Source organism: Candoia aspera, chromosome 17 (genome assembly GCF_035149785.1).
Source record: "Candoia aspera isolate rCanAsp1 chromosome 17, rCanAsp1.hap2, whole genome shotgun sequence".
In the NCBI taxonomy this organism is placed as follows: domain Eukaryota; kingdom Metazoa; phylum Chordata; class Lepidosauria; order Squamata; family Boidae; genus Candoia; species Candoia aspera.
The window spans coordinates 9250509-9750934 of record NC_086169.1 but is presented as its reverse complement, the minus strand read 5'-3'; the positions used below and the strand labels follow the sequence as shown (position 1 = coordinate 9750934).

The window sequence follows — 500426 nt, the reverse complement described above, 5'->3', positions numbered from 1 at the left end:
ACTCAAGGAGGCGAACGTACCTAATACTCCTTGCTCCTCCTATTTTCCCCACAACAACAACCCTGTGAGGTGGGCTGGGCTGAGAGGGAGTGACTGGCCCAAGGTCACCCAGCTGGCTTTCGTGCCTAAGGCGGGACTAGAACTCACAGCCTCTGGTTTCTAGCCCAGCACCTTAACCACTAGACCAAACTGGTTCTTTTTGTGCGTAATGTATTTGCACAGGTTTCCCCTGGCCCTTTTCCTGCTGCATCTCCACGCCGTTGCAGCCCGGAAAAGCAATGTATTTAATGCTGAGTTGCCCCGGGCAGCGAGATTATATCACAATTGCCAAGATATGTGGACCTCGATAAAAGGGACAAATCTGCCACAGACTGGCAGACATATGTCTGAAGAAATGCATTCCAGCCATTTATAAATACCGAGCCATCAAGCTGGAGGTTTTCCATCTCTTCTGTCATAAAGGAAAGGCAATTGGTTTGTTTCAGATATGCTATCACTGACCAGGGGTCCAATAAACAATGACTTTAGTGTGATGGATGAAATGATGCAGCTCTTAGTATATTTATTGGCCAGCGTTCACATTCCAGACCCCAACTTTTGAGCTGATGTCTGCAAAGTTAGAGGCAGTGTAGTGCAGTGATTAAAGCAGTGTTTCTCAACCCTGGCAACTTTAAGATGGATGGACTTCAACTCCCAGAATTCCTGAAAGTTGAAGTCCACCCATCTTAAAGTTGACAAGGCTGAGAAACACTGGATTAAAATATTGACTTGGAGCATCATTAACCTCCAAAGTATGCTGTTTTAGTCCAGGAGAAATTGCTTCCTCTTTTAATTTTGGGAGAAAATTAGTCTGTTAGTCTCTAAGGTGGTACATACCATTCCATGCGCTCACCAGGTGTACACGTTGTTCTAAGCCACAAATAGTTGACTGGGGTTTTGGTGACGGGAACACGCTGCCCTCACCGAGACAGTTTGCATTATCTTGCCAAGGCAGGATATTCTTTAGCCATGCTTTATTGAACAAGTTGCATTTGAGATTAATAATACAAGGTTTGAAACAAGCCGGTGCGTCAAAATGCGTCGTTTATTTCTTGGAAATTTTGTTTCATTTATCACTGATCTCTAGACTTTGGAGTGCATTCTCCCTTCCTTGGAATTCTTGCTTCTTCTAATTGGAGATGAAGATCCCTCCCCACAGGGTTATAGTTAATGAGTTTAAGGGCGACGCAACAGCTCCCATCTGCCCATCCTGTCTCACATCCAAAGATGGTGCAGTACCAGGTTAATCATTCCTGAACTGGCCACCTATTTCTTGCCAGCTCTGAGAATTTCAAGGAAGGGAGAAGATGCTTCAAAGTCTACAGATAGCACATGGAGGACCACACAACCCCGCCCCCCCTGCCACCCTGAGTTCTGGCCCTGCCTTCCATGATCTCAGATTCCTGGAAATCATCTCTTTCATGGATACAAGACACACAGGGCCCTGTGCACTACTTCCTCTGCAGCTCTTCTCCTAGCCTTTAACATAGTCCCTGCTGGTTTGGGTGCATGGTTTCATAGAATCACCAGGTTGGAAGGGATCTCAGAGATCATCTAGGCCAACCCTCTGCTCAATGCAGGATCCACTAGAACAGGGTTTGGCAGCTTGAAGACATGTGGACTTCGACTTCCAGAATTCCCCAGCCAGCAGGCACTAGAATGTCTCTGACAGATGACCATCCAGCCTCTGCTCGAAGACCTCCATTCACCAGGCCTGATCCCCTTGCTGGGCAGCTTGCACAGTGAAGAAGTTCCTCCTGATACCTAGCCTGCAATGCACAAAAATATAGCAGCAACCAATTTCTCTCTTTCCCCCCACCCCCATTCCCTTTTTCGGAAATTTTCATTCTCAGCTTCACGTTCTTGAAAAACTAACGTAAATTCCAGGCAGGGAAGACACACAATGATGTTGCGCATGATTGCAGTGTGCGCTTGATGACATCACGAGGCACATGTCTCTCCTCCCACACCTGTGAATGTCCATGAGCTCACGTTAAGGAGCGATCTGCTTTGTCAAGTTGCCAAAAGAAGAGGATTAAAATGTCACCCATCGGCAGGACTTACCTGCAGACGTCACTGGTGTGAACAAGCCATTCTGCTTCCCAAACCGGGGTAATGGCTTGCTCTGTATTATGAACCTGGTCAGTTGTGCTAGATACAACACACCACAACTGAATGGTGACAGAACTCGGTATGTGAACTGAAACCTGAGGCTACTTTTTAAAACCATCCAGAAATTGCAACTGGAGTAAAATACAGCAACCAGGATAACAAAATGCACCATGCCAGGATCACACAATGCCTGTCCTGGAAGATCAGCTCTGGCTGCCAGTTGCATAGCAGGCACATTTTAAAGTGTTGGGGTTGAAAGTCCTAAATGGCCTAGGCCAGTGTTTTCCAAACTTGGCCACTTTTAAGATGTGTGGACTTCAACTCCCAGAATTCCCCAGCCAGCACGGCAGTTTTGACAACGCCAGAAACTCAGGTGTTGGTCCACTGGGCAGAGACTTCTCTTGTGTGGCCCCCAAGCTAAGAAACCCTTTTTCCAGGGTGATGCGTGCCATTCCCCCAGCGAGTGGCAAAACCACAGCTCTTTCACCAAGCTTTTAATTCTGCGCTATTTCAATTACTGATAATAATGTTGGTTTTGATCACATGGATTTTACAATCCTGTTTTTCATTTTCTGCATTGTTTTTCTTAACGAAAGCTTCTATCAGCAGGAGAGTGGAGTACAAATTTAACGCAAGAGGCATTTCAGAAATGTGAGCCCCAGGTTTAGCTACAAAAGGGCATTGAGGCAGCCCTGCCTGTATGATATGCTTATCCAGATTAGTGAAAGCCTAGCTGCTGCATTTGTGTAACATGCTAAGATGGGTTAGTTTCAACCTGGGTTAAAGGCTAAATTCAGTTAGTTAGTTTAGCATCTTGGGCAAGCCCTGCCTATTTGTGATTCGTGATTCAGTGCATTGCACAGACAAAGAAAGTGGATTCGTTCATGGGCTGTACCATCCCAAACTCTGTTTCTGTGCTAAATCCCAGACCACTGCAGATTATTTTGTGAATCATGATTAAGCAGCTCAGCCTGCCACAGGATCACAGCAGACAGACAGGAGATGCTCCCTCTGGTATTGGACTGTTCAGTGAACGCAAGCAATGTTCCCAGCACAGACATACCTTTGTGTCTTTATTATTGTCGTAATTTTGTTTCTTTTTCAGTTTGGCTTATGGCAGTTTTGTTTCTAACTTGATTTATGAAGGTCAGCGGTGCAGGCTGCTCAGCCTTGACTGCAATTGGAGCAGTAAATAAATACAGAAAAGATTAGCGGAAGAATGCTTTATTGGCAAAACGACTTGGCTTGAAGGGGGTGCTCTGCACTTTGGCTTTGGAGGAGATGGGGGGTGGGTGAGTGGATCATTTCCTTTCCGCCCTGGATGGCAAGATAAACCGGGCTGGTTTTGGGTGCAAATGCAGAGACTTTCCTGTTTCAGCTGGTTTTCTCTCATGCAGCCTGCAACGGAAGCGTGGCACGTGCCAGGGAAGGCAGGGGTGAACAAGGGCTTCCTGCCATCAGAGGACTAAGCTTCCACTCCTGTTCTGCCTGCTCACGGGTCAGCGGTCGCAGCACCCGAGGCCTGCCCTGCGCTTCCCTTCGGCTGAGCCGCTGCTGCAGCTGGATCCAAATGGATCCAGCCTGAAACCACTGGGTAGCTTATGTGGCGATAGCTTGTGGTGTTGGGTGGACTCAGCCTGTTTGGTGAGTTTAGGCCAGTGTTTCTCAACCTCCGCGACTCTAAGATGCGTGGATTTCAACTCCCAGAATTCCCCAGCCAGCCAGATCTAGGCACAGTCCAATTTAAAAAAAAAAAGGTCAGCCATTGCCTCTTTGTCACAAAATCCTGGCAGTTGCCTTTTAAAAGTGCAAGAAAAACTGTACTTATCATCTCTATTTGGGTCTAAACTGTAAAACACATGCTGCTGCTCCCATTCATAAATATGAGTTTGTGTCTTTTTTTATAACCTCCCTCCCTCCCTCCCTCCCTCCCTCCCTCCAAGCCTAATAAAGAATTAACGCCCCCCAAAACTTGCTCAGTTTCCTGAGTTTCCCTAGGCTCACACACCATGCAAAACCTACAACCTGGGGTTATAAATCCCAAGGGCTATGTTCACAGACATTAAAAAACAGTATAGGTAGTCCTCACTTAACAACCATTCATTTAGTGACAGTTCAGACTTACCACAGTGCTAAAAAAACCCAACTTACAACTGGTTCTCATACAACCGTTGCAGCATCTTCACCATCATGTGATTGCAATTTGAGCACTTGGCAACCGGTCCGCATTTATGACCATCAAAGTGTCCCATGGTCACATGATCACGATTTTTGACCTTCCCGGCTGGCTTCTGGCAAGCAAAATCAACAGAGAACTGTGTGATTTGCTTAACGATGATGTGGTTTGCTTAATGCTTGCGGTCATTTGCTTAACGACTGCCAAGGTTGTAAAATCGGGTCTAATTCGCTTAATGACTGCTTTGCTTAGCAACTGAAATTCCGGTCCCAGTAGTGGTTGTTAAATTAGGATACCTGCAGCCATGTTTCAACCACAGGCTGAACCACAGATGTCTCCTTCCCATCGATGAAGTGGTCTCAAACTGTGGGGAAGACTCAGGAGAAGGGGCAAAGCAGAAGAGTTGCCAAAACTTGCTTCTCCAACCCAAACAAGGGGTTGTGCAAAAATCCAGAGCAAGTTTTGAGATGGTTAAACCCCGGTTCCCGCCATAATAAGTCCCATCAAGATGGTTTCCCACCAGCTCATAACTTCGGCCATGCCTTGTAATCTTTCAAGGCTCTGACAACCTGCACACATTCCTGAATTTCAGCATTTTTAGCTGTTGTTTTCTAGTTTTTGCCAGATGGCATGAAAAAAGGCTAGGCCAATAAAGTATGGTGGAAGATCTGTATCTTTAATCGGTAGTTTCTTCTGGGCCCAACCCGGACCATGAGGAATCAATGTTTTATTCACAGAGGGGCACCCTAATTCATTTATCATTTTAGGGGAGTTTTGCATTGCACAGCTTAATAACCTCTGCCCAAGTCAGGGACTATGACCCTCAAGCAAAGTATTGCCAGCAACAGATTTGGAAAGGGTTACGGTATTTTATTTTTCAGAGATTAATTCATTTCATGTGCGCTTTTGATGCATCCAAAAGCAAGGGTGGAAAACAGAGCTCACGAAGCCACAGAGGAAGGATATAATCGTGCATAATAATGTTCCCATGTTTTTCTGAATAAGCAAAAGATGGCAGCGTTCACACGACACCAAAACAAACCACAGCAGCTGGGATCCCCCAGTCATATTTCAGTTTCTGTTGGGGTGCAAACCCGGCCTGCGTGGTCAAGTTACAGTTAAACGTATTGTGGAAATCCAAAAAGTTGGATTGAGCTAATCCCTCTTCACTATGCACAGGTTAGCTTGTCTTGGAAAAACCGCATCCTGCAGGTAAATTAATTATTCCTTAGTAAGTTGCATAGCCTTATCTTCCACAAATTTCTTCATAAAATCATCCCTGCTTATGGCTATTATTTTGCAATTTAATTAGGTGCTACATGAGAAACTCACAGATAGCGTTGGTCTGGCCACTCTCGTTCAGCCCATCCTACCTAACAGGTTTGCAGCTGGGGGGGAAAATACTACGAATGCTGCATTGGGCTTTAATTGATCATTACTTTTTCACATGCATAATTGTTATATGCCTACATAACAAAAGACCTCAAATGCTGTAACCATCTCTTACAGAGTCATCCTCTTTGATTCTTGTTTATTTCTTTTTCAGTTATAATGCAGATTAATCCAGGATCATGACTGCCCTTCCTAAGAGATTAGCTGGGACTACAACTCCCAGGATTCCTAGCCAGGGGAGCTACCAGCTGGGTAGCTCCCCTGGCTAGGAATCCTGGGAGTTGTAGACCTAAAACCCTGGGAATCGCAGACCTAGAGGAGGATACGAGAGAGGAGGAAGCCGTATGAAGCATCAAGAATGTTTGTTTCTGATGCTTTTCCAACTACAATATGCCAAGCCGGGACGTGACTACGCAATTTGGGCTTGCTTTATACCTAGCCCCAATCCTATCCTTGGGAGCAGGTCTCATCCAACACGGGCAGGATCAGCCCCAACCCTGCCAGGTTTCTTAAGGAAAGAGTCTCCAAGTTACGCGCAACTCCAGTGACGTCACGGACCTTCCTGGGCAACGGCGTGGAAGGGGCACTTCTGCCAGAACCCAGGCTCGACGTCCCCTTTCAGCCTCTTCCCCAGGTGGTCTCCTTTTCAGGAACACGCAGATCTGACCCCGCTCAGCTTTCTTCCGAGATCAGCCAAGGTCAGCCTAGGCTGCGACTGCTACCTGCGACTAACTTCCGTCGAAGAGATGCGCAACCAGGCTCCCCCGCTCCCGCTTGCGGCAAAGCAGGGATCGGAGCGGTCTACCTCACAGGGCCGTTGTAGCTAGAACACCCCCTTACTTCGGAGAGCTACCCGAATCTCAACGCACCCGATTTGAAGGTCACCTTCGCCGTCAGCCGGCAATCGGCTCCGAACCGGCGTGCGCTTCACACGTGCAAAGAGCGGTCCGGGTAAGAGCGGTTCCCCGCTTCTCCCCCCACCCCGATCGTGGCAGGCGGCGGAGGGGGGAGGCGAGGCAGAGCCCCCCCCCGAGAGGTCGGCACCCAGAGCGCCCCCCCCGGTTCGGGGTCCCCTCCGGTGCGAGGCGTCGGCTTCGGCGTCATCCCGACCCAGCCCGAGGCACCACGCTGGGGCGGCAGGACCGCTCGGCCGGGGAGGACGGGCGCCGCGGCGGGGTGCCCCGACAGCAGCCCCTCGGACGCGGCTGGGGAGGATGGGGGCCGGGCGCGCGGGGGGCGCAAGGCGGCAGGCGAGGCTGGTCTGAGCGGTCTCCGGGCAGGGGCCGGGCGAAATCGCCCCGCGGGGCAGAGCCGAGGGCCGAAGCCCGCGCCCCGCCGGCCGCTGCCCCGGCCCCGCGGCGCCCCTCGCCCTTTTCGTGCGGCCGGCCGGCCGGCCGGCCCGGCAGCGATGACATCACCCTCTCCCAGTGCCTGACGCAGCTTCTATTTTTAAGGGGCCAATGGGAGGGCCCCCGCCGGGGTCACGTGGGCGCGGGCAGGTTGCTCGGCGGCGGCTGAGCTAGGCGCGCGCGCGGGGAGGGGGCGGGCGGGGAGGACGGGGGGGGGACCGGCGCCAGAGCGGCGCGCGCCCCCGGCTGCTGCCCTGCTCCGACCGGCGACGGCGGCGGCTCCGCTCCGCTCCTGCGCGCCTTCTTGGGCTGCCGCCGCTGCTGCAGCTGCGCCGCCGGAGGGGAGAAGCCGCGGGGGCGAGCCATGCACCTGCCCGCACCTGCCGCCGGCTAGAGCGCGCCGAGAGGACGGGCGTCGCCTCCCCCGCCCCGCCCCGCCCCCCGCCGGCTGCTCCGGCCCCATGGGAAGGGGCCGGGCGGGAGGCGCATCCCGGCCCCGCCTGCCGCCGCCGCCGCGCTCGGGGATGGCTCCTGCGCCGCCGGCCTGATCGGAGCGGGCCCCGCCGCGCCCGTGCGCTGAAGCCCGGCTGCCGCTGCCCGGCCTGTTGGGCTGCTGCGGGGCGGGGGCCCTGCGCGACGGGGCCGCCCTCCCTCCCTCCCTCGGGGACGGCCGTCCGGCGGGGCAGCCCGGCTCTCCCCCTGCAGGGGCGGCGAGGGCCCCCGGCCGCGGGGGCTGGCTGGGCTGGCTGGCGGCCCCTGCTCTTCATGCTTCTCTGCCCCCCCAGAAGGGTCGCGAGGTTTCGCCGGTCCGCCCGCAGCTCCGCCTGGCATCGCCCTGACGGGGGGCCCTGACGCGGATGCCGAGCCCGCCCAGCGCCGCTCCGGTGTGAGCCCGCCGCCACGCCTGGACTCCCGCGGCCGCCCGGCTACCTGCGCCCCGAGGGCGCCTCGGACAGCGCCGCCGGCCCCGGTCATGGGGTGCGCGCTGCGGCCGGAGGGCATGCCCGGCGCCGCCCTGGACGACTGAGCGAAGCCGCTCCCTGGCACCTCCGAGGGCGGGCTGCAGGACGGACGACGGACGGACGGACGGACGGACGCCGCCATGGAGACCAAGATCCCGCCTGCCGTCACGCCGACCAGCCCCTCCTCCCCCGGGCTGTCCCCGGTGCCGCCGCCGGACAAGGTGGACGGGTTCTCCCGCCGGTCGCTGCGCCGGTCCCGCCAGCGCCGCTCCCACAGCTCCTCCCAGTTCCGCTACCAGAGCAACCAGCAGGAGCTGACGCCGCTCCCGCTGCTGAAAGGTGGGCCTGGCGAGCGCCCGGGGGGCGGCCGTCTGCCCCGGGGGGCGGGGGCGACCCGAGCGGGGTGGCCTTGCCGAGCTGTGCCCGCGCGGCCTGGGGCTGGCCTGGGGCTGGCCGCGCCCCGCGGAACGCTGCTCCCGCGTTGGCGGCGCCGCTAACTTGGCGGCTGGCTTGTCGGTGGACCCAGCTGCGGGCACCGCGCTGGCAAATGATGGCTTGTATGCTGGGCAGAGCCAGCCGGCTTGGGTTGGTGTGACGAAACCGGGCGGGCGATGATGGCTTCCTCTCTTCTGCCCTTTCTGCGCCCAGACTGCCAGCTGGAGCGGGCAGTAAACAAAACCAGAGCCCCTGGTTTGAAGAACTTTTGCATGGAGATTTCCATTCTGTGCTTTTAATGTTCTCCTCTTGTAAGGGGGGGGAGACCCTCTGCCCCCCTGTACTGCTGGGAAGTTGCTGGCAGGTGCCTGCAATTTGGTAGCTGAGTGAATCCATCCTCTCTTGCCCCAGCATGTTGAGTGTAAACTAACCCCACAGGCTGGTTTGCACTACAGGTTAACCCACGAGAGCAAAATCCTAACTTAAAACTGCAAAGGCACTGCTGGTTTTTAAATGCCTTAGTTAAGTGTGTTGTGTGAACCAGCTTCAGCATTGCTCAGATTCAGCTGGATGACTAGAAGTTGTTTGAAAGAAGGGAGGAAGGCGGCCTCAGAGTCCTTGGAGCTGGGCCTCGCTGGGCCTGATTTTCAGGAGAGACTTTTAAGGGTTAGGGTGTTTGTTTTGCCTACAGGGGCCGGGTTCGCACAACACGCCATGCTAGGCTCAAATGGGGTTGGGCAGTTTGTGGTTCAGAGTATATTGTGTGAAACAGGCCATCACATTAAACTATAAAATGGCTTGTATGGGTATGGTTTGTGTGAACGTAGCAATTACGGTGCGCTAACCTGGGTTTAGCGTGTTCTGTGAATGCAGCCATGAGGTTCCAGCTCAGTCTCTGACATGGTTCAGGAAAAGATGATGAAGATCCTAATCTGCTTGAGACTCTGGAAACCTGCTGCCAATTGAGGAGACAGCCTAGGTTAGGTGACAAACAGGCCCCAGTTGGTAAAGTTCGGTGTTCTTGAAGTGGGTGGCAAATTGGTGAGCGCAAAAGATTCTGAGGCTCGGGGCTTCCAGTTAAAAGGATCAGCCCATAACTAGGTGACGGATAATCCTCCTCATCCTGCAGTCAAGAGTGGACAATATTGGACATTTTCATAAATAGATGACTTGGTTTAACGCAGCTTCCTGTGCCACAATCTTGTGGTATCCTGAGAAGGTGGGAAGAGGGGAGCTGGCCAATAAATGCTCTGTCAGAGGTCCAGCCTGGGTCCTGGAGGGCTGATCCTGGAGCAGCTCAAATTACAGGTGTGTTTGCAGGAAAGGACCAGCCTGGGTCTTGTATCTTCTTGCAGCATCTTACTTAAGGGATTATTTTCGAAGGCTCCTGGGGGGAATGCAGGGATGTGGCTGGAATTGGTGGGGGAGTTGCTATTATTGATTGCTAGTAAAAATGATAGAAAGGAAATCACTTTACCAATGAGCTCTTGGCAGAGATGCGAAACCTAATGGTCGCTGAACAACCTAACAACCATTAAACACATTACATATTGCAAATAAATAACCAGACAAATTACAAAGAAATAACAAAACTTTCTACATATAAAAAATGAGGGACACACAAATTTCAACACACACCCACACAGCTGTGCCCCACCCCAGTTGGAAGAACAGAATGTGATGGCAAACCGGCATTTCATTGCAACAAAATATTTCTCTTTAGTTTTTTTTAAAAATGGGAGAAACCTAAAAAAAACGTTTTGCCCTTTTTGGGGCCGGGAAGAGAAACAAACAAAAAAATCGGCTCCTTTCCAAAGAAAACCCCAAATCTGAAAAAGCAGGGTTTTCTGTTTTTACAAAGGGATCTCATTACCATCCAACCGCCTCTTGCATCTTTCTCCAGCCTGGTGCTCCCCAGAGGGGTCAGCTCTCCCTAATCCTGAAGTCAAACAAATCTGGAGCATGTGGTTTGGGTGTGTTGGCATTATCCAGGGCAAACGCTCTGCCACCTTTGTTTCTGGTCTTCTCCACGAGAAGCAGAGTGAACGACGGAGCTTTCTCTGAGGGCATCTCAGCAGAGCGGTGCGTCTGGGCCGATCTCCAGATGCGGCCACAGTTCTCCTGAGGTATTGGAGGGGTTATTTGATGCCACATCATCCCTGTGGGTTCTCAGATGCTGGAGCCTCTCCTTAATGTAAGCCATCAGCCTCCCAGCTGCCATGGTTACAGTTTCTGGGAACTCTCAGGGCTGCTCTGGGCCCCAAGGGGCATTGGGGAGTGGAGAAAGCAGGAGATGGCAACAACATGCCCACAGTGCCTCAGAGCCAAGGCCGCCTCCATCTTCCCTTGTTCCTTGCTCTTCAGTGCCTGTGGGTGGTAAACCGAGGTTGGCATCAGCTCCTTGGTGTCTTCGGAATGACTGCCCTGGAGTCTCTGGGATTCCGCGATCTGCAGCCCTCTCCCCCCACAAACCCTGGTGGGGCTCTCTAAAAATGGCAGCAGAATTATCCTGCTCAAGAGGACCATAGTGGGAATGATTTGATAGATGGGGAGCAACCCTTTTCGCTGTGATTGATGAATTTAATTTTTTGATTATTATTTATTTATTTTATTTCTATAGCTACCCATCTCAGCAAGTGACTCTGGGCGGCTTACAACAACAAAACCATAAAACAATTAAAACAATTACAATTAAAACAGTTAAAATATAAAATAAATACAGAATAAATATACATGGCTGCCAAGTGAGCAATGTATGGATGTTAATACAGCCAAGAGACGGGACCATCCACACGCTCGAGGCCCCAGGCCCGGGCGCAAAGCCAGGTCTTCACGGCCTTACGAAAGGCCAACAGGGTCGGGGACATCCTAATTTCTGGAGGGAGGACGTTCCAGAGGGCAGGCGCTGCGGAGGAGAAGGCTCGCCTTCTAGTTCCCGCCAACCGACACGCCCTGGCTGACGGGACTCGCAGCATGCCCAACCTACTAGATCGAATTGGACGGGCAGAAACAACTGGGAGAAGGCGGTCCCTCAGGTAACCCAGCCCCAAGCCGTGAAGGGCTTTAAAGGTGACAACCAGCACCTTGAATTGCACCTGGAAGCATACTGGCAACCAATGCAGCTCCCGTAGCAGTGGTGTTACATGTGTCGAGTACCCAACACCATTTACTATCGGTGCAGCTGTATTCTGCACCAGTTGAAGCTTCCAAATGCCCTTCAAGGGCAGCCCCATGTAGAGCGCATTGCAGTAGTCCAGATGAGAGGTCACGAGGGCGTGAGTGACCGAGCAAAGCCTCTCACTCTAGGAATGGGTGCAGCTGGCACACAACCTGAAGGTGTGCAAAGGCCCCCCTAGCCATGGCTGCCGGGTTGGCAGTTTTCTCTCCTCTAAAATCAGCTTGACATTCCCTCCACTGTTTTGAGCATGATCATAACATTAAATAAAAGTAGATGAGTAACTTGTGGATCTCCAGAAGTTGTCCGCTCATCATCGGCAGGTTAGATGAGGTACTGGGAGTACAGGCTCTGGATGGTCAAAGGTTTCCCATCCCTAGTGAACAAGTTGGCCTGGCTTGTTTATCATTCAGGGAAAAAGGTTTATCAGGCACATTTCCACCATGTTCTCCTTCCTTCATCCTTGATTATTCAGAGAGCTTCAGCTGGTAGCAACATTGGGAGGACATCTGAGCTTTGAAGCTAAGCAGGGATGGGCCTGGTGACTGCTTGGATAGGAGGCCACAAGGAAATCCAAGGTTTGTGGGCTAGACACCTCAGAAGAAGGTGGGGGCAAACTGCTTCCATAGTGTTGCCACAAAGGCTATGTGAATGTGCCTGTGTAATCAACAGGAAGGTCCATCCAAAGGAGACTTTCTGGATGAAGAAATGTACTCTGTTGAGGAACAAAGCAAGTGTTGAGACAGGGGCGCAGTCTGCCGCCCTGCAAAATACGAATTTTCTGGGAAGCGTTGACTCGGAAGGTTCCCTGATTTTCTTAGCTGAGCAGTGTTGTGTTTTTTATTTGCGTGTAGTAAACAGCCTTCTCAAAATTTTTGCCACACAAGGTATATGTCTGTTAGAGGATCGGGCTGAAAATTGAGTGAAATTTAAGAGATGCTAATGCAAAATGGTTCACTTGGGGAACAGAAACCCAAATAACAGTGTAGAAAGGGGGATTATCACCTGGCTTGATAATAAATGTGTGGGGAAAAAAACCTCCTTTGGTCACAAGCTGAATGTGAATCAGCAGGGTGAGATGACTGTTAAAAAGGCAAACACAATTTTAGGCTACGTCAACGGAAGTTCAGCGTCCAATCACGGGATTTAATGGTTCCACTGTCTTCTGCGCTGATCGGTCGCTTCCTCTAAATCCCGTGCCCTCTTTTAAGCAGAGCTTTTAAGGGAGATTCATGTAAATGGAAATTCATGTAAGTTGAAACGGGTTCAAAAATGGACAGAGAAATTGATCAGGGAATTAGGAGGAGAGACAGTGAGGCAGCTGGGAATGATTTGCTTTGGCTGTGAAGAAGGCTGTGATAGCACTCAGCAAATTTCTGAAGAGATGTCGCAGAGGGGACCTAGCACAGGCCATCAAAGGAGAGACTTCCCACTCACAGGAAGACAGATTCCAGTTTAATGTTGGGTAAAACTTCCTAAATTTATCAGCTCCTCTTTGCTAGATTTATTATTCCAGTTTCAATCACTGCCCATCTCCCTCTGAAAAGACCAGATTAGGGACAGATCACCACGGAGAAAATCTATCTATTCCTAGGAGTTGAAAACAACTTGATGGCCCATACAGGTAGTCCTTGCTTAACAACCATTCATTTAGTGACAGTTCAGACTTAAGACAGTGCTGAAAAAACTGACTTACAACCATTCCTCACACTTAGGACCATTGCAGTGTCCCCGCCGTCACTTGATTACGATTTGGGCACTTGGCAACTGGTTCACGTTTACAATGGTCGCAGTGTCCCATGGTCAGGTGATTGCCATTTTCGACCTTCCCAGCCGACTTCTGGCAAGCAAAATCAATGGGGAACATGTGACTGGCTTAACGACCACATGGTTGGCTTAACACCTGCCACAGAAAGCGTCATAAAATGGGTCAGATTTGCTTAATGACCACTTTGCTTAGCAGCAGAAATTCCGTTTCCAGTTGTGGTCGTTGAGCTGTGATCAATCAAAAAAATCTTTGCTGGATGTGTTCAAGCACAAGCTGGGCACCCATCTCTTGGGGATGCTTTCATTTAGAGTCCTGCACTAAGCAGGGGCTGGGCTTGATAGCCTCAAGGACCACTTCCAACTCTGGGATTTTATGCCTGCATATCTCAAAAATCCCCCTCCCCCATTCACGAACTGAAATATCGGAGGAAAGAGGGAAACAGCGCATCCAGAGTGCTTTAACTTCAGGCCCATGAGGCTTTGCTGGCAGTTTGTAGTTGCTGCTTGTTTTTACTGGGAGATTTGTAAACATTTGAAGTGTCCTGGCACTATTTTAAGAGAGGAACAAAGTCACCAAAAATAGAGCAAAGTTTTGCAGAGGCCACGGAAGATCAGCGGTGGAGCTAAGCCGTGGGAAAGCGGGAAAGGTCAAGTAATCAAGTTCCCTGGAAGCGGTGCAAGAGGATCGCATTTCGGCTTGTTTGCAAGTTTGATTGTCCTGCAAATATATATATATAGAGAGAGAGAATACTATATATATAAGTAAACATGCATCTGCAATATAGGCTTATAATATATTTATAGATGCTTAGTTATATCGGATGGGCTACACCTTTTTAATAATTTTTTAGAGCCACTGCAAGAGGTATGACCATTAACAGAATTTTCACTGCAGGAATTGGTACGTCTGTGAGTTGAGCTGAAGGTCTGGTGGCTCCGTGGGCACATCCTGCAGCTCTTTTGGCAGCAACCTGGCAGTGGTTTGCCGTGGTCTTTGGATCTTGCTGACTCTGAAAAATGTGCTGGTTGTAGGTCTTCCGTCTTTTAATTATGGTGTTTGCATGTATCAGAGAGAGTACTAGCAATAAAGGTAATAACCATTATAACCCACCTTTGAAGTGTTGCATAAAAGTTCTGTAATTAAAATATTCTGTTCATTGCTGTTGCTTAATATTGCTTGATGGCGGCTACTCTCCAGAGACATAGAGAGGGCTCTTCTCAGCTCTGTGAGTTAGACACGTAGCCTTCTCAATGCAATTCTGAGCTCTGGTACCTTCCCATGGAAGGCGGCCTGCTGCCTTGGACCACCGGAGCCCCCCTGCACCTCCGAAGCTTGGAGCAGGAATCTTTTGCTGCATTTCTGGCATTGCTGAGGGTTGAATCCAGGATCTTTTGTATGCAAAGCTCTTGTTCTGCTAAACAGTTGTGGTCTTTCCCTTCAAAAATAATGGAAGAGAGTGAAAAGATATTATCATACGTGTTGCTCCAGTCATGTCCCCAAACTGGATGTCAAGGAAGAGGAGGAGAGAGCCAAGTATGGGGTTCAACTCATGGGACCTCTGCTTTCTCATCTGAGGTCCCATATGAATTATCAAGGGGCCTCTGCTTCCTCCCTCCAGATGCTCCAGTTTCAGACCTCCACGACCTTCTCTGCAAGAAGCTGCAGCAGTGCTCCATTGTCTTCGACTTCCTTGACTGCGTTGCTGACCTGAAGGGCAAGGAGATCAAGCGGGCGGCACTGAATGAGCTGGTGGAGTGCGTGGCAACAAACCGTGGCATCCTAATTGAGCCACTGTATCCTGAGATCATCAAGATGGTAAAAGACGGGCCAAAAAACCAGGGGGGGAGGGTAGTGGCAGTGGGGAAGAGGGTAGTGCTAGGAACCTGAAATTGTATTACTGTTCTTCCTTTTCTGGTTTTTATACAGCCAGGTTTTCCAGATTTTCCAGTTTTCCAGATTTTTATAGAGCCAGTTTGGTCTAGTGGTTAAGGTGCTGGGCTAGAAACCAGGAGGCTGCGAGTTCTAGTTCCGCCTGAGGCATGAAAGCCGGCTGGGTGACCCTGGGCCAGTCCCTCTCTCTCAGCCCAAGAGCCAATCAGGTGTAGTAGGGGAGTTCTAGTCCCGCCTTAGGCATGGAAGCCGGCTGGGTGACCCTGGGCCAGTCCCTCTCTCTCAGCCCAAGAGCCAATCAGGTGTGGTAGGAGAGTTCTAGTCCCGCCTTAGGCATGGAAGCCGGCTGGGTGACCCTGGGCCAGTCCCTCTCTCTCAGCCCAAGAGCCAATCAGGTGTGGTATGAAAGTTCTAGTCCCGCCTGAGGCATGAAAGCCGGCTGGGTGACCCTGGGCCAGTCCCTCTCCCTCAGCCCAAGAGCCAATCAGGTGTGGTATGAGAGTTCTAGTCCCGCCTGAGGCATGAAAGCCGGCTGGGTGACCCTGGGCCAGTCCCTCTCTCTCAGCCCAAGAGCCAATCAGGTGTGGTATGAGAGTTCTAGTTCCGCCTGAGGCATGAAAGCCGGCTGGGTGACCCTGGGCCAGTCCCTCTCTCTCAGCCCAAGAGCCAATCAGGTGTGGTATGAGAGTTCTAGTCCCGCCTTAGGCATGAAAGCTGGCTGGGTGACCCTGGGCCAGTCCCTCTCCCTCAGCCCAAGAGCCAATCAGGCGAAGTAGGAGAGTTCTAGTTCCGCCTTAGGCGTGAAAGCTGGCTGGGTGACCCTGGGCCAGTCCCTCTCTCTCAGGCCAAGAGCCAATCAGGCGAAGTAGGAGAGTTCTAGTTCCGCCTTAGGCGTGAAAGCTGGCTGGGTGACCCTGGGCCAGTCCCTCTCCCTCAGCCCAAGAGCCAATCAGGCAAAGTAGGAGAGTTCTAGTTCCGCCTTAGGCGTGAAAGCTGGCTGGGTGACCCTGGGCCAGTCCCTCTCCCTCAGCCCAAGAGCCAATCAGGCAAAGTAGGAGAGTTCTAGTTCCGCCTTAGGCGTGAAAGCTGGCTGGGTGACCCTGGGCCAGTCCCTCTCTCTCAGCCCAAGAGCCAATCAGGCAAAGTAGGAGAGTTCTAGTTCCGCCTTAGGCGTGAAAGCTGGCTGGGTGACCCTGGGCCAGTCCCTCTCTCTCAGCCCAAGAGCCAATCAGGCAAAGTAGGAGAGTTCTAGTTCCGCCTTAGGCGTGAAAGCTGGCTGGGTGACCTCGGGCCAGTCCCTCTCTCAGCCCAGCTCACCTCACAAGGTGGTGGTTTTGGGGAAAATAGGAGGGGGAAGGAGTATTAGGTACGTTCACTGCCTTGAGTTATTTATGAAAATAATAAAGGCAGGATAGAAAATAAATAAATAAAATATTGATCTGTTGCTCTTCTTCTGAAAGTAAGAGGAAAGAACCACAATAAAACATGCAGTGAAAAGATGAAATTACAGGTAATCCTCGCTTAACAACCATTTGTTTAGTGATGGTTCGGACTTCTGACAGTGCTGAAAAAACGACTTACAGGCAGTCCTCACACTGACGACCACTGCAGCATCCCCGCAGTCACATGATCACGATTTGGGTGCTTAGCAACCAGTTCGCATTTATGACCATTGCAGTGTCCCGTGGTCATGTGATCGCCATTTTCAACTTTCCCAGCTGGCTTCTGGCAAGCAAAATCAATGGGGAACCATGTGATTCACTTAACAGCCATGTGGTTTGCTTAACCCCTGTGGTGACTTGCTTAATGACCACTGCAAAAGTCATAAAATCGGGTTGGATTCCCTTAGTGACCGCTTCGCTTAGCAACTGAAATTCCAGTCCCAATTGTGGTCATTAAGTGAGGACTACCTGTATTGAATTGCACTTACCAAAAGGAAGGTGATACTGAATTGAAGATCTCTCTCACACACACACACCTGCTACCAAAAGGAAGATAAAACAGAAACAGCGATCTACCTCTTATATATTGTGTTCTCAGAGAATCTAAGAAGACCCTCCTTCTTTACAGTTAAATGATTTGGACATCAAATCTAATCTTTCAGGTCTTCCAACAGTTTAAAACAGGAGTCTTAAATGAATACAGGAGCCACATTACATAAAACACATTAATTCATGGGCTGCATTCATGCACATGCAAATATGCAACAAATGGTCACTGTTTATTAATTATTGATTAAATTAATAAAACAAGATATATTATTTATAATTAGTAATAATGACACTATTGATAGTTAAGAGTGCTAGTTTGGTCTAGTGGTGAAGGCACCGGGCTAGAAACCGGGAGGCCGTGAGTTCTAGTCCCACCTTGGGCATGAAGCAGCTGGGTGACCCTGGGCCAGTCACTCTCTTTCAGCCCCAGGAAGCAGGCAATGCCAAACCACTTCTGGAAAACCTTGCCAAGAAAACTGCAGGGACTAGTCCAGATAGACAAAAAAAATGATGGTTAATAAAAGCAAAATACGCTGCCTACTGTAAACCTATTATTTTAAAACAATATATAATATATGCCTACACATTTAAATAATATATATGGTATGATATATAATATATTTAAATAATATATAATATATGCCTACTGTAAACCTATTATTTAAAAATACTGTATCGCTGTGCCTCCAATTTCTGGCCTCTCCGTCGTCCCACACCTCGCTGCTGCATGCCCCTGGTGCCAGCTAGCAAAAAGAAAGAAAAAAAATTGGCAGCACAAGGCGAGGCAGCAAGGCAGGACGGTGGCCGAGCTGCCCCGACAGAATTTGGGTTCCAGAAGCACTGTAAGCCTTTCAGCCGTGCAAAAGAACTCCTTGGGCTGTGCTCTGGAGGCCTGAATCTAAGCCCGTAGAAAAGGCGTTTGCTTGATAGGATTGTTTCCGTAGTAGCCACCCTTCCCGGGGGGAAAACCCCATCATGGGGATGGCCCAGCCCTGCCTGTTAGCCAGCACCAGCGCCACCCCTTCTACCGTTCATCTGCTCAATATTTGCCCCTAGCGAAACCTAATAGAATTCTTATTAAAAAATATTTTAAAAATATAAAAAATGTTAGTAGCACTGCAGAAAGCTCAAGCAGCGTTATCCTCGCTTGCCGGAAGATGCAGCCAGAGCTTTGGGGAAGATCTGGTTGGGTTCAGTCAACGCGCTAGACTAGGCTGAAACGGGTCCGGATGGTTTGTGATTCAGAGCGTTGAAGGAAGCCAAGTTAACGATCTTGGCGTGCTGTGTGAGCCGGGCCATCGTGCCAAGCCAAAATATGGTTACTTGATTCAGGCATCACATTGGTCAATACAGCAGTTGTGTTTTGCTAATCTGGGTTGGGGCTTCGCGTGCTGAGGGAATCGGACTCTTGACTTGTCTCCTGCTGGGGAATATCTAGGAGGTCTTCTGCTCTTTTGGGGGGGGGGGCTACTCTGGGGAATTTGGCTTTTGTCAAAGGCAGAATGGGGAATGTGGATAAAAGGTGCAGACTTCCCTTCTTGGGGCTTCGCTGTGGGGCTGAAGCTTGGATGGAAGTCTGTTTTGTTCGGCTCAAACCACCCCTGAAATGATGCTTGGGGTTTGGCTGATCTCTCCCTTTTCCCTGCAGATATCAGTCAATATTTTCCGAATTCTTCCACCCAGTGAGAACCCCGAGTTTGATCCCGAAGAAGATGAGCCGAACCTGGAACCGTCTTGGCCTCATCTCCAGGTTAGAGTCCTTTTGAAGGCCAGGAAATGAAGATGTCCCCCTAAGTAGTGGCGCATGGGTTTGGATGTATCTCTGGCTGGGAGAACAGGCTAGCTGTGTTCGTGCGTGGGCAGGCTCCACCTCTCCAAGGCTTTTAAGCTTTGCCTACCAGTGGATGCAGGAAGTTGAGTTGTGTTTGATGGATTCCAACTCTCTCTGTCTCTTTCCAGCTTGTATATGAATTTTTCCTCCGGTTCCTTGAAAGTCCAGACTTCCAACCCTCAGTTGCCAAGCGCTACATAGACCAGAAATTCGTATTGATGGTAAGTGAAAGAAGTGGAGGGTCTTACGGCTGGGGATCATGGGGGCAGCTTGCTTTGTGGAAGTTCCTCGACGTTCAATGCAGCTTGGGCTCTTTAGATCCAAGATGGGCAGTGTACTGCCCAAACTCTCCTCAACCTGATTATTTTAAACTATTCGAATTAAAATATATTTTTCTCTGCCTGCTGCAAAGACAGATTTAAAAAAAGCCAGCTTCAGCCTTACTTCTTTTTCTGGGAATGCTTTTTAACGTTTTGCAGTTTAGAAGTTTTAATTGCAAATGGGCCCTTCTGTATTTAGACCATTCCCAGTATAGCCAGTACTTGATCCTGGGACTCTGAACAGTCAAAGTCAAAGTTGGAATACTTTGATCATGAGATGTTCTGCCTGCCGATATCTAGATATCATGGGGGCCTCGGGGGGTTTTCTCGAAAATGACAATGGAGAGTAGTTATAGTCTGGGCCTGGTTGGGAAGCCATTTTGTGAGAGCACCCGCCACATGCTCTCAGCATTCGGTGGGCGCTCACGCCCCCAAAGTGTCGTGAGCAATGAAGCAAGGGTGGAACAGCCAATCCTCGGTGGTCTTGGCTTGGGTCCTTGGCCTCTCTTCAGCGCACAGGAGAGACTCCGTTAGCATAAGGAGCCCCACTGATGCAGAAGTGCAGAACAATGCCCAGATGCAGTTGCTGGATCAGGTCAGTCTTCTGTTTGAGCTAGGCTTCCTCAAAGCTCTGTGCTCCAGATGTGGCGGGGTGCCACATCTGTTGGCTTCCTCTGGCTTGGAGTTTGGATGATGGGATCAAGCAGCTTCCCCTGGAGAGCGTCAGGTTGAGGAAGCCGACTTAGTCAAGTAGGGGCAGGCAACAATCCGTTGCAAGCAACTGAGCGCCTGTTGGAAGTACGTCAGAGTTCTTCAGCCAGCCCTAGGGTACAGGTAGTCCTCGCTTAATGACCGTTTGTTTAACAATGGTCTGAAGTTATAACAGCCTTGGAAAAAGTGCTTTACTCACGCTTACGACTGTTGCAGAGTGTCACACCACCTCCGTAGCCACATGATCACAATTCGGGCACTTGGCATCTGGCTTGCATTTACAACGTTGCAGTGTCTTGCAGTCACGTGATTGCAATTTGCAACCTTTTTTGCCAGTTTCCATCAAAAAACATCCATTGGGGAAGCTGGATTCGTTAATGACCATGGTGATTTACTTAACAACCCATGATCCACTTAACAACCTTGGTGATTCGCTTAGTGACCATCATAAAAATGGTCGTAAAATCAGGTCTGGTCACATGGTGACTCAACTTAATAAAGACACAGCTTAACAACCAGTTTTCTGGTCCCTATTGTGGTTGTTAAGTGAGGACTACCTGTATTAAACTTTTTTTTTTTCATTGGCTGATAGCATTTACAGGCATCTTTATGAAGTTCAGTTATATAAACTTTTCTCTAGGGTTTAGATTTGAGCTCTCTCAATGAAAACGCCTAAGCCGTAGATTCCAGTAAGGCAGGATGCAAAATAATAATAATCCAATAAAAATCCAAACCTTTGCCAGAGGTTTGGATTTGAATGTGGCAAGAACTGCTGGGTCTGTCAAGTTGAGAAGGTTTGGGAAAATGAGGGACTAAGATCTTACAGGGCTTTAAGATCCAGACAGGCATCTTGTTCTTAACATGCCCGATATATCAGCCATTGAAAAGAAGAAAGGTGGAGAGGCAGATTTGGCCTTTGAATTATATGCTGGAAGCAACTTTCCTGAAAGTGAGAAATGGGACCAGGATCAAAACGAAAAAAGTCCTGTCCTTGCCCATTAGGTTGGATCTAATAACTTAAACGTGGTTAAGGTCAGGAAACTGGCAACAGGCATACCAAATCCTTTGCAAACCCTTTTTCTCTCCTTCCCCTTTCATCCGCCACCAGCTGCTAGAGTTGTTTGACAGCGAAGACCCCCGGGAACGTGAATACCTCAAGACCATCCTTCACCGGGTTTATGGCAAATTCCTGGGCCTTCGTGCATATATTCGCAAGCAATGCAATAACATATTTTTGCGGTGAGGAACTCTTTCGCCTTCTCTTTGCGTCCCTGCCCTGATTTCCTCATCCTGAGACATCAAGAAGGGGTGTTGGGATGTTCACAGCCATTTCCTAATCCTGCACAAAGCCTTGGATTAAGTTTAAGATGTGTGGACTTCAACTCCCAGAGTTCCCCAGCCAGCATGCTTCATGGGAGTTGAAGTCCTAAAGTGGCCAAGTGTGAGCCTTGAATGGCCAGCTGTGCACCAGTGGTGCAGCCTCAGTATGGAATTCTGGACTGGCACAACATCCTGAACAATTGACCCGACGGGCTTCAGACCCGTGCCATGCTAAGCCCACCCAGAAGGTGGTTAGATGTGATGCACAGTCTGGGTCTTTGGGCGTGAACTCACTTTGTCTGAATGAGTTCAAGATCCCATCTTGGTCCTTTTCTGTTTCCTGTCTGGGGTGGGAAGGCTGTTTAGTAGGAAAGACTGCTCTGGTCTGGGGTCCCGTTGACCCTCTCCCATTCTTGGCTAGTTTGGCATCGTGGTAGCCTTTCAGGAAGGTGGGATGCTGGGGAAAGGTGGCAAAGGGGCAAGGGGGGTCCAAACTGCCTGCACCCTCTGTCTGCGGGGAATACGATGGTGGGAATAAAATCCACCCTGCTGCTTCTTTCCCTTCCCACCTGGCAGGTTTATCTACGAGACCGAACATTTCAACGGAGTGGCCGAATTGTTAGAAATCCTTGGGAGGTAAATCTTTCAGTGCTGTGGGAACCGATGCTCTGTAAGTGCATGTAAGAATGGCCAGTCCCTGTCCTTTAAAGCACAGATTTGTCAGGTTGGAAGGGAGCTGAGAGGTCATCTAGTCCAACCCCCTGCTTAGGGCGGGATCCATGAGAGCATCTCTGACAGATGGCCCTCCAGCCTCCATTGGAAGACCTTTAGCAAAGGAGAGCTTGCCACTTCATGTGGCAGCCTGTTCCACAGGCTGCTGGTGTATACAGTCAGGAAATTCCTCCTGATATCTATTCTGGATTTCCTTGTGCAGTAGTTTTACTTCACTGGTCCTGATCCTGCCCACAGGGGCAACAGAGAAAAAGTTCCCTCCTCTTCTCCGTGACAACCCTTTGGATATTTGGAGACTGCTGTCCTCTCTCCCCTTGTCTGTCTGTCTGGTAGACGGAACATACTTAGTTCCTTTGACTGTGTTAGTTCGTAAGTTGGCACGTCCTGTTTCTGCCTCCTTTTAAATGATTAACACCCAAAATGGGCATTGGGAAACCTTCCAGAGATGCCCAGTTTTAGATTTATTTTATTGTAAAAGTCACTTTTTTCATACCCTTGTTCAGCTGACAACAAAATCCAAGCATTTTGTTGGATTTTAAACATTTTAACAAAGTCCAAGCCAGGGTGCAGACCCAAGGGTGTTTCCTTCTGGAAGGTCCCATCCACAACATCCTTCATACATCTGAGCTCTGCTTCCCCAAATCTGGTGCCAGTCATGGGGGACTCAGCTCCCATAACCCCCCAGCCAGCTGGTGCCAGCCTTCCTACCCTCTGCATCCATTTGTCACTGCCAAGCTGGGCTCCTTCCAATTTGCTCTGGGGTGAACGATGAGGCTTCTGAAGTGGAACTGCACAGGGGAAGCCGGGATAAATAGCAGACTGTCTTCACAGAAAATGGAGGGAAGGTCTGGAAACATCATACAAACAAACCAATCAATCCAGAAATGTTTCAGGTTTTTCCTCCAAAAATGTTTGAGGTGGAAGTGTGTGTGTGTGTGTGTGTGTGGGTGTAAGTAATCTGTAATGGTATGTGGGAAAGACCTTGGGAGAAGGAATGAAGAGATGCTGCCAAGGGAACGGTCAGGTAAGAGAGGGCAAAGCCCTCAGCTGCATAATGGACAGAGAAAGAGGCTCAGAAGGGGCCGTCCCTGGTTTCTCAGGCCGTAAAGGAGACCGCAGGAGGATTGTATTTTCAGACTTGCAAGGCTGACGTCAGCCTTCCCAGGTAGACCAGACAGGAAACACAGCCAGATAAGCTAATTCTACTTTATTGTAAAGCTACATTAACAGAATCTTGCAAGTCTGAAAGTACAAATCTCCCGCTGTCTCCTTTACGGCCTGAGAAACCAGGGAGGGCCCTTTCTGAGCCTCTTGCTCTGCCCATTATGCAGCTGCAGGCTAAGCCCTCTCTTATCTGACCGTTCCCTTGGCAGCATCTCTTCGCCGCAAGGTCTTTCCCACGTACCATTACATAATCAAAGAATTGGAAGCTGCCCCTAAAGTTCATCTAGACCAGTGTTTCTCAACCTTAGCAACTTTAAGAGCATGTCTGGCTGGGGAATTCTGGGAGTTGAAGTCCACCTCTCTCGAAGATGCTACGGTTGAGAAACACTGGTCTCGATCACCCCTCACTGATGCGGGAAATTGGCTGCTGTGGCATCCCTGCAGGGGATGATCCTCCCCCCTGGAGATCATGACGTTGGCTTCCCTTTCCTCTCAGTATAATCAATGGCTTTGCCTTGCCCTTGAAGACAGAACACAAGCAGTTCCTGGTCCGCGTCCTCATCCCACTTCACTCGGTGAAATCGCTCTCCATTTTCCACGCCCAGGTGAGCAGCCCCTGGCTTGGAAGGAACTCGGGGGCGGGGGGCCGTAGATGAACGGTCAGGGCCCCCACGGTTTGGAGAGGGGTGCCTGTGGGTCCTTGGCTGCTTGCAGCCTCCTCGCCTCACCCCAATTCCTCTCTTGCAGCTGGCCTACTGCGTGGTTCAGTTCTTGGAAAAAGATGCCACACTGACAGAGCATGTGAGTCCAGCCTTTGCCATGGGAAGGGGGGGCTGGTTGGAAGAAAAGAAGCAGGGTAGGAATAATGTCTGCAGCACTGTAGAGGGCCACGCGTAGGCAAGGCGAGACTGCGGCTTGGCAGTGCACCCGGGTGGGAGAGTCGCTTTCAGTCAGCGGCAGGGCTTTACGGTCTCCGTCTTTCTTTTGGTTGGCATTGGGCAGAGTTGAACCCAGGACTTCTGTGCGCAGAAGCACTGATGCCCCAAAAGGAAGGATTTTGCTGAAAGACTCAGGAAACTGGTCGGAAGAGGAATTTAGGGAACTGAATTCTGTTTGAATCTTCCTTCTCGCTTTCTCTTGCATCCTTTTTGTTTCTCTTTCATTTTCTTCTTTTGCATTTGTCTCTCCACTCTTCCTTAATTTTGTTCTCCCACCTTCTTCTCTTGTCCTCTCATTCTTTTGTTCTTTCTCTTTCCTTCACATCTTACCCTTTTTCTCTCTCTCTCTTTCATTCTCTTGACTGATTGATTGATTCCACTGTATAGCCGCCCATCTCAACAAGCAACGCTAGGTGGTGGACAAAATTAAAATAATACGAATTCCTTCTTATTTTTCCTCCCCTCCATTCTCTCTCTCCGTTACTATGCAGGTGATACGCGGCCTGTTGAAATACTGGCCGAAGACCTGCACGCAAAAGGAGGTACAGAACGGCTGAGAAGGGGCGTGGGTGGGTCAGCATCAGAATGGGGGGGGGCGGAGATGCATCGGCCTGTCTGCAGCCTCAGGGCCCCTCCCTCATTTCCCCTCCACTTCCTCCCATTGTAAGCACTGGCACGTTCAAGCATTCACACAATAACACTCTAGAGTCCAAGCTCCTTTTACTGTTTTAATGAAGCAAAATGACCAGCACGAGAGCAAAGCTGCGAATGGAGAGTTCCCACGCAAACCTACATTTAAAACTACATTCACATACTTACTTTCTCCCCCACTTCCCACTAAAGTATGTCACCCCCCTTCCCAAACCAGGTGGCTTCTCTGGTTTATCTCCTCTCTCTGGCCTTGACGTGTGAACACCATCAATCCCTAGCCATAATAATCCAATTCACACTCCAATCCCGCGCCCCCTCCCATCTGGCGACACGGAGTCTGTTCCCAGTGATAAGAGACCAAGGGAAGATGCTCCGATAAGGGGTTCTGTGAACCTTTTGATCGGAGGGATCTGACACCCATATCCCTTCCTGACCAGGTGATGCTCTTAGGGGAAATCGAGGAGATCCTGGACGTCATCGAGCCTTCGCAGTTTGTGAAGATCCAGGAGCCGCTGTTCAAGCAGGTGGCGCGGTGCATCGCCAGTCCTCACTTCCAGGTGCTTTGGGGGGGTGGGGAAGGGGGGCTCAGCCAAGGCTAGTGGGGGAACCAGCTTATTGAAGGCAGCTGGGTGGGGGCCTTGAGACGGGCTTCCAAGCCATGATGGCCTTTCTCTGTGCTCCCCTCCCCCAAAACAGGTGGCAGAACGGGCTTTGTATTTCTGGAACAACGAATACATCTTGAGCCTGGTGGAGGACAACTGCCACACAGTACTGCCAACCATCTTTGGCACGCTTTACCGGGTCTCCAAGGAGCACTGGAACCCGTGAGTTTGGCAGGCGCGGCACCAGGGAGGAGCCTGGCCAGAGGGGGAGGAAGAGGTGTTTAGACCCCAGACACCAAAAAGTTAAAAAAAAAACACCTGGGGAAGCCCCAGTCCAGCAGAGAAGACCCTGGCATCAGTTCCCCTCCCCATCAGTTGGCAGGTGACAGCAGGTGGGGTGGTAAGAATGTCGGTCCTCCCAGCATGTCCCAAGTTCCTCTTCCCCTTGTCCCACACCACCCCCATCCTACCTCTCTTGCCAGGACCATCGTGTCCCTGGTCTACAATGTTCTCAAGACCTTCATGGAGATGAACGGGAAGCTCTTTGATGAACTCACTGCCTCCTACAAGGTGGAAAAACAGCAGTAAGTGTGTGTGGGGGTGTGAAATGTTTTGGGAGGGGGAGAGCAGAGGGTGGTGGGCAACTCTTGGTGATGGAACACAGTAACAGAGTGCTCTGCTCCAGGAAGGCTGGTCACCCCCCATTTTAACTAGTTTCAGAAAATGTGGTTGGAAAACTCAACAGGAAATCTAAGGCAGCTCCCCACATTTCCCAGATTCAGTTGCCCACTGATAATAAACCCTACCCTGACCCTCTAGTGCAGTGTTTCTCAACCTGGGCACCTTGAAGATGCGTGGACTTCAACTCCCAGAATTCCCCAGCCAGCTATGGAGTTGAAGTCCACACATCTTCAAGGTGCCCAGGTTGAGAAACACTGCTGTAGCGGTCCTTGTCGTCTGATGTTTGTTTATTTATTTATCCAATTTGTCCCCGCCCATCTCCTCCCATTGGGGGACTCTGGGCGGTTTACAGTAATGTATAGCGACGTCCTCTCTTCCCATAAAACCTCTCCCTGTGTGCATGTCTGGAATAGTATGACCAAATTCACAGGACAGGTCAGCTCAGGAACATGCTAAGCTTGGTTTAATCTTGGCTTGGTTTTGTGAATGAGGGTGGGCTTGGCGTATTCTGTAAACCCAACCCATTGTGTTAGTTGATGGTTCAGTAGAGAATCACAGAATTGTGGGGTTGGAAGGGATCCCAAGGATCATCTAGTCCATCCCTTTGTAATGTGCAGGAGGACCAATTAAACCATCCATAAGAGGTGGTCTCTTCTTCAAAGTCTCCAGAGGTGGAGAAACCACAATCTCCATGGGTATCCCTGGTGTTCAGATCTTACCATCAGGAAGGTTTTCCTTATATTTAAACATAATCTGGTTAACTGCAATTTAGACCAGTTATTTCTGGTCCTAGTTTCTGTGGCCATGGAAAACAGTTCCTGCCCATCTTTTTTCTGGCATCCTTTTATGTACCATTTTTATGCATTGTGCAAGCTCAGAAAATGGATTAATTAAGGAACCAGTTGCATGAACCCAACTGATGTGCATGCAAGCAGGGAGTTGCCCCATATTTCAATTTTTTATTTATTTTATTCCTGAAAACTGCAGTATGGTAGGTTTGCACAATACCTTGGTTTAGACTAAATTGAGGTTGGTTTTCTGGAAACCAAGCTATTATCTTGGCATGTTTTTTTGCTAATAATGTTACTAACTTTTTAAAAACTGCAGTCAGTTTTGTATTATACTTAAATAAAATAATAAATTATATACAGTTGAACTGTGTGCAGTTGACTCAGTACAGTTGAATACAATTTAATACAATTCAGAGTTGTGAATACAGTTCAAACGAAACTGTATATAAAAACCCAAAGCGAAGAAACACATCAATGTGAAGAGAGAAAAAAAGTGATCCTTTCTACTATTCTACAATAATAATAGTTACATCTTTGTAAAAAAAATTGCCACAATTTAATTTTTAAGCAACAAACTGAACCCTGAGCATTGTCTTAGTAGATTGCATGAATCAGCCCATCCTGTGCTAAAGGTAAAGGTGAAGGTTTCCCTCGACATTAAGTCCAGTCGTGTCTGACTCTAGGGGGCGGTGCTCATCTCCGTTTCAAAGCCGGAGAGCCGGCGTTTGTCCGTAGACACTTCCGTGGTCATGTGGCTGGCATGACTACATGGAACACGTTCCTGTGTTACTGCACATCAAACTTGTTCTCAGTTATCCCATGTTGTTAATTTGAATTGTGAACCAATCAAAAGGGTTGGGGTTGCACAACAAGCTAAATAACTCCAGGTGTCCCCCCAAAGGGTTAGACATGACTCGGTGCTTGCACAGGGGACCTTTCACCTTTTACCTTTCATACCCTTAACCAACTGTAATACGGGTAGTCCTCGACTTCGACTGTTCGTTTAACGATGGTCCGAAGTTATGACGGCCTCAGAATGAGAGCTTTATGGCCTGTAAAGCACCTCTGAGTGTTGCGAAATGTCACCCCCCCCCAACAGTCACATGATTGCATTTCGGGTGCTCAGCGATCAGCTCACATTTGCGACCGGTTGCAGCATCCTGCAGTCACATGATCAGGTTTTGCAACTTTTTTGCCATTTTATTGTAAGTCCCTTTCGGGAGATGGGCGGTGATAAATTTGATTAATAAATAAATAAATAAAGCCCATTGGGGAAGCTGGATTAGCATTACCGACCATTGTAAAAATGATCATAAAATTGGGTCTGACCACATGTTGACTTATGACCACAACGACTTACGATGGAAATTCCAGTCCCAATTGTGGTCATAAGTCGAGGACTTCCTGTACTAAGCAAACTTTCTGTATTGCATGAACGCAGCTGCAAGCTTTTACTTGACCCAATGAAACATACAAATGCAACCAAGAATTCTCTTGGCTTGGGCATTAAAAAGGAAGTAAAAACTCCTGACAATTGTCAGATTTAGTTCGTTGTGTGAACTCCGTCTCAGGGTCTGTGCTTGCTTTGAGCTGAACGCTTAAAATCACCCAGTCCAGCGCTGGCCATCCATGTTGGTGTTTCATTTAAGCTTCCTCTGTACCCTGAAGTGCTCTGAAATCTGATTTTGGGGCCGGGGCCGGGCAGGGTGGGAATTTCCAAATCCTTCTGGGACACCTGGTTGGGGGGGGGAGGGAAGCCCCCTTCCTTGTCTCTGACCCACCTCCTGCCCCTCCCCACAGGGAGCTGAAGAAGGAGAAGGAACGGCAGGAGCTCTGGAGGCATCTGGACGAGCTTCAGCTGCAGAAGCTGCAGGGCCTGGAAGACGCCAAGATGAACCGCCTGAATCTGCAACGCACCCTGGCCAGCTAGGAGCCCCTCCTCCCCTGGAGCTGACCCCCCCCCCACTGGGCGGTGGGAGCGCAGCACACCGGTGCCGTCCCCATCCGAGACAGCTGGGCACCCCCCCGTCCTGTGCCAGGCTGGAGCGCGTGTCCTTGGCTCTCCCCCCCACCCCCCCAGGATCAGAGTTGTGTGGCTGGGCCGGGGGGCAGGCGAAGGGAGGGGAGAGGACTTGGCGGAGCTCCCTGCTGGGCTTCAGTGGCGCCCCTAATAGCAGTGGGCCTGTAAATGGGGGGGGCAACAATCCTGTAGATGATGCAGAGACAACCAGCTTCAGGGAACTGCTGGATAGGCTTTTCATGGGGGGGGAGCATTATGACTCCGTTCTACAGCACTGTCGGACCCAAAGCTATTTTCTTTCTGTGGGGAGGGAGAAGTGGAGTGCAATACCCCGATGGGGAGGGGGGCCATGCTCCCCCCTCCCATGGTCCTCAGGAACAGGGAAAACACCCCCTGCCCATCAGTCGCGACCCTGGCCTGTATCCGCAGAGCCCCCCTCCCCTCCCCGCCCCACACTGCTCCCTGCCGTCTCTGCCCCCTCCCCGGATGATCAGTGCCCTGCTCGGGTGGGGCAGCAGTGGAAGGGCTGTTCTCATGGGGGGGCGGGCGCTGCCAGGGGAGGAGAGGGCAGCCTGCCGGAGGGGGCCTCTGCGGGTCGTCTTGCTTAGTGGAGAACCCCCACGCGCACACATACACATGCGCTGTCAGTGTGGGTCTGCGGTTATATCAGGCGGGCTGTGTGTCTGCGGGGTGTGTGTGAGAGCGAGGCAGGGCAGTGGGGACCTGGGTCTGAGGCGGCGCCCTTTCTCCCTCCTCCCGTTTCCACTCCCCAGAGGGGTTCCGAGCCCACGGAGGTGTTTGGCACAGGGTCAGGGAGAAGCGTGTCCGAACCCTTGTGCGCCACGGGGGCTGCTTTTGTGCAGGCCAAAACGGGCACCGCCCTCCTCCTCCTCCTCCTCCTCCTCCTCCTCCTCACTGGGTTCCTGAACTTGAGGAGTTTATATTTGCTGGACAGGACACTGGGTGGAATTTTTCCCCCGCTGCACCTGGCTGGGGGGAGAGGGCAGGGAAACCTTTTTAAAAACTCTTAATTCTACACCCTCTCCCAGGTGGCGTTCTATCCTCTCCCACCTGAGAGTCTTTGAATCCTGTTCCACCTCCAGACTGACAGCATATTTTTCTGTCCACCAAAGGGTGTGTGTGTGCTTTTGTGTATGAGTTTCTGGGGGGGGGGTGAGGAGTGCAGGGTAAAAGCCCCCCCTCCCTTTTCTAGGCACGATGACCTCAACACAGTCTTGGTACGGTACCCAGAAATAGACCCTTAGGTGGCGATGGGGGGGAAAGGGAATATGGCTTTTATTACAGTTTATTTTTTAGCAGAACACTTGAAGCGGAAACTTCTTCTGTAGTCTGTCTTAGTAATACCACGCTGGTGTAGCTTTCACAGGAGAAGGCCCTAAGGCGCTTTGGGGGGGGGCAGGTGGGAATTGGGGCTGGCAGAAATGGGAGGGTGCTGCGAAAGAGATATTTTGTGGGGGGGGGGTCTAGACTATTTATGAAAGTTTCATTATCACGAACCTCCCCCCACCCACCATGTTCCTTTTGCTGGACGACTCTGTATTCAATAAAGAGAGAGTTTCATGTCTCAAGCGATGTGGGGCCTGATCCGTGATGTGGGCAGCAGCATCCGTCTCGCGCTTGTGCTCAGCCGGTCTGCAGAGCAGTGTTTTTCACTCTCGGCAACTTTAATAAGAGGGTAGGAGGGGATAACAAAACCCTCCTTGAAAGCAGCCACATCTTTTCCCAGGATCCCGGAGGAAGATCGGTCTGCTTTAGAGGATTGCAAGACCAAAGGTTTGTGTCGCCGCGTGCTCTGAATTTCCAAACCCTTGTTTGAGAATTGCACTGCACTGCTCCAGTTTTTGAGCACCGCCTGGATGGCCAACCGATTAAAAGATGCTTTACCAACAAGTTCCCTCTTTTTTTTTAAACGGTAAATTAAATGACTTTTTAAGCCTCTTACCATTTCTGAATTTTCTGTTCAGTTGTTTTGCATTAATTTATTGGGCAGAGCTAAATTTAATCCCTGTGGTTTTTTTTAACGGAGGATGCTTACGCATTTCTAGTTTCAGTGAAGACCCCAGTACACCTCCAGGCTGTTACTGAGGGGGGTTTGGAAGGTGATCTTTTCGGGAGCTGAAAAATGGGCAAATTATGCCAGGATGGCCTCCAAACTGGCTTATTTGCAGAATGGTATCAAGATTACCCCATCATCTGGAATAGAGACTGTTCTTAGCCTGTTTGGACCATGGAGAGCCCCTACTTTTTAAAAGCCAGATTATACTGTTACTTCAGTTAAACAGCTGCATGGTTAAAACTTCATGGCCAATAGCAACATTTAGACTGGATAGTCCACCTTTTCCTAGCTCTGAAGAAGCTCTTTTTTGCTATTTCCTTCTCCTTCCTCTTTGCCCGACATTAGATTTATTTCGTTTTATTGAATGATTTCTATTTCTCATGTGGGAAAACTCCGAAGTGGTTTATAAAAATAGTATAAAAGGGATGCGTAAAAGTCCAATTTGCAAAGAGAGATTCCACCACTCAGAAACCTGCATCCATGTTGTGCCCACTTGCAAGAAGCGCCTAGACAGAAAGATGCGAAGATTCTGGTGTGGGGCTTGTGAAACTGGAAACTAAGGTGGTGGTTTTGCACAACATAGTTAACTAGCACCACAACCTCTCTTCTGGCAAGCCCCAGTATGGCTTAAATGATTGCTTGCTTCACCCAACGGATAAGATGCAGTGCCCTTTGTTCAGTTGTGGTCTGTGAGTCCAGGGTGGTTGTGGGAACCAAGTCAATTTTTGACTATGTTGCAAAGCAGAAGTTGTGGGTGGGTGGGGGAGACAATTACATTGTATGCACAAAAAGTGCTTGGCTGTCTTTAAGAGTCAAAGAAGGAGAATTCCATCTTCTCATTATCAGTGGCCAGGGCTGGACTGGATGATCTCCAGATTCCCTTGCATTCTGTGACCAGCTCCGTATGGTCTTGCATGAACGATCCCAGCAAGATGCCCTTTAAAAGGTGAAGATAGTAAATGTTTTGTGCTACAACCTCCTCCTCCTCTTTGATGTGATGCAGACCCTTGGCTGTGTCTCTGGGGAATGACACAGGCGTTCACCCAGCACCTTTTTTCCAGAAGGCATTTCTCGTAAGTGGTAGGTTTAATTTGGCAGAAGTGTTTGGTTTTTGTTTATGATCAGAATGTCTCATTTTCTGGTAAGTTCCAAGCAAGTTCTCTCTAGAGCAGGGTTTCTCAACCTTGTCGACTTTAAGATGGGTGGACTTCAACTCCCAGAATTCCCCAGCCAGCCTTGCCACTGCTCCCAATGTATCAGGCGAGAACCAGTGGTGCTGCTGCATGGGGACAGCGGGACCTGTAGTCTGATGTAGGCTGGATTCTTGCAATGGACTTCATCGACAACTGGAAGAGAAATGGCCTGTCCTGCAAAGCCCACCCTTGGGCCCTGGAGAGTTGATGGAAGATTCCCCTTGCAGCCAACCCAACATGCCTTCTAGGTGGCCCATTCTCAGAGGCCCAGGAGGCCAACCAAGCGTTTGGAGTCAGCAGGGCTGTTTGGACTCCAGAGAGCACATGGGTGCAGTCACAAAATGGCTCCCCTGGCGCCCCAGTCAGTCGCAACCGCCTTCGATCAGAAAGAGCCTTGTTCCTGTTTTCGGTTTGCAAGCACCCCCAAGCTAACAATTCCCCTTGTTTTCATGAGGTGGGCACCCTCGTTTTTAATGTCTTATAATCATGGCTCAGGGCCCATTTATTTTGTGGAAAAACAAGACACTGAAGGCTCCTCCCTCCCTTCCGTATAGCCACCCATCTCACCTGCATGACTGGGCAGCTCACAAACATTAAAAAACAATGGGAAAAGACAAAAAACATCCATTTAAAAAAGCCCGATGTATTCAGCAGCCAAGTTACCAAAAGCGCCCAAAGCATTCCACATGCAACATTGCTTCCCCGTTCCCAGTAATTCCCTTGCAATTTCATATAGAATTAAAAGCATCTCTTAAAACCAGCCAGCCACTGAGACCAAGGCATTGGCAGGCACAGCCCCAGAGGATCCACCTTGTTGGTGCCTGCAGAAATCGACGGAGGGGCTTCAGGTTGGCTCTCGGGGGATTCTCAGTATCTGGAGAGCCGGCACATGTCACACTGGCAGGTCTTGGCGGTGAAAATGTCCATGGTTTTGTGTGGGCCGAGACCACAACGCAGCCGAAGTTTCACCTGTAGAGGACAAAGGAGAAACAGCTGCTTGACATCAGCGATGCACTTTTTTTTTTCAGTTGAGCACTGCAAAACCTTGCAAAATATGGATAATAAATAGCATCCAGTGCATTTGCTAATTTTACGCATTCAGTGAAAGTCTTCAGTCAGCACCTCCAATGCTGCAGCTTTATACACCCCATCAGAGTGCCTAAGTTTCTGCTTTTTCTTTTATTTTCAGGACTTAGACGCCTGCCCTGCAGATCCATTGCAGTATCTAATGCCTTGTTCTCTGGCTTTAAAAAAAAAATATATTTAAAAAGTCAACAGCTCCCTCTTTAAACAAAGGAAAGAAAACAGTAGTGGGAGCCATGATAACTGCATGCCCCAATCAAATCCAAATGAATGGCTGAAATTTAAAAGGCCCAGGGAGATTTTAATCTAGGATTTAAAAGACAGTGTGGAAATGCCATCGAATTACACGGTCTCCGACAAGTAAAGTAAGCCAGCTACTTGGGGCTTCAAATCTAATTTTTGGTGACCCCTAGGGCCCTCTCTGGCCATGCCTCCAAATTTTTGATATTTTGGTAGCAAGAGTTCTTGCTATTTTGAGGCAGGAAATGCACTGAAGTTGTAACATGAGTTCTACCTTGGGTTTTAACACAGTTTAAAAATTTATCTAACGAGAAATGATGAAGATGACGATCTAATCTGGAATGTGCAGGTTGGAGTTGGTGATAGTGGTGGTGATTTATGTATTTTCTTACCTCCTTACAAGGCTTATAGGCCACCCCAATCCACCTACTGAGTGGCATACAAGTCCCCAATTCTGTAATTTGGTTAAAACAATATGCAATGGTCAAAATGAAACCCCAAAGCTTAAAGTTTAAATACTTATGTCCATGAGGAGTCAAACATGCCAAAGGAAACCATTACATGGTTGCTTATCAAGAGGGAAAGTCGTAACAGCTTTGCCCCGACGTGCATTGCGAGGATGTCAGCCTACTCATTCCTGGAACGTAGGGAGGGGACCACAGTAGATCAGGCCAGGATCTGGCTGCTTTTGCACAACATGCTTAACCTGGTTAGTTATAAACTCTGTGGCTGCATTCAGATCACATGCTAAGCTTGGTTAGTTTTTTTGTGACTTAGCAAATAGTGTGGCCTGCCCAGCTGCCAAGTCATCTTATGGACAGACCCCCAAAATAGGCTAATTCAGGAACCAGGTTAAACGTGTGTGAACAAACTTGGTTAGCCCAGACTTGCATGCTCTGGCAGCCAGCTCCTCTCTAAGATTTTAGGCACAAAACTGTCTTTCTCAGCACTTGGTTCTTCCATCTAGATTCAGTCTGGAAGTTTCACATGCCAGGAGACACACCTTTCCCATTTCTAAGCCTCCTGGCAGCTATATAAAATATTGAGGTATTGAGGTATCATCCTGGGCTTATGACTGCCTTAACCTAGCAACCATTATAGAACACAGAATCCTAGAAAATATTCAGTGGGGCCATCTAGTCCAACCCAAGGGGTCTAAAAAAGTCAAATTGGTGCCCGCAACTATTTAATTCAGTGTTTTTCAACCTTGGCATCTTTAAGATGGATGGACTGCAACTCCCAGAGTTCCCCAGCCAGCATGCCTTAAGCGTGTGGACTGCAACTCCCAGAGTTCCCCAGCCAGCATGACTTAAGCGTGTGGACTTCAACTCCCAGAGTTCCCCAGCCAGCATGCCTTAAGCGTGTGGACTTCAACTCCCAGAGTTCCCCAGCCAGCATGCTTTAAGTGTGTGGACTTCAACTCCCAGAATTCTGGGAGTTGAAGTCCACCCTTCTTAAAGTTGAGACGGTTGAGAAACACCGACTGAGCATTGGGCAGCCTTATCCACTTCTAAAACAACTGAATATATAACTGGCCAGAATTCCAGAGTATGATTCTGTTCTGCTTCCGGTGAGGACCAAGTTGGGAAGGCCTGTTGGAACCGCCACCTTTTGCATCTTACGGATGGTGCAGCACTGGGAGGCTGAAGTGACGTTGCGCTTGAAATCGCTGGCCAGGAGGACCGAGTACTTGGAGGGAAAGGCGCTCGACTCGCAGTAGCCCACGCAGGCCTGGAGGGTGCGGGCGCCACGACAGGTGCCCTGACGGTCACTCCGGACGGTGACGTTGAAAGCTGGCAAGGAGGAGAAAGCAAAGAACGACCTCAGTTCCTTTTCCCCAGTGGGTAGACTACAGCTCCCATCACGTTGACTGGGGGCGTGGGAGGTGTAGTTAAGCAGGTCCCCAAAGTACTCATCTGAGGGCAGCAAATTTATCATATCTTTGAGCTGTTCGCTTTTAAGCTGGAGCCATCTGGAGTTTGGGTCTGGAGAACAGCAAACAGAAAGGGCCATCCTGACAAATTGAGGTCACTCCATGGACACATCCATACCATTTTCCCAGACAACAGGGTTGCTTTTCCATGTCCTCAGTCTAGCTGATGCAGGTGGCGTTTCCTGGTGGCCTCCCACCCACAGACTAACCAGGCACATCTCCCTTTAATTTCCAAGACCACAAAAGGGTGGGCTCAGGGATGCCACCTGCTGACGTCCTCTAACGCAGTGTTTCTCAACCTTGGCCATTTTAAGGTGGGTGGACTTCAGCTCCCAGAATTCCTGTGTGCTGGCTGGGGAATTCTGGGAGTTCTAGTCCACTCATCTTAAAGTGGCCAAGGTTGAGGAACACTGCTCTAATGAAACCCCATGCGTTGTCCTAAGGCAGCGCTGCTCCTTGGCTTTGATTTAAAGTCTTTGGGTACCAAATACTTGTGCTAAATAAGTCATGGCTGAGGCTTAAGTGTGCCTAAACAAACCATGGCATAATGCAATGCATGAACCAGAAGGCTCTCCATGTCAAAGAAGTCCAGGTTTTTCTCTTTCCCACCCTCTTTTGATCCCAGCAGCTCCCTGGGTGAGTCTGTCTGTCTGTCCGTCCCCCCTGCATCTTACAGTGCAAATGGCAACCAGGTCTAGCAACTTTGTGGGCCCAGCCTTCTGTGGCCAGCAGGTAAGAGAGGACGGCAGCGAGGAAGAAGGCCAGCATTTCTCTGGGATCCCTGAAAAACAGAGGTTCAGCATTGGCAAAACTCAGCACAAAGTCACAGCAGGCACAATCAATGAAGCGTTGCGAAGCAGTTCGTGCTTTTGACCAACAGTAAAGTTCGGGTTCGAATTTCTGCACAGCCAGCATTTCTCAGCCTAGCCAAGCTACCTTACAAGGTTGCTGTTACAGAGAAATCGTTCCAGTCATACGCACCGTACCCAGGTCCAAAACAGAACAGAATAATTCACCGTTATTGGCACTTTTCCAAATGCAATAATGCAATTGGCAGTCTCGATTATGGGAAGAGTATCCAGAGAAAGGCATGTTTGGGGAAATGACTTGCAAAAAAAGCGTGCATAGTAGGAAAATATATGTAACAAAAGAAATACATTAAAACTGATATTTATTTTAATATCAATATACTAATAAATTTAATGAAATTTAATATTTTGTTTGGAAGTTTAACATCCTCAGGGGAGAGACAGGGTAGAATACAAGGCTAGAAAATTTAAAGTTGGGTGAATCCCATCCTTACCCACTGAAAAAGAAAGGAATAGGAAAAATAGGTCCCATAAATTCTTGAAAGAACATCAGGATAAAAGTATAATATAAATACAGGTAGCCCTCACTTAACGACCACAGTTGGGACCAGAATTTTGGTTGCTAAGCAAAGCGGTCATTAAGCAAATCTGACCTGATTTTATTACTGTTTTTCAGTGGCCGTTAAGTGAATCACCACAATCATTAATGAACCATGTGGTTGTTAAGCGAATCACATGGTTCCCCATTGATTTTGCTTGCCAGAAGCCATCTGGGAAGGTCAAAAATGGTGATCATGTGACCATGGGATGCTGTGACGGTTGTAAGTGTGAGGACCAGCTGTAAGTTGTTTTTCAGCACCGTCATAAGTCCGAACTGTTGCTAAATGAATAGGTCATTAAGTGAGTACTACCTATAAGCTGAATCCTAAGGACCCATCCCCATAAAAGTCATTCACAGTCAGGACTTAGCAATAATTGTTATTTATTTTTAATTGGCAGTAATACAGCCTTTCCGACAACTGCGAACCCCCAGAATCCCCCAGGCTGTATGAGCCTTGCTGAGAATTCTGGGAGTTGAAGTCCACCCATCTGGAGGGCCATTAGGGAAGGCTGCACTTGTTGAGATATTCTGCCAAATGACTTGGCTTTTTCAGGAAAAAAGGGGATAACCATGACTGTTTATTTTTGCTTGCTTTGCTGTCCCCCTCCTCCTTCGGTTCACACACATCAAGTTTCTGATCACTCTTTGTTTTCAAAGGACCACAAGGCTGAGTCTTGTTTCTATACCAAACATGGCACCTATCTGGGATGTGGGCCATTGCGAAACTCATGGGTTCTGCAAAAAAAAAATCTATAAAAAAGAGTGTTGCCACATGGAGTCCTCCCCAACTCAAGGTTGATGCCTTGTTCCAGCCTGCCAGATTCTTTCCCCAGCAGTCATGGCTAATTATGTGCTTTGAGACACACTCAATGGGATTCTCCACAATCTGGAAGGCTTTTCCCCCTAAAGCAGTGTTTCTCAACCTTGGCCATTTTAAGGTGGGTGGACTTCAGCTCCCAGAATTCCTGTGTGCTGGCTGGGGAATTCTGGGAGTTGAAGTCCACACAGCTTAAAGCTGCCGAGGTTGAGAAACACTGCCCTAAAGAATTGGTTTTGCACTTTGGAAAAGTCGGAGATTCCCCCAAATGCGCTATTTTTTCCTGCTTTGTGCTGATTTAGTCACGCGAGCAAGCCAGGCGTTGCAAATAGACTGATGAACCAACTGTAAACATCGGCTTAAAATCAAGCTTAAAAGGTGTCTCCTCCCTCTTTACTAATCAGCATGGAGATTTTCAAAAGGAAACTGTTCATCAGCAACATAATCCCTCTTGCATAAAATGCTCTGCCTTTTCAGAGGGGGTCTGTCTCGTGTGAAACCAAACCGACGCGGCATTTAAAAGCAGGCCGTTTTAAACTGGGTCAAGAAAGTCTGGAAGGGGCAACGAGGAAGCCAGCAACGCTTCAGAACAATCCCATTTGCAGGGTTGGTCCGTGAAGCAGTGAAGGGATGAACTGACAGATAATCCGAGTCGCCTCAGCTTTCTGTAACCCAGAGATGGGCTGAGCTAAGTGGATAAAAGATAAAACAGAGAAAAGAAAAGGAAGGGAAAAAAGACCATTGACCCTTGGCAGGAACTTCAGCAGCTGCCAGACAATAAAGGAGCCTCAGTTTTATTCCAATGACATCTTAACAGCAAGTAAATAAAGGCTGAGCGGACTGTCTTCTGTACTGCAGCCACACTGAGTTGAGATGATGGGAATGGTGGGTGTAGTAAACATGCAGGGCGGCCGTCAGATAGCTGGACATGCCCATGCAGCTTTTTTGGCTTTTGAGTGCTGTACGAAAGTGGCTAGATGTTGCTTCCTTTCAGGAACTATGACATCTCAGTCTAGCTCACAAAGCCCTGATATCTCCTGGTGGTCTCCCATCCGATGACTACCATGCACAGCTCTGCTTAGGTTTTGAGCTATCGGAGTGGTTTGTCATTGCCCTTGGTCACACACACTCAACCTAGCCTACCTTGCAGCTGGGGAATTCTGGGAGTTATCGTGCCTTTTTTCCTGTTATTTCCTATGCAAAATGCTATATAGACATACTACTCCCTGTTGTTATACTTTTCTTTCCTCTGGACCCGACCAGCCCAAATCAAAATCAAATACGCATATCACTTTTTGAGATCCTGCGGAGAGCAACAGAACGGGAAGCTGTTGGATGTTTTGGCTTATTTTGGGACTTTTTACAACTTTTGAAAGAGGAAAGGGGAAATTAAATAACACTTTACCTCCCTCTGGCTTCATCTTGTCCTCAACTTTCCATTTTTTAAAATTTTGCTCCTCTGTTGATGAATTGCCTCTCTCTTTACCCCATAAAAAGCAGGCAGCAAGTCTTCAACTAAGACTGCCCCAGGAGAAAACCCCCCATTTCCTGCAACTCCCCCCCCCCCGCAAAAAGAGTCTCCTGTTTCATTCTCCTGATCTCCAGATGTTTGAGAATTTCTTATGGATTTCTCCAGGTGAGGCTTCTCAGCCGACCCAGAGCTATTACAATACTGCCACTACCTGTTACACACCTTTTGGCCTTTGGCAATTTCTGGCCCTCGGCAATTTCCCAGCTGCCCCCTTAAACCAAGCCCCCCCCCCCTTGGGTAAGAATTCTCTCCTGGTGTCTTTATTGCAAAGGATGAAAAGCCGGGGAGGTTGCAGTTCCCTGAGTTGAGCAAAGCTGGTGCAATGGAAGACTGGGCATTTCCACCCGCATGCACACACACCGGTTCACCTTAGCCACCTCTTCACAAGTTCAAGAACCAGTAAAAGTGCCCCCAGTGCAGACTTTTCCAAAGTTTGGCAAGCAAGTTCTTGTTCATCCTACGGAAAGGGGGAAAATGCAGAATTGTTTTTCTGCAGTTCATCTTATTCAGCCTCTGGCTGGACAGCTCCATCTTCCTGTACTACCCTATTCTCCAGCCCAGACCCCAACGTCAATCTTAGTTCTATCTTCCAGGCACTTACCCAACGGCAGGGGAGATCTGCAGTTTTTCTCCTGGTCGGCTGCTGTCCTCTGTTCTCTTCAGCCACCCAAGGTATTTCTAGTCCCACCTCACCTGGCTGCCTCTTCTCACCTGGGCTCTGCCTTCCCCCTTCCTCCTCTCCCCCTTCCTCCTTTCTCCACCCCCTTCTCAATCAAGGGAGAGGGCCATTCACACCTGCCTGCCAGCCAAGAGTCCAGCTCCCAGGTTTGAAAGCAGAGGGCTTAGCCTCAAGTGCTTATTCTGCAGAGCAGGGTTTCTCAACCTTGGCAACTTGAAGAGGTGTGGACTTCAACTCCCAGAATTCCCCAGCCAGCTATGGAGTTGAAGTCCAGCTGGGGAATTCTGGGAGTTGAAGTCCACGCCTCTTCAAGTTGCCAAGGTTGAGAAACCCTGCTCCAGAGCAATCTGACTACAGTATGTGGCAGAGAAAAGGAAAGGATCATGCAGCTGGTTTTCTCCACATGTCTAAAAGTGCAAGCCAGTCAGGGAAATTCTCTGCACATTTTTTCTCTTCCATTCTCTTATTTTATTTTATTTTATATTTTATTTTATTTTATTATTTTATTATTTTTGAGCAATGGAAGCTTTATTTTAAGAAAACAGGTTATATTCCGTTAACAAGAACATTTTTCCCTCTTTTTATCCTTTTCCTCTCCCGTTCTCAGTGGCTTTTAAGAAAGCAAAAATGCGCCAACTTTGGTAGAATGGATGTGAGCTTTCCAAGACTTGACTTTTAGCGGTGGGTTAACAGAGCATTTTCAGCCTCTGGTCAAAATAGACTTTGCTGAAAGTTGTCAATTTCCCCCAAGATCGGTTCTCCCGCACAAGAAGATTCTGGTTTTTTGCCTCATTCTCAGGGGGCAGGTTTAGAATCCTTTTCCAATATCTTTGGGTGAGGCTTTGGAGTTTAATTCTTCATTGAAAGAAGGAAGAAATTACTTATGGTTTTTTTCTCTCCCCTGTTCCTGCATTTCTCCATCACTTTCACTCGGTTGCCCTTCTTTCAAATATGGAAATGGGATCAGATGGAAAGGAGGGAAGTGAGGTGGATTGCTGATTGTCAGCCTGAACAATGAGAAAGCAGAAGCAAATCACTTCTGGAAAACCTTGCCAAGAAACTTTCATGGACTTGTTGGTGCTGTCACTTGGGGTCAAGACTCACAAACATCTGGAACGCCCCAAGTTTGGAGAGGTTAGTCTATAACGACACTGAAAGTGCCCTACTAGCAGTTGGATCCACTTCAGCATTGTGCACCTGTTCGTAAAATTGAATTGATGTGATCTGGAGTTTTCAACTTACCTAGGGAAAAAAAAAAGAATTGAATTTTATTGCTTTCCAAATGACTTGGGGAAAGTGCACTTTGTTTGGGAAGTCTGTCAAATCTCCAAACATTTGAATTTTTGCAGATCAATTTGGAGGCATCCACTTCGGTTTGATGCCTCACATCCCTTTGGAAGCTTGAACGGAACCATTAAGCTGACCAAAGAGATTTGTCCTGGTCATTTTTTTTCTATTAATGATCTGGATGAAGGGCTTAAGGAGATGATTATGAAATCTGCAAGAGATACCAACATTGGGGTGGGCAGTACTTTCGAAGAGAAAGCACAGATTTGGAAGTTCTAGACAGGCTGAACAGTAAACCAAAATCATCTGGAGAGCATTTAACAGGGAGGAAAAAAGATGAAAGGCACGTATAAAAGATGGGCGAGACCCGGCTTGGCAGAAGTGTACGGTGAAAGGAACCGGGTGTTCTAGCAATCGTAAATAAAACATGATCCAGCAGCAGGATGCTCAAAAGGCAGATGTTATCCTGAAGTGCATTAATATGAGCAGAAAAACCAGATCCTGTGAGATAACAGTCTCCCCCCACTCTGCCTTGGGCAGGCTCCACTCCTAATACTGTAAGCAGTGTGAACCAGTGAAATAAGTATCTCCTGAAGGGGTCTTTCCCCCTTCACTGGAGGTCTTTCAACAGTAGTCATTTGCCTGAAATGCACTGAGCAGGGGCTGGACTAGATAATCTCTGAGTTCCCCTCCCACTCTATGAATTGCCCACATATTTAAGGTTAGCACAGCTCTATGTCCTCCCTTATCAAGGACATTGGGACAGAGCAGAGGCCCTGTTTTGCCTGACTTTTGCCAGGAACCCCCAAAAGGAGATGGTTTGGGAACCAAGAAAGGAAAGCAGCTGTTTGGCGCAGTGAGACTGCCAAGTAGATGCCCCTTTATTAGCCAAGGCCCTGGCATCATTTGGGCTCTGAAGTGCACTGAAGAGGCCATTAAGTTGCATTGCCAAAGCACAGTCATTCTTTCTAATGTTCCTTGATCCACTTGGGGACGAGGGTTATTCCAGGACAGGCTGCCCCATTCCTTTCCATCTTTGCAGAGATGCTGGACAGCACTTACCCGTTCTAGCAGGGCCAAGCAGAATGGAGTGTGGCCTGCGATGCCATCTGGATGGGGCCTACATTTTCCACTTTCCTGGACCACTGGAGGGGTGGTGTTTGAAAGTTTTTGTTTGCTTTATGTTCAAAACTACCTTAAGTTTCTTTTCTTTTTTTTTTAGATTTCTTTTATCCCGCCTTAATTATTTTTTATAATTTTTTTATAAATAACTCAAGGCAAGGAGCACACCTGATACTCCTTCCTCCTCCTATTTTCCCCACAACAACAACCCTGAGAGGTGGGCTGGGCTGAGAGAGAGGGACTGGCCCAAAGTCACCCAGCCGGCTTTCATGCCTAAGGCGGGACTCGAACTCACCACCTCCTGGTTTCTAGCCTGGGGCCTTCACCACTAGACCAAACCGGCACATTTTACGTTTTACTTTTATAGCACACACAGCAATTTTTCTGCTTTTCGACATGATGGGAAGTCACCTAGTTTAGCTAACTGGTAAACCAAAGTTGGAAAGACCTCCAAAAACAGATATGGAGCTGTGGGCAGTCCTGAGTATGCATACATATATATCAAATTATGTGCGTTTGTGCATGTGTGCAATCTCACATGACCCAGCAATGGGTGTATACCCGTGTTTCTCAGCCTTGGCAACTTGGAGATGTGTGGACTTCAGCTCCCAGAATTCTCCAGCCAGCATGCATGCATGCATAAATAAGCAAGCAAGCAAGCATAAAGGGAATTTAGGCAGCATATGGCAACTGTCCTACAAAACACTCAGAGACACATACAGTTGGGCATGGAGAATTTATTTAGCAGCTGGGTGGCAGCATCTTGCCCATCTTGGCTGGTCTCAGAGAAGCGGAGCAGGATTGGATCGGGTTTGTACATTGGATAGAAGACCACTAGGAAATCTTCGTGCTGCACACTAGATTGGGGAGTCAAAGAACGGTCCCAGAACAAAGCTGTGGCTAAGCATCTCTAGTACCACCGAGAAAAGCATACAGATGTGTGCTTAGTCACCAGGAGCTGAGCTTAAATCAAAAGAGAGTTTATTATTTTATCTCCTTCCTGGAAACCCTCCTGCTAACTTTCAAGGAAAATAACATAAAAAGCTGCATTTTGGCTGCTTACGTTTTTGGTGCAATTGTTTGCCTCCATTCAGCTGATAAAAATGCCATTTGAGGGCTTGGCTCCCCCCCACCCTTTTCCAGGAGCTGAAGCAGCAGAAATCTTTCATGGCTTGCTGAACACCCATTGTGTATTTATGAAGTTAGGAGGTGCTAAAATTTCCACTTAAATCATCTGTTTAATTAAGGGCTATTCCGTGCGTGCTGATGCTAAGCCTCTCTCTCGGTGGAATTTATCTGGAAAGGAAACACACACACCCTCCACTGGGCAGCTTTTCTATTTTCACGCTGGGATATCAGGGCCTCATTTTTTCCAGGCTGCTTCAAACATGTTGATTAAAAAAAAAAATCACAGCAGTCTCGTTGTGTTCTGTGATCCACTTCTCTTTTGCCTTCAGCAGTTTCACACGGGGCTTCATAACTGAAGAGCAGGTCCCCAAACTCCCTAAAGCTACGGAAGCCAGTAGAGCCAAGGGGAAGCAGGCCTCAGAAGTAAATACCAGTAAAGGGGTAAACTGCCTCAGATGGTCCTGAAGGAAGCGGTTTCTTAACTTGACTCCATAGTCTACAAAGGAGAATATGATGTACAGGTAGTCCTTGCTTAACAACCATTCATTTAGTGATGGTTCAGACTTACAACGTTGCTGAAAAAGGACTTGTGACTGGTCCTCACACTTATGACTGTTGCAGCGTCCCCATGGTCACATGATCACAATTTGGGCGCTTGGCAACTGGTTTGCATTTACGACCATCACAGTGTCCCATGGTCACATGATCACCATTTTTGACCTTCCCAGCTGGCTTCTGGCAAGCAAAATCAATGGGGAACCGCGTGATTCACATAATGACCATGTGGTTCGCTTAACATCCATGGTGATTCACTTAACAATGCCACAAAAAAGGTCATAAAATTGGGTTGGATTCACTTAATAACCCCTTCACTTAGCAACCAAAATTCCAGGCCCAATTGTGGTCATTAAGCAAGGACCACCTGTAAAATGTACAAGGAGGAAAACAAATTTAGAGAGAGAGACGCAAACCAAGACATTTCTGGCACCGATTCACCAGGTTAGAGAGGCCGACATTAATGCCTCTGAGAAAGGAGCAATCATGATCGTCGATAAAAAATTCATCGCAATCCAAGCAGCGTCATTCAAATATTCATAAGCAGCCCTGTGAGAACCAAACATTCAAAAGAGATTAAGTCCATTATCATGGACTCTTGTGGGTTAAAAAAAAAATTCAGGAAAATCTTTATTAGCTGCCCAAAACGTGGGTAGCTGGGAAGTTTGTGATATGGTGGGTGGTGGGAACACAGCCTTGGCCTTGCATGAACCCTGCTATCCACTGAGCTCAGACCACAGTTTACTGGGTTGGACGTCAACTGTTATATGAACACAGGAATCATGTTTCATTAATCTGGAGTTAGGGATTAGCTAGGAACTCAGCCCATGTGGCAGGTATGTTAGGTGTGCCCAGCAATCCAAGTTAATCCAATAAACTGTGGTGCAGTTTGCTAGATTTGGACCTGTTGTGTGAGTCTAGAGTGTTTCTCAACCTCAGCAACTTGAAGAGGTGTGGACTTCAACTCCCAGAATTCCCCAGCCAGCCATGAGCTGAGGTTGAGAAACAAGACATTGATGTAGGATGGGATGAGAAAAAGGGGGAGTGGGCCACTCAGGATCTTTAAAAGATCTTGTGCAGAATGCATACGCCAGCTTGCCTCTTCAGCCCAGCCGAGTGATCTCTTCCTCCTCCGTGCTGGTCTTGAGTGCTTCCCTTCGCTGTGTTGGAATTATCGGGGGTCAACTCAGCATTGTCTCACAAGCATAATAAGGGGGTCTCTCTAGCAAACACATCTCTATTGTGCTTGTGGGATGTCACATGGGTCACCTGATTTCAGCTTCCTCCTTCTTCTTGGGCTTGGGGATTAACAATCTCCATTACCCTTCTGACAGACCTGCAAGCAGGTGTTGCAGGAATGCAGCCCCTCCCCCTACCATCTCGCTTGCACCCAGACTTTCTTTTCCACAAAGGAAGTGTCTACCAAGAACCAGTGACGATTAAGTGCTTTCTACTACGAACCTGCCTGTATCCAGATCTACTGAATAAAAGTGAGCTATCTCTATTTTCTTCATCTAACCACAGTGTGAAGACTGAATTTATTTCTGAACACGGTTAAGCTTAATGGGCAAGCTCTCTTTTGGTCCACGCTTCTACTCTGCAAGATTGCTGTTAGCTGCTTGGAGTTCTTTTATTAACCTTTCAAAACTCCCTCACCCTGCTCTCTGGGCCAGACCAGACTCGCTCTTTCCAGCTGACTGGGGCGAGACTAAGCTGCTTTTGTATCCCCCAAACCACCAACAGCCAGAGATAAGCTGCCCCATTGTCTGCTTCAGCGCACAGCCCGACTGGAAAAGTTGAACGGGGGCTGATGCCAACTCTGCATTGCCTGAAGGCAGAAGCAGCAAGATCCGTCCTGGAAACCCCTGTTTTCCTCTCTCTGCTCTTCCGGACACATTTATTGCAAGTTCTAGGCTATGCACGGTCCACTTGGGTGTCGGGGGGAATCACTGACTGATGTTGCAATCTCTGAGTCCTGGTCCCCCTAGATGCATTTCCTCTTTTTTGGAAGGAATAAGCTGGTCGGAGCAGTGAGCTGGTTCTCAGCCCACCTTTTCTTCCTAACAACCCTGCAAGATAGGCTAGGGTTCAGTTGAGAAGAGGATCATCCAGTCCTGCTAGCTGACTGGGCCAGCGCCCATTTTAATCCAGCACTTTGATCCTTGCAGCAGCCGACCAGATGCCTCGGGGGGCTCACAAGGCAGAGATGAAGATTTCCACTCGGTTCCCCTTGAACCCAGATGTGGAAGCCCCCTGCCCCAATCTGGAGGTCATGTTGATAAATTACAGGTCCCTCATGACCTCCAATCCTAAACTGGATTTGAACTTGGAGCTCTCCATTTCCAGTCCATCCTCTGGCAACTGGCAATGATCCTCGTTGGATCAGTGGAAGACCTATTGAACAATATGCTAACCTTGGTTAGTTTAACCTTAGTTAACCTTACATTTTTTTTCCTTGCGTGCGTGTTTTGGGCACCCTCGCCTGTATGGTTAGGTTATGCTTCCATGTATTGATAAGCCCAGAAAAAAAATCTGAGTTAAATGTCTGTTTATCTACCTCCCTACCCCCCAAGGTGCCCACAGGGGGAGTCACAAAAGTCAACTTGGTGGTCACAACATGCAATGAAAGCCTTGTTCTTCCCTAGGGGCCTCGCCATGCCATCTTCCCTTTTTTGACCGCAGCCTGCAGACTCTCCTGGGTGAGGCTATTTCCACCTGGCCCGACTTCCTTTATTCTTCACCTGGGCAGGTGAGCATCCTTCCAAACCAGCCTCTGGAGTGCTGCAGCTCATCCTTTTTATTTTCTAAGCTATTTTATTTGAAAATATGGGGTGTTCCCATAATTAAAGATGATGCTAGGGCAGGGATGGTTGGGGAATTCTGGGAGTTGAAGTCCACCCATCTTAAAGAGGCCAAGGTTGAGAAACCCTGCGCTAGAGATTGCGGCTTGGCTTTCCATTTTGTAAAGGATGATTTTTTTCCCCCCAAGGCGAAAGTCTAGTGCAGCGGAGAGGCTGGGGCATGCCAAGGGAGGTTTATGCAGGCAAAGCTGAAGATGGGTTGTTTGATCCCTCCTGGAAGCAGCTGCTTCTGGCAGAGAACGTGGAGCTCTCGGCAGACACGCCCTGATCAAGAGTGCTCCAAGGGTTTAATGAAGCTTTGGGAATGCATCCCGAGCCATTTCTTCCACTCAGTGGCAGCCCCGGCATTTGGCAGGGGCCGACAGTGCAGCCTCGGGCGTGCCACCTCCATCACGCTCCATCCCGGGAACTGACTAGAAGTAGTAATGGGCAGAAAGCTTTCACCATCAATATTTTATTAGCCAGGAGGACATCTTAGGCGAGGTCTCGGCTCCTTCGGCTGGTCCCTGAGCAATGCAAAGTTGAGAAAAAGGCTGCAGCCCAGCCTGGTTAGGATGGGAAGGAAGCTGGCTGCTTAGCAAAGTTGTGCCTTTCCTCTTGGACCTGAACATTTCCTCCTAAATTCAAGGCCAGTTCCTCCAAAGGAGACACATTTCCCTCATCCCAGGATGGAAGAGTATGCTACAACTGAGTTTCTGCACTGTCTTAAGCTTTGGCTTGTTTAATTATGATTCATCGCAGGGCTCCTCAATCTGGGGGGGGCTGGCGGGCACATAGGAAAGATCGAGAACGTGTTGTGGGCATGCTCAACCACTGCCGCTTCTTCTGGTCCAGCATCACACCCCCAAAGTATGTCAGTTACTATTTGCTGATAAACACCTTCAGCAGGCAATCGACCTTTATTTCGTCCTCATGCTGGCTGGGTGTCATGTTCACTGTTTCAATGTAGTTTATACATCGTAACGTTTCACATGCCATGGCGCTGACGCGCATTTCTGTTTGGGAAGGAGCTGCTGCGAGACCTTGTACCAAGCTCTATATGTGAATTCATTACAATGGAATGTGTTTGGGTTATGTTCTCTGCTCAAGGACTTTTCCCGCAGACCATCAGAAGCCGTTAGGAGCACCTGGGATTGTGAGCCTGGGAAGATTCTACGGGGGGAGGGATCTCGTTTGCACCGAGGGTTTTTAGTTTGCATTTGGCATGCTTTTATCATTCTCAGCTTTCTCTGTGATCCTGCTTACTGTTCTTTAATAAATCAGATATCCTTGAATCTTGCCTGTGAGTCTGATAGTGTTTTAGAATGGGCAACCATTACACTGGGGAATTCTGGGAGCTGAAGTCCACCCATCTTAAAGTGGCCAATTTGGAAAACACTGAACTGCTTCTTCTAACAGTCTCCAAATCCTCATCATTTACAGGCAGTCCTCACTTAACAACCATTCATTTAGTGATGGTTCAGATTTATGATGGTGCTGAAAAAAGCCAACTTACAACTGGTCCTCACACTTACAACCATTGCAGCGTCCCGGCGGTCACATGATCACAATTTGGGCACTTGGCAACTGGTTCACATTTATGACCGTTGCAGCATCCCAGGGTCATGCGATCATCATTTTCGACTTTCCCAGCCAGCTTCTGGCAAGCAAAACCAATGGGGAACTGCATGATTCACTTAACAATCACATGGTTCGCTAAACACCCATGGGGATTTGCTTAATGACTACTGCAAAAAAGGTCATAAAATTGGGTTGGATTCGCTTAATGACCGCATGGCTTAGCAACTGAAATTCTGGTCCCCCATTAAGTAAGGACTACCTGTAAAGGCATCTGTTCTCTCTTTTTTTTTCTCTTTGCACGGCTGCAACCATGTGATCTAAGCCCCACTCCATTTTATGCACACCTGGTTGCAGCAGCCTTCTTGACTTTTTTGACCCCCCCTTCCTGCAGACACCCCTGGCAGCTGCTTAGAAATTTGGTCCTCCAGCATCTTTCTGCCTGCCGCTTCCCGGCATCGGCTGCCTGCAGCACCTGATGCATATCACTCCCCTGGGAAGGCCGGCCTCGGATACTTAGTTATTGTCTCAAGCACATAAACAGGCAGAATCTCAAATGGCTGCAGAGAATACTCCAGCCAGTTTTCATCCTAAAACTGCAGAATTTGGGGGCCTTGGTGCCGGAAGAAGGATCCTGTGGCTGCATGAAGGCACATCTGTTCCTAAATTTTGGGTTCGCAAAAGATCGTGAACCATAGACCAACCAAATAGTTTTTCTAATCACTGAAAAACAGTCTGAGCTGAAAACTAACTGTGTTCTGCAAGTGCAGTAACAAGGCCTGTCACTAACCTAGTTAAATGTGTTGGGAGAACCCATCCAACAGATGCTAACATATAATTTCTCCTTATCAAGGGCTCCTCATGGGTACAAAAACTGGCGGCAGGAAACAGAAAGCGTTGTTTCCCCCCCCCAAACTGCTGTACTGTGGATCCCGATCTGGAAAAAAATCCCACAAGGTTCTTTTCTTAGCTTTATAATGTCGCTGAAATCCCAAAGCCACGGCTATTTGGGGATCACGGAAAGCAGAATTCACCCCATTCCACAAGCCTCGGTTTCAAAGGGCAGATTCTGCAAATCCAAGAGGCTGCCCAGCTGGGGGGTTTGGATGGCGCTGCAGCCTGAAAACCGTTTAAAAAGAGCTGCTGGGACCTGCAACGTAGCATGCCAGATGACGGCATCCGTGAACTTCGTCATCCAGGCTTCCAGACTGAGCATGTTTGCAGTCCCAGCCAGAAAAAAAGAATTCCTTTTCATTCAGGTGGACCCTGGGCCGCAACTCTCAAGCTACAATAATTTTTATAGCCTCTCCCCCCACAAAAAATCCCCAAATTAAAATCCAAGCCGAAACACGGGACTGTGCAGAGCAGATATTTTCACAAAGAAAGGGTAATTGTCAGAACAAGGTCTCTGCTGCACCACTGCAGACAGATAAAATACAGGTAGTCCTCACTTAATGACCATTCGTTTAGTGAAGGTTCAGACTTATGACAGTGCTGAAAAAACTGACTTACAACCGGTGCTCACACTTATGACCATTGCAGCCTCCCCATGGCCACATGATCACGATTTGGACGCTTGGCAACCAGTTTGCATTACCATTGCAGTGTCCCATGGTCATGTGATCGCCATTTTTGACCTTCCCAGCTGGCTTCTGGCAAGCAAAATCAGTGGGGAACCGTATGATTCACTTAATGACCACTTGGTCAACTTAACGACTGTGGTGATTTGCTTAATGACCACTGCAAAAAAGGTCATAAAATGGGTCAAATTTGCTTAATGACTGCTTCACTTAGCAACCAAAATTCCAGTCTCGATTGTGGTCGTTAAGCAAGGACTACCTCAACTGTGTTTCAGCTGGTCCCCGAAGTTATCTGCCTGCGAACTTTGCAGGGGGAGAAAATGATCTAATTTAGAAATGGAGTCTGGCGGGGAAGTCCAGGGAAGAAAAATCTAAAGCTGCTTCCAAGCTGGGTGGGGCACTTCTTAATTGGATTTCTCTCTCTCTCTCTCTGCAAGGAGTTATAGAGTCGGACCAGACCCCCAAGGTGGAGAGATGGAAACAGCCCCCAAGGAAGGACTTGGAAAGCTTTTTGCAAATCTAATGCAGCTGCCAATGGAGGCTTTTTTTTTTCCTTTGTCAATTGAGCAAAGAAAACATGGAACAAGAACTAAAAAATATGTACAGAATTAAAAAGGAAACTTAACTAAAATTAAAAGTGAACCAGAAGAAAGAAAGAAAGAAAGAAAGAAAGAAAGAAAGAAAGAAAGAAAAAAAGAAAGAAAGAAAGAAAGAAAGAAAGAAAGAAAGAAAGAAAGAAAGAAAGAAAGAAAGAAAGAGCATGGCATGGGATCTTAATGTGAAATGCTAACATTTGAAACATAAATATGTAATATTTCTAACTGGAAAGACATTTATACAGTCAAAGGGATGACCTTTTAACAAAATGTTAATAAACAACCAGTTTTGAATAATTTTCTCCTTCAAAGGGTTTTTCAAAGCTCTTGATTATAGTGCTAATTGTCCAGCAGAAACAATTTTAAATAATGAAAAATGCATTTTGATTTTCCACTGTTTTATAACACCCTACATCCATTTCTTCTGCTGCATCCATTTATGTATGATTTAGGTAAGGATGATCGAGTTATAGAATTTTGATGATCCAGTTACGAAATTTATAGAATTTTAGTTATAGAATTAATATTGCTTCTGAAAGGCTCTGGGCTAATTTTATCGGTGTCTTCAAAAACTTTGGCGTGAAAGGAACAATTAATTGGCCGCCAAAATTGTCATTTGGTCCAGACGCCCACATCTGGAAAGCTTCCAACTTATTCAGCGTAATTTCTATGGCATGTATGGATTTACCACCATGATCAGTTCTTTTGAGCTGCTGAACGAGATTTAAGATTACAGTAGTGGCCTTGCGTTCCAAAGGACCGAACGCAAACATCATCTCGGGCCTTGACCATCCTCCTCCAGTTATTTCCATTCCTTGGTCTCTTTTGCATTACTGTAATCTTCATCTGTCCTCCAAGGAATGGCAGAACAGTGATGCTGGGGGCAGTTGGGTAAACCAGGTTAGAGGGATAGAGAAAGGAGGTCTCTATCTAAATGAATTTGCTGCTTTTGAACTACAGGGGCTGAATTCCCTACGCCGATGTGGGCTAGCTTTCCCCAGCCTGAATTCAAGAATGAGGGTTCACAGGGGAGAGATGTTCTTTTCACGCAGCAGCCATTTGAAGCTCTTGTGGCTACATTCACATAGCACACTAAATCTGGTCAGGTTTAAACAGAATGGGGCGTGTTTCACGGCTATGTCTTGGCATGTCGTGTGAACTCAATCTCTTCGGTTCGTTTATGCTTCCCTGGATGGTGCAAACTGAAGAGTTAATTCAGTCATCCGGTTAAATGTGTTGTGGAAACACAGCCCAGGTTAGAGCAGAGGGCAAAATGCAAAACTCTACTCGTTCTTGGGCTGCGAAAGTTCTTTGTTATTTGTAGGCTGGGTTCACACAACCTATAAGACCAGGTTAGTGAGTTGTGGGAACCAAGCCTTGTCTTTGGAGGCTGTGTGAATGCAGTTCTTCCATTCGACAAGAATTGGTTTGGGCACAGGAGATTGTGAGAATACTGCAGAGCAGCAGTTCCCACCCTTTTTGGCACCAGGGACCAGTTTTGTGGAAGGCCGTTTTTCCACGGACTGGGGGTGGTGGTGGTGGTTTCGGGATGATTCAAGCGCTTCCTCTTTTTCCCCACCTTTTATTCTTTTTTCTTTGCGCCGTTTGGAGATAGCAGCCAATGGGCTTGCTTTCTCTGACAGGAGGCGGAGCTCAGGCGGTAAGGCGAGCGATGGGGAGCAGCTGTAAACACTCAGACTGTAAATTTGCTCACTTGCCCACCGCTCACCTCCTGCTGTGTGGCCCAGTTCCTAACAGGCCACGGACTGGTACCGGTCCGTGGCCTGGGGGTTGGGGACCCCTGCTGCAGAGTACACTAGTCCTCGCTTAACAACCATTCATTTAGTGATGATTTGGACTTACGATGGTGCTGGAAAAACCTACTTAAAACCAGTCCTCACACTTATGACCATCGCAACATCCCCACGGTCACGTGACCACAATTTGGGTGCTTGGCAACTGGTTCGCATTTATGACCATTGCAGCATCATGTAATCACATGATTACCATTTTCGACCTTCCCGGCCAGCTTCTAGCAAGCAAAATCGCTGGGGAACTGCATGATTCGCTTAACTACCATGTGGTTCGCTTGATGCCCATGGTGATTTGTTTAATGACCGCTGCAAAAAAGGTCATGAAATTGGGTCAGATTCACTTAATGACCACTTTGCTTAGCAACCAAAATTCTGGTCCCAATTGTGGTCGTTAAGCGAAGACTGCCTGTAATGATGTTTATCAACCTACCCCAGGCTGAGGGTGTTGTGTGAACCCAGCCGTGCTGTGCTGTGCTAGGCCAAAGACTCTCGTGTAGAGGTTGCTCTCAGAAAACTTTATTCTCCTTATGCCGCATCCTTAGGGAGGGGGGATCTGTTTTCCCAAGCGTCAGTTATGTCTCATCCTGAATTGTGTAGATCACCAGGTCATTAGGGAGCATACCCCGCCCAGACCTCTTATCGCTGGGGAACCACCCGGTGGCCAGGGCAACCTTGTGTTTGCGAAGCTTGTACAACAGCGTGACCAGGTCGTTCTCCGTTTGCCTGAGGGACCTCAGGCTGGATTGCATGCTGCAGTGACGCCGAGGAGGACAAGGCACCCGGGCCGGGATCCTGCTCCAGTCTCTGGTCTGCGCACAAAGGGAAACACAGAACCACAAGCCGGCTTCAAACAACACAAGATCACAGGGGGTGGGGCTGGATTCCCTGTGGTTCGGGGCTTATCTTTCTTGTCCTTGCATACTGTGCGAACCAAACCATCCCGGATTTATTGACTTAGGGCATTGCATGTTTTGTGAACAGAATCACTGTTAATCCAGGTTTCGTGTGTCGTGCAGACTCTGCCCTGAGTTGGAAGGGCTGGAGTCCAAGCACCTGGGCAGAAACGTGGGTCGAAGCTTCCGGGGCTGACGTCCACCCAGCTCTCTGGTCAATGCCACCCAGTGAAGGAGAAAGACTCATCCCCAACTTTTAAGAGCTGCCTTTCTCAACCTCAATGACTTTAAGGTGGGTGGACTTCAGCTCCCAGAATTCCCCAGCCGGCAAGGTCCACACAGCTTAAAGTCGCTGAGGTTGAGAAACACTGTTTAAGAGTGCCGGGGGCGGGGTGGGTGGGGGAATTCTTCTGCGTTTTTCCCTACCAGTTCTCAATTCAGTTGGAGAAAAGAGGACTGGAGAACATTCCAGTGTGAACGGGACTGTGAAGCGTGGCACCTTTGTGCATGGCAAACCTGCCCATACAAAGCAGCAGAACCAGATCAGCCTCTCCTGGGGCACCAGCCCTGCCTGCCGGCCGGTCCTCCCATCCACCCCAACCCCCCTTACCCACCCACCCACCCACCTATCATCTATCTATCATCTCTGTCATCTATCTACCCTATCACCTCTCATCTCCCTCTCTCTCTCTCCTGTCTGTATCCATCCATCCATCCATCCATCTTCTCTACCTACCTACCTACCCACCTACCTACCTACCGCAAGTCTGGGCATCCGTCTCTCACTCGCTCCTGTTACGCCGGGTCAGCTACGGGGCAGGCTGGCGGGTGGGGGGGCGACCGCCTCCCCGGGGCCCCCCCCTCCCCCCTCCCCCCTCCCCCCTCCGCCCAGGAGCTCACCGCCGCGTCCCTGGGCCCGCGGGGCGGCGGGCAGCCCTCCCCGGCGAAGTCGTCCAGGATCAGGACCAGCCCGTAAAAGCCCGCGAGCGTCACCAGCCACAGCAGCAGCCGCTGGCCCAGCAGCTCGGAGGGCGCCGGCGCGTCCGGCTCGGCCGGCTCGCTCAGCGCCCAGGCGGGGCCGGCCCGGCTCAGCAGGCAGGCGAGGACCGCCGGGCGGAGGGCGAGGAGGCCTTCCCGCAGAGCCATCGGGCCGCCTGACTCGCCGGAGCCCTGAGCCGGCCGCGGGCTGGCCGTGACATCACAAACCCCGGGGAGCGGGGCGACCTACCAGGCGGCCGCGAGGGCAGACTCGCCGCGAGGCCCGGCCGGGCCAGCTGCCCGGCACGAGGCGCGCGGGGGGCGCGGGGGGCGGCCTGCTTGGAAAGCACCCCCCGCCCCCCCTTCTCTGGTCCCTTGCTGAAAACGGGCGGCAAAGCAGAAACATTAGCAGCGCATCCCCGTCCGGCATCCGAGAACGCGTCTCAGCTCTGCCCCCGCGCCCCAGCCAAAGTCCGGGCTGCTTTGTGGGCTTCTCCCTGCAAGCAGAAGGCCGCAAAGTTGCAAACTGCGGCCCCTCCCCTACGGTTGCCTGTCCCTGCGCTGGATGGCCAACAAGGGGGGTCAACAAGGTTTCCTAAGGGGGATGGCCCTGCGGCTTCGGGTCTGCCTGGCGCCGCCAACGCAGCCATTGTGGCCCGTAAACCGTAGTTTAAGGTTTGGCCTCCCATCGCAGGTAGACCAGTGGTGATGCCTGGCTCAAAGCATGGTTAAAACAATCACGGCTTATCGGCAGCCTCCTGAAACGAGGTTTGAAGCCCATCCGCAAAGGGAAAACATAATAAAACCACTGAAAAAGGCAGCATAGGGAAATCCCAGTTGTTCCCTGCAGAATAGCTTAGAACACCTTGGCACCTTCAAGATGTGTGGACTTCAACTCCCAGAATTCCCCAGCCAGCAAGGCTGGCTGGGGAATTCTGGGAGTTGAAGTCCACACATCTTGAAGGTGCCAAGGTGGAGAAGCATTGGCCTAGAATCAAAGCCCTGGTGGGCCTCCCATGTGCACATCACAATCCCAAAGGCCTAAGGGTTGTTGCCCAGCACAGCCCACCTCCCACCAAACACTTGCCCATGCCTGCCCAATTTTGTGGATTGTGGTTGGTGGTACACGGACGGCACAATTGCTGATGGGTGGTGCCCGTCCACTGTAATACTTTTATTCCCGTATCTAATCCTTTTTCTTGCAGCTCAGTCCTCAATAATGTCATACACCGCCAAATTAAAGGCCTTGTTCTCTCGAACCCGCTGGCAGTCAGCGGCTTTGCAGCCCCGGTGTTGGGTCACGAGGCTGGCCTTGCGATTCCGGACGAGGGTCATGAGTTTGACCAGCTCCTGTTCCATCTGCGAGAAGGTCTGCAGGAGGCGTTTTTTCAGCTCTTCTGAATCTGCCAGGGCCTCCTCCTGCTGCAGAGGAGACACAGAAATACCAGAAAGCCCGAGATCACCTTAGTCCAGCCTTCCGGGTCACGCAGTGGATGCCAGAGGCATCCAAGAAACGGACCAAAATGGTGGTGGCTGTCACCTCTTGCTTCTGTCCCAGCGTTCTCACTCAAGGTGATGGGGAGAAGGTCGCTTTGCAACTTCATTCCAAGGTGAGAATATTGGTGAAACTTCCAGAAGTGCAATGTTCTAGAGCAGTGTTTTTCAACCTTGGCGACTTTAAGCTGGGTGGACTTCAACTCCCAGAATTCCCCAGCCAGCAAAGCTGGCTGGGGAATTCTGGGAGTTGAGGTCCGCACAGCTTAGAGTTGCCAAGGTTGAGGAACCCTGGACTAGAGGACCTTCAAGGTCCCTCCCAACCTGAGGATTCTGTGATTCTATGATTTGGTGATTTGGTGATTCTGTGATTCTTCTTGCTTTACACAAGACTCCTTCCCAAAGCCTTGAGCCCCCTTGGCTTTCCACATTTTAGTTCAATCCCGATGGAAAACATCAGGGAGGGGGCAGAGGTACCTCTCTGGCAAGGAAGTCATCTCCACATGCCCCCATTCCCTTCAAGACATTTGAAAGACTTTCTCAAGCCTTCTCTCCTAAGAACAAGCCAATAAAGCAGACACTTCTGTTGCAGAGGGAAGGAACTTTAGAGGAATTGCAAATTGCCGATTAAGGCACAAGACTATTTTAACGCGGCTGCCTCAGGAAGCAGACTAAAGCCGAGGCTAGATTTTTGTCTATTCTCTCAGAAAAGGAAGAATCGGATTTGGGAAGGGCTATGTTCCACCTGCGATGGAGCTGAGCCTTGGCACCTTGTTATTGTACGATCTCTCCGAGTCCCAGAATACACAATGAGGTCGCAGTGAATTAAAAACGGCAACCTGGCGTTTGATCAGGGATTTGGGGATAACGTAGAGACTTCCTGCAGGAGAATCCGTGTCCAGGAAGTGACCTAGAACCACATCCAAAAATATTGGAAGGCGCCTTAGATTGGGGGGTAACCCATCCATCTAATTTTGTCTGTCTATGTTAGTGTTTCTCAACCTTGGCCGCTTTAAGCTGTGTGGACTTCAACTCCCAGAATTCTGGGAGTTGAAGTCCACACAGCTTAAAAGTGGCCAAGGTTGAAAAACACTGGTCTATATCTACTTTAGTGCTTCAGAACTGATCTCTGATTGGAGCACGGCTCTAGTGCATGTCTGCCACACTTTACAAGCTGTGCAGGACGAAAAGCCACAGCTGCTGTAAGATGTGGAAGATGGGGCCTGTGTTCCTCCTCCCAGGCATGGCTCCAAAGCCCATCTTTTTAATGCTTCGAAAAACAAAGTCTGGCTTTGCAACCCCGGCTGCTCTCTCCTTCCGCCCACCCCGGGGCCCCACTTCCCCGCCCGGGCACTTTGCCTCCTGGGCCCTTCACCTTGGATGTTTTTTTTCTGTCTCTGGGCATATGCTTCCTGGTGAGCCACCTCATCGCGAGCGCCAGCACCAGTGCCACCAGAATGGCAGAGCAAACCGCCAACCACTCCCAGACCAGGTGGAAGGGGGCTCCGACATCCTGCCCATGCACCGTGCCATGGTGTGCAACAGAACTTCCCTGGCACAGCCAGAAAAGGCAGAGGGGGCCACGCATGGTGGAGCCAGGGAGTGCTGGCGTGGCCCGAGCCCAACTGCCTGGTGATCTGTGAAGTCACAGATGGGCAGCAGCTCCATTGGTTAACAGCCTGAGTGGCTCTGGGGGGGTGAAACCTGCCAGCCACTTGGCTTGGGGGGTCTCCAATTGGCTTTGCCTTATCCTGAGTGGTTGCCCCCCTCTTTGAGCCTTCCGGAAGAGGGTTAAGACCTGGCATAATTTTAAAAAAAGTAATAAGGTTTGGTTTGGGGTTTAACATGATTGTTAAACTTGTTGTATTATTAAATATAAAGGTAGACAATTCATATGTTTTTTAGTTTGATCGTTGTTATAGCAGACAGGAATGTATAGAATAGTAGTAGGAAGGAAATAAATAAATGTTATCTGTGGGGGGGAGTTGATGGGGGGGTATGTGAATATATGTGTGTTTGTGTGTGTGTTTTCTTTTAATGTAATGGGATGGAGCAACTGTATTTAGTGATTTTTATTATGTGCCAATGGAATGATTTATAGAAATAATGTGATTTTGGTTTAATATAGAGTAAGGGATTGATTATGGAAAATTGTTGCATAATCTTGCTGTTAAAAGTCAGAAGTCACCTCTTCTTGTAATTTTTTTTAAATTTCTCTTGTGTTTCCACACACTTTCAGTTTTTTCCTTGTTTTTCTCTGTAGTTTTTTGTTTTTCTGTAGCTTTTATCTTTGCTTGAAACTTAATAAAATTCTGATTCAAAAAAAAAAAACCCTGGCTGTGCCACCTAGCCTGGGAATCCAGTGGTTGTCTGCAGCCGTGGGGGTGGCAGGTGGGTTGAATCTGGTCTCTGTGTCTTTTTAACTTTGTAGATTTTTCTAGATTTTGTATTCTCTTTTTACCTGCAAGCCACCTAGAGTCTCTTATGCAGTGAGATGGGTGGCGTATAAATTTAATAAATAATAATAATAATAATAATAATTCTGAAGATGTCCCATTCCCTGAGCCAAGGGCAGCAACCCCGTTCACCTCATTTCATTTGCCATGCCTATATTTATAATTGATGGTTATTCTCATTGGGTAATCTCAATGGAAAGGAAATCTGCTGAAAAGCAGCATCCAAACGGATTAGTGCATGGATAGGGGTCCACCAGGGTTTAGAGCAGGGTTGCCCAACCTTAGCAACTTTAAGATGGGTGGACTTCCACTCCCAGAATTTCCCCAGCCAGCCACTGCATTGAATTAGCCCACATTTGAGGTTTGGGGCGTTGCCTGAATCCAGCCTGCATGTGCCATCTTGAGGCCCTTGGAGGGAAGGTGGAATATGGAGTCATGAACACAACAACCGTCATTTGTTTCCAACATGGGCAAGCTTCCAGAATGTCCCACCCAACATGGCCATTGCTGAGAATACTGGAAGTCCGTACATCTGACATTAGTCAGACTGGGCAACGCGGCATTAAGCGTCTCATTGCTTAATTTAAGAAGGTCAGGGCAGAGCAGAAATGAGGGTAAGTCAGGCCTAGAATCAAAAATCGATACAGGTTAAAATCTGCTTTCTCCAGTCCGGTGCCAATCAAATCCATGGGGAGTCAGCTTCTATATCCCCAGTCAAAGACCTTGCTGGCTGGGGATTATGGTAACGGGAGCACAACTGATCAGGAAGGAACCAGGCTGGGGAAGAAGTGGGTGGATAGATGGGTTTATGCTTGTGTTAATAGGTTGAGCTGTCACTTCAATTATGAAATCTATTAGACCCATTCAGGGCACTGGTGAAGTTATGCAATGACTGGTTAAGGCAGTGTTTCTCAACCTCAGCAACTTTAAGATGGGTGGACTTCAACTCCCAGAATTCCCCTGCCAGCCATCATTGATCAGGGAGATCTGGGTTCAAATCCCACTTGACCACAAAGCTCTCCGGGTAATGCTGAGCCAGTCACCCCCTCTCCCTCTCTCTCAGCCCACAGTGTTGTTGTGATGAGTGTAAGATCAGCCAGGACTGTGATGCAAGCAGGCAGGACACGGTGGAATAAACTCTTCGTGACAAGTTACAAAGTTACCAAAAAAACAAAGATTGCCCTACAAAGTAATTGGAAGCTCAAGCAGGAAGATATCAGGATTTTAATACCTTTACCCGATGCTGTTATGGATGTCGGGCCTCTCTATTCCTATTCACACAACCAGATAAGCTCAAATGGGATTGGCTGGTTTGTGATGTCGGGCACGGTGTGAACCCAGGCAGTGGGGTTTCTGCAGTAAACCTTGGTCAGTCAGACATGGGCTAGTGCCCTGTTTCCCAACCTGGGCGATTTCCAGATGTGCAAACTTCAGATCCCAGAATTCTCAGCGATAGGCACGCTGTGGGGGGAATTCTGGGAGTGGAAGTCCCCTCATCTGGGAGACGTGGGGTTGGAGAGTTAGACAGACAAAGACGTTCCTTGTGACCAGCAACTTCTTGCAATATCTCTGCGAGCCAATGGAGAATTTTTAACAGAAAGACTGGATGTTCCCATCAGTCCCGCTTCTGCTTGGGAAGCTGCATTTCCCAGCCAGACTAGGCTAGGACGTTTCAGAGCCTCAAACAAAGTGGATAGCAGTTGAGTTCACACAACCTGCTCCTCACTACAGCAACACCTAGTTGGATAGTTAGTGGTTCGGCAGGCTGGGGCAGCCCGGCCTTCATCTTGGCATACGTTTGGCTATATTCACGCAACCGCATCCTGTTGCTGTTTGCAGAAACAAAACTGGCTTATTTTTACTTCATTTTTGCATGGCTTAGATTATTGTGCAAACCCGGCCCTTAAGGTGAATTTCAGCATATGGAGCGAATCCGAGGCTAAATCTGTTGTTGGAAAAACAGCTTTTATATTTTTATTAATCTGGCTTAAGCATGTTACAGGAATCCAGGAAGGCTGGGTTATGGCTCAACGGTGTGTCTTTCCAATCCCATCGAGTCCCAGGCCCCAGTGGTTGTGTGACGATTCCTGGTACGATGTGTTGTCTGAATCCAGGAAAAGGGCTTAATTGAGTAAACGGTGAATGCGCTGGGATAGCACACCCACTACACCACCATCTTTTTTCGCCGTGTTGCTCAACCTTGGCCGCTTGAAGATGGGTGGACTTCAACTCCCAGAGTTCCCCAGCCAGCATGGCTGGCTGGGGAACTCTGGGAGTTGAAGTCCACCCATCTTCAAGCGGCCAAGGTTGAGCAACACTGCAATCTATTGGCAGCCGCTGGATGGGAGGGCAGATTCAGGATCGGGTGAATGAGCGCACCATTACATTTCCCCATCCCGTCCCGGCGCAGCGGCCAACCGAAAACCGCCTCTTTTCCTCCCCAGACTCAGCCCTGCACAGGGGTCCTCCCGGGGGTGGGGTGTATCTACACTGCAAAATCCGCCGCGCTGGGCCGCGCCGTTCCGAACGCCAGCGTTCACACGTGCGACCGGCGTAAACTCCCGGTCTTCGGACCCCCGCTCCGCCCCAGAACGCGTGGCTAGGGGACGGACGGCCCCTCGACCCCCCCTCGAGTCACGTGACCCAGAAGGAGCCCAACATGGCGCAGTCCTAGGCAGCTTCACCGTCGCCCGAGCCCGGGTGGGAGGTTGAGGCAGGAAAAGAAAGAAAGACAGAAAGACAGAAAGACAGAAAGAAGGAGGAAAAGGCGGGGGTCACTGCTTTGCACGAAAGAGGCGCAGGCGGGAATCCGGCCCGGTGAGTCGGGGGAGGCGCTGGAGCGATGGTGCAATGGGCCGGGGGCCGATGGGCAGGAGGGCCCCCCCCGCAAACTGCCCCCGTCCGGCGCAACCCGGATGCGGCGCGGGGCAGCGGCTGGCCCGGCGCTCCGCGGACCGCGCGTCCTCCCCGCGCCCCCCGCGCCGCGGCTCTGGGCATCGCCCCCGCCCTGCCCCCGGGGGCCCGCCTGCCCAGCCTTTGAAGGGCGGCCGCGGGGAAGGGGGCCTCGACTCTGGACGGGGCCGGCTCGAGTCCCCATCATCCTTAGCCAGTCCGGTTGAGGACGATGGGAGTCCAAACATCTGGCAGGCGCCAGGTGGGCAGAGGAAGCGGGCCTGGGCGAGCCGGGATCTTCATGGGGGAGGAAAGGGGAGAGGTGGGAATCTGGGGAGGGATCCTTTGACCAGGATGGCCCGACATGCTAACGTGGCTCAAGATGGAGTAGGTTTTGGGTTAGGGGTCATGGTGCCCCTGTCATGGAGGGACACCGTGACCCCTAACACCAGACCTTCAGTGTGTTTGGCCCACACAGCCCATTCGGTCTGTCTAGTGCCCCGAAGGAAGGAATTCAATCTCGGCCAGCTGAGCTCCCTTGTCTTGCAAAGCTAGGCAAGCGGGTGCCCTCCAGATGTTGCAGCCTACCCCTTCCATCGGCCTCTGGGGAGGGGCTGCTGCTTGGGGTTGGTAGGCTCTGATTATCGGACATCTGGAGGAGCCCAGCTGGCCTGGCCTGGCCTTCTGCTCAACAGCTGGAGGTGGCTTCTCTCTGCCCTCCTGCTCAAAAGATGTTGGGCTGGTGAGAGATTCTCCAAAATCAAAGAGTTGAAATGCTGCACATCTGGAGGGCACAAATTGCCCAACCAGATTGGCTGGTTGGCCTGAAAACTAGGAAAAGGGAGCCATCTGTAAACTCCCAGAAGACCCAGCTGGTGAGGGATGCTGGGGGTTGTAGCTGAACAACATCTGGAGGCTCAAAGGCTGCCCCCTCTGATTCTCAGTGAACTAGCCTAATAATGAGAGCTTCCTACAGCAGAGACCTAGAATGGATGCATTGAAAGGGGTCTCCAAGGTCATCTAGTCCAACCCCACGCTCAGTGCAGGAAACCGCTAAACCGTCCCTGACAGATGGGCACTTGGCCCTAAATTTAGAAAGTTCCAGCAAGGGGAGTCCACCCGTGTCCTAGGCCGATGGTTCACGGTTTAACAGCTCTTACTGCAAGAAATTCCTTCTTGTGTTCAGCCAGAATCTCCTTTCTTTGCATTTCAAGCCATGGCAAGGAATTATCGCTTTGTGGCTTTGGAGGTGAAACTGTCCTTGTTCAGTCCCTGGCGTTTTTGGACCGCCATGAAAAATCAGTGCCAACCAGTGAAGGCAATGGGGAGACGGGTCCAAGTCAGCTTCCTGGGTTCCTTTTTAAGCGGTCCTTTATTCAGAATCATGAGGACTAGAAAGTCAGATTGGTGCTACTTTGACATTTTCTTAATTGGTAATTTGACAGCTCAGAGCCAGAATGTGGGTGTTTGTGTAAATGTGGGAGGGCTTCATGGATGGTAGAAAGGTGTGTGTAGGGGGACATGCATTGGATCCCTGCAAGGCGGGGGTAGACTAGATGATCTCCAAGTTCCATTCCAACCTTCCATTCTGTGATTCTGCATGGTCCAGGATTTGCCCACCTCGGATGCAGGGCATAGTGAGCTAGATAAACCAATGGTATGAATTCTTTTCCTGGAAAATAATGGGGTCCCTCCTTCCCCCTTCTGAAATCTTCACTGGAATTTGCAGATTTCAAGTTTCTTCCCAGTCAGGAAGTGCCATAAATGTGTGTGGGTACGGCTGAGGATGATGGAACTGCATTGTCTTGTAGACAGGGTGGAGCTAGGCGATTGGTTTGATAATTGGCAGCTTCCTCAGCCAATGTGTGGAAAATCGGGATGCTATTTAGGACCCACCATGGATGGCACCAGAATTCTGTCTACCAGCTTGCATTAAACTGGGTTGGGAAAGGGGCTCACTTCACACAGCGCACTTGATATGATGACTGAGTTAATCCATTCTCTAGGTGTGAACGAGCCAAAGAGACTGGCTTGGCACAACAAGCTAATCCAATGTGTCTACCCCTGTCCGAGATTAAAACGAACCAGATTTGTGTATGCTGTCTTGTTCAACTGACCAGGGTTAAGGGTAAGGTGTGGACTTCTTTGGATTCACTCTTTCCCCCTTCTTCCTTTCTTGCTTTCCAGGGATTCCTGGCAGGGAGTGCCCCCAGCATCACCATGGTGAAGATCTTTGTTGGGGGGCTTTCTCCCATGGTCACGGCCGAAGAGCTGCGGAAGCTGTTTGAGCAGTACGGGCAGGTGAACGAGTGTGACATTTTGAAGAATTTTGCCTTTGTCCACATGGAGAAGGAGGACGAGGCCCACCAGGCTATCAGCACCCTGCACAAGAGCGAATTCTACGGGGCCCACTTGACTGTGGAGTATGCCACCTCCAAGATCCGCAACGCCACCAAGATCTACGTGGGAAATGTCTCGGCCAAGGCCACCACCGCCCAGATCCGCCAGCTCTTTGAGCGGTTTGGCAAAGTGGTGGAGTGCGATATTGTCAAGAACTTCGCCTTCGTCCACATGGCCAAGGAGCGGGAAGCCATGGACGCCATCTTGAATCTCAATGACACCCCCCTGGAGGATCAGAAAATTTTTGTGACCCTTTCCAAGAGTAACAGTTCCCTCCGAGCCACGAAGGGGGCCTCCGTGCCCACCACACCCACCCCGACCCCCAGCTACTACTTCTCCAGGGGACGCGTGCCCCCCCCAGCGGCCACCTATTCGGCCTACTGTCCCCGGGCCTGGTACGACCGGGAGTACTGCGACCAGTACACGTACGAGCTGTATGACCGAGCGCGAGCAGCTTATGACCGAGCCCTGCCCCCTGCCCCAGCTGCCTACAGAGAAAGGAGCCCTGTGGGCCGGAGGACATCCACCCCCACCGCCGTAGTGGCCCAGTATGCTGACCCCTATGCCGCGGCTGCGGCTGCAGCTGCTGCAGCCGCTGCAACTGCCGCAGCAAACCAGACGTACAGCCACGCCTACAGCCAACCTGGGTACGCCGCTGCTGCAGCTGCTGCCACGTACTCTCAGTACAGTCTAGGAACCGCCTACAATGTGGCAGAGTACTACGAGAGGTACGCCAGCGCTTATGCTGCTCAGTACGCCCAGACGTTTTGAGTGTGCTGCATCCCGTCCAGCAGTAAGTGTCCAGAGATGCTCGGTTGCGTGGGGAGGGGGCGGGGAGCCGGAGGGCAAAAGGGGCAAGCGTTCCTGTTTCTGCCCTCTCTCTGTCCCCTGCGGGTGAATAATAACAGACGAGTTCTGGCAGGGCTGATCCGACCACGAAGTCGGATCAGCAAATGCCCCCACAAGGCAGGGTGTTTGTACCCAGCTTGCTTGTACAGGTAGTCCTCGACTTACGACCACAATTGGGACCGGAATTTCCATCGTAAGTCATTGCGGTCCTAAGTCAAGTCACCATGTGACTGGAACTGATTTTATGACCATTTTTACGTTTGTTAAGCGAATCATGGGTCGTTAAGCGAATCGCCATGGTGGTTAAGTGAAAGAAAAAGGCAAAAAATGTCACAAAACGCAATCAGGTGACTGCAGGATGCTGCAACCAGTTGTAAATGTGAGCTGGTTGCCAAGCACCCGAAATGCAATCATGTGACCATGGGGGGATGGTACGACATCTTGCGATGCTCAGCCATTCCGAGGCTATCGTAACTGGACTGTCGTTAAACAAACAGTCGTACGTCAAGGACTACCTGTATGTCTGCATTTTTGTCTGTCAACCCTCCCCGGAGGTGAGGAACCAGGATCGGCCCAGAGGGTGGCAAACAGTTAGTCCCACCACTTCTCCCCTAGGCTGTGTTGGTTGTGGCTGAGAGGAATTGTAGTTCATCTGTATCCAGAAGGCCCTGGGATCCCCACCCTTGTTCTTCCCCCACTTGGCACCCTCCAAGCAGCCCTTTTGTTTCCAGATGGCCTGCTGGGCGGGGCTGCTATTTCTGTGTCGATGTGCATGCCCGGCGGTCAATGCGCATCCCTAACCTACGTAGATTTCTTCACAGGCTCTTCCTGGGCAGACTGAGCGCAACGTCTCCTGGCCGATCAGCCAAGCACTGACTCCCAAGGTTGGTGATGCTGCATTTTGTGTTTCCCTCCTTTCCTCCTACCCCACCTCCTTTCTCTTCCTTCCCTCTTTCCTCCCCCCACGTTTCGATCCGGTCCGGTTGAAGAACTGCCACGCCAACCCCGCCTTGCGAAACTGCGATGGGCCGAAGACGGTTTTGCTCGTGTCCGGTTTTTCCGAACTCTTCCCTCGGGCCCGGAATGCCGCAGGCCTTTGCACACTTTGACCCCCCTCCGCCAGCTCCAATCTTTGCTTGCTCTGTGTTTTGCGTGCTAAGCTTCGATCCCTGCAGCCGAGACGCCGGGCTCCCTAAAACGGGCTTTCGTTTTTTGCTTTGCTGTATTCTTGGGTGCTCATTGGTTTGATAGATACTTTTTCTTTCTTTCTTTCGTTTGTTCTAGTTTTAATTTTGTACAACTGGTTAATGGAATTGGTTGTCATCGCAGCAAATTGTTCGCTCCCCTCTCCCCAATTTTTAAGATGTTAACGATTAAACGGCTTTTACAGAACCTCTCGCGTCCGCCTCGTAAAATTAGCGTTTTAATGAGATGCCCCCTCCCCGCCTCGATCCAACTTCACCTCTGCCTCCTGCTTCCCCCTCCTCTGTCTGCATGGGACGGAACTGGTGATCCAGATTTGCGCGCTCCCACCTCCGCCGCCTCCCTCCCCTTCGCTTTCCGGAAAGAGGGCCGTCCGCACCTCCTCCTGCCCCACGAGGGGGCCGTAACTCCCTTCCCAGCAGCGAGAGTTGGCCGAATTGTTGCGCAATCCGAAGCCGTGGTCTTGTGTGAATGCCGGATTCCGTCGCTTGGCTTTGAAACTAACCCACATCCTTGCCAGGCCACTGATGCTGTTTAATCCTGTTCCCCCCCCCTCCATTGATTTCTCTTTTTCTGTGGACAGCTGTTTCTGGAAGAAGCCAGGGGATTTCGGATGCCCCCCCATCCTCCAAGCAGGGAGAGCTGATCCGAAGCAACGCAGCGCCTTTTGTTCTGCTGACAAGAACTCAGAAGGTTCTCCGAGTACCCAAAGGGAATATCCTGTCCTTCTGTCACACTCTTAGAATAGGCACTGGAAAACACACGGGGTGTTCTGAAAATTGCTATTTCCTCTTGGGCTCTTGGTGTTCTCGGAGCTCTGAGAATACCAAGAACCCAACAGCTGAACCCTGAGTCACATACCTTCCCTTCTATTGGAATTGCTGTTTTTGCACCCTGTATCAACCCTCAGCTTCCAAATCCTGAGAAATTTGAGATACAGGTAGTCCTCAACTTACGACCATTCATTTAACAACTGTTCAAAGTTACGATGGTGCTGAAAAACATGACTTGTGACCAGTCCTTGCGCTTACAACTGTCACCGTGTCCCTGCGATCACATGATCAAAATTCAGGTGCTTGGCAACTGGCATGTATTTACAACGGTTGCAGCATCCCAGGGTCACCATTTTCCACATTCCCAGCTGGCTTCTGACAAGCAAAGTCAATGGGGGAAGCCGGATATGTTTAATAACTGTGAGATTCGCTTAATGACCACAGCAAAAAAGGTCGTAAAATCAGGCGCGGCTCACTTAACGACTGCATCGCTTAGCAATGGAAGTTCCGGTCCCAATTGTGGTCGTAAGTCAAGAACTGCCTGTACATTGGAACTTGGAATTCCAGACAGGCTGTGAGCTTGCTAGGAATTCTGGGAGTTGAAGTCCCAAACTTCTGGGCTCCCTTCAGATGATGGAAAGCTGGTTTAGACTGCGATATGGTTTCTCCCCCTTAATGCCTGCTCCTTGGAAGAAATTCCACCCCCCACCCCCCAGGCATCCCCCCACTACTGACCTGGGACAACTGGCTCTGTGCTTTTCTGCGATCAGCCGCTGGATCATGACCCCTTGCAGGGGCCAGGAGAGAAGACAACTTTGGTGGGTAGGTGACGGGTTGGCATAAGGAGGAGTACCTTAACAGAGAAAGGAGGGGGGGAGGGCAGCCATGTTAAAGGCGACTTGGGAATAGGGTGGGCAACTGGCAGGCCACACACAACCTCACGCCACTCTCAGCCACCAAAATACAAGCTGGCTGCCTATAGCTGTCTCTCAGTCTTCTGGTGAGGATAAGAGGAAAGATGGAGGCGAGAGAAAGGGTTCGTTCACCCATCTGGGGCTATGTCTGCAGGGTCTGAGATCAAGGCCACATTCACACAACCCACAGCCAAGTCTAGCCACTCTAGCAGCTCGGTTAAATCAAATGTTAAGTGGCCACTAACAGCAACTTTGGGGAGGGCTTGAGAACTGTGCCCAAAGTTTGCAGTGTGGGCACCAGCCTGGTGCTGCCAGATGTGCTAGGGTGCCCAGACTGGAGAATTCTGGGAGTTGTAATCCTAACACCGTTGCGTTCTCAACACGCTTAGCCAGGTCTGTTACAAATGTGACACCTGCATTCACAGAACGGCTTGGATAGTTTTCAAACTGGTTCGTTTTTCATGTGCTTTGGAGGTCAAGTGGTTCTAGCCTGTTTGGTTAGCTTATGGCTCAGGGTATTGGGTGAACCCCCCCCATGGGATATTATTTATTATTATTTGATTTATTATAGCTCCTCCCTCCAAAAGACTCTGAGCAGCTTGCTTATGAAATGTACATTTAAAACAATAGCTGCCTGGACAAGTAGACTGCCACAACAGTCAAAAACCCATGACGGGCTGCACTGGCACACTAGCGCCAGGCCTGGGAACAAAGCCAGATCTTCAGGGCCTTCCAGAACCTTGGAAAGTGGGTGCCGTACGTATCTTGCCAGGGGGGATGCTATTCCAGATGGCAGGGGCTATGACAGAGAAGGCACATTCCTCAGATGGCAATGTTTAATGGAGGGGGCCTGGGGTGCACCCACGCTGCCTGAACATACTGGGGCAGGGGGCAGAAACAACTGGAGGCAGGCAGTCCCTCAAGGTACCAGGCCCTATGCCCTGTAGGGCTTTATAGGCGACTAGACAACCTGTGGCCCGTTGGGTCATCGTTTCAGAGCTATTTCCTTACCAGATTCCTCAGTGCCTTCAACAATGGCAGAGCTTCTAATGTCCTGGAAAAGTTCTTAAAAATTCAGGGAGATAGTTAGAGATGCACCTGCTTTGAAAGTAGCCTGTGTTGAACTGTATAGCCCAGTCAAACATCTGGAGTTGAATTATGCTTTATGAAAAAAATTATGTCATAAAATGTTTTATAACATTTGCCAAATTTCTATTCCATGGGAGTCCTGCGTCCCGGATTTTGGACGCATTCTGTAAGTTAGCCTATTTGAGGTACCTTGGTTCAAAAATTGTCACCCTACGATGCACCATTTTACCCAGTTAAAGGTTACAAAGTATCAAACAGACATAAGAGTTTTAGTAGTATATAGATGACCTGCACCTTGAATTGCACCCGGAAACTGATGGGCAGCCTGTGCAGCTTGCATTGCAGCCATGACACATGGGTATAAGGAGAAGCACCCATTACTGCTTGTATTGCTGCATTTTGAACCAGCTGTAGCTTCCAGATGGTCTTCAAGGGTAGTCCCATGCAGAGCTCATTGCAGTAATCCAACCGCAAGGTGACCAGGGTGTGAGTGTCTGTCCGGAGGGGCTCCCGGTGAAGGAAAGGGCAGAACTGGAACACCAGGTGAGTTGCATGTCCAGGATGACCCTCCCCCGCCACCACGTTGCATGCCAGTCTCAAATGGGGACATGCAGCCCCATCTGAGCACAACGGTGAAAACGTCCCTGACCCAGAGGCAGGGCCCAAACAGCCCCAGCCACTCAGTCTTGCCAGGATTGAGCCAAATTCTTCCTCCCATCCAAACCGGCAGCAAACTGACAGGTTCAACTGTCCCCTTTCTGCGTTCTCACAACACAATAGCCCATTGACTCAGTTCGGCCCATTGTGGGAACAGGGACTGGGTGTCAGTATGTATTCAGCTGAGTTTCTCTGTCCTAAGATCAAAAGCTTAGCTTCTCTGCAGTAAAATAGAAATGCTGGTTGGTTTTAGATTCTCCTCCCTCCTTTCCCCACTTCCTTCCCTCCCTCTCCCAAATATGGTCCCTTCCCCACCAGCAAGTTACAAGAATCTGGGCCTACGGCTGATGGATTTCTACCCCGCAAGGCAGATCCGAGCCCAATGCTTCTGGGGCAGGGGAGCCCAAGAGGTAAGCAATCTCTTTTTTCCTGCCTGCACAAGGTGCTCCTTTGAACATGGCAGAAAGACCTCAAGACTAATGCTGTTTCTCTTTTACTTCCCTTGTGATAGAGGCATCTGTTTTTCTGCCTCATTCTTATAAATCTGGCAGGGTGATGTTTTTCAGCTGACTTTGCAGCTGGTGGTGCAGCCGTTCCAGATGTTCTTATTTTATTTTACGCATCTTTCCATCTTTCTGAAGGAATGACCTGCACATCCCCTCCCAAAAAGAGGGTTGAATGGAAGGCCAAAAATCTGCCACCTGCTAGAGGACTTTGCCATGAAAAAGGGGACACTCACACGACATCCCTAACCAAATCAGGAAAAGGATTGCGTCCACACAACTCGCTAAACTCGGTTACATCAATCTATGGCTCTAGTTTGCTTCTTTCTGCCTGGCTGCATTCTGCCAACCCAGCCCGTGGGGTTAGCTTCGTCAGATTGTGCCAACCCAGGAAATCGTTTCACGCAGTAACCAGGTTCATTGTGTTGTGTGGATGCGGCCAGCAAATGGAAGAACAGCCCGGTCCACCTGTGAGACATTTGCTCCCATGCTGTCAAGACATTTCTGAAGGCCATTTTTCTCTTTCAACCAGGTAAAGGAGACCCCCTTGGGAAAATGCAGAACATTTCCCCAGAAATCTTGGTTCCATGCCTTCCTGCTTGCCCAGGCCTGGAACCAGGGCTGTGACTCTGTTTTTTATCCACCTTGAGTTTGGGGCTGTCAGCCTGACTTGGGAGAAAGCAATGACCTTCTGCGCTGTTTCACTCCAGTGGGATTTGCCAAACTTGGCCGCTTTAAGACTGGGGAATTCTGGGAGTTGAAGTCCACACGTCTTAAAGTGGCCCAAGTTTGGCAAACACTGCACTAGAGTATGGGCTTCAGCATCCTGAAGCAGGAGAAGCTGGTGGGGTTGAGGTTCTTTTCTTCCTGCAGCCGAGATTTCAGGCAGAGACTTTTCCCAGCCTCATCCTCCCTCAAGACAGCAAGGATCTTTTGCACCCTGGCGCTTCTAGTCCTCAAGATTCTGATTAAAGAGGTGTTTTAGATGGACAGAACCCTGGATCTGTGCTGGCTACATTAGAGTGGGGTCAAAGGCTGCCCTGGAAGTGAATAGGACCAGGGAGAAAGCAGCATTTGATTTAATTTTAATTAGGATCATAAAACTGGGAGGAACATTGAGGTGTTCAAGTCCAACTCTGCCCAGGGCAAGAATCTTGGTTGAAGCATCCCTGACATATGGTTGCCTCTCCTGGAAGATCTCCATGAAGAGAAGCCCACCTGTTGTTGGGTTGTTGGATCCAGTGCTGAAACGCTCTTCCTGTTAAAGGAGGTTTCTTCCCAGCATCCGTTTGGAATCCACCTTCCTATCCTTTAAATCTATTATTGTGTGTCCCGCAGTGTGGAATGGGAGAGAATAGCTTCTGGCTTTCTTCTCTGCGTTGTCCTTCTAGTTTTTTTCCCCTCAAGGCTCAAATGCCCAGCTCCTTCCCTCTCTTCACAGGATTTAATTCTATTTTCTCCCCTCCTCCGAACCTGTTTTCTGTTTTCTCTGAATCCTTCTAAAGGGCCGTGCCCAAAGTTGGACCCAAGACTTGAGGGAGGACCTGACCAAAACAGAATAAAAACAATTCTTTCTAACGTGGCAATTAGATTTCGGTTGATCAGGCCTCAGATGGCCTTTGCCTTCTTTGCAGTCATATCACACAGCTGGCTCACATTCCGGTTGCAGTCAAAGTGGTTTTCCCCAAGTACCAAGGCTGAAGATATTCGCTAGCCTAAGGGAAGAACTTTGCATTTGTCGCTGTTAAATTTAAACCTAACAAGATAATTTTGCATTTTGTTTCTGCCTTCTAGGGTATTTGCTATCGCACCTAATGATTTTATATCATCTGCAGATTTGATAAACGTTCTCTCGTCTTCATCCAAATCCTTAATGAGAATATTGAGGAGCACAGGGCCCTAGGGCACTCTGCTCAACACCTCACCTGTTTTGATGAAAAACCATTAAAACCACTCTTTTGATTTTTGAGCAGGAATAATAAATTAAGTAGAGTCAATTACTTCCCACATATTCAACCCACCCATTGCATTAGACATCATTGAGCAGGTATCTTTTGAAAAGACTTCAGGGATTACACTGAAGAGTTTGGGTGGGTCTGACCAGCCACCTTCCCCAACCTGGTGCCTCCAAAAATGTTGAGACCCCAACTTTCACAACCTAACCCAGGTTAATGTTAACCAAGCTTGTTGTGCAAATGCAGCGGCTTGGACTTTCACTGACCTGGTTAAGCATACAGGTCATCCTCATTTAGCAACCACAATTGGGACTGACCACCTGGTTGTTAAGTGAAGTGGTCACTAAGTGAAACCATGACTGTTCTTATGACCTGACTTCAGCTTTCCTCTGCTTTACAGACTGTAAATGTGAGGATTGGTCACAAAGTTACTTTTTCATCACCATTGTAACTGTGAGTGGTTGCTAAATGAGGCAGTTGCTAAATGAGGACTACCTGCATTGTGTGAATGAAGACTTCAAGCACCAGTGGCTGTCCTGGGTATCAGACCAAAGTCTTTCTCCATCCTTTGCAGCAAGTCTAGAGTGAGGAGACTGCCCCCTGTGCCCCCCAATTAATATGCAGGATTTAAATCTATCCTGTCTGAAAAGGTGCTCCTTCAATTGAGTCCTCATTATCCAAATTAGGGTGAATGTTGGATGCTCCTGGGATAGTGGTTCTGTGCCTTCCATGTTCTTCCCCCTCCACACTTAACATTGTCTGGGAATCTTCTGGAAGCTTGTGTCAACAGGCACTGTGGGAAGAGAGAAACAGCTCTTTCCAACAGAACGGTTGCATTCACACAACACATTAAACCCTAAATTCAAATTAATACCACCATTGCTATATTCACGTAACACGCAGGACCCAAAGATGTAATAGCTTAGTGGAATGGCCCCTTTCACGGGACACGCTAAGAACACCGGCTGGGTTCCCCACAACATCTTGAACCACAAGCCATCCAATCTCTTTCAAGCCTAGACTAGAATGTTGTGTGAACTCGTCCATCCACTGATATTGCATGTATTCCCTAAAACTAACTGGGCCTGCTTGGCAAGGAGAAGTCATGTGCAGATTTCAAAAGGTCTGAGCATGAAACACCCTTTTGAATTCGAAACAGCTGCCTCGGATTGAAAACAAGGTTCTTTGGCACCCAGAATACTTACGAGGAACACCTCCTGTACAGAAGGAACACCCCGTTTTAAGTTCAGAATGGTGTTTTGGGACGAGGCGTTTCAAAAACTAAAGTATTTGGTGCATCCATGGCCAGGAGATAGGAAGGAGCCACTGCAGTTAAATTTGAACAGACTGCAGCATTTAGACAGATAATTGCAGAACGGGCAGTTTTCCATTAACTTGGATATTTCTTACGGCTTGGGAGACGGAATTTTTTTTCTCCTCGTGGGTGACTCTCAGCTGCAATGATGGTGTTTGCAAAGTTTCAACCAGCCTAGGAAAAAAGCCTCAACCTCTGGTTTGAATGGTAAGATACAGATTGGGGATATATAAAAGGCCAACCTTGTTTCGGAGTATCTCTAGCAGCAAGAAACCTTATAACTCCAAGTGTTCTGCTCAACACATCTGTAGCCAGAGTGTGTGAGAGACGACAGGTTGAAAGATTAGATCAGTGATTCTCAACCTTGGCAACTTGAAGAGGTGTGGACTTGAACTCCCAGAATTCCCCCGCCAGCATGGCTGGCGGGGGAATTCTGGGAGTTCAAGTCCACACCTCTTCAAGTTGCCAAGGTTGAGAAACACTGCATTAGATGAAAGCCTGTGAAAAGAACCCTAGAAATCCTGTACAGAAAATTGAGCTACTTTAGCATAAAACTGTGACAGACGCAGCCAGGTTTGTACAACGCCCTGAATCATAACTGACCTGGCAAGCTGGATTTGCACAACCTGTTAAGCCGTCAAAAAATAACTAAGCTTCACATTAACCAAGCTTAGCATGCTATGCAAATGAAGCAGAGACCACACGCTGACTTTATCCGTGTAAGGCGTGAACCTATAATCGTATTTCTTAGAGTAATTGTTCCTATTTAGGAGAAATTTGTGCCCAATGGCAGTTGAATGCCAGACGTGCTCCCCACATCCGACTTTGACTTGAAATTCAAGGATTATCGTCTTGAATTCCACTTTTTCCCCCCAGGCAGAGTGAGAACCTTGCATAGTTTAATCTTCAAAGAGATTAAACAGCTTGGAATTCGGGGGGGGGGGGTTCAACACACTTGAAGAGGGCAACAGGATTGGGAAGGTAAATGTCAAGGCTCAAGATGCTCAGGTGAAACCATGCAGGATTATTTTCCCCCCTGGACAAAACATTTGAGACTGCTTGACTCTCAGCCTTCCATTCTGGAAAATCACTCCGCAAAACAATCTCCAAATATTCTCCCCTCTGGTGTTTTGTTGACCCAACATCCACAGCAATGGACTGGAAAATTGCTCCATGCAGAGAAAACTGGAGGATGCCAGCTGCTGATGTTAGCGTCTGCATTCACACAGCACACCCATCTTGTTCGCCTGGTTGTGTAAACTCAGCCTATTTGGTTAAAGCAATGTTGCTGGCTGGGGAATTCCGGGAGTTGAAGTCCACACAACTTAAAGTTGCCAAGGTTGAGAAACTCTGGTTAAGTTTAACATCCAGTGCTTTGGGCAAGCCCATAGAGTGGGTGAATTGAAGAAGGAAGTTCAGGTTCAGACAACCCCTGGTTCAGTGCCCTGTGTGAACCCCAGCTCTTCAGTCAACCTTGGCCCGCTTTCTCAGCCCTCCAAGAAGGGAAGAGAAATTCCCAAGGTCATTTTTGCCCGGAGTCATTAACATTTCAAATCCACAACTGATGGTGGGTGATTGGAAAGTGCCCAGTGAACAAAGAAAGCCAAGAACTCAGCCAGAGTCACTTGAAAGAAAATTTACAAACTTGTTTTATGCTGGAATTCCAACACCCTACAAAAAACAGCCTCAGGAAAGTGGCCAGGCAGGATCCCTGGTCTGTTGGCAGCAGGAAAGGCTGATGGTGGGTCTGGGGTTGGACTCACAGCTCTAGATCTTTCAAATGTTGCTGAGAGATCTCTTCAGCTCTCTGGAGGTACTCCGCCGTCTTCTTCTTGACTGCTTCCCTGCGGGCTGGATCTGGATCCCCTGCAAACAAGAAGACAGTTTGGTCTAGCGGTTAAGGCTCCAGGCTTAATCCAGGAGTTGAATTCTGGGAGCTGAAGTCAGCTCTTCGTAAAGCGGCCAAGACTGAGAAAGACTGCTGTAGGGGTTGGGCTGTGAGGGTTTCTCAACCTTGGCCACTTTAAGACAGGTGGACTTCGACTCCCAGAATCCCCCAGCTGATGTGCTTTATGGTCTCCCACACCCTGAAATTGCTGAGGCTGGAAACATTGGCTTAGCGAGTGGGTTTCACAACACATCAGGCTGGGATAAAAGGGGTGGGGTTGTTTCTGGTTCAGGGGCCTGGGGGAGCCCACTCCTTATCTTCGCCTGTTGTGTGAATTCGGACCTTATCTCAAGATCCTACAAGCGCTGTGAACGCTGTATCGAGCCCTGAGATTTTGTTCCCTTGGCCCTAAGGTGGTGGTGGAGGACCAAGGGTCTCTCAACCCTCAACCCTGGACTTGGCCTTCTGGTGACCCTCAGAGGCCACCTGGTGAATTGCAAGGCTGAGATCGCTGGGTTCTTCGCAGTAGGTCAGCAGCTTCTCCTGGTCCAGGCAAGGGCCTCTCTCTACGAACACCAGCCATCTTGACCGGCCTTGGGTCCTCCAGTGCTCAGCAACTCCCCAGTCTGGGAAAAACCACAGGGGCCCCAGGGGCCCACATGCAACTCAAATTACCTTGCAGACCCTGAAGGAGCAAGTCGACTCCGCTGCGGTAGCCATGAAAGGCTCCCTGGTAGTCTTTGGTGGCTTCACACAGCACGGCCTGCCGGATCCGCTCCGTCGCCAGGGGCAGATACCTGCCGGGGTCCGACGAGGCACCCCCTTCCTCAGGCTTCCGCACTGTTTCTGTGCTGAGAAGGAATCCCGGCCTGGTCCCTGAGCCTTCCAGAGAAGCCAGATCTTCCCCGTGGGAGAGGCTGGTGGCAGCCGAGGCTGGGTCACAAAAACAATCGATGGGCAGATGCTCGCCCGGCCTGGGGAGGAGTGCCAGGAGACGGGAGCCAGGTGGGGAGACCCTTCCAACCCCTATCGGTGTCTGGGGTTGGCCTCCACTCCCTTTCCCAGGCACAGGGCCTGCGCATGGGCAGGAGACATGCCCCTGGCGGCCCTCCATCATTGACCTACCTTCCTTGGAAAAGGGGTCAAAGAGAGCTAGTTCTTGGACCGATAAGAGGCAGTGGGAAGGCGAGTTGCTCTTGACCTCCTCCACATCCGCCTCCCCAGTGGCAAAGAGGGCGTCCAGGTCCTCTGGTTTCATAGGTTCAGAGGTCCCCTCTGTGGTAGAAGCATCGGTTAACGGAAGCAGGCGCTCCCACCGTTATGGATGCCCACCTTGAGAGCAGCGCGCTCCCAAATTGCCAGAGGCACCCCACCTAATCAGAGCAGTTACAGACCCAGTGCTGACCTCCCAAGCCTCCTTCCAGGTTCAGGGTCCTTCAGAAGCCCCAGAGGAGAGCTCAACATGGAGAACTTGGCCACAACATCTGGAATCACATCCCACACAAAGCCAAAACTGAACGAACCACATTACGGATTAGGGCAACCTCTGGACCTAATGATTGTGGTTTGTAAATTATAGTTTACGGCTTAGTGTGAGATGCAAATCAGCAGCCAGCCAGCATATTTGGCAAGTGGTTGTCTAAAGAGTAGGGTGAGATTTGGGGTGGGGGGAAAGGATTATGACACATTTATCCCACCTATGAGCCATATTCTCACAACATGATGAACTAAGTCAATAGGGGGTTAAGCTTCGCAGACAGTTGCATTCTGGGAACGATTCAATCCAGCTCCAGCTCCGTGGCCTGTTTGGCTTCTCTAGTCCTCCAAGGAAATGAGTTGGAGAGAAGAGCGACTGAAAAATAAAAATCTTCCTGGCACAGGATGCACCTCCTAAAGCTAGTTACGTCTTGACATTTTGCCTTCACTCTCTTGCAGCCTGGGCAACTTTTAGATGTGGGGAATTCTGGGAGTTGAAGTCCACGCATCTTAAAGTTGCTCAGACTGAGAAGCACTGTGACACAAGGGCTTGTGGGAGAGAAGGCACTGTCTGGGCAAAGCAGGTGGGACTCTATCCTCAAAATGAGGACTTTTGACCTTGTAACAGGTACTCCTCGACTTACGGCCATTCGTTTAACAACGGTGCAAAGTTACAATGGCCTTGGGATGGGTGCTTTATGGCCTACAAAGCACTACTGAGTGTCGCAAAATGTCACACCACTACCCTGCAGTTACATGATGGCATTTTGGGTGCCTGGCCACCAGCTTGCATTTACAACTGGTTGCAGCATCCCGCGGACCCATGATCACGTTTTTGGAACGTTTTTTGTCTTTTTCCAGCAAAAAGTGCCCATTGGGGAAGCTGGATTCACTTAATGACTGCCGTAAAAAGGGTCATAAAATTGGGTCTGGTCATGTGGTGACTTATGACCACAATGACCTACGATGGAAATTCCAGTCCCAATTGTAGTTGTAAGTTGAGGGCTTCCAGTAATATGATACCGTTTGGCCGGACCATATTAAGATTGGACTGGGTTAATGATTAACTGGGTTAAGCATGCTGTAGAAACAGGGTAATTTACTCCGAATGCACACAAACCCTTTTTGTTGGGATTAAAGATATAAACATCAAAAGAAAAACCTGAAAAATTCAGGGGGAACTGCTAGGTTTTTCCCCACGTTTCCATGCTTTTCCCCAAACAATCAGGAAAAAATGGAGGGTAGGATTTTCTGGGTTTCCCTTTTTCCTTCTTTTCATTTTCCGGCGAGAATCCACGAAAGGCACATTTTTTGTAAGGGCTGTTGCAAGACTGCACCCGAGCATGTGCAGAATGCCTTCCTCTACACAAGGCGAGCCTAAGGGAAATACGACCTTCAACCTTTCTTGTTCCAGGAACCCAGGGCCTTAAGGGGGTACCTCTGTTCTCCATCCGGGCCTCAGAGACGCCATCCTCCCTGGCCGCCTCCGGCTTCGTGCCCAGCAGTCCGTCTTCCTGGACTAACTCCAGAGCATCTTCGCCCTGTTCGACTCCTCCCGCGGGCACCGGGGTCAGAGGCAGAGGCAGAGGCAGAGAAGGCGAGTCGCAGTGCCCGGGACAACTCCTCCCCTCTCCACCCTGGAAGAGCAAGACAGCCGCAGCTTTCACACAACCTGCGGAACCGAGTCGCTGAATTCACCCACGTTCTGGATTTGGGCATGAAGCTGAGTCGAAAACGATGGGCCAGGTTCCCATGACAGGCTCAGGTCAAAACTAACCAAGTTTACCGTATCGTATGAATGCAGCTGCTGGACCTGGATCTGGCCTCGTTAAGCATGTCGAACCAGCCTTTTTGTACAACATGCTAAACCCTAAACATGGCTCAGCGACACACGATGGCTGCGTTGGCATGTTTGGGCACAGTGTATCAAACCATATCATGGGTTAATGTAAGGTAAGATGCCCAGACAAGGGGTGACCCCGAACCACATTTAATCCTTATCTGGCAGGTCGTGACGACTCACCCGTGGATCCAACAGTCCAACTACAGGTAGTCCTCTCTTAATGGCCATATGTTTAGCGACAGTTTGGACTTACAATGGTGCTAGAAACCCAACTTACAACCGGTTCTCACGCTTATGATCGTGGTCATGTGATCGCCATTGACCTTCCCAGCCGGCTTCTGGCAAGCAAAACCAATGGGGAATGGCGTGATTCACTTAACAACTACATGGTCTGCTTAACGACCATGTGGTTCACTTAATGACCACTGCAGAAATGGTCATACAATCGGGTCAGGTTTGCTTAACAACCGCATCCCTTAGCAACCAAAATTCCGGTCCCAATTGTGGTCGTTAAGCAAGGACTACCTGTAATTTTATTGCCGGGATCGCAACAGGAATTGAGCCCTGCTTTGCGAGGGAGATCAGGAATCACGGTGAACTTTGCCACCCAGTCCCGTGGACTACAAGCAGGGCCTCTGGCAAGCCACAGGGGTTCAGTGCAGTGTCAGCCCCTCCCTCCCCACCAAATGTGGCTGCCACGGATCGAAAATAAACGAATGAATGAATTTCGGTACCTGGAAGAACTCCTTCAGCCGGGGGCTGTTGTTTAAGGCAGGGATGTGCACGGTGAAGCGCAGCACGGCTTCGGCCGCCTTCCGCCTGTCTTCAATCACCTCGGGGTCAAAGCGGCCTGCGGAAGCGGGGCGGCGTTAAGGTAGGCGACAAAGCTCGGGACTGCCTAATCCCCAGCCAACGTGGCCCACAGGAGGCCAGAGCTGTGGGATGCCAACGGCCGGGGATGGGGACGCCCGGGAGGGAGGCGCCGAGCCCCAAAGGCCCGGTCTCTTCCTGGGGCTCCGAACTCACCAAAGAGCTGGGCTCTGGGGAAGGAGGGGAAGTCCTCCAGGCGGCGGAAGAGGTGGCGGTGGGTGTAAGCCAAGTCCGCGTGCAACTTCTTGAAGTCGCTGTACCTCTTCCAGACCACAATCTGTCGGGCGCAGAGGAGGGAGAGGCAGGGGGAAGAAAAGCCTGTTTCTCCCAGATCCAGATCTTGGCTATGCTAGCTTTCTACAGTCAGGGACTCCCTGCAGGTCTGAACAGCCAGGGTAGCGCAGCGCACTGTTTCTCAACCGTGGGAACTTTAAGGTGGGTGGACTTGGACTCCCAGAATTCCCCAGCCAGCATGGCTGGCTGGGGAATTCTGGAAGTCCAAGTCCATCCATCTTTAAAGTTGCCCAGATTGAGAAACACTGATCTGGCCCACCCCTTGCGTGATATAGTTGTGATATGTAGAGATGACAGACAGACAGTCAAATAAACAAATGTTTTAAAACGCCTCGATTTTAATGTCTAATACAGTAAGTATCGATAGCTATAACCCACATAAACCTTGGGGTCCTCAATCGTTTTTAAGAATGTAAAGGGGTCCCGAGACGGAAACGTTTGCGAACCACTGCTCTAGTGGATCCTGAGTTGGTTGGGTTGGACTAGATGACCTCTAACACCCCTCCCAATTCCACAAGCCTGGAATCCTTTGCATGCCAAGTACCTTCTCTATTACTGACTCAAAATAAATTTAAGATCCTGGTCCTTTTCCCTAAGAGTACTCACTCTGTGGCAGATCTCACATCCGATCACTTGGTTTTTAGTTCCCTGAAAAATATGCTTTTCTCTCTTCTTTAAGAGAGGCCTTTGGGACAGTTATGGGTTCCACGTGCTGTGAAGAGCAGAATGTTTCCTAATCACAGCGTTATTGATTTCTCTCCTAAGAGCAAAGGAAATCCAGCTGGAGCATTTTCTCCTATGCTGTGAAACTGACTAGGACAAACTGCGGAACTGGCTAGCAGGAAGCCTCTCACCAGATCAGACTGGGAAGTTGCCTAGGAAAGGGACTGATTTCACCCAATGCACAGGATCGAGGGAATGATGGTGCACACATTGTGAAGTTTACAGAGAGAACATCAGACTAAACTGCCTTCTTTTGGGATTATTTAATCTTGGGATTTCCTAGTGGTCTTCCATCCAAGGACGAACCAGCTTCAAACTTTGCTTAGGTTTCTGGCTCACTCAAGGCAGACTAAGTGCTGCTTCCTGCTGTGACATTAACTGTGTATTGAGCAGCAATTTAATTTTGTAATGTTACTGCTAACCGACTATATTGACACATATATATCACTAAACCACAGTTAATTAAGATAATGGTTTACTGAACTGACTGACGGGTTCACACAACGTCCTGAACCATAAAGTATCTACCCAGAGCGTATTCACATATTATGCTTGTCCAGCTCAGTGAAGATACACATACACAGCATGCTAAACTGATGAAAGTTAACCTTGGTTTGTTTTTCGGCTCTGTGTGTTGTTGAACACAGCCTGTTTAGCTAGTCTATGGTTCACTGTTATGTTCCCACAACTTATTCAACCTGATTCCTGGATGATTCAGCTGCCTGTGTTTGCACAGTACATTGAGCCATAAACTAATAGTGTTTGCACATTAAGCTAACCCCCAAATAAACTAACCAAGATTCATATTAATTAAGTTTAGAACGGTGTGCGAATGCAGCAGATGGATTTGCAATTGCCCTGGCTAAGCGTCCAAGAGAATACCACCAGGGCACTGGGCAAACCCCGAGAGAGGCTGGTTGAGACTCAAGTTAAGGGTGTTGTGTGAATCCAGCTGCTCCGCCAGCCAACCCCCAACTTAGGATAGCGTGTTGTGCAAAGGGCGTTTCTGCCCTTTCCTCTGCACCCCGGTCCACCCCGTCAGGACGTACCTCCTTGACATCATCCGGATTCACCTTTGAGACAAACTGGAAGGAAAGAGAGACGGGACCTTCAGGGCCAGTCCCAGGGTGGACACCCGGCCGGCTCTGCCCTCCGCCCTCCCCGAGCGCTGGGCAGCCCCGGAACGGCGGAGGCGGTGGGGCGGGGCAGAGGGCGAGATGCCAGCTCAAGCCAGGCTCCCTCCTGCCAGCCTGCCGAGACGTTTTCCCAGCAAGTGCAGCCAGGAGGCAGGGCCCTCCTGAGATCGCCCAGACCTGCCCCGGGGACCCCGGTCAACTATTTCCCCGCCTGGCACCCGCTTCCCCCCAGCTCTGCCGGCTGAGGAGGATGGGAACTGTAGCCCCGCGCATCTGCCAAGGGCCAGGCGGGGAGGGAAGCTGGGGAGCAGCCTCTCCCCCTCCTCTGCAAAGGAAAGGGGAGGGGGGCTCGCCGCCCTCTTCCTCCCCTCTGCTCAGCTCTCTGCACATGCCCCGGCAGCCCATGCCTGGCTGCTCCGTCCTCCTTGCCTTTCGGGTCCCGCGTCGAGCCGGACCTGGGGAGAGAGCGGGGACCCCCGCCCACCGGGGGAGTCTCCCCGCAACCCCCTCCTCACTTTGGCGGTGACTTTGTACTCCGTGTAGCCCTTCGGGTGGCTGCGGGGGTCGCTGACCGTGTAGCACCGCTGGTACTCCTCCGCCGCCCGGCGGGACATCCCGCCGCCCCTTCGGCCGTCGCGGCGCCTTTAAATCCAGGGCTGCGCCCGCCGCCGGGAAGCCCGGGCTCTGCCGCAGGGCGCATGCGCGCCCGGCCCCCTCCCTGCTCGGCGGCCGCGCCAGGGAGCGTCTGCAAAGGGCGGCCCGGCGAGCTCGGCGTTTAGGGATCCTGCGCAACGTCCTCGATTGGCGAAAGGAGAACGACGACGGGTTTCGTCCCCCAACCTGGCGCCCTTCAGGGACCCGGGGACGACCACTTCCCGAATCCCAAAGCAGGCTGGGAAGCTTGGGAGTTGGAGTCTCAACGTGCATCTAGATCCGTGTTTCTCAAACTTGGCCACTTTACGATGTGGGGACCTCAACTCCCAGAATTCCCCAGCCAGCCTTGCTGGCTGGGGAATTCTGGGAGTTGAAGTTCCCACATCGTAAAGTGGCCAAACCACCAATCTAGAGGTTGCCAAGCTGGAAAAAGCTGGTTTATTCCCATCTGCACCTGGACCTCTTTTATTAGGGATAGGATTAACTTTTGCAGCTGGAAATATATTTTCCTGCACCTGGGGCTTAATAAGCAGATTTGTTTCTCTCCAAAGTAGGGTTATGGTTATTTCAATGTTCTAACCACCAGGGGACCGGGACTGTTGTGCAAGGCTTATAGCCCTAAAATAGAGTTTTTACAACAATAAACAGAACGAGTAATGAAATCCACATGATGGCAGTTTTACTAAAATAGAAAGCTGGTCAGCCGGGCGATGCGAATTAAATTCCAAGTTTGGAAGCTGTTCCAGGCAATCTTGTTCTGGGTTGGTTCGAAAGTCTCATGGTCCCTCTCTTAAGAGGCGGTGGAATTCTTGCATTCTCACAGCGGGCTTAACCTGGTTGTGGAATCAACCCATTTCCCAGGTTCACGCAATGTGGTGAACCAGAAACTAGAAACCAACAGGCCAGTTTGCATCCACAGAAGAACGAACTGATTTAAAAACCAACCAAGCTCTCAAGAGGGTATGAATCCAGTTGCTGAGTCTTTCCCTGGCCAGTTGTGGGAACGCCACCCCCAGCTAAATAAGCTGGATATGGCCTAGCACGTGCGAACCTTGAACCACAGTACAGGGCCGGGACCCGCACAGGAAGGATCCCTATTCCTAGCCCAGCCAAAAATACGCAAACTGCCTCTAAACCCGCCAAGCCACCGACACGCCTCTCTTTAAAACCAAGCCACAGCTTTATTAGTCTGCTTTTAATACAATCCCACGCGGGGAAGCAGAGGGGAGGAAGCTACCCACGGCTTTCCCCCCAACCCCTGCAGCAGGATCAATGCCACGGGCCACCCCGGATGGAGATGCAGGCGCTGATTTTTGCACCAGAAGTTGCTTCGTTCGGCCCCAGATGCAGGGCCAAAGGTGGGCCTTTAAGCATTGGGCAAAATGCAGTCTCTGGATCCTCTCAGTCCGCGGTGAATATCCGGCTCGAGATGTCGTCCAGCAGCCAGTCGACGCCCGCCAGCAGATTCTCCCCGGTGTAAGCGCTGCAGCCGCGGATGCACCAGTGGTGCGTCTGGATGCTGTCAAGATCCAGGGCCTGGGAAGGAAGGAAAGGAAAAAAAACAGGGAAACCCCCTTCTGTGTGCGTCTGTGGGGGCTGGGGACCCACCCAAAGCCTCACCCAAAGCCTTGAACCCTGGCCTAGGGCTCGAAAAAGGCAAGATGGCCACTGCAGGGCTTAGAATGCACAATCGTGGCCACCATCTTGACTTTTTTGACCTCCCTTCTCTGGGTAGGCCTCTCTGTCCAGGCTTACTGTCCCTGGATTTTTGGCATGAGTTGGTTGTTCTCCTCTGGAGGGGGCAAGCGGGGAAAGCAGGGCCCACGGAGCAGCTGCACCAAGCTTTGGTTTCTGAAGCCCGGTTGTTATCCGTTGTTACCCTAACGTTGTTAGCGGATCTCGGCAGGCCAGTTTGGTGCAATGCCTGACTTTAAAACGGAACGAATCACTGATGATCTTGAATGGTTTATAACCCACCCCAGGCCTGATGGACGCTGGACCAGAGACTTCATGCCATTTGTCTACTCTCTGCCTGGGAATCAGCTTTGCATCACCAGAGCAGCAAATCTGATAATCCCATTCCAGGTTCAATTAATAGTTGGTTAGCTATTTATTCATCTTTTTATCGATCTTTAAATGGGCATGTTTGTGTATCTATATATAGATATACAGAGAGAGAGAGAGCAGTTCCCAGGAGGGCACCCATGGTGGTTGGGGGCCTGGAGGGCATTCCTCAGGGCAGGAACTTTAAGCTGCGTGGACTTCAACTCCCAGAATTCCCCAGCCAGTTGCTGAGGTTGGGAAACATTGCATTATATAGATGGACAGACAGATAGGCATAGAAATAGAAGTCATCTTTCTATCAAATATAGTTATTTACATTTTTTAAATTTTGATTTTGATTTAAAACCAACATTTTAAATTTTGCTAATTATGGTTTTTTTTCATTTTTTTCCTATTCCCTAAGTTATTTTTTCTGTTTTTTCACGATATAGCTCACGAATAATTAAACTGCAATATAACAATGTAACTGTATTAAACCGTATTTCACACATACACACAGTGTATATGCGTTTAAAAAAAATTTATGGTAATGTTCTTGAAGTTTAATAAAATAATTCCCACTCTGCTCTTTGCCCCCAGTTCTAAAACTCTGCTAAGTTTTAGCTACTGCCTTTTTCAATTTGAAACCCCAAGGCCGTGTTTCTCAACCTCGGCCACTTTAAAGCTGAGTGGACTTCAACTCCCAGAATTCCCCAAATAGCTATGGGAATTCTGGGACTTGAAATCCACACAGCTTAAAGTGGCCGAGGTTGAGAAATGCTGCCCTGAGGAACGACCTCCAGGCCCCCAACCATCATGGGTGCCCTCCTGGATGGCACTGGGACTTACCTCCTGGATGGCACTGGGACTTAATGCTCCTGGCAGGTCCTGCTTGTTGGCGAAGATGAGAAGCGTGGCCCCAGCCAAACGCTGTGCAGAAAGAGAAATCAATACACACTGATTTGATTGGCCCATACCAGTGTTCCTCAACCTTGGCCACTTTAAGATGGGTGGACTTCAACTCCCAGAATTCCCTAGCCAGCTTGGCTGGCTGGGGAGTTCTGGGAGTTGAAGTCCACCCATCTTAAAGTGGCCAAGCTTCAGAAACACTGGGCTGAAGTGTTCAAAAACCATGCAGGTGAGATGCCAACCCCACCATCTTGGGGCAATGAAGTCCACAGGATCAGGATGTTCCTCAACCTCCCCCAAAGAGCTTTGCCACTGAAGTGGGACCAGCTGAGCATGTGCACACAGGTCGGACTTCGTTGTTATACTTGATTTAATCTATCCCCAGGTTTGCGTAACAGAAAGTTGCCAAACAGTGGAGTCCTTGTTTGTTGTTTTCTTGCAGATGTTTCATTGCCAGGCTAGGCAACATCTTCAGTGCGAAGAGGGAGGGGGCCTTGCTCTCTGTTTATAAACTGTGGCTTGCCCTGCTTGTGTTGGGGGGGGGGTTGCGCTCTCCTTGGGGGTTCCTTGACTGGGCTGCTGTTTGCTGCTTGGTTGATTGACTGAGTCAATAGTTCCTTGATTGGGGTGTATTGTGCTATTTGATGGTTCATCTGGTGTTAATCCTAGTTTGATTTTTGCGTATTTGGGTGTTGATTGCTGGCAAGGGAGTGTCCTGGTCTTTCGGCTTTTCTCTTGTCTCTTCTGAATGGCATGTAAATGTTGTTTACCTCTATGTGTCTGTTGATGGCGGCTTGGTCTGAGTGCCAGGCTTCCAGGAATTCTCTGGAGTTTGGCTTGCTTTAGGAAGCTCACAGTTTCCCAGTTGAAACTACGATTGAGTCTGTCCATAGTTTCAACTGGGAAATTGTGAGCAAGCCACAGTATATAAACAGAGAGCAAGGCCCCCTCCCGCTTCGCCCTGAAGATGCAGCCTGGCCTGGCAATGAAACGTCTGCAAGGAAACAGCCAGGCTCAGAGAGCACCCAGGACTGCATAGTTCAACGCTGGGCTACAAATACTCGCTTCGATTAGCTACCAAACAGTTTAGGTTCACACAACACGCTAAGCTGCAAAATAAGAACCAGGCTTAGTAGACTGTGTGAAAGCATCAGTCACTGATGGGGTGCAGCCCATTGTGTGAACCCAGAAGGCCTTGACTCTACCACTACGTTACTTCCCAATCCAGCCCTGCCCTTTCTGGGCTGAGCCACAGTAGAGCAGTAGACAAATCCCAAATTCCCATTTAGCATTACTTGACGGTGTGTCAGCAGAAGCTCAGCAATGCTAGAGTGGGTTAGCACTGGATGGGAGACCACAAGGAAATCCCAGGGGTGGAGACTCCCTTGCCAAGAAAATTACACAATTATATCCAGAGTCAAGCACCACGCTATCCCAATTTTGCCAATCTCAAAAAACTAAACGGATTGAACCTTGGATAGTATCTCGGCAGAACCTCAGCAGCGTTCAAGTTGGTTAGTACTTGAACGGGACCCCACCAGGAAGTCTTGAGTTGAGGCTAAGACTGGTAACATCGCAGAAAGGGCGGTGGCCAACTCTTTCCATGCTCTGCCCGGAAAACTAAGGGGTTGCTGGGGGGGCCCACCTCCTCCACCAGGAGCGTCTGCAACTCCTGCCTGCAGTCGTCCAGCCGCTGGTGGTCAGCGCTGTCCACCACCCAGATGAGCCCGTCCGTGCTCTCGAAATAGTTGCGCCAGTAGGAGCGAAGGGACTTCTGCCCCCCCACGTCCCAGATGTTCAGCTTGAACCTGCGGGAGAGAGAAGCAGTAAGGCAGAGATTGGGGAGGTGGGCCAAAAGCAAGGGGGACGGAGGAGGACAGGCTGGGGGCTCACCCGCGATGCTCCAGGGTCTTGATGTTGAAGCCCAGTGTGGGTGAGATGGTGTCGATCTCGTCCCCGTTGAACTTCTTCAGGATGGTGGTTTTGCCAGCATTGTCCAGGCCTCTAGCGGCAGCCTGAGTCAAGGGCAATCAGCAGTGGTGGAAAAAGCGGGAGAGCGTTAAGAGGAAAGTGCCAAGCTCCTGGCAAAGAAAAAGTACAGAACAGGTGTGTGTGTGTGTGACCATCTAGCCACGCCCGCAATTTGTATGCCCCTAAACCTAGGGGTGAGCGTGCCTGGGAGGCATACAGCGTGCAGAGCCTGAGCCCAGAGCACTCTGCCCATGCACAAGGCCACTCTTGACCAGCCAACACTGAGAGATGGAAATGCTGCCTGGGGAGGGGGCGCAGCCCAAAGCAGCTCCGCTCTCCTGGGGTGCAAAGCCAGGTGTCCCCCGCCTTGCCCAGCCCAGCCCCGCTGCCCCACGCCCCCTCTTCCTCGCGGAAGGATACAGCATAAGCAGGCGCAACTCCCGCTCCTTCTGCCGCATCTTCTTCAGGATGCTCAGCAGCCCCATCGCCCGCGCGGAAGGTCTGGCCGCGCTCCTCCCACCGCCGAGGTACCGCGGCTCCGCCTCCCAGCCCTCCGCCTCCGCCAATCAGGAATGCCGGGGGCGTTCCCGGCGGAAGAGAAACGAGGGGAGAAAACCTATAAACACTTCGGGCTCACGATCGCAACTCTTCCGGTGCCCGGGTCTCCGCCGCGTCTAGGAGATGGCAGCAAAGAGACACCCCAATCCGAAGCGCCCCTGCCATCTAGCGACCACCCGGATTTTTGCAGCCAAGATCCGATCCGTTATTTTAAAGACATGACCTAAATGTGCGTTTGTGTTGAGTACTGCCTGGGTGTTTGAGACAAAGTTTTCGGTCTACTCAGAAATAAAAGCGTTCTATAAAATTAATTTCCTTCTCAGCCGCCCGGGTGCAAGATTTAGTGACTTAGTACGGTTTTCCATCGACTGCGCATCTCTCGCTTCAAACAGAACCTGAAGTCGAGTCTGACCGCAAGTCAGGCCGCGCCCCATTTGTCCCCTGTGGCCAGTCACCGTCGAGTCCCGCCCCCTTCCGGGAAGATAAGACGAATCGCCAAGCTGGAGGACTGCAACGTAGATTTACGAAACTGTAGAGGGATACGTGCTGCCGGATTCCGGCTTTGAATCGAACTTTACTTTTTTAACGCTTTGGAAGGAAGTGATAGATCCAATAAAATTAGAAAAAAACCCTCAATCCTGTCTAAATTCATTTTTTGCAATGTCCATTTAATGCAAAATAAGGAAATAGATGTATTTGTTGCTCGAATTGCTTGGAAAAGACACCCAAGAACAATTCAGAGGACACACCAGTTACTGCTTATGAGCTGAGAGATCCATCAATTGGTGTTGAGGGCCTCAAGGGAGCACAGCACATCCCCACTTTTCATTAAACAGGCTGGCCTCAGAGAAGCCGCATCATTTTTCAGGCTGGCTGAATAAGAGGCGGCTGCTTTAATTAACAGCAGAGAAATGTGGGGCTCACTCCCACGCAAGGTTCAGAGCACTTTTTCCAAATAATTTTCAAAGTGTGCAAAGCTAAGTTTTAGCCCCTTGATCAGTGTCTCTCAATCTTACCAATGCTATGATGTGCGGACTTCAACTCCCAGAATTTCCCAGCCAGCATTATTTTGAATTTTATCGTCATTGATTGGCAGGGTCTTAGCCATTCCACTGAATTTTGTGTTGTCTGCAAATCCGGGCCTACCTACTCCATTGCACTCTCAGTGGCAGGAGGCTGATACAGCAGACACTAACAATTGGGACAGGAGCAGTTCAATGGAGGCATTGCCTGAATCAACCAGCTTCGCCATCCTGATCTGCTGCCCTTCAGACGTGCTTATTGGCAATGGCAGGCCCCACAGATGTGGAGTGACAGAGGACGGTTGTACCAGACAGCCGTGCCGTACCCCTTTTGAGTGGACACGAGAAACAGAGGTGGGAGGGCACACATGGATATCCTTCAGGGAAGGAAGGCAAGAGAAAGAAGACTCTGAAGCTGTATTTCTCAAGAGTAGTTTTACTCCATAAAAACTTGAGGCAGAGAGTTCCACTGACTAACCACACTGTCTTTATTCAGTTTGCAACTGGGGTCTCCTCCACTGCCTCTTGAAAAGCTGCAACACACAACTGGATACCCTCCAAACAACCATTTGTGTGAAAGGTTGAACAGCACCAACAGTTCACACACATCCCTAGCACAGAGGCTGCCCCGGTTCACTTCAGGATTGAGAAAATCCAGTTTTCCAGAGATTGTTAACTACAGCTGGCCAATGGCCGAGGATGCTGGGAGTTGTAGTTCATTAACATCAGGATCCAGAGTGCAGCCCTGCAGGTGTTGATGAACTACATCTCCCAGTGTTCCTCACCATTGAACATGCTGGAAATTTCAACCCAGGGAATAAATCATGCTTGGTTTATTTTTAGTGGGAATTTATCTTTGGCTTTTCTCACTACCAAAACAGGAAACTGAAGCACTAAAAAGGCCACACGCTTGCAAGGGTCAGTCCACACTGCCTGCGGCTGAGAAAGGCACATCCTTAACAGCAAAGCATGTGCAGAAAGAGGACAAAGTCTTTTGCTTGTTCTTCTTCGCACAACTGCTCCAAGGAGGTAAGCAGCAGGATCAAAGGCACCGTCAGGAGTCTCTAATACAGGCAGCAAATGGCCGGGTCACCTGCGGAGCAGAGCAGAGCGGACTGCTTCGGGCTCTGAACAAGCACCGTGCGGTTTGCTGGAAACACCATCCCTGATGAGTTAGTTTTCTACATGCGGGGAGAGATTCCCAGGATCTGCAGCCAGTGTTTAAATGGGGTAGTTATTTCATGCGTGGAAAGAGAGTAGCGACCACCTGCCACAGCGTGAAACCCACGTGCCATGTCAACTGCAGACCCTCTCTGAGAGTTCCAACAGGGTCCCTGTCCATTTCTCAGCCACAAGGAGGTGGGGAACCCTGTCCTCCAGGGGAGCCGAGTCCTGGAAGGATCCTTTCCGGAAGATGACACCATCCTCGATCACGGTCAAGCCATGCACCTGGCACAATTCGGCAGCCTCTTCGGGGCCGTCGGTAGCCAGCAGATGGGCCAGCCGGGCCAAGGGGTAGCGGCAGTTCCTCGTGCTGAAGCCATGGCTGAAGGTGAGCAGGGCCAGGCGCCGGGCCCTCACCAGGTGGGGATGGAGGGCGCAGCTGGGCAGGTAAGGGAGTTCCCGAGCCAGGCGGAAGAAACGGGCAAAGTTGCGCTCCAGGAAAGCCCAGTTGATGGCGAGGGCGGCCCTGAGATCGGGAGAAGCTCGGATGTCGTCGGCCAGCTGGAGGATCTCCCAGAGTGCATCCGGGGAACCTGGTGGGAGGGGAGGACCAGGAGATCAGGCAAAAAGAAAAAAAGGGTGGGGGTGGCAAGACCACCATCCATTCTATGCTGGCAGAGGACCAACGCAGGATTATGGGAACTGTAGTACATTTGATCTAGATCAGTGTTTCTCAACCTCGGCAACTTCAAGGTGGGTGGACTTCAGCAAGGCTGGCTGGGGAATTCTGGGTGTTGAAGTCCACCCACCTTGAAGTTGCCACGGTTGAGAAACACTGATCTACAGCATGGGGTTCCCAGAAGGGTTTGAATCAGATTATTTTCACCCATCCCCTTGAGGTAGCTCGTGCTGACTGAGAAAGAAGAAACCCATGCAAATTTAATAACATCGCGCACTGATTTTGGCACACTGCACACAAATCTACCTACCTACCTACCTGTAACAAAGTGCCTGGCTGCAACCCTATGAATTCTGCCTGGTAAGCGCCATCAAATTCAGAAGCGGCAGATCCATAGTTTTGGCTACCAGAGAACCTGGGGAATTGATAAGCTGATTCTGGGGTTGCTTTACCTTTTGGATTTAAATGACAAAAGAGAAATGGTAACATTCCCTGCCCTGCCATCATTTATACAGTGACAGACCTCCAAAAACATCGCCCTGCTGAACGCCTTAGTTTTGCAGCTGGCATTAAATACTTATGACACAGACCTCTTTGTGGCAGAACCTCCAAGAAGGGGCCTGCTGAAAAACCAGCAATGCCAGGAGCCCAAAGCCAATTCCGGTCCAGACTGGGAAGTTGCGGTTTTAGAAAGAGAATCTAACTTTTTTCGGAGGGGGGAGAATCCAAACTCGCCAATCGAAGCGGGGACGGGCGAAGCAGCCTTCCCAAGCAAAGATTTCCCGCGCTGCCCGGCCAACGCCAGGGCTCCCGTGTTTCCCAGAAGCCAAGGGATACCCTTCAGCAGGAGGAGATACGGATGATGCAAACCAGTCCTACCTATGCTTCCTCTGACAGATGAAAAGGAAACTTTGTGCTTAGGTGCACGATCAGAATTGTGCAAGGCATGGTATCTATCCCCTATGCCAGTGTCTCCCAACCTCGGCCACTTGAAGATGGGTGGACTTCAACTCCCAGAGTTCCCCAGCCAGCAAAGCCACCCGTCTGCAAGTGACGAGGCTGAGAAACACTGGGTTAGAGACAGACACCATGCAGAACATCTGTCTCTGTGGTCGGCTTGACAGCCCATCAGTCATCAGCTGAGACGCACCTGTGTCCCAACCAGCTCACGCGGTCTTCCTGGCGACCCTCCCTGTTTCTGGGATTCCTTCCCAACAACCCCCAGCCCACCGCCCGGGGTCTCCGCGTGGCCCCCCGTCCCAGGAGGCCCGGCCGGGCCCGCCCGCGCTCACCCAGGTGGTAGAGCAGGAAGAGGGCCTGGAAGCGCGGCTGGGCGGGCGCGGCGTGGCGGCGGTAGGCGCGGCGCAGGGCGGCGAAGGTCTCCCGCAGCTGGGCGTCGTGCAGCGGGCCGTCGGGGCGGGCGCGGGCGCCGAGGCGGGCGCCGGCGTGCAGCAGGAAGAGCAGGGCGCGCTCCAGCAGGGCGGCGCGGGGAGCGGCGGGCGCGCGCTGCAGCGCGAGGTCCAGGCGCACGGCGCGCAGGCGGTCGGCCACGAAGGCGCAGCGCTCGGCCGGCGCCGCCTCGCCCGCCTCGTCCGCCCGGCCCAGCAGGTGCCGCACCGTGGCCAGCAGGACGGCGGGCGGGCGCAGGTCGGCGGGCCGCGGCGGCGCCTGCCCGGCCGCCGGCCGCGAGTACTCCTTCACCGCCCGCGCCGGGTCCGGGAGGCGCCCCGGCGGCGGCCCCAGCTCCAGCCGGTGCAGCCGGCCCTCGCGCCGCCGCCGCGCGTACTCCGCCGCCGGGCACATCCCCGGGCAGGTGGCGGGCCGCGGTGGGCCCTCCGCTTCCGCCTCGCCGTCGCCCATGCCCGGGTCTCAGCGGCGCCCGGGGGCGCCGGGCTGCAAAACGCGCCGAGCCCGGGCCAGCCGCGTGCCGGAGTCGGCCCCGCCCCCCGGCCCCGCCCCCCGCGGCACCGGAGACGGGGCCCCCGAGCCCAGTTGCGCGGGCCCGCGCGGGCTGCCGGCCGTAGGGTCGCGCGCTTGGGCCGAGTTGGGTGAATTGCTGAAAAGGAAGGGCGTCCCCGCGAAAGAGGCCGCTGGGGCTCGGCCCTTCCGCCCGCGCGGGGCTCCGGATTCCGGGGTGGGAGGAGCGGCCCCTCCGCGCTAGCCGGGGATAATGGGGTTTGCAGGAGGGGAGGGCGGCGCCGACTGGAGGAAAGGCGTTGGTGGGCGAACCTTCGCGCAGCTCGGAAAGGGGGGGCCGGCCGGGGAGTTGCTCCCTGCAGCGTCGAGCAGAACTGGGCCGGAGCCGATGTGTATGTTTTGCCCCGCTCGTTGCAAAACGCACGTGGAAAATCCCTGTTTCTAGTTCATATTTAGCAAAAGCTGAAAAAAGTAAGCTTGCAAAGACTGAGAATTTCTCTCGTTTTGCCCCGAAGGCGGAAAAAGCAAAATTGTCTTGGAAGCAGGAGTCGCGCCCTGCGTGTCTCTCTGCAGTTTTATAAATCTGCGTTGCTCCCCGCGCTTGGCGAATCGCCTGGTGCTCCTCCCAGAAAGGGCGGGTCTTCCCAGCGAAGGGCTACAGGAGGGAAAGGGGCGTGGTCCGACTTGTACTCAGCCCCGACTTCGGGTTCTCGTTCGAGCGGGGACCGGCTCAAGCCTTGGCAGACTCGCCTTCATCTTAGCCGCTGCGCATTGAGTTGACGAGGGATCAACTTGATAGAAGGCGGAGGGGTTTCCCTCTGAGTAGACCTAGGGCCGGACGAAAGCCTTTCTCTTGTCTCAACCCGCCGGGACTGTTTCGCTTCCGAACCGCAGAGAATTGGACATTTAAAATCTAGGTTTCGGTTTCGAAGTTTCAGGATCCAGTGGCAACTAAGCTAAGCTTTGTTTCCCTTCTTAACTGTAGCAGCTAATACTCTATCAAGTGGGAAAGAGTTCTTGAATTTATTTATTTACTTATTAATTAATAATTAATTAATTATCTGAATAGAATTATCTGCTATGAGTTTGTACTCCTACGCTTGGGAACAGGGAATGGCATTTTCCCATATTCCCTTATTTTTAAGCAGACTGTAGTTCAGATCATGAACTTCTTCTTGCACAATTTAGGATCAGACTAAAGAGATTAGGGAAGACCCACAGATCAGCTAGATATGAGCTCACTAATATTCCTGAGGAATATGCAGTGGAGGTGAAGAATAGATTTAAGGGACTGGACTTAGTAGATAGGGTCCCAGAAGAACTCTGGACAGAAGTTCGCAAGATTGTTCATGAGGCGGCAACAAAATACATCCCAAAGAAAGAGAAAACCAAGAAGGCAAAATGGCTGTCTGCTGAGACACTAGAAGTAGCCCAAGAAAGAAGGAAAGCAAAAGGCAACAGTGATAGGGGGAGATATGCCCAATTAAATGCAAAATTCCAGAGGTTAGCCAGAAGAGATAAGGAATTATTTTTAAACAAGCAATGCGCAGAAGTGGAAGAAGACAATAGAATAGGAAGGACAAGAGACCTCTTCCAGAAAATTAGAAACATGATCAAAAACAAAGATGGCAAGGACCTAACAGAAGAAGAAGAGATCAAGAAAAGGTGGCAAGAATATACCGAAGACCTGTATAGGAAGGATAACAATATCAGGGATAGCTCTGATGGTGTGGTCAGTGAGCTAGAGCCAGACATCCGGAAGAGTGAGGTTGAGTGGGCCTTGAGAAGCATTGCTAATAACAAGGCAGCAGGAGACGGCGGCATCCCAGCTGAACTGTTCAAAATCTTGCAAGATGATGCTGTCAAGGTAATGCATGCTATATGCCAGCAAATTTGGAAAACACAAGAATGGCCATCAGATTGGAAAAAATCAATTTATATCCCCATATCAAAAAAGAATGTTCAACCTATCGAACAGTGGCACTCATTTCACATGCCAGTAAGGTAATGCTCAAGATCCTGCAAGGTAGACTTCAGCAATTCATGGAGCGAGAATTGCCAGATGTACAAGCTGGGTTTAGAAAAGGCAGAGGAACTAGGGACCAAATTGCCAATATCCGCTGGATAATGGAAAAAGCCAGGGAGTTTCAGAAAAACATCTATTTCTGTTTTATTGACTATTCTAAAGCCTTTGACTGTGTGGACCATAACAAATTGTGGCAAGTTCTTAGTGGTATGGGGATACCAAGTCATCTTGTCTGCCTCCTGAAGAATCTGTATAACGACCAAGTAGCAACAGTAAGAACAGACCACGGAACAACGGACTGGTTTAAGATTGGGAAAGGAGTACGGCAGGGCTGTATCCTCTCACCCTACCTATTCAACTTGTATGCAGAACACATCATGCGACAAGCTGGTCTTGAGGAATCCAAGGCTGGAGTTAAAATCTCTGGAAGAAACATTAACAATCTCAGATATGCAGATGATACCACTTTGATGGCTGAAAGCGAAGAGGAACTGAGGAGCCTTATGATGAAGGTGAAAGAAGAAAGTGCAAAAGCTGGTTTGCAGCTAAACCTCAAAAAAACCAAGATTATGGCAACCAGCTTGATTGATAACTGGCAAATAGAGGGAGAAAATGTAGAAGCAGTGAAAGACTTTGTATTCCTAGGTGCAAAGATTACTGCAGATGCTGACTGCAGTCAGGAAATCAGAAGACGCTTAATCCTTGGGAGAAGAGCAATGACAAATCTCGATAAAATAGTTAAGAGCAGAGACATCACACTGACAACAAAGGCCCGCATAGTTAAAGCAATGGTGTTCCCTGTAGTAACATATGGCTGCGAGAGCCGGACCATAAGGAAGGCTGAGCGAAGGAAGATCGATGCTTTTGAACTGTGGTGTTGGAGGACAATTCTGAGGGTGCCTTGGACTGCAAGAAGATCCAACCAGTCCATCCTCCAGGAAATCAAGCCAGACTGCTCACTTGAGGGAATGATATTAAAGGCAAAACTGAAATACTTTGGCCACAGAATGAGAAGACAGGACACCCTGGAGAAGATGCTGATGCTGGGAAGAGTGGAGGGCAAAAGGAAGAGGGGCCGACCAAGGGCAAGGTGGACGGATGATATTCTAGAGGTGACGGACTCGTCCCTGGGGGAGCTGGGGGTGTTGACCAACAGGAAGCTCTGGCGTGGGCTGGTCCATGAAGTCACGAAGAGTCGGAAGCGACTAAACAAATAAACAACAAACTTATTTTTAAACTCTTCTTTTTCAGGGACTTCTGGTAAATGAAGTGCACAGTTTAGTTAATATCTTAGTTGCTTGGTTGTTGAGGGAGCCGCTGAATCCCCACCCACTGCCTCTATCCAAGTGGGGGCAGCCTTGGGAAATGGGCACCCTGGGACTTTCTGCACCTACAGCACCCCCGGGAGCTGCAGCTTCTGCAGAGCATAGACTTGTGGGGGGAGGGGCAAAGTCTAACCTGGCCTTTCGGTTCTTGAGTGTTACCAGTGGTTTGCACCTCATTGTGGAGCATCTGAACTAAACTGTGCACTTAATTTACCAGAAGTCCATTAGTCTCTTGACTGTAGATGTTGACAATGACGTACCTACCTCCTCAAGAGCGTTCTTGACTGGGCTAGGTGTTGTGAAAGGGTTCCTCTTCACTGTGAGCAGAATTCTGCGGTTGTCCACTTTAGCTGTCTTCCGTGGTCTTCCAGGCCTTTTGCTGTTGCTGAGCTTGCCAGTTAATTCCTTCTTTTTCAGGATGTTCCAAACTGTTGTATTGGCCGCTGCCAATGTTTTTGCACTCTCTCTGATGGGTTTATTTTGTTTTCTCAGCCTGATTGCTTCCTTCGCTCTCATGGACACCTCTTTGGGCCGCATGTTGGAAGTTCCAGTGAACAGCTACCACATGCAACTGTAACACTCAGAACCACCCCCAGGCCTTTTATATGCTTGGTTGGTCTTGGGGTACGCAGGAAACAGGCCAAACCTGGCCATGCAGCTGCTTGTCAGCCATTTGTTCCATTGCTTATGAGCCACCAACGATGGGGGGGGGGGTGTGCCACTGGCTGTACCTCCTGAATGGTTAGTGCCCCACTTTTGTCAAACCTCTTGAATGACAGCTGAAAGTCCCGACTTCCCTCCCGTCTGGGTGTCTTTCCTTTCAATTTCAGTGTGGTGGTGTACAGAGGCCAAATGCCAAAGCAGGTATCCTTGTTCCAGTATTTCTGGCCCTGAGTGTATTTCAAGGTGTTGAATTACCAAGCCTCCCCCCAGGTGAGACTGCAAGGCTCTCTGTCTCAGTGTTTAACAAAGGCAGCTGATTGCAAGTTGGAAGAAATAAACAAAGGGAGATAGCCACAACAATACAGTTCCCTCAGCATTTAAAAAAGATTTTGTCAATTCCACCAGAGTCTTTCGTTTTGTAGAAAACACTATACCAAGGTGTCATGATCCAAATTATTATCCCCAGAGAATTCTTTTAGAGCAGTTAAACCGCATGTCAAAGCGCTCCCGCGGTAGTGGGGGATCAGCTGGGGGGAGGCAATGTTTCTGTGCAGGAGATGGGATGCCTGAGGGGGTTTGAACAGAATAAAAGGTGGTTCTACAGACGGGGTGGTCAGAATTAGCTGATTTTAGAGAAGGGGTGGCCGGAATTAGTGTCCGTTAAGCAGCGTCAGACCTGATTAGACTTGATGAGACGCCCACCTCTTCGACTGTCCACTCACCATTTGAACGCTGAAATGCCGATGCACGTTCCTTCCGTGAGCTGCAGCCCTCTCGAGGTCCCCCAGCTCCCCCCCCCCCCAGTCTTGCAACTTCGATCCGAGGAGTCCGAGTTTTGCCTCGCTTCCATCTGACTCTGCACTGTTGCCTGGGTGTCCTTTGCCACCTGGGTGGACTTGATTGAATCTCATGCTCTAACCTATTGCAAGAACTTCATTGTAAATAGTTTGTTTAATGAAGAATTTTATTCATAGCTCTGCCTGGCCATCTCATAGTCTGAACAGGACAGGCACAGGCGCACACATGCACTCGGTGCTCCCCCCCACAGCCTGAATAGCTCCCTCACTGGCTCTCCCAAAACCGAACCCAGAATTCCCTTGGAGGACCCAGAAGCAAAAAGAACAGTGTTTCTCAACCCTAGCAACTTTCAGGTGGGTGGACTTCAACTCCCAGATTCCCCAGCCACCATGCTGGGAGTTGAAATCCACCCACCTGAAAGTTGCCAACATTGAAAAACACTGAAATAGAGGCTTAAGGATCATAGAAATACAAGCCCCGGAAGATTCTTTCAGCATATGATTATTGTGGAGAAGTTACTTTATGCACAGAGATGAAAAGATTCAACACTACGAATGGTTGGTGAAGTTGATGGATTTTGCTGAAATGGATAAACTGACTTCTTTGATTAGAGAAAAGGCACTATCTACATTTATTGGGGACTGGAAGTCTCTTATGACTTTCTGCATAAAAATGAAAAAAAATGACCTTGTGATTTATGGTTTCAATGATTAGACAGGACAGATTATAGAAAGAAAAGTAATATTCATTCATTCATTCATTCTTCAAATTTCTATCACCGCCCATCGCACCCAAAAAGGGGACTCTGGGCAGTTATGATATACTGTTAGGTTAAAATATGTAAACTACTTACAACTGCTGTGAATAATATTGGAAGCCACTTCCTTATATATTTAATTTTTTTCTTTACTTGCACTTTTTGCCTTTTCTTTGATTTCCTTCTTTCCTCTTTTCTTTCTTCCTTTATATTAGTTTAAGTTAGGTTTTTAATCTTGTTTAAAGGCTTTAATAAAAAATATTTTTTAAAAAAGGATAATAGAAACATGATCCTTAGGCTGGTATAACGAAGCATGTAGAAATAACAGGAGCATCTTCTAACGCCCTCTGTACCATCCTGCCTTGGGAAAAACCTCTCTGGGCAGATTGAAAGGCACAGTTTTGCCCACATTCATTGGGGAGCTTACCCAATCTTCTTTTAAACGCTAAGACAAAAAGGAGGCCAGCCGTCGTTGGCGGAGTCAGATCATTCACACAAAAACCGCAGAGAAGCTGCAGAACTTTTACCCTTCTGGATCCTCTGTTCACCATCCCTCTGGCATACCTATTATAGATACATTTACACGCACACACGCACGCACGCACGGGAAGAAAAGCTGGTCACTGTCATGTTCGCCATTTCAATGTGTTTGATACATCGTAACGTTTTGCATGTCATTAGCTGGATGCGTGTTTCATCTTTGCCGGGAGGATGGTTCCTGTTGGGAGTGGTTTATCTCTTGGCTGTGAATTTGGAATGTATTTGGGTTATCTCCTGTGTTCAAGGTTACTTTCCCAGGCTAGAAGATCTGACGGTTGCCAGCACCTGGGACGGGCGGCTCTGCTGGTAGGGAGGCGGGTTTGCAACGAGGGGTTTAAGTTTGTATTTGGTGCGCTTTCTGTCATTCTCAGCTTTCTCTGTATTTGTCCTAAGCTCTCTAATAAATCAGATTTCATTTAGCGACCTCTTGTGAGTCTGAGTATTTGGGCTGGGCAACCCTTACATAAAGCTGAGAATCATAAAACTCAAAGTTCCGCTGGCCCCTTTCCAGGAGAAGGCAAGTTTGTCCGACCCTGTGAGGGAGAGTGCTAGTGATGACTGAACCTGACATCATGCTACTGGAAAGTGGGGAGTCGAGTGAAGGGGAGCCGGACTCGACCGTGATGCGCCCCGACAGACCTCCCCAACTGGGGGAGCTCTCAGCGATCCGAGAAGAGGCGAGTTCTGGGTCGGAGGGCGAAGCCGGAGGCATGAAAACCGTGCCGGAAACCACCGTAACCACCCCGGGCAAACTGGTCACCTGGGATGAAACCCGGGGGGACGTCTCGGTGGTGGGGGGCCCATCCTGGAGGCAGAGGTACCCGCTGTCCCCTACAGTGATCCAGGTGCCGCCGAAAGGGGGTTCTCCCACTCCGGACCGTATCAGAGTGTTAGAGTCAAAAATGGACTCATTGGAAACGATCCTGAAACAGATGAGTCTGGACCTGAGTTCGTTGAAGGAAACACGGGAGGGGTCAAGCCAACGGCATTCGACCCCTTCGTCCCATGGGCAGTCCCTGGAGCGGAGAAGGGCGGCACGTCCGAGGGAAGGAGACCAGGCTGTCCGAGTGGAACTAGCATCGTCGCCCGTAAGGTCGCCACCAGCTCCCGAGCGGCGGCCGGTCAGAGAAGTAGAACCCACCGAACCCTCAGTGGGAGGGCGCAGCCCGTCGGTGGGCGGGTTGAGGGACTTCCCCGTTAAATTCGATGGGGACCCGACAAAACTCTCATTTTTCTTAACAAATGCCAAGGCATACATGGAAGAGTGGGGGTCGCTTTTTCATTCGGAAAAAGCGAAGATCATCACCATTGCTACCAAGCTGAAAGGGAAGGCGGCAGACTGGTATGTACAGATGTACCAGTCGGAAGCACCCGAACTGGAAAAATTCAACGAGTTCCTCTGGGCTCTAAGGCAGCACTTTGAGGATCCCTTGGCGAAAGAGAGGGCGAAGCGTGCCCTGAAAGAACTCAAGCAAGGGTCGAGATCGGTGGCTGATTACGCGCTGGAGTTTAAGGCGCTGGCAGGAAAGGTGGATGACTGGTCGCAAGCCACCATCATCGAGCTGTTCAAGGATGGCCTGAATACCGAAGTGCTGTGCTGGTCCTTAGGACGGGATGACCCGTACACTTTGTACGAGTGGATCCAGCTCACTGGGAGGGCTGAACACGCACACAAGGTATTTGCCCAGCGGAGAACAGCGAAGTCGGGGCGAGAGGTGAAACCTAGTCGCCCGCTGAGTACCGGGGGAAGACCCGGGCAAAAATCCTGGGAAGAGGAGAGAGAGAGGCGGTATGCGAAGGGGCAGTGTCTGCGATGTGGCAAAGAGGGACATCGAGCGGCGGCGTGCCCAAAGGCAAAGGGTGAGGAACGACCAGGGAAGTCAACGGCGAAGTCCCCTTCCCTGCCGAGGAAAATGAAAGCAGCGGTGGCCGAAAGTGAGGGAGACAGCGTGCCGTTCTACGAAGACGAGGGGGAACCGGAATTATTGCAGCTCACCTCTTGTGAGTCTGAGCATTTGGGCTGGGCAACCCTTACAGTCCCTGATATTGAAGCCTGCTCCCTTGCAACAACCTGTTCTTTATTACAGCTTAGGAAGAGGCTCAAAAGAGACTTATTTATCTAAATGCCTGAATATGACTCAAGTCCCTCCCAACCCTGCTTATATCTGATTGCTTTTCATATTGGTTATACTGTTATACTGGCTGGGTGGCCTTACACATTTGACCTATCCGTGAAGGCCAAGAAGGCAGTCTTCTGCCGTACCTGCCTCCTGCTCGCCCGGAAGGCAACCTTTTGTCGTCTCACCCTGCAGGGCATCAAACGGTCTGCTTTCCAACTTACATTGGCACAACCAGGAGTCTGGATCCTTCTGCACTTCATCGTAAGGAAAGCCTCCCGCACCCAGACTGGCTCCTTGAACCGTGGCAGGGATGCCCCCTGCCCCCCAAAGCCATTTTTTAAACACAAGTTTACCAGTGGAATGGTAAATGCTGGACTCTTCTGGCTTTACTAGTTCACTGATGAAACAGGAGAGCATCAAAAGAACAGACCTCATTTTGGGTTTGTGGGTTTTTAATTCTATGAAATTGACCAGGGTTCTGCCATTTCCCCCTTCTAGTTTGAAGGGACAGGGGAAATGTTAAACTACAGGCAGTCAACTCAACTTATGACCACAATTGGGACTGGAACTTGTTGCTAAGCGAGGCGGTCATTAAGTGAGTCATGCCTGATTTTACCACCTTTTTTGCTGCAATCATTAAGTGAATCCAGCTTCCCCTTTTGACTTTGCTTGTCAGAAGCCAGCTGGGAAGGTTGCAAATGGCGATCACGTGACTCTGGAACACTGCAACCGTCCTAAGTGCGAGCTGGTTGCCAAGTGCCTGAATTTTGATCATGAGACCACAGGGACACTGCGACGGTCATAAGTGTGAGGACCAGCCCTAAGTCACTTTTTTCAGTGCCAAAGTAACTTTGAACAGTCACTAAATGACTGGTCATAAGTCAAGGACTAGCTGCATGGTGTTTTGTCTATTTCGCCCATCCAGTAGGAATAAAGAAACAAGGGAATCCAGCTGTCAGCAGCCACCATAAATCACACTATCAGCTGTGACCAAAGTAGAGGAAGGGTTGAAATTCACAAGATTTCTTAAGCTGCATTCTTTTCTGGCTGGTTTATGCATGGAAGACATGGTTGACTGTCCAGACACTCACTCAAACAGGACAAATCTCAATTTGTTTTTTGATAGCTTGGCTGCTAAGTCTGTGGAAATAGTGCCTTTGGTTTGGTTGAGGGGTTAATATGTTACATTTCTGATCTAATACAGTGTTTCTTAAACTGTGGTCTGAGGAACCCTGAGGTCCCTCAAGACCCTCTCAGGGGTCTGCAAAATCAAAATTATTGGCCAGATATTGAAGATTTGCAAAAGTGTCAAACAATGTCACTCTTATTATTATTTTTATTATTTTAAAAATATGTTTCTGCATGGAAATACTTAATTTGTGTTAATATCTACAGGTTTAATGTTGCTATTGTTACATAGTTCAATAAATCAATGTTCTATGAATGCATCAATTTTTAATACAGTATCAATAAACAAACCCCATGCAAACAGTAAACAATTACAATTCTATATATATATTTATCTACTGCAAACATGATGCAAGTATATACTTGTTTCTAATAATTATATAAACATCATGCTTTTCCTTAAGCTCCTGTATTTTGTATAAATGACATATTTACAGTTGACTGTTGCAACGACATATTTCACATTTCTATTTTATTTTATTTTCTGTTACATTTTCCCCACTTTTTTCAAGCATGTTATGCACTTTTTTTATTCAGAAAGCATGCGTTTTTGTGCATTGTTTTTTTCTTTTTCTGTCATTCTTTTCGAAATAACCCACCTACCCACCCACCCAAGCCAAAGCTCTCTGGGGCTCCTCCGTAATCTCTTAAAGCGGGAAGGGGTGCTGAAGAAAGGCGGGCTTGATGCACCGGCTGCACCCGAGAAGCGAGGTTCGGACGCCCGTCGGCTAAGCCGCTCGCTCGCTCGCTCGCTGCAACGCGGGCGACCCGGAGGGAGGCTGCCCGCGCGCGCATCCGCCTCGCCCCGCCCTCCGGCGCGCCCGCACCGGGTCGCAGCGGGCTCCGCGGGCGAGACGCGCTCCGCCCGCTTCCGCGCCCGCCCAGCGCCGGGATGGGGCTTCCCCGGCGTCCACAGCCGCGCACGGGCAGCGCAACGGCCCCGCGACCCCCCCCCGCCAGCCCCGAAGCCCCCCGCCCCCGCTCTGCCGGCGGCACCTGCTCGGGGACCGGCGCCGCGCGTCTCCTGCGACCCGAGAGAGGCGGGACTTCTGGCTTCCGGGGCTAGCAGCCAACTTCCTCGTCCGTCAGCCCAATCGTTCCCCCCGGGCCGCGACGCTGCGTGTCTAGTCGTTCCGCCTCGGGCGGGCGACGTCGCCGGGGGCCGGGGGGCGTTGTAGTCCCAGGCGGGCTCCCCGCTGAGGCGTCCGTGGCCTGAAGGTGTCCCTACACCATCCTTTAGTCCAGCCCGTTTCTCAACCTCAGCATCTTTAACATGTGTGGACTTTGTCAGCGGGAAAAACCTCCCAGAAGAATTCCAATCCACAAGGTTCGATGATGCAGAGAAAAGAGTTTATTTGTAACGCGTTTGCAAAGGCGGGTCCCTCCGTGCAAGAAGGAACCCTGAATAGAGTTAACACCATACTTTTATACCCTCTCTGCCTGTTCTCCCCCTCCTTTGAAAGTTCAGCTCACATTCTTCCTGTTACCTTGAAGTAGCCACTCTGATTTACAAATTTACAATGCCAGCAGGATGTCAGGATGTTCCTACAATCCTTATCGTTGTTTTTGACTCTGATGGCTCACCAGATCCTAGTTTAATTTACATAAGGTCAGATAACCGTGATTGCCTTTTTGTCAGGAAGAGGAAAAACAGACATGTGATGAAGGTAATCAACACCTCCTTGAGACATGTATGGTTATTGATCACATCCTCAAGAATGTATTTAACTTCTTCCTAATTCTAATGTTTGTATATATATATATCAGGGCCTGCATTTCCCCCTTCACACAAAAGTTTACACAATCCTAATAATCCCTCCCCCTTGCGTGACCTTGCTGGCCCCGGCTATTACCCACTATCTCAGCTACAAATTCTAAACCTAATGACTGTTTTAGCACCCATTTTCCTTCCTCCCCCTCCTTCCTTTCAGGCAGTCCTTTTTCTCTTTTAGATGAGTTTAAGGCACATTCAGGGGTTCTGTGAACCCCTCATTTTTCCCCCTCTCACAACTTCAACTCCCAGAATTCCCCAGACAGCAAGGGTTAGGGTTAGGGTTGGGGTTGGTCTGGCTGAGGAATTCTGGGTGTTGAAGTCCACACATCTTAAAGATGCTGAGCTCGAGAAACACTGAGCTAGCTTTCCAAGATCCAATGGGGGATTCTGGGAGTTGAAGTCCACACTTCCTCAAAGTTGCCAGGGTTGAAAAACATGGGCTAGACTAAACTCGAGTTGAGTATTGATGATTCACACCCACGACACGTGAGATGGGCTCACACCAACCAGTCACATTACATGAAAGCAAGCAACGGAGTTTTGTCAACCCTGGCTTAGCGTGTGTCGCGTGAGCCCAGCCCAAGCAAAAGCTGAGCATCCACCGGCTGAGATGCTTGAATCGGTCCTCCTGCAGTGAGGCCGGACGGCCTGCATCAACCGTCCCCAGTTTGAGGATTCTACGCTGTGGGTTCCACCCGCCTGAAGATCCCACCCCCCAGGGGGGATGCAGGAATCGCCCTCCTTCAGCGTGAGGCCCCCAGGCAGGGGAAGGCCAAAAGACCCATCATTGGGCTTCACGCAAGTGCCTCAGAAACGCTCCCGTCTCTCAACTGAAACCAGAACTTTTCTGGCTGGGACTAATGACAGGCAGCTGGAAAAGACCCAGGGTTGCTTTTGTACTTGGCAGCTGCAGCGAGATTATTATATGCCCAAGGGCAGAAAGACTCTGAAACACCTACAATGGAGGAATGGTTGGTGAAGACGGGCAGAGATGGCAACGCTGACTTGTTTGATTAGGGAAAAGACAGTAACTACGTTTGTTAGCGGCTGGAAACCCTTTATGGACCTTTTGCTGAAAACGGAAAAAAATGAACATGTGATTTATGGGTTTGATGATTAGAAAGGGTAGACTCTGGAAAGAAGGGAGCCACGATGTAACTCTGCCCTAGAGCTACAGGGGGGCCCTCTTGCTGCTCAGGACAGGAGGCTATATAAATATGCTAAATAAGCAAGCAAGCAAACAAATCCAGTTAAAGCAATAGCTCAGCTGCCTGGCTTCTGCTAAAAAATATATCCAGCAAGATATATTTAAGCCGGTCCTTGGGTCCATTGCTAAACCGCTTCTCTAATACTCAACTGGAACTGTCTGCCTGTAACTTAAATCCATTCCTCCCTGTCCTGCGCTGGAGGTATGTGGAGACAGAATTTTACCAGCATCCTTTTTATAAGGACTGTACGTGTTCAGCCAACTGTGTAAGCTGTAATGGTCAAGGAAAATAACAGCTTCCTTGTCTCAAGAGCCCCAAGGCTCTCCTGGGGGATAAGGATGCCTAAGAATCAGTTGGAATATGAGGGAGGCTGGCAAGTGCATGATAGGTATAAGTTGGGAGATGGCACAAAAGGAAGATAAGGGAAGGGAATAACCAGCAGAAACCAGTAGAAGGTAATACCAGAATGCAGAATATATTATTATAGTCTAATAACAACAATTAATAAATCTGTTTGGCTTCATGGCATTTTAAAATGTGGAGCATTATTCAGACTGAAAAGAGAGTTTTAAAGGATCGCATAATTTATGGATGTTTAAAAGGCATCTCTTCTTAAGACCATAAAAGGTTTGTTTATTCATTTATTTATTTATTTCCAGATTTTATCACCGCCTATCTTTCTGCTCTTCCCCCCCCTGCCTCCTTTTCATTTTGCTTGGTTCAGCAAAGAAGCCAAAATGAAAAACCCAAAGACATCTCTCTGGGTCTCTGTGCAAAACGAATTATAGCCAGAAGCAGCAGAACGACGGCTGCCTGAATCAGGAATCCGCCGTCACAGCCCCGGTGGTTCGGTGCGCGGAACTCACAAGAGTTGGGCAGCGGCCACTGGCTGAGTCTCCTGTGTGCAAAAGCTGTGCTCTTGCTGAAGTCAAGGCAGGCTTAATGACCCCAAGATACACACCAGGAGACAGCCAAAGCGGGGGCTGCCCTTTCTTGTGTTTGTGAAGGGCAAACCACCAGTGACGGCCCTGTTAAGTATGGTGTGGTACGATGGCTTATTCAACAGAACAGGGTTAAAAAGAATGCCATCTGTGTTTTGCATGAATGCAGCTATGCTCTTTTCTGAGGGTGGCGGGGCTTTGGCCAGAGAGCCCGACCTCTCGCTTGGGTCTGCGGGTGTGCCATCTTCCCCCAGCTCTGCTCCGGTCGGTTCACACGCGTGCCCCTTTTCTTCCTTGCCAGCACGACACGTGTCCCGTGTGCCGGAAGAGTTTGAACGGGGAGGACTCTGCTCAGCAAGCCCCGAACACAGAGGCCTCCGCCAGCAGTTCCTTTAGCAGCCCCAGCCACCTGCATGACTGATGGACTTTCTGAAGCCCACCGGGCCCGTGGAGAGCGAGAAGGGCAGCTGATGCCTGTAGTGTTCTTGAACATGTGTCATGTTCACTGTTTCAATGTGCACTGTACATCGTAACGTTTCACATGCCATGGCGCTGACGCACGTTTCTGTTTGGGAGGGAGCTGCTGTGAGACCTTGTGCCAAGCTCTGTATGTGAAATCAGGACAATGGAATGTGTTTGGGTTATTTTCTCTGCTCAAGGACTTTTCCCGCAGACCATCAGAAACCGTCAGGAGCACCTGGGATTGTGGACTTGAGAAGATTCTACGGGGGGAGGGATCTCATTTGCACCGAGGGTTTTTAGTTTGCATTTGGTGCGCTTTTATCATTCTCAGCTTTCTCTGTGATCCTGCATACTATTCTTTAATAAATCAGGTATCTTGGAATTCCTGCTCATGAGTCTGATAGTGTTTTAGAATAGGCAACCATTACATAAAGCTGAGAATCACCAAAATTGTACCGTTAGCAACTACCAAGATCAGTTTCTTGTGAGGGAAAATAGTTAACGATGGCCGAGTCCAAGCTCACGACGGGGGGACTTGAGGAGACGGCTAGCTTGATGCCCGAGTTGACGGTCAAGAGCAGAGAACTGAGCCTCACCCCAGAACCTTCAGATTTCCGTGAGGAATCGAGTTCCAGTCCTGAGGTAGAGGAATCTGACGATGGGGGAGAACCAGAGCAACCGGCACCCAGCGAATCGCCTGCAGAGTTGATCACCTGGAATGAAGCAGGAGAACCCCAGCCAGGGACGTCCCGGGCGTCCTGGAAGCATCGGTTCCCGCTGACCCCAGACGTAGAATCTACCACGGTATCAACGGAGAGACAGCCTAACACGCGAGGGAGGGAGGAATCTCAACCCCCTGAAAGGCTAAGAGCGGTGGAGGCCAAAATAGAATCGATGGAGTACATGCTAAGAAACCTGTCTCTGTCACTGGGGGGGCAGGGGAGGCGCGGAGGAGATCCCAGCTTCACGCAACCATCCCCCATCCTCCCACCCGGACCGCCGGCAGAGCGGGGCCGGAGACGGCTCCGGGATGAATCTCCACCCCGCAGGGCTCGACCACCAGTGTCCCCACCCCGAAGAGGGAGAGCTACTGTAACCTGGGGCCCAAGCACTCAAGCAGCCGCCGGTTCTGCTCCAACCAGAGTGGGGGTGAGAGACTTTTCTGTCAAGTTTGATGGGGATCCAACCAAGTGATCTTCCTTTCTAACCAATGCTAAAAGTTACATGAGGCAGTTTGGGGCATGCTTCCCTTCCAAAGAGGCTAAGATAACTGCCATTGCCACCAAGTTGAAGGGTCGAGCGGCTGACTGGTATGTTCAGTTAAGTGAGGCTGACTCCCCTGCACTTGGGTATTTCGAGGACTTCATGGGGGCGTTAAAGCTGCATTTTGAGGATCCTCTGCCCAAGGCAAGAGCTAAGAAGGCGCTGAAGGATCTTACCCAGGGCCAGCTGTCTGTAGCTGATTACGCCCTGGACTTTAAGGCTCTAGCTGGGTTAGGGTGCCTGTAGTGTTCTTGACTACAGCTGTAAATTGTATGATAACTCAACTACAAGAGCCAGTGGCAAGAGGAGAGGAACGGGCACCCCTGGCACAGTCGCATCCCCATCGAAGCCTGGCCACTCTCCCGAGCAGCGGTCACCGAGGAACCGTCCCTTTAGCCTTCCTGTCTGGAGCGGCCAGACTAGCGCTCGCCGGGTGGGAGTGCTGCGTGTCAAAGCTTGTGGACCTTTTGCTCCGACAGCAGGAGAGGCCTCCATCTTCACGGATTGCGGGAAGGGAGGCCTGCTGTCCACAGCCCCCTTTCTGGGGGGGACAGGAAGGAGGGAGCCTGAAACGGGCCGGGAATTGGCCTGCGGGAGGGGCGGGGGAGTGTGCGGACGGGGCGCCTTGCAATGCCTCCGACGCGGCGTGGGTTGAAGCGGCTGGTGGTGTTTCCTTTGCGCTTGGTTGAGGGGTCTTGGGCTCAGAAGGGCAGAGGGAGGGGGCGGGAGAGGAAAGCCCCCCCCCCGTTTCTGTGGAAAGGCGGGTTTTCCTTTGACTGGCCGCCTCCGCTTGAGCTCAAATGCCCGTCCGCCTGCTACTCAAGGCCCGGTTTGCTCCCTGCTACCAAATGGACTACACCGATCTTTCGAAGCAGACACAGTTTTGCCAGGCGTTCCTCCGTATTCAAATGAGAATACCGTTGTCTAAATCTCAGAAAGAGCTGCTTGTCTCTTTTTCCTTCTCTTCAACTCTCCTACTAAGAATCACCACTCTTTTGTCCTCGGCTTCTAAACCTCTTGATCATGTCTGAACTTCCACAACACCCACCAGCCCTGAAAAAGCCTCTCATTTAAAAGCCGGATCAGTGTCTCGCCTTTGAGGGTAGGAAAGCGGGGGCAGGCGGGCAAGTTGGCCGTGTCATGTTGCCAAGAGAGAAAAGGAAAAAAAGACACACAAGGGGAAAAAACCGTTGGCAGCTTCATAGCGGTAACTGTGTGCCTGGCAGTTGATTTCAAACTTAGCGCCTTTTGTTTGCTGTCAAAGAGTTGAATAAAGCCTTTAATAAGAAACCAAACGGTGAAGGTAATTCTTGGCAGGCCGCCTGAACCGAGGGAGCGATGTGCAGGGCAGGCTGGCCACCTGACGCTTGGAGGTGAGTTTCACGGCGGCTTCGCTGGTCCTTCCGAGGCCAGAGCGGAGAGCGGTAGCACTGCCCACCCAACCTGACGGCTCGGCCCCTGGAAGGCAGGCCGTTTGCAAGCCCAACGCCCTCGGGAACCCCAGCGCTTGGAGATGCTGCGGCAAAAAGGCCTCTGCGAGACCCAGGGGAAGCTGCCGAGGGGCGTCATCCGTTCCCCTAGAATTCTCCCCGAGTCTTGGTGCCTGCAGAGGCTTCTCTCTGCAGATGAGCCCCTCCTTGTGCGGCCCCAGAGCGACGCGCAGCGAGGTCTGCCGGTGCTCCCGTCAAGTCCTTCCCTGGCCTGGGGAGGGAGGGGCAATAGAGGGGCTGCTGTTGAGGACCAAGAGGCCCTGGCTGGAAGTTGGGGGACGAATTCCCATTATTCTGGACTGGCTGAGGTTGAGGGGAGTTGGAGTCCAGCCACAGGCCCCTCATTCGATTTTGATTATGGCTCTTGGGATGAAATCTAACTTCACTCCCATTTCTATTATTCTACACTGCCTTTGCTTGAAGCGGCCAAAGGTCACGGTCTCCCAAGTGTGTGTGAACATTTTTAGGGGTGCTAAATTCAGAAAGCCAGCTGTTTAGCCAAAAGGATGGATACAAGCACTGCCCTGCCTTACGTTTTGCTAACCTTGGGCAGCTAGCACTTGATGCTCTCGCACACAATGCAAGAAGAAGAAGACAGAAAGTGGATTTCCCAGTTTATTAATCCCCCATTCTCATTAGAATGATTTTTCAGAAATCAGGCACGTTGTGATCAGGAAGGGATGCCATATCCCAACTTGTGTGAAAAACAGCCACTGGCAACCTCGTGCTGCGTATAGCAAGGGAGCCAACTCAGCAACATGCCTTGTTTTGGAACTTGGTGCGGCCAACAAGCCGAAGGATGCATCCCTGTAGCTTGTTCAGCCCTTACTGTTTCCACCTAGCTCTGTGTAGGACAAAAACAACGGTCTTCCCAGGTTCCCCCCAGCTCTCTCTCGGAGCAAAAGTCCAGGGCAAGTTCAACAAATTTGCAACAGGCAACCACAGCAGCTTCTAGTGCAGCGTTGCAAACGGGAGACCAACCCCCCCCCCCCATCCTTCTCTAGCGGAAAAAGCATCTGGAATAAAAGATGTCCGTGTGAGGTTTTGTGCACGGTGGAAGGAGACCTGCTTAAGATCCACATGCTTGATTATCTGTATTCTTCTGTCCACAAATCTTGTGGCAAATTTGGATTTTGATCTGCCTGAATAACCAGTTCTGGTGATATTTAGATAGTTGTAGCTGCAACTGGGAGAAAGCTATGCTGGCTGGGGAATTCTAGGAGTTGAAACCCACCCACCTTAAAGCTGCCAAGCTCGAGGAACACAGCCCTGCACTGTCTTTGGGTTCTGGAGCACAGGTGGAATTTGGAGATGCCTGTTTTGCAGTGTGCAGTGTTATTTATGTGCACGCACATGTATTTACTTTTACAAGCCAGAAATGGTGGTTCTCCTATTCCATATCAAACTGACTTTCCAGCTGAATATTAGGGCAATTTGTTGGTCACAGGACAGCTTCCTCCACAGCAGTTTCTGCCTGGAAAGTTTCTTGCCTTTGCAAATGCGTCTACTCTGCCTTGCTTGAAAAAGTGGACATCTCAAGGATATAATAGCTGCAACCGAACCACCACAAAAACAGCCCAGAGGCTAGAAGGTTAATAAACAGTTTATTTGCATTTTACAAGATCAGTTTCCATACATTCTCAATTAATTTGCCATTAAAGTGCTGAAAAAAGAGTTTTCTTTGTATTGTTTTATAATCAAGATACAGTTAATGACAAAAGGTAACAATCTGCATCTGTTGGGAGGGAATTATGACAAAAATATTTGCTCCTCAACTAAGAGAACTTCTTTCTTTTACAAAAATAAGAAATATACAGAAACAACTAAGATGATGTCAGAAGGATTACAGCTTGAATTATTTTGTAATAATAATGCATCTTTGGAACAACAAATAAATTACATGTGCATATTTGATTGCAATTAGTTGTGTCCTCTATCAAACAAATGAAAAGCTTGCCTGTTTTTGTTGTAACGAAACTCCAAATGTGACACATCTCACTTGCATCTGTATATTGTGCAGTGTTTTCTTTTTAATATATCCATAATTTTAAATGATAAACCTTTTAGCCCCCCTGCAGGTAAAAGCAAAAAAAAAAAACCTCTAGTAGTTAAAATTAACACGTTTTCATGGATCAACACTGAAGATATTCAGTGAAATGAAATATATATATAATATATCTCAATCAAAGCTTGCTTAGGTAAACAGAAAGCTCTTGGCATACAAAGCACAAATCCTATGCCTGAACGTAAATCATCCAAAATACTTCCAAGGAACTGTACATCTATCTTCCTTATGGCACAGCTTTAAATATCACATAAATCCAGGCTTTTAAAAATTTATTACTTCTCCCTTTGCAATAATTTGCCCCTTGCTCATCAGTAATTCTGTATGAATTATATTGACTGAAGTCGAACTGATACAGCTGACTGACCCAACAGCTGCCTGTTTTAAGGTACTTGCTGCTTTTTTGTTTTTTAATACATACGTATCTTGGCACAATTCTGCTCTTACCACCACAGCGCGTCACGGGAGGCATTCTGGGATATTCACGACCCAAGCCAACAGCCAGAGGCATCCGGTGGGACCCAGAATGACACGCATGTCACGACATCGTGGCGCAAATTGTGCAAATGATACAACTGCCCACCGTCCCCTGCAGATGTTCATGGAAGTCACTGTATCAGTTTCGGGTGATTTTGATCTCTGGAAGATAGAAATCTGTCAGTGGAACCCTCCCTGTTTGCAGTAAAAGAGTAGTTGCTTTTCTCTCCAGCCCTACTATTTCACCGTAGACCACCTGTCTCGTTGCAGAGTATTCAAAGCTGGGAAATGTATATACAGAGGCAGGGAGAGGATGGGAGGGAAATTATGTACAGAGGCTCTATGTACACGGGAGTTTTCCTGGCCTACTCTTTCTTTTTCGCCACCGTCAACTCTACTGTCGGCACCTGGATGCCGGCCTTCGTCCCGCTTTCATTGCTCGAGGACGATGACAGCTGAGACTTTTTGGACTCCAGGGACGCGCCGCTGCCTTGCATCCTCCCTGCCTCGTCGTCGCTTCCTGTGACCTCGTAGGACCCCTTGCTTTTCGACCCAATTCCCCCAAACGTGCCAAATTTGATTTTGGCGTGCTTGCCCTTGTCTCCTTCATGTTCCAGCGTGCCGGTTGGGGTGGAGTGTGAGGAGTGCTCGTCACTGAATGATGACGACCGGTGCTGAGACTTTTTGGTCTTGAAGAAGGAGAACTTCCCTTTGGGCGAGGCAGCAGCTTCACCAACTTCTGCATCGCCTTCCAAGGAACCTAAGCTGGCTTTGAGCTGTCCTTCACCCCCTGGCACAGACACGGAGACATCTGGGGAGCCAACACTGCCTTTGGCTTTAGGTTTTGAGAATGCAAACTTGGGCATTTTAATTTTTGATTTCTTCAACTTCAGGTCAGGCTCTTCTAGCTCAACAGTCCCTGCCCCAACGTGGAGACTTGCCTGTGGTGGCTGGGGAAACTCGACATCAACCCCCACTTCCCTTCCCGTTGGTTCCTGCCCTGCAACCACAAATTTCGGTATTTTCATTTTAGGGAATGACACCTTCCCGGCTGGACTTTCTAAACGGCCCTGTGGAACATCCACCCCAATGGAAGGACCTTTGATATGTAATTTAGGACCACTGAGATCACCCCCTATCTTTGGTCCTGAAAACTGAAGGCCTCCTGTCCCTTTGGCACCAACATTTAGCTCTGGCATTTTGAAATCACTAGAAAGGTCAATCCCGCCTTTGGCCTTGGGCCCCTTCACATTGACATCAAAGCCTGGCCCAGAAACTTTGGGATCTGTCACACTGAGGGAAGGTCCTCTCAAGCAGATATCAGGAGTTCCAGTGTCCAAGTCCATGCCAGAAATCTTCATGCCTGGCATCTCCATTCCAATGTGTTGACTTTTCAGGTCGGCAGCAATCTGGGTGTCACCCCTCAGACTTGGTCCTTTCACGTTCAAATCAAAGTCTACTTCAGGTCCTTTGATCTGTGGTCCTGAAATACTCCCTCCTTCATCATGCACACCAGAGATGCCAAACTGAGGAATTTTCATACAGGGAAGTTTAATTCCACCTCCGGAGCCTTCCACCTTGGGGGATGTCATGCTACTAGAAATGCCGAGATCTCCTTTGATCTTTGGTCCTTTCAGATTTGTGTCAACATCAGGTACAGAAATGCCTCCCTCCGAAGTCATCTTAACTGTCGGCCTTTTCATATCGATGTCTGGAGCAGTTACATTGACATCCAAACCTGGAGATGTCTGCATCTGAAACTTCCCTTCAAATCCACTAACACCAACATCCGGTATGCCAAGGTCAATTTTTGGAGCTTTAATCTCACCAGAAAGACCCACATCTTTTCTGAGCTTTGGTCCTCTCAGGTTCACATCGATTTCAGGAATGCTCGCCTCTCCTCCAATACGTGGGGAGGAGACATCAAGGCGTGCTGAGGGCAGCTGTCCTTGAACGTCTACACCTGGCCCCTCCAGGTTCACACCTGGCTTCCCAATTTTGGGCAAGCTGAACTTGGGGAACTTTAGCTTCCCTTCTGGGCCTTGGATTTCGGCACTTGGGAGATCAATGTCAGCTTTCAGCTTTGGTCCTTTCAAGTTAACATCAAGACTGGGGGCAGAGATGGAAGGTGCAGAAATATCCACCGAGGGTGCACTGACTGATGGACCTTTCAGGTTGAGGTCAGGAGCAGTAAGATTTGCATCAGTGCTGGAGATTCTCAGATCCCCTTCCAATTTGGGACCAACCAGGTCAACGCTTCCACCTGCGAGCCTGAACTCGGGGTCCTTAAAACCGACACCAGGGCCTCCAATTTTGACATCAGGAAGGCTTCCACTGGGAATGGAGACATCAAGACCTGGCGATTTCAGACTGGGCGATGTAACCTCTATTCCTGGCATCTTGACATCTCCTTCCACCTTAGGCAAAGAAGCATCAGCCTTGAACATGGGTGATTTTATATCAAACTCAACATCAGGGAAGGAGAGTTTTCCAAACACTGGTTTCTTTCCCTTGGGGGATTTGATGTTAGCATCTCCTCTCAGTGATGCTTCTGGGACAGAGAGGCTTCCTTCTAAATCTGGCGACTTCACACTGGCATCCATTTCTCCACTCACATCAAAACCAGCCTTCTTGCCTTTGACTTTAGGTCCGCTCATGTGGATTTTGGGCATTTTGAATTTGCTTTTTTTCCCTTTGGCAGAAAGGGTGACATCGGGTGACTCAACGTTCAGTTCACCTTCCGGAAGAGACACATCCAAAGTGGGAGACTTCACATCAGCCTTGGGGCTCTTTGCGCCAAACCCAAATTTCGGCATCTTAAATTTGGGGAGTTTAACATTGCCCTCTGGCCCTTCAATATTCACATCAGGACATTCCAAGTCAATCTCTGGACCTTTCGCTTCAATTCCTGGTACTTGGATCGCCATCCCTGGGGTTTTTAAGTCCCCCTCCATCTTTGGAATGGAGACATCAACATCACCCTTCACCTTGGGACCTTTTAGATTTAAGTCAATTTCTGGCATAGAGATCTTCGGTGTTTTGAAATGCATTTCAGGCATCTTCACCGTAGGGCCCTTCAATTGTCCTTCTGGTCCTTTGATATCCAAACTGGGAACTTCAATGTTCATATCAGGACCTGACATTTTCAACTCTCCTTTAGGTAGATTTACATCCAACTGAGGTCCTTCTCCTTTGAACTCAGAGATACCATATTTGGGTAGCTTCATCTTGGGTAACTTTACTCTTCCATCTGGACCTTGGATATCAACAGTGGGAGCAGCAATGTCAACTTCGGGACCTTTCAAATCTCCTTCAAGTTTGGGTCCAGAGACATTTAGGTCACCTTTCAGACCAATCTCTACATCAGGCATGGAAATTTTGGGGGCTTTAATATGCATTTCAGGCATTTTAAATTTGGGATCTTTCCAAGTTCCCTCAGGACCTTCAAGTTCAACAGCGGGAAAACTGATGTCTAGTTTTGGCCCTTTGATGTCAGCGTCAGGACCCTTCAGATCAGTTTCTAACTTAGGCACAGAAACATCTACATCTCCTTTCACTTTGGGACCTTTCAAGTCAAAATTAGGCATGGAAATTTTGGGAGCTTTAAAATGCATTTCAGGCATCTTGATCTTAGGACCTTTAAGTTTTCCCTCAGGACATTCCAGTTCAACATCAGGTACCGAGACATCCAGTTTAGGGTCCTTGATATCAATATCTTGCCCCTTCAAATCACTATGTATTTTGGGAGCAGATACTTCTAGATCTAGGTCTCCTTTCATTTTAGGACCTCTGAGGTTGAAATCCACATCTGGCATGGTAATTTTGGGGGCCTTGATGTTAAATTCAGGCATCTGAAATTTAGAGCCTTTCATTTTCCCTTCAGGCCCTTCAATATCAATGCCAGGAGCATCTATCTGAGGAATGTTAATGTCTACTTCCAGACCTTTCAGATCACCTTCCATCTTTGGAACAGCTATATCCACATCTCCTTTCATCTTGGGACCTTTCAAGTTCATATCAGGCAGAGAGAATTTAGGCGCTTTAAAATGCATCTCTGGCATCTTAAATTTGGGCCCTTTCAGCTTCCCTTCTGGAACCTCAAGTTCAATATCAGGAATATCTGGTGCATCAATATCCAACCTGGGAGCCTTGATATCCACCTCTGGGCCTTTCAGGTCACCTTCCAGCTTTGGAACAGAAACATCAACATCGCCCTTCAGTTTTGGACCTTTGAGGTTCAGATCAATATCAGGCATTGAGATCTTGGGAGTCTTGATGTGCATTTCAGGCATCTTAAACTTGGGCCCTTTCACTTTTCCTTCTGGGCCTTTAATGTCCAAACATGGTGCTTCAATGTCTACTTTGGGTAGAGAAACATCAAGGTCTGCCTTGGGGAGGCTTACATCCACATCTGGGCCTTCCCCTCTGAAGCTGGGCATTCCAAACTTGGGCATCTTGAACTTGGGCATTTTAAGTTTTCCTTCTGGTCCATGTAGGTCAACATCTGGGGCATCAATATCCAGCTTTGGACCCTTGATGTCTATTTCTGGGCCTTTCAGATCACCCTCTGGAGCTGAGATATCCAGGTCCCCTTTCAGTTTGGGAGCTTTCAAGTGTAAGTCCACATCTGGCATTGAGATTTTAGGGGCCTTAAAATGCATCTCTGGCATCTTAAATTTGGGCCCTTCCAACTTCCCTTCTGGGCCTTCAAGATCAACATCAGGAACATCAACATCTAGTTTGGGCCCTTTGATATCAATGTCAGGGCCCTTCAGATCACCCTCCAAGTTCGGTACTGAGATGTCCACATCTCCTTTCATTTTGTGACCTTTCAGGTTCAAGTCAAAATCTGGCATGGAGATTTTGGGAGCTTTAAAATGCATGTCAGGCATCTTAAACTTGGGGCCTTTCCACTTTCCATCTGGACCTTCAATGTCAACATCTGGTGCATCAATATCCAACCTGGGACCCTTGATATCAACATCTGGGCCTTTCAGGTCACCTTCCAGCTTTGGAACAGAAACATCAACATCGCCCTTCAGTTTGGGACCTTTGAGGTTCAAATCCACATCTGGCATTGAGATCTTTGGAGCTTTGATGTGCATTTCTGGCATCTTAAACTTGGGCCCTTTCACTTTTCCTTCTGGGCCTTCAATGTCCAAGCTTGGTGCTTCAATATCTACTTTGGGAAGAGAAACATCAAGGTCTCCTTTTGGGAGGCCTACATCCACATCTGGGCCTTCCCCTCTGAAGCTGGGCATTCCAAACTTGGGCATCTTGAACTTGGGCATTTTAAGTTTTCCTTCTGGTCCATGTAGGTCAACATCTGGGGCATCAATATCCAGCTTTGGACCTTTGATGTCAATTTCTGGGCCTCTGAAATCTCCTTGCAGTGCTGGGGCTGAGACATCCAAATCTCCTTTGAGTTTTGGTCCTTTGAGATTTAAGTCCACATCTGGCATTGAAATTTTAGGTGCTTTGATGTTCATGTCAGGCATCTTAAATTTTGGCCCTTTCAGTTTTCCATCAGGCCCTTCTATGTCAAGATCAGGGATATCAATGTCCAATTTGGGGCCTCTGATGTCTACTTCTGGACCCTTCAAGTTACTTTCCAGCCTGGGAGTTTCCACATCAATATCTCCTTTGACTTTTGGACCTTTCAAATTCAAGTCAAAATCTGGTATAGAGATTTTAGGTGCTTTAAAATGTATGTCAGGCATCTTAATCTTGGGGCCTTTCAGTTTTCCTTCTGGGCCTTCAAGATCAACATCCGGAAGATCAATATCTACTTTTGGACCTTTGAGATCAACATCAGGGCCCTTCAGATCACCCTCCAACTTTGGCACTGAGACATCGACTTCTCCCTTCAATTTCGGGCCTTTCAAATTCAGATCTATGTCTGGCATTGAGATTTTAGGAGTTTTAATTTGCATTTCTGGCATGTTAATCCTAGGACCTTTTAGCTTCCCCTCTGGCCCTTCTAGGTCATGAGTTTCAATGTCCACTTTGGGGCCTGACAACTCAATATCAGCTTTGGGAAATGTTACGTCCACATCAGGAACTTCTGCTTTGATGCCTGGCATTCCAAATTTGGGCATTTTAAACTTAGGCATTTTGAGTTTGCCTTCAGGTCCATGAATATCAATCTCTGGTGCACCAACGTCCAACTTGGGGCCTTTGATGTCAACTTCAGGGCCTTTCAAATCCCCTTCCAGGCTTGGTACAGAAACATTCAGGTCACCTTTTAATTTAGGCCCTTTCAGATTTAATTCCACATCAGGCATAGAAACCTTAGGGGAGGAAATGTTCAGTGAAGGCATTTTAAATTTAGGTCCTTTTGCTTTTCCTTGGATATCAACTTCTGGACTTTGAACACCCATCTTTGGCCCTGAGATATCAACATCTGGTTTCTTAACCTTCACATCAGCTTCAGGGGTATGAAGTTTGGTGCCAGAAAAATTGAATTTGGGAAGTTTAAATCTTGATTTCTTTGGTTTTGCTTCAATATCTATTTTTGGTGTCTCCAGTTCAACATCAGGTCCTTTCAATGCAATGTTAGGTCCCTTAATATCACCTTCTATATCTCCCTTGAGTTTTGGACCTTTCAAATTCAAATCAATATCTGGCATTGAAATTTTGGGAACATTAAAATGCATTTCTGGCATCTTCATTTTGGGACCTTTCAATTTTCCTTCTGGGCCTTCGATTTCCAGATCAGGTGTTTCAATATCTAGTTTAGGGCCAGATATATCCACCTCTCCTTTGGGTATGGCCACATCCACTGAAGGACCTTCTCCTTTAAATCCAGGCATCCCAAACTTGGGCATTTTAAATTTGGGCATTTTCAGTTTGCCTTCTGGACCATGCAAGTCAATATCAGGTGTGTCAATATCTAATGTAGGTCCTTTGATGTCAACCTCAGGTCCTTTCAATTCACCTTCAACCTTTGGGAGTGAAATATCAGCATCTCCCTTCAGTTTTAAGCCTTTCAAATTTAAGTCAACATCTGGCATGGAGATTTTGGGTGACTTGATGTGCATTTCTGGCATCTTAATCCTGGGACCTTTAACTTTGCCATGTGGGCCTTCAATGTCTAATTCAGGTCCTTCAATATCCAACTTTGGAGAAGATATGTCAGCATCTCCTTTTGGGAGATGAACATCCACTTTAGGGCCTTCACCCTTTAAGCCAGGCACTCCAAATTTGGGCATTTTAAATTTGGGCATTTTCAGTTTGCCTTCTGGACCATGCAAGTCAACATCAGGTACGTCAATATCCACTTTTGGGCCTTGAATGTCAACATCAGGTGCTTCAATATTTGGCAATGAAACATCCACATCTCCTTTCACTTTGGGACCTTTCACATTCAAATCAATATCTGGCATGGAAATTTTGGGAGCTTTGATGTTCATTTCAGGCATCTTAAATTTGGGGCTCTTCCACTTTCCCTCAGGACCCTGAAGTTCAACATCAGGAACATCAACATCTAGTTTGGGCCCTTTGATATCAATGTCAGGGCCCTTCAGATCACCCTCCAAGTTCGGTACTGAGACGTCCACATCTCCTTTCATTTTGTGACCTTTCAGGTTCAAGTCAAAATCTGGCATGGAGATTTTGGGAGCTTTAAAATGCATGTCAGGCATCTTAAACTTGGGGCCTTTCCACTTTCCATCTGGACCTTCAATGTCAACATCTGGTGCATCAATATCCAACCTGGGACCCTTGATATCAACATCTGGGCCTTTCAGGTCACCTTCCAGCTTTGGAACAGAAACATCAACATCGCCCTTCAGTTGGGGACCTTTGAGGTTCAGATCAATATCAGGCATGGAGATCTTGGGAGTCTTGAAGTGCATTTCTGGCATCTTAAACTTGGGACCTTTCACTTTTCCTTCTGGACCTTCAATGTCCAAACTCGGTCCTTCAAAATCAAGTTTTGGACCGGAAACATCAAGGTCTCCTTTCGGGAGGCTTACATCCACATCTGGACCTTCCCCTTTGAAGCTGGGCATTCCAAACTTGGGCATTTTGAATTTTGGCATCTTCAACTTTCCTTCCGGTCCATGAAGTTCAATATCAGGTGCATCAATGTCCAGTTTGGGACCCCTGATATCCACCTCTGGGCCTTTCAGGTCACCTTCCAGCTTTGGAACAGAAACATCAACATCGCCCTTCAGTTTGGGACCTTTGAGGTTCAAATCTACATCAGGCATGGAGATCTTTGGAGCTTTGATGTTCATTTCGGGCATCTTAAATTTTGGACCTTTTATCTTTCCCTCTGGTACTTCTACACTGATATCAGGGGCATCAATATCTAATTGGGGCCCTTTAATATCGAGCTCTGGCCCTTTCACATCCCCCTCTAGCTTTGGCACAGAAACATCCACACCTCCTTTCACTTTGGGACCTTTCAAATTCAAGTCAAAATCTGGCATGGAAATTTTGGGAGCTTTGATATGCATTTCAGGCATCTTAAATTTGGGGCCTTTCCATTTCCCATCCAGTCCTTCTATTTCAGCATCAGGGACATCAATGTCTAGTTTGGGACCTTTGATGTCCACACTTGGGCCTTTCAAATCTCCCTCTACTTTTGGTATAGATACATCAGCTTCACCTTTCACTTTAGGCCCCCTCCAGTTCAAATCTATATCAGGCATAGAGATTTTAGGAACATTGAAATGCATTTCAGGCATCTTAAATTTAGGACCTTTAAATTTTCCTTCAGGGCCTTCAATGTCAACTTCAGGAAGATCAACATCAATTTTGGGGCCTTTGATGTCCATGTCTGGGCCTTTCAGATCACCTTGCAACTTTGGCACAGTAACATCCACGTCACCCTTCATTTTGGGTCCCTTAAAGCCCAGGTCAAAATCTGGCATGGATATCTTAGGAGCCTTGATATGCATTTCAGGCATTTTAAATTTGGGCCCCTTCAGCTTCCCTTCTGGGCCTTCAAGATCGACATCAGGAACATCAACATCTAGTTTGGGTCCTTTGATATCAATGTCAGGGCCCTTCAGATCACCCTCCAAGTTCGGTACTGAGACGTCCACATCTCCTTTCATTTTGTGACCTTTCAGGTTCAAGTCAAAATCTGGCATGGAGATTTTGGGAGCTTTAAAATGCATGTCAGGCATCTTAAACTTGGGGCCTTTCCACTTTCCATCTGGACCTTCAATGTCAACATCTGGTGCATCAATATCCAACCTGGGACCCCTGATATCAACATCTGGGCCTTTCAGGTCACCTTCCAGCTTTGGAACAGAAACATCAACATCGCCCTTCAGTTTGGGACCTTTCAGGTGCAAATCCACATCAGGCATGGAGATCTTGGGAGTCTTGAAGTGCATTTCAGGCATCTTAAACTTGGGCCCTTTCACTTTTCCTTCTGGACCTTCAATGTCCAAACTCGGTCCTTCAAAATCAAGTTTTGGACCGGAAACATCAAGGTCTCCTTTCGGGAGGCTTACATCCACATCTGGGCCTTCCCCTTTGAAGCTGGGCATTCCAAACTTGGGCATTTTGAATTTTGGCATCTTCAACTTTCCTTCCGGTCCATGAAGTTCAATATCAGGTGCATCAATGTCCAGTTTGGGACCCCTGATATCCACCTCTGGGCCTTTCAGGTCACTTTCCAGCTTTGGAACAGAAACATCAACATCGCCCTTCAGTTTGGGACCTTTCAGGTGCAAATCTACATCTGGCATGGAGATCTTTGGAGCTTTGATGTGCATTTCTGGCATCTTAAACTTGGGACCTTTCACTTTTCCTTCTGGGCCTTCAATGTCCAAACTCGGTCCTTCAAAATCAAGTTTTGGACCGGAAACATCAAGGTCTCCTTTCGGGAGGCTTACATCCACATCTGGACCTTCCCCTTTGAAGCTGGGCATTCCAAACTTGGGCATTTTGAATTTTGGCATCTTCAACTTTCCTTCCGGTCCATGAAGTTCAATATCAGGTGCATCAATGTCCAGTTTGGGACCCCTGATATCCACCTCTGGGCCTTTCAGGTCACCTTCCAGCTTTGGAACAGAAACATCAACATCACCCTTCAGTTTGGGACCTTTCAGGTGCAAATCTACATCTGGCATGGAGATCTTTGGAGCTTTGATGTGCATTTCTGGCATCTTAAACTTGGGACCTTTCACTTTTCCTTCTGGACCTTCAATGTCCAAACTCGGTCCTTCAAAATCAAGTTTTGGACCGGAAACATCAAGGTCTCCTTTCGGGAGGCTTACATCCACATCTGGACCTTCCGCTTTGAAGCCAGGCATTCCAAACTTGGGCATTTTGAATTTTGGCATCTTCAACTTTCCTTCTGGTCCATGAAGTTCAATATCAGGTGCATCAATGTCCATTTTGGGACCCCTGATATCCACCTCTGGGCCTTTCAGGTCACCTTCCAGCTTTGGAACAGAAACATCAACATCGCCCTTCAGTTTGGGACCTTTCAGGTGCAAATCTACATCTGGCATGGAGATCTTTGGAGCTTTGATGTGCATTTCTGGCATCTTAAACTTGGGACCTTTCACTTTTCCTTCTGGACCTTCAATGTCCAAACTTGGTCCTTCAAAATCAAGTTTTGGACTGGAAACATCAAGGTCTCCTTTCGGGAGGCTTACATCCACATCTGGACCTTCCCCTTTGAAGCTGGGCATTCCAAACTTGGGCATTTTGAATTTTGGCATCTTCAACTTTCCTTCTGGTCCATGAAGTTGAATATCAGGTGCATCAATGTCCAGTTTGGGACCCCTGATATCCACCTCTGGGCCTTTCAGGTCACCTTCCAGCTTTGGAACAGAAACATCAACATCGCCCTTCAGTTTGGGACCTTTCAGGTGCAAATCTACATCTGGCATGGAGATCTTTGGAGCTTTGATGTGCATTTCTGGCATCTTAAACTTGGGCCCTTTCACTTTTCCTTCTGGACCTTCAATGTCCAAACTCGGTCCTTCAAAATCAAGTTTTGGACCGGAAACATCAAGGTCTCCTTTCGGGAGGCTTACATCCACATCTGGACCTTCCCCTTTGAAGCTGGGCATTCCAAACTTGGGCATTTTGAATTTTGGCATCTTCAACTTTCCTTCCGGTCCATGAAGTTCAATATCAGGTGCATCAATGTCCAGTTTGGGACCCCTGATATCCACCTCTGGGCCTTTCAGGTCACCTTCCAGCTTTGGAACAGAAACATCAACATCGCCCTTCAGTTTGGGACCTTTCAGGTGCAAATCTACATCTGGCATGGAGATCTTTGGAGCTTTGATGTGCATTTCTGGCATCTTAAACTTGGGCCCTTTCACTTTTCCTTCTGGACCTTCAATGTCCAAACTCAGTCCTTCAAAATCAAGTTTTGGACCGGAAACATCAAGGTCTCCTTTCGGGAGGGTTACATCCACATCTGGACCTTCCCCTTTGAAGCTGGGCATTCCAAACTTGGGCATTTTGAATTTTGGCATCTTCAACTTTCCTTCTGGTCCATGTAGGTCAACATCTGGTGCATCAATATCCAGCTTTGGACCCTTGATGTCAATTTCTGGGCCTTTCAAATTACCTTCCAGTTTAGGAACTGACACATCAACATCACCTTTGACTTTGGAACCTTTTAGGTTTAGGTCTATATCTGGCATGGAGATTTTGGGAGCCTTCATGTGCATTTCAGGCATCTTAAACTTTGGAGTTTTCCACTTCCCTTCAGGACCTTCAATTTCAACATCTGGTGCATCAATATCCAACTTGGGACCCTTGATATCAACATCTGGGCCTTTCAGGTCACCTTCCAGCTTTGGAACAGAAACATCAACATCGCCCTTCAGTTTGGGACCTTTCAGGTGCAAATCTACATCTGGCATGGAGATCTTTGGAGCTTTGATGTGCATTTCTGGCATCTTAAACTTGGGACCTTTCACTTTTCCTTCTGGTCCTTCAATATCCAAACTTGGTCCTTCAAAATCAAGTTTTGGACCGGAAACATCAAGGTCTCCTTTTGGGAGGTTGACATCCACATCTGGACCTTCCGCTTTGAAGCCGGGCATTCCAAACTTGGGCATTTTGAATTTTGGCATCTTCAGTTTTCCTTCTGGTCCATGAAGTTCAACATTAGGTGCATCAATGTCCAGTTTTGGACCCTTGATATCCACATCTGGGCCTTTCAGGTCACCTTCAAGTTTTGGAACAGTTACATCCATTTCACCCTTCATTCTGGGGACCTTAACATCTACATCTACATCTGGCATGGAAATTTTGGGAGCTTTAATATTCAGTTTAGGCATCTTGAATTTGGGCCCTTTAATTTTTCCTTCAGGCCCTTCCAGCTCTACATCAGGAACATCAACATCCAGTTTAGGGCCTTCAATACCAAAATGGGGTCCTTTAAATTCACCTTCTATTTTTGGCCCAGAAATATCTGCATCCCCTTTCCATTTTGGCCCCTTAAGATTCAAATCAACATCTGGCATTGAAAACTTTGGTGCATGAATATTAAACTCGGGCATCTTAAATTTCGGTCCCTTCAGTTTTCCTTCTGGACCTTCAATGTCCAAACTTGGTGCTTCTACATCAACTGTTGGAATGGAAACATCAAGCTCTGCTTTAGGGAGGTTTAAATCCACATCAGGACCTTCTCCTTTGAAGCTTGGCATTCCAAACTTGGGCATTTTGAATTTTGTCATCCTCAATTTCCCTTCTGGTCCATGGAGGTCAACATCTGGAGCTTCAATATCTGGACCTTTGATATCAATTTCTGGACCTTTCATGTCACCTTCTATTTTTGGAATAGAAACATCCACATCTCCTATGAGTTTGGGCCCCTTCAGATTCAAATCAACGTCTGGCATCAAGATTTTAGGAGTTTTGATATGCATTTCTGGCATCTTAACTTTGGGACCTTTAATTTTGACTTCTGGTCCTTCAGTGTCCAGTCCTGGGGCTCCAATATCTACCTTAGGACCAGAGATGTCAAGGCTGCCCTGGGGAAGACTGACGTCCACACCAGGAACATCAGCTTTAAAGCCGGGTACCCCAAATTTAGGCAATTTCAGTTTGGGCATTTTGAGCTCAGGCCCATGAAGGTCAACATCTGGGGCACCAATGTCTACTTTAGGACCCTTGATATCCACAGCCGGGCCCTTCAGTTCTCCTTCCACTCTTGGTATGGAAACACCCATGTCCCCCTTGACTTTGGGGCCTTTCCAATTTAGGTCAATGTCTGGCATGGAGATTTGTGGAGTTTTGATATGAGGCCCTTTCAGTTGACCCAAAGGACCTTTGAGGCCAATGCCAGGAGCAGCAATGTCCACTTTGGGGCCCTTGAGGTCTATCTGCGGGCCCTTCAGACCACCTTCTAGTTTGGGCACAGAAACATCCACCTCACCTTTTAATGATGGACCTTTCAGGCTCAAGTCGACATCTGGAACTGAAATTTTTGGTGCCTCCACATTTAGTTCTGGCCTCTTGATTTGGGGACCTTTAATTTTGCCTTCTGGTCCTTCAATGTCCAGTCCTGGGGCTCCAATATCTACCTTAGGACCAGAGATATCAAGGCTGCCCTGTGGAAGACTGATATCCACACCAGGAACATCAGCTTTCAAGCCGGGTACCCCAAATTTAGGAAATTTCAGTTTGGGCATTTTGAGCTCAGGCCCATGAAGGTCAACAGCTGGAGCACCAATGTCTACTTTAGGACCCTGGATATCCACAGCCGGGCCCTTCAGTTCTCCTTCTACTCTTGGTATGGAAACACCCATGTCCCCCTTGCCTTTGGGGCCTTTCCAATTTAGGTCAATGTCTGGCATGGAGATTTGTGGAGTTTTGATATGAGGCCCTTTCAGTTGACCTGAAGGACCTTTGAGGCCATGGCCAGGAGCAGCAATGTCCACTTTGGGGCCCTTGAGGTCTATCTGTGGGCCCTTCAGACCTTCTAGTTTGGGCACAGAAACATCCACGTCACCTTTTAATGATGGCCCTTTCAGGCTCAAGTCAACATCTGGAACTGAAATTTTTGGTGCCTCCACATTTAGTTCTGGCCTCTTGATTTGGGGACCTTTAATTTTGCCTTCTGGTCCTTTAATGTCCAGTCCTGGGGCTCCAATATCTACCTTAGGACCAGAGATGTCAAGGCTGCCCTGGGGAAGACTGACGTCCACACCAGGAACATCAGCTTTCAAGCCGGGTACCCCAAATTTAGGCAGTTTCAGTTTGGGCATTTTGAGCTCAGGCCCATGAAGGTCAACAGCTGGAGCACCAATGTCTACTTTAGGACCCTTGATATCCACAGCCGGGCCCTTCAGTTCTCCTTCCACTCTTGGTATGGAAACACCCATGTCCCCCTTGACTTTGGGGCCTTTCCAATTTAGGTCAATGTCTGGCATGGAGATTTGTGGAGTTTTGATATGAGGCCCTTTCAGTTGACCTGAAGGACCTTTGAGGCCAATGCCAGGAGCAGCAATGTCCACTTTGGGGCCCTTGAGGTCTATCTGCGGGCCCTTCAGACCACCTTCTAGTTTGGGCACAGAAACATCCACCTCACCTTTTAAAGACGGCCCTTTCAGGCTCAAGTCGACATCTGGAACTGAAATTTTTGGTGCCTCCACATTTAGTTCTGGCCTCTTGATTTGGGGACCTTTAATTTTGCCTTCTGGTCCTTTAATGTCCAGTCCTGGGGCTCCAATATCTACCTTAGGACCAGAGATGTCAAGGCTGCCCTGGGGAAGACTGACGTCCAAACCAGGAACATCAGCTTTCAAGCCGGGTACCCCAAATTTAGGCAGTTTCAGTTTGGGCATTTTGAGCTCAGGCCCATGAAGGTCAACAGCTGGAGCACCAATGTCTACTTTAGGACCCTGGATATCCACAGCCGGGCCCTTCAGTTCTCCTTCTACTCTTGGTATGGAAACACCCATGTCCCCCTTGACTTTGGGGCCTTTCCAATTTAGGTCAATGTCTGGCATGGAGATTTGTGGAGTTTTGATATGAGGCCCTTTCAGTTGACCCGAAGGGCCTTTGAGGCCAATGCCAGGAGCAGCAATGTCCACTTTGGGGCCCTTGAGGTCTATCTGCAGGCCCTTCAGACCACCTTCTAGTTTGGGCACAGAAACATCCACGTCACCTTTTAATGATGGCCCTTTCAGGCTCAAGTCGACATCTGGAACTGAAATTTTTGGTGCCTCCACATTTAGTTCTGGCCTCTTGATTTGGGGACCTTTAATTTTGCCTTCTGGTCCTTTAATGTCCAGTCCTGGGGCTCCAATATCTACCTTAGGACCAGAGATGTCAAGGCTGCCCTGGGGAAGACTGACGTCCACACCAGGAACATCAGCTTTAAAGCCGGGTACCCCAAATTTAGGCAGTTTCAGTTTGGGCATTTTGAACTCAGGCCCATGAAGGTCAACAGCTGGAGCACCAATGTCTACTTTAGGACCCTTGATATCCACAGCCGGGCCCTTCAGTTCTCCTTCCACTCTTGGTATGGAAACACCCATGTCCCCCTTGCCTTTGGGGCCTTTCCAATTTAGGTCAATGTCTGGCATGGAGATTTGTGGAGTTTTGATATGAGGCCCTTTCAGTTGACCTGAAGGACCTTTGAGGCCAATGCCAGGAGCAGCAATGTCCACTTTGGGGCCCTTGAGGTCTATCTGCGGGCCCTTCGGACCACCTTCTAGTTTGGGCACAGAAACATCCACCTCACCTTTTAAAGACGGCCCTTTCAGGCTCAAGTCGACATCTGGAACTGAAATTTTTGGTGCCTCCACATTTAGTTCTGGCCTCTTGATTTGGGGACCTTTAATTTTGCCTTCTGGTCCTTTAATGTCCAGTCCTGGGGCTCCAATATCTACCTTAGGACCAGAGATGTCAAGGCTGCCCTGGGGAATACTGACGTCCACACCAGGAACATCAGCTTTCAAGCCGGGTACCCCAAATTTAGGCAGTTTCAGTTTGGGCATTTTGAGCTCAGGCCCATGAAGGTCAACAGCTGGAGCACCAATGTCTACTTTAGGACCCTTGATATCCACAGCCGGGCCCTTCAGTTCTCCTTCCACTCTTGGTATGGAAACACCCATGTCCCCCTTGACTTTGGGGCCTTTCCAATTTAGGTCAATGTCTGGCATGGAGATTTGTGGAGTTTTGATATGAGGCCCTTTCAGTTGTCCTGAAGAATCTTTGAGGCCAATGCCAGGAGCAGCAATGTCCACTTTGGGGCCCTTGAGGTCTATCTGTGGGCCCTTCAGGCCGCCTTCTACTTTGGGCAAAGAAACATCCATGTCACCCTTGAATGATGTCCCTTTCAGGCTCAAGTCAACATCTGGCACAGCAACTTTGATTGGTGATGTTTTCAAGGAGGGCATTGAGATGTTTGGACCTTTTAATGATCCACCAAGGTCAACGCTGCTGCCCTCAATACCCACACTAGGCCCTTTCATGTCTCCTTCAATCTTTGGCCCTGAAATATGTATAGCTGCTTTCCCTTTGGGACTTTTGAGGTTCAAGTCAATATCTGACATAGAGATTTTAGGTGTCTGGCCAGAAATCTCAATCCCCCCTTTTGGAAGATTGGTATCTGCTGCAGAGCCTGAAACAGAAAATTTAGGAAGATCCATGTGGGGTATTTTAAATTTTGCTTCACCCTCTTGAAGTCCAATGTCTGGAGGCCCAAGATCTACCTTAGGTCCTCTGATATCCACTTTGGGCCCTTCCAAGGATGAAGAAGTAACTTTCACCCCACCTTTCAAATCCAGTCCTTTTACACCCATATCCAACTTTGGTTCTGGTATTCCTGTGCTCCATACTGTATGTTTGGGGCTTGTTTGGAGCCCTTCTGGGCCTTTGATTGTCATGGATGGAGCTGTTGCATCAAGCTGAGGAACCTCAATGTCAGCAACTGGAGATGATATACCAAATTTGGGCATTCTCATTGCAGGGAATGCAAGTTTTCCTTTGCTTTCATCTCTGACACCCGGACTTGTAATCTTGCCTTCAATGCCTGATGCAGGGACTTTTACACTTGCACCTTCCAACCCTCCCAAGTCCCCTTGCACTTTAGGACCTTTGATACCAAATTGCAGTCGTTCCCCTGTTTTCCCATTGATTTCAGGGCTTGTGAAGTCTGTCTGAGCTCTCAGATCCACACCCATGACATTAGGGCCTCGGGTATCAGTTTTCCCCACCTTTGGCTGCCCCACAAAGGTATCAGGAACACCTGCCTCCAATTTTCGGGAAGGCAAGTCAATAGTTGGTCCAGAATATGTAACATCGTAAGATTTCCCTCCTTCATAGGAGACTTTTCCATAGCTGGGTCTCCCAGGCAAATCCACATGTGGAATCTTGATGACAGTTTTCCCAGGCTCTGTTTCAATTCCAGCTTTAGAAATCTGGGTAAGTTCATGTTTAGGAATTTTGATCTTAAACTCAGGACTGGTGATGTCAATCTCTCTGGTGCCTTCATGGCCGGTGACATCGACAGTGTAAGCTGTGACTCTTTTGGTGACTGTGATGGTCCTACTTTGAGTTCCTGTGCGCTCAACGTCTATACCATCTTCTGACTTAAGGCGAGGTTTAATTTTTGTGGTGTAAATCCGCTGATACTCTTCATCATCTCCGCTCTGAAAGAGAAAGGAATTGTTTCATCAAACTTCTCTCAATCTGCTGCTTTTCTACAGAAATCACTGATACCAGTCTTTGTCAAAGCAACATCCCAGAACTTGTCTTCCAGGGACAAGTCTCACCATTTCATTTCAAATCTTGTGGCTCACTTCAACTGGGTTTCTACATTTTACTACATCAGAATACCCCCTGAGTGGATATGTCTGCCCATTTTGGTTCTTTGATATTGTTTTTCTGGGCAGTTTGGGTAGAAATTAGGGTTAGGGTCCACACAACTTGAAGTTGCCACGGTTGAGAAATACGGCACTAGATTGTCACAGTAATTTTTTGAACCACAAATAATCAAATTGACCCAGACTCAGTAAAGTCACAAGCCACTAGAAACCTTGATGGTTAGCTGATTTTTTTATCTCCCTTCAGTGGCTGGGGGAGACTTATCATACCTAAAACAAGGAAAGCTCACCAAATATATGTATATGTATATGTATATGTATATGTATATGTATATGTATATGTATATGTATGTATGTGTGTGTGTATATATATATATATATATATATATATATATATATATATATATATATAAATGCCTTCAACTCTTTCAGAAACTAGTATCTTCTTACTAAAACTATATTCCATTTTAACTATTTTTAGGCTCTTTTTCTACACTATATTCTTTTAAGTCCAATTCAACTGCAGCTCCCTTTCAATTCTGTATCTCTACAATATGTGCTTACTGCCGACCTATTTCTTTTGTTTTAAGCCCTACCTTTCCCTATTCACTCTCTATAAAGCTATACGCCTTTACTACCTTCTTTTTCCCCCCAGCTTCTGTTTTCTACTCCTGATGTCTTGTCTTTTTCTTCACCCTTCTCTGCTTCTTCCTTGTTGGGCTTTTGGGCTCTTCTCCCAGAGTCACAGGCAGCAAAGAAATTATTATTATTATTATTATTATTATTATTATTATGGTTGGTCGCACAGTCAGCCAGATGTTTAGGCCGGATTTGGCATTTTTGTCCCCTACTGAGTCCTTCCCACGGACCTGGGATAGGCAGATGCTGTTTAATAATATTAGAGGCATCGTGATTTTGCCAATGCTGATGGTGTTCCAGGGGTGCTCCAGATGTTTTGGGCTTGCCCCCAGGGCGCCTGTGACTATTGGTTCTGCCTTTGCTGTCTTTTGCCACAGTCGTTCTACTTCCCTTTGCCGGTCTTTGTGTTTTCTGATTTTCTCCAGTTCTTGGCTCTTCTCCTCTGCTGCCTCCAGGTCTTGCAATGTCCACCATCCAGGCTTTTTTGATTATTATTATTATTACTATTACTATCCTCCTCCTCCTCACTGGAAGTCAGATGGAATATAAATTTAATATGCTATTATTGTTGTTGTTGTTATTATTATTATTATTATTATTCTCCTCTTCCAGCTCCAGCAGAGGGAAACTTTCCCCTCCCACCGGGTCCGAGGGAAGCAAAAACGCCTCTCTCTGCCCCATTTTTTTCCAGCTGCGGCCTCTTCTCGGCCGGCGGGGCTGCCTGTCCCTCAGTTCTTTCTCTTCATTTTGACTCCTGGGCTTCGGCTCTGTTTCTCAAGCCTCTCTTCACGAGGGCTGTGGCTGCAGAGCTCCCAGGCAGCCATCTTGTCCTCCCTCCTCCTCCCCACGCCTGTTGGATGGGCAGCTGCCTCTTGATTGGCAGCCGGGTCGTCCTGACGATGGGGGAGGGCCGAGGGGAGGGAGAAGCACCGGGACTTGGAATCTGCTCCGGCCGTGGAGCACAAGCCGTTCCACCCTGTTTGAGACTAAAGGTAGTCCTCAACTTACGACCACAATCAGGACCGGCCTTTCCATTTTAAGTCGTTGTGGTCATAAGTCGAGTCACCACGTGACCAGACCCGATTTTATGACCATTTTCATGGCAGTCGTTAAGTGAACCCAGCTTCCCCAATGGGTGTTTTTTTGCTGGAAAATGGCAAAAACATTGCAAACCGCAATCAAGTGACTGCAGGACGCTGCAACCGGTCGTAAATGCGAGCTGGTTGCCAAGCACCAAAAATTCGGTCTTGTGACCACAGGGGTGGTGGTGAGATATTTTATGACACTCAGAAGTGCCTTACAGGCCATAAAGCGCCCATTCCAAGGCCGTCATAACTTCAGACCGTCGTTAAATGAATGGTCAGAAGTCAAGGACTACCTGTAGCCTTGTGCAAACTCCAGTTTCTGGCTTTGTACCTACACACAACGGGATGCTGCTAGACTTCTAAGCCACCGCAACTGGCTTCCACTCAATCAAATTGGGCCAGCCTTCTTGTCACTTCCGATTACACTATCATCGGCTAAACTGGATTGATAAGCAGGAGAAAAATGCTCCTTTTTTCCCCTGCGTTTCTGTGTAATCTGAAGCTGGTTATTATTTGTGCAAGAGATCTACAAATCAATGCGTGTCACTACCGATCACCCTATTGCCAATTGAGTCCCTCTCTCGGGGGGAGACGGACAGTGGCAAAATTTGATAAGTAAATAAAATAAACAAATAAGCTAAAATGGATAAATAGGAAAAAATGTTCTTTGTTCTCTGAGTTTCTGTGTGCTTTTATAGATTAAAAAGAAAGAAAGAAAGAAATTGCATGGGGAAAAAAAATGAATTGTATTTTACATGGGCAACCTCTGCTCCTGGCTCCTATTTAGTGTCAATCAAAGCCCCCTCTCCAAATGAGAAAGGAAGCCCCTCTTTAGTCATTTTTCTGGGGGGGCTCCGAATTGAGGCTCACCAAACCATTGCAGTCACTGGGACCCCCTTCTTGGAGCTGCTCCACCTTCAGTCTGTCCTTCCCAACCTGCTTTCCCCTCGCTGGCTGTTAAATTGTATTAAACCAACTTTTCCAACAACTACTTGCAGGAACACGACCAAGCTGGGTATCTAATGCTCTTGCTAATAATACCCTAGGTGCAATCTCAAGTTGGAGAACTCCTGTCCTAGAACGCGTATGGTACCAAAGATCAACAGGGTTGAAATTGGGCTTCCTTAAATACCCCCAACCCCAACTTCTTCTTCTGTCACGTACTCACCAAAACAACTTCTGGGCTCCTTGGGGCAAACACATCGTAGGAGCCAGACTGCCCTGGCAACGGAGAGTGGTCTCCTTTCCTCTGTAGCCGCAGACCCACCGTGTGATGGCCCACGTTTTTAAGGAGCTCCGTGACCTCCCCTGAGTGCACGTTGTCAAAATAGATGGTGGCGCTCACAATCTGGTCTCCTGGAAAAAGAGGAAGAGAAAGGCAAGCATTAAGTCAGTGTTTCTCAACCTTGACCGCCTGATGATGTCTGGACTTCAGCTCCCAGAATTCCCCAGCCACTGTGTTGTGCTGGCTGGGGAATTCTGGGAGTTGAAGTCCAGACATTGTCATGCGGCCAAGGTCGAGAAACGCTTCATTAGGTCTTTACATTAGGAAGGTGCTCGTGAAGGTGGTGGGATCTAGGAAGGGTATGATTGATGATTTGTAGGCGTGTCATCCCCCACACGTGTTCAAAACGGATGGAACATACAGCACAGTGCTGCTCCTTCTGTCATGGAGACAGGAGCAACAAATCTTGCGGACACCTTTTGTGCTCAAGGCAGCCAAAAGCGACGAAGGAAACGTCAGGACAGACACGTGGGGAGCTTCCATTTAGGTGCCCTCTAATCATGCTTGGCTGGGGATGATGGAGGTCCTGACCTAAGACATCTGCAAGAATCGAAAGGGCCTTGGTTGATCTGTTGCTCTTGGAGGGCACCCAACTTTTCTACCACTTTTCTACACGCTTCATTTGCAACGGTCCCCAGACTGTTTCACGAACCTTCCTTCACAATTCCCGTCTTGGCGACCGGGGAGTCCTGTTCAATCTGCTTCACAAAAACACCTCCATCCGTCTCGTTGATGGTAATACCGTGAGATCCGCTGCCTTGCCAATCAGGGAGCAAGATCTCCCGGGTTTCCTCTTCTTCCTTCTCCATCTTTGGCACAGAAACAAGCAGCTGTCCAGGCTTAAAAATAAAAATAGGGGAAAATCCTAATCTAGATGTGTCCAAATTCCACAGCACAGAAAACGGACCTTATGCCAGAACTGTACTGGATTATACATGGAGTATTTTTATTTTTGTTTTGTCCTATTTTTCCAGCAAGGATCTCACAAGGATGCAAGTTACACTGCATCTTTCTTACTCCTATATCCTAACAAGGTGGGCTGGCATGACGGCAACTGGGCCTAGGCAGCCTCACACCTCAACTCACACCACATCCAGGCCAACAAAACACAGCTCCCTGCGTTCACATCATGAAATAAACCATACTGTGGATTAACCTGATGACCTGGGAACCATTACATGAGAAGAGAAAGTGTGTCTGGGGGGGGGGGGGGTGTTCCTACAATATGCCGAGCCAGGAAGCACAACCACAACGCTTCTAGATCCATTTTAACTGAGATTAGCATGTTGGGCAAACTCTGCTAGTGAAACCTGAACCTGACTTTGCAGTCTACACACCCAGTACTTTTTTTTTTTTTGCACTTTGCTGTGCCAGTTCCTTATTCCGCTCAACGGCTAGGAAAATTAATGCTCCGCAGCAGCACGTTTGCGCTGCTCTGCATTTCTGCAAAAAGAAAAGCAACAATATTTACTCAGCTCTTCGAATCAGATCCCTCTGAGTCAGGTTTGGCTCCTACTGACTTCACGGGTCTTCTGAGATGTTGTTTAGACTTCCCAGTCTAACCCACAGCCCTGGGATTCCCCTCTTATCCAAGTACAAAGACGGTCCAACCCTGCTGAGCTGTTCCAGATTGACCACAGTTAGCTAAGGTGCTGACACTTAGATAAATGCATTCAGGCTTTTGAATTGACTAGCAAAGCCATCCGCAACGTACACAGATGGAATGCATTGAAAATGGATCCATTTAGACAGGACTTAGACTTTGCCAGGGTGATGTATTACAGAACACTGAACAAATACTCTAATCTGGTGTTTCTCAACCTTGGCAACCTTAAGATGTTTATATAACTTCATGGCTGGCTGGGGAATTCTGGGAGTTGAAGTCCATACATCTTAAAGTTGCCAAGGATGAGAAACACTGGTCTAATCTGTCCTTTTGATGATATTTTCTTTCCAAATGCCACTGACTGCTTTTGCGACAGGTCCAATCGCAGCTTGGAAGAAAAGGTATCTCACATTTGCCCTGTTACCAGTTTCCTTTCTGGGGTGCTGCAGGGAAATTCTCAGGATCTTTCTGATCTACATTATGAAACCAACAAGAGGCTGCCTTCCCTTCCATTTATTCCAGATAAATGGAAGGGAAGGATGCTTCTCATTTCTGCTTCCCCCAGGAAGAATTTGGTAAGCACGGGTTTCTGCTTCTTCATCTTTGCTGCTGACCTGGGGCCAGTCCCTCTCTCTTAGCCCTAGGAGGAGGACCATGGCAAACCGCTGCCAAAAACAGCGGTAGGGATTTGTCCAGGCAGTTGCCAGGAGCCATATATCTACACACATCTACACCTTCAAGCCAGTGATCGAAGGCTGCGAACCGCAGCTCTGGCAAGCCGTTCCCCACAACTTCCAGAGCGCTCAACCCACTGGAGATCTCAATTCTGCGATTTCTTCGCAGGGAACCTCTATATGAAGTACGTGTGGGTGATCCAGCCTTCTCCATCCAGAGAGGGCTCCAAAGAGCCAACCCCTTCTCCGGCTCCTCTTATCTGCCATGGCCGGCAGCTCTGCAAAAAGTGGTCTTCAATCCACCATTGCTCCACCGGAAGTCCCACTTTCAAGTCGGTGTTGACTCCTGGTGACTGCCTGGAATTGTCCCTGCAGTTTTCTTGGCAAGATTTTCAGAAGGGGTTTCCCCTGGCCTTCTTCTTTCCAGGGCTGAGACGGAGGGGACTAGCCGAAAGTCCCCCAGCTGGCTTTGTGCCTGAGGCATGACTCAAACCCAAGGCCTCCTGGTTTCTAGCCCAGCGCCTTTAACCACTATGCTAGGCCGGCTCGCAATTATATACGTTACGCACATCTGTACATAACATATTAGTATAGCTTAATTTCTTCTTCTTTTAGATAATAATATACATGCAAACAAGCATTCCAGTTATTTTCTTCCCACACCCCCACAGATCATCCTGTGCCTGCATCCCACTTTGGAGACAACTGCTCTAGTTATTTTACAGATCACTTCATACCTGATCCCTCTTTTGAACGGGAGATCAAATCCTTGGGGCCTTTGGCAAGGAACTGGCCTCTGGTCCTAAGGAATCCCACTTCTTAAGACTTCCTCCTTAGTCCTCGACTTACAACCATGATTGGGACTAGATCTTCCATCGCTAAGTAAGGCGGTCATTAAGTGAATCAAGCCCAATTTTATGACCTTTTTGCCACAGCCATTAAGTGAATCATGTGGTCATTAAATGAATCTAGCTTCCCCCACTGACTTTGCTTGTTGGAATCTGGCTGGCAAGGTCGCAAATGGAGATCATGTGACCCCAGGATGCTGGAACCATCGTAGATACATGCTGGTTGCCAAGCGCCTGAATTTTGATCATGTGACCACAGGGATGCTGTGACAGTCATAAGTGTGAGGACTGGTCGTTAGTCACTTTTTCCAGTGCTGTCATACCTTCAAACGGTCGCTAAATGAATGGTCATAAGTCAAGGACTACCTGTATATGTCCCACACTTACATCCTTCCTGATGGGTTGGGCTTCAGTTCCCATTATCCCCATCCAACATGACCGTTGGAAGGATGGGCACTGGAGTCTGACACATTTGGAAGGCTGGAGAAAGTGATGCAAAATAATGACAATTAAACTACTGTTGTTTCTAAAAGGTAGGTGGAAATATGAGTCACCGTGAGTCTCCAACCTTTTTAGGACTTTGCTCCAGGTAGGATCCGCCCCAGGAATTCAGTACTTCTCACTTTCCGATCCTTTGGTAATGTTTGTTCCAACTTCTCAACCTAGGAAAGAAATTAAAACTCCCGGTGAATAAAATAACTCACGATTTTTCCGGTACCCGAATTGCCAGAATTTTACCAAGCACAGGACTTGACAGCCTGGCATGCCAGCGTTTACTTCCTACCCCCCACCGCCTCTTCTTTTTCTATTAAAAGCAGGAATCTTTCCTCCTTGGCTGCAAAAGTAAGCTTTAAGTGTACCAACAGCGCCTGATGGTACCTCTACAGCCAGCCTGATAGGATTTTTTTCAAGACAGGAAGAACCAGAACTTTAAGTGGCAGCCTTTGCAATTGGTTTGGCAAAGCGTGCTGTGTGGTTTGAAAGCTTGCACATTCCTAACTAACACCGCGGGCTGAACAAAAGACGCTTTTAACCACCAGTGGACAAATACTCCTGGATGCATCCCCAAGGAAGTGCATCTATAGCTAATGTTTATACGTCGTCAGAATTGATTTGCCAGAACAAATCTTTTTCATCCAGTGGTTTTCATTCAAAAAACACCACCTATGTACTCATTACAAGCAACCATGAATATCTGATAAGGTCTCTGGCCCCTGAATTCGGTTGTCATAGTGAACACCAGCTTTCTGTTTGCATCAATTCACAAGGACAAAAAAGCCACATCAAACAGACATATGTTCTGTGGAAAAGGAGGGATTTTTGGCTTCAGCCAAGTTTATCAGAATATTCTTTCTAATATTATAAATGAAGGTGGTTTTTTCCCCCTTTTTAGGCACCACACAGGTTGGACATGTTGACTCAAGACACTTAAAATCTCAGGGACTGAATTAGTGTAAGGCACAAAGCTTGCTAGTGTTAAACTAGGTTTATTTTTGTGGGTGTAAACCCCCTTGGTTTGGTTAGTTTGATCCAATGTATTACATAAAGCCAGAAAATGGAGTAAATCAGGAACTACAGGTAGTCCTCGCTTAACAACCATTTGTTTAGTGATCGTTCAGACTTACGACAGTGCTGAAAAAACTGACTTGCAACCAATCCTCACACTTACGACCGTTGCAGCATCCCCAGGGTCACATGATCACAATTTGGGTGCTTGGCAACCGGTTTGCATTTATGACCATTGCAGCATCCCGTGGTCATGTGATCACCATTTTCAACCTTCCCAGCCAGCTTCTGGCAAGCAAATTCAATGGGGAACTGCGTGATTTGCTTAATAATCACATGGTTTGCTTAACGACTGCGGTGATTCGCTTAGCGCCACCAGTGATTTGCTTAATCACCACCACAAAAAAGTTGTAAAATCAGGATGGATTCACTTAATGGCCACTTCACTTAGGAACCAAAATTCCAGTCCCAATTGTGGTCATTAAATGAGGACTGCCTGTAAGTTATGTCTGTGGTATGAATGGGCTCAAGTTATTTCCGTGCCCACTCTCAGCAATCTGAAGTAAACTAAACCAAAATCTCTAAATCAGTGTTTCTCAGCCTTGGCAACCTGAAGATGTGTAGACTTCAACTCCCAGAACTGGTTGGGGAATTCTGGGAGTTGAGGTCCACACATCTTCAAGCTGCCAAGGTTGAGAAACACTGCTCTAAATCCTTTCCTTGCAGAAAAACATGTTCCAACGAAACAATAATATTTGCTCATTTCCAGCAATGCAATCTGGTGCCAAACCAAGATATTTTTACTGCTAGATGCAGGGAGCAAATGGCTGATCTGCCCGTACTGTTTTCATTGCTGTTACTCCTATAATGCGGAGATTATACAACAGCTTTCAGCTGCTTACCGCAGAAGTTGGTGATCACATTTTTTAGCTTCTCCCGATACACTGAAACCTCAGTTAACCCAAAGGGGTGGGCAGACACAACATGTTGGCTCCTAAAAAAAGCTAATACAGTTTAAAACTGACCAAGTTCACCCTGTTGTGAGAATGTAGCCGCTAACAGTTAAACGACATGGTCAAAGCATGTGGTGTGAACAGTTGAGTTGATGCAGCTTGCAAGTCACTAGAAAATTTGCACTGGAGAGCAACTGAAGGAGGGTAACCTGGCCCCACCAGGCCAACTCCCCTCGGGCGCTGGGTGACTTTCTAAATTGGTTGAGCAGGTCACTGTTCCCAGAGGACAAGCATTCAAAGTATGGTACAAATGCCAGCAGGAACGTCAAGTCCGTATTCGTCCTGCCTCTGCGCTTCAGAAGAATGACTGCCAGAACACGCAACTTTAATGGGCAAGGAATCAATGGCAGCAATCCACACATTGTGCAAAGCTGTGGTTGGTCTGAATCACTGTGGTTGCTTTCAATAAGCCACAATTGGCTGGACAGGCACCAAAATGCTCAGCCATAACCATGGTTTACCTACTACCGTGGTTGGCTTCCCAACCTCCAACTTCCATACAGGCAGTCCTCGTTTAGCGACTGCCTCATTTAGCGACCATTCGAACTTACAACGGTGATGAAAAAGTAACTTTGTGACCAATCCTTGCATTTATGACCTTTGCAGTTCTGTAAAGCGGAGGAAAGCTGAAGTCAGATCATAAAGGCCGTCATGGTTTCACTTAGTGACCATTTCACTTAACGACCAAGTTGCCAGTCCCAGTTGTGGTTGCTAAATGAGGACGACCTGTATTGCTTTAAGCAGAGAGCCTAGCAGGAGAGGAGAAAGAGTGATATTGCCCTTTTGCTGGCAAATATTCTTTAGTACAAATCTTTTACTACCCAGACAGAGCATGACATTTCGGGAGGTTCTCGCGGATACAGCCAGGGGGCAGTGTTGCACCCACCTTCTGTGTTTTCTTCCCTGTGGCTGGCACATTCCCCAGCCACCCTGCCCCACCTCTCACGCTGTGCCAATTTCCTGAGTCCTCAAGAAAGTTTTCCATTTTCAAGCCGCCACGATCCTGCGCAGGCTCAGGCCGTGCCTGAAAGCTGATCAGCCCCAACAAAAAGAGGCGGAAGAAACGCTTTGGAAAGCTCCAGCTGACATCGGCTCGGCAAGTCTGATCTGGAGAAGCTTCAAGGATCAGAATCTGAACCCGAACATCCCACCAACATTCTGCAAAGGTGGCAAAGACTGCCCCAGGACCTGCTTTGTGGCTTCAATCCCTGTCTTCCTGCAAACCTCCTAAGGTTTCAGAGCTAAAACAAAGGAGTTTTCTTTGTGTTTGTTGCATGGAATTCTTAGAGAGAGAAAGAGAGAAAACTGTATTCATTTGCGGTCAAATTCCTTGCCCTGCAACAGTTGAAGGTGGGGGGGTTGGTTTGGTATGAGGGCACACACAAACACCACCCACACCTTTGGGAAAGGATATAAACAAGGCTGGAATGCATTATCACCAGGACAGGGGTTGCAGGTAAGCACCGAGTGTGTTGCACATACACAAGGCATTCCTTTCTTGGGTGAATTCACACACCACCCTTAACCTTAGTTAAGGTTAGTCTGGACCGGCTACTTTGGTGGCTTAACGTGTCATGCGCACCCATCCTCGTGGGTTCCTTCGGACTGATACATTGAGCGAACCGCGAAAGAAGATTAAACAGCAACCAAGTTCAGTGTCTTGTGCAACCCACCTTTATTTCTCCTGTTGTTCTACACCTTCCCTCCTTCCTCATCATCTCTTCCTTTTTTCCCCAAAAATTTTTGGAACAGTTTAAAAAAATTCCAGTCAAACCTATCGATTATGCTTTCAACATGTTCTAAAAGCTGTCGCCTTCGCCTTAGCAGATTTCAGGCGAGTGTGCAATAATAGAAGCACAAGGCTTTGTTCATTCTTGAGTTCATGCAACAACTCAGAATAGGACCTGTATATATAAATTCGGTGCAGGATCATGGCCTGGGCCGCCTGCGCAGGATAAAAGCCCTTCTAAAAAGGAACAGAGGAAGAGAAAAAGGAAGGACTTTTACGTCCACCAGCCCTCATATTGTACTGCTTGAACAAATCACATTTTAGCAATTCGAAGTTGTGCAACAATTGGCCTTCTAAATGCTGACATGTATTTTTTTTAGAGTAGTGCCGAAAATCTGTTTTTGATGGCAAGCGTGTCTGTAAATGTATCTTGGCATAAGGCCTCCCATCCCAATTCACGCTTTGGAAAGGAGGAGCAAGTAATTCTGCATGTTCCTGCAGGTCCTTCTGTACTATTGCCACAAATAAGAGGGACTAGTCCAGTGTTCCTCAACCTTAGCAACTTTAAGATGCCTGGACTTCAACTCCCAGAACTCCCCAGCCAGCAAAGAACCACTTCTCTTTTTTCCCCAGAAAAAAACATTTTTTTCCCCAAAATAACTTTTTTTCCCCAAAATAACTTTATTAGATTTTTTAAAATAAAGAGATAAAAAATATCAAGGACTAATAATTAAGACTAGTTGGCTGGGGAATTCTGGGAGTTGAAGTCCAGGCATCTTAAAGTTGCTAAGGTTGAGGAACACTGGACTAGACACTCGCTTGAGAAAATAAAGTTGAACCCAGATCATTCCTAGCATTGCCAGACCTACCTCCCCTTGCCTTCCCCAGCAGATAAGGCAATGCTTAACATCCCGCAAAGGGAGAATTTTTCTCCGGATCCAGAGATAGTGTAAATAACATTATTTGTTCTCTTGTAGCCATGAGTTTCGGAGGCTTCATATCTCTTGCGAAGGAATGTCAAAGACTGATGATTGTAGAGCAACATAAAAACTAACTTCAAACATTAATTCAACCATCTCCCTCCACCCAAAACCTCTGCAAAACTCTCCTTTATTTTTCCGTTTCTGTTTATTTACAACTGTGTTTATTTACAACTACTTTCTGTTTCTGTCCAACTAGTTCAAAACATTTCAAAAAGGTTGATCCAGGGCACACAGCATGAGAAACAGAATGCTCAACAATAGACTCTGAACTTTTCAGGATATAAATTAGGTAGAGAAATACCCACAAAACCTGCGTGCGAAAGATAAACCGCAAGCTTTGTTTAGGACAGTTCTGGCTGTGCAGATCCTTTAATTCCTGATCTGCTAGTGATGGCGATGTTTTGGAGAATTCTGAAACTAACTTAGTGCCCACCACTTCCAAAATCTTTGGGAGAAAACACCAGCGCACTTGTCTCATTCCAAAGCAATTTCATCTGTGCACCATTGTCATGTTTATGTAATGATCTGTACTCTTTCCCACCCACTTCCTCCCCAACACTACTAGAGTTTCTGAAGATTGGCTAAAATTTAAAAAAATAGAGCTTGGGCCTGCCTGGACCACATTATTTCCTGGAAAAACGCCTTTCTAGTCCACTTTGTAAAGGCTGATGATTTTGCAAAATTATTTCAGGAATCTAGTTAGGCTGCTGTACTCCATGGTTTGCTAAACCGAAGGGACACGCCCTGGAAATTTATTTAAGCAGCTCACTGATAGGGACAGGGCTGTGTGGATGGTGGTTTGCACACTGGGAATGAATAAATGCCACACCTTAGTGGTTGCAGTGTTTCTTTAATTGCATCATAATTGAGATTCTGACGCCAGGTCTTGAGCCCAGCAAATACATTTGGGACATCCCAATGATTATCTTGGATCACTGGGGTCTGGGATGTTGAAAGTTATAGATCAGTAACAGTTGGGAGTTGAAAGGTGGTTAAGGTTTAAATCAAACTTTTCCAACACGTCTGAGGTCCAGCAGGCAGAGGACCTGGAATTCCCCAACCAGCATGCTCCCAGAATTCCGCAGCCAGCAATTCCCAGAATTCCCCAACCAGCATGCTGGCTGGGGAATTCTGGGAGTTGAAGCCCACACATCTTGGAGCTGCCAAGTTTGAAAAACACTGATTTACATGAAGCCTCCTTTGAGTTGAGCTCTGCCCCTGATGAATACCTGGGCATTTCCTTAGATCAGTCAAAGTCAGTTGTGTGCCACCTAGCTGGGCAGGACTCCTTAAGAACACCATAAAAATCAGCACTGCTTCTTCATTTCCCTTGTTCCATTTTTACACACTGTCCTTTGACAGCAAGAGATCATCAGAAGCTGCAATTTACAGCCATCAGCCATCATTCTTTGCAGCAACCCCCAGCCAAGAAGTGGGTCAGGGGAAAACATTAGCAGCGGGGCAAGGCTGCTGTTTAAAATATTTCACCTTTGGCATTCGAAGGCTGAAGGGCCAGTCTGTCTTCTGCAGACACATCGAGGGGTGGCTGGGGCTAAAAGAATGCACTTCGCCTGTCTGTCTTCCAAACGGGGAAATTCCTGGATAATTAAGGCGTCCCTAAAAGAGATATTTTCCTAGAGATGTCCCATGTAGGCCAAGGGTGCTGTCCTTTCCCACCAGAGACGGGTAAACAACCTCTGCATGATGGAAGGACCCAGAGATTCTTTAAAAACATGCTTGCTACCCCAGGACAGGATAAACCTTCCCATCTCTGTTATAGGTAAGATGCTGTGCAAGAAGCAGAGAAAATCCAACACCGTCCTCTCCCCAAACATCCCTAACTAGATTTGGAAAAGAAGGCTGCGTTCACACAATGCGCTGAGTTAGTGTTAGGGCTTCTGGGTGTGTACATCCTGGCATATTGTGTGAACTCAGCCCTTCTCATCCGTTAAACTGTCCCTTACTGTATGAACTCTGAAAATGGGTTAATTCAGAATCCAGGTTAAAGGTGTTGTGTGAATGCAGTCTAATCCTCAGTTCCTCAATTAACTTTAGATACCCCCTAAACTAAGAAAGAGTGTGTGAGCACGTGGAATTCTTTTCTAATTTAAAACACAAGGTGAGGCCTATAATCAAAAAGTAAATATTTTGGGGACCTCTGTTCTTAGAGAAAAGAGGCCCAAAAAACTAGTTGCCCAGGACTGATTGATTAATTGATTGATCGATCTCTCTCTTGGACTTCCTCCTGCAATTTCCACCAGTTTTCATTTCATTTCCACCAGTTTTCATCCTGTGACCCAAAATCTTCCCTTGGATCTTGACCCTAGCATGTAATACACATATCTGAACCCAGTGGGCCACCACAGAGGGTCAATTATTCAAACTGATACCTTAGAGGACAATATCGAAGTTCATGGACAAATTGGAACAGCGGGCAGAAACCAGCAAGATTAATTTGAGCGAGGGCAAATGGGAAGTCCTTGATTTGAAAAACCAAAGGCATAAATACAGGGTGAGGAGAGGCAGCAGCCCACGTGATCTGGATTTCTTGGTGGATCACGAGTTGAGCATGAGGCAAGGGTGTGATGCAGCTGCAAACAAAGCCAATGCCATGCTAGGCTGCATCAAAAGAAGTCTTGTCTTAAGATCAAGAGAGGTTGTCACTCCGCTTTGTTCGGGCTCCTCAAATGGTGGGTTTTGCTTTTGGCACCTCATTCTAGGAAGGACATTGACAAACTGGAGCGTGTCTGGAGAAAAGCAGGTAAGAGGATAAAGGGCCTGGGGGGGGGGAAACATAAGGCAATGGGTATGTCCTTCCTAGAGATGGCAGGAGACATGGGAGAACCAATGCAGATTAAAAGGCAGACAGACTGTTTTGAGTAATTCCAGGAAACAGGCCAGAAATCGGGGACTTTAAATGACAAGGAAGGAGAATTCAGCTGGACATCAAGAAGAACTTCCTCCGGGTAAGAGCTATTCCAGAATGCTTTGCTGGAGGTATTTAAAACAGAGGCTGGACAGACACGAATCACGGATGGTGTCAGAGTAGATTCTTGAACGAGGCAGGGGTTGGGCTAGATGATCTCTAAGACTTCTTATCCTTACATTCTAGGATTCTAATCTCTTCAGGAAGTATTTCCACTGAATTTATGAGACCTACTTCTCAGCGAACAAGGAAAGGAAAGGAAAGGAAAGGAAAGGAAAGGAAAGGAAAGGAAAGGAAAGGAAAGGAAAGGAAAGGAAAGGAAAGGAAAGGAAAGGAAAGGAAAGGAAAGGAAAGGAAAGGAGCGGAGCTGTTACTTTCAATTCCCCAAAGATATTTTAAGATCTGTTCCTCTTCCCTAATACCTGTTCCTCAACCCATTAGATTGGGATTGGCAATGTGTGGTCCAGCCCCAGCTTTTGTAGGCAGGGGGAGGCATTGGACACTTCTCTCTTTTTTCTTTTGAAATAACTTGATTAGGTTTTTTAAAAATAAAGAGATAAAAAATATCAAGAACTAACAAGGCAGAGAATAGAAGAGAGAAAAAAGAAAAGAACGAAAAAGAAAACAAAGTCAAACGTGCAGAAAGAAAAAGAAAAAAACACATTTGGATACTTCTCCAACCCTAAAAATTAGGTTGCGGGGTTTCCTTCCATTTTAAGCCAGGCAACGCACCGCAGTTGTGTTTTTCACACGGCTTCAGGTTCACAGAACGCCTTCAACTCCACAAATCAGCAAGCTTCTTTCCAGGCGCTGAGCTGCTAACCGAGTTTCAAGCTGTTCAAGTTCCACACGTCACGCCAACATGGCGCGGCATTTCTCACTGAGCTGGCTTAAACGCTTAATTAACTTTGCTTTTCAGGCATTAAAAGCAAGGCTAATTAAAACAGCTGCCAAAACTAAATGAAGTCAGTAACAGCATACTATACAGGTAGTCCTCACTTAGTGACTGCTCGTTTAATGACAGTTGAACTTACAGTGGCCTCGGAAACAATGCTTTATGACTGTATTCACACTTACGACCATTGCAAAACATTGCACCACCCCCTGCAGTCGTGTGATCGCAATTCAGGCACTTGGCAGCTGGCTTGCATTTACAACCAGTTGTAGTTTCCTGCGGTCACGTGATTGCGATTTGTGACCCTTTTTCCCAGTTTTTGGCACAACAACATCCATTGGGCTTAACAGCTGCAGTGATTCACTTAATGACCCATGGTTCACTTAACAACCATCAGAAAAATGGTCGTAAAACCAGGTCCAGTCACGTGGTGACTCACTTAATGACCGCACTACTTGAGAAGCAGTTTTCCGGTCCTGATTGTGGTTGTTAAATGAGGACTCCCTGTATAAGAGAAATGCAATGCCCCATTCTCCCATCTGAATTCATGTGTAACTTCAGTGGTGGAGGAATCCAACCTCTCCTTGTGTCCCAAAAGTCCTAGTATGCCTTTTTGCAATTTGTTGGGGAAAAAAAATGCATTTTTCTGGTTGGCGTTTTCCTGGGATTTGCAAGCTCCTGCAGGGAAACATCCGGGTGCTGCCTGGAGGATCCAGGGGTTTGCTGGACAGCCAGGCCAGCGTGGCCTGCGAAGGATCCCTCATCATCTTGAAAGAAAAAGGGTAAAGGAAGAAAAGGAAGGCCCAAACGCGGGAAAGGAGGATGCGAATGGGTCAAATCTGCACAAATGGGTGAAAACTATTTGCCTTGGCAGGAGGCCAAGCCAGGGAAAAGGCAACATGCAAATCAAGAGATTGTGTGGCGCTGTTGAACAACACCCACCCACTCCAAAAGATAAAGAACAAGGTGAGATAAAAGGAAGCGGTTCCAAGCCTCAAGTGAGCAGAGACTAGGCTTGTGTGCCCAAGGTGTGAAACAGGGTTGCTGATGCCAGCCCCACCAAGCCCAGACAAGGTGCTCCCTCTGTGGTTTCCCCAAAGGATGGGGTGTCTCCCGCACTCTGACGCATTTCGCCGGCCCAGTCCCAGCCGGAGAACCAGCTGGTAGGACCATAATCCTCAGCCAAGGAGGCAGAGGGGTGGACTCTGCAGCAGCCGGATGTGCTGGAGGTGAGGGTGCGGTTGTTTTATCAGGAAACAAGACCCTTGCAGTAGAGTCACAGAGTTGGGAGGATCCCCAGAGGGCATCTAGTCCAACTCCCTGCTCAGGGCATCACAGCGTCTCTGGTAGATGATCATCTAGCTCAGTTTGAAAGGAGAAGTCACAACTTCTTGTGGCAGCCTGTTCCGCCGGCTGGCAGCCTGCACAGATGGGACGTCCCTGCCAATTTCCAGCCTGAACCTCGTTCCTACTGGTTCTGGTCCTGTCCTCTGGACCAACAGAGAATAAATCCACTCCCTTTTCTGTGGGTCACCCTATCAGATTCCCCCTCAGTCTTCTTTTTTTCTATAGGCCAAACCTACCCAAATCTTGAACTGGCTTGGTTTCCAGGCCCTTCGCCATCTTGCTAGCCATCCTTCAAACTCGCTCCAATTTGTCAGTGTCTTTTTTAGAGTTTAGGCACCAGAACTGGAGAAATGATTTCAAATGGGTCAGAGGCAGACTCCCATTCCCATCATCCCCCTCACTGGCCTGACCATGCTGACTTGGGATGATGGCACTTGTAATCCCATTAGTGCCCTCCAGAAAAACCACTCTCATTCTTCCCATCCCGTGACGCATTCTCATTCCGTTTCATGAATTCTTTTGAAATTCTAATCCTAGCAGAAAACAATTTCCTTTTCCTGAAATTCTCCGGGGTGGTGTGTAGGTTTTCCTCTGTGTCATTCCCCACCCCCCGCCCTAGCGGCCAGAAAAATTGGGAAGAAATTGCCACGCATTGGAGAAAAGCAGAATCCCCTTTTGGAAAGGAAGACACTGGAAGTCCAACATATCTACGGGGTGCCAAGTAGGTAACTCAGGGGTAGCCCACCTGCCCTCAGCAGTGGATTGTGGGAATTGTAGTCTGAAAATTCTAAAGTGGTGTTTCTCAACCGTGGCCACTTGAGAGGGGTGGACTTCAACTCCCAGAATTCCCTAGCCAGCCATGGCTGAGAAACACTGTTCTGAAGAGTCCCAGGCACACTTCCCAAGCTTCAAAGACATGGGCTGTTTTTCCAAGCCTTGGCCTTTTCCACTACACACACACAACATTTCCATGACTCCAGAGTCCTTTTCCAACACTGCATCCCCCTGAGCCTGTTTCTGCCTGAGGAAGGGAGAACCACATGGGGTCAAACACAGGGCCTCTTTTGCAAGCGGCCAGCCCCGAAACACTGAACCAAGAAAAGATGCCGATCGTTCATCCTTCCAGCTTCCTGCAGTCAGAAAGTTAAAGCGGAAAAAGGGGAGAGCCCTTTCAGAAACTGATCTTCCTTCCAAGATATGAGTCCTAATTCCCAATAAATTCCTTCCAGGAAAGAGCAGCTACCCAAGCTGGAGAAATATTTTACAAGCAACATTCCTGCACGTCAGGCCGAATTTACGGCCGTCTGTCTAAGCTTTCTGATTCAGGATCGGCCCGGCTGCTATGCTACACAGAATGTTCGAAATATTCCAATTGCGGAAGAAACGGTTTCGGAAAATTTGCAGCGCAGCGTCTGTGGGGGAGGCACAGTCAGTCCGGCTGGGAGCAAAACTTCTCCCTGGTTGGTTAGCGACAACCCAGAACTCTTTGCTGATACAGTATTTCTTTAAGCTGTTTCTGGATTTGTGTTTTGGAAAAAGAGTCCTGGGTGACAAAGACAAGACTTTTCCTGTACTTTTAGTTCTTACGCACCAGTTTTCAAATATCTAGATCAGTGTTTTTCAACCTCAATAACTTTAGGGCGTGCGGACTTCAACTCCCAGAATTCCCCAGCCAGCCATGCTCAGCAAAGTTGCTGAGGTCGCGAAACACTGATCTAGATATTCTCAGCTGCAGGGAAAGTTGATTCTCGAGAATGGTTTCTGCAGGATTCCTGCCCTGGGCAGGGGGTTGGAAGCCTGTGCAGATGAATAGTTTGAGCCCATGTTCCTAATGTAAAAGGCTGTTTTTGTCCCACTAGGTGGTTGCAGAACCTTCGAAATAAGAACCCACAGTTGCTTTTCCTTTCCTCCTCCCTCCTCCTCCCTATTCCTTTTATGTCAATCCTTTCCAATTCTACCGATTGTGCAGCAGATACCAATGGTACAGCAATTACATGCCGTCACTTCCTCACCCCATGAAACCTTGAAATGATCTCTGATTTGAGGGTACAGGCACAGGAACCCCCAAGACTGCAATTGTTCTGTTGTGGCACTCTTGGGAAAAATTGGAGACAAAGGCGCCACACCCTGCTTTGTTCCCCTGGAAAGAAGCCTCTGGCCCGGGCGGAACGCCTGCCGAGATGACTCACAATGTACACACCAGAGAGATCTTGAACTGACGTTTCTGCAGCCACGAAGCCAAAAGAAAATAGAACCTGCAATCATTACTGTTTTTGTTGCTATGTATGATGTTTACTTAGCTGTTACTATTGTGCCCTAGTCTTAGGTGATTAATGCAGCTTGCAGGATCCCCCCTACAGGTAGTCCTCACTTAACAACCCTTCGTTTAGTGATGGTTCGGACTTATGACGGTGCTGGAAAAAAGCGACTTACAACCAGTACTCACACTTATGATCTTTGCGGTGTCCCCACAGTCACGTGATCGCGATTTGGACACTTGGCAACCAGTTTGCATTTATGACCGTCGCAGCATCCTGTGGTCACGTGATTGCTATTTCCTACGTTCCCGGCCAGCTTCTAGCAAGCAAAATCAATGGGGAACCGTGTGATTCACTTAACGACCACGTGGCTCGCCTAACCCCCACAGTGATTCGCTTAATGACTGCTGCAAAAAAGGTCATAAAATCAGGTCAGATTCGCTTAAGGACCACTTCGCTTAGCAACCGAAATTCCGGTCCCAATTGTGGTCATTAAGTGAGGACTACCTGTATTCCTGTTTATCCTCACAACAATCCTGCAGGGTAGGTTAGGGTCTGGCTATAGGTCGTCCACTAATCTTCTCATTAAGGCTTGAGCCTTAATATTTGCCCTCTTCGCTTCGCCTGGGAACCCCCAGGGAGAGGAAAAGCGCCCAAAGGAGTAACCCGCTACCGTGTGAGAAGTTCCCTCACTCTCACATTACTCCATAAATCAACCCTCCTTCCTGATTGGGAAGGAGCCAGCTAAAGCTGTGACTCACACAGAGTCACAAAGAGGAGCGTTCTCTAAAAATCAGTCATTCAGTTGATACAGAAGGATTTCTTGCCTCCTCCCTTCCCCTGATAGAAGAAAACTGGATGGCAGGAACACTTGAGCAGTGACTCACGCCAGCCTGCAACACGCAGCCCCTCCATCGAGCCCAACCAGAATCCGGAATCCTTTCCTGAACGGATTTTGCTCAGCATACAAGCTCCTTTTCACGCGCAGCTCGGATCTTCCCGAGACCCGCTTGAAAGGCTTTCTGGGCAAGGAATCCCAAAATACTCTAAAACTCGTATCTTCCTCTGAATTTCCTGATCACGGTGATGTTAAACGAGTGTTCTCGGCTGCTACGTTATTTTACGTTACTCCCGTTGTTTCTTATTCCTGTTGTTTTTACGTTTTTCTTCTGTTTTTCACTATTAGCCGCCCAGTCGTGCACGTGAGATGGGCGGCCATATAAATGCATTAAATAAATCCACACATAAATTGCCTTCTGTTGATTATCAGCTCAAATTCCCATTTTGCCACTCCCACGCACAGCGGAGCCTGTGGTCAACATGCCACAGAGACAGCCACGTTGGAGCTGTGATAAAATTTGCTCCCTGCACGTTTAATTGTCTGCAGCAGCTTCTTCCTAGCCATCATTCACAGAGGAGGCAACTCTTCCCCTTGACCAAGGTTGCCAACCACATTTTTAAGCGATTCCCTGGAAGCCGGTGGTTACCCGTAGCTTAATGCAACCAAGGGGCACGGATGTCATGATTGCCCCCCTCCTCTCAATAGCTCAGAGCTTTCCCCAAAGATGGACTCCAGAGATGTTGGACTTCAACTCCCATAATCCCTAGCCAGAGCATCCAATGGGGATAAGGGCAATAGGAACAGCTGGACCCAGCAGGAAGACACTGCCGAAGGATGCCTTATGTTAGCCATAGATTCTTCCTTTCTTGTTAAGATGCCTTGTTCCACCACTCCACATCCCACCGACTGCCTGTGCTTTCCTATCTGAAAAAGCCCCCCTTTTGAGAAATACATTATGCAAAGACCTCACTCTCTGGAGATGGCTCTGATGCTGGGAAAGGCGGAAGGAAGCAGAAGAGGACAACCAGCAGCAACGTGGAGGGACTCAGTTACAGCGGCAATGGGTGCACCGTTGGAAGAGCTGAAGGCCAGTGGCAGCCTGCAGGAGAGCTGACCATTTGCGCCAAAACAGGCCCTCGGATCAAATCGACGCAAGGCCAATTTCCTTCTGCAACCTTCCTGGGTTTAACTGAAAAGCCAGAGAAGCTGCAGAAATTTGGGGAAACAGCAGGGCAAGGACAGACTAATTCATACCCACTCCTGCCTGGCTACTTAATTCCAGATAAAGGCCAGGACAATTTTCCAGCATTTGACAGCTTCCTGAGTTGCCCCCAACTCCCCATCTTAAACTCTTCCGCAGGTCTTTCCTTGTAACTGATTTACAGTGGGGAGGGGGGCTGCGAATCTTCAGAGAGAAGCTGCTGATGCCGGTACGGAGATGACATTTGCACACACACGCATGTCACTGATTAAGCCCCAAAGTGTCACACGCCAGCTGGGAGAATTCCACCAACATCTTCCACCCTTTGGAAAACATTTCTGAAAGGCTGCTCATTTTCCGGTAGAGAAAAATGCTGGGAAATTTCCTCTGGGCGTCATATATAATAGTAATAGGAACAATAATAATATAATTCCCTACCCCACCCCATGAATTATGGCTCCTGAGTTTAGCGCCAGCTGGTGCATGGCCTTGGCAAAAGTTAGCCCATTTAGTGAAGTTAGATCCTGCGAAATATTTGTTTGTCCCAGGAACTGAAAGAGGAGACCGGCCACCCCGGACAGCTATGTCAATCGCTGGGCTTTGTGCCCCTCGTTTCTATTCGTGGGACAGCTGCGTGTTTCTCCTGCCCTGTATTTTTAGAAACGTCAGTGTTGCCTGGCAAATGGGGAGCCATGCAGGTTTTCCTGGGAGAGCTAAACTATTATGGGCAAGGGAGGCCGAGAAGCGAGAACCGCCAAAACTTTTTCCCAAAGTTGCTGATGGGACCAGGCAGGATCAGTGAGACAAAATAGAGAGCTTTGGGGCAACGCAAGCCTTATCTGGCCCTTGCAAAAGGGACCTTCCTTCTGGATTTGCAAGATGCAATGGGAAAGGCTCACACAACCCCTAACACACGCACAGTCCAACCCAGTGTTTCTCAAACCTGACCACTTTAAGATGTGTGGACTTCAACCCCCAGAATTCTCCGCCAGGGCAATGCTGGCTGGGGAATTCTGGGAGTTGAAGTCCACACATCTTGAAGTGGCTAGGTTTGAGAAACACAGGTCTTAACCCATGGTGTAAATGCAGCTGCTGGGACTTTGATAAGTTAAATGCATTGCAAGGATACAACTCTGAACATTCTCCTTTCCATGTTCCTAGCTCCAGTAGCAACATCATTTTCCCCCCTCTCCAAAAACAGCAGGAATTCTGGATAAATAAATAAGGCTACGCTGATGGACACATCTCACAATTGCTAATCCCATCTGAAGGGAGGTTCTTTTTCACCACGAAAGCAGAAGACCTCAAAATGTGATAAGGGTGGCAACCCTGTGACATCTTTCATGGGGTGGACCTGTTTACGATACCCACTTTAATGCCCTATTGGCGATAATCAGGAAGGGATTAAGCTGGAAATCCAGCACCAAAATGCTTAAGTGAGTGGCATGGTTGAGAAGTAAAGTAATTCCTTCTGGGGGAAAAAAAGGTAAAATTTTTCAGATTTGTTTATTGGAAATCAAATGACATGCTGGTGGTGTTCACACAACCCCCTTTCACTGGTTTGCAGAATTCAGGGAGCCCTAAACTTGCCTAATGGGCTGGGCCCGCACCACATGCTAAGAGACAGAAAAATGAAACCAAGGTTAAAGTTAACCAAGTTTTGTTTGCTTGGCAAAGGTAACCCCAGATCTTTCCCTGGTTTGGTTAAACATATTTAACCTAGAGTCAGAAAGGGTGGAAGAGTGGGTTAGCAGATGTACAGAAGTCCCAGAGAGAAAACTGAAGGATGAAGCTGGTCCCTTATGAAGAGAAACCGCTCCACCTTGTTAGGGGGAAAAATGCAGAAAGAACAGGGCTGACAAGATTATTACAACGTGGGAGAAAAAGTGAGAAAGAATGCACATTTCTCCCTTCTCATAATATCAGAGCCCAGGTTTTTCCAGGAAAACTTGGAAATGACTTTTTCATTCAGCACGTAATTCATCTGTGGAACTCACTGCCACGGGATGTTGTGATGGAGCCCCAACCCAGCTCTCTTTCAACGGGGAACAAATTCATGGAAGACTGAGCTATTCATGGCAGCTCATGATCCGGGCTAAATATACATATTCTCCTGCAGAAAAAGAGGCCCTCTTTCAACAGCCAACTCCAGGCTGGAAAGGCAGTCTTGTCTAGGAGTTTCTCAAGAAGATCAGGGAAGCTAAGAGAAGAAAACTCTGGACATGTTCAAATGGTGCATCAGTGCAGGCCCTTGCGGAGGTGACGGGGAAGGCACATGCATGCAGAGGGTGGGGTATCTGGGATGTGTTTGTGAGCACCATCACAAGCAAAGGTAATCATCCCTTTATCCTGGCAGAACATTGGTAATTGTTAATGTTACTATGCAATGACAGGCAGAGAAAATTTGCACTCCAGAAAGAACAGAACACAAAAGGAGAGGATGCATTACAGAACTAAAGCTGTCCTTCCAGTTAATTCTCCGTATCAGCAGCCGACCTGGTGACACAATTGCAAAAACATCAGTGACTCAGGTGACAGAGGCAAGCCACGGGTGTGTGTGTGTGTGTGTGTGTGTGTGTGTGTCAGAGAAAATGGCCGAAGCTGCACATTTGCAAAGTGGGGGGAAATCTTTGCCTCGATGGATAGCTTGGATGAAATTCCTGCTCACCCCCGGTGATCAGACAAGGGCTTCTGTGCGAACCTCAGCGTGTGTTTTGAAATGTCTTTAATTGTGATCAGAGAATTGTGCAAAGAGACCCGTCTATCGACATTGGCTTTGCAGATAAAATGAAAATTATATGGGCTGTGTTCACACAACCCACTGGGCTAGGCTGGGGGATTTGGGTTTCAGCATCTTGGCAGGTTGTGCAAAACACCCTGCTAAGTCATACCGTGGCTTATCTACTTAGGCACTGCATGTTGTGTGAATCCAACTGCGGGGGTTTGCTCAGAGCTTACCCTGCCACTTTTTAAACACGGGTCTTGGTATGTTTAAACCAGTGTTTCATGACCTTGGCCCCTTTAAGCTGTGTGGACTTCAACTCCCAGAATTCCTCAGTTGGAATTCCCCAAACCCTTGGCTTGGCTCTGCATCGTTGGGGACCGGCTTCTTAGGCTGGGGAGAACGTGGGCATCCTCTGGCTCAGTGTTTCTCAACCTTGGCCCCTTTAAGCTGTGTGGGCTTCAACTCCCAGAATTCCCCAGCCAGCAACTGGCTGGGGAATTCTGGGAGTTGAAGCCCACACAGCTTAAAGGGGCCAAGGCTGAGAAACACTGGTTTAAGCTGTCAAAAACAGCAGAGGAAGAAATGTACCAATCTAGAGGCAGGGCATCCACAGGTTAGGGTCAAAGAAGTCAAGATGGCAGTGTAACAGTGCAATTAAAGCTTTGTAACACACACAAAAAAACAGCAGAGCTTTGATTGCACTGTCACGGCCACCATTTTGACTTTTTTGACCCTATGCTGCAGACACCTCTGTCCGGGGCACAGCTGGGTTGCATTATTTTATGAAGCAATGCAAAGAGGTCAAATTGCTCCAACATCTGTGATGAAAATACGATTTCGTAGTTCAGTGGCTTCCCGGCTTTAGAGGCATATAGGTATATCAAAGCATTGGGTTTCCAAGAGGAACCCCTAAATGTCACTTTCTCATCTCTGAATTAGTTCACAGGCCAGATAACAAATCTGGGAATTGCAGGCCAACATATTCATGGAATTCTACCCCAACACGTAACTACTTGAACAAATGAAAAATAATTTACTTCTCATGTTGCCCAAAGCCAGGATGGGGCCTTGTGGTTCCCAAACCCTGTCTTTGATCTTGGCTTGTAAAGAAAGCACCATGCCAAAGAGCTGGTTCAACTGCGTTACCATTTTAAATTTTAATTTAATTTAATGGGCTGAATTTGTGAGGCCACCTCCCTGTTGAACGGCTCATGGCAGCATACAGGATAAGTTAAAACCATTCCAACATCCCACCCAATTTTTAAGGTGACAAAGCCGAAGGGATTCGGTGTACAAAGGATTCACAGCTGAGCTGTGTTTAATTGTTTTAACGTCATATACATTTAATGTTAATTCAACCCATCTGGATTTTTTTGCTGGCTTATTTGAAGTTCCAGATGGACGTTGTTCTTGGCTGACAAACTTTGCTGCAGTTTTTCAGCAGCAAACTCTGCCTTGTGAGCTGGCTGTGTCCATTAACACACCTCTCCTTCAAAGAAGAGCAAAATTCTCTAGAATCCTGGCTTATTGATCTGTGTGAATGTGACCTGTACATCAACAGAGGGATTTTTGCTGGGAAATCAGAACTTGGGATGGACATTTGCTCTGATGCAACTGCACATCCCAATTTATGACCCCAAATAGCCTGGGTTTTTCTCACTTTTCTGCCAAGAGAAACCCTTCCATTGAATTGCTGGCAATTTTGCCTTGTCATGGCAACCTTGTGTTCTATAACTCATGGGATCTTCTGAGTTTTGAGACACTGCAAGTTAATGCAGAAAAGACGCCCACCCAGATTACACCCGCTTTTTATCACTGCTGCATTCATTTCAACAGCAGGCAGCGTGATGCAAGCTGAATGTCAGCATTTTTTTGCAAAGGCTGGGCTTCTAGAAGAAGAATGGGTGGTGCAATTCAGGGAGGGGTTAAGAGCTGGCAAAATTTACGAGAAAGATCCCAACTCACAATAAGATGGATTTCACTTAGCTTGGTGCATAACCCACTTGCCTGGATTCACACAATACACTTTTTTTTTTATCATCCTATGACATCGCAGTTCGGTATGCTGGCTGGGGAATTCTGGGAGTCGAAGTCCACACATCTTCAAGTTGCCAAGTTTAAAACACAGAGCTTTAAAGGAAAGCTTAGAATCCAGGCCAGCTAAAGACTGAATACTATATATTGTAACACATCTTTTGATGGATCACAGTCTCTGCAGCTCTAACTTGGGGAACACAATGCCACAGCAATACCAGCTTAGACTAAGCTTTTCACCGTCATTACGTTTCAACCTTGCATTGACACCATGTGCCAGCTTTCTCCAAAAGAACAAAACGACTCCATTTCTCCATTGCAGGCAAAAATAAAATATAAAATTTAATTTAATTTAATTTAAAAATAATCACAGCATCCCTAAACCTAGACTCTTTCCTAGGAGAACATGATACCAAAAAAGAAAAAGGAAGGTAAAAGGAAACACACTGCTAAGCCAAGGGGTGAGCAACCTGCAGCCTGTGCAACCCCTCAACCCCATCTCTCTCTTAAAATAAAGAAAAAATCACCCAGCAAAATTAAGCACCTTAGTGCTGTTTTCCAAGGGCCCCGTTGCTATTGTTGCTAATGGCAAGGGCTGACATTGATGCGACTCTACCAAGTGGAATGTGCCTATTTCGCGTGGGAAACTGTTCCCAAATTGTCAAGCCCCGTCCCCTGGTGCCATCAGTGCCAGTCATGGGCTTGTGACGCCGAACACAAACACATTGCATTTGTCTACCCAGGACCCGCGGCTCTCTTGGCATCCCTTTTTGATCCCCGCAGAAACTCCATCCCAGAAGGATTCTGGTCAGAGGAGAGGTTCCTGGCCGCCCAGCGACCGCTTCCCGCTCTGGGCTGTTCAACCTGCTGGGGAAGATTCCAGGAGGACAAGAAAGCCTTCACCGGAGCTGATATTGCCAGCTCTGATTGGCAGGAGAGCCTCTCTCCCATCAGGTGATTATTTGAAACCGGCCATGCCAGGAATCAAACGCAGGGAACAAATAAAGCAAATGAGACAGGGTCCACAAGCTTCTTCACTTAACCACAATGCAAGTGTTAAAACCTTCACAACTGTCCTCTAAGGAAAGCTGCTATTGTTGTTGTTGTTGTTGTTGTTGTTCCCTTTTTGCAGATGGAGTAGCTATGGGGAAGCAAGTATGCCTGACCCTCAGCATCCTGAGTCCCACAAGGTGCACTCGGTTATTGAACTGATTGAATTTTCATAACGTAACCCGTACAGACCTATGTGTGAAGTTCAACACTTTTGAAATCCTCTCCAGTCAACTGCTCCAAAAGAGACAGTGCTTGGACCAGATTACGGGGCAATTTCTGCAGCTCACATCCATTTCTGGGCGGGGGCGGGGGCCGGGGGGGGGAACCAAGCGTGTCTTTCATCTCCTTGCAAACAAGCCCACCTCATCCGACCACGTTCTTTCGACAAAGCATTTTCTTCCAGCCACGCGCTGAACCTCTCTGCTTTCTCTTGGATTAATTGTTAGTGGCAGGTTTTGCTGAAAGAGGTCGAGTGGGGGAGAGAGAGCTGGTGGGGGTAGAAGTGGTGGGGGAAGGACCCTTTCTGGGGGGAATTTAAAACAGACACTTGGCAGCATGCCAACCTCACCATTCTGCCCCAGGGAATAGAAAGGCAGGATTTCTTCCTCAGAGGGAATCAACCTCGGTAGGGCCATTATTCAAACTTGAAAGGGGTACGGCGACAGAGAACAATTTTCTCTAATTTGGTTTTGTATCTGCAAAGGTCAAAGATGTGTTTTTGGCTTCCAAGCATGTGTGGGCAACGTCGCCAACGGTGCTTGGCCCACGGCTTCCTACTGCCGCAAGGAAATGGCCCCACCCTTAAGGAAAACAGAGCTTCCTGCATGGGATGGGGCCAACTCACACTGGCTTCTTTGCCTGATCAATGCCGAATCTTTTGGGGGTGGGTTGCCCACACTCTTGGGTTCCTCACTGGTACACTTGATGGCAAACGTCACTGGATGTTTTACCTGCCCGATCATCAATCACCAAAGCTTGAGAAACTTGCCAAACTGTCTAGCTAGATTAAGCTGATCTGGATTCAAGTTTTCTCCTGGCTAAAAAGATCCCTGGAGAGTTCGGAGAAAGCTATTTTAGAATTTACCCTGCTTTGGACTTATAAGATAAAACACAAGGGTGGGAGCAGGGGAAAAGTTCTCCAGAGAAAGGCAAGATTTAAACAGTTTAAGACAGTGTTTCTCAACCTCAGCAACTTTAAGATGGGTGGACTTCAACTCCCAGAATTCCCCAGCCAGCCATGAATTCTAGGAGTTGAAGTCCACCCATCTTAAAGTTGCTGAGGTTGAGAAACACTGGTTTAAGAGATATTTAAGTTTATTCTCCTATTGCCCCCTTTAGACAATGTGTTTAACTGGGTCAGCCCAAGTGTTAGAGCTGCGTTCATTAAACAAAGCTGGGTTAGTTAGTTTTGACCTGATTTGTTTGCTGTGGCTTGGTCACCCTGCCCCTTGGTTAGTTTATGCTTCAACATACTGTGTAAATCAACCATGTGTAAGATGGGGCATGGCTGTTAGTTGAAGCTGACACGCACGGTTTGATTGGATTAAAGTCTTTAGAGGCTGCAGTTTCACTGAAATATTCTATTATTTGTTTTGTGTTTTGTATCGTGAGCCATCCGGAGTCACAAGATTGAGATGGGTGGCTATTTAAATTCAATCTGTCCATCCATCCATGAGTTTGACAAACTCGACCACAACATACGCATTTTTGATAAATTATTGACAAATAGTTTGCATGTACAAAAGACATCCAAACATTTGTATTTTTGTTTCCAATTCTGCCCAACATACATAGTTTTACAAAAAAGTCTCCCATTTTTGTACATGATTTTCATGCATCCACGCATTTCTGCACAGAGGTCTCCATGTCATTCTGTGTTTTTTTTAATTAATATTATCAAATGGCACTGAAAATTATTCAGAGAACTGTACATATCAAGTTTCATTTTGTGTTTTAGTTTGGAAATGCAAAATAGAGCAAAGGGAATTCAAACCTAAATGGATTTCATCCCCATCTCTGGGTCCAGACCACAGAAATACTGTAAGTTTCACTCTACAAGTATTGCAGGAGAAAAGCTATGTTGGTTTATGGTGGCAAAAAATCAGAAGGAATCTGGTAAGGCCTTTTCAGGCTAATAATTTTATTAAAAGGCAGAAGCTTTTGTGAGCTGCATCTGGGGAATTCTGGGAGTTGAAGTCCACACATCTTAACACTGCCATGGTTGAGAAACCCTGCTCTGATGTGAATCTGGCTGGGAACAATGGGGTTGTCCTCAAATCTATCTGGGAGGCAGCTCAGATGGGACATGATGGCCTCATCAGAACTGATCTCTTCAATTTCAGAAAACTGCAGATCCAAGACCTTTTCATCCCCCAATGCAACAAATTAAAGCGTGGTGCCCATGTGAGATTTAAAAATGCCCATCCTGGTGTGCATTAAGAGGTTGCACCTGAAACCAGAGGACAACTTCCTCCCCGTAAGCAAGCTCTCCTCTGTTGGGCTGGACATCAGGTCACTTCTCATGGTCAGCCCAGGAATCAAATGGTGCAGGACAACGGGGAAGTTCGGTTCTTCTGGCATAGCACAGCAATGCCAAATGATACGAGCTGCCTTGAAATGCAGATTAGTAGCCCAACAGCTTGCCCAGAATGCCAGTTTGGAGAAAAAAGGTGCCGAACAAGAAAAAGAGGAAACTGGAATGGGTGTGTGTGTGCAAAAGAAAATAAAGGGGGGTGTCAAGAACAAAAGAAAGGAATTTCAAATAGGTTTCTCAAACCAATAGCAAAAATATATAGGCGGGGCTCCCACCAAAACTGTTAAACCTTATTTTTCAAACCACCCAACTGCAAGGAATGCGGTCTGCCGGAACTGAGAAACCGTACTCTGGCTTTGCATCCCAGCCAGGTTTGCCCGTCAGACATAATATGGTTGGCATGTCTGGTTTCGGCAAGAGGGAGGCAGGCGTAAGCCAAAATTGTACTGTGAGCCAGCAAAGACGTATGAAAGCCACAACCCAAACCATCATTCAGTAGGAGCCAGATCGGCCCAATCAGTCCTCCAAGGAAAGGAGTCAGAAGTACAGAGTGGCTAAAAACACAAGGTGCTCTATCAGAGAACTCACCGCCAGACTTGGCAGTGCTGGAAATGACTCCCAAAGCCGATTGGCTGCAGCACCACAGCCACGCCCACTCCTGCTTGCTTGGCCAATGGAGACAGAGTCATTGACATAATGAAGCCTTGTGGTCAGAACATTCATTCAAGAGCTCAAAATCATCATAATGGACACGTTTGCAAGGAATTCTTCTGTTTGGGAAAGCTGCGCACAGAAGAGACCAGATTTGGAGAAAAGCGTGACAAAATAAAGTGTACATCTGAATGCAAAGTTTAAAAAAAAAAAAGTTCCACAAACTGAATTTGGCAGATTTGCAAAGATTAAAAAATAAGAGAAACTGGCAGCTAGAGGTCTGCCGATCCCTAGTTCCTGTGAGCTGGATGTCTGCATCTCCTACTTCTGAGTTTGCAAAACATGATGCTGGTTTAGGAGAATTCATTTCCCACTGCAGCCCCCCGAAAAGCCGCCTTGCCTAACTGGTTAAGCCAGAGATGACCCCAAAACAGGCCAAGAAGCTTTCCTCCCTCCCTCCTCTATTTCTCCCTCCTCTATTTCTCCTTCTTTCCTTCCTTCTCTATTTCTCCTTCTTTCCTCCCTCCCTTCTCTATTTCTCCTTCCTCCCTCCCCTCCCCTCCCCTCCCCTCCCTCTTGGAAAGATCAACTCATCTCCAGCTACAGGGTCACCTTCAGGGAAAGCCACCCTCTCATTTCTCCCTCCCCACTCCCAGCAAAATATCTGGCCATCTACTGTGCAATTACATCCAATTAACCCTCAAAAGGGCCTCTATCTCCAATTATTGCTGGAGTTAAAGAAAACATAACCCCTCTTAAAGTACAGCGGTGGATGCTTTTATGTCTGCAATTCATTCACTGCTCCCTGGAGAGAAGCAGGGGTTTTAGGGGGTTGTGGCTGGGGAATTCTGGGAGTTGAAGTCAACACATCTTAAAGTTCCCAAGGTTGAGAAACACTGCTCTGGAGACACCCAGGTTGCACAAAACAATTCTTTTGTTAGTCCAACTTTCACCTGCATGGATTTTGTTTGCCGTCTGAAACTCCCAGGCAAAATAGTTAAGCGCAGAACTGGTTGGTTTCAACAGAGAATGGGGGCAAAAGCCGTATGTGGGAACAGTCAAGATTTTTTTCCTGCCTGAACAGGTTTATTTGGGAAGATTTAGAGCCAGAAATTCTGGAATCACTTCTGAGACTGCCACGCAGGAGGCAGCGCGAAGCAGAGGAACTGCTACCCCTCTCTCGGGCGCTCTCCAAACAGACCAGAATTTCGACTCCCAGATTCCCAGGCATGAACTGGCCAGCCCACGCATCGGGAAGGGTGCCTTAACTGCCAAGCAAAAGTTCTGTTTTCACAGGAGCTGGAGACAGCACACCCCCAAAAGCTAAATCTCACTTCACTTCTACTGGAAGGTGAAAAACCTCACTGATCTTAATCTGGCCTTGTGGTTCCAGTCCGCACTTCCTGTCCCACAAAAGCACAGGACCATTTGGCTACGATTTCAGGACCACGCCAAAAATCTGCAGTCCTGGGGCTGCAGAATTTGAGGATTCTCTTTCTCATGTGCACACGCATGTATGCAACCAGCTTCACACACTGCTCACCACACTGGAGGGGGAATCCCATTTTAAGAAGAACGAGCTGGATCACGCAAGAGCCAAGTCACCCTGCAACTGGTTCGCCAGTTCGAAGCAAAAATCCTGCTCGCCGCCCCGCGAGCACAGGCACAGGCACCCCCACACACACATCTGCGCAAGCCTCCGGGCACAAGCCGGCTATCTGAGAACTTGACCAGACCCATCCTGCTGCCTTTGTTGCACAAACCTGTCCCGGCTTGTTACTGACTGAAAGGGTGGCATTTGCTTTGCAGCAAGAAGAGGATTTCAAATCGATGTGTGTCTCTCTTCCTTCACACCCACTTAAGATGGGGAGGCAGGGCGATCAGGCTGTTAAGAGGCTCAGCTAGTTATTCCCCACCTCGAGCACCAGGGCTATGCAACTGGGGTTCCCGCACTCTCAAGGGCTTCCAACCCAACCCTCTTGCCCCAAATTATCACCGTCCTGCCCCCAAACACAGTCCGTCTTCTCCCCTTCCCTCATCCCATGGGTCTTCCCATCTTTGCAGAAGTTTTCCAAGATCCTCCCCTCTCATCTGGACCCTGCTGGAGGCATCTTCTCCTGGGCCTCCATATTTGGGCAAAAATCTTTCTCAAAGAAACCTTGCCAAATCTGAAGCCTTTCTGGTGTCGTCCCTCCATCCTTGGAGATCACTGAAGCACAAATATAAAGGTGTTCTGTTTTTCAAAAAAGGACAGAGCCAAAAAGGGAGGCAGAGATTTTAAAAGTTCCTTCTTCTTACAAAGAGAGAACCAGGCCCATTCAAACAAACTTGGAATATGCAAGAGAGAGGTCTGGCACTGCCCTTGTTTTCAGGTTGGCATCTGTACGAGGTAGGCCAGGTCAGGAAATGGATGCCCCCAAGAGCTACTGGAACTCTATCGTTAAAGGGCGTAATAGCTGAATCTTGAAAGCCTGACATTCTCTCCCCTGCTTTTTTTTTAATGAAAAAGAATCAAGGTTGGGCAATTTAGTTTCCTCCTCACTCCCTCCTCCTTCCAGGGCTGAGATTCACCTAATGGCTGCTGAATTCTTTCCCCGAGGCCATCTCCATACTTCTCTTCACTATCGGATAAAAAACAAGATAGCAGAAGGGTGCCTCCAAGATCAGAGGCAGTCTATCTTGGATAGCAAGAGCGCATTTGGCTTACTTGTCTGTGGTTTAGCATGGTGCGCAAACCCACTTGCTTTATGATTCAGTGCCTTGTGCAACCCTGAACAGAGTGAATTCAGCTACCAAGATAAATCTCAAGTTTTCAAAAAGGTTGCTGATTTTGCCTTGGCTATTAAGAACAAGCTTAGGTTTCATTAGAGCTGTTTCTGAGTTCTCTTCAGGTCTCAGTGCTGTTTGATTGAGCCCCACATATATGGAGGGTGCTAGAAAAACAATATTTTAAAAATGAAATTGCCATTTTTGGTCCCGATCTCATTCACTAAACCGTCAAGGGCAGCCCACGTGGCAACAGTCAAGCTAATAATGTCCCAATAATATCAGATGCCAGCAAGTTGTACTCATTCACCCTACAGCAGGGTTTCTCAGCCTTGGCAACTTTAAGACATATGGACTTCAACTCCCAGAATCCTGCAAGAGAAGAATACAATCCTGTTTTTTCACTGTATTTGATCAAACTGAGCATGGAATTCATCAAAACACCAATGTCCCATCTTGAGTTGTCTGCAACTTTTCCTTCTGCCTGGTTTTATTTATTTATTTGCAATTAACAAGGGCCACAAACCAGCCTGCTGGTTTGTAATCAAGACTGGAGATTTTCAGGAAACTGAAGAGCTGGCTTCCATTTCTGCCTTTCCACAGCATTGATCTAAAACGGAGGAAATTTCATAACCTTCTCCGGAGTAAGTACATATAAAGAGCGTGTTTTAGGTCCAAACAAGGAGATTTGCATTCACACATTCCAAAGGGTTCTGTTTTACTGGGGAAGTACTGAGATCCAAATTTTGGAGGTCCGATAACCGCGGGAGAACGGGCATTTATTTTTTAAGACTGCATCACATCTGAAGCTCCAGCCACAGCTGTATTTTTGGGAAGGGGGCAGGTAGAGCAAAGCTAGCAAAGAGTTTGAACCAGGAACGTTGCAATCTCTACAGTTTCAAATAGAGGTTCCTATCCTGACAGACACCCACAGCTTTCTGCATTCCAGTCCATGCCCTCCTCTGAGAAACGGTAATAATTTTGCACACTATTGGGCGGGGCACGAGGAACTGGTTAAGCTAGTTATGGGGAAGGGCAAGCAAATTATGCACTCCAAGGATGCTCTGGTGATAGGAAATCTTATCTTCGTCAAGGATTTGTTTAAGCCTGAGATTTCACTAGGCATTTCCCCCAAATAGTTCCCAACCTACAGGAGGAACCATAAGGACTAGGAACTTGCTAAGTTAAAAATAAATACAGAAACCAAATTTCTTCTTCTTTTTCCTTTGCAGGCAGAATCATATTGTTCTTATTGGCATATTTATACACTCAGGGCCTAATATGCATTTGAAAGCTAAATCTATGTCTGGGCTGTACCATTTCAGATTGGGGGGGCAGTTTGTTTTACCAGCTGCCTTTTGGCCAAATGCTCCTGACTGCCTGAGTCTGCACCTAATGAGTTTTGTTAGCTGAGTTTCATACAGTTTCTCCCTCTGTTCACTCATCCCTCCATGTTCTTTGCCACCATTAATGGCCTCTTGCAGCTCAGGAAGGTCCTGTACTTAGCCAACCTTGTCTGGGTTGGCCTGGATGGGAGACCACTAGGAAATCTCAGGAGAGAAGGCAAGACTGGGCAGTTGAAAAAGTATCTGAGCAGGCTGCAGTGACAAACCACTTCTATCGTGTTACCAAGAAAACTGAAGGATGTGCCCATAAAATCCCAAGAATCAGCTCACCTCAAAGAAATATTTATCTGATGTGCCCCCTAAGTGTTGAATTTTGGACTGTAAGCTCCTTCAGGCAGAGACTCACTGCAAAGCAGCATGCACGGTTGAGAAGAAAGGTAAAGTATTATGAATGGCAATAATAATTCAAACCAATCCCAGTGTGTACAATAAAAATAATACTTGCTATGCACAGAATAGAAAAATAGCATATTGGGGAGAAAAACTGGAATGTTCTTCCCTGAACTGCTAGCTTTCTACATGCAGAGGAGAATCCAGGGGTGCACTTATTTGGTTTAGATGAAAAGGCACGCTGACCTTGGCTTTACCCTTTCTTACATATGACTGAGGCAAAGAAAAGCAACTGGGTTTTAAAGCCTAATGTCCTCAGGAAACAAGGAACATTGTTTTCTCTCTTCCATCACCCTTGGTAGGCACATTAAAAAAGAACAGAACAGAAGGGAAGAGGATCATATGTAGGGCATAGTTCTTTACACACCTCCAGCAAATTTGTGAAGTTTCCAGAAATACAAAAAGGAGATTGCTTCCTTTGTAAGAAAAAAGGATTTGCAGTGGGGGTGGTGAGGGAAAAGACGCCATTTTCAAAAGGGTAAAGTGGATTAGCAAGTTCAGAATTCAGCAGTCTGAGAATCCTCGATTCGTCTTTGTGTGTTTGTTTTCATCAAGGTTCTAGTCCTTATGGTTACAAAGACACGCTTGTAGCCATGGCGATGCAAACATATCCTTTTATTTGAGCCTAGAAAAGGGTGCTAAGTAAGACTCTTTGTGTCTAGGGGGTCTGGGCGGCATTCCATCAAAGCTAGGAGAATCGGAATAATGCCAAATTTTTTTAAAAGGAAAGAAAATTCGAGTATAACTTTCACAGATCCTAGAATGGGACATGAAAATGATTTCTAACCAACATTCTGGATGCCCTGAAAAGAGGACACCATCACCACCACTACCACTACCACTACAATCATTATTTTAAAAAAAAAAAAAAACTGGCAGTTTTTCTCCAAAGCAACATCCACAAAAATCTTGGACAAGGCTCCTGGAAACCAGCAGTGTTGCAACGTTTTCAGCATCTGTTCTCGGCCTCACGTGGGTCCACCTCGTGCGTCTCAAAGCCCCCGCCCCGCCTTGGGAAGATGGACACAGGAATCAAAGCTCTGGAACATCTTCTCCCCAAATCCCAACCGTGTCTTCGCCACCAGGCCCCAAATTCAGACCTTCGGAGCTCTGACCACTGATGCCCACTACCCTTTCAGAGAGGGACACCAGCAAGGCATCGCGCTGGGAGAGACGCAATTTTCGCGACCCAGAAGCCATCTCCCAAAAGGTGCGCCAGCAAAGTGAAATCGTTTGTGCCACATGTTTTTAGAAAAGATGCCAGCACAAGGGGCCTCATTTGACCGCAAACTAATGTAACCTCGGTGCCTTCTTTTTCTGATTGTGCCCTCAGCAAACCCGCCCAGCAGAAAGGGAGCAACAGCTGAAAGGCAAATCAACATACGTTGAAGAGCAGGGCGAGGAGGACAGAAGCAGAAACCCCAATCCAGGGCAGAACACTGCAGATTTTGCCAGCTGGGAAGTGGGGGGAAATGCACACAGCTTCCCCCCCCCCCCGTCATGACAAACGGAGCAGAGTGGAGGGAGGAAAAAAAAGTATTCCAGAGAAATGCCCAGGAAACAAAATGCATGCACAAACATGCAAAAAAAAAAGCACGGGAAAAATGAATATAGAGGAGAAAACGGGCCTTAAAAATGCACAAGAAAAAATTCGAAATGGGGAGAGAGAAAATTAAGTGCAAGAGCGAAAGGGGAAGAAATCCAGCAAGGACAAAGGAAGCAGCCAGGACTTTTATCTGTGCAAATTTTGGCCCTGGTGCCTGCCCCCCTTTTTTGTACCAGCCCTTTCAAAAGACCGAGCAAGGCGGACCACAGGTTGGCATTCAGTACGCCTTTGCAGCAAAAATAATTTTAAAATCACAGTGCCTGGGAAAGCAGCCGGAAAGGTGCCTGCTTTGCAATTTCTCTCACATGCTACCTTTCTGCCTGCAGTGGCTTGAACGCATGGAGACGCACACTTCAGACGGAGAGCCACGTGCGGGAGCCTGCTGAATCCAACACATCAGCGGGCCTGTTGCAGCGGAAACCCTCCGTTTTCTGCCCTCTCCTTTGCCAATTCCAGGCAACTCTCTGCCATCGGCTCGGGTCAAAACCCAGCGTCTGGCCTTCTGGCGCCAATCATGGGTTTCATCCTTTTGAAACAAAGGGTGAAGCCTCCGTTCGTTCTGTTCTCTCCCAGACAGAGCAAGACCGACTGAAAAGAATGGCGCACGGGAACAGGCCGAAGGCGTCTGCCCGCCCAGCCCGTCCCAGCCCCGCTTCAGAAGCAGCCATTCCGACGGAGCGGAAAGCTGAAAACCTGGCAACGTCTGTGCCAGCCAGCCCAGGCCGCCCGCCACGGAGGGGCAAAATGCTAGACGAGCGAGCAGAGGGTTCGTGTGCGGCATTCAAAGCTTTCCAGTAAGCTTTTGTGGCCATTGTGAGGAGCGCGGCAGAGAGCAGTGAGGGAGCTGGGGCCCGGGGCCCGAAGAGAGCGTGGCGTGGCTCCTGGCCAGCAGCAGGAAACTGGGCAAGGGTGGAAACCAGCGGCAGAATGTGACAGAACCAGTACCGCCCAGTCCGCCCCGCCTGAAAGAGGGGGCTGAGTGGAATTCCTCCCTCCCCTGCACCAGCCCCAGACAGGAAATGCAGAACAAAGTGCACCATTCGGGGAGGGGGCCAGGAAGCCCTTTGGATGAGCAGAGCAATCTCGCAGGGCGGGGAAGGATCCAAGTCTCCTCCTACCAATCTGGACTCCAGCTCCCCTCATCCCCAGCCAGCTGCCCCACTGGCCGAGGACTCCAGATTCAGAAATCCCCCCAATCCACCCTCTACTGCTGCTGTACAAATTTGGGGGATCCTTATCTGATTTTCAAGAGGGCACCAGAATGCCCCACCCTTGTAGACTCAACACCATTCCAGAAAAGTCACCCACTTCCCTCTTCTCAGAAGTCTTTGCAAGCAAACACCACCCGCCCTGCAGGGTAGGCCATTCTAATGAAAAATTATCTTACCGCCTTGGAGAGCAGACAAACCCGCATGGCCCATCCCGTTCCTGAACAGGAGGTGACCCACAAATGGGAAGAGGAGAAAAGCGGAGTTGATGTCCACGCATCTTAAAGTTGCCGAGGTTGGGAAACACAGTCGCAAAAAGTGCCACAAAACCCGTGGGCTTCCTCGCGTGCTCCAGGACCCTCTTTGGGGACCAAAGAAACCCTGTCCTGTTCAGACCATCACCACGGATCTTCCCTGGCCCCCCAGGAGGAAGCGAGTTCCCACAGTGCATCCAAACAGTAACCCGTTTACGATCCCTTTTGCTTCCACAGCCTCCACCCCAGCAGGCCTGCTCCTTTAACTGCAAAGGAAAAAATATATAGGGAGAATACATCAAGTGGCAGTGGGTTCCACAGCCTAATTTTGCACCAAATGTAGCACTTGGTTCCCAACAACACCACAGCCTCACTAGGCAATCACAGCCCTGCAAATAAAAGCTTCCCATCGGTTGGGTTCACACAGCACACGAAGCTGAAGCAGGATCAAGGGGTTTGCAGTTCAGGGTGCTGTGAGAACACAGCCCTTGTTTTAGCCCGCTGCAGGAACTGGAATCAGCTCTTAAGCCAGAACGTGGACTATTTCCACAGAAAATATTTTGATTTGTGTCGCTCTTCTTTTGAATACTTCTTTTGAATACTTTGTGCTTCCAGTCAGGTATCACTTTTATATAGATTGGTTCTTAGCTGTCAGCTGCCCAGACTGCTTTGGGAGTCAGGTGGCCTCTAAATAAAACAAATAAATATAGATATAAATAAATAAATATAAACACAGCCACTGGGTCCTGGTAACTCAGGAAGGGGTTCAGCAGGTTGTGCAATCCCAGCCTTTTTCAGAGGCTCTGTTTCTTTCATACCCTGTTCCTTCCATGCTGCCAGCCTGAAATTTCGCCCTGCACGGCTGGTTTGGCAAAACTGGGGTTCAGGAGTTGTGTGAACGTGCCCCTCCCTGCACTCTGGCTGCCTCGCCTTCCTTGGGGATTCCCTCGACTCCAGCCTCCCCCCCACCTTTCGTAGATGCCGAGTCCCCCCCAGTTTTCCGGGAGCTGGGCTCAGCCCTTCCCTCGGAGGCTGCTGCTCGGCCTTCGTCAGTCTTTCCAACCAGCGCATTCCAGAGGGCTGGCCGGGGCCCAAGGGCGGGGAGGGGGCGAGGTGGGGAGGGGGAGCGCTTCCCCGCCCAGCGGGGCCAGCCCGAGCGAGGGAGGACCGCACGCCTTCCCAGCCAGCCTCCCCTCCGCCCGCGATCCAAATGAACGCCAACTGCCAAAGGAAAGGCGGCGAAACTTGGAGCAAAGTGAAGCGGAGCGGCTCCCTCCGGGCGCTGGCTGAATCCGAATGAGAGAGAAGGGAAGGGAGGGGAGGGGAGGGGGTGGGTTGGGCCGCTTCGCCTTCCCACGAGACCAACCGAAACATCTCCCTCTCGACACGGCTCTTCCAAAGCAGAGTCACTCCGGCATAAACAGGGGAAGGGGCATAGAGGGGAATTTGCAAATCAACCGGGGGTCCGAGCCCACTCAAGCCCCCCCCGCACACAACTGGCCTCCTTCACCGTTGGCTCTTCCGCACAGCTGCCAACCTGCTGCCGCCCCACTCCGTTCCGCACCGCTCGTGCGAAGGCTAAACCGGAGCCACACCCTACCCTGAAACGTACACGCGGAAAAGCCAGTCCCAAAGGATCAGACGGGTCCCCGCGAGAAGCGAGCTTCGGGCACCCCACCGGGCTCCCCCGTTTCCTCCGGAGTTCCAAAGTGCGCGCGAGAAACGCCCCTCCCGAACCGGAGTCACTCCGGATTAAGCCAACGCCTTGCTTTCGCAGCCAGCCACATCAGCTCCGGGACTACGCGCGCCCTCAGCCCCCGTCCCTCGGGCAGCCAAACCTTCCACGGACAGGCGCCCCCTCCCCAGGGGCTCCCAGGAAAGGAATTCCCACCTGTGCGCTCGCCCTGCACGGGGGGGGGGGAGCTTGGCGTGCCACCCCACCTGCTTTCTAAACCAAGATCGGGCGCGGGGGTCCCTTTCCCGCTCCGGACCCACCCGCCAGAGCTGGGGGTGGGCAGCACGTCCAACATCTATGGAAAAGGAGGGGCGCAATAGTTCCCCCCCACCCCAACAGTCCGAAGTCTGTGGGGAGACCCGGACACCCAGCGGGGACAAAGTCTCTCGCCCGCAGCCGCCTCCCCACCCGCTCCCAGCCACCGGCCCGGGTGCCCAACTTTCCCACCCGCGCTGCGCAGGGAGCGCGGGGGCGGCTGGCCGAACCTTCCGGACTCGCCAGGGCGGTGCCCGGAGGTGGCGAGGCGGGGGCGGTGCCGCCTTTTCTGCAGGGCGCGTCTTGTTTCGGGGACCCGCTGGCCCGGGATGCCAAGGTGGGCGCCCGGCTGCCACTGGCGGGCAGACCCGCGCGCGTCTCGTGGGGAGCCCGGGCCCGGCCCCGCGGCGCTGCTGAAACGGGGGGGGGGCGGCCCGGAGACGCGCCCGCCAGCCTCACCTGCGGGTCGGCGGCGTTCAGCTGCCCGGCACGGCCATGCCAAGCGACGTCCCGGTGTAGCGCCCAGACCCCGACCCGTCCCCGGATTCCTGGAGGCGGCGACCGAGCCCTGCGAGCGGGCTCCCGTCTAAGCCCTGCCGCGGGAGCGAAGCGAGTGGGGCGCTCCCCGCCCGGCCGCGGCTCTTGTAACTCAGCCCGGGATGGGTGTGACTGCTCTGCTCGGCCCTCGCCAGGGGAGGGGAGGGGAGGGGAGGGGAGGGACGCGGCGAAGCGGAGAGAAGGGAAAGGAAGGAAGGAAGGAAGGAAGGAAGGAAGGAAGGAAGGAAGGAACGAAGGGAGGGAGGGAACGAAGGGAGGAACGATAGTGAGAAGGAAGAAGGTAAATGGCAGAGAAAGGAGAAAGAGGGCAGAAATAAGCAAGGAAAAATTAATGGGAAAGGAAAGGAAAGGCAGAATGAAAAACTGGGAAAGGAAAGAAAACTGATTAAGTCCTTTTCTTCTCTAGGCAACTTCAAGAACTTAACTGGCAACCTGAGAAAAGAGGGGGCCTTAAAAACAAAGCAAAACATGGAACTAAGCAGCCTTTCTCTGCAATTTCCCTCCCCACCAAATGGTTTTCAAAGGTAGACTGCTTCTGATGCTGGGCGTTCCATTCAGCCATCATCGTCAATAGCTACTGGTGTCTCCTCTTCCTCAGGCCTCATCAGCAACTTTACCTCTCTATCCTGGAGTTGCTTCCCCCTTCCCCCCCTCAAATTGCAAAATCTAAGATGACCCCAGCCAACACTGTAAGTTTTGCATACCTGAGGGGGCCATGGCCAGAAAGGGCAAAGGAGGTCCACTGAGAGCCCTCTGGCAGGATGGGTGCGACGCCTTGGATGGGGGGCTCCCTTGTGGAGAACAGCCACGATTGCTAAACTGGGATGGGGCAGTTCAGTTCCACTGCTACGTGGGCTTCGTGGGAATGTTCCCTGAAGAAGTACCAGTTGCCAGGAATGATCAAGGTTGCCCCCACCCCATTCCGGCTTCAATGAGAGTGGCACCCCCGCCCCCCCCCCCCCCGGTCAATCCTTCAAAAGCTCAGGCAGGCAGGACTCCCTGGTGCTGTTCACACAGCACACTTCCAGCAGCCATATTTCCACAAATATCTGGTTTGTTTACATTTGGATTTGGGTCTGGGGGGAGTTAGCACTAAGTCCAAACGCAGATGATTTAGTTTGGTTTAGTTAGATGGTTCAAGGTATTGTGCACAGCCAGAGCATGAGTTAACTTAATACCCAAGTTATTAAGGGTGTTGTGTGAACAGCCCTGGAACGGTTCAAGCCTGTATCCCCCTACCTGGTGCCCTCCAGAAGCTTTGGGACTGCAATTCCCAGAATTCTCAGAGGCTGCTGAATGGGGAGTCCTGGGAACTGTGGTCCCTACCTATATGGGGGCTGTTCACTTGTGATTCATTTTTATCACACTTTGCTCAATCCCACTTCTTCTGCCATGTAGGTCTACAGGCTGGCAGGGTGGTTTTCCAATTGGGAAATAAAAATACAGGCCACGTTCACGTGAAGAAAGACGTAAGGGAGCTGTGCTGTATAAACGACTTCTCTTCCTGCTACTGCCCGGCCTTTTCACACGGAGGCCTGAGATCTTGTGTCAAGGGGTTCTGTAAGTTAACCAGCAAATGTGGTGGGTTGGTTTGTCCAACCTGGCCAAGTCTGCTGCCCTTGATGGATCTGACGATCTGCTCTGAAAATGGGGTGGGAAAGAGATCTCATTACTTCCAACAGCAGACTGAGGTGCTCAGTGCCAAAGCTGTTATCAAAGTGAGAAGCCCTGAGATTTGCGAGAACCTTTAAAAAAGAGCCCTCAGCCAGAGAGTTCCCTGGGGACAGTCCCTCTCCCTCAGCCCAACCTACCTCACAGGGTTGTTGTCGTGGGCAAAAATGGAAGGGACACCATATAACCTCTGAGTGGACTTTGATCTTTGGTGAGTTCGTGGAAGCAACCTGATAATTTTCTTGATAGGATTCCAAAGGAATCTGCCACTGTAGGGATAGTCTAGGCAGCAGTCCTGAGATTTCCTCGTGGTCTTCCATCCAAGACCTAGACGGGTCCAAACCTGCTTTCCTTTCTGAGCTCAGCCAAGATCGGCTCAGCCGCCACAATGCTGCAGGAGACGCTACTTATGCAACGCCAAACTGTGGCACTTGCTGTCCTTGGGGAACTCATTGCCACTAGATGCAAGCCGCAAGTCGTCTCAAGTTGAAAAAGAGAACAGAGCTGGAAGAAAAAAAAAACTGAGTCTGCGAAAAAGGAAAGGTGTTGCAGAACGCGGAAGGCTGTGCGGCCTGGACGTTTGTGTGGTGAGCTTTCGTTAAGAGGTTTCCCCAAAGGGCCAAAGAGAAAGTTTAACTGTAGGAAATGTCTCTGTGAGGAGATTTCTGGACCACAAGCTTCCTGTCGGTTGCTCAAGAATGATGGAGCTTCACACCTCCCTGTAGACCACAACATGGCCTCTTTCTCCAACCCCAACGACCTGATGCTCAGCTGTAAATACCCATCATGTGCAACTTGCGTTTAGCTTTTAAATATCCCCACAACACAGCGGTCCCTGGCTTTCCATGGCCCCCCTCCCCACAAGAGAAAAGAGGTTTCCAACACACACTTTGGAGAAGGGGGTCGCCCCCTCACTTCCTCTCTTTTGACATTTCCCCGAGCTTTCCAGCTGGATTTTTCCTTGCCAGGTTTGCAAAGGCCCCTGGGACACTGCCACCCCCAGCCACCCCCTCTGGCTGCCAAGATGCCAATGCTTTAGCCACCTGGATGCAGGGAGGTGTCCCCGGAGAGAAATGCACCCTCTTTGCAACCCAGGAGTCTCACATTTCAAGTCCTGGAGTCCCTAAAAATGAATAGTAATAACAACAACATTGCAAGACGTGGAGGCAGCAGAGGAGAAGGGCAAGAACTGGAGAAAATCAGAAAACACAAAGACCGGCAAAGGGAAGTAGAACGACTGTGGCAAAAGACAGCAAAGGCAGAACCAATAGTCATAGGCGCCCTGGGGGCAAGCCCAAAACATCTGGAGCACCCCTGGAACACCATCAGCATTGGCAAAATCCCCCTCGGTCAATTGCAAAAGGCAGCTTTACTTGGAACAGCCGACATCCTGCCACGATACCTTTAATAATATTGAACAACAACATCTGCCTATCCCAGGTCCTTGGGAAGGACTCAACAGGTGGACACAAAGGTCAAATCCGGTCTAAACACCTGGCTGACTGTGCAACCCACTGTAATAATAATACTTCTGGACTCTCCAGGTTAGAAAGCACAGCTTAGCAATGATGAAAATCCAGTGGTAGAATAATATTTAGGAACCATTCTGCATCATCTGCTGGAGGGCCAAGAAACAGCTGGCCGGCAAGTGAGCAATGGTCTCTTGGGGCCAAAACATGCTATAAATCAGTGTTTTTCAAACCTGGCCACTTTAAGATGGGTCGACCAACTCCCATGCGGGCTGGGGAATGCTGGGAGTTGAAGTCGGCTCCTCTTAAAGTGGCCAAGTTTGAAAAACTGCCGTAGATTGTAGCCACTGCGTTTTGTTAACTTGGTTTGGGTTCAGTGGGTTGTGTGAACTCAGCACCGAGCCCCGCAAAAGAGGGAGGGGGGTTATTCCATTTGTTCAGCTTCTTTTTCTCCCCCCACCCTCAGATTCCTTGTCCTTTCACGCAGCCCCGGTGAAGTTGGCTTCCCCAACCCAGTCTCTAATTACAGCTGAAATTTGGCTCTGGAATCAAATGCCCGATCGGATGTCGAAGGAGTGGGGTTTTTGAATAGGTTCCCTCTCGGCCAGGCCAAGGAGCCAGCTCTTTCTTGAGATAATGTCATGTTTGGGAAAGGAGCGCTTGAGATAAGCACCTATACAGAAACGCCGGTGGGGTTTGCAAGGGCATCTCTTCCCTGACCCGCTCCAAAATTCATCAGAAATTAGTCTGGGAGAATCGGCAGCAGCAGCAGCAGCAGCAGCAGCAGAGACGGTGAAAGGCCAAAGGAATTGTTTTCAGGCACTCTTGTGGAACTCATTGCCACAGGAGGCAGAGATGACCACTGGATTAGCCAGCTTTGGTTTTTTTTAAGAAATAGGGCAAACTTTCCCTGAACCCTCGCTGTCTGGCTATGCCAGGGCCACGATCGATTCCCCCCAATGCACGGTGAATTGCAAACAGAGGATGTGCAGGATGGTTAGGGGAGGAGGAATTAGGCAAATTCACAAAGGAAACGGTCACTTATTCTCAGCCATGGCAATGAAATGAAACTCCCACCTGCTGGGGCAGTCTATCTGTGTGAGATGCCAAAGCCAATGACAGAGGAGGAAAACGGATTGCCTGCTTGGGGACACCGAAGGCTGAGTCCTCCAGGGAGCCTGCCCCAAGAAATGACAGGCAGGGGTATATTGCACCTGAATCAGGAGGCTCCACTAAGCTGCCATACTCCATAGCTCAGTGTTTCTCAACCTTGGCAAATTTAAGATGGGTGGACCAACTTTGCTGGCTGGGGAATTATGGGAGTTGAAGTCCACCCATCTTAAATTTGCCAAGGTTGAGAAACAGCAAGGCTGGCTGGGAACAGCAAGGCTGGCTGGGGAATTCTGGGAGTTGAAGTCCACCCATCTTAAATTTGCCAAGGTTGAGAAACCCTGCCATAACTGCTGGGAGTTCCACCCCTTTCCAGAGCCGTCGGGCCCCACTCTCACCCCAGCGAATGTCCTTCCCCGCCCTATTTTGGCACGACCCAGTTCACATTTGCAAATCATTTCCCCATCCTTGGGAGAGAGAGAGGCGCCAGAAAGCAAAGACTAATTGCTACCTGCCTTGCAAGATATTTAATTAGAAGCATCGTTCTCCAAGCCTGCAAGAGGGAGGGAGGGAGGAGGAGGAGGCCAGGCCTCAAAGTGAGTGCAGGGAAACCTTAGGACACCCCCCGCCCCCACCCCCAAACAAGAGGATGAAAGGAAGACAAACCTATGTTTTAAAAAAATAAAATCTGGCTTTCAGTGGACCTGGCGCGGATGATAAGCGGCTGCACACCCACCCTCCCTGGCATCTCAGCCCCAGCTTCTCTCCTGGCCAACCCTACCCCCCACAAATGTCTCACCCCCCATGCATCTTCTTTGCCCCCCTCCCTCCACCGTTCGTCTCCTTCCCCACCACTGTGTCAGAAGGTGCACCTTTCTCTTTGGTGCATTCACACAATACCCTTAGCCCACTTTCTGGGTTGAAACATTGCGTCATGTGCTGCCTAACCCAGGGGTCCCCACACTCTTCAGCTCATCGACCCCTTCATGAGGCTTCCGATGGTTCTTTGACCCTCAAACATTTATTGTACGAAAGCAATTTAATAAATGCTACCTTAACTAATAGTACTACAAATAATAATATTTATTTTGTTTATTCAATTTATGAATAAAGCCATTTATTGACCCCTTGGGGGTCTACATCGACCACCTTGGGGAACCCTGACCTGACCCAACCAAGCCGGTGGTGGGAATGCTGAGCTGGGTCTTGCCCTGGACTGATGAAATGTGGCATGAAGGGGGCCATTCCGTTAAGACTGCAAAAGAATCAGGGCATGCAGCAAAAGGTGCCACTGGCATCTTCATTTCTGCCCATCGCTTTTTGTCCAGGCAACGGGGCAGGAGAGGATCTCTGCTGAATGTTAAACCGGGGGGACGGGGGGCACTGAGTGTGCTCCCACCCCCTCACCTGTCATGGTCCTGCCCCCTGAATTTGGCTGCATGGAACCAGGACTACCTACACGCTTTTATTTCATTCCTCCATATTTATTATATTTTCAAAAGGTATCCTGAGGCATAGCTGCTCCAGGAAGATGTGAGTAATGTGGCTTCATAGACACATAGTAATGTGCTTACGGGCCACATCAATCTATAAGCTGGCTTGTTGGGCTCTAACTCAGTATGCAGGATAAATTCTGGCTTGCGAACCAGAGCTTGGGCATGGTGCGTTGCATTGTGGAAACCCAGCCAAATGTGGTTTATTTGGTACCCTATAGTTAAATAAACCATGGTTTAGGACAATCCAGTACCATGTTAAAAAATTCACCTCCAACAAGGTGATTAGACCAGGTTGGAAAAACTACACTTTAATAACACAAGGCTGAGATTTACCAAAAAATATGTGAAAGCTGTATCTAATGCTCTGATTTTTTTTTCCTGGTCATTTGGACTTTGTTTACCTATCACACTTGGGCTTGGCATGTTGTGTGAAGCCAGCCATGTGCTGGAAACAGCCAATGCCGGTTTGTTCAATAAACAGGGTTAACCCAAACAAGGGTTAATGCATGACTTAAGGCCCTACAGGTCTCTAACATATAAACTTTACTATGAGAGAGGGAGGAGTGGTTAAAACCTGATGCAATAAAAGCAAAGTCAAACTTTTGGGACTACTCAAAGCCTGGAGGATTTACTTTTAACGAGTTAAACACCACTAGAATCCTGTATATTTGTAAGCTTTAGTGTAAATTGGCTGAACTGTTTTCATTCCTTGTGTTATTTATTTTACGCTGTCCTCCTCCTCCTCCTCCTCTTCCGATTTATTCCGGCTGCCTGACTCCAAACTCAGGGCAGCTTACAAAATATTAAATATGTCATTAAAACACAATTAAAAATCTAACAAAACGTAACTGCCCAGACAAGACAACAACAACAAAAACTTGAAAAACACACTCACACACACCAGGAGCTCCACAGGCCTGGGAGCGAAGCCACGTCTTAAAGGACCTTGAAGGAACACTGTTTAGGTTGCACACCGCCGGCAGTTGTATGGTTGTGGTGGAATAGAAATCCGAGAAATCAAGTCGCCGAGGCACCCCTGACCCCATTCACTTTACACAGCCCAGCGTGGGGAGACCTGCGAAGCCGACCGTCCTTGGGACTTTGGCCAAGACCAGCGCTGTCTTTCTCAACTTTGCTCCGCTTCAGAAATACGAATCTTCTTATCTTCTGGGGAAGCAGCTCTTGCCTCATCACCATTCCTTGCTACAGACTGGAATAATGTTGTCTGGCAGATGTTGTAGAAGATGCTGTGCTAGTCCCTGCTGGCAAAAAAATCAGGAGTCTGGTGGCACCTTTCCTGACTCACCAATTATTTTTACAAGGCAGAAGCTTTCATCAGCTGATGGGGGCTGCTTAGAGCTCATGAAAGCTTGTGCTTTTTAATAAAATCTAATAAAATTAATACATAGTAATAAATTTAATAAGCAACAAATATTTAACGATGTATATATTTATTTAGTTTATTTATCGATAGTTCGGTTTATTTAGTATTTATTTAATTTAGATCTATAAAGCACAAATTTAATAAACGATGCTTAATAATAAATCGAATCAATAACAAATATTTGTTACTATATAAATATATTTCATTTATTTATTGATAGCTCAGGTCATTTAGTATTTATTTAATTTAGGTCTTTGAAGCACAAATTTAATAAATGACGCCTAATAACAAATGTAATAAATAACACATATTTAATAAATAATATATATTTATTTATTTAGTTTATTTATTGGCCGTTCAGTTTATATAGTAGTTATTTAATTTAGATTTATAAAATGTACGTTTAATTTATTTATTTATATCCGCTCAATCGTGTCCGATTCTCAGAGACTGCCTGGACAAGTCCCTGCAGTTTTCTTGGGGTGAGTTTTTTTGGGAAGGGGTTGGCCATTGCCTCCTTCCCAGGGCTGAGAGAAAGTGACTGGCCCAAGGTCCCCCAGCTGGCTTTGTGCCCAAGGTGGGACTAGAACTCACGGCCTCCCATTTTCTAGCCTGGTGCCTTAACCACTACACCAAACTGGCTCACGTACATTTAACACATAATACCTAATACATTTCATAAATAATAAATTTCATAGAACCGCCTTTTAATAAAATTGAAAGTCCTCCTGACTTGTAGTCTGGGTGAAACGTCGAGGCTTCCAGCTCACCCACAACTCTTCCTCTGCTTTGGGGACATCCCTCTGTGACGTTTGAACAGACATCCGGACTGGGAGGTCCCCGGGGCACCTCAATGAAGACGGGCTTCCCCCTGCAACCTTGTTCTCAGCGCAAATGGACACACAACAGTTTCTTGCGCAGAGCACATCATCTGCTGGCCACTCAGCCCAGCAGTGGCAACGTTGGCCTTTCTGATGAACCAGTCTCCCCGGGGACCCCGCAGCAAGAGAGCTTAAGCCGTGTTGTGTGGGAAAAAGAAAACAGGGAGGGTGAAAGAGAGAGGGGACCCCCCCAAAAAACCCCCCACTAGTGGTTAGGCGTCCCTTTGCAAGTCAAGCTTATTTTTTATTTTTTTTCAGGGCTTCCTGCTGGTTTGATGAATTGGGGAGGTTTTTGCTGGATGCATCACATGCTCCCTCCAAAGCAGAGAAGAACCGGTCATTTGGACCGTCTCATGTCAAGCCCCCTGTGAGATCCATCGCAAGCCACGTTTCTTCTTTACCAAAAACATTTCTCTCTCTGTGTGTCAGCCTCTTCCCCGTTTTTTGGTCACAGTCGTTATCCCCAAATAACCACAAACCACTCAGCTTCCGGCGCAGCGTCCTCCTTGCACTTTTTTTTTTTCAAGTTTTAAAAAATAATAATAAACAGGGCTGGGGGAAAGTGATTCTGTTGAAATCAAGCACACCCCAAGCTTTTCTCTGAATGGCTGGGTGGGCTCACATTTGGCCAGCTCAGGGAAAAACCCAGAGGAGGAGGCTGATGTGGGTTATGAGAATCCAGCCCATTGGATGGCCCGCTCCAATTTTTCCCCACAACAACCACAACACTGTGAGGTAGGTTGGGTTGAGAAAGGATTGGCCCAAAGCCACTGAGTGACCCTGTGGAGCAGTGTTTCTCAACCTTGGCAACTCTAAGATGGGTGGACTTCAACTCCCAGAATTGTCCTCGTTTAACAACCTTTTGTTTAATGGCCCGAAGTTACGACGGCCTTGGGAAAAAGTGCTTTACGACCTATTCTCACACTTATGACTATTGCAAAATGTTGCACCACCCCCACAGTCACATGATCGCAATTCGGGCACCTGGCAGCTGGCTCACATTTGCAACCAGTTGCAGCGTCCTGAGATTACGTGATGGCAATTTGTGACCTTTTTGGCCAGTTTTCAGCAAAAACACCCATTGGGGAAGCTGGATTCGCTTAACGGCCATTGTAAAAAATGGTTGTAAAATCGGGTCTGGTCACGTGGTGACTCATTTAACAACCGCACCGCTTTATAACCTGTTTCCCAGTCCCTATTGTGGTTGTTAAATGAGGACTACCTGGTAAAAAGTAGTTTTAGCCCTCCTGGGGAGTTGATTTCTTGGTCTGGTCTACCTAGTGGGGCTGACAGGATGAGGGTGGACTTCCAATTCTTCCAGGCAAATAGAGCCAATGGATTCTTTTTATGCCAATTAAGGCTAGGATTAGGGTTAGTTTGAACTATCACACATGTCCAATCTGAAGCCTTTCTCTGCCTTTAAAAGGACTAGAAACTTGAGCCTCTTAAATTCATTTGAAGGCAGGAATGCTGAATCTCATGCCAACTACTGCATGTCTGGTGGGGAATTCTGGGAGTTGAAGTTTGCATTTCTTAAAGTTGCCAAGGTTGAGAAACACTGGAGTAACGGATCAACCAATCTCAGAACACTTGTTTTGAAATAATTAAGGATAAACTGGGGAGGGCGGGGCAGGGACAAAGGGAGTGATATGCCCTGATTGGGCGGATGGAGGAAAATATGGACGCAGGACATGTTTCCCATAGGAAAAGAAGATGTTCCTTCTTAATGTCTCCTTTTGAGATTGAATGGAAGCTGCAGAGCCAGAGAGAGGATATGCGGTGGGGGCATTGATGCCCCCTCCGTTATTTCATCTTTAAATAAATATAAGGACACCCCACCCAGGAAAATTCTCCAAATTTTTCGGCCCCTTTGAGTGAGCAGTTGAAAAAATAGGGCTGAATTTCTCTGCCAGGAGCTGATGGAAAGACAGTCGCTGTACCCAGCCTGTCAGGGTAACAGCCCCATGGGAAAGAGAGGGAGGCCTCGGCTGTAAAAACAGACCCCCCCCGCCCGGTCAGACTGGGTTTGTGGGGCCAAGGTTGCCAATATGGGCCTTAAAGGACTGAAAAAGCCAGAAGGGGCGATTGGACACTCCTTCTTGCTAAGAGGGTACTCAGGGGCCAAAAGAATTTACCATAAATACTCATGGATAGGCCCATCCATGGATAAGCCGATCCCAATTTTGGGGGTGTATTTTGGAACCCCAAATTCTCGGCTTATCCATGAGTATATACGGCATTGTGGAGTCCCTGGTGCTCCCTGAGCTGGGTTGCTTGCCTGCAGATGTTTCATTACCCAGCTAAGTACCATCTTCAGTGCGGGTGAGTGTGGGATTTGCTGCCCGTTTACAGATAGCTTGCCCTGCAAGTTTTGGTGGGTTTTGGCCCTGCCTCAGGCCGAAAACAATACTCTAATCAAGGAACCACGAAGGAGGAAACTACACCCCGTCCGTATAGGGACATCTCAAACGCCGAGCCTGGTGGAGAACTAAGCTGGCCCCATTTCTGTGTTCAATTTTTCCTAACAAAGCGGTCACCTTGCGAGCACTGTGCAGGGACTGTGAGTGAATGAGTGAGTGGGTATGATTTAATATTTCTCGTTCCATCCAGTCCGCCAAAGTCTCTGGGGATAATAAATGGCTGGGTCTTTCGAGGGCAGCAAAACTCTTGCTGCAAAATGAGGATTCTGGGGAGCCCTCTGAAAATATCCCTCCCCCTCCCCACGATTGAAGCTTGCCTAGTAGGGACGGCTGAGATTCGATATGCAACTTTTCCCACTCTGCGGCTGGGGCCTGGAGGCACTCAGAATGAAGTGGGGCTGCTGGGGGAAGGGGCAGCAGTTGCCTTGCAATTATAACCCGCTCTCACCCGCACCCAGGAAAATTTTGTACATATCATCAGCCCCAGAGGACAGCAAGACAACGCTTGCGAAGGAAATGAAAAGACTGCAGAACGGCTTTTGGTAGAGAAGCCTCTCTCGGCCCACGGTAGCACGAAGGTTCGACTCAACCCGCAGAGAGAGAGACTTGGCACCTTAGAGGAAACCTTTCCCGAGTGAAGGTGGTGCCAGCTCCCTCCCCAGGAAAGCAGATCCATAACTGGATGCTGGTACAAAAAGGCCACGCTTCCTAGGGGTCAGTTACCTTTTTTTTTTTTTTTGCTGGAGACACGTTGGCATTGCCCTGCTGCCACTGACTTATAATTAAACTTTTAGAGTTGACAAGGGTGAGTGGGGCAGTGTTAACCCTGCAAAGTAGTCCAGACAAGAAGCACACCCAGGAGGACTAACTCTATCTTTGTGGTAAGGTTACAACAGAATCTTGCAAGACCGAAAGTATTTTTCCCTTCCTTTTACTCCCTGGAAAACTAGAGAGGGTCCCTTTTGAGATGCTTCCCACATCCCCTTTTCTTCTGGGGGCTCAGCTGCCTCTTATCTAACCATTGTCTAGTCTGCGGCTCTTTCTCCTGTCTCCCAGGGTCACTCCCACATGCTATTACTGGCAGCGTTAGGTAAAGGTAAAGGTTTCCCTTGATGTAAAGTCCAGTCGTGTCCGACTCTAGGGGGCGGTGCTCATCTCCGTTTCAAAGCCTTGGAGCCGGCGTTGTCCATAGGACACTTCCGGGTCATGTGGCCAGCATGACTCACGGAACGCCGTTACCTTCCCGCCGAAGCGGTACCAATTAATCTACTCACATTTGCATGTTTTCGAACTGCTTGGTGTGCAGGAGCTGGGACGAGCAACGGGAGCTCACCCCGCCGCGCGGTTTCGAACCACCGACCTTCCGATCGACAGCTCAGCGGTTTAACCCGCAGCGCCACCGCATCCCACTACTGGCAGTGTTAGATAGTGAAAAAATGGATGGAGTTTTCAAACAGTTTGGTGTTTATTTGGGCCTGTGCTTTGGACACATCCATTTCCCCCTTGCCTTGCCCAGATCAATTCTACATCTCTCCTTCTGTTGTTGGGCTAGCCGCTCAATGCAGCTTAACGCCTGCGGTGATTCACTTAACAACTGCCACAAAAAGGCTGTAAAATCGGGTCAGATTTGCTTAATGACCATTTCACTTAGCAACCAAAATTCCGGTCCCAACTGTGGTTGTTAAGCAAGGACTACCTGTACTGGATTCTCCTGGTTTTGTTTCTATTCCCATCAAGCATTACTTGTTAGTGGGGGAACACCTCCAGTCACTCTCTCTGAAGCAGGCTGGAGCAGGAAGGGGTGATGTTGGACCGATGCTTGGCTCCCCATCTAAGAAACAATCAGCCCTAAAGGGGGTGTGGAGTGAAACAGAAAGGAGATTCTGCCAGGCTTCTCCTCTCCTCAGCTGTATCTAAACAGGAGTACAGGTTGTTGTTGTTTATTCGTTTAGTCGCTTCCGACTCTTCGTGACTTCATGGACCAGCCCACGCCAGAGCTTCCTGGCGGTCGTCAACACCCCCAGCTCCCCCAGGGACGAGTCCGTCACCTCTAGAATATCACCCATCCACCTTGCCCTTGGTCGGCCCCTCTTCCTTTTGCCTTCCACTCTCCCTAGCATCAGCATCTTCTCCAGGCTGTCCTGTCTTCTCATTCTGTGGCCAAAGTATTTCAGTTTTGCCTTTAATACCATTCCCTCAAGTGAGCAGTCTGGCTTTATTTCCTGGAGGATGGACTGGTTGGATCTTCTTGCAGTCCAAGGCACTCTCAGAATTGTCCTCCAACACCACAGTTCAAAAGCATTGATCTTCCTTCGCTCAGCCTTCCTTATGGTCCAGCTCTCGCAGCCATATCTTACTATGGGGAACACCATTGCTTTAACTATGCGGGCCTTTGTTGTCAGTGTGATGTCTCTGCTCTTGACTATTTTATCGAGATTTGTCATTGCTCTTCTCCCAAGGATTAAGCGTCTTCTGATTTCCTGACTGCAGTCAGCATCTGCAGTAATCTTTGCACCTAGGAATACAAAGTCTTTCACTGCTTCTACATTTTCTCCCTCTATTTGCCAGTTATCAATCAAGCTGGTTGCCATAATCTTGGTTTTTTTGAGGTTTAGCTGCAAGCCAGCTTTTGCACTTTCTTCTTTCACCTTCATCATAAGGCTCCTCAGTTCCTCTTTGCTTTCAGCCATCAAAGTGGTCTCATCTGCATATCTGAGATTGTTAATGTTTCTTCCAGAGATTTTAACTCCAGCCTTGGATTCCTCAAGCCCAGCTTGTCGCATGATGTGTTCTGCATACAAGTTGAATAGGTAGGGTGAGAGGATACAGCCCTGCCGTACTCCTTTCCCAATCTTAAACCAGTCCGTTGTTCCGTGGTCTGTTCTTACTGTTGCTACTTGGTCGTTCTACAGATTCTTCAGGAGGCATATAAGATGACTTGGTATCCCCATACCACTAAGAACTTGCCACAATTTGTTATGGTCCACACAGTCAAAGGCTTTAGAATAGTCAATAAAACAGAAATAGATGTTTTTCTGAAACTCCCTGGCTTTTTCCATTATCCAGCGGATATTGGCAATTTGGTCTCTAGTTCCTCTGCCTTTTCTAAACCCAGCTTGTACATCTGGCAATTCTCGCTCCATGAACTGCTGAAGTCTACCTTGCAGGATCTTGAGTATTACCTTACTGGCATGTGAAATGAGTGCCACTGTTCGATAGTTTGAACATTCTTTAGTGTTTCCCTTTTTTGGTATGGGGATAGAAGTTGATTTTTTCCAATCTGATGGCCATTCTTGTGTTTTCCAAATTTGCTGGCATATAGCATGCATTACCTTGACAGCATCATCTTGCAAGATTTTGAACAGTTCAGCTGGGATGCCGTCGTCTCCTGCTGCCTTGTTATTAGCAATGCTTCTTAAGGTCCATTCAACCTCACTCTTCAGGATGTCTGGCTCTAGCTCACTGACCACACCATCAAAGCTATCCCCGATATTGTTATCCTTCCTATACAGGTCTTCCGTATATTCTTGCCACCTTTTCTTGATCTCTTCTGCTTCTGTTAGGTCCTTGCCATCTTTGTTTTTGATCATACCCATTTTGGCCTGGAATTTACCTCCAATGTTTCTAATTTTCTGGAAGAGGTCTCTTGTCCTTCCTATTCTATTGTCTTCTTCCACTTCCGCACATTGCTTGTTTAAAAATAATTCCTTATCTCTCCTGGCTAACCTCTGGAATTTTGCATTTCATTGGGCATATCTCCCCCTATCACTGTTGCCTTTTGCTTTCCTTCTTTCTTGGGCTACTTCTAGTGTCTCAGCAGACAGCTATTTTGCCTTCTAGGTTTTCTCTTTCTTTGGGATGTATTTTGTTGCCGCCTCCTGAACAATGCTGCCAACTTCTGTCCAGAGTTCTTCCGGGACCCTATCTACTAAGTCCAGTCCCTTAAATCTATCCTTCACCTCCACTGCATATTCCTTAGGAATATTAGTGAGCTGAGCTCCTATCTAGCTGATCTGTGGGTCTTCCCTAATCTCTTGAGTCTGATCCTAAATTGTGCAAGAAGAAGTTCGTGATCTGAACTACAGTCAGCTCCAGGCCTTGTTTTTACCGACTGTACAGATGTCCGCCACCTTTGGCTGCAAAGGATGTAATCAATCTGATTTCGGTGTTGTCCATCTGGTAGGAGTACAGATAGTCCTCGCTTAACAACAATTGAGACCAGAATTTTGGTTGTTAAGCAAAGCGGTCCTTAAGTGGATCTGACCCAATTTTATGACTTTTTTGTGGCAGTCGTTAAGCGAATCACACGGTTCCCCATTGATTTTGCTTGCCAGAAGCCAGCTGCGAAAGTTGAAAATGGCAATCATGTGACTGCGGGGATGCTGCGACGGTCGTAAATGCGAACCAGTTGCCAAGCGCCCAAATCATGATCCTGTGACTGCGGGGACGCTGCAATGGTCGTAAGTGGTGAGCACCGGTTGTAAGTTGGTCGTTTCAGCACCATTGTAAGTCTGAGCCATCACTAAACGAATGGTCATTAAGTGAGGACTACCTGTATAGTGCTCTTCTGGAAGAGCGTTAAAGAAATAGCCTTGATGACAGGTCACAGATATGGAGAAGGCACGCAATGGATAAGCAAATTCCGTTTCCAGCCAGCGCTGTAGGGAAATGGCAGCGGCCGTGATTGAGTGAGGAATTTCGTTCTGACCTTGCGATTGGCAGCACTGCGAATCAGCCCTGAAGAAGACGTGCAATTATTATTGGCCTAAATAACAATAATCTTTTGTCACCCACTGCCATTGAAACCGGAATGGAATTAGTGAAACAGTGCCTGCCCACCCATCCAGGGGACATAAGCAAGCACAGGGTGTTGCACAGAAGCTGACCCCAGGAGAACAGCCCCGGCCCCCTTGCACAAGTCCTCCAACAGAATGAAAACAACATCAACAGCAAAGAATATGCTATGGGAAACCATTTTTTCACCAGTGGAAAATCTACAGCGCACCCAGTAGTAAGAGACTCAGGAAAACACACCTGGCTTTCATTCCTACAGTAAAACTGACCTTCGGTGTAGCGCAGGACTAGTGTTCTTCCCCAAGAGCTCTAAGCCCGCCTTTACAAGCAGGCTCCCTAAGGCCACTGAAGCCACTGCTCAGGCATGACGTGGAGAGATACCTCTATGACCGTGAGCTGCCCAGTCCCTCCTGTGATGCCCAGGGCAGCCTCAGGTGGCCAGTCGGAGCTGGGCCAAGCTCAGCCCCTGGCTGCACCCCCAGCAAAACGCCCTCCTTTAAAACCAGACCAGCTAAAGAAGCATTGCAGCTGCCTTTCAACGGGTGGGGGATGAAACGAAGGCCCTGCCATGTGGACCCGGCAGAGGGACGTGGGTTCCTGAGCACATTTGTGCTGTGGATAGGGGGAAGTGAAAAAAGAATCCCCCGAAGGAGCTGTAAGAGCAAATTGAGATGGCTGCCAATCTTTTCAGTGGAGCTGGGAACAGCCTTCCTTGGAAATTCCACGGAAAACAGCCTTTCAGGTGACTGTAGACGGTCCTCGCCTCCTGGAGCTTCGCTTCCTTTTCTTTCTCCAGTTAACTCAGATTTTTAGAGAGAAGTGAGATAGGTAGGTCTAAAACACTGAGGACTAGCAGCTCTGCTTGGCAAGCTATTTACCCTTTCTTGCTAAGGGTTAGGGTTAGGGTCAAGTGATAACGGAAGTTTTGGCAATTCAACACCACCCATATTTCAGCCCAGCTCACCCGCTCCAGCTTAATATTCTCCCGGCAAGAGGGGGAAATCCTGGTTGGCAGATTGCTTAGCTGCCTCTTCCAGGGTGCAGCAGAGACTGCCGGATGTGGTCAAAAAAGTCAAAATGGTGTCCCTGGCAGTGTGGTTGAAGCTCCGCCTATTTTGTATGTAAGTTGGCTTCGTTTGCACCGCGGCGCTCTGAGTCACACAACTAGCTATGACAAAGGCAGGTTCTTGCATTGCACCAAGCTACATGAACTGCCACATCCTGTGTGACCTTGTCTGGCGTGTCATACGGCCTCTGAGAGCCCGAGCACCTCGCTGCGAAGAATAGCCAGCTGTCTCTGGGCTTATACGTGTCTGACGAACAAAGCAGCCATCCCGGGAGCCTGCGCCTTGCTGTTGCAAGCTTCCCTGGGACGCAGGAGACAGAGCTGAGGAAAAGAGGCCCGGTGGAACTGGTGCTTCTCCCAAGAAGGCTACCGTATCAAATGTGCTTTCTGCAGTTTGGGTAAAGAAACTGGTCCGCTTTGGTTTGCAAACCATAGCTTATACCGTTGCCAGTCGTGCAAGGGTGGCCTTTGTGGAAGTGTGGTTAAATAAACCACAAAAAGCCAACTTTTAGTTTACCTAGTGGGCATGGTTTAACCTGGCCAAGGCAGAGAAAAACCTTCCCCATCCTTGATCCTTTCTCATGCAGATGCCTGGGACCAAACCTGCAGCTTTCTGCCCGCAGAACGTGTGCTTCATACATTCAGCTGCGTTCCTGCTATGGATGGAAGCTATTTTAAACCAAGAGTCCCTCCTTTTGGGGGGAGATGGGCGGTGATAAAATTTGATAAACAAACAAACAAACAAATAAGCTAGATGGCTCGTCCACCATGCCTGCTCGTGTCTGCCCTGACCTATGGCAATCCTTCCTAGCTTCAGCCCCAGAGATTTTAGGATCCTTGAACCAGAAAAGCCAAGAATCTCCCCACCTACGCCCCCCCAGGTCCTCCCTGCGTAAAGCCACGCTTTCTAATCTGCCTGCCTGCTATCGAAAGGTTAGGTTTTCAAGAAAAGATCAGACAACCATTTGTCCAGGATGGTCAGAGGATTCCTGCCTTGGGCAAGGGGTTGGACTAGAGGACCTCCAAGGTCCCTCCCAACCCAAGGATTCAGTGAATGATTCAATGATTCAATGATTCAATGACACTCTGAGGCTGACTGGTTGCAGGGGAGAGAATAATGCAGCAGGCCAGCCTGTTCCTCCGCCGAAGGCAGGGTGCTTGCAGCAAGCCACAGAGTGGGAGAGGGGCCGGAAACACATGACTGGAGCCAACATAAGCAAGAGAGAGGAAAAACAGTGCTCCTGTGGTTGGAGCGCATGATCCTTTGCCCTGAGGGTGGAGACCATCATTCAGGGATGACTGTTCTGCTTGACAGCTGCTGCAAACCAGTTTTTGGCTTTAGACCTCGCTGCAGCTGACCCCGGGGCTTAGCAGAGCCACGGAGGGTCCTGTACCAGTTTTTATTTTGTCGGAAGTTGACCTGGCTTTCAAAACTCCTTTCCCGGGACAGGACGACCGGGGGGAATCCTCATGGGTGGAGTGGGGATTCCTGCCCTTATTGACCGATGGGTTGGCCAAGGGTGTGCGTGTGTGCATCTAGCGTCTTCTTTCGCACCACCTTTTCAGCTGCTTCGCCAGCTTCCCACCTCTCCCCACAGGGCCAAGATTAAAAAGGGAACTTTTCCTCTTGTGGGGCATTTTCAGAAGAAGGGGGAAGCGTGGGCACCAGGGAGGCTGCTGAGGGTGCCAAAGATGTGCTGAGCCCCCCAGAGCTGGATTTTCGGCTGTTTTGAATGCTCAAAGGCGCCCACCCACCCCAGATCTCCAAAGGGGACTCCCTGGGACCTTGAGGAAAAGGTGGAAGGACAGAAATTTAATGCAAAAAGGGGAAAAAAAATTGGAGACACTGCAAGGTAGATTTGGACGCAGTGTTAGGAATCAGAGGTGGCCGGACGGTTGCTTCGAGAAGCCTTGTTGTGGTCATTTCCCTGGCTTGCCCCAGAATTTCACGTAAGTACAGAAGGAAAAATAAAGTGGCCAAAATAAATCAAGGGATTTGACCTAACCTAATGTGAAAAGGTCTTAAGGCTTTACTATTTGAGGTCAAGCTCAGCCTTGGTGACTCTCTGGATGCACCCTGAATTTTCCAACAACAAAACAAGAGTTTGGACACTACAAGGACTTTTATAGCCGAGTCACCTTCTGTCTGGAGATTTCCTAGTGGTCTCCCATCCAAGTCCTATCCAAGATCAGTGAAACAGCTGACACTGGGTACTGATCTCTTGGCTGATAGGGAAACAGTGGGACATAAATGCAATCAATAATAAAAACGAAATCAAGGCAATCAAGCTTTGCTCCCGGAATGAAAATCCATGGTGTTTCTCTTCCAAAACACCATGAAACGGCTGGCCAGGGCCATTCCTCCAGGCTGTACACCCTCCCATCCAAGTTGGAGAAGGCTGGCTTAGACGGGTCCAATCCTTCTTGAGGATAAATGGAAGATTGAGACCTGGTTCACATATCACACGAAATCGTGGTTGGTTTAGCCGTGGTTTATTGAAGAAGCCACAACAAATGATTGGGTTGATGCAGCACGTGAAGGTGAGAGGCCAATGGAGGGGAGCTTTGAGTGGGATTCGAACTCAGCAAAAGACTTACAGGCTGTGCTTGGTCTCATCACTGCAAGAACCACGCCTTTCCTGCCTCCGGTCCTTCGATGTCTAGCGTGCTGAAAACGTTTAAGGAACTGTAAATGGGATTTAAAAATCACCAGGAGGAAAGAGGGCTTGGTACCCACTTGTTTGCAAGGAACCTTCCGACCTTCTGCACAGGAAATTAAACATTGCTCTTAATGACCAGCCTCATTCTTCCTTCCTAAATGAGAAATCATAACAGAAGTTCAGCTGGTTTAACCTAATCAACAAGACAACGAAACAGCAGCAAAGGGACGGTGGCCAGAACAAGGACAGAATTACGTGAAATTAATTACGTGAAATGTCGGCCTTAGGAAACAAAGATTTGGGGTGCGCAGTCCGGCTTCTTGAAAAGGGATGGGGGCGAGGATGAAGCGGGCAGGATTTGTCACTTGCCCCCAATGTGGAGTCCACCGAGGGCTGATTAAATCAAATCAAGCCAATGGGAAAGGGGCCAAGCACTTCTAATGTTGCTTTTGGCTTGCCTGCTCTTGATCCTAAAATGCAGGACGTGGAGTCTGGAAGCTCTGGGGCGGAGTCTGAGAAAACAAGGCGGGGCATCTGCCCTTGATGCCAATCCTTAGAAACCTAGAAAAGATCTTTCATATTGAGTACTATATTAAGTAAAGTGTTTGTCATGAGTACTGATGGCGAGCAGGAGGGGGCCCCGATCCAGGGGGGAAAACGCACGCGTAGTACTGAGGAGTTGAGCAGCCATTCAAAGAGACACAGAACAGACCCGCCTTGACTTTTGGGGTTTATCTGTCTGGGTTTTCTCACGCTTCTTCAGTTTGTTAGGATTTTCTGTCTAATGTAGCAGTAATAAAACACTAGAGACCTCCTCCTCGTCTCAGCGTGGTTCCTGACTGTTAGGACATCAGTCCTAACAAACTGAAGAAGCGTGGGAAAAACCCAGACAAACCCCAAAAGTCAAGGCGGGTCTGTTCTGTGTCTCGTTGAATGGCTGCTTAATTCCTCAGTACTACGCATGTGTTTTCCCACCTGGATAGAGGCCCCCTCCTGCTCGCCATCAGTACTCATGACAGTGTTACTCTTAAGATAGAAATCTTTATTATATTACAAAAGAATTTAATGCATTCTGCAGCAGTCTATCAATGCTACACTCAGCTTGAAATGTACAATTTAAGCAAGCTTATGTTCATTAACATTAGCATTTCAAAAACCATAGTTGATATCTATATCGTCATAGTGTTAACAACCACTAGTTAGTACTGTACACAGGTAGTCCTTGCTTAATGACCACAATGGAGACCAGAATTTTGGTTGCTAGGCGAAGTGGTCATTAAGCAAATCCAACCCAATTTTATGAACTTTTTTGTGGCATTGTTAAGCAGACCACTGCAGTCGTTAAGCGAACCATGTGGTCGTTAAGCAAATCACGTGGTTCCCCATTGATTTTGCTTGCCAGAAGCCAGCCGGGAAGGTCAAAAATAGCGATCACGTGCCCATGTGATGCTGCAATGGTCATAAATGTAAACCAGTTGCCAAGCAACCAAATCATGATTAAGTGACCATGGGGATGCTGCGATGAGGACCAGTCATAAGTCGTTTTTTTTAGTACCGTCATAAGTTCGAATCGTTAGTATATGAATGGTTGTTAAGCGTGGACTACCTGTAAATACTGTTTTCATATACATGAATACATCCCTCTGATTCTGGAAGGGTTATCAATGGCATAAGTTGATAAGCCATGCAGAAAAAGGGGGAAAATGCTATTTTCAAGCTATTGGAAGCCATATAAATTCTACCATGATATCCAGGATTGTTCTAAGCCGTTTTTCTTCATTTTTTTTAAAAAAATGTGCATAGTACATTAACCTGGAATGGTGTGTTTTGATATATTAAATAAATATTGGGCTGCTAGTAGCCAGAAAATTCTCATTTTTTTCTTAGGTATATTTTGTGCTTTTAAAAGAAGTGGTGGAACCTGTAATTTTACAACTTTGCAGGAGGGCCCAGGGGGAGGGTGCGTCAAGCGGGCAGCTTTAATTGCACCCTTGTGGCCGCTGCACTGACCTCTTTGACAGCCCCCCACCCCACCGCAGGCCCTCCCCCAAACCTTTATAAATTCTGCCAACTGTGGCTAAAATCAGCATAGCGTCATGCTGGAAAGCAGAGATGAAAAATTAAAAAGTAGTGTGTTTGCAAAATTAGCTTATCTTGCTGGAAATCTACAGCAAAGGATCTGCATATACAAATATGATCTGTCAAGATATGGTCAGACCACGTGCACTTTCCATCCAGTGTTACAGATAACAATTGTCCCTTTGTTATTTTTTATTTGTTAGCTCTGGTTTCTCATTTACTGCCATCTTTCTTCTTTTAAAAATCGAAGCAGGGAGAGGCTGGAAGAAGAAAAGAAATGGTAAACAGATCTGAAGGACACTTCGATGCAAGGGTCAAATGCTGAGATAAAGATAAATGAAGAAGCAATGTATAAAGCTGTAACCGCTGATAGCCCAGTCTTTTGAACCCATTCAAACCTGTCTCTGGCATTGGTTTGATTCACACAATGCATTTAACTAGGTTCGTGGATATAGGAGAATTCAGTGACGCTGAGAAGTCGAAAGGAACAATTTCAAAACATCACCAGCCAAAGGCAGATGGACATTTCACTGCTAGGCTGATCTGGGAAACGATCTATCTACAGGTAGTCCTCACTCAACGACCACAACTGAGACCAGAATTTCGGTTGCTAAGCAAAGTGGTCATTAAGTGAGTCCAACCCGATTTCGTGACCTGTTTTGCAGTGGTCATTAAGCGAATCACTGCAGTCGTTAAGCGAACCACATGGTTGTTAAGCAAATCACACGGTTCCCCATTGATTTTGCTTGCCAGAAGGTTGAAAATGGTGATCATGTGACCACATCATGTGACAGTCATAAATGCGAACTGGTTGCCAAGTGCCCAAATCATGAACATGTGACCACGGGGATGCTACAACAGTTCTAAGTGTGAGCACCAGTTGTAAGTTGATTTTTTCAGCACTGTTGTAAGTGTGAGTCATCACTAAACAAATGGTCATTAAGTGGGGACCACCTGTGCTGTATTAGCCCTTCAGTTTCACTGAAGGTTCAAACAACCCAGAGACATCCCACTGTAATGAGTTCACTCCTGACTGAGGACAGGCACTCAGTCTTTAAGATCCTGTTTCCTATCCCCTTATTCGTTGGACGTTACTCCCGATGAATGAAACTCCGTGTGAATCTTACTTCTCTGATTCTGTTTTGCTGTTGGGTCTTGACATTTAAACATCTGTGGCCACATTTACAAACATCTGCATTTGCTTGGTTAATTTTAACAGTGTGTGCCTTTGTGGGGTGTGCAAAGCCAGCCTATGGATTTAATTGTGGGCTTCTATGTGTTGGGACAGCGAGTTAATTCAGGAACCAGGAGGAGCGTGTCAGATACGTCAGTCCTTCAGGGCCTCCCTTTTAGATCTAGATCAGTGTTTTTCAACCTTGGCAACTTTAAGATGTGCGGACTTCAATTCCCACAGTTCCCCAGCCAGAATGGGTGGCTGATCTTGATTAGACCTGGATTCATAAAATGGCCTACACTCCTTTCAAATACTATATTACGTAGTTTCAGCAGATAGTTTGGCCATACCGATCTGATTTGGGCTTGGAAGCTGTGCCGAGTCAAGTCTGGTTAGGACTTGGATGGGAGACCACCAGGAAATCCAAGGGCTAGCGGTAAGTTGGGGATGAAAAAGGATCCTGGAAAAAGGCAGTAGCCAAGCATTTCCACTTGATAGCCAGGAAAACTACTCAGACATGTTTGGCTCATGTCAATAAAGTTGACGTGAAGGAGGTTTTACCTTTAGTTTGTGGCTTAACAGGTTTTCGGGCTCCAGATGCTCTCGTCAGAGCATGTCCTGTGAGCCAGGCCATCGTACAATGCAATAACAGGGCTAATTGGTTTGGACACAGCTGGTTGTGTGAACCCAGCAGCTGCGTTTGGTAACCTGGGTGTAGGGCTCAGCCTGCTGTGGGAACCCAACCTTCCTTGCAGGGGCTACAGGAAGTCCTCACTTAACGACCACAATTGGGGCCAGAATTTCGGTTGCTAAGCAAAGTGGTCATTAAGCGAATCCGACCTGATTTTATGACCTTTTTTGCAGCCGTCATTGAGCAAATCACCACAGGCATTAAGCGAACCACGTGGTCATTAAGAGAATCATGCAGTTCCCCACTGATTTTGCTTGCCGGAAGCAGGCCGGGAAGGTCAAAAATGGCGATCACGTGACCACGGGATGCTGCGATGGTCATCAATGCGAACCAGTTGCCCAGCGCCCAAACCATAACCAGACGACCGCAGGGACGCTGCAACAGTGATAAGCGTGCGGAATGTCGTAAGTCTGAACCGCCATTAAACGAATGGTTGTTGAGCGAGGACTACCTGTAGTGATCTTCCTGAGCAGCATAGTAAAAGCACTTTAGTTTTAAAAGCCAATCAACTCTTGGAAGACCAGAAGCAGGATATGACATTTCAAAGTCAATAAAACACAGAAAGAGGACAAGAAAGAGGAAAGGGAAGGGAAGCAGCTTGGTGCTCCACAAGGTTGGAGAAGGATGCCTCCAGGCAGTGTTTCTCTATCTTGGCCACTTGAAGATGGCTAGGGAATTCTGGGAATGCTGGCTAGGGAATTCTGGGAGTTGAAGTCCACACGTGCTGGCTGGGGAATCCTGGGAGTTGAAGTCCCCCCATCTTCAAGTGGGCAGGGTTGAGAACCGCTGCTCCAGAGACTGCATGCACAGGGGAAACCCAACAAGGTCTGCAGCCCCCCTCAGCCCCACAGCTGAGGGCGACCCCGATCGAGTTTGCTTTTACGGAGATGAGGCGTTTGAAATAATCAAGGGCCTCTGGCCTGCTCTGGGGAAGAAAGCTGCTGAAACAGAGCTGGGCAGGGCTGCAGAACTAACTAACTGTTAGCGCAAGAAGGAAGTCCAACTTCCTGGAGCTGCAGAAACAGAAACAACCGGTCAGTTGCAATGAATTGCAGATTGCAGTCAGGCTGAATTTCTCTTACCCAGAGAAACATCTGCAGGAAAATTTTAAAAAGGAGAGGAACAGAAAAAGGCAGGGACACGGTTCTTAGAAATCTGCCCTGAAAAGAGAACTTGAAAACGGCTCAAAAGTGATCCCCCGTCACTTGTTATACTGTATATCATTTTTTTTCCTACGGAGTTTTCCTAGCAAGTTGTGCAAGACAAACTGTGCCGTGGCTGAGCCAAAGAAATGAATCCCAAGCTCAGTTCTTCCACCAGGAACGAACAAACCTGGATTGGATCAAGCCAAGATCTGCAGAACCTTGGTCCCATGTTAACCTTACAATGTGAGGCAGATCCACTCCCCAAATAGCTGGGGCCATAGAATTTCCCAACCATTTTGCAAGGAACGAGGGAGGGAAAGGGGAGCCTTTGTTTAATTTCCTTTATCGTGCTGGTTGGAGTTGCAATTTTTAAAATTATTTTTTTGCAGCGGAGGGGGAAAAGTTATTTGACCAAAACAATTGTGCTGTTCAGCTTGAATCTTGACGCAAACTTTCTGCCCAGAAGTGATTGATAATTCAGAATTTTTATTGGTAAAGAAGCAGAACTTAACTCTGCCAGCAACTGCAGGACCAAAAGATTCACAGCTTGGTCCCAAAGGAATAATTTTGCAGGCTGAAAAATCTGAACGTTGCAATCGTGTTGGGAAAGAGCTTTATCCATTCAAGACCATAATGAATGGCTGCCAACCGCAGTAGAACACAAGAGTCACATCTCCCGCTAAGCTATGGTTTGCTTAAACATAGTTTATTGAATGAACCATGTTTCTGATTAAGTCGCATTGTCAAGATCCTTGTTAAAAACTGATGATCACCACAATAATCATAAATAATAATATGCATGTAATAACCAAGATAATTAAAATAATTAAAATAAAACTTCGTTGGGTCAAAAAGGTGACTCTTCTCAACCTAAATTGTTCTTAATTATGCCATGGCTCCAGCATGGTTTTACATAATCCAGGTTAATTTTTAAATCCTGCTATCAAATATAAAGACTTGGTTTCTTTATAAATAAATGAGTTTCTTGTCTCTTGTCTCCTAACTTGGTTACTGCAGGAACTCACTTTTAGTGTTTGCACACAGCATAATAAACATACCCATTTAAAAACTAACCAAGGGTTAAAAACAAATAAACTGTTCAGTTATGCAACCAGGGCTGTAACTGACCTAACTAAGCAGGCTACATGGACTACCGCTATATATGATATATGATATATGATATATATATATATATATGAATATGTGTGAATATGTGTCATCATATATCATATATTCACATATTATATATCTGTATAGATATGTAGTATGTATGTATATTATATATATACAGTATGTATATTACATTACATTACATTACATTATATTGGTGAAAAAGGTGAAAGGTCCCCTGTGCAAGCACCGAGTCACGTCTGACCCTTTCAGGGGACGCCGCTTTCGTGACGTTTTATTGGCAGACTGTAGTGGGGTGGTTTGCAGTGGCCTTTCCCAGTCGTAATTACTTTTCTCCTAGCAAGCCGGGTGCTCCTTTGACCGACCTCGGAAGGATGGGAGGCTGAGTCGACCTGAGCCGGCCACCTGAGAGAGAATCCGGCTTCTGCTGGGATCGAACTCGGGTCGTGGGGAGAGTTTCGGTTGCAATGCTGACGCCTGCCCCTCTGCGCCACACGAGGCTCCCATATTATATTATATTGTATTATATAGAATGTATGTATATCATATTCATATCCTAACCAGGATTTGCAGCAACTTCTGTTCTGTGGACTTTAGAAGCATGCAGTGGTTCCACCCTGCGGTAGGAAAGCTTTCTGAAGCAGACTTAATCCAAGTCAGTCTCTGTATATTTAACCTAGATAACGATTTCCAGACCACGGCTCCAGCATGTTTTACATAATCCAGGTTAATCCTAAGGAATGCGGTATATGTGGGCTAGCATCTTAATATTAACTTCAGACTGCGGGCTACGTGCTAGCTGAATATTCTCCCTAGATCTGCCTGCTCACCACCGCACTGAGCAGAGATCTTGGATCTTGGCCCAAGATCTCTGCCCGTGCTCAGAGTACCCGCCTTGAAGACCCCACATAACAGAGGACAGTTCTCTGTGGGAAAAGCTGTTCCTAAAACAGTTGTGAGGCTGAAGGGAACTTAGTTTCAGAGATGGACAAACTGCCCTTACATTCAGTCTCCCCCAGAGCCACATTTCCACTTTACAATCCCCCTCTGAAGAATATTTTTTTTAGTAAAAACTCTACCCTCTCTGTTGGTGATACAGCAGTGCCCATCTTAGTGGACACACTTAAAATCCAGTTTTAAAAATCAATTATATTTATTGTTCTCTTAAAATGTAGTTGTATTCTGTTTAATATAACCGTGTGACCCATTGAAAGGTCCAAAACCTATTTCAAGCAGGGGGTGTGAAGCAATCTCAGACTGCTGATGATCGGCTGGTGAATGATTAGATCTTGAAGCCTGACAATGTTTTCCCTTCCCTTCTTCTAAGTTATACCAAAGAAAGTCAAGATGGGACAGACTTGAGTTTCTTTCTCGCCTTTTCCTTTTTTCCCAGGCTAAACTCATGTTTGTCTAATGGTCGTGGCAGACCTCCCCAAGAACATATCTGTCTTCAGAATGCATTCACACAACATGTTTCCCCTGATTACTGAATTGGGGGGGGATTTGCACAATGCATTGATTTAACTAAATGCACCCCTCACAAACACACCAGCTATGTAGACCCTGCCTTGCACTCATGGCAAGTTAAGAATTTCCTCTGTAGCCTTTCTTCTCCTTTTAAGTTTCCTTGGATGATGGAGAATTTGTTTTTTAAATTCGTTTCAAGGAGAATTTCGGAGAAATTTTCAAGGGGGAGGGTGGCTTGCCTTACTTATATAGGAGGCAGCGATGAGTACAGGAATCTGATTTCCTGCAATCTAGAAGGGGGGGGGCGTTTCGCCTAGGGGGCACAGGGGGTAGGCATTTTTTAGCTGTGGGGCAGCTGTTACAGCTGTTGAAGAAAGGTCATGTCTGAGATATGGTAGAAGACATTCTCCCTATCCCCCTGTTTCCAGGCCCAGAAAGGGGCAGGGTAGAAATTCAAAATTTCTCCCCAGCAATGCTCTGTACATCTAGAACAAGCTTGATGCCTCCCAAATGGGCTGCAATCCTACTTCTTATACATATCTCTCATCCAGCCAGCATTGCAGAAAGTTGCAAATCTTTGTGGGACGGGGCACCAGGTTGTCACAGGGCTCTGCAGACGATTGCACCCAAGGAAAAACTAGAGACGCTGCAGTTCTCCAGGCCCCAGCATAATTCTGCAAAAGTCAAAATGCCTGCCTCGCTCGCTGGTAAATTGCCCTGAATAAGCACAAAAGAAAAAAGAAAAAAAGAAAGAACATGCCTGAAGCGTGGCTCATCAGAGGGATTGTCCAGCCAGTTTCTGCACAAAGATGGTTGCTGGTGCTGCTGCAAAGCTCCGGAACTCAGGCCTTTTCCAAATTTCTGAAGGGATGCTCAGCACAGCTGGACAGGAGGGGAATGTTACAATCCTCTGCTCCCCGTGATTTATTTATCTGCTAAAGCAGTGTTTCTCAACCCTGGCCACTTGAAGATGGGTGGACTTCAACTCCCAGAATTCCCCAGCCAGCCATGCTCCCTGGACTATGAAAAATAGTTGGGCAAGGGGAAAAATAGTGTGTCTGAGCATATGCAGAATGTACTTCCCAGACTGAGCCACAGTGAGTATTGTATGGCTAGGCATGGAGTATTTGCACAAAGTTGGACAGAAGCGGGGGCTTTATAAATCCTTTAAAAATAGTTGACTGATTTCTCGGAACGTTATCAAAGGCACTGAAGTGTTGATATTGAAAAGGTATCAAAGGGCCCAGAATGGAGGAGTTTTGGGGGAAGAAAAGTGTCGGCTTGTTTATTTTAACTTGAAACTTGGAAAACTTTATTGCGGTTCTGTTTATTTCAAGTGAACTAAGAGTGGGTGGCTGGGTGGCTGGGTGGGTTGGGGAAGGAAGGAAGGAAGGAAGGAGAGGGAGAGGGAGAGAGAGAGAGAGAGAGAAAGAGAAAGAGAAAGAGAGAGAAAGAGAAAGAGAGAAAGAGAAAGAGAAGAAAGGGAGGGAGGGAGGCAGGGTTGTTTCTATAAGAAAATATGAAGTTGGGAAGGAGAACCATTAAATGGGATGCTAGGAGAAGAAGTGACTATCAAAATGTAATCAGAGGTGAACTGGATATTTTAAAAATGGTATAAATAAGAGGAGGAATACAGACAGGCTGCCACATGAAAAAACCCTCCTTTGCTGGAAGTTTTCAAACAGAGGTTCAATCTGTCCGAGTTGCCCCAGCAAATCCTGTGCTGCACAGGGGTTGGACTTGATGACCTCTGAGTTCATTTCCAACTTCATCGTTCTCTGAACGTTGCTTCCAAAACATGTGTCTGTACAATGTCCAGAAATAGCAAGACGCTGGATGACTCCCACATTGTTCCTGCCCTGGAAAAGAAAAATGCCTTTTCATAAACCCGGCTCTGTTTTGCGGTACGAAATCAAACCGTGCCTCAGAAAACCAGCATCGGTGAATTGTTCCAGACAGGTGGGAGAGCGGAGGATGAGCTGTGAGTTACGGTCCATTGTGCTACAAGACAAGGACGGCTCCCTTTCAGTTTTTTAAAATGTTTTTCCCAGGAGGGAACTCTGCCTATGCTCTGGGATCCCCAGTTGGGGCTCAGGATTCCTGAAGGCCTGGGCTATTTCCAGAATGGCCGGACTATAAATATTAGGGGCTTAATTCGAGGATCTCATATAGGTTGTGTTCTATTTCTAGCTTTCCCTTAAGTAAAAGGATTAGAAGCTCAGGGTTTGGAAATGAAACTTGAGCATCCAAGGAGGCTGGAAACATTCACAAGACTTGGAATGGCATTCCCACGGGCCCTGGGGCAGTTTAGAGACAGGCCCTGAGAGATGGGAAGAAAAAACTCTTTTCTCCTGGTCAGAGAACAGAGCGTTGAACTAGTCGGTCAAAGATCTGGAACTGACGTAAAACGCCCTAGGAAGCACAGCCCATCAGGGATCCTCGAATAAAATCCCTGAGTCTTCTTGGTGCCTCATCTTTCAATGCTGAGGCAGAGGATCTTTGAGATTCCAAACATTTGGGGCCAACCCTTGCAGGCCACGTGGTTAACTGGCCTTGAAATGGGATCTCTTTGGAAGGCTGGCTGGGGATGAGCAGCCCTCCCCTTAATAGGCTGAGATCGATCCAGTTCCTCCCCTGCAGGCCCCATTTTAACACCAGTCTTTGCTCCCACAGCAAAAAATGGACAGGATGAAATACCTTGGCTCTGATCCAGTGGGGTGGGAATAACTCTGGGGGCCTTTTCCAGGGCAACTGTTTTTCTGCCTTATTGATAAAGATAGATGTTGATGTCAATTTTACAGCTGGCCAGGGAAAAGGAAACCAGGTTCCGTGGCTGGGATCCGGGCCCTGGCCGAAAGTCCTTGCTGGTTGAGAGGTGGGTTTGCTGCCCCTCCCAAGAAGGAAAGGCTGAGAGAGGTTGAACACAACACCCCCCCCCCCAATGATACACATGGCAGGTGTTGATGGGCAAAAGCTTTGCTGGTCTGCCCTTGATCCTCTCCCCCTGCTGCGGGGGGCTCTCCCCCCGTGCAAACCCACAGACCAGCACGCACCAGGCGGGGACTGCAGAACAGCTGAACGAGCACTCCGATGACAGCTGTTTGTCACCGCAGGGCACATTCCAAAAACGACAGCGTGGAGTTCACCCCTGGGCCTTCTGCGTTTCTTAAACGGGGCAGCCCACATGGAAGAACCTCGTAGAAAAAACATATTGAGGAGGGAGGGGGAGCAATCATCTCCTGTGACTCCTGGAGGTCTTTGACTTCAACACCCATGTTCCACTGCACGTCTTTGACTTCTGCACCCATAAGCCGGTCTGCTTTAGAAGGGCAGCCCCCAACGCTTTCTTTAACTGGAGGTGATGGCTTTCTCTGGATTTGATCTGCACATTGGATTCCCCCCACCCCAGCCCAGATTGTCTGGCTTGATGTGCATTCTGGCATAAAAATCAGGAATCTGGTGGCTGTTTCCAGATTGCCAGTTTCTGCCTCTGAATAAAACTGGTGGGCTGGCCAAAGGGCCACCAGACCCCTGATTTGTTGCCATCAGGCTAACACAGCAACCCTCCTAGGGTGTGGCATAAAAGTGAGCTTTGTTAAATTAAATCGTGAATCGGACGCCCTGAAAGGCTGGATCTGCACAACCCCCTTCGCTCGGAGGCTGAACGGATCCATTTGCCAGATCCCCACGTTATCTGGAATCATAGACTAGAAACATTGCTTCTTCAGAATAAGACTGGATTCATAGACCTGCAAATGTGGTTTCTTAATTTTTAGCGTAACCCAGGCTACCATGATTTCTATCAAATCAACAGATTATGGCTTAGCATCAGATGCAATCCTAAAGTATTCTAGCTTACTTACCAAATCGTGCTTAAGCAGACCATGAATTGCTTTACAAAAAGATTTAGATGCTGTCATAAAATATCTCAAGATATTACAATCAAATTGAGTGCTGATTACTTTATCTTATTTAAATAATTATTGCTCATCATCCAGAGGATCTCATAGCAGGTGACAATTCAGGAAAACTACAGCATTTGTAAACTAACCTAAATAGATTTTGTATTTCCATGCCTATTTTTATGGGGCATGGGAGCAAAAAAGCCATTCTGCCCCAAACTGGCTATTTTGCTTCCAAATTTTGAGATCTGATCTGGATAGCAATTTGTTTTTATCACTGGTGCTCTTGACTTTGTTTTAATTTATAAACACCATTTGCTTAATTTTGTTCTAGGGCAGCTTGCAAGTACAGGGAGTCCTCGCTTAGTGACTGCCTTGGACAGCACCAGTTTGCAGTTATGATGGCCCTTTGCGGGGAGATGGATGGTGGCAAAATTTGATAAATAAAAAATAAATTTAAAAAAGTAACGTTGCAAGCAATGCCCGTATTTACGACCTTCGCAGCAGCTCTTTGTCATGTGTTCACCATTATAGTCAGTCAGTATGCACTGTCCTGCGTAAAATTGTAAGCACAGTCGCAGTCACATTATGTTTCACTTAGCGACTGCTTTGCTTAATGACTGAGTTGTCGTCCCAACAGCAGTTGCTAAACAAAGCAAAAGGAAGGAAGGAAACAGACTTTGACTGCTGTCAGGTATGAAATCTGTGAAGTGAACTCATGTTTGGCTGCCTGCAAAATGCCATTGCATGTTGTTGATCTGTACGCCACCCTCAGTTCCTCTGCATGTCCGAACCCTTTGAGATATCAACTTTGAAACAAAAGCTGTGCCAAGTTTGGTTATTATCTTATTTATTTTCATGACTTAGCATGGTTTGCAAACCCAGCCCATTAGGTGCATTCATTTATGCTTTCAGGTACAGTGCATGCTCTGACGATGAGACCGTTTGGCAGCCGGCTCAGCGTGTTGCGCAAACCCGGCGCAGACGCCCTCAGGTTTCAAGGACGGTCCCAAGCATTCAGTTACCACAAGGCCAGAAGGAAAATAATCTGCATTTGCCAAGAAAACATTTGACTGGGGTGGCGCATTCTTTGGACCCTGCCACATTTCCCCCACCCCAGCCAATCTCTAGTAAAACCACCCACCGGAATGGCTGGGATTCCAGCTTGACATTGCTCAGTGGCCTTTCAGGGCTGTCATTCTAGAGGGGTGCCAAGCTCTCGATCCTGGCACGCAGAGTCTTGTGGTCTGCACATGCCACTCAAGAGTGCCAGAGCATCCATGCCCTTCTCTTCGGGTCACTGCACCTGGCTTACAACTGCCTGCAACTGAGTGATGCTAAACTGGAAACCCTGATGCCACTTCGACTGGGGTGAATGGGATCTGGGCTGCAATATTCGGGAAACCAGTGGGTGGCACCAAAGAGACCCAAAACTCTTAACCGGTTGCTGCCATCTAAGGTTCATCTGCAGTTTGGCAGCCCAGCTCTGAAAGCCCTAAATAGCAGCAGGCCATTGAAAACAATGGAGGAAATCCAAATTTCAGGGCTGGTGTGCTGGGTCAGCTCTCCTCCCTGCCATTAGTCACTTGGCATCAGCCCAGGAGCTGAAAAGCAAAGCTGGGTTTGCCCAGCACAGCTCAGGTCCTGAATTCATGCCTTTCCTGGCTTTGCAGAATACACTGAACCAACAACCTCTGTTTGCACAACACAAATACTGACCCTGCTTGGAATGGTTGTGTGAATGCCTCTGCTAGGTCTTGAATTGAGCCAGTTAAGCATGTTATGTGAACCCAGCCCGAAATGTGCTAGCTGGATTCTGCTCTTGGTATACTCTCCAATATACTCCAGGTTAGCTCACATCTGCAAAATGGGGACAGTTGTTCCTACAATTGAGGACTCTGTTGCCACAGGATATAATGGAAGCCACGAGCATTGATACCACCCTTTCCAGCAGTGTTTTTCAACCTCAGCAACTTTAAGCCGTGCGGACTTCAACTCCCAGAATTGAGTGGAATAAAGGGAGTTGGAGTCCACACAGCTTAAAGTTGCTGAGGTTGAAAAACACTGCTTTGCAGGATCAGATCTTTTCATGAGGAAAGAGAGGTCTGTCAACAGCAAAACCTCCCTCTCAGGGGTAGTCTACCTCTAAATATCAGACAATGAGGACCAAAAAAAAAAAAAAGGAAGCTTGCTCCTTTGCTCCCCAGGCTCCGGATGAGCAGCAGCCCTACATCCTGTAGTTGCTTTTGAAGGTGGAATAAAGATGCCGTAAATATCTATTATAGACAGGCTGTAAATAAGATTTCATTATAGATCTCCAATTGGATTACAGGGAAGACTCAGGCGCTCGTGGTCTGTTGCCATAACAGCAAAGACAACCAACATTTTAGGGAAAGCCCAAAGGGGAAACATGAGTCAAGTGGGCGGCAATCCCAGCCTGCGCCCGGTGGCACATCTGTGCCAGGACTTCCGTACCAGCCTTCCGAGCAGCTGGTGTGGCTGGAGCAACAGAGACAAAGAAATGCAGAAATCTTTGTGGTCAGGCAAGTGAGTCACCCGCTTGGCCCAGTAAGGCAAGCCCCGGCAGAGTCACCCGCTTTGCCCCCGATAAACCATGGCTCACAGCAGGGACCGGAGCCCTGAGCCCCCCGGCCAGCAGCCACTCGGGAACGCCGCCCTCCTGAGCCAAAACGTGGCTGCAAACTCACACCCTTCTCATCCCCTGCCCCTCGATCCTGGTTCCTGGGGAACTTAGTTAGGGAGGAGAGGGTGGTGGTCTGTGGATGCTCTGAGGCACGGTCATCCTAACCGTTGCAACTGAGTCGTGGGACACCTTGAAGTTTAAGATGCCAAAGGATCGCTCTGGTGCAGGAGCATCTGTGTGTGTGCGGGGAAAATCAAGATTGCAAGCACCCACCTGAAGCCCCGCTCCTATTTTATGTGCATTTGACTTCTCTTACCACAGCTGGAAGCCCTTGCTTTGGTGGCGTCTCTTGGCTGGTTTGGAAAGCTAAGCAGGGTTTGATATGGTTCACATTTGGAGTGGAGACCACTAAGAAATCCCAGGGCCAAACTGGAACATTGAAACAGCACCCTCATAGAAGGCAATGGCACACCTCTTCCACATTGCTGCCAAGAAAAATGACATAGATCTGCCAATAGGAGCCAAGCTGGATTAGCGCTCCAGGAACTGCAGCAGAGATTTTTCACCAAACCTTGATTTCCGGAAGAGGGATGGGGTTCCGAATAAGCTGCTAGGGAGGAGAAATCCCACTCAACATTTCAACGAAGAGAAAAGCCTGCAATAAGTGGGGTCAACATATTCTTTCGGGGGGGGGGGTTGGAGGAATTGAGTCATACCCATTAAAAAAAAATGTTTAAGACTTAGCCTACAGTTTTTAAGCATTTCTTCCTGACTGCTAGGAAGCAAAAGAGATAATTTCAGGCAATGTTGTATACAGGCAATTTCAGTTGGAACTCGGGGAGGGGAGAACATGTAATTTGATCTTTATTTTATTTTTTAATACGGGGAGAGATTTCCTGCATTCGTAACCAAGATGAAGCTCTGCTAGATTTCATTCTTGTGTTTCACTGTCTAGGCGCATTGATCCATCCACCGATGACCTCTTGCAAAGCTGATCTCATCCGGCGCGTCTGACACCCGGGCTGCCCCGTCCTGCAAGCTTTCGAGGCTCTCCTGGCACTGCGCAGGTGGGCTGTTTGCAGACACTATCCTGCTTCACCCAGGGGCCTCCTTGCTGGGTTAGGCAAAAAGCAAAAAGACACACAAAAAGAAATCAAAACTGTCAATGCAACGGAAGAGCTTCCCAAGCTGGAAAAAAAGGCACAGCCGCCCAGGTTTGGAGGTAAGGCAATCGCATTGCCAAGCCTGATGCCTGATCCATTTTTCTCATCAGATAATTTTTTTCCCCTCCTCCACATAAACAATCCAGGGGCAACAAAGGACTTGCCTGAGTGCCTCCAGCAATTTTTTATTTAGAGGGTGCCGTCGTTGATTCTGCATTTGGGGCCGGATTTTTATTTATTTACTTACTTGCTTGCTTGCTTAGGCATCGCGAGTGGTTGGTTGTCAGGAGAGGCACCTGTGGGTGATGTTCCCAGCCACGCTGTTTCTAAGCAAGGATGCTGATCTTGGGCAGTTACGTAATGCTGAGCCCCAGAAAACTGGCATAGCGATTTAAACCACAAGGGAATAAATAATAATAATAGTAATAGTAATAATAATACATATAGTCCTCACTTAATGACCACAATGGGAACCAGAATTTCAGTTCCTAAGCGAAGCAGTCATTAAGCAAATGCGACCTGATTTTACCACCTTTTTGTGGCAGTTGTTAAGCAAATCACCGTGGGCATTAAGCAAACCATGTGTTTGTTAAGCAAATTGTGCAGTTCCCCATTGATTTTTCTTGCCAGAAGCCAGCTGGGAAGGTCGAAAATGCTGATCACGTGACCACGGGATGCTGCAACAGTCATAAATGCGAACCGGTAGCCAAGTGCCCAAATCGTGATCACGTGACCACAGGGTCGCTGCAACGGTTGTAAGTGTGAGGACCGGTTGTAAGTCAGTTTTTTCAGCACTATCATAAGTCTGAACCGTCACTAAACAAATGGTTATTAAACAAGGACTGCCTGTAACAACGATGGTGATGGTGATGTAGTCTGATGGGGAGAGTGAACTGCGCTCAGCCTATCTTGTTACTCTACCAGGTATCTCAGAGACCTGAAATGACAATTAATTTGAACAACAATATGTCATTATTCATTAAACTTTAGAACATGATCTCATAAAACCCGCACCATGGCCCCTTAACAACACGACCGTTGGTGCATGTTGTCTTCAGTAGCCCTGTTGTGCTTTAGCTGGAGGTGAAATGTATTTATGGACTGCATCTATATTGCGTTTTTTTAATCTTTGCCAGCTGCCCAGAGTCACATTTGTGGGATGGGCGGCCTTATAAATCAAAGTAGCAGCTTGCACGAATCCTGCCTCGGCGGTTGTAAATGTTTTGGCTTTGCAAGTTGGGCCGAGCTACGCAGCTGGGGTTATCCAGTGTTTGCATGAATCATGGTTTAGCTCAATATGCATTTACAGTTGTTCTTGACTTTCTATTAATAGCTCCGTTTGACATCAGAAAAGATTGCCAGGCTAAAATGAATCCCTAGCCCCTATTATTTTTTACAGCCATACACTTTTGCAAAACGTGCAAACAAGCCACGAGGCTCTAATGCTGTCTTGAGTTGCCTTTGCCATCTGTAAGATAGATTGCTCCTCTTTATGGAAGCTCCATCATTAGCTATTTTGGACAACGATGATAATACTGAGAGCCAGTTTGGTATTGTGGTGAAGTTGCTGGACTAGAAACTGGGAGACCAGGAGGTCTAGTCCTCCAGAAGCTGGTTGGGCAAGCTTGGGCTAGCCCCTCTCTCTCTCAGCCCAATCCACCTCACAGGGTTGTTGCTGTGGGGAAAATAACCAGGTGCATTACAGGTAGTCCTCACTTAATGACCACAACTGGGACCAGAATTTCAGTTGGTAAGCAAACCAGTCATTAAGCGAATCGGACCCAATTTTACAAACTTTTCTGTGGCAGTAGTTAAGTGAGTCACTGTGGTCATTAAGCAAATCACGTGGTCGTTAAGCGAATTGTGCAGTTCCCCATTGATTTTGCTTGCCAGAAGCTGGCCAGGAAGGTTGAAAATGGTGATCACATGATCACGGGATGCTGCGATGGTCATAAATGTGAACCAGTTGCCAAGCACCCAAATTGTGATCACGTGACCCTGGGGACGCTGCAACAGCCATAAGTGTGAGTTCCTCTTGGTGGCTTCTTCACCACCATTATAAGTCCAAACCATCACTAAACAAGTGGTTGTTAAGCGAGGACTACTTGTATGCACATTGCCTTGAGCTGTTACAAAATAAAGCCGAGATATAAACATGATCAGAATACGCTGATGGCACTCTTTAAATATTTGAGAAGATGTCACATAGAAAAAGGGGAATTCTTTTTCCACTCCGGAATAACAAAGTTACAAGACGGCAGAGCCTTAATGCAGATTTGCATTCTGAGGGGAATGGCGTCAAGGGTCCCTCTTCCCGACTTTTGCTGACATTTGAAACAGAAGAAGAACAAGTGAAAGATTTATGATAAAGTGGGCTAAGCATATGTCAGCAGAGAAATTGTCTAGAATGTATAAAGGCATTTCAGATTTAGGTTGGAAATGTGGACAACAAGAAGGGACATTTTATCATGTTTGGTGGATGTGTGAAAAAGCTAGAAAATTCTGGATGCAAATACATACACTGATTCAGAGGATTTAAAGATTAATACACAATTGAGACCCAAGGTTTTTCTTTTGGGGCTGATGGACAGTCGGAAAAAAGCCATGGAATTTTGTTTTTGTACATGATAATTGCAGAGAGATTATTGTATCCCCAAAGATGGAAGGATTCGGCATTACCCACAATGGAGGAACGGCTGGTGAAGACAATGGAACGTGCGGAGATGAATAAATTGACTTCCTTGATTAGATAAAAGACAATAGCTACATTTATTGCTGACTGGAAACCCTTTATGGACATTTTAGGTGAAAGAGAAAAAAATGGACTATTTATTTATTCATTCATTCATTCATTTTTCTAATTTTGTCACCACCCATCTCACTCAAACAGTGACTCTGGTTCTGATGATGAGACAGGCTAGACTATAGACAGAAGAGAGTTCTTCACAGAGTAGGAGGTAAATTTTTAATTGTACTTTTAACTGCTGCAAAGAAGATCGGAAGCCACTTCTAAATATTCTTTTTCTTTCTTTTCTATTTTTCTTTTCCCTTTCCCCCCCATTTCTTGCACTTTTAACTTTCTCATTGAATTTTCTTCTTTTCTTTTTCTAACTTTATATTAGTTTGTATTAATTTTTATCTTCTTTTTTTAAAAAATCTTTAATAAAATTATACTAAAAAAAAAAAGGATCCCTCTTCCTGGATTCTACAGTGGGGAAAAAGGTGCCTTCCCTGCTCTGTTTGCACCCAGTGGGTCATCCAGGTGCAAGATGGAGGCCAAATCATGGCCTTTTCCTTCTAGTTAAGGAGCCCAACCATAAACCATCAACTTTAACTGCCAGTAAAGGGAAACTGTGCTGGGGAGAGGCAGAATTCCCCCCTTCATCCCCCAAAGGCAGAGGCGTGTGAATCTCTTCATTTTAGCAGCTCTCTTGATTGAAGTGAAGAAGACTTGATGAAGATCAAAGATTGTAGTTAGCAATACGGACGACACCTGAATGTGAAGAAGACGAAGATACTCACAAATGGACCAATAAACAAGGTCACAATAAATGGAGAAGAAATTGAAGTCATCAACAATTTCATTCTACTCGGATCAACGATCAATGCCAAGGGAAGTAGTAATCAAGAAATCAAACGACGTATCATGCTGGGAAAATCTGCCGTCAAAAACCTACTAAAGTTTTCAGAAGTAAAGATGTCAGTTTAAAAACAAAGGTGCGTCTGACTCACGCCATGGTCTTCTCAATTGCCACATATGCCTGTGGAAGTTGGACATTAAAAAAGGAAGATGGAAGAAGAATTGATGCATTTGAATTGTGGTGTTGGCGAAGATTATTGAAAATACCACGGACTGCCAGAAGAACAAAGAAATCCGTTTTAGAAGAAATACAGCCAGAATGTTCCCTAGAGGCGAAGATGACTAGGCTTGGACTCTCATACTTTGGGCACATCGTCAGGAAAGACCAATCACTTGAAAAGGACATCACGTTTGGTAAAGTTGAGGGCTGGCGGAAAAGAGGAAGGCCTTCAGTGCGATGGATTGATGCGGTTACCGCAACAAGGGATGCAAACATTGGAACAGCCAGGTACATGGCGCAAGACCAAGCAGCGTTTCATTCTGTTATACGTAGGGTTGCCGTGAGTCGCAAATGACTGGAAGGCAACTAACAACAACAAAATTCGATTAACTTTCTCTGTTTCTCCATCCGTGCAATTTTTCCTATTTTCCAATTTCCCTGGTGTGATTTTTAGAGACTTGCTTTTTTTCCTGTGCAAATGTTCTCATTGTCAATTTCATTTGCACCTGATTTTCATTTTTTGCAAATCAATTGATTTTCACTTAGTTTATTTTTCTGTCTGTTTCTCATTGTTCTGGACCTGCCAATTAGTTTTATTCCCTTCACTTCTAAGAAATCTGTCCATTTCACATTCTCTCCATTTCCTAGTTTGGCAAATCTTTCCATTCAATTCCCCCCATTTTTCTCTGCCCATTTAAATTATTCTCATTTCTGATTTTGTGAATCTGTTGATTTTAGTTGATTCTTGTCTTCTCAGTTTTGCAAAACTGCCCCATTTTAGTTTCTTTCTGTTGCTCTGCTTTCCAAATCATTTGAATTCAGTGTTTTGGGCTTGAAAATATATTTCTTTAAACCTTGCCCTATATTTTAAATATGCCAGATTACTTTAAACAGCTTGGAAGACAGAATAGGAGGATAACAATCCTTTTCCATTTCCATTTCTATACTCTGTGTGTATATGCATATATACATACAAAAATATAGTATATTTATATAGTGTATACTTATATCCTATTTATATACTGTAGATAAATTGATTAAAATGGAAAGAAGTTGTTACCACACACATTCCTGGTGCTTTATAAACGGAGTCCATAAAAACAATTAAAAGTCCATAAAAGCATTTGGAATTAATAAAACATAATCACGGTGTAGTCTCACTCTTCTATTCCAGAAGCTGACGTGAGGACGTACAATTCAGCCTTTAAGCTATTAGCCACCAACAGCCTGATCTAATTCCCCCTTTAAAACTATGCAATTTGGTGGCCATTGCTGCATCTGGTGGCGGTGAGTTCCATAGATTCATTACAGCGGCATTTACATTGCATGCTTACCGTGGTTCCTGAATTCATCATGAAAGGAAGTGAGAAAGTTAAGTCTGGGTTTGCATAACAGAGTGAGCCCCAGGGAAATCAAACAGGCTGGCTTTATGCAACCTGCTAAGCCACACACACGCACACACGCTTGGCACTCACACTTATCAAGATTGATTTGGGGGTGAGTGCAGTCGCCAGATCTCCAACCAGGGAAGCTTGTTTGCAAACCAACCTGTCTGCTGCGGGTTCAAGCAACAGATAAAACTCAGCTTACGAAAATGCAAAAATGTTGTGATAGCATGCAATGATGGCCAAGACACCAGGATTCCCTCCCCATCTGAGCCCAGACGAGCCTGTTGTGCTAACAGCCGCCGCCTTTATTTGCACCTCCTGCACAGGCAGTCCTGGGATGGTTTGGCGGAGTGACCAACCCTTCAGATAAATCAGTGACAAACGGGAGGGCCAAACGGTGCTTTTGATTAGGGATTACATGCTGATTATTTTGTCATTCTTTTAAATGTTTTCAGGGTCTCCAAGCTGATCTCCAGCCTTCAAATGTGGTTTGGGGGATTGCTGTGGTAGCACATAGTCAGAGTGAAAAATCAGGTTTCCACATTCCTCTGGGAACCACTAGAGCTACATTCACACAATACCCAGAACCTGGATACTGACTTCCTCCATCTTCTGGGTTTGCACAGAACCTGGCATCATATAAATACTGGTAGTCCTCACTCAATGACCACAATTGAGAACGGAATTTTGGTTGCTAAGCGAAGAGGCCATTAAGTGAATCCAACCTGATTTTATGACTTTTTCTGCAGTGGTCATTAAGCGAATCACATGGTCGTTAAGCGAATCATGCAGTTCCCCATTGATTTTGCTTGTCAGAAGCCAGCCAGGAAGGTTGAAAATTGGGATCATGTGACCACAGGATGTCATAAATGAAAACTGACTGCCAAGTGCCCAAATCGTGGTCTCGTGGCCATGGGGACGCAGCGACGGTTGTAAGTGTGAGCAGTGGTTGTAAGTCACTTTTTTCAGCACCGTTGTTAAGTCTGAACCATCACTAAACAAATGGTCATTAAGTGAGGACTACCTGTATCCAACAGCAAGCAATCCAAGGCTGAGACCTTTCTCATAAGAAGGGTCTGTAAAAACAGAGACTTCCAAAAACTGGCCTGCAGCGTTCTACCGTAGCTAGCAGAACCCTGGTGGCTGGTTTTCAGCTGTGACCAAACGGCATTTCCAGGGTTCAGCTCTCGCGATCTCTTTTGGTGGATGGCTTTCTTAGGGATCGTCTTTAAACGGGCCTGCAGTTAAGAATGGGAAACTCACCCAGATAAGAACTGTGCTCCATCACCAGCGGCACCGTCAGGACAAATGTTGGTGGAGACGGGCCGGAAGGCGGCAGCTGCCACGTTTTGAGGTGAGATGATGCCACTAACATCGAAGAGGAACCTTCTTAAAGCTGCTAAGGCAGGCATCTCCGCTGAACGTCAGTGCAAATTAGAGAAAGAATGAGCTCATGCAACAGCATGTTTATATTGTGGAACTCCCTGCCACAAGATGCAGCCATGGCCTGCAGTCTGAATGACTAGCAAAAAAGGTATGTGAAAATAGGAAGGGCCACCAACGCCTTTCTAGAGCTACCTGCTTGGAGATGGTTTACCTTTGCCCATCTTAAATGCAGCTCAGGAGGGCAGGACTCAGGGATCTTGCCCAACATGATGGAGTATTGGTCTGCACCAGCAGGGGCATTTTTGAAGTTGGTAATGGTGCTATCTGTCTATGCTCCCATGCCAACCTCCATTTTCAGCATTCAAGCCTGAAAAAGCCATGGGAAAATCCTTTAATATGCGTCAGTGAAGGAAGGAAGAAAAAAGAGAAAAAGCAAGGAAGGAATTAGGAAGATGAAATGGGAAGGGAGGGAGGGAGGGAAGGAAGGAAGGAAGGAGAGAGAAAAGAAAGAAAGAAAAAGAAAGAGGGAAGAGAGAGAGAGAGAGAGAGAGAGAAAGAAAGAAAGAAAGAAAGAAAGAAAGAGAAAGAAAGGGAGAGAAGGAAGGAAGGAAGGAAGGAAGGAAAGAAAGGGAGAGAAGGAAGGAAGGAAGGAAGGAAGGAAGGAAGGAAGGAAGGAAGGAAGACAGCCATGGAAAAGGAAGGGAAAAATCACAACTACAAAAATCGTTGCAGAAATAGCTGGATAGGGTTGTTTTCTACTGATCCATGACCGAAATAAACATGATACTGATAGGGTTGTCTTACCAGCAAACTTTGCTTAAAGTCTGAAAACATTTCTGAGTGCCTGGCCCCGTCAGGAAGAAGTACGGCTGAATTTCACCACCCAGCTCTTCTTGGCTAAACATGATGGGAATACAGAGGATAAAAGGGAGGGTGTGTGTGTGTGTGTGCTGTGCTGTGCTGTGCTGCTGCTGAGGAAGTGTGTGTGCCTTTGGGGAAGGGGAAACACTTTCCCAAAGATTCTCTAGAATCTTGAAATGTGCAGGATCATTATGGCACGCAACCAAAAGAATATCCTCCCTTTTCGGAGATTGGCAGGAGTAAACGCCCAGGCAGCACTTTCTTCTTTAAAAACTTGGGGCTTGAATGAGTCACTGCAGAACTTGATCTGTTTCTCTCTTTCGCGCACACACTGGAGAAGAATGCACTTGGGTGGGGCTGCAGTTGGACTCCGAAAAATGAATTCCAGATGTGTGGGAGAGAGGCCAACCTTCCCGCCCCTTCCCCAGCTGGCGCTGCTCTGGGACACCCCCCCCTTTGGTGGGAGTGTGTGTTTTTTGTTGGGGGGCCAATCTGGATTGTCAGTCCCACACACTTGGGGGAGAGGGCCGCAGGGTTAACCCCCTCCCTCCCAAACGAGTGCCTGCTTGATCAGCCCCCGCTCAGGGAGGGGAACAGAGGAAGAGCTGAACTGCTTCAAAGTTTCTGCTGAAGAAATCTGGGTGGGAGCCCAGATTTCACAGCCAGTCACAGAATTCACTGCAGGGAGTTGTTTTCTTTTGGAATAAAGGATCCCAAGAGCGTTGATCCAATTTTTACTCCAATACCCCCATATTTGCTGTTGCTCCCCTCCCACCCCCATTTTCATTTTCCATCCTCTCCATCAGAGGGTAACTCGTTTCTCAGCAGATCAACAAACCCTGGAACAAAAATAGGATGCAGCTTCTGTGCATTTTTTTTCACCAGCCCAACCTGAAAACATTGTGGTGGTGGGGCGGCATCTGTTTATCAGTTTTGTTCTCATGATGTGGCCTTCAGTTAAGGGAGGGAAGCAATGGCAGGAGGTGAGGGCGGGGAGGGGGACAGAAATTGTCTGGATTACAATTACACCAAGGATTGCAAAAGCCAACTGGTTTTAAAAAGGCATCACTTATAAAACAAAGTGAGCTTTAAAACTTTTAAAAACTTTTAAAAGCCTGAATTTGAAAGTTGGCAATTGGCTGGAAGTCCCAGTGAGTGTCTGGATTAAAAAGATAAAACTCCAGAGTTTCACTGGATAAATGGGAGGCCATACAAATCTGATTAGTAAACATGATTAATAAATAAACAGAAAGCAATTTTTTTTTTAAATCACTTTTTCATTCCTATCCCATCTCCCTCCACCTCGAAATAGCTAACTTCCTTGTAAAAAAAGCAACAGCTGCGTTCTTACAACCCTCTAAACTGGCTTAACAAACCAACATCACTGCACATTCAAAAATAAACCCATGTTCTATTTCACAGCACAGTCTCGGTCGCAGAACCGGGCAAGGTGTCCACCATAGGCCAAACTGCAAACCTTAGCAGGGTGTGCGGTGGGGACCCACCTGGGATGAAGGGCTTAGGGGGGGTAAAGAGGGTTGAGGGCTGGGGGAGCAAATGCCCCCAGCCAGGCTCAGATACACAAGGGGCAAAGAGACTTAGCACCATCCAGGGTAGCCAACTAGGGATTATTTTGAAAGCAGCTCAGAGACTAACCCAATTTTTACATCCTTCTGAGGATTTGATTACACTTCACTTCGCTCACCAGTGAAAGTGGTGACAGATCGGTGTTTTTCAGACTTGCTGGCTGGGGAATTCTGGGAGTTGAAGTCCACACATCTTAAAGTTGCCAAGGCTGAGAAACACTGGTGTAGATATATATAGAGGGGGGTGGGGGGAGCAAACAAGCAGAAATTTGTACCTGCTCGTTTTCATTCGCTGCACTCTATACACGCACGTGAAGCTTTGCCCAGACTTTACTAGGCATGCATTTTGTCCATGCTTAGGAGCTTTAATCCTTGTTTTCTCTTACTGCACTTCTGGGGGGGGTCTCCTCCTCCTCCATTATTGTGCTGGATACTGGAAATTCCAGCTGCAAAACTAGCCGATGTTGCAGAAGGCACCCGTCCCAGCAAGGGACCTGCATGTGATCTGGGAAGAGCTTTGTGGTGAAAACCCAGGAAAACAGTGCAAGGAAGGGAACACGGCTGGCGTGGCCGGCTCCTGCGTGATCTCGGATGCCTGCCGCAGGCTGTGCTGCAGCTCTTCCTCCCCGCTCCACCCCAGTTGGGTCTGACCAGGATAATAAACACACATCCAATCTGTGGCCAAGACTGACCGGCTTAGCAGGATGCATGGCGGAGTCGCCCTTCCCTAGGGCCCCCAGGCAGCCAGATGGAGGCAATTAGTCCACACACACCCCCCCCCCGTGGCCCTTGTCCCAAAGAAGCAAAGGGGATGGAGGGAATTGGGAAGGAAAAAGGGAGGTGGGAAACAGAGGCAGCAGAGCGCATTGGTCCTACGGAGCAAGGGCCATTTCCTTCATGGCATTGCAGGGCCCTTTCTGGGCAGAGAGGGCAATTTCTGGACGTGGGCAGGGCACGCTTCATGCCCATTTCCAGGACGCTTGGCCTTCTTGGAGCAGCGGGCCGAGGCAGTGTGCTCCCCAGAATGGGCGTGGACCCAAAAGGGCATTTGTTTCATGCAAATTAAGGCTTAATCGAACTTTAATTTAATGCGCCTGTCGTGATTGCCTGGGATCACATGCAGTAAAGGTGAAGTCCCAAGTCCCGGTGGTTTCACAGGGGCGTCTACATGCTTTGCTCTGCAACAATACAGAAGTGATTCTGTCCGTGCCTTTTTCTGGTATGTTGATGCCCAGTCCTGGAATTTCCTGATGGCCTCCCATCCAAGGCCTGACCCGCTTAGCCTTTTGAGATCACCCAAGGTGCCTTTAATACATTGTGGAGGTAAAGATTGGGCAATATTTCTTCCAGAATCGCCTTTTTATAAGATTCCAGTGTGGCCAGGTGGAAGTATATAAAATGGCAAGAAAAACGAGAGGAAAAACATGTCCTACAACGCGCCTTGTTCAATTGAGGTTTCTCCAATCTTCGAGGGTGCCCCCCCTCAAATCCCTCCAGACATTGCTAATTGTAATTTCTTTAACAAGACATAAGGGGACAATTACTTACCGAGTCATCATATTAACCACACTCAATCAACTTAATTTAAATCAGTATCTATATTAAATCAAACCGAGCTTTTGTCCTGACCCCACCCTCTTCTTTGCCCCAGCCTGCCTAGTTTTAGCGCACCATCCAAGGCTGATCCTGGTCCTCAATGCTTAAAGTCACCCCCCCAATGAAAAAAAAGGCACCCTCTTGAACCAGGAGAAAAAAAGTGAGCTGGCTTGACTCTAGGGAATTGCCATGATTTTGCATCCTTCCAGGCACTGGTTGGTCTGCAATGAACTACACCTATGCCAGTTATGACTCTGGGGTAGCACGAAGGCAACCCCAGGAGGCGCCCGGTCGAGACCAGATTCCAAGGCACGGCACCACCTTAAAGGCCCCCCCAACTGTTCTGGAGTTGCAGACAGAACCGTCAGCAGGGACTTTTCTGGTCAAGTCTGTCTGAACACCCCCCACCCCCCCGTGGCTCACTTATGGTTCACAGCATCGTGCCAGCCTAGAAAATTAAGATTGAGTAAACCCAGATTATAGGTAGCTGCGTTGTGCGAACATGTTCCGTCTGCATCGCAACTTGTTAATAAAATTGCTCAAGCTTTCCATTTGGGCTACTTTGGAGGAACTGTGCTGCAATCTGGGCCTGAATCTGCTCCGATCCAGAATTTAGCAGAGCTTCAAAGACACCCTGGCTGCAGGGCTGGGCACAGCGCTGGCTATGCAAATGGACTTCGGGGAACGTGCTGCTGCAGATAAGGGCTAGCAATGTCTCATTTCAAATTCCAAGAAGCCCATTTGCGTAGCCAAGACTTCGCTCCCTGCAAGACTTCCTAGGACTGGGGCAGACAGATCTCTCTGCAGGCAGAGGCAAGGAACTGTAACCCCTTCAAAAAAAAAATAATAATCCAGGGGCTTAGGATAAAGTGCAGACACAGCATTTGAAATACCTGGTCCTTTTCCCTCCCCCGGAAGGGGCCAGCTACGGCCAAAATCAACATCAAGGGTGTGGCTGTTAACTGGCCTCGTACCTGGCCTTTTCCTTTAAAGCAGGAAGAGCAAGCAGGGAAATCTCACCCTGCCCTCTTGGATTTTAGACTGTGAAAGTGGGACTTTCTGCAGAAACCAGCAGGCATTCCTGCTTCCCCCAAAAACGAGCCAGGCCTGATGGGGCAGCAGGACCCAGAAACTGGTCTGGCAATTAAATCAGGCGTCATTTCCACCCACCCTCCTCTTTCAGGCCTTAACTGAACCAGCTGACAGAGCCTGCAAGTCAGGCCCGGTTGATCTGAGCCTCCAACTGATCTGGGCTGAGCACTTTCCCATGGCAGGGCACGCTGGGCACTCAGCACCTCTTTCACACAGCAAAGGGCAGGGAGCCAAAATGATTCGAGTCCTGGGCTTTGAACGCCCTGGTTTGATTTTCAGTGATCTCCTGCAGGAAGTGGAAAAATCCCTCCGCCTTCCTGGCAGAGATGAGATCCAGCGCGGCAAACTGACCTTCTGGGGAAAAGCTGGAGACGGCAGCTCTCAACCTGGGGTTCTGTGAGCACTGGGAACGCAAACTGGCTGCAGCTGCAGATTGGCAAAGCGGACGTCAGCCTCCGTCCTGCAGGCGGCTTTGCCAGGCAGGGGAACCAAGCCGATGCCAGTTCACCAGGGGCACAGCAGCAGCTGAGTGCGGTTAAATGAAGCAAAGCAGCTCCTTTGTTTCGGCTACTGCAAAACCTAGTGGCTCAACTTCAAAGACTGCCGTGGCGCCGCCCCATCGCCTTCCTTGCCCCGCTGGGCACACTTGCATGGCGGAGCCCAGAAATCTAACCGCTAGACGTGCAACACCTTGGCTCCTGTTTGGGCTACTGTCTGATGAGGCATAAGCAAAGGATGAACAGCTGTAAGTGTGCACAGAGCAGTGTTTCTCAATCTTGGCCCCTTTAAGATGGGTGGACTTCAACTCCCAGAATTCCCCAGCCAGCCATGCTGGCTGGGGAATTCTGGGAGTTGAAGCCCACCCATCTTAAAGGGGCCACGGTTGAGAAACACTGGGGACAGGATCACTTTCACTCACGTATCCCAAGGAGAAATAGACACCAGAAACCCGGTCTCTCCTCCCCCCGCCCTGCCACCCCTTTGCCACAAGATGCGGCCCAGATGAGAACCCCCCCCTTCCAGCTGCAAACAGATGCAAGAAAGGAACTGGTGCACTCAGGGTTTTAATGCACAGCCTAGAATGTCTCACTGCCTCTCCTGCTGCCTGAGTCGGTCACATTCTTGAATTTTTTTTCCCTAATGGCGGCGGTGGCGGCCGCTCTGGAGAGATGTCCCTCATTTGTGTCCATGTGCGGAGGCCCAGCTTCCCGGCGTCTCACTTGAAGATCTTGCCCTGGTTGAAGGCCTTGCCGACGTGCTTGAAGTCGCCTTCCCACAGAAAGTACTCCTTCACCATATCCTTGCATTCCTCGCTGTCCGGGTCCAGCTTCCGCCAAGTGTAGGATTCGTAATCCACCTGCCAGTCGGGGCTCAGCTGCGGGAGAGAGAGAAGAAGGGGGTGAGGTCGGGAGGGGGCGGAAAGGGGCTGCACCTTCCCCGTCTCCCCGAGAAGTAGCGCAAAAGCAGAAGTGCACACTGCGGCTTGCCAGCAACGTGAGGCTGAGGAGATTGCCCTGGCATGCAAATAATTGTTCTGGGTGATAGGGTGTTTGCTCAAAGGGCATTCCGGTTTGCTCCTGGCCCAGAAGGCAGGGCAGGAAGCTCGCCACCAGGCCTGACTAAGGAACCATGGCATCGTTTCTCTCTTGGCCCCAAGTGGGACAGAACCTGGAACCTGGGATGCAGGCCTGCTGGCCACGCAGAGGCACAATTCCCAAGGTTCTCTGGGAGAGGTGGGATGGGGCAACAGAACAGGATCATCAGGCTATGGGGGCAGAGTCGATGCCCTGTGGGCCTATGCACGCGGCCCTCGGAAAGCGCCCCTCTATGGGGTAGACTACATCTCCCACCGTCCCCAGCTAGCACACCAAACTCATCCCTACCAGTGTGGCCAGAGAGGATAATATATATTTATTTTGTATTAATTGTTTTATGTTATGATTTTACGCCACCCAGAGCCACTTGCTGAGGTGGGCAGCCACAGAAACGAAATGAGGGAGGGAGGGAAGGTTGTCTACTTTCATAAATCCTTATCCCCATTTTAAGGACAGCGCAGGCCGCCTCAGAGCCCTGCAAACTCTTTCTCCCTATTTAAGAGCTGGGAAGAGCCCTGAGAGGTGAGCTGAAGATCTAGTCCTCTAGGGTGGAAGGCAGAGGCTCAGGGGGATGAAAAAGGATTCTGGGGTTCCCCTCCCCATTTTCCATCACAGATGGAGAAAAAAATAAATTATAGAATATAAACAGAAGCCCAGCATGCTTCTCAGCCAAGCCAAACATCCCCCCCTCTGCTTTTTCAGGTAACAGAATCACTTAATTTGGAAGAAGAAGAAAAAAAAAACTGGTCAGGAGGCAAAGCTCTCATGATAGAAAATTGGCTGGGTTCCAGTGAATTTATCCTTTTGCCCTCAGTCTGACAGAACCCCACTGACAGTGCCGTGGGACGGCGTGAAGCACCCTTCCCTAGAGAATGCACCAGCAACCCAAAGCCCTGCGCGGCCGAGGCCTCTGAGCTACCGGCGTAGGGAGAGCATGCCCACGATACAAAAAGGTTGTCTGCCCTGGTCCCCCGGACCCTCTTTCACTTCTCTGGCAACGGCCACACTCGGCTGCGCTTTCCCCGCCTCCACTTCGTTACGGCTCGCCCGCACTGTGCTCTCCTGCCACGGCGCACCGTTCCAGAAACTCAGACTCACGGGGAAGGCGAGCTCCTGCCCGCGGAAGACCCAGATGCCGGAGATGCTGCTGCTGTTGTTGGTGCCAAAGAGAATGACGGAGGCAAAGGCGTTCTTGCGCAGCTTGTCCAAGCGCTGAAACATGCCTGCAAGAAGCGGGGGGGGGGGGGGAATGCGGGGGAAGAAGCCAAAAGGGTTTACGAGTCATCAGCAGGCCTGCAACTAAGGTCTGTGTCACCTGGGGCAAACACAGACTCCGCGCCCATTTTGGCAACTCCCCCCAGGGCGGTGCCCGGGGCACATGCCCCGCTTGCCCCCCCCCCAGTTGCGGCCCTGGTCGTCAGGCCAAACGTATAGCAAAATGAGAGAAAATTGGGGGGGGGGGGGAAGAGATTACCAGTGATAAGGTTGCAGCTCATGAAAGTCTGCGCCAGCTCCTCTGGAAAGCGATATTCTGCGTACCAGATGGACCAGCCGTCTTTCTCAAAATGTTCCCAAAAGTGGGGGAGGGCTACCTTCAGGGTGTCTTCGTTGGAATATTTCCGCTTAAATTCATCCATGCTGAAGGGGCTGGTGGGAAATTAACAGGAGGGCAACGCTCAATTGCAGCACAGAAAAAGCAGGAGAAGGGGCGGGGGGCATTCCTGGCTGTTCTTGCTGCCTTTTCCTACCCCCAGCTTTTCAAAGTTTAAAGGATTCCCGACAGGCAGCAACGTGAAAAGCCAGTTAGCCTGGCATGTGTGGGGGCCAACAGGCTTGGCCCCCCGTCTTGCAAAGCCAAGGGCCAGTCTTGAGCATGATCCCTATTTCCGAAATACTGCTTGACCCCAACCCCCCACCTCTGGAGAATAAAAGCAAGAATCCAGTGGAAGAGACTAGCTGCAGCTCAGGGTTCCCGGTGCTCTCCGTGCTTGGTGTTGCTTGCAAACATTTCATGACCAAGCTAGGTAACGTCATCAGGGCGAGGGGGGCGGAGTTTGCTCCCTGTCCACACATAGTAGATCGAAGCGTCTGCAAGCCGACAGCCTAGCTTGGACAGCACCACCAACTCCCGAAAATCACGAATAGCTGCAACTTGGTACTTTGGCCCCTCTCCCCAGAAAGAAAGATGAGGTGGACAGTAGGGGGGAGCATCCTCACCCGCTTTCTGGCAAATGGGTGTCTCCCCACTTTTCACCCCTTTTGTGAGAGGACAGGAGTCTGACACGGTCTCAAACTTCCAAAACAGGCACCGTGGCTGGAAGACACTGGGCATCTCTGCAGCACCCCAACAGAACACGCAGAAAAGCACATCGGAGAAAGCCCCCCCTCAGCACAAAGGCTAAAATTAACCAAAATCTTGTCCAATGCTGGATTTTTTTGGAACAATATGGAACCTATACAAGGAGTTGCATGGGTAAATGCTTCCATGTGGAAGATGGGCATGCTGCTTTGAATTGTATCCCGAAATAGTGGAAGCTGAAAATTTGGGGGGAACTTCAGTTATGTTAGGCTTGGGGAAATAGCTGTGAGAGTTATACTAAGAATTATACTAAGAAATAAGTTTGGTCTAGTGGTGAAGGCACCAGGAGAGAAACCAGGAGACCGTGAGTTCTAGTCCCGCCTGAGGCACGAAAGCCGGCTGGGTGACCCTGGGCCAGTCCCTCTCTCTCAGCCCAAGAGCCAATCAGGCATGGTACGGGAGTTCTAGTCCCGCCTTAGGCACGAAAGCCGGCTGGGTGACCCTGGGCCAGTCCCTCTCTCTCAGCCCAAGAGCCAATCAGGCGTAGTAGGAGAGTTCTAGTCCCACCTTAGGCATGAAAGCCGGCTGGGTGACCTTGGGCCAGTCCCTCTCTCTCAGCCCAAGAGCCAATCAGGCGTAGTAGGAGAGTTCTAGTCCCGCCTGAGGCACGAAAGCCGGCTGGGTGACCCTGGGCCAGTCCCTCTCTCTCAGCCCAAGAGCCAATCAGGCATGGTACGGGAGTTCTAGTCCCGCCTTAGGCACGAAAGCCGGCTGGGTGACCCTGGGCCAGTCCCTCCCTCTCAGCCCAAGAGCCAATCAGGCATGGTACGGGAGTTCTAGTCCCGCCTTAGGCACGAAAGCCGGCTGGGTGACCCTGGGCCAGTCCCTCTCTCTCAGCCCAAGAGCCAATCAGGCGTAGTAGGAGAGTTCTAGTCCCACCTTAGGCATGAAAGCCGGCTGGGTGACCTTGGGCCAGTCCCTCTCTCTCAGCCCAAGAGCCAATCAGGCGTAGTAGGAGAGTTCTAGTCCCGCCTGAGGCACGAAAGCCGGCTGGGTGACCCTGGGCCAGTCCCTCTCTCTCAGCCCAAGAGCCAATCAGGCATGGTACGGGAGTTCTAGTCCCGCCTTAGGCACGAAAGCCGGCTGGGTGACCCTGGGCCAGTCCCTCCCTCTCAGCCCAAGAGCCAATCAGGCGTGGTAGGAGAGTTCTAGTCCCACCTTAGGCACGAAAGCCGGCTGGGTGACCTTGGGCCAGTCCCTCTCTCTCAGCCCAAGAGCCAATCAGGCGTGGTAGGAGAGTTCTAGTCCCACCTTAGGCACGAAAGCCGGCTGGGTGACCCTGGGCCAGTCCCTCCCTCTCAGCCCAAGAGCCAATCAGGCGTGGTAGGAGAGTTCTAGTCCCACCTTAGGCACGAAAGCCGGCTGGGTGACCTTGGGCCAGTCCCTCTCTCTCAGCCCAAGAGCCAATCAGGCGTGGTAGGAGAGTTCTAGTCCCACCTTAGGCACGAAAGCCGGCTGGGTGACCTTGGGCCAGTCCCTCTCTCTCAGCCCAAGAGCCAATCAGGCGTAGTAGGAGAGTTCTAGTCCCGCCTGAGGCACGAAAGCCGGCTGGGTGACCCTGGGCCAGTCCCTCCCTCTCAGCCCAAGAGCCAATCAGGCATGGTACGGGAGTTCTAGTCCCGCCTGAGGCACGAAAGCCGGCTGGGTGACCTTGGGCCAGTCCCTCTCTCTCAGCCCAAGAGCCAATCAGGCATGGTACGGGAGTTCTAGTCCCGCCTTAGGCACAAAAGCCGGCTGGTGCCCTTGGGCCAGTCCCTCTCTCTCAGCCCAAGAGCCAATCAGGCGTAGTAGGAGAGTTCTAGTCCCGCCTGAGGCATGAAAGCCAGCTGGGTGACCCTGGGCCAGTCCCTCTCTCTCAGCCCAAGAGCCAATCAGGCGTAGTAGGAGAGTTCTAGTCCCGCCTGAGGCACGAAAGCCGGCTGGGTGACCCTGGGCCAGTCCCTCCCTCTCAGCCCAAGAGCCAATCAGGCATGGTACGGGAGTTCTAGTCCCGCCTTAGGCACAAAAGCCGGCTGGTGCCCTTGGGCCAGTCCCTCTCTCTCAGCCCAAGAGCCAATCAGGTGTGGTATGAGAGTTCTAGTCCCGCCTGAGGCACGAAAGCCGGCTGGGTGACCTTGGGCCAGTCCCTCTCTCTCAGCCCAAGAGCCAATCAGGCGTGGTAGGAGAGTTCTAGTCCCACCTTAGGCATGAAAGCCGGCTGGGTGACCTTGGGCCAGTCCCTCTCTCTCAGCCCAAGAGCCAATCAGGCGTAGTAGGAGAGTTCTAGTCCCGCCTGAGGCACGAAAGCCGGCTGGGTGACCCTGGGCCAGTCCCTCTCTCTCAGCCCAAGAGCCAATCAGGCATGGTACGGGAGTTCTAGTCCCGCCTTAGGCACAAAAGCCGGCTGGTGCCCTTGGGCCAGTCCCTCTCTCTCAGCCCAAGAGCCAATCAGGCGTAGTAGGAGAGTTCTAGTCCCGCCTGAGGCATGAAAGCCAGCTGGGTGACCCTGGGCCAGTCCCTCTCTCTCAGCCCAAGAGCCAATCAGGCGTAGTAGGAGAGTTCTAGTCCCGCCTGAGGCACGAAAGCCGGCTGGGTGACCTTGGGCCAGTCCCTCTCTCTCAGCCCAAGAGCCAATCAGGCGTGGCAGGAGAGTTCTAGTCCCACCTTAGGCATGAAAGCCGGCTGGGTGACCCTGGGCCAGTCCCTCCCTCTCAGCCCAAGAGCCAATCAGGCATGGTACGGGAGTTCTAGTCCCGCCTTAGGCACAAAAGCCGGCTGGTGCCCTTGGGCCAGTCCCTCTCTCTCAGCCCAAGAGCCAATCAGGTGTGGTAGGAGAGTTCTAGTCCCGCCTGAGGCACGAAAGCCGGCTGGGTGACCTTGGGACAGTCCCTCTCTCTCAGCCCAAGAGCCAATCAGGCGTGGTAGGAGAGTTCTAGTCCCACCTTAGGCATGAAAGCCGGCTGGGTGACCTTGGGCCAGTCCCTCTCTCTCAGCCCAAGAGCCAATCAGGCGTAGTAGGAGAGTTCTAGTCCCACCTGAGGCACGAAAGCCGGCTGGGTGACACTGGGCCAGTCCCTCTCTCTCAGCCCAAGAGCCAATCAGGCGTAGTAGGAGAGTTCTAGTCCCGCCTGAGGCACGAAAGCCGGCTGGGTGACCTTGGGCCAGTCCCTCTCTCTCAGCCCAAGAGCCAATCAGGCGTGGTAGGAGAGTTCTAGTCCCACCTTAGGCACGAAAGCCGGCTGGGTGACCTTGGGCCAGTCCCTCTCTCTCAGCCCGAGCCAATCAGGCGTAGTAGGAGAGTTCTAGTCCCGCCTGAGGCACGAAAGCCGGCTGGGTGACCCTGGGCCAGTCCCTCCCTCTCAGCCCAAGAGCCAATCAGGCATGGTACGGGAGTTCTAGTCCCGCCTGAGGCACGAAAGCCGGCTGGGTGACCTTGGGCCAGTCCCTCTCTCTCAGCCCAAGAGCCAATCAGGCGTAGTAGGAGAGTTCTAGTCCCGCCTGAGGCACGAAAGCCGGCTGGGTGACCCTGGGCCAGTCCCTCTCTCTCAGCCCAAGAGCCAATCAGGCATGGTACGGGAGTTCTAGTCCCGCCTTAGGCACAAAAGCCGGCTGGTGCCCTTGGGCCAGTCCCTCTCTCTCAGCCCAAGAGCCAATCAGGCGTAGTAGGAGAGTTCTAGTCCCGCCTGAGGCATGAAAGCCAGCTGGGTGACCCTGGGCCAGTCCCTCTCTCTCAGCCCAAGAGCCAATCAGGCGTAGTAGGAGAGTTCTAGTCCCGCCTGAGGCACGAAAGCCGGCTGGGTGACCCTGGGCCAGTCCCTCCCTCTCAGCCCAAGAGCCAATCAGGCATGGTACGGGAGTTCTAGTCCCGCCTTAGGCACAAAAGCCGGCTGGTGCCCTTGGGCCAGTCCCTCTCTCTCAGCCCAAGAGCCAATCAGGTGTGGTATGAGAGTTCTAGTCCCGCCTGAGGCACGAAAGCCGGCTGGGTGACCTTGGGCCAGTCCCTCTCTCTCAGCCCAAGAGCCAATCAGGCGTGGTAGGAGAGTTCTAGTCCCACCTTAGGCATGAAAGCCGGCTGGGTGACCTTGGGCCAGTCCCTCTCTCTCAGCCCAAGAGCCAATCAGGCGTAGTAGGAGAGTTCTAGTCCCGCCTGAGGCACGAAAGCCGGCTGGGTGACCCTGGGCCAGTCCCTCTCTCTCAGCCCAAGAGCCAATCAGGCATGGTACGGGAGTTCTAGTCCCGCCTTAGGCACAAAAGCCGGCTGGTGCCCTTGGGCCAGTCCCTCTCTCTCAGCCCAAGAGCCAATCAGGCGTAGTAGGAGAGTTCTAGTCCCGCCTGAGGCATGAAAGCCAGCTGGGTGACCCTGGGCCAGTTCCTCTCTCTCAGCCCAAGAGCCAATCAGGCGTAGTAGGAGAGTTCTAGTCCCGCCTGAGGCACGAAAGCCGGCTGGGTGACCTTGGGCCAGTCCCTCTCTCTCAGCCCAAGAGCCAATCAGGCGTAGTAGGAGAGTTCTAGTCCCGCCTGAGGCACGAAAGCCGGCTGGGTGACCTTGGGCCAGTCCCTCTCTCTCAGCCCAAGAGCCAATCAGGCGTGGCAGGAGAGTTCTAGTCCCACCTTAGGCATGAAAGCCGGCTGGGTGACCCTGGGCCAGTCCCTCCCTCTCAGCCCAAGAGCCAATCAGGCATGGTACGGGAGTTCTAGTCCCGCCTTAGGCACAAAAGCCGGCTGGTGCCCTTGGGCCAGTCCCTCTCTCTCAGCCCAAGAGCCAATCAGGTGTGGTAGGAGAGTTCTAGTCCCGCCTGAGGCACGAAAGCCGGCTGGGTGACCTTGGGACAGTCCCTCTCTCTCAGCCCAAGAGCCAATCAGGCATGGTACGGGAGTTCTAGTCCCGCCTTAGGCACAAAAGCCGGCTGGTGCCCTTGGGCCAGTCCCTCTCTCTCAGCCCAAGAGCCAATCAGGCGTGGTAGGAGAGTTCTAGTCCCACCTTAGGCATGAAAGCCGGCTGGGTGACCTTGGGCCAGTCCCTCTCTCTCAGCCCAAGAGCCAATCAGGCGTAGTAGGAGAGTTCTAGTCCCGCCTGAGGCACGAAAGGCGGCTGGGTGACCTTGGGCCAGTCCCTCTCTCTCAGCCCAAGAGCCAATCAGGCATGGTACGGGAGTTCTAGTCCCGCCTTAGGCACAAAAGCCGGCTGGTGCCCTTGGGCCAGTCCCTCTCTCTCAGCCCAAGAGCCAATCAGGCGTAGTAGGAGAGTTCTAGTCCCGCCTGAGGCATGAAAGCCAGCTGGGTGACCCTGGGCCAGTCCCTCCCTCTCAGCCCAAGAGCCAATCAGGCATGGTACGGGAGTTCTAGTCCCGCCTTAGGCACAAAAGCCGGCTGGTGCCCTTGGGCCAGTCCCTCTCTCTCAGCCCAAGAGCCAATCAGGTGTGGTAGGAGAGTTCTAGTCCCGCCTGAGGCACGAAAGCCGGCTGGGTGACCTTGGGACAGTCCCTCTCTCTCAGCCCAAGAGCCAATCAGGCATGGTACGGGAGTTCTAGTCCCGCCTTAGGCACAAAAGCCGGCTGGTGCCCTTGGGCCAGTCCCTCTCTCTCAGCCCAAGAGCCAATCAGGCGTGGTAGGAGAGTTCTAGTCCCACCTTAGGCATGAAAGCCGGCTGGGTGACCTTGGGCCAGTCCCTCTCTCTCAGCCCAAGAGCCAATCAGGCGTAGTAGGAGAGTTCTAGTCCCGCCTGAGGCACGAAAGGCGGCTGGGTGACCTTGGGCCAGTCCCTCTCTCTCAGCCCAAGAGCCAATCAGGCATGGTACGGGAGTTCTAGTCCCGCCTTAGGCACAAAAGCCGGCTGGTGCCCTTGGGCCAGTCCCTCTCTCTCAGCCCAAGAGCCAATCAGGCGTAGTAGGAGAGTTCTAGTCCCGCCTGAGGCATGAAAGCCAGCTGGGTGACCCTGGGCCAGTCCCTCTCTCAGCCCAAGAGCCAATCAGGCGTGGTAGGAGAGTTCTAGTCCCACCTTAGGCATGAAAGCCAGCTGGGTGACCCTGGGCCAGTCCCTCTCTCTCAGCCCAAGAGCCAATCAGGCATGGTACGGGAGTTCTAGTCCCGCCTTAGGCACAAAAGCCGGCTGGTGCCCTTGGGCCAGTCCCTCTCTCTCAGCCCAAGAGCCAATCAGGTGTGGTATGAGAGTTCTAGTCCCGCCTGAGGCACGAAAGCTGGCTGGGTGACCTTGGGCCAGTCCCTCTCTCTCAGCCCAAGAGCCAATCAGGCGTGGTAGGAGAGTTCTAGTCCCACCTTAGGCATGAAAGCTGGCTGGGTGACCTTGGGCCAGTCCCTCTCTCTCAGCCCAAGAGCCAATCAGGCGTAGTAGGAGAGTTCTAGTCCCGCCTGAGGCACGAAAGCCGGCTGGGTGACCTTGGGCCAGTCCCTCTCTCTCAGCCCAAGAGCCAATCAGGCATGGTACGGGAGTTCTAGTCCCGCCTTAGGCACAAAAGCCGGCTGGTGCCCTTGGGCCAGTCCCTCTCTCTCAGCCCAAGAGCCAATCAGGCGTAGTAGGAGAGTTCTAGTCCCGCCTGAGGCACGAAAGCCGGCTGGGTGACCTTGGGACAGTCCCTCTCTCTCAGCCCAAGAGCCAATCAGGCTTGGTAGGAGAGTTCTAGCCCCACCTTAGGCATGAAAGCCGGCTGGGTGACCTCGGGCCAGTCCCCCTCTCTCAGCCCAACCACCTCACAGGGTGGTTGTTGTGAGGAAAACAGGAGGAGGAAGGAGTATTAGGTATGTTCCCTGCCTTGAGTTATTTATAAAAATAATAAAGGCAGGATTTTTTTTTTAATCTGTTCAATTGTGTCTGATTCTGCTAGTCCCTGCAGTTTTCTTGGCAGGGTTTTCCGCAAGTGGTTTGCCATTGCTTCCTTCCTAGGACTGAGTGAGTGAGTGGCCCAGGGTCCCCCAGCTGACTTCATGGATAAGGCAGGACTAGAACTCACCATCTCCCAGTTTCTAGCCTGGTGCCTTAACCACGACACCAAACTGGCTCTCCAAAGGCCGGATAAAAAAAATATTAAAAAAAAAACAAAAAAAACGTATTACTATTCCAGATACTGAAGAGTAGATTTGAGAAATGTTTAACAGCTATTTTTGAAAAGGCTCTTTTCTACTAGGAATAAAATGAGGCCCTTTGGCGGAAAATGAGGCCCTTAAGCGGAAATATTACCAGATTTCGTAATATTTTACCAGAATCGTCTGTAATTTGATATAACTTTTCAATATGTAAGTGAAGTATTTATAGGCTTTATATCGATGTAGCATGCTAGTTCTTGGAGGGGTATTTTGGGATGATAACTTAATAACTAGATTATTTTTTGGATCTGATCATATTTATTTTGGTTAGCGACCAGATAGATTGTTGGATGCGTGTATATTGCCTTAAAAAATGTTTCTGTATTCTGTTTTCTTGGCGAGAAGGGGGACTGAAACTACAATAAACATTTATTAAAAAAGAAAAGAAAAGAAAGATCTTGGAGACTCAGCCTGTTTGGTCTACTCAAAGGCTGCCAGAGGGACGGCAAGCAGAATTCTCAATGGGATGCCCTTTGCGGAACGTCACCAACCCAGGGCTTCACACCGTTCACAGCGTCTGCCAGTGGTGCGTCTGCAAACGGGTAGCCCAGCCTACACGGCGTGGTACGTGGCAGGTGTTCTGAACCACCACTTCTCTGCGTTCTTATAGTTGGCCTTGCATGCAGATGGCAGTTGAAGTTCAGAACATCTAGAGCAGTGTGTGTCAACCTTGGCCACTTTACGTTGTGTGGACCTCAACTCCCAGAATTCCCCAGCCAGCAACACTGGCTGGAGAATTCTGGGAGTTGAAGTCCACACGTCTTACAAGTGGCCACGGTTGACAAACACTGCTCTAGAGCAGAAGTTCTCTCCTGGATTGGCACAGGAGACTCACAAACTTCCAAAGTAGCCCAGAAGGGAAATTTTGCTCCAGCAGAAGAGGTTTTGCAGCTGGGGTAATAAAATCCCAGCTTACAGGGTTTGTCTGTGGACAAGCTTTCCTGCGGCTGGATTACAACCCCCATTATTTCCAGGCAACTGGAGAGCAACAGGCTAGAAAAGACGTTCTTAGACAAGCCCTCTGCAGTCCCTCAGTGCCCAGCCGATACTAAAACTTGGCCAGCTCACCCACGGTAACTTTGCACTCACCCCCAGAATGAAACAGCTAACAGAAAAAACTCCCCAAAACAGGTTTATCCAGAAGGGAGAGATTCAGGGGGTGAAATGTGCGGCAGTTTGCCTCAGCCTTCCAGAATGAGTGCTCTCAGTTATGCTTGGCAGAAAGGGGGGGGGAGGCCAGAGGGAGGGGGGTTACTTCCATGAAAACAAGCCGGCTACTGTTTTAAGATTATCCTGGATCACAAGACAGCTCGTTTCAGGCAACAGCTGAAATGCAACGCAGCCAGAACAAACTGCACCGAAAGGGTCATCCCAGCAGGCCTCATGTTTTGCAGAGAAGGGCCTCACTCCACCCCCTCCAGGAATCTGGTCCCCTGCCCTTCCTCCAGAAATGGGGAGAACCTCTCGGCTCAGCCGCAATTCTCCAGCTGTGGCCAAAGCCCCCCCAGCCCGACTTCGCCCTCTTTCTTTTGGTGCATGGACAAACTTTTGCTGGGCCCGGAGAGAGCCCTCTCAACCAGCCCCTTCCCGAGGCAGCACAACCTGGCCCCCTGCCACCTCCAGGCCCGACAAACAAGATTCCCCCTTGTCCCTCCTTGGCTCAGCCAGGCTGGAATGAGGCCCAAAAGCCTCCCAGGCGTTTGTTTGGCTAGCGTGGGCCCGCAAGCGGGGTGCTCTACTGGCTCCTAGTGGCCAGTCCTGGGGAGGCCGGAGCGAAAGAGCAACGTTCAGTTGTCTGGCTTTGCGTCCAGGCTCTTTCCCCAGCAGAGCCAGAAAACAGAGCCAAGGAACCGCCACGGACTCAGTCTTCCCTTACCGGGCTGTGCAACTGAGGTCAGGGCAAGATTTGGGAAGAGTGCAGTGGGCGAGGCTCATGATCTAACCCATGGGCAGAGCCAATTTCAACCCTTTGGAGGGGAAGCACCAGAATCAAAGTGGGTGCCGTGTGCGCAAGGCTAAAGGCATCTACTTTGCTGCTCCCAAAGCATTTCGGAGGTCTGATATGGAGCAGGATGCAAACCTCAAGCCCGTACAAGGTCTAAGGGATTCATTTACCCTTTACCCTGCTCGCTCTTGGGGTGGCGGGAGGCCGCAAATCACCTGCGGGTTGGCACCCCCCCCAGCCCACGTGAAGCTGCTAAGAGAGTCTGGCTAGAGAGAAGACACCCAGCCTTCTATCTTGCTTACAGCCAAGGCAGGGGAGGTGGCAGAAGTGCTGAGCTGGCGAGAAGTGGGCGTGAGAGGAGCCAGACGACAGACTACCTGGCCGACATTCCCAGCCCCCACGGGAGGAGGTCTAGACTGGACCAGGTGCAGCCAGCTGACCACAGCAGCACAACTTTCCGAGGGGTCTTTGCAAACTGGAAAGGCACAGTAACCACGGCTGGAGGGCATTAAGGCCTTAGCAGTGGAGCCGCATTACACTCTAATGCCAACCTTGGCAGCTGGAAGTTGTGTGGACTTCAACTCCCAGAATTCCCCAGCCAGCAAGGCTGGCTGGGGAATTCTGGGAGTTGAAGCCCACACAACTTCCCACTTCGTTCCAGGGAGAATGCAAAGGGCGGGGGCTTAAATTTAGCCCACGAGGCTTGGACCCCAACTCTTAGGGAACCTGGTCTCCAGAAGCTGGCCCCGCCCAACACCCAATCCTCCATTTTCTAAGCCACAGCTTTGTTAAACAAGGCACAGTGATCTGGTTCATACCTCACTATTAAACCAGACACATACAGGCCCTGTAATGACTTAGCACTAAGCCATCCCAAATCGTCTCTGAAGAAAGGGGGGCCTAGAGGTGACTTCTTCCAGCCACAATGTCCCATTCAGGAAATGTTCTCCCCCAGAGAAGATCACAGGACATGGCTAGGAGGTTTTTCTGGCAACGGGCAGAGACCTGATGCATCTGAAAGTAGGGAGCGTAAGCTGTTCCAGCAACTATTATTCTGGTTTTTATTGATTTGTTAGCCATGCTGAAATGGCATTATTGTAATTTTACACTTTTAAGGCAGAAATTAACATGCAGCAATGGTTTTCAAAATGTATTTCAGGACACTTGGGCTAAATTCACACATTACAGAAAGCCTGTTTAGCTGGGTTCACTCACTGCGCTAAACCAAAGTTAGCTATTTACTGTTTTATGTGAACTAAATCATTAAGGTTTATTCAACAAGTCATGGCTTAACGGGATGCACTTAGACCTCTATAAGCATATCTGTAACTTTCATCTGAAAAAGGTAACATGGTTCAGGTATAAACCACATCATTTAAATCGTATTTTAAATCATCAGAAACAATAAAGCCAGTTCTTTAAATTCTTAGACTTAAATTGTTTGGTTAGAGATGAAAATGATACTAATCACTCTCTTGTAATAAGCTCTTATTTGATATAATTTTATACACGTCCTTCATATACAACATGCTTACTTTTTAGAACAAACTGTAATTCTATACAGCGTTATTCTAAATTTGAGATTAATTTCATCAAAAACTGGAGGAGGTATTTGGTTGACTTTGTACCAAAGCAAGATACATGCTTGGTTAAGTAGCAGACCCAACTCCATCTCAGTTAACTATGGATCCCCGCCTGCACTGTTTATGTCTGTTTACACACCTGCCTTACCCCCAGGTATAGCAGCTCCATTAACTGCCCAGAGTCCCCTTTTCGGGAGAGATGGGCAGTGATAGAAATTTGAAATATAAAATAAGTAAGTAAACCACTCCCAAAGGGTGCCAGGATACCCTTCTTTCTTCTCCAACTTCCTCAGTAAATCCCAAACCATTATTTAGCCAGAATCAGAAATCTATTCCATAGAACCATGTCTCACTCTCTCAAATTCTCTCTATTGATCTCTGTCTTGCCGTGGTGTGTATTTTTTATATCTCCGGAAGGGCCTGTCAGGATTGATGTCTATTATCTTTCACACCATTTGATTTCATTTCTCTTTGGGGAGGTGGGTGTTTAATTTTAGTAAAGCAAAATGGTAATAATAAAAGAAGGCAGGCTGTACCGTGCATGAATGGAGGGCCAAGATTTTCCACCCTTCACCAGAATTCTGAGGGGATTTTTGTTTTGTTGTGAATTAGATTTTCTTAAACCCTTGTAGGTTTAAGAAAACCTAACTCCCCAGGTATCCTTCAAGATGTGTGGATTTCGAGTCCTAGAATCCTCAGCCACGCTGATTTGTAACCCTGGATGTGAAAGTCCACACATCTGGAGGCGAAAAAAGTAGAAGACGAGCTTAGGGAGTCCTTGGTGCTCCCTGAGCTTGGCTGTTTGCTTGCAGATGTTTCATGACCAGATTAGGCAACGTTTTCAGTGCTACCGTGGGGCTCACCCCGTTTATGTACAGTGGCTTGCCCTGCCTATGTTTTCTGCTTGACTCTCTGTCTCCTTGGCAGTTCCTTGATGAAGGTATTGCTTGCTGCTGGATTCTCTGTCTGGTGTTAATCCCTGCTTATCTGGGCATTGGTTGCCAAAGATGACGTGTTCTGGTCTTTCTGTTTCCTTCTTAGCTTTTTTATTGTCTCTTTTGAATGGTATGTGAATGTGGCTTACCTCTGTCTATCTAGTGTCTACTAAAGGCAGAACGTGCTGCATTTACTGAACAAACAACAGAATGCGAGATGATCCACCCTCAAAAACAAGGTGAGATGCACAAAAAAATCATTTCCCTCTTTCACTGGATGCTCCGCAAATCTAACACACATTTCCAATTTTAAAAATAAATTACTTTTTTCCAGGGGGGGCACCTTCCTTTTTGGTAAAGGGCTTGGGAAGTAAAAAAAAAAATCATAGATCTGATGTACGATGACACATATCTAAAATGGTTGTGCTTCAACTTTTTTTAAATAAAGCCAAGTGGATTCAGGCCTGACCTCCAAGGATGCCCCCACATTTGGCCAAAGAGCACTTTGGGACATTTTCCAGGTTGGCCCGAACCCCCAGAATGGAAGCCACCCCAGCCCTTTCTGACCCTGCAGCTCCTCTTCTCCAACCAGCCGGGGGTCCTTACCTTTTAGGGAGGTGAGCAAAGGGGTCTTTGGATTTGGGCTCGGCCGCCAAGGCCTGCTCACACTCATCCATTTCCTCTTCTGGCTCTGGCTTCTTCTGTTCTTTCTTATCTTCCTTCTTCTCCTCCTTTGGCGGCTTCTCTTTCTTAGAGGATTCCTTCTTGGGCTGGTTCTCTGCAAACTTCTTGGCTGAAAACCAACAACAAGCCAAAGGAAAAAGGATCGTGATTGAGGGTTTCAGTGCCGAAGTTCCCAACGTCAATTCCTGGCACCTTGAAGCACTACGCCTCCGAAAGGAGAGCCGGGAAAGGCCAGGGACTCCATAAACCAAGCCTGAGCAAAAGTACCAGTAAGGGGATTTACCGCCAATTGCTACAACCTTCAAACTCCGATGCCTCCCCCAGTTTATAGCGCCATAATTTGGCATCCAGAGTTACTCACAAGCCCAAAAAACGGCAACGGGTGCGTTCATGCAAATCAGCGTCATAGAACCGGAAGATGCCCATGAAGCCTCGGCCCACCCACCTGTGTCCAGTTCAAATGGAAGCCTCTCAGATACTCTGGACCAGTCTGGAGGCTGTCTGGCCTCTGCTCTGATACAGGCCAGAGAGGAGCCCAGCACTTCTCAAGGACTTTGGCCCTGAGCCCACCAGGTGTTTTGGAAGTGCAATGCACAAAGACACACACACACCCTTTCTTTTAACATCAGGCTGGTGTCAGGAATCAACCAGTGACTTCTGCACATAAAAAGCCTATGTATATTCAGGTACATGTATGTAGCCTATGTATATTCTGTGTATATACATTAAGTAACAATATGCCAGAAACGGTAGCTTAATTTATTCCAAGGGATTTCTCTACCTCAATTTTACACTTTTTTTTTTTGGTGCCTTCAAGTCAGTCTTAATTCTTGACAAATGCCTGGGCAAGTCCCTGCAGGTTTCTAGGCGACATTTTCGGAAGTGGTTTGCCACTGCCTTCTTCCTGGGGCTGAGAGAGAGGGAATGGCCCAAGGTCACCCAGCTGGCTTCGTGCCTAAGGCAGGGCTAGAACTCAGTCTCTCGGTTTCTAGCTCCGTGTCTTTAACCACAACACACTGGCTTACATGGCTACTATTCCACACCCAATATTAGAGCAGAGTTTAGAAGTCTCATACAGGTATCCCACTCTGCTCAAGCATGCATTTGCTAACATTAATTCAAGCAGCTCTCATTAACTCCCAAGAGCTCAGAGGGAGGAAGAGGAAGACGGCCACCAGCTACTGAACGTCTTCACCAAGTAAGCCATGTCTGGGCCATTTGATCAGGCAGCTGAATTTGCAGAAAAAGTAGGCAACGCTTTAAAAAACAGGCACGGAGGGCAGCAAGGCACAAGCTTGGCCACAAGCTGAACCATATAAAGGACACGGGGCCCCTTCAGAAAATTATTTTTGAACCACCCCATCTTTCAGAAAACAGAGCGAACGTGAAATATGACCCTTTTGTACATCATGTTCTAATTTTAGTCAGGTAAGCTGCAGACCCAAAGACAGAAAGGGGCAGTGAAATGCACACTATTTTTTCCACAAACTAAACATACTTCTATTTTCCTAAGACCGGAGACCTTTAAAGGATGAATTATCAGAGGCCGGAAAAGCAATTCTCCTTAATGTATTCCTACGAGCAGAATACAATAGCAGTTTCCCGTCTTCTTTTCTCACTGCCCCTTAAAAAAATTAGAACCAAGGGGAAGGAATTAAGCTACACTAAGTCCAGGGGTGGTGCGGGCTGCTCACAACTCGCTCATCCCACCTCCCGCTGTCCCTTTCCAGCTTTAAAAGACAGAATGGCAATTTAAAGAGAAAACTTGGATCACAGATGAATTCCCTGACCATCAAACTGCGCCATCTTCTCACACAGCTGCAGCTCCCCCAGGACGGTCCTGAACTGGGTCTGGTTTATGCAGGTCACAAACCAACGGTTCACATTTTCGTAAGGCTGGCGGAAGGGGGGCTCCAAAACCTGAAAACGGAGGAAAGGCAGGAAATCTCAGCCCAAGCGACACTCACAATCAGCTCCTTTCAACAGGGACTACACAGAAGTGCAAAACCGGGGCTGTGAACGTTTTATATTTCTTTATCTTTTGATTACGTGCCATCAAGTTGGTATTGGCTCTCAGCAACCTTCTCGAGGATGATCTGTCCCCAACCTGGTCTTTCGGATCTTCCAATGGCGCACCCACCACCACTATAATCGAATCCACTTTGTTACTGGACACGCTTCTCTTTCCTTCCACTTTCCCCAGCATTATAGACTCTTCAAAAGAGCTGAGTCTTTTACCCTGTTACACTTAGCTGCATTTTATACATGCTACTGTACCTTTAAGAAGAAACACCTCTTCTCGTTTTCCCTTATTTTACTCATGGCCATCTTGAGTTTTGGAAGAGGATAACTCTACCTCCATATTTCCTTCGGTTCCTCAACCCTTGAATTTTCCTCCCCATTTTCCTCCCTTCTTCCAGAGCATCCTCAGATCTTTCCTCAACACAGAAGAGACTCAGATGGAGCTCAACCTTCACCACGGGGGAGAGAAGCCTCTTTTCTTCCACGTGCCCTCAAAGAACTGAGCCCTCAAACCAGGTCCCCATGCTCTTGACCCTGCGCTGCTTTGTGCTTGGCAACTGCTGATTCAAGGAAGGCACTGCTTACAGCACCAGAGGATTTAACAAGGCTCTAGTCCTCTAAGTGGAAGAAAAGCACATGGTGCGGGGGCAAAAAGCAGAAGACACCCAGCCCTGCACTTCTTCTCCCCACTGCTGAAAGGCAGGGGTCCCCAGGCACCTCAGCAGCCCACCAAGGGCTTCTCCCTAGGAGCTCCTCTGGCTCCTAGAGACTCACCTGCTTGTAAAGCCAGAGCAGAGTGCAGACAACTGTGATGTCCGCCAGCGTGATGCGCTCCCCGACCAAAAACGTCCGGGTCTTCAGGTGGGAATCAAGGAGGCTCAAGATCCGCCTCACCTCCTCCTTGGCGTACTCCGTAGCCTGCAGGGGAAGCAAAAAAAAATAAAAAAAAAAATTAGGAGGACATACCAGGGATGGCTGGGGCCAGAAGAGAAATCCAGAGCCACAGAACCTAAAGGCTGTCAAAAGCCAGACTGCCTTCCCAGGAATATAAAATGCTATTTCAATACACTGAAACAGACTGCAAAATGTAACTACAGTCCTCGCTTAACAACCACTTGCTTAACAATGGTCCAAAGTTACAAAGGCCTCGGAAAAAGTGCTTTGCGGCCTGTACTTGCAGTTACAACTGTCACACCACCCCTGTGATCATGCGATCACAATTCGGGCACTTGGCAGCTGGCTCGCATTGACAACCAGCTGCAGCATCCCACAATCACATGATCGCGATTTGCAACCTTTTTTGCCAGTTTCTGGCAAAAAATGTCCATTGGGGAAGCTGGATTCACTTAACGAACCATGATTCGCTTAATGACCATTGTAAAAGGATAAAATTGGTTCCGGTCACGTGGTGACTCACTTAACAACCACACCACTTAACCAATTTTCAGGTCCTTATTGTGGTCATTAAGTGAGGACTACCTGTAACTTCTGTTTTCAAGTAGCTGTCTACTCTGGACTTTATGGTTTGCAAAACACACGCATCCCTCTAAGCAACAAGATTTCTCTCTCCATCTAGCTATTTGGATGGTTGGGAAATACTTCTTTATACCCTGAGATAAGTCTATAAAACTATTTTGTCACTTACCTGCTTGTTATATTGCATTATGCCAAGCGTGGGGAAGACCCAAGTGCTGGCCGGAGGCACAATGTCGCTGTCGGCAAAGCTCACCCACTGAAGGACCTGGGCAGCTGCCTCTTTAGTTGCACCTCGTAGCTCTTCATTGCTGACTGGAGGGGGAAACCGGCCAGTTAAAGAAACAATCAAAGAGAATACACAGGCAACTTCGAACAGGTCGAACCACAATTTCCCTAATTTCCAGTCAACGGAGTTATGGGCCGTCCCAGTTGAGAATCATGGGAGCTGATGTCTACCAGATCTAGATCTTCTCCAGCTTCAGGAAGGAAAGTAAAATGAGAGCTTTTTTGGGGTGGGGGGAACCCTCAGCTAAGAAGAATTTTTATTCCAGAGGCTTCTAAAATGGCTTTTCCTGCTGGTGGTTAAGGGCTAACACACTCAGAAAATAATGAAATTTCCCCAAACAGGCAACCAAGCACAAAAGGAACATGAGTAAGTTATGAATAAAATCAGGACAAGGAGGGCCGGTATCATCCAAAGTGACCCTTTGTGAAAGCTTCTACAAAATCATTTATTGCGGTCTGAGTTTTCCTGTCACCCAACTGTCCTCGATCTCCACGTTTTATTTGCCACTCCCTGATCAAGGATTTCTGAACTGAACTACTGTAAACCCCACCCAGCCCTGAACCCCCACTTCGGGAAGGCTGACAAGCAGAGGTGTTGGGTGCTACCGTAGTGTGCGATGGCGTTGCTCTCGAATATGCAAAATCCATCATCTCCTTCAAAGGCCGGAACCTACAGAGGGGAAAAAGGCCCTCGGTCAACAGCTGAGAAGACAAGCTGAGAAGATCTCCTTTGAAGAGGTATACAGGTACCACTCACAGCAACGAGGAAGCTGTGAGCAACTCAGGTTGTTAACCTCAGCCTGAGACGTGATCCTGCGAAGGCTGGTGCCAGGCCAACACCAAGCCCACCTTGGTGCTGCAGCAGCTCAAGACGGAGCCTCCCGTCTAGACTAAACCCACTGCAGGTGCCTCGTTACAGAGCTTCCGTTCCAGGGAGCATGCTCAGCCCTGTTTTCTCCTCCTACGGGCAGGAAGTTTCACCAAACCTTTAAGGCTGGGATTTTTCTTGGCAGGTTATTGCTCCTGATTATTCTACAGAGGAACGCTGGCAGGCAGCCCTCAGAATGAACAGGGGCCCAACTATGGGGAGCTTTGGCTCAAGTAACCAGTCCCACTCCACCAAGCACAGGGTAGGTTCTACTTCAAAAAAGGCATTTAAATACTTCCAGAAACCAGTCTTCAGGCCAAGGTGACTAACATTACTTGGCAGTTTTGGATCCCACCCTTAGTAAGTTAGGGTGCCAGCATCACTAACAGATTTGAGGTACATGTCAGAACCTTATCTTGGCTCTGAACTAAGACATAAGATGTTCACATGGGATTTGGCTCAGCTCAACGGGTGAATGCTGCCACCGTGTTTTCATAACCAGCATTCATTAATGGTACTGCTGCAGCAGCCAAGGATGAGATTCCTCTTTGTCTACATTAGATGCGTAGTTTCTTAAAATACATTACAGAACATACATAAGTACCTTACATGAACCAGGGAACTATCATTCATTCAATAAATCATGGCCTAGTATGATCTGCAGAGAGGTTTACAAAACTAATTTAGCTGCATCCCAAGCACTAAGATGCTACTGCTGGCATTGTTTTGTTTTGTTTTTCAACCAAGCACCAGGAATACAAAACCAACGATCATCACCGTATCCGACTAGTTCCTGGAAATCAGGAAGAGTCAAGGTAGCCCAGCAAGGCAGCAAGATTACAAACGTCCTCCATTTCACCAACAAATCACAGAACCAGGCGGGAAAATCACCACAGGGAGGAACTAGAGCTAGGCCAACAAGGAACGGCACCTCACCTTTCCAGCCGGGAATTTTTTCAGGAATTCAGGGGTCTTGTTGGTCTGCCCGAAGTGGAACTGGGGTGGCGCGGAGAGGACCTTGATCTTGGCACCGCTATACTGGGCAGCGATTAGGGCTTTGAACGCCCGCCAGTTTTCGGGGTAAGTGTAGAGAGTCTGCAGGAAGAGCAAGGGGTAACCAGTTGAGAGGTCCCCGAGAAGTCTGCTCGACTTCCCAAACCTCAATTGATTTTGAGCCTACGTAGAGCTAACCACAGTTGGATGCCATTGTCGGGGATCTCTGCGTTATTCCTTCCAACTGATACGGTCGCCCGCTCGCCAGGTGGCTCTGCAGCTGCGGTGGCCGTGGGACCTTCCTACTGCAAAGCAGACAGAGCACCATCTCCTCTTCCCTTAACAGTGCTACCTCAGCAGAAGGTCCGCGACCTCCTGTTCTCAGCTGGTCTGTTACATCTTCTGCCAGGCACCACACCCACCACCTGGCAGCCCCTGAAGGTGGCAAGGCCGCCCGCTCTCCTCCCTGCCCTAGGACCCACAGGACCTTCCCCTGAACCACCAACTCATGACTTGCCGTTCTGCCTGGCAAGGTCTTCCCCGGCACCACCTTGGCATTCCTGGGGGCGAACCCAGGGCCGCCTTCAGACACGCCCACGCCCAGAAGGCTACCCATCCCCTAAAATCAAGTCCTTCTATTCAAAAGCCTGGCCCTCCCAAGCCAACTCCCACCACCCTAAAACGCAGCGGACCCCAACATGTACGTCTCCACTGGCTTTGGATGCAGCCAGGTGGCCATATAGCCTGGGTTATGGGTAAGTTAAGAGGAAGCGCCATCAAGCTGCCCATGATCTTCTGGGCGGCCCTAAAGCAGTGTTTCTCAACCTTGGCTGCTTGAAGATAGGTGGACTTCAACTCCCAGAATTCCCCAGCCAGCTTAAGTTCTAATTATAAAGATTCTACTTATAAAGCCTAAAATAGGGTGATTGGAAGGCAAAACCCAAATTAATTACGTTTCTGAGTTTCCACATATGAGGCTTTTTTGGGGATCATAACACTATAAAGCAGAGTTTCTCAACCGTGGCCCCTTTAAGGTGGGTAGACTTCAACTCCCAGAATTCCCTGGCCAGCAAAGGGGCCACGGTTGAGAAACACTGCCCTAAGGCCACGTAACAGCCCAATCCTGCTCTTCATCACCAGGCACTGAGGATAGGCTGCCCCTACACCTGGAGGCTCCATTCTCCGCCCCTCCTGCAGGCAAGAGATCCTCTTTCACCCCGCAAAGGGGTCTCTCGACGCCCCGTTGCTAAAAGAGCCGAACTGGCTGGTCGGGAGTCTTGCCTCTCCTCTCCGGCCAGTCCAGGAGGCCGGATCTGCCCGCCTCCGACACGGCAGGGCAACAACCAGCAGTTCAACACCCCTCCGCCCCCCGCTAGACAGCTCGAACTACCGCTCCTATCTGGCGTGGCCGTCGGGCCAGGGCGCGTGGGGCTTGTAGTCTTCGCCGTTTGGGCCGGTTTAAGCCCCAGCCGCCCGCCGCGCGTGGCAAGGGAAGGGGGAGTAACCCGACACTCCCCCTTTCGGGCTCTGCCCGCCCGCCCGGCCTCTCCCATCCCGGGCGCCCGTCCGAGCCACAGACCCGCTCCGAGGCCTCCCTTCCCAGCCCCCGGCGCCAGGGCCCCGTCCGCCCTCCACGTAGCCGGATGCAGGCGGATTAGCGCTAGGCCTCGGCGGGAACCGCAAGCTCACCCCGGCCACCGCCATCTTAGCGAGGAGAGGAAAAGGAGGAGCGTCGCCCAAGACGGCCGTAAAGCAAGCCGGGCAGAGGGTGGGGGGGAAGAATCCGAGAGCGACGGGTCGCCCGCGCCCCGCCTCCGCCCCGCCTCCTGCGTCACTGTCGAGAGGCGGAGCCAGGCGGTGACGGGCGGGCGGGTAGAGCGCGCGAGCCCAGAGATTTAAAAAAGGGCAGGCAGGGACGATCTTGCCTGGGGCGGGTCGTGCAGCCTTTCTCCACCTTTTGACCCCGGAGGAAATATTTTTTAGGCCTGGGGACACCCCTGCACGTTCAGGCTCAAATACAGGCCAGAAGTTACAAAATGGTTCTATTTGTTTCGTGTTTGGACCTGTATAGATGCACTAACAGTGTTCTTAAACTTAAAGAATGAAACTTACTGCTTTCATGTGAAGTTGCCTGAATTTGAAATAACGTTTTAAATAAATCATGGTCTCCCAGGGAACCCCTAGGGACCTCTCGTGGAACCCGAGGGTGCCATGGAACCCTGGTTGAGAAACCCTGGGTTAGTCTCTGCCTTCCTTGGGTGATGTTGGTTTCCAAGGTATTGGCAGCTGAGAGACGGAAATCACCGGAGAAATGCAAGGTTCTGAAATGAGTGTCTGAGCACCTTAAATCCACCTGAAATGACCAGAGTTTGTCTCCCAACTTGGCTCTGAGCCCTGACCCCCTGCAAAACACCTCTGGATTAAATGCAACCTTGGACTAAAAGTTCCCACACTCATGCCAATATTCCTTTGTAGTCGCTGGTTATATGTCACCCTAAACCAGCATTTCTCAACCTTGGCAACTTTAAGATAGGTGGACTTCAACTCCCGGAATTCCCCAGGCTAGGGAATTCCAGGAGTTGAAGTCCACCTATCTTAAAGTTGCCAAGGTTGAGAAACACTGCCCTGACCCATAGTTTAATTATGATTTACTGACCATGCCCAGTTTGGCTTGGTGTGGGATATTAAGCCACAAGCCCTGGCCTGTAAACTACAATGGCTGGTATCAATTCTTACTTCATTTTCAGGGAGGGAAGTATCCCAAGAGCCAATACTGTTAATTAGGCTGACACATCGCACTAAGCCATCGAAGGCTGCTTGGGGTGTTGCATGAACGCAGCCATGGTGGTTGGTAAAGTGCATTTTGTCACTGTGGCACATGTGAGGAATCATTTCAGGGTTATTTACAAACTTGGAAAACTTTCTTTTAAAAAAACAAAGTGAAACAGCAAAATGGTCTTTATTGGTGTTTTTTGGTTTGGTTGACAAACAACCCACTTAGACCTAAAGGCTGCATTTGGAAGTGGTTAATTTAGGGCATTTTAACCAATAATATTTTGTTGTTCCAAGTGTGGAATAATAATAACAACAACAACAATAATAATAATAGAGATGGGCAGTAATAGAAGTTTGAAAAATAAATAAATAAATAAATAATTGATTGAATTTCTATGCCACCTCACTCTCAGTGACTCTGGGCAGTTTGGGTTGGGCAAACTCAGAAAAATGATTTAATTCAATTGCACCCATACATTTCTCACTGGTCTTCTCGTCTTTACTTCCATGGGGCTGAGAAAGGAAAGAAACAAAAACATCCAATCCCGGATTTAACTCTTCCGAGAGCCTAATTTATACTTCTATGGGGGAAGGGAGCGGCCGCTCGTGCAGCAATCTCAATTGCTCCAGAGACTTGCCTCTCTATCTTTCCCTCCTCTATGGGAGCTGCGTAAGCTTTCTGCTGATTGGCCAGGAGGCCACCTTTCCTGCCTGGTATATCCGGGTCATTGGGGCCGCGCAGGCGCAGTGCGGTTTAATCGGAGCCGCGAAGAGGACCCTCGAGGGAGACGGTGCGCTCGGCGGCCGCGGTGAAAATGGCAGAGGAGGCGGAGGAGACGTCGGCCACCCTCGGCCATGGCGGGGCGGAAGGCGTCGAAGAGCTCCCGGGGGCGGAAGCCGGTGAGAGGGGCTGCCGGGGCGGGGGAAACAGGAGTCTCCGTTGGTCACGCCGCTGCTGGGATGCGGGAGGAGGGATGGGGCGGCTGTGAAGGGGGTTCCCGAGGGCACTCTAGGGGAGAGCCAGGGAGGGCTGGGTGGCTGGATCCGACTCCAGTTTTTGGTTTTCGGCAGGAAACAGGATAAGCGGACCTTCCCTGGCTTTGGCATCCGATAGACAGCTCCTGAACGGGGAGGTTCTCTTCTCTGTTGTCGTGGGTCCTGGCGCTGGATGGATCCAGCTACTCTGAGGGGCTCCTTATACTAGTGTTTCTCCACCTTTGTAATTTTTAGATATGTGGACTTCAACTCCCAGAATTCCCCAGCATGGCTGGCTGGGGAATTCTGGGAGTTGAAGTCCACAAATCTTAAAGTTGCCAAGGTGGAGAAACACTGGCTTATATTATTGTGTGGTATTAAATGTACTTCTGGGAACAGCGTAGTAAGAGGTCTCTGTTAAATTTATGGTAGCAAAACATCAGGAGGCATCAAGTGCCTTTTCTGACTGGAGGATTTTGTTAAAAGGCAGAAGCTTTTGTGAGCTGTATATGCCTTTTAATAAAATGTGTTGGTCAGAAAAAGTGTTCTGATTTATTGGCTTATTTATTGATTAAATATGTCTGCTGCTTGTCTCCCAACGACTCTGGGTGTCTGACAAGTAAAAAGATTTTGAAAAATTCAATAAGAAACAAAAATAAAGAATGAAAGATAGAAAAATGACAGAAGCCAGACAGGAATGGGAAAAAAGAAACAGACCCATGCAATCCAAGGGAGCTTCACTCACCCTTGCGTGTATTGATCATCAAATACAGGAATTATGTCCTCAACTCAGGAGGAAGCCCAGGTTGCAGAACTAACAAACAAGTAAATGAAAATAAATATGAGGAAACTTCTCATTTCCTCCTGAATCTGCAGGCATTGACCAAGAGGTGCTTCTGAATCCCGGGAGTGATAGCGCTCCAAAGCCAGACGAGGCTGTGCCAGCGCAAGGGTGCAACGGGGTTAGTCTGGAAGACAACACTGCGGCTCTACAGGCTGAGCCAGCCAGAGAGGAAGTCGCTCAGCCTCCTGCTGCAGATGTGGGGATGCTGATGGCCTTGAGCCAGCCCATGGAAGACCTGTCCATCACGTACCCTCTGGAGTTTGAACGGTACTGGAGGGCCACTCAGGAGAACCCGCTTGACTTTACTGCATGGACCGAATTGTTACAATATGTGGAACAGGAGGTATGAAGAAACAGTGTCCCAAGCTACAAATTGATTGTTGGGGTTCAGCAAATTGCATCAACCCAGCCATTTTTAGTTTATTCAGTCAACCATGGTGAAAGCTAACCCTTGCTTAGTTGATGACCAACTCACAGGTAGTCCTTGACTTACAACCGTTCATTTAATGACAGTCTGAAGTTACGACAGCCTCAGAATGGTGTGCTTTACAGCCTGTAAAGAACTTCCGAGCGTTGCAAAGCATCACACACACACACACACACACACAGTCACATGATTGCATTTTGGGCGCTTGGCAACCAGCTCATATTTACAACCGGTTGCAGTATCCCGCAGTCACGTGATCACGCTTTGCAACTTTTTTGCTGTTTTTGCTGGCTTCACATAACGCCTGTCGTGATTCGCTTAATGACTGCCGTAAAATGGTCGTAAAGTCGGGTCCGGTCATGTGACTCAACTGACGGCCGCAGTGATTTATGATGGAAATTCCAGTGCCAATTCTGGTTGGATGTCAAGGATTACCTGTAGGTCAAAATGCAATGGCTTGATTGCGGAGCTGCTGATATTGACAGTGAGAATGGTCAGCTGCAGGTTCAGACATTTGGTGTAATGGTTAGCAGACGGTGATCCAGATTAGATTCTTCTTGGCAGCAGGAAACTTCCTTCTGGCCTCTCCACTGTCTTCTGCGCTGCCATTCCCATTTTTTAGGAAGCTGTGTTTGAAAGGCTTTTCTTTTGACGGTGGCTGTTCACTGCAGTTCTGCACAAGCGTTGCAAAACCTAAAGGATGGATTCTCCTGCTCTAAGAGTCCTCTCAAGGGCATCGAAGCAGGACAGAACCTTCACCTTCCCTGCTGACATTTAAAAACAAGCATATCCTGCAGAGGGTTGCTGTTTGTTGATATCACTGAGGGTAGAATTCCACCCCAGTTTATTTTTAAACTGGGTTTTTAAAGGACTTAATTCTGGGGGTCTCTATTAAATAATTGAATATAAGTTTGATTTATACAGGGTATAAGTTTACAGATATTTTCAAACTACTGAATCTCTGCGTTAAAAGGTCCCTTTTGAACTTAAAACGGAAAATAATTGGGAGACTGGTAGGATAACTGTTCTGGGGCCAACTCCGGGTCTTGCTTTTTATTGTGGGGTTCACCTGGAACTAGAGTGACACATGCCATTGGGTTTAGGGGAGGTTGCCCTGTATCATTTGCATGAGAAAAGCAAAGTCAGGTACATTTTCTTTCTGTTTAACAAAAAACCAAAGGGGAAGAGTTGTCAACCCACAACAGCGGCCTGCTTCACACACTGCACGAAACGGTAACGTTGGTTGCTTGGTTTTGGCATGGCACGTTGTACGTCCCTGGTTGGGTTTGTGGTTTAGAACGATGTGCAAACCGCAGCCAGTGACTGTTAACTAATGACTTTTACAGTAATGAGATTTGTGAACTCAGATGGGAGGGAGGAATATTTGAATCTAGTTAACACTCTGGGCTGCTGCTCATATTGTTCTTTTTACCCCTACCCTTTATTCTGCATCGGAAGAGCTTCAGGGGGCAGAGGTCAGTGGCAAAACATCTGCTTTGCCTGTAGATCCCTGGAGGGTCAGATAAATGGGCTGAGGAAGAAACTGGTGGGTGGAACAGACAACGCTGTCTTACCTCAGTAAAAGGATGATCACATCTTCCTGTAGTATTTTTCTTATGTGGGTAGATTCTCATGACAATTCAGACAGGAATCGCACATACAGGTGGTCCTTGTTTAATGACCACTCATTCAGTTACTATTCGAACTTACGATGGTGCTGAAGAAATGGGAGTTATGACCAGACCTCATACTTAACGGCTATCGCATCATCCCTGTGGTCACATGATCATGGTTTGTGACCTTTCTTGCCGGCTTCCCACAAGCAAAGTCCGTGGGGGAGCCAACAGGAAGTTGGAAGTCATGGTCACGTGAGGTCCTCGCTTAACGACAGCAACTGGGACTGCTGGAACTACCATCGTTAAGTGGCACAGACACATTGTTTTTCAACTTACAACCACATCACTCAACGATGGAGTTTCTGGTTCCAATTAGCGTTGTTAAACAAGGACTACCTGTAAGGCTAAGCCACAGTTTGCTTAGCTCAGGCTTATTGAATAAACCACGACTGGCTCGCATGACACAGCAAGCCAAAATCAAAGAGACCACATTTTGGCTTCTGTTCCATCCTAGCTTCCTGTACGTTCTTTGCAGTTTTTCTGCAGTGTTTGTATTTTCCTGCGTTTCTCTCAAAAACATCCAAGCTTTTCTCTCAACTGCTCTTGCAGAATCACATCTACGCAGCCCGCAAAGCTTTCGATAACTTCTTTCTGAGGTACCCTTATTGCTATGGCTATTGGAAGAAGTACGCAGACATGGAACGACGCTTTGACTTCATCAAGGAGACTGAGGAGGTACCCATGGAGATTGTGTGTGTGTGTGAGTATGTGCAGGGACGTCCCCGGCTTGACCCGCCAAGTGCAGGCTGCAGCGCACCCTACATTAGAACCGGTGCCACCGACTGGACGAGACAGGCCAGTTCCAGATGTTGCAAGAACAAACAAGAAGAGCTGGGCCTATTTTAGAGCATGCATAGATACGTGGATATTTTCTTAGCAGCACGCGCCACAGCAGGTGTGACCGTGAAATGAAACTTCTCTGTGTATCTCTGGTGTACAGCCATGGTAAGGGAGCCAGGGTGCCCGTGGGCAGGGCCATTGCAGGTGATAGAATGGGGTTGCCTAGAGTCATACATGAGATGGGCGGCAGAGAAATTTAAATAAATAAGTCTTGTGGATAGAGACCATTCCGAAGCTGGGGAAAATAACACTTCTTTTTTCCCTTGTGGATGCTCACCACGCTCAGTCCACCGCTGCTTTTATAACATCAACCTGAAGAAGAGTTCTGGAGAACTCAGAAGCTTGCAGATTTTTTGTTAATTTGGTATCACCCCACTCTGTCGACGGCATCTGGTTACCTTCTCCCATTGGCCCCTGCTGTGTTAGTGCAAATGTGGGGATATGCAAGGTCAGCGTGAAAAAAAATTAATTCACAGAAACCGCTCTTTGCACGTGGGGGGGAAAAAACACTAAAGGTTGGTTTTCTTGGCTGCCCTGCAGGTTTTCCAGCGAGGTTTGCAGTCTATCCCACTCAGCATGGACCTCTGGATCCATTACATCACTTTTCTGCAGACCACCCTGGATATGAATCATCCCGATTCAGCTCAGAAAATTTGTGGGTAGGTCATGGGAGAGCTTTGAGTGGCCGCTGAAACTTGGAGGTGCTGATGGAGAGACAAGGAGCTGCCGAGGGCAGTGAATCCTCCCACCTTGTCCTCCTTTTTCCCTCCAAACGTCAGTTCTGCCCCTCAGCCCCTTTTGATATGGCTGTTGCTTTGGATATATGAAAATGTGAAGTAAAAAATAAAGTATGTTTTGAGATGAGCTCAGCTCTTGTTAACTTCCTGCAAGTTCCCACTCGGAGCTTCAGCTCTGAGATCTTCATGTGGTCTCCCATCCAGAAACTAACCAGGTCCAACACTGCTTAGCTTCCCCATCCAGGTATGGTGAACTAGATGAAGACAGGAAGCCTTGTTTTTAAAACACAGCTTCCGTCTTTGCTTCTGTAGGTAACTAAGCTTAAATGTGGGTTCCCAAGACACTCTTCTCTTGCTGTTTTAGCCAACAGAACAGGAAAACAAAGACACGCTCCGTCCTGCCAAAAGTACACGGGAGCTCTAGAGGGGACAGGGATCCCCTCCTCACTCCAATGTGTGCCAAACGTGCCCAGTCCTGAGGCCAAGTATTTTAACACGCCCTTCCCACCTGAGCGCCACCAAACATGTTTCAATTTTCAATTTTATGTATGGCCAAAAGGCCCCGAAAGGAGTTACAAATAGGATCTAAACTTGACATTAGCTAAAACCGTTTAACAAATAAAATGTTTAATAAATATTGCATGATAGACTCAAACCCCCAACTCATTGATTTGTTACTAAAAGCCTTGTTTTCATAGCCGTAGTTAAAAATCTGGCTGTTGCCCCTGTAATCTTAGGGTTTTCACCTGCAAGTAAAATTTTTGCATGCTCAGAAGTATCTCTTCCTGGTTTGGATTTTAAGTAGGCCAAACAACTTCCTGCCAAAGACTCTAATAAAATCCACAATACAATAAAATATGATCCACCATTTTAGGATCAATACCATTACAGGGACAAAATCTTTGAGAGATGGAGATTTTTTGAAATCTACCGGATAGTGCATTTGATGGCAATACATTTAATCCAGCTTTTGAAAAGGCTATTCTGCGCTTACTTAAGTATAAGCTATTCAGACATTTAGGGAGTTGAAAAATATATCTGTAGTTAATTCCAAAGGTTACAGGTAAACACAAAACATTGGCTGTAGCCATTAATTCCTGTACTGAATTGTCTCATCATCTTTGTTTGAGATTGTCCACCTAACACGGAGGTTGGGGCACCAGGTTATGGAAGACACATCATGGACTTCCAAGGAAACCCCACCCTCCCTACCCAGGGGAGGGGAGCCAAGGCCCCTGCAGGCCTAGAGCTTAGTCTGAGAGATGGCCTGATCTTCTCCAGAACATCAGCTAAACTAAGGTGTTCCTGAGATCAGAATGAATCTAAGCTGTTGTGGTTTGTTCAGCAAATCATGACAAAAACAAACTCTGGTGTAAAGTGCAAACCCAGCCAAATCTCAGAAGCACCTGGATGATTCTTGACCGGTCGAACCTCGTGCTTCCTGTCCTTAGTGCAGCGGTAGAAATCTGTGAACGTCCCTGCACGTTGGACGAGTCAAGGATCAGGGGAAATTGGCCCAATGGAGCAAAAGAAGGCGTTTCAAGTTCCATGGGAACGGCAGTTGCTCGACCCCGTGTTCCGTTCGCCAGAAATAAGTCTGGTGCTGCCACTGTGTAGCAAAATTGAGCTCCATAAAAACAGGAGGGGAAGGATCCACAAACTTCAGGGGATTATTTATTTTATTATTGACTAGTCAAACCGGTGAGGCTGCCCGTTTATCTGACGAAACTGAGCTTAGCTTAGCGTAGCGTGGCATAGCATAGCATAAAAAAAACTTTCAAAAACTCGCAGCCTCAGAGGACAAAAAATCCAAAACCCCCACCACACACCGAGAGGCCCAACCAGCTATTAAAGACTGGAGATATTTAGCACTTAAAGAAGAGGATAGAATAGCCTGCGCTGGAAAAAGACGGGGCTTCTTCGGATCCTGACCGAGGACCCCCCTGCGACGGTGTGAGCAGACACCATAATGTTCCATCGCGGGTCTTTTGAAGCTGCTGATGTTCTTTGTGTTCTGCGCAGCACCTTCGAGTCTGCTGTGGCTGCCGCGGGGGTAGATTTCCGTTCAGACAAGCTCTGGGAGATGTACGTGGAATGGCAGAAGGAGCAGGGGGACCTGAAGGCCGTCACTGCCATTTACGACAGGGTGCTGTCCACTCCCACGCAGCTCTACAGCCACCACTGGGAAAAGTAAGTGCAAGAGGCGGGATACCTCTGCGGTGGCCTTCTCCCGCCCAGCTTCTGGCAGAGGCTTTGGGAAAGCCACCCCCAGAATGAGCTGCTTTCTGGATAGCCTTCCTTTCTTCCTAACGCAGCTTCAAGGAACATCTGACCAGCCATCCCCCTGGAGACATCCTCTCCATGGAAGAGTTGGTGTGGATGCAGTCCAAGATGGCCTCAGAGACAGTCACAAAGATGACAGAAATGGAAGCTGAGGAAGCGCCACCTGGAGAGGATCTGCCCCTGAAGGTGGTGGAAACCAAGCAGGAGACCGCAGATGGGAGTCAGGTGTTGGTGAGTCCATTTCTTGGCTGCACACTCTTGCAGCATCCCAGTCTTGGTTAGGATCTTCCCTATTTGTCTTCCCTGGCCCAATCCATAGCCAGAAGCTTAGGGGGGCGGGCAGCAGCAGCCAAGCCATCCGAACGTCTCTGGGTCCCGAACCGGATGCAGTCCGTATTGCTCAGGCGTTGGCATGTTTCATTGTGCTTCAGCTCTTCCTGCACCATCTGCCCCGAAAATGTAGCTGATGGATGTGGCTTTGCTTGTTCATAGATGGGTTGCGTGAACCCTTGTCTCCGCCTTTTTCAAAAATACCTGTCTGTTTTTGTCCCAGTTTGTTTTTTTGGCAGCAATGACACATTTTACGGTGGGGATTCATTCTGTTGGAGTGGCCGGCGGGGTGGCTGGATCCCTCAGCTGCCACGGACACGCTTTCCTGTGGGGCTCCCCCAATTCATTCTTGTGTGTGTAGTACGCTGGGCAAATCACACCATCATGTGAAGCCTGAATAGGGTTTATACCTTTGGGTGTGGCATTTCTCTGAATGCTGCCAATAAGGTTTCTTAACCAGATCTTACGGGTTAAGAGTGAAAAAGGAATTCAGAGTTAAGAGCTAAAATAGAAATGCCAATGGGCGGTTGCTTAGATCTGATCCCAGGGCCAATTCACTTATTTTCATAAAGATTCCCTTCCTTGATATCACTGATTCCCCTTCCTCTTGGATTTCAGGGGACGCTGGACCAGGATAAAGTCCAGGAGCTGGGCATTTCAATCCGCCAGCAAATCTTCAGTCAGAATGAAGCTGAAGTCAGCAAGCGCTGGAATTTCGAGGAAGGGGTGTGTACGACTGAATCAGATTTCTCGACCCGATGGGTGGGAAGTGAGTTTAACTCTCTGCCCACAGTGCCTGTTGAGCCTTAAAAGCCCAAAAGGGTGACAGATGGGATTTGAGGATCCTTTTCGTTAGCACATTGCCTGCTTCCCATCAGCAAATAGGTCTGCGGGGATCTTGGCCCCCCTTGAGGGATCTCCCCCAGTGTTTGTGCAGGAAGGGGAGAGGCTGCACAACCTCTGAAGCGCTGCCATCTCTCATGAACAGCCCTGGGCGATGGATGTGCCCAGCCTGGCTGAATTACTGAGCGGCCTTGGGGCAGGTCTGCTCCGGTTCTTTGCGGTGGGTCATCCAGCTTGTGCTTTTCATTTCTCTCGATTCATTTATACCCCACTTTTTGTCCACAAGTTCTAAGCAGCCCCGGAGTCACGGAGAGATCCCTGCCCACAATTCAGGCCGCCTCCCTCCACGTCCAGCACCTTAATCACTGAGCTATGCTGGTTCATCCTTGTTTCTCTGTGAAGCTCCTTCCATCCCTCCCACTGTCTCATTTTCCTGTAGATCAAAAGGCCCTATTTCCACGTTAAACCCCTGGAGCGAGCACAGCTGCGGAACTGGCGGGACTACCTGGACTTCGAGATCGCCAGTGGTTCCCATGAGCGCACCATCGTGCTCTTTGAGCGCTGCGTCATCGCTTGCGCCCTCTACGAGGAATTCTGGATCAAGGTGGGCAAGGCCTTCTTCTCTAAACGGGCCTGTCGGTCTGCCCTGCCTGCTCAGTGAATGAGGGGAGCAGTTCCCTCTCTTTGCCTCTTAGGCAGCCTCTGAGAGAGCGGCTAAACCCTTTTCTCGTCCTCGGGTGCGTGCGGCTATCTAGCAAGTAAAACTTGCAAGCATCATCTGGTTGGGGCTGGGTATGTTCGAATTGGCAGTAAGAGAAAGCACAGGTAGTCTTTGACTACAGCCCTTCGTTTCGTGACCATTCAAAGTTACGACGGCGCTGGAAAAAGTGATTTGTGGCTGGTCCTCACACTTACGACTGCCGCAACATCCCTGCAGTTGCATGATCAGAATTCAGACACATGGCAACCGGCGTATATTTGCGACAGTTGCTGCGTCCCAGGGTCACGTGATTGCCATTTGTGACCTTCCCAGCCAGCTTCCAACAAGCAAAGTCAATGGCGGTGGGGCTGGATTCACTTAATGACATGGCAAAAAAGGTCGTAAAATCAGTTGTGACTCACTTAATGGCCACCTTGCTTAGCAACAGACATTCTGGTTCCAGTTGTGGTCGTAAGTCAAGGACTACCTGAACTGGGTAGGATCCATTCAGAATACAGAGTGATGTGGAGCTGACAAGGCAGACCATTCCGAGCCTCCCTGTGGGACAGGCATTCAGTTCCCATGGGGCAGAAGAGATCAGGGCTCTGGAGGCCCTGGAGATCTGGGTTGGAAATCTAGTTCTGCCCCCAAGTAAACGGCCTTGGAGCAGAGGGGGCGGCTAGGAATTTTCAGTGGGGGTGGAAGGAAGCAAATATAGCAGAGGGGTCGTGGCAACAGCAGAGAATCGGAGGCACAATCATCCATGGGGAGGAACAAATGACAACATGGATGGCGTGACATCACTGTGCAGTCAATGCAAATGCATAATCCACGTCCTTTGTGTGATGATGTCATGCTGCTCGAATCATCCTTGTGATGTCCTTCAAATGGATGTTGATGTTGGGAAGAGTTTTTCTTACCTGGTTGCGCGTTATAGTTGTGCTAGAGAAAGCTGTGTGCAAAACCAGCTGAAATTCACCAGGAGACGAGCAGAGAATGATACTGGCACATCGTATCCACACACCACGTGGTGGGTTTGAGTGTAGCCTCGTGTGTTGCACAGATCCAGCCAGTTGTGATTCACTGAATAAACCCTCATTCAACAAACTGTGGCTTAGCGTGGTGGACAAAACCAGCCACTGGGACGCACAAATACACAACAGACTTTCTCCATCAGTTTCTCTTTTAGTGTGAGCCTATTTTTCCCCTTTCCCTTTAAGGACACTTTTGCTCTAAAAAAGAGGAAAGGAACAAATGGAAGGGTGAAACGAGGGGCTGGTGTCGTGGGATTGCCCTGCAGTGCCCCTCTTTTAAAAATTTCCGCTGCCATCAAGGGATTTCAAAACTCTGATGGGACAGATCTTGGCTTACCCCCGGGCTGTATCAGTGTGTGGAGCGCTGTAAGCAACAAGGCTCACGTTAGCCGCAGATGGGGACAGTTTGGCCCAGCCCCTTTGGGAGCGCACGCATGCCCCAAAGAGTGTGCCAGTTACTGTTCTGGGGGCGAGCAGGCAGATTTCAGACTTCTCGCAAATACTTTTGAGGTTAAAAAGCAGCACCTCTGCTTGGGCTGAAAAATCTTCTTTATTTTGCTTTTTCTTTAAGAAATTATAGGATATTGGGAAGAGAACGCCATCCCTCTAGGGCAGCATTTCCCAACCTTGGCAACTTTAAGATAGGTGGACTTCAACTCCCAGAATTCCCCAGCCAGCACAGCTGAGAGTTGAAGTCCACCTATCTTAAAGTTGCCAAGGTTGAGAAATGCTGCCCTAGGGTCAGGCTGAGTAGATGTTGCCCTATGAAACATCCATCGTTGTCTTCGCAGCTATAAAATCACTTTTCCTGTTTTTTTTTCCCCTATCGTTCCCCCTTTTTCCCCAATTTAGTACATCAGGTACCTTGAGAACCACAGCGTAGCTGGAGCCAGAAACGTTTTTCAGCGAGCTTGCTGTTACCACCTCCCTCGTAAGCCCAACATTCACCTCCTGTGGGCGGCTTTTGAGGAGAAACAAGGTGAGGAACAGCTGATCGGCGGTCTGCCCCGAGAGCTTCCTCAGCACGCCTGGTGGTCACCTCTCTTTCCTGACTGCTGATCAGCCCGTTTATGGCAGCGTGCGAGGACCTTCTTTGGAGTCTTCCACCCACTAAATTTTTCTACCAAACCGGGGGGGTGGGGGGGGGAACAGAAGCACCTGCAGTAATGTTGATTTTCAGAGGTTGCTTCATGGGAGTCATCAAAGCGTTCCTGAAAACGAAAACTTGCATCTGGTCCAGCTGCAGGATTTGAGGTGCCCGGCGGAACACTAGTAACACTAGAACACTGGCCTTGTTTTTTATAGTTTTTAATGCCTTTTCACAATAATAATAGTTTGGGTACTTATTAACTAACTGCTCCTTAGCTTCATTGTGTGCCACCCAGAGCCACTTGTTTTGTGAGATGGGCTGCCGTATAAATTTGATAAATTAACAAACAAATCAATAAACTCTACACCAGGGGGGAGCGATCTGTGGCACTCCAGATTTTGCCAAACTATAACTCCCAATATTTTTCATAGTTGTCTACATTTCCTGGGGTTGGTGGGGATAGAATCTCAGTATCGTGTGAACCCCACCTGTTCCCCATCCTATGTGTACCCATAACATTATGAATGCACAAACCTCTTCCTTACCAATGTGTCCCTTCTAACATCTGGAAGGAGAGAGAAAGGATGTGTTAATAGTGGGTCGGCTTAGCCCAGCCTTTCTCAACCTTGGGCAACTTTAAGATGGGTGGACTTCAACTCCCAGAATTCCCCAGCCAGCTGGCTGGGGAATTCTGGGAGTTGAAGTCCACCCATCTTAAAGTTGCCCAAGGTTGAGAAAGGCTGGCTTAGACATTCCTGGACATAAGTCATTGACAAAAGTTTAGAATTTTGTTCAGAAAGAATAGTCTAAACCTCCTTAATCTTGACTGCTTTGGCAAAGAGAAGGCAGGATAATGGGGAAGAAACATTAACTGGGCTTATCTCCTGGCTGCCTCTCCATCAGGCTTGCTGAACGCAGAGGCATTACTGCCCAAGGCAGTCCAACTACGTAACATCTGAGTTAATAATCAGAGGCCCTGAGCTGCCAATGCTTCCACCGCTGATGCTGTCCCTCCATCTTTTCCCACAGGAGAGGTGGAAGAAGCGCGGCGCATCTTGAAGACTTTTGAGGACTATGTGCCTGGCCTGGTTATGGTGCGTTTGCGGCGGGTGAGCCTGGAACGGCGGCTGGGGAACATGGAGATGGCAGAGGCCCTCCTGATGGAAGCCATACGGGACAACGAGGGGATGCCCATCTCCTCGTTCTACTCGGTCAAGCTGGCCCGGCAGGTCCTAAAAGTGCAGAAGAATCTGATCAAAGCACGGAAGATCCTCCTGGAAGCGCTGGAGAAGGACCCGGTAAAAAACCACGGCCCGTTTAGGTGCACGTAGCAGCTTACGCAAGTTGCCAAAAGGAGCGGGATGGAGGCCCCTTGGAAAAGCACCGGATTTGCCTTCTGTTGGCACTTCATTCATACATCTGTAGTCTCCTGAAGTCGCTAGTTGACGTTCTTTTTTTAATCCGTTCAGCCGTGTCCAGTTCTCAGAGACTGCCTGGACGAGTCCCTGCAGTTTTCTTGGCAAGGTTTTTCAGAAGGGGTTTGCCATTGCCTTCTTCCTAGGGCTGAGAGAGAGTGACTGGCCCAAGTCACCCAGCTGGCTTCGTGCCTGAGGCAGGACTAGAACTCACGGTCTCCTGCTTTCTAGCCTGATGCCTTACTTAACCCAGTGTTTCTCAACCGTGGCAACTTTAAGACATGTGGTGCCTGGCTAAAGCAAAGACCACACAGAGACAAGGTATAGGTCTCTAGTGTTTATTAAACTGCTATAGTAGACAGAAAATCCTACCAAACTGAAGGAGCGTGGGAAAACCCAGACAGATAAACCCCAAAACTCAAGGCGGGTCTGTTCTGGGTCTCTTTGAACGACAGTTCAAAGCCTCTAAACTACGCATGTGTTTCCCCCCCTGAATAGGGGCCCCCTCCTGCTCACCATCTGTACTCATAACATGTGGACTTCAACTCCCAGAATTCCCCAGCTGGCTATGCTGGCTGGGGAATTCTGGGAGTTGAAGTTCACTCATCTTAAAGTTGCCAAGGTTGAGAAACACTGCCTTAACCGCTACACCAAACTGGCTCTCGGTTCACATTTTTGGTGACATGAATAAGATTTGGGCATCTCCCTTGTTGTGGCCAAAACCTGGTGCACCTAAATCAACCAAATCACTTTGAAGATACAACATAAATTTATTACGCGTGCAAATCATTGCAGCGTACACTGGGCTCCTGGCAAAGCATTGGCAGCCCTGAGCCGAAGCAGAACCACCGCTTATGTACCGTTGGCCTACTGAATTGCAAAGGCAGGACCAAGGGAAAGGCAGACACGGTATAAATTACAGCATGAGGATGGAAGGTTTTTGGCAAAGACCATCTGGGTGACCTCAATTATTTGTCCCTCCCTACCAGGTCAGCATGGCAGCTCTTTTATCTCTTGAGATACGGTCAGTGAATATAAACAACTTGGTGAACTGGCCGCCGGTTCCTGTCTGAGTCCTCCCCCAGTTGCCTAGCTCAGGGTCAATTCAGCTTTCTGTGAATGTTTTGTTACAAGGGCACTTTGGGGGGGGGCGTTTTATAAGGGTGGTTATTGAATGCAGCTCGCGTGTGTGTGGAGGGGAACCTTTAACCACCCCACCCTGCCCCACCCTGCCCCTCCAGCATGGCAGTACAGAGGTGCTTGCAAGCTGCCTCTGCGGTTGTTGGATACAAAAGTTCCTTTTTATTCTTCTTTCAGTGGGGAGTTTGAACTAGTAGTGGTGAACTGAGGGTTTTTTTTAATTAAGCTTAAAAGGAAGATGTTTCAGCTCCTTAGTCATACAGAAAGTTTTGGGTTGCTTGAATCAAGGTGGGCACTCCAAAGTGAAAAAAAATGCAATGTTCCTTTTTGAGTACAGGTAGTCCTTGCTTAATGGCCAAAATTAGGACTGGTATTTTGGTTGCTAAGCAAAGCGGTCATTAAGCGAATCGGACCCAATTTTACGACCCTTTTTGCGATGGTTGTTAAGTGAATCACTGCAGGCGTTAAGCGAATCACAGAGTTCCCCATTGGTTTTGCTTGCCAGAAGCCGGCTTGGAAGGTCGAAAATGGCAATCACGTGACCACGGGATGCTGCAACAGACATAAATGTAAACCGGTTGCCAAGTGCCCCAATCGTGATCATGTGACCACAGGGATACTGTGATGGTCGTAAGTGTGAGGACCGATCATAAGTTGTTTTTTTCAGCACCGCCGTAAGTCCAAACCATCACTGAAGAAATGGTTGTTAAGCGAGGATTACCTGTAGTAATTTTTACACTGTCTTCCAATTTGAAGCAAAGATGCTGGCATCTGACTGAATTTTCTCTTCAAATGGGATGGAAGTGGGAGGGGAGAGGAGAGAGCAGAACTACAAAACAGCTCAAAAGGGTGATGTAAAAAGTGCTAAGAAATTACTTGCTGAAAAGGAGTTAGCAACATGGATGTAGGTAAATGGGAATCTTCATTTATCCTGGGTTTTGTTCACAATCCTATCGTTAGTTTGAGGCTTTGGGAGGAGTAACATAACAAAGATAAAGTTTTTTAAAAGAGGCTATCGTTAATCTGTATGTACCCTTGAACGTACAACAGAACGGTGGTGTTTGTTCTTTTAATAACTTTATGGCAATTTTACAAAAGAAAACAATACACAGAAAAAGTTAACTAGTTATTACGCGATAATACCCAAACAAACAAAAGGAACGCGAATAAAACAGAGAGAGGATCTGTTTTTGTTCAGTATAGACAATTTGCTAGAGTCTGCCCCTTTGCTCTTCTGAATTTTCTCCTTTTGCCTCCCCACCCCCAAAAAACGCCCTGGCCGGATCCGCTTCGGTTGCAGGACAACGCCAAGCTCTACGCGAACCTGCTGGAGATGGAGTTCAGTGCCGACGTCCGCCAGAACGAGGGCAACGCCATGAGCAGTTTTGATCGAGCCCTGACCAGCGGGCTCCCCCTGGAGACCAAGATCATCTTCTCCCAGCGCAGGGTGGAGTTTCTTGAAGATTTTGGGTCAAGCATAAACAGGTAACGGGCGGGGAGCGTTAAGCTCCTCCTCTTCAGCCCCTGATGACCCAGAGCAAAGGACACTCCGGGCCCGAAGTTCACCCCTCTTCTGTCTTTCCAGTCTGCTGATGTGCTACGAGGAGCATCAGAAACTCCTGAACCAGCAAATGATGAGGAAGAGGCTCCTGGAAAATGGGTGAGAATGTTCCTCAGTTTCTGCAGTTCTATCTTTGTTTGCCTCTCCAGCTGCATCTGCATATCGGAGGGAACAAACAAAGATCGCCTCGCCGAGACCGTTTGTACGCTGCACAAGCTATCATGCAGTTCGGCTTAGGGGCGGTCTTTAAACCTAGCCCAACCGTAATTAAGCAAATCATGGCTTAATGACTCCGAGGTGTGGACCCTTGCCTGTTGTAAATTACTTCATAAACCAAAAGTACATGCATTGATTTAGTGAAAATACCTTTCTAAGATTACATTTATTTTGGAGAGGGTTTAGCTTTTAATAGTAAATGATACGGCACTGATTTTTTAAAGATCTTCCAGGTTTTTCTACAAAACAAAGTGGCTCCACCTGACAGCACATCAGCATTGTTCCGGGATTTAACCCTTTGGTGCCCCACCTTCTTTGCAGAGTTAAATGCAACTGGCTTTTCCTGTATGCTTTCCTATCTTTGCTGGGAGGCTCTGCTGGTGATGTTTGGGGTCATAAACATTAGGGCAGGCCCAGCAGATTCCCAAATGCCTGCAGATAAGAGAAACACTAACCTAAAAGTTACATTTTTAACATACTGTGGGATCATTGTAAGGACTATGTGACATGTTTTGAATTACATAAAACACTGCAAATGTTGAGAACAGTCGTGGATCTCTGTCACTTTCAACCCTGAAGCATATGGCCTATTTTTAAATAAAACTTCAGTTATTGTGGATTGAAGCTGGTTCAGGGCTCATTTGAATACATGAATTCGTCTCTTTCTTTTTTCCTTTGGTACAATGACGTGCAAGCCTCAAATGGAGTACTGATTTTTTTAGCAAAAAGCAGTATTAACCATTTTCCCGAAAGCTCCAACCTTTAGGCTCCTTTATTCTGCTGTTTGTATGGCAGCAAACATGGCTTGGAATTTGCAGTATAAGCATTACATTTTTAATTATTTCTTACATGAATTTATATGGCTATCTCCATCAAATAATTCTGAGTGGCTAATAGACCTAATAACAGAAACCTACAGACAAAAATAATAGAAAAAACAATACGACACCCAGCCAAAAAATAAACTTGCACGCTTTCCTAGGTTGGGAATCCCTTCAGGCAGTCGCTCATGCCCTGGTCACCTTGCAGCTTGACTACTGCAATGCGGTCCACGTGGGTCTGCCCTTGGTGGCCACCTGGAAGCTTCAGCTGGCCCAGAATATGGCAGCATGAGCAGTAATGGGCAGCGTATGAGTTGAATAAACCAACCAACCAACTCCACAATCAGCACAGGGCAAAACCACAAACTGTCCAGTAACATCCTGACCCTAAAACCTGAGGGAAGAGCCCATTTATTCAGCCTTCCAGGGGTCAGAGCAATCTGAACCCCAGGGGGAGGCTGATCGTAGGGCAGGCACCGCTGCAGGGCTGGGATGCTTCTTGAGGAAGCTGCAGTCACCATGATCAGCTTAGTGTTAAACAGAGCCAAAGGTGAGTGCTTTGAACTGGGATGTCAGCTGACAGTGACACTTTTTAAATTCCCAAGCAGTGCCGATGAAGCCGATGAGAAAAGATTGAGGCTTGAAGATGCAGCCGTGGGGGGTGGCACCCTGGCCATGGCAACAACGGGCATCACGCCTTTGATGGCAGCTGATGTGAGCACCAGTGCAACGGGGGCTTACAACTACAACACGTGGTACCAGGTGAGTTGCCAAAGGTAGCCGGCACCAGATTGTAAACCATCTGCCCCCAGTGGTCTTGGGACTAAAATTCCCAGGAAGCACAAGGGCCGCGCTGGGAGGGTATGTTAGCCCTCACGGTCCCAGGACATCTTGGGGGCGTTCGGTCGGAGAGGGAGATCCGAGTACACAGACAGGATTGGCCCTTCAGTGTGACCCAGCCAGATGGTCTGCGCGGTCCAGACCAAGAGGTCAAATTGGCCTACAGAACTGGGATAAGTGTTAGTTTTTAAAACCGCACTCTGGTCTGGGTGAATAGAGATATTACTGTCTTTTCTGAGGTTCAGAGCCAGCAAAAGTTTTTATATAATTCAGCTGTTTCATATTGCCCACTTTTAAAAGACTGGTCCCATTAAAGCATATTTTGCATATTGAGCAAAGCCTCTCTGAGATACATGAACAAACATGAAATAACTTAAAATCTATTACAACTAAGTTGGTTAACAGGGTGGAGTGAAATGCTGCTAATGTAGCTGTTCCACCTCCCCCTGCCTCTGATCACTGGTCAAAGTAGCTGAAGTTGTGAATCCGGCCTGGTTTGGGGGGACAGAGGGAGAGACGCTGCGTTAGGGTGAAGCGACGTTTCTGTAAAAATCCCCATTTCTTCCTTTAACGTAAATGCTTTTTTCCCCCATTGCTACTTTATTTTGGAGCAGAATTATGGTAACTATGGATACCAGAACACGTGGAACTACAATCAGTATTACCAACAAACCTAAAAGTGACTGGTGGGAGATGCCAACAGCATCTGGGGCAGCTGCAGCTACCTTTGCGCAACTTACCAGTAGAAGCAAATGTCTGTGACCCAAAGGTCCTCTCCAACAGCTGTGGAGAAACGCGTTGCTATCTTTAGGAAAACCTGACCCTTTTTGTATTGATCTGACCCACCAACCATTTTTTCCCCAAATTTCCGAACCTTGAGAGGACACATTGGCATCGAGAGATCACGTGCGGGGAAACAGGATTTATCCATTCCAGGGCAGGGCTGAAAGGGTTCGATGCCCACGGGAAGTTCAACAGAAACACTCCTGAAAATGCACAACTACAAACTGTTCTGGCACGGCACCCTCTTAACGGGTGCAGAGTCAGCTTCGTTTTAAATCAAGGCTTCTGAAACAGCGTGTCTTTGGTAAAAGGTCTTTCCCTCTGTACATTTTCACTTTTTGCAGTTGTAAATAAACTGGTATTAATACTGTCTCATCCTCTCTCCCCTTCAGTGCAGACACTTGTAATATTGCTTATGGAAAGGTCTGGCTCAGCAGGTGCTAACACACAGCCAACCTCAGCTAGGCTCAGAGCACCAATCAGCTCTGATCCCTACCTGGATGGGGGACCAACAGGAAATCCCAGGAGGCAGAGTGGCAAAGCACTTCTTAATCCTTCCATGAGAAGTGTGCGGAGTTTGAGCTTTCCTCTTTCCTTTGTGGTTAGTGCCCAAGGGCTGTGGCCTAAATTCGTACTTATTGATGTATCTCAGGCGTAAGATCCAAGGAGGAGATACGCAGTAGTCAAAAGACGCTTGCAACCTCCCTTTGCTCATCTCTACAGCTGAAAGGATAAAACTGACAGCTCTTCATTACATGAACTGTCTGATGGAGCAACTGAATTCCTAGATCGAACAGGTTCCATCATTTCCCCCCTCCCTCTGCCCCATAAGCCATCAAATCCTATAGTCTTAGTGCCCGTAGGTTGGCTTATACAGCACGTAAAGGTGGTCGAAAGAGATGCCCGTGACTCAAGCTTTAATCCTGGTTAATCGTGGATATACATAGAAGTGGTTTGTCCATCGCCACCTTATGGGATACAGCATTTTGTTTTCCCGTTCTAACTTTGCAGGATTTCCGACGGTCTCCCATCCAGCTCGGCCTAGCTTCCAAGTCTAGGCAAAAGTGTCACCATATGCTGAGACAGGAAACCTGAGTTAACCACAGTTGTGTTCATAGATGCCACATTCAAACAAACCATCTTCTGGTTTTACACGATAGCACGCATTCCAAACAGCCCTGAGGTGCATTAGCCCAGGACAGCATTTACTTGAAGAGACTCGGCTGAAGCTATTAATGCTCTGTCCGTTTTGAAAAAGCTGGACCTTTTAAGCTGTAAAATGGGAATTGCGTAATTGTATTTGAACAATTGTAATAGAATGTCTGGAAGGGGTGACACTTTATCAAAGATTTTGTTTACCCCACTTGAGGGAGAGGAGGATGTTCGTGCTACCCACTTATTCAAGCATTCATAACTTGCATTTAGTAAATCAGTGATTTTTACTAGGAAGAGCATTATTGGACTAAGCCAGAATGGGGGCATTTAGACTTGGGTAAGAACAAGGTTCCAAAGTAAATCTTCACAAAGGGACATATCTTGCCGCTCATCTGCCATCCTTTATTTAAAAGCCTCTGTCCATTAACCATGTTTTTAATTCTTGGTCAAAATAGCCCTTGACATGGATACTACAGGTAGTTTCATTGACTTGGGTTGCTGGTGTTCGTCCAGACAACTCTGTGATGAAGGCCTTCACGTCGTTCTCTAGTGCCTGCAGAAAGAAAGAAATGTAGGTTTATAGGTTGCCACCAGTAGTTTAAACTGCACCTGGAAGCCTACCAGTATCCAGTGTAGGGCTGACAACATTGGTGTGCCCAGCTCCCACTGGCAAACGCTAATTAGCATATGGACCACTGCACCCTGAACCAACTGCAGTCTCCAAGCCATCGTTGAAGCATGCTGTACTAGTGTCGATGGATGGCGATGAGGGTGTCAGCAGCAAGGTGGTCCTGCTCTAGGCAGGGCTGCCAATGGTGTACCAGCCAAACCTGGGCAAAAGGCGCCACCGGCTGCAGCCTCCACCTGCAGTTCTGGCAAGAGCTGTGAGTCCAAAAGGACCCCCAAGTCATGGGCTTGCTCCTTCAGGTGTAATGCCACCAGTCAAGAAAAAAAAACCCTGGACAAACAGCAACTCTATCTTGCTAGGGTTCCACTTAAGCTTGTTTTTCCCATCCAGACCCTCAAAGCCTCCAGGCACTGGCACAGGGTTTCAACAGTCACCAGTCTGGCTTGGGGTAGTGATCAAAAGTTGGGTATCATCAGCCTGTTGATGATGTCTCCCAAGGGCTTCACGTAAATGTTTAATTGGAGGAGGGAGAGGGCTGACCCCTGTGGCACCCCACGAGAGAGCAGCTGCTCGGCTGATCTCACCACCACTGCCTGGAAGCACCCACTGAGGAAGGAGCAGAACCGCTCAACACAGTGCCCCCAACCTGCCTAAGTGGTCCCTAAGAATACCGTGATTGATGGCACTGAAGGCCAGCGAGAGATGTAAAGACTGGGGAGGACCTCATCCAGGTCACAACAAAAGCCACCTGCAATGTGACAAAAGCTGTTGCTGCTTCATCTCTAGGCCTGAACCCTGACTGAAAAATAATTTGCTTCGTCTAGGGCAGGGTTTCTCAACCAGAGTTCCGAGGAACCCTAGGGTCCTGCGAGAGGTTGCCAGGGGTTCCCTAGGAGATAACAATTTAAATAAAAATAAAAATTATTTCAAATTTGGGCTACTTCACATTAAAAGAGGTAAGTTTCATTCTGTATTGTTAGTTAAAGAATATTGTTAGTGCGCATATACAGGCTTGCCCGTGAAACGAATATAATAATTTTGTAACTTCTGGCCTATATTTGAGCCTGAATGTGCAGGGGTTCCCCGAGGCCTGAGAAATATTTTGAGGGCTCCTCCAGGGTCAGAAGGTTGAGAAAGGCTGCCCTAGGGTATTCTCCAATTTCCCACAAAGGCAACAGTCGTCTAACACCACTGAATCGAGGGAGGGCCTCTTAAGGAGGGGATGTACCACATGCTCCTTCAAGGCCACTGGCAGCATTTCCTCCCACAATGAAGCATTAACAATTTCCTGGATCCAGGAGATTACCCCCCAGCCGCCTGCACAGATGAGCCAAGGTGGCAGAGATCCAGCCGGCAAGTGGTGGAGCACATTCTAGAGAGCCCTGTATCCTTCATTGAAGATCATGGGCAAAAGGAATCCCAGGTAGCCAAACAAGACATCTCCCCAGTCATCAACCTGGAAGCAAGACTTGGGAGTACCTGGGTGGCTTTGCCAGTGAAATGTGCTAATTGATCAGAGCAGCTGGGCGGAAGATTTTGATGTAGGTTCTTCCCTAGCAGGCCCAGGACAGCCCACTGAGGTGACAGGAGAGAAGTAATTGTGCTTCGTCTCTCTAATTGCCATGGAGTAGGCCCAAATGTGGGCATGTACCCATGCTCTGCCAGATCCACTTTCGGTCTTTCTCCACTGGCAATTCAGGCATTGCTTTGGCCTCTTCATCTCCCAAAAGCTCTTGATAAACCAGGAAGCTGTCTGGGATCAGCCAACAGAGAGGCCACTGAGGAGTGATTTCAAGGACCTAAACCACATTGTCAACAGCCCTGGTACCAGCTTGGCAGCGAACGCTATAACCTACCCAGATATCACCTTCAATTTTCCTGATAATAGTAATCTTCCTGCTTCCGTGGTGGGTAGAATCTCTGTACACGGGTACATTGTGCATGCGCGACCGCCGTACGAAGTAGGGAAGATCAGGAGGTGTATCTGTGGAAGAATTGAAGACATAAAATAAGCATGACTAGGTTGTTCCATTTTATGTAACAAGTAATTCATATCAAAATCTGGTCAGGAGAGATCTACCTCTCTCCTGCTCAACTATTAATTTTACACACGCCCTTAATTTAAGAAATGTATTTAAATTGCAGAATGTGAAGTTATAGCAAGAGGTATGAGTCAGGAAGAACTGAGTTATAAGAAGCTGTTTATTTTATTTTATAATAAATGCAGTTGCCATACCAAATAGTCCTAACTTTGCTCAATTTCACTTGCTAGAACACTTTTCAAATACTATACATTAAGGAAATCAAACCTGGAAATATTTTTGCCCCATTTTACCTTGTGGTGGTCTCCATCCAGAAGGTGTAGGATATTGGTCGTGTTTTGGAGGTACAGGTACTGTGGTAGGAGGAATCAGCCTCTCCACAAAATTATATTCTTCACTAGACTCAACAATCCCTGGGTACTTCAGGCCTGCAGAATTGGGTTCACCTGAGGTATGTCTCTGAAACATGAAGATGAGACAGTAGTGAATTAATTTTTCCCTACAAGATTGATTTTAATTACTGCAACCAGTTTAATAAAGCTTGGGGAAGAAAATTGTTTTGCCTGCTTGCCTGGAACCCATCGGACTGGAAGGCTGGGAGGACGGGATTCAAGAGTCCCAAGAACTCCCAAGCCAAAAGCAGGAAGGTGGCTGAGCGTGATGGAGGTGAAAGTCAAAACCATCCGTGGGCCCCAGGAAGATGGGAGATGCTTGTTAGCAGAAGCCGTAAGAATGGCTAGATAACATTTAGAATCCAACTTTAACCAATTGCCCCATCCCACAATGAACGTTCCTAAAGAGTAGGGAGGCTGTGTTTTTGCATTTTGGTACTGGGGAGGGATTTATGGGGCACAATGCACGGGTTAAAGCACCCACTTCTCCCCTTAAAAGCTGCAAACCTCCCCGAGAGGACTATCCCAGTTGCACTGGTCTGGCGGGCAGATAAACCCGCAGTGTTTCTGTCTGTCATACCGAGAACTAGCATCCAAGCAGGGGTATCATATCTAGGCTGCAAAAACCCGGACGGCCGCTAGATGGCAGCAGAGATCAGTCCCATGCGCCTCTTTGCTGCCCTCCGGGTTTTCGACGCACAGACCTCTCCAAGGGGTTCTGCCAGCCTCGCCATCCCAGCCCGAAATGTTACCCTCGGCCGCCCCTAATCTCCCCTCCGCCACTGCCCCTACCATAAAGGCCGCCTCCCAGGGCCGCCTTGGCCGCCCGCCCCCTCGCAGGACCAGCAGCGCCCTCCTCAGCCCGGCCCGGGCGAGGGCCGAGGGAAAGGCCGCCATCTTGTCTCGGAGGCGCGAGTGGATGACGTCAAGACGACCCTGCTCCGCAGCTCCCTAGAGAGCGGGTGACGTCACGCGCAGGCCGCGCAGGCGGATGGAACAGAGAGACGCCACGGCCCAGACCGTTACGCCCGCCCCTTCCGCAGTGCGCCTGCGCTTCTGGTTGTCCCACCCCTTCCGCCAGTCTTTCCTTTCCCTCGTCGGCGTGAGGCGGCGGCTTCTCTTCTCTCCGGCCTCCATCTTGGCTCGGCGTGAGGCGAGTGAGGGGCGCAGGGGAAAGCGGCGTCTTGAGTTGCGGGATGAGCAGCCTCGTTTATTTGGGGCGGCATCGGAGATCAGCGTCCTCTCCCTTTCCTGGTCCTGAGCGCTGTGGCCTTAAACTACCATCATCCCCAGCCAAATCCTTCCCCGGCCTTCAGCCTGCCCTGGGGCTACCCATCATCCCCGGCCAGCTCCCCTTCGCTTCTTGCCCTCCCCGCCCCGCGAGTGCTTTGCGGCCCAACGTCCCTTCCCTTCTTTCCGCGGCTCTCCAGGGGCTTTGGACTGCAACGCCCATCCTCCCCAGCCTCGGCTCAGGAAGGTTTCAAGGCAGGGCGCGAGACCAGCTGTGCCCTGAAGGCTGTCGCGGGGAGGGGGGGCAAGACTGAAGGCCCAGCTCTTTGCGGGGGGGGGGGGCTGTGAGCGCCGCTACCGGGCCCGAAACTGTTCGGGGAAAGAAACGGGCAAGGAAGGAAACGGTGTCGCTCTGGCCTGCGGGAAGCGGGTGGTGCTTTGATGGAAGAGGTGGGTGAGGAGGAACCTGAGATGGCAGCACTGTGGCGTTGAAGGGACCCCAAGGACCAAGAACACCACTTAGACCAGCCTTTGTCAACCTTCTGACCCCGGAGGAACCCTTGAAATATTGTCCCGGCCTCGGGAAGGAGCCCCTGCCCGTTCAGGCTCCGATACAGGGCACAAATTACAAAACAATGACATTTGTTGCACGGGTAGGCCTGTGTACATGCGTTAACAGTCATCTTAAACTGAAAATAAAGAAGGAAGCGCACCTCTTGAATGTGAAGTTGCCTGGATTTGAAATAATTTTTTAAATAAACTGTGATCTCCCAGGGAGCTCCTCAGGACCTCTCACAGAGCCCTGGGCTCCACGGAACCCTGGTGGAGAAAGCCTGAATTAGACCATCTCCGAGAGGGGGCTGACCTGCCTGTGCTTAAAAACGTCCAGAGATGGAAAAGCCACAGCCCCTGGAGGTGCACAGCTCCTCTGCTGGACAGATCTTACTCTCAGAAATGTTCCATTTCAACGATGTCTGGGCAGCAGCAACTCATACCTGCTGCTTTTGGTTTGTCTCTCTGGGCACGGAAAATAGCGGCTCGCTATACTCCCTGCGTCACCCTTTTAAGTACCTGATATCATCTGGATAGAAAAACCTAAGTCCTCATTTTGTTGTTGCCAGGAAGGGTGGGACGGACTGAACAGAGAGGTTAAAGACCCGCAACGCTTCCTTGTGGGTGATTAAACGTCCACTTTATGCTATTCACGGCTTTGTCTAAGAACAGCAATGGGTAGAAGAGATCAGTTTCTTAGCCTGTGCCATTGTTCGGATACTAGATCTTGGGGTCTTGCATTGCTAATATTAATTGCTTTGCTTCCTCATCGTTGCAGGTGAAATCATGCAGCTCTTTATTCGTTCTCAGAATCTGCACACCCTTGAGGTGTCTGGACGAGAAACAGTAGCTCATCTTAAGGTAAAGGGCGGTTGTTGTTTTTTGGTGCCTCTGTGTTAACCTTTCTTTTTGCTGGTGAGCTATGGTTGCCGAAACAGAGCAGTATTTGTCTCTCCCAAATAAATCTTCCTTCAGGCCAGGGCACATGCTGAAATCTTTTAAGCAGTGAGACTTCCTTTTTCCTCTTTTTAAATCAATTTGTAATACTGAGTTATTGTGTGGTTGGTACACGATTGTAATCAGTTTTCCATTTAATCGGCTTTGGCCAGCAAGTGGCAGTCTATAAAATTCAGTTAATTGTTGAAGCTGTTTGCTTTGTGGGCTTTTTTCCTCATTGTTCTTGCAGCTTCTAGTCATCTGTTGCTTGGGTGAGGAGTAATCCATTAAAACCGTGTTTTAGGGCAAGCTTGCTGTCTTTTGGTCCTTTGCAGCTTATTCTAGGATATTTACTTGAAGGTTATTGACTGGAAGGAAATTGCAGTGGCTTTTCTGCAAGCTAAGCTAATGTGAATTTCAGCGGTGCTAGGGTGGAAGACAGCTTGGTAATGCTATATCCACACCATGAACTCTGTTGAAGGAACTGGAGGTGTGAGGATGATCCTTTTCACTGCATTTCTTGGGCAACATTTCTCCTTCACTTCCCACAGAAAGTCCTCAATTTACTGATTACGTTATTACAGGTCACAGACCCAACATGGACCCCAAACCCTCTCCTTTTCCTGCTATCAGATATGTTTGTCAAGGGAAACACTCATTGTGTAGAAACCGATAAGTGCTGGCAGGACTTCAGTGAAATGATGCATTTGTAAGGCCGTTCCTAAGTATTGACAACTGCCAAGATTTCAAACATGAACTTCCGTATAATGTCCAAGGACTGTTGGAGTCTCTCCCCTGTTCTCTCCTCACTGGAGGAAGTGTAAATTGTCTTTTCAGCATCTTTATCACCTTTTATACAAGAGCTGTTGTGTTTACTGAAGAATTATTTTAGCTTGTTTGTACCCTTCATTTCCCTCCCTTAAAAGAATATGCTATTTTAGTGAGCTAAGGCTGAATTATTCATGTTCTCGCTCATCTTCCTTCCCTATCAGGCTCACATTGAATCCCTGGAGGGCATTGCATCTGAGGATCAAGTGGTTCTTCTGGGTGGGATCCCCTTGGAAAATGATTCTGTCATTGGACAGTGTGGCATCAGCGACCTTACAACTTTGGAGGTTGCTGCACGCATGCTTGGTGGTAAGTACTAAAGAGAGACCACCTGGATGGAAGCTGGTTAGAAGAGGTATGAAATCCCAGAGCTGGAAGGTTTTCTCTAAAAAACTGTGTATATAGAAAAAGTGGTGATTTATATCCTGCAGATTTCTCTGCTGTGTTGGTAGAACATACAATCATGATGAACTTAACCATAAGTTACTCTTTAGTCAGTCAGTGCAATTTTCTGGTTTTGGATGACACCCAAAATGATGAGGTAATCAACTAGAGTTCATACAGTCTAGTGTGCGATTGGCTAGTTTGCAGTTCAGTGGGTAAGATTAGAAAAATAAAGTGACTGGGGTTGAGCCTCATTCCTGATAACTTCGTGAATGTCCTGCACCGTGCTTTTGGCAACAATACAGAAGTGGTTTGCCGCTGCCCGCTTCTAGGTGGTTTTTTGACTTTCCAGTCTAGCTTCCAACCCTAGGATTTCCTAGTGGTCCCCTATCCAAATACCCTGCGCTGCTTCCAAGCCCAGACCTGCCTGGTTAAGAGTGCTAAATTCAGATTGACAGCCCTGTTTCTGCATTCATGGCATGCTGCAATACAATCAGCTCCATGTTAGTCCGTGTAAAAGTAGCCAGTGTGTCTTTATCTCTGACTCTCTTGTGAAGAATTGGTCCGGTATGTTAACCTCATGGCACCTTGCTGACTCTTTGATTAATAAGGCCACTTCCCTTGTCATCATATATGTTGGCTCTGTTTTCTGTTCCGTGTAAAAACAGCCTTCTTCATTTTACCCTTGGCTTTTCTCCCCAGGCAAGGTCCACGGTTCCTTGGCTCGTGCTGGCAAAGTGAGAGGCCAGACCCCAAAGGTAGGCAGTTCAAGACGACCCGCCATTGTGCTCAAGAGGGAGGGGCAGTTCTTGGGCATCCTTTGGTCTGCCATTTGGGGAAGCCCCCGGACACCTGAGAGCACCTGAACTGCTGGCTCTTCATGGTTCTAACCCTCGCCTAGAAGCGAAATTGGGCTGCCTTTCTTCTTTCCTGCTGAATGGGAAAGAGTCATGCTGCTAGCAGAAGGGCAGTGGATTATTTCTGCAGGGAATTTAATAACTCGCTCTCTGCTTCTTTCTTTATCTCTCTCTGTTTTATTAGCGGTGTGGAGAAAAGCTGTGCTCGGTTTCCACTGCAGAGTTACTTAGGTTCATTTGCAGCCTTAGCCCTGGACTTGCCGTCGTTCTTTTGGAAGCACAGTGTGGATAGAAGTCCAGACATTTTACTACTACTTAGTAAATTGGCTAGTTTGCAGTTAGTAGAACTAGACAGTGGCCACAGAAAAGCAGTTGCTGAAAGTTGCCTTTCTTAACTTCGGAATAAAGTAAGGGTGGATCATATTTGCCCCGGAGACCAATTTTCTATTCCTCAAATTCCCACTGGCTTCAGCTCCCATTAGAACACATCTAAGTGATGTTGGGACAATAACACCGGTCCAGTACTCAGGAAAACATCTCCAGCTGCAGACATGATGTGGCCCTTCTTGCTGCCACTTTCATCTCTTCCCCAAAGGTTGCACCTGTCTCCCGGCTCAGAACAGGATGAGGCGGGATGTTCTTGTGTGGGGTGACTTAAGGAAAGGCCTTGAGGCCGCTAAACCGCTAAATGAAGCTCGGGAGGAGGAGGAGACTGGCCGAGCTCAGGGATCTTTTACTAATTCCTGCCTGCTGTTCTCTCAGGTTGCTAAGCAAGAGAAGAAGAAAAAGAAAACGGGTCGGGCCAAGAGGCGCATGCAGTACAACCGCCGCTTTGTCAACATTGTGCCAGGGTTTGGCAAAAAGAAGGGGCCTAATGCTAATTCCTAAATAGCACCCAGTCATATAATAAATCAGATACTTTGCCTGGACCGTTTCCTGGTGTTGCTGCTTTTCCTGTTTGTGCGTCCAGCCTTTTGACATCATTGGCAAAAGAGGGAGGAGGACTTTATGGCTGTAGCTGCTCAGAGCTGAATGTTTTGTATCTAGGAAATCTAGTGGGTTGAGAACCACCTTTTCGTAGGGCTCTCACATTGGGGTGAGTCAAGTCCACATCAGAACTTGAGAATTCGATGGTGGGGGAGGGCAAAGTCCAGCAGGTGTCTACTCACAGAGTAATCAAGCAGATGCATTTGGGAGCCTCAGAATTTTATGCTATTTATACTTTTGTTTCTTGTTTTTCTTGTTTTAATTGTTAGACGCCCAGTCACGGACTGAAGATGGGCAGCCATACACATTTAACAAATAAATACATATTCAGGCAAAAAGATACATCAGTATGCCCCCGGGCTTTTTAATACGTTTAAGATACATTTTTACATAGCAAGGCTGCATCATGGAAGCCCTTCTTGTCTGAAATGTAGCAGCTCAGTAGTTGCTGTCTTTATAGCTAAGTTGCTGCTGTTTGTCCGTATCACTCCTCTTTTGCTACAAGTCTTCCATTCTTCTGGTCAAGGGTTTGGGAAATGCCGAGGGTGTTGGGTTGAAATTGTCTTATGGATCATTCCTACTTGAATTTAGTAATACAGGTAGTTCTCACTTAATGACCGCAATTGGGACCAGGATTTTGGTTGCTAAGCAAAGCGGTCATTAAGCAAATCCAACCCAATTTTATGACCTTTTTGTGGTGGTCGTTAAGCAAATCACATGGTTCCCCATCGATTGTGCTTGCTGGAAGCCAGCTGGGGGGGTCAAAAATGGTGATCATGGGACGCTGCAAACCGGTTGCCAAGCACCCAAATTGTGATCACATGACCATGGGGGATGGTGTGACAGGCGTAAGTGAGGACTGGTCGCAGGCTGGTTTTAGCACCATCGTAAGTTCGAACCATTGCTAAATGGATGGTTGTTAAGCGAGGACTACCTGTATGTGCCACATGTTCATACGTATATGGAACCACAACCTAAACAGGGTTCACACCACAAGCTAAGGTATGAAAAACAAGATAGCTATAGTTCTAATCAGCATCCATGCTGGGTTTCCCTTTTAACTGGGCGGTGATAGAAATTTGAAATATAAACTTTCAAACAGTATCTCTGGCCCTGCTGTGCATCTCTGACCGTTGTGCCGTGATAGTTGTGCAGATTGGGAGTGCAGGCATCTCGGATCTGCCAGGTTAGGGAGGAATAGAATTAGGCACAAACAACAGTTTTAGAGTCAGTTTTCACAGCCAGAACAGAAAAAAGTTGGTTTATGATTCAAGATACTGTGAATCCCAAAAAAGGGGTTAATTTAGTGGTCATGTTGTGTGAACCCAGCCACTTAATCAAAAACCCTGATTCGCAAGCGACAGTGTTTATGATTAAATATCGCAGACCAGAGTTGAGTCTATGGTCATGGGCAGTTTCTCAGCAAACCAGCAGAAGAGTGAAGAATGGGGCGAAGGGGAGGCAGGGCCCATCCTTTATAACCTTTCAAAGAGGCTCCTTTTGAGTTGAGCTTGACCCCTAGTCCTAAACACATGTCCAGGTTCCCGTGTGAACAGTATGGGAGTGTTTTGCCAAAGGCTTCGGGAACATTTTGCAGTTTTCCAGTTTAGCCCAAAGCCTTGAGATTTCCTAGCAGCCTCCCATCCAAGTACTAAGCAGATCGTACCCGTTGGAGCAGCGTTTCTCACGCTTGGCCACTTTAAGATGGTGGGCTTCCAACTCCCAGAATTCCCCAGCCAGCCATGCTGGCTGGGGAATCCTGGGAGTTGGAAGCCCACCATCTTAAAGTGGCCAAGCGTGAGAAACGCTGTTTTAGAGCTTTAGAGACCAGCTTAAATCAGCTCGGGGCTGCCGGTGGAGCTGCTGCTTTCTTCAAAAAAGCATCTATATTAGGAAAAAGGACTGCGGAGGGAAGGGGGCGGGGTAGAAGTAAAGCGCCGTTCTTAAAGCTACAGTTGCCTTCAAACGTCCCCCGCCCCTCTCCCGCCGACGTCCAGGAAAAGCTAAGGAAACATCTCTGCCGCTACACAACAGTTACAGTAGCGCCCGGTGTATCATGGTCGGTGTAGTTTCCTTCCGAGCTGATGCAAGCGGCGGCTGCGGCGGCAGGACTACATCTCCCACGCCGCCCAAGCGCTTTCGAGGCAGCGCCTGCGCCGAAGGAAAGGCGAGTCCCCTCGCCGGAAACACCCGAGCGTTCTCGGAGCTGCTCGGGTGCCTTTCCGCTGATGGAGGCCTCGGGAGAGCCTGGCTGCGGGTTGTGCCAGGCCGAGCGCGCCCCGTACACCTGCCCGCGGTGCCACGTCCGCTTCTGCTCCGTGCCCTGCTACCGGGAGCACGGCTCCTGCGCTCGGGACTTCCAAAACCGAGAGTGGCAACTTCGGCTCCAGGGCCAGCGGGGGGATGTGGCCGCGCGACGCCGCCTGGAGGAGGCCCTGCTCCGGCTGCAGGAACTACGCGAGCCCGGGGATGCAGACCCCGATGTAGGCCTCGGCCCGCAAGGAGAGGATCTGTGGGGCCAGCTGACCCCTCAGCAGCGCAAGACTTTCCAGCAGCTGCTGAGCAGCGGGGAGATCTCGGCGATCCTGCCCCCCTGGCAGCCTTGGTGGGTCGTGGGCGGCCGGGGGGCCTCCCTGATCCAGGAGATTGGAGCCCAGGATGCACCAGACGCACAGAGCCCTTTGCAGCACCAGCAGCGGGGAGCCACCCAAAGCCTGGAGCTTCCAAATGAAGGGGCCGTTGCGGGAGGCCAGAACCTTCCTCTTGCGCAGGACTCGAATTCGGTGCCCGCCCTGCCAGGGGTGATCCCGCCACTGAGCACTCTCAGCAGCAGCCCCGTCTCCCCCCTGGTTCGCTTCCAGCTGCCCAACGTCCTCTACGGCTATGCATATGCGCTGTCGCTGTACCACGGAGAGGCTGACGATGCCGAGGTGCTGCCCGAATTCTGCGAGACTGTCCTGGACCTCTCTGCCGCCCTGGGGGCCGCATGGGTCTTCTCCTCCACAGGGGAGGCCCTGCAGGCTGCCCTCCAGGCGGTCACAGGCAGCCGGTATCCGGAATGCCCGCTGGGGAACGCCGGGGTGATGGTGGCAGTGGCCCAGATTTTGATGGGGCCCTGCCAGGCAGAGCAGAGCAGGTTCAGCCTGGCTGCCCTCGCTCACCTTTCCAGGCTGCTTGGCAGAGGGAAGCGGCGGGTGGCCTCCGAGGACCGGCCCAGGATGTACAAGGCCAAGAAGAAGTGCGAATTCTTGCTTTCCTGGGTGAAGGAACACAGGGAGGAGCTCACCCTGCTGGCCTTGGAAGTCCAGAGGGAATACAAGGCCCATCTGGAGGCAGCCAAGGAGGTTGGCGTCATCACCCAGGAACTAGAGAAGATGTGGGGGGGGAAAGTCCCCCCTTCTGAAAAGGCTCTGATAGAAGAATTGGACTGAAGACATGCCTGCAAAGGGCTGGAGGCTGGACTTTTGGATAGGAAAGGGCCTGGGGAAGAATGGGACCCTAACCCTGCCAGAAACCGGATTGGTTTTGCATCACAGCAGAGTTTTCCCCATGCTGGAGCCCAAACACGGGGCCCAGAATGGAACGGATTAGCCTTGTTTTTCTCTCCCCACACCCCTTCCCCCCAAACTGGACGCGGATTGGGCAGTAAGAGCGGGAGGGCTGTCATTAAAAAAACAAAACCAGATGTCCTTGGTCCGTGCCATCTGTTTTGTTTCCGGCTTCCTTTTAATCTGGCTAACTTACATAAATACGTTTCCTTGGGAGTCAGCAGTGAAATCTCTTCGTCCTCCTCAGTGAATTGAAAACTGCTCCCCCTGCTTATAAAAGGGGTGATAACTCTGAGCAACCTGGAGAACAGGCTTAACAATGAACCCCCATTGACAAGCTCCCTTCATGTCTGGCCATTCAGCACAATGGACTTTTGGTAGCAGCTGATGGGAACTTCGGTCCAACAAATACGAAGGATGCTGGTCAGCAACAGCAATTTAAAATGTGTGGAGGAATAGGCTGTTTTGCAGTTTGGAAGGCAGATTTCCACTAAGGATCAAAACTACAGTATTAATTTCAAAGGGGGACATCTAAAATGAATATTCAGAGACGGATGTGTGCCTTTTAACAATAACTGCTGTCCCTCCAAATAATGCAGAGTAGCAACATTGCAAAAATTGTATTCCAGATCCAGTTGAGTTTTTAATCACCTTTATTTATATGCTTCCTTGCTCAATCTCCTTTCAAAACTCTGCAGAAGCCAATAACTCCTTAAATCTGGAGGCAACCAGAGGATCCCAAGGGAGCAAATCCAGTTCAGCTCTCCATGTTGGGTCACCTCAAGATTCCTTTGCCTGCATTATTTTGCCTCCCTTGTTCCAGTAATTAAATGGCCTGGGGGGTGAACTTGAAAACCCCTCATCTTCCTTCAGTTGTTCTATGAACAGACGTGCCTCTGCACCAGAAGTAAAACAAAAATTGAATAAATTTGTTATTCTTGCCAATGTGACTCAGAGAAATCCTCTTCAAAACGTGCATCTCCACTAACTAGAAATAAGCAACTCGCTATTTCCCATTACAAAGAATATTCATATTATTCCCCGCATCACATTATTTGCTATTTAAGAGCAGAAAACACATTTGAGTTTTAAACGCTCTTTTTTTAAAAGCTGGCATTCTATGGGTGTTACCTCCATCCCACCCCATCCCAAAAGCATTCGACGGTTCTACAAGCACTGAAGATGTTGCCTAGTTGGGCAGTGAAACGTCTGCAAGCAAACAGCCAAGCTCGGAGAGCACCAAGGACTCCACCTTTCTGCAATTTAAAAGCCCTGAGCTTAGTTAAAGCCATAAGAAAACTAAAGTTAAGCGTTCTTAATGTCTTTTTGAAAATCTCTGTAATGCATGTTTTCAAAAAGTGACATTTTATGACACTCCAAATTACATCCAGTTCTCCTTTATTATTTCAGCCTCCCGGTTAGTATTGCTTTGTTAATTTGTATAAATAGGGCTCGTGGTTTTAACGGACGCAGAAGGATCTTGGCCTTTTAATCTCTTTACAAAATTTTCGGCTGCTAGACCTTCATATTGAACACTAGCAAACGTGGTGAAATGTTAGAAGATCAAGAAACATCACCAAGGTGCTTTGCTTGTTCCATTGATATCCCTTCTCTCATTCTCTAGAAACAGTAAATCATTAAAAATCAGTTTATTTCCATAGAAATTACTCCAACTCCAGAGTCTTCATTTCCAGGGTCTTTTCATATTGTGGACAAACTCTGGACAGCTGAAAGGGCATCAGATGAAGATATCTTCCAGGCAGGGAAGTGAAGCAGGAGAAAGTTCATGGAAAAAAAACCAAGCATGTCGATGGAGTGAAGTTTGGGGAAACAGCCATGTGCAGCTGACACTTCTGCCCGCTTGCCAGGCAATGCTGGTGTCTCGTTTCTCTCACTGGCATGAGGCCAGAGCACAATTGTGCTCAGAGGTAAGTCCAGGGAGCATTTGGAGACGGGCACTTGAGCATTCAGTAGAGATAGGGGAAGATCCGATAGGGGACACGGCGGCAATATTCTTGCCATGCCAGCCCATATTTCCTCAGGCACTGGTGTTCATCCCTGGCTTCCCGATGAGCCAACAGCAAGGTGAAATAGATGATATAAAAATAAGGTAAGATGTGAGTGAATCCTGCAGAGAAGCAAAAAGGAAGCCCGTCTTAACTTTGCTGCAGAAAAACAAAACCGGAGCACATCCTAGCCGGCTCCCACTTACCACAGGGCAAAGACCACGCAAAAGCCATGATGAGGTCTCCTAAATAGTTGGGGTGTCGCACAAAACCCCACCAGCCCGAAACGAGAAGGCGCCGTCCAGTCGCCGTAGGGATTGTCCGGAGCCCTGGAGGAAAAGAAGATCCTGTCCTAATTTAGTCAGGATGCTGATGGACACTGGGGGAGCTCATGGCTTAACAATTCAGAACGTTGGAACGCCAACTTGTCAAACACAACAGTGGTTTGAGGGCACTGAACACTTTTAAAGCGAATTTTTAAAGCGAAAGTGGCATTTCATGTAAACCCCAAACTCGGGGCAGTGGGCATGTTCAGACGGCTGGCAACATGCTGTCACAAAATGGCCACCGCAGGGGTGGGGGGTACCAGCTGAAAGACAAGTGGTGAGGATGCTTCCTAAGTCACTGTCGCCCATCCCACATCCCCAGCCACACTTTCTTTCCTGTCTTCCAGTATGGCCCTTTTCCCTAGACAGCTGGGCACACCTCCAGATATCAGCCTGAAGCCAGCCAACCCTGTTCCTTTCCAAAAATGTGTAGGGCATGTAAGACGTTCCCATAAAAAATGGAAGGATGCATGCAATAATCAATGAAACTGATGCATCAAAAAGAAACATAGAGCCCCCCCAAAGGGACTCGATTGTGAAAGCCGAGGGCACCCTACTCCACTGTATCAGGGATTCATTTGCACACTGCAAGCGCTTGGCTGGCTTAACTGAAGCTTTTTGGGGTTGCACAAGCTGAATTGCAACCTGACCGAACGGCCGGGTTCTCGCCACGTGCGAAGGCCGCCTCCTGCAAAACATCTCCTCAATAGCCTAGGTTAAAAGCAAGCAGGCCTACCATGTTGTGTAAATGCACCTGCCAAGTTCTGCAGCTGGTTAAGTAGATCATGTGGACCCACCCCATAAACTGAAATTTCTCGTGTTACAAACCAGCCACTCTGGGATCCGCGGGATTCCGGCGGAAGGTGTTTTTCTGCGAGTTGGCACCACGGAATATGGAATAGCCCAGGCCTGCAGGTACCAGGAGAAAAGAGAACGGGGCTATTGTATTGAATTGTAGTGGCAAAGAGTTGGAAGGGACCCTAGAGGTCATCCAGTCCAACGTTTTCTTCAGCACGGGCTCCATTAGATGCGTGACCGTCTAGCCTCTGTCTGAAGAGCTCCAGCAAAGGAGAACTCGCCACTTCATGTGGCAGCCCGTTCCGCGGGTCAACAGCTCAAAAGGTCAGGAAGTTCCTCCTCCAATGCAATTTTGTAGCTGTAGCACTCTGGGCAGCACCAAGGTGGGATGTGCCAACAGAGACGCATAAATGCAGAGCGTGGGATGCGCCGCCAGGGGCCTCACGTCCCCCAGAGAGTGGCATCGGCTGACACGTTTGCTGTGGCCAGGGGGGGGAATCCTTAAGTACGTGACGGCAGCCATCCTCCTGGGCCAAGAAGCTGTGCGTACCTGGCCCAGGAGCTCGGGACAAACTGGGGAAACAGGAAAAGGTGCTCATTGACGTGCTTAGTGTTCGCTTTTTGAGGCTGGGAATTCCGTTTTCTCAATCTGTTCCCTAATAATCATCATAACTCTGATTATTCAAGGAATAACCGATTTGCAGTTACCGTAAAAGGAAGCTGCTCAGTAAATGGGGTCAAATGTGACTGACGGAGCAAGAATCTTGACCACAGCCTGTCTTATTTTCCAGTTTCCGCATTTTGCCACCAAAGATTTTTTTACTCCTTTTCTGCTAGAGCTCTGGATAATTACAGGTGGTCCTCACTTAATGACCGTTTGTTCAGTGACAGTTCAGACTTATGATGGTGCTGAAAAAAACGACTTACAACTGGTGCTCACACTTAAACTGTTGCAGCGTCCCTGCGGTCATGTGAGCCCGATTTGGGCACTTGGCAACTGGTTTGCATTTATGACCATCGCAGCATCCCGCGCTCACGTGATCGCCATTTTTGACCTTCCCAGCCAGCTTCTGGCAAGCAAAATCAATGGGGAACTGCATGACTCGCTTAACAACCATGTGGTTCACTTAATGACCGCTGCAAAAAGTTGTAAAATTGGGTCAGATTCGCTAAATGACCACTTCGCTGAGCAACTGAAATTCTGCTTTCATTTGTGGTTGTTAAGTGAGGACTACCTCTAGTAGTGAAGGTAATGGAATTCTAGTCCCCTGTCAGGTGTGGATCCTCCCTGCATGACTTTGGGCCAGTCACAATCTCCAAGCCCGACCTACCTAATGTGGGGGAGGAAATTTAGGAGAACAAACTGCTACGTGCTCTTCCTTAAACTCCTGAACAAAAGCTGGGACACCAATCTAATCAATAAACAACGGAAACAGAAAGCCCAGCGTGCACGTATTTTCAACACTGGCCAGGAGGAGGAGGAGAAAGCATTCTGTGCATGCTCAGCGGGCCCGTTTGCAGCCCCACTCACCATTTAGCAGGACAATGCCCCCCGCAAGAGGCAGGCTAAGCTTCTGGGGGTGGGTTACGAGGAAGTATGACTGGAGGCTGTACAAGAACGGCACCCACGCCAGGTCTCCGTAAGCCAGCATGAAGCCAAAGCCATCATGGACGATGTCCATCGTGGTGAGAACGGCTTCCTGCAAAATATTTGTCAGCTTCAGCCAGAGGCTTCTCTGCCCTGACCCAGCTGCGCAGATGGCTGCAGATCACTCGGCAGTGAGTCAAGCCAGCTGGTGCAACCCGTCTTCTCCAACCTTGTACCTCCATTATTATAGGCTGCCAAGATAATCTGGGAATTTCCAGGTTGGGGAAACCTTTCTTTCCCTCAAGTTCCAAGGGACAGCTTGTTCCCCAATCCCCCTTCTTAAGTTGCACACTTGCGTGCACCTACACAGTGATCCACAAGCTGAAAATAAGCTGGCAAAACAGCGATTCATAGTAGAATCATCGGGGTGGAAGGGACCTTAGTGGTCTTCTAGTCCAACTCCCTGCCCAGGGCAGGAGCCCTCAGCCCATCCCAGGCAAATGGCCATCCAACCTTTGCTTCAAAACCTCCAGGGACGGAGCCCCCGCACTGTTCCACTGCTGAAGGGCTCTCACGGCCAGGGAATTCTGCCGGATTTCGAGACTGCATCTTCCTCTGCAGAGGCTCCACCTGGTGGTTCTCGTCCTACCCTCGGGCGCTATGGAGAATAAATCCACCCCCTTCCGTGTAACAGCCCATCAGGTATGGAAGATTGTGATCCGTTCTTCCCTTAGCCTTCTCTTCTTTAAGCTAACCATACTCAGTTCCTTTCACGGTTTTTCACGGGGCTTAGTCTCCAAGCCCAAAGACTCTCCGAGGCCTCCAGCTTACAGGTGCTAGATTTGGCCTGGTGGATCTTCCTACAAAATGCCATCACAAGTTCACAACTTCTTTTGAAAAAGTTAAAGTTTCTAGTCCACATAGCAACCCAGAAAGCTGTAATATGGAAAGGTGGGCCATTTGCAAACGCAGCTCTGCCTCTCCTCCAAATGCTGAAGAAAATGTAGGACTTCAGGCTTCTTGAAAGCTACAAGATCCAAGCCCAAAGGATTGCTACCCAAAGGATTATGCTTTGTAAACTTTGAGGAATTTACTGTTTGGAAAGTTCCAGGTTTTAATCTTGCGATGGGCACCCAACGCTTGTAACCTGGTGACCATTTTCTGGGTTTGCACAGCGCGTCAAAACATGGGTAGACCAGCCTAACAGCCCCCAGGTGAAATCAGCAGTACAGAAATCCCATTCAAAAGGGGAAGAGCTGTGTATGATTGTGGCCGCCTCCTTGACTTTTTTGACCCCCCTTCCCCATGGCCACTCCTGCTGGCCATGGTTTAACCTACCTCATGCCAGAAGGCATCCACCACATAGAGAAGCTGGAAGGCGTTAACCAGGATCATGGCCAAAGACGGGCTGCCTCTCAGCTCTGTCTCTTTCACTAACATCGCCATGTTGATCAGGGCCTAAGGGGAGGCAGGGGAGGGAGGAGAAAGCCAGGCCAGGGATGAAACAGACCCATCTTCAACTTCCCCGTTCATGTCTCACTTTTTTCTCCACCTTGTTGCCACCCCTTTAACCCTGTTACAGGTTTTGACAGCTGGAGCCTCTGCTTAACACAGGGGAGGGGGAGGAGCATAAGGAGCAAGTAGGCGGAGCAATGGAGAAAGGGGCGGGTCCACATCAGCCCCTGGGACAGACCTTTTCATTCCCTCATCCCCTGAGCTGGAGGGATGGATATGTTTTAAAAAGTCATTAAATCAATTTAGCATTTAGTTATTTTTATTTATTTATCATTTCTGTGCTGCCCCGTTGGCAAATGACTCTGGGTGGCTGGCAGAAAGCTGAAACCAGTACTAACAATCAATTAAACCAACAGTAAAAAAAATGCCATGCTGGGGAAAAAAAAGATGTAAAAGTTAAGCAATATCAACTCAAATGACGATTTCACCCAATGTCCTGGCTCAGTGACTGAACTGTCTTGATAGCACTCCTGCCCAACACATTGACCTCCCTTCTTTTTAATCTTGGTCATCTGCTTTGTGGGTTGTGCAAACACAGACTGTTGAGGGTCCAAGGTATTGTATGAATACAGTATTGCCAATGGGTATAACTGATGAAACTACAGGTAGTCCTCACTTAATGACCGTTTGTTTAGTGACTGGAGTTACGACGGTGCTGAAAAAACTGACTTATGACTGTCACAGCATCCCCACAGTCACATGATCATGATTTGGACACTTGGCAACCATCTTGCATTTACAATGGTTGCAGCATCCTGTGGCCACGCGATCACCATTTTTGACCTTCACAGACAGCTTCTGATAAACAAAATCAATAGGGATTCACTTAATGACCATATGGTTCACTTAACGACCATGTGAACCGCTGCAAAAATGGTCATAAAAATCGGGTCTGGATTCGCTTAACAACCATATCGCTTAGCAACTTAAATTCCAGTCCCATTTGTGGTCATTAAGCAAGGACTACCTGTAGTGAAGTGTTGCAAATTCCAGCCAAGGAGAGAAGTGAAGCAGCCACACCTTCCCAAACGTGCCTCTTTCACTATCTGGGGCAGGATGTCCTGCTTTGTTCTCATCATCACCAGCACAGCGATGCTTACCCAACCAAGGAGACCTGGGCGCAACTCACAGAAAAATTTGAGATCAAAGTCACCGATGCGTGGGTTCAGCTCATGGCCCATGAAGAAGTCATAAATGGGGTTTCCTACAGGAGGGAAGAAAAGGAGAAACTTTCCCTGAAACCTTAGGAGCTTCCTGGGTGATCATGGGCTTTGTTCCTATCTTACTTTCCAGGAACCCTGCTCAAAGTGCCTTTCCCAGAGATCGCTATCAGCCATGCTGATGGGAAATTCCAAAGGTTAGCCTGAATACCCCAGTTCCGCGCCACAGAACTTCCCCAGAACCCCTTGTAAATCCAGCCAGAGGCAATGCCACAGTCCTCGGCATGCCAGTTGACAGGAAAAAGGGGCTCTCCAAAAATTAACAGTTTGCCAAGACTTGTCAGAAAACGCCTTTCTTGAAACTCTGGGCTGGAGGGGTTCGCAAAGGATGCTAAGCCAAAGGAGCAAGGAATGAACCCCAAAGGCTAATCGGTCTCAGAGTGGTGGGCAAACAAGGCTGAAGAGGGGTGCAAAGGGGTTGGGGATGCCTCCTCTGGGCACTGGCTCGTCCCACCGCCCACATTGAGCTTTCCTGGGTTTGGGAAACCCTCACCTGAATTCCCGCCGGGAGCCAGGGCCGTCTCTGGGGCCAGCAAGCCTTTAAAATAGAGGAGGACGCTGAGGCCGAAGGCAATGACGGTCGCCGCGAACGCAAGTTGCAGGAGGTGGTCGTAGATGTAACTCAGGCGCAGCCCCACGGCCAGTCCAGCACCCACCATCAGGGCTGTGACCAACATGGCGTGGGAACCTACCCAAAATAAAGGAGGAGGGAGGGGGATTTGCATCACGAGAGGAGACCAACAGCACCGTGGTTATCTCGGGGAACTCCAAAAGCTGGAATAGGCAAAAGTGACGGTTCAGGAGGATATTGGGAAGCTTGAGAGCCTGCGCTGGGCGCAGTCACAGAACATCAATCACAAAACACCCCTTGGCTGGAAGGCGCATTCTCACCCCCGCGGGAGCCCTTTCTTGCAAAGGAACATGCCAGGGGTCCAGCCTGGCTTGGCAGCCAGCCTGTTTCCTTTACAAAGCTTGGTCTGAGAAACTTCATTCAGGAGGTGGGGTGAGAACAGGAGGCAACGGGGGACTGTCCAGGCCCCCACTGCACCCCAAAATGGGGCCAAGGCCCAAATCACCCTCACCATCTTGGTGTTCATCCTCTGACCTCATTCCCATTTGTCACTGTCCTTTTTGAACTGAGGGGAACCCTGTCTAGCACCCCAAGGTGGCATTTGCCTCTTAGCAGGTTTTTGTTTTAATTGGTCCAATCATGTCCGATTCACGGAGACTGCCTGGACTAGTCCCTGTGGTTTTCTTGGCAAGGATTTTCAGGAGTGGTTTGCCATTGCCTCATTCCTAGGGCTGAGAGAGAGTGACTGGCCCAGGGTCATCCAGCTGGCTTTGTGCCTAAGGCAGGACTAGAACTCGCAGCCTTCCAGTTTCTAGCCTGGTGCCTTAACCACGACACCAAACTGGCTCTCTCTTAGCAGTAGCATTATTTAATTGAAATGGCTTTTTAAAAATACTTCAATATAAACCAAATCTAGGTTCCTTTGCCCTCACCCATTTCTTTCCTTCTTGTGTGAATGTTGCATTTGAATGAAGTTTAAACCCAACCTCTGCCACCTCATTTAAGTATTCCATACTACATTTTTAATATAAATGTTTTGCTTAGTTATTTTTCTTTCCCCACGCTGCTTTTAAAAATAATTTTACTGAATGCTTTAATTATAATGTGACTGGTGTTTTATTTTTAATTTTCTCCCTCACCTATTTTCTTCCCATCGCTTCTTTTAAAAGTTTTGTAGTGATATTTGAGCATTAATATTTAATATATTAGAGAGCCTGTTTGGTGTAGTAGTGAAGGCACCAGGCTAGAAACCTCGAGATCTTGAGTTCTAGTCCCACCTTGGCCATGAAGCCACCTGGGGTACCTTGGGCCAGTCACTCTCCATCAGCCCTAGGAAGGAGGCAATGGCAAACCACTTCTGAAAAATCCTGGCCCTGCAGAGACTTGTCCAGGCAGTCTCCAAGAATCAGACATGAATGAATGGATTAGTTTTTTTTAACATATTAATAGCAATACATTACTATTTAAACAGAGGAAATAGAAGTTATTATAAAAAGACTGGTTATATAAATAAATATTAAATAAAGTTTACTTCCAAAGTATATTTCTAAATTAAATTGCCTAAAAAAACTTTTTTAGGAACTGATGCGATAGCCATTCACTGACAATTCTTTCTCCTCCACTTGCCCCCCCACCCCATCTGCTTCCTCTGTTTTACCATCCCTTTCAATTTGCCAGAGATACCTACCATTAATGCAATATTGCAGCCGACTCTTGTCCCGAAGAATGATCCCTTCTGTGAGCTGTTGAAAAAGAAAGATTCAGGAATTGTTTTCGTAACATCTTTGTCTGCAAAGGGAAGTCCCTTCTGTCAGAACAGAAATAAATGTCCATTCAGTCGGGCACTTAAAAATCAAAGGATTTCACAACGGAAATATCTAGATCAGTGTTTCTCAATCTTGGCAACTTTGAGATGTGTGGACTTCAACTCCCAGAATTCTGGGAATTAAAGTCCCCACATTTTAAACCTGCTAAGGTTGAGAAACACTGGTCTAGATAATAGATGGCATGATAAGATGTGGTCTATAGCTTTGCTTGAAAAATTCTCTGATAAAACCCATTGTGTGGCAAGGCAAAGTAATATATTGTTGTTTTGAAAGAAACGGTGGGTTTTCACTGCTTATATAAGGTATAAACATCCCAGCAACAGCTTGCATCAAAAATTAGGGGTGTGTTAAAATGTGCCTGCGCTATGTAATGTTTTAAAAATTTAACTAACACTAATGATAATAATAATTTCCTCTGGGTAATATGGTCCAACTCTCCTATTTATCAGGGACAGTATTCATCATCTCTTTTGCCCTTTTTTCTGCCTGCTGGGAAGGCCTCCAAGCTTATCAGCACCAGTTTGCAACAATTATTATTTAATTTAACAATTATTTGCAACAGTAAAACAATTGTTTTATTCCTTGCTGGTCTGTTTCTGCACAAGCATTTGCCTCCTTCCAGTAGTATACTCAAAAGTCCCATACAACCTCTGGCTCTTCTTCCCATTATACAGATGAGGAAAACTGAGGCCACAGCAAACCGTGGTGCCCCGGCAAGGGCCTTACTTTTCCCATCGGCAGCATGTAGAGCAGGGCTTGGAATCCTATCCAAGCCAGGACCAGGGCGAAGTCTGGGGGGCTCCAGAGGGAGCGGAGCGAGGGCAAAGGAAGGGGCAGGGTCAGCACACTGGCCTGCTCTGTCCGGCAGACCAGCAGCAGGTAGAAGACCGTGGCGGGCATCAAGACAATCAGGAGGGCAGCCCCTGCAAGAAGAAGGACGGGCGGTCAGGAGGAGGAGGAAGGGCCTGAATCAGGGAAGGCTGGAGCCACCCAAGGTGGGGACACCCCTGATTGCACAACCGGTATCAATTTCCCCATTTTCGAAAAGGCAGGCAAAGATTACCCAAAGGTACTCAATAAACGTCATTTGCCCAAGAGTCAAGTCCCCTCCCAGCCACGGAAGCTCCTGCGGGGACCTTGGGCCGGTCCCTCTCTCTCTGCCCCAAAGCCAGGCTGGCCCAGCAGAGAAGGCGCCGAACTGGAAGCAGGAAGGTCTGGGTTCAAATCCCACCTCAGCGGTGGGAGCTTCCTGGGGGTCTTTGAGCCAGTCCCTTTCTTTCTCAACCCAGCCTACTTTGCAGGGTTGATGGAATGGGAAAAATGGGAGGAAGGAGTAGTGGAAAGGCTGAAATACATCTGAAATACAGAAATAGTAAAATGTATAAAACCTGTTGGCACTTTTTTTGGGGGGGTGGGGGGATTGGCAAAAGCTTCCCAGGTTGAATATCCCTACCCAGTATTAAAAGCACTGGAGACCTGTTAGAAAATAGGCTTCCATCCTATAATCCAGTGTTTCTCAACCTTGGCCCCTTTAAGATGTGTGGACTTCAACTCCCAGAATTCCCTAGCCAGCCATGCTGGCTGGGGAATTCTGGGAATTAAAGTCCACACATCTTAAAGGGGCCAAGGTTGAGAAACACTGCTATAATCTAATGCTTTTTGACACCTCCAATGTTTCATTTATTAATTTGTTAGATTTACATGCCACTTTTTTTTCAGGAGGTAAAGGCTGTTTACATAGTGCTCCCTTTGTTTCCGTGTCACAACAACCCTGTGAGGTAGGTTGGTCTGAGAGAGAGTAACTAGCTAAAAGGGAGCTTCTGCAGCCAAGGATGGACTTGAATCGGGGTCTCCCTAGTGCTGGTCCCATACTTCCCCCCACTGGTTTTCAGAAGCTTTAGTTCTTGTGTGAATCAAGGAAACTCTGAAAGAAGGGTTAGTGTTTTTGCAAAACTTCATTTCCCAAGATTCCTGGGGATAGAAGGAGCCATGACAGTTACAGTTCTATACAATTGATATATCCTTGAAAACGTTTAGGGGTTCTTGAGGTTTTTTTTTTTTACAGAGCTTTAGTTTTCATTATAAGGTTGCCAATGTATCATTCCATTTCAGCTCTTGTGTTTCTATAACCGCAGCCCTGCTTGCATCTACTGGCAAGCAATTGTGTTTAATTTCAAGCATCAGTTGCCAATTTTTACAAATTAATGAGAAGTTAAAGGTGTGAAGTCTCAACAGACAGCAGTGCCTGGCTGAACCTGTCTGGGCTTGGAAGCTAAGTAGGGTAGAACCCAGTTGATATTTGGATAGGAGACCACCAGGAAATCCCAAGTTAGACTGGGAAGTTGAAAAGACATCCTGGAAGCAAGCAGTGACAAATGACTTCTGTGTACTTGCCAAGAAAAGTGCATGGAGCTCAACCAGAGATAGGTTGCTTCTTTTTAAAGATGTGAAAGTGGGAAATCGGCAACTGTTATGACACTCTTTTCATTCCTGGGCTTGCCTTTCTGCTTCAGCACTGGACAAAAGAAGCCACGTGCTTAATTTAGCTGCATTTCCTGGATGCACGCCATGCTCTCCCCCATAAACTAACCAAACAAAAAATATATTTAGCCAGCAAAAAAGGTTAAAATTAACCAGACTTAGCTTTGTTGCATGAATGGGTGAACACCATCTTATATTTTCCTCACTTCCAGCTTTCTAACTTCAAGCATACTTCTTAACTCAAGGTAGCAACCCCTTTCCTCTCTTTAACCCATTTTAGTACCAGCCAAACCAGTTACACCATAGCTAGATATTCCAAGAATTTGCAAAAGCTCCTAATTTGGAGAGGTTCCATTTTATGGCTTAGAAATAGTTACTGCAGATAAAGATAGGGAAAACAAGGTCATCTGTTTTTGAAAGAGGAGGGGTTAGAAGGGATGGTAAAATTCCAGAAACTGGAGACATTGAATCTCTCGGCTCCCCATCCCAATTGCCCCCCTTACCGAATACGCCCCCAAACTCCAGTTCTTTGGTCCGGGGCACCTTCAGTCGATCCATTTTCTCTCTGAGCTCAGACCCAGGAGCGCCTTCGGTTGAAACTTTCCACCGACGGAGAACTCCTGCACCTGTTTTATGCCTTGATCTGCATTAAAGCCAGGCACTTTCCAGATCTGGGGAAAGAATCCAGTTTGGTCAAATTGCCGTCCTGTTCTACAGTGCCCAGCTCAGCCCCTCTGCGCACGTTGCCCCTTGCTGCAGCTGGAAGGCTGGAGACCCTGAATATTTTCGCCCTCCAGCTGGCTGATCCACTTCCAATTTAAGTCCACGAAGACTAGATTTTGTCTTGGCAGAAGTGGGCCTGTGTCTGGGTGCAGCTGGGGTTGTAATTCTAGCCAGGTTGCCTTCTGTTTTTAGAAATTAATCACAAAGAGAACATGCAAAGTCCCTTGCACAGGGTTAACAAAGGCGAACTGGGGTGGGCCGCCCCCTCCTTTGGGACTTTTGACTGCCGGTTGGGATTCAAGAAAACAGGGCAAGGCTTTGCCACGCAGCTCTCATGTTTTTATCCATGGGTGTCCAAGTGCATTTGTGTAGGACTGTAGTCAATTATACCACATGTTTTGCATTTTGGAAAAGAAAGGGGTAGTTTCTCTAATCCAGTGTTTCTCAACCTTGGCAACTTTAAAATGTGTTTCTCTAATCCAGTGTTTCTCAACCTTAGCAACTGACACATCTTAAGTTGCCAAGGCTGAGAAACACTGCTCTAATCACCCTGCAGTGCTAGATGGGAGTTCATACTGCCAGTGTCACAGGAAAGTGAGCATATGCAGAGCTTCAGCCACTGATAAATCAAACAGATCTGACCGTGGGAACCAAGAAGTTGCGATGAGCTTGTCACCTCCTAAGTGATGCAGCTTCTCAACCTGGGTTCACACAGCATACCAAATGATGACTGGTTTCGAATAGTATTCAAAGAAGCTGTTGTAGGCCAGTTCACATGTAAGGCTGCCCTAAACCATGGTTCACACAAGAGTCTGATCTGAAACGAAAGCAACTGCGTGCCAACATAGGCTTGCGCTGGTTTCAAGAAAGGCATCCTGACTTTAGGCTGCATCTTAATCCAAAGAGCACATGTACAGAACCTACATGCAGACACCAGATCTGAATTAACGTACCTGGTACGTAGCTAAAACTTAAGTTATTTTGGCTTGTTCACAAAGCACATTTAACTAAATCAGTTACAAACCAAGCAGATGCATACTATTTTTAATTTTATTTGGTTTGCTTTGCTTCTGTGATTTAGGATAGAGCAAATTCAGCCTGAGAGCCAATTTGGTGTCGTGGTTAAGGCACCAGGCTAGAAACTGGGAGATGGTGAGTTCTAGTCCCGCCTTGGGCACAAAGCCAGCTGGGTGACTTGGGCCAGTCGCTCTCTCTCAGCCCTAGGAAGGAGGCAATGGCAAACCACTTCTGAAAAACCTTGCCAAAAAACTGCAGGGACTAGTCCAGGCAGCCTCAGAGAATCGGACACAATTGAACAGATTAAAAAAAAAACAACTCAGCCTATCTCTTATTTATTTATTGTGCATGCCAATATCTATGCTGCCAATATCACACATGGACTACCAGGCTCGTCTATGTTCTAATGCAAGGTGTCCGCAAGCTGTGGTCAAAAAAGTCAAGATGGCAGCCATGGTGGTACAATCAAAGCTCTGCCCCTATTTAATGTGTGCCGAGGGATGGCACTTCAATTGTACTGTTGTGGCCACCATCTTGACTTTTTTGACCAAACCCTGGTGCCTCCATTGTTTCAGTGTATTGTACATTGAAGAACGGCAGAAAATGGCCAAAAGAAAAATGAGAATCATTGAAGTCCACCACAATGTTTTCCTGTAGTTACACAAATTATTTGATTGATATCATTCATGTGGTGTTACAGGGGCCTACACGACCTCGTGGCTTGTACCAGATGCCTCTGATTATTATGTGAGTTTTATTCCAGGCTTTTTATGTAATTTCCCTCTTCCGTCAAACACCATCTCCAAACTACTTCATGCTTGAATGCTGAGCCGTTTTGTAGATACGCTTTCTCAGACTCAAAAAGAGCAAAACAGTTGGAATTGTAAGTGTTAGGATACATTTCCACATGAAAAACGGTGAGGTTTCAGCCATGTTTCTTACAATGTGAATTGGGGGGAAGGAACTCTAGCAGAGAGACATGCTAAACTAGAACACCTTGTGAACTGAACTCAGCCCATAATGCAGTGTTTCTCAACCCTGGCCACTTTAAGATGGGTGGACTTCAACTCCCAGAATTCCCATGCTGGCTGGGGAGTTCTGGGAGTTGAAGTCCACCCATCTTAAAGTGGCCAAGGTTGAGCAACACTGCCCAAATGTCACAGGAGGGGGAAGGGATTTTTACTCTTTTTTACCATTTTGTAAAAACCACAGTCCTCATAAACCAGGTATTTCAAGCATGGATACTGGGGTCCCTGTTTGGTTAGGAAACCCTTCCCTCCATATATGTGCACATGAGCATGTCCTGGTGCATAAAGCTGCATGTTGTTCACACCAAGGCCCCCATCTTAAGCCTGCAACTTCCCAGATAAATGAGACTCATAAATAGAACCATGAAAGAGGAGGCTATTAATGCATTCCCAAAAGAAATCAGGCACCATGTCTGGAGCCTCTGAAAGCCACAGTAAAGAATCCGACTGGCAGAAACACATTGCAACTGTTAAATCCGATCCGGCCTGCATCTAAGCAGCCCGGAGCCTTGCTTAAGATGGGCTAGAAATCAAGCGAGTAGATAGAAAAGAAGACGCTTTCTCCCTGGCAGGCAGAGGCTCTTCCGTGTCTCAGATCCCAACCCTTCCCTCCTGAGTTCTTGCGCATTCCAGCAAGCCAGTCTGCTTGAAGGAGAGGACTGGGGCGGCCCTTGCTCCGAAGGAGTCCTCGTGATAAACCTGCCATCGGGCTACACGCGGAAGCGACCTCCTTCGGGGGGCTTACCTGCTGCGGAGGGCGCAGGATGCTCCTGGGTCCGGCCGGCGAGGACGCCCGCCCGCTCCCTAGCGCACCTTCCCGGCGAGCCCAGCCGCGGAGCAGCAGCTGGCGCACCCTCCCTCTGCCCATGCTAGCCCTACCCAGGAACGGCCAATCGCATCCGGGGAGGGAATGGCATCACCGGCGAACGAGCCCATCAGCAGGTGGTAGGAGGGCCCCGGTGCGTGGATCGCTTTCGGTGCGTTTGAAGTCCCGTTCTCCACCCTTGAGTCGGAGGGAGGGAGGGAGGGAGGGAGGGAAGTGAGGGTGGAAGGAATTAGGTGGAGGAAGGAAGGAAGGAAGGAATTGGGTAGAGGAAGGAAGGAAGGAAGGAAGGAAGGAAGGAAGGAATTAGGTAGGAGAAAACAGGAAGGAAGGAAGGAAGGAAGGAAGGAATTAGGTAGAAGAAAATAGGAAAGAAGGAAGGAAGGAAGGAAGGAGAAGAAAAGGAAGGAAGGAATTAGGTAGAAGAAAATAGGAAGGAAGGAAGGAAGGAAGGAAGGAAGGAAGGAAGGAAGGAAGGAAGGAAGGAAGGGAGAAGAAAAGGAAGGAAGGAATTAGGAGAAAACAGGAAGGAAGGAAGGAAGGAATTGGGTAGAAGGAAGGAAGGAAGGAAGGAAGGAAGGAAGGAAGGAAGGAAAATGGAAGGAAGGAAAATGGAAGGAAGAAAGGAAGGAATTAGGTAGAAGAAAAAAGGAAGGAAGGAAGGAAGGAAGGAAGGAAGGAAGGAAGGAAGGAAGGAGAAGAAAAGGAAGGAAGGAATTAGGTAGAAGAAAATAGGAAGGAAGGAAGGAAGGAAGGAAGGAAGGAATTAGGTAGGAGAAAACAGGAAGGAAGGAAGGAAGGAAGGAAGGAGAAGAAAAGGAAGGAAGGAATTAGGTAGAAGAAAACAGGAAGGAAGGAAGGAAGGAATTAGGTAGGAGAAAACAGGAAGGAAGGAAGGAATTGGGTAGAAGAAGGAAGGAAGGAAGGAAGGAAGGAAGGAAGGAAAATGGAAGGAAGGAAAATGGAAGGAAGGAAGGAAGGAATTAGGTAGGAGAAAACAGGAAGGAAGGAAGGAAGGAATTGGGTAGAAGAAGGAAGGAAGGAAAATGGAAGGAAGGAAAATGGAAGGAAGGAAGGAAGGAATTAGGTAGAAGAAAATAGGAAAGAATGAAGGAAGGAAGGAAGGAGAAGAAAAGGAAGGAAGGAATTAGGTAGAAGAAAATAGGAAGGAAGGAAGGAAGGAAGGAAGGAATTAGGTAGAAGAAAACAGGAAGGAAGGAAGGAATTGGGTAGAAGAAGGAAGGAAGGAAGGAAGGAAGGAAGGAAAATGGAAGGAAGGAAAATGGAAGGAAGGAAGGAAGGAATTAGGTAGAAGAAAATAGGAAGGAAGGAAGGAAGGAAGGAGAAGAAAAGGAAGGAAGGAATTAGGTAGGAGAAAACAGGAAGGAAGGGAGGGTTGCCCACTTTCGTAAATCCTGAAGGGCCACAAGCTGCTTATCCCGGTTTAGGGACAGCACCGGCACCCTCAGAGCCGTGCAAACAATCTCCCCCTACTTAAGAGCTGGGAAGAGCCTCTACGCATCCCCAGGGAGGGTCCAAAATCTGACAGCCTGTCTGTGTGTGTGTGTGTGTGTGTGGGTGTGGGTGTGTGTGTGTACATCCCCGTTCAGAAGACAGGGCTTAAACGGCGGTGCTGCCACCACCAACGTGCAGGTGCGGATCCACCCGATCCGGTGCTCCGCCTCGCTAAGGGCCTTGGGCAGCTTTCTGCAGGCCGCGGTGGGTGGTGCGGCTGGGGGAGGCATATTCACCAGCACAGGAGGGGGGGAGCAAGGGGCAGCAGCTCGCCATGGCGAAGAGCCGCGTTCCTCGGCCTTGGCCCCTTGGAGATGGGTGGACTTCAACTCCCAGGATTCCCCAGCCAGCAGGGCAGAGAGTCACGGGTGCGAAGGCTGAGGGTGGCGTAGAGCTAAGCTACAGCTGTAGCAGTAACCAGTCTCGCTCCTATATATACATTTCTAACAGAAATCTTATTCAAGGATAACACATTTCCATAAGCAGCCTCTCCCCCATCCGATGGGGAAAAAATCCTCCCGCCTCCAGGTAAAGCAGTGATTGGCTTGCCTGCTCAACCAATGGCAAGCCGGACCTCCTTATTTCCTGCTCCTCCCACCTGCTTCCGCTTTTCGGCAGTAGCTGCAGGTAAGCGCCGCTGTTTTGCTGAGGCGGAATCCGTTAATCATCTTAGTTACCTTTTGCCATCCGGGCCTATTTTAACCTGGGACATATTTTAGCAACTGCCAGGAAGACGTTCCCGTTAAACTGTCCTCGGGTTATTAGTCCGTATTAATCTAAGCCAGGATTGCCAAGGGGTTCGCTTCCCGCGGGGCGCCTTGGGCGTGGTCTGGCTGCGTTGGTAGTTTTTAGATCAGAAGAGCCGCCTTGATTCTCCTTCCCTGACTGCAGTGCGTAACTCTGTAAAGTGTAACGCAAGTGGGGCTTATTTTTTATTTATTGCAGATACTTTCACACGCACGACTTCATAGCAGTGTTTCCCCACCTTGGCCCCTTTAAGATGGGTGGACTTCAACTCCCAGAATTCCCCAGCCAGCATGCCAGGTCTTCAGGCTTTTTCGGACGTCCAGGAGCGAGGGGGCCTGTTTCTCCTCTGGGGGGAGGATGTTCCAAAGGGTGGGAGCTACAGCAGAGAAGGCCCGCTTCCGAGACCCCGCTCGATGGAATTCTTCTACAGGCGGGGTCCGTAACATGCCCTCCCTGCCTGACCGGGTGGGGCGGGTCGATGTGGTGGGGATGAGACGGTCCCTCAGGTAACCCGGTCCCATGCCGTGTAGGGCTTTAAAGGTAATAGCCAAGACCTTGAATTGGACCCGGAAGCAAACTGGGACCCAGTGCAGCTCACGTAACAAAGGTGTTACCTGTGCAAATCTTGGAACGCGCAGCTGTATTCTGAACCAGCTGAAGCTTCTGGATACTCCTCAAGGGTAGCCCCATGTAGAGCGCATTGCAGTAGTCTCTATGGGAGGTGACCAGGGCATGAGTGACTGTTTGAAGGGCCTCTAAGTTCAGGAAGGGGCGAAACTGGCCCCCAATATGGAGTTGAGCAAAGGCCCTCCTGACCACGACTGCCACCTGCTCTTTGAGCAGGAGTCGTGGGTCCAAGAGGACCCCCAAGTTACACACTGGGTCTGTCTGGGGCAGCGCAACCCCATCCAGCGCTAAAGATGAGAAATTCCTGGCACTCGAGGTGCCATTAATCCACAGCCACTCTGTCTTACTAGGGTTCAGACGAAGCCTGTTCATAGTGTAACGTTCTCCAAAAAGTCTCCGTATGTGGAAACTCGGTAATTTGAGTTTTACGTTCTTATCATCCTATTTTAGGCTTTATAATTAGAACCAAGAGCTTCTGTGTTGGTAGAAAACTGCGTGTTCTCTTAAGCCCTTTCCCTTTCTTTTCACAGACTGAAAATGGGGAATCTGTTCTTGAGGCCTCTCCTTAGGGAGAGCAGCTGGGCGTCTCTATGGGAAGGTAGCGACATCTGGGCCTGGACGCCAGATTGCTTTGCTCCCCGTCTGCTGAGGTAAGGCTTGGGTGAGGGGCATTTCCCTGCTTCGAATTTTGGGAACCGTATGGAAAGAGCCTACCCTGTGCTATGCTGGTCTAGAGAACTCGCCTGAATGAGAATAGCCCCTTCAGTTTATGTTGAAAGAACCGTCTTTTTTTAACCATGGTATTGCTGAATGCAGAAAACAGTCTTGTGAAATGTGGAAAGGCATACAAAGATTGCTTGCTTTAAAAACATATATATATATAATACTGTGCAAGCCCTTTTTGATCAGAAATTCCAAAATTCCATTTGTTTTAAATGGAAAGTGCAAATAAATGGGTACGAGGAATGCATTCAAGCTGTGGCTTTCTAGCCTAACATAATCCACCCTTTGGAGGGGGAGCAGGGGAGGATAAAATAAGAATTACTTTCTAGTTTTTCATCAAGTAAGTTCCACATGCTGCAGTATATTTATGTACGGTAGTAGGTCTGAGGTAGGGGTGGAAATGACAAAACCAGTGTGGTGCTATCAACGCCACCTGCTTTGCACATGCATTGTGACGCTGCAGAAGTGTACGTAAGGGCAGAGCTTACGACAAAGTGGCCACGTTGTCACTTTTGACAGCATCAGATTCAGCAGGCGCCTCTGTCTAAATAAGTGAAGGTGTTTTCTAATCTCTGATCTCTTCTCTAGAGCTTGGGCGCTGCAGGTGAGCAGCCACATCGCAAGATGAACTCAGGAATTCTGGAAATGCCTTGGATAACTCACTCTCTGGGGAGTTTGGTATATTTTCGTACGATGATGAGGGGAAAGGTATCTTGACTTCTGCTGGCCCCTTTTTTGACTTGGAAATATTAATAGGATTTTAGGTAGTCTGCCATGATGAGCTGCATGTTCTGTCCGTGTTTCACCTGATAAATCATGATTAGAAACATGCCCTGAGCAGAGCCAACACCGTTTTCACAATACTGCCTTTCCAGAGATAATGTCAGCCTTGAAAATGTCCCTCTTGGTCCAGATGAATTGTGTACAGCAATCAGAACACTGACCAAGGAGTTTGGAAGCTTCAGACTACACATCCCATCCGGGGGCAGCTCACACATACTTGTAGGCTGGGCTAGCTGATCAATACTTGAATTGATTCCCCTGTAAGGAAATTAAGTCAATAGTCCCATCCCTGCTGTATGGTGCCAATTCCTGTATACAAGGTTGTGGAGCATCCCTATATATGCATGATTCCACTTTTGTTTTGCAGTATAGAAACGAAATTGAAAATGCCCACTGTGGACTCTCTTCGGCAATAAAAGAAGAAGGGAAGGAGAACAATTTCTGAATTTCAGACTTTTTAGTGCCAGCGCATGAGAGTACTCGGCTGGTTGCTAACTCAAGAACAATTGTTTTTCCTTGCAGGATTGAAGATTCTGGCAAGGGCTGCGGGGTGAAAAGTATCATTTCCCCCCACTTTGGGAATGTAAGTGTTGATGCTCTTTTCTGGATGAATAGGAGACATTTAAGCTTAGATTTTTTTTTCTATATTGTAAGAAGGGGCTGTTGATCTACTAGAATTAACTAGAAATGGTTAGCGGGGTTAAGCGGATCACCCTAAGGTTATTTTTATCGCCTTCTCACGCTCACAGTTTAAAAAGGCAAAGTATGCAAGAAAAGGGAAGAAGAGAGGGAAATGATGGTGTCAATGTGTGCAGCATTTAAGCAGTCAAAAGGTTTTATATATGTCTGAATGATGATTGTTCCTCTCATTGTTGCAAGCTATAAACAATGGGATTTTATGTCATCAAATACTGAAGGTGGCCTTTCTTCACTCAAAGTGTCCTTAGGTGGATTGGTCCATCTGTGACACTACTGAATTTTGCGGGGTCACACATTCTAAGGAGCAACAAATGGGATTTTTAAGTGTATGAAGGTCCTGGCTGTTCTCCGATTCCAAAGATACATAGAATGCAAACCTGTGAGCTGAAGTTCGCATCTGTCCATAGATACTGCTCTGCACATTATTTTTTTCACCGACAGTTTGAATTATACCTCTCAATTGCTACATTATGCTTTTTCCCACAGGAATGTTGTTGAATATATATTGGAAAGAAAACAGATCTTCCTGCTAACCGTTGTAAAGGAATTACATTAGAAAACAGAAGAATTGACTGAGGCTTTTAAGTAACACAGGGAATCCTCTGGGAATGGGTCAACTGTCTTGCATCCTCACTCGCCAGACTGGAGACAATGGGGGTAAAAAATTAATAACAACCTCAACAAATGCCTTTCTGAATTTAATGTAGTGCACTGTTGTCCCCATTAACAGATGCACACCTCTGAACTGAATAGGACGGCATTTGCAGTCTTAATGCACATTTACACAGGAGTAAGCTGAGATAAACCCAGTGGGATTTGGCTTATAAGTAGATGAGTTGGATGCTCATGTCAGAACTTTGCATAAAATAAAATATCATCCAGTACATTTGTGAGTGGTTCTCTTTGCACTCTTGAGCTGAAATGGGGAGGAGCATCTGACCAATCCCGCCTTTCCTAATGCTGCTTTTTTGATGGCTGGAAGTCATCTTGAATTTCCCTCTCCCAGTGATGCTGTCTAACTGGTATTGGACGGTGTTGCTTGTTACAGTTCCTGTCTTTCCCGGAAAGAAGTGTGAACCAGTAAGAAAGTTGATGTTTGCAATTTCTGTCACCGGGTACATCGGCATGCATACCTCTGTGTTCTCTAGGTTAACTATACACTACATGTACACCCATCACCATTTAGGGATTCTGCCCCCCTTCAGGAGTAAAATTCCATCTTGGCCCCTCCTTTGGGAGTGGAACGATCTAATGGTGGGAGGAGAATTTAACCTTACAATTACCTGTCTGGTTACTTTCGGACAAGATATCCCCCACGTGCGCATGCTTGCATTCTGGTATTACCTTCTACCGGTTTCTGCTGGTTATTCCCTTCCCTTATCTTCCTTTTGTGCCATCTCCCAACTTATACCTATCATGCACTTGCCAGCCTCCCTCATATTCCAACTGATTCTTAGGCATCCTTATCCCCCAGGAGAGCCTTGGGGCTCTTGAGACAAGGAAGCTGTTATTTTCCTTGACCATTACAGCTTACACAGTTGGCTGAACACATACAGTCCTTATAAGAAGGATGCTGGTAAAATTCTCCCTCCCCACTGCCACCTAGCTTGGGGATCCAAGAGCCGTGGGCAGCCCTGGGGGTGGTTGGTGGCTTAAAGATGCTCTCTCCGCCTTTTGGTCTTCCTCCTCCTTTCTATCTTCTGTATTCTTTTGTATTTTTATAGTGTTTTTTATGACTAATTTGTAAAGAGTCACTTTCGTAGTGAAATGGGTGATGCATAAATTTAATAATAAATAAATACAAATAAAATCTGGGCAGATACGGAGACTTGGTAGAAGAATTTACCACATCCCTCGGTATAAGAGGGCCAGTAACTAATATATTATTAGTAATTAATCATAAAAGGTAACACATACCACAGGGTTTTGAAGTTTTTCTGTTTGTTCTGTTGTGTCTGCTTTGGTCCAAGACCATAATAAAGTATCGTTCGTTCATTCAGCTTGAGCCAGAACTTCAGGAGACAGAGAAGTGGCCGGCCCAAGGCAGAAAGAACTTGGAGCCGTCCATGAGCAATTTGTAACAGATGGCACCATGCTGTGGTTTAACTGGAGCATTCAGTTTGCTCTTAGGTTTTTCTGTTCAGCATTGGCTGTATTGTAAAGCATTGGCTTGATATTGCTCTCTTTAAAAATAACTTTAGATTTTGTTTCAGGTGGCGTATCTCCCACGGAAGGAAGGAAATCTCTAATCACGCCCCTGTAGGCTGTGTGGCCAGAGGGTTGCATTATAGAACTTGTCAGCCACGCTGGGTACGCCAGGCCAGGAAATGAACTCCACAGAAGGGCTAACACTGCCTTCGTGGAGGTCGGCTCTAACAACGGAATCCGCAAGCCTGTTTCTGCTGAACCTCCCGCCCTCCTCGTGCTCCAGCGAATCAGGGAGGCATCTGCCCGAGCCGCTTCCGAACAGTGTCTTGTTTCTCAAGACTTAAAAAAGGCTTCAGTCCCTTTGGCCTAGGTAGCGGCTGTCGCATGTTTCTGTCAAGGTCATCTTCCTTACTCTCTACGTTGTTCCATTTTTTCCATTCTCCTCCTAACCCCAGCGGGAGAGTAATGTAGTGCTTCCATAACCTGGGGCCTTGCTGGTGAGTAAAACGTTGAATTTTACTCAGCTGTGAGGTCCCAGGTCCTGGAAGCACCACCTCTCTCTCCCACTCGGGTCAGGAGGAGAATACCACGTGAAGTGGCCCTGAAAGACAGGCGGGGCAGCGTCCAGCAGGTCCCCGGCTTAAGAACGTCCTGCTTTACGGACAACTCCTATGGAAGTCGACTCAGTTGTAATGATTGCCTATTCCAATAAAAGGAGTCTCATCAGTAATTACTAGAGAAAACTAATTTATTGAATGAATAGGATGCAAAGTACGAAGACAGCTGAGAATGAGCAAAAGCGCGCCAAATGCAAACTTAAAAAGCCTTGCTCCCGTTGCGAACCCTCCCCTCAGGCTAGCATAGCAACCACCCACCCCAGACGCTAGCAACCGTTAGAATCGGCCTGAGAAAGTAACCTTGAACAGCAGAGATAACCCAAACATACATTCCAGAAGATCACAAGTCAGCACAAAGGAAATTTACCGGCGTGGCGAGGCAGGCACGCAACTGCCGATATGACATGTGAAACGTTACGAGGAACTATAAACATCGGAACGGGAACATGACATCAGTTAACCGGCACCCGTGGGGACTGGTGGATGCCGGATAAACGTAGCTTTTGGTTGCTTGAGAGTTACTCTGTTAAACCCTAATAGCCACTAGATGGCAGCAGAGAGAGATTTTTTCCTTTTTTTACCGGTTGCTTGAGAGTGCCGGTTACTTTCCAGTCCGATCTTTGTGTCGGTTGCTTGTTCACGGAGAGTCTACTGTAGATTAAGAATTCGAGATTATGTTGAAACTTCGAGCGAAGTACGGCGTTTCGGGTTAAATTCACAATACTCCTTTGTGTATTGTGTATGTTTCAGATGTTTTAGCGTATTTGGAAGGGTTTCTTCAGTGTTTTACCGTCGTGTGAAAAAGGAAGTGCCTTGAGTTCCGTGGTTTTACGTATCAGGACATCGTAAGAATCGCCTGGTCCTTGGCAGGTCTTAAAATCAGGAAAGACAACCTCAGATGAGCAACAACGCACGACACAGTACACCGTGACCTTATTTATTTTACAAAAACAAAGTGAATAACAATTTATTTCACCCCAGTGGCCGTGGGAATAATAAAGTCAAGAGGCAGCCACCGAGTGTCCTCCAGAGAAAACGATCGAGAACTCTTTCCAGAGGGGTTAAAGTATGATCGATCGGTCACTCGATTCGGGTGATCAGCTTCTCACACCGCCTCAGTTCCTGATTCTTCTACTTTAGGTGGATTTTGCCACAAGGGGAGGACGAGAAAGGGCTTCAGGGCCACGTTCCCCAGATCGAGGGGCCCATCCCTGAGGAGGGCAGTTGTAGAGTTCGGTGGCTGGATCTGCCCAGGGCTTCCTGCTGGCAGGAGCACGGATGCCTCGGTGGACAAAGGGCTGCGGGTCCCGGAGCGGGACAGGGGGAGCGGAGTTCCCGGACGGAGTCAGGCACAAGGCCCGGCCCGGCCCGCTCCCTCCGCCCAGGCAGGTCCCAGACTGACTCCGAGGCGTTGAGCAACGGGTCTATCAGGGCGGAGAGGGACCCTAGGTGCGTAAACCGGCGGAGGGGGGAAGAAATAAACAACGGGGACAAACTAGGCCCGAGGCCACCCCCCGCAGCCGCCCCGATCAAGAGACAGGCGCGCGAGGCGAGCCCTGAGGTAAAACATCTCCCGCCCCCAGGGTCCCTCCCCCTCCCTGTGATTGGGCGGCCAACCGTGGCCGGATTAGTCGGCTCCCTCCGACTGAGCGGCAGGCCTGTCACTCATGCAAGTCTGGGCCCGCCGCCTCCCGCCCTGCAGAAATGGCGCCGGAGCTGCTCCTCCCGCGCAATGGCCGCCGGGCGCCTCCAGCCGGGCGCCCCCTCGAGGTTCTCTCCCGTTGGGGCGCCCGCAAGCCTTTCCCCGGGCGGGCTCCACTCAGGGCCACCGGGAGGAAAGTGGAGGCCCCCCCAGTCGCCTCAAGGGTTTTTCCCTGGCTGGGAGCGTGAAAAGCCGGGAACCTGAGGCAGGTTTGCCTTTCCCAGGAAAGTGAAATCTTCCCGAAAGGGATTGAAATTGATATCCAAGATTTGCTGAGTTCAAGCCAGGGAATCCCCCAAGTAAGCCTCCCATGCCAGGAACAGTCTATCCTAGCTTCTGTTTTGAAGGAATGGGAAGTGAATGGAGAAGACAGAGAAAGGGAACCTTTTTATCTTCTTAAAGGATATTTTGTACAGATCATTATAAAGATCATTTTAACTTGGCCTTTCTCTGCCAAGTGAGAGTTTTTTGCTGCTGCAATCAGACAGGTGAAAAGGATTGCTGTGTTGTTACCTGGAATTTTAGGCTGGGTTATGAGCTTTTTAATGACGGTGATACTCGCATTTTGCTATGGCATCCATGCCTTCTTTTGAAGTTCAGGAAACCATGCTTGCTTTTTACCCCAAACCCTTTCTTTCTTTTCCCTGCAAAACTAGCCTTTTCAGCAGCCAAACTTTGGGCAGCGTGTTCTGAAAGTCCCTGAACGCACTTGCCACTTTTAAGGCAAGGTACAAACGGCTGGGAAAGGGAGTGATACAACATTTGAATTCCTTCAACGGGAAACGGAAAGCCGGGTTGGTTGTGCTGGCTCAAAACCTGACTGCAGCTGTTTCGCCTGGGAAGCTCTGCAGCGTGACTTTGGCCTGGGCCGGTCCTCCCTCGACAGCTCTGCGGGTCACGGCCGAGGAGTGGAGAGGAATCCCGGCTTTCCTCCTCCCTGCAAGGAAAGTGGGCCTGGAGGAGCCCCTTTCAGGAGATGCTCTGGCACCAGCTGCGGCTGCCCTCGCTACGTACGCTTCCTTGTAGGTAGAGCCCACCCCAAGGCGTTTGAGAAGCGCACCACGTCCGCCATGCAGAGCCTTCCCTTGTCGGTGGGGTCCAGCCGGTAGACGACTCGCAGGGAGACTGCCTCAGACCGTGGGGGTTTCATTTAGCTTGGCTAACATACATAAAAGTGCAATCAACAAAGCTGAGCTTTCTGACTTTGGGCTTCCTCTGCGCACTCGCGTACAAAACTGTCCTAGGAGGCGGCCTGAGCTGGACTTTTGGGTGTGGATGCAGTGTTGTGTAAACACCAACAGTATCCTTGACACGCACATCCCTGCCGCACCTTGCCAAGTCCTCACTGACCCGTTTGCAGAAAGCAGCCCTGGGCCAGGCACTCTCCATTCGGCAGAGTCAGGTGAGTTTGGGAAGCATGCGCAGCGCATAACCTTTCTTCCGCTCGGCTGCAGTTCAGAGATGCCACTGCACACCCAGGGCAGCAGGTAGCAGGCGTAGAGTCGGAAAAGAAACAGGAGTTTAGAACTGGACTGGATCAACCTTTAATGAGCTCAGAAATGCGGGTGCAAAGCATCTTGAAGGGCCCGGTCGTAGTCCCCCATTAACCTCCATGGTCCAGCTTTCAACCCGATTCCAGGCACGCTGGGCTGCCTCATTTCTGGGACACAAACTGGAATGTTGTGGAAGGCCAAGAGAATGTATGAATTGTGCCTTGCAAAGGAGAGACTTCGAGGCTCTGGTGCAGTGCCAGACGTTTGATCTCGCCATTCCCTGGATTATTGGTGGCATGTGGGATGCAGCGCTGGCTTGGATGCTCGGAGACCCTTCCCTCCAGTCAAGAATCTGACCAAGGATTTGCTCTGCCTGATTTACATCCCTTGATCCACAGTCATCAAGAAGGGCCTTAACTGAAACAGGAATAAAAGGCTTTCCATTTAATGGCGGTGATCTGGGGACAAGCGCTTCCACATCTCTCCTGCTCTCCCCTCCGGTCTCTCGTGAATTTTTCAGCTGGTAAACAACTTGGTCCTGGGGACACTGATGCTCTCCCTTGGTGCTTGGCAGTTTCCCTGAGCTACTGGACTGCCATTTTTTAAAAGAGTCTTAATTTTTTTTTTAAGGAAATAGGCACATTCCAAAGCCAAGCCCCAGCCCTAGCTTGGTTTTGGTTTTGGTTTTGGTTTTCCTTTCCTAAAGGTGTCAGGACCTGAAAGGTGCTGCATGGGCAATTCCAGAAAACAAAACTAATGGGGTTTCGATGTGTGTTCACCAGTCTGGAAAAAAGGCCCAGGGGAAGTTGGGGTGCCAGAGAAGCGCTGGGCAAGTGCCCCCGCCCAGCAGACTGCCTGTGACCCACCGTTCCACTCCCAGCTGTGTCCCCAGCCCCAAAGGCAGCCTCCTTTTCTCCCTCTGGAAGGACAGCACAGCCTGCTGATGACCCAGTTGGCCACTCAGGCCATGGGTGGCCTTTTGAAATGCTGCCAACTGGAGGGGGCTGGGGGCCGGAATCCGCCCCTCCGGCTCTTCCCTCCCTGCATGGTTCCTCCTGCTGCATCTTGTAGGTCTGTCGTGAGGGCAGTTAGGCAATGCCTCAACTTACGACCATCATTTCAGCGACCGTTTGAAATTACGGCAGTGCTCAAAAAATGGACTTACTACCTGTGCCCAAAGTAATGGCTGTTGCAGCGCCCCCACGGTCAGGTGATCAAAATTGGGCCACTTGGCAGCCTGCCCATGCTTACAACCGCCGGGGCACTTCAACTCTCCCCCCATCCCTGCCCCCTTGACTGCCCCGCACCCTGCGCAGATCTGGGACTGCTTGCCACACTCCGGGAATCCCCAGCCGCCGCAGCAAGCATCCGTCCGCCCAGCTGCCTTCCCTCCCAGTTCCCGGCACCAACATTTTGCCTTCTGCCCTAGTCGACGTAGCCAAAGCAGAAGTGTCTCACTGCCCTTGCGGTCCCCTTTTCGGGCCTCTTTTGCTCCCTTTGCTGTCCCCTTTTCAGACCCAGCTTTTCCAGCGAATGTTTCCAACACGTGGCTAAGCTGCGCTGTCTTCAGATAGCTTTAGCCACGTGTAGAAAATGTTCGCCAGAGGGTCCGAAAAGGAGACAGCAAAGGCAGCGAAAAGAGCCCAAAAAGAGGAAAGCAAAGGAAACGAAAAGGGCCCGAAAAGGAGACAGCAAAGGCAGCGAAAAGGGCCTGAAAAGGGGACAGCAAACGCAGTGAAAAGGGGCCGAAAAGGAGAAACGAAGTGAAAAGAGCCCGAAAAGGGACCGCAAAGGCAGTGAAGCACTTCTGCTCTGGCCCTGTTGACTGGGGCAAAAGGCAAAAGGTTGGTGTGGGGAACTGGGGGAAAGGGCAGCTGGTGAACTGAAGTTGGCTGGGGGGGCCGAGGCTTCCCAGGGTGTGGCAAGCAGCCCCAGAGCCGCGCAGTTCTGCCCCCACGAGGCAGGGTGCAGGGCGGCCAAAGGGGCAGGGCTGGAGGGGGGAGGGAGGGAGGGGGGAGGCAGTCCCTCACCTTACTGAGGCTCGGGGCTGGGAGGGACCAAGCCTGGACTGGCTTAGACTGGGGTGGGTCCTCGCTTAACAACCCATGATTTTCGGTGAATAACCGCAACGGGGAGTACCGGGATTGCCGTTGTAAGTTGGTGCGGTCACATGATGTCTCGCTTTACGACTGCAGTGACTTACGATGGAAATTCCGGTCCCAATTGTGGCTATAAGTCAAGGACTACCTGTACGACTGAGAGCAGCGCAGAAGGTCGAGGATAAGCTCAGATCATGCTCCAGAACTCCACCTCTATCTTAATGCTGAGCTAACATGGGCGGGGCCACAAAACTGTCTCGAAATCCTGTTCTCTACTTGGAAACCTGTAAGCGTGGAGATCGTGAAAGGTGTGATCCATGGGCACAGCCTTGAATTTCACCAGAATGCCCCAGACGGTGATAGGGAACCAGCAGACGAAGCAGCATCTGACCACGAGGCAGGCAGTCGAGGCAACCTGGTTATGCCGCGTTAGGCTGCGGCTGGTAATGTGATGAATTCTGCGGAACCGGAGGAGGAGGAGGTAGGAAGTCAAGATGGCCACCAAGGGGACTGCAAAGGTGATCACTGCTCTCTGGAGCTGGTAGATTCCCAAGTGAGACGGGCTGGGGAATTGGAAGAGGCACAATTCCACCGTGGCAATGCTTGCCACTCTGGCACAGACAGCGGTCGCTATGTTGGCCCCCACCGGCATGTCCCAAATAGCGGCAGTGATCCGCTTGGCCCCTCGAGGCATCATCCTCAACCCATCCTCGACAGCCGGGACGACCGACCCGTAGCGGGCGACCCCCATGGCCGTGAGCAAGAAGACATTGGCGTAGATCCTCAGAAGAGTCAGGGAAGGAAGCGCTTTGCACGTGGCTTGACCGAAGGGCCACCTGAAATCCAAGGCCGTCTCCGTTGCCCAAAAAGGCAGCATCAGGGAGAACGGCGTCAGCGACTGCCAGCCCAAAGACAGAGGTATTAATGGCTGCCATGGACCTCTCCTTCTGGATCCAAAGGAGGTACATCACGAGGCCGTTTCCCGAGAGACCCACTGCACACACCAGCAGGTAGACCACGGCGAGTGATACTCTCATGTCAAACGAAATATCCGACGAGACCAAGGCGGCGTCATTGCTGAACAGGTCAAATATCCCTACTGAGGACCCATTTGTGATGCTGACGTTCCACTCAGGACTCCAAGGCCCGCTCACACCCATCTTTGAGAAAAGGATGGAAATGGATTTCCTGAAAGGTCCTTTTCCACAGCCCCTGTGACCATTGCACGGTTGAGGCTGGGAAGGTGCAGGACCTTCCCCAAGAAAAATCCAGAACAATCACCCACAAGGAGAGAGACTCCACAGAGCTGCCATTGTGGCTCACTGGCAATGAAGTTGGTGCTCTTGGGCACCGATGTCACCCAGGGCAGCCTCCAGGCAGGAGTCAGTAAGGCGGAGGCCTGCCCTGGCATCGCTTCTTGACTGCCCAGTGCGAGTGCCCAGAGGATGCCAGAGCACGTGGCTGTCGGGGAGGACTTAGCCCCTGGCTGGAGGGAATAAATTTCTGCCGGAGGAGACTGGCTCCTTTCCACAACTCCTCTCTCTACCAGAGGAAGGCCTGTGGGGTGAGTCCAAGGGAAGACGAGCATCAGCAGGCAAGCAGGAGATGGTCCGACCCATCTCGAGGGGACCCTGGCCAGCCTCGCCCTCCCAGCGGCCCCTCCTACCTCGACTGTCGTCCAGGAACTGGGCCTGAGCGCTGCCAGCTCCAGCTCCAGCTCCAGCAGCAACCTCTCCTTTCTGCCCAAGGCCAGCTTGGCCTCCTGGTACTCCCTCCGCCAGTGGCAGACTTCGCTGGTCAGCTTGCTCAGCTGCTGCGTGGTGCTGCAGGCCTGCGGAAGGGGAGCCGGGTCAGCTCAGGTGGACCTGGAGGTCACGCGCTGGGCGCGGTGTCCCCACCTGCTCCTCCGTTTCCCTCCGTAACTAACTGTGAGGAGCAGAAGCTGAGCAGGGTGGGTCGGGGTGCTCTGGGGATGGTTGGCCTGCCCAGCCTCCCCTTCCCTGGTTTTTGCACATGCTGCTGCATGCAGGAATGGCACAGCCCACAGCTGTTGAGAAGGCCCCCCCCCCTTTGCTGGGGGCAATCGGTTTCTGCTGGAAAAGCTGGCCTTCATTCTCACCCCCAGGGAAGAGCCCACAGGAAGGAGCCTCTGCTGCCCCAGAAGTCCCAGGTTCTGCCCCCACCTTGGTGGACAGAAGGGAAGGGGAGAGGCAGGGACCGGCAGTGCTCAGGCGCAGGAGAGTGGTCCCATCCCTGTGGATCGGGCACCTTCAAAGGCCGCCCAAAGAACAGCCAAGCCCCTCCTGCCTGTCCGAGCAGGAGGAGGAAGGCTCCAGAGCTCAGATGCCGAGAAGGACTTTGATTTCTGTGCGGGGCAAATCCGTGTCCGTGGCTGCTGCTCATCTCAGAGAAAGAGACTAGTGTAGCCAAGCTGTGTCTGTGAGCCTTTTGCCTGGCAAGCCAGTTCCTGATAAAGTGGAGATTTAAGGTTGAGCTTAGTGTGCAGCCTGACGTTATCGGGGATCCCTGCCAACCTCGCCCTCCCAGCAGCCCCTCCTACCTGCTCGACTGCAACCTGGCACTCGTATTTAAGCGCCACCAGCCCCTTCTCCCTTCCGGCCAAGGCCAGCTGGGCTGCCCGGTGCTCCCTCCGCCAGTGGAGGACTTGGCTGCGGAGCTCGCTCCGCTGCTCCTTGGTGGTGCAGGCCTGGCGGAGGAAGAGCTGGGTCAGCCCAGTAGGCCTCACAGGCCGGGTGTCGCTCTGTAGACGGTCTTTGTGGGAGTTTTCACAGCAGCACCTCGTTGCACAATCACACAACAGTGTGTTGTTGGTACCCAAACGTGTCTCCTTTCCCTGTCTTCTTCCTGGCTGCACAGTTTTTCTTAAAAGCCCCACGCATTGCCCTACCCTTTCCAGTAGGGAGGCGGAGGGACCCCTGTCAAGGACGCTGTTGCAGTGGACCCTGCGCTGGGCAGGGGGTTGGACTCGATTTTGTTGATTTGTTTCTGGTACTTACTGGGATCTGTATGGTCTGATCCAAGAGGACTCTGGGTGGATTATGGTCCTTCCCCAAGCCAGCCAGTTAAAATACTGGAAAAGTGAATATGCCGTAATAAAATAATGATGAAAAACGACAGTAAAATGCCAAATTTCAGCTTTCCTGAAGCTGAACAGAAGGAAGGTATTCTCCTTCTGGGAGAGAAGTCATCTCCCAGGCGCCTTTCACCCCTCAGGTGCTGTGGGTCTCTGGTTCTGTGGCCGTGAAGTCCCTGGAATCCAGCTCAACTCTGGGGCACCTTGACCCCCGAGATCTTTTTCTCTCTCCTGCTAAGCAAGGACTCTGAAGTCAGCTGATCCAGGACTCAAATACAGAACAATTGCTTACAAATAATCCAGGTTTCGCAGCCTGTCAACTCATCAGCTGTCCTTCAAGTGTCCCCATCCAGGTCATTTGGGGGAGTTAAACCCCTCCCTGCCCTGCAGCTAAGCATGACACATGCCATCAAGGGTATCCGGTACTTGAACAGGGGACGGTTCCAAAGCAGCCTTGAGAATCAGCTCTACTTCGGGAACCTTGCTGAAATCTAGAACTTCTCTAGGTTTAAATCACTTGGTAGAACACAATCTTTTTTCTTCACAAAACAGGATTCTGCATCACAGCACCACTAGATGGTGCTCACTGGCTTTTTTTTTTTTTTTAAAAGAAAGGTTTTATTTCAATTTGCCCCTCATTTTAAAACCTTATGATCTTTCAGTCATTTTAAATTGTAATAATAATAATGATTATTAAAATGTTAAACATGTTCTTCATTAACATGCCGATTTCATAATGCATATTAATGTTAAACTAGGTAACCTGTGACCCGTTGGGTCATTGTTTCAGAGATTTCCTCACCCGATTCGTCAATGCCTTCAACAAAATTCAGGAAGATACTCAAGAGACGTATCTGCCCTGAAAGTAGCCAGTGTTGAACTGTAAGCCCAGTCAGACATCAGGAGCTGACCACAGGAGATGTTTTGTGACAGTCATATTAGGTCACAAAATGTTTTATGATAATTTTTATGTCATCAAATGTTGAATTAGATTTGCCAAATTTCAATTTCCCAGGAGTCATGGGACCTAATGGAATCCACAGAATTCCCTAATTAAATAAAAAGAGTTTTTGAACTAAAGGTGACCAAAATCCTGAGAGAGCTGTGAAAGTAGTGTCTCTCTGGTTGGGTGCTCCCCCAGCAGATAAATCCCTCCTGCCGCTCGACCGACTGACCGACCACACAAGATGAGGAAGGCTGCTTAGTTCACCCCAAATCTGCCACCACGGAACTGGGAGGAGGGCGGCAGTTTTCCAGGAAGCCTTGTTGCTGAAGCCACGGGGCTGGTCTGTGGGTGTTCACGCGTGCATCTGTGCACAAAAAGGAGGGAAGCCGGGCAACTGGACACGGCACATGTCAGGGCCCTCAACCTTCAGCAGAGCCAACAGGAGGCGACAGAGCAGAGATGAGGCCACCCGCGCTGCCCCACTTCCCTGTGCCGCTGGCTGACCGCTACCACCGTAGGATGTGCCCCACAGGTGCTGCAGCAAGAGACAGCTGTATCCCAATTCCGTAGGGAGCTTCAGGCCGTCCAAAAATGAGGGCAACAGAACAACCAGATAGCGCGTGGCCAAGGACGGTCCAGGCCCTGAACCTTCAGGCTGCGTCTTGTCGTCTTAACTGACTTGCTGAGAGAAGGACCCTAAGCGTTGCGATTGTTGGGAAGAGGCTTGTGTAAAGTACGGGCAGTGTCCTAACAGCCAGGAACCACGCTGAGACAAGGAATAGGTCTCTAGTGCTTTATTACTGCTACATTAGACAGAAAATCCTGACAAACTGGAGAAGCGTGGGAAAAACCCAGACAGATAAACCCCAAAGGTTAAGGTGGGTCTGATCTCTGTCTCTTTGAATGGCTGCTTAACTCCTCAGTACTACGCATGTGTTTTCCCCCCTGGATAGAGGTCCCCTCCTGCTCACCATCAGTACTCATGACATCACCCTCCCCTCCAGATTCACATTCCATTTCAGCCCCCTCCCTTCCAGAGGTCTCATAAGAATCCATCTCCCCCTCTAAGCTCCCATGGGAACTGGGCAAGGATGGAAATTCTACAAAGGAAAACTCCAAGGACGAATCAGTGCTGCTCTCCAGGTCTGATAATGTTTCTGGTCCAGGTGGCTGTTGCTGGAAAATAGCTAGATAATTAGAAGATTCTTCCCCCCTCCCCCTTGGGAAATGCAAGCCCAAGGTGGAGAACTGCGGCTCTCCCTCCTCCTCTGTCTCTGGCCTCAGAGCCTCAGGCAGGGGTGGAGATTGCCAACTTACGAACTCCTCTGCTTGGGATTCCTCTGCTTGCTCAGTCAAGTGAGGAATCTCTGGTAGAGTGCGAGGCTTGGGTTTGTGAGGGAAAAGCTGATGGAATCAATGAACCAGCATTAGTGCATGCACATCTCTGGCATTCTCCCACGTGCGCTCTTCCTCAGGGTACCCTTTCCATTGTATTAAATATTGGATGCCCCTTCCCCTCCTCCTAGAGTCCAGAATTTCCTCGACTTTGTATTCCTCCTCCCCCTCTACAATTACTGGAGGTAGGGAGGGCATTTTCGATCGCAAGGTACTTGGGGGAGGGTCTTTGGCTAGCAAGGCTCTGTGAAAGACTGGATGGATTTTCATGGATGCTGGCAGCTTTAAGCAATAAGCCACTGGATTTATCTGCTGTACTACAGTGAAAGGGCCCACAAACTTAGTCCAACTTCTTGGCCTGGTAGAGGTCAAAAACTTGGTAGAGAGCCACACTTTGTCTCCTACCGCAATCGCTGGCCCCTTGTCCGTGAGCATCTGCAGCTCTTTTGTAAGCACTCTTTGCCCTGTTCAGCTGCTCCTTTAACAACTCCTGTGCGGCTTATTGCTCTTTAAGAAAATCAGCTGCGGCTGGAACAGTTCCCTGCTGGGAGGAGGTGGGCAACACACGAGGGTTAACTCCGTAGAGTGCTTGGAAAGGAGACATCTTGGTAGAGGATTGCACAGAGTTGTTATAAGTAAATTCTGCCATGGGGAGCAGGGCTGGCCAATTGTCTTGCTGATAAGTGGTGTAACACCTGAGATACTGCTGTAACCATTGGTTAATTTTCTCAGCTTGCCCGTTACTAGCTGGATGATGTGATGATGATAGGTGGATCTGGACCCCTAATGACTGGAAAAGCGCCCTCCAGAACCTGGAAGTGAACTGATGGCCTCTGTCACTCACCAAGTGATTTATCCTGCCTATATATACCTAAAAACATGGTCCATGAACAACTGCGCTGTGGCTTGCGCAGATGGGAGGCCCTTGCAAGGAATAAAATGCACCATTTTAGTGAAAAGGTCCACCGCCACCAGTATGGAAGTCAGGCCCTGGACCGGGGGTAAATCAGTGATGAAATCCATGGAGATTGTATCCCAAGGCCTACTGGGGGTGGGTAGGGGTTGCAAGAGTCCTGTGGGCTTCCCTGGGAGAGGCTTGGCTCGTCTACAGGTATGACAAGAAGCCACGTAGCCCTTTATGTCTGCAGTCATCTTAGGCCACCAGTAGTCTCTCAGAGCTCTATGGAGAGTTTTGAAAACACCTCCGTGGCCTGCCGTTTGATGGTCATGGCAAAGTCTCCGTATTTCTTCCCTCAATGAAGGGGGAATGTATAATCGCCCACTATGCCAGAGGATTCCTGCCTCCACATTAAATGGGGAGGCAGTGTCTTGCAGGTCCCTCTGGAGGTCATCCATCCTGGCCCTGGCATATGGGTCCTGTTGCTGCTGAGCTCTGACTCGTGTAAATAGGTCCTCTGCTTGTCTGCCTGCTGCTAAAATCTCTGTCTGGTTCCCTCTCATAGGCTGCTGAAAGTTGTGAGGTTGTAATATAGTAGCCTGTACCTCCTGGTGAGTGGCAGGGGTTGCCTGAATGGATCGAGACAGGGCATCTGCCAAACAGTTCTGCACCCCGGGAACATAAGAAATAACAAAATCGAAATGGGAGAAAAACTGGTTTCATCTGATTTGGCGTGAGGTGAGGGATCTGGTGTTTTGTAGAAGCTGTAAATTCTTGTGATTGGTGCAAACTTTCACAGGAAAGGTTGCACCTTCTAGCCAGTGCCTCCACTCTTGAAATGCTGCTTTAATTGCTAGCAACTCCTTGTTAAAAACATCATAGTTTCCCTCTGCTGGTGAGAGCATGCAGGAAAAAAATGCACAAGGAAGCAATGTATTCTCGGTTTTGTTTGTATATTGCAATAAAACTGCACCAATGGCAATATCTGAAGCATCTGAATGCATTATGAATTGCTTCGTGGGATCAGGGTGCTTTAAAAGTGGCTGGGATGCAAAGAGCTGCTTAAATTCTTGGAAGGCTACTTGCTCTCTCTCCCCCCAAATAAATTTTGATCCTTTCTTCAAAAGCTGTGTGAGGGGTTTAGCCCTGTCACTAAATTTATTTATGAATCTCCTGTAAAAATTGCAAAACCCTAGAAATCTTTGTACCTCTTTCACATTTTGGGGGGGTTGCCAAGAGAGAATTGCCTGGACCTTAGAAGGACCCATGGGTATGCTTTCTGTTGATACCTTATAGCCCAGGAAATGTTATTCAGTTAAATCGAAGGCACACTTCTCTAGCTTGGCGAACAGCTTGTTCTCTCTCAGTCTTTGTAAGACATTATGTACATGGGTTACATGAGTTGTAGCATCCTCAGAGAATATTAATATGTCATCTAGATAAATGACCAGATACTAGTAAATCAGAGAAAATTTGATTCATAAATCGGGAAAATATGGCTCCTGCATTAGACAAGCCAAAGGGCAAAACAAGGTACTCAAATTTACCAAACCTGGTATCGAAGGCGGTCAGATATTCATGCCCCTCTTTCATCCGGATCAGATTGTATGCATTCCTGAGGTCCAACCTAGTAAAAATGTGTGCTTTCTGTAAGCGATCCAGCAGACCAGATATTAGTGGGAGTGGGTAATTTTCTTTTACCGTGAGTTTATTGAGGGAACTGAAATCGTGTACCACTCTCGTGGGTGACTCCTGGTTTGCCGGTGCCAACGAGTCAGGCTTCTTTGGTACGAAGAAGGTAGGAGCAGACGCTGGGGAAGTAGATGGTCGGATGAAACCCTTTTGGAGATTAGAATCCAAGTAATCCTTTAAGGTGGCTAGTTCCTTGGGGGACATGGGATATTGTTTCCTTGCTGGAATCTTGGCTCCTGGTATCAACTCAATGGTGCAATCACAGTTCCTATGGGGGGCTAGTGCTGTGGCCTCTTGTTTGCTGAAAACGTCTGCGAAATCTGCATACTTGGCTGGCAACTGGACCCCCCCTGCTTCTGTGGCTGCATTGGTTGCTGGAGAGAGGAGAGCAGCTTGAATCTTGTGGTGCTGGCATTCCTTAGCTGGGAAGGAGATTGCTCCCGTAGTCCAGTTCAACAATGGGTTGTGGATCTTCAGCCAAGGTGTGCCCAGGACTATAGGCACAGTAAGTGATGCAGTAACATAAAGTTGGATCCACTCAGTGTGGTCTCCCATTGTTAGTTGCAAAGGTTCTGTGAAACTTCTAATCGGCCCTGCCTTGAGGGGCTGGCCGTCAATGGTCTCAACTTCTATGCGACGTGGCAATTCCATGGTTGGGATGTTGAGGTCTTGTACAGTCTGTACATCCATAAAATTGGTGGAAGCTCTGGAATCCACGAGGGCCTCTAGCTTGACCTGGTGCTCTGGGTTTACATGCATTATGACTGGCAAGTAGTAAAAGGATTGCCTGGAATCCTCGGAATGAGCCCTTCTTGATTGATTGATGGTCTCCCTGCTGAGCTCTGTGGAGGGAGACCGACGGAGTTTCCTGGTTGGAAGTAGAGGTGGAGGTGGCTCTTGTTTCTGCTGCTTGCCCTGGGGCTCTTACGGAATTTGCTTGGCTTCTTGCTGGGCAAGCTCTCACCATGTGCCCCTGGACTCCGCAGCAGAAACAGAGGGCTCTCTCTCTCCTTCTCTGTCTCTCAGCCTCGGACATAAGCCTCCTGCTCACCCCGATCTGCATCGGCTCCTCTGGTCCTGAGTAAGGAGATGCTGCGGAGAGAGCTGGAAATCCTGGAAGCGCTCTGAGGCCCCTGCCTCTCCCCGGCTGCATCTGTCTGAGCTCTTCTAGCCTGGTGTCTATGACCACAGACAGTTGATATAAACCTTCTAGGGTAGCTGGTGTTCCCTGGCACACTAATTCATTTTTAATTTCTTCATCCAGCCCCTGTTTGAATTGGTCTTTCAAGGCACTCTCATTCCAGTCCAAATCTCCTGCTAACAGCCTGAAATCAGCAATGTAGATTCCCACTCTCTTGTTGCCTTGCTTGAGCTTCCGAATTTCCCGTCTGGCAGTGACCTCTCTGATCAGGTTGTCAAAGTGTGCTCGGAACCCTGCCAGAAAATTCTGGTAGTCATTGAGAATTGGGTCGTTGTTCTCCACCATGGGAATAGCCCATTTGGCTGCTGGGCCTTTTAGCAGACCTAGGATGAAGGTGACTCTGGTTCTGTCTGTGGGGAACTCTGCAGGTCTGCTGTCGAAGAACATAGTGCACTGTGTGAGAAAGGCTCTCAGCTGTCCTGCTTCTCCTCCAAATTTCTCTGGTAGACTGCCCTGGGATCTCAAGACTATTGGTGGGGCTGCTGCTGCTGGCACCCTTCATGGCCTCCTTGACATTGTAACTAAGGAGAGCGCTGAGCTATCATTGAGTAAAGACAAGGAAAACAGTAGGACATATTTGTCTTAAGTTGTCACCCCTACGGTTAACCCCAATCTGATCTAGAGAGTCTGTCCCCTTAGAATGGCCTTGGATGTCAAGAGTGCGGTCTTACTAGGGATATGCAGGTTTGTTCCCTGCAAACAGACAGCTTCTCCTGGGTGCCCCAGTATTTTTTAGTTTTTAAATAAGCATCTAAGTAAACAGTCCTTTCTGCAGAATATCGTTTGCAATCAGAGAGAATCCGTGCAATCTTTCAGCAGCTGGCATGCCACAGATTCACAGGCTTCCTTCAAACGGAACTCCATGAAACCTCCCGCATCTTACCATGGAATCTAGAAAAAGCTCTTCTAAGGTGTTGAGGCATGTCAGTCGTTAACCGGTTTTCTAACTGGGAGGCTGACTGGTGTTGAGCCAGCCACTTCAAGGTCCTGACTTCTTTAAGGGAGGCAAGATCACCTTGGGCAGGCACCTCCACGGCTGCTCGTTTCAAACTTTCCTTGCCCTCAGATCTGACTGGACTGGGAATTGGATGGAGAATCTGTACGGGGGGTGGCACTGGAAGGTTGGGCAGCCCCAGCGCAAGGAGGCCTGTGACGCAACTGCTCTTCAGAACAGAGCTTGGGCGATCCATCCGGGCCTATCGATCAGCTCTTCAGCCACTCGTTGGATACTGTCAGGCTCTGCCTGAGACCCAATAAAAACACAGACGCTAGAGTAGACTTTAGGTTCTGGTTTTATTCGGGAATAGAATGCATGCCCTTAGAAAGCTGAGAGTGAGGGGAGCGTGCCGGAACGGGATTTAAATAGCCCGCGCCAGTCAGCGCTCCACCCCACCTTACCCCAGGTGCGCCCCACGAATCCCAACAGTTCGTCCTTGCCAGATGAGAGGTCATCCAGCCCCCTGCGCCCCGGGCATCGCCTCGATCGCCTTCCTGTGCGGTGATGATCCATTGCTGGGCAATCAGGCTTCTAATTCCTCGAAAGCCCGGGCGGGCCCTTCCGAACCTCGCCTGTTCGGTTGTTATTCAATTTCATGTCAGTTACTTGTTGCTTCCTGGGTTACTGGCCTCGGTCGTTACATTGTTTCTTTAAACCCCTTACTTCTTTTTGTGTTTCTCTATTGCCCTAGTCTTATCAGCCAGGGACCCATATCCTTGTATTGTCACGCGAGCCGTTGCGATGTCACAAACATCGCAACGGCAATCATGACAGATACTTTAATTACGAGATGGATTGGGGGTCTTGAAGGATGGGAATGGCTTGCTTGTTCCTTATCTTGGATCCCAGGCCGCAGACCACCAGAGAGGGGATGCAGAGTCAAGGAGAGGACATTCACACATACCCCCGGCCTCCTTGCTACTCATTGTTTGGGTTTACACAACATGCTGATCCTGAGTTAACCAACCCAGTGGCTCTCTTCGCAGAAAACACTCTGCTCCAAGAAATGAGCCGTCTTCTGCCTTACTGGAGGGGCCCGCTGCTTCCCACAACATGCTAAGACAAGAACTGGGTTCTAAGACAAACCACAAACGGTTGCCTTGTCAGCCCAGTCTAGCATGTTGTGTGAACCCAGGCAAAAGTGCAAGAGGACCACGGTCGCCCTCTGAGCGTTTCACCCAAACTCTCTTCTTTGAAAGGACCTTCCTGTCATCCGTTCTGCTCTGCTTGGTTCAGGTGCTCTGTAGCAAGCGCTGAAGCCAGCAAATCCAGGCCAGGCCTAAGAGGCCAAAGCTGGACCGGACAGGGTTAGGCCTGTTCTATCCACGGAGATAAAAACCAGGGTAAGAGAGTCCTGTCACATTCCAGGCGCAGGCTTGTGCCACATCTCCCCTCTCTAGCAAAGCCTGCACTCTGAGCGAACCACTCTCCCGTCACACACGATGGGGTGAGCGTGTTGCACGAACTCGGCCAAATGTGGCTTTTTCCGTCAACCGTTGTTAAGCTGCTCAAAGCTTAATGGGCGCACGTAGCCAATATCAGGTTGCAGAGCAGATCAGCTTGAAGAAGAATTCTCACCACCATTTTCATGTATTTTTAAAGTTTTTCCAAGGGTTAAACTGGATTTTATTTCCTTTTGAAAGAAATTTGAACATAGCCAAATTTTGTTACACTGTTGGTAAAATTAGGCAGGCTTTGATTGCCCACAATTTGTATTTTGTATTTTATTTGTAATTCTGGTCTGTGATCATAATAAAGGATTCATTGATTGATTGATAGAAATGATTGGGCACAATGTTATTTTCTAAATATACAAGCTAAGCTCAGGCAGTTGCAGTGTAGATAAATTACTAATCTGACTCTATTTTTTTACGTTCACTTAGATTATAACGAACCTTCCCAGCACGGTGGTTTGTACATACACTACATTGTGATTACAGCTCCCCTAATTTCTAGCCGAATTGTTCTCACTACTTCATTTCCAGGAAAGGAAAACGTCCTGCTTGCTTCATAATTTTGGGCTGGCTGGGAATTCTCAGAGTTGTTGTCCCAAGAAGAAGGGGCATCACAGGCATTTTGGCAAACTCCCCTCTTCATAAACCTGGTACCCAGGGAGGGAAAAGGTATCCCTTGCTAAGAGACACACTTGTTTTGCAGGAACTGAGGCAGGGGTTGCCTCTGGAAATAAGAGCTGGTCTGAATGCAGGTCAGGAGATCAGTTCCACGCACTGTCACCTTTTCGTACCACAGCCAGTTCTGGAGATCTTTCAGGTCACAACTGCAAACTAAAGACAGTTCCCTCAGATCCAGGAATTGCAACTGCACCATTGGCTGAAATAAGGAAAGTGAGAGTGTCATCAGGGGATTCCCACGGACACTGAGGGTATGCAGGGATTTCAGACTATGGAAAACCTGCTCTGGGAGCCTCTGCAACAGGTTGGCACCGAGGTTCAGGATTTCTAAAGACACCAAACCGTGGAGAAGATTTCCAGGCAGGTCTCGAAGGTGATTAGAGCTGAGATTTAGAACAACCAGTTTCTCCGAGTGCTGGAAGATGTCTCTACATTTCTGTGTGTTCCAAATTTTTTCCAGATTGTTGTGGGAAAGATCAAGTGCTGTAAGCTGTCTAGGAGATTTCTCTATTTGCCAACACCTTGCCAGGTGGTTACTTGAGAGGTTCAGAAATTTTAAGGTGGGAATTTTTGCTACGTGATTCCAGACATTCTCCAGGTCACTTAGACGGTTGGAGGAGAAATCAAGACGTATCAGATTTTTGCTAAGTTGTTCTATACCCCAGGCATCCTTGATCCTGTTTTGCCCCAAATTAAGATTCAACAAGGAAGGGAGATTCCCAGTGGGAACTCGAACAAGAGCATTGTCTTGGAGGTCAAGAGATTGCAAAGAGTTTAGACCAGTCAGAGCGCCACGCTGAACAATACCAATGTGGTTGGACTTCAGGATGAGATGTTGCAGTGGAAATGACCTCAAATTTTGCAGTCCCTCTGCGTAGATCTCCCCGAGAAGATTGTTGGACAAATCAAGAACCTGGAGCTTGTTTAAGCCTGCAAATGCCCCATCTTGAATCTTATTAATCTGGTTGAATCTTAAGAGCAAGGTGTTGAGATCGGGTAAACTTGAGAAGACAGAGGCATTCAGTGCACTGAGAAAGCCATGAGACATGTCAAAAGTGAGGATACCGCTGTGACGCAGCCCAGAGAAAGTGTTGGCTGCGATGTCCTTTATGTTATGGAAATCGAACCCACGCCCAATGGCTCCTGAATATTGCATCTTGAGATTCTGGATCCTGGTGCCATTCAGCTTTGTGAGGAACTGTTCAACTTGCACCACATTCCATATGTTGGAAGAGATGTCCAGGGTGCCCAGGGTGATGTTGCGAAACGGGCTGGTACAGGAAGGATAACTCAATCGGTTGGAGGACAAGTCAAGCAAGGTCAAATGGCGCCCACTGAGATATTGTAGGTCATGCCCACAAATTGCCCCAATCTTGTTGAGTTTCAGCTGAAGGACACTCAATTTTTTGAGCCCTTGGAAGGTTGGATCTGGTCTCAGCCGATGGATGCGGTTTCCAGTAAGGTCCAATGTTTTCAGTGACAAAAGATCCCGGAAATAGCCTCTTTCCAGTATTCCGCTGTCAAGACCATTGAAGTCTAAGCGTAATACCTCTACTTTGGTCAAGCCATGGAGTGCTTTGGGGTGTAACGACAAGTTCCCATTGCCCCCCAAGTCCAGGAAAGTGATATTGGGCACATTTGCAAAGGCTCTCTCTCCAACAAAGAGAGCGCCCCCCAGTTGTATCCCCACTGACAGCATCTCCAGGGCATCCATCCTTGGGAATGAAGAAATCGAGATGGTGGACAAGAAGTTAAAATTCAGCAAGAGGACTTGAGTGGACACATTTACGTCAGGGACTGATTGATGGCCTTGGCCTTGGCAGTTGGCGACCCTCAGATTTTTTATTTTGGTAGCACGACAGTTGGGTAATGCCTCTGCAGCATAACTCAAGACTAGCAACACGAACACGATTGCACCAAAGGGGACTGGAACAAAGAGAGAGAGGAAGGGGATTTGTCAGTTTATCATCCCTATTTCCACGATAAAAATCACTCTTTCTAGGGATCAGTTGATCAGGGATTACCCTTAACAACAACTTTTAATAATGATTGTCTTATATTTTTGTATAATGAGGGCTTTTATATATTGTTGTTTCATTTGATTTCTGTATGCCGCTCCTGGTGAGATGGGTGGCCATATAAAAGCGATAAATAACTAACTGATCACAGGACTTGTTGGGCAGACCATGCAACTCAGCAACTTTGTTCACATGGGTTTAGTGTGTGGTATGTGGTTTGAATCCAATCATACCATCGATAATTTGGTTTAGATGGGAGTCTAAGCTACCATTACCTTTGACTGCCCACCTTTCTTGTTCCCCGCAAAAGCTTTGGCACTAAGCCATATTTTAATCTCTTTCATTTTGACTTAGTATTTTGTAAAAACGTGATTTTGGTTTAGTTTAATGTGCAAATCCAGACTTCCGTGGCTTATTCAGGAGATTATGGTTAAACAATTTATAGTTTGAAATGATGCATCAACAAGCCATTTTCTGTATCAGGTAGTGACCCTTTACTAAATTCTGCAGTATTGTTAACTGGAGACGCTAGGATCTGAAGAAACATGGATGTAAAAACTGTCTCCATCATTCAAGTTGCCATTAAAAGAACCCCCTCCTGACATGTTTCCAGTTTCACTAAGCGATGCCTGCAGAACGTGCTAATAATAAGAGCACAAGAGTGAAGATCTGTGCAAAATAAGTTGGCCTCCTTTTCTGTCAGAGGCTGTGTTCACAAAACACGCTTAACCAAGTCAGACAAAACTTAGCATTCACACGGAATGTTAAACTTGGTCAGCATTAAACTTATTTTCTGTGGCTTAATGCATTTTATAAACCCCATCTATTTGGTTCCTTTGTGGTTCAATGTATTATGCAAATGCAGAAAAATGAGTTAATCCATTAATCAAGTGAAGCATATTGTGTACAGATGCAGGCCTTCTCCAACTTAAAAATTCTAGTAATTTTCCTCTATCTCCTAAGTTCCAATTCTTGTAAAGTCTATTGACCTCTGGCATTACACATTACATTAAGTCATAATTTGTTTAACCACAATGTCTTGAATAAACTACAGTTGAATAAACATACAGTCCTGCATGCTAAGCCAGAGTTTACAAACCACAAGTGGGTTTACACAACTCTTAAACCACAAATCAGCAAGCCAATTTTTAGTTAATATGTAATGTGCCCCCAACTTTAAAAACAGCGCTGAGTTTCAACTTTTACCCCATTTTTATTGTGTCTCACCTTTCCGAATCTTCCGTAGCGGCCGTCGCTGGCAAAACTTAGACATGCTGCTGTGTGGAACAAAACTCCTCCTCCTCTGGATGGAGAGTGTTCGTCTCTCTTCTGTGTATGTGCAGTTGGCATCGTTATCACCCCATATAAATGCTACTGGAACTGCCCTCCCAAGCCTCACGTCAAAGGCAATTGTTGAAAAAAAGTGATCTGAAAAGTTGCATAATGGGGAAATGGCAGGGAAATTCCCCCTGGGCCCCTTTGGGATTGTCCCATCCTGCGCCCCTCTGCCAGGTCTTCCCAGGGCAGCCATCTTTAGACAGAGCTCAGATAAAGTAATTGATCATGTTCATTGCTTGTTTACTTTCCACTGTTGGGTAAAACAGGTCATTTCAGGCAATGTACCTCGTTACGAAGCGATGCACCGTTCAGATCTAGAGGAAATTTCTCTCTGCAACGTTTATTCAAGATATTATCATTTCCTGTTACATTTTATGCTTCTTTATCTACCACTGCCCTTTTGATGCATGTGTAGGCCTACAAAGCAATCTCTCTTGCCAGTTACCAGGCCATGTTGGCTGAAAGGTTCACCCACAGCTGTAGTCACAAGAAGGAAACTGAAAGACATCAGGAATGTTTCCCTTTGACACAAACAAAATCAGACTTTTCTTGACTGTATAACTCACTACACTTCTAACTAACCAACTGCATTTTGGACTAATGTGTCCTGTGAACCTACCTGGGGTTTCAGTGTCGCATGCAAAACCACAAAACTAGATTGAGTAAACCATGGTTGATTGTAGGTTGTGTGGACACAGTCAATACGGTGTAGTGCAATAGCAACTTGTGGCATTTTAACAATTAACATGTTTACTGAAGCCTTTTTAGTGGGGAAAAAACCCCTTCTTCCTTCAACCTGGCATTTCCAGATGTGTTGGACCCACAAATCCCAAACTCTCAGCCATGCTGGCCTTAATACACCTGGAGGGATGCCAGGTTAGGAACGTCTGAACTAGTCCACCAGAAAACGTTATAAAAAGTTGTGTATTTATGACAATTATCTGAAAGCTTAAATTTGCAACAATAAGAACACATTGTGCCAATGAGTTCTCACACATGCTATGGTAGGCTAAAATGAGGTTGTGCCATTTGCAGTTCAGCATGTTGTGGGAATCCAGCTGTTGTCTTAGTGTCATGTGTGAGCCAAGCCAACAGATTAAGCCAGGGATATGCAATTTTGTAGGGCCAGGGACCCTCTGGAGATTTGTAACATGCCATCTGGGATGTAGTGAAAGCATTGTATCACAGTTGCACCTTTTGGTTGCTTTGTAAGTTTTTAAACTTGGAAATGGGTCTTTGGAAAGCGAACGACATCCAAAGTTGGGGGGGAAAAAGTCCAAAATTGCACCTCTGGAATATGGCTCTTTTGCTGTCAATTCTTAGCCATGTGATCTCAAGGCACTGAGGACAGGGCACTAACAGAGAGTTGGGTGCTTTTTATACAGCCATGGAGTGAACTGGGATTTCACATTGCTGTAACCAGTGGTTCTACTGCTGAGCTCAACCATTCATCTTTCTTCTGAGGCATGTTGGTTTTTTGTCACGTCACAGGTAGGGCGGGATCTCCAGGATAGAGGTCTCCTCGTCCCAAAGAGACAGAACGTCCCCACTACTACTTTTGACATGGCACGACTCCTTGCACATGGGGTTGCTCAACTGCAGCCTCACTCCTGCTGTTGCAACGGTGCAAGGCGCACGTTGGCATTACAACACCTTGCGGAAAAGGGAGGGGGGGTATGGATAAGACTGGTAAGGCAAGTCAGCACTGGAAGGAAGGAACTTAATGATGTTGATGATGGTGTGAAAAAACCTCCAAACTCTGCCCGTGCGCATAAATTAGACAGCAACCATGAAGTGAGGCAGAAGGGTCCAGAAGAAATCAGTTCTTTGGGGAAGATCAGAAGATAGCAGTAGGGGCTTGGCTTTGCACCAAGAAAGATCTCCTGCCAAGTGAAATAACAAGAATACAAGCGGGGCCGGGGCAGGCATGTTTCTCAATTGAGTAAGTCTGCTGGGGGCAATATAATGCCAAGGGTGAGCCCCAGAGTCAGTGAGGTCAAAATCAACAGACACAGGTTGGTTCCTCAGGGCAAGCCAAACTAGGCTTAAATGGAGTTGAAGCATTTGGTGGGAACACAACCCTTGTGTTAGCAAACCAGCAGGATTCATCACAGGATTTGTTTGTTAACCAAGCTTTACTACGTTATGTGAACCTCGCCATTCTCTGACCCCCTGGCTTTCCAGAATGTCTTCTTTTTAGTCTGTTACTCTTCTCCTTTCTGTGACTCTCCTAAGCAGCAGGGAAAGGGTAGAGGGTCTCTTTTAGCAAAGGTCTGCTCTCTTAGAGATGCCATTGGAAATTACACAGAAGGCTGCCTGCCATACTTCCTGATCACAATGTCCTCAGAACATCCTGATCGGACTCGCATCCAACTTCATTGAACTCGTGCCAACGGGCGGAGAGTTGCCAGAAACCCAGAAGGGAGGGGGTGTTGACCTGGAGTGTGAAGCGGGTTGTTTAGGCTAGGCGTTTATTGCCCAAGGCCATCTGGCCAAGTACCATCCGGGCCATCTGTTGGCAAAGGGGGGAGTACATGCTTTGATGGGTAGAAGGGCGGGGGAAAGTAGAAAATGTGAATTTTAAATCACAGAACGTGCGGGAAAGAAGCCATTCGCAACTTTGCTTTATACCGGGCGCTTCGCTCCATTGAACAGTTAAAAGAGCCCAAGCCTCAGAGCTGCCTTTGAGTGAACGCTTGAGCATGTGGATTGTTACACTGCCTGTGTCCCAAGCGCTGCAAGGATAGGCCTTTTCGGCTTGAGACAGTAAGAAAAACTAACAACTTGGGGTCTGATAAGGCAGTTTTCTCTGTCCTCTGTCTCAGTGGAAGAATGATTTCCACATTCAGCCCTATTACTTGGAATTAAAAGATAATCAATTGCTTTCATTTTTTGTTCATGTTGGTAATATTAAGCTAGGCGAATAAATGGTCTGACCTTGTACAAGGAGCTCGTTAGTCCCCAAAAGGACTACAGTGTTAGGCTGGGCTCACACAATATGCTACGCTATGGTTTGCTTAACCATAGTTCACACCTGGCTGGGTTCATAGCACACCTAATCTGCATACTGCGTTGGCTGGTCTCCCATAATATGCTGAGCCTCAAACCAACCACACTTTGGTTTAGCATGTTTTGTGAACCCAGCTTCCCAAGGCAAAAGATCTTGAGTTTCACTCCCAGCAGCTCCAGCTAAAGGATCAAGGAAAGGCAAAGGGAGGATTGCTGGCTATGAGCTGCTGCCAATAAAAGGAAGGAATAGCTGGACCGATTCTCAGCTCCGGAATAAGACAATTTCTGGGGTGAGTAAGGTCACCTCCTCTTGTGTAGTTCACTGACGGGGCTTCCTCCAAATAACTGATCTTGGAAATCCCTTTATCGATGAGCCTCCTTGAAAAGTGTCACGGCAGGAAATGAGACCTATTGCTGGTTGTATTTACCCAGAGTTGCAGTTTCCTGGTTGGTGCAGGTGTAAGATAGCTTGCAACAATCAATCCAGAACTCCGAAGGCAGCGGAGAATTACATTACTCTTTAGTTATCACAGTCTTCCCACATATTGAAGTTTCAGCTGCAGGGTCCTTCCCCAGGGTCACCCCTTTCCCCCTGGATGGCTTCATGCATGGCAGGAAGCAACGTGCCCAGAAGTGCTGCCTCTGGAGGGTCTGGGAAACCCCTTCGCTGAACAGGGAGTTGACGATGCGACAGGCGATGTGAACGGGGACCTTCCGGGCCGTCCAAACTGAGGCTCTGTCCTGACATTCTACGCTCTGTTCTACCCGCGCTCGCAGATGACTTCGATGACGCTCTGCTCCATGGGCACCGGGTCGAGGCACCGGTGAGCTGTGCTGCCCACGATTTCATCCAACAGAAAATGCACCAGGTTCTCATCGGAAACAAAGCGCCACAGATACAGCTGCAGGTAGTAGCAGTCTACCTGAATCTGCTGCAGGCCAAAGCGGCCGAAGGTGCGCAGGCGGACACACTCCAAGAACGTCTTCAGGCTGATCTTGATGATGCCAGTCAGCACGGAGACCTGGGCAGCAGAAGAGGGAGGGGACAGAGCGTTTGAAAGGGGCGGCTGAGCCCCGGGAATCCAGAGGCAGGATTCTTCAAAAAGTTTGGGAGGCCACCACGCTCACACGTGGAAGGGACCCTTTTAATCCTGGCATGTTTACCCCTCTGGATTTTAGCAGGCTCTGCATGTGATTCTGGGCGGCTCCTGACTTCTGCATTCCATTTGAAACTACACACATCCTACTCTTTTGTGGCCATCGCGAACACTTTCTGGTTAGAAAGGCAGGAGACAGATGGAAGTAATTAAAACCCCAGAAAGAAGTCATTAATAAAAATTGGAATAAATCCACAAGCGACTCCTTCCGCAGCCTGTTTCCCAGTTGTACAGGGACTGCAACTCCCATTATTCCCAGCCAACCCACCACTATATCTGAAGAGCATCAAATTGGGCAAAAGTTTTGTGGGTGTTCCTACTGCTTGAGCTGGGAGGACTACCAATTCCAGGCCTTTCTATCGTGACATTCTTCATATCTTAACCTTTGAGAGGCGTCCTTTCCTTCTTGCTGAAAGCTCTCACCACCCTTGCCAAAACCAGCCGATTTTAAAACAATGACTGGTTCGCTTCTGAAGGCCCTGGGCCGAGAGCGCGAAACGAAAAATCGGGCTCTATTCTGCCCACCTGCCCTCACCTTGTTAAACTCCGCTGGGCTGAAGATATCAATGCGCTCTGAGAAAAGCTTCTGGATGTTGCTCAGCAAATTGGTATCCATAGGGGCACTGGCCGCAGTCATGGTGTGGGAAGAACACGCAAAGGGTTAGTTTAAATAACTTGATCTACAGCTCTGTGCTTGTTTGTGGGTGTAACTAAGGATCTCTTTCTGGTGACCAAAAAAAAATTATTTTAAGAGGCATCAGTCCCTTGGGACTGTTTTACTTTACACTCTTTCTTTCAACCCACAGAACATCAAGGAAGCTAATGAGAAAAAGCAAAAATATAGCCGTTAACATTCAAGTAAAAAACCCTAAAACCCTAATTAACTGAATGTGGAAAGCCTAGCTGAAACATGACAACTCCTCTCCTGAAGGCTTAAAAAGCGGGAGCCAAGCACAACTCCGGAGGAAGCATGCCTCACAGCTCGGACCCAGCGCAAGCAGAAAACCTTGGGGCTCCCTAAAACAGCCACCCAAGCCAGATTAGTTCTGACGGGCGTGGGCCTATCGCGCTCACAGACTGAGCTGAAAAGCTGTTGGGCGCGTCAATAAATCACTTCTTTTCTCCTCTTAAACCGTGATAGTTGAAGTCGCTCTCCTTACGAGGAGACCTCCGCAGAGAGCATCTGCACGATGGATGGCGCTCCATGCCGAGGACGTAACTTTCCGAGCAGACGCATCACGTGTCCTCTCCGTCAGCTCACCTGGGAGTGTAGCTGGGCGCGTAGCGACTCTGCTGTCGAGAGACGGAAAAGGTTCTTTTGCTGGAATCGCTGCTCTGAGCCTTCCGCACACCCTCCTCATACAGCAGCCCGACCTGTGAGAAGAGACAAGGCCGGGGAAATGGAAGCTGCCGATGTGGCGAGGGAGAGGCCGCACAGTCCTTGCAGGACACCGCACCGAGCTCTGGGCCATGGCTGCAGCTCTCAGCTTCCAGAGTGATGTTGCTGAATCACAGAGGCACGGACTGGCCGTGGAGGAGGGACCTGCAGCTCACTTGCTCGCCCCCAGAGCACCCTCAGAACAGGTGGAATCAAAACCTACAGACCTTTTGTTCCAGCGGTATTGGGGAGAGGGAGTTTTAGGGGCAAAAATAGCGTGATAGAGGCTTAGGTGCTCCAAGCACACCTTGAAAATCCTGACCTCATCCCAGATTGGACCAGCTTTCATTCCGTGGACGGTCTTAAGGGCCCAGATAGGTGCCTCAACCTCTGCAAGGCTTAGCAAGGCTTAAACCTCTCCAAAACCACAAAAATGAACATGTGGGCCACACCTCTTCGGGCTCTAGGTAGGACGGAAAGAGAGGTCCCAAAAGATTGCATTTGGCATTCTAGTTGTTCCCCCCAGAAGGGGAGTGGAAACGCCACAAAAACACACAGAAGTATCTCTCTCTCACTAAGTGAGCCCAGATTGTTACTGGGGTTTGTCTAACCAGAACTAAGGCACCGCCCCACTTTCCTCTTTTTTGGAAATTCAGAAGTTGGGGCCAGGAACGGATTCACTTCACACATCAGCTAATATCTGGGTTTGCACATCTCATCAGGCGAGGCTCAAATAGGCTTGGGCAGTTTGTGCTGCAGGTTGTGAAAACCCAGCTGCCGCCATTGGGTGTGGTGTGAACCGAAGTGTTGTGTTAGGTGGTGGGTTTATCTTTTGCAGCATCATCTTACGTTAAAGCACAGTAACTTTGCGCTTTGTTTACTGAAGTTTTAAGTTTTGGGGGGTTTGAGTTACCACCCCTGCCTTCGCCAGCTCCTCCCAACACCTTCCCAGGAAAAGCAAGTGCTTGGCTGGGCCTTTGCCACCAGCATTTCCCTGCACTTGCCTGCACATCGATAGAGGTGGCGTCCTCCACCACACGCTTCATGACGGCACGGACGTTGCGCGGCTCGATGGTGGTGATCCAGTCACGCGTCTCCACGCTCTTGCGCAACATCTGGGAGATGATCAGCCCTTGCACCTTCACGTAATGGTTCAGCAGCTTCTGGGCAGCCTCCCTGGCCTCAGCGCACAGCACAGTGACCGGCGTCACGGGGGAATGGTCCTGGTGGAGGGGAAGACCCAGCAAGACAGGAGAGCCAGCAATATGAAGACAAACTGAAGCCTCTCCCGCAGGGATATAACACAGCATTCCCTTGCCTGGAGTTCCCCAGATGTCTTGGCCCTCACCTCCCATCATCCTGGCAGGGGAGCATGGAGACTGGAGCCCAGTACATCAGGAAGACAGCAGTTGGCTCAGGGTTTGTAGGGAGTGGATAATATCAGCAATCCTTGCCATTTTAATGGAGGCCATCCTACTGCTGCTGTATCAAAAAGGGCAGAAATAGGGGAGGGGGCCCACCCTCTTCCTGGTGGAGGAAGGATTCGAACCGGTCTCTCACTCACAGCTCCTATGCCAGGCTAGTGCCATCTGACTCTATTTCTCTCTGAATTGTGTTTGTTGAAGTAATAAATTCAGGAGGAGAAAGAACTGTAGTAATATAGCTGCTGTAGCTAATTTATAGACCACCTTTCTGCCCAAAGGTCGGATTTATAAATAATGCTAGCAGGAGGCAGTGGTAGCCCCAGTGGGGAAGCTCAAAGTCCACCCTGGATGTTCAGGACTTATCAAAGCTTACTTGTCAGAAGCGTCAACTCCAAAGCCAAGTTCTGTAAACAGAATTCGTAATCTGAGATTGATCCCTAAATTAATTTAGGACTTTTGGCTGGCGTCTCCAACACGCAACTTTTTTTCCCTACACAAACAATCTGGATTTGGAAGAGAACTTGCACCTCCCCCCCACTCAATAAGGGGCTCGGTGCAGCAGCTGCACCCAGGCTGAGCCACCCTGGGCTTTCCCTTGGGGCTCCCCCTGCAGCTCAGGAGGAGGAAATAGCATCCTTGGGCATCGCACAAGGGCCTTGGAGTGGCGCAAGCCACTCGCAAACACTGCAATGAGGAAGCTAAGAAAGCTCTACCCAGGACAAATTGTGCAAAAGTGGCATTGTGTACAACCTCTGTTTCTTCCCCTGTCATCAGCTTGCTCAGCTTTATTTAAAAAAAAACAACATAAGCTCAAGGGAGGTTGCATAATGCTTGAACTTTTTTCCTCCCCTTTGGGGGATGTGTGTAGCCTGGGGACAGCAGTGATGCCTTTGATCAACAGGGAGCAAAATAATTTTACTTAGCATTTCTTCTCTTAATGGGTTTTGAGCTTTCAGCAATATGGCAGATCAGATCAGGTCAGGTCTTTATTATGGTCACAGACCAGCATAACCTGGGATTTCCCTTGTAGCTTGAGACTTCTGCTGTTGCTGGAGCATGGAAAGGACCCCCACCCCAACCTCAGGCTACAAGTTTCCTGGAGAGGGGGGATTTGGGCTTCTTTCTGACTCAGTTCTCACGTTCAATAACGGCACTTCTCCTTCAGGTCCTATTCCCCTTGTTTTAAAATGATTTCCACTGGCTGTCTCTCTGTGTTGGATAGAACCCCGCCTTTCCTGCCACTCTGCCCTTCTCTTAGATCAGCGCTTCTCAGCCACAACTTCCAGAGGTGTGGACTTCAACGCCCAGAATTCCCCAGCCAGCATAGGAACTGCTGAGAATTCTGGGAGTTTGAAGGCCCCACCTCTGGAAGTTGCCCAAGTCGAGAAATACTGTCTTGATGTTGCAGGAAGAGAGCCGTGTTAGTCTACGGTGGCAAAAAGTCAGGAGTACAGTAGCACCTTCTCCGACTAACAATGGGATTAAAATACATAGGCTTTGGTGAGCTGCAGCTCAGCAAAGCTTGCGCATTTTAATAAAATGGTGAAAATTTCCCCACAGGTCTTCCTTGTCAGCAGGGTAATGGGGTACAACCAGAGTGCAAATTTTGACTTCTCTGCCTGATTCTAAAAATCCCGTACAGTTTCCCTGACGCTAAAGTTGCTTGCTTTCAGACATCAAGAAAATAAACTCAAGCTTCTAAATTTATTTTTGCCTACTTTGTAAGGAGTGTTGTCCCATTCCTTTACTGGCTGTCTTGTTTTTTTGCAATTTAAGAGAACTGGAAATTTCTGAACATGCAGAAACGATCACAGAATCTGTTTTAAGAGGTGGCATGATAAACATGTGGCAAGTAGATACATCAACCTGCACCCTTCAGTTGTTACACAGCTGGAAAATTTTTGCTGGCTTTGATTTCTCTGGATGTTGCATGCTTCCTTTGGGGTTTTATACCAACATATTGATTTCCTGTTTGCTGGTGAGAGGGTTTGAAGACTAGCCTGGCAAATAGCGTGTAATATTTGGGTTCAAATAAATTACAGGTAGCCCTTGCTTAACAACCACAATTGAGCCCAGAATTTCGGTCACTAAGCGATGTGGTCATTTAGTGAACCCGACTTGATTTTACAATCTTTTTTGCAGTGGTGTTAAGTGAATCACATGGCCATTAAGCAAACCATGTGGTCGTTAAGTGAACCACACGGTTCCCCATTGATTTTGCTTGCTGGAAGCCAGCTGGGAAGGTCGAAAATGGCAGCCATGTGACCATGGGACACTGTGATGGTCCCAAATGCGAACCTGTTGCCAAGCACCCAAATCGCGATGACCGCTGCAACGGTCATAAGGCTGAGGAACGGCTGCAAGTTGGTTTTTAAGTGCCGTTGCAAGCCCAAACTGCCACTAAATGAATGGTTGTTAAGCGAGGACTGCCTGTATAGGTTTCCAAATGTGTTGAGTCTGCAACTCCCAGAATACCCTGTCACATCCCTGTGTTTTCTCTGTGCTGTTCACCAGAATTCAGTTCTGATGAAGTTCAGAGCGAAGAAACAGAGGCCCGCGAGGTTTCAACTTCTGAGTTTGGCCTTTCCCCAGCTGTCAGCCCTACCTGCACCAGGAACTGCTCGTCGGTTAACGTGAGAATGTAACTGATGGTGGCGGTCTCATAATCCAAGCAGAGACGGGAGAGGAGCAGTAACAGAGCTGGGGGGCTGGACCCGCCTTTGTCGCCCGTGCTATCGCAGAACTGCCGTGCTGTCTGGCAAAGAGACTTGATGAAGCTGACCACAAGGCCTTCACGGACCCCCTGGCTGCAGAATTCACCCTAGGGGAAATAAATCAAGGGTACGCGGCAGTGAGGGTGGAGTCAGGGACACCACTGTAAAAAGTGGAACAGGATGGGCAATTAATGGGTGGCCAGAGCCTCACAACATCTTGGGGAGAGAACAAGGGTCAGAGCAAGGGGAGACTCTTTTTTCTTTTTTTAACCTTCAAGTCAACATTGACTGCCTGGACGAGTCCCTGCAGTTTTCTGGGATAAACTTGTCTTGCCTCAAAATGGCAGAAAATCACACCAAGTTTTAGCAGTAAAGTTGGTAGTGCTCTAAAGTTTATGTTCTATCCGAGGGCTGCAGGTTTCCACCTATGACTTACCGCAGGGCCAACAGCCTTTATCTCAGTAAAATGGCTCAGAGGCGTAACGGGAATGGGACCAAAGCTTGGGAAACAACGGGTGCTCCCTGGGACCAGTTTGGGCTGACTCCCGTAGCAGCCAAAAACTGCTAAACTAAACTAAAGACAAATCCTGCACACCAAGATCCCATGCAGGGAGGCAATCTGGGGTGACCGTCCCCAGCCGATAACGGAAAGTCATCTCCCTGGATGTTTGGCAAAGTCAGAACCTAAGACGGTACCATATTTGTTGTGAAATTGCTTCTGTTCTTGGGTGACTCCTGACAAACCCCACAAAAGCAGCCTGGTTGGAGATTACGGGATGCCAAGTCCCAGAATTCTCAGCCTGCCAACCCATCTGGCAGATGCCTGGTTGAGAAGGGCTGCCTTCAGGTGGTTTCTCCTGGCACAGAGACTCAGCCCTGGACGAACCATTAAGCAAAACAAGCGTGTGCTTAGGGACCAAGGGCAGGGAGGCACCACAGACTTTTTTCCCTCTAGCTACGATGCCCTTGACTCTTTCACTGCCACACTTTAGTTTTCAATAAATTTTTATAATTTGCATTTTCCCTTATAACAATTTAATTAAAAATGCATTGAAAAGTCTTGAAAATTTGCATTTCTCTATTGCCCTAGTTATAGGTGAGGAATTTGCTTATATTGCTTACTGCTACTTAAGTGTTAAATAAATATAATTTTTAAAAAGTTTATACAGTAGACTCTCAGTTAATTAGAACTCAAGCAACTGTCACTCTCAAGCAACCAGCACAAAAATCAAACTGGAAAAACCCAGCACTCTCAAGCAACCAGGAAAAAAACCCAGCACTCTCAAGCAACCGGCAAAAAAAACCTGTGTCTCTCTGCTGCCATCTAGTGGGTATTAGGGTTTAACAGTAACTCTCAAGCAACCAGAAACTACATTTATCTGGCATCTACCAATCCCCATGGGTGCCAGTTAACTGAGAGTCTACTGTATTTAATCTAATTGTGGAGTCCAGCCTGGCACATGGCCTGGAAGAAAACTGAATTTAAAAATTATTCACCACTTCCTGAGTTTCAATGTCTTACCAGTTAACCAGCGGAAGGGCTGAGAGGCAGCATTCTTGAGCTGTGCTTAGGGCATCAGTTGGCCTTAATCTGGCCCTGTATAGACTTCACGGTTACAAAAGGACAAATCCCTCTTTACCTTGAAGTACGGCTTGTTTGAGAAGTTGATGTCCTTGGCTGTGAAGAGGTGAACGTAGGTGAGGACAGACTTGATCTGGTTGAGGATGGAGGCTGAGATGGTGCCCAGCAGCTCTGCCAGGTTGGGGTTATCCTTACCCATGAGGCGAGGGGCAGCCAATGACTGGCGTACGTCTGTCAGACAGTCCAGGTAGAAGCTCTGTAGGGCCTGGAGGTACTGTCGAATGCGCTCCTTGGCTGCACGCATGACTATCTCTGTGCCTTCAGCCGCTGCCCGTGAGGCTGGCAAAAGTTTGGCCAATGCTTGCAGGCGCCGGTGAAAGCGGTCCAGCGCCCGCACCAGCAGGGAGTTGTCGCCAACGCCTTTTTCCAGCTGGATGCGCCTCTCCACCAGGGCAAAGTAGCGTTCCATCAGGCCATCTACAAAAGCCACCAGCTTGTCATGGGCCATGCGGGCAATGCCCTGGGCGCCCTCCCGGTTGACGAACAGCTCCTGGTACGAGGCAATCACCAGGCAAATGTTGCTGACAAAGCTGTTGCAGCCCCGGTCAGTGAATTCAAGGATGTCAGTCGCTGGGCCAGCCATGCTGAACTGTGGTCTGTCTCCCAGCTCGGCCTCCAGGGCCCGCAGCTCGGCCTCCAGACGGCAGTGGGCGTGGGAAAGGAATTCGTCACACAGTTCCTCTGCTGGCTCACCCAGCTGCAGCAGCCATTCCACGCATTCGGCTAAGTCCTTGGCACCGGAGCCGCCATCCCTGGAGAATAAAAATGGGGGGACTCTAAGGCTTAACTACAGACCCTTTTTCTCATATTTGTGTAAGAAAATACAATATCCTTAGACTGATATGCTTGCTGAATTTCCTCCAGGAGCACATGGCAGCATAAAGCGCAGGCCGTCACCCCATCTTTTCCCACAAGTGTGTAGCAGGCTGAGTTCACACGATGTTCCAAGCTAGGGAGAAGCCGAGCAAGGTTAGCATGGCCTATGGTCGCAGTCACTTGCAGCTACACAGCCCGCAATCAATAACCATTTCCAGGACTCCCTGGAGCAAACCCAAGATAAACAACGCAATGATGCTTTGCAAAGTCTTGTGGCTCGCAGCCTCTCTGGTTTCAGACCTCTGTAAATTCAGTGACCAACTGTACACGCCCTCCACGCCAGCCAGCTCCCCACCTCCCACCACCTCCTCTCGAGGCCTACCGGAATTTCTCGCGCAGCTTCTGAGCGAGGTCAGCCATGATCTTTTGACAGTCATCCTGGATGCCCCGGAAGGAGGGCATGTGCTGGTACTGGTGGAGGATGGAACGGGCTTTGCTGTAGTACCGAACCGCCTGCCCGTAGGCCTGGAGCTCCACACACTTGGTCAGGCGGGCCGGAAGCTCGAAAAGGAACTGCAGCTTGCGCAGAAGCGCATGGACTCCTGGCGTTGAGAGAGGAGTCAGATCAGGAGACACAGGTTATCCTCTGCCCCATTTGGAAGCTAACACGTTCCCCTTGAAGTTTTAAGCTGTTAAACCAGGAGCCTCCGCTGGGCCAAATCTACAACCCATCCACCAGTTTTACTTTTCTCCTGGACACCTTTCCCCAACCATCTTACATTGGTTTCAGCGTAAGGGTGCTGCCAAAGCGGGAGCACCATGTAGGGACAGAGCTGACGGAACAGTATCAAATTAGTCAACTGGTTTGTGGTCTCATGCGATAATGCAGCTCTTCTAATGATTTTTTTTTAAATGTTCAATCGTGTCTGATTCTCAGAGACTGCCTGGACAAGTCCCTGCAGTTTTCTTGGCAAGGTTTTTCAGAAGTGGGTTGCCACTGCCTCCTGAGAAAGTGACTGGCCCAGGGTCAACCAGCTGGCTTTGTGCCTAAAGCGGGACTTGAACTCACTGTCTCCCGGTTTCCAGCCTGGAGCTTGAACCACTACACCAAACTGGCACTCATAATGAAGACAGGGATTATCTAAACATACTATTCTCTATGAATTAGAGACCTCTTATCATGCAGCCCTAGTGCAAAATATTCCTAATTAACATGTCTGCTTAGCTATCTGTTTTGGTATGAATAGCAATAGGAAATGCCTACATATTTTATAAAAAGAGCCTGTCTTTATGCTTCCTTGAATCTTATCAAAGAGGGAGCAGGGATATTAAACCTCCTGTACCCTTTTTGTGATCAAATAAATTCACTGCTACAGTCAGATGCTTCAGCCTCAAATCCATCTAATGCTCCCGTGGGTGTGCAAATCAGCAAGACACACCCACCTGACAGCTTGGTGATCTGCTCGTGTTGATCCTGCAGGGTCCCACTGATGCTGGCACTAAATTCTGTGATCACAGCCATGTTGGCGGCCAGGCAATCCATCTCATCTTCCATCTTCTTGAAGTCATTCTTCATCTTGCGGATTGTGTCTAGAGGGGAAAAGGAAAGGAACAGAGAAGGCTGGAGGGTTCTCGCCTTGATGACCAGGTGTTGCACAACCTGTTCTAAGTGTGGAACGGCAGGTCTTCTGCCTTTAATCACCATAGTAAATTATGCTATTTAATTACAATATGTGTGGACTGCCCAATGGTAAGACTTTGGGTGGTGTACCACAAGGAAGCAAACTCAAATAGAAATTAAAATGAAGATGGACATACCCAGACAAACCTACCAAGAACATAAAATGTACTAAGGTGAAACGCTCTCAATTAGGGCCAAAGGCATGGCAGAAGAGAAGCATTTTAGCATGTTTTTCCCCTTCTACCTCCAGAGGAAACATGTTCCAGAGCATGGAGCCACTACAAAGGAGGCCTGCAATCTCAGCCAACTCCTGTGGACTTCCCAGGGGAGAGCTTTCGACAGGCCTTCTTGCAAGGCTGAAGGCTCCCAGAGCAACATGCTGCATAATCATAAACAAACATCCCCAGGAGTTATTCAAACGGAAACAGCAGCAACTGATCAGGACAAGGCCAGAGACAAGGCAAACGCAGATACTGATGTCCAATATTTTGTACACTTTTTTACATTTATTATTTCTACTCTGCCTTTCTACTGTAAGACATCAAAGCAGAGCACACACACAGAATCTTAAAAACAACAAAAGCATCTTAAAAGCATTGAAATTACCATAAAGAATCCCTTTTGGGAGATGGGCGGTGATAAATTTGATTAATAAACAAACAAACAAAACTTTAAGAATCATATCAACAGGCTCGAGATGTTACATGCTGGATACCTTCAAAATGAGAGCTTTTAAAGGTCTGGGACTATAACTCTGTCAGTGGTCATTGCTTCTTTAGTTCAGTGGAGCCTACACGTTTCAAAGTAGCTACCACTGTACACGGAAGAGGGGGCTACTGCCCAAACGGCTTACTCGTCTGGCTGGCAATTGTGGGGCTGGAACTAGAGGGTTAGTGTTAAATAAACAAAATAGCCTACTCCTCCTCCTCCTCTGAGAATCTCAGACTTGTATAAATATTTTGGAAGGCTTTTAAGGCAAAATTATTTGTTTACAAACATAAAATAACACACAGCAAACAAATAAGAGAACTACACCTTTGGTTCAAAGAGAGTCACAACCAGCAAAAGAGGTCCTCAACGTCAGGAAAGGAGAGTGTTACACACTGGATCCTGTCGGGGAAAGCTACGTTCACAGAACACACTAAGCTTGGTTAGCATTTGGGGTTAGTGGCCTGGTGAATTATGATAATCCAGCCAGTCTGGTTACTTTATGATACTGGTATTATGCAGACCCAGAACACAGGGTAATTCCATGACCAAGTTAAACAGCCAGTGCAAATCCAGCCAATAAGTCTTTCAGGTTTTTTTTTAAAAAAAATTATAGTATATCAGAGCTGCAAAAATGTAAATGGCATACAGAGAGATACAGAAAACACTAACTCTTTGCTGGTATCTTGTGGCCGTTGAGCTTTTTGCAGTCCATTTACTGCCTGCCTCCTTAAAAGAGAGTCATCTGGCCTGATGGACCTCAGAAGTAGGGCCGCTGTAGAAAAACCTTCTCCAAGAGAAGGGGGGTAGGGGAAAAATGCTTCAGTTGCACATCATGGGTAGGAGGATACACCCAAAGACAGTTTTTTAAGCAACACAATCCTAAATCACTTAAGGTAAGAGCCAGTGCTTTGTGGGGGGAAAATCAATTAATTCTTCAAGTCTTTGGACACATTCCAGAGGGTAGGTCATTCCCCTCCTCAAATTACCTGTGGCAGAAATGAACTTGTTGTAATTCTCATAGACCAATGTCTGCATGTCACTATCCAGTGCTCGGATCTGCTTCACCATGTCTGTCTCACAGTCCATCAGCTGAGCCAGGGGGCATTCCTTCCGCAGCTGGTAGAGGGGATAAGAAGGTGGTAAGAGGCAGGGACTGCTGGAAGCAGAAAACAGCTTTGCTGATTCTTTTGTCTTCCTTGCAAAATTATGCAATTTGCAGGCAGAAGCCCTCAGACTGGACCCCAGCTGACATCTCCAGAGAGGGCGGGCTCACTGGGGAAGACTCTTCTTTTTTATGGCAACCCCTTGACTAACTCACTGATCCAAAGGCCAGATTTCATTCTGTCTTTGCTATTGTCTCAGCAGGTGGCAGCATCTGGCCAAGCTTGGCTGACTTCAACCAGCTAACTAGAATCAGGGCTGATTACAGTAGTACTTGGATGGGAGACCATCAGGAAACTCCAAGGCTAAAAACCTGGGAGTTGGAAAACCATCCCAGAACAATGGCAGATCACTTCTTTATTGCTGTTAAGAAAACTACATGGATGTGCCCATGAATTCACCAGGAGCCAGGGATTCGCTGAGGAGGAGTCCAAAAAGTCAGGATGGTGGCCGTGACTATGATATCAAAGCCCCACCAGCCATCTATTTTCACAATTAATATTTTCATTACTATATTAAAGTCACACTCTGCTTTTTCTCTGGAAGGTCAACGGGGGCTGTCCCCTCATCTGATCATCACAACAAACCTCCGGAGTCTGCTTGGCTGACAGGTAACAACTATCAGCTCAGTTTACAGGCAAGGACCAACTGGAACCCGGGCCTTCCCATCCAATCACTGGCCACTAGAGAAAAACTGCATGAGGAAAGCACAAGAGCACACAGAGAGCTTCCGCAGCTTCTGGTCGGCTTACTGACTATACAGGTAGTCCTCACTTAATGATCACAATTAGGACCAGAATTTCAGTTGCTAAGCGATGCAGTCATTAAACAAATCCGACCCAGTTTTACAACCTTTTTTGCAGCAGTCATTAAGCGAATCACCATGGGTGTTAAGCGAACCTTGTGGTAGTTACGCAAATCACATGGTTCTCCACTGATTTTGCTTGCTAGAAGCCAGCCAGGGAGGTTGAAAATGGCAATCACATGACCACAGGATGTTGCGATGGTCATGAATGCAAACCGGTTGCCAACTGCCCAAATCGTGAGCACGTGACTGCAGGGATGCTGCAACGGTTGTAAGTGAGAGGACCGGCTGTAAGTTAGCTTTCTCAGCACTGTCGTAAGTCTGAACCATCACTAAATGAATGGTTGTTAAGCGAAGACTACCTGTAGTCCTACTTACTATGGCAGTGTTTCTCAATCTTGGCAACTTGGAGACGTGTGGACATTAACTCCCAGAATTCCCCAGCCAGCCATGCACATCTGAAAGTTGTCAAGGTTGAGAAACACTGTACTAGGGTCTCCCATATGGAAAGACACGCTGCAGGAGCCTCCAGATGCTGTTAAACTACAACCCCCTCATCCCTCTGGTCGTCCTGGTTGTGGGGGAAGAAGGGAAGAGAGCCAGTTTGGTCCAGTGGTTAAGGCACTGGGCTAGAAACCAGGAGACGGTGAGTTCTAGTCCCGCCTTAGGCACGAAAGCCGGCTGGGTGACCTCGGGCCAGTCACTCCCTCTCAGCCCAACCCACCTCACAGGGTTGTTGTGGGGAAAACAGGAAGAGGAAGGAGTGTCGGGGATGTTCCCTGCCTTGAGTTATTTATAAAAATAATAAAAGGCGGGATAAAAATAACTAACTAACTAACTAACTAACTACAGTGGCTTGCCTGCTTCAGGCCCCCCTTCTGGGCTGTCCCCCTATTCTGCTGCTCCTTAGCCTTTGCTCCAGCAGATCTGCCGGCCTCGTCCGTTCCGGCTCAAGCGCAAGCGCGCGGGCTGTTTGGCGGCGGTGCCGCGCCACCAGATTAAGCCGGCGACCTCAGGGTGCCCTCCCAGCCCCCTTACAAAGGCAGACCACGGGGAGCGCCCCGCCCCTGCTCCTCAGCCCCGCCCTGCTGTTCGAGGGCCCGCCGGGACGGGCGCGGTGCGGCCGCCCTAGCCCCCCGCCACCAGGACCAAAGGGGACGATGGGGGTCGTCGTCGTCCCCCGGGAGGATGGGGAAGGAGCAGCCCCGCGCGAGGGGGCTCTCCTCGGGCACCGCAGGCTTCTGCTCGCGCCCAGAGGCACCTTCGGCAGCGGGAGCGTCGCAAGCCCCTCACCTTGGTGAGGTATATTTCCGGGTCGAAGTGGGGCCCGTTGATGTCGGTGGGGCCCCCGAGGTCGCCCCTGGCCGGGTCGGCCAAAGCCTCCCCCGCCGGGTCCGGCAGCCCGTAGTAGAGCTTCAGCATCCCGTGCGGCCGCCGCTTCCCGCCCGGAGGCTCCGGGCCGCCCTCGGGCTGAGGCGCCGCCATGGCCGCTCTTCGCCCTTCGGGAAAGGGCTCCGGCCCCGCCCCCACGGGGCACTTCCGTCGCAGTGGCGGCGTAACCAGGAAGCCCGTCCGTCTCCATGGAGACTCGCGGCTCGCCCCTCCCGCGGGGCGCAGAGCACTTCCGGGAACGCGTCACGGCGTGCCTGTCGCGCGGCCCCGCGCTGTGCTCGCAGCTCTGCTCGCCTCGGCTCCCTTAACTGCCGATCCTTGAATTAACCCAGTTTTCTGAGTCATACTAAACCGGGTTAATGAAACGGAAGTGGCTGGTCCACCCAGCATGTGAAGAAATACAGGCCTATATTCACAGGCCAACGTTGCCCGCTATTAACTATGGCTGTAGGCTTGCATTGCAGTCCACGCTAATCTGGGCTAACGAAACAACAGGCTTGATGCATTTGGGGGAGCAGCTATAATACTGAGGGAATTAGTTCTCATAGAGACGCTGCACTCTTGGCTTTTATGCTCCAGGGAGAAAGGCCACGTAGGTGCCAAGAAGGATCCACAGATGGCACAGCAGACAGAGGAAGGTGCTCCAACTGTTGGGCTTAACCATAGTTTACTGAATAAGCAGCAGTTGGCTGGGCTCACCCATCATGTTAAATCAAAACCGGTGAAACCACAGCAGCTTTGTTCGTACCACATGCAGAACCAAGTTTATTTTAACCTAGTCTGGTGTACTCTGCAGACCTATCTGGCTTCTTGTTGGAAATCCTTGGCCGGCATCATCTTCAGTCTCATTTCATCCCAATGTGAACCGTTTGAGCTTTTAAAAACATTTAAAAGATGTTCTTGCCTGCGCCAGCACAGTCTACAAAATCACGTATAATGCAGCGGGGCTAGGTCCACGTAGCATGGGTTGGGCAGATCGTGCTGCCGCATGTTCTGGGAACCAGGCCGTTGGGTTGAGCCAAAACATGTTGCATTTCCTTGGATGCAGTTTGCTAGACCAATGCAGACCCTGTTAACCTGGGATTAGTGGATTGGGCAAACCTAACTGTAAAAATAGCTTGCAAAACTGATAAAGCTATACAGGTAACGTGATTCTAACCCAAGGAAGCAGAACTGTAGAGAGGCTAATCTTTCCTTAAAATATCTTCCAGGAATTTCTTTTCAGTTTGAAAGCTTCTGCCTAAATTAGTCAAAAAATTGCTGCCAGATTCCTGATTTTTGGCTACCATAGAAATATGAAGGATGTTCTGCATTTTGGAGATCTTATTACGAACATGTACACAACTGAGATACTGGGTAAAAGCACTGGCTTTGTTCATGCAAAAAGTAGCTTTAATCTTGTGATTTAATGTACTGTGAGAATTTAGAAAACTGGGTTAATTTGGATACAAAGTCAATCATTTTGTGCAAATGAAGCAAAGGTGAAAAAGGAAAGACTTGGAATTATGCCTTAGATTTTTAAAAATAACATTACTACCGAATCTCTTTTCACCTCATTAAAAAAAATACTTGAATTTTTTTTGCATCAGACTGAAGTGAAGACACACTGGTGAAAACCCACCCTCGTATATCTTAAGCAGTGTTTGCATTAAGAAATGTTAGAAGTTGGAGCAATCACCTGGATCTTTATCACCTATACATGACAGGCTGCATTAGCTGAAAATCCCTTTGTTCTGAAAATATAAATATAGAATTGCTCTATATCTAATTCTTCATTTAATCTTGCATATTTTATATAATGTTAATGTTTGTGTCACAATGTTCTACCTTTTGTTTTGAATTTTACTGCGAATTCAAGGTTTTTATAGGTAACCATTAATGTATCTTAAGTTCAGAAGGAAGTTTAGTTAAAACCTGTCATCATCATATCTATATTAGGATATAGTTTATGAAATGCTTTGGGAGTTGTAAGGATTATTTCTGTATTTTCTCTATACTGCTGTTATCATGAGTTTTATTTTTATTGTACGCCATCATGAGTCCACATAGTGTTCAACATATAAATAAATGCAACAAACAAACAAACAAACAATTAAAAGTGCCAACATTCTCATTATAAAGAATCAGATTCCAGTGTTCTGAATGGGAAAACTCCTTCATTTTAACTGCTGAATATAGGAATGAGTTTTTTTTTTTGTGGGGCTCCTGACTGCCTAGTATCATTTCAGAATTTAAGGCATTGTTTGTGCCTAGTTGGAGCTGGGAAAACAGACTGTGTAAAACCTCAGTTAATAACACTGACCTAGAACCAAATCTCATTGATGAACCTTATTTTTCTTTTTACGCAGACACCCACATTGCTAAACATATCCCAACTGCAAAATAATGAACTTTTTGCATTGTTTGCTCCATTTTGCACAAGACGCAGCCCAAAGGTTTGGAGTTGGCCAGGAATGCTCTGGTTTTGAGAATTCACAACCCAGTCCATCCCACGCTTCTCCTTTCTCCATTGTGAAAGGATCTGTCCAAGGAAAATATGCTGCTTTCCACACCTCTCACTTCCATATGACTTAATGTTTTCACTATTTCTAGATTGCTTTTCAATCATGTTCCAAAGGCAGGTTATATGAACCTCATTTGAGAGTTAATTCTCACCTGGTGGGGGGAAAAACAGTTATGATGGCCTATCTAAACATTACAGAAAAATAAAGGATAGATGGAGACATCTCAACCCACCAAAAAAAAAAAAAGAGGGGCCAAGTAAGCCATTACACAGAGAGGGAAGAAAAACTAAATGCAAGAGAGTTTCAACACTGCCTCTCTACATGGAGCTTGTTCTTAAATCCCTGCAACAGCTTACATTCTTGGACTATGACTTCCTGCTTTCTTCAGTAAATATTCCCTATTCATAGTGCTTGGACGTCTTCTGAGTTTGCCTCAGTGATCCGTATCCGCTGTAGGGTGAAGCCCGATACCCACCTGCTTTGGGGAAAAGGCTGTCCATCGTCCGGCTTCTAGAACTTCTGCATCCTTATGACTTCATCAGCCCAGGATCTCTGAAGGCACCTCTTGTAGGATCCATCTCCTCCCGGAAGTGCTTCCTTCCTCACAGCATCCTAAGGCTACGAAGAGGCCAGCTGCCGAGGATGGGCTCCTGGAAAGACCCTTTCATAACTGTCACCTTCCCAAGCAAAGTCATCTTTATCATTGGCTCTTGGCTTCTGTTCATCATCCACTTGGGAGTGATTATTGGGGATGTCTATCACTTCTTCATCTCTCAAAAAGGGAACCTCATGAGCTTCCGGTTTACCATATCGCTGCTGGTAAAGAACCTGTCCCTTCCTTCCCCTCCTTTGCAATTTACTCATCCCAAAGAGGGGAACCCGGGGCATTGCGAATAGATAAGGTCCAGCTGGGGATGCCAGAAGGAAGAGGTCAGGGGAGATAGATCCACTGCAGCAAGCAGCCACCCATTGTCATAGAGAGCATTGGTGCACCATAGCTTTTTAAATCATTTGTCTTCTAGATTACTCTTTCAAAGATACTTCCCTTACGTTATTCTTGTGTGAATCCTGTATAATATGATGAGCTGGTAGGTCTGGTCTACCTACCAGACCCACAGAAGAAGACTGACCCAAGACCTGCTTATTAGAAGTGAGAAGCTTAAAGGTGGTCCAAACCCATGAACAAAGCTGCAGCACTTAAAACATGAAAAATAAACCCACCCACTCCCTTCTGCTGTTTTAAATCACATCTCCCATGTCCCCTAATCCTGCATAATAGGGGTGGAGGTGGGGAAGAGTCTGCAGGACAGCCTGAGACCTGAGTCTTTTTTCAAGGACAACCAAGTATCTATAACAGGGTTCCTCAACCTTGGCAACTCTAAGCTGTGCGGACTTCAACTCCCAGAATTCCCCAGCCAGCTTTGCAAAGGTTGAGGAACAACCCTGCTCTATAAGACTGTTTTAGGTTCTGGGGCACATATTTCAGGAATGAGGTTGCCCTTCCTGCTTTAGATGTCCTGCCATGTGACATTTGTGAATGTGAATATCAGAAAGCCTTTTCGTTTCTCCAGTAGATCAAAGCAACAAAATGCACCCCCCAAAAATGGCTGAGTTCGCCCAGCACTCAAAGCTAAAGTGGTCAAGACATTTTGCTATTCTAGGCATTGTGGGAACCCAGCCCTTGTCTTAGCACGTCACGGGAACCAGCCCATCGCATCAAACTTTACGTGCTCAGGCATCACGTGTTAGGTGAATGCAACTGGTTTTGTTAATCTGGGATGTGGGCTAAGTGTATTGTGGGACAACTCATCCCACGTTACTGGAATGAGCTCATTTAGGTAGGCAAAAAATTTATCTCTCCCACCCACCCCTCCGCCTTTGGGTGGCAATTTCTTCTGAGAGAGAGGCTGCAAGGCTGCAAAGAGAAAGACCTAGGTGAGGTGTAGGTAACCTCTGGGGTGAAGGCACATGTGCAATTTTGGGAACATGTCATGGGCACTTTCACAAAATGGCCACCATTTACCAGAAGGCAGACTCATCTCCCAGGATGCTCTTTGCCATTCCTAATGGTCCTTCAGGTGGGACCCAAGTCATTCCTACAAATCAATATGGTGTTGCAGGCCAACATTCCTGTTGGTAGCATGTCATCTTCCTATCTTCCTAAAAAATTTAAACAGTGTTTTTAAAAAGTCAGGCGGGAGCGGATAGCACAGTGCCTCAATCAGGGCTCTGCTCTTTGCAGTGGGAGACCATGCATTCCTTTCCTTTCTCGCAGTTCTCCCACGTGACCAGCTTTTATTGGGCCCTGCTAGCGAGCATGTACACCTTGCAAGCGGACGACGGCTTCTTGATGTGCTTAGCCGTGACTTCCCTCGGTAAGACCCTGTGGAGGAGGAGGAGGAGGAGGAGGAACAGAGAGTTGCATGGGGTAAAAGGACAGTTTCTTTTGGCTCTTGCTTAGTCGCCAATCCCTCTACCATCTAGGCCAGTGTTTCCCAATCTTGGCAACTTTAAGAGGTGTGGACTTCAACTCCCAGAATTCTCTACCATGGCAATGCTGGCTGGGGAATTCTGGGAGTTGAAGTCCACACCTCTTAAAGTTGCCAAAGTTGGAGAACACTGATCTAGGCCCTACATGAGTTTTTTTTTCCTGCCAAAGACCGATTTTCCAATTTCCTTCACTGCAGTTGCAGAGCCCTTAACCAACCCTGCTTGAGCACCTTCCAGCCCGAGTTGTTAAAATATACAGAGAAAGATGGGACGCATTGTTGTGCAGCCTCTCAGAGAGAGGATGTTTTCCCAAAGTTTAAGGGCCTCGTGTGGCGCAGAGGGGTAGGCGGCAGTACTGCAACCGAAACTTTCCCCACGACCCGAGTTCGATCCCAGCGGAAGCTGGATTCTCTCGGGTGGCCGGCTCAGGTTGACTCAGACTCCCATCCTTCTGAGGTCGGTCAAATGAGCACCCGGCTTGCTGGGGAAGGTGACGACTGGGGAAGGCAACGGCAAACCACCCCGCTCTATAGTCTGCCAAGGAAACGTCGCGAAAGAGGCATCCCCCCAGAGGGTCAGACATGACTCGGTGCTTGCGCAGGGGACCTTCCACCTTTTTCACCTTTCAAGGACAGTGAAGGAGGAAGGGTTGGCTGGACCTGAAAAATCCCACAATGCATTTCTCCCTGTTAAAAACAAGAGCACTGAAACTTCTCCTGCTTTGTTATCCCCAGATTTTTTAAGACTGTGGACTGGTACCCACAAAATCATTTTTTTTCCTAATCAAGTCACCAACCCCAGGAGAACAAAGGGACCCATTTTCTCACTTAAAAAAAAAACAACTCAAAATTTAGTTCATACGAACTCTCGTCATAATGGTTTCCAATTCGGCAAATGTGAGCATCCAGTCCTTGTAATAAATAAACCATTGTGGCTCAGCAACGGGCTTCTTTTGCGGGTCGAGCTAATCCAGTTTAATACTAGAGGATTCAGAGCAGCCCTCCCTGCTCTTTCTCTCTCGGGCAGTGGGTGCCAAACCTGGATTTGATGGGCACATTGTGATTCAGGGTGTGCTTCAGCCTGCATGTAGCGCCTGTCAGGAACCTCGAAAAGCAGAGAGAACGGTCGAAGCACTTCTATGTGGGAAATTCAGTGGTTCTGATATGATCCTTTCCTTTTTAACCAGCCTTGAATTTTGCTGTATACCTTGCCCGATTCTGGATGGACTATCTCACCATTGAGTACAGAGAAGAAAAACATGAATGATCAAAGAGAAGCAGGGAGGCCGAGAGAGAGAGAAGAAGAACTTTGCAGGCTTCTTCACATTATTCCAGCTCATACCTCTGAAGGAGCAACAAAGGAGCAACAGCCACTCCTTGGGATTAGCCAAGAGTTTAATAGAATATTAACAAATGTCTCTATTGCTTCAATGTGCCAGAGCTTTGCACACTCACTGTTCCTACGTCCAAAGCACGTGGAGGCAAGAAATAAACCTCACAGATCATTTACCATAGTTCCACCAGCCCAGTCCTTCCCAAACACAGGCTCCTGCAAAGGATCGTGGGAAGAGTTGCCTTGCCTCACCCTTCTGGATTGAACGTCAGGGACGAGACAAGCCTTTGCTTCACCAGGAGCCCTCCAAATGGTTTGGGGCTGCCACTTTTAGTGAAGCTATTGACCCAGCAGATCTGCAAGCACCAGACAGGGGAAAGGTGGCTCTGGAGAAGAGATGGTAGCTGCCACCCCTCCAGAGGAACCAGTGTTTGAACGGAGGGGTGTGTGTGTGTGGCCGAAGGTGAGCCTGGAAGGCAGAGGGCTCTCTAGAACCAAGAGGACAAGGAGCAGCGGGGTGCAAGGACATGGGCCCTGCTCAGGCCTTCCTCTGCGATGTGTAGTCTGGCCTATTAAGTCAAGCAAAGCAAAACTTATGTGCTGCGGAACTGTCCACCTCTCATCTCCACCGCAGATCAGCCATCTGCCAATCAAGCTGCGGACCTGTTCTGCCACCAGGCTAGAGAGGAAGGCTGTGGTTCCAGCATTTGGTCCTACAAAATGGGCCCCCGAGCACCAAGGCCTAGAAGACCCATGTCACGGGCATCTCAAAGACAGCCAGCTGTTGTGGTCCTCCCCATTTCTGCCAGATGATTACAGGGAAAGGGGGAAGAAGCCTGTCTCCTCCCCCCACACCCCAACTGCCTTGTGCAGACAAAGCAGCAGAGAGAGGCTGGAATGTAGGTGTGCTGATGAAAAGTACTGAGGAGGGGTGCCGGCAGGTGTTGCTCCAGCTTAGAGCTCCCTTTTTCAGGTGAAGCTCTGGTGTTCTGGCAACCAAGGGCAACTTGTGCACAAGCATCAAAGTGGATTTAGGGTAGGAGGCCCTGTTACTTGACCTAGAAATCTCCAAACTTGGCCCTGCTCTTTTCTAAAAATTGCTGCAGGTTGGGTGGCAACAGACTGAGCAAGACAGACACCTGGCTCCCAGCAGATCATTACAGTCTTAAACATCCATCGAAGAATGAAAACAAAGCAGTGGAGAAGCCCCTCAGCCCCACCAGACATCTCCTCTGCAAAGCTGTAGGGATACACGGGTTGTGCTAAGAGACAAGGACCTCTTTTGCCCACAGACCTACTGAGTAGCAGCAAGAGAAGGAAGATAGAGGGTGAGCAATTGTTCTCTTTAAAGTTGCCAGTTTAATTGTGCCCCTCAGCTGCCCACCTGGCATGTCTGCATAACACTGCCCTGTGGGGCAACACAATGCATTATTTTCAACTCCCACCCAACTGGCAGAGTAGAGGAGGAGGAGGAGAGCGAGGGCCGTCTTTTAACCAGCATACCTTCCTCCAAGCTTTGAAGGTGTCCCAACAGCCTTGCTCATCCAGGCTGGGAAGCTCACCGGGACCCAGCCGCTGCCACCCCAGGACTCCCTCTCGGGTCCATTTTGCCAAGGAGTGGCGAAGAGGAAGAGCCGAGAGCGGGGTACGGGGCCACACGACAAAGGAGAGGCCGGCCCTACTCACTACTGTCCCACTCGGATGTGCGGGTTGAACTTGGGGTCCAGGCTGGGGTCGTTGTCGGCCGAGGCCCGTCCCAGCTTCATCATGACGATGACGAGCGTGAGGAAGCCGATCCCGCCGATCAGGAGGAAAACGACAAACCTCTGCATCAAAGAGCGTGGCTGCTTTCGGGCGCCGAAGCGGTTCCTGCCGGCAGAAGGGAAGAGAAAGTTAGGGGCCCCCTTAGGGTTCTGAACCAGATTTTGCCCGTCGGGGTGCTTTCAAATCATTGGCTGGGTTGCTGGCGGATAGTAGGAGCCAAACCCTGCGCTACGTAGTAGAGCTTTTGGAAGGGGACGAAGGAACGGTGGAGCTGCCAGGAGGGGATCCTCAACAACTGCACAAGAGAGGGAAATGGAAAGTATCCGGGAGGTCCAACAGATCTGAACTGCAAGCATCACGCTGTGCTTGGAAGCCAGGCAGAATTTGGCGCTGAGCTTGAAATAAAGCAGCCCATTTTTGTGCCTCACCTGCAGACACCTCGTGACAGGCTTGCCCAACAAGGAGAAAATCTTGAGGAAAATCAGGCTTGCAGCTTAATTTTATGACCTTCTGCCCATGTGGCCTGACATCCCTCATGGCCATTCTTCCGTTTCTGCTGCTGCTGCTCCGCAAAACTCGGGGGAGCCCCTTCCCAAGCCGGCAAGCTGGAAAGCATTTCTGGGAACTCACTTGAGCAGCTGGGCAAGCCAGCTGAGGGTCGGCCGCCGTCGGTATTTGTCCTCGTCAAAGTCGATGGCGATGCCCGAGTCCCTGCCGAACCCCCCTTCCCGGGTATCATAAATTTTCCGCGGCGAGGAGACTGAAGCAAAGAGAAAAGAAGGGCTGAAAAAGCGACCTTTCCTTGCCCAAAGAAAGCCACAACATCTTTGGAGAAATTCTGCTCTCCCAAAAGGAGACGCCTGAAACCATGTCAGACAATCCAGAGCGGGGGGGGGGGGATGTTAAAAATAATTAATTATAAGAACTCAATTAAGAGCAGTATAATGGTATAATGTAATCTCAACATTATTAATCATGATAATATAAAGGAAAGAAAAAAAAGGCCTGGACAATCAAATTGCATACAGGACAATCCCCCCGCCCTTCCAGGGATACTAACAACAGCCCAACTGTCCACTGCTGGAAATAAGCTGCGTGTTTCTCCTTCCAGTCTTGATTGTACGATTGTTTAGCATGCCCACAAACCACACAACGAGCAGCCGGCTTTTTGGAGGGGCGTTGCAATGTGAACAGGGCCGAATCAGGCACGTGGGCAGGAACGGGATCAGGGATGTCTGCAGGGAGTGGTTAAAGAAGTCAAAATGGCAGCCACTGGGGTGCAGCTGAGACCCCCCCCGCGACACCCATTAAAAATGGGCACATCTTCCATCCCTCTGGCGTGGCCGCCAGCTTGGTCCTTTTGACCCTACCCTACAGACGTCCCTGGCTTTTACCCTTTTTCCTGCGTGGGCAGGGGCAGTTTTTTCTGCTTGTTTCTTGACTTGGCTTTAATCAGAGCAAGTCTATTTTTGAGTTCTGTGGCAGAGATAACGAAACTCTGATCCTGGATCTACAGTTCCCATGAGCCCCAGCCAGCACAGCTACAGGCACACTCTACCTTCTAAAAGTGCAGAAGGGACAGTGCGAGAACAGGCCCCGCCGACCGCTCTTCCACACAGCAGGATCTGCAAAAACGGCTGTGATGCCAGAGTGACTTCACACGTGCAATCACGTTGTCATGTAAACACCACAACTGTGTACTTGTGCCATCTCCGATACAAATATCGAAGTCACAGCATCTGTACAATGTTATCGCTAACACAGTGTTTCTCAACCTTGTCAACTTTAAGATGTGTGGACTTCAACTCCCAGAATTCTCTACCATGGCAATGCTGGCTGGGGAATTCTGGGAGTTGAAGTCCACACATCTTAATGTTGACGAGGTTGAGAAACATTGGACTAATACATCATCATCATCATCCCCATCATCCCCACCTCCATTAAAGAGGCCCACGCTCCTACAGTCAAATGAGGTTGGAATATATAGCGATACTGAATGGCATACAAGCTTTATCTGGTTGGTAGTGACGAAAGTAACAGCACCTAGCTGTTTCTATGCTTTATATCCCTTCCTCTTTATTTTAGAAGGTTTTTTTTTCCTCTATCCCCAGAGGAATTACAAATAGAGGTGAAAAAGTCCAAATCCCATATGATCCTGTATTAAGATTTCTTCCACTGAGGCTGAAAAGAGTTAATTGGGGTTATGGGTGACAAGGAATCTAAGGAAAATACTCGATTTACCCAGTGCTTTATCAGTTAAAGGCACCCCAGGTTCTAAGCAAAGGATAATCCCACTGTGAATTGGCAGGAAACGCTGATGTTCAGCAGGACAGCTAAAGGGGTTAGTGCCACAAGCAGGACAAGAAAAACCCAAAGAAGTCAAGGCCCATTTACCTCCCTCCGTCACACCCCACGCCCAAACCTCCGCTGCCCACCTGCATTGATGGTGACGGGGTCTCTACCCCCGTCACTGATGCTGACAACCGTGTGCTGCTCCGCAACACCGCCGTTCTTCAGGCTTTGCGGCTGCTGCGGAGACGGGAAGTTGCAGCCGGCGTTGTAGGCAAACGAGGACACTGAACCCTGTGGGGCAGCAGCTTCTGAGCTGAGGGCTGGGAAGAGAGAAAGGAGGGAGGGGAAAGACACCTCACTCCAGTGAGATTTTTAGCGTTTAGCTTTACCATTAAGTTTTAGAGCTTTCCAGGAATTTCAGAACTGTATGTATTTTTGTAGGCTGTTCAGCCATTGAAGCGGCAACACATTAATCAAAGCACATATCGATGAAAGAAGACATAAAGTAGCCTGACGGCGGCCGAATCCAGTTACTGGGTTGGTTCAGCTTTACCAGCTCAGCCACAGATCCTTTCTGGAATTCAACTGCTATTTATTCGTTCATTCATTCATTCATTTAAATTTATTGGCCATCCAGCTCCAGTGGACTTATAGGCCAACGGTGGTGGCCAACTGAAGTTTTTTGGTCCCTAGGATCCCACCCCTCCCCTCTGTGACCACAGTGGTGGCCCAGGCCTTGTGCCGCACTTCCAGAAATCTGCAGCCTGGTTGACATGTAACATTAAGCCCTAATGGAGACGGTCAGCTTGTTTCAGCATGTGCAAATGCACGGAAAAAAAAGCAAACGGCTTGTTTTTCAACACAAAATCAATTTAAAAACAATTTACTGCTAGTTCACAAACCACAGCTTCTATTAATCAGTTGACGTTATATCTGAGCCTGGAATCATAGCCTGTGACTGGCCTGTTCTTGTACTCTGCCCACTTTTGCTGCATTCTGCCAGATGTGATGGAGGCGACAAACCAGGAATTGGCCAAACAACCTCTCATCGCTTTACTGGCATTTAGTCTACTTATTGATAGACTGGCTAACCATGGTTAAAACTAACCGGGGCTAGCATTCTCTGGGGATGCAGCTGATAAAATTTCAGAGACAATTCCAAGTGATAAGCTGGGGAGGAACAGGAATGTTGCTGCAGTAATGCTGGAATATTTTCAAGACCCCACTCTTGATTTTAGAACTTGGGAGGAGAAAGGTAAAGAATGACCCCCACAGTTGCCAGGCCTCGGAAGTCCTCAAAAACTTGAAGCGCAACTCATTTGTGGGGCTGGCTGTCCAATCCTGATCTCAGTTCTAGGATTGAAAAGAGAGCCCGAAGTTTTCCTCTGGCCCCTCCAGATCTTGCTGAAATACTCCCCACAGTCCTATTCCTTGGGCTGCAATGCCATGACATCTGGCATTACTCCAGCCCAGATTCAAATAACCTCCCTTCAGCTGGGTTTGCCCAAAAGACTGAACTAGGTTGGTTCACGAGCGGCTGTTTTCACAACGTGCTAAGCAGGATCCGCTTTAATCAAGAGCGCAGACTTGGGGCAGGAGGGCTTAGCCTGCTGTGTAAGCCTTAGATTAGTTTATGATTCAAAGTGCAGTGCAAAGCATCCCTGGAATAATTCGGCAACCAATTAAACGCATTATAAAAAACCAGGCTTTGAAGGCAATTAGAGTGCGAGGATGCTTGCTTTGCTCTCAGACAAGATTGGCCAAAGACCCTAAAGGGATCTTCTGGCTTACAAGAAAGATGGCCGAGAATCCCACCCTGATGAGTGGAATAGCCCCTTCCCCATTTTGAAACACAGCTGCTTCCAAGGCACAGAGTCTGGCTGGCCAGCCTCCTCTAAAATTAGGTCTGGGGCTCACACTGTTGATGGAATTATACTTCTGCCAGGAAATCCAAGGGGATCGCCAACGCCAAGAATATCTGGCTCCTGACCCCAGATACTCACCTGTGAAACTGGACCAGTCGCTACACTCTGTGGTGTTGGGAGAATCTGTGTCTCGAGCTGCTTCCATTTCATCAATCTGAACAGAACAAAAGCAAAAACTAGATGGAGGTTCACGATCAGGGTGGGATCTGGAAAGCAAGCAGCTTCTGAAGGCGAAGGGAACGCTCCCCTGAACTGATCTCAACTCCAGGAGACATCAGGAACACGTTTATGTAGCTTTCTAGGCAGCCAAACAGACGTTCCCACACCGCCTCCTCGGATTTATTTTATTATTGTTTTTACTTCCTAGCCTGGGATTTCCTCGTGGGAAGAGCTACCAACCAGGTGTGGGCCTGCTGTCCAGAGTCAATCTGCTTTGGCTTTTGGAGAGTGGGCAAGACTGGAATAAAAGGGAAAATAAGTAATTAAAAAGTTGGCTTTGTCCTCCTTGCTCCCAAAGCTGATGGTTTCCTGCCTGTGGAAATTAAATTCTTAAAGGATAGGCCGCTCTGGGTTCACTTACAATGCTGGCCATCCAAGAAGAAAGGGCTCATAGCAGTTAACGTGCGAACAAAAAGAGACCGACCGAGAGAGAAAAGGGGATTCGAGAGGCAGCTGCCGGCTGAGGAAGGGGGTCACCCTTGCTTGTTTCTTGCAGCCCCTCTTTCCAGCACCAGCCACTGGGATCAAGCCTGCCTCCTCAGATCAAATCAAATCTCTTTATCATGGTCTTTGACCAGACTTTTCAGCCGAAGAAGAGAAACGGTTTAGTCCCCCAATTCATTATCAGAAAAAAAAAGGAAAAGAACAAAACAGTAAAACAGCATATCTAACTAAAAGTTTTGCTCAGTTGTATAACTTGATAAAAATATTGGGCCACCTGGTGAGGGAGTGTAGAGCCAGCACCCCTTCAAAAGAAATAAATGTAAAATCTATCAGCGTGACCTTCAGATTTAGAAATGACTGGGGAGACCAAAGCCTGCCTCCTCCATTTTATGAGGTTTTTTCCTTCCCACCGTGCTTCGTTCTTTCCCACACAAGCTCCTCCCAGGAGTTATAAATAGTGCGAATCACCCACATTCTGTAGTACGTCCTGGTAGGGATCCTGTTTGTTGTTGTTGTTATATTTTAATTCTGCCTTTTATCTCTCTCTCTGTCTCTCTCTCAAGGTGGCAGGCACACCTAATACCCCTGCCTGCTCCTATTTTCCCTACAACAACCCTGTGAGGTAGGCTGGGCTGAGAGCGCGTGACCCAGCCGGCTTTCATGCCTAAGGTGACCCAGGGCAGCTTCTCTCTCTCTTGATCTGGAAGGATAACAACAGAGCAGGACTAAGGCAATCTTGGGATGGTCAAGAGAAGCCCTATTGTGTATATTTTTTATATTCTTTGGCGCACTGTGAACTGCCCAGAGTCTTTAGTTATTTAGAATGCCAACTTTCATCTTCATTTTTGTTGCTGTCCTTTGGTGTTATTGATGTCCCATGTTAACTTCTTGGGGATGTTTTAACACTTTCTATTTAAGTTCGATGTAAGCTGCTGAGAATCATTTTGATGGTGGTGGGGTAGATGTGCATTTAAGCAAGTAAATAAATAACAGAATGGGGGTAGACTCTGTCCTGCTGGAGGCTTCCAAACTGAGTCTAGATAGCCAATAGTCAGGGTGACTTAGTGCATGTTTGTTCTGAAGGGGGGGTTGGACTAGATGACCTCTAGGCTAGAAACTAAGAGACTGTGAATTCTACTCCTGTCTTAGGCACGAAAGCTGGCTGGGTGACTTTGGGCCAGTCCTTCTCTCTTAGCCCAACTCACCTCACAGGGTTGTTGTTGTGGGGAAAATAGGAGAAGGAAGGAGTATTTGGGATGTTCCCCATCTTGATTTATTTATAAAAATAATAAAGGCAGGACAAAAAATCTAAAAGAAAAAGTCCCTATGAGCATCTGAATTGTCTGTAAAAGGTCCCACAAAGGCTCCTTTTTAAAGCACCAAGGTACATGACCAGAATTGAAGCAGCCAAATAATTATAGGGAGGTTTTCTGCAGGGAATTAAAAAAAAAAATTAAACACAAAATCAAAGATTGAAAGCACTGGGCTCCAAGTCCAAACCCATTCATCACCTTTCCTGAGGCTCTCAACTGCTAAAAAAAATGGATTCCTTTCAAAGTGGATTAAAGGTTTAACTAAACCTGGTGCTGTAAAATGGGCAATGAAGCAACAAAATGACTGCAGGATTAATTTCTTACCAGGGGAAGCCTGAGTCCAGCCCGAGCCCAGTTGACGGTCGAGAGCTTCTCTCGGAGGACAGATGCAACTGGACTGACCAAGTTGGTGGGAGGGAAGACGGGGCCCTGGCAATTGGGGCACTGATAGCCAGCGGGAGCCGTGTTCTGCGGCAGCTGATTGGCCATCTCGTTGAGGCAGGACCAGTGAAAGAGATCTAGAGGGAAGAGGAGCAGTTAGGATGAAACCTGCCTTGCACATCCGGAGCTGCGCACATCTGCAGAGTTTCCTGCTGGAGGCTACCCCTCTCTTTCTGCTCAAGGGGGTGGCTTTCAAGCAAAATGCCAATAACCTAATGCTGTTTTATGATGCTGTTTGTTACCGACATCAACAAGTGCCATGTGTAGGAGAAAGCAAGTGGACCAGTGAGCGAAAGCACAGGCGACAAAAAATCTCAGTTCAGTAAAGACGGTCTTAAGCTGATGTCAACTCCTGGTGATACAACCTCGTTCTCTTGGTAACTATCAAGAAGGGGGTTGAATGTGCCTTATTGTGGGATTGTTCTTCAGCTTCCCGGTTTAGCCTAGAGCTCTGGTGGTGTCCCCACCAAGTACTACCCAAGCCTGACCCTTCTTAACCATTTGAGATTGGCCAAGGTTGACCTGGGGCTGTCTCCCACTGAGATCCCCAGTTAAATCACATTTTTGGCCCAGATTTTTCTTACACAGGTTCATGCTGGCCTGGGATACAAACACTAATCCATAAAAGTACTGGGTTTCTTTCAGATGTGCAAATGCAGCCGTTACGGCCTAACATTATGCACAAATCAAGCTATTGTAGCTCCCTCAACAAACTACATTTTAAAAATCCCAGCTTAACGTTATGTGCAAATGCCATCATATTCTCAAATGCAGCTTACTAATGAGTCACAATCGTCCCTTCCACAGCACAGGAAAATGCACCTATCAAATCTCTACGATCCTATCTTCTCTTCTTTAAACCCCACCATTAAAGTCCTCCCAGTCTTCCCTGTGTGGAGCCCATGAAAAATGACAGCACTGACATGTCAGGCCCAGAGGGATGAATTTACTGCCAAAACATCCAGCCTTTCCAGTTCATTTATTAATTATCACTACATTACTTTCTCTTTTTGTGTATGTAAACACTCAAGGCAGTTTAGAACTATCAAACTGTAAAATATGACAATAAAGTCAAGACAATTGCAATTAAAATCAAGCCCTGGATAATTAAAATCCACTGAACACTTTAAAGCTTGGCGAAAGGGATACAGTTCTGCCAGGGTGGGAGGGGAGAACCGAAATGCACTCCCCCCCGTGAGATAGCATTTTGGGGAGCCACAGAGGGAGCAGCCTCTCTGGCACAATGCGCAGAGAGTTTCCACTGACCGTAACACACAAGCCGGACCGTCTCTTTGTCGGAAAGAAGAGTATTGCACAAACGACAATTGGGATTGTAGTCGCTGTCCTGAAGCCACTGTAGGTACGACTGGACGATGCACTGAAAAACAGAGGCACAGGGGGGGAAAAATTGGTGCAAAGGGCAACAGGTGGCAATAGGAAGGGCAGGCCTGATTATTTTGCCAAAAATGCTAAATCAACCCTAGCAAGAAAGAGTTCAACAGTCAGGGTAGAAAGAATCTTGTGAGCTGCAAAGCTGAGAAGCTAACACAAGACCAGAGGAAATTAGGGTAGGGCAGGGGGGTGTTTCAGAAAAAAGCAGCTTTGTTACTTAATGGATCCAGAGATCAATGGCAGAATTTCACATTCCAGTTGGAATCCTGGCCATCCCCTGCTAAGGAGGACCTGCCCCTAGGAAAGGAGGTTGGAAGAGACAATCTTAGGACTGTGGACTGACAACAAGTCAGCACAACGTGTACACACAACCTATGGCCCCCAGTAAGCCTAGGCTGCCTCTCCCTGAATTCTCCCAACCTCTATTTTTTAATGTGGCAGAAGAGGCAAATTACTAGCACATGGAGAGGTTATCACTGACTGGATAAAATTAAATCAAATCGAGCTTTCGTCCTGCCCCATCCACTTTCAAGAACATGGCTTGTGATGTGCTATTAGGAGACCTAATGTGGCCCTTGGCCTAAGAAAGACCCTATACCACTGGTATTTAAAAAGAAAAAAAAATCAGATTTGGGAAACCACTCTTGCAACAAAGCTGGTGTCCCAAATGCCTTTCAACAGCCTACAAGTTCTGCCCAAGTTCTTTAAAAGCCGCTGCACGTGATGTGAACTTTTGTTTTTAATCTGATCAGATTAGCCCAAATACAAAACTCGACAATGATAATCAGGCCCGGGAAGACTACTGTGGAAAAGGAGTTTAAAAAGCAAGACTGCTTTTTTATGTATATGTGAATTTTAACTTGCACTCATACCAGGAGTGCTTAGGAAAGAGAAGAGCAGAATTATAACTGTACCAAAAAGAAGTTGCTTTGTTTTTAATGTTAAAACACCCCCTTATTTCAGTCCTCACGGTGATTTGCAGCAATCAAAATCTAACACAGAGGAAAAAATATGCATGGGGTTCTTGGCAGCTGAGGCCATAGATCAGATGCTAGTTTGGTCTGTCCCACCTCCAGGGACAAATCAACTTGTAGATCAGCCCAGGAACTGGAAAACAGCTGAAAGGCAGACTTGGGGGCTTCGTGTTGAGGGAAGCACAGGGCCACACTAATACTTAGCAGCCCCCATCCATTGGAACTAAACTGAACGTACAGTGTATTATGAATCCAAAGCAGCATGCTTCCTAATTAATTGGCAAAAGAAGTTAATTAAGAGTTCGATTAATTCCATTTAAGCATTTAATATACATTCCAACTTTTCCTGTATCCTGTGACTATGTAACCTCTTAGGTCCTTTCCCATCCATAGACGGTATGGTTTAATATCCTGCTAGTACAAGGCTTTCTCTGGACTCTCATTTCAGAGCATCACCCTTTTCTGTTCTATCTCCATTTACCTTGGCGTGATTAGCAACAATACAGTTCTCACAGACGTTCACCCGATGCTCAAAACAGAACAGGTTCGTGACCTTCCTCTTGGGGCATTTACAGAGCCCCATTGTAGTAAGTGCAGTGGTGGCTTAGGCTGAGAAGAGCTGGAGAAAGAGAACGAAGACAAGGACAGAGGGATTACCTACACAAGGGCTTTTCAAACTACTGCCTAATATTTTCATTGTACTTCTGACCCTATTCGCTGGACGATCAGAAGACCACCTCCATTATTGTAGTTCCAAAATTTCCACCACTACTATAATCCCAAATTCTTCCTTACGTTCAGAGCTTTGTCTCCCTAAAACAGAAAGGCCCCCTTGGTATCTAGGCATGACTCATCTGTGCTTCCCCAGTCACATCTGAAGTTCTCAGACACCCCCTCTGAAAATCACAGGAAACCGGACAATAATCAAAGCACAACGTTCTGCGGTTTTAGCACTCTCCGAAGATCCAAAACAGGCATGCTAAGCCTACACATCTTACTGAACATGGGGCTTCTGTGCTTTCATAGCAGCATACACAAAAGGAAAAACTTAGGAATGCAGAGAAGCCTGGCCTTGCTGAATGCCTACCTTATGAGCAGTTGTTACAAGTTACAAAGAAGGATCACCTCCAGAGGTACATCACACCCATATACATCAAGGGATTACCTTATCAAATTTGGTAGGAGTTACTTCCAAGTAAGCCTTCACAGGACAACAACATCCTATCCCCACCAAGCATGTGGATCTATATTCCCAGTTACTTGTTATTTGCACCATTCATGTATTTTTACAGGGCTTGTTAGGCACAAAAGCCCCCAGGCCCCTGAAACATGCCAGTTGTTGATTTATTTTTAATTAATTAAGAAACGTAGATGGCTACCCAACTTGGACACTGAGATTCTGGGAGGCTTGCAATAAACCCAAAACGGTTTTAAGAAAGGGCAGCCAAGCAGGCTCCACCACCAGTTCTTAAAACGGCAGCTCATGACCCAACTAGCATAAAAGACGTCCTGAGAGGGCGGCGGATGACAGCTGGGGGTCCGAGCCTGCCCTAATTCGGAGGGGCTGATCCCCTCGCAATCGTCCGCCGGCGTTGCAATCTTAAAGCGGCCGGGCGTCCAGCGCCCGGATTCCGAACGGGGCCAAGCCCCAGGACCCCCCGGCCCACAGGGCCCTTCGCTCTCCCCCATCTGCCGAAGAACGCGGGCCACGTGATCCCACTCCCCGCCCACCCCTAAGGAACCCGGGCGTCCGAGAGCCCCCGCCCCCGCCCCTTCCCCCGCAGCCACGGAGCCCGGGGCCCCCGCCGGCGCCGGAGACCGGGCCCCCAGCCGCGGTACCTTCCTCCCTCAGCGGGGGAACCCAGGCGCTCCAGGGGCGGCCCCGCTCCAGTGGGGAGCCCGGCGTCCGAGCGTCACCGGCGGAGCCCGAGCCGCTTCTCGCCTTCCCCGGCCGGCCGCGGGCGAGGGGCGAGGCCCACCTGTCTCCCCCGCCTCCCTCCGGCCCGCTGCCACGTCTCTTCCGGGAACGTCGCGTTCTGCGAGCGTCACGCCGAGCCGCCGCCGCCTTTCCCAAGATGGCGCCGGCCGTCGCTCGCGCTTCGGCGTGAGGCTCTGGCGTCACTTCCGGCCGAGCCTCTGGCGGGCGATTTCAACGGTGGAAGAGAAGGGTGGGGCGACGCGGCTGGGAGGTGCTGCTGCTGCTGCCATGGCGGGAGGCCGCCCCGGGCGGCGGGCGCGCTCCGCGGGGGAGGCCCGGGAGGGTGAGTGAGGCCGGGGGCCCTGCGGGGGAGGCCGGGGCTCTCCCCTCGCCCTGCTCGAAGCCCTCTCGGGGCCGCCGTTGCTCCTTCGGGCCCTCCGCAGCCCGGCCCGGCGGGGGAGCGGGGCTTGGCGGCTTCGCGGAGCCCTGCGGGGGGGTCTGCCGACCTTGAGGTGTGGCCAGGCGCGTGGCCAGGCGCGTTCAGCCGGTCGGACCCCGTGGGAATCCAGCCAAATGGGGTTTGGGCGTGCGGTGAACCGAGATAGCTTAAGGCGGTGCGTGAACAGGGCCTGGGTGGCTTGGGGCTCAACACGTTGTACGCCCTCAGCCTCGAACGCTTTTTAACAAATTGCACTACAGTGATTGGTTATTGCAGTTTCATTTGGGGGCTTCGCGAAGGCGGAAGGCTCTTCGTAACCAACCCCTAATAGAAGTGGCACTACAGGATGCCCCAGTTTGTCGCACTACCACGTTTTTAAGTGAAAACATTCATTGTGTATGGGCTTCGTGACTTGCTCAACATTTTTGATCAAACTCCTTCATCCTGTCTTCTCCCCAGGCGCTTCTTCCTCTCCCCCCAGGCGCAGGTCCGAAAGGAACGTGCCCTCCTCATCAACTCGTCCAGTGTCCCAGGGCAAGCCTAGCGGGGTGGCCAAGAAAACAATGGACAGCCCGGTATGAGAAATGCTTTGTTGTGTTCTTTCATTTGTTCTTTACGAATTTAAAAGTCTGCTTGAGTTGTGCAAGCCATGTTTGGGTTGGGCGTAATCGTTCAGATTCTCTCAAAGGATGCGATGTACTCCAGAGAAACAAATCTCAGATCCTGTGTCTTCAGCAACAGTCTGTGCATTTTAAAATTTTCTCTTTTTATACTGCAGAAGTAATTCTCTCCCAGCTGGATTTTTCTTTTGCCATCTGCTGAATTTTTTTTCTGTCTTTGTAGCGTCCGGGTCCCTCTGTGATGCGCAAAATAACTCTGAGAAAGATCAAGCCACAGAATCAGCAGGTAGGTGGAGGTGTATAGTTGTGTGCAGCCTTCCATGCATACTCTGCCTTTCCATGGTCATATGCCAGATTAACTGCATCTCTAGTTTGTTTCTTTTCTCCTCTGCTCCCCAGGATCGGGTCAAAGACAGTGCTTCAATTCCTCGACGGAGTCCAAGGGTAAGTATGGAGCCACAGCAATTCTTGTAGAGAATTAAAAGAATGTGCCTCTGAGCAGTGTCTGCAACCTTTAAGTAGCCTGGCCTTCCCCAAGGCTTGGGAATTCTGGGAGTTGAAGTCTGGCACATCTGGAGACTTCCACGTTGGGGGAGGTTGAGAAGACAGGGTGGAGTTAATGATTCTGTGAGTGATCAGCATGTTTGATTTTTTATTATTTATCCTGAGTTCTCCAGCAGAGAATGTCCTGGTGTGCATTCATGAATGCCCATTAGGTTCTCTGCCCCATCCATTTTGAGTGTACTTTAATTTAAAAAGAATAAATGGGAAGTGAAGTCCTGCCTTTATTTCCAGAATGTCTCTGAAATTCACACAGACGCCAAAGGCATTTTTAGAAAATAAAAATGACAGGTATCTGTGGTCTGCGCCTTTGTTTGGAAGGATCCACTTGCACAGAATGAAAGAAATAGCATAAATTGCTCTAAATATCACTGCCGGCACGCCAAACGGTTGGAGAGCCTCTCTTTTGACGTAGAAGGGAGGAAGGTGATAAGGAAATATATCATCTTTCTCAAAATGGGAAATACTACCAGTTTACAGTTTTGTAAAACCTTGTTTGTCTTTGACATCTCAGGAATGTTTCTTGAGATCTTAGCGATAAGCAGACTGATCCAGGGCAAGTCAAGTGGGGGATCAGATAAATCCTGTTGAAGCAGTTGGAAACCTCTCTCCTTGTACTGCTTTCCACCTTAGGTAACAGGAACCCTGACCAACAGCAGAGTATCTATTAAAGGCTAACTGTGTCCTTCCTGTTTTGCAGATCTCCTCAAAGGAAAACAAGGAGAACAGCCCCCCAGGGGCCACTGAGAATCAAAGTCTCCCTGGAGTTGAGGCCAAGAGGAAACCCCAGTCGTCTGCCCCATGCTGCTCCTTGAATCTTGACGCAGAGACTCCACCGAGAGGGACTGATGCCCCCTCCCTACTCAGTGCCAACACGCAAGATTCTCTGCCGGAGCATGAATGGGACCTGGCCATGGCTAAACGCGTGCGCCGTTCTTATAGCCGCCTGGATGTCTCCTTGGCCTGCAGCTTCCTAGAAAAGGAGGAGGGTCTGAGCTCCAGGCTCACTGGCATCTCTGCGCCCGCTTGTGGCCCTGGCAAGCGGCAAACGCTTTTTGGCTTCGAAAAGCTTCTGCTCCCAGGGCAGCAGGCTGACCACTACTCTCTGAATACAAGCAGCGCCCCGCAGACAGCAGCTGCGGAAACCGGCGCCCTCGCGGAGCCAGACACTGACATCCCTGGCATCTCGCTTGGCAAAGAAAAGCGGAGGAAGAAGAAGATGCCTCAGTTCAATGTGAGTATGACTTTGGGCATAGTCAGGGAGGCAGGGCTGTGGCTACCTGGGCCCTTGGCCCAGGCTTTGTATTAAACTATGGGTTGCTTAGAGCCTCTTGTGGCGCAGAGCGGTAGACGGCAGTATTGCATCGGAAACTCTCCCTACAACCCAAGTTCAATCCCAGCGGAAGCTGGATTCTTGGGTAGCTGGCTCAGGTTGACTCAGCCTTCCATCCTTCCGAGGTTGGTAAAATGAGTACCCAGCCTGCTGGGGAAGGTGACGACTGGGGAAGGCAATGGCAAACCACCCCAATGCCAAGAAAATGTTGTGAAAGCAGTGTCCCCCCAAAGGGTCAGACATGACTTGGTGCTTGCACAGGGGACCTTCCACTTTCACCTTTTTTATGGGTTGCTTAATTCCATTGGGCTGGGTGCACACAGTATACTAAGCCAGTGGTGCCTAGCATGGGGGTAGCTGTTGTTTGCACGGCACACCAAGAGATCCATTCTAAAAGGTAGCGGGTGGAATCAAGACAAAAGTAAAGTTTTATATATATATCCATATCCATATCGCCATGACCCATCCTTGGGGACTATCTGGACTGAACCCTGCAGTTTTCTTGGCAAGATTTCAGAAGTGGTTTGCCATTGCCTCCTTCCTAGGGCTGAAGGAGAGTGCCTGGCCCTAGGTTACCCAATTGGCTTTTGTGCCTAAGGTGGGACTAGAACTCTCAGTCTCCTGGTTTCTAGCCCGTCGCCTTAACCACTAGACCAAACTGGCTCTCTAAATATATTTTAAGTTGCTTTAAATTTATTGGAATTAATATGATTGCTCTCTAATCACATGCTGAATACTTTTCTATTTCCATCATATTAAAAATTATAATTTAGGTCTCTGGGTGGCTGCCTTCAGTCCCAGTTTGTGCCATTTCTGCTAAGCCATTAACTGTAAGTTATAGACCACAGTGGGGCCAGAGAGGCCATTTTGGCCATAAAGGGGAGCAGTGGAAGCTGACGCTTGGCTTTGCAGGCAGCTGTGATGGGAGAGGTATTTAAAATTGTACATGTCGGGGTGCGGGGAGCAAGCAAAACTGTAAGGCGGTGTTTCTCAACCGTGGCCACTTTAAGATGTGTGGCTGGGGAATTCTGGGAGTTGGAAGTCCACACATCTTAAAGAGGCCAAGGTTGAGAAACACCGCTGTAAGGAGCTGGGGAGCTTTGCAGCACATGGCTTCTGGTGGGTGTAGCTGTGCCTTTTCCTCCTTGTCTGTTGTTTGGAGGACCGCCTCTTCCTGGGTGTAACTGCCCGCCCCGCCAGGTCAGGTAAAGTGGGCACACTCCAGGCCCCTTCCCTACAATATTGCCATCTGGTGGGACCTGGGAAGTGTGCCTTTTTCTGAGGTAGAGCGAAGGGAGCTTGTGGATGGCTGTTGGGACGTCCCAGGAGGATGACTGATGATGCGCCAGGTTTTAGTTTTTCTTTTGTGGCTTTTGTGCTTTTATTGTTTTGTGGTTTTATTGTTGTGAGCTGCCCAGGGTTGTGCTCTAAGATCGGCAGACATGCAATTTTTTTAAAATAGATAAATAAATTCTGCAGTTTTATTTTGCTAGACATACCAAAAATATAAATTAAGAAAGCAACATAGCAAATGCATATGCCACAAGGAGCAGGCCAATTACATACAAAGTTCCCCTGCACATTTTTTGGTTCGATCTATAGACCACCACGTCTCCAGGAGCTCGAGATAGCCCTCTCTCCTTTTATTTTCCCCTGCAACAACAACCCTGTGAGGTAGGTTTGGTTGAGAGAGAACCATCAGCCCTAAGTCACACTGAGGTCTCTTGTAGCTGAGGGAGGACCAGAGATACTTTTGGTATTAATTACCCTGGTTCTCAATACAGTGCTGGAATCGCAGCAGGTGCCGCTGTTGGTCTGTGGTGGCAAAAAATCAGGAGTCCGGCAGCGCCTTTTCTAACACGTTTATTAAAAGGCCTGAGCTCTGGTGAGCTGCAGCTCACTTCATCAGATGCACAGAGGGCTAGCCCAGTGTTTTTCAGACTTGGCCACCTTAAGGTAGGTGGGATCCGGCTCCCAGAATTCCACAGCCAGCAAGTTTGAAAAACACTGGGCTAGACTGATGAAGGGTTTAAATTGGGCTGAGGTCTGGGGGAAGGAGGGGAAGGCAGACTGGTTATGCAGGTTACCTGTGAGACAGATTGCAAGTAGCTTATCAATGGACAGCTACAGATACCGCCGAGTAGCTTTACCGGTATTAGCACACTAACCCACAAGGCGGGTTTGAGATCTTGACCCCAGAATGGCCTGTTCCAACAGCACAGGAAGCATTTCAGCTTTGGAACAGCCTCTTCCAATTGTGAAACAATTTTCCTGACTCCAAAAGAGTGTTTGAAAATCCCATTTCCAAGTCCGGATGCTTTGGCCTTGACACCTTTTGCATGCCTCTACAGAGTAATTTTGATAGATCAGCTTCGTCTGCAGAATTTGTGAAGTTGGAATGCAGCTATTCAAATTAGCAGAGAATTCTAGCATTTTTTAAAGTACAGGTAGTCCTTGCTTAACGACCACAATTGGGACTGGAATTTTGGTTGCTAAGCGAACCAGTCATTAAGCAAATCTGACCTGATTTTACAACCTTTTTTGCAGTGGCCGTCAAGCTAACCACATGGTCATTAAGGGAACCACATGGTTCTTAAGCAAATCACATGGTTCCCCCATTGGTTTTGCTTGCCGGAAGCCGGCTGGGAAGGTCGAAAATGGTGATCACATTACTGCAGGGTGCTGTGATGGTTGTAAATGCGAACCGGTTGCTAAGTGCCCAAATTGCGATCACATGACTCTGGGGATGCTGTGATGGTCGTAAATGCAAGGACCTGTCGCAAGTCGGGTTTTAGCACCATCGTAAGTCCAGACTGTCACTAAACAAATGGTTGCTAAGCGAAGACTACCTGTATCCTTTGGTGCTCAGAAAGGGCTGATGTTAAAAACGAAAACAAAAGCACAACCCTTTTGGAAGATTGTATGGGCCACAATTCCCCAAGAATGTAAAATATAAAAAGCCAAGTAGATGAAGGGACGCGGTGGCGCTGCGGGTTAAACCGCTGAGCTGCCGATCGGAAGGTCGGCGGTTCGAAACCGCGTGGCGGGGTGAGCTCCCGTTGCTCGTCCCAGCTCCTGCTCACCTAGCAGTTCGAAAACATGCAGATGTGAGTAGATCAATAGGTACCGCTTCGGCGGGAAGGTAACGGCGTTCCGAGTCGTCATGCTGGCCACATGACCCGGAAGTGTCTAGGACAACGCCGGCTCCAAGGCTTAGAAACGGAGATGAGCACCGCCCCCTAGAGTCGGATTCGACTGGACTTTACGTCAAGGGAAACCTTTACCTTTACTATGGGCCACAATTCCCCAAGAATGTAAAATATAAAAAGCCAAGTAGATGAATTTAATCAACAAAATTGCAAAATTTGGATTGCCTTGGTGCGGAATGTTAGGACAATCTTCCTATCTTGTAACATGGGGCTTAACTGTCAAACCAGGACCATCTTTCTACCCAGCTAAAAGGTCTTTTCTTCCTTTATAGAAATCGGAGCTGGATGAATGGGCAGCCCAGATGAACGCTGAGTTTGAAGAAGCCGAGAAGTTTGACCTCCTTGTGGAATGAAGAGGCATCTACTCAACGCGTCGGTGGCCAGAATGTTGTTTGTACATAGATCTGAGGCCTGCCAAGGAGGACTCTTAAGCTTTCTTGGTGTAAAGCTGTAAATTTTTTTGCTGCAGGCTTACTTAGTGACAGAAGGCAGCTACCGCTTTTGTTGAAGCTCCGAAAACAAAAAAGGTGCTGTGCTGTTCTGTGGTCCCGGGGCCTAATTTTTCCTTGGCTGCAACCTGAAAATGTGGGTAGAGGGCTAGTAATTCTGTCCAGTATCACAGCCGGTAAATGGCGTTGCCCACTTTTGAAACTGCTTGCTTTTGTCTCTCAGCTGCCATTGTTTTTTCTCCACAGAGATAGGCAAGGTATTAAGTCGAAGTGCCTCCTAGGCTTTGAAAGAGCTCATCTGACAATTTGTTTCATCCAGTAGTTTTGTTTTCTTAATTACTTCTCTGCATTTGCCCTCTGCAAAGCCACATTTACTTACATGGAGCGAGGACCCTGTTTGCTCAGCCAGCTTACATTTTTATGGGGTACTTAAATGTGAGCTCGGGCAATCTTGTGTTAAAGAACAGTCAATTTCTTAAGCCTCCTTTGCTGTTTCTCTTAAAGTGCTCCTCTCAATGGCAAAGTTTCTGAAGTTTGGTTTGTCCCTTTTCAACCTGTTTTTGTTTCACAGTGCAGCCCTGTAAAAACAACCATAAAAAAATTAAAAAAGGCTTTCCTTCTATTTTCCTGTTGTCTTTAACCACCTTTGTGTATAGATAAAGTAATGAAATGATTTGGGATGAAACCGAAGTGAGGGAATGCTGGGATTATTTTAGAGAATGGGGGGTTACAGATAGTCCTCACTCAATGACCATTCATTTAGCAACAATTCAGACATGATGGCAGTGGAAAAAATGATTTATGACCAGTCCTCACACTTACAACCAGTCCTCACATTTACAGCAGTCACAGTGTCCAGTCACATGATCACCATTTTTTACCTTCCCAGCTGGCTTCCTCCAAGCAAAATCAATGGGGAATCACAAGATTCGCTTAATGACCATGTGGTTCACTTGACCACCATGTGATTTGCTTAATGACTGCTGCAAAAAATATCGGAAAACCGGGTCGGATTTGCTTAACCACATCGCTTAGTGACCGAAATTCCAGTCCCAGTTGTGGTCATTAAGTGAGGACTGTATAGCGATATGTCAAAGGCCGGAACAAATACAATTGCTACCAGATTTGCTTTTTCACTCTGTAAATTCCAGCCCCAGTGTTTGACTCTTCCCAAGCCATGAATAGCATTGTATTAAAAAGGACTCAGGGATGGTTTTTCCAACTAGGCATGACCTCAGTTTGTTCAAACAACCTCTGAGTCTCTCAGTTTGCATGACTGCTTGATGGATTTTAAGAAAACAGTGGCAGATACAGCAGAAGGAGGAATAAGGAAGAATTTCCTGACTGTTAAAGCTATTAGAATCATGGGAGCTTCACCGCTGGAGGTTTTCAACGAAGATTGAGTGGACAGCTTTATCTGGGATGGTCCAAGGAATCCTGCCACGGGGCAAGGAGGCTGGATGAGGAGACCTCCCAGGTTCCTTCCAGTCCTGGGATTTTATTTCTGGCAAGTCCTTTTGACAAAGTTTCCAAAGTCTGTGACAATGTTCTTTGCTCATTTTCTATAATATGAATTTAGTTTTTGTGTGCTAGGCTGTAATCTCTCTCCCCCTCACCTTTCAATACCCTATACTGGTGTTTGTCAACCTTGGCAGCTTGAAGATGGGTGGACTTCAACTCCCAGAATTCCCCAGCCAGCATGGCTGGCTGGGGAATTCTGGGAGTTGAAGTCCACCCATCTTCAAGCTGCCAAGGTTGACAAACACTGCTCTATATTCTCTGTCTCCTGTGTAGGGGAGATGGGTGGTGATAAAATATGATAAATAAATCAAAAGGTACTTAAATTCACTTAGAAACGGAGGCAGTATTAGAAATCGATCATGCTCATCAAATACTAATCAATTGTCTTCTAACTCAGAAACAGCTTCTTATCCTTTTGGGTGGAAAAGACTTTGTGGCCGCAGTCTGACTTTTTCAGTTTTATCTCACTGTGGTAATGTTTGGCCATTTAGGTAAAGGAGGTGGGAGGAATTTAGATCTGGTTATTACTGTGTCAACAACGAAGTGTGAGGTAAAGACATCCCGCAGCTGGAAAAAAAACCTCCATTTCAGCTTGGCCAAAGCATGGAAGAAGCTTTGCTGTTGTTAAAACTCTTAAAACATACTTGCTCCAGGCATACAGTGGAGGGTCTGCAAGCATCCCTCCTTCCTGGCGAACACACTTAATGCTTCCCATCCTCTGATTAACACTTGTAAAATTGCCAGTATTGTCCAAAGACGAAAGAAAATCCCTGCTGATTGAAACCATCAGCCCAAAGGGAAAGATAGGTTTCTTTTATTCATTTGGCACATTTATATGGACGCCCAACACAGACAACGTGACTGGCGGCGTACGAGAAAGCATTTTTAAAAAATACAAAAGGAAAATAACACCATTAAAACCAACTAAAACAATTAAACGGCAATTAGAATATACCGTATCTCACCGATCCGGAGCTCTTAACTGCCTTTCTGCAGGATCAGAGCCAATTGTATATTGGGGGGAGGTGGTTCCAAAAAGCAGGGGCTGCCACAAGAAGGTGCACACCCCCTGGGTCCCATGAGATCCTGCTGAAGTGTGCGAGCTACAGACACATTTATTTAATAATCCAATCTCTTTCAATGGTATTAACATCTGTCCCACCATCAGAATAACAGCATCTGTCAGAACCCACAATCAAAGAATAGCTAAATCGTTCGATTGTGTTCTCTGCCATCGAAGCAATGTGTGTCGGGCTCCGGAGGGGAGGGGGAGAGATGCTGAGGGGGAGGAAGAGTTATGCTTCGTCTAATGGTGGGGTCCAGGGTCGTGCCAGGCGGAGATGGCAGAGCTGGAATGCTGAGCTGTTGAGGGAAAGGGGCGATGGCGTGTGAAGGGGGTTCCGACGTGCCTGTGTGCCTTTTATTTGATAGCCTGTGTGAGAATTGCTTTTTGCTTTAATCTGTACACATGATCAATAAATCCGAAATCTGCATTTCATCTGGATGCGCGAGGCAGAAACTTACTGAGTCAACTGTGTCAGAACGTTACAGCATCTGCCTATCAGTGTCCTAAGGTCCCAAATCAAAGTACGTGTCACTTCTATGTGCAAGAATGGACACACTTGACTGCAACGTACAAGGAAATTCCATTACACAGAAACTCCTCAGTCTCTCTCTTGAAATCATTTGCTACCCTTATACAATTGAACTCTTTTGTTGTTGGTTGGATTTCCCGTCCCAGTCAAGCCTGACTTGATGTCCTTGACCGCAGGGAGAAAGGCCAGGCTGTGGAACTTGGGCAGGGAGCCCCCCTGGCATCTCTAGGTTTCAGAGCTGAATTTCCCTCGGCGTACAGGGGCTTAGGGGGAGAGGGACATGAGACCCCTGCAGATTGTCCAGCTGAGTTTATTGGAAGGCTCCATGAGATTTGCTTTTGTATGGATGTAAGTGTGGTTAAAAATAATCTAACCGGATTGATTTTTCCCCCATATGGCACAATGGGTCAATATACAATTTTTATTGTTAAATAGTTTCTTTGAAACACAAGCAAAGACGCCCCCAGGGATTTATGTTTATGTAACTGTTCAGCTGGGACTTTTACACAACCACTGTAATTCCGAGCCAAGGCTTGAATTCCAAAGGGGATGGATGGATGGATGGATGGATGGATGATGGCCCTCTAGACATAGATAGATGATAGATGATAGATAGATAGATAGATGATAGAAGAGATAGATATGATAGATAGAAATAACAACAACAACAACAACAACAACAGGCTGCTGTTTTGGGAATTGCTGGTGACGTAGCTCATGTCTTTCATAGTCTGCTTCTGAGCCATAAGATCTCTCAGCTCAGGTTCAACAACATCTCTCTTCAGGCTGCAAGAACACTGAAGGGCTTCATTTTGTTCATTTATGAAGAAAACATCAGCCTTGGTGAGATACGTTAAACTCAGGTCTTCACCACGATGCTGGCAAAGTGGGAGGAAGCAATTTGCTTATGAAAATTGGGCTTGATGGTGAGGGAAAAGGCAAAATGGATGCTCCAATCAGACTTCTGGCCTCTATTTTAGTTCAATCAGGCTTCCAAGGCTGATTTTATTGACAACCCAGATTTCTGCTCCACTAAATTGGCCAGCCTGGATAAATGAACAGGGAAGACCAGCTTAGCAGCAGACAGGCAGAGCTCAGCAGAGTCCCTTGCTCAAGATGGATGCCTCGGCCGTCCGGCAACAGCTGGGCAAGGCAGAGCAGGCAGCGGCATTCAACCCAACCCGCTGGTCAGAGGACAATGATGGTAGCGGAGTTCCAGCTGGGAAGCTCCAGGTCCTGGAGAAGTTCTTCACACCGGTCCAACAGGCCAAGAAAAGGAAAGAGAGGGCGTATGTGCCCCTGCAGGGGGACAGCCTCAATGACTGCTTCTCCACTCACTCCTCAAGCTCGTCCACATCAGCTTCTTCGGCACTGTGGTCTTCAGAAGCCAGGCTTGAAAAGGAGGCTTTCCGAATGGTCCCTTCCCCATACCATTCTCCCATATCCCAGTCTTGCAGGGAGATCTCTATGAGAGGCCAGAGCATGGGTGCTGGCCATTTTCCCCTTCATCAGGGCCACCAGGAGCTCCAGCCATGGGTGAGCCAACCCGAAGGCACAGACCAGACCTTCTACAAGTCCACCAGCCTGGAGCACCACCCTGTCTTCAGTGAAGAGGCTGAAATTCCAGCTACGCAGCAGCGCCCCCAGACTGGCCTGCTTGCTCTTGGCCAGGTTGTCTTGAGAAATGGGGTGGTGGAGGAGGAAGGCCAATTGTGGAAGACCATGTCCAGTGAGACCATCACTGAATGGCCAATAGGAACAAAGGCTCTGTTGACTCCCAGACACAGAAGATGTCAGAAGCAAGAGGAGCACCCCTCTCCTAAAGGCCTGGATCTGAGTCTCCCCAGGAAACCACTTGTCCCAGGAAAAGCAAGGCTGATAGAGGAGAAGCTGCGCTTTTCAGAATTCCTCAATGAAGTCACCCGGCAAGTCATGAGTCCTTCCAGTCTCATTTCACTGGGCTGGAAACCACAGGTGTCCTCTCTGACCAACAAAGCCCCCAGCATTGTTGGGTCCAATTCCAAGTCTATTTCATCTGAGTCACTGCTGGAAAAAAAGGAGGGGAAAATGTCCTTGCACAGGAGGAAAAGAATCGGACAGTTTGAAGCCAAAGGAGACACAACCCCCATTCACCCCGGCCAGCTCCAGGCTAATCCCAACCCTGCCAGGAGTCCGTATGAGACCAGCAGCAGTTCAGAATCGGGCCTCTTGACTCATTTTCTGGCCAACCTGAGTCTGCCTGAGCTGTCAGAAGAGGCTCGTGCAGCAAGGAGGGACAGTGAGGGAGAAGCAGTGTGTGTTCTGGAGGCCAAGGGTCAAGAACGGTCCTTCAAGAAAGCAGAGGAGATGGTGCCCCGAGGAGCGGAGAAACCATATGGCCAAGAATGGTCAGGGGCTATGGCCAGGAAGAGTGGGATGCTCTGTAAGGTACAAGGCTTTTTGCAAAAATAGAGACTCTCTGGCCACACTGGTCCACGTTCTGAGCATCCTGAAGGAGAAGACTTATGCCATCTGTCTTTGCAGGGACTTCTGTCTCCTTTCGGTAACCTAATGGTCAGGCTGATGAATTTGGCTCTTCCGCAAAACTGCAGCCAAATGTCTGCAGCGAGCTGATCGGCTGTCTAATTCAAAAGCAAAAGAATGAGGTTGGAGTGTGGTAGAGACCAACCCATGCGTTGAGGGTGCTCCCCTCTCGTTGGGAGAAAAGCCCCCCCCCTATCAGGGTGCAAGGGGGCCACTGTCTGTTGGAATCAGCTGCTCCTCCAGGTCCCTGAGGGAGCTGGTGGGAAGGGACCCTTGTTTATGTTTTTAATTATTGGTTGTGTTTTTATTTTATTTTGTTTTAATACTTAGCTGCCCAGAGTCATGTATATGAAATGGGCAGCCATATAAATTTATTAAATAAATAAATCCAGCTGCATCACAAGCATCAATTTCTCCTTTGCATGCCCCAAATTTCTTGACGTTGTATCTATCGCTCTGCCATCTCTCTATTTCTATTGCCATCTCTATATATCATATCCTCTATCTCATCTCATATATATATATATATATATATATACACACATACACATACATACATACTGTATATATCATCTATCATCTATTTATCTCTATCTCTATCATCTATATCTGTCTGTCTCCATTTACCCACAAAAGATGGTTGCAGCCTTTTGTCAGGGTGGTAAGAAAAATGAACAGCCGAGCAACTTTCTACCGTTTAATTTGGATAGCTCTGCATTTTGTTTTTTATCTTGTGATACCCAGTTGCTTGCTTTACGTTTTGAAATTCATCAACAGGAGAAAAAAATCAGGAGAAAAATGGGCTGATCTGGATTCAAATCTCTATTTTGCTTAACCCAACTCTCAGCTCAACGTGCCTCAAAGGGTGATGATGGTGATGATGATAAAATGGCAGGGAGGGAAGAACTAGATGCCTTGGGGAATAAGTGGGGTATAAGAATAATCAACGGATGAAGAGCTACTAGGTTGAAAACACATCATTCTGGCTCTATGACAAAGTTTGTGGAAGTCCCCACTAAAAACTTACATCCTTCTTCTCCAACTTGTTGCCCTGTGGATATGTTGGACTTCAGTTCCCATAATTCCCAGCAGGTATGGCTTTTTTGTTGTCGTCGTTGCCGCTTCAGGAAGAGAGCCATACCAAGTTGCAGGAAAGAAGATACAGTATACATTAAGAAAGGCCTGGTTTTGGGATCATGTTCCTAAGCTGCAAGGATAAACTTGGAATGGAAACCATTTCAGATCTGGTCTCCTCTGATCTCTTTTCTAATTTATCAGAGTCTTATGGGCTGATCATTTACCTTTTGAAGGAGATGAAGAATGGGAATTGAGATAGTTTTTCAATCAAAGTGAATATTTGCAGCTCAGGGTTGAATTGTGCAGTCCTTGCTGCTCTCTGAGCCTGGGTGTTTCCTTGCTGACGTTTCATTGCCAGACGAGGCAACATCTTCAGTGTGAAAAAACTTTCTTAATAATTTTTCTTTTGCTCTTCAGGAACTGTTGGCAGAAGTGAACAAAAAACCATCTCTGTGAGTATTTATTTATTTATTTATTTATTATATTTGTGTGGCCACCCATCCCACAAAAGAGCAACTCTGGGCTGCATACAGCGCTGAATTAAGAAAAAACAATAAATACATATAAACAGTCATAATTAAAAACTATAAAAGTATACCTGCATCTCCTTTATAAGCAGTCTCCCGTGTATGTCAAGTTACTCAACAGTAACTTGCTTTCCTAGCCCGCCCCAGGTGCCTCCTTTGAACAACATTTTATATTTTGTACTTTTATTTATATATTATATATGTTTAATGCTATATAGTGGGGGAGTTGGTTTATTGTTCGCATTTTATGCTGTATGCCACCCACAGTGTCACACTGGGTGGCCTCATAAATTTTGATGATGATAACGATGACGACAACCTCTTTTTCAAGGGAAAACAACTTTCATGAATTTGGAAGTCAGATTTCAGGTATAGGAGCAATCACCCAAGATTTGTTTGTTGAATGCCATTGTTGATCAATCTCTAAATCTCATCTTTATGTATTGGTGCCACTGAGGTTCCCAATTTCCCACTGCAACTTCAGAATCAGGTAGATGCATGTACTGTAAACTCTTTATGAATCATAAACATTTGAATCATTGATTCAGTCTGGAAAAATTGATTTGATCCAATAATTCAAATCAATTCAGAAAATCAACTATTTTGATCTGAATATTTGAACTGAACCATCAGATCAGTCCAGGTGGATTCAGATGTCTGAGTCATTTCAGAAAAAGCCATTTTTCCCCCTGCACAGGAGTGTCTGAAACTGTCCAAACTGGTTTGGAGGCATCCCGTTCAGTCTGACAATCTGAGCTTTCAGATTCCTTTTGAAAGCCTGTTCAAGTTGGATCACCATTAAACTGAATATTTGTCTTAATCCAGATTACGTGGATGTGACACGCTTTGTTATTTTTAAATCCATAAAATGGATCAATTCAGTCTGTCTGTGTGGTTGCTAAGAGGGGACACTGACTTGACGGCACACCATTAGTAAGGCCAATCAGTCACAAATTCTTTGGTTTCTGTTCTCATTATAGGTTTCCTTGGGAGCAGGAGCTACCAACAACTTCACCCTTGGATTCCAAATCTACATCTGCTCAACAGGACCTGCAAAAAAATTGGGAAGAGACTTTAGAAACTTTAAGGGAAAAATTGGACAGGTAAGGAAGGTTGAAAGCACATGTTGTCATTTAGTGGGGTGGAGTTCCCTGTAGTCCAACCCACTTGTGGGAGGAGTTTAATATTAAGATATTAACATTCCCAACACCTTTGCGCAACACATCACAACACTACAGTTTACTTATTTCTCACATCCTGTCATGAGTAAGGATGGCGAGCAGGGGGCTCCCATCCAGACTGTCAAGCGCATGCGTAGCACTGAGGAATTGGTCAGCCATTCAAAGAGACACAGATCGGGACCGCCTTAACCCTTGGGGGTTATATGTCTGGGTTTTCCCACGCTTCTTCAGTTTGTTAGGATTCCTGTTAAGTACTAGCAATAAATATTAGAGACCAGTTCCTTGTCTCAGTGTGTTTCCTGGTTGTTAGGACACATCCCATCCCAAATTTCTCTATGCAGAACTTTCATTCAGAGCTGACACTTCACTTTCTGCTTTTCTTCAATTAGAATTCAAGAAGAATATTCAAACACGCAACGCACCAACCAGTTGTTACTAGAGAAACTTCAGATGATTGTAAGAAATCTGTCGTATTACTTATTAATATTGTTAATTATGTATTAACACTACTATAATCTAGATTTCCAAACAACGATGTAATCCCACCCATTAGAAATGTGCTACCAACCTTATTTTGATGCCCAATCTCAGGGTTAGTCATCCAAAAACCTTCTGTTTAGAGGTGCTCCTGATTTGTATGTGGTCCTCCGGAAGAGTCGTCAGTCACTCTCCCTCCTCCAAGTTTTCTGTTCTTGTACGGGATAGATTATTTGCCCTGATTTTAGAGGATGTATTCTGATGTCCTCACCTACTGACTTTTTAGGAAAAAACGAGATGTGAGCCAGGAACTTTCTACGTATAGCAAAATTTCTTGCCTGTTACGCTGCAGCCAGCCTCCCCAAAACTGTTGTCCTTCAGGTACCTTGGATTTCACTTCCCAGAATCCCCCGTTTGAGCATCACAAAACCTGGTATCAGGATTACAGGAGCTGGAGCCTTAACTCCGTTGAAGGTACCAGGTTGGGAAGATTTGGTATCTAATAGCTGCAGAATTTCTGTGGGTTCAATGGAAATCTGCCCTTGGGTCATTGCTCTAACCCCTTTGCAGGCCGGCCTGCCCACCTGTCTTATTTCTCATCAGGTTCAGAGCATGGCTGAAGAAAGGCAGACGTGGAACCAGCGAATCTGTGAACTGGAACGGCTCATCAGGGTGCAAAATGTTATTGCCGAGAAAATGGATGTGAGTACCTTACATGCAACTAAATGTGGGTTGGGATGAATCAACTTATTGATTATGAACTTATTGTAAACTGCTCAGAGTCCCTCTCTGGGGGGAGATGGACCATTGTAAAAATTTGAGAAATCAATCAATCAATCAATCAATCAAGGTGCGGGGCTGATAGGGATTAGACAGAATGAACTGGGGTTTGGAACAAGCAGGGAACAAAGCTGAGGCAATAAGAGGGCTATTCAAGGGCTTTTGTACCTTGAACGTCTGGCTTCCTTCTGTTATTAAAGATACAGGAGTTCCGTTTGCTTTAGTACGGGGACAGTGTATTCAGTTCTCATAAGGGCTCTGGACCATCATCTAAACCAGTGTTTCTCAACCTTGGCAACTTTAAGATGTGTGGACATGGCTGGCTAGGGAATTCTGGGAGTTGAAGTCCACACATCTCAAAGTTGCCAAAGCTGAGAAACACTGAACTAAACAGGTATAGAATACATCTTTTAAGCCCTTCTACATGCTCCCTATTTCCTGGGAATTAAGTAAAGACTCTTCCTTTTGGACAAAATGAAGAAATTGTAGTTTGCTTTTTGCTTTTCACGACGTTATATGAAGCAACAGACCTGCCTTTTCCAGCCTGCTCTTTCCAGATACGTGAGGACTATGGCATTTGGGATGCACAGCTATTGTCCTACCATCATGTCTGGTTTTCCTTCTGAGCCCATTCCAATGTATACTCCAGGAATTTCTAGGATTATCTGGGGAAAACCCAGGAGGGTTGAATAAATGGTCAGTTTCTTGAAAAGTCACTGACACCTGAATGGTCTTGTTCTTGTCTGTTTTCTCAACCTTATCCAGGTCTCAGGACAGCTCCCAAAATCCAGCATCCAGCCCCAGCCTGGGGAGAAGTCCCCCACTGGTCTTTATTCCCAGCCTCTTTTACATGTAGTTCCTCCCCCTCCTTCTTTCAAGGATGGAGCCTCCAGCACCCGGAGCAGTCCTGCCCAGGCTGATTTGGCCACTGAATTGTCACTGGGGGACTATGAGGCACTTGGACCTCCTGCAGAACAGCCGAGCAGAGCTGCCAAGAGTCATATCCACACTCCGTCTCTCACTCCTTGGAAGTCCACTAAATTCTGTGCCGAGTGTGTGAATGCAACAGAGGATGAGTACAGCGGGAAAGAGATAGGCCCGGTCTGTCCCCCTCCAGCCCCCTGCTTCTTATACCTGCAGGAGGCCTTGGCACCCCCACCCACTGAGAGCAGCTTGCCAATGCCTGAGCTGGTGCTCTTCGAAATGTTGCACCCTGCTTCCCTCTCCAGCCAGCCAGCAAGCGAGCACCCAGCTCAGGGGTCTGAATGGAGCAGATGGGGCTGCTCAGATCTCAGCGAGATCTCCTGCAGCCCTGGCTCGGCGGAGAAGACGTTGAGATCCCATCCGGATCATCAACCGAGGCCAAAGCAGCCGGGCAGCCGTGGCCTCTCCCTTGGGCGCTCGGGGCAAGAGATGAATCTGGAGAAGGTGGCCGTCTGGCCAGGACCCCATTGCTTAGCTGGGCATGAAGAAGAGAGTGGCAAACACTGTTCTTACGAGGACCTGCCAAGCCATGGAAAGAAGATGTGGGAGGGGAAGACATTCCCAAGCCTTCAGCATTTGGGGGGCACGGTCCCCCCGGTCACCAAGGGAGGAGGAAGGGGGAGACAGAGCAGTGCTTCTGCCCAAGACTCCACGGCTCTGTGAGGAGGCGAGGCCCCTGCTTGTTGAGATCAGGCCCACCGCCCCTCTGGGCACACCCCGGCTGAGTCCTCTGGGGCTGCTGGATTGCATCAGTTGCATCGTGGTAAAGAGATGCGGATTTCGTCGGCTCCAAGGAATGCTTTCCCTTGATTATGATCTCCCTTTAAAACAGAGCCAAGCCAAATTAAACTCTTAAGAGGCAGGCTGGTAACAGGAATGTCTGCAAGGCATGGTCAGAAAAGTCAAGATGGCAGCCCTGACGTGACAAACCAAGCTCTTGATGCCATTAGTGGACAGCTAGGACCACTGAATGAAGCCGAGCTTAATACAGTGGAGAAGCCATGCACAGAAAAAGAATATTATCTAAAATAGCATTAATGAGCATGTTAGAGAAATACAGGTTATTGATCTTACACACTTAGCCCACCCAAACATAAAGAATCACACACTTAGACAAAGTAGGTTCAAAAGTAAGCAAAAAAGACTTACTCATTTGGTCCAGTTACACCCATTCAGGAAAAATGATTGTTCTTCTTCCTTCTTTCCCTAAACTGAATTGACACTTAGCCCTTATTGCTGCTAAAGGCTGCATGCAGAAATGTGGAGCCTCCTGACTCTAGGCCCATGCATGGCCCCCAGATGGAAGGAGCAGCAGCAGCATGCTTCCTTCTCAGATGGTAGAGGAAGGTAGGACAAAGGAATGTGGGAGGGACAACAAACAGCTTCCTCCAGAAGCACATACAGAATTGCATCCTAGAACAAACTCATCCACATGCTAATGAGGCATGCTGATTTGCTGGGACCTCCAACAGCTTTGCCTGTTTTTTTGTGTGCGTGGCATATTGCCATCTTGATTTTCTTGACACCCCTATTGGGTAATGTTCACAGAACACGTTCCCCCCGGTTTATCAAGGGACCCATTTTCTCGCTGGTGCAATACCTCAGCTCAGCTGACCCAGCGAAGCAGGAATGCCCAACGCCCAACGCCCAGATAATGCACAGCAAGCATAGAGGGTCTCACCATTATAATTTGGCAGTCTTAAAAAAAGAAAGAAAGGGAAAGAATGGAAAGGAAGTCGGAGTTTCTGTTTGTGCAGGATTGTAGAAGTTGATCAATTTGATTACAGGTCTTTTTATGACCTTTCAGTGTTGTTTGAGGATGTTTTGATATTTATAGTTCATTAAAGCTTTTGGTGTATGGCTTCAAAGTACACCGGCTAATTTCTGGATGAATTTATAAATATGTAAATTGAATGAAAGCACAAACAAACAAATAAATAACAAAGGACATGTTAAAGAATGTATCCCTGTTGTGTCTCATATATAAAAAGAAAGAAGGGGTGGGAATGGTTGCATCTTTTCCATCAGGGATCCTGGCTGAAACCTGCGTACCTGAATGATTCCTTGTCCCCAAATGGGCACCTACGAACTACATTAATCATCTGTTGATTTCTGAAAGAACCAACTTTTTAGTGGTTGCTCCTTACTTTAGGCTTTGTGTCCCAAATCTCCCTCCCTCCCTCCCTTCTGTTTTCTTCTCCTTCTTTCCTTCTTTCCTTCCTGCCTGCCTGCCTGCCTCTTGCATATCCATGTAATACAAAAACATGCCTGTGATTTCTTGGCAAGGCCACACAAGTGGTTTGCCACCGTGTCCTCCAGAAGTTTTTTTCATTTAGCGTCCTGGGACTTGCTGGTGGTCTCACATCCAAGGATGAAGCCGATTCTGATTCCCCCAACTTTTTCAGGATCAATCTCGTTTCGCTCAGTGCGTTGCTGCTGAGTAGACAGTACGCTTTCCTTAGATTCCAGCTCAACTCTTCTTAACTTCATGGATACACCTGTGCATGGATTTTTTTTAACTTTCCAGTTTAGGCTTCATTTCTTGGTGGTGTCCCATTCAAATATGATGTTATATATACATATAATCTATATCACTCCTCCTTTCTTTTATGTACATCATCCTCCTTCCTCCAATTTTCTCCCCCAAGGTTTGCCTGAGAGAGCATGATTGGTTCAAAATCACCCCATGAGCTCTCATGGCTGAGGCTGAACTCGAACTCAGCTCTCCCTAGTACTAACACCGTTAACTTCAATACCAGTCCAACATGCTGTTGGGTTGCATTCGGGGCCTTGCTGGACCAAAGAAACAAGCTAATCTTTGCAAATTGCCCCGTCTGGAGCAGCAGAACCCCGGCCGTGAAAATCTAAGCTCTTTCCATCTGATTGGCCCGAGAACATTCCCACACTGATTGCAGAATCAAGCCCTGTCCTTGATGGGCCCATCCCAGGTGTTCAAAGGGCACACCAGAGCAATACGCCTACCTTTTCACACCCGTCCCAGAGCGAGAGCTGCACAGAGCAAGGAGCTAAGAAAAGGGGCTGCAGGGGTCTCTCTTTGCACAACTGCACGTCTCCTTCCCTGGGAGCCATGGCAGGCTGGAAATACTTTCTGGGGTCAGCCTTGGCCGGAGCAGCACTGCTGACCATCGGGATCTTGCTGGGGCACTACGCCATCCCCAAAGAGACGTCTTCCCCCAGCTGGATCAGCAGCATTGTCAGGGACCTGGATCCAGCGATCTTGGAGGATTTCATGAACCAGGTGGAAGCTGCCAACATCCGAGAGAACCTCAGGTAAGCTGGGAAAGGCATCTGGAGGGACGGGACCAGGCTGGAAATCATGGGGAGGGCCCTGTGGCCCTTGGGACCATCATGTTGGGATGGGGCTCCATTCAGCAAACAAGTCGGACCCCCAGAAGCATCAGGGCTGGGTTACTACATTTTGAAATGTGACAGACTGTGCAGTTGGTTGGACTCAGGTTTAATCTAAGATTTAAATTTGGCCTGCCTATCTTAATCCAAGATTTGAATGCGTCTTGCCTTTGTATCTTAAAGCTCAGAGGTTTCAGACCAGCTGGGCTCAGACAATATTGTGAGCTAAGTCAGTTGCATTCTTAAAGCATCCCAAATGGGATTGGTTTTAAGCTTGGCTAAATTTTCCTTCAATTTGTTGGCATACAGGTAGTCCTCGCTTAACAACCACAATTGGGACCAGAATTTTGGTTGCTAAGCAAAGCGGCCATTAAGTGCATCTGACCCAATTTTACAACCTTTTTTGTGGTGGTTGTTAAGCGAATCACCACAGGTGTTAAGCAAACCACAAGGTCATTAAGCAAATCACGCGGTTCCCCATTGAATTTGCTTGCCAGAAGCTGGCTGGGAAGGTCGAAAATGGCAATCACATGACCATAGGATGCTGCGATGGTCATAAATGCGAACTGGTTGCCAAGTGTCCAAATCGTGATCCCATGATGGTGGGGATGCTGTGAGGGTCATAAGTGTGAGGACTGGTCATAAGTCTTTTTTTCAGCACTGTAAGTCCTAACTGTCACTAAATGAATGGCTGTTAAGTGAGGACTACCTGTAGCATGTTAATCCTACCTATTTGATGAAGGTAGGATCTGAAATAAAAAAAGTGGCTTAATTTATAACCAGGTTAAATGTGTTGTAAAAACCAGCCTCTTTGGTAAACGCACCATTCAATGCATTATGCAAACTCTGAAATGGCCTTCTTCAGACCCCAGGTTGTACGAATCGAGTCATCATGTTGGCAGTGCGGATACGGACTGTTCCCATCTAAAGAGCTCCATCTTCCACAGGATTTTTAAATCCATAGGCTAAAACTATCTAGCTGAATCATATTGCCGAACTGCATCTCCCAGTCTTTTATCAACATCTGGAAAACAAAAAATGTTTTCCCATCCCTGCTTGAAATAGAAGAGTGTCTTTTTTCCAACAGATACAGCTTCTTTGGACACTCTATAAAATGCATAATACAGGCTCAAAAGAAAAAGGCATATTCGCCAGTCTGCACACAGAAGTTCTCGTTTAGGAATTTGGGGCACCGGTGGCTTGGAAGCAGAGAAACCGTGATGTGCCCAGTGCATCCGAAGCCACCTCATTTACACAATCGTTTAGCCTTAAGCGATAGATTACAAAGACAGTGGAGCAAAATCAAATGTTTGCAATATTGATGTGGCGCAAAACCTCCACGGTTTGCGGTTTTTCATTACAAAGAAAGAAAACTGTGATAAAACTGTGACTGGTAGTCAAGGGAGAATGTCCTAAAACGGTGTTTCTTCAACTTGGCAACGTTAAGATATGTGGACTTCACCTCCGTGCTGGCTGGGGAATTCTGGGAGTTGAAGTCCACCCACCTTAAGTGGATGACCTCTCAGGGACCTACAACTTGTGAAAATTCAGTGCAGCAGCAACTATGCTGCATGAACATACGGTCACAATGCAAGCTTGCATCAGCCCAGACAACTCCAAATATTTTGTACTCACGATCCCACCATTCCCTGCCACTGGTTATGCTGCTGAGAATGATGGGAATGGTAGCCCAAAATATCTGGACATTGCCAGGTGGGTTAGCCCTAACTTTCTCTGTTGAAAGAAGCAATGGTGCAGAAAGATGTCGGGGGGGGGGTAGGAATTCTGCAGCAGACTCTGAATCTGCCCATGTGCAGCAAACACTGTACACGAGTCTGTCCTTTGCGCATTAGGAAGCTGTCGGCAAAGCCTCACATGGCGACCACTAAGGGGGACCAGGATCTGGTGAAGCTCCTCCTGCAACGCTGGAGCGACCCGGAGTCCGGTCTTGACAAGGCCACGGAGATCCAGTATGACGTCTTTCTGTCCTTCCCAGACCCAGAGAGACCTAACAGGGTCACTGTGGGTGAGTATGGGGACAGGACGGCTTGGGGATAGCGCTCCTCTGAGTGCTTAAGTAATGGTAATAATAGCAGCAGCAGCAGCAACAAACAACAATGGTTTGGAGTTATATCTTCACAACTGCCGTCCTTTGAAGCACAATGATCCATTGGCATCTGTGCAAAAATCATAATTTCCAAATTCCCTGAAGGGGTATTGAAATAGTTGTTGAAAATGATGATGTTAGAAAGGGATGGGATTTTTGCCCACCAGCTGATGGCCAGCTCAAATGCCCAATATAACAATCCAGGTAATCCTCAATTTATGACCACAATTGGGACTGGGACTTCCATTGCTAAGCGAGGCAGTTGTTAAGTGAGTTGCGCCCGATTTTACAACCTTTTTTGCTGTGGTTGTTAAGCAAATCACCACGGTCGTTAAGCAAACCTGGCTTTCCCCATTGACGTTGCTTGTCAGAAGCCGACTGGTAAGGTTGCAAATGGTGATCATGTGAGCTTGGAATGCTGCAACTATCTAAGTGCAAGCTGGTTGCCAAGCACCAGAATTTTCATCAGGTGACTGCAGGGACGCTGCAACCGTCTAAAGTGCGAGGACCAGTTGCAAGTCACTTTTTTCAGCGCTGTTTTAACTTCGAATGGTCGCTAAATGAATGGTTGTAAGTTGAGGACTACCTGTAACTGGAAAGAAAAGAGTCAGTTTTGTAGATGTGGCAATAACAAGGGACAGCAGAAACGGAGAAAAAGGAATTGGAAAAAAAATACAGAATATGGAGCTCTAATGATTGAAAGATTATGGAGGAGATCTTTGGAAAGCTATCTTTATGACACAATAGGTGGAATAACAAACAGATTGAAAAAATTATTACAAGAGCTAAATATATCAACTGTGGATTTTTAAAAAATCCACCTTGCTGGGTACATATTACACCTTACAGTGTTACTTGGATGATTCTTAGGCTGGAAGTCAAATCTCCATATTTAAAGATTTGATTCTTTTTTATTGTTTTCTCTACTGTGTTATTCCTTGATCAGTAAAAACATAGTAATAATAAAGATTTGAAGTTATCCCTTTGCAGTCACCACCTGGGAACCAATAATGCTGATAAAAAATTCAGATATTATATTTAAAAGAACAAGTAAAAAGAAAATAAAAGAAAGGCTAGCATGAAGCGGCGGAAGAAGATATTTTTGGAGTTATTTTCTTTTGTCAGCATCTTCCGAGAAAAAGGCAGATGACATTCAAATCCTTTCCTGGATGTTTTGCAACAGCCGGAGTAGCTGGCCCTCTGTTGATGCAGATCTTTAAGCAGAGGATTGATGATCAGAAAGGCTGTAACGCACTGAAGGGGGAGTTGGTTTGGATCACTATTTTTCAAACGTGGCAGCTTCAAGACCTGTGGGCTTTAACTCCCAGAATCCCCCAGCCAGCCGGCTGGGAAATTCTAGGTGTTAAAATCCACATACCTTAAAGTTGCTGAGATTGAGAAATGCTGCTCTGAGAGGCAAGAAATTGGATATATGGGCAAGGGGTACGGAGGGCCACAGGGGGATGAGTCATCTGACTCAGAATCCGTGTATCAATGTATGTGTAGAAAGCAAGGGGGCATGTGTGGAGCAGGACATATGTGAGTGACCGATGAAGGACCTGACCCTTGCCAGGCTAGAAGGCAGAGTAGATGAGAAAAATAGATTAGGGTGCCCGCCAGATAAGAGGGATGCCGTTTGCCAGCTGGGCAGGAAGCCCCCAGGAAATCACGGGAGTTAGGAGTTTACGTTAGGCAGGTGTATGCCTTAATAAGTGCTATCCCTAACCAGGGGTTGAGAGTTCCTGCTAAGCAAATGGAGGACGTATGGCACGAGGTAACCACTTTAAACTTGTATAAAAGAAGCTGCTTGTCTCATGTTCAGGGCTTCTTCTCTCTCCGGTTGCGGAGAGGAAGTCCTCCTTTATACAGACGTCTAAATACATGAGTTTGATTCTCCGGCTCTGCGTGGTGATTGGCTGATTGCGCAGGGCAGACGGACAAACCGCGATTTGCGGCAAAAATAACCAAAGTCTCCCTTCCTTTTCCATGGCAGTGCTGGAAAACGACACTCAGGTCTTTGAGTCCAGAGAGACTGAGGAAAACCTCACTTCAGACCAAGGAGATCCGGACATAGTCAAGCCCTATGCAGCTTATGGACCCCCAGGGATCTCCAAGGTACAAATCCTGAAAGGGTAGCTCTGCCCTTGCCCTTCATTCTTCCATCTCAGGGTTTCTCAACCTTGGCCACTTTAAGAGGTGCGGACTTCAACTCCCAGAATTCCCCAGCCAGCTGGCTGGCTGGGGAATTCTGGGAATTGAAGTCGCACCTCTTAAAGTGTGGAGCCTGAGAAACCCTGTTCTATCTAATTTCTAATCTTTGTTATCGAATCTTAGGGTGGAATTTGCCCAGTTTTATGGTCCAATCCCAGATACCATGTTCCTATTCTGCTGCTGTTAGATCAATAAAGCATCTTTATTCTGGAAGCTTTCAAAGGCTGAGATGTTCCAGAGAGGCTTCCCTTGATTAGGTCAAGCCATGTTTAACCTTCATTTTTATTGTCTTTATTGTTTGTTTTTGGCTTGGTGGTGCATTTATTGCTTTGTTTTATTTTATTGAAATTTATGATGTTTCAGTGTAGTTTTAGACATCACTGTAGATGTTTTAAATAGTCCTTTTATATCCTGTGCAAGCTGCTGAGAGTCCTTTCAAGCGGGGCAGGATAGAAATGCATTTAATACCTACAGTACGTAAAAAAATAAACTCAACTTATAAAATATGTAATAATTTTATACAAATTGTATCAAATAATTTGGAACTGAATTGAAAGGAGGGAATATGCACTCCACAGAGAAATAATTGCATCAACTGCATTTTAATTTTTCATTAAATGGACTTGAAAATTTATTAAAGCAAATTTAATGCAGCCAATACTTTACGTTCGGCCCAGATAATTTTTGAAAGGAAGCTCCCCCAGGAAGGAATCAAGCTCCAAGTCCTGTTCTGGATCTGAAAAGCTTGTGTGTCTCTGGCCAGGTTAGCGCAGTGTGAGAGTTCAGTGTTTAAATCTGAAACGGCCACTCCTTGTTCCTCTGTCTCATATTGCTGGTAACATACTCCCCTAGAAAAATAGATGCTATATGCTTTCTAGTGGTGGCTGTGGGATATGGTCAAAAAAGTCAAGATGGTGGTGCAGTGGTGTGATTGGAGCTCGGCCTGTTTTTTATGTGCATTGCAAATCTTTGATCACACCATCCTGACCTTTTTGGGCACACCCTGCAGACGCCTCTGATTTTTGTCATTGCTCTGCTGTTTCCTAAATGCATGTTATGGTTTGGCTTCCTTATTTTTTCCTTTTAACATTAGAAACTTTGAACGTTTTCCTTAACATTTCACCCCAATGGTTTTTGCTTATTTGACAGATCAGAGCATTAGCTTATTAATATCAGTATAATGTCAATGCAGCAATAATCATTTGGGATTCATACCACTCCATGGCACTTTACTTTCTTCCAGGGGAAACTGGTCTATGCTAACCAAGGCAAAATGAGTGATTATGAATTCCTTCTTAATCAGAAGATTGACCTCAATGGCACAATTGCCATCACTCGCTATGGAGGAGCCGGCAGAGCTGCCAAGGTAACCCTGGGCCCGAGGGAATATCTTCTCCTCTTGCAGTGAGATTTTTGTGGGATGCTCTTAAATGCCCAGGAACTGACATTCAGAATCTAAGTTCACCATTCAAATGTGAATCAGTGTTTCCCAACCTCAACAACTTTAAGATGGGGGGACTTCAACTCCCAGAATTCCCTAGATAGCATGCCTGGCTAGGGAATTCTGGGAGTTGAAGTCCACCCATCTTAAAGTTGTTGAGGTTGGGAAACGCTAAATTGTTGAGTTAATCCAGTGGGGGGGCGGTTAAATGTTTTAAGAGAGCGCTGTGTATCCCTTGCCTGGTCACCCAGACCACTTACTCACTGCCTCTCAAGATGCTTGGAACTCTTTGTCACTCCCAGTTTGGCTGAGAGTAATGGGAATTGTAGTCCCACATGCCAGGAAGACATTAGAATTCAGAGAGGCTGTGGTTGTGTTCCCCAGCCTTTTTTAACATGCTGTTGAAGACGTCTGGCCTCTCTGAATATTTTCTGCATAATTTTTAAAAAAATTTTTTATATATAAGTATATTACATATATTAGATTTTTTAGTTTTTTAACTTTACAGATAGTCCTCACTTAACAACCATTCGTTTAGTGATGGTTTGGACTTATGACAGTGCTGAAAAAACCAACTTGCGATCGGTCCTCACACTTACAACTGTCAGAGCATCCCCTCATCCACATGATCACGATTTGGGCACTTGGCAGCTGGTTCGCATTTATGACTATTGCAGCGTCCTGTGATCATGTGATTGCCATTTTTGACCTTCCCAACCAGTTTCTGGCAAGCAAAATCAATGGGGAACCACATGATTTGCTTAACAACCATGTAGTTTGCTTAACACCCACAGTGATTCATTTAATGACCACTGCAAAATAGGTCATAACATTGGGTCAGATTCGCTTAATGACGGCTTTGCTTAGCAACTGAATTTCTGGACCCAGTTGTGATAATTAAGCAAGGACTACCTGCATAGTGTGATAACAATCTTAACTTTTAGTTAACTTTTACCTCTTAAAGGTTCTAGCGGCATTATTGAAATTAGTGTAATTTTCCTTGGTTGTATTTTACACTGGTCTATGACTGAAATAAAGTTCGAATGGATGGACAGATGGATGGATGGACATTCTTTTATAACATTTTGGTCCTAATAAATCATGATGATCAACCAGAATTTATTTTATATTTTAAATTCTATGTTTTACGGTATGCCTTATTTTAATAGTGATGCTTCTGACATGAATAAATAAATAAATCGACCAGAGTTGGTGATGGCCCTGAAGGGCTTGAAGTCTTCTGCTCAGCTCAGAAAACATCTTACTTTTTTAAAGGAAAACTCTTGAGTTCTTACCCAGCTCTGGCCTCCCCCCACCCCACACCACCACTTGACCTCAGTCAGAGGAAGGAATTAAATCCAGATCTGATGGCCTTTCCCTTCAATCTCCAGGCAATCAATGGGGCCAAATTTGGTGTCATTGGAGTGGTGGTGTACACAGATCCTGCAGACATCAACGACGGCAAAACTTCGCCCGAGGAGACCTATCCCCATTCATGGTACATGCCCCGCTCTGCCGTAGAGAGAGGCTCTTACAACAGCCATTTTGGAGATCTTCTGACGCCATATTTTCCTGCCAAAAGTAAGATGAGGAGTGGGACGTCCCTTTGGAGGTCAAAATGGTGGGCTTTGTACCCACACTTCCCCGTCACAAGCTGGGGAAGGATATTATGATGGTTAAGGATTCAGGAGATGGTTTGATAAACGACCACTTCCAAGCTCTTTCATGATCATTGAAAAGACCTGCCAATTTGCTGGATCACAGGAAAGTAATTTAAAAAAAGGAAATATGTTGGGCTATATTGATTGTAGATCAGAGTTTCTCGACCTTGGCCACTTTAAGATGTGTGGACTTCAATTCCCAGAATTCCCCAGCCAGCATCATGGCTGGCTGGGGAATTCTGGGAAATGAAGTCCACACATCTTAAAGTGGCCAAAGTTGAGAAACTCTGTTGCAGGTGGAAGATAGTGCAGTTGCTGAAATTCTAGCCACCTTATCTTTTCCTTCCCAATACTAGGTCAGGGCTAGAAAGCCCATGTCTTGTTTCCAAACGTTGCTCAACTACTTTTCCCAGCATTCCCCTCCAGCTGGCCGTCCTGGTTGGTGATTATGGGAGTTGTGGTCCAGCAGGATTGGGAGGAGGGGCACAGTTTGCCATCCCCCCCACCATTGTCACTGTGCAGTTTTTAATCTTCTCTTGCAGCCTAGTTCTTGCTTGAAACCGCTGTGCAAGGTGGCATCTTTCCTTACTGTTTACCTGCTGTTCCACTTTCTCCTTTCGGCATTCAGATTTCACCTACAGGATTCCAGAGGACCAGATCGTTGGGATTCCTCCGATCCCCACCCAGCCCATCGGCTTTGAGGATGCCAAGGTGCTAATCTGGTGGGTGCTAAATCTAATGCATGGAAGGCCTCCTTATGCAGAGCCCAGAGGGGTGGTGGTAGCATGCAGGCCAGCTCAGCTGATCTCAGAAAGCTGGGTGTGATTGGATGGGGGACTACAAGGAAATCCCAAGGGCGTGAACTACATTGGGAAGTCCCCCCACCCCCAAAAAAACCTCAACCTGGAAGAAGGAAATAGCAAACCCCGCTGGCCTTGCTGCCAAAAAAATTGCATCAGTGCACCCCTGAATTTAGCAGAAGCTTTGCTCAGCTGGAAAGAGGCTTGGTTTAAGAAAGATATTGACCAATTGTGCTTTCTGGATTTTTTTCGCCCTGATGGATCAACCCAGCCTTTGTGGTTTCTTCTCTGTATCTCGGTTTGCAGTAACCTAGGTGGACCAAAAGCAGGGGCTGCGTGGCAAGGATCCTTGGGCTGTGATTATCACCTCGGACCCGGATTCCAAGAAAATGGGAGTTTTCCTAACACCAGGTAGCCATACCTGTGATACCTTAAATGGTGTTATCTCAGGAAGCAAGAGGGGATATGCTGGGATTGGGTCTCCCCACATCAGTTGCATCTGTCCCGTTGCAACTGATTAAACCCAGATTTCTTTGCATCCTAGCGACGTCCAGGTGAATGTCCATAACCAGAGACAGATCAAACCATCTTCCAACGTTCTGGGGGTGATACAAGGAAGTGTGGAACCAGGTGAACAAGTCTCCCTTCCTCTTTCCTGTGCCCTCCCCTCTTTGGGAGGGTCTGTTCTGGACCCTGGAAGTGGCTTTAACCTGCATGCTCTCAAGATCATTTGCTTTGGGCTGTAGATCTTTTCCTGAGCCAAGGGCAGGCACTCTGTAGGGCAGCATTTCTCAACCTTGGCTGTTTTAAGATGTGTGGACTTCAACTCCCAGAACTCCCCAGCCAGCCAACTTCTGGGACTTGAAGTCCACACATCTTAAAACGGGCAGGGTTGAGAAACGCTGCTGTAGGGACTGCCCTTGAAAAACAAACACAAGGGAAAACTTGCATTGTGTCTGTGTGTGTGTGTGTGCGCCCGCGTGCGCGCGCCTTCTAGTCAATGTGGGTGATGTTTTTAACATTTGGCATAGAAGAGGGTGATGTTTTTAGCATTTTCAGGGACATCAGAAGTTATGTGGTTTTGCATTGACGGAACCACCCTAAAATGTATTGGGCAGAGCACCTGTTTTAAGGAGAACTCTTTCTTCAATTCAATTTAATTTACGGCCAAAGCTCTTTCTTTAGGCTGGCTTTCTACGAGAAGGCTTCTGGTTGGGGAGACAGCAGATGGATATAATACAAATTAAACCCATCAGCCTCCCTTGTGCCCCCCTTTTCACCTCTGCGTTGTCCTCCTGCGTTGTCCCTTCCTTCCTTCCATAAATGCTAGGCTGTTCCCTCTCCCTCTTCTAGACCGATACGTCCTCTACGGGAACCACCGGGACAGCTGGGTGCACGGAGCTATCGACCCCAGCAGTGGGACAGCCGTCATGCTTGAAATCACTCGTATTTTGGGAAAGATGGTGAAGGAAGGTGAGCTTGGGTTGTGGGGTTGATTTCTCAGTCCTGTGCACGGTGGCAAAGCAAGGAGGAATTCAGGAAGCAAGAGGCGAAGGTGAGGGAGCATCTAAGACAGGATCTGGGCATCCTGGTGGACCAGCGATTCAGCACGAGCCAGCTCTGTGCTGCAGCTGCCAAAAGAGCCAATGCAATCTTGGGCTGTACAGTGTCAAGGTCGCAGATAATGATAGTCCCGCTCTGCGCTGCACTGGTCCACCGCACCTGGAATCCTGCGCCCAGTTCTGGTTGCCACAATCCTAGAAGGATGCAGAGGAATCGACAGGAGTGCTGAGAAAAGCTGCAAAGATGGCAAGTGGCTTGGAGGTTAGTCCTATGAAGAATGGTTCAAGAAGCTGGGTAAGTTGAGCCTAAAGAAGAGAAGGCTAACGGGAGGCATGCCCTAAGGCAGTGTTTCTCAACCTCAGCAACTTTAAGAGGTGTGGACTTCAACCCCCAGAATCCCCCAGCCAGCATGCACCAAAAGGGAATTCTAAGGCATCAGGTTTTAAACAGCTACTATCAGAAAATCATTGCATCATAAGCAAATACAATTCCATTGGTATGCAATAATTATTCACACGCTTGCGGGGCAAAACAGACCCCAAAGGTGGGCACTCATGCCCACGGGTGCGCACGTGCTATTGCTAAGGGAAGTATGAGCTCAGCCGGTGCCTTCTCTGGAGGTTACAAGCTCTTCCCACTGCAGTTTATCTTTATGCTGCAGCAGTACACAAAGGGAAAGCAATTAAAACCCGGTTTGCAACTTCGCATGGTCTGCCCTGCTCCCCGCAGTTAGTGAAGGTCGTTTCTGGGGCCTTCTTCAGATTAACCCCCAAATCACCATCCCATCAGCCGCAAGGTCCTTGCAAGGAGCTGGTGCGGGTGAAGAAATGCAGGCAGCCTACAGAGTGTGGAATTCTGGGCTTGCAAATGTTGACAGGCAAAGGGGCGTGTCTGGGTGTGTGTCAGTCCTTTATTTTGCTTCATTTGGGGGGCTAGTAAGGGGAGCGTTCCCTGGTCGGCCAATTTCTCCCCCTACTGGAGGAATTTAGTGAAATCCTCCACCCAAAACCTCTGCCCAGCATTTGGATGGAGAACTTGGGAAAGCCACTGCATCTCCATGAAAGGTTGACCTGCCAGCCACCTGTCTGGGATTGAATGGGACAGGCTTAAGGAATGGGACGTCGCTAACCCCCTGGCTCCAGCATAACTCGCTCCTAGCCATGTTGGCTGGGGATGATGGGAACTGTAGTCTCTCATCTTGGGCAGATGCTAGGTCAGAACTACAGGTAGTCCTCGCTTAACAATTGGAACCAGAATTTCGGTTGCTAAGGGAAGCAGTCATTAAGTGAATCCAACCTGATTTTACGACCTTTTTGTGGCGGTCGTTAAGCAAATCACTGCAGTCATTAAGCAAACCACGTGGTCGTTACGTGAATCATGCAGTTCTCCATTGATTTTGCTTGCCAGAAGTCGGCTGGGAAGGTCGAAAATGGCCATCACATGACCAGGGGATGCTGCAACGGTCAAAAATTGTGAACTAGTTGCCAAGCGCCCAAATTGTGACCACAGGGACACTGTGATGGTCATTAGAGTGAGGACCGGTCGTAAGTAATTTTTTCAGCGACGTTATAAGTTTGAACCGTCACTAAACGAATGGTTGTTAGGTGAGGACTACCTGTATTGGTGAGAGCAGGTCTGAGATGCATCCAATCTTTTCCCATTTGTGCATCTCTCTCGAAGCCGCTAAGGATTAAGGTGGCCGCTGTCCCCTCACCCCCCTGTCTTGCAGGAAAGTGGCGCCCACGAAGAACCATTATTTTTGGCAGCTGGGGTGCTGAAGAGTTTGGTCTCATTGGTTCCACCGAGTATACAGAGGTAAAAAGAGCCAAGCCATGCAGATACACCATTCCGGTTTGCTCAGCACCGTGCAAATTACTCAAGCTTATTTGTGCTCTTTCCCATTTTTTACACAGCCCCAATTGATTCACAAGAATGATTAATGTGGCTTAGCCTGTGATTCAGCCAGTCATGCAAATTGAGAAAATTGGGTTACTTTAGCTCAATAAAGTGTGAATTAACTATGAATCCGCCGCGCACGTATCCTTTCTCTCTGGGATGCGTGCATGCAGTGGGATTGCAGAATTTTCGATTTGCAATCAACAAGAGAAAGAGTGAAAAAACTCTCAGTGGGATTTGATCCCCTTGATCTCCTAATTAAGAAAAGAAATTAAGACCCACAGGCTTTTCGAATGTTTTATAATGACTTTAATTGATGCATACTTTGATTAGTAATACTGTTCTCTAAATCTTATTGAGGTTTCTTATATATTATTTCACTTTTAAAAAATAGCTGCTTTGATCGTTTGGTATCTTACAGATGTTTGGGACTTCCACTGGCATCAGCCCCTGCCAGTAAGGTGAAGTGGCAAGGGATCGTGGACACTGTAGTCCAAAACATCTGGAGGGCATGTAATTCTCCCTTTCTCTCCCACTCACAGGAATTTTTCAGCAAATTGCAAGAGAGGAGTGTGGCCTATATCAACGTGGATATTGCTGTGTTTGGTAAGCATCTCACATTTTGCACAGTCAGGATTATGAAATTGCTTTGGCTATTTTCAGTTGTCTTGGACTTGGGGGTCAAAAAAGTCAAGATGGAGACCATGAAGGTGTAAGTGAAGCTCTGCCTGTTTTTTATGGAGGTTTGATCATACTTTTGATTGGAAAATAGGTTCAATTGCACTCTCCGGGTCCCCTTGACTTTTTGACCATACCCCATGCAGTGTTTCTCAACCTTCGCCATTTTAAGACATGTATGCTGGCAGGGGAATTCTGGGGGTTGAAGTCCACATGTCTTAAAATGGCCACAGTTGAGAAACACTGCCCTACAGCTTGGATCTCCCGCCTTCCATGACAGAAGGAAAATGCAATATAGCTGTTTTGGGGAAGAAAAAAAAAGTCTGATTCTTCTCTTCCATTCCAGATCCACGTCCTGTCCTGGGTCAGGGTTGGAGAGTGCGAGTGGCCAAAGCATTGTGGTCCAGTCCAGGGTCCAATTCCCCAAAAGCAGAGAGTTTGAAGAAGTTAGGAGCCACCTCAGTTGGAGGCCTGGGGGAGGTTCTAGAGGACAAAGGCAGGAGGCGAAGGTTGAGGTCCAGGAGAGTAGCCAGGATTCATGGTGACCTAGGTTGGCAAGCAACAGATCAGCATTTCTCAACTGTGGCAACTTTAAGAAGTGTGGACTTCAACTCCCAGAATTCTGGGAATTGAAGTCCACACATCTTAAAGAGGTCAAGGTTGAGAAAGACTGCAATAGACAGCTGAACTGCTGTTGAGCAGAGAACTTTCCACTGGGTGTGGGACTAGCCCTGCTGTTGCTCAGCTGCGCATCAAGTCTGGTCTGGCTACAAGTTTGGCGTTGCTCCTCTGCAAGGCTTCACTCCCAAAGTGAGTGACCAATCACCCTCTCAACCCTGCAAGGTAGGCCAGACCAAGAAACTCATGCTCAGGACTACTTTTCCATAACAGCTCTAGTAAACAGAAACTTGTGAGTCTGAATGTGCTTCCCCCTCTCTGTTTACCTTCTTGGGAAGCATCGTTTTGATGCCCAGACATCGCGGGGCTGGGCTGTGGCCATCCTGCCCTTACGAAGGGTTGTGGCTGTGGCCATCCTGCTGTTCCACCCTGACTGGGCTGCCAAATGTTTGAGCTGCGTTCCTGTCGAGCTTCGCAGGAGGCACCACCCACCTTCTAATTGTCAACTCAGCGATTGCCCTGTTTCTGGGGACCGCGTGGCCCTATGGATCTGGGTCCTGGGTCAAGGGACTGGTTGTCATCTCCTGCTAGGCCTTCTACTAGGGCCCAGATCCTCCGTTGGAGAGAATCATCAGGATCTCCTGGCCTTCCTTGGAGAGGCCATGAGAACCCAACCATGGGACTGTTTTTTTAAAAAAAACTCTAAGTTTTCCACTGCAGTTTTTCTGTGCCATCTGCCTCAAAATAATAGCAAAAGGGGTCACCAGTTTCATAACTGTGGGTAGGGCGAGACAGACCCCCACCCCTTTGCTCCTTGCAAAAGGCTGTTCGGGTTTCAGGAGCGCAGTTCTTCAGCCATCTTCTTTTAATGCCCAATTTTTACTTCCACAGCTAATGCTACTCTGAGGGTCCAAGGCACACCACCAGCTCAAAGTGTAATTTTTGCAGCTGCTCAGCAGGTAAGTGGAGAAGCTGAGGTGAGGAAGGAGGGCAGTCACTAAAATACAGTAGTTACTCAGGGGAACAAAAATCTGGGGGGCGGGGTCACAACTGAGCCTCCATGTCCAGTAGCAGGATACCTCACAGTGCCAGTTGCAGGAGAGGGGACAAATCTTCAGGGCACCAGACTGGAGGAGAAATATTGAATTGGTTGGAACTGAACCTAACACAGAAGTGATCGAACATTTGCTTTCTGAATGTAGACCAGATCATCTCAAGCTGGTGTCCTCCAAACATGTTCGGATCGCAGCTCCCGAATTCTTTGATCCTGCTGCGTCCAACTGCAGAAGGCTGGGATAGACCAATGAAAGGCAGAAGCGAACCAGTTTCTGGGTTGAGGGATCTAGCTAAACAGGAGAGCGAATTTCAGAGAATGGATCTTTTCATGGTGGAGGGAGGCTGAGAAAAGATTTATATCTTTTTCAACACGAGTCTGTTAGAGACACCGTCTTCTTCATCTGGTCGCCTTTCTCTGCATCTAAATATGTGCAGAAATTTGAAAAACGGAGTTCCTTCATCACCAACCAGGACGGATTTCTTACCTCTAGCTGGAGCGCCATTGTTGAAAAATATACCAGTTTTGCACCATCTTTTAAATACTCCTTTCTCCGTAGGTCAAGACCCCAGGAGATGCTTCTGTATCAGTCTATGAAAACTGGGAACGCCATTTCAACAGAAGTAGCTCAGTTTATGGAACAATCCCCAGGTAAAAGAGGCGGTGTGAGTGTGTGTGTGTGTTTAGTTATAGCCCCATAGATTGGTTTCTGATTAACCCAAATTGTTGTGAATTCGTAGACGGCGCCTCCAGGTCCTAAGCAGCAGTTGGTTAACTTCACAAGACCTGTTGGACTACATTTATCCATCATGGTTCTAAACCATAGTTTGTTGCATTTGATCATGGTGTTGCCAGGCCTTATGCCAGCCTGTCCATAACCTGAAGGTCTCCACCAATGTCCTTCTGTGGCACAACATTCTGAACTTCGTTTCTTTGGGGTTTGAGTCCACAGACGCTACATTTTTGGCCCACTCAAAGTGGTGTGCGTATCTCATGCTCTCGCCCCCCTGACAACAGCCCTGCGAGGTCGGTTGGGCTGAGAGAGAGAGACTGGCCCAAAGTCTCCCAGGCAGCTTTCATGCCTAAGGCAGGACTCGAACTCGCAGTCTCCCTCTCTCTCTCACACACACCCGCACCTCCAGAGATAACAAAATAAATCAAGCTTTGCATATTGTCCAAATGTAACCACTAGACTGACAAGGCCACACACCCTGTGTCTGGCCAAAGCCTTTGTGTGACTTTGTTTTCTAGACCAGAACTGAGCAGGGTCCAACCTGGTTAGTACCTTGGATGGGAGACCACCAGGAAACCACAGGACTGTCAGCTAGACAGGGAAATCCAAAACCCACCCCAGAAAAAGACCGTGGCTAAGGAAACTCCACAGTGTGCCCACAAAGTCCCCATGAGTTGATCTCAATACAAAGGGAGAATTCACCTTCTTCAGCACGTTGCCCCATAACAATTGGGGTTTGCACAACCAGGCTAACCAGGATGAAAACTAACCCAGGTTCTTATGTGATGGAAATGTGGCCTCGACTGTTCTGGGCGAGCTCACCTGGGGTTTTGCTCCCCTCCTTGCAGCTTAGGGTCTCTGGGGGCTGGAAGTGACTTTGCCCCTTTCGTCCACTTCCTGGGCATCACCGCAATGGACATCGCTTACACCTACGATCGGGTGAGTCCCTGGAGCACCAGCCCTTGCCCGTTGGGGGGGTGTGCGTGTGTGAGGTCAGAACGGAAGGGGTGCAGAAGAACAAGGTCTGAGCTGAACTTTAAAGGTCACTAGCATTTGCTTTGGTTACTTTAGAAAGGGGGGGTGGAATTCGCCCCATGTATTTAACATTTTCCCCCCACTCAAGTACCAGGACAGTAACAGTTGGGAGCTGCCTCTGGCAGCCAGATGTAAGTTCTGTGAAATGAGAGAAGGCTACTTCATGTATTTGGATGCGTGCTCTGGCTGGCTCCAAAGCTGATTTGGGGGCACAGATGCCTAATTTTCTGCTGATTTGGGCTAATCTCGTGCTGAGGAATCATGGTGAAGTCTCTGTGGTTGACAGCTTGGATATTCAGCAGAATTAGGCTTGGTTAGTGCATGGATTGGATGCCACTTGGAAATCCCCAGGTTGCAACTAGACTGGGACACTGAAGAAAACATTCCCATTTAGAGCCCACGTTTCCTTTAAGACCAGCTTAAAGCCTTGGAAACCTCAGGAGCTAGCATCCCCGAGATGTCGTGGACTGAGCTTAAGAAAGGCACATCAGCTTAGGACCTGGATGGGGGACCACATGGAAATCACAGCTGGAGGTTGGAAAAACATTCTGCCAAACCAGTGCATCCACATTTACAAAATGGTGCAGCTTGAATGGCAATGCTGCCATATCCTCATGCCTGTTTTGGTCTGGCTGGTTTACTCATGGAGCTCCGTTTTCACGTTTTGTGCTACAGGGTGTCCTCACTTAACAACCATTCGTTTAGTGACAGTTCAGACACAACAGTGCTGAAAAAACTGACTTATGACCGGTTCTCACACTTACAACCATAGCAGCATCCCTGCAGTCACATGATTGCGATTTGGGCACTTGGCAGCCGGTTCTCATTTATGACTGTCACAGTGTCCTGTGGTCATGTGATCACCATTTTCGACCTTCCTGGCTGGCTTCTGGCAAGCAAAATCAGTGGGAAACTGAATGGTTCGCTTAATGACCATGTGGTCCGCTTAATGCCTGCGGCGATTCACTTAACGACCACCACAAAAAAGGTCATAAAATCAGCTCAGATTCGCCTAATGACTGTGTCATGGTTCCAGCCTGAACCCAACGGAGCAGCACTCTTGACACGATACGGGTATGAAAGTCTTTATTGGGTCAGCATCCAAATCACATCAAAGATTCGAGTAACTTAGTGACACATGAGTAACAGTATAATAAGTACCTTCGTCCCCCCTCCCGTCCAGAAGCCCCTGGCACCTTGGCTTACCTCCCTGTCTCACACTCCTCCATGAGAATTCACTGACAGCCCAGCCGTTCGCTTTCATCTGTCCAGGGTGCTGAATCGCCGTGTCTGCCTATCGATGAATCCACACAGCCGGTCTGCTGCGTTCGCGCTTCAGCCTCCTTCCATCTGTGATTTCTCTCTATGGGCTGATAAGCACTTTCCTGTCAGCACCCTGTGGTCGTTAAGTGAGGACTACCTGTACTAAGAACTCAGAAGTGGCATCAAGGTTTGGGACTGGGTGTTCAGAACAGCCAAGCCCACCGCAACATGTTTTCTTTTTCTTCATTTCTTATCTTTGCCCAGAAGAAAACGTCAGCGCGCATCTACCCTGCCTACCACACAGCCTTTGACACCTTTGACTATGCAGACCGATTTATTGATCCAGGTAACAGATGGTGGGCAGCGGGACAGGCAGATCTCAAGGCCGCCAGTTGCCGAACCCTCTCTCAGATGCTTTTTCACTTACTGGGGACAGAAACTTCCTACAATCCTTGCATTTTGCAAAATAGCAAAACTTCTCAAATCCCTGCATTTTGCATAGTACAGCCGGTTTTGACGTTTGTATTCGGGGTGTACCAAAAGGCAGGTCCCATAGACAACCTATAAATTACATTAAATGTTAAAATTAGTTGCCATTTTCTTCTAAATACTTCCTTACTTGTTGGACACATGACCTTTGAATGTTTGTAAGTACAGTAATTAATAAAATTAGTAAAATATATTGTGATTGGCCTATGGGGCTTGACTTTTGGCACACCCTGTTTGTATCAGGGGTGTCTGCTGGGGGGGCATCATGCATGTACTGTAAAAAAGAGGCGGGGCTTCAATCGCATGGTTGGGGCCACCATCTTGACTTTTTCAGCATCCCTGTGGACCCCCTTGAAAATATATATTTAATTAATGTTGAGTTTGGAATTTGCTGCCTGCAATTCTGATTGTGGCAACAGATGTGGATTGTGTGAGAAGGGGACTGGACGGGTCAGTAGGGGACCAGGCTGTTTAATGGCTACAAACAGCGATGGCCCCACTGATTTCTTGGGGGTGGTCAGGCAAATGAGGAAACAAACTCCCGTTTGTATCTGCGTTGCGATGATGCATGCGCTATCTTGCGCCCCGACGTAACAGCACTGGGTCCGTGGTTTGGAGGAAACTGCCCAATTCACAGGTGGCGGTTTGTTAGCTCCCAAATTATCGGATGGAGGTTGACTCTCAGCCCCCAGGCCAGACTTATCAGCAGGAGCGTCGCAATGGACATAAAAAACTGGCAGAGCTTCGATGGCACTGCCATGGCCGCCATTTTGACTTTTTTGACCCGTTCCAGGCATACTTCTGCTTGTGAGCTTCCCCAACGCCTCCAGCTGGTCTTCCTTCTCCCCACAGGATTCACCAGCCACCGGGCCGTGGCGCAAACAGCCGGCAACATCTTGCTGCGCTTGGCAGATGCCTCAATTCTGCCACTCAACGTGAGCGACTACGGGGAGGCCTTGCAAGACATGTACGACACAGCCGAGCAGGCGTTCCAGGAGTACCTTCTCAGCAACAACATCTCTCTGGGTGAGGCTGTGGGAGCAGAGGACCGGGCTGCCTTGTAGGGCCGTCGGACCGAGAGACAGCAAGCGGGGAGAAGGCGGTGCTCCTGTCCCACCACTTCCTCCTAACCGAACTCTGCTCGGCCGCTGGGAGTGCCTCCCTTGAGGTTCCCCTTCAAAGGGGAATCGCCTAGCCGGTTATGTCCATGTGGGGATGGCTCGACAGGAACTCTGAGCCATAGGTTATTATGCTGTTCCCTACACAAGGACTCTAGACAGACTCTCATATATCCAATTTTGAAGACAGTTCCACACAGGGAGTGTGATTTCTATTTAATGCTACTTCTCTTGGACAAGGACTTGAAAATATCCTCCCAAGTTGCCCAGTTTTGTGCTACCATCTCGATGATATGCCGCACCATTATTTAGTTTGTGAAAGGTGGAAGGTCCCCTGCGCAAGCACCAAGCCATGTCTGACCCTCTGGGGGGATGCCTCTTTCGCGACGTTTCCTTGGCAGACTATAGAGCAGGGTGGTTTGCCGTTGCCTTCCCCAGCAAGCCGGGTGCTCATTTGACCAACCTTGGAAGGATGGGAGGCTGAGTCAACCTGAGCTGGCCACCCGAGAGAATCCAGCTTCCGCTGGGATCGAACTTGGGTCGTGGGGAGAGTTTCGGTTGCAGTACTGCCGCCTGCCCCTCTGCGCCACACGAGGCTCAATGTTTTAATATAATATTTTGCTTTATTTTAGTATTTTTATTCTCAATTATTTTTAGATCCTATCACACTTATTGTTTGTGTGTGTGTGTGTGTGTGTGTAATTAAATTTATACACCGCCCATCTCACTATATATATGAATGTAATACTGTTATTACTAGATATTTTGGTACAACCCTTAGGGCTGTAATGAACTCGATTTGATTGATTCCCCTTCAAATAGCTGCAGGGTTGTCACCCAGAAGAGAGGGTGGGTGTGTTCTCTGTTGCCCCAGCGGGCAGGATCAGGATCAGTGGGCTAAAACAACACGGAAGGAAGTTCAGGTGGGAGGTCAGGAGAGATTCCCTGGCTGTAGAAGCTTTCAGCCAGAGGAACACACTGCCACTTGAAGTGGCAAATTCCCTTTTGCTGGAGGTCTTCAAACAGAGGCTGGATGGTCATCTGTCAGAGATGCTCTGTGGATCCTGCTCTGAGCAGGGGGTTGAAACAGATGATCTCTAAGGTCCCTTCCACCTGTAGGATTCTGTGAATTGAGGACACTCAGTTTTAGGATGAAGAACTAACAGAGTTGAAAGTCTTAGGAGATTTGAGAATTAAGGTGTGGGGAGGTTGACTTGTTAACTGATGCTTAAGAAGATCAGGGAAAGAACCATTCGACAACGTGCTATGATTTGTTAGTTCAGTCGTGGTTAGACTTTTGTGGTTTAGTATTTTGTACAAATCCAGCCCGTTGGGTTAATTTATTTAATAATTTGGAAAAGCACAACCATAAAGCAGCCTACAACTCTTTAAAGCAGCTGCATCCCTTCCTGGGGTTATGTTTGATCCTGGGATATGACCCAGATACTTTATAGCAGTGTCTCTCATCTCAACCGTGGCCGCTTGAAGATGGGTGGACTTCAACTCCCAGAATTCCCCAGCCGGCTGGGGAATTCTGGGAGTTGAAGTCCACCCATCTTCAAGCGGCCACGGTTGAGATGGGAGACACCACTTTAGAGCATTTCAGACAGGGGCCATATTCAGAGCCCTCCATGCTCTGAAGCACATTTTTGGAATTGCCCAGCCCTTCTGAATGCTTCCCGGTCCCCCGCTCGTGACTGAATTCTCCCCAGAAGCTGTTTGCCCCAGTAAAAGAGTTCATGCCGCTGCGGATGGCATCCATTGCCCACCAATTCAAAGTATTAGATTTGAAGGAAATTTAAAGGTCATCCATCTTTTTGTTCCTTTTCTTGCTTCTCATCCGTCCAGACCCGCTCCGCAAAGCTGTTCTTCACTTTCAGTCTGCAGCAGCCGGTCTTAACCAGCGCATCGCAAGCTTGCAGGACCAAGACTCGCCTAGGTGATTCTCCGTTTTTATTAATCCCTTCCATCCTGATGAGTGTGTGTGTGTGTGTAGACATTTCTCTAAGCCTTCAAACTGTTCCATATTGTTGCATGGTTTTAAGCCAGGCCTTCATTAGCAATAACCTCTGGTGGGAAGAGATGGGCGGTGACAAATTTGATAAATAAATAAATAAAGATAGACACTTATCTGCAAATTAGTTGCCAGAAGGAACAAGTGGTGGAAGGTCAAGAGTGCGGTTAAGTCTACCAAAAGAGGCTGGATTTGTTTGCTTGGGCAGACTGACTGGAACCTCCATGTTCAGGAGTAGTCTACCCCCGATGCCACACATTGCGGCCATGCCGGTATTTTTACTTGGGGCGACTGAGGCATGGAGGCAACATACAGTCCCTGGGCCAGGCACTGCCACTGCCCAAGTCTCCAGGGCTGATCCTCGTTGTCCAGTAGGAGGGGCCTAACTGAAGCTCCACCCTTATCTAGGCTGGGACAGGCAGAAGGACTGCTCCTTATCCCACCCTTTCCGAGAGCTGATTTGCCCAAGCAGCTGTCACTTTGGGGTGGAGGGTGGCTGGCTAATTTTTAAAGTGCCCACCCCTAGGTGCCCTGTGGCTTTTGCCATGGCTGGCCAACATCAGGTGATGACGACGACGACGATGATGTGCTTTATGGCAGGTGGTCAGGAAAAGAAGTAGGAATTTGAATATCGTAGAAAAAGAAATGGCCAAAAGTCTTGCTGAGCACGGCCTCTGCGAAGCCACCTCTGACCTCTGTGACAGATGATGGCTTAGCATTGACGATCCCCCCCACTTTGGTTTTGTGCATGACCACTGCAGCGAGACTGTCATATATGCTCAGAGGTGGAATGGTCTGACTCTCCCCGCAACGGAGGAACGGTTGGCGAAGAGGATGGAACATGGGGAGATGGCTAAATTAACTTCTTTGATCAGAGAAAAAACAATATCCACATTTAAGGTTGACTGGAAACCCCTTATGGACTTTTTGCATGAAGCAGAAAAAATGCATACGATTTGTGGTTTTGATTATTAGGGGGAAAAAACCCTGAACAATAGAAAAAAGCGAGCTTTTTTGTAATCAGAGAGTAAGAGATAATTTTGTAATTGTATTTATATTTGCTGCAAAGGAAATTGGACCTCCCTCCGTCCCTCCCTCTCTTTCTTTCTTTCTTTCTTTCTTTCTTTCTTTCTTTCTTTCTTTTTCTTTCTTTCCTGCTTTCACTCTTTATCAGTTTGTGTTAGTTTTTATATTCTTTGTAAAACTTTTAATAAAAAATTTATTTTAAAAGATTATCTCCTCCAAACCCCCTTTGCATCAGTACATTGGCTGAGTGGCCCCCCAGTCCAGGGTTTGCTTCGCTTTGCTTTCACATGACATGCCATCCCAGCTGTTCCGCCCTGGAAACCACGGGTGATGGCTTCGCATCCTCTAGGAAACCAGCTAGCAGCTGTTTCCTGAACAAGCCCCAGCTGGGCTTAGTGGAATGTGTCTAACCAGCCTCTCTCTCTCTCACCCCCCAAAGCCCTCTTGCTCTGCGGATGGTGAACGACCAGCTGATGCTGCTAGAAAGGACATTTTTGAACCCGCGAGCCTTCCCAGACAAATATTATTACAGGTAACTCTAACCCACCCACCTCATTTTTTCATTTACCCTTGCTGAGCCTCCATAAGGTTGGATTCTGTCCAGTTCCAACCATTAGTAACCCATTGCGACAAGTATTTATTTATTTTATTTTCTATCCTGCCTTTATTAAAAGAGTCAAGATGGCGGCTGCGCCAGTGAAGTCAAAGCTCTGCAGAGCTTTCACTGCACTGGCGCAGCCACCATCTTGACTTTTTTGACCATAGTTTACAGATACCTCTCTCTGTTCTCGCAGCCACGTCATCTTGGCCTCCCGATCCTCTCCTGTTGCTACTTTCCCGGGCCTTGCCGACGCCGTCGCTGGTGCCAAAGATGAGGACAGCTGGGATAATGTCCGTAAACACCTAACGGTGGTCATACAAGCGGTAGAAAACGCCGCCGCCTTTCTTGAACCCGTGGTCGAATGACCGGCATCGTCTCTGGCCCTCCTGGGAAGCATCATTGCAAAAGGCCAGCTTTACGCATTCTAAAGGAATAAATGCTTTGCATTTTACAAACATTTGCTGAGCATCTGACGCAATCCTTTCATGCTACACTCCTAGCCTTACAAAACAGCCCTGCAAGGTAGGGCAAGGTTACTGTGGGATCATATTGCAGGTGGGAGGAGGCCATGGTGAGTGCACCGGGGGAATAGCAGCTGTTCCAGTAACATTTTATAATTCCTAGTTCAGTTCCAGCCATGCGCTAGCACTTACATAATTCCTACTGATTTGGTCTCTTTTTTTCTGAAAGCCAGAAACAAGGAAGCTTCAGGGTTGGGTCAGCTTTAGGATTTTGCATTTGACACGAGGACAGTTGCCTTGCTTCCTACATCCTAAACATCCTCAAGCTGTGAGTCACACTTTTTCATTTCCTGAATACTGCCATTGTCACAATCAAGGCTTTGGGATTAATTAGCTAAAGATGTCAAGATCAGGAATTCTCAGAACACCTCTGCCAAATTGTCTTCTGTATCTCATCCTGTAGCATCTCCAGAAGTCAGGGGTGTTCGCAGGGAGTGGTCAAAAGAGTCAAGATGGCGGCCACAATGGGTAGATCGGAGCTCTGCTTGTTTTTTATGTGCAACACAGTTTGCACCCACCACCGGGATGTTTTTGATCACACCCTGCAGACACGGCTGCTGCTTCACAGCTGCCTCTACTGTTTCTTTGCCACACAACCCTTGTGCGTTCAAGAGGATTGCGACTGTCCGCAAAACAGATTCCACAGCCTTCCTCCCACACAAATTCACACATACAACAGCCTCACACTCAATTCTCTTCTCTCAGACTGCATTTTCCCCCACTGTTAATAAGGGCCAATTGCAAGTAGATCCATGTTAAAAATCTCAAATATTTTAAGTTTACACTTACAAAAAAACGATTGAATGTACTGTAGATGGGTCCTACTAGCTTCTGATCACCTAGACTTCATTTTTTAAAAAAATTATGGGAAATATTCCAGTATACACATTTTCCACCTCCAGTCCAAACAAATGCACTCAGATGAGAAGCACATCCCTTGATTTCACATAGCTCGGTCCCTGGATTTAGCCTACCCTATATCTGTGCTGCAAGGAAGACAAGCAAACAACGAAGAACTGACAACAGTCAAACAACACGGCAATGTTTCTGCAATTTAATCTTTACATCTATTTCTGAATAAAGGGAAAGAAAACTACCAGAAGTTCTTGGGTAAAGTGGACTTGCACTAGATCCCTTTCTTCATGGGAGAATTTTGAGGCCTTGCCATCTAAGTGATTATCCAGAAAGTGTGGAAAGGGCAAATCACGCCTGATACTAGTAATGGTGATGTCGCAGCACTTGAGAATGAATCAAGTCATCGAGATCAGGCATTTCCCCTGATTCTTCCCAAGTCACCAGAGGTTCGCAGAAATGATCAACCACAGAGGTAGCTCCTGCTCTTCCATTCATAAAGATGTCAAATGCACATTTCAATTTCTGAAAATTGGGAGGGGTAGACGAAGAAAGAAACAAGTTAGAGAATTGGGGATCCCACCCAGGCATTTCCCAGCCCAGAGAAGAAAACTGGCATAGAAGATACATGAACAGTACGGTAATATTTGGAGAAGAAAACCTCTTGAATTCACAGTCTGTTTGCTTATCCACTAAAGCCACAGAGAATGCGGGTTCCAAGAATTATTCCTGCATTTTATTCCCTATTGGCTTTCCTTCCATTGGATGTATGAGAATTGTCTTTTGACATTTCTTCCAAAGGAGAGCAGAATTTGGGGGTATTTGGGGTACAAATTAGCTCTTTTATAGGACAGGCATCTCTCCAGTATCTATAGCTATTCCCTCCCAACCCCAGATCCCACTCTCTGCAGAACCTCTCACATTTCCAAGAGAATTTGTCCTCTGGGGATTTTTAAAACGGGGAACTTGAAAGTTCTGACAGAGTTTTGGGAGTTGGGGGGCTATGAAATAATAATAATAATAATAATAATAATAATAATAATAGCAGCAGCAGCAGCAGCAGCAGCAGCAGCCTAAGATGTAGAACAGGTGACAAAGCAGCCATCACCTCTTCTGGCACCCCCAACAATCAAATCAGCTCAACGTGCCATTCAGTGTATATTGAAATTATCAGAATTTATTTATTTATTTGTTTTTATTTGATCTCTATAGCCGCCCATCTCAACAAGCGACTCTGGTGCATAGTCCGCCTCCCCTTAAACTCTTGAGCACAGAGGTACAGAGGTTTCCTTGTATCGTGCCCCATATAGGGCATCCCTTCCATGCGTGTCCACATTGGGCATTCTGACACCCTTCAGACGCCTGGGAGAGAGAGAGAGAGAGAGAGATGCTCCTGGTTTGCTTACAACTAAGATCTTTCGTTGTAGTCCACCTATTTGGTATATGCTTCTGGAATTTTTCCGTCTCAACATCGGCGTGTTTCCCCAAAACAATCTTGGGAAGCATTGCAGGGACAGAGCCTTACCTGGACAGGAGCCGGTCATGAAACCGGAGAGCTACGAGGCATGCTTACGGACTGTGAGAGAACGACAGGGCTACCAAGACGGACAGAGTTTGCAAGAGCAACACGGAAATGGGCCGGCATCTCACCGTCTGCTCATGCTTGGGCAAAGCCACGCAGGGAACCGGTTCCAAGGATTCCATTGACGAGTAGGGATGGATGTCGTACGGAGACCGCAGGCCTTCCTCTTTTGCACAGTTGGTGTCCACCAAGAACAACATGAAAGTCAGCATAGTGCCGATGGCGCTCTGGAAGAGGAATCGTAGAATCCTAGGGTTGGAAGGGACCTTGGAGGTCATCTACTCCACCCCCCACCCAGTGCAGGAATCCTCATGCCATCCCAGACAAGTAACTATCACACGGTGGGAGAAAACGTGTCTCCTAGGCCTCCCTTCATCTTCTCCACCCATTTCTACCACACACCTGGGGAGCTAATTGGGGACAAAAACATGCCGTTAAGCCTGGACTTAATTGCAGTCCCACCTGAAGAAAAGGGCTGCCTCAAACATGTGCAGAGTGCCACTCCCCACAACAACATCACCTTGCAACGTGAGGTCAGTGGGACATTGCAGAATCACTTCCTGCTAGCTTTTCTTTTTTTCTGTAACAATCTTGCCTCCCCTGCTCTATATCCTAGACCAGGATGGGCACCCCATACCCCCCTCCCCATTTTGCACCCCCAGGAGCAAGCACCAATATCCCCCAGCAGAACGGCCATTTTCTGTGGTGTGATTTTCCCCTCTCTTTTAGAATAGGTGTGTTAAATCTCCAGGAAATGTATTCCACCTCCTTTCGGTAAAAAGAAAACCCAAGAAATATTTAAAAGCAGGCTGAAAGAGCCGCTCCTGCCCCCGCAGCACGCAGGTACATGGGGGAATCGCACGAAGGTGGAGGACCCTTTTCCAAAGCCATGGGGCTTCAGGGCTGGGTCCTTCAAACTGCAGGGGAGAAGCTTTTTATTCTACCTTGAACTTGTTGCATGTAAATAATAATAATAATAATAATAATAATAATAATAATAATAATAATATTGCCTGGCCAGTAACTGCTATTGTTCCTGATCTGGCAAGCAAGACGAGCCCAGGGGCAAGTTCTCCGTGTTCGTTTTTGGACTGGATCCAGGCGAGCGACCGGTGAGGGGCTGCTGATTTTGGATGGGGCTGGGGTAGCCCAACCCCCCCACGCAATGCAGAATCTGCCCCCCCCCCCGGCCCGTTTCCAAGGACCGCCCTTCCATTACCTTCCCTTTGACGCTTGTATCTTCTCTGGGTCTGTAGAAAGCCCCAGGGCTGCGTTGGTTGAAGTAATCCAGAGCCCATCGCTTCCAGTAACTCCTTTCCTCCAATTCTTCAAAGTCTTCAAAGTCTTCATAGTCTTCAAAGTCTTCCAATTCTCCCAAATTCAACTCCATTTGTTCTGGAAACTCCACCTGCCCCTCGCTTTTTTCCAGGCCTTCCAAAGTGGGGTTCCCTTCAGGGCAACGAGGCACTCCTGGTCTACAACATTCCTTCCTTTCCTCCTTCACCGGGGACCCCAAGACCAGGGCACAGGCCAGGAGCAGCTGCAGGCCCACCAGGGAACTCCTCATGGTGGCCAGGAGAGCCACCGAAGGCAGAACTGGTGGCTGGGGGAGGGAGGCCTGTCGATATACCTCTGAGGAAGCCTCGCCCTCCAGCAAGCTCCACCTTGGAGCCAGAAGACGCCGTCCTCCTGGAGTTGGCCTGCTCTGCTAGGCTTGATCCAAAAGGAAGACCTGGTCAAGCACAGCGGCCCCCCGCAGATGTGGGGCAACGGCCTCTCCTCCCATTGCAATGCCTCTCAAGAATTACTTGTGGGGTTTAGTGGGACGTTCAAGCTGGAGCTATACAGTTCCGACATCGTGCAGCGCTTTGCTTTGGTGACAGATGCCCACCAGCCGCTGGGAAGAACCTCAGGGAAACTTATTTTTCGCAAGGGAGGACCGGCAAGTTCAGAAGCACGGCTTAGGTCTGAACGCGCCTTTGCCCTGGACCCCCGGGGTGTGGCTTGGAAGTCCATGCTTGGCACGCCAGTTCAGGCGTGATGCAGCATGGTCTCACGCAGGCACTGAGCACTTCGGCAAGCAGCTGCGTTGTTCAGCGGCATTCACAAGGTTGATTTAAAACGCCCCAGCGTTTAATCCAGACCTAAACTTGCACATGGCGACTTCCTCCGTTGCATCAGAGAAACTTCCCCAGAATTTAAAGATGTCTTGGATCTGGATGACGGGCTCTGAAAAAAGAAAAGCTCAAAATGTCCAAAGTCTGGGTGACCCTGAAGATGGCATCTGGTTGGGTTTTCTTGGCAGCCTTTGGGGCAACTGTTTGCCACTTGCAGGCTGTTTTTATTTCGACTTCTTGGTTTAACCAACCTCTCTGGGGTTCCCAGATGGCATCCCACCAAGGACTAACTCCCACCTAAGGCCAAAGCTTCAGATCCTTCTTCCCATACAGGTAGTCCTTGCTTAACAACCACAACTGAGGCTGGAATTTCAGTTTCTAAGTGAAGTAGTCATTAATCCGATCCGATTTTACAACCGTTTTTGCAGCGGTCATTAAGTGAATCACCACAGTCGTTAAGCAAACCGCATGGCTATTAAGGGAATCACGCAGTTCCCCATTGATTTTGCGTGTCAGAAGCTGGCCAAGAAGGTCAAAAATGGTGATCAGGTGACCACGGGAAGCTGAGATGGTCATAAATATGAACCAGTTGCCAAGTGCCCAAATCGTGATCATGTGACCACAGGGATGCTGCAACAGTCGTAAATATGAGCACCGGTTGTAAGACAATTTTTTCGGCACTGTCATAAGTCTGAACCGTCACTAAATGAATGGTCATTAAATGACAACTACCTGTAGTGCAAAGGTGACTTTTCCCCAATCCCATGAGATCTCAACACTCAGAGTGGTCAGCCACCACAGCCCATGCTGTAATCACCCCATGAAAAGGGGTGATTGGGTGGGACGGTTGAAGAACCCCCAGCCTAGCCTGGAGCGACTTGATTTCCCGCCACCCGACCCTCCAGATTATGATGAGGTGATCCTTGTTTCACCACCTGCCCCTGCCCCTCACCCTGGTCTTCGGGCTGCAGAGCCCCAGTCTCTCCGGCCACCTGCCAACGAAGCAACTTTGTGCCGCCTCCATCTTGGCATGGAGGGGGTCTCTCAGGCATGTGGCTCCTTGCGTTTCAGGCTCCGCCAACCCTCAAGAGCCTGATGCCAAGCAAAATTAAGGTGCGTGAAGCACGGGTCAGTGGAATTGGTGGATTTTTAAACAGTTAACAAGAAGCATCGTTCACTGGAATTTTAGTTGGCAAGGCTCTGGCGGGGGCATTATTTGGGTAAAATAAAAGACACTCAATGTCTAAGCAACCCACAGTCCAAAGAAAACTTCAGGTGGGTCATAAAGGGAAGCTGTTTGGGATGAAGCCAAAATCAGCCTGCCATTTCTGATGTTCTGCGGTTTCTGATGCTAAATGTCACTGCCCTTCAATGCGGCTCATTGAACAGCTTTCTGGTTCTGGCTGTGAGTTGATGATTCAAAAGAGTGAAGGGGAACACGGAAGGAGGGAAGAAGGAAGGAAGGAAGGAAGGAAGGAAGGAAGGAAGGAAGGAAGGAAGGAAGGAAGGAAGGAAGGAAGGAAGGGACAGTTCTTAGATTGTACATCTGTGCAACCAAGTACTGTATGTGTGCTTCGTAAGGGAAAATGCATTATGTATCACAGTGCCCTTGAACACAAAGCACAATCTGCCTGTCCTGTGGCAGGTTCTAATCTTCCTTTCAACCGCACACCAGAACCAGATAGCTGTTCAATGAGCTGCATTGAAGGGCAGAGACATTTAGCATCAGAAACCGCAGAACATCAGAAATGGCAGGCTGATTTTGGCTTCATCCCAAACAGCTTCCCTTTATAATCCACCTGAAGTTTTCTTTGGACTGTGGGTTGTTTAGATGGAGGTGGCACAAAGTTGCTTTATTGGCAGTTGGCTGGAGAGGCTAGGCTCTGCCTTTTCCAATGCAGCACGAAGAGCAGGGTGAGGGGCAGGGGCAGGTGGTGAAACAAGGACCACTTCATCATAATCTGGAGGGTCGGGTGGTAGGAAATTAAGTCACTCAAGGCTAGGCCGGTGGTTCTTCAACCGTCCCACCCAATCACCCCTTTTCCCGGTCTTGAATAATATCATCACCCCTACAAAAAAGTGGGCTCTGATTTACACCAGAATCTCCAGGCCCAACTGTATCCTTGACCCACAAACCAGCAACTACCAATGGCTGAAGGACCCCCAGGATAAGCCCAAATGACTCCCTCGGGGTGATTGCCCCCAGTTTAAGAACCACTGAGCTCGATGGTGTCTCAAGACAAAGAGGACAAAACCGCTGAAACCAAAGATCAGCTGGCATGATTTAGGGCTGGCTTCTTCTAACCGGGTCCTCCTGTTTGGTGGGATTGCAGTTCCAGTGATCCCCACCCAGCACGGGCTATGGTGGCTGACCACTCTGGGTGTTGTGATCTCACCTTCCTGGAACGCATGGGATTGAGGAAAAGTCACCTTTGCACTACAGGTAGTCCTCACTTAATGACCATGTATCTAGTGACGGTTCAGACTTATGATGCTGCTGAAAAAATTGTCTTACAACCAGTGCTCACATTTACAACCGTTGCAGCATCCCTGTGGTCACATGATCATGGTTTGGGCACTTGGCCACTAGTTCACATTTATGACCATCTCAGCATCCCGGGGTCACCTGATCACCATTTTTGACCTTTCTGGCCAGCTCTGATGAGCAAGATCAATGGGGAACCGCATGATTCCCTTGGTGACATCTTTAAGTGGCCGAGGTTGAGAAACACTGGATTACACAATGCAAATCATACGGGTGAAAACTGGACTGGGTGTGGGGATGAACTACAAATTGCCCAGTTATGGCTGCCAGCTTGAATTTTTTTATCCCCCGCCCCCCGCCCCCCCCCAGACACCCTTGTTCCCTTGTGTGGGGAGGACCTCCCATTGGCTGTCTTCATGGAGGCCGATGCTCAAGGACGATGGGAACGCACATGGTCTTCCACACCTCCAACCCAGGCTATTTGTCACTTTCCAGCTCTAGAGTCTATCAAATCCTCCTGTGTTTCTTGATGGCCCTGGAAGTACCCCTTGGTTTAAGGCAGCTTTGCCAAGCCTGGAGAAAAACCTTGGCACACATTCCCTTTCTTGGCAGAAAAGCTAACTGGAGCAGCAGTTAAATCCACCTCCAGTATTGCTGATGAAACACCATCCTTATTGCATCTAAACGTGGCATATTGTGCTCAGGTCACAATGCTCCAACGCTCCCAGTCTCTGTTATTTGAGGTCACCACCTCATGTGGCCTCATAGGTATGATAGTTTTATCTGGTGAGCCTGTCCAAGGAATGATCCTTCCTTCCTTCCTGCCTGCCTGCCTGCCTGCCTGCCTGCCTTCCTTCCTTCCTTCCCTATCTCTCTATTCCTTCCTTCCTTCCCTCCCTCTCTATTCCTTCCCTCCCTCCCTCCCTCCCTCCCTTCCTCTGTATCTAAATAATAATTGATTTAAAAGCGAACACTGAGGCACTGAAAGGCCTGGGAAAATAAACAGGTTGAGCCCTTTCCTAACCTTTAGGAAGGAGATTGCTAAATTGACCAGTAACATTAAATATACCCTTGGTCGGTTCTGCAAGACACGGTCTGTAAATAACCCAAGAGCGTTGCCTAGGCTCTATGGGACAAGGTGGTCTGGCAAATCATTTGGAAAGCTCTGAGGTTTTATATTTATTTATTTATATTTATATTTCAAATTTCATCACCACCCATCCTACTCAAAGAGCGACTCTGGGTGGTTTACAATAAAACTAGGATAGACAGAGATGAAAAAACAATAAAAACAGAATTCTTCATAAAAATATAAACATAAATATAAAATATAAAATCCAAGATGGTGATATTAAAAGTTCTTAAGGTAAATACGTGGAATTCCCTGGGGCCTCTTCAAGGCTGTAACCACCCCCAGGATTGGTTACCCCAATTCCCGCCCCAAGCGACATGGCAGAGCCAGGCCTTCACCCCTTTCCGGAAGGCCGGGAGCGAGGGGGCTTGCCTCACCCCTGGGGGAAGAGAGTTCCAGGGGGTGGGGGCAACGGCAGAGAAGGCCCACTTCCTGGGCCCCGCCAATCGACATCCTCTCATGGACGGGGTCCGTAACATGCCCTCTCTGCATGATCGGGTGGGACGGGCTGATGTGATGGGGAAGAGGCGGTCCCTCAGGTAGCCTGGCCCCAAGCCATGTAGGGCTTTGAAGGTGATGACCTTGAATTGGACCCGGAAGCAGACCGGCACCCATAAATATTCCACATTTATAAGATGTATTGCTATATATTGTTATATTTGGTGATATTCCAACTTCTTTATGTTAGCTACTTAATTTATTGATTAGGCTTTTGACCATTTCAAAACAGCATCAACTAGCAAAAGGATAGACTAGGTATAAATTTAGCTATGGCAATTGGCCCATTTAGCCACACAGCAGAAGAACAAAACTCAAATCGGAAACTCTGCGTTGGGGATTTGTATCCAGATTCTGAGATCAACTTGTCCCAATCTGATGGCCCCTGCTCCCTGACTACCAAGCCAGCACAGCTGGCACTCCTGCAGGAACAAGGTTAGGAACAAAAAGACTAGACATTTTTTAAATCAGTAATTGTAAATCCAGATATCTCCCAATTCTGCAGAAAATGAAACTGACAACTTGAAGGAATCTCATGCAGAACTTTGGGATTCATTCTTAGATGCTGTCATAGAATCCTAGGGTTGGGAGGCACCTTGAAGGTCTTCTAGTCCAACTCCCTGCCCAAGGCAGGACTCTTCATACCATCTTGGACAAAGGGTTGTCCAATCTTTTCTTGAAACCATGTCTCCACCAATGACTTCCGGCGGGGGATTGGTGAATTGAGACATGTCTCTGCGATCTCAGTGGTAGACTGGGCAGCACGGACCTTTTTTTGGGCTCAGGCCAGTCTCCGTAGAGCCCAGAAGTGTCCTCCAGATTAAGGAGAACCCCAAGAATTGCCCCATCTATTCTCTGGATGGCTGGACACAGCCAGAAGAATGCAAAACAGTGTTTCGCGATCAACTGGTAAGGTAGCAACCGGGAGGTGGGGTTGCCATCCTTTCCTAAGCCATGCTGAAGCCTTAAACAGACTCAAAAGCTGCTCACCCCATTTCTGAAACAATGTCTCCACCATGCTGTTCTTCATGATGATGATGATGATGATGATGATGATAGCAACAGTTCAAACTTATTCTTCTGCAGCGTGCTCAATTAGCTGTAGCCCAATGACCTCTCTGTAGGCCAGTTGAGTGTAGTGGTTAAAGGCACTAGGCTAGAAACCAGGAGACCATCAGCTCTACCTTAGGCACAGAATCCAGCTGGGGGACCTTGGGCCAGTCCCCCTCTCTCAGCCCTAGGAAGAAGGAGGCCAGGGCAAGTCTCTTCTCAAAAATCTGGCCAAGAAAACTGCAAGGACTTTCCACGCAGTTGCCTGGAGTCAACACTGACTCAACGACACACGCACACACACTGAAAACATCAGCTTTCTCTCATTCAATTCTGCTGCGCCATCCTTCAGCCAGTTGCACAACTGCTGTGCCAGGGGAAGAGACCCAGAAATGTAAGAAGAGGAAGCACACGGCAAGATTTGCACAATTTAATTTTATTCTCCTATTTCGGCACAAGGGGAAAAGCAGAGCTATGAGGATTGTAGGATGAGATGGGGTTGCAATGGATTCCTCTTTTTGTGGGACAATCAGGTGAATGGTTGCATCTAAGGGATTATACCAGTGTTTCTCAACCTTGGCATCTTTAAGACGGGTGGACTTCAACTCCCAGGATTCCCCAGCCAGCCATGCTGGCTGGGGAATCCTGGGAGTTGAAGTCCACCCGTCTTAAAGATGCCAAGGTTGAGAAACACTGGATTATACTGTTATTATGGAAGGAACGGGGTAGCCCAAAGGATCTATTTCTCCCAGAACTGAGCATCAGCATGCAAAGACAAGGCTGGGGTTTCAATGAGCCTCCAAGGTGTTTGATGGTTCTTCAGATCTTGGCAGTGTAATGCATTTGTAGCCGGTGACGGTTTTCGTTCCACTTTTTGTGTCAATGAAGATATCAAATGTGCAGTCGTGTTTCTAAGGACCGGGAGATACCAAAGAGACAAACTTAGAAAATCAGGGGTACCTGATAAGAAATTGGTGCTGAACAAAAATTGGCGTTTTTGGAACAGGAAGTTAGAGAGGACCGCTCAACTGTGTTCAAACCACATGCGTAACCAGATCAGTGGAAGACTAGCGGCTAAATTTGTGCAATGCACCAAGGCTGCTTCATTTCAGTCTTGCCTGGAATGTGGCACAATATGCCACAGAACCAAGCCAGTTTGGTTTGTGTGTCACTTATTTGGGGAATCCAAAGAATTCTGGTAAGGACGTTCACATGTTGCACATGATTTGGCTATGATTTTGGTCAGTTCAGTCACATAGCTTGGATTCACTCCTGACAGAACTATACGCCATTGTGTGAGGCATCTGGCTTGGCTTGGCTGGGACACAGGGCAAACATGGTGATGAGCTAACCACAGTTTATGAGAAGATTGCGCCATTTTTGCTACAGGAGAACTACCATTTCACTTAAAACAAAATGTTTAGCCTTCCTTTCTTCTCTTTTTTTAATTACATTGTTTTTATTGCTTGTATTTTTACAACTATTGTTAGCTCCCAGAGTTCTATGTCACAAGATGGGCAGCCATATAATTTTTTTAAAGCAACAAACAAACAAACAAACAAACAAACAAATAAATAAATAAATAAATAAATAACAAAAGGTAAGGTTTTATATTTACAGCTTCTATTTTCATTTCATTAGGGCATTTATTCTGACTCAATCAATCAATCAATCATTGATTGATTGACTCAAAATAAGTATCTTAAAGCCCACTGGAGGCATATCTCACCTATTCAGAGGCCACTTGTAAATGAAATGAAACTATTTATTTATTATGGCCAAAGGTCAACCATTTAAAATAGCTAACCAGCATTAAGTCATTCAGAACAGGCTAAAATCCACAACAATAACTGCATTAATTTCTGTTATATTTCTATATATTTGGAAACTTGACATGGCTCAGTGGAAGAATGTCCTGGCTGCATCCACGCAACAGTTTTAACCCCATTACATGAATTAACCCAATTTTTTGGTTCAAGCCATAGTCAAACCACCCATCGCTTTGCTAAGCAGAGGAAGTTGTTCCAGATTTGAGTTCACAACACTTACCTCCTGTTTGGATTCCGGCAGAGGTTGGCAGCCCTTGTTTTCCAAGTAGTCTCTTGAATATTCCACACCACCTTCTTGCTCTTTGCCTTTGCTGCAGTTGGTTTTGACCAAAGCCACCTTGATGTAGACCATTACACCGATGGCTTTCTGATGGAAGAGAAGAAGACATGTCTCAGAAACGTTGAGTTGGATCTCTGTAACTCCCAGGGAGATTTTGTACAGAATTAGGATGGGCTCAGTCTGAACCCCAGAACTTTCTAGGGTTCAGTCCTCCAACAGTTAAAAGTGTAAGGGTGTGTGTGCTTTGGAGCATGTGCAGAGTGCCTTTCAATCTTGGCAACCAGGGAAGTGCAGTTCATACAGTATTAGCACACACAAACATAGAAAAGAAACAAACAGTGATTGAGAGAAGGAGAAAAAAGAATAAATAAGCGTTATATGAAAGTGGAAGGTGGCACAGATTTATCCATCTTTTAATTTCCCTAAACAGCGAAGCTTTCCCAAAGCAGACCTTTCCTGGATTTGATGTCATTTATTTCATTTGACTGATGTCTTGTACATCCCAGAGACCCTACAAAGGAACATCCTGGAGTGTTGCCATGATGCCAAAGTGGTGGGACGTTTCGGATTTGTGAAAACCTTTCATTTAGTTAGACGACAATTTTGGTGGCCAACCTTGAGGAAGATGTGGAGGAATACACAGCAGCTTGCCCCATCTGTGCCATAGCTAAACGTATCGGAGGCAAGCCTAGAGGCCTTTTACAAAACGTGGCCAGTCCAAGCCGCCCATGGAAACAAATTGCCATGGATTTCATTGTTGAACTCCCTGAGAGCAAACAGAAGACAGTCATATGGGTGGTCACTGACCTTTTTTCAAAACAGTCTCACTTCATCCCATGTGCCACACTTCCCACAGCCAGTCAACTGGCCAGGATGTTCATTCACCACAACTATCGCCTTCACAGTACTCCCGAACATATCATAAGCAATAGAGGAACTCAATTTACTTCCAGATTCTAGAAGCAATTTCTCAAATTAATTGGTGTCAACCAAGGCCTAAGCTCCACCCACCACCCAGAAACTGACGGGGCGAGTGAACAGAGGAATCAAATCCTCAAACGATACTTGAACTGCTACGTCAGCCACCAGCAAGACAATTGGGTCGATTTACTCCCGTTCGCCGAGGTAGCATATAATAATGCAGTACACGTGAGCACAGGATTTACGCCATTTCAGGTCGCCACTGGACAAGACTTCGTGCCCATCCCGGAACTCCCACAACTCCGCACCGAAATACTCAACTCAGGGACAGCTGGCCTACAATTGTCAAGGCGCTTGACAATGCCAAGGCCGATTACAAAAAATACGCTGATAGAAAGAGGTCCACCAAGTGGCTCCTAAAAGTGGGAGACATGGTTTATCTTTCTATTAAATACTTGAAATCAAATCAGCCATTGAAGAAACTCGGCCGAAAGTATGTCAGCCCGTTTCCAATCACGCGACTTATCAACAATGTCACAGTGCAACTCCGACTTCCAAAAACATTGCACAATATTCACCCGGTCTTCCATTGCTGTCTTCTTAAACCAGTACGAACATCGACGCAATGGCACCCTAAACCACCCCACTCACCCCCAAACTGATTGATGGTGAACAGCACTTCGAGATACAAGGAATTCTGGACTCCAGACTACATCAGGGGGGCTTACAATACTTGGTACACTGGAAACACCTACCAGACACAGAAAATGAGTGGGTGGCGAGCTACCATATCCAAGCACCCCGCCTAGTCAGGGCGTTCCATAAGCAATATCCCACTAAACCTACATAGCTTAAACAGAACGCTTTGTCATATGTACCTCTTAATTAGCTTTTTTTTTTGCCAGGTACTTCTGTATCCAGGGGACGAAATGGGGGGAGGCCATCTTTCTGCAGGGAGGTGGCATGTAAGGATGGAGAACCCAGGGGGAATGGTTAATTGCACCTGGGTCCTCTAACCTTACACATCAAAGGGAAGGAAGGATAGAGGAGAGACTGCAAGCAATGAAGGGGCAAGGGATAAGAAGAGGGCAGATGGCAGCAACCCCGTTGACAACTGAGAGACCGAGCGGCCACCATCACGCAAGCTGTCAATGCAGAGGAAGGGGCGGGACAAAGAAAAGGCGAGAAGACAAAGGAGGGAGGTGGGAGGAAGTGGAGCCAGTTGTGGCTTTGACAGTCTGAGGTAAAGACCTAATAAAGAACTTCGCATATCCATCGTGGCTTGTGCTGTGAGTGTCTGAAATTAGGCCTTAAAATAAAAACCTCACAAGGGCAGACTTGAACCTGGGCCTCCTCACTCTTAGGGCAAACTCTATGAAACTGGAGTCCTTCCTGGGTTTATTCAACATCCTAAGCCACAAAACAAACAAACCAAGATTAAAACTAACCAAGCTGTGCAAAGGCAGCTATTTTTTTTCCTTGACCTGGTAAAAGTCGTAGGGTATGAACTAGCCAATGAAGGGGGGGCTTGAACCCGGGCCACCCCAATTCTAGTTGGGTATTTTGACCATTAAACCCACCCCATTCTGCAAACTCATATCGTTTCCACTTGTCACTTCTTTAACTGAAAAAGTATCTCCTCAACATGCAGGGAAGCTGAGTCCCGTGTTCCTAAGCCACCCCCCAGTGCCACCAATTCTCTTCCTTTTGTGTCAGTTGAAATTGAAGAGGCCTGGAAAACAGCAGGTTGGCGCAACGGCCAGGCGTCCACCAACTAGCCCCCTCCAGATACGAGGGGCCTTGGGTGGGGGTAACAGGGGTCATAGCCCCACTTTCCTGGAGGGCGCCCGGTTGGGAAAGGTGGCTGGGAAGCAGAGATGGTGGAGCTGGGTTGCGCCTCCCGCCCCAACGCCGATATTCTTTTCTTCCAGCCATTGGAAATGGGTTATAATTGGTACAATAGAGTAACACTTCATAATAACATAAATTATGAGGTCTTTGCCTGTCAGCTGGATTTTCTCACCTTGATTTCGAACTGACTGCCCTCCAGATGTTTGTAGAGGGGCCCGGAGTTTAGATGGTTGTAGTGGTGAATTGCTTTTTCTTTCAAATAGTGGGGCACAACTTCAGGGCTCTGAGCAGCAAGAATCGCTATCCCCTTTTGCTGCATTCTTGCCATTTCCTTTTCCCATTTTGCCTCTGCCGACTCTTCTGCTTGTTCCACTTGCTCTGCCTCTTTCAGTTCTTTCGCCTCTTTCAAGTCTTCCGACTCTTCTGATTCTTCCGACTCTTCCACACAGGGATGCCTCTTTTTGCAACACTCGTCTTCCACACAGGGATGCCTCTTTCTGCAACACTCGTCTTCCACACAGGGATGCCTCTTTCTGCAACACTCGTCTTCCACACAGGGATGCCTCTTTTTGCAACACTCGTCTTCCACACAGGGATGCCTCTTTCTGCAACACTCCTCTTCTGCAGAAGGCTCCCCTCGCTTACAACATTTCCCTTCTACCCCAAACGCTGCCAGCCCCAGGAGCAAAGTGCAGCTGAGGAGCAGCTGGAAACCCACCCAGGACATTCTCATTGTGGCTAGGAGATGCTGAACAAACCCAAGCTGGCTGGAGGATGAATGCTGATATAGTTCTGAGGAAGCCCTGCCCTTGGCTGGCTCTGCCCACCAGTTGGAAGACTCCGCCTCCTTCAAGTTGTGTCCGCCCATTGGCACGACCTGAAAGGAAAGACTTAAGTCCATCCTGTTGCCCCGGCGCAGGGGCAATTCTTTCCCTTGTTATTCCGGTGAGACCTTGCAGAGAGGTCAAGGCATCATACAGGGGCCTTCTTCTTCATCTCTAGTACTTATTTTAAGTGTGAGGTAGACCGGGCTGAGTCAGTTGCAAAGCGGAACGATCCAAATCCAGCACTTAATCACACCTGGCTCCCTCTTCCGACTTCAGGGTCAACCGTTGAGCAATTTCTTTTATCCCCCCTCTTCAGTCAAGAAACTTTTCAGGTCTCCTGATCGTTTCCAGCTGGAAAAGTTGAGAACTTTTCCAAGCTGCCATTGAATGTCCCACTTTCCCCTTTTCTAGGAGAAAAGAAGCTATAGGATTATAACACCATGAAATGAGCAGAAAATATATTTCCGGGCTTCTCTGCAATGCTTTGTCTTCCAGGAAGCAGGTGGGTCTGCAAAGCTTTATGTCAAAGAATTTCTGTTACCTCCATGAAACTCATGTCTGAGCTACGACTTAGTCTGGGGAAAAGAAGACAAAAGAAAATGAATATTGAACACCAACGTTCAGACAGGAGTCATGGAAGAAAGTGTCACCAAGATGCACCAGGATGGTTCTAGGCAGCCTCTGAAGAAAATCTTAAAAGGCGCATGCGTTGTTCACAAAAAAGTTAGCCAGGAGGCAGACAAGGCAGTGCCTGAAGATAACATGACCAAGACTTAAATCAAGCCCCCCACAAACTTTCCAAGGATCACCCGTAAAGAGCAGCAGCATAAACCAAAGAGGTCTGCAAAGTGAGAACATTCTCATGCCCAAGGAGTGAGGGCCTAACTCTCACCTTAAACTGAATCCTAACCCAGGATATTGCAACTGCTATGGACATTAAAAAGCTGGTCTTGTTGAATGAGATCCTTGATCTGTGGAATAGCATCACCCCACCCTCTCCAAGATTTGGATGGCCCTGATGCTCTTAGACCTGCACTAAAGACTTGGTGGTTTCCTGGGGGGGTTGAGCCAGGGTGTTCGATGAGCAGTGCTGTTGTGTTGTTGATGTGCCTTTTTTTTTTAAAGGGGGGTTATTGTTATCCTTGGGTGCCAGGGGTTGTATGTTGCAGGGTTTTTTGTGTGTGTTTTTAATCCTTGTATACTGCTTTGAGTCACCTGCATGAGATGCGTGGCTATACAAGTGGAAGGAAGGAAGGAAGGAAGGAAGGAAGGAAGGAAGGAAGGAAGGAAGGAAGGAAGGAAGGAGAAGAAAAGGAAGGAAGGAATTAGGTAGAAGAAAATAGGAAGGAAGGAAGGAAGGAAGGAAGGAAGGAAGGAAGGAGAAGAAAAGGAAGTAAGGAATTAGGTAGAAGAAAATAGGAAGGAAGGAAGGAAGGAAGGAAGGAAGGAAGGAAGGAAGGAAGGAAGGAAGGAAGGAAGGAAGGAAGGAAGGAATTAGGTAGAAGAAAACAGGAAGGAAGGAAGGAAGGAAGGATCTTCTACATGTAAAGAAGGCATTTTGCCACTGAGAGATCCCCAGTCACATTTCTGGAGTCCTCCAAAAATTCTCTGTACCCCCTCTGATCTCTTGATCAGTTTTCTTTGCCACGCTTTTCTGCATCTCCTCACCTTTGAACTTTTTGCCAAACCTGATTTGGGGGTCAGTCAGATTCCTACCCTTTTTCTGGACAGAATATTACCATTTCTGGCAACAGGACACAGCCATTCCTGGGCTGTTCATGGCCAGCTCTGGCAGGAATACTTTGAAGTCAACTTCAAAGGGGCCAGAAGTAGGAAGCACCTATAGAACATTTGTTGGTTTTTTTAAAAAGGACCCAAAAATGATAAAGATTATAATCAAACTCAAACTCTCCAGGTGCGATTGCATCAGTGACACCAGCCCTTTCTTGAAAGATGCTTTTGAACAATTAACAAGTGGCTTCACTTCTGAAAGCCTCAATTCACCTGGGCTTTACTTGGCAAAGAGCAATTTTTAAGCCATCACAGATGCCCAATGCCTAAACATCCCACAGGCCAAGAAAAATCTCCAGTGACCTGGAAAAACATTGGATTATCCTCCAAAAGGCTGATTGTCTTTCAGGTGTGATAGAACCCTGCTTAGGATGTCTGTTCCAGCACTTATTTTTCTCCAAAATCTAATCTTTTAATCCCTTTCCACCCTTTTAGTCTCCTGGTGGGGTTAGAAAAAATTCTGAACTTAATTTCCCTTTGTGGTCTTTTCAGCCAGAAAAACAAAACAGCAGAGGGTTTCTTTGATGGGTGAGGTCAATGCACCTCTGTTAGAGAATTTAGGTGGGTGGGGAGGGAGGTGATATGACTTGAGATAGAAAGGACCAGATGCATCACCATTTTTAAAAAATGCATCCAGAATGCCAGAAAGCCACATTTAAAGGAAAAAACACTGTCTAGGATGATTCCTTTGGTGGAATCTAAAAACCCTAAACCAGTTTGATGAGTTTAGGTGAAGGCCCTCCCCCGTGTGCTGAATGAATAGACCTGGACGTCGGCTGGACGCCAGTGGGAAAAATGCAAGAATCCAGTTTCAGAGGCCAGTTCCAGGACATCCTGCCCAAAGAGATGAATTATTGCGTTAATTTCCATGCATTAGATGGGAAGGTACACCCCAGGCACATTACAGTCCAAGGAAACAGGGTTTCTGGGCTAACAAAGCCTTCTTTAGGGCAGTGTTTCTCAACCTTGGCCATTTAAGACAGGTGGACTTCAACTCCCAGAATTCCCCAGCCAGGAAAGTCCACCCGTCTTAAAGTGGCCAAGGCTGAGAAACACTGTTTTAGGGAGGGGTATTATACTGCCCCAGTCTGACCTGGCTTGACCAAACAACCATTTTTCCTTGAGTCTCAAGGGAGGTGGGGCTGTCTTACCTTGGGGGTGGAGCCACCTGGGATGGGACTTCCCTACATCTATATCAGCCAGTTCCCCCCACAGCCCGCCCATTCATGTACAGTTGTTGTGGTGTTGCCTTTGCCACCATGGGAGTTCCCTGGCAGCTGGTCTTTGGGTGGTTCTTACTGGTGGGAGGTTTTGCCCAAAATCTTTTGGCCCCAGGGTTAGTGGAAGAGAAACTGGTCAATGAGGAGATGCTGAAAGAAGACCTTGAAATCATCACCAGGCAACGAATCGCTTCCTTGCGGGAAAAGGGGAACGATCAAATACGCACCTTCACTGACTTAGCCTTGCAATATTATAATAAGCAGGAAGATCCCACATTGTCCACACTGGTGGGGGACACAACTATGACTGTCCTAACAGTCAGGAATCACCCTGAGACAAGGAATAGGTCTCTAGTGTTTATTACTGCTACATAAGACAGAAAATCCTAACAAACTGAAGAAGCGTGGGAAAAACCCAGACAGACAAACTCCAAAAGTCAAGGCGGGTCTGATCTGTGTCTCTTTGAATGGCTGCTTAATTCCTCAGTACTACACGTGTGTTTTCCCCCCTGGAGAGGGGCCCCCTCCTGCTCGCCATCAGTGCTCATGACAATGACGGTCAAGGTAAGGAGCACCTTCAAGCCACTGTGATGCCCTTGATCTGTTTATTATTCCAATGAGGATTTTAGCCACTGGTCCATTTAGCTTTTTTGCACCCTCTCGCTCTGCAGGTAGGCTGGACAGTAACTCCCATAATTCCCAGCCTTGTTGGTTGCAGAATTAGAGAACTTGCAATCCAACCCAACCAGTTGGGGAACATTGTCATGGCTGTCCCCCTACTGCATCGCTTCCAATACATACTGTACTTCATTTATTTTGTGGGTTTCTGTTTTCCCACCTCTCCTTCAGAAGCTCGAGGTGGTGTGCGTTGCACCCCTGCCTGCCTTCCCCTCAACAACAACCCTGTAATGGCATGTGTAAAAGACCTTGGGAGACAGGGCCAAGAGATGCAGCCAAGACAACGGTCGGATAAGAGGGAGCATAGCCCGCAGCTGGATAGTGGGCAGGGCAGGAGGCTCAGAAGGGACCCTCCCTAGCTTCTTGGGCTGCAAAGGAGAAAGGGTTGAGAATTGTACTTTGAGACTTGCAACACTGACGTTGGCCTTGTGGGGTAAACCAGATAGAAATTGCAACCAGATGATCTAATTCTACTTTATTGTAATGCTACCAGTGTGCCCCATGATGGTTTATAATGATTCCAGGCTCACCCAACATGCAAAGACAAAGGGTGAATTCTCACATTTCTCTGAACCCCAATCTCCCCAACCCCATTTTAGCCAAGGCTAGCAAGTTATATAATTTTAATTTCTGAAAAAGAGTGTTAAATTTCTGCATGGATGTTATTTCACCTGTTTTCCCATGATTTCTTAATGGGGATAGAAAAGCACTTTCCATGTGCTGAAAGATGCTTTCTTTAATTTCATGCTTGGAAGGGAGTGGTCAAAGAGGTCAAGAGGGTGGCCAGGATGGCACACTTGTGGGTGCCATCTTGACCTGTTTGACCTCCCTCCCTGCAGATGACCTTGCCCGTTGGGGAGCATGTCACAGTTGAAACAACCATGACTGTTTTTCTAGAAAGCAGTTGGACCCATGGTGAACCTTCAGCTGTCTCTGGAAAAAACCAACTGCACCAAAGAAGATGTGGAACATCACAAACCTTTTGACATAATGCAATTCCCTTACTTTGAAGAAGACCACCATCCACTCCCAAAATACTGCGGGCCACTCCCTCGCTCCAAGCAGGAGGTGAAAAGGAGAGTTTGGTCTTTCATTGGGCTGCTTGGGAACCCCAACCGGGGAAAACCCAGCCGAGTGTTCTTAGGACTCTCCCCTTCCAGCCACACGCTCCACTGCATATTGACCAGGTTCACACACATGCCTAACCTGGCTTCTGAATAAACCTATTTTCTGGAGGCTGAGCTCTCTGTAGCTTGGTACTCACTCATGCTACCTTTTTCTTTACCTACAGCAGTGTTTCTTGAAGCGTGGTCCGAGACCCCTGGGGGTTCCCCAAGACCAACATTACTTTTCAATATTTTGCATTGAGAAATGGTTTCTTTATCCATCTGAAACTGCAGCCAAAATACAGGTAGTCCTCAACCTACAACCACAATTGTGTCAGGCTCTGCCTGAGACCCAATAAAAACACAGACGCTAGAGTAGACTTTAGGTTCTGGTTTTATTTGGGAATAGACTCCACGCCCTTAGAAAGCTGAGAGTGAGGGGAGCGTGCCGGAACGGGATTTAAATAGCCCGCGCCAGTCAGCGCTCCACCCCACCTTACCCCAGGTGCGCCCCACGAGTCCCAACAGTTCGTCCTTGCCAGGTGAGAGGTCATCCAGCCCCCTGCGCCCCGGGCATCGCCTCGATCGCCTTCCTGTGTGGTGATGATGCATTGCCGGGCGATCAGGCTTCTAATTCCTCGAAAGCCCGGGCGGGCCCTTCCGAACCTCGCCTGTTCGGTTGTTATTCAATTTCATGTCAGTTTCCTTTTATTGTTGCTTCCTGGGCTGCCGGACTCGGTCGTTACATAGTTCCCTTAAACCCCTTACTTCTTTTTGTGTTTTTCTATTGCCCTTGCCTTATCAGCTCAGGACCCATATCCCTGTATTGTCATGCGAGCCGTTGCGATGTCGCAAACATCGCAACGGCGATCATGACAAATTGGGACCGGAACTTCCATCACTAAGTGAGGTGGTCATTCAGTGTGTTGTGCCTGATTTTACGACCACTTTTGCTGTGGTCATTAAGTGAATCACTGTGGTTGTTAAGTGAATCATGTAGTCATTAAGCAAATACAGCTTCCCCCATTGACTGCTTTGCCGGCTGGGAAGGTTGCAAATGGTGACCACATGACCCCAGGACGCTGCAACCATCGTAAGTACATGCCAGTTGCCAAGCGCCTGAATTTTGATCACGTTGTTGTTGAGTGTCGAGTGTCGAGTTGTTAAGTGTGAGGATCGGTTGTAAGTCACTTTTTCCAGTGCCATCGTAACTTCGAATTGCTGAATGAATGCTTGTAAGTCAAGACCTTATGATACAGTCAACCCATTGTCAGCCACGACTCTTGTTCATCTTTCCTTTTCATCTTTCCCCCATAGGAAATACGTGCCACTCCTTCCCCATCCTGCTTGTACTATGCCGGGGAAAAGAGCCTGCTGGCCTCGTGAAATGAAACGTCCAAAGATTATGTGCCATAGCAATAGGCAGGTCCACAGGGTATGGTCAAAAACGTCAAGATGGGGTTTGTGACAGTGCAGTCGAAGCTCTGAGTTGTGATTGCGCTATCGTGACCACCGTAGAATCACCGCCGGAAGGGACTTAAGAGGCCCCCGAGTCCAACCTCCTGCATGTTGCAGGATTCACTATGCCAACCCCAGTTGACGACTATCCAGCCTATGTTTGAAAACCGCCAGCGCGGGAGAAGAAGCCATCTTCCGCTGATTGACAGCTCTGATTGTCAAGAAGTTCTTCCTAATCTCTGATCTGTACAGGTAGGCCGTGCTTACACACGGTAACTGGGACCAGGGACTCCACCGTTAAGCGATGCAGTCGTAAGGTGCAACGTCATGTGACCACGCCGCTTATGACAGCAGTTCCGGCAGTCCCGGTTGCTGCCGTTAAGCAAATCCTGCCGTCGCGTGATCGCCATTGGCAACCTCCTGCTGCCTTCCCCGCTGGCTTTGCTTGTTGGAAGCCGACTGGTGAGGCTGCCGATGGCGATCATGTGACCTTGGGATGCTGGGACTGTCGTAACTGCAAGCTGGTTGCCAAGCGCCCAAATCGCAATCACGTGACTGCGGAGACGCCGCAACAGCTGCAACTATGAGGACCAGTTGCAAGTACCCCCTGTTCAGTGCCATTGTAACTTCAAATGGTTGCTGAACGAGTGGACGTTAAACAAGGACTGCTTGTATCTACATCCTTGAAGTTTCATCTTGTTCTAGTCTTCCCCTCTGGAGCAAGCGAGAAGTCTGAACCCTCAATAACGTGACGGCCCTTTAGCTATCTGAAGACAGTTTTCACCTCCCCTGACCATCTTCCCTTCGTAAGCTGAGCATGCCTAGGTCTCTTCACCATTCCTGTAGGCTTGGCTTCCAGCCTCTTCACCATCTTGGTAGCCCTGCTATGGACTTGCTCCCCTTTATCAATGTCCTTTTTAAATCGGGGTGTGCAGAGCTGAATGCAGCACAGGTAACCCTCGGTTAATGACCATTCACTCAGCAACTGTTTGAAGTTACAAAGGCGCTGAACGAGGAGACTTACATCTGGTCCTCTGAGGTGCAGCCGTTGTAGTGTCCCCGCAGTCATGTGATCGTGATTCGGGTGCTTGGCAACCATCTCATAATTATGAGGGTCACAGCATCCTGCAGTCATGTGACTGCCATTTGTGACCTTGTGGTTGTCATGTGATTGCCATTTGTGACCTTCATGCCAGCTTCCGACAAGCAAAGTCAACGGGGAAGCTGGCAGGAGGTCGCAAATGGTGATGACGTGACGTCATGCCTAACGATCGCATGGGATTTGCCTAACGACAGCAACTGGAACTTCCAGAACTGCCGTTGTAAGTCGGGGTGGCCACGTGATGTTGCGTTTTACGAACATATCACTTAGCGACGGAGTTCCCGGTCCCAATTGCTGCCATTGATCAAGGACTACCTGTACTCCAAGTGAGGCCTTACAAGGCAGAATCGAGCAGGATCATTGCTTCCCACAGTCTGGACTCCATGCCCCTCCTGACCATCTTGACGTTTTTGACCATATCCTGTGGACACCCCTGAACAGCAATGAGATGATGATGGTGATGATGATGATGGTGATGATGATTTTACATTTATTATAGCTGCCCACTCCAGTAGATTCTGGGCAGCTTACAAAATACAGAGACAATAAAAGCGTACAACCCCATGAGCAGCCTGGACTGCTCCCCCACAAGCACACGAACCCCGTTTCCCAAAGTCACGGTGACTTTTCTTTCTGGTAGGACGTTGGCTGGGTCTAGGTGCCCCCCAGAGCAAAAACACTGGGTTCCTGGGCGAGGGCGGCACTTACTCTACGTAAGTCCCCTGACCCTTTGAAGATTCAGAGCCGTTTCTCAGGAGGTGCGGAAAGCTGCAACAATACTGGGTAGTGTGACGGTTCATTCCTGGCAAACCTTTACAGCACCCCAGACTTCCTAACTTGTTCCTTGGTTTTCTCCCCCCCCACCCCTCCCTCCCTACTTTCAGCAACTTGACTGCATGTTTGAAGTGGTTCTAGATGAAAGAGCTCTAGACAGGGAAGCTGTCGTGGGCCATAACTGCAAACCATAAGAGTGGCTGAAATAGGACTGTTTGGTGATGAAGATGCAGACCTGAATTAGATGCTGCAAGCCAGAAAACTTCCACGGAAAGGAGATGCCTGAAACTACTGCCGTGCCACCTCACGCTAGAATCTCCGGTAGACCTCTCTTTCCCCCCTGTTCTGAAATAGGAGAATAAAATCAAATTGCAAAAGCTCTGCCAGGTGACTGACCAGCTGCGCCTCCCCTCCGCTCTTGCAAGCCTCCGTTTCTTTTCCCCCCGTTGCCACTGCAGAAGAGGCCCAACTGAACCCTACAGTCAGCAGCATCAGATTCTGCACCTCGGATTGGACAGCATCTGCTGGCCCTTAACCCCAGTGGTCCAGTGGGGTTGATACATTGTGGGACACCAACAATCGAGGGCTTAAATTTAGACCCATGCAGACCCAGCCATGCAGGAGGTTAAACTCCCCCCAGTTAGTCATGTGGTGGGAACATTTAAACTCAGTCAATCAATCCTTTTCGCCCTTCTAGTCCTCCAAGAAAAAGAGCTGGAGAGAAGGAATGGCTGAAAAAGCAGTATGATCCACTGCAGTACTATACAGGTACTCTTCGCTTGACAACCACAATTGGAATTTTGGTTGCTAAGTGAAGCAGTCACTAAGTGAATCTGACCCAATTTTATGACCTTTTTTGTGGTGGTGGTTAAGCAAATCATCATGGGCATTAAGTGAACCATGTGGTCGTTAAGCGAATCATGTGGTTCCCCATTTATTTTGCTTGCCAGAAGCCAGCCAGGAAGGTTGAAAATGGCGATCACATAACCATAGGGCACATAGGTCATAAATGTGAACCAATTGCCAAGTGCCCAAATCGTGATCATGTGACTGTGGGGACACTGCAACAGCCATAAGTGTGAAAAATGGTTGTAAGTCGTTTTTTTCAGCACTGTCATAAATCTGAACCGTCACTAAACAAAGGGTTGTTAAGTAAGGACTACCTGTACAGAATTACACCTCCTAAGCAGTGATTGGCTGCTGTGAACAAGCCACACCTACTGCTGCTTGCTGGGGAAGGGGATGATGATGTCATGGAACCTTTGCCACTTTAAGATGTGTGGACTTCAACTCCCAGAATTCCCCAGGTCCACACACCTTAAAGTGGCTAAGGTTAAGAAACACTGCTGTACAGTATTCTTCTGGTGCAAAGGTTCATGGGAGATGGGGTAGGAAGTTGAGCAGGAGTTTAACTGGGTCAAATTAATGTGGTTTTGTTCTGCCAGAATTAACATTAAGATCCAACTGGGCTAGTTGCTTTCCTGCCATAGCTCAAGCCCACAGTTAGATGTGATGTTTACATTTTTACTTTCTTTTCCAAAGGAAATCTAGTTTAGGAGAATAAAAAATCACCGCAGCCATGTATACATGACACCAGTGGGTGGAACAAGAAACAGCCAATATTTTAGTCTCTGATCTAAATTAGTGTAAAAGAGCCCAATATGAGATACCTGTCAAAATCTGTGGTGAATTAAGTAATTTCAATAAACATCAGAATAAAGTTTCAGCAGCTTTTACACATCCATCTCCAGACTGACAATATACGTACGTTTAAAGAAAAGTTTAAATTACGATTCCTTCTTTCTCCAAGCTTTAAGAAAAGGGGGCACAATTTCCTGAAAAAAATGCAGCCTGACCGCTGCTAGAACACAATAGTGGGATAAACAATTTTATGCGCACGGTTGAGAGCAAGCGCTGGGCATTCTCACAAAACAGCTTCTGTGGTGGGTATGGCCAGTCACAAAATGTTGGTGCCACCTTCCCCGGCACTGCCAGGGCCGCAGGCCTTTCTGGGGTCTCCCCCCGCTTTGTTCTCCCCTTTTCCCAGGGCTCCACAGCTCCCTGGAAGAGCTTGGGCTGGCCTGCAGGGTGGCTCTTAGATAGGGCCCCCATGGGCTGTGCTGCGGCTTCGCCACCCTTCGGCCTGCTCATTTTATGGGCCTGCGCCTTCCTTGCAGGGTTGGCATACCGGTACCCCTTGCCACTTCTCAGCCACTGGCCCATCCCAGCACTACCTAGCCTATCCATTGTTCCCAGTCTCTAGAAAAAAATTTAAAAAATTAAATTGAAAAAAATCAAATGCCTGTGCTTGGTGTGTGTGACCCCTGCTGGTTGCCAGGAAAAAAAAGTACTTCTTTTTTGAAAAAGGAGGGAATATTCCTTAAATCTGTGATGCTTTCTAGTGTCTAATATTCTACTTCTGACACCATGTAATGGGAGCATTAACTGGTGGCTAATGATGTTGGTGAGATGCCAATAGAGCTGCCCTCTCCCACTGGCATGGATGTGGGAGGGAGCCAAAAAAAGGCTATGCTTCGGCACAACGAATCCCTCAGCCACCAGAACAAGGGCTAGAGGCAAAATGATTTGCCTCTTTCCGTGCTGGGCAGCACACTTGGCCCATCACGGGAAAAGATGAGGAAATGGCCACTTTGCAGCTCATTCTCTCAAAGGCCACCTTCCTCTATTCAGGATGGGACAAGACCCGGAAGGTGGACATTTTTGGGAAAATGTCCCAAATGTTTGGGAAAAGAATCGGGGCAGTTTCCCAGGCCACCTGTTTTTGAATTTCCCAATCCTTTACAAGGTATGATAAAACCGAGTTGGATTACTTCCTTTCCCCCCCCCCCCCCAGATCTAGCCGATATTCAAAGCACTGGCAACAGAGCCATATTTAAAATTGTGTGAGTCTGGAATTGGTGGAAAGCTGAAATCATCACTTCTGCCTTCTGCCTCCGAGCTGGTTAATAGTTGAACATCCTGCCCCTTGAAATCTCCTGGGTCATGAATTAACAAAATTAGTTGAACACTCTTCACAAACAAACAAACAAACAAACACAAATAAAAGAATACATTTTAAACAGTCTTCCTCTCCCCTAAACCCCTTGATTTCTATATATATTTACATTTGTTGTATACTACCAGTCGTTCTGCTGGTTTGCAAACAACAAACAACAACAAAAAAACCCTTTTGAAAGGCTGCAATTCTATAAGGCAGTTTCTCAACCTTAGCTACTTTAAGGTGTGTGGACTTCAACTCCCACTTGCAATAAGATGTGGGGAGGGAGGATCAACATTAATAAATGCAAGTTAAAACTTCAGGAGGCATTCCAAGGGCTATAAAGGTATCATGGCAGGAAGCTGCATTCACAAGTCTCAAAAAGCCTCACAATTGTGTGGGTGCCATGGCCACAACTTGCATTAAGAAGACTTTCACAATGGCCATGACCCCAGCAGATTACTGAACTGTGTGCGTGTGTAGATACGAAGGAGTATCAGTTCCAGACAATGAGCACAGAAACCAGGACATTAGAAGTTGATTGCAGATGCTGCATTCGGCCTGTTCTCATGCAGAAAGGGAGTAGCTGGACAAAGGGCTGGGGTGAGAAATGGAGGGGAAGGTGAATTCCCAAGTATTACAGCGCATAGTGCTACCAGATCTTGGCTGTGAAACTACCAAGACTACCACTAGGTGGCAGTAAAAATTCAAATTTTCTGCATCGTAACCGCCATCCAGCCCTCGCGTTTATTGCAGTGAGGATTTGCTTACCATATTAATTAAAAAATGGGATTGCAGCCTAATAAAAGCTACATTGACTTTAGTTAATTCCCATATTTTCCTAACCAGGCAAGGCATGGAATACATGACATTCAGACATGTTGCATGAAGTTGTTCGTTCGTTCATTCGTTCAACTTGTATACCCCTGAAGGATTCCTGCTAATTATCCCCAACGGGTATTATTTAATAACATGCTAATTAGGGTAGCATATGGGGGGGAAAAGTAGTATCAATTACGTTAAAAATTGTAACTGTGGTAATTGAAAAGAAAGACGCATCATACAACCACAGCAAAAGTTTCCAGGAGTTTGGCAGATACCAAAAGTGCTTCCCCATTCAGCACCTGATAGCTGTTGCAACTGCAACCAATTTGACGATGCTTCTGGGGATACCCGATGGCCCCCCTTCCTCTGAGGTGGGACAGCAACGGGTCGAGGAGGACCGCACAGCACAGAAGGGGCAAAGCAAAGGCACACGGGGGGCTCCTATTTCCACCAGCCGGACAAAGCACAGCCCGCCTAGCGAGAAGCCTTCTTGCGTCTGCCTCCTAACAACAAAGTTGGCGAGCCATGGGTGTGAAGACATCAAGTCTGGTGTGATTCAGACAAGAAAGGAACACAAGCCAGAAAGGATGATAGCTTTATTAGCAGCAGTCGACACCAAATCAGCAAAAGATGGATTCGTCTTGAAAGTTACAGTACACAAGACTAGAGAAGAGAAGGTGGAACTGAGGAGCAAGGCAAGGCCCCCTCGGGTGGCACGGAGCAAACTCAGAAACTCAGAAAATGCCAATTTGGGCTTAAGCGAACCATTCCATTCATGATTTGCGGAGGGCCATACATGGGATCGTGTCAAAGAAGCAAAGCTCGCTGTGAGCCCCTCCTGCACACAGGAGGTCGCTCGGCTGCTGGACACACTCAGAACCATTTGCCTGCGTTGGTATCAGCATGTGTGGTCCATCCCAGCCATCCAGATTATCTGCAGCTCATGCCCAACAACTCTGTCTTAGGCAGCCAAGGTTGAGACCAGACTTGAAAGCTGCAGGTTAGTTTCTGGAAGGGAAGGAAAAAGAAGGAAAACCCAGACGGTCAGTGCCTGAGACAATTCAGGGTATATCAACTCTGTAAACTTTCACTGCAACCAATGAAAATGGTTTTATGCCCCACTGACCTACCTGCTGGGGAAACTTCACTCAAACCATCTCCAGTCAAAGGGCTTGGCTTGGCCTTTCTTAATATGGAGTCCTTGCAGAGTGGCTGGGCAGACCCCAATTCCCATCACCCTGAGCCACATGGGATGAGCACCAAAGAGAAAGTTCAACCACCAATTAATTTTCTGGCACCTTAAAGATTAGCCAGTTTATTGCAGGAACCAACCCACCCATTCCGCAAATACGCTTGCACCGTTGGATAGCAGGGATGTTTAAATGAAGTCTAGTCGTACCGCCAAGACAGAGAAGGTGTGGTGGAAGCTTTCAGGAACTATAGCCCCAAATACGGTGGAAGAGTTTCTAACAAGAGCCATCTGTGCTCTTCCTTGCCACTGCCATCCTCAACCCCAGCCCTCTGGAAAGGTTTCTGGGTACTTGAGGACAGAGGCTAATAATCATGGAGGTTGTCCTGGAAAAGGGGAAGCGTGGGCCGTGCCTCTCCAGGATGCAACAGCAAGGAATGCACTGTGAGACATAAAGGTAAAGATAGGGCATCGTGGGTAAAATCTACCTATAGCCAGTCAGTCAATCTTCTCTCAGAAGGCAAAGCCTTCTCTGTGCCAGTAGCAGGAGGGAATGCTAGCAGAAAAGGGGAGGGTAAAAAAAATTGCAAACTAGCAGCTGCGTAAAAGGGGTAAGTCAGAAACTCAACAGTTTCTTTCTTCCCTTTCAATTTTTTATTCTTTTTTCCCTTTATTTTTTTAGTATTTCAGATTTGTTAAACTTGTTTTGTTTTGTTTACTAATTCTTCCTTTATCAACATGTATAGAAATACACATATCTGTATTCATACATATATACATACAAATATATATACCCAAGCAATAACACGATGGAGACTTTAATATCAAGTAAGACTGAAACCCTTATTATAAAACAAATACCTTGATATATGCTTTTCCTCTATTTTTTCATTCATTTCCAATGTTATATTTTTGAAGAAAAAGTCAAATAATCATAATGCTTGTAACATTAATATCCAAAACTGTAATTAATGTTGATAGAATATCTACTTTTTTATTACTCCAAGGGATCTAAATAACAATGGAGAAGATGGAGCAATGGAGATGCAGTCTATATGGCTATATTTAATAATATGTAAAAGGATTGAGCTAGTTCTATATTAATACTTTACGGATATATATCTAGTTTTTTCAAATGTCACTCACTTAATTACTATTTTGTATATATTTTTTTACTGTATTAGCAATATTAAATTTTTGGTTGTACTTCACAATATCTTCAAGTTTTTATACTTTACCAATAAAATATTTAAATGTAAAAAAAAAGCCTAATTTAAAAGAATTTGCACCTCAACGCCAGGTGAATCATGATCCTATGATACAGAAGGAACTAGCAAAGGTGATTGGAGAACCTTTGAAAACATGTCATGAACTGGTGCAGTCCCAGAAAACTGGATGACAGCAAATATCTGTCAGAGGAGGAGGAGGAGGAGGAGGACTACCCAGGAAATTACAGGCCTGTCAGTTTGATGCTGGGCAAGGTCCTCAAGCAGATAATTAAGTTTCATATTTCTGAGCAACCATTAGTGAGAGCCAGCCGTGTAACTCAGCAAAGCATTGGGCAAAGTTGCTCATCGTATCCTCACTTGACCTGGCAACATTCTGGGCAGCTGAAACCACTGCTAGATGGATTCATAACTGTCTGAGAGACCAAACTCAGGGAGTGCTTCAACGTGGACTAATGTGGGTTGGGAAGGAAGAACTGAGCCGAGGGCGAGATTGCGCAGTCCTGGGCTCTGTGCATCTTAATAGTTGACCAAGGACCCAGATGAGGGTGTGTAGTGGATGATGATCCCACTGACAGAGGCATAAAGCTAGAATATTTTAGCAGAGAAAGAGAAAATTCAGAAGGCTGGAAGAGTTGGCAGCAACAAATAGGATGAACTTTCACAGAAAAAACAGAAGTCCTGTATCTGGGGAGAAAAAAACGAAAGGCACCAGTGGAGGATGAGAGTGACCTAGCTTGGCAGCAGTATGTGGGAAAGGGATCTGGGGGTCTTTCTCAACCACAAGATAATATGAGCCAACTGGGTGATGCAGCTGCTAAAAAGGCAAATGCGGTCCTGGGGTATGTCAACAGGAGCAGAGAGCCAGATCAAGGGAAGTCGTTGTTCCCCTCTACTCTGCCCTGGTTTGACATCAACAGACTGCAGTGAGTTCAAGAGAAGGGCTGGAAACCAAGCCCTAGGAGTAACAATGACAGAAACTGCGCCCATTTAGCCTGCAGAAGAGAAGACTGAAGGGGGATATGAGATCAGTCTTCAAGTACCTATACCAAAAAAATATTGGTATTTTGCCACAGAAGGGGGAATGGGGTTATTATACAGGGGAAGAGTTAGCAACCGGACCCATCTGTGTTGTCAGCCAATGGAACAGGCTGCCACATGAAATATTATGTCCCCCTTCAAACATAAGCTACAGGGCCATCTGTCAGCAGTACTGTAGGGGATCCCACACTCAACAGAGGGTTGGACTAGATGACCTGTAAGATCCCTTCCAACTCTATAATTCTATGGAGAGAATTCAGCAATTAACTTCCTCTGAGGCCAGGTGAGGCCAGCTGGGAAGTTTCTCTGTAACCACTTTTTTGTAGCTTCAGAAATTGGAGGAGGTTCTATTGCTAATCACTGATCCCAGGCATATAAGAGGAGACAGCTGCAATTATCAAAATAACAATTCCACGCATACTTGAAGGAGCAGTCTGTCTGAACCCTGAAAGCCTTCTAACATAAATTGAAATTATACATGCATACATAAATGGGTTCCTACTTCTCTGGATGGAATTGTCTCACAAGTTGGGCATTCTGCTGGACTCAGAACTCCTGGGTGAACTACGGATGGTTGCCATTCTAAGAGACACTTTGCACAACCACATCTCGTGTGCCAATTGAGACCAATCCTGGACCAGAAGACACCACATCAAGTCGCTCGGCTCTCGTCACCTCACAAGCGGACTACTTTCATTCACTCCTTGCAGGGCTGCTCCTGAAGACTACTCACTAGCTTAAACTGGTTCAACACGCAGCTGACCATATCGTGTTGGGCACCTTGAGATGTACCCACATAACAACTTTTCTCCAGGAGCTGAACTGGTTGCCAATCCACTTCTGGGTGCAATTCAAGATGCTGTTTACCACCTGTCATGCTACATGGCTCAGGGCCCAGCTATTTCCAAGACGGCCTGCTCTGAAGTGAATCTGCCCATCGTGTGTGATCTGGAGGAAAGGCCCTGCAGAGAGTCCCATCTCTGAAGAAATTCCATCCAGAGGGGCCCCGAAGCAGGGCCTTCTCAGTGGTGGTGCCCTTTTGTTGGAAAACACGAGGGCTGTCTCCTCCCTGCTGAGTTTGAGGAAAGAGGTGAAAACCTGGCTTGGGAAGATGCTTAGTTTTCTTTTATTATCTACCTCCACTGTTTAGCACTACTGTATCATAATATAATATAATATCATACTATAACACTGCAATATACACGTAACATAATATCATACTATAACACTTTGGAGTAGATGGGCATAGAAATACCAGCAATCAATCAATCAATCAATCAATCAATCAATCAATCAAGCACTTTCACTTCTAGGCTGAGGGAAGAGCCCTGTCTTCTCCATCTCACCCCATGGAATACTGTAGCTACAGCTCAGGGACTAACAGGTTTTTCTCTGCAAAAAGACCCGGACTCACAGCACCATCTCTCAGTAGCACTAGGAAATATTCCAGGTCAGAATCCTCAGGGAAGCAGTCATTACTTCACATAGATCCAAGTCCTCTGCTCTTGGGGCCTCTGGCATATGTAAAATCGTGGGTACTCTCATAAAATGGCTGCTTTGGCCAAGCTCCCTTGGGGGCATGGTCATTTGAAAACTCCAGTGCCCCAACGGCTTTGGTGAGGCTGCAAATTGCCGCTCAATTCTCTGCCTTCGCACAATACCCTTGGCCCCCAATTGACCAATTTTCCCAGTTCATGCAACAGACTGAGCCATAAGCTAATCAAATTGTCTGACTTTGCTGGGAAGTCACAAAAGATCTATGAAAAACTAAGCTGATTAGCATGCTATGTGAACACAGCTTTCAAGGATGTGCTGGGTGAATGGCTCCTCGGGTCCCACCCCCAAACCCATAATGGTCATTCTGACAGCTCAGCTTCCCTTTTCTTTGGGGTGATCTGAAATCCCCTATGAAAAGAATTAAAATCTGCTTCACACAGTTGGCTGGCTAAGCCCAGGCAAGGCAGCTTTCGTCAATGAAACCGCAAATCTGTAACCAGACCTTGGCATCTCATCTTACCTCCTGCTCAGCCCTCGGAGGGAGCCCACAGTCCTGGATATCGTTGAATGCCATTGGCCCACTGCTCTTCTCACACACGGTTTTCACCATCTCCACCGTCAGATAGTATTTCATGCCTGAAACCACCTGGATTTTAAAAATGGGTAAGGTCTCATTCAGGTGATTACAGAGGAAAAACACAAAACAAGCTTAGCTTCACTGGTTGCAACCTCGGAAGAAGAGAATCAAGTCAGCAGGGACTATTCCTGTGCCAGGTGCCAACAGCAGCGGTCGGGCCCTTTCGGCCCACGGTTCGCTCAGGACCCGTCGCAGCCCTCCCTGGGAACCCCCCCCCCAGCTGCCTCCAGCCCCTCCCTTGTTTCCAGAGCCCCCTCCCGAGTCCTTTGGCTACTCCAGAAGGACCCAACTCTCCCCCCGCCACACACCTGGGACTGTGCCTTCACGATGCGCAGCTGCTTGAAATAGTTGGTGCTGTCCTGGCTGCGCTCGTTGTACTGCTCCACGGCGAAGGCGGCGGCTTTCTGCACCCCCTCATCCGTGACGGGCACAGGGGATATACCCCCAGGCATCCCCACCTGCAGCAGCGCCGAGGGCAGCATCAGGAGGGAGCAGAGGAGGGCAAGAGGGGCTGCACAAGGCAGCGGGGAGCGCGCCATGGGGCTGGTGAGCGAGAGGGGCCGGCCGACACAAAGCAGAGTGAATGAGCAGCCCCGACAGTCGCACTGTACCAAACCCGGCCCAGTGGTGACAGATATAGCCAGAAATGGCAGTGGAGCTTGGGAATGTTTGTAGATAAATATCCCTATCTTATTTGCCCATAATTATTTGCCCATCAACCCAATATGAATTATTAAGTAAATAGTAACATTGGAAGATAAGAGCTCCATTTGCATGACAAGCTGATCCAAATCTCAGATAGCAAGCACGCAGCACTTCACCCCATTCTACCTCGTTCGCTGCCTCAACTGAGATTAGACTACCCATCCCGCATGGTTTACAATAATCCAACGTGGCGCCTTTTCAGGGAAGGCAAAGAGCGGAGGCGAACCTGCTCTTGAAAAGGATGACAAGATGCAGGATAATGAGTCTTTTTTTGTAAGGCCAACCTCAGCTACTATTTCACGTATTAGCTGTATTCAGCAAGCCATCAACCTCATTTTAGCCAACATGTGATCCCCAATTTTACCATTTATAGTTCAGTATGTTCCTTATGGTTTTCAGATTTAAGTCCTTACTCTCTTCCAGAGAAGGCCTTATTCACACTTCACATGAAGCCATACTGTGATTTGCTTAGCAATTGCTGGAACCCAGCCACTTTTCTTTGCAAATCAAGGTTTACAGCTTAATGTACTGGCCATGTTGGTATGATACCCTGAATCACAAAGTCCCCAACTCCATTTTAGCCAGAGAATGTGGTTGGATTGGATTAATCCAGTAAACTGTGGTTAAGCATAGATGAGGAAGTCATGCTAATACAGCGACTCTGGCCAGCTTGTGGAATTATTCTAGCCAGTTGCAATTAATTCAGCAAACTACAGCTTAGCATGTTGTGCCAAGCCATCCACAGACTCCTGGCAGTATTTTTGGCCAGCGTGCATAATGTTTTCAGCTTGCAGAATAACTTTATGGAGAGGTTCATTTTCCCATCCTATGGTCCTTGATTTTTAAGCCTTCATCCAATATATATGGGCCAGTCCCTCTCTCTCAGCCCAACTCACAAGAGCCAGTTTGATCTAGTGGTTAAGGTGCTGGGCTAGAGACCAGGTGACTGAGAGTTCTAGTCCTGCCTTAGGCATGAAAGCTGGCTGGGTGACCTTGGGCCGGTCCCTCTCTCTCAGCCCAACTCACAGGGTTGCTGTTTTGCAGTATCTAAATCTGTCGATTTTTGTTGTAGCAACTCAAAACCTTTTGGCATGAGAGCCAGTTTGGTCTAGCGGTTAAGGTTCTGGGCTAGAAACCAGGAGTCCGTGAGTTCTAGTCCCGCCTTAGGCACGAAGGCTGTCTGGGTGACCTTGGGCCAGTCCCTCTCTCTCAGCCCAACTCGATGCAATGTGGACTAGCCTCCTCGTGGTGCAACTTCACAGCTGAATAGTCGACACATCTGGCTGCTGGATCTCACAAGGATTTCCCAGCAAGAAAAAAAAGCAGCATGAACACCAAACTGCTATGCCATACGGTTAAAAAAAAAAAGCCCAACTCACCTCACAGGGTTGTTGTGTGGGGAAAATGGGAGGAGGAAGGAGTAATAGGGATGTTCCCCACATTGTTATTTATAAAAATAATAAAGGCAGGATAGAAAATAAATAAATAAATCACATATACACTTGCCCACAATATATTTCTCTTTAAGGTGGTGTTCAGCTACAGGTAATGAAAGAAGGGGGGGGGAATCAATCAGCAAATTCAAGGTTTATTTATTTATTTTTTTAAATCTGCCACAACAGATAGCAGAGATCCCTCAAGGAGATCCTGAACAATTCCAGGCTTCAACATCTGTACTGCTCTAATGTTTTCTCTAACAGGGATGTGAACCTCTTTTGAGTGAAACGGGCAGTGATGACATTCAAAATATATATATACAAAAACCTCTTCCTTGAAGAATCCTTTTTGAATGAGAAAAGGGGGGCTCATATGGAGAAGAAATGGGGGGCTGGTACCAAATGGAAGAACAATCTTTTCTGCCTTTCAAACTGCAGCAGCAAAAATCTCAGTTGGTAGAGAACGACCAGGCTTTTAAAATGATATTTTATATCCGTATAAAATATCATTTAAGAAGATTAAAAGGTTCCCTTTCTCTGTCTTCTCCATTCACTTCCCATTCCTTCAAAACACAAGCTAGGATAGACTGTTCCTGGCATGGGAGGCTTACTTGGGAGATTCCCTGGCTTGAACTCAGCAAATCTTGGATATCAATTTCAAACCCTTTCGGGAACATTTCACTTTCATGGGAAAGGCAAACCTGCCTCAGGTTCCCGGCTTTTCACTCTTCCAGCCAGGGAAAAACTCTTGAGGCAACTGAGGGGGCCTTGGCTTTCCTCCTGGTGGGCTGGTGCTCCCGTTGGCCCTGAGCTTTCTGTGTTCCCGCTCCGGGACCCGCAGCCCTTTGTCCACCGAGGCATCCGTGCTCCTGCCAGCAGGAAGCCCTGGGCAGATCCAGCCACCGAACTCTACAACTGCCCTCCTCAGGGATGGGCCCCTCGCGCAGAATCCGGGGAACGTGGCCCTGAAGTCCTTTCTCGTCCTCCCCTTGTGGCAAAATCCACCTAAAGTAGAAGAATTAGGAACTGAGGCGGTGTGAGAAGCTGATCACCCGAATCGAGTGACCGATCGATCATACTTTAACCCCTCTGGAAAGAGTTCTCGATCCTTTTCTCTGGAGGACACTCGGTGGCTGCCTCTTGACTTTATTATTCCCACGGCCACTGGGGTAATATTGGCCACATAAGTAATTAAAAGAGGAGGTGGTGTGGTTATGACCTGCAGGATGATGGGCATAACAGGACTATCAAACCCCCTGTAGATATTATTGTGTGATGTCCCCATCTCCAAAATTATGTGTTTAACAGTTAGCCTGTCAGCCCCGCAGTCACAGCCTGGAGATGGTATCTTACCCCATTTATATAGGGAATCTGCACACCTGCCATGATAAGTGCGCACTCTGTTGATAGATGACCATATTCTGCATGGCTGATCAAAAGCTTCGTTGTAATAGAGGGTAGGCTTTGAGAGTGCTGGGGGCAGGCTTTTTGCCAAGATTGCCTCCAGGAATCAAGGAGATGAAACATTTTTATAGCCCATTCCCTGGCAGTAGCCATCGGTGGATGCCTAGATTGCAATCTGTTTGTTCCTAATTCCGTTATATGGGCATGTATAGGGAGCTCGGAGTTATCATCTATCCTTCTCTATTCTCAGAGTAGAGCATTCTTCCGCCGAAGGTCTGGAGGAGGGATATGGCTCAAGATGGGCAGCTATTGGGTAGGAGTGGAGCTGATGCTTCCACTAATAATCTGCATCGTACTGTTGAGCTGCATGTCCACCTTCTTTGCGTGCGCACTATTGAGCCACACCGGAGCGCAATACTCCGCAGTTGAATAGACCAGCGCTAGAGCTGAAGTGCTCAGCACGTCAGCGGAAGAACCCCATGTAGTACCCCATAGCTTATGAAGAATGTTAATTCTACTTCTCAGTTTCGCTGCAGTATTTTCTAAGGGTTTCTTATAACTGTGAGAGAAGCCCCTCGCTGAATAAATTTGACAAAGTCTTGAGAAGCAGCAGAAGCAAACTTTATTAATACGTTCTTGCAAGGATGGGTGGCTAGCAAAGTAGGCACACCCCATTAACACAAAGCACACAGTTTTATTCCCTATCCCGGCCAGTAGAGCCCTCCTCCTGTTCCCCATTGGATAGGTACTGAGGAGTGTACAGCCTATCAGAAAAGCCTAAAAATATCACGTGAAGTCCCACCTGTGTTTATATCTCCCATTCCCCACTTCTTATCTCCCCCAGTCCCTTATTTACCTCTTCCCTTATAAGGCAGCCAGCTTCCTTGGAGCAAGTAGGTCGGGGTCATTTTTGTAAGGTATAGAAAAATACAATTTGTAAAAAAGGAAGATCTATATATATATCCATATAAAGCAATATCATATAGATCTTGGTTGGGGGAGATTTTTAGGTGCAAATACTAATACTAGTTAATAGCAAGGGGGGGAAGCAATATATGTAAAAAGTTTAAACTAGTGAGCAACACAATGTTACACATTTAAACTAACAACAAGTCAGGAAGAGATAGTGGGAAACTCATCAAATGATAATAGCTAACCCAATTAAAACTTTCAATGTGTGAAGGCCTTGGAATGTCCGGGATGTCTCAAGATAAGAATGTCTATTAACACATGTAAAATAAGGGTGAGGGTCCAGGGGATGAGGCGGTCGGAAGATTGTGCGTCTGAGACCCCCAATCAATGGGAGATCAGGCTAGGGAAAAGGTGACGGGCAAAGGAATGACCTATAGATTGTGAACCCACCTATCTTGGGGCAGGAAAGAGCAACCAAAGAATGTATATAAGGGTCCAAACAAAGGAAAAGGGTGTGGCATCTCTCCTTTCAATCAGACTCTGCGTAGCCTGGTTGAGGTGCCCACCGCGCTTTGCAAACCGCTCAATAAAGTAAGTTCCTTTTCAGAACTCTCTGGTCCAGTTTTCGTGATTTTCATATCCAACATTTTTGACCACAAAGCTTGCTAGAACTGGCTCTGAGCATATTTTCAGCATTGGTTAAGCATCTTATTTCCTTTACACATGTCAAGGTAGGGAAACAGTCTCCTGTTCACCCAACCACATCCCACATCCTCTGCACTACATGTCTTAGTTTTACAAAGCTATTTACTGAAAAAGCAAGCTTAGTTTTACGATTTACTGGGAAAGCAAGCTTTCTTCCATTGCAAAAACAACATTCCATCATTCCTCACATAAGTAAGCGTCCTGTGTAGGGTTACCCCAAGATATTTTGGGTGTGTATTATGTTGGAATCTAGTGCCTTGAAACGGAACATTAAGTTGTCTATTCGCCAACCTGTTACATCGGTGAAAGCACACCATTTCTGTCTTTGCAGGGTTTGGTTGCAATCTCCATTTGAGAAGTACATTCCCAGGGCAGCTAAGTCGGATGTTAGGATGGCTTCCATTGTCTCAAAGGTTTGATGTCTTATGCCTATAGCCAAGTCATCTGCATATCCAGACTTTCTGGAGATGGTATCAGGCACATCAGAAGTATACAGATTAAATAAAAGAGGGGCTAAAACAGAGCCTTGTGTCATTAAGGACTTTTTGAGTGCTCACACTGTGTCCACTCGTCACCTGGAAGGTCCTGCTTGCAATCATATTATTAATAAGTCGGGTAGTTTTCTTACCCATCGTAACTTGTACAAGTTTGTAGAGTAGTCCGTGTCTCCAAACAGGCAAACTGTTAAAACACATAATACAAGAACATAAGACTAGAGCCTATGACGGGAACTTTGCTGATTTCCTGATGGCAGCAGATGCTACAAAAGACTACATTTATAATCTTAATGTTTGTTTTTAGTTATAATTGCCCTATGACCTATGTATATTTTCTATATATCCTTTTTTGTTCCCAATTTTTAATATAATATATTCGTAATATGTATGATGTGCTGCCATATGATAAATAGATAAATAAATAAATCTCCAAAATTTGGGGGGGGGTGGTATCATGAAGCTTCCATACGTGAAACACAGCCTGTGGTGGAAGGAAGCGGACATGAGCTTCAGCAAGCATCCCTGGTGAATTCTGTGAATGCTGCCACTCCTCAGTTAACACTTGTAAAATTTAGGCATGTCCTGACATAAATCTAATATTAGTCTAATCTGCTGGTCTGAAAAGTCAGTAAAACCAACTCAATGTTCCCCATATTGTGGATTTAGTATTAGGTTTTAGTCAGGGAAATAGGAATCATGGCATCTCTTTCTCCGTGGAGGAAAAAGAGTTCTTCCTTCATAAAGAAAAGAGCCATCTTGTGCTTCCTGTTATGTTTTTGCAGAAAATGGCGGCACTAAGAGCCAGAATGAGCTTCCTACAGCCTTGTGGACCAAGACACGGCATACGTACAATCCTTTCCAAGTTCCATGCGCAAATGACAGGATTAGGAAAGAAAAGGCCATCGGCAACTTCAAATATTGCGTTATCAAAATATTTTAATGTCAAATATTGCCCAAATGACAAATATTGGACTGATAAATATTGCCTAAGAAGTACCTAACTTAATAAGTGCACACCTGCGGACTGTTGTCTCAGGCCAAAGCACCTGTGGTTTACCACCACCTGCACCAGGTATGTGACCGTGGCTGATGTGAAATTGAAGGAGCCATACAATCGTTTCCAAGTTCCATGCACACATTACAGGATTAGGAAAGAAAAGGTCATCGGCAACTTCAAATATTACGTTATCAAAATATTTTAATGCCAAATAATGCCGGAATGACAAATATTGGATTGATAAATATTGCCTAAGAAGTACCTAACTTAATAAGTGCACACCTGCGGACTGTTGTCTCAGGCCAAAGCACCTGTGGTTTACCACCACCTGCACCAGGTATGTGACCGTGGCTGATGTGAAACTGAAGGAGCCATCCTTCAGCAGCCTGAGGACCACGGTGTGGGACACATGGCTGGTCCTGAGCAGCCCAAACCTAAGGTCACACAGTGAGAGAGCAGTCAGGAAATGGCGCTTTTGGTTATCACTGCTCTGTGGAAAGCTTCAAATTTGGTTCACCCCTTTGGAGTGAGGTTCTGAAATTCACCTCATACATAGTTGATCTCCTTTAGAGGAAACCGATTTCCATTCCCATCATCCCCAACCCATGCAAGCAGTGGCCATGCTGATGGGGGATGATGGGAACTGTAACCCAGCACCTCTGATTGAATTAGTGGCAATCTCTCCCCAAAAGGGTTGCAATAACAAGTCTTCAAGGAAAATTTAAGTTGCCACTCAGTGTGTGTACCTGAATACATCAGGCTCCCTTGATCTCAGATTTGCAGGTGAATAACTGAACGGGATGCACTAGAACCCACCCTCCTCAAGTTTCTCTTCTTGCTCTCCTATAGGCATGATTATCTGTATATTAATTTGGAATCCAGCAGGATAGAAGAACAAACTATGTGATTTACCTGAATTTCTGTCCAATTCTGGTCTGGTTGCAGTACAAGAGACCTGGTTAACAGCTGGAGATGAACAGCGTTCGATGCCTGGCTTTAAGTCCTGGGTCACCCCAGCATGGAAAGTGAAAGAGAAGGGCTGGGCAACAGGGGTTTGGCCATATTGGTCAAGGGTGGAAGGGCACAGAGCTGATCATAGGTACCTCTACACCTTTTTGCTTAACTGTTAAATGCCAATACAAGGCCTCTATGATTGTGATGGTAAATGTTTATATATTCCCGCCGACGTCTACATACTATTCCCCTGACTTATGGGTGAATTTAGGGCAAACCTTGATAGAGTTAGTCTCAAAAATTCCTAAAAGTGTTGTAATTGTTTTGGGAGATTTGAGTGTGAGACTGGGGCCTTCTGTACAACATCGTATGAGTGACTAGACCACCCGCGGCCCGTCGGGTCATCGTTTCAGAGTATTTCCTTACCGGATTCCTCAGTGCCTTCCACAATGGCAGAGCTCCTAATGGACTGGAAGAGTTCTTAAGAACTCTGGGAGATCCTGAACGCTAAAGAATTCCACTCCCTATCACCTTTATGGTCTTTCAGGGACTAGAAAAGAAACGCAGCTGGTATAAAGCTGTTAAACCTGGTATGCAAGCGTAACCTGTGACTTCCAGGGGGCAAGGCCCAAAGTCTTTTGTAACCCCTTTACATACCATCGAGAGAAATCAAGCAGCCCTTTAGATTAGGTATGCATCTTAAATAGTAATGTGTCCCTTTTCTCAGATAGCCAGTTTTATGTAAGAAAGGATAGTGCCACCAACCAGTTGCTGTAAATTTCTATGGGTATTCAGACCTCAGACCCCATACTGCAAATGACAGATGGGTTTCACTTCATCTAGAGGTCCACCAGGACAGAAGGATAAAATGAGCCAGAGTGGACTTACAGTAGTTTTTACAGAAACAGATTCCTGGCTCCCACATTTTAAGAGGAACTCTTTCAGGACTACAGCCTGTGCCAACACCATAAGGCAGCTCACCAGCCACAGCTCTCCAGGTTCTCTAATTCCAATCGTGAAGGTATATAACAGCAAAATTGTCCCAATGATTACATATGGCACAGTACTGTGGGGATATATAAATGCCCCCTTCTTGGAACAGCTACAGTCCACTTTCTTGAAACGCATCTCAGGGGTGGACAAGTCTCCACCAACTCCAGCAGAAAGGGCAGAGTTGGGTATATCCCCTATACAAAGCCATCCAGTAATTAAAGTATCCAACGAGTGGCTGAAGACCTGATCGATAGGCCCGGATGGATCGCCCAAGCTCTGTTCTGAAGAGCAGCTGCGTCACAGGCCTCCTTGCGCTGGGGCTGCCCAACCTTCCAATGCCACCCCCCGTACGGATTCTCCATCCAATTCCCAGTCCAGTCAGATCTGAGGGCAAGGAAAGTTTGAAACGAGCAGCCGTGGAGGTGCCTGCCCAAGGTGATCTTGCCTCCCTTAAAGAAGTCAGGACCTTGAAGTGGCTGGCTCAACACCAGTCAGCCTCCCAGTTAGAAAACCAGTTAACGACTGACGTGCCTCAACACCTTAGAAGAGCTTTTTCTAGATTCCATGGTAAGATGCGGGAGGTTTCATGGAGTTCCCTTTGAAGGAAGCCTGTGAATCTGTGGCGTGCCAGCTGCTGAAAGATTGCACGGATTATCTCTGATTGCAAACGATATTCTGCAGAAAGGACTGTTTGGTTCAGTCAGTCCCTCACTCCCCCCTTGGAGACTCAGTGAGCTCTTTTAAGCGAATCAAATGCCTCACTCTTATGACCAGAGTCTTTTACAGGCTGTAAAGTGAAGCTCTTAAACCAGCATCCTGAAAGCAATTTCATCAGATTAGGAATCCATGGAATACAGCATAAACGCGTTAATAATACCAGTCCGAAACCAAGTCTTAATCCAGCCAAACGCAGGCAACAGAGACCAAAGGCAGAGGGTGTGCTTGCCAGCATCCGTAGGAACTATACTCACTGCTCAATATCTGGAGTGAAGCCAATCTAGTGGCCTGCTAGAACCACTGAAATGGAGCAGAGCTTATCACACAGCTGAGAAGCTGGCACAGAAAAAAGCAATTATTTTAGATAGCTTCAGGTGAGCATGCCAGAGAAACACAGGTTCTGGATCTTACACACTCAGCCCTCCCAAGCCTAAAGAATCACACGCCTAGACATATGAGGTTAAAATAAGTAAAAGAATTCTTACTGACTTTATTCTTTGTTTCTGTAACATCCGTCTTGGTGGGAAAAGATGAGGTTCCTTTGTTCTTCTTTCCTTTCTAACTGCTTGGTTTTGCCCTGAACTCTCAGCCCTTCAGCTGCCAAGAGCTGTGGGGCAGAAAGGGGAGTTCCAGGCCCACCACGTGGTGCCCAGAATGGAGGAGAGCAGCACACATCCCTCTGCTTGCTCCTGGGGGAGAAGAAGGAAGAGGCGAGGGGAAGTGGGAGCGGCAACAAACGGCTTCCTCGGAGTTGCCTTGTGGGGCAACTCAATTTACATGCCAATTCACATGCAAATGGGGCATGCTGGATCTGCCAGGACTTCCAACACAGAGGGGTATCAGTAACAAAAGCACAGCACTCTTGACCAATTAGGCACAAGCCCCGCCCTGAGCTGCCCAGATGGAATCGAGGGCCAATCGGCTGCAGAGAGCCAACTGCCTCCGAGTTTCAACTTCAGTGGAAAGCTCAACTAAAGCTGCAGCGCTCTCCTTAGTTACAATGTCAAGGAGGCCATGAAGGCGAACCATCGCCTCTCCAAGTCGCCACCCCACCCCTTGCACAGGCTACGCAAGCCTCACAGCCACCCGAGTGGGGATTTAGAGCTCTCCACGTCACGGGACGCCTCTGACTGTCCCCAATGGCATCCCTTTTAGACAGTAAAGCCTACTTTAGTTATACAGCCTACTTTAGCTGGTAAATAGTAGTAGGGGAACAAGCCGGGCTAAACAGCACGTTCCACCCCATCCAGCAGGCAGTTCCTGATAAGCCTTGGTGCCACAACCCAGTAAGGACCAAAGGGGCTTCATTACCTTTGCCACAACCCTCCTCCCGGGACAGTCAACATGAGTTGGTCACCATAAGGACTGAGTTCTGCCCGTACTTTACAACAATGGCAACGCTTAGGGTCCTTCTCTCAGCAAGTCAGTTAAGACGACAAGACGCAGCCTGAAGGTTCAGGGCCTGGACCGTCCTTGGCCGCGCACTGTCTGGTTGTTCTGTTGCCCTCATTTTTGGATGGCTTGAGGCTCCCTACAGAATTGGGATACAGCTGCCTCTCGCTGCAGCACCCGTGGGGCACATCCTACGGTGGAGCGGTCAGCCAGCGGCACAGGGAAGTGGGGCAGCGCGGGTGGCCTCATCTCTGCTCTCTCGCCTCCCATTGGCTCTGCTGAAGGTTGAGGGCCCTGACACGCGCCGTGTCCCGTTGCCCGGCTTCCCTCCTTTTTGTGCACAGATGCACGCGTGAACACCCACAGACCAGCCCCGTGGCTTCAGCAACAAGGCTTCCTGGAAAGCTGCCGCCCTCCTCCCAGTTCCGTGGTGGCAGATTTGGGGTGAACTAAGCAGCCTTCCTCATCGGTCGGTCGGTCGGTCGAGCGGCAGGAGGGATTTATCTGCTGGGGGAGCACCCAACCAGAGAGACCAGCATTCTTTCACAGCTCTCTCAGGATTTTGGTCACCTTTAGTTCAAAAACTCTTTTTATTTAATTAGGGAATTCTGTGGGTTCCATTAGGTCCCATGACTCCTGGGAAATTGAAATTTGGCAAATCTAATTCAACATTTGATGACATAAAAATTATCATAAAACATTTTGTGACCTAATATGACTGTCACAAATCATCTCCTGTGGTCAGCTCCTGATGTCTCACTGGGCTTACAGTTCAACACTGGCTACTTTCAGGGCAGATACGTCTCTTGAGTATCTTCCTGAATTTTGTTGAAGGCATTGACGAATCGGGTGAGGAAATCTCTGAAACGACGACCCAACGGATCACGGGTTACCTAGTTTAACATTAATATGCATTATGAAATCGGCATGTTAATGAAGAACATGATGAACATTTTAATAATGATTATTATTATTACAATTAAAAATGACTGAAAGATCATAAGGTTTTAAAATGAGGGGCAAATTGAATGAAATAAAACCTTTCTTTTTAAAAAAAAAAAAGCCAGTGAGCACCATCTAGTGGTGCTGTGATGCAGAATCCTGTTTTGTGAAGAAAAAGGATTGTGTTCTACCAAGTGATTTAAACCTAGAGAAGTTCTAGATTTCAGCAAGGTTCCCGAAGTAGAGCTGATTCTCAAGGCTGCTTTGGAACCGTCCCCTGTTCAAGTACCGGATACCCTTGATGGCATGTGTCATGCTTAGCTGCAGGGCAGGGAGGGGTTTAACTCCCCCAAATGACCTGGATGGGGACACTTGAAGGACAGCTGATGAGTTGACAGGCTGCGAAACCTGGATTATTTGTAAGCAATTGTTCTGTATTTGAGTCCTGGATCAGCTGACTTCAGAGTCCTTGCTTAGCAGGAGAGAGAAAAAGATCTCGGGGGTCAAGCTGCCCCAGAGTTGAGCTGGATTCCAGGGACTTCACGGCCACAGAACCAGAGACCCACAGCACCTGAGGGGTGAAAGGCGCCTGGGAGATGACTTCTCTCCCAGAAGGAGAATACCTTCCTTCTGTTCAGCTTCAGGAAAGCTGAAATTTGGCATTTTACTGTCGTTTTTCATCATTATTTTATTACAGCATATTCACTTTTCCAGTATTTTAACTGGCTGGCTTCGGGAAGGACCATAATCCACCCAGAGTCCTCTTGGATCAGACCATACAGATCCCAGTAAGTACCAGAAACAAATCAACAAAATTGAGTCCAACCCCCTGCCCAGCGCAGGGTCCACTGCAACAGCGTCCTTGACAGGGGTCCCTCCGCCTCTCCTTACCCCGCTCCAGCCAAGGAGAGTCTGCCCCCTCCTGAGGCAGTGTCTTCCACTGTGGGACAGTTCTCACTTCAGGAAACGTTCCTGGAGGCCAACCAAACTCTGTCTTCTCCTGGTTGAAGTCCATTATTCCGTGAGCTGTCTCCTGGACCAACGTGGCATAATTCTGCCCGTTTTCTACATGGCAGTCATTCACCTGCTTCCCTGCGTGGGAGGCCCTGCAGGGAGACCGTTGCAGTCAAGGAGGTTCCTTGTCCCAGCCTCACCTCTGGACTCCCTGCGCTCAGCGGTCCAGCAGGAGAAGGGCCCCCCTCCCAGAGCTTTTGGGCCAGGCTGCCTTGGAGGCTTCCTCCGGGGACCCCCCCTTGCCCAGAGAAACCTCCTTCCCTTCCTCCTTCTCAGCCGCCCGCCAGAAGGGGAGAGGCCAGGCTTTTCCCCACAAAGGCTCAGAGGAAGCCTGCCAAGGCAAGCTACGCGTTGGGAGCTGCTGGGCCACCTTCCCCAGAAAGCAGAGGTGGCTTCCATGCTGAGCGAGACTCTCTGCACCACTCACAGGCCAGTCAGACCACGATGGAGCTTCGGGACTCGCACCTGCCCCTTCAGCCACCCCGGAGGTTTAAGGACAAGGCGGGGTTCGGTTGCTTCCATGCCCCGAGGCCCCTGGGGGGCTTTGCGGATGCCCTGCCAGGCCCCCTCGACCCTCCAGCCCAGGCAGAGGCCCTCCTTCCCTCCGCGAAGCCTTCTTCCGACCTCCTTTTCCCCCCACAGCTGGCTTTTTATAAGCAAGAGGTGCAGAAACGATGGCAGGGACAGAGGCGGAAAGAGCAGGTGAGGGCGCGTAGCTGTCCGGCAAGGAGAACGAGGGAGGTGGGAATTGAAACTGCTTTTCGTCTTTGGGAAGTCCATCCAGCTGGTCTCTGCCCTCCCTCGGGCTTTGGGGGGGTGCTTTGCGGTCTCAGGGCTCCCCTCCTTCCTCCACTGGTTGGTCTACTCCGCAGGGGTTGTGCAACTTTCTCCTCATCGTGAATGCATCACAACGTTGGCTCATCCGCAACATTTGCTTGCAATTTTCCCTAGTGGATGATTTTGGCAAATTATTTTCCTTGATATGAGTTGTATTATCTATACGGATGGATGTATATCGGTTGACAGTCTTCCCATCACCTTCCACTTCGCCACCATCTGGCACAGGACAAGGGCTTCCTGGGGGAGCAGCTGCAGGAGGAGCTGCAGAGGGCCAAGGACAGGGAGGACCTGCTGCTGCAGCAGCTCAACGACCTGAAGCAGCAGTTCCAGAAGAGCAAGTGCAGGGTAAGCTGTGCGGGAGTGCCCAAGCAGGCGAAAGTGCCCAGTGGTGAGACTGGCGGCAGCTCCCTCTGCAGTTGCAGGAGGAAAAGCGGAAACGTGAAGGTCTGCGGGCCTGCATCAGGAAGCAGGAGGCGGAAAAACAGGCCCTGCAGGAGCAGCTGAAGCAGCGTGCTGCTGAGGTGGAGGACCTCCGTGCCAGCGTCCGGCACACCCAGTTGCAGCTGCACCAGCACAGCGCAGAGGTGAGACCAGCCAATGTCGCCCCACACTCAACAGGCACTGGCTGGCCAGTCTGTGATGTGCCCGGCAAGTGCTGCAGCAAGGAGCCGTGGTATCCCGATGGCACAGTGAGCTTTCTCCGCTCACCCAGGAGAAAGTGGCCCACCTGGTGGAAAAGTGCCAGAGAGAACAGAGGAGGTGTGAGGGCCCGGGGGAAGAGGGTGGACAGCCGGGAACAGTCCCAAAGGGTGTAAACAGCTGATGCCGTCCCTTCTGGGGGCTCTCCTTGGGCTTCCTTTCACAGGGAGAAGAACAGCGGGAGGAAGGCAAACTTCTCCAGAAGAAACTGGTGGAGTCCGCCAAGGAGGTAGGTGCCCCAGCACTCCGGAGCACAGCAGCCTCTTGCAGCTGAGATTGCGGTGCCAAGGCTTTTCTCCAGGTCCCAAGAGGGGACAGGATTAGCTCCCACCCCTTGGTTTCCTCACACGTTGCAGAAAGTGGGACTGGAGGATCCTTGTAGTCCATTTGCCAAACCTCTCTGGATTTGGACCCCTCAGCGGCTCCGGTTCTCCAACAGCAAGCCCTTCCCGGGGGCGTTCGCTGCTAATCCCGGCGCGCCAGCCAGCCGTGGCGGAGTTGCCCCTCCCGCCCCATCAGCGGTTTCCCCTGGTCTCGGCAGGTGGGGGAAGGCGCGTGGGAGAGGTCCTTCCTGCAAGCAGACCTGCAGCTGGCCCAGTTCAAAGTGCTCCGGCTGAAGGACGAACTGGCCGGTTCTCGTGAGCAGCTGCTTGCCAACCGGAAGGAAGTGGAAGCGCAGGTACGTGCTTTGAACCCGGAGCTCTTCCACACTCCTCGGGGTTTGACTGATCTCTGTATTAGGAACGAAAGAGAAATTCAGTTGGTTTCATTTGATTTACATATTCCATTATTCCCCATTTTCAGATGTATGTGTTTTTATTTCTTTATGAATGTATAAACCACTTCAGTCAAGGCCACTCAGAGTGCCGAACAGCCGCACAGCAGCAGCCAATGCCATCAGAAATGAATGAATGAATGACCTGAAATGGAGCAACATCTAAATCCACAGGTCTCCAAGCTCTGCTGTTTAGTTTGCCAACAACAACAACAACAAGTGTATGTTCAAGAATGCAAATAATCCTGATAATAATGAACAGGATCATTCTGTTAATGACAGTCCTTTGCAGAAACATGTCCATGTGCCTCTCCTGCTGTAGCACCCACCTTCTGGCCCATTCCCCTCCAGAGGTTGCTCTGGCCCCGCCCCGCTGGCCGTTCAAGGGCCCGAAAGGCCGGGCTCCGTGCTTGGGCCTGGGGCCCGGAGGCTCTGCAGGGACCCGCTTCTTGGCTGTGTTACTGCAGGGACTTGGGTTTGAGGTTTCTCGGCTGCTCGTATTTTAACTTTTGTAACGTTTGTCATAGTTCTTATTTTAATTCTGGTCACTTGCTGAGATGGGTGGCCATATAAATTGGCTGGCTGGCTAGATAGATAGATAGATAGATGTTAGATGATAGATAGATAGATAGATAGATAGATAGATAGGTAGATGATAGATGATAGATAGATAGATAGATAGATAGATAGATAGATAGATAGATAGATAGATAGATAGATAGATGATAGATAGATAGATAGATAGATAGATAGATAGATGATAGATAGATAGATAGATAGATAGATAGATAGATAGATAGATGATAGATAGATAGATGATAGATAGATGATAGATAGATAGATAGATAGATAGATAGATAGATAGATAGACAGATGATAGATAGATAGATAGATGATAGATAGATAGATAGATAGATAGATAGATAGATAGATAGATAGATAGATGATAGAGATGATAGATAGATAGATAGGTAGATAGATGATAGATAGATAGATAGATAGATAGATAGATAGATGATAGATAGATGATAGATAGATAGATAGGTAGATGATAGATAGATGATAGATAGATAGATAGATAGATAGATGATAGATAGATAGATAGATAGATAGATAGATAGATAGATAGATAGATAGATAGATAGATAGATGATAGATAGATAGATAGATAGATGATAGATAGATAGAGATCAAATTGCAGCCCTTCCACTCACACACTCTCCCGGACATCTTTGGTGAGTTGTGCATCCCTTCTCCATACAAATTTTAGGGCCTGAAAACTCATCTTCGGACATCAGCTGAACTTGACCTATTGCAAACATTAGAAACCGGGAGAAACCAACCTGGATATTTTGCCCGTTCCTGAGAACCTTCATTGCTAACCGGTCCCTCACGCCACACCATCTCAGTGTGTGGAACGTCAGGATCTTGTGGGTGAAAAACTGACCAAATGGATCAATCCTTCCCTGGGCAGATTCTCCCCGCATGGCATGGGACCGTAGGGTGGCACGGAGGAAAAAGCCCCTTTGCCACACTGAAGGAAAGGAGGGGTTTCCCCGAGCTGCCCAGGAAACCCAGTTACAACCACCATCTACCCATCGGGGTAAATCCTAGATGGGAGAAAGAAGGGAGAGAGCTGGTTGGCAAGAAAATGTCAGAAAATGATCACTTCCAAGAACAGGGAAGTCTGTCACTGGAAAGAGTAGGGCAATGCGTGGGGCTTTTAAGAAGAACTGTGCAGCCAGGAAGAAGACAGGGAAAGGAGACATGTTTGGGTACCAACAACACACTGTTGTGTGATTGTGCAATGAGGTGCTGCTGTGAAAACTCCCACGAAGACCGTCTACAGAGCGACTCCCGGCCTGTGAGGCCTACTGGGCTGACCCAGCTCTTCCTCCGCCAGGCCTGCACCACCAAGGAGCAGCGGAGCGAGCTCCGCAGCCAAGTCCTCCACTGGCGGAGGGAGCACCGGGCAGCCCAGCTGGCCTTGGCCGGAAGGGAGAAGGAGCTGGCGGCGCTTAAATACGAGTGCCAGGTTGCAGTCGAGCAGGTAGGAGGGGCTGCTGGGAGGGCGAGGTTGGCAGGGATCCCCGATAACGTCAGCCTGCACACTAAGCTCAACCTTAATCTCCACTTAATCAGGAACTGGCTTGCCAGGCAAAAGGCTCACAGACACAGCTTGGCTACACTAGTCTCTTTCTCTGAGACGAGCAGCAGCCACGGACACGGATTTGCCCCGCACAGAAATCAAAGTCCTTCTCGGCATCTGAGCTCTGGAGCCTTCCTCCTCCTGCTCGGACAGGCAGGAGGGGCTTGGCTGTTCTTTGGGCGGCCTTTGAAGGTGCCCGATCCACAGGGATGGGACCGCTCTCCTGCGCCTGAGCACTGCCGGTCCCTGCCTCTCCCCTTCCCTTCTGTCCACCAAGGTGGGGGCAGAACCTGGGACTTCTGGGGCAGCAGAGGCTCCTTCCTGTGGGCTCTTCCCTGGGGGTGAGAATGAAGGCCAGCTTTTCCAGCAGAAACCGATTGCCCCCAGCAAAGGGGGGGGGCTTCTCAACAGCTGTGGGCTGTGCCATTCCTGCATGCAGCAGCATGTGCAAAAACCAGGGAAGGGGAGGCTGGGCAGGCCAACCATCCCCAGAGCACCCCGACCCACCCTGCTCAGCTTCTGCTCCTCACAGAGTTAGTTACGGAGGGAAACGGAGGAGCAGGTGGGGACACCGCGCCCAGCGTGTGACCTCCAGGTCCACCTGAGCTGACCCAGCTCCCCTTCCGCAGGCCTGCAGCACCACGCAGCAGCTGAGCAAGCTGACCAGCGAAGTCTGCCACTGGCGGAGGGAGTACCAGGAGGCCAAGCTGGCCTTGGGCAGAAAGGAGAGGTTGCTGCTGGAGCTGGAGCTGGAGCTGGCAGCGCTCAGGCCCAGTTCCTGGACGACAGTCGAGGTAGGAGGGGCCGCTGGGAGGGCGAGGCTGGCCAGGGTCCCCTCGAGATGGGTTGGACCATCTCCTGCTTGCCTGCTGATGCTCGTCTTCCCTTGGACTCACCCCACAGGCCTTCCTCTGGTAGAGAGAGGAGTTGTGGAAAGGAGCCAGTCTCCTCCGGCAGAAATTTATTCCCTCCAGCCAGGGGCTAAGTCCTCCCCGACAGCCACGTGCTCTGGCATCCTCTGGGCACTCGCACTGGGCAGTCAAGAAGCGATGCCAGGGCAGGCCTCCGCCTTACTGACTCCTGCCTGGTGGCTGCCCTGGGTGACATCGGTGCCCAAGAGCACCAACTTCATTGCCAGCGAGCCACAATGGCAGCTCTGTGGAGTCTCTCTCCTTGTGGATGACTGTTCCGGATTTTTTCTTGGGGAAGATCCTGCACCTTCCCAGCCTCAACTGTGCAAGGGTCACAGGGGCCGTGTAAAAGGACCTTTCAGGAAATCCATTTCCATCCTTTTCTCAAAGATGGGTGTGAGCGGGCCTTGGAATCCCGAGTGGAATGTCAGCGTCACAAACGGGTCCTCAGTAGGGATATTTGACCTGTTCAGCGATGACGCCACCTTGGTCTCGTCGGATATTTCGTTTGGCATGAGAGTATCGCTCGCCGTGGTCTACCTGCTGGTGTGTGCAGTGGGTCTCTCGGGAAACGGCCTCGTGATGTACCTCCTTTGGATCCAGAAGGAGAGGTCCACGGCAGCCATTAATACCTCTGTCTTTGGACTGGCAGTCGCTGACGCCCTGTTCTCCCTGATGCTGCCTTTTTGGGCAACGGAGACGGCCTTGGATTTCAGGTGGCCCTTCGGTCAAGCCACGTGCAAAGCGCTTCCTTCCCTGACTCTTCTGTGCATCTATGCCGATGTCTTCTTGCTTCACGGCCATGGGGGTCGCCCGCTACGGGTCGGTCGTCCCGGCTGTCAAGGACGGGTTGAGGATGACGCCTCGAGCGGCCAAGCGGATCGCTGCCGCTATTTGGGACGTGCCGGTGGGGGCCAACATAGCGACCGCTGTCTGTGCCAGAGTGGCAATCGCTGCCACGGTGGAATTGTGCCTCTTCCAATTCCCCAGCCCGTCTCACTTGGGAATCTACCAGCTCCAGAGAGCAGTGATCACCCTTGGTGGCCATCTTGACTTCCTACCTCCTCCTCCTCCGGTTCCACAGAATTCATCACATTACCAGCCGCAGCCTAACGCGGCATAACCAGGTTGCCTCGACTGTCCGCCTCGTGGTCAGATGCTGCTTTGTCTGCTGGTTCCCTATCACCATCTGGGGCATTCTGGTGAAATTCAAGGCTGTGCCCATGGATCACACCTTTCACGATCTCCACGCTTACAGGTTTCCAAGTAGAGAACAGGATTTCGAGACAGTTTTGTGGCCCCGCCCATGTTAGCTCAGCATTAAGATAGAGGCGGAGTTCTGGAGCATGATCTGAGCTTATCCTCGACCTTCTGCGCTGCTCTCAGTCGTACAGGTAGTCCTTGACTTATAGCCACAATTGGGACCGGAATTTCCATCGTAAGTCACTGCAGTCGTAAAGCGAGACATCATGTGACCACACCAACTTACAACGGCAATCCCGGTACTCCCCGTTGCGGTTATTCACTGAAAATCATGGGTTAAGCGAGGACCCACCCCAGTCTAAGCCATTCCAGGCTTGGTCCCTCCCAGCCCCGAGCCTCAGTAAGGTGAGGGACTGCCTCCCCCCTCCCCCCCTCCAGCCCTGCCCCTTTGGCCGCCCTGCACCCTGCCTCATGGGGCAAGCGGCCCCAGAACTGCGCGGCTCTGGGGCTGCTTGCCACACCCTGGGAAGCCTCGGCCCCCCCAGCCAACTTCAGTTCACCAGCTGCCCTTTCCCCCAGTTCCCCACACCAACCTTTTGCCTTTTGCCCCAGTCAACACGGCCAGAGCAGAAGTGCTTCACTGCCTTTGCGGTCCCCTTTTTTGGGCCCTTTTCACTTCCTTTGCTGTCTCCTTTTCGGGCCCTTTTCACTGCATTTGCTGTCCCCTTTTCAGGCCCTTTTCGCTGCCTTCGCTGTCCCCTTTTCGGGCCCTTTTCGTTTCCTTTGCTTTCCTCTTTTTGGGCTCTTTTCGCTGCCTTTGCTGTCTCCTTTTCGGACCCTCTGGCGAACGTTTTCTACACGTGGCTAAAGCTATCTGAAGACAGCGCAGCTTAGCCACGTGTTGGAAACATTCGCTGGAAAAGCTGGGTCTGAAAAGGGGCCCGCAAAGGGAGCAAAAGGGGCCCGAAAAGGGGACCGCAAGGGCAGTGAGACACTTCTGCTTTGGCTACGTCGACTAGGGCAGAAGGCAAAATGTTGGTGCCGGGAACTGTGAGGGAAGGCAGCTGGGCAAACAGATGCTTGCTGCGGTGGCTGGGGATTCCCGGGGTGTGGCAAGCAGTCCCAGAGCTGCGCAGGGTGCGGGGCAGTCAAGGGGGCAGGGATGGGGGGAGAGTTGAAGTGCCCCGGCGGTTGTAAGCATGGGCAGGCTGCCAAGTGGCCCAATTTCGATCACCTGACTGTGGGGGCACTGCAACAGCCGTTACTTTGTGCACAGGTAGTAAGTTCATTTTTTGAGCACCGCCGTAATTTCAAACGGTCGCTGAAATGATGGTCGTAAGTTGAGGCACTGCCTAACTGCCCTCACGACAGTCCTACAAGGTGCAGCAGGAGGAACCATGCAGGGAGGGAAGAGCCGGAGGGGCGGATTCCGGCCCCCAGCCCCCTCCAGTTGGCGGCATTTCAAAAAGCCACCCACTGCCCGAGTGGCCAACTGGGTCATCGGCAGGTTGTGCTGTCCTTCCAGAGGGAGAAAAGGAGGCTGCCTTTGGGGCTGGGGACACAGCTGGGAGTGGAACGGTGGGTCACAGGCAGTCCGCTGGGCGGGGGCACTTGCCCAGCACTTCCCTGGCACCCCAACTTCCCCTGGGCCTTTTTTCCAGATTGGTGAACACGCATCGAAACCCCATTAGTTTTGTTTTCTGGAATTGCCCATGCAGCACCTTTCAGGTCCTGACACCTTTAGGAAAGGAAAACCAAAACCAAAACCAAAACCAAGCTAGGGCTGGGGCTTGGCTTTGGAATGTGCCTATTTCCTTAAAAAAAAATTAAGACTCTTTTAAAAAATGGCAGTCCAGTAGCTCAGGGAAACTGCCAAGCACCAAGGGAGAGCATCAGTGTCCCCAGGACCAAGTTGTTTACCAGCTGAAAAATTCACGAGAGACCGGAGGGGAGAGCAGGAGAGATGTGGAAGCGCTTGTCCCCAGATCACCGCCATTAAATGGAAAGCCTTTTCTTCCTGTTTCAGTTAAGGCCCTTCTTGATGACTGTGGATCAAGGGATGTAAATCAGGCAGAGCAAATCCTTGGTCAGATTCTTGACTGGAGGGAAGGGTCTCCGAGCATCCAAGCCAGCGCTGCATCCCACATGCCACCAATAATCCAGGGAATGGCGAGATCAAACGTCTGGCACTGCACCAGAGCCTCGAAGTCTCTCCTTCGCAAGGCACAATTCATACATTCTCTTGGCCTTCCACAACATTCCAGTTTGTGTCCCAGAAATGAGGCAGCCCAGCGTGCCTGGAATCGGGTTGAAAGCTGGACCATGGAGGTTAATGGGGGACTACGACCGGGCCCTTCAAGATGCTTTGCACCCGCATTTCTGAGCTCATTAAAGGTTGATCCAGTCCAGTTCTAAACTCCTGTTTCTTTTCCGACTCTATGCCTGCTACCTGCTGCCCTGGGTGTGCAGTGGCATCTCTGAACTGCAGCCGAGCGGAAGAAAGGTTATGCGCTGCGCATGCTTCCCAAACTCACCTGACTCTGCCGAATGGAGAGTGCCTGGCCCAGGGCTGCTTTCTGCAAACGGGTCAGTGAGGACTTGGCAAGGTGCGGCAGGGATGTGCGTGTCAAGGATACTGTTGGTGTTTACACAACACTGCATCCACACCCAAAAGTCCAGCTCAGGCCGCCTCCTAGGACAGTTTTGCTCTTTCACCAGCAGCACAAGGCGCACGTCTTGGAGCACTTGAAACGCTCACCTGCCCGTCCCCAAAGGGTCCCCAAGTGTCTCCAGCTGGGCCTCCTCCACAAAGCTCCTTGGTCCCTCCACCTGATCCAACCTACCTGGCAGGGTGGTCTGGAGAAGGGAGTGGAAACATGGGACTTTGAACCCCTGGAGAACAAGAGGGATACAGCTCTAGGGAACAGGAATAACTGCCCTGTTCATTAATTAATTACAGGGATGTCTGTAATCCAAATGTGTTTGCTGAGGTGGTTGATGGGGGCGTCTCAGTATTCCTTCCTCCCTCCCTCCCTGGCAAACTGTGGATTTCAGGAATGCTGCTGGTTCTCAAAAAGGAGGGAGCACATTCCAAGGAGGATAAGAGAAAACACAGTCCTGAGTTGGAACGTGGGAAGACAAAGAGGTTCAGACTGGCCCCGCCCTGGAGCCTTCCCAGGTTATTCCCCCTTAGGACAGGCAGAGTTGCTTTAGTCTGGCAAGACTCTGTCTATCCGGTGTGAGCAAATAAAGAACTGAAGTTTGGCTGAACCGAACTGAATTCTCTGAGGTTTTGGGGCTGGGCCTGATACGAACTGGCCTTTGCTTTAAGTTTTGTTTCGGGGTCGAAAGCAGGAATCTGGAATCATTTAACATCAAGAAATAGCAACAAGGAAGTGGAGGCAGAGGAGGTTTGTGCTTCACACTGGAAGCAATGCAAGGGCCAATTAAATGGCAGGGGGAAGCAGAGGACCATCAAGTCCAGGGTTTCAAAATGATGTTGCCTCAAACTCTGCCTTGTAATTTCTCAGGCATTTTCTTCTCCCACAAAAGAGGCTTTTGGTTTGCACCTCAGTGTGAGGATCTTGGTCCTGGCAATCTCAAAAACAGAAGCTCCCAATACATGCCATTCGGGATATATGAAAGCCCTTTATTGAGATGTGTGATTCCAACCTCATGTGAAGCCACGAATGAATTTTCGTACCCCAAACTTCCCTTAAACAATTTCAGTTCCTCTCCTCTTTTCCCCCTCCCTTCTGCTGCAATTTACTGCCTGGCAAAATTCCTTTTGTTTTTGCCTGTTCCAGAAAGAGCCAGGCACTAACCTTGAGCTGCCTTCTCACCTAAACATCCCTCTTAATGGCTTTGGAATGCTTCGCCCCCCTCCTTGCCATTGCTCTGAGCTGCAATCTTGTAATCTATACGCCTGTTTATGCTCTAAGTAAAGGTAAAGGTTTCCCTTGACGTTAAGTCCAGTCGTGTCCGACTCTAGGTGGCGGTGCTCATCTCCGTTTCAAAGCCAAAGAGCCGGCGTTTGTCCGTAGACACTTCTGTAGTCATGTGGCCAGCATGACTAAATGGAACGCCGTTACCTGCCCGCCGAAGCGGTACCTATTAATCTACTCACATTTGCATGTTTTTGAACTGCTAGGTTGGCAGGAGCTGGAACTAGCAACGAGAGCTCACCCCGTCACGTGGATTTGAACCGCCGACCTTCCGATCAGCAAGCTCAGCAGCTCAGCGGTTTAACCCGCAGTGCCACCGTTTCCCTGTTTATGCTCTACTTCTACTTTAATACTTATCCCATGTTCAGGTGAGACATCCAGATGCCATTAACTATTGCTTCTGGATTGGCTTACTTGACACTCAGTTTTAGGGCACTTGAGAATTAAAAAAAAAAAGTTTCTCTGGGTGAAATGTTTGGGCCAACTTGGTATTGGAGGCTACAGAAGGTAAGAGCTCTGCGGTTGGTAGGTTGGGTGGGGCACGTCTTTCTAGCCGTCTGCAGCCCCCCTGGCTGCCCGCAATTCCCCTTCCTGAGAACATTTTCCCGGGGATGGAATTAACATGGAGGAAGCCAGGGAGGCTGCAGAGGGCTGGAGGGGACCCTGCAGAGAAAGAAGCTGCCAGTTCCTCAAAACTCCAGAAATGCAACCCCACCCGTTTCTGCAACCTCCTTGGCTGCTCCTACTTCCCCACCTGAGAAAGCTCCAGAAAAGACTCTCCTCTGAGCCCAAACTGGGGTTTCTTCTGCTCTGGCTTTTATTTCCTCACCTGTCCTACAGCCGAGGGAGGGCTCAGGAGTTTTCCAACCAAACATTCGCCCAGAGAGGAGGGAGAAGGCACCTTCCTCATGCTCTGCGACAGGATGAGGGAATGGGCGCCTCGCCCCTCGTCCTTCCCATCCCAGGAGGAGCAAGCAACCTTGAAACACGGCTGTCCCGAAGAGTCGCCACTGATGGTGGCGTTGCTCCTGCCTGACCAAAGTGCTTGCAAAATTGAGCCCAGCCAGATCTTTCCCTGGACCCCTGGGCAAGTGACCGAGGATTAGGGGCACAACTTCTAAATCTCCTGGGCCACAAAGGGCTCTCCCCAACGGGCTCCAGAGAGCAGAAGCCAGGCAGCTCCAGAAACGTGTCGTCTAAAGAGCCACCCGCCCCATCCGACACAGTGGACAGAGAGGCACGGTGTATTATCCTGGGCAGAAACATCCAGGGAGCAACTTCCAAGCCTGGATCAGAGGGACGACCTGCCCAGCCCGCCCCCCAGAGCAATGCACCTTCCTCTCCCCCAAGGCGCCCTCCTAGCACTGCTCTCCAGCCCTCCTCCTCAGCCCTTGGGGGAGTCCACTCAACTCTTTCCACTTTCCTCTTCCCTTCTGCTATAATGCATGCTGTTGTCATGAGTACGGATGGTGAGCAGGGGGCTCCCATGCAGGCTGTGAAGCGCATGTGTAGCACTGAGGAATTGGGCGGCCATTCCAAGAGACACAGATCGGGCCCGCCTTAGCCTTTGGGGTTTATATGTCTGGGTTTTTCCCACGCTTCTTCAGTTTGTTAGGATTCCTGTTATGTACAAGCAATAAAACATTAGAGACCAGTTCCTTGTCTCAGCGTGGTTCCTGGCTGTTAGGACAGCTGTGGAGATTTCTTACCAACCCCTTCTGCACCCCTTTCCGTTTCCACCACATCAGGGTTGTCCACAGGGCACGTTAGGAAAAAAGTCGAGATGGAGGTCAAGACACCTCTGCCTGTTTTTAACTTTGATTGCACTGTCATGGTGGCCATCTAGATCTTTTTGTCCACAACCTGTAATTGTAACTGTGGTAATTGAAAAGAAAGACGCATCATACAACCACAGCAAAAGTTTCCAGGAGTTTGGCAGATACCAAAAGTGCTTCCCCATTCAGCACCTGATAGCTGTTGCAACTGCAACCAATTTGACGATGCTTCTGGGGATACCCGATGGCCCCCCTTCCTCTGAGGTGGGACAGCAACGGGTCGAGGAGGACCGCACAGCACAGAAGGGGCAAAGCAAAGGCACACGGGGGGCTCCTATTTCCACCAGCCGGACAAAGCACAGCCCGCCTAGCGAGAAGCCTTCTTGCGTCTGCCTCCTAACAACAAAGTTGGCGAGCCATGGGTGTGAAGACATCAAGGTCTGGTGTGATTCGGACAAGAAAGGAACACAAGCCAGAAAGGATGATAGCTTTATTAGCAGCAGTCGACAACCAAATTAGCAAAAGATGGATTCATCTTGAAAGTTACAGTACACAAAACTAGAGAAGAGAAGGTGGAACTGAGGAGCAAGGCAAGGCCCCCTCGGGTGGCACGGAGCAAACTCAGAAATTCAGAAAATGCCAATTTGGGCTTAAGCGAACCATTCCATTCATGATTTGCGGAGGGCCATACATGGGATCGTGTCGAAGAAGCAAAGCTCGCTGTGAGCTCCTCCTGCACACAGGAGGTTGCTCGGCTGCTGGACACACTCAGAACCATTTGCCTGCGTTGGTATCAGCATGTGTGGTCCATCCCAGCCATCCAGATTATCTGCAGCTCATGTCCAACAACTTTATCATATCCAGCCAAGGTCGGGACCAGACTTGAAAGCTGCAGGTTAGTTTCTGGAAGGGAAGGAAAAAGAAGGAAAACCCAGACGGTCAGTGCCTGAGACAATTCAGGGTATATCAACTCTGTAAACTTTCACTGCAACCAATGAAAATGGTTTTATGCCCCACTGACCTACATGCTGGGGAAACTTCACTCAAACCATCTCCAGTCAAAGGGCTTGGCTTGGCCTTTCTTAATATGGAGTCCTTGCAGAGTGGCTGGGCAGACCCCAATTCCCATCACCCTGAGCCACATGGGATCACAGGTTGCACTAACCCCTGGTTTGTTTTGACAGCCGTTTCTTGAACGAGACCCAGAGGCCTAGTCACCCCCCCTTTTTTTTATCTGTATAATCTTGTCCATGTCTTGGTGACTGCCTGGACAAGTCCCTGCAGTTTTGTTGGCAAGATTTTCCAGAAGTGGTTTGCCACTGCCTCCTTCCTAGGGCTGAGAGAGAGTGACTGGCCCAAAGTCACCCAGAAGCTTTCATGCCTAAGGCAGGACTAGAACTCACAGTCTCCTGGTTTCTAGGACAGCACTTAACCACTAGGCCAAACTTACCCATAATGGTAAGCAAATTGCAATGGCTGAGTTAAGCTCACACAACCGGCTAAATAGGAGCAAACAGGCCACGTTACGGCTGAGCCAGTTGTCCAATTCAAGCAGGTACTCACCTGCTTTTCCTATTATGCAAAAATCCCTTGGTTGTGGAATCTGAGTCTTCCCCTTGCATAACAGCTCCCCAGATTGCTTCTCTGAATCCAGTGCCTTACCTGTTCCTGGTCTGAGAACCTGGAACACCCACCTTCGGTTTGGTAGGAGCCGTGGGTCAACAAACCGCCCACCCAATGCCCAAGAGGAAGTCCAACCACCAATGAATTTTACGGCACTTTAAAAAGTAACCAGTTTATTTGAAGAAGCAACCCACCCAATTCCACAAATACTGCTGGCACAAAACTTTACTATTTGCAGGGATGTTTAAATGCCCACATGAAGTCTAGTTGTACCTTCAAGACAAAGAAGCTGTGTCGGAAGCTTTCAGGATCTGTAGCCCCCAATACTGGAGGACCGCAAATGTCTCCGTCTTCAAAAAAGGAAGAGGAGGAGGAGGAGGAGGACCACCCAGGAAATTACAGGCCTGTCAGTTTGATGCTGGGCAAGGTCCTCAAGCAGATAATTAAGTTTCATATTTCTGAGCACTTGGATAGGAATGCGACCATTAGTGAGAGCCAGCCGTGTAACTCAGCAAAGCATTGGGCAAAGTTGCTCATCGTATCCTCACTTGACCTGGCAACATTCTGGGCAGCTGAAACCACTGCTAGATGGATTCATAACTGTCTGAGAGACCAAACTCAGGGAGTGCTTCAACGTGGACTAACGTGGGTTGGGAAGGAAGAACTGAGCCGAGGGCGAGATTGCGCAGTCCTGGGCTCTGTGCATCTTAATAGTTGACCAAGGACCCAGATGAGGGTGTGTAGTGGATGATGATCCCACTGACAGAGGCATAAAGCTAGAATATTTTAGCAGAGAAAGAGAAAATTCAGAAGGCTGGAAGAGTTGGCAGCAACAAATAGGATGAACTTTCACAGAAAAAACAGAAGTCCTGTATCTGGGGAGAAAAAAACGAAAGGCACCAGTGGAGGATGAGAGTGACCTAGCTTGGCAGCAGTACATGGGAAAGGGATCTGGGGGTCTTTCTCAACCACAAGATAATATGAGCCAACTGGGTGATGCAGCTGCTAAAAAGGCAAATGTGGTCCTGGGGTATGTCAACAGGAGCAGAGAGCCAGATCAAGGGAAGTCGTTGTTCCCCTCTACTCTGCCCTGGTTTGACATCAACAGACTGGAGTGAGTTCAAGAGAAGGGCTGGAAACCAAGCCCTAGGAGTAACAATGACAGAAACTGCGCCCATTTAGCCTGCAGAAGGGAGATATGACTGTAGTCTTCAGGTACCTGTATGACAAAATATCAGTCTTTCCCTCAACAATGAAATTAAAACAAGGGGAAGAAATTAACACACAAGCAACAGTCGGCTGGGAAATGGCTTTGCTTAAACTGAAATCAGTCCAAGATTTGCAAGGAAAATGTGCATGACAGGATTGAGTTGGGCAAATCCTTCTGCTTTAATCATTAACTGTATTGCAGAAGTAACGTCTCCCAAAGCTAACCACAACAAGGGTGTGGGGGAGAATCACGGGACACCACTGCTTGGGCCATGGCTAGAAAAGTCATCCTAGCGAATTGTAGCAAAAATAAAGTTGGGTTACGAAACTAGAGATTAGACCGAACACCCACCTGCTTCATTTCACTAGAGAGAGATGTGCAGAGTTTTGTAATTAATTAAAAGTTAAGAGGAAGAGGAAAGAATGGGAATCTACTGTGCTGTCAGGTGACCTGTTTATTTTGATAATTATAAATAAATATTTTGATAATATTTGATAATCAAACAATTAAATGTAATAATGTTGAGATGAGTGGCAGGCCGGTCACCAGCTGAAAAAGGCACTGCCCTCTTCTCAGCCCTGAGATGAGTCATCTTGGAAATGCAGGAAGGACCAGCTCGTGACATTCTTCCCTTTGAATGTTCACTGTCTGCACCCCGCCTTATTCTGACTGTCGACTAACTGATGAAAGGATCGTACCTTGCCACCCCTGGCATCTCAAAATCTAAGACTTATTCCTCAAGGCCAAACACACTGTGGCCCATTTAGAACGCACAGACCACGTCCTGGGCACCCTTCCCAAATGGCTGCTATGGGATAATTGTCTGGCTGCCACAGTGGGTCACAGAAAACCAATTTGCCAGGAAACAATATAGACCCAAAGATGCCCTTTGCTGCATTCACATGACATAATAAACCTGGGTACAAAATTAACTCATCTTCTAATTTACCCAAGACACACACACACACACACAGACCATAATATCCATCCGGATTAATACCACCCAAGTTTAGCATATCCTGCCAGTGCAAGTGCTTGAGTTTTACCAGACCATAAGGTCATAAATGGATCATGTGGTCCCTTATCAGCCAGGATTCAGTGCCAAAGCTGCACTGGGCACCCTGTTTCATGACCTCTGGTGAGACTGGGATGGGGAAGGATGACCTTCCCCTCTTGCTTGCCTTTTGCCACCACTGACCACGAATGCTTTCGGACTGGCTGAAGAGACTGGCATGGGTGGTTGTCCTCCTCCTCAAGTGGCCAGTTCCAGCCGGACAGTGGATAGGAAGAGGCCAAATCTAAGCCACTGGGCTCCATCCTTCCCTACTATTGAATATATACATAAGGGGTGAGGTCAGACATCAGCATGGTCCGAGATATCTTTAATATTCTGTTCTTCATCTCCACCCCTGGCTGAACAGGTGATGTGGGGGAGATAATGACCTGGTCCCTGGAGGTTGTTGGGGTCTGGCGGGGGTGTAAAAAGCGTAGGCTGAATCCTGGCTGTGCATACAGAAACGTTCTTTCTTCTGAGAAGGACATGGCTCCTCGGGTCCCACCCCCAAACCCATAATGGTCATTCTGACAGCTCAGCTTCCCTTTTCTTTGGGGTGATCTGAAATCCCCTATGAAAAGAATTAAAATCTGCTTCACACAGTTGGCTGGCTAAGCCCAGGCAAGGCAGCTTTCGTCAATGAAACCGCAAATCTATAACCAGACCTTGGCATCTCATCTTACCTCCTGCTCAGCCCTCGGAGGGAGCCCACAGTCCTGGATATCGTTGAATGCCATTGGCCCACTGCTCTTTTCACACACGGTTTTCACCATCTCCACCGTCAGATAGTATTTCATGCCTGAAACCACCTGGATTTTAAAAATGGGTAAGGTCTCATTCAGGTGATTACAGAGGAAAAACACAAAACAAGCTTAGCTTCACTGGTTGCAGCCTCGGAAGAAGAGAATCAAGTCAGCAGGGACTATTCCTGTGCCAGGTGCCAACAGCAGCGGTCGGGCCCTTTCGGCCCACGGTTCGCTCAGGACCCGTCGCAGCCCTCCCTGGGAACCCCCCCCCCTCCAGCTGCCTCCAGCCCCTCCCTTGTTTCCAGAGCCCCCTCCCGAGTCCTTTGGCTACTCCAGAAGGACCCAACTCTCCCCCCGCCACACACCTGGGACTGCGCATTCACGATGTGCAGCTGCTTGAAATAGTTGGCGCTGTCCTGGCTGCGCCGGTTGTACTGCTCCACGGCGAAGGTGGCGGCCTTCTGCACCCCCTCATCCTCGACGGGCACAGGGAAAACACCCCCAGGCATCCCCACCTGCAGCAGCGCCGAGGGCAGCATCAGGAGGGAGCAGAGGAGGGCAAGAGGGGCTGCACAAGGCAGCGGGGAGCGCGCCATGGGGCTGGCGAGCGAGAGGGGCCGGCTGGCGCACAGGCAGGGCGGGCGAGCGGGCGAGCGAGCGAGCAGCCCCAACAGTCGCGCCGGACCGAACCCGCCGCAGCTGCCGCAGGGAACCTACGCGGCCGCCAGAGGTGGCAGCGGGGCCCGCCCACCTGCGCGGAGGCCACGCCCATTCCCGAAAAGACGCGCCCCCGAGGCGGGCCCTTCGCCGCCCCCCGGGCGCTTCGGGCTCCCCCCGCCCGGATCCATCCCACCAGTTGACCGGGGAGGACTAGGCGGCGTCGCGGGTGGCACGTCCGCACGTGGTGGTATAGAAATGTTACTGCTCCTGCTAGTTTTTTTATTTGCTAAGCGGCACGATCTTTAGCTACAGGATGTCTCGATTGTTGGTTACGGGCACCCTTGCCCATCCATGCCAGGGAAGGGTTCCCCATGATTGTCGCCCCTCCAAAGCCCTGGAGATGAAGCCCCGCTCGGATAGGGGGATGGAGAATTTAGACAAGTAGCATCTGGGCATCGTTCTGAGTATATTTTTGTGCTTTCCCTTCCCCCTGCTGCAATTTGCCCGCAGTGCATTGGCAGTGGGCATTTTGGATGGAACCCTGTCATGCCACCACGACCAGAAATGGTGCCAAGTGGGCAAACGGCACCTTTGGCCCCGATGCCACCCAACTGCTCCCCTGTATATTCCTTCGTGCATGCCAGCATCTAGGGAAATGAGCTCACAGCCTTAGTGCGCCTTATTTTATTTGTGGCCAGTGCACACACAATTGCTTCATTAGTAAAAGAGTGTGGCCAGAAGGGTGTGTGCGCTGTGGCTGAGGCAGAGTGAGGCATGTTTTGTTCCTGGTGTGAAGAAATGTATTTTGCCCCAACCAAAGTCCAGCAGGCAAGTACAAATTTGCACAGCCTTGACACTCAAAAGCCCTGGGGGCTATGTAGTAGGGCATGAACCTTCGTATCTCCTCCTTATCACCTGTCCTCTAATTTGTTTTCCTGATTGTCAAATATGAACAGCTGTCTTGAAACAGAGCAAGCGCTCTGCGCAATGCCCGGCGATTCCCGTAAACCGACTGGACTGCGTAGATTGCAAAGCATGTCCGTGGAGAATTACTTTTGCTTATACTAATGTGTGAGAGGGGGGAGATAGTGTAGGGTTTTTAAAGGCATGCATTTTCCCCTCTTTTTCTAAAATGCTTTATTTATTTTCCCCTCCATTTTCCTTGTCAATTCTGTATAAGGACATTACTCTTTGTAACTGCACTTCCTTTCCTGAGTACTGTACCTTAAGTTTTTCCCCCTCTGCTAGAGATATTGTGTAGGGGGTTTGATCTTTTCCCGCTGCAAAAATGTGCCATTTTTCAGTACCTCCGCCACTGAAGAAGGAAGCATCCTATAATCCTGTTCAGCAGCTTTGTTTTCTGCTTCCAGAATGTATTCCTGACTCGCTCCTTTTGTTATCTGCTCTGGAAATGTAATCAAGGTTCAGTCCTTTTCTTACTGTGATTCAGTTACATGCATCTGTCCAAGAAATCTATATAAATCACCTTTGGATTCTGTGCCATCTTAAGTAAGAAAGAGAAGAAACTGTTCTTATTTCCTCACAAGTAAATAAAATACCTTCACCTGCAGCTGCATGTCCAGTGTTTTAATTCTTTTTATCCTTAACAATTGCTCTATTAAGATCAATTACCAAGAGAATCAACAAAGTATAAATTACTCTTCTTTAAGATTAAACATAATAAAAACTAAATAGGGTCGAACTGGGGGACAAGTTAGAAAAGGCCTCGTGTGAGTCATGGAACCATTTTGGAAAAACAGAAAATGTGAGTTTGGATTTAAGCTAACCGTTTTGTTCGTGATTTACAAGGTGCCACAGATAGGATCGTGTAGGAAGAGGCAAAGCTTGACACAGGCCCTAGACTGCAGGGAGTGAGTCACTTCTGGCCGCCCTCAGAATCATTGGCCTGTGTTGCTGTCAACATGCTGGCACGTGGGATCCATGCGGACATCCTGTTCAGGAAGTAGCTGCTTCACAGTCCATGCTCGACAACCGCCAGTCATCCATCAAAGGGCCAAGCCAGATTTTAAATTTACAACTTTGTTTCTGTAAGAAAAAGAGAGAAAAAGAAGAAAATCCCCAGAGGACTAAAGGTGAGACCTCCTCAATCAAGGTATATAAAATCTGCCAACATTAACAGCAATAAAATGCACTGCTACGCTGACATGCATGTTGTAGAAAAGTTATATAAACCCAAAAGGTTTAACTGGGTCTTCCTTAACCTGAAGACCTCACAGAGCTGCCAGGCACACTACAATTCCTATCACTCTCAGCCACATGGGATCACGTGTTGACAATAAAGACATGGCTGTTTTTACTGCAATGTCTTAAAAATATTTTTTTAGTTTTTATTAATGAAATATAACTACTACAACAAAAAAATACGCCAATGATTGTACAGTAAAAAGAGCCAGACTATATACATTGACTAATTGGGCTATCTGTGTGTAATAATTAAAATAATTAATTAACTGGATGTAAACGACACAAAAAGAAAAAGTGAATAAAAAAGAACAAAAGATAAAATCACAATGAAATTAACTCAAATCTTAAGAGTGTCATTACATCTGGATCAGTGGTTCTTACACTGTTGGACCCAATTACCCCTTTTCCCAGCCTCAAACAATGTCATGATTTCCACAAAAAAACAGACTCTGTTGTTTCACAAGCATCTTCACAGTGGCCATCCCACACTGGACCCTCGACTCACAACCACTGATCTAGTCTATAAAAAAATATGTAATTCTATCTTCTCATTTTTAGAATATGCTGTGAAGATTACAAAAATTTATGACACCTCTTGAATCCATTCTTTAACATGAGGATACATTTCTTCCATATTCTCTTTGCTGAGCTCCAGGCTCCATAAAGCCAAAATTTATCAATGTTAGTAATAACCAAGTATAGTATATTGTGGCAATGCAGATGCTAGAATTTTACCAGAACAACTCAGGAGAGTTTTGGCAATGCAATACTGCTCACACAGTTTGTTGTTTATTCGTTCGGTCGCTTCCGACTCTTCGTGACTCCATGGACCAGCCCGCGCCAGAGCTTCCTGTCGGTCGTCAACACCCCCGGCTCCCCCAGGAACGAGTCCGTCACCTCTAGAATAGCATCCATCCACCTTGCCCTTGGTTGGCCCCTCTTCCTTTTGCCCTCCACTCTCCCTAGCATCACCATCTTCTCCAGGGTGTCCTGTCTTCTCATGATGTGGCCAAAGTATTTCAGTTTTGCCTTTAATATCATTCCCTCAAGTGAGCAGTCTGGCTTTATTTCCTGGAGGATGGACCGGTTTGATCTTCTTGCAGTCCAAGGCACTCAGAATATTCCTCCAACACCACAGTTCCAAAGCATCGATCTTCCTTCGCTCAGCCTTCCTTATGATCCAACTCTTGCAGCCATGTGTTACTACTGGGAATACCATTGCTTTAACTATGCGGACCTTTGTTGTCAGTGTGATGGCTCTGCTCTTGACTATTTTATCGAGATTTGTCATTGCTCTTCTCCCAAGGATTAAGCGTCTTCTGATTTCCTGACTGCAGTCAGCATCTGCAGTAATCTTTGCACCTAGGAATACAAAGTCTTTCACTGCTTCTACATTTTCTCCCTCTATTTGCCAGTTATCAATCAAGCTGGTTGCCATAATCTTGGTTTTTTTGAGGTTTAGCTGCAAACCAGCTTTTGCACTTTCTTCTTTCACCTTCATCATAAGGCTCCTCAGTTCCTCTTCGCTTTCAGCCATCAAAGTGGTATCATCTGCATATCTGAGATTGTTAATGTTTCTTCCAGAGATTTTAACTCCAGCCTTGGATTCCTCAAGCCCAGCTTGTCGCATGATGTGTTCTGCATACAAGTTGAATAGGTAGGGTGAGAGTATACAGCCCTGCCGTACTCCTTTCCCAATCTTAAACCAGTCCGTTGTTCCGTGGTCTGTTCTTACTGTCGCTACTTGGTCGTTATACAGATTCTTCAGGAGGCAGACAAGATGACTTGGTATCCCCATACCACTAAGAACTTGCCACAATTTGTTATGGTCCACACAGTCAAAGGCTTTAGAATAGTCAATAAAATCAGCTATTAAAAAAATTAAAATCTGCTTTACACAGATGGTTGACTAAACTGAGACAAGGCAGCTTTCAATAATTAAACTGCAAATATACCGTGTAATCAGAATTTGACATCTAATCTTACCTGCTGTTGATTCTCTGGAGGGACTGTACATTTCTGGAGCTCCTTCTCTGTCATTGTCCCACCACCCTTCTCACACAGTGTGTTCACGAGCTCCAGTGTGAGATAGAGGTTCTCTGAAGCCACTTGGATTGGAAAAGAGCCCACACTATGTTTAGAAATTTGCACAGGGAAAAACAAATCCAAAATATGTTCAGCATCACTGATAGCAATTTGGGAAGTAATTCATTCATTCATTCATTCAGTATGACCCCTCTCACCATGTGACTGTGGGCTGCCTACAGATGGTTAAGAAACACTAAACAACAGAAATAATTAAAACACATCACTCTTGAGGTTATGGGGATTGGGAGGGAGCTCTGTGTTGTGGTAGATCTCTGTGGTCAGCTCCAGTTGCTCTTTGACTGGCGGGGTGGGGGGGGAAAGTCACTTATGGGTGACTCAGGGTTTGATGCGTTCGTCCCTCTTGTTCAGCATCTACATGAGGCCACTTGGTGGGGCCATCTGTTAGTTTTAGGTCTGGTACCCTCAGTGTGCTAATGATACCCAATTATACATCTCGACCCTGGGTTGTCCAAGTGATGCTGCTGATGCCTCTGTGTCTGGAGGCTATGAAGGTCTAGATGGGGAGGAACAGATCTGGATCTAGCAAGACTGAGGGGCTGTGAGTATTCGGGCCCCTCAACCCCAGAAAGTTTCCATCTGGATGGGTAGCACTCAGGACAGGTATACAATCTGGATATTTCTTGGACCCTTGGCTCCTGCTAAAAGAGCAGGTGGCAGCTATGGCCGAGAGAGCTTTTGCACAGATTCGTCTTGTGCACCAGTTGTGCCCAGAGGCCTCCAGACCCTTGCCCTGGTCACCCCACAAGTGGACTACTGCAACACACTCTATGTGGAGCTCTCCTTGAAGACCTCTTGGAAGCTACAACTGGTCCGAAATGCAGCAGCACGGGCAATAATAGGCGTGGCTTGGTAGGCCCAGGGGGCACTGCTGTCTGCATTGCCAACTGGCTTCTGGGTGCTATTCAAGGCCAATTACTACCTCCAACGCCCTTCAGGGCATAGGGCTTGGTTACTTGGGGGGTTGTCTGTCTCTGAACATTTCCACCCATCCTGCATGATCAGGCAGAGCGGGCACATTCGGGTCTCTTCAGCTGAACAGTGCCACCTGTTGGCACCAGGAAGCCCACCTTTTCTGTCACAGTGCCCGCTTCTAGAACAGCATCCCCTGGACATTCACTTGGCCACCCTGGTAGCATTCAAGAAATCTCTGAAAACCTGGCTGTTCCCCAGGCCTTGGGTTAGGATCAGTTGTTGCTGTTGTTGTTTGTTGTTGTTAGTTGCCTTCCAGTCATTTGCGACTCACGGCAACCCTACGTATAACAGAATGAAACGCTGCTTGGTCTTGCGCCATGTGCCTGGCTGTTCCAATGTTTGCATCCCTTGTTGCGGTAACCGCATCAATCCATCGCACTGAAGGCCTTCCTCTTTTCTGTTGCCCTCGACTTTACCAAACGTGATGTCCTTTTCAAGTGATTGGTCTTTCCTGACGATGTGCCCAAAGTATGAGAGTCCAAGCCTAGTCATCTTCGCCTCTAGGGAACATTCTGGCTGTATTTCTTCTAAAACGGATTTCTTTGTTCTTCTGGCAGTATTTTCAATAATCTTTGCCAACACCACAATTCAAATGCATCAATTCTTCTTCCATCTTCCTTTTTTAATGTCCAACTTTCACAGGCATATGTGGCAATTGAGAAGACCATGGCGTGAGTCAGACGCACCTTTGTTTTTAAACTGACATCTTTACTTCTGAAAACTTTAGTAGGTCTTTGATGGCAGATTTTCCCAGCACGATACATCAACAATTTTAGTCTACTCGGATCAACGATCAATGCCAAGGGAAGTAGTAATCAAGAAATCTAGGATCAGTAGTAAAGGTAAAGGTTTCCCTTGACATTAAGTCCAGTCGTGTCCGACTCTAGGGGGCGGTGCTCATCTCCGTTTCAAAGCCAAAGAGCCGGCGTTTGTCCGTAGACACTTCCGTGGTCATGTGGCCGGCCTGACTACACAGAACGCCATTACCTGCCCGCTGAAGCGGTACCTATTGATCTACTCACATTTGCATGTTTTCGAACTGCTAGGTTGGCAGGAGCTGGAACTAGCAACGGGAGCTCACCCCGTCACGCGGATTTGAACCACTGACCTTCCGATCGGCAAGCTCAGCAGCTCAGCTCAGTACTGAGCCCCAAAAAGATCTTATTTGTTTGAGGAACTGGTCTTTTCCTGACATACATGGTATGATTCTCTTTTTATTATGGTTGTTTTATCTTTGAATTAAAGTTTGGTGGACTTCTAAACCCACTAAATTAATAAATAAGCTCACATGCAGACACACATAACATCCTGGCCCAGAGCCAGGATGGTCTTCAAGGCTTTTCTAAAGGCCGGCAGGGTTGGGGGTCCTCTGAATTTTGGAGGGAATGTCATTCCAAAGAGCAGGTGTGGCCATGGAGAAAGAACAGTCCTGAGTTCCAGATGCTGCTGATGTTGCTTAGTTGTAAAGGGCTGTGAGAATAACCTTGAGAGACAGGGAAGAGCTGCAGCCTAGTCTGAGGAGAGAAGACCGAGTCCAAAGCCGGAATGCGGGTGGAGAAAGCGTCTCAGAAGGGATCCTCCCTGGTTCTCCGGCAGGGGGAAAGCACTTTCAGACTTGCCAGAGTTTCTTATTATAACCTTGCAATAAAGGTACAGGTAACGGGTTCACCTGCACAGCCATGTCCAACTCTAGGGGGCGCTGCTCATCTCTGTTTCTTAGCCAAAGAGCCAGCGCGGTCCATATTAGTATTCAAGATTTTGGCTTCCAGGTCTGGACCACCTTGATGGGACCTGGAGCATGCCAACCCTCTCAGATCTGGTCAGAGGAGCGGAGATAACTGGAGACAGGGGGTCCCACCGATATCCAAGCATTGGGCCCTATCCAACAAGATGAAGTGAAATGGCGAGAAATGTAAGGTCCTGCACTTAGGCAGGAAAAACTAGACAGACAAATACAAGACAGGCAGTGCCTGGCTCAACAGTGGTGCCTGTGAGAGGGATCTGGGTGTCCCAGTGGACCACCGCTTAAGCATGAGCCAGCAGTGTGCTGCAGCTGCCAAAAAAGCCAACACAATCCTGGGCTGCATCAATGGAAGAATAGTATCAAGATCATGGGAAGGGATAGTACTGCTCTATACTGCACTGGTGAGGCCACAATTGGAATCCTGCATCCAGTTCTGGTCACCCCAATACAAAAAAGATGCTGAGCCCCTAGAAAGAGTGCAGAGAAGAGCAACAAAGATGATCAGCGGTCTGGAGGCTCAATTCTACGAAGAACGGCTGAAGGGACTGGGTAGGTTGAGCTTAACGAAGAGAAGACGGAGGGAGACATGACAGCAGTCTTCCCATCCTCGAAGGGCTGCCACAGGGAGGAGGGCGCCGACTTACTCTCCACGGCACCTGAGGGTGGGACAAGGAGCCACGGGTGGAAGCTCCTCAGAGGGAGACCCAACCGGGAGACAAGGAGGAATTTCCCAACAGTGAGAACCATCAAGCAGGGGAAGAGCTGGCCCCCCGGAGTGGTGGGTGCTCCATCGCTGGCGGTTTTCAGGAGAAGATTGGACAGCCATGTGTCCGAGATGGCATGAGGAGGACTCCTGCCTTGGGCAGGGGGTTGGACTAGAAGACCTCCAAGGTCCCTCCCAACCCCATGATTCTGTGATTGATTCTGTGATTCTGTCCAGGCCCTGTGCCACAACGGGCTTTATAGATGGCCCGCAGCACCTTGAATTGCACCTGGAAGTCCCCTGGCAATCAGTACCACTCACGCAGAGGTGGCGTTGCATGGGTGTACAAGGTGTGCCCATAACTCTGTTCCATCTTGCTATTAAGAGAATTGAGCCAGCACCAAATATTTCTGCATCATACACAACCTGAAGAAGGTGCACCCTTTCCATTCACGATTCACTTGTGCCCTGTTGTGGTTTGAAAACCAGCCACCAGAAATTTAATCTTGCTGGAAGAAACGTCCAGCCACTTTGGGCCTCCTGGGAGCTAAAAAAGGAGAAAGTGCTTCCCCCCTCCCCTGAATTTTCCATCCTCTTTTGTACAGCGAAAGAGAATACAGAAGAACTGATCATTCTGAGCGGGTGGGAAGGCGACTTAGGAAAAAAGGAAGAATGAGAAGACAATCAACCCCAAAGATGTGCTGACAGTTTAAAAGCAAAATGTGGTTTGAGTCGTTGTAGAAATAAACTGTCAGGAAAGTGTCAGGTTAGAACAGGGTTTCTCAGCCTTGGGAACTTTAAGATGTGTGGACTTCAACTCCCAGAATTCTCCAGCCAGCCATGGAGAATGGCTGGATGGGGAATTCTGGGAGTTGAAGTCCACACATCTTAAAAGTTCCCAAGGCTGAGAAACAGTGGGTTGGAACAATTGCCTTTCCCTTTTCCAAAGGAACACAACTCTCTGTCCTGAGATGTGGGTGCAAGTGATGTTCGAAAGAGACCTCCTGGCTGGGAATTATGGCCTTTCCTTTTCATGGGAAGGGCAACCTGACAGTCCCTTTTTGAGGGCTGGAGCAAACCCCAAACCTTCCTCAACCCAGCATTCAGAGGACACAACAGCTGTCCAGCCTGTGACAGCTGACAGCCTCCCCTTCTTCATCTTCAGTAACTGTTTTCAGGATTGACTGTTCCTGAACAAGGAGGCTCAGTGAAGGGTGGCAACAATCTTCAGTTTGTCTCCCCTCCCTTCTTGCCCTGAGGATATTGACTATCTCCAAAGGTCTGCCCTTCCCTTCCACCCCAGACCCTCCCTCCGAACACCCAATTGCCCCCATCCTCAATGCCTCCAGCCCCCATTTCTAGAGCCCCCCCAAGTCCTTTGGCTGCTCTGAAAGGGCCCAACAAGGCTGCCCACCCCACCCCGCCCCACCCTTGGGCTCTCCCCCGCTCTACCTGGGGTTCTGCATCCACAATGTTCAGGATCTTGTAAGAGTAGGCACTGCTGCTGCGCTCATTGTACTGCTGCACGGAGAAGGCGACGGCTGCCATCACGACATGCCTCCCGAGCGGCTCGGGGGGGCCGGCGCCCCGCCACCCTCTTGGCTAGCAGCAGCATCAGGAGGCTGCAGAGGAGGACGAGGGGTGCCAGGCGAGGCAGCGGGGAGCGCGCCATGGGGCTGGCAAGGAGAGGGGCTGGCTGGCGCACAGGCAGGGCAGGCGAGCGAGCAGCCCCAACCGTCCCACTGGACTGAACCCGGAGCAGCTGCAACAGATATACCACAGCCAGACATGGCAGTGGGGCCTAGGAATGTTTGTAGATCCTTATCCTTATCTTATTTGTCCAGATATATGAATTATTAAGTAAACAGTAACGTTGAAAGAGCTGCATTCACATGGCAAGCAGATACAAAGATAGCAAGCGCACAGCGTTGCACCTCATGCACCCTGAGACGGGAGTAACCACCTGCCATGGTTTACAATAATCCTCGTTCAGGGAAGGAAGAGAGAAAAAAGGAAGACGAAGCTGCTCTCGAAAAGGATGACAAGATGCAGGAGAATGGTTCATTTCGCAAGGCTGTCTTTGCCAAAGGACTCCCGAGTATTTCACCCATTAGCTGTGTTCACATGGCCCAGCAAGCCTCCAACTCGCCAGCCCCACGTATATACTACTGAAACACCCACGTCTGTCTGTCTGTTTCAGCCTTCAATTGGGTGAAACAGCGCATCATAGGGCGACCATTTTTGAACCAAGGTACCTCAAAGAGGAAAAAGGAGGGAGGGAAGGAGGGAAAGAAAGGAGGAAGGAATAAGGGAGGGAGGGAGGAAAGGAAGATGGGAGGGAAGATTTCCATCGCTCCCTGCCAGTTTCTCACAAGGAAACTCAACGGGGAAGCCGGCAGGAAGTTGGAAGTCGCTCCCACTGCCTCTTTGCCCACCCGTGGTCATTCTGTTTCTCTGTTTAGGCAAGGAAATCTCTCTGAAACGATGACCCAACAGGTCACGGGTGGCCTAGACGACCTTAATTTTAAACCCTACACCCATTATTTATCGCATACATACTTGCCCACAACGTATTTCTCTCCGATGTGCTGTTCAGCCCTGGCTGATGAAAGGAGAAAGAGGAGGAGGAAAAAAATCCCACCCAACAGCCAATTCGGGGTTTAAGATTTATTTAAAAAAAAATATCAGCCAGTACATATCAGGAAGATCCCTCAGGGTGATAGTGAGCAATTTCAGGTTTCAACTTCTTTATGGCTCCGACGTTTCCTCCAGCAAGGATATGAACCTCTTCCCCGCAGAATATGACTGAGAAAAACGGGTCTCACAGAGCGAAGAAACGGAGGGGGGGCTGGTTCAGCGGAAAAACATCCTTTTTCCTTTCAAGCTGCAGCTGCAAAAAACGCTCCGTTGGCCAAGAATGAGGCTCTGCGAGCAGCGTTCCCCAGCGTCCTCCCGCTTCTGCCCAACGTCCCCGGGATGAGGAGGGCAGCTGGCCGGGCGGGGCAGCTCAGTTCTTCTTGCTCCTGGGGGTGTCATACTTCCTCTTGCTCGAGTACCACAGCAGCAACGGGATGCCGATGGACGGCAGAGTCATGACCCCAAAGGCTGCCCAGTCCAGCTTTACAAATGGATGGAAGCAAAAGAGTGAGTGGGAGGGCACGGAGACCAGCTTGCCCACCCACCTGGGCTGCCATCCGCAGGGGAAGACCGTTTACACGTGTTGTGTTCCAGTCCCAGGACATTCTGGTACTCTCCCGGGATGGCTGGTCTGACACATTTGGGGGGAAAACAGCATTCTGGGGAATACCAAGTTTTGCGTACAAACACTACTCAGTTGCTCCCAGCTATGGAATTTAGCAGGGTAAGAGTGAACTCAGATTACTTACGAAGTGTGGCGAAAACCTCCTGTCGAATTCTCGCTGGGCCAGGATCCCTCCCTGCCCTGGGGCACTGGTGAAGCCAACCTAGCAAGAAGATTGAGAGGGGTCTTGATGTATGGGGCACACTGGAGGCCAGGACCCCAAAACTCTGTCCCCAAATCACCAAAGAGCTCACCAAGCTCCCTGCCCCAACTCAGTGACCCGCTTCCTTTGCATTATTCGAGCAACACAATTTATCCTATCAATAAACCTCCCATTGCCCCCTCAGCTTAGGGTAACAATGTGGCATAACACGAAAAAAGGAGAGACCAGCCACTCCTGCTTTCCTTGCAGGAAAAAAATGCTAAAGGACAATTTATTCCTGGAGCCGGGAAAGATCCAGTTTAGAGAGGCAGAGAATCTGTTCCCAGGCGAGTATTGCAGGACTGCAATCTCAGGCATTGCTCACCCTTGGCTACAATGCCTGGGGCTGCTGGGAAAGGTAGTTTGGCATCACCTGGAGTCCTCTCACGGCAGGAGGAAGGCCAAAAAGTCAAATACGCTGGTCTAGAAATGGCAGAACTAATTCAGTATCCCCTAATACTGAGAATTCGCCATGCAGTTTTGGAGGGGAATAGGAATCGTCAACCCTGCCTATTTACGTAAGAGCCAGAATGAGCTTCCTACAGCATTGTGGGTCAAGGCTTGGCATACAATTCTTCCCGAGTTCGACGCATAAAATACAGGATTAGGAAAGAAAAGGCCATCGGCAACTTCAAATATTGTGTTATCAAAATATTTTAACATCAAATATTGCCCAAATGACAAATATTGTCTAAGAAGTACCTAACTTAACTTAGTAGGTGCACGCCTGCAGACTGTGGCCTCAGGCCAAGGCACCTGTGACTTACCACCACCTGCCCCCCTTCCTGCACCAGGTACGTGATCGTGGCTGATGTGAAGTTGAAGTAGCCAGCCTTCAGCGGCCTGAGGACCACGGTGTGGGACACGTTGCTTGCCCTGAGCAATTCAACGCTAAGGAAGCCAATCACAAGGGTGAAAGCAGCAGAAAAAAGTGCTTTGGAATACAGGTAGTCCTCGATCTACGACCATTCAGTCAGCAACCGTTCCAAGTTATGACAGTGCTGAACCATTGGTGGTTGCTCAGAGTTCTGGCCATCCCAGCACCCCTGCAGTCACATGATCATGATCTGGGTGCTTGGCAACCCATCTGCAACCAGTCATGGTTGCCAAGCACCCTGCGATCACGTGACCACCATTTGCAACCTTCCCGGCCAGCTTCCCCACTGGCTTTCTGGGGAAGCCAGCAGGGAAGGTCACAAGTCGCTGGGGTGAGTCTCCCCCACCTGCACCCCCTCCCCAACCCATGCAGCGCCTCTTGCACACACCCCCACATCCTCATGCTCCCCTCGCACCCTCCCCTACTTGCGCAGCACCTCACACACCTCCACGTACCCATCCTGACCCTTCCTTGCACACCCCCTCACTCCCTGCCCCACCCAGCAGCAGCCACTCACCTGCCTGCCAGCCCAGGACTCGCAACTTCCGGCCGGCTTCCCCACTGACTTTGCTTCTGGGAAGCCAGCAGGACCGTGGGATTCCATTAACGACGGCAACTGGGACTGCAGAGATTGCTGTTGCTAAGCGATACAGTCACGCTTTACGACTGCATCGCTTAGTGACGGAAATTCTGGCCCCAATTGCCATTGTAGGTCAAGCAATAGCAGTTTATTCCAAAAAGCATTGCTTAAATCAATCCGGACTTGATGTGTGTGGTAGGAAGAGAACCAAAAGACCGAAGGCTGGGCTGCTCACTGAGAAGCAGCAAAACCCAACATCCATTCACGTTAAGTATCCAGGACACCGTTTGGGATCAGCTTAGTGAAAAGATCCACGCGCAGCATTTTTCTTTGTGACAGCACCTTTCCATGCTGGCCACGTTCACGTAGGATGCTTAACCAGCTGCTGGATTCTCACACTGTGCTGGAATATGTCAGGTTAATCCTACTGTTTACTATCAAGCTACAGTAACATAATCTTGCAACTCCCTCCATGTACACTGGTGGGGGCGCTTGTCTAAGTCCTTCGTCCACGTTGCTTTCTTCTCAGGCCCCTCCTGCCTGACCACTGTCTTGTCAGCTGCGCCTCCTCCTGTCCTTCAAGGCCATTCCTTGTGCTCCTCACATAATTGCAAACACAATGGACTAGAGTTGCACAACACAAAAGAACTAAGTGGCTGTGTGGATGCTCTTGCTGGGGTCCCACCTGACCTGGCCCATCTCGCCCCCTTTCCTTCTGGAGGGCTACCGAGGAAGCCCCGGTTGGCTACAAGCGAGGTGTCTGGTGAGGGCCTGGAGGGGTTTCATAATAAGCTGAGTCACGTGCAAAAAAGAGGATGGAGGAGCTCTTTCACGTTCTTAATATCTTACTGTTTTCAGAGATGCTCCATCCCCAACAAAATGGAAAAAAGCTCCCACACCACTGTAGTTATTTTTGTATCGGGTTTGGTTAATTTTTTGTATTTTGCTGTTTTTATGAGCCACCCAGGGTCAGTTGGCATCCAAATGGAATCAGATAAATAAAAATGTATTTATCAAACTTGTCACCGCCCATCTCCTCCCCCTGGAGGGACTCAATTTCATCAATTCAGGGTCCTTCAAAAAAAAAAAAGGATACGGTGCAATCCTGTCCCACTTCACATTGAGCATCCCGGAGACGATGCCAAAGTCTTCTGGGGGGAAAGAGTCGTCTGACAATTCGACCTCCAAGGCAGCGCTACACACCCCAGCAGGGAAAGGAAGGAGACAACAGGAACAAGGCATTGGTTCACGATTTGACAAAGGGAAGATGAGGTTGGGGTAGATTCTGCAACACGCGTTGCCCCTCTTTGCGTCTGTCTTAAGGTGTCATGTGTGAGACCAGGCTGAAGCTGCCGTAACTAAAGACGAAGCAGGCACATAAGCAGAGAAGACAAAAATCCGGGATTCTCGTCTAAAAGATCCCTACCTGGGAGGTAGATAAGAAGGAAGCAAGTTGTTAAGGAAACCAAGGGAAATGTCACCTGAACCAGACGAAGGAAGTTGGGCCTGAGCACATGGAGAACCACCACTCTAATCCCATCAACAGCTACCAGACTTGTAAATTAACAAGGCCAGAGTAGCTGCCAGTCTTGTGAATCAACAAAGCAAGGACTTTTGGGGATAAAAGGGGTCCCAAAGCCCGCCCACTCCTGAGTCCTCTTTGGATCCAGATTTGGCGGCTTCCATCTGTCCAGCTAGTGCCTGGCAGCCTAGTTGAGAAGGATGTGGGTAAGTGTGTGTGCGTGTGCGTGTGAGAAAGAGCAAATGTACACTGCAACCAGTAAAGTTTTGCAGCTACTTTAAATTCACTGGGTCTCTGCGTGTTCCAAAGAACCTGATGTGCCTCCAGGTTGGGTCGGAAGGGATTTGTGGGTGTCCCTAATTATTATTCCCCGGCTGTTGACCAGGGCTGTGTGTCTTGCCTGCTTGAGCCGCACCTCTCTGGAAAACCAGGCAGAAAGCCAGGGGGGCTGACAAGATCCGCCTGCTCAACAGGCTGTGAGTCTGTGAGTGAGCGACCATGAGCCGAACCTGGGAGCCCTTGTAACAAATGCCTCAAGACCGAATGGAGTTTGCCCTCCAAATCAGTTACTGTGCCTTGATGAGTTAAAGCAAAGCCATGGTGGCAAAACACAGTCACATCTTTAAAACAGCCCACAGGCAGCCCACCTATCCTCAGCCCTCCAGGAACAAAGCGGCAACATCCCCTTGACCCCTCTCTGGCTGTACCTGGACCCAACGTTGTAGATATTGTACTGCAAAGTGAGATCTCGGCCCTCGACTGCATATCTATTCAGAAGGGCCTTGGAGGCCAGAAGTCTGGCCCCTTCCTCACAGCGGACCGAAGAGAAGGCGACCAGAAAGGCAAGCAGCAGCAGCTTCATCTGGAAGGAACAAGAACAGGATGAGCACAGTCTCAGGCAGAGCAGAAAAGCACCGTCACACTTTCAGGACCGAGTCACTCATCATCCTACAGAGAAGCAGCAGAGTACTGATCCATTTTTAGCCACAGCGAGTGGTGCAGGTTCTGACCTTGTTAGTACTTGGATGAGAGACCACTAGGAAATCCCAGGGCTGGAGGCTAGATTGGGAAATCCAAAAAACATCCTGGAAGAGCACAATTGCATCACCAAGAAAACTACAGGATTAAACTCAATTTAAAGGAGACTTATACAGGTGGCAGCACTTAATCATTCTTGGCTGATCTCAGAGAATTACATGGGGTTGGGTCTAATCAGTGCTTAGATGGGAGACAACCAGGAGATCTCAGGGCTATAGGCTAGACTAGGAAGTTGAAAAAACATCCCAGAAAAAGTCAACCCAAGCTCTTTCCACACTGTTGCCAAGACATGTTGTTTGGAGGGAGATCTGCCTTTATCCCATATAAAGACAGGAAGGCTGTCTTTAGGATGGGGAAAGCAAGAGCTGCCAACAAGAAAGGACGCAGGAGAAAAAGGAAATAAAAAAAGGAAAAGCTAACCAAAACGTATCACCTGCTGAACGAATACCTGAATGCTAGGCCTCTCTCCCAACAGAAGAAACACTTAATTAATGGCATGAGATGAGCATAACATCTGCATGTGCAAACAAAGCTTCTGAAGTAAGAAAATATTTTGGTTTTAGTTTTCAAGAGATAACACACATTTTCATAAAAAATGTATCCCCTCTTCTTTTGTACACACTGTTGTTTATACCTGAAAAGTCAATGGCCATATTAACTGAGTAAATTAACTCCACCCATTAACATTTTAATCAAATATTGTCATTGATCAACAAAATATTACTGCCTTGCTAAAGAAAGATTAAACTCGCCACTTAGCCCCTGACAAATCTTTCCCAGTTCATGGCAGGGACAAATTATTTTTAAAAATGGGGCAAACAATCCAGTTTGCTCTAGTGGTTAAGGCGAAGGGCTAGAAACCAGGAGACTCTGAATTCTAGTCCCACCTTGGGCCTGAAAGCCGGCTGGTTGACCCTGGGCCAGAGCCCAACTCGCCTCACAGGGTTGTTGTTGTGGGGAAAACAGGAGGAGGAAGGAGTATTAGGTATGTCCACCACCTTGAGTTATTTATAAAAAATAATAAAGGTGGGATAGAATATATGAACAAACAATCCACACAAAAAACTCAGTGGTATTCAATATTTACATTTGGACATAAAAGGAAGGAAAACATCCAAGCCTCAGAAGTGATCTTGCCAAATTTTAAAAAATAAATCAGATTGCCATATTTAGTCTGAACCCCCAAGTAACTACAGGCTTGCTGCAACTCTGTGCAATACTTCAGGGCGTCTGGAAGGGAGAATTTAAGAAAATCAAGGGACGCCCCCCCCCCTTCCCTTCACCCACAGCACAGTCAGTGCCTCCCCCCAGCCCGCGCCTTGAAAACCTCGCCGGGCAGCTTCCCCAACCCGCTGCTCTCCAAAGGCTGGTTGGGGATCATAGGCGCTGTAGTCCTACCCAACCAGGGGCTGCCTGGTGGGCTGAGGCTGGAACCACGTGGAAAAGGTGGGATGGCGGGAAGGGCACACCGGGTAGCACTTCTGCAGCACCCCCTTCAAGAGACCCCGCCCCAGATTTCCTCCGCTTGGACCCCCTTCCCGCTTCCCGTCCTCCTTTTCTTTGGGGTCTCCTTCATCAGAGAGCCCCGGAAGTTCCCCCTCCCCAAACAGGCACCGCCTGATCAGAGTCTCTCCCTTTTTCCCCCACCAATCTCCCTCCCCATAACGCCCTCTTTCCCCCGCAGCCCCCTCCCCATAACAACCCCCCCGACCGCACAGCCCCCTCCTACCTCCGCTCCCGCAGCTGCCAGCAGAACGGAAGAGGACGTCAGCCCTGGGCTGCTTCCGGCGCGCGGCTAAACTCCCGCCCCTCGGAGCGCCACGTGCTTCCTCCCTTTGCCGCTGAGCTTCCTGGGACATGTAGTCTTCGGGCCCGGCCTCCGCTCCCCGCCGCAGGAGGACTCGGGGCGGCGCTTCCCCGAGCAAGGCAGCTCGGCGCGGAGGAGGGCTCCTCCCGACCGGAGATGGTTCTGGTTCTTAAAAGAAACGTTCCTTCCTCAGAATGAAAAGTTAAAATTTAGGGTTTAAAGAAAAACAAAAAAAAAACCCGAACTGCAAAAAGAATGAAAATCAATACCTTAAAACGCAGACAATAAAATCGTTTGGCCAAAAGAAAGGACCACCGGTCTTGAAGGAACATAACCGCTTCCATCCGTCTACCCAGCGCTCCCTTGGGCTGCTGGAAGGCATTTCCTGAACGGGAAGCCAAGGGGCAACCCGCCCCAGCTGAATGCTGGGCTGGTTCACACAACGCTCAAGAGCCCGGCTGATTGTGGCTTGTGTGGAGGTGGCTCTCCCGCCAGGCCTGCCTGTTGTTTGGGCTCTGCGTGTGTCAGATGTGTTTCTGGCACTAACCCTGCAGGGGGTCTTGTGCCCTTTGGGTCGAGTGGGAGACTTCTGGCAAAGGAAAACAGCCACAGGGTGGGATTTAGAACAAGCACTTTATTTGCATCGCCTGGTTGCGCTGCCGGTCAGTCCCAGACCCCGAAATCTTGCATCCCGGGCACCACTGCGTCCAGAAAGGTGTCTGCACGGGGGCCCTGCAGCTGCTCGGAGAGGGCCTGCGTTGAAGAGGGGGGTGGGGGCACTCCCTGCTAGCTGACGGGGTGCGAAGAGGAGGCCGGGTCCCTCGGGGCAGGCTGCTCCAGTTGGCCCCGGAGTTCTCCGTTCTGCCTGTCCTGCTGGGAAAGGAGGAGGTTCACGGACTCCCGGATGTCCTCCAGCAGGGCCAGCTGCTCCTGCGCTATCTGGGTCTGCACCTGCATGCTGTTGTGTAGGCACTCGAGGAGGCCGAAGCATTCCTGCGGCTGGTGGTCAGGAGCTGGAAAAGAGAAGACGGGGAGGGGGTCGGGCAGAGGTGACTGGCTGCGGCCGCCCTTTCCAGAGAAGAGGGAGCGCGTGCAGGCGGCCCCTCTGCCTCCGCCTCGGGCAGCGAGGTCAGGGCCATCGGCTCTGGGGCTTTTCCAAAAGGTACATAATGCTACACCGTGGTTTGCTGAACATCACACAGCAGCCAGCCTCATTTGCATAACCTTAAGCTGTAACATGGCAGGCCCAGGCTTCATGGGATCTTTGAGTCCAGCAATAATGGCTGAGGGCCGTGTGTGAACCAGTCAAGGGGGAGAGAGAGAGAAGCAACAGGCAAGGACATTGGTAGCTCAGGAGGGGACGCTTGGTTCCTGGAGTTCTCTGAACAGGGCCGTATTCCTGGAGGCGTTTCGCCGCCAGGTTAGGGAACGTCATCAGTGCTGGCAGAGGGGGGTTCGCTGGCTGCTGATAGATGGCAGCCCGCCTGCCAGTCTTGGCTGGGGTGGGTTTCTTCCTTGATGGCTGCTTGTTTAGGGTATTCCAGGAAAACCACCCTGCTCAGAGAACACTGACAACCAAGGCTGCCCCAGCATGTGCAAGAAGGTGCCAGTCCAAAGAGAGCCCTTGGCTGGTTGGGGAGGCATGTTTCTCTGGGCCGAAGGTTGTGGCCGGTTCAGGTGGCACACGAGGCCAGAATCAAACAAACCACCTTGAAACTTAATCTTGCGTGTGAACCAAGCCACTCCTGTGATTGCTTCCCATGCCACACTGCTTTTTTTTTGCTTTGAACATGAACAAGTAAATGAAACCACTGGGGTCTAGTACGTAAGTAGCTACGGCATTAGTCATGGTTTACAAATGTAACGGCTGAGTTCACATGATACTATGCCAAAACAAACAATCACATGATGGTTTAGCATCACGTGCAGACCCTTGGCTGGATTCACTCATTGTGCTAACATGGCTTGTGGAATAGGACACAGCTGGCTGAGTTCCTACTGCACACTAAACTGTAAGCCCAATTTTTAAGCCGTAGTGGCTGTATCCATACAGACGTGAAGCTAAGGCCAAGTTATGATTTAGTTTAGTGTGTGAACTGAGTGATGCTTTGCATGCAGATGGCCACAGCCTTCCTGAACCTATTCCCAGCAGATTATCAGGCTACAACCGCCATCATCCTCTGCATTGCCATAAGGTGATGGGAATTTTCAGTCAATGCATCTGGAAGGTACCAAGTCAGGAAAGGCTGAGCTACATCATATTTCCTACCCTGGCCAGCCTGAGAACAAACAGCGCTGTGTCATCTCCCACCCTGTCCAAGCTTGACTTTAAGAGCAGCTTATAAATGCAAATCTCTCTTACGCTTTGGTCTCGACTTGCATTCCCACTGCTGAAGAGCTAGCCACCCCAGCGTCCTATCTTCCAGGATTTGAGCTCCCCCGCCCCCCCCATGCAGGACGATCCTTACAAAAATGTCGCTTTCCTTTCCCCATCCGTGTGGCCTGGGTATGTGGCAGGACTGGACTGGGCCTCCACTGAGTTGAGGGGAGTTCAAGAAAACTGGGGGAGGGCTTAGCCGGACATAAAGGCTTAAAAGAAGTGGCTGGAGGGCCTTCGAAGTCTTCTCCTGTTCAGAGAGAGAGAGAGAGAAAGAAGATGAGAATAAGACCGACAGTTATGCTGCTAAGAACCTGGAGCCTTCCAGGTGTGGGGGAGAATTCCCCGGCTTGGGAAAAGATGTGCTAAACCAGGATATGCTTTGCTTAGTTTTGGCTTAGCCTAATATGCAAATATATGCAAATTGTGGTTTATTCAGCACACTAACCAGGGTTTAGCACAATTAGTGAATCCAATAAAAATAGTGTTCCTGGCCAGGGTTTCCAGAATCCTGACATTTCACCATTCAATTCTCACTTGACTGAGTGGCTTTTTGGTCCTTACACCAGAGGTGTCCACAAGGGGGTCAAAAATATCAAGAGGGTGGCTACGACCAACCTACCAAAAGCACCATGTTGACTTTTCTGACCCGCTCCCCCCAGATGCCCTGGTTTCCGTGTATTGAACCCGTAGGTTTCAAAAGGCTTTGACTGATGGTCACCTTTTCAGTAGCAGCAGCCTAGGAAGGTGTGTCTGGCTCTGCTTGGTACGTTTTAGAAGAGCAGAAACCACTTCTTTCGCCTCCCATTTTTCATCTTGTTTCATTTAGGTCATTAAACTGCATTTGGTGACTTAAAAAAAATTTTTTCCTCCAAAAATTGTGTCTTATCACCTTGAAGACCTGTCACAGGCAGATGGGGTGACAGACAAATGGAGGAATCAGTCAGCCAGGGACACCACGCAACAAGAAACACACAGTGCAGAAGGACGAACCCTACCCGGCTCGCCAGAGCAAGGAGGCAGGGCATGCTGTGGGTCCCATCAGTTAGAGAGGTACCTCTGGTGGGACCAAGAAAAAGGGCCTTCTCCATGGTGGCTCCCTCCCTATGGAACCTTATTGCCACGAAGGTAAGATTGTCCCCCACTCTGATGATTTTTCGGAAGGCCCCGAAGACGCAGTTCTGTCCATGCCCCTGGGGACCCCAGGCTGAGACAGATCTGATTACATGGCCAGTTTAGAGTATGTCTGTTTTCGCTGCGGGTGTTTTATTGGTTTTTAATCTTGTAAGCCGCCCAGAGTCACTATGTGTGAGTTGGGCAGCCATACAAATTTGTAAAAGAGACAGACAGACGGATCTTTGAGTGCCAGACGCCATCTTGGAAGAGGCCTTTCCTCCTAGCAGAGAGAAAACAGGGACTGCCTCTTAAGATGGATCTTGCCACTTCCCATTTTTATAAAAATAACAGGGGTGACCACAGTGTATGGTCGCAGAGGTCAACATGGTGGCTGCAATGGTGCAAAAAGTAGGTGGAGTTTTGATTGCACCGTCATGGCTTCCATGTTGATGTTTCTGATCCTACCCTGCGAACACCCCTGAAAAATAAGAATTGTGATCAAAAACAAAATGCCTGATTCCAAATTTGTTGGGAATATGTTTTAACTTTGGCTTGTTGAATGCTTTCATTTACTCTGGTCTTCCCCAGACAAGTCATTGGCTGGGCTGCAACTCCAAAGATCTATTCTGGTCCCAGCCTGGGGAAGGCCTGGCAGTCCCAGGACTCACCCACTGGCTGGGCTTGCACAAAAAAGAGTCACCTTAATAAACCCTTCAGCCAAACATGAGAGGTGAATCCTAACCGCTTAGTTTGCAGTCTGGTTTCTTCATACCAACTGTTAGATTTAGACACTGTCTCTAGATGGTGCACATGAGCTCTGATTTTTCCCCATAACAACAACCCATTGAGGTAGAAAAGTTGTTATGCCAAGAAATTCCCGCTGGGTCAAGGGCCCAGCAGCAAGAGCTGTGCAGCTTCTGAACTGCAGTTCAGTTGCAAATACATGCTGTCAATCAATCCTGTTCAACACAAGTATACAGCCTGGCCTGGTGGTGGTTTTAATTAAAAATTGTCTCTACCTGTCCAATCCCAGTCCGGCAGGATGGGCATGCTCCGGGTCCCATCAGCCAAGGATAGTTGGCTGGTGGGGACCACGAGACGTGCCTTTTCTGCTGTGGCGCTTGCCCTCTGGAACATCCTCCCTCCTGGGATGGCCCTGCCCCTGCTGGCCTTTTGGAAGGCCTGGCTATGTGCCCTTCACACATTCGGGGCCCCGTTTCCTGGTCATGTTGACACCAAAGGATTATAATATCTCTTGGCTGCTATTTGTATTTAATCACTGGTTTGAGATGGGCTGCTATACAAATTGAATAAATAAAATAAAAATAAAATAAAAGCTAACAAAACTGGGGGCCTTTAAAGCTCCAGGACAATAGGCATTTTCCTGGGAGAAAAACCCAGGTGCATCTTCCTGATTTCAAAAGAAACCTTTCTTAGGTGTCACTTCACATTCTTCCCTTGAGATCGATCGGTCCCATTGCCACTGAGAGTTGCCACCTGTGTTGAGTTGGCTTTGCTGCTGTGCCTCTAACAGCAGCTGGGTCTGCAGCAGGGAAGAAGCCATCTCCAGACCATGAGAAAACCGGCTACCAATTCCTGCAGGTCAAACTGCTGTGACAATCAGAGGAAGCTGGAAGTTCTCAATAGCAAAAGCAGCTTTCGGTTGCAAATCTATTAGTACTGAACAAAACTTGAAACACCTACGTGGGGCTTGCGAAGATCTTCTTGGGGTACCTGGAAATAAACAGTAATTGTTGTTGGTGCTTGCACTGCTCCGCTTATTGATTTGATAGATATTTTTATTTTGCAATAAAGAGAGATGAACAATGTAAAACCAGTAAGGATGTATAGATTGCTTTTAGGAAGCCAATTAGTGGAAAAGCAATGTGAATTAAAACATGCACATGCACACATTTAATTGAGGGTCAAGGGGAGGCCCACCTACTTTTCCGATGCTGCTTCTCCTCCTGGGGGTTTAAGTCTGGTTCCATCTGAACAGGACTGGAACTCATGCCTAGAAAAAGGAGAGCCATCCAATGAAAATAAGGACTGGGAAATGTCAGCAGCAGCCTTTGTGGGGAGGGCAAGGGAGAGACAAAACTAGAAGAAAGACCCCAAACCAGAGAATAAGCCCCCCTCTGATATGCCCCAGGAAGGCTCTGCTTCTTGGCTCCAGCAAAAAAGACGGGGGCATTCCAAAACGGGATCCTCAGAGGCAGAGGCTCCCCGGGGACCAGGGAGAAGAGTAGTGGGAAGCATCACCATGAAAGCTTATGGAGGCCTCCCTTACATTCGTCTCCCCTCCACCCCAAGACCCATCTCCCGCATTTGCACCCTATCAGGCAAAAGCCACCCCACTTGCTAATCCATACTATGCTCTATCCTAGGCTAGGGGAGGGCAGTTTGTGGCCTTCAACATTTTGTTGCATGGTAGCTTCCAAAATCTCTCACTACTGGCCATGCTAGATGGGCTATCCACCGGTTGCCTGTCCCTAAGATAGGCCCTGGTGCAACTAGGCTGGGTGGGGCTTGGCCCTGTGATTGGTAATTCATAGGTTATGGTTTAGCACAATGCCTGAACCTAGATCTCTATGGTATATTTGATAAATCGGTCTTCCTCACCTTCAGCATCATCCAGATATATGAACCGACTCCCAGAATTCTCTGCAGTGGCTATGCAGGCTAGGGAATTCTGGGAGGCAAACTGGGGACTTCTGGGTAATGAACTATGGGTAAACAAACAACAGCTTAGTATAATGTGTGAGCTTGGCCATTTCCTTTCTTTTGTCTCTACATTTTGGGATGAGTCCTGGTCCTCATTTCCCACCTAAGAATTTAAAGTTCAATCCCAGAATTGGGAAGAGCTAAAGAACCTGTTGGGTCAGGTTCAAATATCTCAAACTTGACTGCAGAACAGAGAAGCCCCCCGGCTTTCAGGCTCCAGGGGCCTCTGCTTCACCCCCCCTCACAAAACAAGAAACAAAAAGTTAACACAACTGCATGAGAGAAACTCACTCTCCAAAACCACCCAAAGTGATCATTTATTCAAACTTAGTTTGGAACTACAGGTAGACCTCATTTAACAACCGTTCGCAGTTACAACAGTGATGTCATACTAACTTTATGACCAATCCTCGCATTTACAACCTTTGCAGGTCTGTAAAGCAAAGGAAAGCTGAAGTCAGATTGTAAGCATGGTCACAGTTTCATTTAGCGACTGCTTCACTTAAGAATTGAGTTGACGGTCCCAACTGTGGTCGCTAAAACGAGAACTGCCTGTATTGTTTCAGTGGTATACAACTTTGTGGGAGGCCAAGCTTTGCATTGATTTGTGCCACCCAGAGCCTTTTTGGAATTGAGCGGCATAGAAATTGCAATCGTAATAACAAATAACTGAATAAATACAAATTGCAGGCTGGAAGGCTGCTCCCTCTCTGTTGGATTTCATTTACCTTAAACTTAATTGCATTTGTTTATTAATGTATATCCTATTTTTTTCTCCCAGGATCATAGAATCCTTCATAGGGATTTTGTATCTAGTCCTTGGATCACCTGCACTGCCCTTCTCTGAACGTTTCCCAAAATGGGATTGGGTCATTTGTGATTCAGCAGGCCACAGGGACTGATCCCTTGTCTCAGGTTGTATGAAACAGGCTTTTAACCAATTTTTACCTCTTTCAGCATCCCAGGTTACGGGCATACAGGTTACGCTGTTAACTTGAATTAAGTGTGTGATGTAAACCCATCCTAAGGATACCAAAGCAGGATAGATGGGCAGGCGAGAAGATGCACCCTATATGGAAATGTGAGTCCATCTTATTTTTGAACTCAAGATGTTACATGATAGGCTTACCCAGGCTTATTGAATTGATCCAATTCTCTGGATCTGTTTCACACACTAAACCTCAGAATAACCACACCAGCTGTTTTCTACAACATAGTCAGGTGGTTTGTGGCTGGCATCCCCCAAACAAAGGCACAGATTTTCTGATCCTTTCTGAGATGTGATGCTGAGGACTGCTATATCTGGGCAAGGCAGCATACAGTGGAACGATTACCTCTTGGGATTTGGAACCCATGCTGGTTATTGCACCTACTGCTTCACTGCAGCCCTATCATACTGCTTGTATCCAGCTTGGGGTCAACGGGGCATTCAACATTCAATTTGTTACAGACCATAGTTCCAACGTGACAAAAATAAACAGCTTTTTAGAGTGCTGGAATCGACAACGTGAGTTGCACATCTGGTAGCCTGCAAGACAGCAAGCAAGATAAAACTCCCCAACTTAACCCAGGCTTCTCACTGCGCAGAGGCCCACCACCTATTCTAGAACAGAGGGCACGTGTCAGGACAGGGAGCGGACCACAATTCCCATCATGCCACGCGACACGAAAGGCGGGGCTCGGCCGGAGAGTCCTGTAACTTGGCCCGCTGTCCGGACCGCAATTCCCATGGTGCTCCTGCGGCGAAAGCCACACCGAGCTGTAAATGCCGCGCCTTGGCTTAGGCGAGGCAGAATTTCGCCGTCCTTTGGAGGTGTCCCCCAAACTCGCCTCGGGGGTGCGGTCGGTCGGGAACGGGGCGCGGCAAGAGCTGCAGCGACCGCCGTCGGGAAGCCCTCATCCACCTAACCGCTGACGGCCGCTTATGCGCACGCGCGTTTGGCCTTCCCTGCCCTTCAACGTTCCGCTTCTCGCGCAGGCGCCGTGCCGCCCCCAACTCCACCTTGTGCGCAGGCGCAGCTGAGTGGGACGGGGGAGACGTGCGCATGCGTGCTGTCTTCCTCCTGTGGCGCCCTGCCCGAGCATGCTTGCCGAGGAGGAGGAAGAGGCGGAGAATCAACCGTTGTTCTCTCAACGTACCCTGCTGTCAGGCGGGTGGGCGGAGTCGCTGGAAAGGAGGCGCGTCTTCATTGGCCGTCCCGAACGCGGCGCCGGGCGCGGATTGGAGGAGCCGCCGCAACGGGCAGGGTAGGGTGTCCGAGCGCGGTGAAGCGGCGTTTTCCCCCCTCCCTCCGAGCTCTTGTTCTTTTTTTTCTCCTCCTCCAGAAGGTTCCGCGCCGGCTTCTGCCTCGCCGAGAAGATGCTGGGCCAGCGCCCCGTCCTCGTGCTCAGTGAGTCTGAGGGGAGCCGCGGGGCGGGGTGGGCTGGGCTGGGAAAGAGACCCCACCCTGAGTGACCCCTCACATCTTTCCCCTCAGTTTCCCCTCCCAATGGGGTCCCTTCGCCCCCTCATTTGCACCCCGCCTTCGACCTCCCCCAGATAGCTGCCTATCTGGGAAAACCTCCTCATGATCTTCGCTCTCCTTCCCCAGCTGCACCCAGAAGGTCTCCCCAAGAAACGCCCCCCCCATTTCTCTGCTTCGTTCTTCTGGCCCCCCCCAAAAAAGGAGCGACGGAGGTCCTCTTGCTTCCTCCAGCCTCGCTCCTCGGGGCAGGGAGCGTATCAGCCGCAGGGGCGGCGGCTGTCGAGGAGAGGAAAAAATACAGTGCTGGAAAAGGGACTCCGTAAATGGCTCCGCAGGGCCAGGGCTGGTCAGACACGGAGATTCCTCTTCTGGGGGAGTCCTGGGCTGCTCGAGGCCTGCGTCCAGCAGGTCATTGACTCATGGACTTGGAAGGGTCCTTGGAGGTCTTCTAGTCCAGCCCCCTGCCCAGGTACCCCCAGGCATCCCAGGTTCCCCCAGCCCAGGTGCTGCTCCGACCACCCCGTGCAAATGGCTGTCCAAGCTTGGCTTGAAAGCCTCCAAGGATGGGGCGCTTCGGCGGTCGCATTCCAATGCTTTATCGCTCTCCCAGTTGGGAGATTCCTCCTCCTCTTGAGTGGGGACCTCCCTCTGTAAAGCTTCCACATGGTGGTTCTTGTCCTATCCTTGGGCTCTGTGGAGAATAAATCCACCCCCTCTTCCCTGGTAGCCAGGAGGATTGTTTGGGATGCGATCGGGCGTTATGGAAGTGTCCGGCTGGCTTTACACGTCTGCTTCGCCTGGTTCCTGAGCTACCCCATTTTCTGGGCCTGCACAATACATGCAGCGGTCAACCCTCTCTGTGGGATTGGCTTGCCCATCATGTTAAGGGCATCCCCCCCGCAAAATGAACGAAGCATAGCAGGTTGTGTGAGCCCACCCACCTAGCCGACTTTACTGGGACTGATTTCCTCAATTCCCCCTCAGGAAATTATTGTGATGCAGAGGAAATGTAGGGTTGGATGTGAGGGAGGAAGAGACGGGGGGTGTCTCACCAGCAGAAGAGACTTGAGGTAATAAAGGGGAAAGAACAAGAGTAAGGCCATGTTTTGTGGGAAAGTGGGGGTGCTCATGAGGGAGAGAAGGAACTGGCCCCTTGTTCCTGCTGAGGAATTGAGTACCATTAGTTCCCCCTGTTTGAAGAGCTCAGAAACTGGGCAAGGAGGAAAGATGGTTTGGGAAATGAGGGGCCTGAAGCAAGGTGCAAAAGGGACAACTGTGAGTCCATTCCAAAGGTGTCCTGGAATTGTGATCTGTAGAGCTGCAGCACTGGAGACACTTATTTAACTAAATGTTTTCACTGGATCAGTAAAATTAGTACATGCATTGAATGTTGTTAAGTGTTCTGGATTCATACGACACAGGGAACCCTAAACCAACCAATGGCAATGTTGACACACCAGGCTAAGCCACCCCAAAAATAACCAGGGTAAAAACCAGTTAAGCATGTGGTGCAACTGCAGCTTCTAAGTGCACAATGATAAATGAAACAAAAGATTGGTTATTCTTTCTCCCCACTGGTACTTACAGAAACATCAGCTGCATTCACACAACAGATTTAACCTGGTTATTAAATAACAAATTTTCTAGGTTTGCACAATATTTTGAACCATAAAACTAACTCATGGATTTTCACAATATCCTCAAGGTGGTTACTGGATTAATTCATTCTGGGTGTTCCCATAGGGCATTGACTCCTAAGACAGCCAAATGGACTGAATTCATACAACATGCTAAACTACAGAAAACAGACCAAGCTGAGAAAATTGTGAGAGAGTAATCACGATGTCTTTTGGCGAATTAAATATATTGTGTGAAACCAGCCAGAGAACATTACAGCAGTTAATTCACAGTAATTTAACCAATCTGGCTTGTCAAGGACAGATTCTGTTACCCTAAGGAAGCTTCTCGAATCTGCCATATATAATAAGTAAAGGTTCCCCTTGACATTAAGTCCAGTCATGTCCGACTCTAGGGGGTGGTGCTCATCTCTGTTTCAAAGCCGAAGAGCCGGCGTTTGTCCGTAGACACTTCCGTGGTCATGTGGCCGGCATGACTACACGGAATGCCGTTACCTGCCCGCCGAAGCGGTACCTATTGATCTACTCACATTTGCATGTTTTCGAACTGCTAGGTTGGCAGGAGCTGGGACTAGCAACGGGAGCTCACCCCGTCATGCGGATTCGAACCGCCGACCTTCCGATCGGTTTAACCCGCAGTGCCACCGCGTCCCCTGGCTGAATATAATACCTGACAGTGAAATATAAAAATGCAGTAGCATTAAGATTCTGTGATACTTAGCTACCTGTAGCCAGTTAAGTTTCCTTGCCAGTTTATCATGTACACAAAAGACTAAGAATGGGAATGAAATAAAAGGAGAAAATACATGTTGAAATATATAGATGTGCTTGCAGTTGAGCTGGTGAAGAAGTGGGCATTTAAAGAAGGTGATGCTGCATTTCTTTGGATGAGATAGAATGATTATTTGATCAAATAGCTCTTTTTCTTTTCTGTTTTCATCTTAGGTCAAAACACAAAGCGTGAGTCTGGAAGAAAAGTCCAGACTGGAAATATTAATGCTGCTAAGGTATGGATTACAGGAAAATGTATGGGAGAGAAATGGAGTGTGTTCATTTGTCTTTAAGACTCCACAGAATATGGGAACTGGGTTGAGGATAATTTTTTACTGTTCTAAAGCTGCATGTCTATTGAGGAAATCCAGCTCTAAATCTTGGACATTCTGGTTTAATAGATGTAGCAGTAAGCTTGGCAAAAAAAAATTGCTACCTTTCTCAACTGAGAAGTTTAGCAGGTGGCTCTTTAATTTTATAAAGTTAGTGTACTCGTTTAAAGTTAGTATGCTTTGTAGCATTTATTGCAAATGCTAAATGGGTTTTTGCCCTGATCTCACTGAAAGAAATTTACAGGAACCAGTTGCTCAGTAGGTTATTTATAATGCAGTTGTTACTACAAAATTTTAGTTGCTCTGCTTGCAGCGTATCCCTGCCTTACCCTGCTTGCCCTGTAAAATAATTCCAGGCTCCCTCTGGACTTTGTTTCAGCCAAATTAAAGTTTGGCAGGCTCTCCAAGAATAGTGGCTGTTCTGAGTACAAAATAGAACGTTAATTTTATTTTGTGGTTCGCCCCATTTTAAAGGTAAGTTGTTTTGGGGAGAAGTTAAGCTTCCTTTAGATAAATTCAGATTCAGCTTTTATGAAATGCAACCTTTCTAAGCATCGTACAGACATTAAACTACAGGATAGTTTGTAGCTTCCAAGTTCACAGTTGAATAAACATAATACAAGAACTAAAATGAATGAGGGGTTAGAAAACTGGAGAGTGTGGCTGATGAATAATTGCCTGGTCTCCCTCTTGTTGAGAAGCTGATTATGTCAACTCTCAGTTATTATTGCTTGCCAGTTTGCACAGAAAAAGCCAAGATATACCTCCCTTAAATTTGGCAAACTCATGGTGTGATATTAAAATGTTGTGGGACTTTATGTGGACAAAAACAAATTTATAAGAAGGAAATTTACCAAATGACATTTCAGCAATGTTTTGTTAGTGGTAGTTTCTTCTTGAGCTGTTCATGCATAATGACGTAATTTAGCAGAAAGAGGGGCTATTTTCTTTCTCACATTTTTGAACTTCAGGGCATAAGTTACTCTCATGGTTTCTTACCTGCCCTTTAGTTTTTCTTCTGAAATCATGTTGCTGTTCTGTGACTCTTCTCATTTTAGACTATTGCTGATATTATCAGAACCTGCTTAGGACCAAGGGCCATGATGAAGGTAAGGATTTTTATTTTTTTTTTGCTCATTGCTTCATTAACTCACAAGAGATAACCTGAATACGTTTGTGTTGCATTTTGTGGATACTAACAAGAGTTCCCTGAATCTCCCGTGCAGATGCTGTTGGACCCAATGGGTGGAATCGTCATGACAAATGATGGCAATGCTATTCTTAGAGAAGTAAGTCACTGTAGTAGCAACACCCAATGCCTCTCCAAAGACAGGCATAATTTGAAATAGGATTTTCCAATAGTTCATTTACAGAATCTTCACTAAAGATGTGGGGTGAGAATTTCACCTTAGCAAGAGATCCCAGAAGTTTATTTTCCTTTAATGGCTAAAATGGTTATAATTTCTGAGTGCAGAAGTATGCACGGAACTCAAAACGTAAGCCCCAGGTGCTATTTCTCTCATTTGCCTTGCACTCTGCTCTGTGTTTCTCCCCCTGGTTTCCCTTCCCTCCCCTTGGTTCAGTGTTAAGAATCCCTTTTTTTGGGATCTTGTGCTGATCCAGTTGTAGGCTTGTGTTTTAGGAGAATCTAGTAAGTCTCCAGAGAAAGGTGTCCTCCAGAATGTTAAATGTTTGCATCCATCCATCTCTCCATTATAGATTCAAGTACAGCATCCAGCTGCCAAATCCATGATAGAAATCAGCCGTACTCAGGATGAAGAAGTGGGTGATGGGACCACATCTGTGATTATTCTCGGTAAGATGTGTGTTTATGGATAAGAAGCATGGAAGTCCATTAGATAACAAGGGAAACTGTGTGTGTTGTATAAGGCCACGTAAGGTTGTCAATTTATTGAGATATATTTACTACCATTAAGGGGCAGAAAGGGAAATCTCAACATGGCTAAGTGAGCAAAATCCACTTGCCTCCCAGTGGATTGCCTCAAATGTTAATTTCTGTTAAGCAGCTATTTGGCATCCCTAAATTCTAGACTCCCCCCCCCCCACACCCTCCAGGCAATAAAGCACACTGGGTGACTTCGGGCCAGTCACTCTTTCTCAGCCCAGCCTACCTTTGCAGGGTGGTTGTTTTGAAAAAAGAAGGAAAACCGTTTAAGCCATCTTGAGCTCTTGAACAGAAAACAGGGTAGAAATGAAATATGTAATAAAATACATAAGTTCCTAAGCAGGAACTTGGAATTGGAAAGAATAAGAAAGGATAATTATCTGTTAATCTAGTGCAGTGCATCTGATCTCCGTCAAAAGGAAGATCTCTTTGTTGCTGTATTCTGACTTTGTTGAGTGCCTTCCTCTCAGATCATCTGACAGATAGATTGCCAAGTGATGACGGACAGGGCCTTAAAAGCCCTGCAAGGCACGAACAACTTTGCATATGCTCCCATAACTTATTCACAATGATAATACACCTTTCTTCTGTTACTGTGTGAAATCCTGAAGCACTGATGTTAGTATGAACTGGCATTTTCGTTGGGGTGTGAAAGGTACTCTGTTCCCATGGACGCTTCTGTTCACATGGTGTTCAAATAAATGGCACAGTGGTCATGATCTCTTCCCCTCCCTTAGCTGGAGAGATGTTATCGGTGGCAGAACATTTCCTAGAGCAGCAGATGCACCCAACAGTAATCATTAGTGCATATCGAAAGGCCCTGGATGACATGATCAGCGCTCTGAAAAGGATCAGGTGAGCAGAATGGGGGAATTCCAGGAAGAAATGTGGAGAATTCAGAGAAATTATGGGCGTATTTCTGAGCATTTGAAGGGGCAGCAGTAGGGGGAAATGGCTTGTGTTGGCGGATTAGGACTACCACCATGCACCATTTTTAAAAGCAAGCCTAATCTCCATTCTGGATGATAGATGCTTTTTTTTTTCCTGTGGAAGGTCTCATGGTCAGTAATTGCTAAATGCTCATTCATTCTATCTTCCAGAATCCTTGGGGAAAAAAATCAAAAGGAGTCTGATAAAAGTTAAAATAAAATAACTACTAAATTCTGACTAACATAAGCTGCAGCTCACAAAAGAGTCTGCCTGGTAGTAAAATCTGTTAGTTGGAAAAGGTGCTACCAGGTTCCTCCTGATTTTTTGCCACCATAGTCCTTGGAAGGGACTTTATAGTTGTGTCAGATAAAGGCAGGCAAGATGGAACACTGGCTGGACTTGATATGAAGCACCTTCACATCTTTCTAAATAAGGAGGTTCTACAAATCAAAATTACTTTTAAAACGAAGTCACGCCATGTGGTGGATTCTGGTGCTGCTGCTGGTTCCCAGGGAGAGAACGCATTCCAGACTGATAAGAGACTTCGCAGCCTGGGCTCTGTTGATGGGAAGGTTAAGAGGTTCAAGGTAGCTCCGCCCTACAGCCCCTTCTGGGTTATTTTCCCTCAGGTTAGTGATTAGCCTTAGTCGGGCAAGATTCTGTCTGTAAGGTGAGAACAATAAAGACCTAGAGTTGAATTACCGGCTCAGGTGGTTCCTAGCCTGGTTTCCTGACACAGCTTTCTAAAGAGACTAGTCTGGCTTTCCCTAACCTGGCTTCCTTTAGAGAGGCTGGACTACCCTGCCCATTACTCCTGAACACCATGTGTTAGTTGGAGTTGATGAGTGAACAACCCTGGTGCGCACCAGGTTTAGCTAGAAGATTTCTTACAAAGATGGATTGATGTACATATGAAATATAAGTTCTCAGGTGTCTAGAGGAAGGACCCTGAAAGTGGGAAGGTCAGCAAATGTACAGAGAGTTCCTTTGTCCTTGGCTGTTGGGAAGGTGCTTGCAGTCTCTTAATTGACCTCTGGATAATGGGCTTTATGCTTGATTTTGGCAGCACTGCAGTTGACGTCAGCAACCGTGAGACCATGCTTAAAATCATCAACAGTGCCATCAGCACCAAAGCTATAAATCGCTGGTCAGACCTGGCCTCCGGTATTGCTCTTGATGCGGTCAGAACAGTGGAGTTTGAAGAGAATGGCAGGAAGGAAATTGACATCAAGAAATATGCTAAAGTAGAAAAGGTAAAAAGTAAAAATGGATTTCTGCAGCTGGGGTTGGGATTCTGAAGGCTTGGAGGAGGGAGGTTTGAAGAATCAAAACCAAAACTGATATTGCCTTATATTGTGGAAATAAGATTACATGTACACATAGGTTGTTTCTTAGTGGTCCCAGGATCTCCATCTTTACGAAATTCAGACAGCATGGCTAGGAAAACATCTGGTAACTTGGAGAAGTCAGAGTAGAATACTGGACCAAATAGCCTAACGCTCAGTCTTAAAGCAGTAGAAGGCCGGGTGTTCTTTTTGTGAGCGAAAAAGGACAGCTCTGAAAAAGCCCCTCTCTCCAGTTGACTAAGCCGGTAACTGCTGGTCTGTTCTAGAATGAACATTTTGATCAGTGTTTGAAGGAAAAGGCGTTTATTTATATTTCAAATTTTGTCACTGCCCATCTCCCTCAAAAGTTGCCATTTCTTCTTGAGTTCTTCTTTATATTTGCCTTCTAGATGGCTAACAGTCAAAATTACTTTCAGATCATCAAGAGAGAACTTGGCTCAGTTAGTTGCTTCCTTGAGAAGAATGCTCAGGACCTTACGTGTGCAGACAGAGAGAAAGCCTTGAGGTCATCCTGGTTTAAACAGCAGTCTGTAAATAATTGCACCTTATCTGTTTACATATCCCTGAGAGATGTTCGGTCCAGAAGCAAATTTGGTGGCTCTTGCTACAAAGTCTGAATAGCCTCTTTGTCATCTTCAGATTCCTGGTGGTTTTATTGAGGATTCCTGTGTCCTGCCTGGAGTCATGATCAATAAAGATATCACTCATCCCCGGATGCGCCGCACCATCAGGAACCCACGTATCATTTTGCTGGACTGTTCACTGGAGTACAAGAAGGGGGAGAGTCAGGTCTGTCAGCTTCTGAAGCTTCTCTGCTCTTCTGTACTGAGAAAAGGCTTACCGGGGGCGGGGAGTCAAGCGTGTTTCACGTATTGTGGGACTCATCCCTGAACCTGAGTGTTCAGAGGTTTTAGCCTGGCTTATTGATCTGCTCTGTATCCCGTGTCATTTATATTGATTAAAACAAAAAAAACTTGTGATTTTTGTCACTGAAGATTTCCACTCCCACTTGCTTGTGGTGACTTACAAAGGGATAAATTTGCCATAAGCTTTTATCTCATAACACTGCAGTCAGAGCCTTCCAGAATATGTGCCAAGAAAAACTAAATTCTCTTCATACGTTTTTGTACTCCAATTATTACGTTGTGGGGCAAAATCATTGGGAATCGGGTTCAGCAGTCCTGAAATTTCAACAGGCGTTTCCCCCACATGCTGTATCTAAAAATCCGCCTTTCAGATGTTTTCAGAAAGCCAAATTCGACACCTTCCCCACGTCTTACACTTTTTTCCTGCACTTCTGCAGAGTTGGGCAGCGCAAGCAAGGATTGTGATGCTTGCCTGGGTTTGAGGAACTAAAAGCAAAGAGTACTGCAGTAACGATGAACAGTAGATAGGTGGGAAAGTGGCACCTGCTTGAGCAGCTTTGTGCATTGACCCAACGCAGTGCTGCATCGCCACCTCTGCGGACTCGCTCAGAAGCTTTTGCCTCCTTTTGTGCAGACGGACATCGAAATAACTCGCGAGGAGGACTTTGCTCGCATCCTGCAGATGGAAGAGGAATACATTCAGCAGATGTGCGAGCAGCTGATCAAAGTCAAACCGGACCTCATCATCACGGAGAAAGGAATCTCGGGTAAACGCCTGCTCCCGTTGAGACGATGCTCGGCGGGTCTCTGCTCCTCTCCCCGAGGAAGGAGGGAATGTAACTAGGCTTCTTCTTTTTCCTTTTTCTTTTTCTTACCTTCAGACCTGGCTCAGCATTTCCTGATGAGAGCCAACATCACAGCCATCCGCCGGGTGAGGAAAACGGACAACAACCGGATTGCAAGGTGGAGATGCCCAAATGATTGCGAGGGGCGGTAGAAGCCGGTCCCCGGGGGGTGGGCAGCGGCGGCAGCTGTCTCAGTTAGGGCAGAGCATCCCTGTGGAGGGGGAGATTCCTCCTGCACGGCTTCTGCTTCTGTTGGCACTGAGAAAAATAATTCTGTCCCGCTCCGGGAGGCTTTGAGCAAGTTCCGTGGGAAGTTCAGGCAATAAGAGAAAATGCAGGACCCGAGGTGGCTTGTTCTAGCAAGGCCAGGAAAGAGGCTTCATGGGACGCTTCTGTGCGGCAGGGCCTGCGGAGCTCGAATCATCAGCCGCACCGATGAGCTGCGCGAAGAGGACGTGGGGACCGGCGCGCGGCTTTTCGAAGTGAAGAAGATCGGAGACGAGTACTTTGCGTTCATCACTGACTGCAAGGAGCCCAAGGCCTGCACCATCTTGCTCCGAGGCGCCAGCAAAGAGATCCTGGCGGTGAGCAACCTCCGGGCGCTGCCCCAAGAGGCTGTAGCAGGCAACGTAGGCCTTTAACTTTCCTTCAGCTCTTCTGTTCAGGGGGATCTTTTGGAGCATTTAGTCCAAGGGCCTGCAATGTCGGAGGAGTTAACGGAGGCAGTGCTGCTCCTAGCCTTTTGCAGGACTACAGGAAACTGTCAGGTGATGTTACCTGGGCCTAAACGTCTTCAGATGGTACTTCGGAGTTTTAAAGGAGGAGAATGAGGCAGGAGAGGAGCCATCGCCATTCTTATGTTTGAACCTCCAGCTCTTGAAAAACCACAATTTGTGGTGATGGGGGGAAGGTTAAAGCTGGAAATGAGGGCAGTTCGTCTCCCAGTGGCTGCCTGCTTCTTTTTCCGCCCTCACTTTTGAAAAAGGCCATTTTGTGGCTGAATTTTGGCAGCAGACTCTCAAGGGACTGGAAGCCACAAAGGGTGTTCTGGGAGATGCCTGCAGCAGGCAGGCCAATCTAGGGCTCAAGAAGACACCCAGATACCAAAAGCTACTTTGTAAACTCCTTTTGATGCTGACATGCATTTTTTTCAGAATTAAAATTAGGCATTCACCTCATTCTTAATCCTTCTAGAGTAGGATGCGATAAGAACAAGCCTAGTCTTTTTTGTATATTTGTGCATGTGTAAATGCACACATTCAGCACTGTTAAACTGAGGCAGTTATTGATGCCAACACAGAACAGCTGCTGGGGATCTGTCTCCAGAAGAATTGGACTGATTGGTTTGCTGCCAAGGCAGAGATGGCCCAGAATCCCTGGAGGTGTGGCTTTTATTCAGAGAGATTCACGCAGTTGCAGCCTCCCCAAGGATAGCTCCCTTTGCTCCCTACTTGTCACAAAAATTACTCTTCGGAGTGCCTCTGTCACATCCCTCTGAATTGCTCTCCAATTTGCCAAACAACTTGGACTTGAGGCTTACACTTTTATACACGATGTTTCCTCTCCTTCCCGCAGGAGGTGGAGCGCAACCTCCAGGATGCGATGCAGGTCTGTCGCAACGTCCTCATTGACCCGCAGCTGGTGCCAGGAGGTGGCGCTTCCGAGATGGCCGTGGCCCACGCCTTGACCGAAAAGTCCAAAGTCATGACGGGGGTGGAGCAGTGGCCTTACCGTGCCGTCGCCCAAGCGCTCGAAGTTATTCCCAGGACCCTCATTCAGAACTGTGGTGCCAGCACCATCCGTGCCCTCACTTCCCTGCGGGTGAGAATGGCCTTTCCCATCCGGTGGTTTCCTTTTATCGCCAGCAGTGCCAATCCTTTGCCTTGCGCTCGTATTGCCGCTCTCGCCTGGAATCTTGCCTTGGGATCATTGCTCTGAGGGGGAGAGGAGCGATGTGGCCATTGCGCTGATAATAGGAAAGGAGGGTAGGAAGACATAACACGTCCCCAGAAATGTTTCCAAACAATTGTGGAAATAATTTGGTCAAAAAAACCTTTAAAAAAGTCTGGGGGCGAGCAAGAGGTGGATGGGCGTGATCCCTTCGAAGCCGTTGGGTGGTGGAGGTGGAAGATGGGGCGCTTCTTGGTGTGGAGATGCTTAATGACTGCAATTGCTCGCAGGCAAAACACACTCAAGAAGGCAGTCAGACCTGGGGCGTCAACGGAGAGACCGGAGCCTTAGCCGACATGAAGGACCTGGGGATCTGGGAGCCGCTGTCTGTCAAGCTGCAGACCTACAAGACGGCTGTCGAGGTGAGGGGAAAAGCGACTTGGCCAAAAGAGACTCCCTGGGGATGAAGAGGGTCAGAAGGGAAGGGCGAAGGGCTGGTCTCATCTTGCTAGCTGCGAATACCTTCTCTGTTCTTTCCAAATTCTTGTCTAGCGTCGCTCTTCTTTTGGACTGTTAGCTTGCGCCAGTTCATACTGTAGGGTTCAGAGCAATGCTTAGGAGCCGCTCCCTAACGTGAGATACTGTGTATTCCAGCCTGTACAAACACAGTTGGTGTTTTGGGCCAAGGGATGGGGACAGCCAAAAGATGCCCTTTGTATTACCTGCATTCCCACTCACCCTATACTCTCTTTCCAGCTGTAGGACATGTTCAAAATTAAAAAAAAAAAAAAAGGGAGTTGCTGGGGAAGTAGGAAATCCATCTGTGTGAAAAATACACAACTTTAAAATACAGAAAAAAACCCTTACCATTGTGTGTACTACGAGGGAATGACAGGGTGCCGGCATATCCGCAGGGTGTGATCAAGAGGATCAAGATAGTGGCCTGGCAGTGCAGTTCAACACCTGCTTTTTTAGGTGTGCCTGACATGCCTGAAAAACAGCGCTTCAGTCACACTGTCATGGCTGCCAACTCAACTTTTTGTAGCACACGCTGCAGACACCCCTGACTGGGTGGTTGGCAGGACTATAATTAAACTATTTCCTGTTGTTCCCCCTAGCTGGGGGAAATGTGGAGGTGGGGCTTGTGCCTGCTGGACTATTTTCTTGTTCCTGATTTAACCACACTGCCTCCCTCCCCAGACGGCTGTCCTCCTCCTGCGTATTGATGACATCGTTTCAGGCCACAAGAAGAAAGGTGATGATCAGAACAAGCAGCCAGCAGCACCGGATGCAGCCCAGGAATAACTCCTTGGAAAACCTGGTATCATTGGACGCAGGAGGAGCCTGAATGACATTTCAAGAGATGGCGTTTTTCGCCCCTGGATTCAAGAGTGTTCAAGCCCAAATACTGATTTGTTTCTGGTTGGTCAGGGAGAGGAGGAAGGAGGACCAGCCCAGGTTAGCATGTTTCTGTTGAGGAGACATGCTTTATTTAAATGTACTCTGTAGCTGCTTTGTGGCTTTATTAATAAAAATAGCCCTTCACGTTCATAGATATATTTCTGGTTGTTTTCTCCTCTGTAACACTAGCAAGATTGACCTCTCATTACAGGCAGGATCTCAAGGAGAACTCCAGAAGCACTTTTTCAGATGCTGCACCCCAGCAGAGCCCAATTGATCTGGCTTCAAGTACCCGATAAATAATGCGGCTATATTTATATTTCAATTCTGGGCTCCATTTTCCTTTTACTGAGGGATCCATTGAGATAATATCACAATAAAACGCTAACCGAATCAGCAAAGAGATTGGTTCATGTTCCTTAAAAGGCAAAGCTGGATACATACTGGCTGGGTTTGCACATTGTACAGTACTTAAGCCATAATGCGGTTTCTTCTGCAAACCACAGCGTATGGCGTAGCAGGATGTGGGGACCCGGTCAAGGAAAGAACCATGTATCATTTCTGTACAGTGGCCCTAACCCTTAATAATATAGTCTTAATCTAAGACAGAACGAGAAGAAGGCTGGATTGTTACAGAAGGTGGTGGAAGCCTTGTCTTTTCATGATGGGCAGATGTTTGCTTGCGTTTGAAGATGCAGGGGTATTACGTGCTGCTTGGCTTAACACCTGTTGAGTCCACCTTGTGGAGGAAAGAACGAATCAGGTGGGGGGGAGTTTTGTTAAAGCACTTGAAAGAGCCTTCCCCACCTAGCCCTGTCTTAGTGCTGGGCTGCAGCCCCCTTTCGTTGCCAACCAGCAGAGTCTTTGTCAGGCGTGGTTGAAAACTGATAGGAATTCTAGGCCTAGTTGCCACACTGGGAAAAATTGGCTTAAAATCTTTAAAGTTCCAAGAAGAAGAATATTTTGACGCTTGCCAGTTGTTTTCTTCAAAACAGCTGGGACTGCATGAAGTGGGAGGAAGCTGAGTTTTGTGCTTGGAAGCCGCCGTGTTGCTGCACCCAGCTTTTCTTAGCCATGCAAGTTTCGTTACCCTTGTTCAAACTGAAGTTCTTGAACAAAATTTCTTCCTCTCAGTTGCAAGCCTCTATTCAAATCCCCTTTTCTTTGCCAGAGAAGAATGCCCATGCTTGGCTGGGGGAGATGGGCCTTGTAGTCCAACAGTTCTGGAAGACAATAGGTTGGAGAAACTTTGGGTGCCTCCTTCCCAGCGTTTCCCCATACGCACATTATTTCAGTAATCTGGACCCAAGGGCTGGATGTTGTTATTTCATCCATTAAATCTGAAGAGTGATCGGATGGAATCAAACGAGCCGGATATCTTCTGCTCGGCTGGGAAGTCTCTCTGGAGCATCTAACCCAGCGTCTCCCAACCTCAGCCGCTTTAAGATGGGTGGACTTCAACTCCCAGGATTCCCCAGCCAGCCGTGCTGGCTAGGGAATCCTGGGAGTTGAAGTCCACCCATCTTAAAGCGGCTGAGGTTGGGAGACGCTGTTCTAACCCATCTTCGCCCCCGCGACCAGGGCGCTGCTCTTCCTGCCCGTCGCCTCTCGGGCTGCTGGGGATGCCTCCTCCGTCGCCTCTCGGAAAGCTGACCTTGCGAGGGCCCTCCTCCTTCCCCGCGGTCCGCAGAGGCGTTCCGGCGGCCCCTTTAAGAGAGTCTCCCCGCCCCGTTCGAGGAGAACCCGGAAGGAACGCCGGCCGGGTCATGTGACAGGAGGGCGCTTCTGGCAACATGCTGGCGGCGGGCGGCTGGGCCGCGCTGGCTCTGCTGTGGGCGGCGGGCGGCTGCGCGGGGGGCTACAGGAGGCGGGTAGGTGCCGGGCGGGCGCGGGGAGGGGGCCCTGCGGGAGGGAGGCGGGGGGCTGCCCGCGGGTCGGGCTCTTTCCGGAGAAGGGTGGGTGAAAAGCCGGGAGGTCGCTTGTGGACGCTAGGCGGGGGGGACGCAGGTGCGGGGCGGCGGCGCTCTGCGTATGCCTCGCGGCGCTCTGCCCCTCGGTCGGGCTTCGGCTGGGGCGTTGCGCCCGACGAAGTGGGAAGGAAGTCGCCACCGCGCTCCGTGGGTTTGGGGCTGGATGGCGGGGTTCGCGCCACGTCAAGGAAACGTAACCACCGCGTTCAGGTGACTGGGCTGCGCAGACCAATAACCCGCCTTCTGGTTTAACGGGATGGGCTGGTTCACCTTCCTTAACAGGCTGATCTCAAATTTAGCCAACCTGCAATTCAGCTTGTGTGAGTCCAGCCGGCTGGGTGTTTCAGCTCTGGCTGCCATCGATGTAAAAGCAGGGTTTCTCGACCTTGGCAGCCTGAAGATGGGTGGACTTCAGCTCCCAGAATTCCCCGGCCAGCCAATTCTGGGAGTTGAAGTCCACCCATCTTCAGGCTGCCAAGGTCGAGAAACACTGATCTAAAGGGAAGTCCTTGTGCTTTCTAAATAGGTAGATCCGGCCCTCCCCATCCCAAGGCTGTCTGTGTGTGAGTGAAGTAAGGATTATGGGACTTGGAGTCCTCCACATTTGGAGGGCATCAGGTTGGGACAAGTTCCTCCATGTATACTGTACTTCATTATATTTCCATGGCTTTAGATCTGCGCTTTAAATCTCACTTGCTGAGCCTCATGGCTGCTTTCAGATATGAACCTGGGTCCCCTTGTCTTGTTAAGCTG

General features: G+C 48.5%; 23 protein-coding genes, 2 long non-coding RNA genes and 2 other non-coding genes across 35 annotated transcripts; 12 read left to right on the top strand and 15 right to left on the bottom strand.

Moving 5' to 3' along the window:
• Positions 1-8146: 8146 nt before the first annotated feature.
• On the top strand, positions 8147-29219 carry PPP2R5B (protein phosphatase 2 regulatory subunit B'beta). 2 transcript variants are annotated; one of them, XM_063316685.1, is made up of 13 exons: positions 8147-8369; positions 15027-15223; positions 18938-19039; positions 19249-19341; positions 21260-21390; positions 22048-22107; positions 23864-23972; positions 24115-24168; positions 24797-24847; positions 25394-25513; positions 25653-25780; positions 26041-26142; positions 28831-29219. In XM_063316685.1, the coding sequence occupies exons 1-13, from the start codon at positions 8171-8173 to the stop codon at positions 28958-28960; spliced, it is 1476 nt and encodes a 491-aa protein (XP_063172755.1). In that variant the 5' UTR covers positions 8147-8170; the 3' UTR covers positions 28961-29219. The 2 variants fall into 2 exon arrangements, with proteins under 2 accessions (XP_063172755.1, XP_063172756.1); XM_063316686.1 differs by lacking the exon at positions 24797-24847.
• Positions 29220-33187: 3968 nt separating this feature from the next.
• GPHA2 (glycoprotein hormone subunit alpha 2) lies at positions 33188-36491 on the bottom strand. Its single transcript, XM_063316709.1, has 3 exons — positions 36251-36491; positions 35252-35436; positions 33188-33289 (listed from the first exon to the last, which is right to left on the bottom strand). Exons 1-3 carry the CDS (start codon positions 36489-36491, stop codon positions 33188-33190), a joined length of 528 nt encoding a protein of 175 aa, XP_063172779.1.
• A 24468-nt stretch (positions 36492-60959) lies between these two features.
• On the top strand, positions 60960-68958 carry LOC134506571 (RNA-binding protein 4-like). 2 transcript variants are annotated; one of them, XR_010068819.1, is made up of 4 exons: positions 60960-61151; positions 63414-64419; positions 65297-65359; positions 66262-68958. XR_010068819.1 is itself a non-coding variant. In XM_063316811.1 (3 exons), exon 2 carries the CDS (start codon positions 63447-63449, stop codon positions 64395-64397), a length of 951 nt encoding a protein of 316 aa, XP_063172881.1. In that variant the 5' UTR covers positions 60960-61151; positions 63414-63446; the 3' UTR covers positions 64398-64419; positions 65297-65867. The 2 variants fall into 2 exon arrangements, 1 of the variants encoding a protein (XP_063172881.1); XM_063316811.1 differs by lacking the exon at positions 66262-68958 and having other exon boundaries at positions 65297-65867.
• Positions 68959-74504: 5546 nt separating this feature from the next.
• SNX15 (sorting nexin 15) lies at positions 74505-81786 on the bottom strand. The gene is made up of 8 exons (XM_063317275.1): positions 81630-81786; positions 81028-81063; positions 79118-79238; positions 78826-78941; positions 77687-77885; positions 75898-76047; positions 75448-75705; positions 74505-74750 (listed from the first exon to the last, which is right to left on the bottom strand). The coding sequence occupies exons 1-8, from the start codon at positions 81726-81728 to the stop codon at positions 74644-74646; spliced, it is 1086 nt and encodes a 361-aa protein (XP_063173345.1). The 5' UTR covers positions 81729-81786; the 3' UTR covers positions 74505-74643.
• A 1159-nt stretch (positions 81787-82945) lies between these two features.
• ARL2 (ADP ribosylation factor like GTPase 2) lies at positions 82946-87195 on the bottom strand. The gene is made up of 5 exons (XM_063317282.1): positions 87112-87195; positions 86614-86724; positions 86366-86528; positions 84661-84741; positions 82946-83304 (listed from the first exon to the last, which is right to left on the bottom strand). The coding sequence occupies exons 1-5, from the start codon at positions 87174-87176 to the stop codon at positions 83170-83172; spliced, it is 555 nt and encodes a 184-aa protein (XP_063173352.1). The 5' UTR covers positions 87177-87195; the 3' UTR covers positions 82946-83169.
• Positions 87196-88687: 1492 nt separating this feature from the next.
• On the bottom strand, positions 88688-91974 carry SAC3D1 (SAC3 domain containing 1). Its single transcript, XM_063316708.1, has 2 exons — positions 91407-91974; positions 88688-90028 (listed from the first exon to the last, which is right to left on the bottom strand). The coding sequence occupies exons 1-2, from the start codon at positions 91972-91974 to the stop codon at positions 89568-89570; spliced, it is 1029 nt and encodes a 342-aa protein (XP_063172778.1). The 3' UTR covers positions 88688-89567.
• An 18197-nt stretch (positions 91975-110171) lies between these two features.
• AHNAK (AHNAK nucleoprotein) lies at positions 110172-168952 on the bottom strand. Of its 2 annotated transcripts, XM_063317263.1 has the most exons (7): positions 168808-168952; positions 135602-135695; positions 132558-132714; positions 131789-131976; positions 123655-128722; positions 114712-123048; positions 110172-114495 (listed from the first exon to the last, which is right to left on the bottom strand). In XM_063317263.1, the coding sequence occupies exons 3-7, from the start codon at positions 132712-132714 to the stop codon at positions 111494-111496; spliced, it is 16752 nt and encodes a 5583-aa protein (XP_063173333.1). In that variant the 5' UTR covers positions 135602-135695; positions 168808-168952; the 3' UTR covers positions 110172-111493. The 2 variants fall into 2 exon arrangements, with proteins under 2 accessions (XP_063173333.1, XP_063173331.1); XM_063317261.1 differs by having other exon boundaries at positions 110172-123048.
• Positions 168953-216010: 47058 nt separating this feature from the next.
• On the bottom strand, positions 216011-238611 carry EEF1G (eukaryotic translation elongation factor 1 gamma). The gene is made up of 10 exons (XM_063317279.1): positions 238477-238611; positions 236731-236889; positions 235533-235596; positions 234811-234953; positions 233940-234083; positions 232934-233063; positions 231066-231252; positions 218032-218204; positions 217656-217780; positions 216011-216337 (listed from the first exon to the last, which is right to left on the bottom strand). The coding sequence occupies exons 1-10, from the start codon at positions 238489-238491 to the stop codon at positions 216179-216181; spliced, it is 1299 nt and encodes a 432-aa protein (XP_063173349.1). The 5' UTR covers positions 238492-238611; the 3' UTR covers positions 216011-216178.
• A 1699-nt stretch (positions 238612-240310) lies between these two features.
• LOC134506888 (pre-mRNA-processing factor 39-like) lies at positions 240311-454670 on the top strand. 3 transcript variants are annotated; one of them, XR_010068834.1, is made up of 15 exons: positions 240311-240462; positions 241414-241724; positions 244034-244159; positions 244865-244983; positions 247084-247251; positions 247377-247575; positions 248293-248400; positions 248957-249121; positions 251104-251230; positions 252371-252639; positions 255197-255381; positions 255482-255556; positions 257100-257256; positions 257949-258108; positions 454657-454670. XR_010068834.1 is itself a non-coding variant. In XM_063317268.1 (14 exons), exons 1-14 carry the CDS (start codon positions 240378-240380, stop codon positions 258009-258011), a joined length of 2154 nt encoding a protein of 717 aa, XP_063173338.1. In that variant the 5' UTR covers positions 240311-240377; the 3' UTR covers positions 258012-258487. The 3 variants fall into 3 exon arrangements, 2 of the variants coding, with proteins under 2 accessions (XP_063173338.1, XP_063173337.1); XM_063317268.1 differs by lacking the exon at positions 454657-454670 and having other exon boundaries at positions 257103-257256; positions 257949-258487; XM_063317267.1 differs by lacking the exon at positions 454657-454670 and having other exon boundaries at positions 257949-258487.
• On the bottom strand, positions 259654-263253 carry MRPL49 (mitochondrial ribosomal protein L49). 2 transcript variants are annotated; one of them, XM_063316942.1, is made up of 4 exons: positions 263127-263253; positions 262236-262401; positions 261757-261884; positions 259654-259825 (listed from the first exon to the last, which is right to left on the bottom strand). In XM_063316942.1, the coding sequence occupies exons 1-4, from the start codon at positions 263229-263231 to the stop codon at positions 259679-259681; spliced, it is 546 nt and encodes a 181-aa protein (XP_063173012.1). In that variant the 5' UTR covers positions 263232-263253; the 3' UTR covers positions 259654-259678. The 2 variants fall into 2 exon arrangements, with proteins under 2 accessions (XP_063173012.1, XP_063173013.1); XM_063316943.1 differs by lacking the exon at positions 263127-263253 and adding an exon at positions 263039-263092.
• FAU (FAU ubiquitin like and ribosomal protein S30 fusion) lies at positions 264895-268055 on the top strand. The gene is made up of 4 exons (XM_063316835.1): positions 264895-264977; positions 266045-266189; positions 266967-267022; positions 267884-268055. The coding sequence occupies exons 1-4, from the start codon at positions 264903-264905 to the stop codon at positions 268007-268009; spliced, it is 402 nt and encodes a 133-aa protein (XP_063172905.1). The 5' UTR covers positions 264895-264902; the 3' UTR covers positions 268010-268055.
• On the top strand, positions 270309-272601 carry ZNHIT2 (zinc finger HIT-type containing 2). The gene has a single exon (XM_063317272.1). The coding sequence runs from the start codon at positions 270337-270339 to the stop codon at positions 271537-271539; it is 1203 nt and encodes a 400-aa protein (XP_063173342.1). The 5' UTR covers positions 270309-270336; the 3' UTR covers positions 271540-272601.
• TM7SF2 (transmembrane 7 superfamily member 2) lies at positions 272292-287523 on the bottom strand. The gene is made up of 11 exons (XM_063317271.1): positions 287501-287523; positions 284491-284658; positions 282233-282429; positions 281368-281422; positions 279603-279797; positions 278990-279093; positions 277713-277832; positions 276318-276486; positions 274817-274897; positions 273869-273991; positions 272292-273784 (listed from the first exon to the last, which is right to left on the bottom strand). Exons 2-11 carry the CDS (start codon positions 284543-284545, stop codon positions 273624-273626), a joined length of 1260 nt encoding a protein of 419 aa, XP_063173341.1. The 5' UTR covers positions 284546-284658; positions 287501-287523; the 3' UTR covers positions 272292-273623.
• On the top strand, positions 290890-293556 carry LOC134506679 (uncharacterized). Its single transcript, XR_010068825.1, has 4 exons — positions 290890-291117; positions 291779-291898; positions 292496-292556; positions 293159-293556. It is a non-coding gene; the product is annotated as an uncharacterized LOC134506679 (long non-coding RNA).
• LOC134506910 (small nucleolar RNA SNORD126) lies at positions 291957-292034 on the top strand. Its single transcript, XR_010068842.1, has one exon. It is a non-coding gene; the product is annotated as a small nucleolar RNA SNORD126 (small nucleolar RNA).
• Positions 292825-292970, top strand: LOC134506909 (small nucleolar RNA SNORA79). The gene has a single exon (XR_010068841.1). It is a non-coding gene; the product is annotated as a small nucleolar RNA SNORA79 (small nucleolar RNA).
• On the bottom strand, positions 314939-334453 carry VPS51 (VPS51 subunit of GARP complex). Its single transcript, XM_063317084.1, has 11 exons — positions 334234-334453; positions 331961-332090; positions 330026-330172; positions 328965-329184; positions 327765-328518; positions 326016-326231; positions 322991-323209; positions 321870-321982; positions 321144-321231; positions 316332-320473; positions 314939-315012 (listed from the first exon to the last, which is right to left on the bottom strand). The coding sequence occupies exons 1-10, from the start codon at positions 334423-334425 to the stop codon at positions 320213-320215; spliced, it is 2340 nt and encodes a 779-aa protein (XP_063173154.1). The 5' UTR covers positions 334426-334453; the 3' UTR covers positions 314939-315012; positions 316332-320212.
• On the top strand, positions 337479-340592 carry TMEM262 (transmembrane protein 262). The gene is made up of 3 exons (XM_063316707.1): positions 337479-337655; positions 339112-339211; positions 340513-340592. The coding sequence occupies exons 1-3, from the start codon at positions 337479-337481 to the stop codon at positions 340590-340592; spliced, it is 357 nt and encodes a 118-aa protein (XP_063172777.1).
• ZFPL1 (zinc finger protein like 1) lies at positions 340703-353362 on the bottom strand. 2 transcript variants are annotated; one of them, XM_063317277.1, is made up of 8 exons: positions 353262-353362; positions 351904-352041; positions 350323-350434; positions 348940-349133; positions 346718-346793; positions 344858-345034; positions 343053-343182; positions 340703-342527 (listed from the first exon to the last, which is right to left on the bottom strand). In XM_063317277.1, the coding sequence occupies exons 2-8, from the start codon at positions 352003-352005 to the stop codon at positions 342344-342346; spliced, it is 975 nt and encodes a 324-aa protein (XP_063173347.1). In that variant the 5' UTR covers positions 352006-352041; positions 353262-353362; the 3' UTR covers positions 340703-342343. The 2 variants fall into 2 exon arrangements, with proteins under 2 accessions (XP_063173347.1, XP_063173346.1); XM_063317276.1 differs by lacking the exon at positions 353262-353362 and having other exon boundaries at positions 351904-352241.
• Positions 353533-360573, top strand: CDCA5 (cell division cycle associated 5). The gene is made up of 6 exons (XM_063317278.1): positions 353533-353683; positions 354239-354354; positions 354623-354685; positions 354799-354843; positions 355661-356194; positions 359775-360573. Exons 1-6 carry the CDS (start codon positions 353629-353631, stop codon positions 359853-359855), a joined length of 894 nt encoding a protein of 297 aa, XP_063173348.1. The 5' UTR covers positions 353533-353628; the 3' UTR covers positions 359856-360573.
• Positions 373678-396750, top strand: NAALADL1 (N-acetylated alpha-linked acidic dipeptidase like 1). The gene is made up of 19 exons (XM_063316684.1): positions 373678-373907; positions 375839-376011; positions 378086-378207; positions 379547-379669; positions 381136-381325; positions 382034-382127; positions 382512-382616; positions 382750-382835; positions 383559-383678; positions 385498-385583; positions 386207-386270; positions 387852-387919; positions 388574-388665; positions 389596-389686; positions 391310-391391; positions 392387-392560; positions 394501-394591; positions 396132-396224; positions 396487-396750. Exons 1-19 carry the CDS (start codon positions 373705-373707, stop codon positions 396656-396658), a joined length of 2229 nt encoding a protein of 742 aa, XP_063172754.1. The 5' UTR covers positions 373678-373704; the 3' UTR covers positions 396659-396750.
• On the bottom strand, positions 424772-430342 carry LOC134506652 (cystatin-like). Its single transcript, XM_063316911.1, has 3 exons — positions 430089-430342; positions 429664-429789; positions 424772-425198 (listed from the first exon to the last, which is right to left on the bottom strand). Exons 1-3 carry the CDS (start codon positions 430317-430319, stop codon positions 425121-425123), a joined length of 435 nt encoding a protein of 144 aa, XP_063172981.1. The 5' UTR covers positions 430320-430342; the 3' UTR covers positions 424772-425120.
• Positions 454671-455219: 549 nt separating the features above from the next.
• LOC134506651 (cystatin-like) lies at positions 455220-460100 on the bottom strand. The gene is made up of 3 exons (XM_063316910.1): positions 459743-460100; positions 459315-459440; positions 455220-455647 (listed from the first exon to the last, which is right to left on the bottom strand). Exons 1-3 carry the CDS (start codon positions 459971-459973, stop codon positions 455570-455572), a joined length of 435 nt encoding a protein of 144 aa, XP_063172980.1. The 5' UTR covers positions 459974-460100; the 3' UTR covers positions 455220-455569.
• Positions 460101-470449: 10349 nt separating this feature from the next.
• SSR2 (signal sequence receptor subunit 2) lies at positions 470450-477101 on the bottom strand. 2 transcript variants are annotated; one of them, XM_063317281.1, is made up of 6 exons: positions 477020-477101; positions 474960-475114; positions 473827-473925; positions 472041-472149; positions 471157-471234; positions 470450-470888 (listed from the first exon to the last, which is right to left on the bottom strand). In XM_063317281.1, exons 2-6 carry the CDS (start codon positions 475112-475114, stop codon positions 470778-470780), a joined length of 552 nt encoding a protein of 183 aa, XP_063173351.1. In that variant the 5' UTR covers positions 477020-477101; the 3' UTR covers positions 470450-470777. The 2 variants fall into 2 exon arrangements, with proteins under 2 accessions (XP_063173351.1, XP_063173350.1); XM_063317280.1 differs by lacking the exon at positions 477020-477101 and adding an exon at positions 476378-476450.
• A 610-nt stretch (positions 477102-477711) lies between these two features.
• TSACC (TSSK6 activating cochaperone) lies at positions 477712-479814 on the bottom strand. The gene is made up of 2 exons (XM_063316791.1): positions 479566-479814; positions 477712-478110 (listed from the first exon to the last, which is right to left on the bottom strand). The coding sequence occupies exons 1-2, from the start codon at positions 479588-479590 to the stop codon at positions 477884-477886; spliced, it is 252 nt and encodes an 83-aa protein (XP_063172861.1). The 5' UTR covers positions 479591-479814; the 3' UTR covers positions 477712-477883.
• Positions 479815-482293: 2479 nt separating this feature from the next.
• Positions 482294-485452, bottom strand: LOC134506436 (uncharacterized). The gene is made up of 3 exons (XR_010068814.1): positions 485317-485452; positions 482536-482604; positions 482294-482324 (listed from the first exon to the last, which is right to left on the bottom strand). It is a non-coding gene; the product is annotated as an uncharacterized LOC134506436 (long non-coding RNA).
• Positions 485453-485601: 149 nt separating this feature from the next.
• CCT3 (chaperonin containing TCP1 subunit 3) lies at positions 485602-497859 on the top strand. The gene is made up of 14 exons (XM_063316642.1): positions 485602-485704; positions 488362-488423; positions 489578-489628; positions 489746-489808; positions 490239-490335; positions 491163-491280; positions 492422-492608; positions 493341-493490; positions 494202-494334; positions 494449-494530; positions 494816-494996; positions 495988-496233; positions 496593-496724; positions 497503-497859. The coding sequence occupies exons 1-14, from the start codon at positions 485674-485676 to the stop codon at positions 497605-497607; spliced, it is 1638 nt and encodes a 545-aa protein (XP_063172712.1). The 5' UTR covers positions 485602-485673; the 3' UTR covers positions 497608-497859.
• The last annotated feature ends 2567 nt before the right edge of the window (positions 497860-500426 follow it).

Coding starts and splice junctions, on each gene's coding strand:
- LOC134506651 (XM_063316910.1), bottom strand. CDS start 459,973: ATGGCGCGCTCCCCGCTGCCTTGTGCAGCCCCTCTTGCCCTCCTCTGC. Junction 459,441..459,742: donor TCGTGAATGCGCAGTCCCAG/GTGTGTGGCGGG, acceptor TTTAAAATCCAG/GTGGTTTCAGGCATGAAATA. Junction 455,648..459,314: donor CTCCGAGGGCTGAGCAGGAG/GTAAGATGAGAT, acceptor CTTCCCTTCCAG/AAACTAACCTGCAGCTTTCA.
- AHNAK (XM_063317261.1), bottom strand. CDS start 132,714: ATGGAGAAGGAAGAAGAGGAAACCCGGGAGATCTTGCTCCCTGATTGG. Junction 128,723..131,788: donor GGAGCCCAGAAGTTGTTTTG/GTGAGTACGTGA, acceptor TTTCTCTTTCAG/AGCGGAGATGATGAAGAGTA. Junction 123,049..123,654: donor ACCAAGTTTGGACATTGAAG/GTCCAGAAGGAA, acceptor TGGATATTGAAG/GACCAGAAGGAAAAGTGAAA.
- LOC134506888 (XM_063317267.1), top strand. CDS start 240,378: ATGGCAGAGGAGGCGGAGGAGACGTCGGCCACCCTCGGCCATGGCGGG. Junction 248,401..248,956: donor GCTGGAATTTCGAGGAAGGG/GTGTGTACGACT, acceptor ATTTTCCTGTAG/ATCAAAAGGCCCTATTTCCA. Junction 249,122..251,103: donor ACGAGGAATTCTGGATCAAG/GTGGGCAAGGCC, acceptor TCCCCAATTTAG/TACATCAGGTACCTTGAGAA.
- MRPL49 (XM_063316942.1), bottom strand. CDS start 263,231: ATGGCGGCCTTTCCCTCGGCCCTCGCCCGGGCCGGGCTGAGGAGGGCG. Junction 262,402..263,126: donor CCTGGGAGGCGGCCTTTATG/GTAGGGGCAGTG, acceptor TTCATGTTTCAG/AGACATACCTCAGGTGAACC. Junction 259,826..261,756: donor AAATTGAAGGTGATATCTGG/GTAGGTTATAGC, acceptor TTCTTTCTGCAG/GCACTAGAGAACGACGTGAA.
- PPP2R5B (XM_063316685.1), top strand. CDS start 8,171: ATGGAGACCAAGATCCCGCCTGCCGTCACGCCGACCAGCCCCTCCTCC. Junction 8,370..15,026: donor GCCGCTCCCGCTGCTGAAAG/GTGGGCCTGGCG, acceptor TCCTCCCTCCAG/ATGCTCCAGTTTCAGACCTC. Junction 19,342..21,259: donor ACCAGAAATTCGTATTGATG/GTAAGTGAAAGA, acceptor ATCCGCCACCAG/CTGCTAGAGTTGTTTGACAG.
- SSR2 (XM_063317280.1), bottom strand. CDS start 476,404: ATGTTTTCCTTCCTTTTATGTCCAAAT. Junction 475,115..476,377: donor CCTTCCTTTTATGTCCAAAT/GTAAATATTGAA, acceptor TGTTCCTTCCAG/ATGAAGCTGCTGCTGCTTGC. Junction 472,150..473,826: donor AAGTGGGACAGGATTGCACC/GTATCCTTTTTT, acceptor TGAATTGCTCAG/GGCAAGCAACGTGTCCCACA.
- ARL2 (XM_063317282.1), bottom strand. CDS start 87,176: ATGGGGCTGCTGAGCATCCTGAAGAAGATGCGGCAGAAGGAGCGGGAG. Junction 86,725..87,111: donor GAGTTGCGCCTGCTTATGCT/GTATCCTTCCGC, acceptor GGCTGCCGCTAG/AGGCCTGGACAATGCTGGCA. Junction 84,742..86,365: donor AGACGCTCCTGGTGGAGGAG/GTGGGCCCCCCC, acceptor CTTTCTGCACAG/CGTTTGGCTGGGGCCACGCT.
- TMEM262 (XM_063316707.1), top strand. CDS start 337,479: ATGGGCTCCTGGAAAGACCCTTTCATAACTGTCACCTTCCCAAGCAAA. Junction 337,656..339,111: donor GGTTTACCATATCGCTGCTG/GTAAAGAACCTG, acceptor CCTTTCTCGCAG/TTCTCCCACGTGACCAGCTT. Junction 339,212..340,512: donor CTTAGCCGTGACTTCCCTCG/GTAAGACCCTGT, acceptor CTTTTTAACCAG/CCTTGAATTTTGCTGTATAC.
- TM7SF2 (XM_063317271.1), bottom strand. CDS start 284,545: ATGGATCGACTGAAGGTGCCCCGGACCAAAGAACTGGAGTTTGGGGGC. Junction 282,430..284,490: donor GGAGTTTGGGGGCGTATTCG/GTAAGGGGGGCA, acceptor TTCTTCTTGCAG/GGGCTGCCCTCCTGATTGTC. Junction 279,798..281,367: donor GCTGCAATATTGCATTAATG/GTAGGTATCTCT, acceptor TATTTTGGGTAG/GTTCCCACGCCATGTTGGTC.
- VPS51 (XM_063317084.1), bottom strand. CDS start 334,425: ATGGCGGCGCCTCAGCCCGAGGGCGGCCCGGAGCCTCCGGGCGGGAAG. Junction 321,232..321,869: donor GCGCCCAGCTACACTCCCAG/GTGAGCTGACGG, acceptor GACTGCGGCCAG/TGCCCCTATGGATACCAATT. Junction 320,474..321,143: donor GCCCAGCGGAGTTTAACAAG/GTGAGGGCAGGT, acceptor TCTGCTGCCCAG/GTCTCCGTGCTGACTGGCAT.
- CDCA5 (XM_063317278.1), top strand. CDS start 353,629: ATGGCGGGAGGCCGCCCCGGGCGGCGGGCGCGCTCCGCGGGGGAGGCC. Junction 354,355..354,622: donor AGAAAACAATGGACAGCCCG/GTATGAGAAATG, acceptor CTGTCTTTGTAG/CGTCCGGGTCCCTCTGTGAT. Junction 354,686..354,798: donor TCAAGCCACAGAATCAGCAG/GTAGGTGGAGGT, acceptor TCTGCTCCCCAG/GATCGGGTCAAAGACAGTGC.
- TSACC (XM_063316791.1), bottom strand. CDS start 479,590: ATGGGGAAAGGAAAGCGACATTTTT. Junction 478,111..479,565: donor GAAAGGAAAGCGACATTTTT/GTAAGGATCGTC, acceptor TCTCTTTTCCAG/CTCCTGACCACCAGCCGCAG.
- NAALADL1 (XM_063316684.1), top strand. CDS start 373,705: ATGGCAGGCTGGAAATACTTTCTGGGGTCAGCCTTGGCCGGAGCAGCA. Junction 385,584..386,206: donor GTTCCACCGAGTATACAGAG/GTAAAAAGAGCC, acceptor TCCCACTCACAG/GAATTTTTCAGCAAATTGCA. Junction 391,392..392,386: donor AGACCGATTTATTGATCCAG/GTAACAGATGGT, acceptor TTCTCCCCACAG/GATTCACCAGCCACCGGGCC.
- ZNHIT2 (XM_063317272.1), top strand. CDS start 270,337: ATGGAGGCCTCGGGAGAGCCTGGCTGCGGGTTGTGCCAGGCCGAGCGC.
- LOC134506652 (XM_063316911.1), bottom strand. CDS start 430,319: ATGGCGCGCTCCCCGCTGCCTTGTGCAGCCCCTCTTGCCCTCCTCTGC. Junction 429,790..430,088: donor TCGTGAAGGCACAGTCCCAG/GTGTGTGGCGGG, acceptor TTTAAAATCCAG/GTGGTTTCAGGCATGAAATA. Junction 425,199..429,663: donor CTCCGAGGGCTGAGCAGGAG/GTAAGATGAGAT, acceptor CTTCCCTTCCAG/AAACTAACCTGCAGCTTTCA.
- LOC134506571 (XM_063316811.1), top strand. CDS start 63,447: ATGGTGAAGATCTTTGTTGGGGGGCTTTCTCCCATGGTCACGGCCGAA.
- GPHA2 (XM_063316709.1), bottom strand. CDS start 36,491: ATGCTGGCTGTGCAGAAATTCGAACCCGAACTTTACTGTTGGTCAAAA. Junction 35,437..36,250: donor ACCTGGTTGCCATTTGCACT/GTAAGATGCAGG, acceptor CCTCCTTGCCAG/CTTTCAACGTCACCGTCCGG. Junction 33,290..35,251: donor CCATCCGTAAGATGCAAAAG/GTGGCGGTTCCA, acceptor TGTCCTCTACAG/GTGAAACTTCGGCTGCGTTG.
- EEF1G (XM_063317279.1), bottom strand. Junction 235,597..236,730: donor AAAAATTCCCGGCTGGAAAG/GTGAGGTGCCGT, acceptor TCCCCTCTGTAG/GTTCCGGCCTTTGAAGGAGA. Junction 234,954..235,532: donor CAACGCCATCGCACACTACG/GTAGCACCCAAC, acceptor TTCCCCCTCCAG/TCAGCAATGAAGAGCTACGA.
- FAU (XM_063316835.1), top strand. CDS start 264,903: ATGCAGCTCTTTATTCGTTCTCAGAATCTGCACACCCTTGAGGTGTCT. Junction 266,190..266,966: donor TGCTGCACGCATGCTTGGTG/GTAAGTACTAAA, acceptor TTTTCTCCCCAG/GCAAGGTCCACGGTTCCTTG. Junction 267,023..267,883: donor TGAGAGGCCAGACCCCAAAG/GTAGGCAGTTCA, acceptor CTGTTCTCTCAG/GTTGCTAAGCAAGAGAAGAA.
- CCT3 (XM_063316642.1), top strand. CDS start 485,674: ATGCTGGGCCAGCGCCCCGTCCTCGTGCTCA. Junction 491,281..492,421: donor AGCGCTCTGAAAAGGATCAG/GTGAGCAGAATG, acceptor TGATTTTGGCAG/CACTGCAGTTGACGTCAGCA. Junction 494,997..495,987: donor CCAGCAAAGAGATCCTGGCG/GTGAGCAACCTC, acceptor TCCTTCCCGCAG/GAGGTGGAGCGCAACCTCCA.
- ZFPL1 (XM_063317277.1), bottom strand. CDS start 352,005: ATGGGGCTCTGTAAATGCCCCAAGAGGAAGGTCACGAACCTGTTCTGT. Junction 345,035..346,717: donor CGACTGGTCCAGTTTCACAG/GTGAGTATCTGG, acceptor CTCTCTTCCCAG/CCCTCAGCTCAGAAGCTGCT. Junction 343,183..344,857: donor CCCCGTCACCATCAATGCAG/GTGGGCAGCGGA, acceptor TCTTTGCTTCAG/TCTCCTCGCCGCGGAAAATT.
- SAC3D1 (XM_063316708.1), bottom strand. CDS start 91,974: ATGGGCGACGGCGAGGCGGAAGCGGAGGGCCCACCGCGGCCCGCCACC. Junction 90,029..91,406: donor CTTCCTGCTCTACCACCTGG/GTGAGCGCGGGC, acceptor CCCTCCCACCAG/GTTCCCCGGATGCACTCTGG.
- SNX15 (XM_063317275.1), bottom strand. CDS start 81,728: ATGTCCCGCCGGGCGGCGGAGGAGTACCAGCGGTGCTACACGGTCAGC. Junction 77,886..78,825: donor GGCTGAAGGAGTTCTTCCAG/GTACCGAAATTC, acceptor TTGCTCTTCCAG/GGTGGAGAGGGGAGGAGTTG. Junction 74,751..75,447: donor GCTCCTTCAGGGTCTGCAAG/GTAATTTGAGTT, acceptor TCTTGTTTGCAG/GGGATCCAGATCCAGCCCGC.